The 576,716-nt window shown below is 41.3% G+C and overlaps 4 protein-coding genes and 5 long non-coding RNA genes across 21 annotated transcripts; 5 read left to right on the top strand and 4 right to left on the bottom strand.

Annotated features, from left to right (window-relative positions):
• Window positions 1-66,072: 66,072 nt before the first annotated feature.
• Window positions 66,073-122,393, bottom strand: LOC307226053. Its single transcript, XR_013843296.1, has 3 exons — window positions 122,295-122,393; window positions 100,969-101,028; window positions 66,073-66,170 (listed from the first exon to the last, which is right to left on the bottom strand). It is a non-coding gene; the product is annotated as an uncharacterized lncRNA (long non-coding RNA).
• Window positions 122,394-196,908: 74,515 nt separating this feature from the next.
• LOC307226066 lies at window positions 196,909-201,696 on the top strand. Its single transcript, XR_013843310.1, has 2 exons — window positions 196,909-198,979; window positions 199,627-201,696. It is a non-coding gene; the product is annotated as an uncharacterized lncRNA (long non-coding RNA).
• On the bottom strand, window positions 200,155-331,618 carry TAFA2 (TAFA chemokine like family member 2). 3 transcript variants are annotated; one of them, XR_013843196.1, is made up of 6 exons: window positions 330,221-331,618; window positions 246,131-246,237; window positions 225,713-225,865; window positions 224,507-224,631; window positions 214,941-215,178; window positions 200,155-202,258 (listed from the first exon to the last, which is right to left on the bottom strand). XR_013843196.1 is itself a non-coding variant. In XM_079994451.1 (5 exons), the coding sequence occupies exons 1-5, from the start codon at window positions 264,251-264,253 to the stop codon at window positions 202,247-202,249; spliced, it is 405 nt and encodes a 134-aa protein (XP_079850577.1). In that variant the 5' UTR covers window positions 264,254-264,264; the 3' UTR covers window positions 200,155-202,246. The 3 variants fall into 3 exon arrangements, 1 of the variants encoding a protein (XP_079850577.1); XR_013843197.1 differs by lacking the exon at window positions 330,221-331,618 and adding an exon at window positions 329,780-329,899; XM_079994451.1 differs by lacking the exons at window positions 214,941-215,178; window positions 330,221-331,618 and adding an exon at window positions 264,246-264,264.
• LOC307226015 lies at window positions 295,469-301,985 on the top strand. 2 transcript variants are annotated; one of them, XR_013843250.1, is made up of 4 exons: window positions 295,469-295,484; window positions 297,789-298,125; window positions 300,300-300,461; window positions 301,759-301,985. It is a non-coding gene; the product is annotated as an uncharacterized lncRNA (long non-coding RNA). The 2 variants fall into 2 exon arrangements; XR_013843251.1 differs by lacking the exon at window positions 297,789-298,125 and having other exon boundaries at window positions 301,759-301,977.
• A 23,191-nt stretch (window positions 331,619-354,809) lies between the features above and the next one.
• USP15 (ubiquitin specific peptidase 15) lies at window positions 354,810-407,196 on the top strand. 4 transcript variants are annotated; one of them, XM_079994116.1, is made up of 22 exons: window positions 354,810-355,006; window positions 363,612-363,739; window positions 364,295-364,425; window positions 369,744-369,870; window positions 370,508-370,653; window positions 375,582-375,643; window positions 384,408-384,491; window positions 390,337-390,481; window positions 390,890-391,063; window positions 391,520-391,678; window positions 393,592-393,816; window positions 395,773-395,856; window positions 395,950-396,044; window positions 396,528-396,719; window positions 397,548-397,663; window positions 398,953-399,252; window positions 400,739-400,809; window positions 401,358-401,473; window positions 403,101-403,250; window positions 404,262-404,365; window positions 404,457-404,545; window positions 405,315-407,196. In XM_079994116.1, the coding sequence occupies exons 1-22, from the start codon at window positions 354,918-354,920 to the stop codon at window positions 405,498-405,500; spliced, it is 2,973 nt and encodes a 990-aa protein (XP_079850242.1). In that variant the 5' UTR covers window positions 354,810-354,917; the 3' UTR covers window positions 405,501-407,196. The 4 variants fall into 4 exon arrangements, with proteins under 4 accessions (XP_079850242.1, XP_079850244.1, XP_079850243.1 ...); XM_079994117.1 differs by having other exon boundaries at window positions 354,811-355,006; window positions 398,980-399,252; XM_079994118.1 differs by lacking the exon at window positions 384,408-384,491.
• On the bottom strand, window positions 366,622-388,685 carry LOC307226019. 3 transcript variants are annotated; one of them, XR_013843255.1, is made up of 5 exons: window positions 388,168-388,685; window positions 387,455-387,540; window positions 378,250-378,311; window positions 367,091-367,155; window positions 366,622-366,753 (listed from the first exon to the last, which is right to left on the bottom strand). It is a non-coding gene; the product is annotated as an uncharacterized lncRNA (long non-coding RNA). The 3 variants fall into 3 exon arrangements; XR_013843256.1 differs by lacking the exons at window positions 366,622-366,753; window positions 367,091-367,155 and having other exon boundaries at window positions 375,650-378,311; XR_013843257.1 differs by lacking the exons at window positions 366,622-366,753; window positions 367,091-367,155 and having other exon boundaries at window positions 375,650-378,311; window positions 387,459-387,540.
• A 3,169-nt stretch (window positions 407,197-410,365) lies between the features above and the next one.
• On the top strand, window positions 410,366-473,795 carry MON2 (MON2 homolog, regulator of endosome-to-Golgi trafficking). Of its 4 annotated transcripts, none has more exons than XM_079994032.1 (35): window positions 410,366-410,486; window positions 424,003-424,066; window positions 430,243-430,370; window positions 431,757-431,888; window positions 432,907-433,036; window positions 433,943-434,040; window positions 434,944-435,069; window positions 436,018-436,212; window positions 436,896-437,020; window positions 437,349-437,488; window positions 438,472-438,625; window positions 439,930-440,165; window positions 440,801-440,882; window positions 441,741-441,922; window positions 442,950-443,062; window positions 446,344-446,448; window positions 447,414-447,494; window positions 447,584-447,657; window positions 447,739-447,829; window positions 448,223-448,324; window positions 452,063-452,173; window positions 453,110-453,285; window positions 454,352-454,514; window positions 455,632-455,925; window positions 457,920-458,118; window positions 458,651-459,279; window positions 462,695-462,838; window positions 463,329-463,346; window positions 463,640-463,768; window positions 464,909-465,099; window positions 467,281-467,341; window positions 467,724-467,847; window positions 469,940-470,147; window positions 471,547-471,629; window positions 472,443-473,795. In XM_079994032.1, the coding sequence occupies exons 3-35, from the start codon at window positions 430,284-430,286 to the stop codon at window positions 472,604-472,606; spliced, it is 4,947 nt and encodes a 1,648-aa protein (XP_079850158.1). In that variant the 5' UTR covers window positions 410,366-410,486; window positions 424,003-424,066; window positions 430,243-430,283; the 3' UTR covers window positions 472,607-473,795. The 4 variants fall into 4 exon arrangements, with proteins under 4 accessions (XP_079850158.1, XP_079850156.1, XP_079850157.1 ...); XM_079994030.1 differs by lacking the exon at window positions 410,366-410,486 and adding an exon at window positions 416,450-416,782 and having other exon boundaries at window positions 441,741-441,916; XM_079994033.1 differs by lacking the exon at window positions 410,366-410,486 and adding an exon at window positions 416,454-416,782.
• Window positions 473,796-486,615: 12,820 nt separating this feature from the next.
• LOC307226017 lies at window positions 486,616-492,591 on the top strand. The gene is made up of 2 exons (XR_013843253.1): window positions 486,616-491,464; window positions 492,411-492,591. It is a non-coding gene; the product is annotated as an uncharacterized lncRNA (long non-coding RNA).
• A 998-nt stretch (window positions 492,592-493,589) lies between these two features.
• On the bottom strand, window positions 493,590-575,880 carry PPM1H (protein phosphatase, Mg2+/Mn2+ dependent 1H). Of its 2 annotated transcripts, none has more exons than XM_079994269.1 (10): window positions 574,855-575,880; window positions 539,641-539,809; window positions 535,645-535,989; window positions 527,906-528,018; window positions 517,329-517,413; window positions 512,385-512,503; window positions 502,535-502,598; window positions 500,311-500,418; window positions 496,659-496,810; window positions 493,590-494,093 (listed from the first exon to the last, which is right to left on the bottom strand). In XM_079994269.1, the coding sequence occupies exons 1-10, from the start codon at window positions 575,136-575,138 to the stop codon at window positions 493,946-493,948; spliced, it is 1,587 nt and encodes a 528-aa protein (XP_079850395.1). In that variant the 5' UTR covers window positions 575,139-575,880; the 3' UTR covers window positions 493,590-493,945. The 2 variants fall into 2 exon arrangements, with proteins under 2 accessions (XP_079850395.1, XP_079850396.1); XM_079994270.1 differs by lacking the exon at window positions 574,855-575,880 and adding an exon at window positions 540,371-540,486.
• Between the last annotated feature and the right edge of the window lie 836 nt (window positions 575,881-576,716).

Genomic DNA, 576,716 nt, shown 5'->3' with positions numbered 1-576,716 from the left:
AGAGATGCCTCAGACTCCAGTGCTGCACTGCTGTGGGGTACAAGCCTCTCTTGAAATGACCATGCAGTAAGATCTGGACTCCCTCAATGCAGACTGAAGGTGGAAACAGGTGAACAAACCACATTTCTTATGCTACTACAGTCTGTGCAGGATCTCAGTTCTCCAAAGGAACACACACCTGGAACCCCATGGGTTTTTGCCACCACTTGGCAGAGAGAGGGGGAGGCACCCAACAGAGAGCCACTATGGTGTAGTGGTTAAGAGCGGTAGTCTCGTAATCTGGGGAACCAGGTTCGCGTCTCCGCTCCTCCACATGCAGCTGCTGGGTGACCTTGGGCCAGTCACACTTCTTTGAAGTCTCTCAGCCCCACTCACCTCACAGAGTGTTTGTTGTGGGGGAGGAAGGGAAAGGAGAATGTTAGCCGCTTTGAGACTCCTGAAGGGGAGTGAAAGGCGGGATATCAAATCCAAACTCTTCTTCTTCATTTGCAACAATACCATCAGTACAAAATAGTATCCAAATTGTTGGTACCAACAAAGGGCCCCAGCTGAAGCTAAAAGACCACACTACTGAATGCTAGGTCAGTGAGCATCTCAGAGTTGCAAAACTGTTCCTTAATGGGAGGTCTGATTGTAATGAGAACTGATATATTCTCCCAGATGTAGGTCAATGGGCCTGCATACCATCAGCATCTCTGTCTTGTCCGCGTGACAGCTCTGCTCCACAGGCCTCTCAAAATTCTTCACTCTGTTTGTGGGGAAAGAAGCTGACTGGTGCATTTCAATTACTTTCTCCAGAGTAAGAAGAAATTATCCCAACAAGTTTCACAGAGCTCTCTTTAAGGTGGGAAGAGCCCTTTTAAGGGTCTCTAGTGCACTGAAACTGCCCCCCAGCCCCCTGTCTTCACTGGGCACTTAACATAGTTGCCTGATACTGGGCTATAAAAATGTCAGGGTAGCTTTCACAGCATCGCTACAAACAGTTTACTGGGCCTGCTTCCCCAAACAGCACAATGTTACATCTCATGACATTGTTTTGCTTGCCACAAACATGATTCTCTGATGCAGTTCGTGCGATGGAAAATGCACAAAAAAACAAAAAGTGTTCTGATTGCTCTAAAAACCTAGTCCAGTTTTCTCGAGACGTTTCCCTTTTTCTTACTTGTTCCTATATGATGACCCTTCTTGGGCTCTTGTGTGGCCTTTGTGACTAGACAAATAATCATTGTTGCGACCCTACAGAGCAAAGAGAGGCACATACGGGGCAGGAAATTCCCTCCCGGATTCAGTTCCTTTGAATGTGCTGCTTCTGTGTCTGTTTAAAAACTTCACAGCCACAAACGCCTGCAGCACGTGACAGGGATGGAGGAAAAGTCACCAGACCACAGTAAGGCAACTCTTTTGTTGCCTCTCATGCTGTGTTGTGAGTGACACATAGTGTTCATGGGGGGGGGGAGGTGCCTCTTCTGCACTTCTCAAGCTGACCCTTGTTGACAGCAACTATTGAAATATATAATCCAGGCAGTTCCACTGACATACAGATCACCTTGCTTTTCTACCATGGCCACAATTCACAGCTTTTCCGATTCTTGCCAACTACGGCTCTTTATCCCCAGTCTACCTAGGCCTCCTGGAATTGCCACTGCCATTCCGTTCTTCCAGTCTTTGCCAAAATGCAGGTTGCTATGGGATGATCACCACCATCACAGGTATTTATTCTGGTTAGCCTCTCATACTTGTATTAGTGTGTTATACCCAGAAATTGAGTAAGTGGCAACCTTATCAGCACGGCATCTACATAAAAGGCGGGTGAAAGTGAGACTGATCTCCTGACATATCTCTGGGTGGTTTGCAGTAGATTGGCCGGGATTTCTGGCTCCAAAAGGAGTATTAATCACTTACCTCTCAACCAGAGAGTTCCTCACATATATAATATATGCCTTCAACCAGTGCAGTTCTGCTGGCCAGTTTTAAAGAGCTATATGTTAGAATTCCTAGGTCTGGATTTCTGCCTGCCCACACTGCTTTTTACAAGCAAGAAAGAGAAAGTTCTGCCAGAATAGCACTGCAACTATGGCTGTCCATCTGTACTCACAGGACAGAAAGCTGCTAAAAGCACCACAGCCCTTCCAAGAAGGGAGAGGGAGGAATAGTGTCAGCAACTGTGTAAGCATTTCTTCATAATTCAACGTCCTTGTGTTTGTTTACTCTCCCTTGTCAAGGTAATTTTACTAGAAGTAAAAGAAAGAAAGAAAGAACGAGGGCTAGATTTATAGCTGTTGCCTCATCTTGTGTTTATCCCAACTCTCCAAGGAAAATGCATACATTCTGTGGAAAAAGAAACTACCAATTTGCTTTTCATTTGGCAAATGAAAGCTCATTCCCCTCGTGTTTAGCCAGAGATTGGAATTAAAGCACAAGTTTGTGTTTAACGACAACTTCAAATTATATAGCTCCTTGTGCCAAGGCGTTTTTGAGTAATGATGGCTGCATGCAATGCCTTTGACACAGCTGTGGGAATGCTGAGTTGTTAGATAACCAGGAGTTATAGCACTGCTGGAAGACAGCAAGTGCAATGGGGAGCCTAAAATACTGTGTGCGGAGGGAGGGGGAGATTCACAAGCATTATGACTCATTTGCCTGTGATGCTTCTTCATTTTCCTCCATCTCTCATTTCAAACGATAGGAGATGCATAAAGTTAAAACACTCAGGTAATAATAATAATAATAATAATACTAATAATAATAATAATACTAATAATAATAATTTGTATACCATACCACCCTTCATCCAGAAATCACAGGGCGCTTCACAACATAAAAATACAAAATGAGAACACAAAATACATAATAAAAACAAGACTAAACCAATAGCTCTCATTCCACAAATACATTTTAAAGGGCATATAGAATGTTGATGAGGAACATTTTTCCCTGGCAATTATCTTCTCATTTGGTTGATGCTTCACAGAATTTGGAAAGGGGATTCAGATAAAAAGTTGCACATCCAATTGTTCCTTTGGAAAAATAATAAATGCAGTGACAGAAAGGATGTGAATGTGAGGTAGCTATATGAGTAAAAAAAATTCCTCTTGCTGGTATTGAACTGGAAGATATCATTTTACTCATGGCAACTCCAAGACACTTTGCTGCCTGAGGCAAAGGACAAGATGGCATCCACACAACACACACACCCAAATTCCATGTGACCAGACTGACAGCTGCTGAATCTTACTTCAACACTGCTGTCCTCCTGTAACTTGAAGCATAATGTGTACAGGCCACATGTGTCACTGTCCTCCAATACCTTCTCAACCACCCCTGAGCATCTGCTGCCTCAGGTGGCTGTCTCACTCTACCTAACGGTAGGGCCAGCCATTATTTTACTCCATGTTTGTTCTGATGGCAGAAGTGAGCCGACTGATACTATTAAATTGATAAAGGCCAATGAAAGCAGAGCAGAAAGCAGCATCTTGTGAGCCAATGGAGGGATTCTTCTCTACTAGTTAGGTTCACCATTTAATCCACCTAAGCAATGTCAAAGAGCAGATTCGATACCCTTAAGAGGGCTTTATTCTAGAAATTAAATGCAGTATTTCAACAAGTTGGCATCTAGTCATTGGACTTGCTGGAATCCAATCAATCTGAAATCCGGCCCCTGTTCAGAACAGGTATCAGGAATTTCATGAACATCGTCGACATCCGTCACTAGCTGGCAACTGCGGCACATGGAAAAGCTATGTATTTTCCATCAATGAATATTTTATTTCAGCTTAATTGCATTGAACCTTTATGAGAATTGCAGCCCGAAACAACTTGCAATGATTCAGCTCGAGGCGAGATGAAATGACAGATTCCAACGTCGTTTTAAAACGAGCTTGAAAATGAAAATGATGGAAATAGAACTGAAATTAACTTCACTGTAATGAAAACTGACCACTTGTTTTGTCCACTCTTGCCTTCAACAAAAGCAGAAGAGAGGGAATATGTGCTTTGAGTAGGAAGGACAACCTTGTTGTTGGAGAGCAACTGCCTGTTGGGTGCCCTCTCACAAACATCTGTACTCAAATGGTCACATTTTGTCCAGAAAGGTGATCTACTAGGGATCTAGCAAGCTACACCAAAGTGCACTTGAGGTTCTTGTCAAAACCCAGTATTAAAATGATCAAGGAGTGCCCACACCACCTATACTGATGTGAATAGGAGGAAAATATGGTCCTCCAGACTTTGCTCCCACCATCATTCCCCTGAGCCATAGTGTCTTGGAATGATGCAAGTTAAAGTCTAAAAACATAAGGAGGACCACCAGTTATCCACTCTTGCTTATCCCTCCTTTCACATAGGGCTTCCAGAAATCTATAAATGTTCAGTCTTCCTCCAGTTCCTAATCTAACCCAAGTTAACACTTTATCAACTATGGATTTTCAATGGGTAGCCATTTGATGTTGAGTGTCCTTTACAAGAAGCAATTTAAATTCCACCTGAAGCCTAGAACCACATAGTTTGCTCAGCTGGACAAAGCAATTGCCTTCCTTTTGTTGACCTGGAAATTTCAGGACCACCATAGTCTTCTGTGAACCTCAACACTGAGCATTCTTTTCCTTCACTTTCTGTGGGCTTTGCCAGACAAAGCCAGATAGAGCGTAAGGAAGGAAAGGTAAATCTCAGCCTCTGTTTCTCTCTCTCTCTCTCTCTCTCTCTCTCTCTCTCTCTCTCTCTCTCGGTTTAAGGTACCCACTGCAACGCCAACAGAAGTAATTCACTGTGCAGCCTCCATAATAACATCACTTCTCACTCCTCCCTTTGGTCTCTAGGACAGCCTTCAATAGTTACCTATTACATTGCCCTTTTCGCTAATATTTTCTCAGTAAAATCTCATTTCTGCCAAAGCACTGAATTCATCTCTGTTGCTGCCCACCCTCACCCCAATAGCTTATGAGGGCACTCTACTAACTTAACTGAACAATCTGAAGTTACTCACATTGTGCTCCTGTGGGTTTAGGAAATGTGCCAGTTTCTGGGTTTGCTCTACCAGACAATCAGCAGCCTGCCCAGCAACATAACAGAGCCAGGACTGCAGTAGGAAGTGATTCTCCGAGCACAATTCAGCTAAATTTAGCCACTCCTGTTAAAAAGCATTAAGAGTGAATTAGATTTTTTAAATGGGAAAGGAAGAAGCACATTTCTATTTTCTTTCATTTTACATAATCAACATAGCTGAATGCTTTAGAAATTATTTTTTCAGTGCACGAAATACTTAACAGCTTTGTCTCTTGTTTTCCTTCCAATTATTTCAGTTTCAGTTTCAAGCCACTGTTGTTCTCCTTTTGCCTGTTTATTCTGCCTCCAAAAATATCCGAGAATTTTTAACTCGTTCATCTCCATCCTCTTTTTCCAGATATGCCAGAGATTTTAAAAACAGCTGAATACAATTGAAGAATACCTTTCACTTCATGTTTCTCTTATTATGTTTTAAGCTACTTTCTTCTCTTATTGCATTCTCAACAGTATTTAATTTCCCATTTTGAAAAAGTCATACCGCAAAAAGATACATTCTAAGATTGTGAGATGCTCAGTTTTGCTTTGTATGCTTTTAGTTAATACCTGTAATTGCTCCCTTTGCTAGTTACAGAAGGTTGTATTGTTCTGCACAATTGCATGTTAAAAAAATAATCTTTAAATTGCATTTGGAAATGCTTCCACTGCAACATTTGGAACTTTTCTTTCATTTTCATTTTCATTTCCAACTCTCTTCAGGCAGGCACATCATGAAATTGGTGAGAAATAAAACAGCCGCCCCTATTGTTATTCAGTTCAAACACTTTGAAATCACTATGACAAGCTCACTTCCGCACAACACAAACTTTTATGTTGCCTGAGCTACGATGTTCAAGTCCCTTCAGAATGATGAAGGTATGGTTAAAAATAATAATAATGCCAATCATTTGTTCCATATGAGGTGGGAAATGCTCAGCGTGGGTTTTAAAGTCTCAAAGGGATACACAACAGAGAAACATGTTAGGAACATAAATAAACCCAATTTCTAGACAGAAACTCCATCCAATTATCCAAATTATGCTTTCGGGAAATCCTGGCAGCAATTATATGGATACAATTATTTTGCTAGGATTACCAGGTATGTCATTAGGTGGCCTTCCATTCTCTTGTTCAGAGAAAAGGTCAGTAGTGACAGATTGACTTTCAGTTGCATAATCTTTTTCTCCTCCTGGCCTAATCTTAGCACCAAAATTAATGATGACTAAATAAGATCAGGAGTACAGTACATGCTGGTTACAAATGGATACCATTCTTGCTCCCCTGCTCCATTTCCCCAGTGGCGAAGCTGCATGCTCCGCTACTGGGGGCGGAGAGCAGGTGGAGGCGTGGATGGCGCCAACTGGGGGGCGTGGCGCGCATCCCGGGGGCATGCCATGATGTCCATGGGGGCATGGCACATATCCCGTGGGTGTGGTACGCCGCCCATGAGGGTGTGTTGTGCTGCCTGCAGGGGCGTGTCGCACATTCTGGGGGTGTGGCGTGTCACCTGTGGGGGCGTGGTGCCCAGCGTGCAGGGGGGTGCGGCGCATGTCGGTGCCACAATGGCACCCTACCAGAATAGTGGTGCTGGGGGCAGTCTGCTCCCTCCGCACCCCCATTCCTCTGCCAGTGCATTTCCCTATGGAATTGTCATTCCCTCACCCACCCACCCACCAGTACCTATAACTCCTTGCAACTAAGCCAAAGTTCATGTAATTGAAGTAACCACATAATCTTGCCCTGCCTCCCCATGTCTCCATTTACCCCCTTTCCTTTGTGGTTTTCCTGTGTTTCTTGTATCGTAAGCCCCTTGAGTTAGAGGCCTGTCGTATACAGTTGTGCTGGCAAAAGTTTGGCTTCATTTCAAATCAGTGCATATCCCATAACTTCCTGCTGAAATCCTGTATACCAAATATGTTCTGGTTTATTTTTGTCCTGCTTCTGTTACACTACAGCCCCTCTGAATGCCAATAATGTGGTAGGATCGAAGATGCATCAAAGAACAAGCCAAAGCAAGAGAAATCCCCTGCTAATGTGCTATTACTGCATCAAAAACATGTTGTAGAACACACCTGCAATAATACACCAATCTGAAGGGGCCCTAGGATCAACATCAAGGCCTTGAGTTTTTAGATTGGTATATGACAGGGGCAGGGCCTTGTCAGTAGTGGCCCCACATCTCGCAACTCCCTCTTGAATGAGGAACATACAGACTCATCCTTGCTAATTTTATAGACAACTTTGAAGATATATTTCTAACTCAGACCTCATTTCATCATTAAGGCATGTGTCTGAAATATTTTAAACTGCTGCTGGTTTAAATTAATAGTTTGGGTATGTAATCTGTTTTATTTATTGTATTTCCTAATGTTCTACATTTCTTTCTCATAAACTGGCTTGTGAGGCGCATGCATCCTGAAAGGTGGGATAGAAATCATTGACATAAACAAACAATTTAAAATGCTTTTATACATGTTAATTGTTCTTATTTTTGGAACCAGGGTTTTATTTCAATCACTTTTACTGGGAAGAAAACGAACTAACTCTGATCTCTTTTTGTTATTCTTTTATAATGGCTTGCCTACTGGAGAATAATGAAAATAACCTCTCAAAATGCTAGACAACACAATGCAGTCTGTTCCTGAATGTGGGTTTTTGTTATGGTTATAGCAATAAGCTGCTTATTCTCCATGTTCTAGTTCTATAAACTAATATATATTTTACTGCATGAAAATATATTTTGCAGGGTGCTGTTTTATACCTAGCATCCATGAAATGAACAACTTTACACATTCTTGTATTCCCAGCATAATATGTTCCTTCCCACTCAGTTTTATGACAACAAACAGAGCAAACTGGCATAAGGATAAAATGGTCTTGATAATTCAGGGCAGATGACGGCAAACTCACCATGTATGGTTGAATATTCAGGGCCTGTGCTTTTCTTCTTTTTTCATTGCCAACAACTATCTCCACGGTTACTCTGTGAGAAAGCAGTCAGAGTAGTGATAGATATTTTCCCTCCAGTACTGATGAGGCTACAGAATGAAATAATAACTGGATGTTAAGACAGGACGCTTGGACAGTTTGGATAACAAAGCCAAGGTTCTGCTTCAGTTAACATCTGATCCCTGCTTCTTCCTCCACAAGCTTTCTCGGTCTAATGACTCCTAGAAATGTCCAGAAAGCACTATCAGAGAACTGTAAACAGGTGAAGCAGAATCAGCACGATGACCTGAAAAACACAATCAATGTCCCTTTCCCATCCATAGCTTTCTTAGTGCACCCATGCGTTGACGACAATTTTGGAGCACAATGTCTCTGCTTCTATTGGGCTGAATTTAAAATGTATTTACAGTTCAATTGCATTAAGGAAGTGGAACTGCATGCCTCCTAATGGGACGGGGTATTATTATTATTAGGCCTGGCCTTAATGTTATCAGTAACATGAATCAAGAAATGTCTTCCATTTGCTGAGGCTGGTCCAGCAGTCTTGGTCCCCCTTGGACAGAGATAGCCTAACCATCATTATCTGTTTCATGATAGCACCTAGGTCAGGCTACTTGGTAACTTCAACTAATGCAAAATCTAAGATATGTGTTTTTTTAACACACAACACGGCTGGAGAATTGCAACGCAAAATTCGGGTAAGTGTGAATTTCAACGGACAGCTCTTGTATTGTTTTAGAAAGTGCAAACTTGCACCCTAAATCCAACTTCTCCATCCCTAGTGAAGAGAAAACCATGCTGTGATCTATACTTCATCTCTGTGCTTTTTGCTAATACATGTATTACACAAAATAGCAGACTGTAAATGTTTATTACAGAACTGTATGATGATGTGATTAGTTATGAATTCGTCATCTATCTGTTCTTATAATGGTCAGTGGCAAAATCTGGTTGGGAGACTCGGGCAACCCACACACAAGGCAAAATCAATTGTATAGAGATACTTTTCTTTGCAAACACTGAACACATTTGTTATTGCTATCCACTCTAATCCCTCAGGATAGAATGGGTTGGAATGACTGCCTAAACAAAACAAACAAACAATTTAGGCAAATCCTACTGGATTTACAAGTAAAGATAACAGCCTGCATTACGGAGAGGCCTTTCAATTGAAGTAGGATACAGTTTCTGTTATTCATGACACCAAGGACTTGCAATATGAGGGAACAAAGCAAAATAATATGTTGTTTCTATAAGCCCCCTCACATCTGCATATGTCATGTTGTTGTTGTTTCCATTTATAGACCACTTACTATCTGAAAGGTCTTGAAGCAGTTTACACTAGATAAATGCATAAATATGTATGTCTATGTGTACACACACACAAATACGTACATAAAACTATGCCAAATGATTCACAGAACAAAATAGATTAACAATACCTAAATCCATAAATATAAAAATAAATAAAACCAGAGAGCACTACAGAACAGCGTAATGTAACATTCAGTCCATACAACACAACAATACACACAGTCACAATCACCATCCATTTCACACAAACATTGCAATCATTCACCACCTGTCAAAAGCACTCATACATGAACCACTCACACTCAACCATATCACACCCTACATACAAAAGACTAGCGCTAAGCATAGGAGCGAACTCCTAGGGGCTGAGGTTCCTTTGGACACCCCCCCCCCCATAAAATATTCGAGGGGGTGAGGGGGCAAAGTTGATGGGCATTGCTATTCAAATGGTGTGCACACACTGTGTCTTGTGATCAATTATGTGGGGGCCCCATATTTTATTCAAGTTGGCACCCCTGCTGCTAAGCATATGCACATAAAATACTCTCCTAATCTCTGAAGCACTAATGGGCTCATGCCCCACACCCACATGTAATATTCCTCTCCTATCTCTCACCCGAGAGTGGCCCAGATCATTACGAGAACAGACTGTCATCCTGGAGGATATAAAAACTACTTCCATCCCTCATTGCCAACTACATTATCATAAGCTCAACACAACCTCACAACACTTTAGCTCTCTGGTGCTACCATTGTCAGCAAATTATGCTGCACGAATGATGAGTCTCAGTTTGCCAAAACTCTGAGATCTCACTTGAAGGCTGGACATTAAAAGAATTTTAGATTAAAAATGTTTTTATTTAAAATGCTCAACACTGAAGGGATTAAATACTCTCTCACACACACACCCCTGAAAAAAATTACAGTGGAATCATTGAAGCTCTGCTACTCTTTAGATGTTTAAGTATAACAACTTAGTATTCAGTCTGGTTCATAGGCTATTTGTTAAATAGCACAGCAAATTGCTCATAAACCCACGATAGTAAAAAAACAAGGGAGAATGATGTAAAGATTGATGGTTCATAGGTACATATATATGCATACACTTTATAGTATCCTAGGAAAAATTTAGCTGGGTTCAAGTGACAGAGAATGAGCAAATTACATAAACGCCCAGAATCCCAAAATTGTGGACTGAATAAATTTCAGAGAATGAAAACAAAATATTACTAAATACTAGAATATAATGCTTCACAATAACTTAACAAAGTGTGACAGTAACAGTTTGGAACAAAAGACAAGGATGAGTTGGCTGGATCACATTCCAAATTATAATGAGAAATTGGACAGAGAGTCGTTTCTGTGACTTACAGTTAGAAAACATTTCAGTGGACTTACTTGAAACTTGACAACATAGGAGAGGCAAGCCGGAGGGTGGCCCTTGCCAAATTACGGGTAGAAAGGATAAGAAATGGCTTGCTTTGAATGAATTAAATGTTGTGAGACCTCACAACAGAATTTCTGTGGTTTTTCTACCATAGGCTTTGCTGGGTTGGTTTCTGTGGGAAGATTTGTACCAAATCTTTTGGGAACTTCTTCATTGTGTTAGGTCAAGGGGAATGTCTAGAATATGTGCTTACCCATGAGTTTGCAACAGTGACATCAGATGGTTGACAGGTGAGTCGTCTTGCCCATCCGCAACGGTGACCTGCCAGCCCGATCCTGTTTCCCACCCCTGATTCATATGACTGACATCTCTTGCCCTCCGCACATTTCTAATTTCTTGCTGCACAGCCGCTCATCTCCTCTGATCTGCTCACTGCCTTCTTTTCTGCCTTAAAACAATTTACTTGGCTTTTGTTAACTGTGCATATCACCAAGAGCTTGCAGAGTAAAACTGAAATCAATGGGCATCCTGCTGAGTAAACAAGGATAACATGGTGAGGGCACAGAAACACTCAGTTGCTTGAAACAATTCAGAATGTTGTTGTTTTATTGAAAGGATGGAACCTGGCTAGAATAGTTGGAGGAGGGAATCACTGGTGTTATTTATATTAGGAAGGGAAGAATGCATATGGACACATGTTTCCCTACCCATATATTCAGGGGGCAGGTGGTTTGGAGGTGAAATCATGGGCATAAATATTTTTGATTCAAGCATTCATATACTCCCCTATCATAAAAGATCAGGGAGGTAAACAACATATTTTTGTTAATTCTGATTTGGAAGGTGAATGGGTGTGTGTATTCTGAGAGCAGAATTTGTTTATTCAAGCATATAATTTTTTTAAAAAAAATCCTGTTTATGTCAATTATTCTGAATTACACTTTTTATCATTTTTAATGTATTCTCTCCCCTCTTGTTTTTAAGCCATGCAATTTTGTACTGTTATTTTTATCTTGTTTTGATTTTAAGCCACTTTGGGTGGGCCTTTGCCCTGAAAAAACAGCTTTAAAATATCTTAAGTAAGATAAGTGAAATAAGGGCGCGGGTGGTGCTGTGGTCTAAACCACAGAGCCTAGGGATTGCTGATCGGAAGGTCAGCGGTTTGAATCCCTGTGATTGGGTGAACTCCAGTTGCTCGGTCCCTGCTCCTGCCAACCTAACAATTCAAAAGCACTTCAAAGTGCAATAGATAAATAGGTACTGCTCTGGTGGGAAGGTAAACGGTGTTTCCGTGTGCTCCTTTGGTTTCACCAGAAGCGGCTTAGTCATGCTGGCCACATGACCCAGAAAAACTGTCTGTGGACAAATGCCAGCTCCCTCAGCCAGTAAAGCGAGATGAGCGCTACAACCCAGAGTCGTTCGTGACTGGACTTAACTGTCAGGGGTCCTTTACCTTTTTTAAATATGTAAGAAAACAAGGAAAGCCTAAAGCACACAGACCATTCTAATGTGAAAAGATGATGAGATTATTAAATTTAAAAATATACACAGCTGTAATGCTTTGAAAATGGTTCTGTGCTCCAGCAGTATTTTACACTGCAGCTAGCGCTGGTGCTTTGTAATACCTTGTGATTTGCCCAATTTTTGGTGGTAGAGGGAAAGGGGGAGACCATGTGTAACAGTGTGGGGAGGGGAAACACACCTCCTTCCCCCTTTCTATGAAAAGCTCCTTTTTACATTATCACTTGGGATGCGGAGGTGGCAAGTGATGTGACCTTGTGAACTAGTGCCGTACAGTACTGCATAACCGCAACCGTGTACACTCCACACATATTTTCTGTTACTGAGAAATATCTGTGCTTGTTAATCAAATTCTGCAGCCAACGCCTGTGAATGACAATGGCTAATTGCAGCAGTGCGCAGAAACGACTTATAGGCCTCGGTTGAAATGGCAGAGGAAAACAATGTGCTCCTGTCGGGCTTTGATGTGGGCAGCCGTCATCCTGACTGTGCTATTAGATTACTTGCTGTGCAGAAGGGTCCAATTATCCTGCAAGTCTGTGAAGGCTGTTTGACCATTGTGCAATATGGTGAGTATTCACATGTGTCTGGGAAGGGAATGGGCTTAGCAAATCAGCAGCCGATCATCTATCAATCTATCAATGCAATATTGTCTCCTGTACCATCCTCCATATACCGATAGGAGGGCCATATACCGATAGGAGGGTGTGGGTTTGGCATGTGCTGTACTGTTATGTGGCTGGCAGGGAGCATTTCCCTATAGAGAAAGGACTATAGTGCAATGTGCATTGGTTTCAGAGTGCAGGCTGGCTGGGCGGGGCTGGGAGAAGGGCTGTGCTCTCTGATTAGCAACACCAATGCTTTTTATTGTATCACTGGGCAGGGAGCTAGCCCAACAGTGCTGTGTTCCTGTGGAACTTGGGGAACTAGGAGGAGGGGAAGAGGAGGAAGCTGTTTCTATTCAAAGATCATAACCCCCAAATTCATACTGTGAAGTCACTGACACTAATTAGTTCATGGGTAGGCAAACTAAGGCCCGGGGGCCAGATCCAGCCCAATTGCCTTCTAAATCCGGCCCGTTGATGGTCCAGGAATCAGCTTGTTTTTACGTGAGTAGAATGTGTCCTTTTATTTAAAATGCATCTCTGGGTTATTTGTTCATCCCCCCCCCCCCAATATATAGATAGATGATAGATAGATAGATAGATGATAGATAGATAGATAGATAGATAGATAGATAGATAGATAGATAGATAGAGATAGATAGATATATAGATATATAGATATATAGATATATAGATATATAGATATATAGATATATAGATATATAGATATATAGATATATAGATATATAGATATATAGATATAGTACGGTCCCCCACAAGGTCTGAGGGACAGTGAACTGGCCCCCTGCTGAAAAAGTTTGCTGACCCCTGAATTTGTTGAATTGGTGTGATCTTGCCAAATCTCAATAAGCCCCCAGGCTCAACTGAGCAGCATCTCTTGTATATAGCTCAATGGGAAATCACATGGGGAACTATCAATCTATTGTGCAGAATTTTGGTTTCATGGTTTTGTGTGGAAGGTGAATAAGAGCATCACTTGTGGCTATCCTTTACTAAGCAGGGGGTTGGACTAAATGACTTTCAAGGTCCCTTGCAAGGTCATTCTCTGTGGATTGTATAGGTTGCTTGTTGGATACTTGCACTATGGAATGGTAGTTTCCGTTGCATAGACTCCACAAGTCTGTTCCAGTGAACATAAATCTGGGGCTTAGATCTGTTGTGGAACAGCCCCTTTGAAGAAGATAACAGTGATTACCCAGACCTCACTGCTGGTTGTGATGGGCCTCCCATAACAGTACCAAAAATGTAGGTCCACCGCTGGCAGAACCCGATGATGCCAGAGCAATAGCTGCTATGGGTTGTGATGTTTCCTACTTCTCAGTTGACACCAATGGAATAGCCACATATGTAAATCCCTTATGAAAAACAATGAAGAGTCTTGTATTCAAGTAGGCCACATTTCAGGGCCACATTTCACAAGAAGCCACATTAGGGTGAATGCTGTGTAGAACCAAGAAATTATTATCACCCTGCGATAGAGTGGGATTATAGGGAATTGGGTAGGTGTGGGAAAGGAGTTAAGAGGTATGTGAGAACAAATGGAAGAATGGAGAAAGGGGGAAGAGAATTCTAGAGATTGTGACTCAGAACTGTCCCTGGAAAATACCACCTAACCTGCAGCTCTCAGTGGGGGAGGGCAGTGTTTGCCACACAGTACTGCTGCAGATGGCTGAAAGAGGGTATCAGCCTGCGTGACTGTGGAGAGGACAGCCAACTGGTGCTGCCTACCTCCGGTTGTGCTGGAATTTTCTTCTGCAAGCAAACTGGCCGGCTTGCAGGTATTGCCTATATCATAGCAACTGTCACAACTTGAGTGGCTAAGGCATTGGGTGGATCCTTAGTCACGGGGGTACCCCATTAGAGGGGTCTAAGAGGGGGATCCACAAGTGGACTGATGGGCCTACATACCTCCCCCAATGGTAGCCTGTGTGTGGTCATGGTAACCAATCCATTTCAGGGGCAACTCCCTTGCACAGGATTGAGCCCACCGAGTTCCTGTCAGGTAGCAGGCTGAGTGCCTGATGCTGGATACATGCCCAATGCCTTAGCCAAACCTACTTTTTCCAGTAATCAATAAAGTTGTGGCCTAATTCAACCTGATATCAGTCTCCTGTGTACATTCTTTCAGTCCTCTCTGCAGCAGCCATGGGCATCATCCACCTGTGACAGAAAGTGAAAACTTCCTTGTTCTCCATTCCTCCCAACTCCTCCTTTCAGTTGTAGTTTCAGATTTTTCAGAACTCTGAGAATTCGCAGTTGTAAAAGTATAGCAGTGAGGAACAAGAAATCTAAATGTTAAAAGCCGTTACACAAAGTTATGAAAATCCATAGGACTTCAGGCACAGATGTAAAGTCAAGTATGTGTTTAGGTGCTTTAATAAGTGAAAAGGAAAAGTGGCCACTTCATCTGGCAGCTGAATGATAAAACAGTACAGAGAAGGGGCATGAACTGAACTAAGAACAGTGTAGCTTTATTGTAAGACAAGACAAGGGGACAGAAGAAGATACAAAAACTGCACTTGTAGCTTATGGTTTTGCAGCAGTAATTTGAAACTCATCTCTTACCTTCATACAAAATTTACAAGTCAAATCATAATGAGTGACCGGTGATTTTATGCATGCATTTATTCCATTAATTTTCTTCAAATAAGGCACATGCCTCATCCTATATGGCTGCACATAAGACAGAATGAAATAATGCTCGTTAGATAATGTTTGACAAGATTATTAAAAGATCAAGCATTTTATGATGCCTGCTGCGGATGTATCTGTTCTGAACCCCAGGCAGTTAATGTGAGGTGACGTTTAAATAATGCAAATGGCCAAAGGCTCAAGATGACTATATGAAGGGGAATCTGACCTTAAATTTTAACAAAATGTAAAAAAGTTACTTTTTCCAACATGAAGGCAAAACTTCCATCAGAGCCTGGCTGCTGTTTAATTAGGGTCTAGGGCAGTTCACAGTCTTTCATTTGCCCTTTTGATTTATAGGCAAGCTGTTAAAACCACTTTGGTGCATTTATGTAGCCGTAGATCAGTAGGTGGCAAACCGACTGTGAAGATTAAGCAACATGTTTTCTCCAAGAAAGAATAGTTCAGTGCACATGACAGTCATGTTTCTATGCTTTTCTTTTCTTTTCTTTTTGCTTTGTGTGTGAATACATGTTCTATTGAAATACCCACACATGCACACACATGATGTGACCGTACCTAAGGAAGCAGATGGGGAAACCATTCCATAGTAAGAGGTTCTCAAAGGAATGACTTAGAACAGGGCAAGGAGGACAGATCAAATCCACATTTTACAAGATTTCCCATAATTCTCTTCCACAAGGAGTAGCACCATAAACTGACACTCAGTGAAAACCATGCTACACATCACAGGTAAAAGTGAAAAATTCATAGACCTAGCTCAGCATTTCCTGGGAACTTTCTTATTACAGTGGTACCTCTGGTTGTGAACAGGATCTGTTCCAGAGGTCCAGCTGGATCCCGAGGTTTTCACAACCCAAGGAGAAGCAGTAGACCGCTTCTGCGCATGTGTGCGCGACGAAACACTTCTGTGTTGGCCGTTTTTGCAACCTGAAGTTTACATTACCCGAGGGTAACGTAACCCAAGGTATATTTAAAGTTTGATTGGGAAAGTACCTCAATACAGCATAAAATTCTGTTAAGTGCAGAGTGAGATTTGACAGTATTGTTCAAGTCATTTTGGCTTCAGATACAGTGGTACCTCAGTTTAAGAACAGCCCTGTTTATGAACTATTCAGTATACGAACTTTGCAAAACCGGAAGTGGTGTCTCAGTTTGCGAACTTTACCTCGGTCTACGAACGGAAGCCGAAAGGTGGAAGGGCACCAGCGCGCCTTGGTTTAAGAACGGCTTTGGTTTAAGAACGGACTTCCAGAACGGATTAAGTTTGTAAACTGAGGTACCACTGTATATGTTTTTGAATGGTTTTATATGTTTGTATATGTATTTGTATATGTTTTTGAATGGTTTTATTAATTATGCAGTTAGGTTTCTTATACACCCTTTATCATAAACAAGGCCCCAGGATGGGTTACGAGACAATATATACAATTATTAAAGCAAATGAAACATTTGCAACCCTAAAACAAGAAAACTACAATAACAATGGAAAACAGTTCCGTGTTAAAAATAGTTTCTATCCAGATGCAGGCTGGGTCAAAGATCTCCACTTAAAAGGCTTCTTGAAAGGGTAAGGTCTTTACTAGATACCAAAAGGACAACACCGATGGTGTACATATAATAAGAAATTGTAGGGAATTCCAAAGGTTAGGTGCCACCAAATGAAAGGCCCATATACTGTATGGAACAGGCCTCCTGGTAAGATGGTATCTGACCCTCTCCTGCAGAGTGCAGCAATCTATTGGGAATATAAGGGATGAGACAATTAAGAAAGTAGGGAGAATGTAACTCACTTCAGAACTGGAGCCAATGTGTTTGGAGTAAGAGCCCTGTTGCCCCTTAAAGTCCACATGCATGTATCTAATGCAGGTTCTAATCCAGAGGAACAGTTAATAGCTCTCTGGAGGAACCCCTGTCTAATAGCACCACATCTGGAACTAGAAAGTACTCCCAGTTTAGGTCTTTTGATTGCAAATAAGGAGGAAGGAATGCTTCTTATTTCTTTTCATTCCTATCCTTTATCTAAAACCCAACCAATGCATTGTGGTTTCTGTCGCGAATGCAGCAGCCTACAGCTCTTTTCCATCAAACCCAAAAGACAAAAGACATCACTTAACGATATATTTTGGCTGTGAAATTACTGAAGAGAAATGGGGAAAATTAAGGTTAAGTGGATGGTAATGAGATAAGGGAGACTCCATTAATGCCACGGCTTCTTTTGGTTCCAGTGGAATAGAGCACGTTAGGTTTTATTTATAAAACTATGGCACAAAGAATCGTACACAGTATACATCTCGTTTTCATCTGACTTTAGATGCTTTATTAAAGGGCTTCTTTAGTGGGATGTTGAAAATAATCCAAATGGCTGTAGTTTTAATTAAAGTTCAAATCAAACTTTACTGTCTGGGTGTAATTTAAATCTCTCTCTTTATAGCAGTGAGCTTTGATGCCACTTTAAATCAGTTCATAGAAGTCTGTGAGAAAATCTGAAGCCCTTGCTGTTATTCCAAAAACATATCAGTCCTGACTGAAGATGATAACAGCACAAGGGATGGGAGGGTCACACAAGTTGTTCATTACCAGTTATAAACTAGTAAGATAGTAACCCCCCCCCCAAAAAAAAAAAAAATTAGGGTCTTGGAGGGGGAGAAATCTCATTACATGAGTGGAAGTCCATTTGTGTGACATTGAATGCTGCTAAATACAGAAATTAGTACTCTGTGGGTGGGTGTTAGCATGTGTTGGCTGAGATTCCTGCATTGCAGGGGGTTGGACTAGAGGTAGGCAAACTAAGGCCTGGGGGCTGGATCTGGCCCAATCCCCTTCTAAATCCAGCTTGCAAACGGTCCGGGAATCAGTGTGTTTTTGCATGAGTAGAATGTGTGCTTTTATTTAAAAATGCATCTCTGGGTTATTTGTGGGGCATAGGAAATCGTTCATCCCCCCCCCAATTATAGTCCAGCCCTCCACAAGGTCTGAGGGGACAGTAGTCCGGCCCCCTGCTGAAAAAGTTTGCTGACCCCTGGACCAGATGACCCTCAGTGTCATGTCCAACTCTACAATTCTGTGATCCTATAAACTGTGCCTATCCTAATTCTGAAATTAATTTTAGAAATCTCCCTCTTCAAAGCAGAACCCCCAAAGAGTGGAAGACAGGGAGGTTGGAACCATAAGAACAACAAAAGAGAGAAACAAGAGCAAGAGAGATGCTCTTGTTCCTTTGTTCCTGCTTTCCCTTTGCTGTGGACTGGTTGGACGCAGAAGAATGGTAGGAGAAACCAGCTGGCGAACCACCCAGGGAAGAAGGCTCAGAGCCCAGGGATTGGTGGTGGGACAATGATGAGTGAGAGAATAGGGAGAAGACTGGGAAGAGGTAGCAGGGCTTAGTGAGCTGGGAGAGTCTGGTAGAGAGAAGTCCAGAATCAGAGGCAGAAGCTGAAGCAGGAGAGTGGGGTGAGGGAGGCCAAGAGGGAGAGATGGGTCCAGCAGGTGTCTCCCCCTCCTGCTGCGACAAGGTTCCCTCCCCCCTTCAGCAGAAGAGAGCTGAAACAGGAGGAGCAGCAGCAGGCTGCCAAAGACAATGGCAGATATCTAATTCTAATTTTGTCCACCTCCTCTTCCCTGCCAAATTCTGCAAGGGCAACACTGAGACATAAGGAGAAGGAAAGTGACAGCCAATGTCAGTCCATGGATGGGTTGCTAGGCAGCACAGGTGGGGGCTGCCTAAAGGCAGGCTGAGGTTGCTGGGGAAGTTAGTGCCCCATTAGTCCTAAGGGGACAGCCCCCCTGCATTTGGAGGGAACTACATTATGCCTATCTCAAGATACCCTAGATGTAAGGAATTCCAGGAGAAGGGTGTAAGTACACCCCAACAGTCCATGCTTCCATGCCATGGAAAAAAAACCACACCACAGATTAAGAAATGTATTTCAGCAAAGCTATTTACAAAGGAGGCTTTGTTCTGAGTTGCTGGCATTATGAGGCTTCGACCTGACTGGAACCTATTAGGGGTAAAAGTTCCATCACTGTTCCAAATATGCCTGCTGAACACCTTCACGATTAACCAGTGCTCAATATTCAGTAGAAGCCAATGACAAATAATGTTTGGGTACAGGAAGAATTGATCAGTGTTTAATTAAAACAAATGCCACAATTAAATTAATAATTAGAAACCATATGCAATTGCTGGCCTGCTGTGCTCTCTTAAATGCAAAATAGAACAGCAGAAATAAAAATAATGGAACCAGAAGGAAAGAAAACTTCACTGTCTCTTTAAGGACTGGAGAGCAACGTTGTTAGTCCGAACGGGATGAAACTGGTCAGATCTTGGTTGCTGAGCAAAGGAAACAAGCCTTGCGTTTGTACTATGCCTAACAGTGCTTTACTTATATAAATAATAACAAAATGTTTGGAACCAGAAGTCCAGCAATCTTAAACAGAACAATCGCCCATACAATTGGAGTGATCAAGGCTGCAATCCTATATACTCTTGCTTGGGGCTAAGTCTCGCAGAACTCAGTGGAGCTTACTTCTGAGTACACCTGTCCTGTACAGGACTGCAATAAATCCCACTCAAATTTTGGAACATAGTAAATACCAAGTCAGACCACTGGTTTTTCTAGCCTAGTATTGTCTGCAATTACTGGCAATGGTTCTCCAGACTTTCAGACAGGAGTATTTTCCCAGTCCTATCTGGAGGCCCTGGAGGTTGCATTTGAGCCCTTTCTCTCTCTCTCTCTCTCTCTCTCTCTCTCTATATATATATATATATATATATATATATATATAACCATTTTTTTATTGGTTTTACATAATTTTATACATTTTAACTTTAACCATTTCAAACATTAAAATAAAAGGTTCTTTTGAACCTTCAGACCTCCTTCCCTCCCTCCATGGGTTCCATATTTAAGATAGTTTTCCACTCTTTTATCATTATCCATCTGTTATATATCCATAGTTACCGTAGTTAATTCCACATTACAAGTGTCATTATATCCCTGCCAATGATTTTAACTGTTTACAGTGGGCTTTCAAATAAATTAAGAACTCACTCCAGTCTTTTAAAAAATACTTGATCTTCCTGATTTCTGATCTTCCCCGTCAGTTTCGCCATCTCTGCATACTCCATCAGTTTTGTCTACCATTCTTCTTTTGCTGGTACTTCTCCTTCCTTCCATCTCTGAGCTAGAAGCATTCTCACTTCCGTCGTTGTATACATAAAAAATCTTTTATCCCCTTTTGGTAGCACTTTAGCCCTTTCTCAATGGTTTTAAACTAGCTTAACTCTATGTTCCATTTAGCCCATAAGAAGAATGCATTTATAAAGAACAGACTTACTCGGTTTGCCTTCCTCACGTATGGGGCTGAAGTTCTCATCTTATAACCTGCAGGATTTCCTAGTCAAATCCCAACCTATTTATAATTTGAACTCAATGATAAACAGTTCACAGGGCTCTGAGATCAAATGAGAATTGGGCTAAGGTAACTGGGGCTAAGTAGAATCATAATATGAAGCTGTTGTGTAATTGGCTCCATCACGAATCATGTTCTCAGTGCGGGCTGACATTTTGCCACCTCACCAGACCATCTCTCAGCTGTCTGTTGTCATGGAAAACTCAGGACTTGAGCAAACAGCAGCGAAATGATTTCACATCTACTTTACTGGGTATCAAAATTTAATCTGCATTCTCTCGAGCCACATTTGAGACCTGTTCTAAAGGGTGAATACCAGCAACCATAAACCAAGTGGTAAGTTTCTGTGGAGGACTTACAATACCACAGGGATCTGGTCAGTTCTAGCATTCACCAATGTAATGAGGAATATTTTATCACTCCCTTGGCTTTGTCATCGGGTATGGAGGTGTGTTAAATTCTGATTACCACATGGGCAGACTTTACTGAGAACCAATTCCCCCTGTGGTTGTATGTCCACAGTGATAAGCTATCACTTGGTAAATGGTCATCTGTATTCATTTACTGTTATATTTGCCACTACATTGCACCTAAAGTGAAATTGCAAGGTGAAGCTAGAGGTTCCTGCTTGACAAAACATCCAATGGAATTCAAGGACGAAAACAAGAAAAAGTGTTTAAATAAGGCAAACAAAATTGCCAAAGAGGTCCACGCATCTCTAAGTTACTACTGAGTTTCAGGTATTTCAAGGAAAGCAGAAATGAGTAGTGAAACTTCTGTGTGGTTTCCACACATCTCCCCTCTGTATCACAAAAACCGGGCCTTATTCTTGAGTGGGGATGCACACAATAAATTGTTTGTAATACACATAATATCTTAAGCTTGATCACAAACTGAATGCAAAGCTCAAAAGCAATCGCAAAGTTTCTGATGTTTCTTGCTCAAAGGTTAATTAAATATATTTTAGGCATTTTTCAAAAAGAAACAAAGAACGTAAGAAACGTGTGTGTGTAGAGGTATTTTTATATGAAAGGATATATTTTCAAAGCATTAAAAGGGAATCTGTTCATGTATAACAGGATTTGTTCTAATACCGCCCACACACCACTTTGAAAATTTACCCCTCTCTGCTTTTAATAGTGTGTAACCTTGAAAGCGTTGTGACTTGGGAGAGGCTGACATTTCTAAAACAAAGATATGTTTAAGAAAACAACAAGCCTGATAAATTTAAAATAAAATATACAGAGAGGTAATTCTATAATAGTTTTCACATGGTAGGGGAGCAGTTGACTACAAGCTGTGAAATTCAGCACTTCTAAAAGATGACCAGAAATTATAACTCCTTCTTACAAATGAAAAGTCAGTATGAAACTCTAACCTTTGGTACCCTGACTTTGTACAGTTAATATCTTCCAAAATTCAAAAGAACTGTATATTTGGTATAGAGGTGCGCTGAGTATTCTCTAATTTAATATTCTCTGTGAAATCACCACACTACTGCTCATTCCACTCCTAAAACACAACGGGAGGCCAGGGAAATTACATTTGCACCCAGCCCTCCAGGAGATGGCATCAGTTTGATGCCTATCTACAAAGCTTCCTTTGCCTGTAGGGAACAGTTCTCAGAACTGGCTATATATTTCACAGCTCTGCCTCCTGCCCCTCAGTTGTGTTTTCAGGCCAACATGCTCCCCACCCACCTGGTTCAGTGTGAGTTTTTCCAATCCCCAAACAAATTTAGAGGCAAGTAGGAATTTCTTTCCATAAGATTCTGATTGGCCTTGGACTATTTGGGTTTCCCCAACCACCCTCTACATCATGCTGGCCAGACTAGCTGTTAGTTAGTCAGGATACAAGGGTCTTTCACATTCCTTGGCAGATATAGTGCAAAGTTAAGATTTTTTAAAAAGAAAGAAATTCACAAATTGCTCCAAAATGTGGAGAACTGAATTTAAGATTGAAGAGAATTTAAGATTGACAGGTCTTTTCCTCCCTAGTCTTGGGTGACATCCAATGATGTTCACCTGCCAGCTGAACAGAGTTCTGCTCACGCCTCCTAGCTTTATCCTGGAGGTTTGTGGGAATAGTTTGGGGGGGTGGCAGCTGCAAGGAGCAGGAAATGAAGGGAAAGTCTCATTGTATGAGCAGAAGTCTACTTGACTGATGTTGAATAGCACCTTGTTTTGGGGGTGGGTGTTGATGCAGCTAGCTAGATTCAACTCTACTTCGGATTTAAAAGCTGAGGGGGAGAGTATAGAATTCACACATATTTATTTCATAACTGAAAACCCATATCTGAGGTTACAGGAGGATTGCTGATTGTTAAAATATAAAATGAAAGATTGGAACAAGGGTGAGTAAATTATAGGGAGTATTAATTGACTACAGATTATAGCAGGGTGGACTAAACTCTGCTAATTACCCAGGGCAAGATTTCAAAAATCAAACTGTGGTGTCACCGGGTGAAAATAAAGCAACATTTGTGCATTTCCTTCAGCTCTCTCAATACCACTTAATTTCTTAAATTATTGGACGGCAAATGTCTGCAATTTTTGTGCACCCTGCCAAGATAGTGTGAAGAGAATTAATGATTTTGTTACTCTTATAAGTTAAGCATACCTTTGTTGCAGCACAGCTGATTCTTATCACATTCCAAATTTTAAAAAGCAGTTACACAAATCAAATGAAAAAGGCTGCAAAACTTCCTACTTACAAATCATTAGCTCAGGAACGTTGAGCAGCATAGAAGAAAACGGACTGCATTTGAAGTACAATGTAAAGCTGTTGCAGTTTTGACATTTAATACTTAGGCAAAACCATGGTGTTTCAAAATTATTGGTCAACTAAATCTTACTCAGAGTAGACCCATTAAAATTAATTGATCTCAATTGTTCATTAACTTCAATGGGTCTATGTTGAGCAGAAGTCTTGATGACCACTCTATTGCACAAGTGTAAAGGAATCTGCATAGTGCAACAGAAGTTACTTGTTCAGAGCCCTTTCAGAAAGTGCTAAAGTCCCACCGATCTGCTGTTTGGTGGGGGAAAGGAACTGAGTGGGACTTAATCCAAGCCCTTACCTTCACCTCCAAAATAAGATTAATTTTAATATTTTTGAAGGCAGACCCAGGTTTTGGATCAGAAAGGGGTACGGTGAACAGGATCCCCAGCCAGATGGTCAAACATGCAGAAAAACTTTGCTTCTACTTAGATAATCCCCCTAGTTGGATTTAAGCTAAACTTTTTTCCCATTTGATCAAAATAGGCCCCCAATCTAGGGATGGATAAATTTGTTGGGGGATGTACGCATTAACTGCTTCATGCACAGAGAGGTCATTTCCCCCCCCTTCTTGTGCTTCAAGTTGTATTTTCACATTGCTGTGAACACCAAAGAGGGGATGTAGATGTCTCCACCCAATGTGCAATACCTGTTTGGTTTTCTATACACCAGCAAAAAACCACAACAACCAACCAAGGTGTCAATTTGCCACATTTCTGCATCAGTTTACATCTTTAAAAAAAATTCTCATAAAAATTTGTCAGCATTTTGGCATGAATTATACATTTCCTTAACAATTTTGAATGCTGTTTTGCCTGATATACACATGTTTGTTGTTCTATCTGCATGATTTCCCATAATATAGGCATTTTGCCCATGTTCATTTGTTAGAGAACAGCATCGCAAAGTTCAGAGAAGTGTGAATTTTTGAAGGATGGATGAGTTTCGGTTCATCCATTGTTTGGGGAAGCATGAATAAGATAAGTTTTCATTAAGAAGCCAACGGAACCAATTTTTTTCCACCATTCTTATCCCAAGTTCCAAGCAATAGAAAACAGCTGATAATATCCACCCCTATACATAATAGGGTCAAATAGTTACATTGTGGAGAGACATGAAGAACGCAGTTAAATAGTTAAATAGTTAAATAGTTAAATAGTTAAATAGTTAAATAGTTAAATAGTTAAATAGTTAAATAGTTAAATAGTTAAATAGTTAAATAGTTAAATATTAATACCCTCGCGGAACCAAAGATTCTATGGCATAGGGTCACAGAGTAGTTATATTAGACTTCCCCAAACTGGTCTATTCCAGATGTTTTGAACTACATTGCCCATCACCTGTAGTAAGCATGCAAAACATCTGGAATAATTGCCATTAGGGCAAATGGAGCAACATCCCACTAGCTCCCATCTGTCTTCAACCATCCAACCTACCTCCTTTCCATAGTCTCACCATAGGCCAGGCACAGGCAAACTCAGCCCTCCAGATGTTTTGGGACTACAAGTCCCATCATCCCTGACCACTGATCCTGTTAGCTAGGGGTGGTGAGAGTTGTAGTCCCAAAACATCTGGAGGGCCGAGCTTGCCTATGCCTGCCATAGGCCCACTTTGTTTCCTGGAATCCCTGTGGAGTGATGCTACTTCATGTAACACTGTTCTTGGTAGACAATGTGGAGCATATGTTTCATCATGTGGATTCTACATTGATGCAAAGCACTATTGTGGAAGTTACGTGTTTGGAGATTTTATCTATCCTGCTGAAGCTTCGTACCAGAAAATGTGTTGGAAGTTAAAAACAAAAAGTACCCACATGTATCCTTGCACACAAATCCCAACTTACACATGAACAATTTTAATTGCAGGAAAAGATGAATTACATACTTCGCTTGTTACTCTTTCAGCATCTAAGACTCATCACTTGTTTATGTTGAGCAACGACTAGAGCTTGCCTTGGGGGACTATTAAAGTAATTCTTCCAATAAAACTTTTGTCTCCTTTTTTAAAAAAAAACGAAAAACACTATACACATTTTAAAACCTTTTTGTTGTTGTTAAGTTAATAAAGCTTTTACACTCAGATCAGCTGTAAACTCAGCCAAGCCTATATTTTCCTTCGGGACAAAAGCTCCAGAAGTTTTTATGTTTCCCTTTTATTTCCCAGGCATCTCTTGCTTTATTTCTCCTCCTGTCCTATATACTCATCTGTCCTGTAGTGTTTGATTTTCAGTGTCCTGCTGAAACTTTATGGGTGCTACATTCTACACTCCTATCAAAAACCACTCATTTTTTTGCTCTTTTGCAGAGCAGACAATTCTAGCTTACCCACTGCTCCTTAGCTATGAATGCTTTTCTAACATGCATACTGCATTTACATAGCTGCTTAGTTTCATCCATATCTGGAACATGACCCACATCACTAGCCCTCACTGGGCATGTGCTCTGTCCAGGAAGATGTGACAAATGCACGTTTTAGTGTCAGGAATATCAGAAAGAACATTCATAGCAAGGAGGGAACCAGGCAGAGGGCCTTCTCGGTAGTAGCGCCCTCCATGTTGAACACCCTCCTATCAGATGTCAAGGAAATAAACAACTATCTGACTTTTAGAAGACATCTGAAGGCAGCCCTGTTTAGGGAAGTTTTTAAGGTTTGATGTTCTATCGTGTTTTTAATATTCGGTTGGGAGCCGCCCAGAGTGGCTGGGGAAACCCAGCCAGATGAGCGGGGTGTAAATAAATTATTATTATTATTATTATTATTATTATTATTATTATTATTATTACAGTAGAACCTCTACTTACGTCCTGCTCTACTTAGGCCCTTTCCAAGTCACGACCGTGCAAAACCCGGAAGTAAACACCAGATTTGCCACGATTCGCACATGCACAGAAGCGACTGCCGCCGTCTGCACATGCACAGAAGCGAGCTGCTGTCAAATGCGCCTGCACACAATGGCGCTTCCACCAGCGACCCATTTCACCATAAGGACGGGCCTCCTGAACGGATTGTGGTAATGAGTAGAGGTTCCACTGTATTCTGGTTCCGTCCACTGGTCTGAGATGGAGCAGCTGCTACTTGCACTAAGTTCAGGGGGAGTGTTAGGATGAAACCACGCCAGGAACAAAGGATTTCAATCTCTATTCCCCCCCATCCCACAATCATGATCTACACCCCCCCAAAAAATCTGTGCTGTTTATGAAACCATCAGCTATACAAGGCCAAAATGCATAACAGATATAATTTTTGGTTGCACCCTAAGTGAGTTTCAGGGCTTTTTTTCAGCCGGAACTCATCGGAACTCAGTTCCAGAACTTCTCAGGTGAGTGCCATTGCCAATATAAGAGAACAAGGGAGGTGTTCATGGTGAGTTCCGGCACCTTTTCTTCTAGAAAAATAGCACTGTTCATGACCATCAAGGTTGAATCAAATCCCACTGAGATGATATACAGTGGTACCTTGGTTCTCAAACACCTTGGAACTTGGAACCCAAACACTGTAAACCCGGAAGTCAGTGTTCCAGTTTGTGAACTTTTTTCGGCAGCCGAATGTGCTCCATTTTGAGTGTTACACTTCCGATTTGAGTGCCACACTTCCATTTTGAGTGTTACGCTGAGGTCTGTCTGTTATTGCTATTTATTTTGCGTTTTGTTTTTGTGGCTCTTTTGTTTTAGTGACTGTGTGGAACCCAGTTCAGCTACTGGTTGATTGATTGTGTGGCTGCAGTACACTCTTTATTGCTTTCATTTTATGGATCAATGGTCTCGTTAGATAGTAAAATTCATGTTAAATTGCTGTTTTAGGGGTTGTTTTTAAAAGTCTGGAACGGATTAATCTGTTTTGCATTACTTTCTATGGGAAAGCGCACCTTGGTTTTGGAATGCTTTGGTTTTGGTTGTTTAGCAGTAGCGCAATTGCTCTGCATGCAGGTCTCAGGTTCAAACCTGGCATCTCTAGATAGGTCTAGGAATACCTTTCTCTGAAATCCTGAAGGACCAGTCAGTGTAGACAATACTGAACTAGTTAGACAAGTGGTCTGACTCTGTCTAAGGCAGTTTCTCATGTTCCTGTAATGGAGGGGAGAAGGGAATGTGCAGATAAGTGTGAGCAGTCTTAACCGCAATATTATTTCTTTTATACTTTACTCTGTTTTTCTAACTTGCACAGAGTTTTGATAAATTGCTCCTCTATTCTCCTTATTTCAAGTCTGATATGTTTCAAGATATTATCAAGTTGACAGTGGAACCCAGTGAATTGTGAATAACAAGAAATTGCAATTTGCCCAAACCATTCCCTCTCTTAGAACTACTTAATCTAAATTGTGGCAGTCACATAGATCTGTACTTAAGCATGCCAGAGCATATGGCAAACCCCCCAAAGGTATCAGTTAAACATTTTGGCTCACAACAGACTTTTCTTAAGTCAGTATTCAGAGATAGCTGACGGCTGATATGACAGTATCATTTTGCTTTAAGACACGATGTTCTATTTCTTCCCAAATTTTCTAAGGAGGATTATGATAATATACTTAATGTAATTTAGAAACAAGATTTGGCAGTGCTATGGCCCATTTTTATGGCAGGAATCTGCATTGCTTTCATTATCAGGCTTGTATATCTGCTTAGCTCGTAGGTTTGCTAAATCTTTTGGAATCCTTGAGTAGGTTCCATTTGTTTTACCAGATATTTTGTTTCTTGTGATCTTATCTATAGCTTGGAACCAAGCTGTTTGACCTCCCATTCTGTGATTTTATCAAACCGCAAGTTGTTATTACTATTCCAGTGAGCTTAGCTGGATTTTCTTGGGCAAAGGGACATATCTGGTGAGAGAAGAGCTATCAATTCGCAATTAGGAACAAGTTGCAACCATCCATTGAAGCAGTAGGGGACCTGTGGCCCGTTTGGGTGTTGACATGCAATTTCCATCATTCCCAGGGATGCCTGGGGTTGATAGGATTTGGAGTCCAACATTGCTTGAAGATCCATGGGTTCCCCATCCCTGTTCTGTGCCATGGGTCCTGCAATCTGAACTAGTTCAGGGCTGGGGTGGCTGTTGCTGTCAGATGAGTTATCAGACGAAGGGGAAGAGGCACCCTTGGATGGGGAGCATCCCAAGAGAGTCTCAGACAAGCTCTGCATGAGCACGACAGTTCACTCAAGCCCTCTTGAGGTGTTGTGAGGAAAAAGGGGCCATGCTCACTGGCCCCTACCCATCTGTTATATCCTGCCCCAACCAGCCATGTGCTGATGAACAAAGGTTTTTAATGGTGTGGCTGCCCTTCCTATGTGTAGAACCATGTGAAATCAGGGTTCTAAACCATGTGGAGAGCTTAGATCCTTTCATGACTATGAATAATTGAAGAGGGTTATAGAACCAAAGCCTGTTTTTCTCCCCAATCACTCACTGCAACCATTTCCCAAAACCACCCATAACAGCATTAATGCTATCAACTGAAGTGTCAATACTTCCTTCTTTCCATGTTTATTTCATTTGCTTAAAGTCTGTTCCCACCTTCATTTAAGTGATGCATTCAAGCATCAGACATGTTGACGCAAATATCAATATTCTCTTCAATACAATAAAGGCGAGTAAGTGTAATATTGAATAATTTTTTAAGATATCAATTTATGTCACGGCTGTCAAGTCTTTTTAATTTTACCTTTTTAAATTTAAAGGTGTTTGGAGGAAAACCCATATGCCTCGGACTATTCCATCTATATTGAGTTGCAAACATAATGTCAAGTGACGGCACATTTCTGGATAGAACCCACCCTGGTTTCAAAAGCCACGGAGAGACAGAAAGGCAAGATGGTTGTGAGACAGGATTCTCTTGCTTGTACACCACTTGAACTTGGGAAGGAAATAGCTTATTTAGGCTGCATTCACAAGTGAGGTTTATTCCATTAGTTTCACTGGTTATTAGTACTCTGTCACATTTTCTAATGTTCCTTTCAGACTGCCGTCCATCTTGACTGTGAGTCCCGGGGAACCTGTTCCCTGCCTTGCAGGCCTTTTCCACCTGGGCCCTGACTGACTCCAGCTACAAAAGCTGAGGCGGCTGAACTGAGGCACTGTTAGTGGATGGTTTCCTAGACTGGATGGATGGGAGGTTGCCTGCTCTTGATGGGGTTATGCTCCCTCTGAAGGAGCAGGTACATAGCTTGAGGGTACTTCTGGACCCTTTACTGTCACTTGAGGCATATATCAGGTGGCCTCTGTGGCGGAGAGTGCCTCCGAATCAGCTTCAGCTGGTGGCTCAGCTGCACCCCTTACTGGCCAGGGATAGCTTAACTTCACTAGTAGCCTCTAGGTTAGATTATTGCAACATGTTATATAGGGCTGCCTCTGAAGATGGTTCAGAAACTTCAGCTGGTGCAGAATTCAGCTGCTAGGTTGCTCACCAGGGCAAGATTCTGGCCTAAATGCACTGATGGCCAATTAGTTTCTGGGCACAATTCAAAGTCCTAGTTTTAATCTATAAAGCATTAGGGATCGCAATACCTCAAGGACCCCCTCTCCCCCATATGAACCGACTCGGACCCAGCAATAATCATTCTTTGTGTGCCTCCTCCATGAAAGGTCTGGAGGGTGGCAACACAAGAATGGACCTCTTCTGTGGTGGCTCCCCGTTTGTGGAATGTTCTCCCCAGGGAGGCTCACTTTGATGACATATATTCAGGTGTCAGGTGGAAAAAATTCTCTATAACCAGGCCTTTGACTATGTCTTATAAAGGTGTACGTGGGAGGAGAGGTTATTGGCTTGTGTTTGTTTTTGTTTTATTATGTAATTTGTGTTTTCCTTTTGTATTTTTATGTTGTGATATTCTGATATTTGCTTTTTTCCAGAAGCAAATTACACAGAAATGAGTGCTAAGGCTGGTATATAAATTTTAACCACAACAACAACAATGAACTAGACCATGCATAGGCAAACACGGCCCTCCAGATGTTTTGGGACTACAACTCCCATCATCCCTAGTTTACAGGACCAGTGGTCAGGGATGATGGGCTCAAAACATCTGGAGGGCTGAGTTTGCCTATGCCTGGACTAGATGATCCTCAGGGTCCCTTCCAACTCTACAATTCTATGATTCTAATATACCACCATGTTGCACTAAATTTCATTCACACCAGTTGATACATCAGCATGAAAGCTGGAAATTGTGCCCAAAGCACTACCATTATAATAATCACTTCTGTTCAACAGCAGAGGAAAGCCATTTGAGAAGCATCACCAGCAGGATCCTGGAAGTATTTCCTTACAGTATGGTGGTGGGGCGGGGGGGGGGGGGAGTGGGACTCCATATTCTGCAGGATGCTGCTGGGGGAGTGAGGCAAAGGGTGGCTGGATCAAGGTGCTTGTTCACTTTGTGGCTGACAGCCTTTTCTGTGGACATCTCATGGAACAGGTTTGACAGCAACAGTAAGCTGTAAAGGTAAAGGGACCCCTGACCGTTAGGTCCCATCGCAAATGACTCTGGGGTTGCGGCGCTCATCTTGCTTTACTGGCCAAGGGAGCCGGTGTACAGCTCCTGGGTCATGTGGCCAGCATGACTGAGCTGCTTCTGGCAAACCAGAGCAGAGCATGGAAACGCCATTTACCTTCCCACCGGAGCAGTACCTATTTATCTAATGGGCACTTAAACCCCGTGCACAGTCCTACACAAAACTCCCTTGATTTTCTGAGTTCCCAGGCATGCAAACAGCCTTTTTCCAGAAGCAAATTGCATAGAAACGAGTGTTAAGTTTGTGCTATATTCCATTTGTTTTCCAAAAGTGGCGTTTACATTGTATGAAAGCTTGAATATAACATGAAAATTAACAGTTAGGGAAACATTAGGGAAACGGAACAAACTGCAGTGTGAATGCAGCCTCAGTCATTTGGACCTTCAGTGACAATATTAGCCCAACTTTCCCACAAAACTGTTGGCATAAACTCTATGAGTGCCTTCCAAAATGTGTTCTGAATACCGCTGCTTAAGCATGATGTTCTAATGCAACGCACAGCCTAATTTTTTATCTGTCAGGGTGCACATCCATTTCTGGCTGTGTGTTTTTTCTCCTTCTGTTGTCAGTTGCCATTCTAGCATCCGTTCGAGACTTACTAGTACATGCTGAGATATAATTATCTAGAATTCATGCATGATCACCAAATAAGCCCTATCTTACAACAAAATTCTACAGATAGCCTAGCAAATAATCTAGTCACCTACACAACAGGCTAAATTTCCCAGTGAAGTGAAAGTGATCCCTGTGAGCTGTTTCATTTCAAAAGCAGTTTGAAATAGCACCATGGCCTTATTCCACCGGCAAACTCCAAACTCTCATCAGGAATTTCGATCAGAGCCTATGTGCATAATCCAAGTTAAATATATACAGTGCCCATAACTGGAAGATCCTGCATTCTCTTCATCATCCAGAGACAGCATATGAACGACTGCATGTGCATAGGTTCTGTTCACAGCTTCTAATGAAAACATGCTGGGGAGTGGCAGAAAAAGCAGTTGCTGCCCAATTTCCCCTGTTCATGGAGATGTTTGGTCAATAGGACCCATGAACATCAATTATCGCTAGTGAGGATATTTTCTATGATTAGCTTCATTCCACAGTAGCTGGGTTAACAGAAACCAGATGCAGATACCAACCAAAGCCAAGATTCAAATCAAACATAATATGCAAATCTGTATGACACATACTTCCAATTCACCACACTAGCCCATATTAATGTAAACCTACAGATTTCCATGTTATTTTAGCCAATATTACCCCCATACCTCACAGCCTGCAACCTATCCTAGCTATGTGCAAACCCAATTAATTTCAACAGGGGGATTGTTCTCTGTCGTACTTGCTGTGAACTCTCCTTAGGACAAGGTCTAGTGGGGTCCAGCTGCATTGTGTTATTATTCACAGCTCCAGGACCAGTAAACAGCCACTGTGACTGAGTGTTACAACCCATTCAGTGGCTCTAGTCTCCATCTCAGAGTCCCTTACAAGATGCTGCAGAGCCGTGATCCAAGGTGAGGAGTGAACCTGAGCTTAGGCTGTGGTGATTTCCACCATTAGTTTGAGGGGGCAAGTTAATCTGCCAAGATTATCATAAATCCCTGATAATCAAATCAGACCAGTGATTCCATCAGGGCAAGACTCTGGGGGCAGAAGTCCAGGGCCTTTACCCAGCAGAATGAGCAGTGATGCCCTCCAATGGAAGACGGCTGGCTGACCACACTGTGAATTTTAAACCTACATTCAAAGCTACCTTCCCTAACCTGATGCCTTCTAGATAGTTGGATTACAACTTCCAGCATCCCTGACCAATGGCTAAGGGACTGGTAGGACCTGTGCAAGAGGTCAGCTTTTAGAATCCCCTTCTCATTGAATCTAGAGTCCAAAATTATCTAACTTCACCAATGGTTTGGTGTACTACTAAATTGACAGCAGAGAAGAGGGACAAAATACATATGGATACTAACACCAAAAGTAGCCTGAGGAAATCGGTGACATGGAAGAGTCATTTCAACCACTTTAGCTCATTTTGCCTGCTTGCCATTTGCCAGGTCCTCTGGGCTAAGACAGGCAAGCCATACTTCCTTCTTTCACATCTATTTTACTAGTTTCCTGGGGCAATTAATATAGTTAAAGGACTGAGCAACCTCCCTGCCATGCACTTTTGGCTTGTGCTTTTGAAAGCACCACAACCACTGAGTTTGCTGCGTTTTTGTCGAGAACTTTCATCCCAATTAGGAGCGGCTTTACCCAGACAGAATTTATTTCCCCTGTGAGTCCAAACTGTAAGCGAGGAAAGGCATTTAAATTGCTCCTACTACGGGCTTGAATCTCTAAAGAAAAAGGCACTTACTACAAAATGATTAGACGAGTCATTTAAGATATATGGTCCTCTGGACTGGCACTTTCTCTATTTTTCACTTCAGCTATGAGCAAATGAGAGGCTGCTTCCATCCTGGTAGATCCAAGAAAGTTTTTGAGAGTTATGTAATAAAGAACAGGGAATGTGGGGCAGCCAGAGGGGGGTGGGCATGATGTCCACTCAGTTGTGAGTGAATAAAAACCACACTTGAGACAAAGACATTAAACATTTCTTCCACCTTCTCTGATGAAAGTGGAGAACTGAAGAAATCTGAGCTGGCTAGGTTGAAGCATTTTGGAGAATTTAAGCACTATATCTACTTGAATCCTGACATTCCCAGACAATCCAAGTGTCCCTATTTTCCAGGGACACCCCTGATTTAGAGAAGCCATCCCAGTTTCTGATTTGATCCCAGAATGTCCCACTTTTCCTTAGGATGTTCCTCTTTTCATTGGAGAAATGTTGGAGGGTATGACATTATCCGACCCTCCCACCCTCAAGCTGTCTGAAGGCAATCCTGTATAGGGACGTTTTTAAAAATGTTTAATGTTTTATTATGTTCTTATATATGTTGGAAGCTGTCCACAGTGGCTGGTGCAACCCAGTAAGATGTGTGGGGTATAAATAGTGAAATTATCATTGTGGAATGGGACATCCCTATTTTCATCTGAGAAATGTTGGAGGGTATGCATTTCAGTTTACCATGGATGTGGTTAGGGCATCTTGGCCTCTTTCTCACAGATGCTATTAGTTGTACCAATGCATTCCAGAGCTTCACACAAACTGGACTGTTTTTCATTATGGCTTGTTTCCATGTAAGAGCTTTTTACAGAAAAGGTAAATGTACCTTTAATGGAGTCAACAGAGATCGCATTAAATAAAATGGAGGGAATATTTATGAATAAACTTCTGGAGGCTACCCATTCATCACTTTGCTTTCTTGCTCCAAAATCCACCGACGACTGTGGCAATTTACAAGCTGAGGAGTAATTTATTTATTTATTGTTGACAGCTCGACCCTGAACAAAGATCCAGTACAAACAACTCTAACCAGCACTAAATAAAGATTACAGGGATATTATGTCTTCTTTCAGGATATTTCTGGGTGACTAGTCACAAACCTGACTTATATTAATGTTTTTGTATTGGAAGGACCTGCCAGGGACACGGAGCATAATGAATTTCCTAAAGGTTCTAACACAGCCTTGACTTTTTGACAATAACAGGCACCTGGTTGCTGTTTTTTTAAAAAATAAAATGTATAAGCCTGTGGTATCAGGAGGCAGGAAGAAAATGGTTCTGGAGGAAGAAGGAGAACAATGTCAAGAAGGTTGACACAATTAGAGCACAGTAGTGAGTTACCCTACATGGAGCAAACTGGAAAAAGCATCTAATGACATTAAAAAAAAAAAAACACCTATTGTCTCCTGCTAGCTATGAGACACATCTGAAATTTAAAACATACTTCCCGTATAACAAGGTCATGCCTTGCTGTCATGATGACCCTCAAGCAGGCTGACCTATGAAGCCTAAGTTACTTTGTTATCTGCTTTGAATGACAAATCTGGTAGGAAAACTTTTCTGCAGAAAAACAGAACCATTGTTCAGTTTCTGGCGATACATATTGTGAAAGTTATCTTTCCCACACTTCTCCCATAAACGTGCTTTGCTATCCATTAAACACTTGGCTCTTCTGTTTCAGATACCTCCAGAGCCAGTGTGGTGTAGTGGTTAAGAGCGGTAGTCACGTAATCTGGGGAACCGGGTTCGTGTCTCTGCTCCTCCACATGCAGCTGCTGGGTGACCTTGGGCCAGTCACACTTCTTTGAAGTCTCTCAGCCCCACTCACCTCACAGAGTGTTTGTTGTAGGGGAGGAAGGGAAAGGAGATTGTTAGCTACTTTGAGGCTCCTGAAGGGGAGTGAAAGGCGGGATAGCAAATCCAAACTACTACTCTTCTTCTTCTTCTTCTTCTTCTTCTTCTTCTTCTTCTCTATATCGAGCAGTGATGTTAGAACTGTGTCGTGGGAAACAAAGATTTCCCTAAAATTTGCCAAGTTTCCAATCCAGTACAAGGGCTCTGCCAGTGTGTGTGATGGATAATATAGATGGTTATTCTATTATTATAACTTAGACATTCAGGCTTTCTCAAAAGTTTGTGACCTTCTTTTAAAGTTGTTTACATCTGCTACAAGCTTATCCTTGATATCATCAGTGATGGAATGGAGGAAGAACACAGAGGAGCATAGCTCCAGGATTTTTTTTTGAAGCAGTATTGATGACATTATCTGCCTGAGCAGCAAGGTAACTGATGAACTGATAAACCTCCTTGCTCTGGAAAGTAAATGAAGTAGTTATTACATAGGTGTGTGTGTGTGTGTGTGTGTGTGTGTGTGTGTGTGTGTGTGTAATTAGTCACATACTCCATTCCTGTTGCAAGCTAGTTTGGTTATTGTTCAAACTAGGGATGGGACTCACTGTTTGCCTGTTTGCGGTTCTCACCAAATCAGCTCAGTGAATGTGGATACAGTAGTACCTCAGGTTATGAACTTAATTTGTTCCAGAGGTCCATTCTTAACCCAAAACCTTTCTTAACCTGAAACGTGCTTTCACTAATGGGGCCTCCCGCTACTGCCGCCGCCGCACCGCCACGCGATTTCCGTTCTCATCCTGGGGTAAAATTTGCAACCCGAGGTATCTACTTCCAGGTTAGCAGAGTTTGTAACCCAAAGTGTTTGTAACCCCCAGGTACTAGTGTACTTATTCCACAGTATAGGCTCAGCCCATAGTGGGTATATCAATGGGATCTACTGTCAATATTTAGCTTGTTGAGCCAAAAATGACAATCTCCAGTTCAACAATGATTTTGATTCAAATGTAAGTCATCTGCCCCTGGGGCACACAACTTCTAAACAAACAGCATTCATTGTTCTTCAACTGAGCCTTGCCTTGATTAGTTAATAATATCAAGGAAAGGCTCACTTGAACAACAATGAATGTTGTTTGTAAAAGATGAAGCGTTTGTCTCTGAGCAGGAGGATAGGAACATACCTTAGTAAAGTACCTACCTTATCCCCCTGCTCAGAAACAGACCTTCATCTTTTAACTGTTGACGTATTTGCCTGAGTTTTCCAGATCCAGTTACTCAAGATTATATTTTTATTTTCTAGGCTGAAATCCTACAACAGTGACATTTACTTCCTCATAAACATTTATTGGCTTACTTGTTCATGATTTCAAATTTATAATCCACCCTTCCTCCCCAAAGGGAACACAAAAAGACTCTCACAATAAAGAATACCCAAGAGCAATTTAAAATAATGCTACACAATACTGCAGATGGAAAGCAGTGTAGAAACTTCATAAAACTATTGGCCAAAAGCCTGGATTCTTTAAAAAAAACCAAAAAACTTTACTCAATGCTGGTAAAGATTTGTTTATCCCTCTCTTTTCTGATTTTGACAGTGCACGCTTCTGGTTGCATACAGGAGTGGAGAGAATCCGCATTTAGAAGGGAAAAGCGGTATTCTGTACGTTTGCTGTGTAATGCCAATGCAGGGCACAGAGACCACTCCGATGCCCAAAAACAATGACAGCAAGCCAAGCAAAGTTACAAACTAGCTCGGAGATCAAGAACAGTGATGAGCAGTTCAGGACGATAAGGTTATCAAAAGATGGGTATCGAAGATCGCTTGCAAACACTTGAATAACAGGTAGGAGATCAGTTTCTGCACAAACATGCAGACTTTAACAAAACTTGCTCTTTTCCTCATTTTCCATTAGCTTTGTCTGCATCCCAAGTTCTAACAGAAAAGTGGGGTACACATAATAAACTAAGCCATTGTGGAAAATGTTCCCAGGGCATGTAAAATGTAAAGAAAGCTAACGCAGGGGTCCACACTAGAACTGGCATGGAAATTCCCAAGTTTCCATTTTCACGTTGGAGAGGAAATCTTATTTTCAGTCTCATGCAGCTAGATATATCTCAGGAAAACTGGAAGTGCTTCTCTGCCTTTCATTCCAGCCTCCTGGTCACTTAATTACAATTGCAACAAAGTCCCAAATGCTTCCAAACACCCAAAGTTCCCAGTGCTGAGGAATTTCTCTGCGCTTGTCCTGTGAGGGCCTGAAGAGTTTCCTTGAGTCTTACAAGCCAGCCGCTGAGGGCTTTTGCACAATCCTGAGCTGTGATTACCATCCGAGGGGGAAACAGCACTTCACCTTTAAAGCCCTAAATGGCCTCGGTCCAGTATACCTGAAGGAGCGTCTCCACCTCCATCGTTCTGAGGTCCAGCACCGAGGGCCTTCTGGTGGTTCCCTCACTACGAGAAGCCAAGTTACAGGGAACCAGGCAGAGGGCCTTCTCGGTAGTGGCATCCACCCGGTGGAACGCCCTCCCACCAGATGTCAAAGAGAAAAATAGACATCTAAAGGCAGCCCTATTTAGGGAACCTTTTAATGTTTAATAGGTTATTGTATTTTAGTGTTTTGTTGAAAGCCGCCCAGAGCGGCTGGGGAAACCCAGCCAGATGGGCGTGCTATAAATAAATTATTATTATTATTATTAAAGACGAAGTTGTGAGCTTTCTGGAAAATGATGGTTTTACAATAACAAAAAAAAGTATACCGTTTCAGATCATCTCTAGCCCACACTCTCATGGCTTTGTAAGATAGGGGCTCATTTACATCCTCCAATGTTGTCTCAGAACACTCTAGGAATGGTGAAAGCTTCTATCAACAGGATTAGGTATTCCATGGTTACATTCCAGGCCCATAAGCTGAAACTACACTAGCTGGGTAATGGCCCCTAAGAACACGTTGGACAAGACCTCTATGTTTTACACTAGCCTTCCCTTGCCTCTTGTGCATAGTTCAATGTTTTGACCTATAAAGACCTAAATGGTTGGACATTGCACAGCTATGAGAATATGTATTTCACTTAAGGTTCAACTCACTACCATTTTCCAGGACCAAGCTTTTAGTTAACCTGGTTTCATCTTTAGGCACAGGTGTAATTACAATTCATCTAGTAACAGTGTGTGTGTGTGTGTGTGTGTGTGTGTGTGTGTGTGTGTGTATACACACCACCTTAAAACTCACAAAGCCTATGGTTTGCAAAATAGCTTGATATCAGTGTATCTGACCCTGAAAACTCATTTCAGACTTGACACAGCAGGCATGTCCAAAGCAATTTTCTATAATTACTGTTGGACGAGCAAGCCCACATTCTCATAGGTGCTGCTCCACATATAATGCCTTCTAAAAAGAAGTACCTTTAGCACAATGCATTGGCCGCCTCCAATGTGAGAAAAATGACAGTGGTGTTATTGAACTGTATCAAGGTCACACTCTGAATGAGCCACTATAATGCACATTAGAAAAATAGACCCTTATCTGTTTAAACATCTTATTCCTCCCACTGTATAAGCCTTCTTTGAAAAATGCCATGTGATGGGCTCTTCAAGGATACATTTGTACCTGTCTCTTGGCTAGATAATTAAAAGTTAATTCTAAAGGGCTACTGATATTTGTTTGCTACAAGACTTTCAGTTCCTTAATTTCCAACTATCTTATCTGTCGCCTCCTGGTTCACCAGGCACCCATTCCTCTTTTAAATACATTTTTAAACAATGGAATGTGCATTATCGCCAGCATAGAGCAGTTGTAAGAGCAAGACAATTGTATTTTTCCCCTGGTATAAACTTATACCTGACTTTTGGTGATTTAAAAAAATCAACCAGTTCTATCAGATATATTGCATTGTAGCTCAATGTTTAGACAATCATTAAGGGATACAGAAAATATAAATTATGGGCGTTAGCCAATGTTGCTCTACAAACACAACTTTCATCTCCCCCTGCCCACAGCCCTCCCTATACTCCAGAGGGTCCCTCAATGCTCCAGAGCAGATTTTTGGGGTTAAGAGGTGAGGAGATGCAGAAGCTCCATTGAACAAGCAGAAATCCATGAAGCAAGTGGACTGACATGGTTGAATGTCACCCAAGGTGTCCCACTGTAGTCATTATTGTGCCTTGGATATGGTGTAGTCCTTAACCATCTTCCACCAGGCTATCTTCTCACAAACACCTGCCCCAGAGCTGGCACCAGCACCAGCACTGGCACTGGCAGACTTTAGGCTCTCAAATTCCAGCAGTGCCCTGTGCAACTCTAAAATCCCCTCCCCAACCTCTCACGCTCTGTTCTACATCATTGTAGCTGTGCCCAGTTTGGCTGAACTGGCTGTGTTGCCCAAAAACTACCTCTGGGCACCAGACATCCTGGGAACAATGCATGGGCCCCACCAGGCTCACTACAATGCATGCCCTGCCCCTCCCTTCGTTATTTTGGCTGGCATTCCAAGTAACATCAGCCAACTGATCTACTCACAGTACCCCTGACCAAGCATCACTCTGGAGCACTGTGAGAAATCAAAAGGGTGGATAGACCCAGATTAAAAGGTAAAGGGACCCCTGACCATTAGGTCCAGTCATAACCGACTCTAGGGTTGCGGCGCTCATCTCATTTTATTGGCCGAGGGAGCCAGCTTCTGGGTCATGTGGCCAGCATGACTAAGCCGCTTCTGGCGAACCAGAGCAGTACATGCAAATGCCCTTTACCTTCCCGCCAGAGCGGTACCTATTTATCTACTTGCACTTTGACGTGCTTTCGAACTGTTAGGTTGGCAGGAGCAGGGACCGAGCAAAGGGAGCTCACCCCATTGCGGGGATTCGAACTGCCGACCTTCTGATCAGCAAGTCCTAGGCTCTGTGGTTTAACCCACAGCGCCACCCGTGCCCCCAGATTATACAAGTGTTAAAGAACAAGACCTGGGTTTAAGCCTGCACCTTAGCAGCTGTGCTGACCACAATAGACACTTTTTTTCTTTTCATTTTTCTCAGATTGGCTAGCATAGATATGAAGTTCTCCAATTCAGTTTGCTGTCCCAAATCTAGTGCCCCAAAAACAGCCATTTAGGTTGACTGAACACTTGAGCCAACCCTGTGTTCAAATCCTCACTTAGATGACAAAGCTCACCAGGTGGACTTGGCAGCTTCATCTGACTCACATGATTGTTCTTAGAATAAAATGGAAGAGGAGGAACTACATGCACACAGCCAGTCCAAGATATTTGGTTGCCTGGGGAAAGGACAAGATGGTCCTTCCTCCTATTCCGTGGCTGGCATTCATCACTGATGACAGGATAGCATCAGCCACTACAGGAAGAAGCTGTCTTGGGAGGTGCACAGCAGTCCACACAGAGTTCTGTCCCCCAACACCGTATCACCACTTACTGTTCACCAGCATCTGCCATCTAAGGCAATCTCACTGTGCCCAATGGTAGGGCTGGACCCACATATAAGTGCTGCCTTGAACAGGATATAAATGTGGCATAATAAAAAAAAATTAAAACACTAGAAATGCAAAAAAAAAAAAAAGTCCCAGCGTGGAACACTTGCTCTCCTACTTGTTTATAATGAACAAAGCTCCTCTAAATACCATCATTCAAGAAATGCAATGAAACTTAAGAATGGCTGGTAAATGTGGCTAATGTAAATTGTCACTGGAGTTTGGATCCCAAGAGTTTCCTTTGCATACTTTCTGCATACTATCATATTTGTATATGGATACAGCATAAAGCATCAGGCTCCATTTTGTGCATGTGTAAATTAGGTGCATGTCAGCATCTAATTGAACTACTATGATTAATTGTTTGATATTGAAATTGCATTATCTTCCCACTACAACATTTGCAACACGCACACTTGCTGCTGTGTGCCTTTTTTTCTGTACTGAAACAATTTTTACATTAAATTAGAATTTTATCAAGTAAAGTAGATGAAGCACATATTTCATTATAATTTCTATAATATGTATAAATTTGAATAGCAAACACTATATAGCGCTCTAATCAGGTAAAAAAAAAATATGCCTCGCAATGCAACTGAAATAAATCCGACAAAGGCAGCATCCTAATATAGTCATCGTTAATAAAATAAACACAAATCTTGAAGTGCTCACACAAACCTTGAAGCTCTCGCAATTTGCCCAATCCTGAAGTCATTACTTTCATGAAAAATATGATATTCATTTAATTAGAAATTATATGCTGTTGAGAACTGTAGAATCCACATTACTTTAAGCACTGCATTGTTGAAATGAAATTGATTCCAGCTACTGCTTATATTGCAGCAACTATTCTAGGGACCAAGATGGGCCTCTCTTTGATCTTAATAGACAAGACCAATACCTGTCACTTGAAGGTTGCACAAATGAGTTCATTACCAGCAATTTGCCTGCAGCAGGTTTAGGGAACCATATTTTATTCTGAGGTCTGTATTTCTTTCTGGGCATCCTTCCACTGGCCAGATACCCATAGTGGGTGGAACAAGAGACTAAAAGTTTGCAGAGCAAGGTGTGCAAATTTAATACCCTCCAAGCATCCTGGATTTTGCCAGGGCAGCCCTAAAATGTCTAAAGCAGTCACAATTTCTTACTTCACTCCAGGGTGCCCCAATTTCTCCCAGCCAGCAGACGTGGGCGATGGAAGCAGTTCCTGGCGTGACAGAGGCATTCGGCATGATGGCTCCTTCCCAAACCCTAGTTAGCGCTTACTAGGCTTTGGGAAGAAGGAGGGTGGACTCTCGGACCCTGTCAGAGACCTCACACTTCCTGCCCAAAGACATAGGAGCAGGTGCTTTCTTCAGGTGAGGGAGAATGGGCTTGCTCAGTCGTGGTACCACTCTCACATGTCCAAATGCAGTGAGGAACATGAGGAGCACCAGCTGTGGAGGGTGTGGGGCATGTCACAAAGGAGTGTGTGTTGTGGCTAGAGAAGCAGCAGCGTACACCTTTTTTTAGGAAGTTCGCAAAAACAACAACAGCACTTCTGACATGGGTTGCCATATGTCTGGGATTTTTACTGAGAAATGGAAATTTCTGGGAAGCTGGAAGTATGGCAGCCCTAATTTATCTGTTAGGCTGGTTAACACTACTGAATTTCTTGTTTTGTGAATGAGTCTAGAACCATCTTCAGTGCACACTTGTGCTTTGAAATTCGGGAAATCTGTAGTATCCGGGCATGTGGATGAAGCAGTCCAATATGTCTTATTTTAAGCATATGCATATACGTTTTAGATTATAGGGAAATTGACGTTTCAAAGTGAAAGGTTCCAAAATCCTTAAGTATCAGATAAATCATCTGCTGAACCCCACACTGAAGTGGATTTTCATCTCTATGTCAGCATTTATGTATTTTTTTTAAAAAAAAAACCCAACATCTAGCCCACCCAATTCCCAGAGCAGCCAGCAATATGCTATTTTACCTCAATATCACATTGCTTTAACCTCATTTGCATATCCTCCAACATTTCTCAGATGCAAAATGTCTCTATTTTCATCTGAGGAATGTTGGAGGGTATGAGATTTTACCTTTGTACAATAAGCTAATTTCTACACACACTCTCACACACTTCTTTACTCTCTAGCCAGAGAAGCAAGAGGCATTATCAGAGTTTTAGGATGCATACTAGCCCAGCAAAGACATTCAAGGGGAGTGCACAGCACAGCTGGTAATGTGTGTGGCCTGGACAGTGGGGGAGCAGGGTTGGTGTGAGGACAATCCTAAGGGCTTGCAGAGCTGCATTTGGCCTGCAGCCCTGAGGTTCTCCACACATGTCCTAAATAATCAGGTTAAATCAGGTTACTTGAAGGCTCTCATGTGTACTCATCCATTCATTATACAATCATTTTAAAATATATTTTGTTAGTCTCCTTGAACATCCCTTGTGAGCAGAAGGTTGTATTTAAATAAATAAATTACTAAATAAGTAAGGGTGAGGTGTGTGGGAATTTGCACATCCACTGAAATGTGCCTAAAGATCAAATTCGTTTGAAGGCTCTCGGGTAACAGCAAACACTGCTTAGTGAAGCAAGACATGCAGCAGTAATATTTTTCTTCTGTCCTGTAAACCAAGCCTTCTCCAACCTAGAATCTTACATATGCTGTTGCTGCTACTGCGGTTTTTTATTTCATTTATGAATTGCTTCCTATGAAACATCTCAAAGCAATCTACAGCAGAATAACATAGATAAAACATAGATAATGGATATTGTTAGACTCCAGCTCCCATCAGCCCAAGCCAGCATGGCAATGGACCAGGACAGTATCAGATGAAGCTGGAGAAGTCCATTGGTTGGGTAGGCTGTGGTATCAGGGCTCATAATGGTTGGAAATGTTTGTGATCAAAGCAGTCAAACTGATACAAGGAAACTAGCTCCCATTTACTTCCCAAATGAGTCTTCTCATTCTGCAAAGATCACTAGCGCCAATGTCCTTTTGTTGCAGTAGAGAGAGGGAAAGTATTCTTTTCAAAACAGTCCAGAAATGAAAGTTTATCCAAAGTTATAATATATCTATATGAATAACACACCCAGGGAGTGCTGAGAGAGATTTTTCCCCCCTAATGCTTTATTGATGCCTTTGTTTGACATCTAACAGGTCTTTCGACTTTACAATCGTAATTAAATGTAATGATTGCTGATTTTATTTTTATTTACAAAAGCAGTCTGCATGAACAATAACATTTGATTGAATTGACTGAACTTCATTACAATGGACCATGGAGGCCCAAATGTATTTAAGCCAAACATTGTAATTAGACATCAAAACAGAGACAAATCAAAGAAATCAGATCAATGGAGCATCAAAATAATACCAAATTGAGCATCTGTTTTGGGAGAAAACAATAGAAGCAATTAAGGGAGAGTCACCATATTGTGATATATTAAATGTCTTTTTAGGGAGACTGTATGGGAACAGTCCAGTATCCCTCTCATACTGGTTTGGTGCAGTTTAATCTCTGAATTTTCACGCTGGAGTGAGTGGATTGCTGCATGAGCTGCTCTGGCTTGCAAGGTGGCTATGTCGTTCCTCATACAAGGAAGCTGTTTATCAACCTACCTTTCTCTGCTGAGCATTGACTTGAGAACAGAACCTATTGAGACATGGAAGCTAGAGTAAGTACTCCTTCCATGTAATACACAGAGAGGAAATACTGTACTTATGAGCCTGGAAGTCACTCTAGATTGGAATCATTCACATTTATCCTGCATGCCAAGGTTGGGGAATGTGTGGCCCTCTAGATGTTGACAGCAACACCTATCTTCATGATGATTGGACCTGATGAGAATTGTAGTCCAGGAACACCTGGAGGCTCATCCCTGAAACATATATACCAAGTTGCACAACCGTGTTCAAAGCAGATGGAATTGGAATTGGAGCCACTTTCAAAGCTGAATGGCAGAACCATAATGGGTGACCTTGTGAATTCCGCAATGTTTGCCTTTTTCCTTCAGTGGTTTTATAATTTCTCAATTATAGGTTCTCAACATACAGCAAAAATGCATTAAAGCTTCAGGACGGCATCCCAGGGCTATTAGAGGCAGAATGTCAGGTTAGATGGGCCCTTTGTTTTAGTCTTCTGGTAGGGAAAAGATCTAACAAAAATATACCAAACCTAGTTTTTCTGCTCTGAAAAGTCTAAAAATCATACACCACAATCCACTATTAAACTTAGGAGAATTTTTTTCCCATAAATGAGAAGCAAAAGGTTCAAATTTAGATACTGGCAACACTGAACCCACAATAAAGCTTTATCCCATGCAGGCAAGTATAATTTCAAGGATATTTGACCACATGTTGTTTGCAAAATATGTTCTGAAGCAGAATAGGAGAGATGTGGAAAAGAAGCAGCTTCCAGGTTACAGCTGGCAAAGTGTCACAGTGATCTGAAGAAAGCTTAATCTTTGCATCTTTTGTGATATTTGTACAGCATCAGTTACTCCGGTGGGCACAGAATATTGATTTTTTTTTCCAGGGTATGTCAAAAGTTAAAAACAGCACAGCGCCATTTCTTAACAACTGACTTCACTTATCAAACAGCAAAACATGAAAATGTCTATGGCACCTGAAATCATTTAATGTGTTTATAGCAGCAATAAAATCACTTCAGGTGCTTCAGCTGCAACAGTTTTGAAAGCAATAGAGTTCTAGTAGGGAGAAGCTCCATCAAAAATAAATCAAACCTAGTTTTCCTTCTGCTTCAGGAAGTGTGTGTAATAGAAAGTTATTAAGACCAATGCCACATGCAGGCATTGCCTCAGAACTACATTCTACTGTCCACATATTCCCCAATTAATCAGTTGTCAGACTCACTTCTTTTTGCAGACACTGAAAATATTGGGTTCCGCCGACAGCTAATTACGTAGGGGAAATTGCTTAAAACAGTGTTGCCCAATCTGGTACCCATCATATGTTTAGACCACACTTCCCATTGATTGGCCCCAGCCAACATGCCATCCAAAATATCTGGAGGGCAGCATGAGGCTTAAGGTCATGGCTTGAAAGTATTTTTTTTTACATTATGTTACATAAGAAATGATCATATTCTATTAGTAGGGCTTTTTTTTCCCCAGCCAGAACTCACTGGAATTCAGTTCCGGCACCTCTCAGGTGGGCGTCATTGCCATTATAAAAGAACAAGGGAGATGTTCATGTTGAGTTCCGGCACCCCTTTTTCTAGAAAAAAATAGCACATTTGCAGGGTAGGGAAATGGAAATAGTGTATGATCCAAATAGAATTACGGCATCTCTCTCTTGATAGCCCCAACATGCAACATTGTTTGCCTCTATTCATAAAACACAATCCAAATCTTCCATTTGATATGATAGAAGCTGGGCAACATCTTTAACAGGGTTTGCCATGGCCAAGGACTTCACACAGATAAGGTTGGTTGCCAAAGTAAATTCAAACAAGCCTCATATTTGTGATAGGTGAGTTGTATGGCTAGACCTTCCCTGATCAAATAAATTTTGCATCCATGAGAGTGTTCTCTCACTCCATTGGGAATCCTACACAAGGATACCAAATGGGAGTAACTTTTGTCATCTTTGATCTGGAGGCAGAGCAATCACCATTCCTTCTGGTTATTAGTGCGCCACACAGATTGAACATAACTCTGTAATAGGTTTACACCTTTCTTTTTGTATAAGGCAACCATCAGATCTTAAAAAAAGGATCCCGTATGTAAGGCTGTGTCTAGAGATTCCAGAAATATAATCTGAATCTAGTGCAAGCTCTTCACAGGTGAACATAAAAAGCGCCATGAACTGTGAGAGGCAGCAGGGAATACCTGCAACAGACACAACCCTACTGGTGTGTGGGGCATGCACAGATAAACAGTCAGACTCTGTGGGAGACTTTTAAGAACAGAAAGGAGGCTTGCTAAAGGATTCTCACTGTCTCTATTTGAAATGCATCAGAAGTTCATGTCAGCCACTCAGCAGTTCCTTATTTAGAGGTAGGTCTGCTAACTTGGGCACAGTGTGTCAGGGTGCATCAATGTGTTCGGAAAAGTGATTTATTGTGGCAGAACGAAGTCTAATTATGTGCATAGCTTACTGTTTTTCAGCAGAGAAGAACCCAATTGACTGAAAGGGGATTTATTTCTTGTTACTAGTGTTTGCTTACAAGTTCTCTTTGTTTCTTCTCAAGCAACATTAAAAAACAAACCAACCCTTTCCCACCACCATAGGTTTAAGATGAGCATTGCATTGTGAAGGTCTGTCATCACAAAACCGAAAAGAGAAAAGCAAATAAGTTGTGTTACAAACCTCAGATAAAAGGTATTTCTCTCCATACTATATTTGCCCTCGTCCGTTGTCAGGCAGACGACTAAGTGTGCATGCATGAGGAAGTAGGTTGGTACAAGCAGGCGGGTGGAACTAGTAGGGTAAGTGTGAAAACAGGTGGGAAGGTCTCACCCTGCTCTCCCAACACCATACTCACCATGGCTGCCTCAGCTGAGAGAAGAAATCCTATATTTAAAAGCAGCACCCTTGTCTCATTGTCAGTGGTGAGGACAAGGGGGTGGATGAAATGGAGAAAGTCTTCATCCCCTTCACGCACCTCACCCAAATGCTCATGACTCAGCCACAAAAAAGAAAAAGTCTGTGGGGATTGGGGCAGCGGGCATTGACTGAGTTGTGAGGAGATGAGGAAGAGGGGGGTTGAGAGTGAGCTCTGAGGGGATGGGAAAGCTGTGAGGGAAAGGGGACTTGGGGGGCAAGCTGTGAAGCTGGGGTTGGGGGCAAGCTGAAAGGGGAGGGATTGCAGTGAGCTGTGGGGGTGGGTAGGCAAGGTGTAAAGGGAGCGAGTGTCAGGCTTCAGAGGATCCAACCCCCCACGGTAGGTTGCCAGGAATGGATAAGACAGAGAAAGTTCTTACCAATGTTGTTTATTCAATATTCACAGAGAGAGGCTTAGAAATGCAGCCTCTTGGAGTAATGGTGTTGCCCCGAGTGAAACCCCACCCCATTATACACCATCCCTACGGTGGGTGATCTGTGCTTTCTGCCTCTGATCTTTCTGCTCCCCTACTTTCAATGCCTGCCAGGTTCTGGGAGAGGGGGGTCTGGAATGCTTTCTAAATACACTGAGTGTCAGCTGTCTCTCCTCTGGTGCTTCTTCTTCCTCCTCCTCCTCCTCCTTTCCCATTACTTCCCAGCTTTTCCCCTTATCTGCCTCTGAGCTGTGGCCTCCCTCAAACCCCTGTTGTAACCCCTGTCTCCTTCTTCTCTGGAAGGGTCAAGCTGGGGAGGTGGTCTCCACCATTCCTCCTCTGCCCAGTCCCTGACAGCGGGGTTGGCAAGAGGGTGAGTGGTTTGGTAGGTAGGTAGACAGGGTTGGCAAGCAACAAAAGCAGGAGCAAATGCCCCAAGTTACACATACCAGTGTATGCATCCCTTTACCTTAATGGCCCATAATGGTGCGTGAGTTTAGCTCTTTGCACACTCACCCAGTTTATTTTCCCCCACATGGACTCATTTCCAGTACTGTAGCCAAATGGGAGAAATATTGCTTTGGGCAAGTCAAATATTAAACCACGGGGCAATGAAGGTTATAACTCTGCTCTCCTTTCTTAAAACGTTAATTGTGAAAATTCACCAGCATTTTAGTGTGAATTTCTCCTTATACGAAAATCCTGATATACACATTTTTTTCCCATTGCTTCCTTTAATATAATGTTTTTGCATTTGTTTCCCCCTCCCACTAGTATATGTATATGCCCAAGCATATACTGCATTGAAAGCACTGCATTGAAAAAATTCAGAGGAGTATGAATTTTGGCACCAACACTACTCTTCTTGAAGAAACCTTCTTAAAGGGCAATTTCCTCAGAAATTCTAGGCTATTTTAAGAATCCAAAATACTCCTAAAATATATGCCTAAGTGACATTTTCTTAGCTTGGTGAAGATGCACTTTTTGCTTCTGTCTCAAGAATTTGGCTGACTGAATGCGCTTATTGCAAGGACAAGTTGTCCTGGAGTAATTATACACCAGCCTGAAGGTTTCGGGTAGTTTAGTTTTGGCAGAGTCTAGAGATGAGATATAATGTCTTGATTTCAACCTGGGCTTTTTTCCTACACCAACTTTTTGGTTTCTTTGCACACGTCACCCAAAACATAGCTATTTGGAAATTAAGTTCCATGTCTTCAATGGGACTGACTTCCCAAAAAGTTCTTATGTGGGATTGCGGTCTCACTTGACTTATAGCAGGATATCTCTTGGTTCCCAGAGTTCTACCCTTAGATGAAATACCCTTCTAGGCCTTAGAGGCAAGCATCCGCCATAAGATTCTATATGAGCTGTCAGGGAAAGAACGTAACAGAAGACTCTAAGGATATTATAAAAATTGATTGGAGTCGTAATTCTCCCTGAAACTTTGAAGGAAAACCTTGGTCTGCTGATGCAATAGCTATAATGCAGCAGATAAGCTGAATGTCAGGCCTTTTCACTGACAGTTCTTTTCCTCATCTTAAATGTCCTACCAATTACTTCTTGCAGAGCCACCCCACCCTCCAAAGATCCCAAAATAATTATTGCAGCCTGCCGTAGATATAAACAATCAAGCATCAGGCTGGGGTAGATTGTGTTTGCTTATAAGTTATATACAGTTCTGGCTGCCTCCCCTCAAAAAGGATATTGTAGAATTGGAAAAGGTAAGATCAGGCAACCAGAATGATCAGTGGGATGGAGCAACTTTCCTGTATGGAAAGGTTACAGCAGGAAAGGTTTTTTAAGAGGCAAAGAGATAGAAGTGTACAACATTAGGCATGGTATAGAGAAAGTGGGCAGAGAAAAGTTTATCTCCCCCCATAACACTAGAACGCAGGGCCATCCAATGAATGTTGGAGGATTCAGGATGAACAAACACCATGCAGCACATAGTGAAACTATGGGATTTGCCCCCACAACACACAGTTATGGCTACCAACTTGGATGGATTGCAAGCTGCTCGGAACCTCACATTGGATAGATTGTAAAATGCACTATAATGTTATCGGCGTCCATCAGAATATCAGAAGAGTCTGATTCAAACTCATCCAAGTGATACTTGAACAGTTACAAGTGAAAACTGCCACTATGATCACTGCAGATTTTATTTTAACAAGCGTTTATACTAATGAAGCAAACACGTGTATAATGGCCCTATCCCATTTGTTCTGGCCCTTAGAAAATTATTGTGAACAATCTCCAGGGGCTGACATTCATTCAAACCCCAATTCTTTCTTTTCTTTCATCACTAAGGACATTGATTCTTTTCATTGTTTTGAAGTGGGAAGTGGGGGAGCAGAGTCTCGAATTTTTATCTTTGGCCAGTTTTTCTTCTTTCTTTTTCCCCCGGCTTTTGTTTTCTCACTGTTTTCTCTGTCCTTATTGTTGGTTATCCTCCTGCCTTGAATGTGAAGCAAGTCTCAGACCTTTAAAGGTGTGACCATAAAGAGAATTTTCCTTTCGGCTCTGCTGGCAAGATCTGTGTGATATTATGATGTGTGATGCTGGGTGAGTCTAACACACCGTGGCAAATCTATGAGACATTAAGCATGATGCTTCATCTGCAGCAGAACTAGCATTACACAGTTGAGGGTTTCACTATACTGAAATGAGGTTACAGACTGCATCTTGCCTTTATGTACATAATCCTACATTAATTCCCATGTCCAGAAATATTGACTCATATAAATTTTGCAGCCAAATCACTTATCCCAGCATCACACTCAGCAATATATATATATATATATATATATATATATATATATATATATATATATATTCCTTTCCTAGCCTACTGGTTAGACAAACAAAGAAGCACACTCCACACTTTTAGGGAATAACCTTGAGGGGGTGGATACTTTCCACCATGTGTTAGACAATGCATGTTGTATTTCCATATATAATGACAGCTATCCAAACAGGTTGATTAAACTGCAGCCACACACTTACCTGCGAGTAAGTCTCATTGAACCCAACACAAGCCTATGCCCCCCTGCTTCATTTGAGTGCAAGCCTAGCCATGTCTACTCAAAAGCAAGTGCCATTGAATTCAGTGGTGGCTACTCCCAGTTTAATGGTATTGGAACTACAGCCTTAGCAAACAAGTAATTGTGCAAATTAGCAAAAATGAAAACTAAAATCGCAAAATTGCAAAGATTAAGTAGTAAACTAAATTCAGATTGTAAATAAGCCTTCTAGTAATAAATCGGGGCTTGACAAATTCCATTTCTAAACACCTTAAATAGCTGCACTCTGAATTAAATTATAGGTTTTTCCTCTTCACTAACATGCCCAGCCCGTGATACTTCAACAAATCAGCAAATCATGTGTAGTTTACTGCCACGCATGAAAAGCAAAGAAAACCGAATAGTCAAGATGTCCATGAAACACTATCACTTCATAAATACATTTTCAGCAATTTCTTATTTATTGTCCCTTATTTTGGCCAATCCATCCCAGGAAATCTATGTAAATATGCTTTGTGAAACAATAAACAGAATTACGGGAGCCAATGGTTCAGGCTTTACTTTTATTTGTAGGATCCATTTACGCATTAGTGGACAATCTTGTTAGTATATATGACCTCCATTAAAATAATGCAAACATTAATCTTGGTACAAGGCCATTTGGGCAACATCCCATCTCATTAGCAAGCCAATGTTCACAAGGAAAATCTTTCATATTCTGTTCAGAAACTTGCAGCTAGTGTTGACAATTTGGCATTATAAACCCTGAAAATCTTCTTATTGGAACTCTGAACAAGGCAAAAGTAATTATCACACAGAGACTTTACGATGTCGAATTACAACAAGAAGACGCCCTACTCCCGGAGACGTATAGATGTTTAAAAACTTGGTCTAATTTTGCAGCTGCCCCTTACTTAACTAACATCACTAACGAAGCTTATAGATGGGCTTTCTCCAGAGCCCGCTTTGAGACAATGCCCTCAGCAGTGCTGTACGGCAAATTTACGCGGGTACCAATGCATGCGCGTCTCTGCCCCTGTATGTCTAATAAGGTAGAATCTGTCACTCACATCCTTCTATTTTGCGAATTCTATAGTGAAGAACGAGTTCAACTTATTTTGCCGCTTTTATCAAAATTTATACCCCTTCAACATTATTTGGAATCCTCCCCCGAAATTCTACGAAAATACCTTCTGGAAGATTCCTCAAGCTCAATATCATATGAGGTGGCCAAATTTTGCACTTTAGCAATCAGGAAGCGTAAATCTCTTTTGTTGAATGGCACACTGTGAAGTTCCCTTGTGTAATTTTTTTTTTTTTTTGATGCTGTTGTTGATTTCCTTTTGTTTGATTTTGTGGTGTTCTGTGTCGCTGGCTTTTGCCGCAATAAAACTTGACTTGACTTGCAGCTAGTGAAAAGGGGGCCGTTGCCATTTAAGAGAATGAGGAAGGTGTTCATGGTGAGTTCCAGCACCTCTTTTTCTAGAAAAATATCACTGCTGTACAAGCAACCTAAGTTTCAGCCTCCAGTTTTCCAGCTTTGTGGACCATGAGAGAGCTTTAACTCTGATCTTAAACTCAGCAGGTTTTTTTAATCATTGAAAAATCTGCACATGTGCTTGTGTGTACTGGTAACTTGTAAGAAGAAGATACCAGCAGACAACTGTAGCAAATTGTGCAAACACAATTTAATTGTTGAACTGGTGCTGGGAGGCCAGAGGGAACATGCCTCCTTTGCAAAGGCAACTAGGCTAACACTCCCAGACGCAGACCCCCGTACTTGTCTAATGTGAATGAAGGTACAGTGGTACCTCTGGTTACGAACTTAATTTGTTCTGGAGGTCCGTTCTTAACCTGAAACCATTCTTAACCTGAGGTACCACTTTAGCTAATGGGGCCTCCCGCTGCTGCCAGTGTGTGATTTCTGTTCTCATTCTGGGGCAAAGTTCTTAACCTGAGGTACTACTTCCAGGTTAGCGGAGTCTGAAACCTGAAGTGTTTGTAACCCGAGGTGTTTGTAACCCGAGGTACCACTGTACACATTTGGAAACATACCAAAATCTGAATAAAAGTTGATAGGTATATGAAGAGCATCTGCATTTGATTGTGCATCCAAAATCACAGGTCATCCGCCCTTACTGCAGTACCACCAATACATCCTTAAAATTATACAAGACTAAAATTGGACTTGGGCAAAAATCTTGCTGCATGTTGGTGGTGGGCAATGAAACATTGGCCTAGTTCCCAAAAAGATGAGGTCTGTTTTCCCTTCTTTCTCCATCTTTAAAGTAAGAGCAACACTAGTGACCTCATCACAGAAAAATCTGACAGGTCACATATAGTCATGATTCACACACACGCTTTTTTCAAACTTTACTTTCTGGTAAAAGAAAAGAAATGGCAAGGAAGAAGAAGCAGCTCAGAAAACCAGTGACTGTAAACAGGCTTGCTAAATGCATGAATGAGTAGGAAGCAGAGTTGTATGCTTTTGTGAAGACTGACACACATACCCTGAAATACCAACCGCACATCAAAAATGGAAGCTCACAAAAACTCAGTGACAGTGCTGAGCAATAGTGTCGAAGATGGACGAAAATAACTTTCCCCCTTTCTCCCTTCTAAAGTGAGCACATGTCACAACTGCAAATAATTCACGATGGACAGTATCAACTCTGCTGTAAGGCAGATATTCAAGAAGCCGAAAAACAATGTTTCTTGGTGCCGGCTACCAAAATATAACCAGCCAGAGTCTGGTTCACAGAATGATCTGATGACAAGAGCTCCAAACAAGAAACTTCACCGTATAATCAACAGCTGTTGAGCTGCATTCTTGTACATATAAGCTGGAACAATGAAAATAAAACACAGCAGATGTGCTTGAATTGTAAGAAGCTTCAAATTATATATAATATTTGGGATGCTTAGGCTGAAAAAAGCACTAATGAGACTTTTTAAAGGCTCTTAGTTGAATGTGGCTTCTGGAAAACCATCTCGCCCTGAGGGGAGGGAGAAGAGGAAGGGGAAAATTCAGACAGAGAACCTTCTGAAGATCCAACTTGCCCTGAGGGCAGGGGAGGAGAAGCACAAACAAGCTTTCAAAATGGTTTCTTTCACATTTGTCTTTGGGAATCACTCGTAGCCAAGTAGGATTGTCTTCCATGAATATGGTCTTAATGGTGTGTTTGTAGGTGACTGTGGAGGCTGGATCCACACATCCTTCCACAGAGGGGACATAGGTTTCCAGGCAGAAGTTGATCATGGTGAGGATTTGCCAAACGTGCCTTCCTCTTAGCTCATTTCTCCCTTTCCGTCCTGAGTTCGTGCTTCTTCAAAGTCCATGACACCTTTGGTAGAGACTATTCTCCAACTGAAGCACTCGCAGGCCAGTGTTTCCCAGTTGTCAGTGTTTTTTGTCAGTGTTGACATTTTTTAAATTTTGCCTTGAGAGCGTCTTTAAACCTCTTTTGTTGTCCACCAGCATATTGCTTTCCATTCTTACAGTAGGAATTGAGTAGTTGCTTTGGAAGACGATAATCAGGCATCCAAACAACATGACTGCCACCCAAATGTCCCCCTGGACCCAAGCACGGGCACAACCCACTCTCAGGGGTTGACCAAACCATTTTAGTCCCTGGATTCCTTTAACGGAATACCCTTCACACAGGGATGAGAAGAGCGTTCCCCCACCCATATCAGCTGAACCAGAGCCTATCCGCAACCTTACAAGTTGTGACAATTTGCTATGGGGCAGGCAAAACCCAAATGGCAACAGCCAATCAGCCAAGTGGGGAAAATTCCTGCTGTGCCCCTGTCCCAACAACAGATGACACAAGACAGCATAACAAGGTCAAGCGCAAAAGCCCTAAAAATAGGAAGAGGTGGGCGGGTGTTCTGAATGCATGCACCGAAAGAGGAAGCTCTGGGTCACATGCATGGGTATATATAGGTCCCTTGATCCGTTTGGACTGCGCCCCATTGGCCAGATTGAACCCAACATTGAGGGACCTACCAATTGGGTGTTGTGGCTGACCAATCTTACCCACCCACAGCACAGGAGGTCAGTCTCCAGGACTCACCACAACACATGCCCTCTTTTAGGGAGGACATGATTTGAGAGAAAGGAGGGCTTAATAGCATCAGGTAACATGTGATGTGGAAATTTCTGTCTGAGGGCTGCTGCCAGCCAGAGCAGCCAGTACTGAAGTAAAAAGACAAATGGGTCTGGTATAAATTAGGGTCCTATATTCTTACTATAACAATTCAAGAGAGTGGCATTTTAACAAGGCATCCCCAAGCAGCAAAGGGACACAGAGAGAGAAAGAGAGAGATTTCTTTGGGACTGATGCAAGAAAGAATGGGCTGTCTCTGCTAAAACAGTCCAACCCAACCATTAGACAGAGTGCATCAGCTGTTTCATACATCAAATGTGCAGGGAGTGTGCCATGTGACCAGTCCCATGCGCCATAAATACGTCAGCTGCCTTCAGGTGCAGGATAAGTCTCTGTCCTGTTGGGACAGTTGGGGGCATACGGTGTGATTCACTTCAAAGGCCATGACTTGACTATTACTCTATATTACACTTACAATAATTGGCAACACAAATCACTCAAGTCTTGTCAGTATCTCTGTGTGTGTGCCTATGTACTGAAAAAATTTAAACTTGCATGATTTGAGAAGAGGGGGAGGAATACACTTCAACTAAGTTCTGAAATGTGGCTACTTTCCCTCTCTCTGCTAGCACAACTCAGATGATACAGATGCAGAAAATGATTGAGAATTGTATTTCCTTCAGCAACAGAAAGAAAGACAGTGCTTCATAACAGGGTCAACTATCTGCCATAGGCATCCACTTCGCCTGAAAGAAAATAACTTCCCTTGTGGAATTCTATTAACCCCTTTGCTGAACTGCCAACAATTTAATCCTTTTTCTATCTGTTATTGCCCATTTATAGGCTGTTTTGTAGATCTGGTTCCACACCAATTAAATGTGGCACCTCAGTTAGCATCAACAATATCCATATAGCACATGGAAAATTGCAATGAGATTCCATCGTAATAAAAAGAAATATACACATATTTGGCATTTTGCATATACAAGAGCAATTAGAAAGACACAATAAGTCACCCATAATTTATAATCAGATGTAATATGGCTTTCGTTATGTGTATGTATACTGCTTGTTAATTCCCCCTGCAACTATTATTCTTTGGCCTGTTAAGCCTGCTATTTTACATACATACACATTTTATTATAGATAACTGCACCTGCAAAAGAGTAATGATCAGATGAGTCAGAAAATGTTTGTTTATGCAAATGAAAGTCCTGAAATGCTCCTAAATACAGTACAAACAGCAAAGTTTCGTGAATATGAACACATTTATTATGTGATATAAGGTTTTGTGGCCTATAGTCCACTTAAACAGATGCATGCAGTGTTAGCCTGAGTTATAGGTTTATATTTACTTGTTTGTTTGTTTGTTTGTTTGTTTGTTTGTGGTGGGGAGATTGAGATGAGAGGGAAATGAAATGCAGAAAAGTACAGGCAGTGATAATTACATACTTAATAGTGGCTATTCACAAAACAGTTCTTGATGGCACAGACATCCTAGCACTGCTAAGCCAATTAACACAAATGTACTAAAATCCTTTGTTTCAATTCAGTCTGCAAGTGCTAAAACCGAAATCTTTGATTTCTTGTAAACCAGCACTTTCATGGTGCAGACTCCTTTTGAAGTTGAAACATGAAGCTGCTGAATTATAAAGCTAAAGAGTTTCAAGTACTTTAGGATTTCTAAGGCCTGGTTTCCAAGTAACTCACTCATCAATCACAGTTCTGACTTCACCCATTGGCTAAAACACTGAAAAGCAGGAGCAGCCAGTCAGGCTTACATCATAAAAAATGTTTTGAAGGGGGCATGCACATTTTGCTTTATAACTTTCTTTCTAGTAGGGAGACGGTTCCACTGTCAAAAACAGCTCTTATAATCAGAAAGTTCTTCCTGATGTTTTGTCAGAATCTCCTTTCTTGTCACTTGAAGCCATTTGTTTGGGTTCTACTGTCTGGAGCAGGAGAAAACAAGCTTAATCCATCTTCCATGTGACAGCCCTTTAGATATTTGAAGATTGCTATCTATCTCCTTCCAGTCTCCTCTTTTCCAGGATAATATCCATTCCCTCAACCGTTCCACAGAAGGCTTGTTTCCAGACCTTGTACTGGTTGCCCTCCTCTGAATACGCTCCAGCTTGTCAATATCCTTCTTTAACTGTAGTGCCCAGAACTGGACACAGTATTCCAGGTGTGGTCTGACCAAGGCAGAATAAAGAGGTACGCTGAGCAAGACACTATATTTCTGTTGATACAGCCTAAAATAGCATTAGCTGTTTTGTTTTTTGTGTTTTTTTTTTTTTGGCTATTGCATCAGACCTTATATTTGTGCAGCTGGTTCTTCCTGCCTAAGTGCAGAACCTTACATTTGTCCCTATTGAAGTTCTTTTTTTAAAAAAGTTTGGGCCCAGTTCTCCAATCCTGTTTCTCCCCTGCCCTCGTTGCTCTGCTTCCCGGTATGGTGAACAGGACACTTCATTTGCCCCATAGCAAGCATGACTGGAGACTGGACAAGGGAACCAACGCAGTAATGGAGCAGATTATATCAAGCTGAAGATCAGCCACGCCTACTTATGATATTTATTTGGGTTGGGATGAGGAACCTGTGGCCTCCCAGATGTTGTTAGGCTCCAATCAGCCCCATCCAAGGTGCCCAGGGTTCAGGTTAATGGAAGTTTGAGTCCAGTAGCATCTATTGGGCCAGAGGTTTCCATTCCTTATTAAGGCTTGGCGTAGGAACTCCCTCTTCTATTCTGTGTTAGGGCAGTAAGGAAATAGTCACAGACACTCAGCACACAGTAAATAATATATGTTCCTATCAATTTTGTATCATTTATGCCGAGACAAGACGGCTAATAAAGCAGGTGCAGGAGATGAAATAAATCAAAGTCAGTCCGGAAGAAGCAGCCTAGCTTTATTCTCATTAATAAACACTAGATGCAAGTCGACAATACAGTAGGCAACAACGTAATTAGTGCAGGGATCTGATTGTTGATCACAGTGTGACCACTGCAGTCTCTTTTGATTAAGGGGAAGTGGAATGATATCATAGGGAAAGAAGATTAAAGCTGGAGATAGTCTGAGCAGAGCCTGAATAAAAGCAGTCAAAGAACAATGCAGAGGGCCGGCTTCAGCTATGCCTGAATAACTGCTACATCTGACAGCTGAGCTTCCCCTGACTCCCTGGTGGTCTGGCTTCAGAGGTTGGAGTTGCTTGTTGCTATGCGAACAAAAAAGAAGTGCGGTGAATTTCCCAAACGCCGCCTGCCTCTCCCCCGTGGCCTTGTTGCCTCTTTGGGGATTGTGAATGGGACCCCTTGCCCTAATGCAGGTAATGCCCAGATCATAATGTCAAGACCAGATGAGCCCCACTTTGAAAGAAAAGCAAGTGTAGCCCTACTTATTAGTCCCCGCGGTTAGAGATCTTTCATCTGCGCAGAAAAAGAGAAATCTGTGTTTTGATCAGGCCTCTTTCAGAATGACAAGTAAGCGGCTTTTTCTCTGGCTCCTCGAGTGCTTATTTTTGAATGAAAACTGGCACACGCAAACGCTCCAAGGGATATGAAGCAGCTACCCCTTAAAGTCATAATAATACAGAGACTCCCAAAGCAAACCGGCTGATATTTGTCCATGGTAATGAGATCACTGATAGCATGCAAATTAAAATTTAATTTATTTTTAAACCACTTCTGTTTCATCTTGATTATCCAAGTCAGCATGAGCATTTAAAAAAGAAGGGGGGGGGATACACCTTTGGAAATATAATTTGTATTTACATACTGGGAAGGCATTTTCCTTTGTAATCCACAGAGAGGGCTGGTTTCTTATGCTAGATGATTTCCATAGAATTCTAAACCATTTAAAAGTAAAATTAAATACAGCCAGAATGTAAGTACAATAAAATGCATTATGCACCATAGTCTTTTAAGAAGTCTCTAAGGGTGTTCATGAAATGACTGATTTAAATGCTATCATGATTCAGAGACTCACAGGATGCTTTCAGACACAGACTATTTAGCAGCACCCAAACATTTCTCTCTGCTTTAAGCTAGAAATGGAAGAGCAACTTTGCTTCCAGGTGTTCTACACTCGGAAGCCAAGTGGGTAGTCCCCCTTTGTTGTTGTTTAGTCGTGTCCGACTCTTCGTGACTCCATGGACCAGAGCACGCCAGGCACTCCTGTCTTCCACTGCCTCCCGCAGTTTGGTCAAACTCATGTTGGTAGCTTGGAGAACACTGTCCAACCATCTTGTCCTCTCCTCCCCTTCTGTCATTCCCCTTTGCCCATCCCCAAATGGTGGAGTGACTTTCATTGTGTGCATTTGTGTGTGATGGTCAAATACTTCCTCCCACCTCACTGATCACTATTGCCATGCTAAAAAAAAAATGGTGAGAGAGGGGAAGAAAAGAAAATGATATAAAGACAATGCTATTTAAAAAGAGGTTAAAGTCAAAGAGTTGGTTCCTAGTGAAAGAAATGACTAAAACACATGGTACTCTTATTTCTTTCTTCTCTGTGACGCAGCAAAGTAATCCTTTATCAAAGGGCGGTGTTATGTACTAAGCTTGGATCCTAGAACAATAAGCAAATAGGACCCTAGAATGCAGCAACTGATTGGCTTGCAGGAGAAGACCAATCAGGCTCCAGGAGGAAGTTAACCAGCCTATTAGGCTGGTAGGATTGTAGAATGCAACAACTGATTGGCCTGCAGGAAAAGACCAGTCAGGCTCCAGGATTATGGGGGCTGTAGTTCAACAACATCTGGAGGGCCAAAGGTTCCCCAAACCTGGTTTAGGACAGGAATGTTGAAATTGCAGTAGCCCGTGCATAGCGGAATGATGAGGAGTACGTGCCACATACTCTATATTACTTTATTTACACTTCAAAGCTGGTAGATTACAGAGAAACATCTTGCCTCTGCCGGAGCAGAGAAAGCATCCTCTCTCCTCTGAAGCACGGAGAGAAACACTGTGTGAACAGTGAAAAACAGGAAACCAGTGTACGTCACATCCAGTCTCCTTTCCCGTGAGAAACTCCAACAGCACAGACTGTGGAATGTAAACACCTGTCTCGTGACAAGCACTTCGCTGCACAGTGAAGAGAGCAGAAACCAACATCCTCCCCCTTTCTGTGAACATCACTGGGCAGCGTGTTCGTACAATATCAGTACAAACCCAACTTCTGCACATAGGTACAGTGTTGATCCCTTGATACAATCTTGGACAATACATCAGCAGGAATTTCATTACCTGGCATATAGGATACCGTTACAAGTCCCTTCTGAATACGTTCCCTAGCATGTTGCACCTTCAATTGCAAGTGCTTCGTGCTTTGCTTACAACCTTTAGAATTCAGCAAAGCCAAACATGCTTTGTTGGATTGGACATTTGACAGGAATTTTCATGTCTTTGCACAATTGTAACAACCATTCACAATCTTTGAGTGAATAAGACAGTGCATTCAGTTCAGCTTCACAAGTACTTAAGCTAACTGTTGTTTGCTTCTTGCATGACCAATCAAATAGACCCTGATTGTACATGTAGCAAACTCCAGACGTGCTTTTCCTGTCTGTAGTGTCACTTCCAAAACTTGCATCTGCAAATATCTCAAGACCACCAGACTTCTGATTGTTAAATCTCAGTCTGTAATGCATAGTGCCTTTCAAATACCGCGCTATGCGTTTCAGAGCTTTCCAATCCTTAACAGTAGGATTGTTGACTTGTCTGCTTAGCAAACTACAGCTAACAGCAATGTCTGGTCTTGAACATCTGGCAATGAAGTTTAGCTTGCCTAGCAAACTTCTGTACAGTGTAGTGTCAGAAAATGCTTCTTCAGTGTCATCTACCTGATAACCTGTTGTCATCGGTGTGTCCACAGGGTTAGCATCCATCAGGTTTAGTTTGCCTAACACATCAGCAATTTTCCATGACTGGTGTACTAGAATGTTACCATCTTGATCTCTTTCTATTTCCAGAGATAGGTAGTTGTTTACCTCACCAAGATCTTTCATGTCAAAGTGTTCTTTCAGTTGAGCTAGGGCGTTATTGTACATTGTGACATCATCCCAAAAGAATAAAAGATCATCAACATAAAACAAGCAATACAATTTCTTTTGCCCCTCCTCTTTGATAAATACACATGGATCAGCTTTCCCTTGCTGAAAACCTAGAGAAAACAATACCTCAGTGAGTTTTGTGTGCCAACACCGTGCACTTTGTTTGAGACCATAAAGGGACTTTTTCAGAGCACAAACAAATCCCTGTTTTACCTGTACGCCATCAGGTGGAAGCATATAAAGTGATTCATCTAGAGATCCGTACAGAAAAGCTGTATTCACATCATGGTGACTAATGTGTAGATTCTCCTCTGCAGCTAGCTTGAGCATAAGCCTAATGCTCTCATACCTCACTGTGGGTGAGTAGGTCTCGTGATAGTCTTCACCTGGTACCTGTGCAAAACCTCTGGCTACCAATCTGGCTTTGTGTCTGACTATCTTGCCATTTTGATCAGTCTTCGCTTTGAAGACCCATTTGCTTCCAAGCAGTTTCATTCCTGGAACTACTGGAACAAGTTCCCATGTTTTGTTCCTTTCCAAGGAATCAAGCTCAGCCTTCATGGCATTTAACCATGGCTCAGCTTCCTTTGAATCCAAATCCTGGATTTCTTGGAAACTTGAAGGTTCAAATACCTTCTTGGAGCTTTTAACAGCTGTTACTGCTATCTTGGCAAACTCATCAGCAAATCTCTTTGGAGGTCTGCCTTTTGTGGCTCTCTGTGACCTACGAATTAGCCTTAGGTCTTCAACACTCTCCTCTTCCTTCTTAGGAGAAAAGTGACCTATTGTGAACAATGGTTCCTCCAATTCTTGATCAGAGCTTTCAGAGGGTCGCATAGAGGCTTTCGCACTCTTGAAATCCTCTGAATCACCTGATTCAGTTTCAGACTCAGAATCAGAACCTTCATCAGTGGGTGTGGGTTGCTGTGGCTGCTTTTGACTATCCTGTCTCATCACTGTCATCAGGATAACATTGGAAAATTCCCACATTCTCCCCCCCACTTGGCATTGTACTCAACACTTCTTGTGAGCTTAATTGTCTTAGAGTCAGCCATCATTATTCTGTAAGACCCTTTCTGATAACCTAGAAAGATACCATGCAATCCACGCTTGTCTAATTTGGAGCTTTGTGGTGAGTGAACCCACATGTCAGAACCAAAAATTTTCATGTGTTTGATGTATGGTTTCTTGCCAAACATCTTCTCATAGGGGGTACAACCAATCGCTGAAGATAACCTGCGATTATAACTGTAAACAAAACACGAGAGAGATTCGGCCCAATAACTCTCTGGAAGATTGGCATCATGTAGCAAGGTTTTTAACCCTTGAAGCAATGTTTGATTCGCCCTCTCGCAAAGTCCATTCTGCCATGGCGAGCGAGGACTAGACAAATCGTGTTGAATTCCTTTCTCAGACAGAAAAGCTTCAAACTGCTGGGAAGTGAGTTCCCCCCCGCGATCAGTGAAAAGAATTTTTATCTTCTTACCATGCACATTTTCCAACCAAGCACAGAATTCCTTGAACCTTGGAAAAGCCTCTGATTTCTGCTTGAGATTATACACATAAACATACCTGGAAAATGCATCAATGAGAACCATGAAGTACCTGTTTCCACCCAAAGAGGGCGCTAGTGGTCCAACCAAATCAGCATGAACAATTTGGTATGGTTCTGTAGCTTGCCTACTAGACACCTTACCTTTCGCAGCCATTTTCACCTTGTTTGCTGCGCATGCCTTGCACTTCATGTGGTACCTGCAGGGTTTAATAGTCATACCTTCAACCAAGGCAGGCATTTTAGATACTGCCTCAAAATTCAAATGACCAAATTTTCGATGAAAATCATGAATACATTCTGCATGCAAACTTTTGTTAGAACCTGCAATGCAACAAGTGTCATACTGCACATCATCATCAAAATACAAAACATACAAACGATCAACATATTCAGCATGCAATACGTAATCATTTTTCTTTGTGATGATGCACTTTTTGTTCTTAAAGGAAACGTCAATTTTCCGCTCATTCAGCTGTCCAACGCTGAGCAGATTATGTTTGGCATCTGGTACATAAAGCACATCTTTTATCGATAAGTCCAAACTGTGAAGAACAACAGTTCTGTAGCCTTTACTGGGGATTGTGTGGTCATCCGCCTGGTGAATTGCACCTTCCTGCGGTGTAAAAGACACAAACAGTCGCTTATCGTTGCACATGTGGTGCGTTGCAGCCGAATCAACAACGAAAAAAGATCTAGACGTCTTCTGGACCTTTGCAACTTTTGGAGTGAAGCGTGAGACCATTGCCTTGTGCTGCGTTGTCCTGGACACCGGACCTTTGCCTTTGCTCTGGCCTTTTCCACGCGATGAGCTTCCGCTGCGCTGCTCTGTCTTGGCCCTGGGATATCTACATTCCCTCTTCATATGGCCTAGACGTCCACACGAGTAGCATTTCACTGCCTTCAAAGCTTTGGCGCCATCTGGTGGTTCCACTGCACTCTGGGATGACGTCTGTGAAGACTCCCCCTTACCCATGCAGCTATCACCCTGGCGGTCTGCTTTTTTCTGAATCATGGCAGTATCACAAGCTACTCTGAGCTGAGCATGTGGCTGATTGGCATCAGATTCCCCATTTGCATCAGCCAGCCTTCTGCAGCTAGCCATCATGACTCTGGCATTAGCCTTCTGCATCATCTCTGCTGCATTAAAACAAGCTGCTTTATACAAGCTGTGTCTGTGCTGCTTCAAGCCTCATTCCAAAGGCAAGTTCAAAAGTGCTTTCTCTCTGCTGCCTTAAATCAAGCTGCGTCACTGTTTTCTGCAGCTGCTTTATTCCAAAAGCACTTTTAAAAGTTACTTTCGGTTTCCCCCAGCATAGGAGCTTGTTCCTTTGAGCCTTTGCCTGTGCCCGGCAAAATGGCCATAAAAGTTCAGAGTCCAGCCATAAAGCCATTAATTAGAAGCTGGCAGGCTGCCCGGAGCATGAGCAACATACCTCTCATCAATCATCCTGACGCGCAGAGATATCGTCCGATCCGTCCCTCTGCTTTCCTTTGCATTCTTTGCCGGCACTCCGAAGTCCATCCGTCACTTTGACTGTGTTGTTCTGGGCCCATAACCAGGAATGTTGAAATTTCAGTAGCCCGTGCATAGCGGAATGATGAGGAGTACATGCCACATACTCTATATTACTTTATTTACACTTCAAAGCTGGTAGATTACAGAGAAACATCTTGCCTCTGCCGGAGCAGAGAAAGCATCCTCTCTCCTCTGAAGCACGGAGAGAAACACTGTGTGAACAGTGAAAAACAGGAAACCAGTGTACGTCACATCCAGTCTCCTTTCCCGTGAGAAACTCCAACAGCACAGACTGTGGAATGTAAACACCTGTCTCGTGACAAGCACTTCGCTGCACAGTGAAGAGAGCAGAAACCAACAATGAGGTGGTGGGTTTTAGCCAGAGAAGGAATTGGGGAAATCCAGCAGATGCAGCTCATGTGAGCACCAATGGTTGCTGTAAGGATTGCAGCTAGATATTGAATATGTAGTGCTGAGAACATTCAAAAACACTATAGAAACATTTATTATTATTTTATTACCCAGTTCTTTTACCGTTTAGCTTCAATGGCATAATCTTTCTTGCTAATCCTATTCAGGTCCTACACAGAACTCTCCCATTGAATCAAGTGGCTTAAATTTAACTGGGTTGTGCCCATTCAGCCTGACATTTCTACCTGAAATGACAAGGTAATGTTTATGTGACATAGTTCATTACACTACACTGGCGCACTGGCTGATGGTACACACTATACTAAGCACTTATTTTCTAACAAATCTCATCTTTGGAGGGTGGTTAGATTTCTGATAGTCATTCAACCTGAGAACTCTGACTGAAAGGTTTCTTCTTGCAAGGGAGAGGCTGAGATTGAGCAAGCAGGCAATATCCTATGAATACATGAAACACACAGAGAACTATTCATGCAGTTAAACGTTACCCATCTGTACCTAATTCATTCACTTGCTCATGGCTGATCTGCTGATTTCTGATATCCTGTAAGATAAAGTGCAGCCATGTTTATCTATCATGACAGTGCAGTCATGTTTATCTATTAGACAGCTACCATACTTGGCAATTTCCATACCTTATATTCAATCATTTATTTATTGTTATGAAAGTAACGGGGGCTATACTTATCTCTGACTTAAGAAACTGCATTGCCATTATTTCTGACCCTGTGAGTTTAGCTCCAGGAAATATATGTACATGCAATTTTGTGCCATCAACCTGATCTATTTTCTCATTTAAAGTTTGCTGTTGCCATTACGGTAGTTTTAAGGAAGCCCTTGGTGTAATGCATTGGAAAGCTTCTGCTTTGATAGTCATTAGCTGTACATCTGGTCAAAACAATTTCCACATGTTGGCTGTTGGAAAGAAATTTCCGCAAAAAAGCGTAACCCATGGCTCGGCGGAGTATTAGTGAAATGTTTCAGTTATTCACTGCCATTTAAAAAATGTCCACACGGGCTTGTCGGCGCAGCTTTTGAAATGTAACAAATTAATATCCTTACTTTGTTTTAATATGTGGACAGATGGTGTGAATAGGGTTGAGCGGTGCACAGTGGCGTCCCTTGGCTTGTCAAGACTTATTTACAGCACAGGAGTTGTCCTCTGATGGCTGATTATCTGCTTCATTTAGTAGGAGGGAAATTAACCTCTGGTTTCCATGCTGATGACTCAGCAGGTAGTATACCACTAATGCTAAAAAATAGGACCAGAAAGGCATTGGTCTTCAACCCTAACAAGACCCATTAACGGGCCAAATTGCTTTATTAAACCCAGGAGATAGAAGCAATAATTTCAGACCAGTGGTTAGAAATAATAAAGTTTGCAGGGGAAAGATGAAGGAAATTAATTTTGCCACTATGCATAACCCCCAAAATTGCATTATTTCAGGTGCCTACTAATTTTACACATTTCAGCAAATGAAGATAGTTGAAATAGACATGCCTACTAAGTTAAAAAAGGAAGCAGGGGAAATAAAGAAGCTTATATATTTTTCTGCAGCTCCAGTGCCTTCTGTTTTCTGGTATGGCTCAGCATAACATAGATCTGGAAAAAACCAAAGTAGTCTTTTATATAAAACAGCTTGATGCTAAGCATACTGGATGTACAATTCTTGATGCTGAGATAATAATAGGAAAGCAGCAATCATCTGGCTCACACTGCAGATTAAATTGTCACTAAACTGAACCCCTAACAGTAATATTTGGGAACTAACCACAATGAGTCTGACCCTAATTTGACTCAGCTAAACAGAATATAAAGACTGAGACCTAGTCTAAAAGGTCATTTATGGTACAGATTTACTCTTTCCAGTTTTAAACAAATTCACATGGGGATGTCCAACCACACAAACTAGACCTTCCTCCAATGTCCCTTGCACAGCTGAATGGGTAACTGAGCTAGCTCATGTCTATAGGTATGGACCTTTCCCCTCTGGCCTGCTGCTATGCCATAAATACAGGCCCACTCCATGGCTTCAGCACTGCTGTTGTTGACTGGCTTCCCCATGTTTTATTATTGAGTTCTACTGATTTTCACATTGCTGCGGACAGAATTCAGCCTCTGGTTGATGGGGTTGCGATCATTTGAGCTGGGCAATGCATGTTTCCCAATGTCACCATTGCAAGTCCCATCTACATACAGCAAATGTCATAGACTACAGTTCCCAACTTTCTTGACTGTTGGCCATGCTGGCTGGGACTGAAGGGAGTTGTAGTCCAACAATAGCTGGAGAGCACTATGGTATCTGTCAATGGATGGTACTTTTTGCCCACATTGCTGCCTGTCCAAAATGCTTGAAGGAGATTTCTGGGAGACCAGGACACTGCTGTGTCACCTGCATGGCAAATTTCCTGACACTCACCACAGGGCAGTTTGGGAGAAAAAGCACCTAAGATTTCCAGGAATATAATCTGGAAAGTGGAAGCAGCTAATGTATGGACATACTCCTTTGTATAACTCAGCTGCAATGCATTCCAACCTATGAAAAGCATTTAGTCCAGCTATATATTTTTACAACAGTTTAAGGCACAAGCCCAAATGTTTACACAATAGGTGACAACATGCCTGTCAACTGTCCCACTTTGAGCAGGATGGCCCAGAATTACAGAAGTCATCCCAGCTTCAGCTCCTGCAAGAGTGCGACCCCCAAAGTGTCCTCATTTGGGAGGAGGGACACATGTGCTCTCGTGAGTCACCTGGCTCCTGTGGAAGCACAGCCCTGAAAGACACACATCCCTATTTTCCTCTGCAGCATGTTGCAAGGTATGCGATAAGACCATATGGACATTTCCATAATTTTGTTACACAAAGGTAATATGTAGGTATGAAAGAAAAGGCCCCAGCCAGATATGACAACAGTGATATCTGATGGTTAGTACAGGATTCCTGCCTCTGTAGCTTTTGTTTTGGGTTAACAAGGACATTTGCCACATGTTAATTTGAACTGAATGCAGTTTAGATTATCATAGCACTTTTTGTGTGCATAGACCGGTTCCCCAAAATCTCCAGCTTAGATGCCGCAGGTCATATCTCATTATATAGTATTAATAATAATAATTTATTATTTATACCCCGCCCATCTGGCTGGGTTTCCCCAGCCACTCTGGGCGGCTCAAGGCATATATCAGAACATACTAAAACATTCAACATTAAAAATTTTCTGATACAGGGCTGCCTTCAGATGTCTTCTAAAAGTCAGATAGTTGTTTATTTCCTTGACATCTGATGGGAGGGTGTTCCACAGGGTGGGCACCACTACTGAGAAGGGCCTCTGCCTGGTTCCCTGCAACCTCACTTCTTGCAGTGAGGGAACCACCAGAAGGCCCTCGAAGCTGGACCTCAGTGTCTGGGCTGAATGGTGGTGGTGGAGATGCTCCTTCAGGTATACTGGTCCAAGGCCGTTTAGGGCTTTAAAGATCAGTATCCACACTTTGAATTGTGCTCTGAAATGTACTGGGAGCCAATGTAGGTCTTTCAGGACTGGTGTTATATGGTCTCGGCAGCCATTCCCATTAAACCAACTCATGAGTAACCTGCAACAAAGCACTAGCATACCCACAGCTGAATAAGCGAAATCTAGCTTCTATATCTCTTATCCTAGAAAATATACCAATGTCCCATCACACTTCCTGGTGCCTCTTATTGACATTTATAGATGATGCTGGCGTTGGATGCCATTCACAGGATATACAGTGGACCCTCTGGATATGAATGTAATTCATTCCAGGGGTCCATACATACCCCGAAAAATCTGCAAGTAGAGGTCTGCTTCTGCGCATGTGTGAGGCGCACAGAGCGCTTCTGCGCATGCACGTGTGGCAAAACCTGGAAGAATACACTTCCGCGTTCACAACCCGAAAGTTACAAGGTCCACTGTACACTTGAAGCATCAAAAAGGAAAGCATTTATTTCCACTGAGTACAAACTGTTTTATTGTGGGGGTAAGAGTACCAATTAGTCCAGAGTAGGTCTGGAGAGATGTAGCATTTATAATGGCTGCTCTTCAGGGGGGACGGGGACGCTGAGGGAAATCATGCTCGTAAACAGCAGATGGGAGTTTTAAACTAACTTCTAAAAATTGTCTCGAGGAATTAAAAAAAAAAAAATGTAGGAAGCTCAGGGATTCTTGTTATGAAAACAGCCTCAGGGTGTTTGTTCTCAGAAGGCTTTCAGTCATTACACCAAAGGTTTTTTTTAAAACCTATGCTGTTCTTTGAAATCAAATGTGAAGTTCAAAGGTTATGCAAATCTTTTATATGGTGTGTGGGGAGGGGGCACACAGATGAGATTTTAGGCTTCTTCCTTGACACACTTCTGTTTATTCCGTTCTCTCACACATTTCCTCAGAGGAAAATCCAGGGCAGCCAAAAGCACAAATTGCAATGAAAGCACCTCAAAAATGAAAGCTTGGTTAATCAGGCCACTTGATCCTTACTGCATACAATTAAAAACGTTGCAATGCAGACTCTTCCACGTAGCTTCCAGTGTTGTTAGCTCCCTTAGGAGATTTCTGAGCAGGGTTTTTGTTTTGTTTTGTTTTTAAACCCTCTAAGGTCGTTCATTAATTGTTTTGACTAAAGCCTCAAATTCAGCAAGTCATGCTGCATATTATGGATCTCAGGTGTAGAGCAGGTTCAGAAAGCCTTCTAGGACACAGAATCATAGATTAAGAGTCTCATGCTCAACCAACTGAGTGATCCATGAGCCACCATCACGATGGGTGCAGGACAGGGAAAAAGAAAGTGTGTGTGATTTTAATTTGTAATCCACTGTGATTTAACAGTATAGTTTTTGGAATAAGTCATCGTGATACTTTTTTTGTATAGGGGATAAATAAGTGCAGTAAGTAGCAATAACAATTTAGAGAGAAAATTGTGTGCAAGTTGTTGTTGTTTAAAAAATACTAATTAATGTGGAAACTGGATTTAACAGGCTTATGAATGAACATGTGAATGGACTAGATGATGCTTGTGTTCCCTTCCAACTCGACAGTTTTATGATTCCATGTGTGAAACTGACATGGACTTAAAATAGAAATAAAGGATCACCAATGAGGTGCTCATGGGTACCAGTGTGCCCACCAATATCTCCTACAGTACCCAGTAAATATCCCCTCAAAAAACCACAATGCATGAGAGACTGTTTTCTCTTCCTTATTGGCCTCTCCTGCAATGAACATGTCCCCTTAAGCATTCTCACCTTTCATTCATTCAACGCCATGGCAGGACACACACACACACCTTCCCTCCTGATCAGAGGAAAGATGCAAAGCATTTCTCTCTGTGAGCAAGGGCAGAGATGCACGACTCTTTCACACTGAGAAAAGAGCAAGCACACACCATTTTGTGGCTGATATCCACAGCACTTCCTCAAAATTCCGAATGTGCCCACGGACCGAAAAAGATTGGTGACTCCTGAAATAGTGATCTGTCCTTCTTTACTTTCTCTTATCTCTTAGTTCTATCTCACTCCACCCTGTTCCAATCCATTTTATGCTGCATTTCTCTCCCCCCCCCCCCCACTGGAATAGCACTGGTCTTCACAAGAGATTTAAAGCTTCCCACACAGCATCTGTGCTAAAGCCACACTTTGGGCATGAAAATTCAAATGCAGTTTATTTTGGGAAAGCTTTTTTTTTTAAAAAAAAAGAGAGCTATAAAACACAACTGGTACAGTTACTATACAGAATAAGAAAATACAGACTATGACACCTGAAACATTTTAAAAAGATATATAACCACTTTCCAGTGGGACATGTAATGGCTCCTTGCTTTCACATTTCCAACAAAATAACTGGATTCAATTAGAAAGGAAACCCTGAAATATAAGAGTATCCAGCTGTTTTACAGGAATGCTTATGTCCAGTCCAGTTAAAATAACCACCACCACCCATTTTTCATCCCCTGCCATGTATTTCTGAATTTCAGGGAAGCCATTCTGTGGAAATAATCCCAACATCTTCAAAAACATTAAGTGCAATAATAACTTTTAAAGTGTAGTGTACCACCCTTTCTCTGAAGCTATATTTCTTAAACCATAAATGCACAAACAGAATCAATAGATTCTACCCAATTTTTCCTTATTCTAGTTACAGTGGTACCTTGGTTTGCATACACCTTGATTTGCATACATTTTGGATTACAAACACATCAAACCCGGAAGTGCATGTCCCAGTTTGCAACCTTTTTTGGGGGGGGGATTACAACCAATTTTGGGGGGATTACAAACAAAAAATATTTGGAGGCCCCATTGGCGAAAGCATACCTTGGGTTACAACCTGTTTTGGTTTACAAACGGACCTCCGGAACGGATTATGGTTGTAAACCAAGGTATCACTGTATTAATTTTCTGTTTTCAGGTACCGTATTTTTCGTCCTATAGGACGCACTTTTTCCCCTCCAAAAATGAAGGGGAAATGTGTGTGCATCCTATGGGGCGAATGCAGGCTTTCGCTGAAGCCTGGAGAGCGAGAGGCGTCGGTGCGCACCGACCCCTCTCGCTCTCCAGGCTTCAGGAAGCTATCCGCAAGCCTTGCACGCCCGGCGGGAGTTCCCGCAGGCTCGCAAGGTTTGCGGGCAGCAGCCTGCAGCACGAAGCACAGGGCGCCCTCCAGAGGACGCCCCGTGCTTTGCGCAGGTGTCCGCAAGCCTTGCGCGCCCGGGGGGAGTTCCCCCAGGCTTGCAAGGCTTGCGGATAGCAGCCTGTTCTGGGGGCTGGGGTCGGGGGAAGCTCGGGCTTCCCCCACCCCAGCCCTGCGGCTGGGGGGGAAATAATTTTTTTTATTCATTCCCCCCCCCCAAAAAAAATGAGGTGCGTCCTATGGGCCAATGTGCCCTATAGGGTGAAAAATACGGTATTTTTTATTATCTGCCATCCCAACCTTGTCTAATGCACTGGAGGGGTTTAGGAGGAGATATATCTACCCCTCTGCCAGGCTCCACTCATGGGGGGGGGACACACCACCCAAAACACTGGTGGGTGGCAGCTCCTGCTAGTGTTTTCTCAGCCAGTAGTCACCAGCATAAAACTCAACATTTCTGGGGTGAGGAAGGGTACAGAGCTGGATTGGCCAAAAATCTGCTAGATCGTAAGCCAGTCCAGCAATACATCAGATCTAGGCCTGTCTGCTATGCCAAGATGGAGCTGGCACCATGAAAACATGCCCCACTTCTGCCCTGGCCAGGAGCCGCCATGTTGAACTTTGGATGTGGCCATAGCTTCACCACTCTGTTCATCCCCACTGCTCCCAGGTGGAAGTTATGATTTTTACCCAACAAAACAACTAGAGGGTACTATCCCGTACTATCTTAACAATTCAGACACATTTTCTTGTGGGCCCATCACTACCACAAAAATGTCACTAAAAATAGTTAAACTTCATAATTACAGTGCTACCTCAGGTTACAAACACCTCGGGTTACAAACACTTCAGGTTACAGACTCCGCTAACCCGGAAGTAGTACCTTGGGTTAAGAATTCTACCTCAGGATGAGAACAGAAATCGCGTGCCAGTGGCATGGCGGCAGCGGAAGGCCCCATTAGCTAAAGTGGTATCTCAGGTTAAGAACAGTTTCAGGTTAAGAAAAGACCTCTGGTTGGAATTAAGTTCGTAATCAGAGGTACCAGTCTTGTTGAGGCCAAGACTGAAATGCAAATTCAGTAAATATATACGCAGTTCTAAATGCCATTATTAAACATCACCATTTCCCATCCCCATTCTAGCTAATAGCAAAGAAATTAAGTTTTAGCCATTGTTATACAGCACAGCTTCTTGGAGATTTCCCAGAGAGGAGTACCTGTCATTCCATTTTAATATACTTTAGTAATATTGACAGGCAAAGCATCCCTGTGCTATTTGCCAGAAGGACTATCTATGTGAATATCACACCCACCAATGTACAAAAAGGATCCTAATTATTTGCAGCATGTCCTTGCCCAATTGTCAGCTAAGAATATCTGGGCTCATCTGGGTTCAGAATAGGTAACCTGTGAATAATTCCCAACAGGGGTCAGTGGCATTTAAGATAGACTGAAAGCTTTGATCAGAAAGGAGCAATAGGCACTGGAATATAGGTGCTGTTTAGACTAGGAATGGAAGCAGCCCTCCCAAAGTTGTTGTGTTCCAACTGTCATCAGCCCCAGAGAGTATGGCGAATGGTGTGGGATGATGGGAGTTGTATTCCAGCAAGCTCTGCTTTGCCACAGCTTCCCCCCATCCCTGATTTAAAAACTGAATGTGAGCCCTGGCAATAGTAATACAATGGGACTTCTATTCTAAAGACCGAAAGAAGAGAATAGCATTGGCACTGGCACTTCAGAGAGCTTCAAAGAATATTTATGCAGATCACGTAGGGGCATGGGTTAGAGATGTTCTTGTAACAAAACACAGAGGCCAACACAAAGGTATTGGGACAAGTGGACTCCTCACCTCTGACTGGCATGGGGTGACATTGTCCCAATACAGATACACTGGGACATTTTTGATACGGAGAAATAATTTGGGACTTACAAGCATTTTGGTACTCACACTCAATTTGGAATCAGTTTCATTATACTTCAGCTCACCCCCAATCAAGTTTTGGGTTGGAATACTTAAACTCATTTTCAGTTACTATTTTTCTACCTTTCTGAAGTGATGGACATGAGGCAGGAGTTGATAATGCAGGTAAGCTGCGCACAGGTGAGCTGAAAGCGAGCTGCCGGCCAGCCCTTGGAGCCTCCTTTTATTGACACAAATATGCAAACCAGGCAGATACATTTTGGGCTGTGACCTTTACACATCTTCCGGTCCCAAGATTGTGGGGTGGTACAAAGTTATTCTGGCACCTGTTTCCACTGTGTCATTTTCCCCTTGCACAGTGTATGACGAAGGAGACAAAAGGTCTCAGAGACAAAAGTTACAGACAGGGCACCGCAGACTACTGAGACCGCAAAAGGTTAGACAGAGGGTACAATGTTCAGATAGCTGTGGCTTTGTCTGTGAGGGGGGGTGTGCCCCGCCTCCCAAGGTCACGCAGTGCAGGCAGACTGTGGCTGCCTGCGGGTGGGGAGTGTGCTCCCTCCGGACCCCACTCCCCACTCCACAATCATCCCTACACCTTTCCACATGTTTTATGTTTTTAAGTGCTTTCCCTAGCATTTTTACACTTTTAAACTCAGTTTTAATTAGAATTGAGAATACTTATTCCTGTGCTTTACCTGTTTTATACGTAAGCACCTGGAAAACTTTAGCGATGCTTTCTTTAGCTTGGGTTTCTAATGTGCAGAATAGTCAATTATTCAACAGCTTTTGTCTTCAGCACTCAGAATCAAGCAGCACACACATAGCTACCAGTTAACAGACTATGCTGGTGGTCCAGTTAACCATTCTGCTTGCCATTTTTGCAGTGTCAGCTTTGTCAACTGCGTGACTTTTGTTTTATCTTGAGTTTATTTTGCATTTCATCTCATGCTATCAGCCAAGTTAAATGTATAAGTTCTTGCAGATGCGCATGTAATTGTTGGGATTCAGAACGTACAGGGTTAAGTTGTTCTGAGTAATGCCTCACATTCTGACGTCAGGTTTCCAAGGTTTGGAAGGAGGGAGGAGCTTTACTCTCTGTTCTCTCTTTGTCTCTGAAAGAGGAGGCAGCCATGAATGCTAGCAGTCCAGGAGAATCTGAGAAATGCTGAGCTGTAAATATTTTGCTGCAATAAAGAACTGATAATTTGGACACACAAGTGCTTGGTGTTTGTCTGGATCTAGGCAAGCAGCAACAGTTTTTTCCGCTGTGTTTTTTTACTCTGCAAGGCGAAACCGGAGAGAAGAAGGTCGGCGCAGCTTGGCTAAGAAGTGTGCCGGACCGCTATAAACTGGGCTAATTGGGCCATAAAGCAATTAGCAGCCACATTTTATAACAGGTTATGGGGACTAATTACCGCTTGTAAAACTGTTGCTGAAAGTCTGCCGGAATGCTTTGAAGTCAGCTTGGTCACCTGGGAAGACGCTACCGAAGCGGAGGTCTGCGTTCTGTGTTTTGCCTGATGCTGAGAGGCAGAGAGCTGAGAAAGCAGCTGAAAAATCGGGTGCCGGAGAGCTGACTGGTTTTACGTGAGTAGCAGCTGGGGCCCCGGGAAAGAGGAGAGAATGGCAGACAGCCAGGTCCTTGAGGACGTTCCGCTTGAAAAGCTCACTTTAAGAAGTTGGGCAACCTGGTCCAGAAGAGTAAGGGGTTGGTTTCTGGTTACTGGGCTTTGGGATGTAAGCCAGAAGGAGCCACTACCCCTAAATCCAGGTCTTGATGGGACAGACGTTGCAGGCTTTGAGGCTGCGTTGCCTGAAGATAGCCAGCAGAGAATGCAAAGAGAGCTTGCTATGCTGAAAGCATGCATACACGCATCGCTCTTGCCTAGTTTGGAAGGCGTAAAGTCAGCAAGGGCTGCCTGGGAGGTGCTGAGAAGTTTGTGTGAAACTTCAGCAGGAGGCCAGGGCCCTGGAGAAGTCATGAAGAGCCTAGAAATGGCTGTAGCCCCAGTCCCTGAGGTGCAAGTCGGGGGGGCTGAGAGTTCCAAAGGCAAGTTTCAAAAGTTTTCCACTGTGAGTGCTGAAGTGAAACGCAGTTTCAGCGAGGGCAGGGCTGGCACAGAGTGCTCTTCCGGAAGAAGGGGGGCCAGGCCAGCTGAAAGGAGCCCTGGGCAGTGTTTTTCCACTGGTGAACGTCGTCAGCCAAAGTCTGGAAAGCTGCGGAGAGCTAGACGCTTCAAGGTCGGCCACCTAGACAAAGTGAAGATAAGGCCTAAAGAGTTGCGTGGGAACGCAGAGGCCAGTCCGGTCTCCAAGGCAACGGAGGAGGCTACTTCTGCGGAAGCTGCCAAGGTCCTAAAAAAGGGGGAGTTGGTTGCCGAGACAACCAGAGAGAACAGCTGCAGAAGCCCAAAGAGAGGGGGCAGCGAGACGTTTGTTGCTATGGCATTGTTTGAGGACAGCTCTGAGAGAGACAATGACTTATGCTTTGTCATCGACTCAGGAGCTAACTGCAATCTGATTCCAGAGACCCCTGCAGTCGAGATGTGGAATTGCAAGGCAGTTCCAGCTGGAAAAACTGTTCAGTTCACTAGTGGAGAAAAGAAAAATGTAACTAACGTTGCAAATGTCTTTTTTTCTGTTTTGCAGGAGCAGATGGAAGTTTGCATTGTGCCAGGAATGCAACACTGTCTTTTATCTGTGCCTTATTTGTTGAAAAAGGGGTTTAAGGTTTGCTTTGAACACGATTTTTGTACAATCTCCAAAGGAGGGAAGCAACTGGTTAGAGTTGCAAAGGGGCAGAATGATCTCTTCATTCTTAAAACGTCTCTGGAGGGTGAGGGGAAGGTTAAGAAAGCACAAGCCCTGCGTGCCACAGTTCCCACTCATGTTTCATGTGCTTGTGTTTGGCATAAGAAGACAGCTCATTGTTCTCTTGAAGAACTACAGGTGCTACCTGAGGTTAGCAAAGGCTGTAGAATTGAGGAATGTGCAAGAGTCCTAGATTGTCAGGCTTGCAGACAGGCAAGGTAAGAGGGTGCAGTTACCCCAGGGTGGAGAGGGTAACCACAAAACCTTTTGATCTTGTGCACATAGATCTGTTGGGTCCCATGAAGGAACCAAGTTTGGGAGGGGCCAGGTTTCTGCTGACGCTGCAGGATGATTTTTCGCAGAACACCTGGACACATGGTCTCAAATCCAAGGAAGATGCAGCACAGCTGATTAGAAGTTGGATTGAGGAGGTGGAACTAAGGTTCTCCACGAGAGTGCGAGCAGTCGCTAGTGGCAGAGGTGCACGGTTTACTGGGTCTGCTTTGCAGAAGTACTTTCACAAGAAAGGGATAAGTCACACAGTTACTTCTCCTCAACAGAGGGGGGTGGCAGAGCTCAGAAGTGAGGCTCTGGTTAAGGCTGCACAGGTGATGCTGTCAGACACTGGGTTACCTCCAAGGTTTTGGATGGAATCAATTAAATATGTGAGCTTCACCTGGAATCGGTCCTACAATTCAGTGGTAGGAGACACCCCGTTTTTCATGCTTCACGGGAGGAAACCTCAGGTTCACTTCCTCCGTGCGTTTGGGTCAATGGCCTCGGTGCCGGTACCTGAAGCTTTGCGAGGGCCAGATGGACCCAAGTTCCAGAAAATGATCTTCTGTGGGTATGAGCCAGCAGCTCGTGCATGGAGGTTTGCGTACCCGTCAGGTGATCAGAGTAAGCTGCTGATCAGTAAACACGCTGAGTTCTATGAGCAGGATGAAAGGTCAAAGACTCCTGCCAGGCGTGATATTCTTTCAGAATGTCTTTCTGATTCAGAGCAGGAAGGTTCTGATGAGGAGGAAGGAGAGGCTGAGTCTGCTGATGACGATCAGCTCACTGACCAAAGTCAGGAGCAGGATGGGGCATCTCCACAAGTTGTAAAAAGAGAGCCCAAGAGTGAGCCTAGTTCTCCTGTGAGGGTAATGCAAAGGGTTCGAAGACGCTTTAAGTCAGAGGGGGAATCCCGGGATGCAAAGGACACACCTGCTGACCACAGTGAGTCAGAGGAAGTGCCTGAGTTTGTGCCCAGACGGTCAAGTCGCACAACGAAGGGTATTCCACCTGAGAGGTATCAGGCCACAGGTGCGTGGGTAGGTTTCGCACAGTGCGAATCTGAGAGTTGTGAGGATGTTCCACAGATGCCTGACAGGTACGCCAGGAGAGGGCGCAAGGCATTGGGGAAGGGATTGATCTCACAGAGGTCTGCAAAGGTACATCCACAGGTCTCGTCAGAATGCAAGGCAAGAGGGGGTGTTGGGATTCAGAACGTACAGGGTTAAGTTGTTCTGAGTAATGCCTCACATTCTGACGTCAGGTTTCCAAGGTTTGGAAGGAGGGAGGAGCTTTACTCTCTGTTCTCTCTTTGTCTCTGAAAGAGGAGGCAGCCATGAATGCTAGCAGTCCAGGAGAATCTGAGAAATGCTGAGCTGTAAATATTTTGCTGCAATAAAGAACTGATAATTTGGACACACAAGTGCTTGGTGTTTGTCTGGATCTAGGCAAGCAGCAACAGTTTTTTCCGCTGTGTTTTTTTACTCTGCAAGGCGAAACCGGAGAGAAGAAGGTCGGCGCAGCTTGGCTAAGAAGTGTGCCGGACCGCTATAAACTGGGCTAATTGGGCCATAAAGCAATTAGCAGCCACATTTTATAACAGTAATCACCCAGTGCAAATGCACAAACTCCAAACCACAGAGAGCATCAGGGATACCTGAATGGGATCTATTCTGCAGCTGCCTATTCCACTAGCCTTAGCCATTCTGTTATTTTTTAGATAGGTAACCACATTGGATAGTTATTGCACTAGAAGCCATTATCAGCCTCACACACATGTAGAGTAATCCTATGCATGTTTACTTGGAAACAAGTTTCACTGTTTTAAGTGGGGCTTACTCCCTGGTAATTGTACAAAGGATTGCAGGCTAAATGCTCAAGTATATAAAATGTGAAGTTCTATTAGGATGCAGAATAACAGATTCAACCAATGATGAAGAAATTTATCTTTCGCCATTTGGCTATCATATTAAACAAGAAGAGGGAAATTCTCTCCGTCCCAGTGCGGCAAGATTGGCGTTGCCTCCTCTCCGCTATCAAAAGCATTCTCAGTCACAAAATGAGGGTATATCACAGCAGCAAACACTCCCAAAGCCATCACAAATAGCTCTAGTTGTTCATTATCTGTTACAGGAAAGCTTACTTCTCCCCAGCACTGGTTTTACAAGGCCAGAATTCTGTCAAAGTGCTTATACTCTGCAGAATACTGCAAGATGTATGGTTTCTATCAAGTATCTCAACTTGTAATAGTACCCATATGTGCTCTTCCAAGCTAACCTGCTAATGCTGAGACCACCATCACTTGCAGAGTTGGGCAGAATGACTAATATAAATGATGAGTGTATATCATTTAGATTGGTTCTAGTCCACATAATGTCAAACCGCCAACTTGGCCTTGGTCTGAAGCATCTGGAGGATGCTTTAGTAGATGTCAGAGACAGGCAGGAGTCCAAGGGGCAGGCAGAGGAGGTAGGAGGGCGGGAGGATGAGCTAGAAAGAAGCCAGTGATTTGAGGGTTCCTGTGTCACCTGTGGGCAGGGGGGAGAAGAAGAGGCTGGGCAGTCAGAGATGGGAGAAGAGAAAGCGAAGGAAGAGCTGAAGGCAAATGAGACAGTCCCAGAGAGAGTCAATTCATTAGAATCTCCTCCACCACTGACTCCCGGGACAAGGAAGGGCATAGAGCAACAGGAGCAGCTGGAGATGCCATGCTGGAGATGTCACCGGTTGCTTGCACGTACCACATCAGAAGAGGGGGTTTCAATGGGCTGTAGGACATGTGGCATGCCATTGCTCCAACTGCTGGTACAGAGCACAGGTCTGAAGAAGGAGATGCTCTGCTCGCTATTTAGCAGGAGCGGTGCATGTGATTCTTACATCATAGGAACTGATGTAATCTAGTGCTTTGCCAATAAAAAAACCTAAACTTCCAATCGCATGTTCTCCTCGGGGGTTCTGGGTGTGCTCTGGACAAACAGATACATTAGGGCTGCCAGTGTGGAGCCCAATAGGTAACTGCCATTAAAATATGACATTAAGCACATCCATCTCTCAAGCATAGGCACTTTTCTGTGTGCAATTTTGCCTAATATACACATGCTTGCAGAGGAATTTTCCCTAATATAATGAATTTGTGTGTTATTTGCATAAATACAGTCATACCTTGGCTCCCGAACAATCAAAACCCGGAAGTGAGTGTTCTGGTTTTCAAATGATTTTCGGAAACCAAATGTCCAATGTGGCTTCTGTGACTTCCAATTGGCTGCAGGAGCTTCCTGCAGCCAATTAGAAGCAACGCTTTGATTTTCGAACGTTTTGGAAGTCAGAAGGACTTTTGGAACGGATTCTGTTCGACTTCCAAAGTACGACTGTATATGCAATTTTATGCACACTTCACGGTAGCATAAGCATTGCTGCACACATTACTGAAAAGCCGCATTACAAAATTCAGAGGATTTCAAGACATGGCTGTGTTTTGGTTCTTATCTTGTTTTGGAAAGTGTGGATTTGGTAGGTTCATCTTTAATGTTAACTGAATTGTTATTTCCCCACCACTCCTAAGGTAGGAGTCTGTGGGTTCCATGTTTTGCAGAAATGCGTAGCTTGCTTCTGCAGATTGCATGTGGAATATTGCCCAGTTCACATAATTCATTCAGAGCATAGCTCTTGGATTTTGGCTGTCAGGTTTAGTGCTTCTCCTACACAAGACATGGAATGCTGGCAGTTTAGGTAGCTGAGGTTTATTTCTCAATAACAGGCTTACAGCAGTGAAGCTTCCACAACTCATCCTTCACTGTTGGAGTCAGTTGACTCAACTGGTTTCTGACCCCTCCCAAAGCCAGATATATGCCATGACCTCCCCCGCCTCCTGCTGGCCCACCTCTGCTCTAATCGCTTGCTCTGCCTCCTACTTCTTGGAGACTCAGGTGCAGCCAATTCCTCTTCCTCTGGAGATTCCTCTCTGCTCAGAGTGTCCCTGACAATGGATAATGCACACAGCTCTGCAAATCACTCTAGTTTTTACTTTCATCCTCACATGACCCTTTCCCTCTCCCTGGCTATGAGAGAACTGTGCCCACCTTGCAAGGTCCCTGTTTTATTGAACAGCTCCTCCTCTGTTCTTTGACACAAGCGTTATGGAGAGGCTTGCTATTTTGGTGTTTGATCTGAATCACAAAAGTAGCACTGCTTTGGCTCTCCTCCAGTCATATCTGAAGCCAAATGCATTGCTTACAAACAATGCCTTCAGGCAAAAAAGGAATTTGGTTCTGCAACACAAAGCTGCTGCTTTCTGAGACTTGGAAAAGCAGGCATGCCCAACCATCTCTGTTTTAAATGGCCAGTTGCAAGTTGTAGTGCAAAACAGAACAGCAGCATTTAGTTTGTGAAGCACTTTATACAAAAAAAAATATATGCTTTCAATAATTAAACAATACAAGGCAAGAGACAGGAGTACACTCTCAGCGAGCCAGAGATGTACTGCAGGGCAGACAGGTGTATTCAACTGGGATGGAGACGTGTCAGTTCTGAAGAATTAAGACGTGGTCAGCTAAACTAAGGATACAATGGGAAGGGAAGTTATGTTTTCACCTCTGGAATCTCTGAGGCAAATAATAAGCATTGGGTTGGCAGGAGGCCATGTATGAGAGAGAAAATGGCACAGTTTCTGACTTGACACCTAGTCCTAAGAAGTGGTCAGTGGCCAATTCTTTGGGGTTGTGCTAGAGCTGCTGTTTGCCATGTGTATTTATTTAGAATACAGTGGTGCCTTTGGTTATAAACTTATTTCATTCCTGAGGTCCGTTCTTAACCTAAAACTGTTCTTACCCTGAGGTACTGTACCACTTTATCTAATGGGGCCTCCCGCTGCTGCCTCCACACAATTTATGTTCTCATCCTGAGGTAAAGTTCTTAACCCAAGGTACTACTTCCGAGTTAGCCGAGTCTGTAACCCGAAGTGTTTGTAACCCGAGGTGTTTGTAACCCAAGGTAACACTGTATAAAGATGGCTGGAGAACTGGATCTGAAAGTGGCATCCTGTGGTGGCTCATACCCATTGGTATTGTAGGTGAGAAGTCAGAGTGTAGACAATTCCAGCTCTCCCCTCACATCTCCCTCCCTGCTGAGTTCTGCAAGGGCAACACTGAAGAAGAGGAAGTTGACAGGCATTGCCACCCCACTGGACTGCTTATAACTAAGCCTGAAAGCAGGTGAGGGCTAGTTGACTACAGACTGAGGCTGGTGGAGCAGTGAACCCATTCACTCTTATGGAGCAGCATCCACTGGGAGCAGCCACATAGGATGCCACATAAGTGACAGAGTACAGAACTCCCCCTTTAAGCATGCATTAATTCAAAGGTGATTTGCTTCCTTCTGCATTCCTTCATTGGCAGCCTTCCAAGCTCTTAGTCTGGTTACCAGGATGTGTTCTGGGGGGGTTTTTTGCTGAAGGACTGGGGAAAAAATGCTGGCAGGAGCAGACTAACAAAAGCTGAGGATGGCACAGATACTTCAAGCAACGCATTACAGCTCCTCGTTTCATTTGGAAAGGGATCTAAAATAAAAGGGCCAAACTCTTGTTGCCTTTATACAAAACTGTGGCAGAGGCACACTTGGAGTCCTGTGCCCAGTTCCAGTAGCGGCATTTCAAAAAAGGAGATTTTAGAGCTTTGGAAAAATTGGGGTGGGGGTGTGAAATCTGAAAGATCAAGAGGCCGAAACAACTCCTCTGTGAGGGTGGACTATACTGTTGGGACATCTTTGTTTGGAGGAAGAGACAAGGGCAGGAGACCTGATAGAGAAAACTCATGTAGAGAAAATTCCTTGAGTCAGAAACTTCCTTGAGTCAGAACAACTGAATCTGTATCCACTGCCCATATGCTGGTTTATGACTAGGGGATTCCAGATTTCATGGTCCTGCCCGTTACCATTTGCTGATTGCCATGGGACTTGGGGGGGGGGTGAATTTTTGGAAGACACCTGTGTTTGAATTTGTTTTGTGTGTGTAGATCAGTGCACGCTGACCAACGCACAGTCTTTGCAGTAAGGCCAGTAGATTCTTATCTGCTGCAGCCTTCATCTGCCTTCAAGGCCGTAGTAACATGCCGCTTGCTATCTTCCACCTATTCTGCCATTGAGGACATCTTGGATCATTCTTGGTCTAACTCCTCCCCTTTGACCTTACCGCCTTGGGGGAACCTGCTGGGAGTAGGACACTCATGATGGCTTCGCTCACAAGGGTCAGAGAAACGTGCAAGCCCACTCACCACGACAAGCTGATAATCCAGCGAGTGAGCCTATCACACAATACTAGAACCTAGATAGTAGATGGTTGGTTGATGGGGATGGATGATGTTTTTATTTATACCCAACCTTTTCCCCTGGGCAGGGACTCAGGTATAGGAGAGCCACAGCAGGGATGTGATAAGATGAAGATGGGATTCGTGAGCTGTTGCCCACCAGTACAACCATGTGAGTTGTGTTTAATTTTTACCCATTAGCAGCTTTCCCCACCAGAAAGTGCCAAGGTTGTGGAGGGCTGTCGGTGCTGAATCAGGTCCCTTATAATGCATTCAACTTTGTGATTTAAATAACCGATGTCACAGTCGGAATATAACTACGTTTGAAGTAAGCATCAGGGTACTTCAAGTGAGCAGCAGCGGAAACAAACAACTTGGTATGAATAAGTCTCTTTCCTGCCCACACTCTCATTTGCTGGTTCATTAATTTGCAGTGCCCAGAAAATGTGAACATATGAGGTTAATCCTTGCAGCCTCCTGTTTGTATCCTAAGCCTCTACAGGACGATACTTCACATGCCACAGTCCTCTCTTGAACTGCGAATACACTGTGGAGTCTATCACTAGAAAAACAAATGTTGGCATTTTATTTGTGACAACAGCCACTGTTTAAGTGGCAAATTCTGGAATGTGAAAGATATACAAAGAGAGGGTGGTAATGGCCACATATGTCAAGTTGCTACTGCGATTCCAGGAACATTATCCAAAGCAAGACTTTAAAAAACAAAATCCTTTGGCACTTTAAAAACACACACACACACACCTTGAAATGCAAAACAAAATTAAAGTCATATTAGGCTTTGCATTTCTTCAAACCACTTACTCAGCATCAGTCTGAAGGGCTTTGTGGAATGATTCAAAAAGAAGTTGCTTCAAGACTGCTGTTTTAACACTGATAAGGAAGCAAAATAAAGAAAAGAGTGAAGATGATAGTTGGGCACAAACAAGTGACAGGCAATCTAAAGGTGAGAAAGAAGTTATTTAAGGTACAGCAGTTGGAAGGACAATCTAGTGACATGAACACAGCAAAGACAACCTGAACTTTAGATCTCGAGTGTTGAGGGAAAAAACATTTTAGTTATAAAAGCAATTGGCTTAAGAAGGGATCTGCCGAAGAAATGAATTAAAACTGTGTTCAAAGAAGACATCCAGTATAATGCCTGTTCTCTATAGAGGCATAAACTAGGCAGCCAACAGGTCCCCCCCGCCCCAGACCCTTCAGCTGTTGTTGGTTTTGAAAAAAGAAAATAAAGGTCAAAATACTGATTCGGTACAACTCACGTGACTGCCAAGCTTTTAAAAGATGTGTTTGATACATGCAAGAATCATGTCTTCCTTTTGAGATTCTGTCTGTTAAACCTGTGAGCTCAGGGGCAAAAATCATAGCAAACCTGATATTTTACTAAATATCATTTGATTACTTAGGCTGGTTTTGGAATCACAGTTATAAACACTTGATTTTCAAGAATGCCATCTTATTTTGTATTTCTAACACACTTTGATTTGGGAAGGGAGAGGATTGTAACTGCAGTCTTAACCTTTGCTTCCTACAGGTAGCAGGCTCCTATAAGGATCAAGCTGTGTGTTTCTAAGACCATTGCAAAAGTAGTAGTAGTAGTAGTAGTAGTAGTAGTAGTAATTGAAGAGGAGGGGGAGTTTATCACTACCCTAAGGAGTCTCAAAGCGACTAACAATCTCCTTTCCCCTCCTCCCCCACAACAAAGACTCTGTGGGCTGAGTGGGGCTGAGAGACTTCAGAGAAGTGTGACTGGCCCAAGGTCACCCAGCAGCTGCATGTGGAGGAACGGAGATGCGAACCCGGTTCCCCAGATTACGAGTCTACCGCTCTTAACCACTACACCACAACTGGTTGTTGTTGTTATTTGTACCCCACCCATCTGACTGGGTTGCCCCAACCACTCTGGGCGGCTTCCACCAGAAATAAAATCATAATAAAACATAAAACATTTAAAAATTCCCTCTACAGGGCATGTATAAGTAGGGTAGACCTCTTCACTTCAAGTATGCCCTTATATCTGAACTTGGAACAAAATCTGGTGGTGCTAATGGAGGCACACAACTTTTTATTATTTATTATTGTTACTCTTACTATTAAATGTGAAATACTGTGAGAGCGTATATTGCACGTGCAAAGTGATGATGCATCTGTGGTGTAAACTGGAGTCACCTCCCTCCTAAGAAATGGTGCCTAGGAATTCACTGCAACCGACCTCTTGGGAACTGTGCCTGGATTAAACCTAAATTGTTTTGACAATGTTTATTACTGATTTAGCTTTCTAATCATCTTATGCAAATAGGGTTGTTTGGGAAGAGAACAAACCTAACCGCTTCATGCTATCCAAGGCCATCATCATAATAAGGTACATTCTCTCATACTCCTGCAATGTAACAAAGCAGTTTGCTATTTGTCCTTGTCAAGTGGGAAGCATAAACAGCACAGCTGACTGTCCATTCGTGGCAAAAATTTGCATCATGTGAACAAAGTTATTTAATACCACTCCTCTCTGATTTGGCAAGCTGGAAAGATAACACTCTGGTGGATATATGTCCATTCCGCACATCTATGTACATGTTTTCATATGGATGTATATGTGTTGATGGATGCAGAGTGGATTAGGATTTCTGCTCTGATACAAAAATAAGGATATGGGCTGAGATCCAACGTCAGGCATCTACAAACTCAGCAGTGCTTCTACTTCCTTCCAGCCCCTTTCCATCCCACCATTCACCCTCCAAAACCTTTCCCAAAGGGTGTGAGACCTTCTATAGCCATTTTTGGGAGTGCATGGGGGACAGGAGTGCGGAGAAGAAAAATCAGAAGTCCCACTGCACAAATTGATCTTCACTGCGCGAGTAAGTTGCCATAACTCGATTTCACTCATGGCCTTTAACAGTATATTTCCAACTGCCAAAATGCCTGGTACCAAGAACAGGAAGCTGTAGCTCCAAAGGCCAACTTTCTACCCACCACACTTGTTCAAAAATCCCATCTACGTGTATTGGGAAAGCACAGCCACTCTGGGGTGATACAGCCGTGCTGGAGCTGCTCCATTTCAAAATCTGGGAAATGACCACAGCTTTGAATGCATCCACACTTTAAAAAAAACCCTGATTTCATGGTTAGTTTTAACTGATGTTATTGTTTACTGCATCTTTCTAACCTCACTGTGAACTGCTTAGAGACTAAAGAGAACAATCCTGATGCTTTTTAAAATATATATATTATTAATTGACTTGTTTTCTGTGAAATTCAAATTACAGTGATTATTTCTAAACTTGCATTTGCATATTTTATGGCAATTTGTGGCCTATGGGCCTGCGCCAATTAAAAGCCTAGTAATGCCCCTGTTCTTGAGGCTGACCCAGAATAAGAAATGTGTTGTCCATCCACCCTTCTCCCAACCCCCCAGTGAATCATCTCTGTATAGAAATCCTCAGTTGCTTCATGTCTATCTGTTTAATTGCAACGAGACTCTGGAAGAGGGCTTGCTCCCAAGGGGAACCATATCCTTCTATCAAGAAAAACAGTCAGGGAAAGATCAAGCCTAGACATAATAGAAATTGCAAGCGTCTGTGCTCTGTAGACATATGGGATAACTTTTCAGAAATGTTAGAACAAGGCAAGAATCAGCAGGAAGATTCTCCTATTAGTATTCCCAGCAACATCTCAAAGCTCCAATAAGTCTCACATACTTCATGCTAGGAGGGAATCTGCGAGGACTGCAGTTTATTCTGTGGCCAAGGAGAGGCTCAGAAATGTGACTGAATACATTCTCCCGGGGCTTTGCTAATTCCTACGGCTGTGATCCAATTCAGTGAAAACAACCAGGCATGTGGGGGGTAATCGCTGGAACTGGTTGGGATTTGTAAATAGTTTGGGTAAAAAAATGAGAAGCTGTGAGGAAAAAATATCTGTTTAACATTCTAGTCTAAGAGCCTGGTGTCAAAAACCACTTCAAAAGTTTGAACACTTTAGCTTTTATCAGTTGCCAAGAAGAAGGAAGTGAGAGAGGTTTGTCCATCGTTACCTTGCTTTTCCCCACAGTAAAAAGGGAGGGTTTTATGTCCTATACAGATTGTTTCACTCCTTCATTTGATCTGGGTTTCCAACCTACATATGTACAGATCTAGGTGTGCAGGCTTTTGTCCTGCAAATGCCCACAACTCATGTGTACACACCAAGAGCTCCAGACATCCACAGCTAACATGGACACATCAACAGTGGGGCCACAGAAGTTGTGCAAACTCAGAGGTAGGACAGCCCTGTTTGAAGTGATTGAAAGAGATCTCCTCCATCCATATAACATATGAAGATGGCTAGATTCAGAGAGCTAGAGTAAAAGGCCTACAGAAACATGGGCATGACAGTTTTGCCATAAACCCAAACACCAGAAGTGAATAGAGATAGGAAAGTATGCCTGTCCTTAAAGCAAAGGAGAAGTATGTTCTGTCATGGAGAGTGCTTGGTCAGTTCTGTCCTAAGAGGACTTTGAATCTAATGGTTTTTAAATAACTTTTTGCCAAGGCATGCCTGTCAGGGACTGAACTGAGGAATGGTGGAGACCACCTCCCTCTCCTCCTCAACCTTCCAGAGAAGAGGAAGACAGTATAGGTTTACAACAGTGGCTTGCAGAAGGTCACGGCTCTGAGACAGAAGAAGGGCAAAGCTGGGTGATAATGGGAGAAGAGGAGGGGAGAGAAGCAGAGCCGGAGCAGCTGACCGACACATTATCGCTAGAAAGCATCCCAGACCCCCCCTTCTCCCAGAATCCGGTGAGCAGTGACAGTAGGAGAGCAGAGAGCTAAGAGGCAATTGGCCTTAAGCAGCAACCATAAGGGGAGTGGGGCTCTTGACGATTCTGAAGGGAAGGGGGTGGAGCTTACTCGGAGCAACACCATTACTCCTAGAGGCAGCATTTCTAAGCCTATCTCTGTGAATATTGAATAAACAACCTAGTAAGAGCTTCTTGTCTATCTATTACTGGCAGCCTGCCATGGGGGGAGGATCGGATTCCCTGAAGCCTGACATGCATGCCATTGTGGAAGCGGGGGGTGGGGCTGTGAACTGAGTGATTTCTACAGTTTCCATAATACCTTCTAGAATAGTGACAAATGGTTAAAACCGGCCATCCTGTTTGCTTAACCAAAAGGTGAAAGACTTGTGTTGGTGAGCCATTGTCTGGCCATCTCTGTCTGCTGTCTGCCTTCAAATCACCTGACCATTGTGTGGATGGATCCCTTTGAGGAGCTGAGTATCCTGTACTTGACAACTAAATTTGCATGTGCTAATCTTTAGGTCAGATGTGTGTGAACTCAGGATATGGCCACGTGTTGTTCAGGAGGCTGGTAGTTCCAAAGTCACCAAAGTTTCATCATGGAGAGTCTCATGTCACATTAGAGTTATGTCAATATTACACTCACGTCGTGATCTGCTGTGATGAACCCTATCATAAGTTCAAATTCACACACACCTCTTCACAGCTCCCCTATGGACACTCTGGACCTAGTCTTGGGATGTTTTGCTTTCTCCTTCATTTGTGGGACTGCATAGGATTGTGATTACGCTATCAAGGCAACCACTTCAGCATTGCAGAGGCTGCCACTCAGTTACTGTTGACCATCGCGAAAACGATTTTACAAAAAAAAGTAGCCACTTTCCTTAAGTGTGATCCAGCTTAAATATAACGTGCTCCGGCTTATTCCTCTTATTCGGGTTCACATATACTTTTGTAAATTAAATTAAAAGATAAGTGAATTAGCACTGTCATATTGTACCAGTGGTTAGGGCATTGCTTATATAAATATGTCTGCATGAGTATAGAACACAGGGAAAGCTTGTTTATTCTGTTAATAGGTATCAGTTATTTAGGATTATTTATTTAATTGTTTAATTTTTTAAAAAAAGCATCATCTATCATGTCTGCCATAATGAACTCCTGCAAAGGTCAAATGTAATGGCTAGATGCTGCAGGAACGGATGATTCCACTGTAATCCTGTTATCCTCCCACTTGGCTAATTTAATTCCATTGCATTTAACAGTGTAAAGGGGAAAGAGCAGCCACTTGGCTCCCCTCCACACACTCCTGTGTCCGCAGTCCCCTGAGCTTGGTTTTGTGTTTCCCTACTGCTGTAATTGCATTAGTAATGAAAATGTATGGTAAAAATAATTATTGCCTACTTTGTATTTTGTTGGCATCAGTGAAAGTTTGCTTGGGGGGTGGGGGAGAAAGTGTTTAATTAGCTCTTGCTCTTCCTCACTTAGTCTTGACTTTTCCCTACTTGAGTCTATGTTTCAAGGCACAGATGTTTAATGGCCTGATACATACTTCCATTTTGGAATATGAGTAAGCAATCTAATTTTTATTATGCAAGTCCCAGCAAATGCAGTGGGAAGGGCAGGTTCCAGAAGTGAGGGTGGATTACAATACAAAGGAATGGTAGGCATTTTGGTTATTTTTATTTAATTCTGCAGCTAATTGCTCCATGTCAACCATTTTAATGAAATCTCTTGCTTTTTTGAAATTGGGGACGTGGTCCGGCCAATCCCACAGATTTCAGTGGGAGAGATTTCTGGTGCAATGCTGTACGTGGCTATTCAGAAATAATCTGAAACAAAATAAATATTGCTTACTCCCAGATACATGGACATTGGGTTGCAGTCAATTGTTTCACTCTACTATCCAAATAAATAACTGGGTTTTTTGGCTTTGACTAGACTGGTGATTACATGAGGAAAAGGAGGGAACAATGGTTGAGGGTTCAAATTTTCTAACACATTACCAGTATCCATATGGATAATGAACATGTGGATGATGACAGCCAGCATGGTGTAGTGGTTAGGGCAGCCTTTCTCAACCTTGGGTCCCCAGATGTTGTTGAACTACCAACTCCCATCATCCCTAGCTAGCAAGGCCAGAGCTCAGGGATGATGATGGGAGTTGTAGTCCAACAACATCTGGGGACCTACAGGTTGAGAAACACTGGGTTAGGGTGTTGAATTAGGACCAATGAGACCTGGTTCAAATTCCCAGTCACCCATGAGTGACCTTTGGCCCTTTCCTCTTCCTTTCTCATCCTAATCTGCCTCACACTATTGGATAAAGTGGAGAGAACCATTTATGCCACTTTGAGCTCCCTGGATAAAAGATTGTGTATAGCTGTAGTACAAATAATACAGTGATAAACATTCACACTGGATTCACACCGCTGAAACCATTGGCACTGTCTTGATACAAATAGTTTCTAGATTGATCAGTAGCATCTTTGGCCACCTCCCAGTGTCTTATGCAGCTGGTAATCATGGGCTTGTAGGTCAACTCATGATCCCAAGTTGCTCACCCATCCCACAATAGTACTAGCATCAACAGAAGTAAAAATAAAATAAAATAAAATGTTATGTCCCTGTCTCTATTATAAACTTTCCATTGCCTGATAGGCTATGACCTATTGCTGTTGATGGCCTTGTGGCCATCACATATTTGCTGCACCTTACTCTTTCATAGGCTTTTATTTTAAGCCTCACCTCTACCACCCACGCCTAACTCTGTCAAGTAGTTGTTGAAGGTTAGATAGAAAAATGAATTCAGTCTTGTAGTGAAAACTCCCAGTGTCTCAAACAACATTACGAATCACTGTGGCCAGACTGTCCCTGCTCAAGAAATATTGTAGTTGGCATACCAGCTGTAGCTGGTTAAAGGCCTCTTAGCCACTGAGGCTACCTGAGCTTCCAGAAACAAAGAAGGATACAGAAGCACCCCCAAACTCTGAACTTACTCTTTTGGAAGGAGTATGATCCCATCCAGAACAGTCAACTGGACATTCTCCCAGATGTGGAAAGCACCAACTCACAGTGCCTCTATCTTACTGGGGTTCCTGCTCAGCTTATTGGCCCATGTGAAATGTGAGGATCAAAATACATCTACCCATCAAAATTTGCACTTTTCTGAATTATGCAGTTCTCCAATCAACTAATGGGTACGAAAATGCATATACTGTACTAGGGTAACGTGTGCATAAAAATGCATATATTAGTGAAAATAGCATACAAAAATGCAGCATGTTGTTGGAAATTACTGTGCAAAATTGTGCACGTTAGACAACATTGCATACAAAAATGTGTTCATTAGGAGAAAGTCACACCAAAATGCTAATGAATTTTCATGAGGATTTTTCCTTTTGTAAAATGCAAATTGTTGCAGAAATGTGAGGAATTGAATTTAAGATCGGAAAAAGGAGAAGCAAGAGAATTAATATTGGCAGATCCATCCCTAATCTTGAGAGATGACAGATGTTAGATAAAACAACCCTTCACTATCTCACTAAGTGTAGCAGAAACACTGTGTTCATTTTCCTCCATCCCTCTCTAAGAAACTCAGGCTAGCTTTACTGAGCTTGGAAAAATGTTGACAGAAAATATATGTGAAGAAATAGGATGAGGAAATACAATGAACTGCCGCCACTCATCCCCCCCCCCAACACACACACACACACGAGAAGGCAGTTTAAGGTTCAATTCATTTCTAGTAGCGTTGCCAATTGGATAAAATATTTAATGGCACTGCATTCTGAACTATATATTTTTGACAATACATTTCATGCCTTGTATGGCACTGAAGTTATGAGATTGGAGTGAATAATGTAAGAGAAACTCAACATTTTTTGCAGCACAAGGCTCAGATTTGTTATTTTCTACCACTGTGCCACTAGCTAAATCAAGCCTCGATAATACATAACTGGTACTTACTTTGTAGGGATTATATTAAAATATAAGAAGGTCTCAACCTCCTGTCTTTTTCAATGCAATATTAAAATCACATTAATATTTAAAGTGCCAGTATCCATTGAGGAGAATAAAAATTTAAAGAGCATGTACAAATCAGCGCTGCTGAAATTTAAGAGCTTTCTTTTTCTCTTTCTTCAAACCAATGTTATCTTTCCATACAACAATCCTGGCAGCAAATCAACAATGGCCAGGCTAGGAGAATATAATGCTTTTGCAGTGTTTATCACAGGGATTTGTAGAAACCCAGTAATTTTCATAAGCCAAGGGAAATGTAGAAATGTGCACTTGGCCATGATGCTCAAAAGTAGTATATGTAAACAATGGGCAAAATCTACTAGAGCAGCCCATTTTGAAAGGAATGGATTATTCATTTCTCCCATTCATTTCAGTGGGATACAGCGAATCGTCCCATGATTATTCTGTTTCTGATTAATGGAAACAAAAATGATCTGGAGAAGAATTTTCCCACAGCAGCAACTATTTTAAAACAAATATATTGCATATATTGCTAAATGTTGGACGTTCTAAAACTAATTGTAATTATAAGATAGGACACTGCTTACCACTGATCTGAACAGAACTGCTCACAACACTCATGTGGACTCCATTTCACTGCCTCATACTTGGGGGGAAATCCCACTGGATGAGGCTATAGAACAGAGTTAGCTAAGACAGGGCTGCCCAGAGGTTGTTGGACTACAATTCCTATCAAACTTGATAGGACAAACAAATGTTTGTCCATGCTGGCTGTAACTGATGAGAGTTGGAGTCCCTGGTGGGGCATATGCCACAGAAGACTACTCAGTCTTTCCTCGTAAAGATTGAGGCCAGCATAGGGCTTTTTTTCAGCCAGCACTCAGAACTGGCATCTCTCAGGTGGGCACCATTGCCAGTATAAGAGAACGAGGGAGGTGTTCATGGTGAGTTCTGGCACTTCTTTTTCTAGAAAAATACCACTGGACTTTCAGTGTTAATTTGGGGAAGATCTATGGAAACTACCATACTTGTATGTAACCAACTTTACCAGAAGTTGATCTCTATTCATTCAGGAGGAGGTGTTTCACAGCCTCCTGTGGAGCACCAACTCACTGCTGCAAAGCAACACCTAAAGCAGAGAAAGATGTGCATGTAGGGTACCTTAAAGTAGTTTACTTGGGACTCAGCTGCCCAAGATTGGAGCCCACTGGGTATCAAGCAATCTCTCTGCTCTAGCAGAGTGCTCTAGCAATATGTCCTTGCTCTCAGTTCATATATGCGGTCTGGACTTGATGGGGATGAATGAACGGCTGGAGATTTAGAGGACATAAAATATAGCACACCTGCCTTTGCATGCGCCATGACAAGTGAAACCGCCACAGAAAGTCGGAGATTTAAATAACCTAATGTGCCCTTCAAATGGCATTGATTGTTTGCTCACACAAGCTGAGCAGGGGACTCATGGTGCGGCACGACCACAGACAGAGCTCTGAAAATATCAGCCTGACTTTTAAGAAGAGCAGGTTTCTCCCCACTTTTCATTGTAGAGAAAAGCATCAGTATATATAGTCAGGGGGTATTTTTCAGCCACATGTCAGACACCAGAGAATAAAACTGTATCAGAGAAGTTGTGATTTTAGCACAGACGAACTGTGCTGGTGCAAGCAACTTCAACTCAGTTGCCTCACCCATCTTTACTGTGTATCTATTATATAAGTGTAAATGAAAGGAAACTTTAAGTTGGGGGACTCTACAGCAAGAGACGCAAAGGCCCAGCCTGTCACAAACAAGCTACGTGCAATTCTACGCAGAAAATGCTACACTTTTTCTATTGCAAAACAACACTGAACAGGGTAACTTACATAAGCAATCTGTAAAACAATAATTCATCAAGGAAGCGGCCTAGGTCAAAGCCATCTATTACTTTAGAAAAAGAGAGAAGATAGTGCTTCTCATTTCTGAGCAACATTAATTAATAGATATAGTCCAGCTATGCTTTTTATGCATATTTTAATGCGTGTTTTCCCTCTCCGATTCAGTTTGCCCTGTGCAGCGTCTTGCCGAATCGTTTTGCTGACTTCACTATATGACGCTTTTGAGTGACTATGACTAATTGTGAGGAACATGCACAGGTACTGAGGGAGATGGTGGATAATTCCCCTGACCAGCTGCTTTATGCACGTAATTAATCAAGTGGCAGCTGACATTGATCCAAACTTGTTAGTCTGCTGAGATGAAGTATTTAACAGATACCGCAGCTACATGTGAATTAGAGACGGTCTAGCTGTGCATACCAGTCTAGCTTTCAATCTATAGCCACCCTAGTCATAGGTAAAGGTAAAGGTACCCCTGCCCGTACGGGCCAGTCTTGACAGACTCTGGGGTTGTGCGCCCATCTCACTTAAGAGGCCAGGGGCCAGCGCTGTCCGGAGACACTTCCGGGTCACGTGGCCAGCGTGACATCGCTGCTCTGGCGAGCCAGAGCCGCACACGGAAACGCCGTTTACCTTCCTGCTGGTAAGCGGTCCCTATTTATCTACTTGCACCCGGAGGTGCTTTCGAACTGCTAGGTTGGCAGGCGCTGGGACCGAGCAGTGGGAGCGCACCCCGCCGCAGGGATTCGAACCGCCGACCTTTCGATCGGCAAGTCCTAGGCGCTGAGGCTTTAACCCACAGCGCCACCTGCGTCCCCTAGTCATACACCTGAACATATAGTGCACTGTGATGGAAAGTTCAGCTAGATCAGAGGTCGGTGATGCCTGGAATTCCACCCGGGTGCTGGGCAGGAGCCTCTCTCTGATTGGCTGTGGGTACAGCTAGCCAGAGAGGGATGGAGACTACACTTTGGGATGGGAAAAAGAGAAGGGTGTTCAGCTGGATATAGCTTCTGAACTGGGTGTGTAAAATCCACTCTGAGGAAAATATCTGTAGCCAGAGAAGGAAGCTTCTGAGCTTAGTTTGAAAGACAGTGATTAGAGTCTTTCTAGGAGTATATAGACAAGAGAAAAACGGGGGTGCTGAACTGGGGACAGTGGAAGTAGAGATGTTAGGGAACACTCTGCTTGGGTCTTAATTTAGTAAGGAGGGGAGGGGAGACATCTTCTGGAAAGAGAAGAATTTCAAACCTGTTAGAAGGGGTGTGTGGTGAATCCCTTGGCTACTAGAGGAGCCTCAGGCACGTGATTTATAGCAGGGTTGCTGGACAAAGCTGGGATTTTGTCGTCCAAAATCGAGCGTCTGGGTGGAAATCACTTAAATGTCTGGGAAAATCTGGATGTATGGCAACCCAGGTCGGAAGTGTAGTTTTTGGTGAATTTCCTTAAAAATAGGTCAAAATTTTCTCTCTTTTCTTGAGATTTTACAAAAAAACCAACAACAACTATTGGGTCTGGATTTTCAGTTTTTGAAATATGGCAACTCTAATTTATAGAATGTTTGGAAACTGACAGAAAGTACCAACTTGTTTAAGAACCAATGTATTAACACATAAACTTTAACACCTATACAACTAGTTTAAGAAACTGAAAAAAGCTGTGCATGTACCACCTGTTTAGAAGCCTGTAACATCCACCAAATATTAGAGAGTTAACTGCAAGTATTCCAGACAGACAGGGACGCAGGTGGCGCTGTGGGTTAAAGCCTCAGCGCCTAGGACTTGCCGATCGAAAGGTCGGCGGTTCGAATCCCTGTGGCAGGGTGCGCTCCCGCTGCTGGGTCCCAGCGCCTGCCAACCTAGCAGTTCGAAAGCACCTCCGGGTGCAAGTAGATAAATAGGGACCGCTTACCAGCGGGAAGGTAAACGGCGTTTCCGTGTGCGGCTCTGGCTCGCCAGATGCAGCTTTGTCACGCTGGCCACGTGACCCGGAAGTGTCTCCGGACAGCGCTGGCCCCTGGCCTCTTGAGTGAGATGGGCGCACAACCCCAGAGTCCGTCAAGACTGGCCCGTACGGGCAGGGGTACCTTTACCTTTACCTTTATTCCAGACAGACAGAGCAAGCCACACCCTCCTCTCCGCACACGCTGTGCTAGGGGTTCTCCTGACCCCACCACAACCAATTTTGAGGTATGTGGGAAGAGGAGACGGAAGAACAGCCACTGTACTAACAGGAATCCTTGTGCAGGAATTCCACTGACAGGAATCATTAGTTGAATCCTGCCCCATATTAAGAATACTATTTGTAAACACTGGTTTTTCTCATCATTGCTGGTAGTTGGAGATGCTCCTTTTTAGGAATCCTGAAATAGGATGTGCTTCCATAAGAACATAAGAAGAATCCAGTTGGTCTGACCAATGGCTCATGTAGTACAGATCCTACTTCTCATGGCAGCCAAGCAGATGCCTCTGAGAAGGTATCTGACAAAGAACCTCCAATTGCCAGTGTTCAGTGACATATAGATCTCCAGACCTGAAAGTTTAAGCCATCAGAGCCACCATGACTAGTAGCCATGGACAGACTTATCCTCCATGAATATTAAAAAAGTAATTTAAGCTAGTGGTCACTTCAATGTCTTGAGGCAGCGAAATCCAGAAATTAACTATGTGCTGCGCATGAATAAATGCTTCCTTCCAGAAAGGTAATCTTCCTTTAAGGAGGCTGTGTGGCACCACTCCACAGGAGAGCAGGGAAAACACAAGATGTGGTACCAGAAACAGAATTACTGATATATTATGCTGGCATCCTGAGAATCTAGATTTGGGGTACATTTTCTTTTCTTTTCTTTCTTTCTTTTAAAAAAGCATGTTTCTGAACCTAACATATGTTTTGAAAGTGCTAGAATCCCAGAAGCTACCAAGAGAACTGAAATCATTTTTAGCGGGGTGGGAAGCCAGGCTCCAATTTGCCAAATAGCTCCCTGCCACAACCCATAAATGTGAATAGATTATGCAAAGTAATAAAAAAAATGCAAATCAAATTATTAGAAATATGATGAACCGTGAGAGCCTGATGTTGGACCATTGACTGATCTAGCAGGTGGGGATGAAGGAAAAATTCAGTTCGCCTTTAAAGGTGAACCTACGCAATTGCAAACTTTGCAAAATAAGAAGTGAAACACAGCCATCGTCCAAAATTTTGCCTTTCTTTGAATTTTTCAGTGCAGTTCTCCAGGCAAGCAATGTGTATAAAAACGCATATAATGGGGTAAGTGTGCATAGAAATGCATATATTAGTGAAATAACCTACCGAAACACATTGTATTAAAAGTAATTCCTTTGCAAAATTGTGTATATTTGGCTATATTGCATACAAGAAGTGTATATTAGGATAAACTTACACTAAAAAACTGGTGCATTTTCAGAAGGTATTTAAAAAATGCAAATTAATGTGGAATTCTGGAGAATTAAATGCTGAAACATTCAAGATTGCTCAGACTATCAGCCATGGCCTACAAAAAAGGTCACCAGCTTACAAATTCCTAGGAAGTGGTGTGTGTGTGTTTTATGAACTGCAGTCACCAACACAATGTTCCTAGGTCAGGTTTCCCAACTTGGGACCCTTCAGATGATGTGGACTACATCTCCTATCAGTCACAGCTAGCAGAGGTAGTTGAAAACATCTGGAAGACACCAGGTAGGGGAAGTACCAGGTGGATAGTACAGGACAATCTGAGTATCCTGACTGTCCAATCCAACATGTTGTTATACCTAGGTGTTTAAATTTAAATCAGGTAAAGTCTTTTGCTCTCACTTGATGAAACTAATATAAAATTCTAGTACTTAGCATAACTGGTTTGCAAATGCCACTGGCCTTTCTAATGTGACAGAGGAGCATTCCAAGTCCTTCACAACTTTGTTAAAAGTATGCTTTATTAAAAGGCCATTAAAAAAAGTTTCACTATGCAATTTTCAATATGCACTAAGTTGAAATTTATTCAAAGTAATAAGAAACATTTTCTTTTAACACCTAATGACAACACAGATTGTGTCTTATTTACATAAAGTGTGAAGACGATCTGGGTCTAAAATATGCCAACAGTAACTGTTGGAGGCTATTTTAGACTGTATGTAACACTATGGGATGTTAAAATCTGCCCGCAGAGTAGTTCTGACTTTGAGACATTTGGGTGGACAATGTGGAGAGACGGAGCTGAAATCTGGAAGTGGGAGGAGAAGGAAGTCAGAAGCAAACTGCTAGTTAACGATGACGATGAAAAGGTAAGCAATTATGAGCTCAGCCAAACCCTACTGGATCTTACAATTTCTCATAATGCATGCTCTGGTACCAGCATTCCTAACCTCCATCCTGGTTGCCTGTGCTTCTCCTTTCTCAGAACTCATGTTGTCATTGGGCAGTTGTAGCAGGGAGTGACCTTGGGATTGTGCCCAATCTTCATTTTAAGGGTTAGTAACTGGTGGTTTCCTCTGATCATGCTCAGACTGCCAGTTGGGAGATAATGTCCCTATTTTTGCCAGAGAAATCTTGGAGGGCATGCTGTTTAATGGAAGGGGAGATCAAGGATGGGGTTGCATCAGGCAGGCAGGTTTTCCTACCCTGCGTGTCTCTCCTTCCTGCCTGACCCCACCTCCTGACAGCCATGGATCCCTCTGGGCCATCCAACCTGACCTGTTGTGGTCTGTGGCTGCCTGAATCCAATTTGCCTGATGCCTGAATGCTTCTGACTAGGCCCAAGTCAAATCTAGTGCATTTGTTGTTGTTTAGTCATTTAGTCGTGTCCGACTCTTCGTGACCCCATGGACCAGAGCACGCCAGGCACTTCTGTCTTCCACTGCTTCTGCATAGCCTTATTCTATTTCATCATCACAATCACCTGCTGGGTTGCCCCAGCCATTCTGGGCGACTTCCAACATATAAAAACATAATAAAACGTGAAACATTAAAATACTTTCCTATACTGGGCTGCCTTCAAATGACTTGGCTCAGGGGTCACATAACTCCATACCCTCCAATGAAAGTAGGGATGTCCCATTATACCTTCCAACATTTCTCCAATGAAAATAGGAAAATGTCCTAAGGAAAAGCAGGGCATTATGGAATCAAATCTGAAACCGGGATGGCTTCTGTAAATCCAGGACTGTCCCTGGAAAATAGGGACACTTGGAGGGTCTGAGACAACTATTGCACAGACAATTCTGCAATGTGCACATGATGCTCTGCTAGTGGTTTTCTTCCAGAAAAACTGTTTGCAGAGCATCAACCTCTCTGCTCAGCAGCTGTTAAGCAGAGGGGGCGATCTGGGGTGGTCCCTAGAAGATTGTCCAGGAGGGTATGTGGCCTGGAAAAGGTTCCCAGCTCATGGGACAGATACAGTAAATAAAATGAGAATATTTTCCCATTCAGCAAACTATTAGGGCGTCGACAAGATTAGCTTGCAAAAAGAGGACGCACAGGAGACAGTACTGAAGTGCTTAAGTAAGTTATGCCCCACACTGTCACTTCATATTCTTTATAAGAGCTGCGTTATACTTGGATTCATGGCGTGTTGCACAGTGGGTGCCTTTTATTGTGTCAGGTACATAAACAGTGCCGCGCCGTGTTATGCTTCACAGGGGCTTCGGTGTAACTGCGTATGGCTTTAAAACATATCAGTAGCCACGACCCATTGATGCCCTCTGAAATCAATTTTACAAAAGTAAAAGTTGCCAGAGAAAAGAAAAAGTTTATATTTTATTCCCTAACAGACAAGAGTAGACCAAAAGTCATTTATGGATAAGAACATAAGAATACAGTGGTACCTTGAGTTAAGAATTTAATTCGCTCTGGAGGTCCGTTCTTAACCTGAAACTGTTCTTAACCTGAGGTACCACTTTAGCTAATGGGGCCTCCTGCTGCCACCGTGCTGCTGCCATGCGATTTCTGTTCTCATCCTGAAGCAAAGTTCTTAACCCGAGGTACTATTTCTGGGTTAGTGGAGTCTGTAACCTGAAGTGTCTGCAACCCGAGGTACCACTGTATAAGGAGAGTCTGCTGGGTCCGGCCAATGGCCCATTATTCCAGCATTCTATTTTTACAGTGGCCAACTGGATGCCTGGAGGAAGCGCACAAGCAGGATTGGAGCCCAACAGCACTCTCTGCCTACCTACAATTCCCAGAAACTGGCTTTCAGATGCCTACTGCCTCTGGCCATGGAGATAGAGCATCACCATCATGGCTAGTAGCCCTTGACAGCCTTATGAATTTGTCTAATTTTCTTTTAAAGCCTCCCAAGTTGACTTTAAATCATTTTATTCCTATTGTAAACCGCTCTGAGGTTTCTTACAATCAAGCAGTATATAAACTTTATTAACGAAAGCTAGAAATAAACTGGCCATTTCCCCCTCTCCATCCAGTCTCTTCTGACTATCTCCAGTGTGTGTGAATTCATGGAGAAATGTTTCTGTGAACATAAATGTGCATGGATGCCACAAGCAGTCTGCATAATCCCTGAATGTTCCTTTTCAGCTGTCAGCCTCATGGGAATAGGGCGGTTGCTGGCTGTATTTATTACAAAGGTTTCCCCATGTGACCATGTACCCTAAAGTGGTCAGGAAAGATCATGTCAGAGCTGTTCAGCAGTGGAACAGACTCCCTTGGGATGATTTGGATTCCCCTTCATTGGAAGATTTTAAGAAGATGATGGATAGCCATCTGTCATTGAGATTCCTGCATTGCGGTGCACAGTGGGGAACCTGCAGCCCTCCAAATGTGGCTGAACTCAACTTCCACCAGCCCCAATCAGCAAGGCCAACAGTTAGGAATTATGGGAGTTGTAGTCTAGCAATGGGGGGGGGCACAGATCAGATTCCCCAGCCCTGTTTTTGCAAAGACAAAAAGCAACATTTTCAAAAAATAAAATAAAAAATGGAAAAGCCTTATGCATACTTTATCATGAGCTCACCTGCATATGTGTAAAGGTAAAGGTAAAGGGACCCCTGACCATTAGGTCCAGTCGCAGATGACTCTGGGCTTGCAGCGCTCATCTCGCTTTATTAGCTGAGGGAGGCGGCGTACAGCTTCCGGGTCATGTGGCCAGCATGACTAAGCCACTTCTGGCGAACCAGAGCAGCGCACGGAAACGCCACTTACCTTCCCGCCGGAGCGGTACCTATTTATCTACTTGCACTTTGATGTGTTTTCAAACTGCTAGGTTGGCAGGAGCAGGGACTGAGCAACGGGAGCTCACCCCATTGCGGGGATTCGAACTGCCGACCTTCTGATCGGAAAGCCTTAGGCTCTATGGTTTAACCCACAGCGCCACCCGTGTCCCAGTAGTGGTAGTTAATTACTCAACAGCAGCACCCAGAGACTGTTGAACCATTTATACAAGACTGTGTTAATACAGGCATCAATGACACAGTGACCCATGACAAGAAATGTTATATCTCCACAGCCAACTTCCCAGGTTATTTATTTACCCTATGGTTCTAGAAATTATGGAAAACTATAAACCTATCAAAATGGTGGATGACATTTTGAAGACAGCCTTCATTTTTGAAAGAATCAGCCACACTTTCAAAGCAAAGACTACTTACCCCCAAAAAGACTGTCTCATTTCCTCACTCAATTTAATTCTAATCAGGTACAGCACTTCTTTTGTTTGTTAAACACACACATACATCCTCACACACCTTATTTTCACAGCTAACATTTTCAGAAGATGATGTGTGTCAGATCCTTACTGTGTCAAATTTGAAGACTGCTGTTTTTATCAAGAATAATTTTAACTGCAGTACAAACACACCTTTTCAGGTTTTTCCCTCAGCGGGGAGGCCCATTGGGATATTCTCTGAAGTGCCTAAGCCTGTGAGGAAAACAGAAAGAAGAATTACAGTGAAATCCTGCATCAGAAATGTTAGCAGGGGAGAGGAGATTCCAGTTGCTACTGTGAACAACAGTATCATTTACCCTAATCTTAAAACAAGAAAGAAGACAGATGGAGCACAGGTAAAAAAATTCAAGATGGTTGAAAGAGGAATTAGAAGCATGTTCTTAAGCCTGGTATCTTTATGCAGTTCATGTTCCCAGAAACAGTTTCTTACATCCCATTGACTTAAAAATATAAGACCATGACAGGTTTTTAATAAACTGTCTTTCTCTCTCTCTCGTCTCTCTAAATTGTTCTGGAAACACAAGGCATTATGTGATTAAAACACTCAAAGGTTACTTTCAATCATCTCTCTACCCTAAATGAACATAAAGAGCAAACTCTGTTGAGAATGGGATTGATACATTTTGCAGCATTAATAATTCCTTCAGCTGCTTCTCTTGCCTCTGTGTCCTTGATGTGCTAAGTGAACAAGAATGGGACCCCAAAAAAATGGAAAGCATTCAAGAACTACAGGTGTTTCACATGCTACTTGCTGTGATACGTCAGATTTTATGCACTGACTATCAAACATCTTTTATGTCAAATTTCATTTGATGACCATTTTAGAACACCTTCACACCTCACTTTTCAGAATCATTAAGGTTGCTCTCCATCTCAGTACACTAAGCCTGGACTAATTTACAGGTGAAGAATCCGAGTAGAAAACAGCTGGAATTTTATAATGTTAGTAACAGTGGTATTAGTCTTAGTACTACTAGTAGTAGTAATTTATTATTATTATTTAGTCCTCCTCTGCCCAAGTTTCATCCCTGGTTTAAAGAGATTAATTAGTTAAATACAGTACAGTCGTAGCTCAGAAGTCGAATGCCTTGTGAGTCGAACGTTTTGGCTCCTGAACGCCACAACCACGGAAGTGAGTGTTCCAGTTTGTGAACGTTCTTTGGAATCCGAATGTCCAATGCGGATGCTGTGGTTCTGATTGGCTGCAGGAGTGGGAGAGTCTTCTAAACTTGATAGTTGTTTAAAGCAGCTAGAAGTTCTTTTCAGTTAAAAAGTAGAGAGCAAGGGGAAGGAATCCCTTACATTTATTTTTTAATGATAAGCATGTGAATCCACCTTGTGGAGCAAGCCATTTGTGCTCTCCCCCCTGCCCCAGTCTCAAGAGCCCTAAAAAACTATGTCAGAGGTTTGTGCCCAATCCCAGCTCACTTGCCATCCAGAAACACTTCCACAGGTTTTTCTCCTACCAGCAAGAAGGCCCTGGTCACGAGCAGAGGCTGGGTGATCTGTGGATCATTATTGTGGCTTTCACTGTGCAATTAACAAGATAAGTGAGTCCTGGCAGGCGATGGGGCCCCAGGAACTCTAATTGGGAACTACTCCCCTAACCTATGCACCTAACCTACACCTGTTCATTTGAATTCATGGAAAGAACCCCTCTGGGTATAGTGGTAGATATGTTGAATTGTGTGGTGTCTGGGGAAGGTGCCTGTTTCTCTTATGTGTGTTCATTTTATAGAAGGCATGAATGCCTACAGAAGGGTTATAGGGTCATACCTCATCCAGGTTCCCCCCGCCACCTCCAGAACCCAGAAAGTGCAGGTTCATTTATCAAAATGGTACCAGAGAACAATCAGAAAGATAGCAGACGTTCAGGAGGTTCAATGTGGGAAGGGAACAAAAATACGAGAACATTAAAAATAAATGAGAGAGCAAATAAAATGGGCAAGATGGTTTGCCAGGAGACAAGAAGAACAACTGGACAATGAGCACAAGCGGACAATGACATGGACATTTTGCAGACTGAGTAACAGAGAAAATGGAGATGACTTGATGAGGCAAGTGGCCTTCATACATTGATTCAGTGCGGTGGGATCCTATGTTGCAGAGGCATCCCCATGGACAACATAGCCATGAGAGCAGGATCAAATGGGCCTTGTACATGGAAGTGGTACTTGATATGATTGGCTCTACTTCCATGGGCATGTCAGTCACATGCACACTCCTACATTCTGGAATTGCACCGTGCTGAAGTGGCTGCCTTTGCTTCTGGGCAAGTGTGTGAATGGCACCTACATAGTGACAGACTCTCTGATAAATTTATCTAATTGGGTTTAATGGCCATGTAAGCTAATGACCACCACCGCTATATTTTATGGCGATAATGAATTTGTAAGTTAATTGGGTGATGTGTGACAAAGGACTCCCTTTTGTCTAGCTGACTTTGTAAAGAGTTTCTAAAACATTAGGAGAGAGGACTAACCAAATATGCAGCAAGGCATCCTTCCTCACTGGGATCGATACCTTCCACTGAGCTGGGATTACTTAATGTCCCTACAATACATAATGTCCCTACAAGAAGAATTACAGTTACTGATGACTCAATTGCTTGCTATTTAGAATCTGGCTTCTGTTCTTAATCTCCATGCTTTGATCCGGCAGTCATAGATCTTCAACAGATTTGACTTCTGAATGAGCTAATGAATTCGGCCCTACATCTTACTGGATTTTTGAGTTTGTGATCCAGCCCTAGTTTTAGAATCATAGAATCATAGAGTTGGAAGAGACCACAAGGGCCACCAAGTCCAACCCCCTGCCAAGCAGGAAACACCATCAGAGCACTCCTGACATATGGTTGTCAAGCCTCTGCTTAAAGACCTCCAAAGAAGGAGACTCCACCACACTCCTTGGCAGCAAATTCCACTGTCAAACAGCTCTTACTGTCAGGAAGTTCTTCCTAATGTTTAGGTGGAATCTTCTTTCTTGTAGTTTGGATCCATTGCTCCGTGTCCGCTTCTCTGGAGCAGCAGAAAACAACCTTTCTCCCTCCTCTATGTGACATCCTTTTATATATTTGAACATGGCTATCATATCACCCCTTAACCTCCTCTTCTCCAGGCTAAACATGCCCAGCTCCCTTAGCCGTTCCTTTTTATAAATCTTTGAGTGAAGCTTGGTTTTGGTTCCATACCTTTAGACTTTGGGTTCCAGATCCTGTATTGGTTCCTTGTGCTGAGTGTAGAATAGTTTTTGCTGATCTGATCTAGACCCTGACTTTTTTTCATTCTGCTAATTACCCTTCCAAAATATGAGATTAAAATGCCATGGCCATACTATCAAGGGGCACCAACCTTTAGGAGGCTGTGGGCACATTTGTCATCTGGAGAAACTGCCAGGGGCACCACCCACACCATAAACTATTCTTTTGGCCACAATATAAAGCTGCTTTCAATCCAAATATCAGGTGGGAGAAGGAATCCTGTGGGCACCAGAAATGGGCTCTGTGGCTACATGTGTATCAAGGGATGCCTTGATGTGACAGCAAAATATCTGATTATTCCCCCTAACCTGAAAATACTTGCTTAATTTGAAAGACGTTCGCTGTGGACTACATAATTCTGTATCGATTTGCAAAAGACAATTGTCGTGAATAAATCTCCCCTGAAGAATATTCATGAAGACATTAAATTTCAAGTGAAAGTTGAAAACCTGCAACTTATGCACTGACATATTTATGAAAAGAACCTGGCTCTAAATTATGCTAATTTAATTCAGAAGAAATATTTGTATGTGACCCCTGTGTCCCATCAAGCCTAGCCAACACAGCTGGAACTGCTTCCACAACTCTTTGCTTTCTACGGAGCCAGAATAATTCATAATAGTAGTTCGGTAATAGAATGCTTAATTAGGCAAAACTCCGTAATTGTCTTACTGATAATTTTTTTTAGAAAACACCAGAAAAGGCAATAATTTAATAGAATAAAATCATTTTCTCCATGTGTGGTATTCAGCTCTACGAACAGACCCTGTACATGTTTTCTCACCAGCACTGCATGAAGCACATGAAAAGGTATAAATCTGAAATGTGTAAGAATTCTGCTGACTATGGATTGATATACACATGCTAAATTAGAATGTAGCCCTTCCAGTTGGTTGCACTTCTTTAACTAATAAGCACTTAGTAGCTGCCCACTTGCTAGAAGTACTTTTGGATTTTTAGACTAATTGTTTATAAAGTGATTCTTTAAAAAAAAATGTTGACAATGCCATTTGAATTTTATTTCACCTCTTTTATTCCCTAGAAACAATTTGCTTAGATCGTGCTTGCCTTGGCAACAAAAACTATTAGAAAAGCTTCAGTGCACTATTCTCAGCCCATAAGACAGGGCAGGCTTCCTCAACCACTGCCCTCCGGATATTTTTGGCCTACAACTCCCAGGATCCCTAGCTACCAGGACCAGTGGTCAGGGATGATGGGAATTGTAGTCTCAAAACATCTGGAGGGCCAAGGTTGAGGAAGCCTGGAGTAGGGTCTAAACTAAGACTAAACGACTAAACAACAACAACAGTTCTTTAGTTTGCGGCGCGTGTGTACAGGCAACCTTGAATGAATCAGATATGCCTTGCCAGCTTTGAAAGAGCAAGCAGTTTGGCATGCATTGGATAAACTTCAGAACCTTAATTTTATTCCTTTTATTTATTAGAGTTACATGCCATCCTTCATCACAAGATCTCAGGATGGTTCACGGCATAAAAACACAAGGTAACAGCACAAAAAATAGTGTGTGTTTTTAAAAAACAAATAGCCCCTACCCCTTACAAACACATTTAAAAAGGCTGTAGGATAGTAATCTGTCGAAGGCCTGGTTTAAGAGGAACATTTTCACCTGGCGGCAGGTGAACCTCCCTGGGGAGAGCACTCCACAAATAGGAAGCCACTGAAGCAAAGGCCCGTTCTCATGTCACAACCCTCTGGACCTCACATGGAGGAGGCACACAAAGAAGGGCCTCAGACGAGTAACACAGAGTCCAGGTCGGTTAAAATGGGGAGAGACTCTACATTTGGCATAGTCCCAAACAAGTTTTCTCTAACCAGAAGAGATTAGAAATGCATGCCACCCACAGATACCTCCAGTGCACCCCCAGGGTGGACAATGAGGCCATACCCAGATTAGAATCATAATATAGAAGTATTTTGCCTGCCTCAGTCTCTTATAAAAATCATTTTAGGTCGGGAGGTTCATCATATCTGGGGCTACAAATACTGGTGTGTCTGCACTGCTAAAACAACTTCATCATGGACTTAGGAACTTCCATAAACTTCTCCATTGACATGTAGGCAGAAATGTAAACTAGTGAGAATATGTTCTTGTAAAATAAGCGTAGTTAAAAGAATGTTGCCAGGTAATCATTGCTGGTTTTTCTAAGAAATGTCTCCGAAGTCAGTAGCAATTATGACAATTGCTTTTTTGAAATGGAAACAATTTGCTTGTTAGTGCCATCCTGGTTTGCACTAGATATGAACTGTCAAAATTTAAAGCAATAAATAACCATTACCTACCATAAACTCCGTGGGACTGAGCAGAGTAAATTCTTCCAGGGCTGACAAACTCTTTAAATTGTATTTTAATTTTAAACTGGATAACTTTTCTTTCTGGAAAGCATTACTTTTTATGTGCCAGTCAAAAAAACCCACACTACATTGAAACACCTTGAGATATTTTTGCAGAGTTTGCATGGTTATTGCTTGCTTGAGATTGGAAGAGAAATGTGAAGAAAAGTTAATATCGACCAACACTTATTTTTGATAAAGAATTGGTCTATTCAGTGTCTGTGTATATACCCCAGTCCATTGTAGATTTGTGTGCACATAGGCCCAGACAGTTAATCTATTAAGTCAGGCATCCCCAAACTCAGCCCTCCAGATGTTTTGGAACTACAGTTCCCATCATCCCTGACCACTGGTCTTGTTAGCTAGGGATGATGGGAGTTGTAGTCCCAAAACATCTGGAGGGCCGAGTTTGGGGATGCCTGTATTAAGGAAATTAAGGAAATGGACAAAACTTAGTGTAGTCCCTTATCTCCACTCCAGAATAGATGACCACTGCTATCTTTAATTAGCCACATGAAGTTCTTTATTCATGTACCCTTCTAAATTTTGCATAAAAAATGAGATTGATCTGTACAGTCGACACTCGGGTTGCGAACATGATCCATGCGGGAGGCGCGTTCGCAACCCAAAGCATTCGCAACCTGCAGCGCCATGTCTGCGCATGCGCGGGTCGCGATTTGGCACTTCTGCGCATGTGCAAAGCACAATTTAGCACTTCTGCACATGCACGAGTGCCGAAGCCCAGAAGTAACCCATTCTGGTACTTCTGGGTTCGGCACAGTGCACAACCCGGAAACGCATAACCTGAAGCGCCTGTAACCCGAAGTATGACTGTATCTGAAAACTGGATTGCCATTACAATATGTATTGTAAATCATTTTTGAGATACCTCATAGGAAGCAACTCATCAATGAAACAAATATATAATAATAATACTGCACATGCTAAAGCATCATTGATAATTGACTGGTTCTCTACTTAATGGGATTATCATTTAAGGGATTATCATGTCCATAAAATGGGAAATAGAAATGGGGCTTAGAAAAAACACTGTTTTCTAAACAAAGAAATATCTCCTCCCCCACCCACCCAAATGGGACATGGTGACATGACTATCAATCTTATGCAATCAACTTCAAATAGATTACAATCAATGTATGGAGGAGCAAGCAGGATTGTGATGGCACACCCCACCTCTGACTTCCATTTGTGGACCCTAATTTGTGTGTACATCCCACATGCATACAACTTGTATGTACACAAGTTCTGTTCAGAAGGTCCAAATGACCAGCTGGTGCAATCCTCCTCCTCCTACATTCATCAGTTGTGCCCTCTTTGCTCTAATTTGCACAGAGCTTTCGGGTCATGTGCATCAGAGAAAAGAGGGCCATGCTCCATCACTTTGGAGCTGAAGAACTAAACCTGGCACCATATGGAGGCAAAGCAGATACCCTGCCACAGGTATAAGGCCCTTCTCCCAATCCCTGGATGGCCATTCCAGAGAATCAGGGACAGGGTCAACCCATGGTGTACCACTACCTCCCATACTTTATCCGCTTTAGGATGTCATGATCAATAGTACCAAATACTGCCAAGGGGGACTATATGCCTACTGTCTACCTCAGGAAGACCATCGCCCAGTTGTCTCAACCAAGGCTATTTCAGTCCTGATAACCCACTTTGTCTAACAGAAGCTTGAGCAGGCTGTGGCCATGCAGCTCCATCTTGCAATTGTAAGGTGCCATGTAAACAGATGTATGTATAAACATACATCTTTAAGCATACAGATATTCCCAAAATGAATGCTGATTTAGCACAATTTTTGCCCACACTAGGCATTTTTCTTCCTTGGAATAATGCTCCCAGTCAGTCAGGGATCACACAGTGAGTACGTATGCATAAACATACAAACAGATATGTGCAGTTCCTCTGAAATACAGTGATTTGCTTTAAAAGAAATTTGCCCACTTGTCAGAATTCTGAACACATTTGTCACCAAACTGGAATACAGTGGTACCTCAGGTTACATACACTTCAGGTTACATACGCTTCAGGTTACAGACTGTGCTAACCCAAAAATATTACCTCAGGTTAAGAACTTTGCTTCAGGATGAAAGCAGAAATCGTGTTCCGGCGGCACAGCAGCAGCAGGAGGCCCCATTAGCTAAAGTGGTGCTTCAGGTTAAGAACAGTTTCAGGTTAAGAACGGACCTCCGGAACGAATTAAGTTCTTAACCTGAGGTACCATTGTATTCTCTAGCTGCACTTCACAAAAAGCAACAACAACGATAACGCTGAATTACGCCAAAGTTTCTAGCAAATGCTCAGATGAAGGTCTGAGTTCTATAATAAGGAGAGCAGCAAAAATATTTATGTAATGCTGTCCGCATGTTTTATAGGCATAATACAAATTAGAATTAACAGGGTTAGTCTAACACTTCTGCGTCAGCCTCAGGAATCCTTTCACAGTGATGAGCAAAGTCACCCAAAGACAAATCATTGAAGATCTGCATAGCAATTGGCAAGGATGTTCACATTGCTTCTGATACCTTCATTTTCATGGGACTAACATTTCCTCCTGCTCAGTGAGTTTATATCATACTAATTATATGAAAGCTTTTCAGAATCATTCTCTCCAGCCATAATGTTTGATCAATACCATTTAACCTTAGTTCAACTAAATTTAGCCCAAGGTCTCTCACTTATCAATTTCAAACATAGATTCCACCCCCAACATTACCCTCACAGCAAATCTTATGAGTTTACTTGAACTGACATGATTTGTTTCCAGGACATTCAAGGTTAGGCTTAAATACTACAGCAACAGAAAGTGAAATGTACCCTTTTAGATTTCAAAAGTCTACAACAGTGACCATTTGCTCTACCCTCAGTTGACAGACCACAATACTTCTGGCGGTTCAAAAACATGTCCTTCAGCCAGCAATCTGAGACCTGTGCTACAAAGCTATGTAACCACAGTTATTAGGTTAAAATGTGAGGAAGATATAGAGCCAGCATGTGTGTTGGGGCAAATGTTTTGATCTTGATCTGTATTTAATTATCTGCGTTCTAGTAAGAACACACCTTGGAAATGCTAATTCACCTGACAGAGGAAAGGATTGCATGTTTGAACAGCTATATCTAAGGAGCCTGTAAGTCATCTCAGCAACTGTCTTGACCTGGAACTAAAAAGATTGTAATGTCAATGCCAGTCAAAGTTCCCTGGGGAGGGCATTCTGGTGATGGGACACTGCCACATAAAGGCCTTCTCCTTCATACATTAACGAAATTCTCCCATAATGGTACTCAGAGAAGTTGCCTCCCCTGAAGATCCTAATGCCAAGGTATGGGGAAGGCATTCCTTCTGGTACTTGAGTCCCAAGGCATTTAATAGTTTAAAAGATAAACAGAAACTCATTGAACTGGGCTTGGAAGCAATTAGACAGCCAATGTAATTATTTCAGAATTTGTAATGTGGCTCTACCTAGTTAACATGGTCAGAAATCTAGCCACTGAGTTCTGAACTAATAAAAGCTTCCAAGTCATCTTCATGGGTGGCACCATGTATAATATATTATTTAAATCCAGTCAGGAAGTTACCAGAGCATGGATCGCGTACGAAGATTGACTGATCATTAAGAATGGGTTTCTTGGGCCACCACAATCTACAACTATTTCTGACATTATACTTCTTTTTTCCACTTCTTTCAAGCTTTTTTTTTCCAGTGTCATATCTTGATAGCAAAATAGTTGGCTTGTGTGAGCTGGTTCCTCAAAAGTGCTAGAAAAATCACTCACCTTTTCCCCCACACTCCCTAAGTCCTATTAGCATGTTATGGAAATATAATTTGCCTCAGGCAAACTTTGTCTTCAGGCAGCTTTGTTACTTGCTATATTTAAATGATTCCCATATTTTTTCTTTTTCAGATTTCTAGCATTTTCAACCTGCAACACAGATGGAATTGGATAGCGAGCCCAATTTGTTTTATATTGTGTTGTGTTTGCAATTTATCCAAAAGCGTACGGGATGGGATCTCATTGAATTGGAGATTTTTTAACCACAGATATAACTCAAAGGGTACTTTCATACAGCATTAAAGAAGCCCAAGACAGCTATGCATGACACACTGTGGGTCAATTATTTTCCACCTGAAAGCACTTTGTAAACAAGCGGAATAAATGTACAAAGACAACTGAGTATAATCAAAGGACAAGAGCAGTAGGAACAACTGTATTTAAACTAATTTTAAAGACTGTAGGGCACAATGACACCTATTATTTATTTATTTATTTATTTATTTATTTATTTATTTATTTATTTAATTCCTTCATTTATATATCCTGCCTTTATCCCAAATGGAGATTCACCTAGGCCAGAAAGATCAATAAATACAAGTTTTAAAAAATAATTAAAAGTAGTGCCAAAAATAAAAATCCAGCATAGCAAGTAGGGAGATGCAAAGGGAATAATTATTTGTTGCATTACTACAGAGCTGCCTGCCCATCAGACGATGTGGTTAGCATGCCCAAAAGTCATGGGTAATAGGAGTTGCAGCCCACAACATCTAGAGAACACTTGGATAGTGCTGCGGTACTGAATAATTCAAAAGCAGTCTACAGATGTTAGAAGTGAAAACACTATCTGGAAAGAAAGTCAAGGTGATCTGGTGCTCTAAAGCACCTTGGCACAGGTTTAACATCTAAGGGGCAAAGCAAATGTGGATATACACGAAAAGGGCTGTGGTCTTCTACTTGTAAGTGTAAATAGCAACCACAGGGAGCAGGAGATGATTCAAACTGTGACTGTGATGTTGGAGGAGGAGGAATTTATTGCTTTATCCCTGTGCTGGTTTACCCATGAACATCACCACCCATGAAAGCTCCATTCAGCAAGTCTAATTCTATGCACACTCCTATGCACATTTATGTACACACTGAATTCTGTGGGCTTAATCCTGAATAAATGAAGCCAGAATTGCCCTACTAAATTAAAAAGGTAAAGGTAAAGGATCCCTGACAGTTAAGTCCAGTTGCAGATGACTCTGGGGTTGCGGCACTCATCTCGCTTTACAGGCCGAGGGAGCCGGTGTTTGTCCGCAGACAGTTTTTCTGGGTCATGTGGCCAGCATGACTAAGCTGCTTCTGCCACAACTGAACACCGAGACCAGAGCAGTGCACAGAAACAGCGTATACCTTACCGCCGGAGCGGTACCTATTTATCTACTTGCACTTTTTGCTTTTGAACTGCTAGGGTGGCAAGAGCTGGAACCGAGCAACAGGAGCTCACCCTGTTGTGGGGATTCGAACCACCGACCTTCTGATCAGCAAGCCCAAGAGGCTCAGTGGTTTAGACCACAGTGCCATAGTCAATTTCTTGCAGGACAGCATCAAAATGGCATGCCATAACAAATATTCAGATGTAAGTACCTATATCCCCTTATTCATGGATCATGTCAATCTAAGAAAGATACCAACTAATAAAAACAGTATCTAGGCAATTTTATAACACTGCAGTCTAGCACTTCTGCTAATACTCCCAAGTAGGTGTGTTTAGGATTGCAGCCTAAGTCCCTGAATAGTTTTGTTTAGGTTCCCTATATATATATAATTAGACTTTATATATTAGTTCTCCTGCTCATGCTGCCTATAACACAATCAGCCAAGGCTCCCAAAATCACCACAGTGGCATTGCAGTTCAAAAGACACCACAGAGGGATTCTTTTGCTCTGGTACTGGAAGTAAATTCCACTCCCTGAACTGAAGCAAGAGCAGCCCCAAGTGATGGTCATTCAGAGCAGAAGGGAAACTATGCAACATTCTCTGTTGTTTCAGGACTAGCTGAGCTGCTCAGCCAACCACCTTTCTACCTCCTGGCTTCTGCTACATCACTGTATCGCCTCCCCACTTCCAGGCTGTCCTGTCTGGTTCCCAACCAGGATGCAACTTAAAGGGACAGCATGCAGTTTGCCATGACACTGCCTCCACAAAGTACATCTTCTAATAAATAATAATAAACCTTTATTTATATCCCACCCTCCCCGGCTGAAGTCGGGCTCAGGGAGGCTAGCATCAAATACAGTGGTACCTCGGGTTAAGAACTTAATTCATGCTGGAGGTCCATTCTTAACCTGAAACTGTTCTTAACCTGAGGTACCACTTTAGCTAATGGGGCCTGCCACCACACCGCCAACGCCGCGCGATTTCTGTTCTCATCCTGAAGCAAAGTTCTTAACTCGAGGTACTATTTCTGGGTTAGTAGAGTCTGTAACCTGAAGTGTCTGTAACCTGAAGCGTTTGTAACCCGAGGTACCACTGTATATAACATTGGTATAAAATCAAATAATAATTAAATTACTTCCTAAAAACAGGTCAGAATCAAATTAAAGTCTAATTAGATGGTTTCCCGCAGGGTTAGGGTTGGAAACAGTAAATGCTCATCAGCTCAACTGTTTTCACTGATCTTATATGGGCCTGTGAGAATGCTGGGAGGCCTCTTTCATACTTGTTCTTACAATTGCCCTGGTGTATATTCCATCTTTAACTATTGCAGACTTCCAAGTGCAGGAAATCCTAGAGCTAACTATCAAGTGGACATGACTAGAAGACCACTTATAGCAGAATTTGTTTGTTTGTTTGTTTGTTTAAATGCACATGCTACTATTCATTGCTGAAATGGGCTCTCAGTGGCTTATGACAAAAGTCATAAAAACAATTAAAGAGCAACATAACCAATAAGCATGCCAGCATTAATAATATTCATTATAGTGCAGTTGTACATAACATCATGGTCACCCTTGGATCAACCGTCAAGTCAAATATGCCAGGGAGAGTAAACATGACAATACGCTAAGTCACACTGAAGCAAAGGCAATTTGTGAAACTCATCAAAACTATCAACTGAGGCATTGAAATGGGGCTCAGTCCCTTTTCACAGCTTAACAATAATAACACACTAAAACCATTTTCTGATTAAATAAGTATTATACAAGGTTAACAGAAAATCTTGATTGGAATTGCCAGCCTCATCGATTAGGTTTAATTTACAATGCAAGCTGAGTAAAGCCTAATTTTATTTAACTTACGTTGTCAATTGTAATTTCCCTCATCGGTAAAAGGTCTTTCATTTTCTTATTCTGTATGATTCTATTTTTAGGTAGTCAATGCTGTCAACCAAAAGAGAGTCTTCCAAAGGATTTTGCTCAAAATTGTTTTGTTACTACAAAAGCCCCATCCTTACTGGGAAAATGTGCTTTCAAAGAAAAAACGACAGATGCTTGAAAAAATGGCACAATGGAACCTCAGATCTGCTGATTCCAGGTTAACAAAAAAGATACTGTGCTAAAAGCATCTGGTGCTTGATTCTGTTGGAGGTCAACAAATAATTCTACATAAAACACCCACATGCTCACAAAAACAAAGCACTTAAGAGGTCACAATGAATGCTGGCAAATCACTTGGGCTCTCCATTTTATTTACTTGGTCTTCCTTTTTCTTTCTGAAATTTCATGCAAACCGAACTAGAATTCTTTGATACAAAGCCTAAATCAACTTAACTCCCCACGTATATTCAAATCTGAAAAGGACAAAGTAGAACAGCAAAATATAGACAAATCTGACATCTTTGGAGAGACAGCCATTTCTTCTCTTCAGAATTGATTTGGAATTGTGTCCTGGACTTGGTACTACTGGCAACCGGGGACCAAATCTAGCCTCTATGAACTTCCCATGTGGACCCAGTATACCTCTTTTTGCAACAAATAATAACTTCTCTCACAGCATGTACACACAGATGGTGAAGGTGATGGTGATGATGCACCTCAGCAATGTTCTCCCAAACTGAGACCAAGACATAGGACTCTTAAACTTTCCTTCCTGCAGTATGAGCAGAAAGAGTAGCACCCCCATAGTTTGCGCCTCTTGTCTTTGTCCATGGAGTTTTCTTGGCAGGGATACTGGAGTGACTTGCCGGTTCCTGCTCCAGGTGGATCACGTTTGGTCAAAACTCTCCACTATGACCTGTCCATCTTAGGTGGCCCTGCATGGCATAGCTCATAGCTTCTCTGAGTTATTCAAGCCCCTTTGCCACAGCAAGGCAGTGATCCATGAAGGGGATCACTGCCTCTTTTGAATTATGGTGTTGGAGGAGACTCAAGAGTCCCGTGGACTGCAAGAAGATCAAACCTCTCCATTCTTAAGGAAATCAGCCCTGAGTGCTCACACTGGAAGGACAGATCCTGAAGCTGAGGCTCCAATACTTTGGGCACCTCATGAGAAGAGAAGACTCCCTGGAAAAGACCCTGATGTTGGGAAAGATGGAGGGCACAAGGAGAAGGGGACGACAGAGGGCGAGATGGTTGGACAGTGTTCTTGAAGCTACCAGCATGAGTTTGACCAAACTGCGGGAGGCAGTGGACGACAGGAGTGCCTGGCATGCTCTGGTCCATGCGGTCACGAAGAGTCAGACACGACTAAACGACTAAACAACAACAACAAGTTTGCGCCTCTGCTGCTTATGGGCACAAACAGCTCAAGGTGTTGGGGAACAGTACTGAACTGCTCAAGTTCCCAAAGCAAAGACTTTATTGTTGTTGTATTTATTGTTGTGATGGGTGGGAATTAAAGTGCTCTTTACTTGTGCCTTGGCTTGTGCAGGGGTGAGTCAAGGGATGGAGCCCACTTGCTGACATATCAGTCCTCAGTGGGAAAGATGGCATGGGTATGGATTATCTCAAGGACTCTACTTAAGCCCGCCACATTCACAATCAGTTTAAATGTTTTTTTTCCCTGATACATTTGGAACACAGAAAGAAGAATCCACCTTACACCAGATGAGACCACTGCTTGGACCTTCCCATTGGCATCTTTAATTGAAGATGCTTAATTTGGATGGGCACCCGAGTATCTTCCAGATATGCAAGAAACCTAAATTAGAAACTGTTCAAGATTGGGAAGGTACATAAACACGTAAGATAAATGAAGATAACCCCACTCAGTTACCAATATGCCTGATGAGCATTTACTGTTCCCAACCCTAATCCTCCGGAAAGCCATCTAATTAGATTTTAATTTGATCCTGACTTGTTTTTAGGAGGTAATTTAATTATTGTTTGATTTTATTCCAATGTTATACATTTTATGTTAGCCGCCCTGAGCCCGGTTTTGGCCAGGGAGGGCGGGAAACAAATAAAAGTTTATTATTATTATTATTATTATTATTATTATTATTATTATTATTATTACTATTTCCAGGCTTTTCTGAGTAGAGTGATCAGAAGTCATGAAATCTGGAAAGAAAAGACAGGGTTTGAAACAATTTTAGAAAAATTTAAGATGTACTAATCTTAAATTAGTACATCTAAGATGTCCTAATTTTAGATGTATCTAAGATGTACTAATTTTATCATTAAAACACATAGAAATATAGTACATAGGTATGTGTTGAAATGGAACGAAGACATGAATACCGAAATTTCATGTGAAATCTGGTGATTTTTGTTCCAAAAAGGTTCAGATTTCTCAGTAGCAATGAGGTATGAATAAAATTTTATCAAAATGATGACTCAACAGTATGGGACTCAATGGAAAAACAAAATGATGAGTAAAGTGGGAGATCAAAAGTGCTAGATAGCTCATAATGATAATGGCAGCTTTTTCATATGTGGCAAGGATGTAAAAAGACACAACTATTTTGGCAAATAATAACTGAACTGCTCAGGGTAATGTTCAAGTTACAGATAAATGCAGAGCCGCTGTTGTGCCTATTAAATTATACACAAGGAAATGACAGTACATGGAAATATCAAACACAGATTTTCGTACATAGTGACTACTGCAAGGATATTATATGATAAAATGGGGTGAGGGACAAAGCATTAAAGAAACTTGAATTATTTCAGAAAATGTGGGCTAGCAATTATAAATTATAAAGTTATCTGAGATGCTGAATCCTTATCAGATTACTAGAGAGAAAGCAAATGGATCCCAGCCTCTATCTATATCATCATCCATCCATCTATCTTTATGTATGTATGTGCGCGCACACACGCACACACTGTGTGGTACAGATATAAGAATAGATGGTTTGCTGCCATAAATAATCTTTTAGATAAAATTGAATTTGTATTTGTAAATCTATGATTATGTCTATATGTGTTCTTCTATGCATGTGTACAAATCTAAATATATTTAATTAAAAGTTGGAAATCGTGCTAATGAGGGATCAGTGAGCGTGTGAATGGATGTATGTTGTGCATATGTATGTACACGTATTTCAATATCTATATAAGCATAAATAAAATAAGTATTATATAGTTATATATTCTATTCTATTCTATTCTATTCCCCATTGTAGTAGGGGAAATTGTTTTGCAATATTAAGCAAAATTGCATTTAAATATGCATTCTGTATTAGGAAAAAAAATGCATTACAATGCTGAAGAAATTTCTGCAGGACTTAAAAAAAATGATAATAATACTAACAGCTATGGAAATGTGGTGAACCTGAGCTTAAGGTTGGAAAATGAGAAACCAAGAGAGGGAGAGAGCTTTCACCCAATCCTTAGTGGCCAGAGGGTCACATTTGTTCCCTGGAGCCTGAGGTTTCCCAACACTCTTTTAGAGATTGACATGGCATTTGAACTGTGCCCTGAGTACGATAGGTTTAGCTACGCTGAAGGGAAGGCAATGTGAAGAAGAGACTTGCTGTGGCAATAGATGGAGTCAATTTTATGACTTAACATCCTCCTTAGGGAATCAAATGTGTACGGATGAATACTTATTATGGCAGTCATTATTTATCATTTCCAAATCTAATATAAGCTGTTTGTTCAGACACAAAATTCAGAATGAAAATGTTTCACTCTCTGAAGTGCTGACACTGTGTTTATCAGGATTTCAATAAACAAACACGGCTTTCAATACCTCTCTATGCAGCTGACATTTCCAGCAAAGATATAGTTCTTTATGGGATCACGGTTGTTGTTGGGAAAAGATGACAGTCAGATTAAAGGCTTTCCAATGAAAACTTGAGTTTTATGTCAAGATGAAAGTGGGGAGGGGGGAGTCTGTTTTATTTCAGGCCAGCCATATTAATCTAGGTGTATTATTAGGAATGAAGCAAACCCCAGAAATAGTTGCAGTCTTTCAAGGCTGTAACATAACCATTTATTATGTTTTCCCCTTTGGATACATTTAGCAAGTGCAGCTTAAAGGTAAAGGTAAAGGTACCCCTGCCCGTACGGGCCAGTCTTGACAGACTCTGGGGTTGTGCGCCCATCTCACTTAAGAGGCCAAGGGCCAGCGCTGTCCGGAGACACTTCCGGGTCACGTGGCCAGCGTGACAAAGCTGCATCTGGCGAGCCAGAGCTGCACACGGAAACGCTGTTTACCTTCCCGCTGGTAAGCGGTCCCTATTTATCTACTTGCACCCAGGGGTGCTTTCGAACTGCTAGGTTGGCAGGCGCTGGGACCGAGCAGCGGGAGCGCACCCCGCCGCAGGGATTCGAACCGCCGACCTTTCGATCGGCAAGTCCTAGGCGCTGAGGCTTTAACCCACAGCGCCACCTGCAGCTTGCCTCCATTCAATTAATAGTACTGTATTTTTAAAAAAAAAATGGGAGAAAAATAACTCAATCCAGGTATTAGAGCTTCAGGTTCTGGCGTTTCCACAAAATATGAAATAAAAACGATGGCAGACTTCTTTTGAAAAACAATACTCACATTCTACTCATATAGAAGTTTAATATGCTTTCATGGGAGAACGGCCTTTTGTGTTTCCAGGAATATAAGAAAGGATTTGCGAGCAACTTCCATACCCACTTTCCATGCTCAAAATGCGCCAGCATCAAATGCAAGAGATGCTATTATTTGTTCCATTGAACAAAAGGTTGGAATGCACTCAGGTTGTTGAATTCATGCTGGATTTTAGAGTGGTGCTTCTTGCAAAGTCTCCTTTATTTCTCAGGGCCCTAAGTAGCCAATCAAGAGCTTATACGTTGTATAGAGCATGCTGCATCATGCCAAAGGACCATCTAATGCAATATCCTGTTCTTACAGTGGCCAGTCAGATAGCTATGGGAAGCCTGTTCATTCCCCCCCCCCCCGCCCCTCAAGGGCTGGTCTTAACCAGCCTCCATAAACACATTCCTATCTTTTTGGGGGTCCTGTCCTTGCAAATGTAAAGCTGTGGAAAATTCTACAGTAATCAAGTCCCACAGTGGTCTGAAGCAGATAGCAACAGCAGGCCACTCAAAGGTTTTAAACCAGAATAAAGAAACTTATCCATGTCAGACATGTCTTTCAGAACCATGGACAAGTCCATGCAAGGGATCAGGCAACTTGGTCTTAACTTAACCATTATAGCAGCCTTTTTCAACCTTGGGTCCTGAGATGTTGTTGAACTACAACTCCCATCACCCCTAGCTATCAAGGCCAGAGCTCAGGGATGATGGGAGTTGTAGTACAACAACATCTGGGGACCCACAGGTTGAGAACCACGGCTTTATAGGAACAGACTACATTTCCTAGGTCTCACTACCTTGCTGGAGAACAGACTTAATAGGAAAGCACTCTTTCCTGGATCCTGGCACTCTGTTGCCTCTCCATCATCTCACATCAGAGAAGCGGCCAGTGATAGTGGGTGAGCTTGAGAAAGAAGGGGGTCTTTGAAGCTGCCCCCTCAGCGATTGCAGTCACTGGATGTCCCAGATCAGGGGTCTCCAGCACATGAGGTCCTTTGTTGCTGATTTTAGTCTCAGTGTCCATGTTACTCAGAGACAGTGTAAAAAAATAATTTTAGAGACAAAAATTTTGAAAGACACATTTTGGTAGTGCCAATTGACCTTGCCTAATAATGAGACATAATTTTCAGCAGCTAGAACCACTTGGATCATTTCTTTTGAAGAGTCATAGCATGCAGCTGCTGCAACAGAACCATCGCCTACACAGCCATGTGTGCTGAAGGTAACACCGTATAACTCCAGTATCTCCTTTTAGCATTATCCATTTTGAGAAAATGAATCCACCTACATTTTCTATGCCACCTGCTGTTAGTGTTGCTGCTATCAGAACACGCATAGCTGCCACGGTCAACAAAGTTCTTAAGCACCAATGGGACTGACTCTGCATCTGATTTCCTTATAGCCTTATGAAAACGATGTCTGTAGCAATGCTGCTGAGCCCCCTACTGCTGAACAATTTCCACCTGATAAAATTCTCCATACCATTTGGCAAGATCATATAGACAACCAAGCTGTGAGACATCTCACAGAGCAGTTTGGAACTAATTCAAACAGATATTGCAATAGTGCTTCTATCTGAAGAACAGAGACAACTGCGAGCCCAAACTGAGGCCCACCCATGGAGGTTCAGACCCAATAATACAGCATCCCATTTCAAAGTCCTGTTTAGGGGCTCCACTCATGCAACAGGAAGGGTGGAGCAGCTGCACTTACTACAAAAGCCCTCTTGGTACAACATCTCCATAGACCAAGTCCTGAGCTTCCTGCTGTTCAGCACTAACCACAGCTCTATTAAGAATATCGCTTCCATAGGTAGGCTGCACACATGAGAGAAGAGCAAGACTGCCTGCAAACCCTATTGATGACATCACACACTTCTCTTCTGAAAAGAGAAGTCTATGTGCATGTGACTGCACACAACTAAATTGCTACGCAGTCAGGAACCCTGGTCACAAAGTTCCTTGACGAATGTTATTTCCTGGTTGGAAGCTAGAGCTCTCAGTCAGAAAACTACCCTCCTCTCTCCACTTCTACTCTGTCCTTATACAGTCAGCTTGGAAAATGTAATGGTTTTAAAGAGACAGACAATCTGAGCCCAAGTTCTTTGGGGCCTCCAAGAGCTTCAGAATGCCTTGGAGAACACCTGCTTCACCTTGCATCTTGAATCTCTCCAAATCAGCATTATTCAGCTTAAAATTCATACCCCTACAATATGCACGTGGTCCCACTCTCTCACCATGAGTTTAGCCTACACAGGGAGGCAAACTTCTGACAGTACTATTGATGTTTCTTTGATGTTTCTTATCCCAAACATCCCCAAACCTGGGATGACAATCATCCTTCACTGGGCAACCCACTGAGAAGCAACCATGAAGGAGAGGAAAAGGAGAGGCAACTGACAGTAAGTATGTTTGCATACAGTTCCAAGTAAGCAACTTGCAAGTGGCACTTTGCCCAAAAGATGCCAAAGTGAAGTGTATTGGCAGAAACTCCTTAACAGTTTGTTCTTATTGCTTCTAGGTCCCTTAACACAAATATAGATTAGGAAGCTCTGCAGCTGAAATGAAAGACAATTCATTGTGCCCCTTCTTCAGAGTGATTTTTAAAAAATACTTAAAAACTATAACAATTATATTATTACTAAAAACTCAGGTATTTGTTTTAACAGTCCCATGAGAAATGAGGACAAACTGTTAATGTTTATTGAAGTGCTGCTAAGTGCTACCTAACACTTAAGCAGTGCTGAAGGACTGGCACTTGTGCTATATTAATCATATTATGTCAATCATGGGTAACATATGGTATTATAATTTCACCAAGCTTGTTTACAAAAGATGTGAGCAGGTGCTATTGGTTGAATGCCAAATGTTTGCGTGCTTTACCAAAATGTTCTCTTTCAAAAGTGTTTTTCAGTCAGTCAACAGTCAGAAAAATATTAAATGTTAATGTTTTAAATATTTCATATTTAATAAGGCTGTGTTGGCGGTGGCATTTTTAAGAACAATATTAACTGAAAGTGAAAGATTTCAGTTCTCTATCAAACCCAATAAATTCTCAAAACTGGACGAATGGGCAACTCAATGGTATTTGTGATTCAGCAGAAGTGAATGCAAACTGATGTACACCGAAGCAAAAATTGCCACTTCACATTGCCACTGCAGAGGTCTAAATTGGTTGTTAACCATCCAAGGATATCAGTGAAAATGTCAACTCAGTATCTTCAGCAAAGAAAAAACGCAGATCCAGTTTGAAGATACGTAAGAAAGTGATTGAAAATAAACACATTATCACACCATTAGGACTTATAGTTCTGGGGGGAAATGAAGATTTAAAGGAGGGCAGGAGCTCAACAGTGCTTACTATAAAGAGAGACAGTTAATATCTCAGATTGATAGAACTCTACGGCTACAATCCTGTGCACACTGAGCTCCTGGGAGTAAGGTGCATTGAACACCGCAGGACCTAATCCAGAGTAACATGTATAGGAGAATGTTAGGTAATACATTAAAAACAACCCCCAAAAAAGGACTTCATGTAATTCAAAACATATGGAGTTGATAAATGCTATTATAATTTTTATTATTATTATTATTATTCCTTCTATCAGGAAACTCTGGCTGTCCACTTCCAGAGACAGAATGCTAAACTAGTTGGAAGTAGGAGGAACTAGGAAGGCAATTATTTTGAGGGTGGTTTGGATGCAACCATATATGTTAGAGCATGGTTAGGCAAACTAAGGCCATGGGGCCTTCTAAATCTGGCCTATGGATGGTCCGGGAATCAGCGTGTTTTCACATGAGTAGAATGTGTGCTTTTATTTAAAATGCATCTCAGGGTTATTTGTGGGACATAGGAATTCGTTCATCCCCCCCCCAAAAAAAAAATATAGTCTGGCCCCCCACAAGGTCTGAGGGACAGTGGACCAGTCTCCTGCTGAAAAAGTTTGCTGACCCCTGTGTTAGAGCAACACAACCAATTAAGTAAAAGAGGGAGAGAGAAGAAATCAGAGTTCTTTACCTAATAAACACTGAAGATGACCAAAAGTAATATACCATTATATAATAACTGATGGTAAATGTGATGCCAAAACACAGGCTTTGATAACTTACCAACCATTTCTCTGGTTTATTTCTCATTTCAATGAGATTTTCAGTGAGGCAATAGGACTTGCATACATTTTGTGTTCAGTGTTGGTTGGAAAACTTGCAGTGCGGAGGTGCAAGAGAGAAAAAGGGGCTGAAATACTCAGAGAGCTGGAATGTGCTAGAGAGCATGGATTGATACTGAAGCAGTAGCTAGAAGACCAAAAGGGTCGCAGAAGCTGGAATGAGAGATGCAAATTGATGGTTAGTGAAACAGACTGTAATTGGCATAGCTGGATCTTTATTTAAATTTTATTTGATTTTATGGGATTCAAACTGCAAAGGGTTGTTGTTGTTTTTCAAAAGTATTTTGCTGAGAAACTATTTAACTTGTTGCCTTACTGAAACTTAAAGTAAAACCAAAGTTTGCTTTGGAAAAAATAGAGGCATGGTCTTGTTATTTACCCCATGTTACAGTGCCATACTACTCTGTCCAGTATAGGGAGTAGGTTGGGATACTTCAAGTCAAGAAGCTGATTCGTTTAGGTAGCCAGAGAAAAATGAAGATATTCACTTGGTGGCGGCAGCAAAGCTACAAAGAAGGTGGGGTGAGTCTAGTTTTGTCTGTCTCCCTCCCCTCTTTCTGTAAAGGCAACATCACACCTTCCAAAGCATTAAGCTAAGTGTGCATAATCAGTTGCTAAGTGTGAAGAAGTGTGCATGCACACAAAAGCTCATACCTAGAACTAACTTAGTTGGTCTTTAAGGTGCTACTGGAAGGATTTTTTTTATTTTGTTTTTTCATAAGGACTGTTCAGCAGCAAAGCACAAAATGCACAATATTACATTTTTGGTTCTCAGAATCACTTCATTAAACCCATACTGCATTATAAATTTCTGCATCTTGAATAAAACCAGTCACAAGCCCAAAGGCAAATATTACAGCTTTTGCAGGTTCAAACACCACGATGCCTCAACAGTTAAATCCAAATACCTTTAGATATACAGAGTACAAAAAAAATCACTAATAATAAAACACCACATGTGTTTTTGTAAACAATATGAAGCTACTCCCTTGAGGCAAAGATACAAAGGAGGCAATTTTGCAACAGTGAAACTAAGCAGAGAGGGCAGGAAAGATAAGGAGAAAAATTAATATGGCAGAAAATAAAATCCTAGGTTAAGTGGAGGAGCCGGTGATAATTGCAAACAGCTTATTTTGCACACTATGGTGAAGATATTAGAAGGGCTTACCCAATTAAGCAGTAATATTTTCTATCCCAGAAGGAGCACAGCTGGCCCACATTATTTTTAGCACGTGTAATATTTTGCTTTCTTGAGAATTATGATGAACTGCAGTAAAATGCACAGTGCATACGGCCATTAGCATATGCTCTCTGCTTTCTCTCCTCCCTAGCAAATTCAGATCAACAGAGGAATCTTTTAGCAGGCTGCAAGCTGTTTGACTCAAACCCCAGAACTGTTCAAAATTAGATTCTTGCTCTAGTACAAAATTCCAAACAGAAACATCTCTTTTTCACCCCCGCTGAATATATTTATCCATTCTACAAACTGCCTGTAGCAGTTGTTTTTACATTTCTTCCCCTGCTGATGTACAAAGATAGCTAGATAGCCACAGTTTTTGGGTGTACCCTTCCTACCATATTCTTAACCTGTTAAATTGAATTGTGGTTTGAGGCATGTTTAAAAACAGTTCTTCCTGCCTTTATAATGGATGTCGTCTCCCATTTGATAAATATGTTCTACTCTTTGCTTGTTCTACAAGCAATATTTTCAGGGGAGGAAAGACTGAAACAGCCTGGGTGATCTACTGATAATCAGTTGCAAAGAATCTAAACAGAAATGAGCATTTTCTGTGATTCAGGATGATAGTTGTCAAGTGAATGGTTTTTGTCTTCTTTTTAACCTTCTCCTTCTCCTTTGGGAGCCTTCTTATTTTACCTTTCTATTGTGTTTGTGAACAGTTATTTGTTTCACTGTGTGAGAGACTTTGACAGGTTTCACGGGATATGCCCTCCTCCGTCTAAAGAAAAACACCTTGATAATTTTAATATTTTATGTTGATAAAATACTTTCTCCTAGTAGTGAAGGAAACATTAGCCCTACAGTGGTGTACACCCTCACACAATTCTCATTAGGATTCTGAATCGCAATCAGAGCCTTCCTATATAAAGCAGGCTACCGAGTTCAGATATTCCCCCTCCAATGCATGAGGAACTCAAGACTCTAGAACAAATCAACAATGCCTTCTGGAACACCTGGAACTTAACACTCCTGCACCCGTCCATCCCCCTTGCTTATTGGCAGCAACCTCCATTTGGGAAGCAGTGCTGGATTTACGTATAAGCTAAACAAGCCATAGCTGAGGGCCCCAAAAACTAAAGGGGGGAAAAACTGGATGTACATTTCCAAAATATAACTTAAAAAGCAAATAAAATATTTCAGTTCAACAATTACTTTGATGAAATACATATTTTGTTATGTGCAAGTGGCTTTAGATACCTATTAGGTCCATAAATTAAAGGTAAAGGTAAAGGTACCCCTGCCCGTACGGGCCAGTCTTGACAGACTCTGGGGTTGTGCGCCCATCTCACTTAAGAGGCCAGGGGCCAGCGCTGTCCGGAGACACTTCCGGGTCACGTGGCCAGCGTGACATCGCTGCTCTGGTGAGCCAGAGCCGCACACGGAAACGCCGTTTACCTTCCCGCCGGTAAGCGGTCCCTATTTATCTACTTGCACCCGGAGGTGCTTTCGAACTGCTAGGTTGGCAGGCGCTGGGACCGAGCAGCGGGAGCGCACCCCGCCGCAGGGATTCGAACCGCCGACCTTTCGATCGGCAAGTCCTAGGCGCTGAGGCTTTAACCCACAGCGCCACCTGCGTCCCCAGGTCCATAAATTACCATATAGCATATATTCAACACAAAAAAACAGTGACAATTTGTTGTTGACAAAGAACAGCTGGACATATAAAGGGCCCTATTACCTTCAGTAGCTTAGGGCCTCATCAAACCTACATCCGGCCCTGTTGGGAAGCCAGATGAGGTTGGGGACTGAGAAGGGGAGGCAAAATGCTCAAGAAATTAGGTGGCATGGCTTGCACAAACTCCCCTGCTCCTATCTCCACTTTGAATATTTGCCTAAACACAACTTATAAACACTGGTAAGAATATCTACGGCTTTAGGTCTCACCAAGGCTGTGGTAGAACTGTCATTGGTTCACTCTGGAGAGCAGAAATCATGGTAATATAGTTCTGGTGTTATAAACTATCGGCTGCCTAGCATCCAGATGGAAACTGCAACACTTGTGTTAAAATGAAAAGGCCACAGAACTCCTCTCATTTTTTTCTTCCTGTGGGCATTCTATATCCCCTCCTCCCCCACAAGCTTCACTTGACCTCTGGCTCCATTTGGCAGTTTTTAACAGCAGTCTTGCAGCATGTGGATAATATGGTACTTCTGAGCATGTGCAGAATTTCTGTCTCTTCCTCACCAGCTCCTACATAAGGAAGGGGAAGGGGAAAATCTAGCAGTCAAAAAAAACGTGTTGTAAGAAAAACTGCTCCCTTTCCCTTATGGGGTATTCCAGAGCCCATATAGAGTCCTTAAGTGGGTCCCCTATCGGTAGGAGAAAGCAACAGAGGCCAACCAGAGTATATTGAGAAGCAAAGTGGCTAGTAAGGCTGACCTTTATAAAAGGAACTGTTGCAACAAGGTCCCCACTCACCACAGGCAAGAGGGAGGAGAACATAGCTGTCAAGTGTCCCTTTTTTGAAGGGACAGTCCCTTATTCCAGCACCAAGTCCCGCTGCTGTCCCTTATTGATGGATGTCCCTTAAATGTCCCTTAAATGATGTCCCTTAAATTTCAAAGGAAGCAGCTCCTCTCCCTCCCTCCCTGCCAGCCAGGGAGGAGGAAGGCTCCAACTGTGTTGCTTGGCTGTGTTGCTCACCCAATAAGAGTCTAAGAATGACTGGGGGGTGGAGCTTGCATGCCTTGTGTGTGGCTAGCTAATGCAAGCTGAGGGGGGTTTTGAATGCTGGACGCCATTTTGTTGCACGTGCTGCTGCAAACTTTGCAGTGGAAAGCCAGGCCGGGGAGCCATCTTAAGTTGAGGCTGCGTAGGCCTTGTGGTGCATGTGATTCAGATTCTATTCAGTTGAACCTCTGGTTACAAAGTTGGTTGGACAGTGTTCTTGAAGCTACCAGCATGAGTTTGACCAGACTGCAGTAGGACAGGAAGACTGGAGTGCCTGGAACAGGTGAGGCTGCAGGTCCCTTATTTTGGCTGCTGGTCCCTTATTTTCAAATCTGTAAGTTGACAGCTATGGAGGAGAACCCTGAACAATGGTGCACAAGCCCTTATACAGACTTTTGAAATTGCCCACCCTATAGCCCAAGACCACCCCCCTAAAACATCATACATACATACATCACAGAAGGAGGCGGTCTGCAGCAGATATCCTGTCTGCCAGGAGACCTGATAATGGTGACTGATTGCATTACCTGGGCAGTCTGGCCATTCTTTTGTGATGGTTAATACTTTAGTTCCTGAATCCACACCACAGGCTCACTCTATTCATACACAAATGCACCCTTAACCTTAAGACAGGATTTGCAAACAGAAAGACAATGGGAAGGCTTTCGCCATTTGCCACCCTTACTGCAGAGGAATATTTGAGGTCATTGGGAGAGTAAAAATGGCTTCAGGATTGCTCTCCCATACTATTTCTGATACCTGGTTCATATATGTGTGCATTTATGAATATTTATTCTATATTTGAGACTTTAAAATTATTATAACAAAAGAATGGCCAGAGCCCCAAAACTTTGCTCAAACTGGTCACCACTTCTTGGGAGAAGGGACACGGATCAATGGTTGAGCATTTTCCTTGCATGCAGAAGGACTCCAGTGGTCTCCAGAGCCAGTGTGGTGTAGTGGTTAAGAGCGGTAGACCCAGAATCTGGGGAACTGGGTTCGCGTCTCCGCTCCTCCACATGCAACTGCTGGGTGACCTTGGGCTAGTCACACTTCTCTGAAGTCTCTCAGCCCCACTCACTTCACAGAGTGTTTGTTGTGGGGGAGGAAGGGAAAGGAGAATGTTAGCCGCTTTGAGACTCCTTTGGTTAGTGATAAAGCGGGATATCAAATCCAAACTCTTCTTCTTCTCTAGTCTAAGAGATTCTGGAGAGCTGCTGTCAGTCAGTGTAGACGATAATGAGCTAAATGGACCCAATGTTCTGGCTCAGTATAAGGCAGATTCCTAAGTCCCTACCACATTTCCCAATGAAAAAGCAGCGACAAAATCAATCACATACATTACATAAGGTGATCTTATTCTGGCCTAATTGTGTAAAATAAAATAAAATCACCTACCAGTTCCTGAGCAGTTCTCATTCACTTGAAAACATAAATAAGCTTTAAAGCTTTTTAGAAACAGGTAAGGGAAAACTATCTTTTGCATCCCTCTTCGGTTAACAAATGTATATGACTTTGCTTGAACTTTAAAATATTACGACTTGAATTTCTGCTTACTGTTTGACCTTAAGAAAATTATTAGCATTTCAAACAGATTTGTTTTTAATCAGAATGAAATCCTCACACACAAAGGTTACAGTATCATTCACGTTAGCCTACCACAAAGGTCTTTCTGGCCATTTCTTATAGTTCTAAGGCCATTCAAAAAAAGATCAGGGGGTGCACAAAGCAGGAAGGAGTGGATTTGTCAAAGTTAGCTATGTCTTGATTTGGAAGCTTTTTTAAAAACACACACACACACACACACACACACACACACAATTGCTGCACTGCAGATCATCTGCAGCTCAGATCTTCTCGTTAGTGCAATAATAAGAATAAACAGGAAGAACGAAGTGGCTCATATGAGCAGGATCTATATTTGGGATATCAGCAAAATACACACATGACAGATGTTAGCAGGAGAAGCGGCTGCAAGACATTGATGCACCTGCTCTGCTGTCTGCTGAATTGTGATATGGCTCTAAATCCAAGCAGGTGCTTGCTAAGCCGTTCTACTCAACCTAATGGTGATTACTTAGCCAATGTGATGATTTCCCAGTGCTCCTCCTCTCTCCAAAAATTTTCCTAAGTTGGTGCATGAACGTGGAACGCAGAAGATTACACAATTTTTTTTATTTTTTTAAAACCACTATCCAGTAACCAGTCCTGAGTAGGGTGACCAGGAGCTGTGCCATTCGTGATCTTCTGCAAATGTAGCTCATTGTGCAGGGGAGATAAAAGCTGCACCTGCCAAAAGGAATTCCGTGTTCAGCACTAGATATGCAGGGCGAGCATCAGCTCATGAGGCAACCTTCAGTAAGTGGTGCTGAAGGGTGAGGAAGGCTCAGTGACCTTAACCAGAGAGCACTGGGAGGCAGTGGCAAAAGGCAGGGGCTGCCGAAACAGCATTGTGCAGGTACATCTGGGCAGAGAGGTACCAGCGCACAGAGCCCCATGTTCCATGCCTAGGGATAGGCAAATTTGCCAGTTCTCGTCTCCCTTGGTTTTTCCAGCCTTACGTTCAGTTTACCCCATTTTCAATGTTTTCTTTTTAAATCTGCACAGAAATATGCAAGCATTGTGAATGGGTTTCTCTGTTTTTGTATCACATGATATCAGGTGGAATGGATCCCACCAAGAAACAGAAGGATTTGCATTGAGCGCCAAATTTAAATAGGACCAAAAGCAAACCAGGGCTGCAAAGGAACAATCGGGAGTGGGCTTCCTCTGTAGTGGCAGCTTTACCTGTCCTGTGCATGACATCAGGTGAAAGACAGGTAGGTGTGGTCAGTGTGCATCATGGGCCAAACTGGGAGGCCTGGCTAGCCAGACGAACCCCACCACTGGACTACAGCTCCACAATTTTGTAGTAAGAGCTTAAAATTATTCACATGTAGGCCTTTGCTTTCTCTTTCAACCTGAATTCTAGTGAATAATTTGGGCCTTTTTAATGTATTGTTTCTTCTATGTTCTATCTATGTTGAGATCAAGCAAAAAGGAGAGTTAAACATACTTGCATCTTCACCTGCCAGCTAGCACCAACTAAAACCTCTCATCTTTCTTATCTGTTCAGTTTGGAATGCACTACACCTCAGATGGTTGTTTCCATCTCCTCCTATTATCTGCATCATTTTGAAGTTCACCTGGAGACTTTAGGTGGTCCATTATTTTGCTGCCTGAGGCAAAGAAAAGGGTGGTGTCTCTCCTCCAGTCCATGCACAGAAGTTGATTAGACTGGCAGCTGAATCTTACTGTCCCTAGTGTAAGGACTGCATCTTCCACTGTACTTGCTGGCTGTAGAGCAGGCTGCTGCTACTTAGGCAGCTGCCTCACTCTGCCCAATGATAGGGCCTGCCCTGCTTCTGACACAATGCCATAATTTTATAAAACAGAGACTGAATTTTGAACAAACAAACTTTACTAAACTGTGTGCAACTAATATCACAACAACTGCTTTCAAAATGACTGCTGACATGTTTCAGTTTGCTGGTGCTCCTCATAACAACTTCCCTCCATGCACCTGCTCACAGAACAGGTTGGTTCCTAAGCAATATTAAATGACTCCTAATCTAATGCAGCAAGGCCAGCACTAGAAGCAGATCCACTGGGGAGGCTTTGATAGAGGAGGGAGCCAGCTGTGAACCATCTAGCCTAGTGAGAAGATCCCCATCCCCAAGATCCTAAACTAGATTAATCCAAGCTACACTAGCAATGTGTATTGGGTCAGCTTTTTCCTGTCCCATTAATTTTGATCCTGCTTTTATATTTGAGGTATATTAAATCTGCATCAGTTCACTGTCATGTTGAAATTGTACTATGATGCATTTCTTGAATTGCTGGCTTTGTCATATTTGAATGCATTTGCTACATTTTGTAGCAAGTTGGTTTCTCAAACGTGATGTTGTATCGTGGTGATGATTAGCTGATGTTACTGTAAGCTGCTTTGGTCTCAGTACTTTGTGGGAAAGCATCACATGAATTAAACAACTAAACTAAACTAGGGTCAATCCAATGCAAGGTATTTGACTTGCAGGAATACATCTAGGTGAGTATGTGAAAGGTGAAATCATTGCATCTGAATATGTCAGGAGTTTAGGCTACAAAACACACCCTTCCTGAAAAATACATATCAGCTCTACAGTGAAACCCAATATTGTCTGTGTGTATGCCTTGTTAAAGAATGCAGTTAGTGGATTCATTCCATTAGCTGAGTTATTCCTGAGATTCATCTGGCTGAACCTGGTGACTTCCTTCTCCGTGTTACTGGGCATGGAACTTCGTGTATAAAAGGGCTCAGATTACAGAGTTGGTTGTGGGTCATGGGTTGTTATCAGGAAGGAATGGATCATCATGGAACTGTAAAGTAACCTGAACACTTTGAGAAGAGCTCGTCTGAGAAGAAGCCTTGGAGACTTGCTAGACTTCAGGACTCAGAGAACTCTAGGATGTTGCTAGGATCTGTGCAAATTGACTTAGAATTTATGTGTGGACTTTGTAGTTACAGAAACCCCCCTGGGACTAGAAGGGAGAAAGCCTTCCTGTAACCTGTATATAGTGTGTAAATACAGAGTGTGTGTTTTGTGTGTGTGAATTAAAGCAAAGGGCTACCTTTGAAGGTGACCCAGAAACTACAACTAATTCAGAATACGACAGCTAGACTGGTAACTGGGAGTGGCCACCAGGACCATATAACAGCAGTCCTAAAGGATCTTCATTGGCTCCCAGTGTGTTTCTGAGCACAATTAAAAGTGTAGGTTCTGACCTTCAAAGCCCTAAACAGCCTTGGCCCAATATACCTGAAGGAGCATCTCCACCCCCATCGTTCAGCCCTGACACTGAGGTCCAGCTCTGAGGGCCTTCTGGTGGTTCCCTCACTGTCAGAAGCAAGGTTACAGGGAACCAGGGAGAGGGCCTTCTCGGTAGCGGTGCCCTCCCTGTGGAACACCCTCCCTTCAGATGTCAAGGAAATAAACAACTATCTTACTTTTAGAAGACATCTGAAGGCAGCCCTGTATTGGGAAGTTTTTAATGTTTGATGTTTTAGTATGTTCTGATATATGCTGTGAGCTGCCCAGGGTGGCTGGGGAAACCCAGCCAGATGGATGGGGTATAAATAATAAAATTATTTGTTTACTTATCTAACGCTGCTTAAAACAACTGTTTCATGCTGAGGGAACTTAACAGCTTTGCTGAAGCTTTCACGGTGCACCTACAGAGAGCAAGATTTTGGGGTGATGAAGATGAACACACACAAGCCTCAACAATGACCGCTCCCCGCTTAAAACGGGGGGCGCCCTTTGCGTGGACGCGTGCAGCCCCTGGATCTGGAGCGGCCCCAACAGCATAGGCTTGGCTTTGCCTTCCCTCAGGTGGGATACCTGGAGGTCTCCGCCTACCTCAGTCAGTTGTCCAATCCCACCTGGGGGAAGTGTTGCCAAGGAGACCAGGCCAGGTAGGGGAGGGATTACCTGCCCACACAATAGAGGGAAGATCTTACCTGGGAATCCTCACTTGGCTCCAGAGCTCCAGGAAGGACGTCGCTGGACTTCCTCGCTCCTAAAGGTAAGCCTGGGGCCTTTGGCCTCCTCCCCCCCCCACTACAGGGATCCCAAGGGATAGCGGGGGGGGGGGTAAATGGACTTCAGGATACCCTTTCAAAAGGGGATCCTTTTCCCTAGGCAGGCCCTGATGCCCCGGGGTGTTGGGTGGTGGCACGGGGGCCCCTCTAGCTGCCCCCCATGCCTGTGGGGGCGTGTGGGCCGTGGGGGGGGAGGCAACGCCATGCACGGCCCTTCCCCCGCCACGCCTGGCGGCCCTGGGGTGCGGTGGGTGGTGGAGGGGGGGTCCCCAGTCACCCCCCAGGGCCTGTGGCCTCCAAGCAGCCTTTTTAGGCCGCAGGGAGGCCCGCCGCGTTTCGTGAGGCCTTACTGGGCCTCGGGGGGGCTCCTTCGCGTCCCCCAGCCCTGGAGCCTCCCCTGGGCGGCGGAGGCCTTGTGAACACACACAAGCCTCAACAAATATTTCTCCATGGAAGAACAAAAGAAGAGAGCCTGCTGTATCAGGCCAGTGGCGAATCTCATCCAGCACTCTGTTCTCACAGTGGCCAACCAGATACCTGCAAGTGAGACACAAGCAGGACCTGAGCATAAGCAGCACTCTGACCACTCAGCAATTGCTAGAAATCACTGTCCCAAAGCATCACTCCCATCTTGGCTTTCATTCCACACTCTACTTTCAAAAAACTAAGTTCCTTCTCTGCCCTAAATATTGTGCCATCGCTATGCTAGCTATTTTACCACCACCATATGTTTGTACTTTACATTTAATCCTCTCTGCTCCTGCAAAACAGCTGCCACATTGCAGCCTAGTGCTGGCTGGGTTTCAGTGACATATGAATCAAACCCTGTGAGAAATTTCCCCCTGCCTTACATCCATGTGGAAAACTGAGGAAAATCTAGATGAAGATAAACACAAACTGAAGCTACATAGAAACAGTGAATCAGCAAGTTTGGGTCTTGAAGTGCTTTCCCCTTTCATCGTTGCGGTGGATTAAAACTAAGCGTTACTCAGCTTTGTCATTCCGATGACTAAACAGTGAAAAGTTAAAGCATCCCGAATGATGCCAGTTTCGTTGGCTAATTAACAGTCGACTTATTGGAGCTGCACACAACTGCTGTGTTTTAAGTATAACTATTAATTATAATGTTAGCAGAATATTTGTAATCACTTCAAAATTAACCTTTATATCCTCAGGAGCTTTTGCTTTATATAAGAGTCACTTGGACCCTCATAGAGAAACTAATTAGTCCATGAATGATAAGTGTAGAAGGAACACAAATTAGTTCTTTGTTTACTGCTGCATGGCAGTACCATATAATTTGTATTGTAATTAAAATGTGTGGCATATTGTCAAAAGAAGTATATGAATCAGGGATAATAGCAGTGTTTCAGGGTGCTGGAGAGGCAAAGGAAGTGAGATGTCTACTGGCACATGGTATCCCCTAGCAAACTGGGCAATGAAAGATGTGAGGATAAGGAAATAGACATCTATCCATTTGTTTATACTGACCGAGACTGAAAGTGGTAGAGTCAGCATTATAGGAATTCTAAGGTCTTATATATAGAAAACAAATGCTCATAAATGTACAAGGCAAACACATACATAAGTATATAAACCACGTGCCTGAAATAGTACAGGAGAACAATCCTGAAGCCATTTTGACTCTCCCAAATTGACCTCAAATATTTCTCTGCAAGGAGGAAGGAAATGGGAAAAGCTTTCCAATTGTCTTTGGACCATAGGGGCTTACACCTCCCTGTAAATATAGTCTGGCAAGTATCTGTTAAGCTGAACACACTATCAGTATGTGTAAGAGATTCAGGAAGTATTTACCATCTCAAAGGAATGGCCAGGCTACCCAGAAAAGGCAATCAGATAAGGCATTATCAGGTATCCTGGCAGACAGCAGAGAAGCAACACACTTAAATTTCTGCTGGGGACCACCTATTTCAGTGATGTATGTATGATGTTTGGGGGGGGGGTCTTGAGCTACAGGGTAGGCAATTTCAAAAGTCTATATAAGAGCTTGCACATCAATGTTCTGGGTTCCTCCTCCCTCCCTGCGTGGGGGAGGGGGGACCATGTTGCAACCATTTAATAAAGATCATGCTTACTAGCTGTTTTGCTTCTCAATATTCTCTGGTTAGGGACGCAGGTGGCGCTGTGGGTTAAAGCCTCAGCGCCTAGGGCTTGCCGATCGAAAGGTCGGTGGTTCGAATCCCTGCGGCCGGGTGCGCTCCCGCTGCTCGGTCCCAGCGCCTGCCAACCTAGCAGTTCGAAAGCACCTCCGGGTGCAAGTAGATAAATAGGGACCGCTTACCAGCGGGAAGGTAAACGGCGTTTCCGTGTGCGGCTCTGGCTCGCCAGAGCAGCGATGTCACGCTGGCCACGTGACCCGGAAGTGTCTCCGGACAGCGCTGGCCCCTGGCCTCTTAAGTGAGATGGGCGCACAACCCCAGAGTCTGTCAAGACTGGCCCGTACGGGCAGGGGTACCTTTACCTTTACCTTATTCTCTGGTTGGCCTCTATTGTTTTCTCCTAGCGTTAGAAAACCTACATAAGGACTCTATACAGGCTCTTGGATACCCAAAAGGGATAAAGGAGCAGTTTTTTCTTATAACAGTAAGTGGGATTGAACGCTGAAATGCATCTGATTTTTCCCAATCACAGTGGTGGGGGAAGAGACAATGCCCCCCCCCCCAATAGGTCCTTGATATACGCGTCTGTGGTTTAAGGTGTTTGGCTTTTTCTGCTACTGGAATATGACCCTTGAATGCTTTCCACCAAGGCAACACTGACTATAGCTCAAAAAAGGTGCCTTGGCCCTGGTGCTAAGAGTCCTTAGGGGCCCCTTATTTTCCTCAGAGAGGTACAATTCCTAGTGCATTTTAACAGTCTCTCTTCTCTGTGAACAGTGGCTTTCTGAGGGAAATACGAGTCTCCCAACAGTTCTCAACATAAACCCACACTAGAAGCGGGGGGGGGGGGGAGTATACCTGTCATTAAAGCAAAGCAGAATTGTGCCGAGTCCTGGGGAGTACTGGAAAGTCTGGGGTTTAAATAGTATTTTTGTGTAATGTCTCCTAGTAGGGAAGGGAGGAGCTTTGAGATAAGCAATTCCTGACTTCCCTCAGAGTTCCTGCCCATTTCTCAGCTTGCCCACCCTAGTGAGAAATGGCTAAAACTGTTTGCTTAAGGACAGGGTGAAAGATTCTGATAATGAGCTATCTCTGTCTGCTATCTGCCTTACCCTTGTGCCAATGGCTCCCATTGAAAATTTGAATATCCTGTTCTTAGCAACTAAATTTACATGTGTTCATCTTTTGGTCAGATGTGGGTGAACTCAGGATGGTGCCTGAGGAGGTAAAGGTAAAGGTACCCCTGACCATTAAGTCCAGTCATGGACGACTCTGGGCTTGTGCGCTCATCTTGCTCTATAGGCCAAGGGAGCTGGCGTTTGTCCGCAGACAGCTTCCAGGTCATGTGGCCAGCATGTCTAAGCCGCTTCTGGCGAACCAGAGCAGCGCACAGAAATGCAGGGATTCAAACCGCCGACCTTCCGATCGGCAAGCTCTAGGCTCAGTGGTTTAGACCACAGCGCCACCCGGATCCCGCCTGAGGAGGAGGAGACTGGAATCAGGCTTGTCCCAGGATCACCAAAGTTCATCATGGAGGGTCTCCTGTCATATTAGCGTTATGCCAACCTTATTGTGAATGCCATGATTGACAGTGATACACCATGGAAATAAGTACAGATGGACATACCTATTACCCAATAATCACATCATTAATTTAATGTGTAGCCAGGTCCTAAGTTAAGTTCAGAGCCTTTTGCATCACTTGCTACCCAATCCTTTTAACTGGAGGTATCAGGAATGGAACATGGGACCTTCTGCTTGCAAACCATGTGTTCCACCACTGACCTATGGCCCTTCCCCTAAGATTCAGGGGGAAGAGGGGAGACAAAAGTCTTCCCATTTGGATGGACATGTTCCCCTCAGCCCATTAGAGAAATTACCACAATCCTTCCTCACCTCAGGGTAGCACATCATGCAGGAACACTTGATAAACTGTCTAAAGCTGCTCTTGTTAAAATACAGCCATTAGCTCCCATTAATTATTGAAAGCTTATGTCAGGAGTGGAGGACAGTTGTTCCATTACACTACCCTTCTGATACATCATTAAGGTCTAGTGAGCAATTCCTTTAAAAATCTGAGAATATCCATATTGCAATTTAGTTCAGGAAATGAGGAGGATGTCAGGCAATGTGTTTTTCTTTCTCCCTTCATTCCTTGCAATGCAGACATTTCACAGCAAAAAAATCCCACCCAGGTGGAGCCATTTGTGCATATTTCCACATATTCAGAATTGCTTTCACAATATTTTGATTATTCTTCCCCTTCCACATCTAATGTTTCTCATTTAACTTGTTAAATTGGGAATGAAACTAATTGCTCAGTGTGGAAGGGGGGGAAACCGATGGTGCAATCTGAAATAATTTCATTTCCGTTTTCAAAATATCTTCCAAAAGATCTCCTGTTTCTTAATTGGGCCACTGGATAGGTTAATTAGGACTTTGTAGATTAATTAAAGAAATTTTATCCATTTTACAGCAATTTACTAATTCTTATTTAGTTCCATTTTATCACTTCAGCTAATGTTCTGTATCTATAACGGCTGTGGCCATTTCTTAAAAGCTCCCAAGAATTAAGAATAATGTGACAAATACAGAATTTTAAAAGGGGGAAGCGAGGAAAAGGAAAGCACACTCTTTTAATCATATTAGGGTCTCTTTTGTAATTCCTTTCATGTTGTCCTTGTAAAATACCAGCCTGTCAGGGTCTCCAAAAAATTTTACACCTCACTTGGGAAGACAGGCGAACTAATGTCAATGTACTGGAAGAAGCAAAGATCATCAGTGTCAAAACAATGATTCTTCAACATCAACTTTGTTGGACTGGTCATATTGTTCGGATGCATGATCATCGTCTTCCAAAGCAACTACTCTGTTCCAAACTTGAAAATGGAAAGTGTAATGCGGTGATCAACAAAAGAGGTTTAAAGACTCTCTCAAGGCAAATAAACACCGGCAATTGCAAAACACTGACCTGCGAGTTCTCCAACTGGAGAACAGCCTTTGCCAAAGGTGTCATGGACTTTGTAGACGCTCGAACTCAGGACGAAAGAGAGAAACATGCTAAGAGGAAGGCACGCTTGGCAAACCCTCACCATGATCAACTCCTGCCCGAAAATCTATGTCCCCCCTGTGGAAGAAATTATGGATCCAGAATTAGCCTCCACAGTCACTTACGGACTCAAAGTTAAGACCATGTTTATGGAAGACAATCTTACTCAGGTAGAAGTGATCACCAGAGGAGAAGAAGAGGCTCCAAGGGGTGGGTGGAAGAGGCAGCTTTTCCAGGGGAAGTGAGTAGCACTTTTTGTGGTTTGGTGCCCCTCATAAGGCAGGAGTCAGACTGGAGGAGAAGTAGGGGTATGAGCAGTTGGAGGCAGTGGACAGGATGCACTGGGATTGCAGCAAGAATGCAGCCCCAAATAAGTGCTTTTGGGGGTGCAAGATCTTGGTGCGAAATCGTGCAAGATCATGGCACCCAAAATTACCACCATGCTCTCACATGAAAAAAAATGGGGTGTCCCTTTTTTCTTTTTTCTTTTTTCTTTGGACACTTGTGGGGTATGCAGCCCTAGAGATGTCAGGGAGTGGACCTGCAAGCATCTACATGCAAATTCTTGTGCTCTGCCATTGATCTAGGGTTCTGTACATATTCACCCAGTGTGTCCTGAAAGAGCAGCTATAAAAGGAGCCTCCTAAGTGGGCCCTGGAGAACGAGGCAAGAGCAGAAAGCAAGAAAATTGGAGTATTACAGAATGAAATACTAGAGAATCTCTAGGACACATGATCACCCTAAAAAAGAACCTTAATGGGAAGTGGAGGTGAGCAAGCCAAGAGGAAGGACTAGTTAATTGTGGTGGGTTGTTTCATATATCTTCATTCATTTTAAATATAAAACCGTCCTGGGGATGCTAGACAAATCGATGAAAGGGTGTTATACAAATAAGCAAAGCCTGATTAAGAGCCGGTGTAGAATGCAGAGGAGTCGGAGTCCAACTTTAATGGCGTTTTGGATTTCCAAACAAGTTCATATTTCAAAACCTCAGTTCTGAAATTCCAATTCTGGGATATAAAACAACCAAGTACTCTTGTCATGTAAGACAGTGTGAGTCATCTCCTAGCTCTTTCAGTATAATTAGATTTGGGAGAAAAATTAGAAGACTTTGCACAATCACACAAAGAATATTAAATATACAAGGGGAGGCAGAGTAGGAGTTCAGACCTACAGATTTTGTGGTTCTTCTGCACAGACCATAATAATAATAGCCCCCATGAACTAGATCAGTGATCTTCAAATGATCCAAGACCCACCTCTGATTCCCAGCCCATAACAAGGGATAATAGGGGGCAGTTACCTTTTGCATAAAAAAAAATGTTTAGGATTATAGGATGCCTTGAGTTTCTTTGAAAATTAGGTTGGGGTAGAAATGTTTTAAATAAATACGGTAAGTACAATGCACAACATATTAAGCACTATGTATCTGGCAGCCAGAAAGTACAGGGGGTCATTTATTTATTTATTACCAGTTAGCTTGCTTTCCTTCTCCACTGAAGAAATATCTCATTTATTATTGGATGAGAAAGACCACACATACAGTTAACAGTGTGCAACCCAGAACATGCCAAGAACAATGTGTTAAAAGGGTTGTGCTGGTGTGAGCTACCCTCTAGTTTTATAAACTGCTTCTGACGCTGACCATTGTCACAGGCAAAATAGCAGGTTTAGCAGACCACTGGTCTGACATTGGGGCCTGTTTTATGTTCCTAATTTATTATCCGCTTCTTTTCTTTTGTGCCAGTTGGCACATTGCATAAAAGTTTCATTACAAGAATCATTCTCACGTTCAGCTGTACATTAGTTCAGCTCACATTTATACTTTTGAAGAAAATGAGTGATTCATCATCAAGACATGTCCCCGGTATGACTCATTTATCTCAGCAAGCAGCCCTAATCATGCAAAGGCATCAGCTCTCCTAATAGGAGCCTTAATAAAGAATGGCTCATATTTGTCCATGCATGGACAGTTTGAACTTGCAAATGTAAAGATTTTTCTTCTTCTTCTTTTCCTTTTTCTTCTGTATAGCTTTGGAATATTAAAATGTTGCTACATATCTTATCGCCGCCGTGCATTGTTTTATGACCCTTCTCCAGAAACCCAAGGTGATGATGACAGACAGAAATGGAAAGAGAGTAAAACATTTACTCCAGCAAACTGTCATAATTACATCTACAAGAGGGTCCAGAAAGATTTCCTGCTTTCCACATTCTGCATCTGCTCTGGAAGAATCATGGCTGCTATTCCAGGTTCCTTCTTATGTTGAAGAAGCATGAGGGCTGATTCACACATGCATGCTTTTCTAGCGAATGTGTGAAAGTGATCAAAACATCTGGGAGGGGGTTGCCACGTTATGTCAGCTCAAAGAACAATGCTTTTTGGTGCAATATTTTTTCACACATTCAGCTGTGAGTCATCAAATAATGCAACAGAGTAATGATCATGCATTGGGGAATAAGCCCTAAGAGCGCTTTCCCGCTAGTCAGGGCAACAGTGAGTTGCCACACATAGCGCTAAAAACACATTATACAGACAAGTCTTACACGTGCTTACTCTGGCATGTTCAATAGGCCTTACTCCTGGTTGAATGTACACAGGATTATAGTCTTAGCCTAGAGTATGTTATTTGTGAAAGGACAGACAGTAAAAGGTGGCCCTTTTAAAACCTAGTGTATTTTCTAGCCTATGTTGATATTACACTCAAATTAAAGTTGCAGGAAATGCAAAACTGACCCAAGTATCACTTGTGAAAATGACCTAATTCATTACAGAGGTACCTTGGATTACATACGCTTCAGGTTACATACGCTTCAGGTTACAGATTCCATTAACCCAGAAATAGTACCTCGGGTTAAGAACTTTACTTCAGGATGAGAACAGAAATTGTGCTTTGGCGGTGCAGCAGCAGGAGGCCCCATTAGCTAAAGTGGTGCTTCAGGTTAAGAACAGACCTCCGGAACGAATTAAGTACTTAACCCGAGGTACGTTTCCGAGCACAATTCAAAGTGCTGGTGTTGACCTTTAAAGCCCTAAACGGCCTCGGCCCAGTATACCTGAAGGAGCGTCTCCACCCCCATCGTTCTGCCCGGACGCTGAGGTCCAGCGCCGAGGGCCTTCTGGCGGTTCCTTCATTGCGAGAAGCAAAGCTACAGGGAGCCAGGCAGAGGGCCTTCTCAGTCATGGCGCCTGCCCTGTGGAACGCCCTCCCATCAGATGTCAAAGCGATAAATAACTACCTGACATTCAGAAGACATCTTAAGGCAGCCCTGTTCAGGGAAGTTTTTAATCTGTGATATTTTAGTGTATTTTTGGTTTTTATGGAAGCCGCCCAGAGTGGCTGGGGAAGCCCAGCAAGATGGGCGGGGTACAAATAATAAATTATTATTATTATTATTATTATTATTATTATTATTATTATTACCACTGTATCTCTATTTAAGTCCTTATTGTATCTTCTTCTCCAGCGTTCACTCTACAGGTGGGGGATGGCATGGGACTAAACTGCTGCCCACTCCATGTCATCAAACCCCCAGCACCCCATTTCCTGCCCTTTGTTTGTCAGGTCAGGAACAGGGACATGTGTACATGTACAGTTAGGGAGGGGTGATTAATCCTCACAGGTGAGGGCAGGAATAGACCCATTCTTCACAACCCAGTCAGATGAGTGACATATAAATAATAAATTGTTGTTGTTGTTGTTGTAAGGGTCTACAGACAGAAGCCCAGTTCAAACATGACATTTGTGGTGCAATAGGTGTCCATACACTTAACTTCTTGACTCCATGACCCATGGAGAGCCACCTAATTTATTTTCATCAAGAGCACCATGTGCAGAATGCTGTCTGTACTGTATTTTGACAGATACCATGGTAATCAGTCAATGAGTAGAATTCAACGTAAGTGAGATTTATGTGCATAGAACAAGGACATCCCTCTGCCTTTTCTCCCTCACCCTCTAAACCTGTTCTAGGGTTTCTCCCAAGCTTCCAGAGCAGGGTTGGAGGGAGTGCACAGAAAGAAGGGAGAAAGTCCTGTCACACAAGCAGACTGCGTTCTATTCAACCAGAAACTTGGTTGAATCCCGTCCAACATGATGGGAGCTAGATGAAATATACTTATATAGGGCTTAATTTTAGCCAGGTGTCCAGGAGCATTTTCCAGTAGTGGCTATCGCCAGCATATGTGAAGTCGTGACAATAAAAAAGAGATACAGAGTTAGTTTTTCTCATCACTGTTTTATCATAGCATGTCCCTACACTTAGTATTTCAGAAGGCAGGGCTCCCTGGCCAGTCAGTGTGACCTATTTCAAAGCAAAAGAGGGTGGCATATTCCAGGGCATCTTAATCACCTCTCACTGTAGAAATAAACTGAGGGGAATGGCAACATAACAGAGATGGATAAACTTCACTTGGCTTGATGTTCCAAGAGGGTGATCACTGAGCTGTTTTCCCATACATACATAATTTGCCCCAAATTTATTAATTCATTTTCTTCAAACTAAGCAATGCACAATCCTCTACTATATAAAAATAATTTACTTTTCCAAAAAGTAGACAAGGAGGGGGGGTTCAATATTCCAAGTCTCACACCTGGCATAATCACCCTGGTTTGGCTTTATTTCAGACCTGCTTCTGAACAAATCTAAATGACAAGATGGAAAGTTTGCTGATTTGCAAATCTGTCAGTCACACTGCGGATGACAGGGATTTTTTCCCCCAAGCCATAGACAAGTAGCAAGGTTTTAATCTTGTTTCTAGCAGGGAGGGGACAGATTTCTCTTGAAGGCTAAGAAAAAGTAGATGCAATTATGCCTGACAGTTATATAGCGTGATAGCAGGTACCTAGTTGGAACACAACACAGTGGCGGGGGGGGGGGAGAACAAGAATACCAAGTAATGTGTATACACTGCAACATTTAAGTAGTACATGGCATCATAAATGGTAAAGCTGAATGGACACGATATGAAAAGTTGGCAATATATGAAACAGATCTTGGAAACCTGACATTTGGACTTAAGTCACCAACGGAAGAAGAACAGTTGCAGGGAGCAACTGGAGGTAACTAATTAATTATGTCTCTGCAATTTTTAACCTGGAACTACAATGGACTGAACCTTCCCAGAAAAAGACGTGAGGTTTTTCACATTTTGAAAAGAGAACAATTGGATTTAATTTGTTTACAAGAAACCCATGTGACAAAGGCACATAGAAGACTGCTTATAAATAAAAGATTAGGACAGGAATTTATCTCATCAGATAAAGTTAAGAAAAGAGGAGTGGTGATTTATGCAAAGGAGAGATTGGCTTCAAAATTGATTTTTAAAGATGAGCATGGAAGAATTTTGGCAATTGAGATACAAATCCAAGGAGAAAATTTTTTGACAGTTGGCATTTATGCACCAAATGAAGGGAAGGCAGAATTTTATAAGAAATTGCATGAGACATTAATGGACCATTTGGACTATAAGGTGATCTTATTAGGAGATATGAATGGCGTGGTTTCTACAAATATGGACAAAGCACAAAGACAGGCGGTTTCTAAGGATGGAAGACTACCTAAGACTTTCTTTGAAATGACCGAAAATATGGACTTGATTGACATCTGGAGAACAAGAAACCCTCTTGAGAGAGAGGGAACATTCTTTTCAGAGGCTCAGATGACATGGACAAGAATAGACCAAATATGGATTACTAGTGGAATGGCTCCAAAGATAAAAAAAGTGGAAATCTGCCCAAAGACATGCTCCGACCATAACGCAGTAAAGATGGAAATGAAACTAACAACAGCAGGTTCCTTCAGATGGAGAATGAATGACACCCTATTTAGAGACGTTGAGATCTACAAAAAGGCCCAAAAAACTCTGAAGGATTATTTTGAGATAAATCTGAGGACAGATGTTGAGAAAAGAGTGATTTGGGACGCAAGCAAGGCCGTGATGCGAGGTTTCCTAATACAACAGAATTCTTTAAAGAGGAAGAAACAAAATGAGAAGAAAGATAAGATTTTGGAAAAAATAAAAGAAGGAGAAAAGAAATTGAGGTCTAAACCAAAGTCTCATGAGATTTTGAGAGAAATCAAGTTTTACCAGATGCAGTACATGGAACTGATGAATCAGGAGATAGAATGGAAAATTAAGCAAATGAGACAGAGGACATTTGAATCAGCGGACAAATGTGGGAAACTTCTTGCATGGCAATTGAAGAAGAGACAGAAATTGAATACAGTTACAAGCTTGGAGGTGGATGGAAAGAACATCTTTAAACCAAATGAGATCAGCAACTGTTTTCAGAGCTATTTTAGAAGATTATATGCTCAAGGGCCGGAAAACGAAGGAGAAATAGAAAATTTTCTTAAGAAATATGGATTACAAAAAATTTCGCAACAAAGTATGTTGGTTCTAAATGAGAAAATAACAGATCAAGAAATAGAGGGTGCCATTCAAAACATGCAATTAGGGAAATCTCCAGGACCAGACGGACTAACCTCCAGATACTATAAAGCATTGAAGGAATGGTTAATACAGCCGCTTAAGGAGGTTTGTAATGAAATATTAGAGGGGGGAAAGGCACCTGAATCGTGGAAAGAAGCTTTTATTACACTTATACCAAAGACTGAAACTGAAAAAAATCAGATCAAGAACTACCGCCCTATATCATTACTTAATGTGGATTACAAAATATTTGCTGACATTTTAGCAAAAAGACTGAAGAAGGTGTGGGTGGAGGAGATTCATAAGGATCAGGCAGGCTTTCTCCCAGGGAGACATTTATCAGACAATGTAAGGAATATAATTGACATTATGGAACTGCTGACTGTAAATATTAATACAAAGGCAGTTTTAATTTTTGTGGATGCAGAGAAAGCCTTTGATAATATTTCTTGGAACTTCATGAAGAAGAATCTCCACGGGATGGGGGTAGGCCAAAGGTTTGAAAATGGTATAGGCGCAATATATTCTGAACAAAAGGCAAAGTTAATTGTAAATAATGTGGTTACTGATGAACTTTCTATAGAAAAAGGGACACGGCAGGGGTGCCCAATATCCCCATTACTTTTTATATCAGTCCTGGAGGTTTTGTTGAATATGATCAGGGGGGACCAGCTGGTAAAAGGAGTTCAGGTCGGAGCTAAACATTATAAACTGAAGGCATTTGCAGATGATTTAGTATTGACTTTACAAGAGCCAGACACTAGTACAAAAAGAGTTTTAGAGTTAATCCAAGTCTTTGGTCAGGTGGCAGGATTTAAGCTGAACAAACAAAAAACTAAAGTTTTGGAGAAAAATCTAACAAATGTTGAAAGAGAGAGTTTTCAAAATGAAACTGGGTTAATGGTGGCAAAGAAAGTAAAATATTTGGGGATTAATATGACATCTAAAAATGTGAATTTATTTAAAGACAATTATGACAAATGTTGGACAGAGGTAAAGAAAGATCTAGAAATATGGTCGAACTTGAAGCTTTCCTTGTTAGGCCGAATTGCAGTGATTAAAATGAATGTATTGCCTAGAATGTTATTTTTGTTTCAGACATTACAAATTGTGGATAAACTAGACTGTTTCAAGAAGTGGCAGAAAGATATATCTAAATTTGTCTGGCAGGGCAAAAAGCCCAGAATAAAATTTAAGATACTTACTGATGCAAAAGAAAGAGGGGGGTTTGCCCTGCCGGACTTAAGACTGTACTATGAATCGGCAGCTTTCTGCTGGTTGAAAGATTGGCTACTTCTTGAGAATGCAGACATTCTGGATTTGGAAGGATTTGACAATAGGTTTGGTTGGCATGCATATATATGGTATGACAAGGTTAAAGTTCACAAGGGTTTCAAAAACCATATTGTTAGGAAAACATTATACAATGTTTGGATTCGATATAAGGATTTGCTGGAAAACAAAACTCCTAGGTGGTTATCACCAATGGAGGCTAAGGAGGTGAAGAAACTTAATATGGAATCCAAATGGCCAAAATATTTTGAAATTTTAGAACAAGAAAGTGGCAAATTCAAATTACAGAGTTTTGAGAAAATAAAGTCCAAGGTACGAGATTGGCTCCATTATTACCAAATAATGGAGACCTTTAAACAAGACAGGAAAATTGGCTTCCAGGTGGAGAAATCGAAACTAGAAACAACTAGAAACAGAATTGTTAGAACCCAATACTAAGAATTTATCAAGAATGTATAATCTGCTGCTGAGGTGGAATACAATAGATGAGACAGTCAAGCCAGCAATGGTTAAATGGGCACAGGATATAGGCCATGACATTATGTTTGCTGACTGGGAACAGTTATGGACCACCGGCATTAAATTTACGGCATGTAATGCCCTAAGAGAAAATATTATGAAAATGATTTACAGGTGGTACATGACTCCAGTCAAGCTTGCGAAGATTTATCATCTGCCCAATAATAAATGTTGGAAATGTAATGAGACTGAAGGCACCTTCTTCCACCTTTGGTGGACCTGCCCAAAGATTAAAGCCTTTTGGGAAATGATTTATAATGAAATTAAGAAGGTACTTAAATGTACTTTTTATAAGAAACCAGAGGCATTTCTCTTGGGCATGGTCGGCCAATTGGTGTCAAGGAAGGATAAGATTTTTTTTATGTACGCCACTACAGCAGCAAGGATCCTTTTAGCAAAGTATTGGAAGACGCAAGAACTACCCACACTGGAAGAATGGCAGACGAAAGTGATTGATTTTATGGGATTGGCAGAAATGACTGGCAGAATCCATGACCAAGAGAAAGAGACGGTGGAGGAAGATTGGAAGAAGTTTAAAGTATATCTTAAGAACTGTTACAAAATTGAGGAGTGTTAAAATGTCAAGGGGAAGGAAGATGCAGAATTACAGCTGAAATTGTTTGATGATTTAAGGGGAAATTGGGAAAGATAATAAGTTTAAATTGGCAAAAAGGGTTGCTGAAAAATTGTAAAATAAGGATGCAAAAAGGGTGAGGTATGGGGAAGTCCGAGAAAGGAGGCTTATGAAAATGAGGTTGAGAAATTATATTTGTGTGTTTGCCTGCATTTTGTTGATGTTTCTATGTTGTTTTGTTTTAAAAATTGGAAAATTAATAAAAATTATTATAAAAAAAAGAAAAGTTGGCAATATAAGCAGGTATATTTACTCAGATTAACAGTGGAATCTTATGCCTGCCTGTTCAGAACAGGTGTGAGGAGCCTTTGCTGGACTCCAACTCCCATCAGCCCCAGCAAGCATGGCCAATGGCAACATCTGGAAGACCAAAAGTTCCTGACACCTAGCCTGGAAGTAAGTCCCACAGAGTTCAATGCAGCTTGCTCCCAGGGAAATGTGTATACTGGATTGCTTCACCAATCATTGTAACTAATAACAGGCAGATGATAAAAAGTTGTTCACTTAAAAAAATATTTGTGAAACCCAACACATAAACATAGTAAAGGGTTTAATATAGTATGTCCTGAACAGTCTGATACATTTATTATTGTATTGTATGCTATACCATGTAATTAAGTAGGTGTTCCCTATAAGCAGTAATTGACTGCATCATAATTTATCTATGGGGTTAAGAATATGGGTGACTGCAAGATTTCCTGCACAGAAATTTCTCCCAGAATTTGTAGGGCTGCAAGCTACCTAGTTTTGTTTCTGAAGAGGCAGTTATGGGTTCAACTTCTCCTAAAAAATGATACTTGCAAGTTTGCACTATGTTGCTTTTTTTGCCGTCACATTGCTTTAATTTAATTTAATTTAATTTAATTTAAATTTAATTAATTAATTAATTAATTAATTTGTATACTGCTCTATACCCGCAGATTTCAGAGCAGGTCACATTACAAATTATGTTCCCTGATCCATATTTGGCAAGTGAGGAGGATCACTTATTTGCTGCAAGAACATTTCTGTCACCAAATATCTTGCTTTCCCTATGGAAGTGAGTGGAGCAGCATTAACATTAGGACTAAGGTAAGAGAGTAAAATAAAAGTCTACTATTAACACAGTACTGTACAGGCTCCTGTAGAATTACGGATCTGGCGCAGGACACTTAACATCTGGCTTCGCCTAAACTCAAATCCCCCCGGTCTAATATCCCTAGTGCTACAAGATTGTCACAAGAGTGCCCGGTCTAAAAATGTCTATCAAAAACTGCACTCTTGTGGTTTATCCCCACAACAGCTACTCACCGTGGGTTATGGTAAGGCAAACAGTCTAATTTGTCAATGCCTAAACGATATCGAGAGCCCGAACAACTTGGCCACAATAAGGAAATTTTGCCCATGGTATGATCACTTTCCACCTTCCCATCTTGATTCTCTGGCACCCTATCTGCATAACCTAGCAATTTCAAAATACAGACACGCTTTTACCCTCGCAAGATTGAATGTATTGCCCTCGGCTGTATGTGAGGACCAATTCCAACAGATTCCATATGAAAAACGCTTACGTCCTTGCGGAGATGGCAACACCGAATCTGCGGCGCGTGCCCTCCTGGCTTGCACTCTTTACAAGGACCTGAGGAATGACATCATCACACCTCTTTTATTGTCTATTCTGGGCTGCCTAACCACTGCCAGAGTGTCTTTTCTCCTGGCAGATCAAGAGGAGCAGACGACAGCAAAGGTTGCAAGGTTTTTAGCTGGGGCAATCAGAATACAGTGGAACCTCGGGTTGCGAATGTGATCTGTACGGGAGGCACGTTCGCAACCCGCAGCGCTGCATCTGTGCATGCGCGTGATGTGATTTGGCGCTTTTGCGCATGCACAAAGCACAATTTAGTGTCTCTGTGCATGCACGAGCACCGAAACCCAGAAGTAACCCGTTCCAGTACTTCTGGGTTTTGGCGTGACCGTAACCTGAAAACGCGTAACCCGAAGCATCTGTAATTCGAGGTACCACTGTAAGGTCCGCTATTTGACTGCTAATTCAGGACTCTAAATTGTGTTTTATGCAAACGACTTTTTATTTTGTTCTGTGTATACTGCAATGTTCTTTTGTTGCTATAGCCGTTGGCTGCCACGTTCATTCATTCATTCATACAGGCGCCTAGCCACAGCTCTGAATGGTATTGGGCATGGTAAGGCAACCCATTTTGATTATTCCCAGTCCTCAGCCCAGTCTTCCAGCATAAAAATCCAATGAGAAGAAAAGAGATTCACACCAGTGGAGCATTTTAGAAACTGGAGGCTTTGTGGATTTGAAATATTTAGTGCTACATTTCTTCTCTGAAATGTTAACATAACAGCCTATAAACCTAACTGAAATGAGACAATCACCATAATTCTTTTAAAAGCAAACAAAGTAGCTTTATAAACCTGTCACTGCTGAAGTTTCAATTGCTTATGCCACATTAGGGAGCCACATTACTCAAGGTTGTACAAATGTCTACAGTGCCTGTCAATTCTATAAGACAAACAGCTGTAGAAAGCGACTTGCGCGAGTTTCTATTACAATGCTGCTGCTCCCCCCCCCTTGCCAGATGTAAATTTTTAACACTCTGTTGTCATTTGCAATATACAAGTCATAAATTCTTGATGCTTGGTAACTTTTGGACATGTTGCACAAAGATGGTGAACATATTCAAAGCAAATATGACATGCTATATAGTACAGCTGGTTCATTCCAGCCACAGTTGTTCCTAACTGCATTGTATTCTGAGGACAATGATCACTGGTAATAATTCAATGAAGGACAATGACAAATAATAAACGGGTTGGATCCTAACTTCACTGCTATGAACATAAAAGAATTCCGTCATGGAACAGGACTTTCCCACCTCATCCTTCTGCAGTCCCCTGCACCCACACCCAATCAAAGGGAAGGGCCATAGCTTTGCATGCAGAAGGCCTCTGGTTCAATGCCTGGCACCTCCAAGTTGAGGTGGGAAAGAATCCTGCCCAAAACCTTTGAGAATCACTTCCAGTCAGCATAGACAATATTGAGCTGGATGGATGGATGGTCTCAGTGTAAGGGAGCTCTCTATGTTCCTGAAGATTGGGAAACCTTTGGGACTGTGTGGAATATGCAAGGCTTCTGGATGCAGAGGGGAGCTGGCAGAAATCACCACCCCTTTGTGCTAAAAGAAGAGCAACATAAGACCAAATGGATTTATTCAAGCTTCTTTAAGATTTTATCTACCCTACCTCTTGCCAAAAAACTACAGGGAGCCCTCAGTTTGCACAGGGGTTGTGTTCCAGATCATCATAGGAGCCAACTCCTAGGGGCCATGGGGGCTTCAGCCACCACAATAAAATATTTGAGGGAGCTGGGCCCCCGCAAATTTTGTGGGCATTCCCATTCAAATGGTGTGTGTACACTGCATTATGTGATCAATTATGCAGGGCGGGGCTTAGCTGGGCCCCCACAATATTTTATTCAAGTTGGCACCCCTGCGGGTCATCGTGTGCGTCAATGGAGTGCGCATAAGCCCACCCTGTTACTCCCCTGACACGCCCTCTTCCAGGTCTGAAAATGCCCTGCACATTCTTTGAATGCACAAACAAAAATTGGGTTGCCTGTATTTCATTGCACAAATTTCATCAGAGCCCAATCCTGTGATGTGACCATTGAAAGGCAGTAGTTCACAGAATGCAGGAACCCTTTACTAGAGCAATGGAACTGATGTACCATGTGAAAGTAGCAGTAAGCACCAGTAGTTCTGTTTCTGATATAGTGGGCATACGTCAAAGCCCCATGCAAGCAAGGCTACTCATTCTCTTCTCTAAAGGCCAATATTTGGTGGACAAATGTTTCCTCGTCATCCTGGGGAAAAGTGACACTGCACAGGGTTCTGTCCTGGGCATGTTGTTGGTCAACATCTTTATAAATGACTTGGATGAAAGAATTGAGGGATTGAGGGGATGGTCATCAAATTTGCAGGTGGCATCAAACTGGAAGGGAAAGCTAATGCCACAGAAGACAGAATCGGGATTCGAAATTATCTTAATAGATTGGAGAACTGACCCCAATATGAATTTCAAAAGAGAGAAATGTGAGGTTTTAGAATTAGGCAGGACAAACAGGCTGCACAAAAATAAGATGGGGGAGACCTGCCTTGCCAGTAGTACATGTGAAGAGGATCTAGAGGTCTTAGTGACCACAGTCTTAATAACATGAGTCAACAGTGTGATGTAGCAGCAGCAGAAGAAAGCTAATGCTATTCTAGGCTGCATCAACAGAAGTCTAGTGCCCTGATCAAGGGAAGCCATAGTACCTCTCTATTCTGCCTTGCTCAGACCACACCTGGAATACTGTGTCCAGTTCTGGACACCACAGTTTAAGGAGGATATTTACAAACTGAAACATATGTAGAGCAGAGTGACCAAGATGATCAAGGGTCTGGAAACCAAGCCTTATGAGTGAGTTCGGGATGCTTAGCTTTGCTAAGAGGAGACGGAGAGGAGATATGATAGCCATTTTCAAATACCTATAGGGCTGTCATGTAGAAGATGTTTTCTCCCGTTCCAGAAGGTAGGGCATGAACCAGTGGATTCAAGAAAGGAGATTCTGACTAAAGAAGAACTTTCTGAGGCTAAGCTGTTTCACAGAGGAAAAGGTGGTGGACCTCTTCGCTGGAGGTTTTTAAGCAGAGGTTGGGTGGCCATCAGTCACGGATGCTTTAGCTGAGATTCCTACATTGCAGGGGATTGGACTAGATGACCCTGGATGTCCCTTCCAACTCTATAATCCTATGATTCTATTAATGGAGCCCCTCATTTCATCAAACGGTACAGGGAAGGCTATTTGCATATGGAGCCCTATTCATATTTCAGAGGTGCTAGGCTTCAACAGAACTGTAAGAGTTCAGGAATGTTAAACCCTTGGGGCGGGGAACCCACAATTTTCAATTTCTGGTAGTATACCATTAAAACATAAGAGTTTAGGTAGTTTGCATATATTGATTACCCAGGAAAGGTTGATTTTGTGATCTGATCATTTTTATTCAATGCATGTTTTTTTTTTATCTGACCGTTTTTATTCAATAATTTCTCCATGTTTTGCTGTATTTATTCTTAATGTTACAGGATAAAAAAAAGTCTCAGCTGGATGTTTCTCTACCCGAGGAACCGATGTGTGAGATGGACCCTTGAACTGCTGCAGTTCTAGATTTCTGTTTCATTTCTCAGTGTACATCAGTAGCTTCGTAAAGAGAAATATTTTTAATAAACATTCCATTCCCAGCAGCAACAAGAAAAACACAAGGAAACATAGCAGGCGAAAAACAATAAAATTATATCACTGAATATGTTGAAAACGTGTTCAGGCTCTGAGATCTTGGTTTCCAAGAATTGTTATCAGGTAATTATTTGTCAGGTCACAAACGCATTAGGAAAGAGGGTTATATTTAATGCAAATATATGCAGTGTAAAAAGAAGACTCTGTGGTGGTTTATTCTTTGTGTTCTCTCTCTCTGTATGGTATTTTTCTGTTTATTTGACTATCACTTTCTTGCATATATGGAGGCATGAGTGCTTAAGGTGTAAAAGGCTTATTTTAAAATCTACACTTTTTAATTGGGAGAAACTTTTCCAAAGTTTTGGCATTGGGAGGACTATGTTGAGAAGATGGGGAGGTTGAGAAATTAAATCAATACCATTATTGATCAATTGTTTAAAATTAATTTCTTGGTCTATAAGTCTGTACAATAATTTGTTGAGAGCGCTAATTAGATGAAAGAGATGGCTAATTAGAACAAAAGCTTGTGCTTGCCTTCTGAATGCACCAAGGACAGCAGTCTAGTAATGATCTCTAAAAAATATTGTGCACAAGGTAGCTGGGTTAATAGAAATATTAAGGACTCTAGCTTTGCACAAATATTTTCAATGATTTGATCACTAGAACTTCCTCACCAAATCTTTTAACTTATCTCCCTCCGTGGAGAGAGGTTGGGTGGCCATTTGTCATGGATGCTTTAGTTGAGATTCCTGCATTTCATGGAGTTGGACTAGATGACCCTCAGGGTCTCTTCCAACTCTACAATTCTATTATTCTATTATTCCATCTCATATGAAGCTGAGACATTTCACTGGGCGAAGGCTTCTTCACATGGTGCTGGTCTAGTATTTCAGCCAGCAATTAATAAGGGGTGCATACAAAGAAATCCTTTCAACAAAGTTCTTAAGCAATTCTCAGGCAGGTGCCTGTCAATTCTTTCCTCTTGCCTCACATTGACATTAGGAGGTGGCTAATGTGTGCTTCCTTTTAGATTTTCCTTCTTGTAGTTTCCAGTCTTCCCACACTTTCTGGAATGAAAGAAAATACTTCCCTATAAACAATGTAAAACAATCTAGAATCACAACTAGAGTTGTTGCTAAAGATATATACCACAAGTGTCAAATTCCATGGTATAAAGGTGCATCTTCAGCATACAAGGGAAGCTGTACAGACACATCTCTTTGTGTGGAAGGTATTCCACAACTTAGGGAAATGCCTATTAAGTATTCTTGTTTAATTGACATTGAAATGGAAAATAACTATGTTTCTGAATGTGTATTGCTGAAGGTTTAACATGGAATATTCCATTGGGCTATACTAAAGCAAAGTAGAGCTTTCTGAGCATCTAAATGGGTTGATAATTAACTTAGGATGTTCTCTGCTAGCTTTCACATGGTGTTTAACTTTAAATCACATGTGAGAATTACATTCCAAAACCAAGGCACACTTTCCCATGTAAAGTAATGCAAACGAATTAATCTGTTCCAGACTTTTAAAAACCCCTAAAACAGCAATTTAACATGAATTTTACTATCTAACGAGACAATTGATCCATAAAATGTACTGTACCATAAAAAAATAAGACAGTATTGTAGATGATAAAAATGAAAATTTAATTATTTTCTTCCCTGCACTGATGATAGTCAGTGTTTGGATGAAGGGCTTTTATCCATTTCCGCAATCACACAATCAATCAATCAGTAGCTGAACTGGGTTCCACACAGTCACATAAACAAATTAACCAAAAAAGCCTCAAAAACAAAAACGCAAAATAAATAGCAAAAACAAAAGTGCCAAACTTAATCCATTCCAGAATTCCATTTGACTTCTGAAATGTTTGAAAACCAAGGCGCAGCTCCTGATTGGTGCAGGCACCCCAGAAACAATAGCCGGCAACTGCATCGGATGTTTGGCTTCCAAAAATCATTGAAAAACAGGAACACTTACTTCTGGGTTTTCAGAGTTTGAGAACCAAGGCGTTTGAGAACCAAGGTATCACTCTACTCAATTGCAAATCTCCATCTTGGGGATTTGGTCTTTGAGTCAAGGGAGTAGTAGGGTGGGCTGGGGGGCACCACTCCAGGCACATGTTTTGGAGGGCGCACTACCAGGTGCCCCCATATCAGACTCCCTCTTTGGAGCTTGGTTCCGGTGCGAGGAGGAGCTGCCAAGGCAGCTTTCTTGCGTCCGGCCACATGCCTGACCTGGGAGTGGAGTGCAGGAGAGTCCGTGGCAGTGCTGCCTTCCTCTGCTGGACTTCAGGCGTGAAGGAGCTGCTGAGGCAGTTCCCTTGTGCCCAGCCACACCCAGGAGCAGAGGAGAGCCGGAGGCAGCTTTGGGAAAGATGGCGAGTCCCAAGAACTTTGATGTCGCTTAGATGTGTCTTAGACCAGCTAAGATCCTGCCAGGGTGACACCCTTGCAGTTGTTCTGGAAGAAAAGTCACTGGATATTGTTGCCAAGGGCAGATGTGCCAGCTAATTTGGGGATTAGATTAGATACACTCTGCAATTGTAACTGAAATATACTTGGTCGAGTGTGAATTTCATGCTTTTTATTCAGCTCATAGTAGCAATGAATGAAACTTTCCCCAAAACATCTAGCTATATATATATATATATATATTATTTACACAATGGGCCCCACGTGATTGGCTAATTCCGGGTTGCTCCTGCAGGCCAATCAGGTCGCTGATTCACTTCCACCTGGACCTGGATTGGGTGGCTCCTGCGGACCAATCAGACTGCTGCATTCTGGATCCTATTGTTCTAGGATTCAGCTCAGTACATAACAGTAACTCTTCATTTGTTCAAAATATAGGACTGGGATTTAAAATGGATGTTAATGGAAAACTGGAAAGGTTTTGCATATTGATAACTATTGAGCTGCTTAGGGAAGAACCACTGCAATCTAAAATTTAGCATATGGTATTGTGGTTTAGCTGATGACGCCACATGACACAAACATATAGAGGTCAGATGTGAGGCATCTCAAAATGTATCTAGGAGATAATGAAGCTCTGAAGTCAGCAAGCTAATGTCAAGGCATTGTGACCTTTCAAATTGCTAGTTATCTTGAGATTTCAAATGCAGCTGTGAGTTATTTCCAAAACTGAGACAGATTTGAATCTGAGACAGATTATTTTGGCAGTGATTGTTGTTTTAGCACACTGAATTACCAATGCAAATGGATACATGTCACATTCAGTGCCTTTTAGACTTGGACAAGGGAGGGAGACCTGAGAGTTTAAAAAATGAAGCTGTTAGCCAGTGATTAATTAATAGCTTTGCCCAATTTCACAAGAATATTCATTTTATTATAACACTAGTTGAAAATCTCATTCATATTTGATACTTCGGTCTCCTAATTGCTATTTGGTAACTATTTGCCAACTGCTGACATAACCACTGAAGCATTATTTTGTCATCAATTAGCTTTTGGTTATTAAGTTTACTTTCTCATTTTTAATTCCATAACCCCTCTTGATTCATTGAAGACGCTTTCATTTGGAAGAGTTTTATTTGCCATATCAATCAATTTCTTTAGCTTTGCAACTGCTCATCGTGCAAGGATTTGCCCTATAATTAATTCTCATTGGATTGTCTGATCCTTTGGAATACTTGACTCTGCTTTTAAAGTTATATATTTTATAAGTAACTTGGATAGCTCAGTTGGTTAGAGCGTGGTGCTGAGAATGCCAAGGTTGCAGATTCGATCCCTGTACAGTGGTACCTTGGTTTGCAACCGCTTTGGATTACAACCAGGTCAAACCCGGAAGTGTGTGTCCCTTTTTTTGGATTACAGCCCGTTTTTTAATTATTACAACCAATTTTGGGGGGAGGCCCCATTGGCGAAAGCGCGCCTTAGGTTACAACCTGTTTTGGTTTACAACTGGACCTCCGGAATGGATTATGGTTGTAAACCAAGGTACTTTATGGGACAGCTACATATTCCTACACTGCAGGGGGTTGGACTTGATTACAGTATCCCTTCCAATTCCACAATTCTATGATTCTATAACTGAGGTTGGTGTGGTTTGTGATGGGGTGGGGTTCAGGTGCAAAGTGCAAAGCCATCTTGGGATACAAGGCTAGAGGTGAGATGCTTCTGTCTACAGTGCAGTGATATTAAGCGAGAGGTAAAATGATGATGGCACAGAAGCCAAACAGGCATTGAAACTTTGAAGAAAGCTTCCTTAGGTTTTTGAGTTAACATCTAACAGAATTTGGACCTTGTGTTGCTTCTTGGCCATTCTTGAATCAATATCATCTTGAATATTAGCACACAATAGAAAAACACACCCAAACATACCAATGTGGTTCTAGATCAGGCATAGGCAAACTCCAGCCCGCCAGATGTTCAGGACTACAATTCCCATCATCCCTGACCACTGGTCCTGTTAGGTAGGGATGATGGGAATTGTAGTCCCAAACATCTGGAGGGCCGGAGTTTGCCTATGCCTGATCTAAATTCTCTGAGCAGAAATGTGTAGCCTGGTTATATTCAGAGTGCACATTTCAGAAATAATCAGAAAACAGTTACAGATAAAAGAATAGAGACAGGAAACCTCTGGTCCTCCACCTGCAACTCCCATCAGCCCTAACCAACACAGCTTATCGTTAAGGATGATGGGAATTTGAGAACAGAGCAGTCTTAACTAAAAGCAGCAACAGCTGCAACCCTATTCACACTTAAAAGAGAGTAAGCCCATTGAGCACAGTGGGATTTATTTCTGAGTAAACAAACATGGGATTTTCTCCACAATTCACCCTTCACAAAATAGCATTTGACTTCCCCATCAAAGCAGTGCCAGTTTAAGAATATATTATAGTCAAAACACAGTTAACTCCCCTGCCAATGTGTGTTTATTTTTAAATCTGTGCAGTGTTTAACAGTGAACCATAGCACTGCTCTGTTTAGTATCCCTGGTTTAAATGATGGATCAGTAAGGGAGGGTACTTAGATTTTGCCCTCACATATACTGATAGTTCAGTTATTAACTTAAAGAGTTCATCTAAATATGCTATTTTCCTGTATAACAGAGAGGAATGCAATTTGCATCTGGTCTTTATCATACTATTTGCATTCAAGACAAAAGGCAATTTGTTGTTCCCTTTGCTCATGTCTTATTGTGAAACGGAACTTATAAACCAGCATGGGCTATATAAACAGTCAATAGCATCTCTCCGTTTACTAAGTTATCGGCAAAGTTTAAAGCAAGCAGTTCCTCATTTATTGTAAGAGGCTTAACCACTCGTGGAGCTTAAACTTCCCTCCCGCTCAGTATCAAAAGCTACTGCACTAATCTCTAGCACCAGCGCCACAGAGAATTCACTAATCCTGACCCTCCAACTGAGCTAATATGCTGCAGCACTTTTCCGTCTCTTGTTATTGAGAATTCTTTAACATGCTCCTTGATTAAAGTGTGTATTCTGTTTTCTGCAGTCTTAGAGGAAGGCTCTACCTGCTTCCTGATATGCCAAGAACCACCGAGAAGGTGGAGCAATGCTGGACATTTCAACCAATCAGTGCTAAGAATAACTTTACTGATGCTCTTGTGCCAAACACTCCATGAGTATAATCAAGAGTGACCTGGCCTCACGGTAGTCCCTGTGACTTTTATGAGACTTCTCATAGACACTGACTAGTCTATATTATGTGCTGATAGCAAATCCAGTCCAATGTATGGATACCACTTTAGAATATTGATGATTAGCAATACTACAGGGACACTTACCACTTGTTCCTTCCGGGCTGCTTCTCTGTTTCAGTGTCCTCCTGTGGACATTTTAGGAAGCCTGGCCAGTTGGGAATGCAGCAGAGAACCATATAATTTTTTTAAAAAAATGTTAAAAAGGAAGAACACTCCCTGTGGTGTTATTAAGGAAGGTGCTTCATAACAAGCTAGTTGAAATTCAGAAATCCCCACACATACAGCTTCCTCAGTATTTTAGGATGGTTTTTAATCACCTCTTCCTCCCACAGATGGCCAAAGAAAACCTGGCTGAAACTGACACATCCTTAATATTTTTAGATCTGGTTGTACTGGTATAAAAATAAAACACTGAAAATAAAATATTCTTAGGGATAGTTCAGTTGATAAAGCATGAGACTTAATTTCAGGGTTGTGGGTTCAAGCCCCACATTGGGCAAAAGATTCCTGCATTGCAGTGGGGTTGGACTAGTTGACCCTTGTAGTCCCTTTCAATTCTACGATTCTATGATCTCCCCCCTAAATAAATAACTAAAATCTTATTTCTTGGCCATTTAGAGCTGTGACACATTTCTTCTTTTTAATTTGCCCAATTCTACATGGGAATTCTTGAGAACAGCGTCAGCTCATCACCCGTCTGGATTTCTAGAATTCAGCCCCTCTCCCCAGGATCACAGTTCTGGTAATGAACACTGATTATTGGGGGCTTCTGACAGAAGCCTTCACGTCAATTAAACAGTAACGCAAGCAGAGAGATTCCTCCTTCACAGTAGCTGCTCCCAACGTGTCTCCCTACCTCACGGGAAAGTAATGAAGATTAATGGATGTTTGTGAAAGTTGCTGTCTTTGTTTAAAGCATTATTATCCCCGTGTTGAAAAAGTTTTGGAGGAAAAAGAGGATGCAAACAAATACAACCATGGGGAAAAGTAAGGCAAGTAAGCCAGTTGTAAAGTTATCCCATGCTCCCTTCGAGAAATTTGTAAAGGAAGGGCAAAAAAAGCACACTGACTTCATTACATCTTATGGAACAATGGGAATAACAGAATAGAATTCTCACTGCTCTAGGCGAAAGGGGAAGGGCTATAGTGTTTGGTATTCAGAAGGTCCCAGGCAATACCAAGTAGGGCCGGGGGGGGGGGAATCCTGGCAGTTTGTGATGGTAAAGGTAAAAGGGAAAGGACCTTTGGACGGTTAAATCCAGTCAAAGACTCCTCTGGGGTTGTGGCGTTCATCTTGCTTTCTGGCCAAGGGAGCCAGTGTTTGTCCACACTTTTCTGGGTCATGTGGCCAGCATGACTAAACCGCTTCTGGCACAACAGAATACCGTGACAGAAACCAGAGCACACAGAAATGCAGTTTACCTTCCTGCCACAGCGGTACCTATTTATCTACTTGCACTGGTGTGCTTTCAAACTGCTAGGTTGGCAGGAGCTGGGACCAAGCAACAGGAGCTCACCGCGTCATGGGGATTCGAACTACCAACCTTCCAATCAGCAAGCCCAAGAGGCTCAGTGGTTTAGACCACAGCACCACCCGCACTATACTAGACTAGATGGACCAACGGTCTGACTTGGTTTCCTACATTCTTTTCTTTAAGATGCATTAATAAAACCCGAAAGGTTTTCCCAATTGGTGTTCTAATTTATCCCTGGTGGGTAGATCAAAGTAATCAAAAATGCCTTGTGAGTATCCAGCATTTGTTCTATCTAGTCAAACAGTAACATCCTCCCAGCTCCTTTTACATTCACTTTTCCCTGCTATGACAACTTTCCTCTTCTCCCCTTCCTTTCTATTCTCAGTTTGTTTGGTGGTGGTGGTGGTGAGAAAACAAATGTTAACTTTTCAGCTCACTTTCTAATTTCTTCAACCCCTCCTCTGGCCCTTCCACCCAGAGAAGGGAAAACCTCCTTCTATGCCCACCCAACCCTGACCTTCTCTAACTGCCTGGCCACTTTTTATTAGTATGCAGGAAGTTGTTTTTGCCAGCGTTAGTCCAACCAACTGGCTATGCCATGGCTAAGGGGCAATGGACAGGCAAGTGAGGAGGCCCTGGGGTATGTGTGGTAGTGAGGCTGAGCTAGAAACACTGTTGTAGGTCTTTCACGACATTTTGGGAATGAAAAAGGAGCATGAAAGGAAAAGCAACTTACTTGTGCATTGGGTGTAGGAAGGCTCAGTGTAATAATTAAGCAGCTTCTAATGTATTGTTCTAAGAAATTAAATTCTTAAGCATAGAGCTGGAACCTTCTGACCTGACTGCTAGTTAATGGGCAGGCAGACAGAATATTACTCCTGCTCTCTGGACACTGATCTCAGTTCCACCTCTCCTGGGTACTTCTGCCTTATAAAGGCATAATTTGCTCCTCTGGGAGAGTGACATTGATGTTCATTTTCAGTCTCTCTCAATCATGATTGTTAAGTTTTGTTTTACAAAGGTTTCGTGGAATGCTACTGGCTGGTTAATTAACCCTCTAGGGACTGCAGATGTATATTGTCTTCCTAAGCACACCGTAAAATGCTAGCATTCCAATTAATAGTTTGTAAATGATGTTTTAAAGTTTAGGCAAGGTGACGGGGTCTCCATGCAACAGCCTAGTATTATAGGGCCAGGAGCTGATCTCCCTATGGCTTTCATTATGCTAACCAGCTGTTTCTATATGCATATTTTTCTCCAACAGAAATCAAAATATTGTTTCCAAGACTCACCAGGAAGAATGATAGTGACAATTTTGACCTTGCATTCCACTGAGAAGAAATAAATGAATGACCCCACATTCAAAACTCAGTGACTGATTTCTACATCATGGCATTTCTCTCCACACTAAAACCTGAGCTTTTGGTGGATGAGGTTTGCCTGGAGGAAAATCCACAGTAAAATAAATAAAAGGGGAGTTTTGCACTAAAAGAAAAGCATTTCTGGACCTTATCAAAGTCGCACACACTTTTGTGCAAAGCAAGTTGGACCTGGTGCTAAATTCTATAAACTTCAGCCAATTCAGCTTCTCATTTGGTTGGACACAAAATAGTATTCCTTGAGGCTGTTACAGTAATAGGGATGCCCAACATTAAAAAAATATGAAAGGGAGCCATTTTAAAACCTTCCAACTAAGCTGAACAGTATTTCATGTCCCTTTCAACTTTTTAAGCTAGCAACAAAATATTGGGTTGAATCCAACTAAATTGCTGAATGACCTGCTTGTGCAATGGAACTTTCTCTCCTCTCTTCCTACTATGTGCCTCCAACATCCCCACCCCCAAAAATTTTTGCCTTAGGTTTCCCCCAACCCTTCACAGCAGGTTTGGGAAAGGGTGCAGGGGCACATGCAAGCAATTAATTAGTTGGATACAGCCCACATTGAATGTTCTCATTTGAAATTCTGGTGCAGTAACCAAATATGGCATAATGTTTGAAGACTGGCCTGTTGAACAAACAGAGTAATCATACAGAAATTCAGTGGTTCCATTTCATGCTCAGTCTGACAACAGATTTAGGCTCTCTTACATAGTCTGATTAAGGAGCTGTACACTGGCTTAGTATTGTTATCACTGTTCAGGAATGAGGGAAATGAAATGTATTCTGGACTGGCATACATTCCAAACTTATTACAAAAAAATAAATTTTAATACTTCCATTTTGCAAAAGGCTTCACAATCTATTTTGATATTAATAATGCAAGGCCACAAGTCAAAATTCAGAGAGTACATTATTTTAATAGAGCCAAAATGAGAACGAGTTTTAAAAACCTAAAAAATAAATGCCACAGAAAAACTATCCATTGACATCCATGACAATTTATTTAAAAAGGTAAAGGACCCCTGACAGTTAAGTCCAGTCGTGAACAACTCTGGGGTTGCAGCGCCCATCTTGCTTTACTGGCCGAGGGAGTCAATGTTTGTCCGCAGACAGTTTTTCTGGGTCATGTGGCCAGCATGACTAAGCCACTTCTGGAGAAACCAGAGCAACACATGGAAACACCATTTACCTTCCCACCAGAGTGGTACCTATTTATCTACTTGCACTTTGAAGTGCTTTCGAACTGCTAGGTTGGCAGGAGCTGGGACCGAGCAATTACCGGTAAGCAAATGAAGTAATTTACTTACTTAAAGCGTTTCCGTGCGCTGCTCTGGTTCTCCAGAAGTGGCTTAGTCATGCCGCAACCCCAGAGTCGGTCATGACTGGACCTAATGGTCAGGGGTCCCTTTACCTTTACCTTTAAATTAAGTAAATGGCAAACCCTGATTCATTTTAGAAGTCAGGTTGGCCCACAGCTTTTGAGCCAGCATATTTGAGTGGCAGACCTCCCTCCAATCTTAATGAAGCAGAAATGGCATTTGGGACTTAAGGGTCATCTTATCCCTATCTGAAACCAACCTTATGTTTCATGATAGTATACATGAAGGAGCGTCTCCACCCCCACCATTCAACCCGGACACTGAGGTCCAGCTCCGAGGGCCTTCTGGTGGTTCCCTCCCTGCAAGAAGTGAGGTTATGGGGAACCAGGCAGAGGGCCTTCTTGGTAGTGGTGCCTCCCTGTAGAACGCGTTCCCATCAGATGTCAAGGAAAGAAACAACTATTTGACTTTAGAATGCAAAACATCAAAGTTGGAGGCTATTTCCTCTGGTGCAGTTGATAGTGCAGCCTCACTATTGGGGGGCAAAATTGGTGGTAGCAGTTATTTTAAACATATTTATACCACCTTTCCTGGATACTCAATCTGGCATTATAGCCTCAAAAGGGTTTTTCCTCTGACCTAGTAGGAGTTCTGAAAGAAATCCAAGGAAACAATTTGATGACTATTCCCCTGAATACTGAAGAACAAACTCAATACTTTTCTGCAGTTTCAGTCACAGGATCTTACTAACTTAAAGGGACAGCCCAGTGATGTGTGCAGAGCAATGTATTCTGAGGGCATCACACATTTTAATAACCCACCAGAGCCAATATATCCGGAGACATTTATGACCTCCACCAGGATGCTATACACCACACACTGTTAACTTAAAGCCAAATGCAGAATGAACGTCACACAGCATTTCCTCACAGAAAGGAAACAGCAGTAGTAACTAGGTTTCATTTTTAGCTTCAAGAAATAAAAAAGCATTTGCTCTCACAGAGACAAAGGTGGCACTGGGTAAATGGTTCTTCACAATCACTTTTATTCCACAAATATAGCTATTTTTCTCTGATTTTTCTAGATCCCAAATATTATACTGCATTCTTTTTTTAAAAAAATGTGCAGGGGCAAGGCAATAGCATTATATAGCATGAGAAACAGAATATAAAAACGGCAGATAAACTCGATTGTATTTCAGCACCCACTGAAGATTTTTGGTTTTGTTTTTATTACCGGGGGACAATATAAAAGCAGGCAGGAGTCAAATAGGCATGGGATGTTAGGGGTTCTATAGCAGTGGGTGATTAGATGTTTCCCCTTGTGCAAACTGTGAATCTCCTACAATTAAACAGGAGAATAGGGCATGCACATTAATATGCAGTTGTGGCTTAAGATGGCATGCATCTGTTTTGTCAATTGCATACGTATAATAATAAAATATAGCATTACTTACTTACTTACTTACTTACTTACTTACTTACACCCTGCCCATCTGGCCAGACCTCCCCAGACACTCTGGGCGGCTTTCCAACAGAAAAACACAATAAAACACCAAACATTCTAGTAGACCCTATTCAGACCCTTCCCACATGCTGTACACTTTTAGAGATGAGAGAGGAATCTAGTTTGGTTTGCATTTTAGTAGAAACCTACGTAATTTTTAAAGAATATAATTTTGTATTGTTTGCTGCCATGAACGCCTTTGGGTGGAATAAAACGTTTGTCATTGATACTAACAATTATAAGGCAAATTCACATTTCCTGGAATAATATGTGAAACACACTATCCTTCGAAATTTACACTTCTCTAAGCTTTGTGATGTAGTTCTCCAACCGAAGAATGTGCACAAAAATGCGCACGTTTTAGTGAAAATTATGTACAAAAAATGCTTTAATTCCAATATAGTTTAATTACTTTTTATATGTTTATGGCACTCTTTGTTTTATGCATGTTGATTTCAATTTTTGTAAGCCATCTTGAGTCCAGGTTCTGGAGGAAAGGCAGGGTATAAATAAACAAACTATTATTATATTGTGAATTTTTCTTGGTATAAGTAGGAGAAATTCACACTAAAACTCTGGTGAACTTTCATGAGAAATGGTGCAGAAATGTTGAGAACTGAACTTCAGGTTGAAAAAGAAAAAAAGACAAACTGAGGAAAATGGAAACTGACATTTTTGTTTCACTCAATTCAGAATGCAGAACTAATGAAAGTTAAGGCAATAAAATTCAGAACACACATGGGATTTCTCTCTCTCTCTCCATCTGCTGGTGAGATGGCCCTTATTTTGCAGCTTTAAAAAAAATTGTGATTCGAGGACCCGTTTCCCTCTTGGGAATAATAAAGACACAAGGACACAGCATATTAGGTTAATGGGCTAGAAAAGGCCACAACTTTATTGATTACAGCATGTGAGAGGTATTGGCTTAGGCATTGGACGACCGCAAATTTTGACTCCACCCACTCAGAGAGGGGTGAGTCTGACGAGGGTTAACCACCAGTAGGGGGAGCCTATTGATGCAAATACAACTATAAGCTCTCCCCTGATGTCACCGGGGGTCGTGCCATGGCCCCCAGCCCACACAGGGCATCGGACAGGATCCATGACCGCTGGATTCCTTTAACGGAATACCCAAAAGTGAAGGGGTAGGCGATGGCCACACCTTGCCCTTCTATACACCAACAACCTATTCCAATGCCTAACCGCCACCCGAGCCCAAGAGGCTCGCAGCACAATGGAGGGGAGAGCTGGCGCGGCCGCATTTGAGCAGCTAAACTATGCCCCCGAGCTGCCACCTGATTGGGTGTTCTTCTGGGAGGTGTGACACGCCAGCGACGAAGCAGGGCAGGGGCCGGAACGCCCCCTGCATAACGCGGGAAATTTTCCCCGCTCACAATCCCTCCCCTCCAGGAGGAGGAGAGGCTTATTCAAAAAAATGCAACTAAGGACGAGAGAAACCATTTGGCTCCATCCCCAATTTTTTGGGCAGAGAATGGAATCAAGCACAGCACTTGCCATGTCGGAAGCCTCTGGGTATTTGCAGAGCAGGCCAAAGCCTACCACCTACTGGAAGGGTGGAGACACAAAGAAGAAAAATAAAGATAAATGAGACCTGTGTGCAAACCTGTTTGAGAACACAGTGCTTTTCGCTTTCACGCCTCTGTTGACTTGTTAAGCATTCCGTCCCTCTCAGATTACCAGTTCACAGCTGAAAAGTTTCATTTCTGCCATTTCTCAAATAAGGCTAGGATGCTTTATAGAGTACATTGTGATCTTCTGAGCTCTTGAAGTGCTAATGGAACCAAGAATATAAATAGCTGCATTCAGATTGACCAAGGGATTCCTAACGGCCATTGTCATTCTACACCATATACAATAAAGAAAGAGAAGAGAGTATAAGATGGCATGCAAACATTATAGGGAATGAATACTTTAAATGCAAATGAGATATGACGTAGGGAGTACAAGAGAAGTGTCACACAAGTGAAACCCATACCAGCACATTTCCTTTCTACAACCACCTTGCTTTACGTTAGTTTTAAAGCCCTTAGGCCCCAGATATTTGCGCGTTCAGACCCAGAGACCTCCCCACTAAATAAACACACATTTGATTCAAAGCTGGCATTTCCCTCAAATTCTTCACGTTGGGATAAATGTATACTTAGATTCAATTTCTACTATCTGAAGTAAAACAGATACCTGCAATTATGTAATTATTCTTTTTAAAAAATGACTTCAGAGACATAGCTATGGATTTTCTGTTGAAATCTATTTGACATACATGTATCATCCTGAAGTATAAAGGGTAATTAAGTTTCTATTGTTGTCAAATTAGCTATTTTAGCTGAAATGTTCATTTTGTAGCATACATTTAACGGTGTCATTTCTATACAGGTCTCTGTAATCAAGCCTAAAGACAACCTTATACTGACAGTGTGAATCAGAGTTTACTATTCTTTTGATTACATGATTTCACCCCTCATGCCATTCTCCTGGCAGAAGCACAGCTCATTTCAAGAGAAGCTTGTGTTATTAAAGCTCTTTCAGGATTAGATCACGAAGCTTCAGGTCACCTGAACTAGGCCTAAATCTTTCAAACTATGTGTTCCACATAGAAAATGTATTTATATTCCACAAGTTGCTGCAGTTTTACTGATGAGAAAGAACAAAGTTAATATTTTTCAGGATTGGACAATTCTAATTGAAGGTAAAAGGTTTCTTTATTGGTGGTTTCCTGTAACATAGCATTCCACTAGACAGTCAGTTTCTAAATTCATAGCAATTTTCTTTCATAGAAAGTGATTGCAGGCATATTCAGTTGGCTTTTTCCACTATCCTCCACTGTATGTCTGTTCTATTAGCTTTGCAGTTAGTAGATTTTGAGTACAAAAATGGAGCAAGGTTCTTGTTTCAAATACATTTCAAAGTTAAATTCCAGTAAATATATTTTAAAACTCACCTTGCAAATTAAAGGAGAATTGGTTCAGCTTGGTACAATTTATTAAGCCAAGGGCTACTTAAATGATAAATTGAATATTTTGCCATCACAAATCAAGCCTCCATCTTCTAACAGCTCTACCCCTGCCTAGATTTAAAAAGTCTGTGGGCATGCAACCAACATGCTTTGCACTATTCCACAAATCTCCAATAAGAGTAATTTTGAAAGACTGTTGTAAGGATGGTTGTGGTTGTTAGTCATAGTTGCCATGCAATATTCACACTCTGAATGCTTTGCATTAATGATGGACAACCTCTACTCAGTTTCATTCATAACTGGGTGATGGAAACCAAACAATTTCCACTGCACTTCACAGTTATTTATTAATTAAATTTGCTGCTTTTCCAATAAATATGCTCAACGAGGAATGCAAAATTGTCTACACCACCCACAGCACCCCAACACCACCTCTGAAGCCAACTCCCCAAATACTCCCTGCGGCCACCTTCCCTTCCTTCAGATTTACCTGGCAACAACCAAGGCATGAGAGGCCTCCTTTCCTCTCTCTTTTCTTTCTTGAGAGCTGGAATGAGGTCATGGCAACCTCCCAGATGCTAGGAATCCTGAGAAACATTTCTATATTATATCTCAGGACTGCCTGCACTGTGGCACTATGGTAGCCCCTGGGAAGGCAGCCAAAGAAAACCTTTCCTTCTGTTTAAAAGAACCAAATATTCTTTGTTTATTTCAGAGAATGTATGAAAGGAATAAAACAGCTCTTTGAGGGTTCGGCCACTGAGAACTCATGTAAAATTTAGGCTTCTTCCCTCCCCTCATAAGTATCGGTGAGCTACTGAAGAGGCGGTTCAGAAGTTCTTGACTTTTATGTATGGTGGTACCTCAGTTTATGGACTTAATTCATTCTGGAGGTCCGTTCTTAACCTGAAACCGTTCTTAACCTGAGGCATGCTTTTGCTAATGGGGCCTCCCACTGCTACCGCGCCACCGGCACATGATTTCTTTCTCATCCTGGGGCAAAGTTCTCAACCCGAGGTACTACTTCCGGGTTAGCGGCGTTTGTAACCCGAAGTGTTTGAAACCCGAGGTACCACTGTATAAACAAAAAGCAATTTCTTATGAGTAATAGTTCATCTATTGTTCTCCTCCTCACCATCAGCTTTCAAAGCAATTCGCATAGTCTTGGTTCTTTCATTCTGCTTCATCTCAAATCCCTTCTTTGAACAACATTAGCAGAATCAACTAATTCACCTCCCAAGTACAAGGGTAGCCAATGTGGTATCTTCCAGATGTTGATGGACTCCAGTTCTCATCATTCCTGACGATTGGGCCAGGCTAGTTGGAGCTGAAGGGAGTTTTAGTCCACAGCATCTGGACAGCTCCACATTAGCTAGCCTTGCCCTGGAAAGAAGAGGCTTTATCTATCAGCTAAATAAGAAGAGGATGTGGACTGAAATGGCATGTACAGACCTTAAACTTGAAAATACTTGATTACATATACACTAGAGCTTGGCAAGTGCTTTAACACAGCATCCTCAAATGATCTGAAGGGGACTAGGTCATAACAATTTCAGGAAGAGGAAAAAGCTCTGCAGCAAAAAGGCATGAGAAAATCGGCAGCTAGAAATTAAAATGGCTCCTCGTTTTATGCTAAAGAGCACCAGAATGAGCGGGAAAATGAATATTCCGTGTGGCAGAGGAATAGGCTGAAGCAAAGGTGCCTTTTTAAGTATATCAGAGAAGGAAGAATAGAGAGCACCTAATCAGCACTTTTTCAGCTTAAGTGTGAAGTGCCATAATCTGAGGGAATTCACTTTCCTCCCCTTTCCTTTCAAAGTTTGGAAGTTGATCTAACTGAAAGAGAACAGGGGCAGAGCAGATGAGAGATTTTAACATAGAGGTGGGCAAAGTTCAGTCACTGAGAGGTTCCTCATTCTTAATAATCAGTTAAGGCGGAGGGGAAGGAAAATATGTTGTGTTCTGCTTCACTCTGATTAAAATGGAGGCAGTGTGTATCACTGAGTAGAAAATAACAATCTGCTCTAATCTAAGCCTGTTTGAGTTTAGCCAAGCTCTGCTGTCTTTAACTGATTGAAACCCACTTATGTTTGATAACTGTCTGTCAGGAATCTTCAACCTCACCTTGTTTATGGTACAAACAAGATTATTTAAAAAACAGCTTATAGGATTTTCCTTAGAACTCTGGAACAGGAATGGAAGGGGGGAATGCAAACCGCTGTTTGGCATATTATAATTCCTTCCTAAGTCATGCGTTCCACCCTGGTATAAAACATCATTTTCTGTTCCTCAAGTGCTTCAAACAGCATAGCTGTCCCATTCCTATCATGTATAATATACCACTTAATGCCAAAATAGTCTTCTAAGCAGTTTTCAAAGTATGAAAACCAGGTATACATTCATAACGAAAATGTGCAATAACACAATCACGTTAAAGTATAAACATCTATAATCGATAAACGCAATAAAGCAATCCCATTAAAGCAAAACAGAAATTAAAATAGGAGAGCCAAGGTTGAGAGCTCAAGGGAAGAATTCCCATGTAAACAGGTGGATCTTCAACAGCCAGGCAAATACCACTACAGAGGGGGCCTTGTATTTCGGCAGAGAGTATGTTCCATATCTCCATGTTAGCACAAGTCAATAAGAATCAGGCCAAGACTTCCTGGATAATATCTGGAGAACTACTCCTGGTCTAACAAAACCCACGATAGTTCCAAGAAGCAGAAAGCCTAGTCACATTGGAGCAGGTTGGATTTTCAATGGCTGGAGTCACTGGGTCATAGAGTGGTTGTGGACATCAGTTGAATGGCATCCCCAATATGCCTCTTCTTCCTATACAATTTAAAAGTTGCTGTTGAGAGAAAATATAATGCACTGAACTGGAGGATACTGTTATTGTTATGACACAACCTCTGAGTAACTGACAAAAAGCATTAAATGTAAATAGCAAATGGACCTAATGTCTCGATTCTAGAACCTAGCTTGGGTGTACCACTGCTCCATCGTCACATTGTCACAAACCATAGCGTTTATACTTCCTTAGCTAATTTCAGAAGTAGTGTGCTATTTAGAAATAGGACACCAACTGATCTTCAGATTAAAATTGGGGCCATAGGTTACTTGGATTACTGCCAATTGCTGGTTATTTTGGGCTAGCAACTTTTGTAATCCTGATCCAACTGCACTAACAAAAGAGTGTATGAAATAGGACAGAGCGCAACTTCTGTGCAAATAGCATATTATGCTGGGGGTGATGCCTATAGTATAGTAAAGGAATTCATCTTAGTAACAATGCTTAAGGTCAGGATAATAAGAGTAATCCTGCGAGTTCTCGTTTCTAATTATTGTATAGTAGGAATATTATCCTAGGTTTTTTGGATTTTAAGCAGTCAATATCCAGAAGAAAATCCAAGATCAAATGTCTATTGGTACCGTTGTCTTGCTGCAATTCCATGTTGCAAGCCAAATTAAAGGCAATGGAGAAAGACAAAGCCTAATCATGGGATGGAATTAATCATTTTTCAGTGGCATGGGAATGCATTGCAGACATGCATTGGGACAGAAAATTAGATCAGATGAACTTCAAGTGCTGGCCTACAATTTGGTGTGTGCCGTTTGAAACGGGTGCATTCCAAGATGAGAATAAATGTTTCACATTTCCCAAATACTGCCAAAATATTTTGGACCACAAGTTAATTGTCACATGATTCTCAAGCTCAAGTTATTAATTTAACACAGAGATTAGGGATAGTTCTGTATGTCTGCAATAGTTGTTGTGCCCACAAAATAAGGCACAAAGCACAGGCAGCTAGAGGTTGAGAAAAGGAAGGAAGGAAGGAAGGAAGGAAGGAAGGAAGGAAGGAAGGCCTCATACAAGAGAAAATGTGAGAAAAAATAATGGCGTTCCAAATAAGCCAAAGGTAAAAAATAAAATAAAAAGGTGTTCCAAATAACCAGAGTTTGAGATCCTGATATTGCAAAGTAGTTTTCTGAACTCTATGCACCCATAGTTTTCTGAAACACTATCATTTTTGTGGTTTATACCAACAACTGCACATCAACAAGTGTCCATGTCTCCACCCTCTCATGTAGGCATTTGCAGAATTTTTTTCAGTGTGGCAACAAAATGCTACAAACAAACATAAATAGCATCAGACAATAGACCTGTGATTTCTGGTAAACCTGGTGGCTAAATGGTGATGAGCCCTTGGTAGACCCAGTCCCCAAGAAATTTGCAGTGCTATTCCTCTGTTGATTTTCACTGAATAGACCTGCTGCCCCGTGTACAGGTAAACCATGAGCAAACCTTGGAAAAGCAAATTCACTACAAACTCCTCTCGGGGAAACTCACAAACCTCTGCAGTCTTATTAAACCAAGGATTGGTTTTCTGTCATGTGAATCAGGTCTCTGTGCCCGTAGTTGGCAGCAGTAGATTGGCAGGTGTGGTTTGGTATTAAAATAGTAACCACTCTTTGAAAAATGATGTCCCATTTGCTCCTGGGACTATCACAGAAACCAGGCAGAAGAGGGTTTCTACTCTGCACAGCAAGACATTCCCCCCCCACCCCCTGTCTGGAAACCCTAAAAGGCATTAGGTTTTCTTCCTCCTACAAGGTCTATGGTGGCAAAGCAGTTTAAAATCTCATTTCCTTAAAGGGGCGCTTTGTGCTTAAAGTAAATTATCTTTGTGTGAAAGTTAAATGCTTAAGGGAGATTAATTGCCTATTATATAGTGAAATGGAGAGTCAAGCAATCCCCGTATGAAAAACGGGCCCCTTTAAATGTGTCCCCAATTGATAGGGTATGGCGGGTGAGTCTTTCTCTCTCCTTGTGAGCAGTCATGTGAAAATAATGAAAGCTGCAAATGATGCTAACCCAAAAAAAAATTTAAACTGGAAATAGCACAAGACTTAATCTTAATACAGTTTCCATTTTTTGTGTCTATTCGCATCCTACACTAGTAGGGTTTGACGCATATAGGATACGAGCCGACTGACAGAGTGAGCTGCCACAACATCATTTCACCAGAATGAAACCAGCATCTGGGACCCACATATCTGATGAGCTTACTTGTGGCAACACTAGGGCTTTTCTGTTCATTAATGTTGCAATAGACAGCCTATTAAGCTATTGAAAAGTTATCAACCCACCATGAGCTTATTTATTGTGGTGTTTTGGGGGAGACTGCTCAATGTTCACAACTTGATTAACAGGCTTTCAGCTATGCCCACCCAAAAGAGCTTCTGCCTTTTAGTTTTCCCCATAGCCATTTTCCTATTGACTCCTTCAAATAAAATAATAATAATTGCTGCATCCTGCACCCACCATTCCCTCAAGTCGCTCTCTGGGCAACAACTTTCTGTCCTTAGTGGTGCCTTCAAGACAGGACTTTGGGGCAGTAATCAAGGGCCCAACCCTGTTGAATGAGCAGGACTCCCCCCAAATGCAGTGGGCCTCACTTGCCACATTTCAAAGTAGGTGAAATGATATATACATTACCATCTTAGGGCTATACACACACACACCACCCAGTAAGATAATTGAGTCAAGAGTCTAAAATGACCTAACTGCACCTTGGGAAACCACTGCCAATAAGTGCAGACACTACTGACATAGATGGACTAATAGACTGATTCACTAGAAGACAGTTTCCTGTGTTCATACATTCCTATTCAAACAGCTTCTTTTCATTTTTTTTCCTCAGGAATCTCAGGAATCCTTCAGGTTCCGTCTTCTCAGATGACTTCATGCTCTACTCATCCTTCAACTTTTGGGGAGGGCAGGGGGTGAAATCCTAGGTTTTCCCCACGTTCCCTATGGTTTTTCCCCACACCCAAACAGACCATTTACATTCCACACAGAAGTACTCTTTGTAAGCATTCTGATGTTGAGGTGTCATTCCCTCAGCAACATAGATTTATACCATGGCATTAGTGTGGCCTTAACATTTCCCACCGTCATCACATTTTGGTTTAGGACATTAAAATACAGATAGACTAGAGAGCAATAGCCCTGTTTTTCATTGATTTTGCCATGACTAGAAGATATAGGTGAAGTGGTGCAGCTCAGAAGCTCTTCATCATGCTTGATATTATTAACAGCCTATTGAGCGAGTGTCCAAAAGATCAGCAACTGAGTTTATTAAATGCATTATCATTTGGGTGTGAAATCAGAGCACCAATCAAAAGGACAAGAAAAGCACCTTGGAAGCAAGTGTCTCAACGTATGGAGTTCTCTTATGTCAAAGGTTCCTGGTCTCCCAAACCCAAAATGATGTTCATTAGTATCTTCCCTCCACATGGTCAAAGGTAGGAGTTAACATTTTACACTGTGCGAAACGTAATTTTGATACATGAAATAATGAGAGAGGAAGGAAATAAGAAGGCCAAGACAACATCTGCTCTAACTGAACGGTTCCATCCCATCACTACTGGACCAGCTAGCACCAACTGCCCCCTGGGGAATTTGGGGGGGGGGTATGCAGGAAAAGAGCACCAAGCACCTAATCAGCACAATTCTGATTACTTAATTACTTTATTTAATGCATGCTATTTTAATGTATCCAGCATATTTCACAAATATGGTTACCTGTGCTGAGAACTCCTACTGAGGATATAAAGCTACTAAATAAAATAAATAACATTTCTGATTGCCCTTGAGCCTCATGTTCTGGCTTTGTTCCATGAGCAACTTGAATATCTGTACATGCTTTAAGGCTGGAGGCATAACAATCAAACCAAACCAAACCAGACTGGAAAAGGGCAGAGGGGTTCTTAGGTGGTACATCAGTCCAGCTGATTGCAGAGGCAAAACTGGCAAACCTAGATAAAATTGAGGAGCTTTCAGAGGGCAGGATTCAGCTGCAAACAGGCAAATTAGGTTAGAGAAGAGGAAGCATGATTGCTTGCTTTAAATATCACCAAGGAAGGCGCATAATATTTAGGACCAACATCATCATGTGTCATAGCCCTGCCCAAATATCATTGCCAAGCAAGCAGAGACTAGGAGTCTCTGAAGAACACTCGCCTGAGAACAGAATCCACATACCAAGTCAAGTCCGTTCCGAGGGTCAGGCAGGCAGCAATCTGTGTAATCAGTCCAGAGGTCAGGGAATCCAGATGATCACAGAGGAAAGGATCCAAATGGACAGCAGGCAGCAACAAGGTAGAACCAGGAAACGCAGACATTGTTTCCAGCCAGAGGTGCCAACTTGAACAATATATAGGGGGCCCCAGGTAAGCCCAGGCCCACATAATCAATCACAAGACACAGTGTGCACACACCATTTGAATAGCAATGGCAATTAACTTAGGGGAGCAGGCCTCCTTAAGTATTTGGGGGGGGGGGCAAAGAGATCTCAGCCCGTAGGAGTTGGCTCCTATGTTTCCAGCATCTGACTGCTGCTGAAAGCTCTGTTTAAGATGGCTGAAGCCAGCTGGTTCTCATCAGCACCTTCTCCTCTGGGACCTTGAAGGCTGATCAGCTTCAGGTGGAGTCATTCCTCCTTCTCCCCCTTCAGGCTGCTGTTCAGCAGGTGAAGCTGTCTCCTGGTCCATGACATCATGCAGATGTCTGCAGAAGGACTACACATTTATGAAGCAACCTCATTTAAACTTCTAAGGCTGTAAATCCCAAGCAAATTTACAGGGGAGTAAGCCCCATGGAACTCAGTGTCACTTACTTCCCAGTAAATATGCTTAGATCTCATTGTAAGTTTTTTTTTTGGGGGGGGGGACCAATAGTATAATGAACTGAGGCACACATTTATGCCTGAATACAGTGGTACCTCAGGTTAACAACTTAATTCATTCTGGAGGTCTGTTCTTAAGCTGAAACTGTTCTTAACCTGAAGTACCACTTTAGCTAATGGGGCCACCTGCTGCTGCTGCGCCGCCACCGCACTGTTTCTGTTCTCATCTTGAGGTAAAGTTCTTAACCCAAGGTACTACTTCCAGGTTAGCGGAGTCTGTAACCTGAAGCGTCTGTAACCCGAGGTACCACTGCATTCCGTTATGTGTTCCCTAAATGAGGTGGGCAGCTTTTCGGAGCAAGGCCTTTTAAAGAGCTGTAACAAAACTGGCTTCCAAAGGAATCCAAATGCTCTATTGGCATTTAAGTACCAAACAAATATGGTTTTTTTTATACCTGAAGGCTTTAAGATAGGAGTAGGAAACCTCAGGCCTGGGGGCCGAATGAAGGCCCCCAGGCTGCTCTGTTTGGCCCCAGGACTCCCTTCAGGCAGTGTGTCTACTCACCAGCCCACATACCCCTCCACAGCCTACTCAGTGAAAAGCAACAGAACTGCACATTTCTTGGAGACCAGGTCTACTCGAGCCTCATCACCATTTAGCCACCAGATCTGCCAGAAATCATAGACCTATTGTCTGGTGCTAGTTATGTTTTTCCCCCTGAAATTCTTCTCCATCTCTACTGAAAACTAGATTCAATAAACTATTTGGCAATATATTGAAGAGGGCAGGTTGGAATTCCTAATTGGTAATTTCCCCTCTCTCTTTTTCTAGCTTTTCTTTTCAAAATCAGTTGACATAAGAAGAACCCTTTCCCCATTTGTGATTCCTAGCAACTGGAATTCAACAGCATACTGCCTCTTACAATGGAAGCAAACCATACCTTGGAGGCTTTTGACTGGGCCTTTCAGGTTCGTTATCAGCTTGGAGTGTCTAACTACAGGATTTGGTTTTGTATTTTTCCTTTGAGGACTACTTACTTGCTTGCAGAAGGATTTCCCCCCCAGAAATACCCAAATATTACAATTCATATTAGCAATTCACTTAATGCTACAAAGGGCTGCAAATTAAAACGTTCTAAACTGTCGGAATCCCAGCAGTCTAACAAGTTTAGTAGGAGGCAAATATTCAGCAGGAAAAGAAATGCTAAACCACTTCCTTCCACTGCTGCCACATTACATTTATCACTCAAAAAGCAACTAAGCAATTCTACTTTACGAATCTTCTGGGAAAGCTTTGTTAGAAAAGCTTCCAACCATATAGAGCCAAACCACAGAAAAGGAGTTTGACTGAATAGTTGAAAGGTGGGCAATTTGAAATAGCTGACAAACACCTTTTCAACTTGACTAACAAGCCGAAATGAATGTTACCGTGTCAGGTGCACCTCTGGTCAGATGACTGAAAGAGAAAAATTAACTGAAGGGTCAGCGCTATGGTTTCCTCGGCACCTGATTCTTCTGAATGTGACCTGGTTTCTTTTGATTATGAAATTGGCAGGAGTGTGATCCCAATTGAGCATTACTGGTCTAGTATGGTCTGCACTTTTCTGGTCAGAGGACAGATAATTGACATTTCCCTGTCGTAAGGACAATCCTTCCTCCGCTAGGTATTCCCAGATTCTGCAAAACAACAACAACCTGCTGCTATAACTTCTTATTTAAAGAAACAAAACAAAACAGAAACTCTTTCATTACGCCAAGTCAAATAGAAAAGATACATTTTGAAAGTTGAAGCTCGGTCAATAATTTCACCAACATTATGAATAAAAGGACATGCCTAAGAAATGAAAGGGCTCACTATAGAACAAAAATGATGGAAGTTTAAATTTACCTTCAGTATAGCCCTGTGATGATGTTAGTTAGTAAGGCAAGCAAGTGAGCTCCCCTATACAGAGTTGTACCTTGCAAAAAAGGAGGGTAGAGATGTTATGTACAGTGGTACCTCGGGTTACATACACTTCAGGTTACATATACTTCAGGTTACAGACTCCGCTAACCCAGAAATATTACCTCGGGTTAAGAACTTTGCTTCAGGATGAGAACAGAAATCGTGCTCCGGCGGCAGCGGGAGGCCCCATTAGCTAAAGTGGTGCTTCAGGTTAAGGACAGTTTCACGTTAAGAACGGACCTCCGGAATGAATTAAGTACTTAACCCGAGGTACCACTGTACTGAGTTTACACATGTTTGGGAGAACGTACAAATGTTCCAATACAACAGACACAATTCCAATTTCCTCCTCACTTTTGTACATATTAGCAGATTAAAAGCTTTTTATCACCACCACCATATTATTATCATCACCAGTTTCATTTTTAATGTTTCTCTATTATTGCTGTTGTTATTATTAAAATCGATTTCTACACCACTTTTAAGGAAAATGTGTGCACAAGTCAGCACGTATACTATGAAGTTAAATAGCACACAAAAAGAAGTTAAAACACAATTTGAAACTTTAAACATTCAAAATTCTAAAACAGCCAGCACATAAAAGCAGCCCAGTACAATCACCAAACACATTTTGAAATTGTTTTTCATAGGATCATTTCAAGAGGTTTCTTGAATCCTTCTCTAGAAGTTTGTAGTATTATCTGAGGTGCCGATATACCTGCCTTTACTCTGAAAAATCTAATGAGTCATCAAGCTGCTGGCAAGGGCTATTGATCTTTTTGAGTGACGCTGTATAATCCTTACAGTCCATATAAAAACCAGTCATCCATCAAAGAAAATGTATTAATACAAGTCAAGATGTCCATGAATTACAAAGAGATGTCCTCCATTGATTCCTTATAACATTTTACTAGCAGGTGACGCTCCACAAGGGCTCTGGGTGATACAATTCTTATTGTCCATGTCAAAGTGACATATGATTAAATTAGTCTGTCCAACCTTATTGTGAAAATACTTTGTTACCTTGTACTAAGGGCTTAATCTCATTGTTTCTGATACAATTACCCTGCAGATTCACTCAGCATTTTAAATAGTGTCTTCTCGCCCTGTGTTTTTCTCACTGTTTTCTTTTTAGATGGAGTCAGGCTTTGTGGCATCAAAACAAAACAAAACAAAACCTACCCTCCTCAATGGATCTGGCACTGCCTTTGTGATAGCTCACGAATGGTCATCTAGCCTCAGTACTTCAGAAATGCTGAGGTGAGGAGGAATTCCAGATGGGGAGGATTTATCCCCCAGAAGTGCTAAGCAGTGAAGGCTGTTCCATAACACAAACAAGACACTCCTCTACCAACTTTAGTTTTCCCTCAGCCAGCCTCCACTTGCCTGCCTTCATCCTTAGAACCAGTCCAGAGAATGGCCCTGCCTGACAGCTTCCTCAGTCTGTGAGTTGCCCTTGTAGAACACAGCAAGGAGGAGGATAAAGATGGGGGTCAAAATGAGAATTAGCAGGCCTTGCCTTTCATTGGCTGTGCTGGCATCCCTGACTTCCACCCTACCGGTCCCAATGGACACCAACTACCATTGGAATGAAGAATTAGTTTATGCAGTCCCATCCTTTTGTTCCTTAAAACAGCTGCAATTGCTCACATAGCAAAATATAAGGTGTGGGCAAAGGTGTAATCAACAGCATTTCCCCATCTTTCACAGCCCATGATATGCTCATTCACAAATTACCTTTTTGTAAGAAAGCACGTACCCAAGAGAAGGTCACAGCAACTGTTCGCTCGGCCAGAAATACATTATAAGATCTGGCGTCAACTACAATATTAAATGGGAACAATATTTATTAGTGATAGAATCCAAGCTTCCTGGAACATGAATATATCTTGAAAGAAAGGCATGTAAAAAAAAGCAAAGAGAAAGAAAAAAAATGGATTAAACTGAAAGAATTTTATCAGGTGCAACAGAGATAGATTCTCTTTTAATATTTAAAATTATTGTAGTCATCAGAAGTGGTTAAGACCTATTAGATCTATCTTCATTAATGATCAGGGAGATGAGGCTAACCAGCATGCTAATTAAATTAGCAGGGGATAATAAATTAGGGAATGTAGCAAATCCCCTTTTTATATCAAAGACACTGCCTAACAGCCAGAATTCCAAGCTGTTAGGAATACCTGTTAATTTTTTTATATATATAAATTAAAATAAACAAACAAATTTAGAATAATCAAGAATAATGCTGCCTAACTGGTGGGACGCAGGTGGCGCTATGGTCTAAAGCACAGAGCCTAGGGCTTGCCGATCAGAAGGTCAGTGGTTCGACCCTGCTCCTGCCAACCTAGCAGTTCGAAAGCACGTCAAAGTGCAACTAGATAAATAGGTACCACTCCGGCGGGAAGGTAAACGGCATTTCCGTGCACTGCTCTGGTTTGCCAGAGTCATGCTGACCACATAACCCAGAAGCTGTCTGCGGACAAACGCCAGCTCTCTCGGCCAGTAAAGCGAGCTGAGCGCTGCAGCCCCAGAGTCGTCGTGACTGGACTTAATGGTCTTTTAACTGGTAGAAATCTGTACTTTTGGTATAACAGCTGGATGATTCATGCTTTAACCTCCCAACTTTTCTTTCTCTGCATCTATTCTGACTGGATGCCAATTATGTAAAATGTCACAAGAGACTTGAACAGAATTTGTGAACTTTAACGTGGTGGAGGAAGTCTTAGAAAACTTGAACTCAAAATGGTTGCTAGAAGAACTGCTTTCCTCCATCTACCCATTTATGGAACACTTTGGCTCCTGCTGTCATTACCATTATTTGGCAGCATGCACTGATGTCCACTGATGTTCTATGTGCAACAGAAATCAGTTCTGAGATATTGATAATCACAGGTGAGAGATGGGATTAAAAATGGAGACCAGTTAATAGCAATAATGAGAGGCTGGAGGGAACGCTTTTCTGAGAAAAGACTAGAAGAACTAAATGTCTAGAGCTGAACTAAGATGGACATGCTGAGCTTGCTAATGCCTAAAGGGCAAGGAATGAAGCAAATGGATGAAATTAAGAATAATTTATGCAAAAACCTTGTTGGCAGAAAAGAGAACTACTGGACTGTAAAGCAATTTTTGGCTGGGAGCCCTTTAAAATCAACTTTGAACAAGCCCTAGAGAATAGAAAGCACTGGACAGGCTTGCCCTTGCTACCATAGTAGAATATCAAATCTCTTTGTGCCTCTGGGAGCTTTGAATAAAAAAGCAAACCTGAAGCTGAGAAAGGGCAACAAATAGACCCAATAAGCAATACAATTTCTGCATTATCAGTTCATTATGAAAGTACAGACCAGAGAACAGATGTAGTGACACATCGAAACCTCTTCTCTGGTGGTGAGTTAGCATAAGGATGGTGAGGGGAGGTGGAAGAAGTGTCCTCACTCTTTAACCCATTCTGCCAGCTACTGATGTAAGGAATGAATAGGCTTGAGTCAACTCTAGCAAGACAGGAAGCTTCTGATGCTTCATAGGACAACACAGGGTGCATGGAGGCTAACCACAAGCTGCAACATTGCAAAACATTGCTGCTGATCAAAGAGCAAATCTATTAAAGCATTAGCTTCCCGTTTCCTAGCTTTGTGGAGCTTGAGTCAACATGAGATAGTCTTAATTCTAATCTTAAACCAGCCTGTTTTTTTGGCACTGGGATTTCCCTTGCTTTTGAAAAGAAAATGTATTAAAATATTAGGGCCCATTAAATAGGAAAGTATTTTGGGGTAACTATTAATTGTTGAATACAATGGGTAGTTAACAATTACCCAAGCACTTCCAACCACATAAGTGTCATTGAAATTCTACTCAATACTGATCATCCAGCAGAGCTTTACTGCTATTGAAGGCAAATGAGCATAATGGTCACAAATCCAATACATTCAGGACTGGCACTGTCCATAAGAAATCCAGTTGCAGCAGACTTACCAGTAACTTATAATAAGTCTAAACCTTAACACTAAGCATACTATGTACAAAACACCACCAGTGGTGTTGCAACGGGGGCGGGGGGGTGGTATGACCCGGGTTCCATGTCTGCGGGGGTGACAAGAAGTCACCCTGCAGGGGCTTGTGGCAGCATGAGCAGCCATTGTGCCTCCACAGCCGCATGCGGAGGATCCTCTGTTCGCGGCTGCAGCGTACGTACAGCACATGCGTGCGACGCCACATATGCGCTGTACTTTGCAGTTTGCCGCCAGCGCTGCTCCAGCACCATACGGACAGTGCCAGGATCCTCCATTCGCGGCTGGAGCAGTGCCAGCGGCAAACCGCTATACAGCACATGTGCGGCGTCACAACGTACGGCACATATGTCGTACGTAGTGACACCGCACATGCGCCCTACGTAGCGACACCCGCCCCAGGTGTCACGACGCCTTCCTTCACCCCTGAACACCACACCAGAAGGAAAAGAGTTGGAAAGAGAAAGTGAAACCCAGGCTCCTTCTGGCCTATTTTTTTTAGTCAGCATGACCTTGACAGAAGAGATAAGAGAAGCAGTTTAAGACAGCTGTACTCAGCTTCTCTGAAGTTATAACCCAAACATCAGGAACCTCCTGCTTGCTTCTTTCACACAGAGAAGCTTCCAGAACCCTTTTGAATTAAGTAGAATAGGAAAGATCTCTACACATCAGATCAATACTTTCTGCGCTAAGGAATGCAAACTTCAGCTAGCAGGCCTTTTTAATTGTTAACTTATTACATAGCACCATCAAGGTGCAGGAATCCGGAAAAGGCAGCTCCCTGTCTTAAAGTTCTTACAATCTAAATTTTGACAGTGGGACAAAACAATAAGGAGAGAGTACATGAGAGAGAAGAGAATAACAAAGGAATAATTAATAGAAGTACACACAACTGAATTTATTTAGGCTTTGTTCCAGCTGGAGATTTACATTAATGAATTAAGCCATGGAGGTAAGGCCTGCCCTCTAGATGCCAATGTGCTCCAGCTCCAAAACATTGGCCACACCTGACTGGGTCTTATGTGAGCTGGAGCCCAGTAACACCCACCATTTCTGACTTAAGCCATGGGCTTCACACAAAAAAAGCTGGTCTTGAAGAGGGATCTGAATGAAGAGAGGAAAGAACAAAAAAGTATTTCTGGTAAGAAATTCCAGGCATGATAACCAGTAAAGCGGAATGACCCAGAGTAACTAAAAGGGAGCACATGACTCTTGGGCAAGGTGGGAGAGTTTGGAGGGGCCATGCTGGGGACAAAGAAATAAGGGAAGAAAAAGAGTATGCAGCAAAACCATGAGATTCTAATGGAAAGCTGATCTACGATTTGAGGAAGTGTTTCAAATGGTCCGAAGAATGGGAGAGGTAGATGATTTCAGCGTAGGTTGGATACAGGCAAGAGGTGAAAGGACTGAGGTGTGACAAGGGAAGACCAGAGAAAATGTTTTATTGAAAAACTGCTAAAACTCATCATTGTTTGGAAACTGCAGAGACTAGAAGATATATATTTATATTAACACAAACTCCCTTTTGATAAAAATGTAGCAAAACCCTTTAAGAAAGCCATTAGTCTAATGTAAGCCTTGCTTATGTGCTTATACAACAAGCCAATCGCTGGGAATGTTGTATACATTCAACAGTCTGGAAAATGCTATTATCATTGTCTTAAGTAGTAATGTCTTTTTCTTTCAGAAGAAAATTTGTAATTTGTAATCCACTTCCCAAAATTAATTAGCTACACAGGTGCAGCCATAGACTAAACTGTATGTCAAATCCCTCTCTCTCTCTCTCTCCCTCTCTCCCTCTCTCTCTCTCTCTCTCACACACACACACACAGGCACACTTTTGACAGCTGTGAGAAAACCGAATTGCTTTGGCCATTGGCACAAGCCTGCAGAGTCATGGCTACTCTGAGTTCTGGGGGCCTCAGTCCATATACCATTTTCACCTTCCCAGGGCTTAGCTTCCCCTTGTTTCTAACTTTCTTCAGGAGGTTTAATTTTGGCATCATACTTTGGCCACCTCATGAGAAGAGAAGACTCCCTGGAAAAGACCCTGATGTTGGGAAAGATGGAGGGCACAAGGAGAAGGGGACAACAGAGGACGAGATGGTTGGACAGTGTTCTCGAAGCTACCAGCATGAGTTTGACCAAACTGCGGGAGGCAGTGGAAGACAGGAGTGCCTGGCATGCTCTGGTCCATGGGGTCACGAAGAGTCGGACACGACTAAACGACTAAACAACAACAACAACAATTTCTGTGACAGGAGAGCAAGAAGCATTCCCTGTTATCCAGCCATACCCCAGTCCTTTGGATCCATGAAGAAGCTAGTATTTATATAGTGGACATTTATATAGTGGACAAGTCGGGCTGCCATATTTCAAAAAGTAAAAACCAAGATACTCCAAAAGTTGTTGAGCTGCCTTTTGGAATGCCTAGATTGCATTAATTTGGATTTGACTTGTAGACAATTTGAGGAAATTTGTGGAATTGTTGCCAAAGACTACATTTGTGGAGATAGAAATGCATAGTAGGGACCATTTTGTCTCACAGCTGTTTATTGCTTCACATTTACACTGTCCTTCAAGTAAGGCTTTCTTCCCCACTACTCACACATATATCCAGCAATGGTTGATATGGATTAAAGTAGCAAAATCCTTAGCACTTGATTTTGTAATTAAGTGATGAAATAAAGTGTTGGCACACACAAAGGAATAACCTCAAACAAATGGTAGACATTTATTGAATAGTCGTTACATTACATTCCCTCGGAGAACTACTTTAATGGGATATTAATATGTCAGGAACTGGAAGCTCTCAGACAGGTACGGAATGGCAGATTTGAGATTTCAGGGCATGCTCTGTCATCCCTGCCTGGGAGTATGCAGTTCTTAGGGCTTTACTAAGCAGCTGTAACAAAAATCACTGAATGAGTAAGCAGTAAGCAGCATGTACAACATAATGAATGACATATGCATAGTCCTTGAAATCTTGGAGTCTTTTCTATTATGTTCCACATAGACAGAAATTCCGTTGAATCTCATTGGTCAGACAGACACCATTTTCTTCTCTGTGTTGCAAAGGTAAATCTGCCATTATCCCTGTTTCTAGAAGTTCAGTATGCTCAGCTTCAGAAAGTCTAACAGCATGATCTCATGCATGTTTACTCGGGCATAAGACTCACTGAGTTCAATGGACCTTACTTCCTAGTTAGGTGCATATATGATTACAGCCTCAGGCTGCCGTTATATGCACTCTTAGTTGGCAGTAAATCCTATTGAAACTAGTAGAACTTACTTGAACATTGATAGGATTGTACTGCAAATTCCATTCGAAGGAAATGTGAATCTGAATCATGTCATATGCTTTTTGTTTAATGGCTTGATTTTGAATTTTTGAAAGCTCTGGAATGTTTGACAAAACTTTGGAATGCTGAAAGTAAGCAAGGATTGGAGAGAGGGTGTTGTTTGAAGCCATAATATCATGGAGTCAGGGAAAAGCTGACCATTCAGAGCCACATCAGGTTACACACTGGCGATGTTCTTGTATTGTCAACAGAATTGATAAAAATAACTCCATGACTTTTTCAGGAAGAATGTGTGGTCTAATGGATAATGTATGGTTGTCCAAATCTCACCTCAAACATGAGTTCTGAGGCACAGCCAACAGAGATTTTTAATTCCAACGACAAATTTCCAGTGTATTTAGGAATGTGCGAATTTGCGTTCTCATTCTCATCTTCAACTTTCACTTATTTACATGACTCAGTTCTACACAACAATGACCATGGTATCGGAATATTACCACTTGAATATTGAATATTACCACTTATGTCTCAGGACAAATATCTCTAGAACGGGTTGATTGTTGTATATGTGTGTCATCTCATCAGCTGTACTACAATATGTTCCATGAAGTTGCTTCAGATATCTAGCAATGCATGAAGACAACATTGTACATTCAGAGTATTAGGCCTTGTCCTCAGTGAAGTGCTAGATCTGTGTTTTGGATGTAACATTTCAAATTGCAAGTGAGGGACCCATAAAGATTCCTCCATAGAAAAACAAAGAAGAAGAAACCCCACAAAACCCTTTATAATCCCTAATAGATAGTTGCACCTTAGCTGCAGCCTAGACCAGACTTAGTCCATCACCTCAGTGAAAATTCAGTTGTTTTTCTTCTGATTAGACATATCAATTCATTAAACACTGAAGTCAGAACATAGGTTGTGACCTTTCTCATAGCAAACTAGCAGTGTGAAAATAAAAGCTAAGCCCTTCTTTTTAATTATCTCCACTATTTAAAGAAGGATGAAGCCAGAATGGCAATTCTTAATTGTTTAATCTTCCTATGTAAAATTGTCTAATGCCATGATATGTAAGACATTTGCAAGATTTAGTGCTACTGCACTCACAATTTAATTCCTGTTTCTCACACATATCTCCCTTGATTTTAAAAAAGGGATCAACAGAAAGTTGCTCATACAACAGTATTATATCACTGAAAAATCACTTTCCTGTCTCATACAGTTCCAGTTCTTGCAAAGTGCCTATGATTTCAGGCACAGGTTAGAGCCACATTTCCACATCTTCCATTACTGGCCACTTTTTAACAACAGTTTTCAAGGCATATATACTTGCCTGTGGGGAAAGATTCCTCCGCCTGCCACCCCATTTGACATCAAAAAGTAGCCCAAAGTTATCAAGATAGCAAGTTTTATTTACCCTTAGAAATAAGATATTTAGAAATGTAGGAAGCTGCCTTATACTGGGGTTATGTACATATTGCTGGCTTAATTGTATTAAGATGGTGGTTTAAAGGTAAAGGGACCCCTGACCATTATGTCGAGTCGTGATCGACTCTGGGGTTGCACGCTCATCTCGCTTTATTAGCTGAGGGAGCCGGCATACAGCTTCCAGGCCATGTGGCCAGCATGACTAAGCCGCTTCTGGCGAACCAGAGCAGCGCATGGAAACGCCGTTTACCTTCCCGCCGGAGCAGTACGTATTTATCTACTTGCACTTTGACGTGCTTTCGAACTGCTAGATTGGCAGGAAAAGATGGTGGTTTAGACAGTGATTAATAAATCAAGGATGATGATGATGATGATAATGTGAGGCAATCCCACTTTGCTTTGTTTAAAGTTGCATTTTTGCATTGCTATAGACACCAGAGAGGGGGTGGGGATCTCTTCACCCAATGCACATTACCTGATTTGTTTCCCTACACCCTAAGCTATAGCTTGCTTAGCTTATACATAAATCTGGCACTGATTGTGGCTAACATCACATGTACTCAGCTTAAACACCAAGAGTGGGAATGAACCAGAGCCACGGTAAACATTAATGTGTATACAAGCAGTAATGTGTCCAGTAATGTGGACACAACAGTAATGTGTCCATCTAACTCAGTACAGTGGTACCTTGGTACTCGAATGGCTTGGCTCCTGAACAAATCTGCTCCCGAACGTCGCAAACCCAGAAGTAAGTGTTCCAGTTTGTGAACATTTTTCAGAAGCTGAACTTCCAATGCAGCTTCCGCTTGAGTGCAGGAAGCTCCTGCAGCCAACTGGAAACTGTGCATTGGTTTTTGAATGGTTTCAGAAGTCGAAAGGACTCCCGGAATGGATTAAGTTTGAGAACCAAGGTACCATTGTATTATCTACTCTGACAGGAGCTATCCAGGATGTCAGGATACTGCTAGATCCTTTTAAACTGGAGATGCAACACATATGTTCTACTGATCTACAGTAGCTCTCCTAATGGAAGGTTTCATCAATTTCAACCAATTTCAATTAGCTGAGATGTGAAACACATGGGCCCAGTTTAGACATCATCTTCCATTGGTTGGGATAATCTGGAATGTTCCTCTTACGGCTTCCGTGCACCTTATTCCCACACACCCCTCTTGCATGTGAGGTTCCTCTACCATTTCCAACTTGCTCTATCCACTTTGCCATGAGGTTTGCACGGAGCAACTGCGATTAGCATCGACTTCAAGGTTGGTTTGCAAATTGTGCCCTGTAAGCTAAGGTTGGCATGTATGGAGAATATGATTAGAGAAACCCAGAAACAGAGGAAGAAATCAGCATGCAAGACAGGAGGGTGGATTGTGGAAGCCACACCACATTCTTAATCCTCAAAACCAAGGCTCGGAGGATCATCTGAGATAGACCACAGAATGGATGATTAGGACTAAATGCCAAAGGAAGAGCCATGGCTGGTGGGGGGGAAAGGAAATGAGGATGACTTAAAGCATCCTGTCATAGAATAGACAGGGTACTTAAGCTAATTGAAATAGGACATGGGGAACACATCCTTTGCTAGACAGAGATAGAAGAGCTGGTTTGTGATCTGTGTGACAGTTGAGGACACAAGTAGATGTAGAAAGTATCATCTCTCCTAGAAAACAGGGCTTGGGTATGATCTGTACAATTAATGTATTCTGAGGTTGTTGTGCTCTCTTATACAGTGAGAGGAGATGATAGATTGTTCTGTGCTTTGTTAGATTATACTATCATTTTTCAGAGAAATGACTTGCATACCAAGAATGTACGATAGCACAGATACTGTCGCCTGCTTATTATCATCTCAGAGATAACTCGGGAAAATTTGTGTGTAAAATATGTAATATATGTTTGCAACTTGATTAAAAACAGGCAAGGGAAACAAGGCTGCAGTCCTGTGCTCACATACTGGGGACTAAGACCCATTAGACCAAGTGGGTCTTCACTTGTGAGTTGGCAGGCATAGAGCTAGGAACACAGAAAAGTGCTTTATGCTGACCAGACCAACTCTGTCTACACTGCCTGGCCGTGGCTCTTCAGGATCCAATCAGGATTTCTTCTCAGCCCTAGCTGGAGATGTCGAAATGGAATCTTCAAAATGGAAAGCTGTTGCTCTACCATTGAGCAATGTCCCTTCTGCCCCAACAGATTGTGCTTTCAGTTTCTTTTTCACAGGTTTATGTAGCAGGATCTTTTAAAGTGCTGAAACTGAAAGAGGTGGAAAAGTAGGCAAATGTATACACTGCAGTGCCTTAGAAGATGCTAAAAGATAAATTGTTTATCCTGATTCTATACATATTTACTTTGCATATTGCTTCACATAGTCCAGTGGGGCATACTTCTACGTAAATATGCATAGGGCTACAACATCCTCATGGGGCTACAATATCCATGGTTCTTACTAATGTTACTAACCACAAGTGTCTGCTAATGGAAAGCCAGAGAGACTAAACTTCCCCAGATGGTTGTGACTACAGAATTACAAATATATGACTCTCAAGAGACCACCAGCGTATGCTAAAAACTCTGGGAATAAGCATTTGACACTGCTCTTTTAATGCATCCTAATCACCCTCAAATGCTATTTTTTTCAGTTGTACAAGATGCTACACAATAATTCACAAGAAAGAACAAAAAAAAAGTTTGTGTTCAAATTGGCTAATTTTAATTATTAACAGGAATGACCATGGTGAGTGAATTATAGCAATGTCATTGAAGGGAATAAATATGTTTTTGGAGCCAGCAGCCTCACACCTATATCCTGTTTTTTTATAGGTTGAACATCCAAGATCAGAGGGTGTGCTGTAATGGAGAGAGAGAGAGAGAGAGAGAGAGAAAGAAAGAGAAAGAGAGAGTTTGTGCGTTGTGTGTTGTGTGTGAGAGGGGGAGGGAGGGAGAGAATCAAACATACAGACTGACTATATAAAGTTATCTGGAGTAGTGGAGCTGCAAATTGTGTGTCTTATAATTTTTCTGGCAGCTCATAAATGCTGTCTTAAAGAATCAAAATATACAGTCAAAACAATTTGAAATGGCTTAATTCCTCGTCTGCTGTAAAGTTTGCTAGCTTTTTTCATTTCTGGGGATAAAAATACATACACTAGCCAAGACTCAGACAGGCATGATGGTGTTTACTGATACATTTCCGCCATGGTAATGCTTCTACTTGTAATTGGTACCCATTAAATAATATATACTTATGATGCTCACTAGGCTGCTATCCAAGCAGTCTTATATTATTTATGTTTAAAAGTGGAAATCAGCAGCCACTAGAAGTACAGGCTCATTTCAGTTGATTGTGTCATATCAGATTTGATTCCAGCTGTATCACACACATTATTGTAATGCTGCTGCTGTTACTATTGGGGCTGCCAGGAGTTGCTCTTTTCTGGCAGCTGCTAAGGGCTATGCCATGGTAGGGGACCCCCTACTAATAGCTGCAGCCTCCTGACTCTGATTCCCCTCCTCTTTGCTGTTGCTGCTGTGGCATGTTCACCCGCCGTCACCTGTAAGCAAGTAGTAAGAGTAAGTAGTGACTGGGTTGTAACAGAAGCTTCTAACTCAGGGTTCACCAACATGGTGCCTTTGGGCATGAGTGTACCTGCCAGTAGCTCCTATGACAAAAGGTTTCCATAAATATCTCCTCAAAAATCCACTACGCATGAGAAACTGCTCTTCCTAATCACGTCCTGTTTCCACTGGCTTGGCCTCTCCTACACACCTCCATGGCAGCCATTTTTGTGCTATGCCACATCCCTATGGCAGCCATTTTGTGACTGACACTCACAACACTTTCCCAGAAGTGTTCACTGGCTCAAAAAAAAAAAAAAAAAAAAAAGGCAATCCCTGCTCTAATTTTTCCAACCCTTTAAATCTATAATGCTTCAGGGCACTGCTGTTTTTCTAGAAAAAGAGGTGCTTAAACTCACCATGAATGCTTCCCTCATTCTCTTAGAATGGCAATGGCGCCCACCTGAGAGGGGCTGGAACTGAGTTCCAGAGAGTTCCGGTTGAAGAAAAGCCCTCCTTCAGGGTATGCCAAGTTTGGGCTGGGGATACTTGAGGAATTTCATTTTTGCAGATTATGATAAAAACTGACCTTTTTCACACAGTGCCTGCAGACATGCAGGGGGGAACTTAGTTATCCACTTCCCAATTAAAGGTAAAGGTAAAGGTACCCCTGCCCGTACGGGCCAGTCTTGACAGACTCTGGGGTTGTGCGCCCATCTCACTTAAGAGGCCAGGGGCCAGCGCTGTCCGGAGACACTTCCGGGTCACGTGGCCAGCGTGACATCGCTGCTCTGGCGAGCCAGAGCCGCACACGGAAACGCCGTTTACCTTCCCGCTGATAAGCGGTCCCTATTTATCTACTTGCACCCGGAGGTGCTTTCGAACTTATACTGAAGCAATTCTCAGCTTCTAAAACATGAGTAGGCAACCTAAGACCCAGGGACCAGATGCGGCCCAATCACCTTCTCAAGCTGGCCCGTGGACGGTCTGGGAATCAGCATGTTTTTACATGAGTAGAATGTGTCCTTTTATTTAAAATGCATCTCTAGATTTGTGGGGACTGTCTGGTGTTTTTACATGAGTAGAATGTGTGCTTTTATTTAAAATGCATCTCTGGGTTATTTGTGGGGCATAGGAATTCATTCATTATTTCCCCCCCCCCTTCAAAATATAGTCTGGCCCCCCACAAGGTCTGAGGGAGAATGGACCGGCCCCCTGCTGAAAAAGTTAGCTGACCCCTGTTCTAAAATTATCTTATTATTAATTGCTGTGATGATGATGGTGATCTCACCCATCCCCCTAAGGTCCTAGGGTGGAGTGCAGCAATTCAAACACAATGTTAAAAACAGATTAAAGCAACTTACAGTACAATCACAGAAATAAGGTGGCTCCTAAAATATACAACTTGGGTGTAAAATGTCAGGGTAAAAAGATGGTATCTTTTTTTGAGCTACAGAGAGCAGTGGAACAACAAATATGCTTCCTTTTCTGACCTTAACCCGGGGGAGTCTGTAGCAAAGGAGGGGGTCCTTCAGGAAGCTGAGTATGCATTTCAAATGTGTGTGCTTATACCAAGGAAAATAAGTTAGAAATGTATATTTTTTTAAGAAAGGGACAGAATGGGCATAAGAAGGAGCACACACCAACAGAGAACAGACTGGTTCCCCCATCCATACCTTGGGCATCTAAAAATCACCTGAGAATAACAGCTCTAGATATGTGTCAGAGTTTGCACCGTGGGCTTACCAGATGTGCATGCCAGGTACTACTGATTTACCTCAACACTGGGAGGACTTCATAAAAGGGAAGTGTACAAAAAGAAACAGTAATAAAAGTGGACATTCCGAGCAACAGGAGAAGGAAGATCTGTCAAGTCAATTTCCTCAGGATTATTTCCTCTACTCTAAGCATTCTTATGAAAAGCTGTAACAAGCTGGCTTTAGGAAAAAAGAAAAATGGTATATGTCACATGAAAGCAATTAAAGAAATGCTTTTTTTAAAAAAAAATGCATGAAAGTTGCATACCAGACACTTCATATTGTGTAGCTATGTAGTCTAGCAACAAACCATTCTCTCAGTTCTATAACACAACTTTTACACCCAGATTGCTAAACCAAGCAATCTGGCAATCAAGAGATGGTGTTTGTTGTTTTCTCTCTGAAAAGGATTGGAAGAGTAGCCATCTGGAAAAAAAGGAGAGCCTCATTTGCATTATTATTATTTTTAAAAAACCTACTGAAACCAGGGATGTCCTTTCCATTTAAATCATGACTGTGTTAATTAAGACAGATGAAAGGGTTGACCAAGCAATTATTAATGAAAAGTATATGAACCAAGGAAAGAGAAATGATGTATTTCTCTAAGGTGGTTCAGAAGAATATCCCTCAAAGCTGAATATCAGGGTGCCCAGTCACTGTTTTCCCACTTTATGCTACTTAACTTTCCATGATTCAATAGGTGCAGCTCACTACCTCCATTATGCCAATTTTCACTTACCTTTCACAGGACAAAGAGTGGGAAAATTTATATTGGAGCCCCTAGTCCAGAAATGGTATCATTTTATACCCCAGTGCATAATGGGACATTCATTTGGCTTTTGCAGTTGAATGCATTCATGTTGTATATATGAATCTTTTTGCCATCCTATTCTATTGACTGCATATTGTATATTTATATTTCTGTAACCCACCTGGGGACCTCACGGTAAAGGGGGGATCCAAAATCTTAATAATGATGATGATGACTATGTTTTCAGAACAATTACAGCCACAGACTATGACTTTTGGAGTTTGAGAGCAGGGGCAGATTTAGGTTTGATGAGCCCTAAACTACTGAAGGTAATGGGGCCCTCTTGGGGTCATTGGAAGAGTAGCCATCTGGAAAAAAAGAGAGCCTCATTTGCTCATATGTCAAGCTGTCCTTTGTCAACAACAAATTGTCACTGCTTTTTGTGTTGAATATATGCTATATGGTAATTTATGGACCTAATAGGTATCTAAAGCCATTGTATTTGTTTTTTATCTTATATTTTGGAAATGTACATCCAATTTTTTTCCTTGAGACCCCCCCAAGAGAGTGGGGCCCTAAGCTATAGCTTGTTTAAAGGTACCCCTGCCCGTACGGGCCAGTTGTGTCCGACTCTAGGGTTGTGCACCCATCTTACTTAAGAGGCCGGGGGCTAGCGCTGTCCGGAAGCTTGTTTAGCTTATACGTAAATCCGGCACTGTTTGAGAGCATTGCCTCACTTATTTATGATCTCAGAACAACCTCTCTGAGGTTCTGCATTTGGACTTTCCTAGATCTGAGCACATCACATTTTATTTTACTTTTTTGTCCCCTGCCTTTTGGGAACCAGAAATATGGTTACACTTTCCTCCCCAGAAATATAACGCAGAACGTAAGAGTTTAACCTTCTTCCCCCCTTTCTTCCCTGTTGGTTCTGATTCTAAATGTTCTCTTAACCTCTAGTCCTTCTTTGCAGCACAAACTCTTATTTTTTTTCAGTTTCAGCAGAAAAAGAAGCTCCAGAGAGTCAAGCTTAACTCGCACTCCAGTATACATTTTCTCCTCTCTTAAAGGAAGTTGTACACATGAACCCTTAAATGTGTGATCTTACAATAATGTTCCAGTCTTCCACTTCGCCCTACCATGGTGTGTATTCACTAGTATGTTATATCTCCTTGTGGCCATCCAGTCAATAATTATTGTACCACATAAGGGATTGGTGATGTTTATGCATACCTACAATGTGTTCTAAAGTTACGTATGTACAGCGACTATGTGTTTACCTCTTCATTTTATCATAGAGTCGGGTTGCCATACGTCCAAATTTCCCCGGACATAGCTGAAATACTGCAGTCAGAAGCAGTGTCCAGGCGGAAATTGCTGAAATGTCTGGGAAAATCCAGGCGTATGGCAACTGATGTCAGAAGTCTAGATTTTGGCGAATCTCCTTAAAAATAGCTTAAAAAACTTCATTTCTTTGGGCAAAACTAAAAAAAAAAAACCAAAACACCCTGAACAACTGTCTGGAATTTCACTTTTTGAAATACGGCAAGATAGAGCAACTCATACCTGGGAGCCAGATTTGGCCTAAGCCCTTAACCACATGAACACAAAATGGTAAATACGTGTTTTCTGTCATCTATAGCCAATTGCTGCTCCTTGATGTGGCATTTCTCTTTCCTTGGTTCATATACTGTTGCATACATTACTGCATAAACACGTAGTTGTCGGGCTCACATGCAACATTTTGTTTGTGTGGAAAGGAAAAATAGAATGTAAAGCAACTGTTAAGTCCCACAGTGAAATAATGAATATTGTGAGATGTGTTGTCGTTACTGTCACAGTAGCAGAACATTGGAATATCTAACCGGATATCTAACCATTCACTGAAAATTTATAATCCCTGCAAAATTCTGTACATTATTTTGAATGGTTACTCAGCAATAATTTTTGCTCGTTATCAGACTTGGTGCACAGCTTTGAATATTCATGCTGCCTTTTCCTTTCCCTCCCCCCTTTATATAATTATTCATGAGTGAAATGCATTCAGTTTACTTGCCTAGATTTACATATCTATTACCGCTGCATTTTTATTTGCCGAAATGAATGCCAGTGGGTTTATTTATTATATTTGAAAAGACACAAAAGTATAGCTAGCCAGAGATACGTGCTCAAAGAATTACAGTATATTTTGGCCTCTAACTGGAGTTTTCTCTTGTAGATATTTGATCCAGCTTGACAATCTTAGCTCTTTTGCATTTCAATTTGATAGGAGCATGTTCATTTCTGAGTGGGTGTTTTCCTACCTGTTTCAGTGGTGACTGATGGTCAAAACAGTAGAGCCAAATGATGCTGAGGAATTTGGTAATGAAGCTTATAAAGCTTATTGAATAAAATATAGAAGCTCGTTTCAAATGTCATATAACGTTGTAATGTATTTCAGCTTAAACTGCATGAAAAGAAGCCTTATAAAGGTCCATTACTTTCTTATTTTGAAGGGCATATGAAATTTTCCTCCCACAAAGCCAGACAGAATGCAGTTTCCTAGTACTCTGGGCTAGATGCAAGCAAGAACAAAATTGTCAGTATTGATTATTAAAGTCAATTAGAAATATTGTGATTTCCCTGCAGCTTTCGAAAAAGATTTTTAGATTCCAGCCTCAGAAGGCAGCTTCTGGCTAACCAGTTCTTCATCATAATCTGCCCACTCACAGAGATCTCCCTGGCCTGAAATGTTGCCACTCAGATATCAAAGTGCACACATTCCATCATTCTAATAGTTAAATGATGGCAACACTCTGTAATTGAAACAGCAGGAAAGGTCACCTTGGCAGTCCTGTGGCTGGTTTTTAAAAAGTAGCTTAAGGCACCATGGCTTTTTATTGTGAATGAGTTGACAAGTGTCAGAGCTGCCTCTAGGTCCCAGCTCACAGAGGACCAATGCTAGGCTGTAGTAATGTACAAAAGTCTTTATTGAAGTTCAGTTTCCATTTCAAAGCCACAGCGTGCAGCCCTACGTCTTAAACCCTAGATCGGCGAAGTCCCGTCTGAGTCTCCTCCCCTATGACACCAGTTTAAGATCCTAGCCCTGCTCCACCTTTTACGCTGCTCTCTCCTCCTCTGGGTCCTCCTGCCCACTGGGGCATTGCCCTTTCTGGACTCTTCCGACGCTGAGTCGCTTAGCTCCTCCCCCTCCCTCCGGCGGGCTTTAGGACCCGGTTCCCAATCCTCATTCTCTGCTGTCCCGCGCTCCTGTACATTTGAACTTGCCTCTCGCGCCAGCCCAGTGACCTTTCTCCTAACCGTTACACTACTTCGGTCACTGCTTCCCTCTTCCGGGACACTGGCCGGATCTGACCTCTCCTCCGTTGTCCGACTTTCTGATGGAGGCGTGGTCAGCCCTGCCTTATCTTCTCTCCCTGGTGGGGAATGCACTGGCCCCGATCCTTGGGACTCTTCCCCCCCACTCTGCTCTGGTGGGGAAGCTGGTCCTGATTTCCAGCTACTGCTCTGGGAGTCCCTGCTGCCCCCTTGCTCCTGGGGCATTCCCCTTGGGAACCCCCTACCCCTGGCCACTGGCGCCCCCTTCTGTGAATCTTCCGATTCGCTGGAGAGGCTCATGGAATCCCTCGGTCCACTGTCCTCTTCTCCTACGCTCCCCTCGGATTCTTCCCCTTCGCTCTCCATCTCCTCTCTTCCCTGTGCCTCTGCTCCTGAGCCCCTGACAACAAGAGTTTATTTCTGTGCACAGACAAAGTACATTTAAATATTTTTAAAGTTGTGACACAAAGCCTCCACAGCCTGTCTGGAGTTTCTGCAGAGAATTAAAGTGCCCTTAAAGAGATTTCAGACCAACCCAGACAGCCTGCGTCATATGGAGAGTAAAGATGGGGGGTGAGGACACGCTCAAATATTTTCGCTGGAGACACTTGGAAAGAAACTGCAAAGAGCTGAATCCCAAAGAGAACCAAAGTGGGACATGTACGTTTTTCACAAGATATGTTTTCTTCTGCTTCTGTGAAAAGTTTGAATCAGTTCCCATTGTCTTCCAGTCTCTATCTGCTGCCTAGGAAACTCCTTCAACCTCAGTCATCATCTTTTTAATTTGCTGTGGGGTCAAATGCAGGGGTAGGGCAGGTATTGCTAATAGTGCCTGTCCCAAATTTGGCTAGTCCCAAATCTGTCTCTTTTCTATTGTCAAATCTGGTGGGTATTTAGTTTTTTTTAAAAAAAATAAAAATCTGGTAGGCGTGAATAGTGATGCTCAAAAGAAGCACAATGCAAACAAGGTAGTTGCCTGGGGCTCTCTTGCAGCACTGTAACTGAAAGCATATGGGTAGAACATGCAATAGCTACATGGGACTCAGAGCAGATCCTAGTTAGGCAATTAGAGTACACGTCAGAGTGACAGCGTCTGCCTAGGGGCAGGGCGCTCTCATAGTGGGTCTGAACTTCTGAAGGAATACTGAGAAACTGCTAGATCCAGTCATCTTTCTGGGATATGAAAGATTTGACAATCGCTCAGTAAGTTATTGGATACCAGATTTATCCGCATGGCAGCTATCCCAATGCCCTCAGCACCTTGCTTGAGGTCTGCAGGTCTGGGTCTCATTAGTGCCTAGAATGGAGACTACCTGGAAACCACAGACACACACCGTTTTGGGTTCCACGTTGGAAGAAAGAGTTGAATGTGTTCAAATCTTGCATGTAAAAGTAAATTACTGTACTGAAGATGCTATATACTTATGACAGTTTGGGGGAACGAGAACAGAAAACAACCAATAAGAAGAGAAGAAGAGTTTGGATTTGATATCCCGCTTTATCACTACCCGAAGGAGTCTCAAAGCGGCTAACAATCTCCTTTCCCTTCCTCCCCCACAACAAACACTCCTTGAGGTGAGTGAGGCTGAGAGACTTCAGAGAAGTGTGACTAGCCCAAGGTCACCCAGCAGCTGCATGTGGAGGAGCGGGGAAGCGAACCCGGTTCACCAGATTATGAGTCTACCGCTCTTAACCACTATACCACACTGGAGACTCTAACGTATCAATTGGTACATATATAATTGTGATAATAGTGCAGGAGCTAAAAATGAAAATTGAAAAGTAAACCATATACAGTATAAATACCTGAAATAAATAAATAATAAAAGAAACCCATTCTAAACCAGTGAAGAGCCTACAGACATTCTATACATTCCAGAAACAGCACCCTTATAATGTGCAATCATAGTTTGTAACATAGCTCACCTTGAACGCCCCATGAATAGCAAGTGAATATGCAGAACAGAGGTAAAGGAATATGCAGAACATAAAGGAATATGCAGAACAGAGGTAACGCTTACATTACACAAAAGACAAAGCGATGCCTCAACCTGGGAAAATACTATTTTGGGAGTATGCCTTGTTTTATTCACACTTGGTATGAACACAAAGGTATTTTGTAACGTAACAGCAAATATTCATTCTTCAACGTTTTCCATCATCTTGCATTTCCATATGCTCTCCCACTAGGAGTCTAATGAGCTCTTCATGTGAAATATATCAAGGGACTATGTCTGAGAAACAACAACAGTTAATTATGGTACATAAAAATGTATGAATTCACTTTCCCCATAAAACGGTGGCATAGCTTTGGAGGGAGGGGGTGGGAATCCTCCGACTACAGTGGTACCTCGGGTTACAGACGCTTCAGGTTACAGACTCCGCTAACCCAGAAATAGTACCTCAGGTTAAGAACTTTGCTTCAGGATGAGAACATAAATCACGCGGTGGCAGCGGGAGGCCCCATTAGCTAAAGCGGTACTTCAGGTTAAGAACAGTTTCAGGTTAAGAACGGACCTCCAGAATGAATTAAGTTCTTAACCCGAGGTACCACTGTATATGGTCTATAGATGTTTTGAGCACAATATTAAATCTTCCAAAACAATGCAGTATAGTGTGGCATATCGTTTGTTAGTTACCGTAGTTAAACTGTGGAAGTCGCTCCCACAGGAGGCAGTGACGACCACCAATCTTTAAAAGAGGATTGGACAAGGGCATGGAGAAAGCTATGGAAGGTGACCAGCCATGATGGCTATGCTCTGCCCTCCGCAGTTGAATGTAGCGACACTTCTGAATGCCAGAAGAGAGTGCTCTTGTGTTTGAATGCTGCTTTGTGGGTTACCCACACAGGCCTCTGGTGGACCACAGGGGGAAGATGATACTGGACTAGATGGGCATGACTGATCTGAGATCATAACAATATTGATTGATTGACTAGATGGGCCATTGTCCTGATCCAATGGGCTCTTCTTATGTTCTTCTTCTTCTTATTTCCTTATGTACTAACTACAGAAGTCTCAGGAGCATCACTTCAGATGTCACTCAGATCCAGGATAACTAGGGCTGCACACATCTTATTGGCTTAAATACAGCTAGGTCGTTCTTTTTCTCAATTTGGTTGAAGCTGGCTTGGAGGCAAAAGCATCAAAACGCAGCATTTCATAAGAAATGACAGGATAGATGCGGATTGTGGTTATGTTATGTGTGTAGCCGTTCCTGAACTAGCAGCAGCTGCACACTGGATGCAGAGTGAACAGGAGTGTGGACCAAGCCTATATCCCCTCCTTTCAAGAAGTGAAATTGGATCCCAAGAAAGAGAAGATTCCTCATTGTAGATAAATCAGGATTTGTGTTTGTGTTTGTGTTTGTGTTTGTGTGTGTGTGTGTGTGTGTGTGAGAGAGAGAGAGAGAGAGAGAGAGAGAGAGAGAGTTTGGGGGCAAAATTTGTCTTCCACTCCAAGTGGGTGTTGGCTGTGCCTGTCATAACAAATAGTTATTTGTGTATGGTACTTGTATTCCTTCTTCATCCAAAGGATAGCATGGCACCCATGTCATCATTTTGAAATGTGTGGTTATTGGGTTGTTGTTGTTTTTATTTTATGTATTTTGTGGTTTTATATTTTGATTTTATTCTGTGAACCGCCCTGAGACCTCTGGGTATAGGGCAATATATAAAATCAATTAATAATAATAATAATAATAATAATAATAATAATAATACACAGTTCCATCTCCTTCATATTTTCTTTGTAACATTGTGGGGTATGTAAGGCAGGAACATAGTGACATGCCCCAAGGCCATGTAGTCTACTGCTTCATAGCTGAGCAAAGACTTGAATCTGGGTTAAACTCTGCTAATGTAAGTATAACATTAACTCTCACCATCCCTTGTTTCTCTAAGAGAAACAGAGAGACGAGATGAGTACTGGTATATTTTTATTGGCAGTTAATAGGTTTCTTTCAAATTAGCAATGTCTTCATTAGAAGAGACTGATGTGGCAGAAAGTCTAGTTTTTTTTATTTACAGCATAAGGTATTTATTTATGATGGTGGCACAAACAGAGTTCACAGTTGAAATTTTTACTAAGTCTTTACATTGACAGACTGTGCAGTGGGAGCAGACAGGTTTGTACGATCAAGTATTTAAATGTTTAAAATATATCATCTGGGAGCATTTTCCAGTGGCACAGAAGAGTAAACATGAAAGATCTCTAGGATGGGAATTAAACAGCAAAGGCTGACAAGCAGTGATTAGGTAATGCTCTTTGTGCCACTTAACAGCATAGAAATTATGAGAAACTATTTAATTCCATCAGATTGTTCAGCTGTGTCATCTTCTCAGTGCACAGCTCAGTCGATTTAACTATCAGCAAGAAAACAAACAGCAACGACAAAAAGATTAGGATGACATTTGCACTGAAAAATCAAAAGCATGTCCTATTTGCCACTATCTTGGCTTGCAGTGGATGTGCTGTGATTCTAGACATGAAAGATAGAAGAGTCAATCAACAGGGAGAGATAACGACAATAATATCAAATTATTTGGAAGTCAAGGCAGGGCCAGCAGACCATCTGATGTAAACAACTTGCCACAATGCAGATGTATTCCTTCCACCTATGGGATCCAGAACTCAGGTTTAATAATCAATGAGTAGGCACACTGGAGAAAGGCTTTCTGCTGACCACATCGCTCCAGGTGACTTTATGGAAGTGCACCAAGCAAAATGTTGTTACCATGATACTCTTGGTGAAGCCTGCACTTTGGGTCACAACTGTGTTGGCATAACCAAAGAGCTGCCAGTGCAGTAACTGCCTTTTTGACTTTTACGTTATGTACTGGGCAGGCGTGACAGGAATCAATGGAGAGCAGAGGTGTAACAACCATGGTACTAAATAACTGGCTGCAAAAGACCTTGCGTCTTTGACTTGTAGATGCATTGGGATCATTCAGGTGTAAATCAAATGGATGAGCAGAACAATAGATACTCATCTTAGGTCACAGCAGGAAACCAGAAGCAGAACTACTGTAAAGGTGGGCATCCTATTCAAATAGCTGAAACCTTGGGATAGCCACTGCCAGTTTAGTGCAGACCAACTAGATCAGTGATGACCAAACTTGGCCCTCCAGCTGTTTTGGGACTACAATTCCCATCATCCCTGACCACTGGTCCTGTTAGCTAGGGATGATGAGTACCAAGCTGAGATGAGTACCAAGTTAGCTAAGATGAGTTAGCCATGTTAGCTAAAATGAGTACCAAGTTTGGCCATCACTGAACTAGATGAACTCAGTAGACCTTAAACTATTGCTAAATAATGAAACCTGGACCTTGTTGTTGTTGTTTAGTTGTTTAGTCGTGTCCGACTGTTCGTGACCCCATAGACCACAGAACGCCAGGCACTCCTGTCTTCCACTGCCTCCCGCAGTTTGGTCAAACTCATGTTGATAGCTTCGAGAACACTGTCCAACCATCTCATCCTCTGTCCTCCCCTTCTCCTTGTGCCCTCAATCTTTCCCAACACTTACACAAAAAACAAAGGTTTTATTTTCTTCCCTAAGGGCTAAGATAAATGTTCTCAGCTGCATGTACACAGCAATTCCTTTTGGAGTGGCGGGCAAAAGAAAACACAAGGCGTCAGGCGTCAGAGGATCCAACCCCCACGGTAGGTTGCCAGCAACAGATAAGACAAGGAAAGTTCTTACCAATGTCTTTTATTCAATATTCACAGAGAGAGGCTTAGAAATGCAGCCTCTTCGAGTAGTGACGTTGCCCCGAGTGAATCTCCACCCCCTCCCTCTCTCCTCTTCATGCGTCATCACTACGGGTGCTGAGAAGTGCCTTTGCCTCTGGGCTCTCTGCTCTCCTACTTTCAATGCCCACCGGATTCTGGGAGAGGGGAGGTTTGGAATGCTTCCTAAAGACACTGTGTCTGTCAGCTGTCGCCCCTCTGGCGCTTCTTTTCCCTCCTCTCCCATTATTTCCCAGCTTTCCCCCTCATCTTCCTCTGAGCTGTGACCTCCCTCAAACCCCTGATGTAATTCTGAACTGTCTCCTCCTTCTCTGGAAGGGTCAGGCTGGGGAGGCGGTCTCCACCCTTTCTCCTCTGCCCAGTCCCTGACACCAGGAGAGTACAGGCTAATTCATCACCATTTTTTATTTAGAATATTACTTGTACATGTTGCCTTTTATTTCTGGTTCTAAGAATGCTAGATACATATTCTTTAAAAAAAAAAGTTGGGAATCTGAGATTTATTGTTCATGTCTTCCCCCTTGCTTCTCCCTCTACTGATGGATGCCATTGCTTCACAGAGTGAAGGAACCCGGAGCCAATCTTAGAAAGAATTCAGCAGCTGCACAGGCTCTATTTTTAGCTTGTTGAACAGGTATCAGTTAATTTTATTTGGACAGAACAACTCTCTCTTCACCCAATTCAACCCCAAGGACTATTCCCCCCGCCCCCCTTCTTGCCACTGAAACTGTGTTAACTGAAGGGGAGCCTCTGATGCCAAAGGAACATTCATGCCCCACTAATGTTAATAGCATTATAGTTACCCTCCGCCACCAAAGTTACTACCTCTGTTTGCTGAAATGATAACCAGAAAGAAAAACAAGGTGACGTGCGCAGCAAGGCATAAAAGGAAGACGGCAAAGAAGGGAACAGGAATTCCTAGACTGGAGTCTGTATCTTGAAATGTCCCTTATCTATTTTTAAAGAGGCTTTTAAATATATATAAAAGAGCTTGCAACTGCATATGCATTCTGAGATGTTCGTTTTATAGCACAAATTTATTCACCGGTTATCAGTGATCACAACATTAACCCACTGCAGAAACTCAGTTCAGTATATTCGAAAATCCATTTATTTTTCACCTATTGATATGCATGTCTTACACTTGTATATAATACAATATTTTCAGTGTTGGTTTTAAGAATAAACACAAAGGGGGGAAAATGTTGAGAAGCATGTTGTAGATTTTTTGGCTAAATTAAAGCCAAACTCATAACTGCTACAAAATTACACATTTATACTTTTTACTATCCCAAGCAAAGGAATTAATCATATTTTTTGAATTCTGTGTTTCTCCGTTACACATACCTTTAAAAAACGAATCCATACAATATTAATCCTGGTAAAATATCAAGACTGCTAACTGATGCTACAATCAATTTATCCTAATTAAAATTTAATTAACAAGAATACCCCTTCTGCAAAAATTTGGATTACTCTGTAGCAGAATTATATACTATACATTTCAGATTTTCAGCTATCATTCGTTTTCTTTCATCCAGTGCCATAATACAACAGAGGTAATGAAATTGTTGTGGAACAATCTTGTATCACATGACAGGAAAAAGTACCTCAGGGTGTTCATTCATCATAGAACCCAATTTATTTCTAATTAGCCACGCCAAATATTTGTTACAATGGGAAAGAGTTCCCTTTCCCCACAAATATTAGTAACCACTTGAAACAACTTGAGGTTCTGGGCATAACTCTTTCTGTTAGGATTGAGTTTGTGTAGTTTTCATATTACCTCCCAAAACAAATGGAGTAAAAATTTGCCTTTTCTTTGCCTTCTCTAAGACTAACTTGCAACATCAGTATGGAATGCAAAAGAACCATTCGTTCTGTCTTCATATTTCCACATAGCATGGTAAATATATTAAATGGAATATAAAATTATACATTCTGTAATAACTTAGAAAAAAAAGTTTACAGCTGCTTAAGGCATTTAAACATTAAGATTTTTCATGAAACAGTAGATCACCAAGATTAAAAAATAGATACTGAAATAGGAGATAGAAAAGAACTTCTGGTTTAACAAAATAACTACAGAATGAACTCAATGTACCTGGAGTGGCCAAGGAAATCTTCAATGGATTCCAGATTTGAAGAAACCTATTTCGTCCTATCAAGAAACAGACATCTACTTAAGCATCCAGATAGTAATATTTTTTTTCAAGCAACAAAAACCAAAAACCTAAAAAACGTACCGGTATCTGAATGAATACCACTGAACCTCAGAATGGAAAAATTAACATGCACCCGTCTATTTTCATGAAGGGACTAGCTAGCGCCATTTATTCTTTACCATAATCTTTGTAGGACCTAATGATAATAAACCAAAGTGTATGCAAAAAACCACCCATCTTCTTGAAATTATACGGAACTGATTATTTTAATAGCATGTTATTGGAAGGGCTTGAACATTCTGTCTCGATCACCCTTTATTTGTCCGAAAGGAATTGCGGTAGTTGGTTAGTCATAGGGAAACATGTCTGACTAATGATACATTCGTATATGGGTGACGTATTCAGATAAATACTACTTGCCAACAATAATGATTAACGATGGATATATAGTATTTCCATTCCTATAAGAAAAGCAACTTCGACATGTTGAAATATGTAGCCTTGGAGCTTCAGGATTAGAATACAAATTAAACGTGTCTAAAACTGTGCTGTGTCAGAGGACAATTTCTGGAACAGTGGTTTGATTACAGCAGTGCACAGTCCCACCAATAATTTGCATGGAGGACCAGGAAAGTTCCAGAGGAAATGGATCAGTACATTTCAAAGTATACTGCTTTCATCGAGGTGAAACGTCACAAGTCTCAATGCAAGGATCCAAAGGATTGCTATTTCTTCGGCGCCCTCTAAGCATCACTTCTTCGGCCGTATATCCCTTCATGTTTTTGCTATTTTTACAAATGTACACAGTTCACTCCGTTGAAATCTCGTGTGTGTGACTTTCCAGCCATTTTGATCTCAAGTGGCTGCTGATTACAGCGAATGTTCTCTTTGAAATAATTAGTATGCCCCAGCAGTCTCAAGCCTGACCTCGAGGATTGTTAAGTTGGATATTAAAACTTCCTACTTGGCTGTATTTAATGTTATCAGCCTCGAGTGTGATCTGATTTGTCTTTTGCTATCGAGTTACCTGTAAAAACAAAAGAATATAAAGAGAAGAAAATATCAAATTGAGGGATGTTGAACATTAGGTTTATAATGGCACAAATCCGTTTACTAAGCCCCTCTGTGGAGAAGGCATTTCTAAACATGCACATAGCAATTGAACTGCAATTAGGTTTGTGTGTGACAAAATGAACTACTTGCCTGGATCCTATTGTAACCAAGCTTAAGCTGGAATGGAAATGAATGATAAAAACAGGTTACCTCAACTGTTAAAAGGGAAATGTGGCTTTGAGCTAGACCGAGACCTGACTGTTCCGTACCAACAAGGGAAAGTCACAAGATCTCTATTTGAGTACACCCACTTGTGGTGAGATCTGGTATTCCCCAGTCACACACAGTACAGTCGTATCTTGGAAGTTGAATGGAATCTCTTCCGGAAGTCCGTTCGACTTCCAAAACGTTCGGAAACCAAAGCGTGGCTTCGGATTGGCTGCAGGAAGCCACAGAAGCCCCATCAGACGTTTGGGTTCCAAAGAACGTTCGCAAAGCGGAAGACTCACTTCCGGGTTTGCAGCATTCAGGAGCCAAAACTTCTGAGTACCAAGGCGTTTGGGATCCAAGGTACGACTGTATTCCATCCTGTGGGGGAATGGGTTACATAGTGAGGGGGAATGGACCATTCACTTCTGACTGAAGTCAGGATGAGATACAATACAGCAGGCACGTCCAACAGGTAGATTGTGATCTACCGGTAGATCACTGGACTTCTGTGGTAGATCACTAGCTCCCCACAAAGAAGCCCAACAAATTTGGCTCCCCTAAAAAAGGCTAAACATTTTTTCCTGCACCCCCCCCCAAAATGTGGCTTTCCCCCCTCCTTAAAAGAAGCTCAACAACTTTGACCTGAACCCCCACAAAGGGGGTAGATCACTGCCAGTTTTTAACTCTGTGAGTAGATCGCAGTCTCTTGGGAGTTTGTCCCCCCTGCAATACAGTATATGGTGCTTCAGTTCTCTGCCCAGGTGTGGCTATGCAGTTAGTTTCAAAAGAGGTGTTTATGACAGTTAACAGCAGCATCTATATTTTATATTGGCCAGGAGAAATGAAAAGGATCGGTTGTGATAGTGGCTACTTATTCAAAACCACCGGCCCTTAGTTATAGGCCAATAAGGATTCAGATTTCCAAGGGGATGTTTGCTGGGAGAGTTCTCCCAGGGATGAAAATTAGGGCAGGTCCACTGTTTGGGGGGTCAGTCGGTCAGTCAGTTAAGGGACTGGGAAGAGGCAGAAGGTAAGCCTGGGAATCAGAGGAGGCATAAGTCGAGAGAAGCCAGCCAACAGAAGATTACGTCTGGGTAAAGTGGTAGCAGCGGGAAGTTGGTTGCAGGACAACTCCAGGGAAGGCCACTATGGCATCTTTGTGGAAGAGTCCTGGTCTTCAAATATCTGACCAGAAGGAAGAACTTAAGAGAGCAGCTGAGGCAAATCTATCAGGAAGACAGCAGCAGTGCCTCTGAGTGAACTTTGGAGGGGAACAAAAGCTAAATTGACTATTAGCTTTACACAGGGTGAAAACCAGGGCTCTCTCCTTTGAGGCAAAGTCTTACAAAGTAACTGTGACAGATTTAAGCAAATATAAAGCCAAATATTGTTAGATGACTGTCAGGGAACTGCCATCAGAGCCAGAGGGAGAGGGAGGGCTCCAGAGGGATTACGGAGAGCGTCCCAGGAGGGAGAGAAGCAGCCCATCTTTTGGGGAGGGAAATCAGCGTAGCACCAGGGGAGAAGGGGGGCAGATGGGGGAATCGGTGAGGTGGCTCCATGACTCCTCGCCGGAGACCAGCGGGGAGAGCACAGGTCCTCCGCTGCCCACACCTTCCCTGTGCAGAAGGCTTCCGTGCAGGGAGAGTAGGCGGAGACTAGGCGTCAAAGAGCTTCTTTGCTGGAAGAAGTTCAAGAAACGCCCACTGACGCACTCTGCCAGTGACTGAGACAGCCACGGGTGAGTGACTGTTCGGACAGAATAGGGTTCACCCAGGTAACTCAGCCAGGTGTGGCGACAACTTACGCACGAGCAACCCCTAGAACCACTACAATGACCAATGTATATGTGTACATGTACTACTGCATTTCATTCTGTCACATGTAGTAAATAACAAATGTAATAAACTTTAATAACACATTTGTTTGAAACAAGTCTCTATTCATCCGGTGCCTGGATGTGTGATAAAAGATGGCTAAAAAACCAAGTTGGAATTAAATGGTAGTGGTGAAAAAGTAAAAGGGCTAGACTTAAAAAAAGAAAAAGAAAAAGTATTAAGCTATAGGAAGGTAGATCCTACAGGAGTTTAAAAGCAATTTGTGAGATAGTCAATCCAAGTGGCTCTCTACAACATGGTAGTAGCTGGAACATTTCTGTCTAAAACTGAAGGACTATGGCTGTAAAACAAATTTGAGCCTTTTTTTTTTTAAGCAGAACACATAGAAAGCCTAAATATTAGTTTGCAGATAATGCGAAATAATGAAAAGTACATAATACTCCTTAAAGAATATATTAGGACTGTCATCATAGACACCTAAATAACAGTCCCTGACCAGCATTTGCGCAAAGTTGTTCCCCTCCCCAAATAATGAACTCATGTTGCTACTTTAAAGGCCATTGCTGAGATTCTACCAAAACCAGAGGAGGATCTTGTTTTGGGAGAACTTGAGCATACTTTTAAAAAGAAAGTTCTCGTGGGGATTTTCACCTCTTGGTTGGAGCCATAACTTCAGAAAAGTTTTCAGGAGCGCTTTTAAAAAATAGCAGCAGCAGCAACCACAGAAAGAATGAATTAAACCAATTCTGCTTTGGAAACAAGCCTATTGTTGAGAATTCGAGCAATTTTCAAAATGTACTTCTCAATCTTTCCTGTCTCAAACTCAAGTCAAAAAGCAGAAATAATTTGGTGGGAGACAGAAGTGGCAACACTGGAGGCGGGGGATGGGACATTTCTGTACACAAGATATATTCATCCTCCAATCCCTTGTACATAAAGGAGCTCTCAAAACTTCACTGGAGCACTTTCATCCGAGCCAACATAAAAATAAAAGGATCACATAGAAAGAATGCATAAGACAGAAAATTTCACAGTAATTGGATTTTTTCCCTATGCCTGACTTGCATTTAAAACATGAAGAGGAAAGAAAACAAGATCACTGTCATATCAAAGAGAACATCTTTAAGGAGTCTTTCTGCTGCATCAGTGGATGCAATTAATAATCATGTTGCTTTTTTGTATTAAAACTCCATTAAACAATGCACTCCTTTCTCTGGTGGGCTGACTCACTGGACTGACCATGGTAACAGTTCATCAAGAGATACATCTGATTTTGAAGGGCCTTGCTCCTTAATGATGAAATATTCCTTTGCCTTCAGCAAAAGCATCTGCATACGAGTCTTTTATCAACTCTGGAGATAAGTTGATCTGCCGGAGGCAGTGGAGGACAGGAGTGCCTGGTGTGCTCTGGTCCATGGGGTCACGAAGAGTCGGGCACAACTAAACGACTAAACAACAACAACATTTCATCCTTGGGAGACACTTTGAAAACTACTGTTGAGATGTGGGGTTTAGAATTATCAATGCATTCATTATTTTTTAACCCTACCAGTGAAACTGGCTGAACTGACACAAATTAATCAACACCTTTGTTTTCTGTGTTGTTCTGATGCTTCACCATAGCTATGGCTAGGCAATTACCATTTGCACTTCAGACAGGAGCTTGAACTCTCTTCCAAACCATGATGCCTGCACAGGATCATCCTTTCTATGCAGCCAAAAGAAATGTAACACGGTCCTTTGCAAGACTGGGTGAATATTTTCTCCTTCTTTACCTAACAGCTTGAGGTTAGCAAGGGCAGGGTTAACAAACTGAAATTTGAAATGTCAAATTTGGCATCATCCTTAGGCTTTTATCATCCTTTGGTGACTCTGCAAAAGCCCATAAAACAGTCCAGTTCGAAAAGAGACTCCTCCGCTTTGCAGTTAAGGATGTGTCATACAACTCACATAGCATGTTAGTATCCTAGCAGGCAGAATAATTCTCAATTCCATCTTCAGAATGTGCCAGCAAAATAATTCATGTGCAGCTGCACAACGTAGCCATGCATGGTGCATGATCATAAATATATATATATCTATAGCACCATCCCTGTTTATTTAGAAGACGAATTCCTGCTTCACTGGGTGCATTTTATTTTAGTTTGCTTATTGTTATTATCACCATTATCATTACTATTGTTGTTTCACTGGAGCCTCTAATAGCTTTCTGTTGCCAGCACTCCTGCTGCTCCACCTGTCCTTTCTCCTTCTCCTTCTTAATTTTATGCTTATAGGTCACACGCTGTTACTCTGAGTAATACTTGGAATAGTCCAAATTTGCCACTATCTGAGAATATAAATCCCAATACAAGGGAAGCACACACCAGCCATTAGTGTTAATGGCATCCATCCACTTACACATTACTGTTCAGATGTGGAAGTCAATTTCATAAAAATGCAGTTAAATTTTAGCTAATATCCATCCATGTTATTTACAGGAAGCTTCCCTTTTTGGAAAGAGTGTAAGGTTTGCAATGGAGCAGCTGGAAGGTAGAGTCCTGTGCCAGGTTTTTTATATATATAAAAATAGAAAAACAGAATTTGAGAGCGGCACCAAGCCGATCTTAAACATCCTAGGAGAACAGTAACATTCCAAATGTGTTCCAATCAATTCCAATCAACTTTTCAATTAATTATTAATACATCTGAAAATTAACTTTTGCTGTTGCTCAGTACTACAGATGGAAAAGGATATAACACCCTAAATATTTATTTAAATTAATTTGTTCATACTTGGCGAGTTATGGCTCCCTTTATGCTAATGTCTTTTTTTCCACATAGGTTGTTATGTTATAAATACAAAGAATTAGGCTCTCTTCATTTTCTCTGTGCTCAGTGTGCAATTACGGTATAATTACTCTGCTGTTTCAAGACTTTTTAATTTGAATTGGTGAATGGCTTCTGTGAGCCAAGCGTAATTGCATGTGAACTCGCCACTTCTATATTAAAACAACAATCGATAATTAAATGTAAAAGAATTTTACACCTCAGATGAAGTTCGATGAGCGCATGTTCGGCTCGCGTGGCATCACTTACCACAGGAATAACTCAGAAGGTCCTCTGAAGGATAAAATCTGCCTATTAACCACTGCATTACAAAACTGTGGCGACATCTAAAGTGGTCCAAACTGGCAGACAGGGTGGAAATGACGGAAATAGACCTGGGCATCAGAATTGGGTTGTTGTTGAGCACAGGGAGGATGTGGGGAAGAGAGATTTTAAAGTATAGCATGTGTGCAATGAGCATGGGAGGAAGGACCTAAACTCTTTACCATCTCCAATTTCCATTACAAAATTGCACTTCACCAATAATTTTCCTCCTGTGAGTCTCTGTGACATGAAGCAATCGCCCACAGAGGAACTAACTTTGGAGAGGTCAGTGTAGAGGGAAAGATTCAGCTTGGCTGTTTTTGCTCACCAGTACTGTACTTTGACACACACACACACACACACACACACACACACACACAGCCCTAATCTGCTTTCTATATATTTGGTAGGGACATGTTGTTATCATGGCTAGGTACATATTGAATAGCACATACTATTGGGTGGCACTGTGGGTTAAACCACTGAGCCTCGGACTTGCCGATCGGAAGCTCGGTGGTTCGAATCCCTGTGACGGGGTGAGCTCCCGTTGCTCGGTCCCTGCTCCTGCCAACCTAGCAGTTCGAAAGCACGTCAAAGTGCAAGAAGATAAATAGGTACCACTCCAGAGGGAAGGTAAACGGCGTTTCTGTGCGCTGCTCTGGTTCGCCAGAAGCGACTTAGTCATGCTGGCCACATGACCCGGAAGCTGTACGCCGGCTCCCTCGGCCAATAAAACAATATGAACGCCGCAACCCTAGAGTCGGCCACGACTGGACCTAATGGTCAGGGGTCCCTTTACCTTTACTTTACTACTGAATTTATATACTGCTCTATACCCGGAGGTCTCAGGGCAGTTCACAGAATAAAATCAAAATATATAACCACAAAATACATAATCAAAATAAAAACAAAAACCCAATAACACCCCCCCCCAAAAAAAACACATTTTAAAAGGGCATAGGATCCTCACAACATTTAAAGTAAGACAATTAACAAACCTGGACAAGAGCCACTTGTTGGAAAGACAATGATCTCAGGAATGTTTGCAGCAATATTTACTGCCAACCGAACTGCCCAGGTGCCTTTCTGATACAAAGGCAAATAGGAACATAATAAGCTGTATCACTAGGTAAAATCCTCAACACAGGATTTTGCTGGGATTGGGAGGTATTTATAATGTAGCAGCAAATGAGAGGGCCTTTCTCATTTCTTCATTGGTGTCTTCTGCTCAGAAACAGAAAGGGGGTTAATGAAGAAGAATCCGTTCTGATGTCAGAAGAATGGCTAATATGTGTCCCTCTAGCTTTTACTGAACTACAACCCCACCCATCTGCCAAAGTTGCCCTATAGGGTGATGAAAATCTAGCCTGCTGTTCCAGAAAGGTATGTATGAAGGATGTATGAAGGAGCTTCTGTCAAGGACCATTATTTGGACCTGAGCTTTCCTACTTGTTTATAAATGAGTGCTGAAGTGGCCACGTTTACTGATGACACCAAACTGTTCAGGGCGGTAAGAAAAAGGGATTGCCAAGTACTCCAAAATGTTTTCTTCAAATCATTCCTAAGACCGAGTTAAGGTGCAATGGGTGGTGCTGAGATGTGTTGCATGTGTGTGCACATGTCATTATTCCAAAGCACAGGTGGAGCATGGTACAGAAAGACCAAATGCTGCCTTATATCAAGTCGGGCTATTCCTCCATTTAGCTCTGTTTCAACTATGCTGACCGGAAGCAAATCTCCAGGGTTTCAAACAGGAGTCTGTTCCACCAGGAAATGGCAGGGAATGAACCAGGGAGACTTTGCATGAGAAGCATGGGCTCTACCACTGAGCAAGAACCCTATTGCTTTTTAAATCACAGGGTACTACCATACAGAATTTTATTTTGTAACAGTGTGCTGGATCCAGAAATACGGTGTTGGCTCCGTTATGATCACTTGCACAAGAGCAAGTGGAAGATTTTGCAGAGCACAAATTTGGTCTTGAGACACTGATCAAGACCATTTCTCTTGAGAACGTGCTATGGCTTGAGCTAGCAGACCTCCTGCAACAGAATCATACGCCGCTTTGTACTAAAAGAAGCGCACTGCTGGGTTTTAGCTCTGTTTCTAACATAAAGCTGTTGCACTGACTCAGGAAATGCCTTTCAGCTTACAGAAGGACAGCCCTGGATCAAACCCTTTGTATGTATTTTGGTAAAGGCCAAACTTGCAGCTACATGTATCTCAAGCATGTGTGTGCTTCTATGTCATATATAAAGGGGGACTGGTCATATACTTGTCACACAAATGGTGGGGGCAGTGGATACCCCCCACAATCTTTCCAGGACTGTTTTTAAGCAGCCTCCCCCACCCCTGCCACCACAATTGCCCTCTCATAGTAGAGCAGGGAGAAAATTCCTTAAAACCGGGGAGTTTAGCAAGGAAAGGTAATGGAAGGGCATTTCATTCTCCTCCTGTCCCACACCTTTTTGTGTAGTAAGCATACTCTTGTGGCCTCCCCTTTATACCATACCCCTATAAGTTTTAAGTTTTGTCAGTTTTTTCTTATTATTTCTTACTCTTTTTCTTCTTCTTTTTCATGCTCTCTTCTATTTTGAATAGTTTTACTTGTTTGTTAATTGTAAGAGTTATATCTGGGTTTTTTTTAAAAAATAACTGTTTATTCATAGAATCGTAGAGTTGGAAGGGACCAAGAGGGTCATCTAGTCCAACCCCCTGCAATACAGGAATATTTTACCCAACGTGGGGTTCAAACCCACAACCCTGAGATTAAATGTCTCGTGCTCTTCCAACTGAGCTATTCCTGGGGTATTCTGGTGAAGAGCAGGAAATAAATCTAATAAATAAATAAAATTAATATTGTGTGTGTGTGTGTGTAATTTTTTGCCATAAATACTTATAGATGTCACATTAGAAGAGATATTCCCTCCTACATGGGAAGGAATGGGGAATGCCTCCTGTGTGTCTGTGACACATGTATGCATGGCCTGAAAACAAATAATATCATCAAGTCTCCTGTGTGACTGTTGTATTAGATTACAGTAGACTTCTGCAGCCAGGCAAGTGGAATGGAGGTAGTTTATGATTTCTGCACTTCGTGAAAAGCAGAGTTTGTCTGAAAACACATTTTTGAACAGATGGGAAGGCACTTGGTATAAGGATTTTGGAAACTGTGCTGTATGTTTTCGTCAAATCATCAACAGTATGTGATTTGTGTAAGCAAAGGAGATTGTGGTAACATAGTTCACAGTTGTGCATTCTGAGAAAAAACCAACTTATTGGTTTGGGCATCATTCATCATCTTGTTTTTTATTGTCATTATATTTTCTATCAAGCTTTCCACGTCAAAAAATCAAAATGTGGAACATCCTGGTATGAATACTTCCATGGCTGCAGAAATAAGCTTGAAAACATGATGGAAACAAAGACTGATTGACTGACTGGTGGCATAACATAAAGTTCTTAATGTGGTTTGCAATAAATAAGAAAACAATTAGAATATACAGAAGATATAAAACCAAATAAATCAAAAGCAATATAAATACACTCAAGTACCTCATACCACCCTTACAAGTTAAAGCACAGATTGAAAAATTGTGAGAATAACAGACTCCATCAGTTATTTAAAAAGCCTAGGTGAACATGAAGTTCTTTATCCAGTGACAGACATTAGTGGCTTAAAAGTCAGAAAACAAGTCCCAAATTATTACATTTCCCCATGAATCTCATTTATAAGGTGTTTCAAGAAGAAGAAGAAGAAGAAGAAGAAGAAGAAGAAGAAGAAGAAGAAGAAGAAGAAGAACAACAACAACAACAACAACAACAACAACAACTTGATTCATTTCCAACATATATTTGGAGTTAACAATCCCAGAATAGGAATATTATAAAATCAGTACAAATGCACTGTGCTTTTTTCTTGTCATCTGCAACATTATCATAAACAATTGGCATTATATGAACTGCAAGTAAAACAAAGCAAATAAACTGCAGTCCTGCAACTCAGAATTTATTTCTGATTTCACCATAATTGCTAAGTGTTTCATCCTCATGGGTAAAAACATGTAGATGTAGATGTTGCTGCCTATCACTGAGTGCCCTGAACATTTTTACTTTCAGTAGCTTTCCAAGTGGCCCAGCAGCAATTTAATGTCTAAACCATTTATGTCTTGTGATGCTATCAGTTGATGCTTATTAGTTCTTACAGACTAGGGTAGATTCAGATGAGCAGCTGACATCCAATTCGCAAGGCTGAATGGGCAAAGAGTTTCCCACAAATATACTGCCTTGCTGAAAAGAGTCTTATAACAGAAGTTCCAGATAGCTAGGCTATCATGTGATAATTGCAATAATCTACTCAAAAACACCTGTGATCTCACAAATTTGGAGTTGTCCATAACCTACTGTTTAAGCACTATTTATGTCAGCTCTATGCGCCCACTGCTTCTTGTTTTCTACTTATTGCCACAAACAGTAACAGCCCTGGCCTGGCGTTTCCATCTTCACTGATTCCTGCCTCAATTTCTTCACGTGGGTCAACTCAAGCTTCTCTGTTATTAACTAGGAACAGAGTGGTTCAATGCAACTGACCTAGCTTCCTGGCAGGTTAATCCCTTTAACTTTGAAGGGAAGTCCGTTTAATGTCAAAGAGATACCGTATTTTTCGCTCTATAAGATGCACTTTTCCCCTCCTAAAAAGTAAGGGGAAATGTGTGTGCGTCTTATGGAGCAAATGCAGGCGGGAGGCTCTGCTCAGCGCTCCCTTTAAAGAGCCACGTGGAGCGTGTGTGCGGCTCTTGGGGGCTTTCCCCCCGCTCTTTAAAGGGAGCACGGCTCTTGGAGGAGCCTTCCTCCCGCTGCCCTCAAGAGGCTCCGAGCGGCTATTCCATAAGCCAGGACAGCAAGAGGGATCACTGCGCAGCGATCCCTCTTGCTGTGCTGGCTTCTGGCTTAGCCGTGCGAAGCCTCTTGAGGGCAGGGGGAGCCTTCATCCTGCTGCCCTGAAGAGGCTTCATGCGACTATCCCAGAAGCCAGATCCCTCTTACTGTTCTGGCTTCTGGGATTCAGAATGTTTTTTTTCTTGTTTTCCTCCTCCAAAAACTTGGTGCGTCTTATGGTCTGATGCGTCTTATAGAGCGGAAAATACAGTAAGTAAAACTTGATTTTGAAAGGATTGTCTTTTTAACGTTGTTGTTAACTACTGAATTTTCCTCTTGCCCATTCAAATTATTTAAAAACTGTAAACCAATAGCATGAGCCAATTAAAGCTCTTAAACAGCAGAGACCCCCCAAAAAGGTATTTTAATCTATGAATATTATTGATAACAGGTGGCAAAAGCTGTAAGATAACCATCTCTTTCCTAAGGATCCTTAACATGGAGTTTGCCTTCATCACAGCAGTCAAGCACTGGGTTGATGTTTTCATCTACTGCAACGGAAAGATCCCTTTCTAGTTTGTCACAGATGCCATCTGCATGAATGTAGTGTTGGCCTATTTGCTTTCTAATTTGCATCACGTTATACTTGCCGAAACTTAATTGCACTTGCCATTTTAATGTTCCTTCCTCAGCCTGGAGAGAATCTTTTGGAGCTCATTGCTATCCCTTTTTGCTTTAACAATCCTAAATTATTTGGTGTTATCAGCAAACATGGCACCTTACTGCTCACCTCAACTCTTGTTATGAACAAGTTAAAGGGTTGCAACCAAAGGGAAGATGTTTTTTGGCTCAGTGTTTAGTACTGACTGGGACACACAAAGTTCCTTATGAGACATAAGTGCATTATAAGCTAAAAACTGCAGGTAGAGCTTCATAACAATGTACACTGCAATGTCAGTTGTTGGGTGCCGTTTGCTATTACATGCTTTTCTTATTTTGCTTTTATGTCTTCCTCCTCTTTCGGATTGACCCAAAGTTGGCTGTGCTCCTTGCTGTTTGTCCTAGATTTAGAACCACTTAAACCCAAAATGTCAAAAATATACAAGAAGTAAAAATGGGAAGATATGTAAATCCAGTAAATATATATGCACATTCTATTGACCCGACTGTCACATATCCAATAAATTTGAAATTTGAAAACACCTGAACAAATAACAGATGAGCATGGATATAAATCTGATGAAAGACAAACAGATTTCTAAACTTGTAGGTAAAGTTGCAAGTAAGGAAGACATGGGCTATTGTTTGGTAACTGTTGTTATTTTCATCTGTAAGCCGCCATGAGTCCCAGTCAGGGAAAATGGCCAGGTATTAAAAAATTAATAAATAATAACAACAACTAGGGCAATCCTACTCAGACTGGCTGCCAATTTGATACAAAGCCAAATTTAAGGTGCACATGCTTACATATTAAACTCTGTGCAACTCTGCAAGTCTGGATATCAAAAGGGACACCTGCTCCCAAATATAACTGACTGTCTGCTAAGATAATTAGAGGGGGTTCTCCTGGTGGGGCCACCACGAACTGAGACATAGTGTGTAGCAACCTGAGAGAAGTCCTTTACTATAGAGCTCTATGGAACTCCTCTCTGAAACAAGGCTGGCACAGATTATGATGAGCTTTCAATACCTGTTTGTGAAAGCCTTTGTTGACTGCTAAACACCGTTTTGGAATATGCTATATTGCTGGCTACAGTGGATGGAATTTTATGTTGGTCTAATGATTTAATATGTACAGTGGTACCTTGGTTCTCAAACGTAATCCGTTCCGGAACATTTGAAAACCGAGGTACAGCTTCCCATTGGTTTCAAGAGCTTCTTGCACTCAGCAGAAGCCAAGTCACACGTTCGGGTTCCGAAAAATGTTCGAAAACGGAAGCATTTACTTCCAGGTTTTCAGCGTTCGAGAACCAAAACGTACAACAATGGAATCAAGGTACCACTGTTAAAGCCTAAACCTGAAAAATAATCAAGTTACAAAAGTTACATTTCTTATTTCAATCTATCACATATCACTGTAATTGCAGCATTTACCATAATACACTTTTAAAGAACCATGTTTTTGCTTTGGCTTTTATCCTTATAGGCCAGGATAATCCAGGGAGATTAAGAACATCGTGCTTTCAATATTATTGGGATTTAAATATTGGAATATGTTGTGATATATTTTTTAATGTTTTTTCGTACATTTAGGATAGTAATCCGTATTTAGGTGCCTGCAATACAGGTTTATTACAGAACACTGATGGAAACAAGGCTTCACTAGGGGATAACTTAAAGCTCTGCAAAAGCCACACTTGTTTGACCAGAGACATGAGGACACAAATACACAAAGGATGTGGCTACTGTAGTCAATAACGAGTCTATGATGCTATTTTTAAACTTATTGTCCGTACAAACAGCCCCATAATACTTTGCAAAAAATATGTTTAATTTTTCTAATGGTAATGTTGTGATTAAATGGTGCTCTGTGAGTTTGAGAAACAGTACAATACATTAAATACCGCTACAACTATGAAAACCTGTATTTGTACACACCTGCTGCTCTGTGAGTAACAAAGCAAGGCTGAAACATCTTTCGGGAGAGGTTTTGACTCTTTACTCCTCAACGAACCTTCTGGCCCTTCCTGAGAATCTGACCAATAGTAGGATTCATGACAACTATTGCCCCAAACGTGGAGCCAGAATATTGTGTGTGTGTGTATGTGGAATAAACAAAAATTGTCACCAGGCACAGCAGAAATCTCCTTGTTCTTGAAGGGTTTTACACGTTTGCCTAAGAAACAAACACATGTCAGGCACTAGAATGAGTTGTATGAGACAAAAACTGGGATTAGTGGCAGAGCATTTTGCTTTTAAGGAAAAGATAAAGTGACTTTAAATGCTGTAGAAAAATATAGCTTCTTTCTTACAGAATAAACGAGAAATGTTCCAAGTTAATGAAATAGATTGTCAATATAATTATCCTAAGGCAGATCAACATTCTTTAAATTGAAGTAAATCAAGGAAGTAATTTATTAAATTGTGTTAATTCTGACCAACGAACAAATGTAAGTTTGTTTGAAGACAACGTTTATTTAAAAGAGGGGGGAAGGCCACATGAATGTTACTTTTTCTGCAAGGACAGAGGACTCAGGATTCAACCCAGCAAGCGTTAGTCATGGATAAGTCCCAGTGAAAGCAATGGAATGTATTTCTGAAAATTTGTATCCTGTCCTTCCACTGTGCACACAATGTTCAAGGTGGCTTGCAACTATATTAAAATCAAATGAAAAACCCCAATACAACAATAATAAGTACAGACAGAAGCAGCTGATAAAACAGTCCAAAAAAAAATTAAACTGGAAAGTCAAATATCTGCCTAAATAAATGCATCTGAGCAGTAACCCTATACTTACCTGAGAGTACTACCCATTGAGATCAGTGAGTGATACCCAGTTGTGGCTGCCCACCAGCTGCTAGCAGAACAGATTTTCACAACTGTAATAGGACTTTTCTTTCCTCTCTTCTCCCCTTTCACCCCCCAATATCTGCTCTGCAGATGTGGGGAGTATACAGGGGCAGGAAGGAAGAGGAAATCTCACTCTGGATGAAAAGAAATACACTTGTGCGATGTTGGATGCAACTGAATGAGAACTACTTAATGGTCAACATGGGCACTATCAGTTACAATTAGCTGTTGGTGGAATGTAATGTAACTGCACTATGACATTACCTGCAATCACTGCATTGTTTGCAATTAAATTAGTAAATAACAAAAAAGCTTAATTAAATTTTAGTATCATGCCCCTCCCCCCACTATTCAACTTCATACAGAAATCTATAAGGATGCAGATCAGGGTGGCCCCAAGACGCTTTGCTGCCCGGAGACAAGATAGCACCTCATCTGTTCCATGTGCAAAAGTTGCTGGTTGCAGGAGAGCATCTCCCTGCCCCTACCGGAGGGCTATAGGGTAGCAGAGGAAGCATCTGCTGCCTCACTTTGTTTAAGGGTCGTCCCCGTCTCTGACACGCTCCCATATTTCATGCACATTTGGGCTGCTTTGTTTGGTTCCATTGAGGGGCCCAATCTGCATTATTCTGGACACATAATTTCCGGTGTCTTAATGCAACACCTGCAATTCACAACCACGGGATAAATGCTTCAAAAACAGAATGGCTGAGATCCAGTGTGCAAGTGCTGCGACCACAGCTGGGATTTTCCCATTGTCCAAAATGGAAGGGAATCTGCTCACAATACCTGGCCTTCATGAACTAACAAAGGGGCCCATCTGTGCATATAGCTTTTCAGATTGTGGCCGCTATGTGCACAGATAGCTTTCAGATGAACTCCAGATAGAATAGCATTGCTTATAAGAAAATGTTAGAAATACCTGATGCCATTGTTTATTATGTAAATTTGGGCGTGACTAAAAAAAAATACTCAAAAGAACTAATGTCACTCCACAATAAACCAGATTAGGCTCCAGATTCCCCATTTCTCCCCCTATTGTTGAAAAAAATGTTTTGATATTACACTACACTGAAATATTTAAAAGTTATTTTGGTTGCCCTTGAACCTTCCTGCCACACTTGCCACCACACATCAGTGTGGTACTCCACACCCTTTGAGAACCACTGACCTAGAGACAGCAGTGGAGATTTCTACACTCTTTAAAATGGGACCATTACACTTTTAGGAAGCAACATGTGGGATGTAATGGCAGACATCACTGTAGGAAAACACCATAGGGGAAATCTCCTGAGACTCCCAATCCTTCCATGCTAAAATGGTGAAATAGTTCACTTGCGAAGAAAATAAAGATATGTGTAAGGAGATGTATGACTATATTTCCATTTAATAATCTGCTATAGAAATATTTGCCTTTGCCTTCCAGGAAAACATTATGATGTTTAGGTTCATTAGATGCTAATACCAGACTTCATAATGGAAGGCTGGATGAATTTGTGCTTAATGAAAATGCCCTTTCTGAAACGAACTGAAGTATAATTTTTACTGTGTGGGTTATTAGTTACCAAAAGTGTAACTGTGATGTAGGAAGACACTAATTTTCACAAAGGGTTCTATGTACTATACAGTGATTTCCCAAGGAATAGTGTTGAAGAGCCATCAATATGATACAGTGGTGCCCCGCAAGACGAACGCCTCGCAAGACGGAAAACCCATTAGACGAAAGGGTTTTCCGTTTTGGAGGCGCTTCGCTAAACGAATTTCTCTATGGGGTTGCTTCGCAAGACGAAAAAATCTTGCGAGTTCCCGCGGGTTTTTTTCGCTTTCCCCCCCCCTTTCCTAAGCCGCTAAGCCGCTTATCAGCTGTTCCACTGATAAGCCGCCTCTCAGCTGATCGCTAAAAGCCGCTAGACCGCTAATAGCGCTAATCCGCTAAGCCGTCAATGGGCTTGCTTCGCAAGACGAAAAAACCGCTAGACGAAGAGAATCGCGGAACGGATTAATTTCATCTTGCGAGGCACCACTGTATTTGAGAATATTGCCAAGGTGCATTCAAAATTGGTACGTGTTCCATAGCCTTGAATGAAGCATTCCATGTTGCTGTTTCACTTACTACTGTCAGCCTTTTCCATTCTCTTATCATCTTGCAAGCGCATAGTTCTGGTAAAATTAACAGATGAAAACCAAATTGCTGAAGGGAAACTCATATGTTTTAATCAGAATCGGTGCATATTCCTAGCCTATCAGGAAGAAATATATATGCCTTGCATTTTGAATTAGATTTGACTTAAAGTGTACTATAATGTTAAATAATCGGACATTAAAAACCTGCCATGGTGTGCAGGAGCTCTACAACTTTAATCACAACCCCCGCTTTCTTGCCCTCTGATCATTCCCAGGCCTGTGATTAATTCTTGTTTTATGTAAGCGCTTTGGAGAAATAATTGGGCCTTATCTAGGTCTTGTGGAGCCATTCACATGCTTTAGTGCTAAATAAATAGCACTCAGTGGCCCTAACTCACAGATGTAAGTAGGAAAGATTGTGACAGATCACAAGCATGTTATATAGAGCAGATAAATCGTGAAAGGATAAGGGCCATGAAGCAATGCGGAGAGCCAAAACACCTGGATGCTGTTTTGCTCTTTGGGTGGGTTGTAAGGATTCAAGTGCAAATCGGTTTTTCTCGAAGTATTAGAGTAGAAAGTTGTAGAAGGGTACGGGGCTCCTGCATGTTGAATAGACGTGTTGAAGAAGAAATTCCAGCAGTTGCAGCTTGTCATGCCAGCTACATCTGGTGAAATCCCCTCTTCTACACACCTATTAAATGTGCAGGAAATGGAAGCACTAGATTAAAAAGAGGCAAGAAGGAGAAGGCAAACAAATGAAGGTGTTTGAAGGTGTTTTATGGAAGGACAGATGCCTTTTTTGAACCATTTGAAGAAATGTTATAGTATGATGAATTCGCAAGCAGGATTAGAGCTATGAACAACAGAAGTAATTAGATCATAGTATTGTGATTATGATTTGATAAGATAGAAGATAGGGTGTAGCAGAAGGGGAGAAACAACAACTCTATGGAAAAAGGAGTGAGAAGTCAAAAAAAGAAAGAAAGAGAAATTTGTATTTTGACTGTATATGTTAAAAATGTTAAAACTTAATAAAATATAATTGGGGGGAAACAAAAATGAATGAAGGGCTGATCCTACACTGAAAACATTTCTAAATTGTCCTATTTACAAAACTCATGATACATCAATACCTTTATTAGGACTAATGAAAATGTCACAATTCTGGACTGACCACTGGGGGAAATGAAACATTCCTCATATTGGGGTTTATATTAAACCTAGTTATTGTGAGTAATATCTTCCTGAGCATTTATTTCTACAGATCAGCAGATGTTGACGCACAAGTGATGACAAAGAATTGCATTTTTAAAAAAAAAAAATGAAGGAAAAGACAGCTATCAGACAAGCTTTCCATGCATATTTTTCTTTGAAATATGCTGACCTTAAAAAGCAAGTAAGTAAAAGCCCTGGTAAAAATCAATCATTCATACACATGTATATGTACAGTGATTAGTTATGTTTTAAATGAGTGCTTAAGGTAGCATTGGATAATGAAATGTTGCTTAATGTATTAGGTTTTTTTGTAATTTGAAAATTAAATTCATTTTTTAAAGCATGAGATTTGGATGAATCAAGTTTTAATACATTACTTTTTCCTAACCCATTCGTGTTCTAGCGAGCTGCTTGTTCAAGTGGCATGGCAGACTTTCAGGAAGGCTGAGGCAGGCCAAGAAACTAGATCCCCTTGCGGATTAGGCAGGAATCCTGCCTGCTCAACCATAGAACTACTCTGGCAGATTGAACAGCTATTCATTCCAGAAAGCTCCTATAGCCTTATTATGGCTCCAGCTAGCAACTCTAAACTGGCTGTACTGCACTCCCACATTCAACAGTTTTTTGTCCTGCCCCCAGACCCACCACTTGTGCAACAGAATATTATCTACAAATTGCTGCTACAGGTTCCGACTGTGACTACCTCCAAATCCCTGTTCGTCTTGCACATGCTTTGTCTCTGTTTGAATCTTTGGCATTAATATAATTTTGTTTCTACCCTTAGTTGCATCTGACTCTTGAGCATCTTTAGGAGAAAAAAAAAAGGAATGGGAAAAAAATCATTCTATCAGCAAAATCCTATCCAGTCTGCTTGGAAGTAAGTCCCACTGAGGTCAATACAATACACTAGTGGCCAAAATTGTGGAAAACCTTTGGGAAAATGTATTTCCGAGGTTTGATGGCTCATAACACCTGATTGGCTCCCTAAAAACACTCATGCTCATTGGCTACATTCAAATGAAGGAAAACTACTGCATATCAACCTAAGCAAGTTGTGCTTCCTTTTTCTGGTTATTTGGCTATAACTTTTGATAGAATACAGATAATTGAACAAACTTTGTTGCATTACATTCTTCATCAAATTTCCTTTCCATTGATATATAATGTTATGGTATTACTCCAAAAAGAAGTAGAGCTATGAGCCATCAAACCTCAGAAACACACTTTCCCCAAAAGGTTTCCACAGTTTTGGCCACTAGTGTAAATAAATGTATTGAGGTCAATCCCCAATAAACGCACATTAAACTGCAGCCTTAAACATTCTACAAACATTCTACAAATAAAACCTTTAGTAATCTTCAACTTACTCTTGCCGGTGTGTTCTGCCTTGAAGTTAAGAACTACTATTCCAGATTAAGTGAACTGAGAATTGCACCCTGAATGTGAGAAATATTTCATTGCTCTTCTAGTGTGCTGACCACAGTTGGACTCAGGATCTATCAGGAACACTGCAATGAACACCCTGCATACTAGAGTTCTAGATAAATGATTCACTGTGACAAATCTTATCTTAATCAGAACTACAGACCTATTTTTTGAGAAGAAGTTGAGAAAGCAAGCAGTTGCAAAGGGAAGGAGACAACAAGAGAACTGTATTTCTGGCATTTTTTACTGGCACAAACAGCAGTTCTACTCTGTCCACCTCCCACCCTTCTTTGCAGCTGCCTAAAGTGCACATACATCTGTTGTAATTCAGAGGAGGACAAGATCATCATCTGACATAGCTGTTTCATTGATACTAATATCAGCCTTGGTTTCAAGATAAATTCCACTCCTAAGTCCAGGGACTCATTTTCAACCCTTCTGTATTTACTGTTCCTCCTTATCCATCCTTATTTTTTTCTGCTCAGTGGGCAGTCAACTAAACAGAAGCAGTCCTAGCAGAACAAATCAGGATCGTGAGGGCTATAGAAACAACTGTCAGCACCTGATGAATACATTAATCTTACCAATTATTATCATCTCTGTAATGGTCTTTTTAAAGATGTATCAATTCAGAACCATTCTGACAAACAGTGTAGTCTTCAGGTTCCCTTTTGGACACAGGTGCACAGAGCTCTACTTTCATTGTCCAATCTCCTTCAGCTATTGGAGAAAGGCCAGGTATCCCATCAAATCTCCTGGCTCTTTCTGTTGGCTGACTATCAATATCCAAAAGGTTTTAGGATATGTGAGATGGGGCAGAAGAATTATAAGTAACATCCTTTAGCGTGTGAAAAGAGCTTGGCTATTTCCCTCTCTGGGCTACAGTGACTTTTGAAATAATTTGGTAGTATGGTATCTAAAGCTTCTTGTCTGGAAATGTATAATGTATTATGAACTCCATGGTCCTCACAATATATAAGTAGGCATCTTGCATTGGTTCCGTTCATTAAACCCATCTTGTATGGAACTAACCATTAGATGCAGTATGTAGAAATGAACGTACAGATTTAGTCACTGAGCAATGTGTCTCTGTTCCTCCATCTTGGGATTTTCCCACAGAAGAAAAACCATCACTCAGGGTAGAGTACTCACTTATATACAAACATTCTTAGGATGATCCCTGGCATTTTCAGGTAAAGAACCCCATCTTTGACTGTCTTGGAAACCTGCTGTGAATCAGGACAGAAACTACGGGACAACTGATCTAAGAAGTATAAAGGCCACTCCATGAAACAAATGTATGAAACCTACACATGTATGAAAATGTATGAAACCCACATATAGATTGTCATGTGCATTGATTTAACATGCAAATACATGCACCATAAAATAACAGCCTGCATGACATCTCCTCAGCCTATGCTGATATGTTTCCTATTTACAAGAGGGGAAAAACCCACCCTAATTAGTTGAGGCTCAACTAATTGTGATTATGACTTGCTGATTTCCCCCGGCTCTAGATTATACACTTATACAGTCTCAATGGTAAAGGGGTATTATGAACATTGTTTCCCAAGACAATGCTACAGCAAAGTGAGAAATCAAGTGCTTGCAGTGGTTGGCCTTATTAGATGATTCTGATATGTAAATTCTTCCTTGGCAAGTTGTGCCAAAATTCAAAGTCGACTGAGTTCAATAGAGCGTATTCCCTAGATGTGTGCAGAAGACTGAAGTACTAGAAAACTAGGAAATCGTCCAAGATCTAGAAAATAGAACAGTGTGGAATGCTCCCACTCAGTTGTACCCTTCTATACCATACTCAATTCCATTCCTCCTCCAGAGTTTTCCATTCCCTCCTTTCAACTGTCAATCAGCATTCCATGGACACTACGCGTTCTTAGTCCTTACCAGGCTGTTTTGAGGATCCTCCGATTCACCCAACTTGTGTGTGGGGTTTCCCTACATATATATTTTTTGTACTTTTGCAAACCTTGTGGCCAAGAGCAAATAAGCATTTTGGGGAGTTATCATTGCATTCAGAGAATGAGACTTCCAGGCTGCTCAGCACTTTTGAAACATCTGACATGCTTTCCAAAGTGCGATATTGGTTTGTAAGTGTTGGTGTGGTTTCAGTTTCATATAACAGAGGGAACCATTTACAGTGCATTGTTAAGTTTAACTGTCCTTTATTACCTGGCCTGTGAGTTGTCACTTTTTAAATTGGTAGCACATCCCCATGTCCAAACAGAAGCACTGGAATGATTAACGAGTAAATGCTCTTGTAAACTGCTGTCGGGGAGGTGTTCTAAAGCAGCTGCTTAGAAAGCACAGGAGCCAACTTTTTAGATAGGGGCCAGCCTTAAACTGCAACGTTCTACACAGGACTGGGGTGTTCTTCATTTTTCTTTAACTATCTACTGTACATCTGTTTTCCTGCTTCTCTTGCTCAACCACTGTCTTTGCCTCCAGCTTTTCCTTATCTCTGGCCACTGTCAATGCCATCTTTCTGACTTGCCCCTTCTTCTCCCTCTCATTAAAAAAATAGCTAAAAATAAGGACAAAAATAAAACGGGGCTACTAGACATGGTAGAGTGCATCTTATGTTGGCCAAAATGTAATTTTGGGTGCTGTCTGTCATATGAAAATCAGATACGCAAGATGTATTAGCTGTAGTACAATCTGAGCAATGCTTTCAAATGCCACAGCACAGGAATGTCTTTCGGGGTGGCTGGGGCGCCTTTGATCTAGTCCTTTCTATTTCTTTTGATAAGTCCTTCACAGAAGCAGATCTGCATTTAAATCACTCTAAATGTCCATTGCCTTTGAATACTGCTATTCTGTCGCACAACACCAAAACAACTGTGAAACAAAAGAGACTCTAATCAAAAGGAAGCTATAAGGCACAATTCTTGTACTATAGTATTGATTCTTTATGCAGATCCCTATTAAATTCTTTCAGATTTGAAGCATGAGATCAACAAGATCTTAAAATATATTTATGAACTTTAGCTCTTTGGGGACTACGGAACCAAGGACAAACAGGTCCTTTGACTAGAGTTATTCTTATGTTATACATGAACATCTATGGATTATCTTCTTTTTACAAGCCAAACCAGGTTATTCATATTTGATATATTACTGACTCTTAGTGCAATTTCCAAATCACTTGTTCTGGGTTTGAATTAGGATTTCTGAAGATTGTGGGTGAAGTTATTTTAAAAATCTAGAGGATCTATATGTTTGATATGCTATTTATTGAGGAAGAAGCCTTGAATGGATATGCAATTGATAAATTAATTGAATAGAGACAAAGGAATTTCTAGCATAAGCTGTTCTAGCCATACATACATGAAATGCATGGTTTACTTCTTCCACCCCCAAAAAATTTAATTTGAACTGATGTGGCAGGGGAGAGGAGCAACAGGAATCTCTTGAAAAAAACTTTTTCTAAAAAAAGTTAGTGATATGGATTAATCTGTGGAAACTGAGCTGATATTAAAACAGAATGCCTTTTAGGATTTGCAGAGTTCTGGGTTTAATTTCAGACAGGTAACATAAGAACTGTAAGAAGTGAGAGAAGGGGTGTTGAAGTTGCCCATCAAAAGTTGACAACTGGAGACAGCTGACTGAGCACAAGTCTCACCTGGTCTTCCCAAATATGGTGCTCGTATTTAAATTCATCATTAATTCTAAATGCATATATATCAGGCGTAGCCAAAATGGTGCCTGCCATAAGCTATTAATACTACAGCTCCCATCATTCCTGACCCCGAGACATACTGACTTGGACTGAGTTGAAGTCAAATTACAGATGCATTTTATATGCAGATCTCTGTCCTCTTTACCGGTAATGCAACAGCTGCCAGACAGGTGTCAAGGTACTTACCCTTGTTGTTTTCACTTTATTGCCGGAAGAACAACTCCATCCTTTTCGATCTGGAAGAACTTTGCATTCTTCCCCTTCAAGACATGGCTGCATGTGGCACCACCATTTTTGTTCCACTATCGAAGCTAAAGAAGAAGAAGAAGAAGAAGAAGAAGAAGAAGAAGAAGAAGAAGAAGAAGAAGAAGAAAGGCATGTTGTTGTTTTTATATATATTGGTGCTATTTTTAACTCATTCCATGGAAATATTGTCAGGGCAATATTAGCAAAGTCATAAATGTCAACTATGATCTGCATTGTTTTAACAATAAATAAATATCTGCATAACGAAATCAAAACAAAAATTGCATATATGTGAATTTGAATAGCAATCAGAATGACATTAACCAATAAAGGGGCAGAAAACTGACCCAGTATCATGAAATGTTTGGCTTATTTTCAACATGTCTCTCTTTGGAATGGCTTAAAAGCCTCTCACATCTATTTAAATGTCTTTCAGAATTCGCATTTCTCCAGTTTCATTGAGCTGCTCTCATGTTAAAAGATTCATTATATTCTTTGCTTTCAGCCTATATTTCTTAACCCTTGAACATTCAGGTCTATTGTGTCTGGAAGAAATATATTCTCAAAAGATGATATAGTTACTGTTTCTGCGATAGCTGACATCGCAGCACCACGAAAACACAAGCTTCTTGCAGAGCATGTGACATGCAACAGGCAAAGGCACATGGACCATCTAAAAATCTCTCTCCTGAATGTAAAGAAAGCATTTATTTCCTTGTGCTGCTCTCATGTTAAAATGACTTCCTTAAAAAAAAAAAAAGAGATGGCATCACTCTTTGCCTTGATTTTTCTTCTTTGTGGCGAAAATAATATAAAGGAAATGTGAAACAGCAGCTCATGGAGCAAATACGCTGATGTAGCTTTAGCAGCAGATATTAAAATGAGCAAACTTGATACAGCCGTATGGGTGCTCGGAGTTTTACATCAAGTCCCTAGAGATTTCATTTCACAGCCAGGCTTGGTAATTCACTTTCAAATCTCCAGCTATCGTTCACCTTGGGTATATATATATATATACCTCCAAAGAACTCTCAATATCCTCCTTATCACTATAAATATTGGCAGGATTAAATGAAAGGCAATCGCTTGAAGAACTCGGCAGAGCATGACTCGAGAGGGAAGAACAAACCACAGAATGTGCCGCACCATCAACACAAGAAGGAGCTGCTCGTGTGGTACCTGCTACCTGCCCAGGGAAGCAGGAGCACTTGACTGTCTGCGATCTTTCTTCTATCTTGTTCTTATTACAACATCGGTGGAGAGCCACCACTTCACAAGTTCCAGTTTTAACATGATGAGCTGTGGAAACAAGAGGTTGACAGCAGTGATGACATTCATTTATTTATTTTGCACAATTTCTTTAAAAGCAGAAACACATCAACTTAAGAGGCTGTCTGCACTGTAGGTGTCGTCAGAAAGGTCTTCTGTGCTAAGGGAAGGGCTTATCTTGCTTCCTAGGCTGAGATAGCTTATAATTCCTTATTGCTCAGAACACAACAGCTATTTGGGGGCAGGAACATTGTATGTTTGGCCTCGTGTGGCTGGCTGCAGGCAGAGAAGACAATATAGGCAGAGAAGAAGAATAGCATTCAGAAAATAAGTGTTACCTGCAGAAGAATGCTGGCAGTATGGAGTGCTCCTGCTTAGGGTTTTAGACAGCCAGCCATGCCCTTTTCCAAGCAACTCCATTCCAACCCCCAACCCCCCAAAAGACACTCAGCATTCTGTGTCCATTCCGTGTCAGTCTTCATTCGATTGGGGAGGGGGTAGGGTGTTCCCTTAGGGGAGAGCTTTCCAAACTGTGTGTTGCGACACGTTAGTGTGCCCGCAGTGTGTAGGTGTGTCGCGTGAACACTCCTCGCATTCCTCCTAGGGGTGCAAAGGGGTTAGTTTAACCTCTGGTTTGCTAGTAAAACTGAATTACTGTGTCGCGAAATGATGCATGTCCAAAAAGCATGTCACCAACTTGAAAAGTTTGGAAAGCTCTGCCTTAGGGTTTCCCCCCACCTTACATATTTCTGGTACTTTGGGGTTGCCCCAGGCATACTGATACCATCTTATTATTGGTGGCCCCGTCTTAGCTGCAAATTTCAGCTCTAATGCAGATGAATGTACTTCAAACATATTTCCTGATAGTGTAAGAACTGGAGTTATTTCAAGAAGTACCACAGAAAACATTTCATTCTGGAAAATGTCGGCACGTGTTTTTCAAAGGGAGGGAGGGATAAGTGTGTCAGCCTGTAAAGAAACATTTAATTTCTTACAATATTATTTAAAATATAACCTAGCTTTCCAAATGCATTTTGCTCAAGGTAACTAACAATAGACACAAAAAGTATAACGAAAGCATTGTAAAATAACATATAATGGACAACAAAAAAGATGAGATTAAAAACAGCAGGCCGCAAAAACTAAAAGCTGTAAACCAAAACAGAATAAAGGCAGTGAGAAGTCAACCAAGCAACCCCAAAGCTTCTGAAACAGGAAGTTCATCATCATCAGGCACAAGGAACGGTTCGGAAACCAAGGTGCGGAAGCAGCGCCAGATGTTCGGCTTCCAAAGAACGTTCTTAAACCGGATCACTCACTTCCGGGTTTGTGACGTTTGGGAACCGATTTGTTCGACAACTAAGCCGTTCGACTACCAAGGTACCACTGTAATAAGACAGGCCTCCCTGGGCAGAGTCTAATCACGCTACCCAAGAAGGCTCTCTGGTGCAGTCCCACCAATCCTGTTACTTTTACATGTTTACCATCTTTCATGTGAAAATTTATCATCTGTGTGTCTGCTTTACTCAAGTGACCACGTATTTTGAGAAATGAGGGGGGAGGCAGTGCAAATTCTTCACATGCCAATAAGCTTCTTGCTGGAGAGATGCAAAACCTCTGTTTGCTATCCATCGATTAAAAAAAAAGTTTTCTCCCAATAACAGTTTTGAAATATTTTGTTGCAGGTGATGCTTTGCTATGCCAAGTATTATTTTGTTCTGTATTAGACTTTATGGGATGCACGCTCAATATGATGAACAATGCCGAGAGTGGAAAATCAAACATATTCAGACAGTATCAATATTGTCTCTAGTTCAAGGTGAATGTTAATGACACAGAATACCATGATATACCAACTGAAAGGAATTGGTAGCTTACTGGAAAAAGCTTCCAGTTCAGGGATCCAGTATTTCTGTGAAACAAACAAACTAACAGATGCTAACCTCTCTTTTAAACAATATAAGGAAGCAGGACAGCCAGTTTCTTAGGAAGCATGACGGATGCAGAATATTCAGGATGGAATATCATTATGGAAGGACCTGAAAACAACATTATTTCTTCAAACAGACTGGCAGAGTTTAGGACTTGGCCCCTAAGTGCTTAGAAAAACTTGGGCAGCCTCAGAACTTGAATTTTAAGTCCAGCTAACAACATTTCTAAAATAGAATATACTAACATTTTGTTTCCACAACACAGACTTGACACATAATGTCTTGTCAGTTACGTTTTGATTAACATGCTCATGATAAATTAACTTTATTGAGTAATCAAGACCTGAAAATAGAGACACAGTCCTTTTTGTGGAAGACATGGGTTGATGGTGGGATTTATACATTAGATCAGTTAATAGGGTCAGATGGAGAATTTTTGCCATTTGCAGTTTTGCAGTTTAGGTAGCACTTATCCACTACTGCTGAATGCTAGTGTCTTCAACTAGAGCAGTTTTAGAGTCTATTTTTGGACTGTTAGCTTTGAGTGCCTCAGCATCTCCTGTGCTGCTGGAGGAAATAAATGGATATTTGCAGAAAACTAAACCCATTAATAGCTGTTTATAAATGTTTATTGGAATGCTGTAAATTGAATGTTCAGGAACTTAGAGGTGAATGGAAACAGAGAGTTAGAGTGTTCCATTAATCTCCATCAATGGAAAGTTCCTTTAGCATCCACATGCAGGGTTTCTTTAAATTTAAAAATGAGATTGACCCAACAAAAGCAGATGTTTGGAGTGTACTATACTTCATGGCACCTCAACAAGAAGGTATTGTCTGATTCACAAAGATGTTGGTAATGTAATGTTGAAAATGTCTATTCCAGATCATATGAAGAGCCTGCTGGATCAGGCCAATGACCATCTAGTCCAGCATCCTGTTCTCTCACACACCCCAGCCAAAGTAAGTCTGACAGTAATTCTCTACTGTCAAAAGCACACACCTAACAGCAGCCTTAAGGTGCCCCAGATACACATACACACACACACCCTTGCATGGATGTCCATGCACTCTTAAACTATATACCTGTGGTGGGGACAAACAGATGGACAACTTAAGTGGATCCTGAGAGCCCTTATGTGTCAGGATGCTGTCAGCAGCTCCCGGCTGGTTGCCCAGGAAAGTATAAAGACAATGATAGGTTTCTTACTGTCCTTTTTTCATTCAGTGTTTACAGAGAGAGACTATAGAACCCAGACTCTTGGGTAATGACATTGTCCTGAGTGAATTCCACCCCCCTTCTCTCCCACTTCCTTATTCGTCACTCTCATCATCTTCTCTACGGGTGCTGCTATATGCCCTCTGTCTTTGAGCTCTTTGCTCTCCTACTTTCAAGGCTTGCCAGGTTCTGGGGTGTCTGGAAAGCTTTCCGATGACACCGTGTCTATCAGCTGTCACCTCGCTTCCTCCTCTCCTATTATTTCCCAATTTCCCCCCTCATTTGCCTAAGAGCTGTGACCTCCTGCAAACCACTGTTGTAAATCTATACTGTCTTCCTCTTCCTCCTCCCTGAAAGGGTCAGGTTGTGGAGGCAGTCTCCACCATTCCTCCTCTGCCCAGTCCCTGACATTATGGTGGCAAAAAGATTTATATTGCAAGGCTGCAAGGATAAACATCCACCACCCATTACTCAGTGGTCAGATGAACTTACTGCCCTTTCTTCATTTGAACAGACTGATTATAATTATCACTTTTGTCTAGACACCAATTTGGACTATTAATCTAAAACAGGGTGGATGGAATATTCTTATTGATAATGTCAAGCTGCCATTGATTGTTGATTAAATGATGATGATGCCCCATTACACTTGCTAATAAAAAACTGAAGGATAACCCCCATACACAACATGGGCTTTCAAATGGACTTTGGTGGTCATGAACTGAGCTGCGGATGGATGGAGTGCTTTGGAGCTTTCAATGGACTGGCATTTGCCACAAAAAGGCAACCCTGGTGTATAAGCGGTGTGGTTGATAATTACCACAAAAACTGTGCTGCAGAAAACTCGGGCAAATTTTAACTCTTATTCTTCTGGAAGGCAGAATTACAATAAGGTAGAATGAAACTCTTGAGACTGGAAGGAATAGTCATGGATATGGGCCTTCATATTTCAGTTACTAACAAGCAGGTCTCCTCAATCTCAGCCTTGTTTTACACGTAGATCATGCAGTGCTTTCTATTGCTATGGCTGGTCATTAATTTATCACTTTTAGAAAACTGTGTGATGACCACAAGTTGCTGGCTTTTGGGAAGAGGCTGTGAATCAGAGAAAGATTGATAGATCAATAGACAGAACATGATTGGTAGAGCAAAGGTTCTATGTTCAGCTCCCCACATCTCCACTTAAAAGGATTATAGGCTGTGGGGCTGGAAACACCTCTATCTCAGCCTTACAGAGCAACTGCCTGTCAAAGTACTGGAGCAGACAGACTAACAGTATAAGGAAACTTCATGTATTCATAGGCACAAATAGAAACAAAAGCAGCCATCAAGTTGGATGCTCATTCATGTGCACTAACTCACAAGCCTGGAAATTTATGTTGTCAAACAATAAATCTCAGCAAACAGGACAGTAAAGAATTAGCAGAAATGTAAATTTTGGTCCCTTTCTACTCTTATAGTACAATTCTATATTCAGACGCTTATTCCCTGGTAAGCATGTAAACCTTAGTGAGCTTTGGCCCTAATTCCCCTTCTCTCTGAAATTCTTATTTACATTCTGGGTTGTCTCACTGATTCTTAAGACTTCGTTTGCTTCCACACAATTCTATTTAATAGTTTTTACACAGCACAACTGGCTCCCTAGAGATGCCACATTCCACCTTCTAAGCAGAAATCAAGCACCACCTATATGCACCAACGGGCACCTGAAATGCAAGCTATTTAATATATTTAGTTTGTTGTAAAACACTTTGAAAACAAATTAGTGCTGAAACAAAAACTTTAAAGGCTGCAGATTTCTCATTCTTTAGCCATTAGTGAGAATAAATGGGACGTCTTTAGGTTTTCATGCCAACGTAATCAAATTAAACAGAATGGTCAATTAAATTTATGAATGCATTTCAAAGGATGATGGTGCGGAAGTGCATTTCAATAGATTAGATTAGATCAGTGAATAATCTAAACAACAGATTAGACCAGTGAATAACCAAATTTCCCAATAAAGTACAAAATAGAAATGTAACTTTCATTTGATTTTTAATGAAGAAAACAATGACTTTCCATATAAGAAATGCCTACATTTCAATGCAATAAAATTCATAGAAGTTCAAAAGTTTGCTTAATTTGATACTACATTAAGTAGTATCCAAGGGGAAATTAGGGAAGAGGGGCAATACAAACAAAAAAATATTGTATATTCTAAATGTCCTGAACTTCAAAAGATAAACTGATAGCATGAAAAGAAACCTATTAAGTCACTAATGCACAGACCACTATCTTATGTGCGGACCCAACAGCATCTTGCACAAACCAGAAAGCATTTCAACTCGCTCAAGAAAGTGAAGGGGTTCTGTGACTTTTGCCTATTTCACCTTCCTGCTTCAAACTCCTTGTCATATCCTTTGCTGTTCTGAAAAGTTCACAAACAGAACTGGGGGGAGGCACATCAGGTTAAGCGGGAAGCTAAGAAAGCCCCATTCCAGGAATCCATCTCTTCTCATGGAAGTTAGGAACCATGCCTTCGTGGAAAATATGGGCCCATTAGATATATTTCTCTCCACCCTGCACTCCAGATAATTCCCTATTATTAATTTAGCTCAAACCACAACCCAAGTTCTGCAACTCTTCTCACTGTTTTTTCCCAGAACAATCATTATCTGACAATAATTAAATAATGATTCGTATTAGTCATCCAAAGTATCTAAAATCCCACACAGAGAAGTAATGAAACCACTTAGAAGCCATTTTGGCATGGAAGGGGTATATAAAATAAAATGATAAGAAGAATAAGAAGAATAAGAATAAGAATAAAAAATAAAATATTGAGTTCTATGGACTTTGGAGAACCCATACACAATTGTTAACAATGACATCTATGGATTTTGGAGAACCCATACACAATTGTTAACAATGATATCCACACAAGCTTAAGGTTACACTATGATGACAGTAATTTCCACATCGATTAATTATAAGGCAGATGTCTGTCTCTATCTGCCTTAATATGGCTTCCCATCAGTTCACTATTACTTACACACACTTTAAAATATAAATGCCGACATTTTATGGACTGTACAACAATAATAAAAAAACTAGTGTGACTAAAATGTTTTTTCAACTCACAGCCCGAATCAGCATGTTATTATTTCGTAACCAGATTGTGGCAGGTTGGTTTTTCCCCAAAACACAATGAATGTTTGCTTAGTTCATACTGATTGACACGGAAAGCAAATGTAGGCTATCTTTCCTCTACACTTCAGCAATCTCGATGTGTCACTTCTGTCTCAATGTGTCACTCCAAAAAGCAAGACCATGCAGTTTTTTATAGCCTTGCTGCATAATCTTTAAATGTTTGCGGTTGTTCTAGTCACCCACCATAGTTCTGGTGGACTACAAAATCCAGTGGACATAGATACTCCAGATAAAAAATTTAAAAAAGTTTTCTTTGGTAAATGTAAAAAAAAAAGTCAAATACATGTATTTCTTTTACAATATATGCTGCTGATGCTTTTTTTTCTCTCTCTCTCGTAAGCCACTCTGGGAATTTCATTGATCATTGAAGATTGAGGCTTACATTTTAGGAACAAATATATTCTGGGCTTATCCACACTTCATCTAAGCATGGGTCCAAGGTTTTTCTTTCATCTTGCCACTTTCCCTGAGAATGGGCTACAACCCATTCTCTTTAAAGCAAAGTACCAACCAATTAGCTTGGATTCTAGAACTAGTGCATTGGCTTCTACGTGTTATGGTCATGTTACAAGCAGGGGGTCAGCCAAAATTTGTGCTTGCCATGGACTTTGCACCTGGGAAGGAACAGGGTCCTCCTCAGCTTTGGAGGCAATTGCAGGGACAAGATGCCATTCTCACCCTTTCACCCCCTCACATCCAGATTTAAGCTATAGAGTGAAGGGACACTCACCGTGGCAACTGTAATGAGTTAATTTTTGGCATCCTGATCCCCACCCTAAAAAATGTGGGATAATGGGATCATCCATGAGCAAATTCTGAAGTTCTGTCAAAGTGACTGGGTGCACTTCATCATTTTGTCCTTGAAAGCTCACCATAAAATGTGGTTTGTTGTGCTCCTTCTTTTGAAGCTTTCTTACCATTTCTGGTGTGATTGTGGCTATTGTTGCCTTGCCAGCTTCAAGGCTTGATTGTACTGGCAAAACTGCACTTAACGTGTGCAGAGCTGTGCCCCCATCTAAGAACAAAACTGAACATTTAAAAAGTGGGTTTGGAATATATTTTGGGCAGGGGGAGCAATCAATGATGGTTGAGGAATGGGAACGAGGCCTTAGAGCTGATGGGTCTTGTACAGAAGCCACTTCAAATAGTCTCTAGCATTCCAGACTTTTGTGCCTGCCCCATTATGCATGAAAAATAGATGTAAAATGTGAGCAGTCTACCATATGGATTTCTACGACTGAGTGGAGAAAATCCAACAACACAGCAAGCAGCTTCTAGGGGTCACTTCAAATGGTACAGTAAATCTTCATGTGATAACTCTGATTCATGCAGCAAGATGTTGTACAATGCTTCCATGGAACAGCCACCTCCATAAGTATATTTCACATATAAAGACAGCTTCCATTTCTCATAGATAAGATGATAGATAGATGATGAGATAGATAGATAGATAGATAGATAGATAGATAGATAGATAGATAGATAGAGTGGTACCTCGGGTTAAGTACTTAATTTGTTCCGGAGGTCAGTTATTAACCTGAAACTGTTCTTAACCTGAAGCACCACTTTAGCTAATGGGGCCTCCTGTTGCCGCCGTGCCGCCAGAGCACGATTTCTGTTCTCATCCTGAAGCAAAGTTCTTAACCAGAGGTAATATTTCTGGGTTAGCGGAGTGTGTAGCCTGAAGCGTATGTAACCTGAAGCATATGTAACCTGAGGTACCACTGTAGATAGATATAGATAGATGATAGATAGATAGATGATAGATAGATGATAGATAGATAGATAGATAGATAGATGATAGATAGATAGATAGATAGATAGATAGATAGATAGATAGATAGATAGACAGACAAGATTCAGCACATTTTAAAAGAAATTTATTAACTGTGGGAAATTACTTTCATTTTGTTAATTGCATGGCAGAAAAGGCAACTTACAGATTAAAAGAAAAACTATTATCATAAATTGTTTTACATAGATGCTTTTCAAAGCTTCACAAACCTTTTTGTCATTCTAGTACTGTAGCATTGAGGGAAGAAAAGACAGTGGTCACCATCGTCTCTTCATCCCAATATCACTAAAATAATGCTACATTATGATCAGAGGCATCGTGCAGGGATATGGCAGTCCGCAAGGCTGCTGATTATAGCTCCATCACTGCTTCTGATACTAGAGCAACTAACTTTAAAAAGTGAAGGGGGGAAAGCCACAGCCACCACGAAAGCCCCATTCTCCCAACTATAACTATTTTAAGCATTTACCTTCCTCCACCCTCACCTCAAAAGCCTGAAAATGCCACCCCACTTTTGCAGCTTGCAAACAGGGCTGCATAAGTAGGAAGGCATTTTTGGCTAAGTGCTGCAACAATAAATAGGCAACAATACCACATAATGGGAGAACATGGGGGATTGCTTTTGTGCTATATGAATTATCACGTTGCTGTTGTTTAGTCGTGTCCGACTCTTTGTGACCCCATGGACCAGAGCACGCCAGACACTTCTATCTTCCACTGCCTCCCGTAGTTTAGTCAAACTCATGCTGGTAGCTTCGAGAACACTGTCCAACCATCTCATCCTCTGTCGTCCCCTTCTCCCTGTGCCCTCCATGTTTCCCAACATCAGGGCCTTTTCCAGGGAGTCTTCTCTTCTCATGAGGTGGCCAAAGTATTGGAGTCTCAGCTTCAGGATCTGTCCTTCCAGTGAGCACTCAGGACTGATTTCCTTAAGAATGGATAGGTTTGATCTTCTTGCACTCCATGGGACTCTCAAGAGTCTCCTCCAGCACCATCATTCAAAAGCATCAATTCTTTGGCGATCAGCCTTCTTTATGGTCCAGCTCTCACTTCCGTACATCACTACTGGGAAAACCATAGCTTTAACTATATGGACCTTTGTTGGCAAGGTGATGTCTCTGCTTTGCTCCAACAGGGTTAGAAGTGTGGCAATGGGAAGATTTAGCAAATATGCATATTTCTAACTGCAGGCACCCAACGCCTCTACAAATACCGCCTGGTATATTCATGGAAAGCAGTTCTAGAAGCCCCAAAATGGGTCTTGATATGTGTTAAACTCGAAGATGTTGAGGCTGGAAGAGCTGCCTCTGCAACACAATTAGCCTACTTAGTCCAGGTGGCTGGAGGATGGCAAAGAGAGTTCTTATGACAACACACTGCAGAAAAAAGTGCCTTTTCAACCTTTAGAAGAAGAAAAACAACCAGCTAATGAATAGTTTGCCATGGTGATGTTGCCAAACCTGCTGCACTGTGCCAGGAATAAATCTCATTCATCATCTTCACTGCCAACCACCAGTTACTGCCATCTGCACACAAAGACTTTTGCCCCCTTGGCAAAAAATCAAGGATAACTGTATTGTAATTGCATTCTCAGGAAGAAAGCTCCCTAACAGTCAACAGAAAAGATTGAGATATCCAACGTGCACCAAAGATATGCAGAACTTGACTTTGTGGTCAGTTATCTCAGTTAAGTGGTAAGGAGGGAAATGCGCTGGATTAATAGAAATAGCTGGCTCAGATTCATCTGGGCACCCAAACTTTAGAAAAAAATCAATCAACCAGACGGAGCACTTCATGTAGAATTTTTGGACCAGCAGCATTTTCAGCCATCCATTTTGGCTTAGCAAAGATAATTTCATTCACGCACTCTTTCAGTATTGGTCAGTAAATGTTGCTGGCAGAATCCTGTCACTTCTCCTTTTAAGGGTTATGGCTACCTTTCATGGTGGAGGTTACAAATCATAATTTGCTGGGCAGTATAAATAATGTGAACTCTGGGGATTCAAAAATAGCACCAACGTTTATAGCAAATGTGGAAGTCTCTTCCAAAACACATTTGTCAAAATACTTAATTTTCAAATCTCCTTTAGTATGAATATCTTAATTTTTTGCCTCACCTAGAAACCTTAAAATGAATTTGTTTCACTTATGAATTTCGACTAATAGTCTCAAAAGCAACATATAATTATAAAACAACCAACCTACATAACTGAGAAAATCAGAACATTACATTAAAAAAAGAAATCACAACTAAAACAAGGTCAAGTAGCAGCAATAATCAGTAGTCCATAAATACTAAAACAAACAAACAAAAAGGTACTCTATTAGAAGAGAATAATTTGACAGCTTTGGTGAGTAATAAAGGTATCGCTGCAATGAAAATAATACAGGTACCTCACAAATCTGCCAAAGGAAGGTGCTGCAAAGATGGGGCATCATTCTGCGAGAAGAAACATACACTCACACATTTAAAATCAACAGAATTCATGTGGCACTGACTTCCCAAACCTAGTGAATTGTAGGCCAAAACATCGCAAGGGCAGTGTCAGGGACTGGACAAAGGAGGAAGGATGGAGACTGCCTCCCTCTCCTGAACCTTCCAGAGAAGAGGAAGACAATATAGGTTTATAAGCAGTGGTTTGTGGAAGGTCACGGCTCAGAGGTAGATGGGGGGCAAAGTTGGGAAATGATGGGAAAGTAGGAGGGGGAAGCAGAGCTGACACATCATCACTAGAAAGCATTCCAGACCCCCCCCCTTCTCCCAGAACCCAGCAAGCATTGAAAGTAGGAGCGCAAAGGGCTCAGAGGCAAGTGGCCCTAAGCAGCCACCGTAAGGTGTGTACTGCTGATGATGACTGAGGAGAGAAGGGGTGTAGATTACTTGGAGCAAGGCCAATGCTCCAAGAGGCTGCATTTCTAAGCCCCTCTCTGTGAATATTGAATAAAAGACGACGTTAAGAGCTTTCCTTGCCAGCTTTCCTGGCAACCTAACATGGGGGGAAGATTGGATTCCCTGATGCCTAATAGGCAGTAGGTTGGGGGAGGCTGGTACAGTGTGTGGGGTAGGAGCTCATAATTCAGTGGTAGAACATCTCTGCTTTCCATGAAAAAGGTCCCAAGTTTAATCCCAGACATCTCCAGGTAGGGTTGGCAGAAACTGTGCAGAGCCACAGCCAGTCAGTATGACATTTGTGAGTTAGGTGGACCAATAGTCTGATTCCGTTTCAAATGAAATGCAAATGGTGAAAGTTGCAAATCTCACCCTGAGACATAAATGTAATGCTCACCACATACAATGTTCATTGTTTTCTCTCTCTTTTCATGGGCCACATACCCATCAAAGTCTGAGCTCAGCAAGAAGAAGCCACCTTCAGGTTTGAAGGAGTGTTGAAAATAAACTGGCAGAAATAGTTTGTATTTTCTTTAGTACTCCAGTAGACAGGCTGTGGCTTTATGGGATAAGCCACATTATTTTATTGGCAGTATGGATGAAATGTTTTATGTGTTGTTGTTTTCAATCACCTAAATGTAAACAGCAAATATCATCGAATACAAATACAACGGAAGTGTATCATTCTGGATCATCGCTCAGCTTTGTATTACAAAAAACTAATATGTACACTGAACTGAGGCACATTTCAAGTAAAAACATGAGAGACAAGCCTATTGATAATTAGAAATGCTTGATGCAGTCCTCATATGGAGGACTGTACCACTTCAGTTTACATGGTAATTTTTAAGCATTAAGCAGGAACACTTTCTAACATCAGCCTGTGTCAAAATTCAGTTAACACAGTCCTTGCATGAAAAATATAACACCACAATTAAATTTGTTGGAATCATCCACGGGAGTGTATAGGCCAAACAGAGAATCACATCAGATTAACATCAGGCACTAAACCATCATGAACATGCTGCATGTGCTCATACTAATCACTCTTTCAATATTGATCAGAAAATTAAATTTAAAGCGAAATATAACACTTCTCTTCCATGTTTACAACCTAGTCCTGTCCAGAGGCTATTAGAGCGAACTAGGCTTCGATGGGCTCTGTGTCATAGGAACATAATGGAAACAGCTCAGTAGCAAATGATAGTGCAGACAAGCTGAATTTAATCTGGACGAAGACTTCCTCCAAGTTCTAGAGACATGTGAGCATGAAGCCCACTTCCTGCATGTCTGCATATCTGCACCCTCTTCAAAAAAAAAACACAAAAAAAAGTAGTGAAAGGAAGCATGAGCCATTAGACTTAAGTAGAAAGAAATATTCTTTCCCTCCGTTAGCTGCTCCTTCTAAAGGAGTGCAATCTGATCCAGAACTGGTTGCCACAGAAAACACCTATCAACAGTGCCTCCATTTTGTTTATTGGCCCTTATTGGCCCTTTGCTGCCTCCAGGCACTGATCCAATACTTGCAGACACACTTGATTGAGATGAAATGTAACATTTCAAATGACTGAGATGAAATGTAACATTTCCATGTTCCTTATTGTTCTTTTCGTTTTTGCTTTGTTTAAATATTTTTTGTAGGATGCACACCGAGTAATAGCTACTGGGATCCAAGAAATTTAATTATTAGTAAATAAACTCCATTTGCCTCTTACTTGTGGTTTCAGATCGAGTTTAAGTTACATGTGTACAACTGGTCTGGTCATCTCTTTCACTCCTGTAATCTTTAAAAGTATGGATGCCCTCTTCTGGCCCATATCATTTCACTTAAAGTAGCTGCAACTGCATTTTTAGAAATGGTGTAAAGCAAGTGTGGTCAGGGCTCATCCATTCTTTACCGCTGAACTGGAACACAAGTCAATCTGCAGAAAATCCAATTGACATTTGTTCTGATTCAGTGATAAACAGCACGTTTTCCTGGGGGAAACAGTGAGACAGAAGACCTCTCAGACCTGTGCTTGGAAAGCACAGGAAAAATAGAAGTGTTTATAAGCCCTTAATTAAACTAGAATAATCCTCCCTCTCCATATTTAAATACACCTCCCACAACATATAAACAACCCCGTTTAAAAATACTGTGCTCATTTTTAATATTTTACTTTTCAGCTGTTTCTGCATAATTTCAGAAGACTTGCCTAACTCAACGGAGTTTTGAAAAAGCTTCGTAGGCTATCACTTCAGGTTGCTCACTGGGGGGAAAAGTCTTAATTTTTAAAGTTCAACTTCATTCAGCAGGCCTCGGGCAAAGCTGTTTGATGAGCATAGTCAGGGGAATAGCTCTACTCAGACCTTCGGGGGGGGGGGAAGGGGGCTAACAAGGCACACCACTAGTCTTGTGAAATCCTCTCTTTTAAAGCGATCTCCCTTGGTATGACCTTCCCCTCCGTATTATCGATCCCATATAAATACTGAGTCTCTAAGTCATAGGCCTGATGAATCAATAGCATAACTAAATAAAGTCAAAGAATTAAAGTAGCCTGAGCAGGGAGACAGGTAATTGTTGAAACACACACACACACACAGAGAGAGAGAGAGAGAGAGAGAGAGAGAGAGAGAGAGAGAGAGAGAGTATATGCTTGCAGAAGGCACCAAACAACCTCCTGCTATCATGGGTTTTGTTTGTGAATAGGTTTTATCCTAACTCCAAGAGCTCTGTTTTAAAAGGTTCCCAAAACTCTACTGAAAACATGGAACTTCTTTCTAACATGAAATACAGTTATATCCTGATGTGTAACAACTTGCCACACTGCGACAAAACTAGTGCCTCTTACTATGATGGAAGCTGTGTTCCTTAAAGCACTTAGATCTTCCATACAATACAGGATATAGACTTGTCCTCCTTAGCTTGTCCCCAAAGTTTGAAATTCGCTGCTTTGGATAACAAACTTGCCCAGCTTGTAAATGCTCTGATATATTATGAATGGCGCTGTCAGGTGCTGTTCCGGTTGCTCGAGAGTAACCAGGCAAGACTGCCAAAGGCTTTATTTTGGTGCAAACTATTTACAGTGAAGAGCGTCGTAAGTTCATGTCTGGCTCAATCGTTAGCAGAATCTGGGAGTGGTCTGTTTTTGTACCTCCCGCAACATAAAAGTCTCGTCACCCCCAGCCTTTTCCGCCCCTCCCTGCACCTCAGACTACTGCGCAGGATGGGCGCTGGCAGGGGCGTGCTTAGGCTCAGTGTTAAGGCTCTTCCTAGCATCCTCTGGTCCTTGCACCTCTTCTCCACTGGAGGTGGGGCTTTCCTCCTCGCCGGAAGAGGAACTGCTTCACGAGATTTTCAGAGGCTCCCTGTAACACAACTGCCCTTCTATCTCTCCCCTTTGAGCCACTGGCAGTTCCCTGACAGGCGCTTTCTCCAAAAGTTCTTCCCAGGCTCAGGATGTAAAATGAGATGCTGTGAAATTCTGTCCATGTGCAGCCGGCGCTCAGCAGTCCAGGCATGAACAGCAGGTGCTTTGTATGCATATGTGCAAATGGTTTTAATGCAGTGCTTTACTGAAACGCAAGGCTGTCGTGATGGCTGTGTTCACTGTTGCAAGAGGTATGCCTCTGAATACCAGTTGCTGGGAATCACAGTGTTGATCTCGGGTATTCTAAACTAGATAGGTCTTTGCTCTGATCCAGCAGGGAAGGCTCTTCATATTTTCCTACTTGCATGATAGGTAGAGGGTACAGAGAAGTGCATACAAGCAAGCAAGCAGGCTGGTGGAGCTATTATGCAGTACAGAAACGCTGGTTTGCTGGAGAAGGGGCAGGGATCTCTATCCTTTCTTTGTTATCCCCCAGCCAGCCAGCTAGCTACCTACCTAGCTAGCCAACTAGATAGCTAGCAAGTTATTTTGCATCTTAGGAAAGTTGAGGGACCTTATATACAATTACTTATTTATTAGGTTAAACCTCGTCCTCTTGCCGATTGCTATAAACTACATGATCAGTACATCCAACCAAGGCAGCTTTTTGTTTGGTACCTTTTCGGTCAGCTCTCTTGATAATTATACTTTCCAATGATTTACTAGTTATTTATATGCTGCTTAATTGCCTATACGGCTTTTCAGTGATTATTGTTTCCCAGATACACACACACACACACACACATTTCTTGCTCCCAGGTGGGTTAGTCTGGGTACTGGTGAATATCAATTTCCAAGCAGCGTCCACCATGGCTTGTATTAGGAACTACCATTTCTACATCCTCAGTCAGGAAGATTCATGCAGCACCATCAGTTCACATAACATTATTAGCCAGAAAAGAATTCTTAGAAAACAAATGAGAGTTTTTGTTTCCCCCCTGAATGAAAAAGCTCCTTATTGTGGAACTAATTCAGACTGACACAAATGGGAGCTTACCCAACACTGGTTCTCCTTCCATCTTCAAAATCTCATCTCTCTCAGTTCCCGCCTCTCTGCATGTCATCATGCATGACACAACTTTATTGAAAGAAGGTGTTACCAAAGATACTTCTGACGGGCACATTTAAAGATGTGTAGCCTTAGGCTCTTAAATTTTGGGTGATTTTTAAAAATCTGATTATCCTAGTGCAAGCTTGCAGGTCCCTCCACAAGTTTGGTGAATTCTCTCTGTTAAGTAAGCACCTATTTTGCTTATCCACACAGGTATCCTTCTCTTTAACAAACAGTACAAATTCACAAATGTCCAGTGGGAAGGAGAAATCTATTTCATAAGGTGAGATTAAAAGGTAATAGAAAATATTCTGACAGCAGAGATAACATACACAGATAAATTAGCTGAATCTACCAAGGAACTAGTAAACATGGCTGTGAATAAGCACAGGTACGCACACCCCTTTTTGGGGCTGGTGCCCAATTTGAACTGTGAATTGATGGATCCATTTTTGATCAAACCAAAAGAGACAGTGTTGCTAAACCAAGAAAGGCAGTGTCAATAAACTCTAGCTCGGCAGCTTTGGCCTCTGGCTGTTAAAACATCCTTTGCTTAAGTATATAGGCCAGAAACGGAAAACCCTGAAAGAATTAAATGCCATGTGGTCCAACAGTCTTTGTGCCATTCTGCCATTTTTATAATATTCAATTATTATCCAGTGCTGAAGCTGACCTATTTCATGCCTCTCTTGGCCCAGAAAAAGCAAACAGAATACACAGCAAAAGGGCAAGAGTGTGAGAGGTAGAAAAGAAAAACTTTGTACGGTTTCTTCTGCTTCAGATATTCAAAGGAAGCAGCAAGAAGGAAAGCGCAAGACATCTGTACTTTCTTCTTCTATTTCTAGGTCTCATGCAAGGAAAGAGATGTACATACACACTGTGGGAGATACATATTCTGTCAATGTGGGGTAGGTAGAATATGCATTTCTTCACACAGGGCAAGACCCAAAAGGTCATATGGGGTATAAGATTAGCTGTAATACTATAACACTAATGATACAAGCTTCAACTTTGTCTCCTCTGCATCACAGCCTTGAAGTAATTTAAAAGTAGGCCTGCTATAACCTTCAACTGTGAAGCAATGCTTTTTTTAAAAAAAAGTCTGTAGTCACTCATATAGCTGTGCTGAGACAATACTTCAGCGCTTTGGGAAATGCTGCTGATAGTCAGGAGCAAATTTATGGTTATTTTTTATCTCTCCCATTTGCCACCAGTCAAGCTACCCTTAAGTGTGTATTTCCTTGAAAGCCATACATAGGACCAGAAAACATACTGGCTGACCTAAATGTATACTTATTAGACTGAAGTTATAAGCCAGAAGGGAGCCAATGCTTGAATTCTGAGGTAAAAATTTGTTGGTTTTAGTGACATTCATGATCTTTAGCAAGATTTATGTCCTGCATAATCATTATTGTTGTGATCATCATAACAGTTGTTTGTTATTTGAGGTAATTATTATATTGTTACTCAACAATCAAACAGGCCATTCACATCTGCTGAGTCTGTGGTCCTGGTGACTTCTCTGAAGTAACCCTGATAGCCACCAACAGTGGTGTCTTGCCTACGGTGCCTAAATGTAAATTGTACAACTTTCTGATTTGAAAATAAGGGAACAGCAGCCTCAAAAATAAGGGATCAGCAGCCTCACCTGTCCCAGGGACAGTCTACGGGATATCTAACAATCCAGGATAGCAGCGGGAAGCAGCGGGAAATGGCACTGGAATAAGGGAATTTCCCGCAAAAAAAGGGAAGGTTGACAGCTATGTCCAGAAGGGATCCAACTCTGAGTCTTCACCCTCAGCTGACGGATCTAAAAAGCCTTGGTAGGCCTGACAGATCCTTCCCACAAACTGCCTAATAAAATCAAAGAATCATAAGAGTTGGAAGGGAGCCCCTGCAAAATGCAGGAATATGCAGCTGTCCCAAACAGGGATCAAACCTGTAACATTGGTGTTATCAGCACCAAACTCTAACCAACTGAGCTATGAAGCAAGACTTCAGTGAAACTGACAATCTTGCCGATTTTTTTTGAAAACTTCCCATTGCCAAGACGTAAATTAGCAACAGAAAATGTTTCCTTCTGAGGCATTCTAAAAATGGGAACCATTAGCAGTAGAAGTTTCAGAAAAAAACAAAAAGTAGTAAGTCCAAGTATTAGGCATTGACAAGGCTGAAGGTTGCTTTTGCATTTCTATGGAATGACTACTGAGGAAAATAAGGCATCTGGAAGAAGGAAACTTTTGGGTACTTAATTACATGGCTAGCCCCAGAACATCTGCCAGGTATACGAAGAGCAAAGATAACAGAATCTGAGAGAATATAGAAGATGAAATCAGCAGGGCACCATTGGAACACTGTGATGTAGACCAGACAGCAGATCACTATTGCACATTTGAGATGACAGCTGTTTGAATACCCTAGGTTTGGGCTTTGGATGAAATGACATTTTGGGTGAAATGAAACAGCAGCCATGCAAGGGAACACAATAAAACTGTTCCAATTTTTCAGTATGAATATGATTAATTCAGCTCTGTGTCAGGTGCTGCTGAGTTCAATACTGGACTGCACAGTTTACCCTGACCTTTTTTCCCCTCAGTGTGCCAAGAGGCAGGGTCTGCGGCCAGAGACAGCAGCAGTACTATAAACCCCAATTCCAGCCCCTGTAGTGCATAAATGAGAAAAGGACACCAAGTAAGCATAAACGAGCATTTTCTTTAAATATCCTTATTGATAAAAGCATTGTTAAGACAGCTGGATGCTGTGATGCTATATAGCAGCTACGTACATTAACTGCTATCAAGTCAACAATATGCCCCCCCAAAAAAAAAACCCAGCTGTAACTCCAGTTTGTGAGTCCCTATAATATATTATGTGGTTAGAGCTGTAACAGAGAATATATATTTTATACTTTTAAGAAACTGTAGACGCTCAGCACAGTTGTGAAGTTCTCAAGCATTATTAACGAAACAGTATAGTCCAACATGGTTTGTTCAGAAAAGCAGCATATGAGGCAATGCTATTATAATAGTATTTATCACAACATGAGGCTGCCTTGTAAGTAAAATAAGGCCTTTTGCTTTCCTTAACCACATAGCAAAAATTAATATAAGAAGTGGCCCACATGACTGACAACTGGGTGCCTGTTGCTGACCATTGCCATGGAAAGTATTTGAAGCCTCTGGAAGCCAGAGGTTTTTTTAATCCATAGTTTTGGCTGTGTCTTAATGCAGGATTGTGGGAATAATTTCTTCATAGTCTTGTTTTTCTTACAACTTGTTTGATTCTGTGGCACCTATGGATTTTTGTCAGCCATTGCGGACTTTCAATCATGCTGCTATGTGCTGAGCCAGTCACATAATGGCATGCAGACATAATGCATACTGACCTGCGCATGGGTTGGCTTCTGACTTTCAATCACAACTGCAGCTTTTCAAATAAATCGAAGACGTACCTATTCCTTTGCAGGTCTTCCTACAATGGTAGCCAACCCTTTTGAAATGTGTTCAACAAGTCAAGTGCACCAACCAAGGGCATGTATACAGTATGCATGCAAGCAATCAAATCCTTCTCTCAAATTGGTTGGTGTGGTTTCACCTCTAATCTGCTGAGCTGGGAAGAAGGCAGTGACATGATATGGAAGCCATATATGTCTTCTGCAGTGGGTCAAACAGTAGCTCCAAGAGCTGCTAATTAGATAAGGAAAACTGATGTGGGGTGGGTGGAAGAAAACATAAAGTGTTTCCCAGCACTGCAACCTTTATCCACATTTATCCCCACACTTCAGCAGTTGCTTTTAAAGCGGAGGAAACGTGAGATCTGATTATGGATTTTCCATGGGGAAATTCTTCTTATTTTGGTCCTTACTGATGCTAAATCCTTACTAATTCCAAATCTCCCCTTCCCCTTTCATTCTCCATAACTTTAATTAAACCACAGCCAAATTTTCAAAGCTTGAATCCTGAGAATGTACACAGGCGCCTCAAAATGAGAAATAAACTTTAGGACTGTATTGTAGAGCAAAAACTATTACTAGCATCTCAAGGTGTTTTAGATTAGGTATAACAAGAGAGCTGTTTCCTATTAATCCATAAATCAACGGATATTGTTCCCTGGAGAAGAGTTCCTAGTCATAAAAGTAAAAATAAAAAAGGGTATTACTTTCAAGCTGCTAAAAGCTGTCAGAACTGTAAGCATAATTCTATAGTGAGAAGTGAAAGAGTACACTGCAATAAGGGAGAAGCCCTATTTCTGTAGACACCAGAGAAGAACACTCTGAGGTCTTATTGAGAATGGAGACACGACTATTCAGCACGCACACAATGTCTCTTCAGAGTTCATTGGCATGGATAATTGAACTGCTACAGCAGCCCACGTGTTACTCAAGATGGTTTTTTACGAGGCTCATTTCATGAACTCATTTACAATATTTCTATGTACTCTTTGATGAACATTTTTTTTATGGGAGAAACAGCTTTATTATAAGCTTGCTCAATTTTTCAAGTTTACCATCTTCAGATAAGAAAAACAAAATTATGGTGATTAAAAAAAGAAAGTTATTAAAAAGGATTAACATAAAATTATTTCAGGACACAATAGCAGGAAACTAAAGCAACATTACTTAAAGAAAACATTACTTAACACTGATTTGTCAACACATAGACATAAAACAAAAACCCACAGGAGCCAATGAACAAAGAAAAATCACATGATTTAAATAATAATAATAATAATACCATTAAACTGTTATCACCTTGAAGCAAGGAGTTTGCAGATAGGTGCCACATCAGTACCATACCGTGCAATTTCTTACCTTTGTGGTGGTTTGCCCCAGATGCTATTCTGCCCCACAGTGTTACAACAAATATTATTATTAGCAGTTTTCCTTTTGTGGCTTTCTGTAAGTATCTTTTATTCATCCTAGGAGGAAAAAAATAAAATACACAAAATGAAAAATGTTCAGTAAGTATAATTCATGTTTTCCCCAATTTTATAGAAGTAGTTAAATACATTTTGTACAGCGTAGTCCCATTTGAGTCTACTGAGAAATAAACACCATTGAAATTCGGTCGGACTTCATCCCAGTTAAATGTGCCTAAGATTTCAGCTTAAGACACCTGGCAGGCATTTCTATATCAATCACCCAGCATGGAAGGCAGGAAGTTAGTCAGATCAAATACATGTCATTTGCTTAAGCTAGTCTTTTAGCCCAATAGGTAAATACCACAATAATGGCTCTACTTGTGTTAGGCTGCATAGTAGCAATAATTTCTAAAGAGCAAGGGGAGCGACTTTCACCTTGATGCTAATCAAGGTACAGCTCAAATAAGGCATTGAGAGCTTCACAACTATACCAACACAATATCAATGGAAAGCCTTCCTAGGAGAGGGGAAAGCTTATCACTGCCTCTTAATACCTTATCACAGCCTCTTCTCCTACACCCAAAGAAGGCGAAGAAGTGAGGACATAAAACATATTAATCATAGGCAACGAGAATCCTATGGTACTACCTTAAAAAAAACCTATGTATCCTATTTATTACATTAATTTATTAATGTATCCTATTTATTAATTTATAAAAAGAAGTGTTTATATACTGCTACAGCGTAAAAATATTTCAAACCAGTTTACAGCAATAAAAACGTTAAAAAAAATGCAAGCAAAACATAAAACTTTAAAAACAAGTTAAAAACAAATATCATTAAACCATTGTGGAAGGACTGGCATAGGACTGGCAAAAAAGAAAAGTTTCCAGCAGGCATTTAGAAGTTGGCACAAAAGATGCCCACAAAGTGTATCACAGACCATCAATGATACCGTCTATGATATACCGTACTTTGCGAGAACCCCTCACACTATTTGAAACAGCACACCTAGATAGCTAGTTACACAGGGTTGATTCCGTGGCTATAGAGCACAGAAACAGAGCACAGAGAAACAGGCAGGGAATGTCTGCCCCTGCCAGTCCACATGACCACCGCCTCTCAAAGAAAAAGCATGATGGGCTTTGAGCCACATGGATGGCTTCCTGTATTAATTATGCAAACATCCCAGGATGCTTCCCAAAATCCATAGTTGTGTGCTACAGCAATAAGCAGAAAAACCCAAACGCTACCATCCTACTTTTTTTTTAGTCTATTCTGTAATCCTAAATACACATGCTACTTAATAAGCAGTGGCTCTGGATTCTGAATAGACATGCAGAGGGGGAGGGCTGCAAATTGAGAAAATGTTCTTACCATGTCGACCTGATGACTTTTCCAAGAACCGCCTAATTATTAATAGTATTATTTCTAACAAGCGTTAACATGAGGGCTGGTACAAATGTTACAGAAAAGCAACGAAGGTGTAAAAATGAATCACGGTATCCTTTCCTCACTTGCGTTGTGCAATGGAAACTAACAGCTGAGAGGGTGGGGGCAAGGGGAGAAGCTGCAATGATTAGTTGAGTGGCAATCTCTTTGAGAGAGACCCATGAGATCCACTCAACCGATCAGAGTAGCATTCCTCTCACGGCTAGCCATAGCGAAGCCTAAGCGTGCCTCTGCAATCATGTGTTTAAGTCAAACAGTCAACTGAGAGTGCTGTTTTCAGGCAGCAAAGTTTACCACTTGATAGTTTCACCTGAGTACTGTACTTACTTGAATGTAATGCACACTCTTTTTTGCCAAATTAGGGTGCGCATTAGATACGATGGGGCATTTACATGCACCAGCAAATACTTTATCGGTTTCAAGGTTTTGAAAACTGAGGGGCACATTAGATTCAATGGTGCATTAGATTCATGTAAATACAGTATACGCAACAAAGGGACTTTGTCTGTTGTACCTGATGAACTTTGATTCCTCCCTTCCTCATCTAAGTTTCCCTTATACACAACCAGTCTTTCACATGAGTTGCGAACAACATCCATAGCAAAAATGCTTGAAAGTATCAGTTGAAAGTCTGACTGCTATCAACATCTTACTCTGCTGTATTATAGGCTGACAAATCTAGGGAATGTTAAATTATAGGTACAAAGACAAAAAGCTTTCTGCCACTAAATAGCGGTGATAATATGCTACTGAATCAGAGCTATAACGTCATCTCAAAATAGCAGCAAAGGCAGTAGACTCATACAGGAAACAAAATCCCAGCAGGTCACATATTTTTGCTGCAAAACTGAAGACAAGGCACAACATCAGCCATTTCTCAATGTCCACCAAGAAGATGATGTTTTTATGGAGAACATAAGAACATAATGCAATCCAGTGCCCCACCTAGTCCTGTTCTCATAGTGGCCAACCAGATGCCCCTTATGAGAAGCACAGGAACTGAGCACAACAGTAGTGTCCTTCCTGCAATTTGCAGCAACTGGTGTTCAGAAGCATTCGAGGCAGAGCATGGCCATCATGGCTAGCAGCTAATGAGAGCCCTCTCCTCCATGAATTTGTCCAATCTTCTTTTTAAGCCATCCAAATTGGTGGCCATCACTGCTTCCTGTGGCAGTGAGTTCCATAGTTTCACTATGCACTGTGTGAAGAAGTACTTCCTTTTATCTGTCCTGATTCCTCCAGCATTCAGGTTCACTGAATATCTGCAAGTTCCAGACTTATGAGAGAAGGGGGGGGGGAGATGAAAATGGTCTTTATCTACTTTATTCATGCCATGTATAATTTTTGGCTCACCCAGACTTCCTTTCGTGCTGTGTTTCTACACACTTTAAAGGAAGCGCTGTGTCCAAGTGCTCCTTTTTTTAAGGGGGGGCAGCACATTTCCCGCAAAATCACTGCTCTTTACGGCCGAATTGGCAATCTGCTGAAAACCCAAATTGCCATTTGTTCCAATTCACCGTTAAAGAGCAGGTTTTCACAAAGGAAGCACCAGAGCTATGAAATAAAAATAAAATGCTTGGACACGGTACTTTAAAGCACAGGGCTGTGCCTAGAAAGTGCAGGGCAAAAGGTAAATGTGGATGAGCCCTTTATAAACTTCCATAACGTTCACCTCTTGTTCACCTTTCCTCCAAACTAAAAAGTCTCCAAATCTGCAGCCTTTCCTCATTGCTGCATCCCCTTGATCATTTTGCCCTTTTCTGAATATTTTCTGACTCTACAATATCCTAGAGTTAACCTATATATCACAGAAGGCTGCAAGTTCTCCATTTGTGGTCTAAATCTAGAAATCATAAGGACTTGGTGAGTACAGGAGGCACCCCAGAAACCAGAATTTAAACAAACTGGTTTAAACTATCCAGTCTCTGCAGAGAACGGGTTGCTCTAGTAGGCTGCTCAGGCAATCTCATGGCGTGCAGCAGTGGGGCACATCCAACTTTATATTGTCTCCCACTACACTGTCTTTGGAAAGGTATAGCTGAAAAATGGTGGAAGAGATGAAGAGTAGGCTTCACTTTGCTTCTTTTTCAGAATTATATCCCACAGGTGAGCAGCAATAGGTCTTAAACCAAACCGTTTGCAGTGCAAAATCACTTTTAGCCTGAACTCAAATTTTAAATGCTAAACTGGCTTTCGATTTTGATTTCACACGCACAACACAATTGTACCCACAGAAGATACTCAAAGAAGGGCTTTTAAAATATTGTGTAAAATGCCCCTGGTTCTTGAGCATAAGCTGAACACATTTAAATGGATAATCGAACCGCACAGTGAGACCTTTGTGGGAAAGCTCAACCACGGAAGAACAACAGAGAAGCACCGCTTATTGTATAAATGCATTCTAACTGGGTAAAATCATCACGGCTGTGAAAGGGCGGTCTTTACTGAAACAGGCATACATAACAACACAAAAAAGACATTTAAGATTAAAGTATGCATATCACCTGTATATAAGCAAAATATGCATAACTTGGGGAAATATTCTCCATGTCAGAACACTTTTATTATTCCACAATAAAATAGTATGCACATACTATTATGTATAAGGGCTTGGATTTATTAAACTGTATTTTTGTACAATGAATGTTAATATGTTTAAAACTAAATGCCTTGGGAAATATTTCTTTCTTTTCTGACAAAATAAGTTTTCTTGAAACACCTTTTAGAAATACTGTGGTTCTAATGAATAGTGTCCTTTCTAAAGCAGTGCCATTATTCATCAACAATGCTCCCAGATTAACATCAGCTCCTTTGCAACACAATTGATTGCAATTTTCACCTTCGTTAATTTTCAGACAGGCTACTAACAAAAGCAATAGAGAAAACAAAGTAAGAAAAAAAACCCAAGAGATATCTTGTTCCCCATAAAAAACTGCAACACGAAATAACTCACTGAATTAGTCGCATTTAACTGTGGATATAGTTGCCTGGTTTTCACACACCAAACCATCATTTAGAGCTACGTGCATGAGCTGTTACACTCTTCTCTCCCTTCTGTTTCCGTACAACCATGAGAACTTTTGTACAGAGTTTAGTTTAATGCTATCCTCATTTAAAACAAACTCTGGTCGATTTCTAAACAAGCCTACTAAAACCATGTGTTATAAAGCAGACAATTTAAATAAGCAGTTTTTGTTTTAAACCAAGACCTCTGATTCATATATAATGACAAGCTAGGTTTTGCAGGGAAAGGAACTAAATTCTGTAGATGTCTTCATGCTGGCCATGGTGGCTCCTTCCTGTTCATGCAAGTAGCATCAAACCATGGTTTAGTGTAGTGAAAGTAGTAGGGCTTTGAGAAGTAACTGTGGAGTTTTGAGGCATATCCACTCCTGCTGTTGGAGAGGTGCCTTGCTCTTCAGCTCAACACAGCCTGGAGTCCAAAACACCTGGAGGGAAACAGGTTGGGAAAGCTCTATTTTAAAAGCTTCAAATGAAGCTGCATTTCCATATCTGACTACAGATCAACAGATTGCAATCCATTTATTTATTCTTCTGTTATCATTTCAGCAGGTTGTGGAAACTCATGTTTATCCATTCTAGATGCAAAAAGGCCTAAATATATATACAAAAGTGGAGAGGTCTTTTGTTGTTGTTGTTGAGTTACTTTTACTGAACATACTATCCAGTTTAGAGGATTTAAATCCCGTGACCACTTACTCAACATTTAATTTTTCAAATAGATGTACTCAGTGCTTCCCCACCCCACACCGGGCTAATTAAGGGTATGAAGTACCAGCACCTCTTTTTGTTGTTGTTAAAAAGTGTGGCATTTACTGTAACAACTTCATGGTGAGTACCAGCACCTATTTTTCTAGGGGAAAAGCACTGTATGCACATAGCTTTACAAAATACTAAAAACCTTCAACAATTCAATAATCAAGTCAATCAATGATTTCCCCCCTTGTATATAATAATAACTAAGTATCTGAAACCTTAACACTCCAAGTCATGTACAATCTCGTACAGTACTTTTGTCACTTCAAATTCTCTCTCAATATCTGTACTGAAGAGGTTGAAGGTTGAAGAGGTCTCTGTCTTTCCACTCATTCATCATTGCTATAGCATTTGCTTCCATAAAGCTTTCGCAAATGGTTGATTAAATTTTCTTCATTCATCTCGTTTTTTCGTAAGATTCCGAGAACCGAAGCTGGGACTTTCTGCATGCAAAATCCTTTCTCTCTCTATACTCTATTCGTACTACTCTGTCATCCTAGTCCACATGTAATGGAGTGCACATGCTCCAGGGTTAAGGAAGCCACCCAGAGTGTAGCTACTAACAGAGTACTGCTGCTACTACTACTGCTATAAATATCTGAAACTGGCAGGCAAGCAAGCAAGCAAGAGGTGTTGTGGAGGAGGAAAGCGGGTGAGTGAGCTGGGCCTCTAGCAGGATGAATCAGGAGAGAGAGTTGGGTTGGCAGTGGTGGGTGGGTTGTGAGAGTAAGGCAGGGTGGCAAGCAGTGCAGGGGAGCGAGCTGAGCTTGTGGCAGTAAGGCAGGTTGAGTGAGAGGGGCGACATAGGTAGTGCAGGTGAGCTGCAGAGGTTTTGTGAAAAGCAAGGGAAGGGCCTTAGGGAAGGAGGAGAGTAAGCCAAAAGTAAGTAGGTTGGGGCATTTGGCAAAGAGTAAGGGGAAGGGGATGGGATGCGGATTGCACTGTGGGTTAAACCACAGAGCCTAGGGCTTGCCAATCAGAAGGTTGGCGGTTCAAATCCCCGTGATGGGGTGAGCTCCCGTTGCTCGGTCCCTGCACCTGCCAACCTAGCAGTTCAAAAGCACGTCAAAGTGCAAGTAGATAAATAGGTACCGCTCCAGGGGGGAAGGTAAACAGCGTTTCCGTGCTCTGCTCTGGTTCACCAGAAGCGGCTTAGTCATGCTGGCCACATGACCCGGAAACTGTACTCTGGCTCCCTTGGACAATAAAGCGAGATGAGCACTGCAACCCCAGAGTCAGTCACGACTGGACTAATGGTCAGGGGTCCCTTTACCCTTTACCTTTAAGGGGAAGGGGAGGGTGGCTGGTGTGTGAAGCAATCAGTGTCATCATCCCCTAGTACTAATTTGACATGATGCGGCAGCTGCAGGCATTCTTGGAGAACACAGATTATTTAGCTCAAACCTGGCCAAAGAACTGAGTCCACCTTAGTAGCCCTGATGGATTACCTTTGTTCAAGCTTGTTCTTGCTTCCTGATCTCTCATTGGCATTTGCTACCATTGAGTATGGTATCATCCTGGACTGGCTCCAGGATATGGGAATTGGGGGTGTCACTGTATTACAGTGGTTCCAATCCAACTTTCAGGATCGAATCTAGACCAGTGTTCCCCAACCTTGGGCCTCCAGCTGTTTTGGACTACAATTCCCATCATCCTTGACTACTGGTCTTGCTAGCGAGGGATGATGGGAGTTGTAGTCCAAAAACAGCTGGAGGCCCAAGGTTGGGGAACACTGATCTAGACAGTAGCATTGGTGGCTATGCTATGGGGTATCCCTGTGGATGAGTAGCTCCTGGGTCTGAGGAACTGGTCAGTTGCCTACCCTGGATGAGGTTACATTCCCCCTTTAGGGAAAAACCTTTTACCAATTGTGCCTGTTTTGACAGCAATGGGCATTTCTGGACCAGAAAAGCCTTGCCATAGCAGTTCATGCGCTGGTTACTTCAAGACTGTAATGAGCTCTTTGTGTGAGCTTCCCTCACGCTTGATCATAAATGCTTCATCAATACGGCACAGAAGATATAGAATAGATAGATAACAAGGGGCTAGCCCTATAAAGTGTTTTCTTTTGTTTCTAGCAATAACAAGATGATGACGGGTTACTATGATTCTTAGGTGACAGATTAGTGCCTGGACAAATGAGATTGTGTTCTGTGGATGTGCAAATCGACTTGAGAAATAACTGAAGTACAATTTTGTAACTCTCTCTTTACTCTATCCCAGGTGTGGGGAACAAATGGTCATCCAGATGTTGCTGAGGAGTGAGAGTAGCTTAGTCGGTAGAGCACGAGACTCTTAATCTCAGGGTTGTGGGTTTGAGCCCCACGTTGGGCAAAATATACCTGTGTTGCAGAGAGTTGGACTAGATGACCCTCGTGGTCCCTTCCAACTCTACAGTTCTATGATTTCAACTCCCATCATCCCTGGTCATTGACCATGCTTGCTGAGGCTAATGCAAGCTGTAGTTCACCAACATCTGGAGCCCCACACATGCCTTATCCAACACAGTTCTTTTTAACTAGTTATGGCCAATAGCACACATTCCAGATAAACTGAAGCATACCAGAAGCAATTTTCTACAACAGTGGAGAAACCTTATCTGGTGGAATTTCCCCCCTCCAAATCTGAAAGGTTCAGGAGTCCCCTGCCCCACTTGTGTCTGCATCTGGCAATCTGGCTGTTGATTTTAGAGGCCTGGGACTCTGCAAAATAAGAACCTGAGGTCTGAGGTTATGCCAGTTAAATGGAGATATTAATTTTATTGTACTCTCCTTGCTCAGTTACATACACCCCGGTGTTCTCTGCAAGTCCTGGGGTAGAAAAATCTAGGCCTAGGCAAGGGCATTCTGGAACCCTGGCCTGGATCATGGGGTGCATCTGCCACAGACATTACAGTACAGTCGTACCTTGGAAGTCAAACAGAATCCGTTCCGGAAGTCCGTTCGACTTCCGAAACGTTCGACTTCTAAAACCCGGCTTCTGATTGGCTGCAGAAAACTGCGGAAGCCCCATTGGACGCTCGGCTTCCAAAAGAACGTTTCAAAAACCTGAACACTCACTTCCGGTTTTCGATCGTTCGGGAATCGAAACATTTGACTCTCAAGGCATCCGGGAGCCAAGGTACGACTGTACATCTATCCTTCCCCCTACATATACAACCATAATTATAATTGAAAATTCAAAGCGCTTGAAAACACTTCAACAACTATACAAAAGAAATGTAAACTGCTATAACGAAACTGCACAATTATGGGAATAGAGTAAAAACAGGATAATTGGCATATGGTTCGGGAACCCTAGGGCAAACATATTGCCCAAATTATGTTGTCTTGGAGCTCCTTGGATACACTGTAAATTGATAAGATGTGCTTCTTTAAGACATCAGAATGTGTTTTTTTCTGGAGAGTTCCCCAATCTTTACAGTCTAATGTTTGAAGAGGTTATGAAAGAGCAACCATTTGAAATAAGCGTTGTGTTTCTCTTTACACTCATGCTCTGTGGAACAAAAATATAATTTGCAAGTTACTTTAACTGAATTGTGTGAGTTTCGTATAATTTAAGATTTCTGACACTAGGCACAAGGCTACCGGAGACTCTGTACTGCTTTGTTTCAAACAATGTGGACTGTGTCAAGTACCTGTTGTATGAGGATTAGGAAGAATTATTTTTCAGTTTTTCATTTAATACAATTAATTGGCAAAGTCTGGGCTCTAAGCCAACTATTTTATTTTCTGTAAGAATTGTAATTTGGCAGCGTGTGAGCTCAACTGAATGCTTTACAGCTGTCTTAAAAATACAGAGCAATATCCATTTGACATATATACAAGGCATCATAGCGTACTGCAATGAGAATTCTAATTAGTTAATATGCTTTACAACAAAGCACCTTAAAGTTATAATTGCCAAGATATTTATGCAGATAAGCAATAGACGAGAATGAAACACATGGTTTCCAAAAGGCATTACTAAGATTTCAATTTACCAAGCAGAATGTTAATGTAATGGGGGAAGAAGGAAAAACATAATATTATTAACTCCAGAGAGGCAGCCATATCAGAGACTTAGGAGACTTGTGGCATAAACATTTGTAGGCTAGAGCCCAATCAAATTAACAGTACAGTATGTATTCACGAGCTCTTCTCGAAACACTTTCACAGGATCACAGAATGTGTAGAAAATGAGAATTGAACACAGAACATTTCCAACTTTGTGTTGAACCGTTCAGTTTTTATCTGCAACTCACTGAGGAAGTCAGTATGTCCTGTGAATATATCCTCAAGTGAATTAACTGGAATCATACATTCAGATCTGTTTGCTTGCTTATCCGTATTATTTTCTTCCATTGCCATTGAATCTCTCTCTTATTTTTCTTACTCCCACCTTTCTTGCTTGGCTGATTTATCACGTAAAAAGGGACAACTATTCTCGCTAGTAGGAACCATGCACCCACTGAGTCTGTATTCAAAAGAATTCGCTAATGAATTGTGAATTGCAGCTTCACACTGAAGTCTCCCTATAATGTCTTTTTATTGAAGTGTAACAACTTTGTAGGCAGTAGCATCCTGGGAGACTGAAATGTTCTCCCACTGCTTCTGAATGCTGCCATTCTTAGGTCAGGTTTGTTCTGTCCATTCTCTTCCATAAACACAGGAGACTTTGTCCCTGTCTTGTGTGAACACAGGACGCCACTGTAGAATGTGATGGCATATATCCCATTGCAGGATGTGTCAGAGAACAAGATAGTATAGCTGAAATTATTTGGCAAAATCATGCAATATTGGTTGCCAAGTGGGAATAAAGGATGTTCTGTTTGCCAGATGATTGCATAGAATAGATATAATACTTTTAAAAGTGGTCCATTTTCATGTCAAACTAGTTGTAAAAATCACATGGAAGCAGTAATAAATCAGTGGGCCACCAAAAAATCTCAGCTACATTAGTGCAAACATTTCTCCCATTTCACTGTACTGGACCTGTTTCATCTACATTATTTGCTTTCCAATTTTAGGAAATATATGCTTCAGACATGTAATTCCATGCACCTTTCTTCAGAGATATATGGGTAAGTAATCACAGCGAGGGGAAAAGAATACTACTTTAGTTGGGACCTCGCTCGTCCCAACTAAAGAAGAATGGCAACTTAAGCTGACAGAATATGTGCAGCTTGCAGACTTAACATATGGAATAAGAGAACAAGAAGAAGACATGTTTAGAGAAGAATGGAAAATGTTTATTGAATATATGGGGGGGGGAATTGTGTACACTTGAAAACGTTGGCAGCATTAAGATAAATTCAACAGTGTAAATAAGGTAAATAAGTTTTGATGGATGTAATAATGGAATACAGTGGTACCTCGGGTTACATACGCTTCAGGTTACATACGCTTCAGGTTACAAACTCGTAACTGCGTTTTGCCACACATGCGTGCACACAAGTGTTCTGCACGCTTCGCGCGTGCGCATAAGCGTTCTGCACGCTTCGCACATACACATAAGCGCTCTATTGTGCTCTGCACTTGTGCAGAAGCGCCACTCTGGTTGCAGACTTTTCAGGGTGCGACCGGCACCCCGGAATGGATCATGTCTGCAACTAGAAGTGCCACTGTACTGAATGGTTTAGTTTTTGTAAAATATGCAGGGATTTGTGGTATGCAAAATGAACCATGGAAAGAGAAGAAAGGAGGTCACTGATATTTTAAGGATGTTCAAATGAGTATTCTAAATTGTAAAATAGAAAATTTAATAAAAATTATATATTTTAAAAAAGGGGAAAGAATAATAGTTCATGGATTCCTATTTGTGTAGACACGCCACTAATATTTTCACTTATCGCAGTCTCGGTTTCAAAGGCAATTCCATTTTTAGACTTACAGTAATGTTTGATATGAATGCACTGGAAGGGTATCGTGCTTTTGCAATCGATATAGTATTGCCTTGGAGTTTTTTGTTTGTAAGGAAAGGTGTTACTGTATTTAGAAAACCAAAGAATTGTGGAACTATACATTTCTTTAACAAACGCACAGTGGCCACAAAATGCTAACTGCCTGATGGGGGCAAAACAGAAAATTGCAGGAAATGGAATATCCTGGAAAAGGACATGGTTGGCTGGATCACTAGAACCCTGAACAGAAACACTTCATGTACAAACATTTTGTCACAGATTCAACTTTTTTGAAAGCAGTCTGGAAAAAACCCTAGATTAGATTAGTAACCTGCATGAAAGTGATAGCCAGTTAAATCATACTCAGGAGTAGACCCACAAAAATCAATTGATTTATATCAATTAATTTAAATTGGGATACTCTGTGCATGACTTCACTGGGTATCATGGTTATTCTCACTCTTCTTTGTGCAAGAGCTTAGCCAAGGTTTGTTCTCGGCTCTGGGAACCAGCACATTCCCAGTAATCCATAATTCAATTTACTGTGTCACGTGAAGCATGCCTGTGTACGTAAAGGGAAGTCAGGTCTCTCTTGTGGGCCATTACATAGGTGGGGCATTTCATACTAATTTTGAAATAGGTCTTGGCGGGGGGGAAATGATCCACACTCTTAAATCCAGTGGTTGGAATAGGTAATTCCAGAGTTCAGTGCCAACTCTAGGGTCCATTGTAACTATACTACGAATGATTCAAATACTATATTGTTTCAGGTAATATGTGCTATTTTACGCCCAATGCTACATTAACAGAAGGTACAGTAAAAAATAAATGTGATTTTTCATGAAGTAATAGCTCAAAAAAAAAAAAAAAGCTACAGTTTCACGAGTTGCTAGCACTGGTATTGTATGCGGTGTAAAACTCTGTATTCTATTGATCTTGGAACCTAGCAAATTCTGATATATGCCAACTTTTCATGCAACTATATTAATGCTTGCCATGGGCTAAAATATTGATTGCTATATTATAAACAAAAGCTGAACCAGACTTAGGAAGAATTGAAATAGTGGTAGTCAAGAAGATTTTATACAGTTTCTTATTTGAATTATCAAACTTTGTTCTGAACAGCCAATACACTGGTAGCATAAGTCATTACCTCAACCTCCACAGTACTTTGCACCTGAGAATTGTTATACAAAGGTAGCAATTACAGAATATTAAAAGCTGTGTTGCCATTCAAGGTGACTAGCGGTATGTTATCTCCCCCCGCCCCACACATTTAGAAATGCTAGTCTATTTGCAATGAAACAGTAATAGTGGAGAGCTTAACCAACTACTGTGATGTTTTTAAAAAGCCACAACCATGGTATCTCCCAGGGCATTTTCACACCTCTGGAATACATTGATCAAAAGCTGGCACTGCTGCACCTTGCAACAAGACTGAAAGGAGACCTTTCTGAAATAAGCGTTGATTCCGATTCACTTGCTGCTAATATGGTTGGAAGTTTACGAGTTCATCAAATAACTCCATCCCATTTTCACACTTTATTTTCAACTTTATTTTTTGCAATGTAGTTCTTTTGTGAGAAGGTTTTTTTGTAGAATTGCATCTGTCCATTTCCCCCAGGTCAGACACTGATTCAAGCATGGGTTTCCATGTACTTCCCACCCCTTGGGAGTATCTCAAACACAGCTAGCCAGGCACTTCGGTGGCAGCTCTTAAGTGTCTTCCTTGTTCGCCAGCTCCTCTGTTCCTGTGGTCCAATGGGAATATAATGGAACCCAGGCTGCTGGAGAGGGGCCTTCCAGTTCTGGGGCATGGATGTCCAGATCTGATATGTTCTCAGACTCCTTGACAGTTTGGACATTTGCTGGAGGGTCCTGCTTCTCCTGCTTCTCATCTGAGGAGACCTCCGTTTCAAGGTCTGAGCAGAGCTGAACCCTGACCGCATACTTTATGCATAAGGAACTTGCATAAAGCCACTTCATCCTTTATATTTTTTTATATACATCCCTTTAAGAACTTTGAAATATGAATTTTCTATTATAAATTTATGAATAAGACAAACATTTGTTGCTAACATATATATTACATAGGTCTCCTCATCAATGCAAGTTTCTACGCTGCACATTATGTGGTCAGGACAGCAGAGAGAGGATTGACTGAGGCTCCTTGTTAAATATACACTGAGTGAGAGACAAACCAAGGTTTGCTTCGGTGTGAAATGTTTCACAGAGTGGTTATATAGCTGTATAGTTCTTAGAGTAACAGGTCTCTTTTATCCAAAGCATGTTAAGCTGTGAAAGATCACCTCTAACCACTGTCAAAAATTATAGCCATTTCCTTTTCAAAGGAAGCCTGCTAAATTGTATGGAAATTTCTCCTATTTTTACAAATTGTGTTACACTTTGATGAATAAAAAATGGACCAGCAATGCTCAAAGCAAGCATGCAGATTTAAGAGATCAATCAAGGCTGAGCAAAATTTTATACACCAAGAGAGTTGTGTTTAATTTTTAATACCATTGCAGGGGTGGGGAGGCACAGTTTGAAAGCTATCACCCACAAATAGTAGCTCAAGAAAGTGTGCCAAGAAAATCCAAGTATAGGGGTTTTTGTTGTTTTTTTTTTTTTAAGCAGTACTTCCAATATGCCATCCCTATAAATGATCTTAGTGTTCAAAACAACTGCATGTTTATCTGATATAACCACCAACAGGAAGTTCAATTAAATAATAGTAATAATTCAAAATATCAGTATTATCTAAGAACTAAGAAACTTAGTCACCTGCCTGTTATAAAGTTAAGGGTCCAATCTATGCTAGTTGAGAGGCCATAGGATATGAAACTCCACTACGTTGGCAAAACGCACAATACAACACTTCCATGATAGATATGCACGACGCACCTGCACAACTCTCCAGTTATGCCAGGGGAAGACTGTTGGTGCACCTGGAAGGCTAGCACTAGTCACTCTTCTCTCACACAAACAACTACTGTGCATCCAGCATTTGAGAGAGGATGGAGACAGCAATATAGAGGGGGGAAGCATGGACCTAAAGGGCTACCTGGCCCATACAGAAGCCAGACCATTAGTCCATGCACTTCCTAACTGCATGCAGGAGCGCCTTCCTGTTTGTAGAAGCCCCTTCTGATCTTTTATAGTGTGCTGTTACGAATCTGTAACCTCCTGCATATATGATAGAATTGCTGTCCCTATACAGGGCTGCCTTCAGATGTCTTCTAAAGGTTGTATAGTTACTTATCTTCTTCCCTGGCGGTTGCATTAACTCCATACCCACCAGCATTTCTCTAATGAAAATAGGGACGTCCTAAGGAAAAGTGGGACATTGCAGGATCCGATCAGGAACTGGGATGGCTTCTGTAAATCTGGGACTGTCCCTGGAAAATAAGAGATACTTGGAGGGTCTAGATACACACCTCAGAGATGCGGAAGGGCCTCACTCACACAATATTGTACCATTTCAAATATTCGTGGTGCCCCCCCCCCGAATCCTGGGCAATGCCGGGAGTTGCACCGACACCCCCATTCCACCCCCCGAGCTGCACCCCTCAGAGTGGGTTTACAGTTCCTTCCTCTTCCTAGGGAACTCTAAGGAAGTATAGCTCTCCCTGTGAGGGCAGCAGAGGCCAACCAACAACCCCCAGCGCCCTCCACAAGCCACAGTTCACAGGATACTAATCAACACGATATAGCAGCCTGCTGGCAATTATTATCTCTATCTTGCCTTTAATTAGGCAAAAAAATATTTCGAATCACAAATGCATCCTAAGGCAGTAGTCTCTGTTTGTGCTACTACAACAACATTTTCTCAACAACAAGGAAGGCGGCTACTTGCTTCTGTCGTTTTTTGGCAGTGCAGTATTATTCAGCAAGATCATCCTGTCCCCAAGACTCAATCTACTTTTCTGTAATAAATTTTATGAATTCTTTCCGAGCCACATACACAATAATAGAGAAAGAGAAAATTGAGTACTGTGTATTATTTTATGGAATGGTAATGATGCACTATTAACGCTATTACATTCTATAATACTTTACCAAAATGTAGCAGGGAAGACACACTTCCAGAGGAACAGAAAGCAATTATTATTATTATTATTTCCCTCAAAATGTGTGTTTTGCTCTTTTTTATAACATAAATTTTGTTAATTAAAAGTCAATTTATGCTATTCTGGAAACAAAATGTTTGGTTTTGCAGGAGATTGTCTGGATAAATTGCCTTTCAGCCCTGATATAATCAACAAGTTAGAGAGTTAGCATATCTGTCTTGTACAACGTAAAGCCTATCTAAGTGCACTGTTAAAACAAAAACAAAAACAAAAAAGGAGCCTGAACGTGTTTTAGCTGCTGGGTTTGACTGACTGGAACTGAACATGCTGGAAATAGAATAAGCGTTCAGCTACAAACACAGAAGAAAAGGCAATCTCATTTAAATTATTTGCTGATATGACTTAAAACAATTCATTTAATCTTTACCTTTTTAATGTAAATATCCTTCAACTAAGGACTTAAAAAGTATAATTTAGAACAGATTTTAGAAAGTATAATTAGATGCCCTGTCAGATGGGAAGACAAATTAAAAGTGCAATTCACATTGCTACTGCAGCCATGCCACCAAGGAACTACTAATCTTTTGCACAATACTCACAGCAGAATGTACTCTAGCCTCCGTAGGGCTTGTGATTATAGACTTGCAGGGAAACTGGGATTTAAATTATTCATCAGTGCAGATTTTCTTTCGCAGGAAAAAAATTAGTGTGCCACATAAATAGCAAAAACTGTTAATTCACAGCCTTTTACAAATTAACTGCCTGGTAATGGCATCAGTTATTACCCGTTACTTTTACTAGCACTTACAGTACCAAGATGCTATCAAAGAGACAGCTGCGTGCCTAAAAAAAAATATGCTCAAGACAGACTGCAACATCCATGCAACCAATTAATTTTTCAGGATGCATACACTCAAGCAAATGTAAATCACTACGCTGAAGCCTGTCAAAGGTGCTGATTAATGCAAGTTTGTGGCTATACTCATATAGCCACTCTTGGAGGCGGAACATGGCTAACATATAAAAATTCCCAAATATTAAAGTGATGCAGATCTACGCAGCTGTCAAAACACCCAGATGTGAATTACAGGTTCAACGACCACAATCTCACCTGCCAAGTTGAGGCCCAAAAAAGCATGCCCAGGATTACTTTACAGAATCATTATTATTTTTTTTACAAAGGAATCTCACGACAGGTGAGAAAAGAAGTTTGCGCTAGATAGGCCTTGGTTTGACCCAGCAGAACTCTTCTTAGGTTCTTAACAACCGTCACAGTAACAACATAGAGCAGAAGACCCAAATAGGGGTCTTCAACTGTGTTATGTGTTCGGATTTTTCTTTTGTTTGTTTTTGGGGGCTGTTCAAACGTGGGAGGAAAGCGATGTGATAAACCGTTGCTTTCAATCTTGCCCTCTTGCATCAAATCTTGCCCCTTGTGTTATGTTGCTGCTGGTTTAAGTTGTGTTTTTATAGTACAGTAATTTTGGTCAGCTTGTTGATTCATTGTTTATTGCTGGCTTTATTTATTTACTTACTGTGTTTTGCTGTATATATTTTAGATTGTAAGCTAGAGCCTGTTTGTTATTAAATAAACAAATATCTCATTTTGCCATTTTCTTCTCTTTCTTGTTTGACTTTCAGTTCAGTAAAAGTGAGCATACTGGGCCTCTTGAGCAACTCTGTAGCTACACACATAACTAAATGTAGGGATTGACATTTTGTTGATGAAGACAAAAGACAAGAGAGAGCGCCCCCTACTGCCTGTTCTATACATTGAAACTAACCGGGCTGGATCTAGACCAGGCATAGGCAAACTCTGGCCCTCCAGATGTTTTCGAAGTACAACTCCCATCACCCCTAGCTAACAGGACCAGTGGACAAGGATGATGGAAATTGTAGTCTCAAAACATCTGGAGGGCCGGAGTTTGCCTATGCCTGATCTAGACACATCAAAGAAGCGCTTCAGTTTAAAGCACTGTAAATTTAAACAGGGAAAATGGGTAGAGAAAAACGGGACTCCACAATCGCCATATGATGGCACAATGTTGTATCGCATATACAACGCATATAAACCGCTTTTTCTTTACCAGTCTAGCTGAGTCCCAGGCTGGCAGCTGAAATCTTATGCCAACTCCAATGACAGAACAGCATCCTCCACTGCACCTGCGGGCAGGAGCTTAGCTTAGGAGGTGCAAGACAAGGCTGCATGGTGCACACAGCTCCCTCCAGCATCTGCTGCTTTGGGCATCTGCCTCTCACTATATTATGGTAGGACCATTCTTAAAATTACCAAGCAAGAACAAGCTAAGAGAGAGAGCGCGTTCACTGTGGTTAGAACAAGTAGAGAAGACAGAGCGGCTTTCAGGACTGGCCTGCCAGTTGTCTTTATCTTCATTAATGTACTGTATTTTTCGCCCTATAGGACGCACCGGCCCATAGGACGCACCTAGATTTTTGGGGGGAAATAAAGGGGGGGAATTATCCCCCCCCCCCCAGAATGGGACCCAGAGGGGGAAGCCCTCCACCAGCCTCCAAACCATGTCGGTACACAGCTGTCCCCCGAGTTTGCGGGGCTGGCAACGGGAAGGAGCAGGCTTCTCCCCCCCCCCCCGCCAGCCTTCTAACCAAGTCAGGGGACAGCGAGATGGCGGCGTTCCACCTCCCCGCTGTCCCCCAAGCTTGCAGGGCTGGCGGTGAGGCTCTCCTGAAGCCTGGAGAGCGAGAGGGGTCTGTGCGCACCGACCCCTCTCGCTCTCCAGGCTTCAGCAAAAGCCTGCATTCACCCCATAGGACGCACACACATTTCCCCTTCATTTTTGGAGGGGAAAAAGTGCATCCTATAGGGCGAAAAATACAGTAATAAAGGAAGCAGAGCTGGTACTCACCAATGCATCCTTAGAATGGCAGCACCTGGTTTACTCTGACGGCAACTGCTCTGCACTTATTCTTAAGCAAATGGTTCTGTCCAAGAACAGCTCAGTGTGTGACGGGTCCTTCCCCTGTTCCTTCACTTCCGGGCATATTACAGAACCCCTATCTGAGAATCTGTATATTAAGTTCAAAGAGCTACCACATTTTCCAAGTTTGGCAAAGGCAGTCAATTTCCTTTCAACAGAAATGTTTCGTGTTCAGCCCAGCCAAATCCCCTTCTCTGGAAAACATTTCTGCACAGAACAAAACACCACACAGTGGCAGAATGAAACTACACTCAATAAGGGGAAGTATTTGTTTACTGGATTCTGCCCAATAAATGCACCTTGCCTACCTCTTTCTTAAGAGGCCACAAGACAATAAACAATCACTCAGGAAACAAAAAATACACAATCTTGTTCCATCTCTATAATTCTGTGAGGTGTGAAACACAGATAGCAGTCAAGTACAACATTCCTAGAGTGGACATGAAAGGGGATGTTTCCACCTGTGAGTACAAAACTTCCTGTTTCCTCCTGGGCTGGGATAAACTTTCTCTGCATGTGACTAGAGGTGGGCGTGACCTTACCTGCCCAGGTGGCAAAAGCACCTGAGACACAGCTCTCTCTCTCTCTCTCTCTGACTCCATTCATCGCAGAAGCAACATCTCTTTAGCTAGAGATGCCCTGTTGGCTTCCAGCCAACAGAGCACAAAGGGACTATCTCCTTATGGGATAGATTCCACATGTATATATTTTGTAACCTAAGTCTGTCTTCAGGGATCCATCTGTGAACGGAATGTGTCAGTAAACTTCTTTTATACTTTTTACACAATATTGTGTTGTGTCTATTCTTTTTAAGAGGGAGTAAAAGGGATACCAGGAATCCTATATTTAGAAGCTTAAACAAGCTTGCAACAAGCTAACCACTGTACGTTTAAAGGGGAATGTTTAAAACCCTGCTAAGTTATAGAACTTGCTAGCACAAGTTAGGAAGGATATTAATAAACAAGATATACTCTCCTGCCTCCCTGAACATTCCCACAAATTCCTCTGTGCTTTGTTTTACCAGTCGCTCTGTAGGTGGCTGAGGAAAGCTTGGACCGAGGTATCTATGCTGTATTTTCAGTTAATAACTCCCACCTTGCTGCAAATCCATGCATAATTAAGTATTCAGCCACAACCCTGTGAGCAAACAATACCTACATTCAATCTGTGCTATGTGAGAAATGCATTGCCTAACATACACTGTGTTAGCTACAGTATAATTGCTAAGTGAATGCTGAACACGAACCTACAACATGCTGCCAATTATTATTTTGTTAAGTATAAATTTGTTTGCTCATCAGTAAAGTAAGCCATATTGGGGGTAGAATTATTTGCCTTGCACTAAAAACATTCATTAATGAAGCAATGGACAAATGCACACCAGCAACTTAATAGCTTTGTATAACCCATTTTGGGCAACAGTTTCCCACTGGCTACCACCTTGTCTTTTTATGATTTATTTTTGTATACACTGAGCAGAGAAGTTGAGGATGGAGCATCAACCACAGTGCGATTATGCATCCTAGTTGTGAATACATTGAAATGCACAGTTGGTGGTGAGGGCGCAATCCCTGCAGATTATTTGAATTCATTATATGATCATTAACAACAATGACTATTATTAACAATTATTATTAAGGATGGGGTTTCAGAAAATGCTCCAATGTCACTGGTCTTCAAATGGCGAACGATGACCCACAATTGGTTCACAACAGTGGTATCATCATAGTTTTATTTTTGATTACGGTGGTGTTTATGAGTTGGCAAACACCCCAGCTGCCTACTCATAATGAGTTTCCAACTCTCTGTCATAATGTGTGTGCAAACACCATATGATGTAGTGACATAGTGGGTTTTCATGGCCATGGTCCAAATCAAGGGCGGCGGCTGCTAGGAACGAAGAAATTCATTACATAAGAAAGCAACATTTTTGCTTCTGCACCATATTTGTGCAGAATGTGATGGAAACAAATCACTAGAGTTTGGCTGGGTGGAAGATTAACAAACATCTAGATCAGCTCTTTCTCATTTAAGAAGTAAGGTGGAGAGAAATAATTCAACACAACAAAATAGTAAAATATCCCTGTCACATGCTGGTGTTAAGAATTAATCCCACGTCTGGAAACAGTTGGGAGATTACAGTCTTTACTCATCTGCAGTCAATGTAATCCATTACTAGAAATCATTAATTATTTGCTTACGTTTGCTGAATACTGGCTATTCTGAAGACGAAATTTCATTGTCAAGATTCAGCTCTTTAATGCATGCGTAGGCAAACTAAGGCCCGGGGACCGGGTCCAGCCCAATCGCCTTCTAAATCCGGCCTATGGATGGTCCGGGAATCAGCGTGTTTTTACATGAGTAGAATGTGTGCTTTTATTTAAAATGCATCTCTGGGTTATTTGTGGGGCATAGGAATTCGTTCATTCCCCCCCCCCCAATATAGTCCAGCCCACCACATGGTCTGAGGGTTGGTGGACCAGCCCATGGCTGAAAAGGTTGCTGACCCCTGCTTTAATGTACTTCATTTGAACTCTAGAAGATATATAACTATACAGTATTGTCTGTTAGAGTGCAGGATGGATGGAGTGCCAGCTTTCTGCTGGGGACCGGAAGCGCTCACTGTTAATGCCTCCATCTGCCCCAAGGTAAGTTTTTGCATCGTCCAAGGAAGCAAAGAAGAAAGGTGCACAGGGGCTTTTTCAGTTGTTCAGGAGGAAAAGCTTCAATCCCCTTTCAGGTTGAACAGGAGGACAACCACATACCTCTAGTCACCTAATACTGCCCTGTCCAACTGGTCAATCGCGAACAACTCTGGTCAATCCAATGGGTAGATCACTGCCAGTTTATTTATAGTGGGAGTAGATCACAGTCTCTTGGAAGTTGGACACCCCTGATATATTTGATGCCACAGGCCAGTCCTGCTGGATACTGGGGCCTGCTCTGTTTAAATTCTGGAATTGCACATCAGAAATCAGGCATGTGCTTTCTCCCTCATAGGGAATTTAATAGTAACAGATCCAGCATTTATTTGAAAATGGTATCTGCTGCCTTATGATACAGAGCCCACAGTCTACATGCTCTAAGTTTTACTTTGTATATCCCATGTGTTTCTGTGTGCTCTGGCACTTGTCACAGTGTCCCGTTGCAGCAGAAGTGGTTTAGTCATGCCGGCCAAATGACCTGGAAAGCTGTTTGTGGACAAACGCTGGTTCCCTCAGCCTGAAGAGCGAGATAAGCGCAACCCATAGTAGCCTTTGACTGGACTTAACCATCCAGGGGTCCTTTACCTTTTACCTTACCAGACCAGAGGTCAAGCAAACAGGCAAGAAGAGTTCCTGACACCTATTATTGTTATTGCTATTTCTTTGTATTACCTTTCTACAATGTGTTTTGATGCCTGGGTCTGTTCTGGTAAAACAACCAGATCCTGTCCCATCTTGAGTTTTATACCTTCTCTAAACCTATAACTTATGTGCTGAACCTGGTGATCTCTTCGTGATAAGGTGAGTTGAGGTGAGCCTGGGAGGCGTATGGGATTTTTATGTACTGTGTGTTTAATAAAAATAAAAATTTAAAAAGGACCTCCACTGAGAACCCCTGATATTGAGAGGATGTGTGAGCATTCAGTTCATTGACTCTGGATCTCTATGATTTAATTTTGGAAAATTGCTCTCACACGGTGTAATGGTTCTAGGGGTTGCTCGTGCGTAAGCCGGTGCCAACACCTGGCTGGGTTGCCTGAGTGAACCTTTTCTGTCCGGACAGCCACTCACCCGTGGCTGTTTCAATCGCTGGCAGAATCCGTCAGTGGGCGTTTCTTAAACTTCTTCCAGCAAAGAAGCTCTTTGACGCCTAGTCTCCTCCTACTCTCCCTGCGCGGAAGCCTTCTGCGCAAGGAGGGCGTAGGCAGCGGAGGACCCTTACTCTCCCCGGCAAGGAGTCAAGGGACCGCCTCGCCGATTCCCCCATCTGCCCCCCTTCTCCACTGGTGCTACGCTGATTGTCTTCCCCAGAAGATGGGCTGCCTCTCCCCATCCCGGGACGCTCTCTGGAATCCCTCTGGAGCTTGCTCTCTCCCTCCGGCACTGATGGCAGTTCCCTGACACACGGGAAATAATTTATAATGGACATTCATTGAGTGGCTAACTGGACTTCCTAATCTTTTAGTGGAAATCTCCTAAAATTATTTTAAAAATATAGGTTTCAGTATTTGAGTTTCAGTCAACAAATACTGATATGAATGAAGATGACACTATTAACAGGGACAGTGCCCTTTGGTGGATTAACACAGCCATCAACTGCAAGAACACTCTAGAAAACTGAGAACAAAACCTGACATGGCAAGTTATCTAAATCATTTCAATGCTAATAGGACTTTTATTTCCTTTTGTGCTTTGCTAACACTGCATACACATTTATCATTGTTTGTCAAGTACTGCTTTATGAAATGGAACAATAAATAGTACAGGATTAATTAGTTCTATTTAGCTTTTTTGTGCCTACTAGATTTAATTTCAGAATAATCTTCTCTAGTATGTTAAATTAAACCCTTGTATTTAGTCTTTTCTTTTTTTCTGATTGAATAATTATATTAAAGAAGGGCTGTATTATATGACACAGGCCTAGGCCCAAGCCATCCATCTGTTAACATGGAAAATATGAAGATAATTAGGCATAAGACATTTCTGTTTTCATCTCTACAGTACAGCCAAACCTGTGCATCTTTACTTGAAGGTAAGTTCCAACAGGACTAAGTTTTCAATAAGAACCAAAGGTTTACAGCTATAGGATGGTTTCAAAATGGAACATTTAACAGGTTCCACAATGATGGCCATCAATTCCACAAATGAGCACATCTTTTAATCTGGGAAGACCTTCCCCTTCTTCAGAGCCTGGGAAAAAATGGGGGTCCATGGAACAACTCACCAGATTGATAAATACCCACCCCCCCTTAACAGAGTTTTACAAATTCTGCTAAAACTTCCCATAACCATATCTCATAAGTCATAAAGCAGAGCATTTGGAAATGTACGGTTAGATTTTTTTAAAAAACACATTCAGAACACACCATTTGAGAGCTTTTAAATGGGAAAAGTATTTTTAAAGGGAGAGCGAGAGATTTAAAAGGCACAGCTCAGGAGAGCACAGGCAACTATAGGGAGAAAATAGGAGCGTGTCAGGAGGGGGTTCATTACTTATTTTCCCCTAGTCCTGATGAAGCAATGGGGTGTCCATTGAGCATGGAAGCATATAGAGTTTCAGTTCATGCAGGGTTCCAGGTCACATGGAAGTCTACATAAGAAAGCTTCCCCTATTCAGATGATCAAGCTGAAAACATGGAAATTGGGAGCAGGGCTGGGAGGCTATATGATGTTGAGACAGGGGGCCTACTGCACACTCTCACTGCCCTTTCTATGCATGAAGGGGTTACATTCAGTGCTGTTTTTCTAGAAAAAGAGGTGTCAGAGCTCACCATGAACTTCTGCCTTGTTCTCTTATCATGGCAATAGCGCCCACCTGAGAGGTGTCAGCGCTGAGCTCCGGCTGAAAAAAGCCCTGGTTACAATGTTCTGTGCTTATGATCATAATATACCCAAATTAGACATACATCGATGAAGCACATCTTCAAAATAAAATTCCCAATGAAGCACCTAGCAACACTGTTCAGATCTTTGGCAAAAAAAACACCAAAAACGAATCTTGGGAGTAATGAATGTTTTTATTAAAATGACACCGTTTTGTTGCTGTTTTCAGGTAATGAAGCGTGACTCACGTCAAGAAGAGGAAGAGGCTAATTTCTCTTCATTAACTGCTAGCTTTTATGAAAAGGACTTTAAAAGCAGCCTATAAAGAAATGCACTCTTACTCTCAATATTTATATATAATTACAGTAGTTAGAGTTGGAGGAAAATGCAAATGGGCCATGTTGCATCCACTAATTCAAAATTTATCTGATCAGTGCCATTCATGTGAATGAAAAAAAGTAACAGCAACAACGGGTAAAACTAATCTGAAGTTTAATGTACAGATGCATTTTGAGGTTGCTGCCTACATCAGTGAGGTATCGTATGATGAGTCGAAGGAATAAGTGCCTTTGGCGAGTGTATCATATCACTAAAGAAATGCATTGGGTCTATAATTCTACCTGTCATGTGGACTTAATATTACAATCTAGATCAAAGAGTGATAATTAAATTTCGTGAAGTTCTCCAAAGACATTCTCTGGCTGTACAACTGTTGCACAGGGTTAAATTCTTCAATATGCCCTCAGCTTGCCTTATTCCACACAATGTGCGCACTGTTCTGGGGGGCTCAGTCACTCACAGTGCCTGAAGTGATAGCCCTCCATAGACTGGATTTAAGCTGTGGGGTTTTCCCCCGCCCTATCTCTCTAGTCTTCAAGGAACCGACAAGTCCACTCTGTCTGCCTCAGAAGTATCTCGCCTTCAATGTCAGTATTAATCATTATGACTGGGAGGCCACACAGAAGGTGCATAACAACAAGAAGAAGCCATACTGCAATTGCTTCTGGCAATACAAAACTTATAACTGAACGATAGTACCCAAGAGCTGCCTCGGGTACATCCTGCTATGGCAAACCAAGAAGCCCAAAACACTACAAAGGCACTTCACATTTTCTTTTTTGTTTCCCCATTCAACATGAAAACTCCTTTGGTTATAGAGGTAAGATTGGTCTACTTCCTGCAAAGTATTACAGGATCAAAACTCTGTGGCACTTTTCACGAGTAATTCCATTCAGTGTACTGCAATAATTAGTGCTAAATATTACAAAGCCAAAGTTTTATGGAACTGCCTTAGGTGCCAGGTTTTAATCACCGCTGAAAGTCATAAAATAGGAGGTTGATTTGTTTTGGTGGGGTTTTTTTCAACATGAGGTCAAGTGCCATTTGAATTTTCTGTATCAGGTATCAAAACGTCTTGGGCCTGCCCTAGTTTGGAATTCACCTCAGTCACAGATCAAAATCCCACAAAAAATGCTGGACAAAATCACAGGAGCTCAAAAAACAATGGAAATTGCATAGAGAATTATTTATTAGTACACAAAACAATGCTGCATATAATAAACTTGAGCTGTAGCCACCGTTGTATAACAATTACAACAATTTCTCCAAACACCTCACATATATATGCTCATTTTACATACATTATTATTATGTCTACTTATAATTTTTTAATACCATTTTCATTTTTCACATACACAAATGAGTGTTGTATAAAGTCTATTGTACAAAAATGTGTACATGGGGGGAATATACATAGGAATACATATATTAATGAAAAATAGTTTTGAAAACATATTGAGGAAATTGCATGCTCACTAAAATGCTTACAAATTCTTACAAGGAGATGTGTGTGTGTGTGTGTGTGTGTGTGTGTGTGTGTGTGTGTGTGTAAAAATGTAGCAAACTTAAGGTTGGCTGAGAAACTGAGATAAACTAAAACTGACAGATTCATCTGAACATAGTCCCTGACAGTGTGAGAAGTCAGTTGCTGTTGCACTAGTAGTTTTCGGTGGAAAAACAATTACACAGGACTATCTGGGCATGCCTGTCTGGAAGCACCCTTCTTGGTAACAAGAACATCTGGCATTGGTTAGCTAATTAACACGTGTTGGAAGATTTTTGATTTTAAAAGACAGCCATCTCAATGCAAGCCGCAGGTGATTGAACTGAATTTCCTGATTAACTGCCATTCCGCAGTTTCATGCTGGAATCTCCCTTTGCAGTTCCTCTGTTCAAATGTAGACAGCTGAAGGTCAGTTACACAGTATTCCATCATGGGGAAACGTTCTCTCGCTGGTTTCCATATTTTGCCATTTCTGACGTCAGCCCAGTTTATTTATTTGTTGCTTAGAGACTGACCAGTTTGCCCTATGTAAAAAGCAGAAGGGCATAAGCTCATGATGTTGCAGACATTGTTGCTGCTGCGGCGGCTTCCACACATCTCACCTTTTGCTTCTTTTATAGGAACTGAATAGAAATGGCACCAGCCAGCTACTTCAAAGGGGTTTTATCTCTCATAACGTACAAATAGTTTGTTTTACCCTTCCTTAATCTGGTAATTCATGTAGCTTTCAGTGCTGAACGTTTGCTGCAGTTCCTGTGGGAAGAAAACTTGAGTTTGCCACAAAACAAAGATTACACAGAGGTTCACAGACGTCTTTCTCATGTAAGAGTACAATACTGCATACTCCAAATGTCAATTTTTATTATTTATGAAAGTATTTATATGCTATACCTGAAGGAGCGTCTCCACCCCATCGTTCAACCCAGACACTGAGGTCCAGCTCCGAGGGCCTTCTGGCGGTTCCCTCACTGCGAGAAGTGAGGTGACAGGGAACCAGGCTGAGGGCCTTCTCAGTAGTGGTGCCCGCCCTGTGGAACACCCTCCCATCAGATGTCAAGGAAATAAACAAGTATGTATCTGACTTTTAGAAGACATCTGAAAGCAGCTCCGTTTAGGGAAGTTTTTAATGTTTGATCTTTTATTGTGGTTTTAATATTCTGTTGGGAGCCACCCAGAGTGTCTGGGGAAACCCAGCCAGATGCGCAGGGTATAAATAATTATTATTATTATTATTATTATTATTATTATTATTATTATTATGCCCTCTCACAGTGCTGCCCAGCAATATGAAAACATTAAAAAAAAACCATTAAAAAAACCTTTCACTGAAATGACAAGCCACTCAAGAAAATTTTGCCTGAAAGTCAAATCTACCAAATCTCTGCTATAACGGTGTTCTGCAGCATGGGACCAGTGCCCAACTTCTAGCTGAAGCCAGTCAGACCTTTGTAGCATGAGGTACAATTAACAGCATTCTTCTGGATGGTCCCATGGATTGGGCTGGCATATACGGGCTCTGACAGTCCTTGAGGTACCTTGCCTATAGCACAAAGTTAAAGGCTTATCATGACACACTGTTTTCCTTCCCAATGACAAAAGTATGATAAGTGACTTTACTGATGTGTTGCAGTAGGTAGAATGGCTCATTCTAGGCCTTATTTGGTGCTTAATGTTCCACAACCCCTAACCATTAAGAAACTGCATATAAGTACTTTATCAGAAAAAGGTATGTTTTCCAGCAATAAATCATGCATAATACCTTACCTGCAATAATAATGTATGGTTCTGTGTCATGAATGAAATGGTATGTAGGGGCATAGTTTTCCAATATTTGCTCGTCTGACAATTTAAGATGCAGAAAGATTCTACAGGTTTCCCCCTGAACTTCACCATTCCAATGTAATTTCAAGGAAAGCCAAGAAGACTTTTATTCATCATCAGATATTTCATCATACGGATAATTAATTTGGAAGTCATCACCAACTGATCATATCCCCTCTAAAATAATCTTTAGACTCAAATAGTCTAGCAATACACTACAAATTATAATTTCAACTGAAATCCTTGCTTGCTCTGGGCTTGATCCAAATCTTTTTGAAGTCAATGGAAACCATTCCTTTAACTTAAATGTGTTCTGAATCAGAGATTTTCTCAGTCAGTTTTCCCTGTAGCAATCTTCCTTAAGTCAGTAGGAATTCTGCCAAGGAAGGCCAGAGTAAAAGGTGAATATAGATTTAGGCGCTGACCTTGGGGAAAATATTTTTAAAGCAGCTTCTCACAAGGAAAAAAAAGCCCTCACCCACACATAAATCCTTACTACACCTTTGAACAAAATAGTGTGCTTTCTGCAGCACCTCTTCCTTTCAGTGCAGTGAAAATTCGCCCCATTAACAAATGAACTGCATAGTCTTGATTCTGAAACTTCATTACAATGCAAGAAATGAATGCTTTGCCCATGCAGCTTTCGTGACCCAGCAGTGAGAGTTATGCAGGTTTACAATGGAAAGGCTAAGTTTTTTCAAAGTTGCTACTGGGCAAGTTAAACTTCTTACCCCCTTTTGCAAATTTTACCCATCAGTTTCAGGGCATTAAATGCTTTCAGCAGCTGTGAAAATAGTAGCATAGTAAATTAGTCAAGGTTGTGCTTTGTGCGCAAATGTGAGATAAATCCATACCTTGTTGTGATTTATGATGTAGCAACCTTTCTAGATACTTAACAGAAATCAATACATCGCTATCTGCTTATCATGCAATATATTGATTTCCTAAGAGCACAGGAGGAGATAATTGTTCCAGTGTTGAATGAATATCCTTCTGTAACAATATTTTAATAACCATATGGCAAGGCAGAAATTATGATAATCAAAAGTATATCTTTTAATTTCCTATAGAGCGTCATTACTAAGAGTAAGGAGAAAAGTAATTTCCCAAGCAAAACAACTGCAATTTGACATTTACTCATTGACTCATCATCATTAGAATAAGAATGCAGTCTTCTGTAAACCATAGCACGTTAAGCAAAGATAATGAGCTGGTTCTTTATTTTAGGACAAATAGCTATCTAAATATCCACGCATATAAATGCCAGTTGCCAAGTTTCTGTCATTCCGTAATATAACATCTAGCTAGAACGTGTGATAGGGGTGAGGACAAGACAGTTTAGGCAGACAGGGACAGAATTCATCCTCAAGAGTCCCCATGATATTCTATGGAAAAAAACAAATGGACTGCAAAATAGGGATATAACTTGCCCCAAGAGACACAGGAGTCACAAGGGGTCAGGAAATTGATGTAGACCCCATCCCAACAGTTTAATGAACGTACCACTTTACATTCTCACAAGTAAGTGGATGGTAACACCTTCCCTTCGCTGACTGTGGTTCAGCCCCCTCTGATCAGGCTGTGGTGCAATATGGGACACAGCTGAGAGGTGACAAAACAAATTGGGGTTGTTGCAATATATAGGTCTTACCTCCACATAGATCACCATCAGACTGATGGGCTTTTTATGACTATAAACACACTCTCCACTTCCACAGAGGGTGAGATGTTCCTAAAGCAGAGCTCTAGGCTTTGATTTCCTTTAGATGAAAGAGTACTGGAGACTTATGGTCGCTTTGTAATATTATATTTACTTGCAAATATCAATGCAGAGTATAGCAGAAGAAAGCTACATCCAATATCAGCTAAACCTGCACATTGGATCCCTGGAAAGAGATTCCTGTACTCCAAAATGATTTGCCTTCAGCCAATTATGAGTGTAGTTTCAACTTGTCTCCTTTTTTTTCTGTTTCCCCGTCTAGTTCCAAATACTACCCAAACTAGCTTCAAATGCTTTTTCTGGTTTCGCTTTTAGTTTTGAGCAGAGAGAGAGACAGGCAGAGAGATTCCCAACCTTCAAATTAATATTTACATTTTGTACAGGCACCGACTGAATCCACTGGGGAAATACCAACTTAACAAAGCATTCATAGGGGTATAAATAAAAGACAACTGCAAGCCTCTATTTGATTCACAATGGGACACTGCACACATGAGAACATTCAGCACGGCCAAATGACTGCCGGGTCACGCAGCAATGGAGAAAGCCCGGCTGGCAACATTCTGACTTGGCAAGGCCTCCCCACCAGCACCACCAATAAGCAGGTGGATGGAACACCTGCCAAACGAGCCCTTGCCTGCCACTTCTCCAGCGCTCCAAGCTGGCAAGGTATGGAAAGAGAAGCCATCCAAGTTGAAATCAGTTCTGGCCTGGCTGGCTCCACTTTGAAAGCAAATTCACTCAAGAAGTGCCATCCAGGCCAAAATCAGCATGAGAATGATTCCAGCTTGGCCGGTTCTCTAGGGCCAATGTTCTCATTTCATGCATCCATGCTTTTGGTTCCACTAGTTCTCTCTTCCAGCACAGCCTTACAGCAAATAAGAGAAACATAATGGGGCAAGGATCCCCACCCAGCTGCCCCACTTTTCAAAACCGATTGACCTTTTACTAGCAGGTTATTATTAAACTTCATAAAGTGCTCCCCAAACATTTTGTCATTTGTATTAAGTGGAAAGCATGGAAGAAGGCCACACTTTCTACAAACTCTCCAGCCCACACCTCAAATTGCAGCCACTGCTTGTGGAATCCTAGATTGCACTCCTTGAAGGTAAAGGTAGAGGACCCTTGGATGGTTAAGTCTAGTCAAAGGCGACTATGGGGTTGCGACGCTCATCTTGCTTTCAGGCCAAGGGAGACGGCATTTGTCCACAGCTTTCCGGGTCATGTGGCCAGCATGACTAAACCGCTTCTGGTGCAACAGAACACTGTGATGGAAGCCAGAGCACACGGAAATGTTGTTTACCTTCCCGCCACAGTGGTACCTATTTATCTACTTGCACTGATGTGCTTTCGAACTGCAGTGGTACCTCGCAAGACAAAATTAATTTGTTCCGCGAGTTTTTTCGTCTTGCGATTTTTTCGTCTTGCGAAGCACGGACTTTGGAAAAGCTTCAAAAATCACCAAAGTCTTCAAAAACCTCAAAAAAGGCTACCACACCGCATGCTATGAGTTGCTCCTCGAAGTGAATGCACGGTTTTAAGAAAAAAGGAAACAAACTTGCAAGACAAAGAAAACAAATTTGCGAGACGTTTTCGTCTTGCGAAGCAAGCCCATAGGGAAATCCGTCTTGCGAACCAACTCAAAAAACGAAAAACTCTTTCGTTTTGCGAGTTTTTCGTCTTACGAGGCATTCGTCTTGCGAGGTACCACTGTGCTAGGTTGGCAGGAGCTGGGGACAGAGCAACGGGAGCTCACTCTGATCGGCATGCCCAAGAGGTTCAGTGGTTTAAACCACAGCGCCACCTGCTGAAAAACCCCTTGAAACACACTAGTGACTATGATGAAATCAGCACAGTAATATTCAGGGACTTCCCACATCCATAACAAATATTACATCAACCCTATATGCTCAGGTATATAGGACTCTGAATGGGAGCAGAGGACCCAATATCTATACAGGTGCATCCATCCTTTCACTGTGCAGGTTGGCTCCCTCTGTTGACATACACAAGGATGCTCATACACACAGTAAACCAATAGGAATGCATACAAGACTCTGGATGAAGCCACTAATATATAATCAAGTGCGCACTAAATGAAGATGATTTCATATTTAATTTACAAAGTCATAATATATTTTATATATTGCTTTCTCTAGACATCTTCCATATTGTGCTGCATTGATCTCAAACAGAGAAAGCTGATTGACTTTTGGTATTGTTTTTCGAAACAGCCTGTCCCAAGACTGGTGGAAACCCTTTATAATACGTTTTATAATACATGTTTCTGTATATCCAAACAAGTTCACAAATCTCACCTGATTTTCTCAGAGCTCAAGAGGAAGTTGGTTTAACTTGAGAGTGCCTTTTGAACCATGAAATTAAGTATCTTGCTCATATACGTCGCCAGAAAGCTACTCATAAGGGAGACTGGGTAACTCAGTAGGGAAACGTGATGACCTTTTCCTGTTGAGAACTTGGGTCTTGAATCAGAAATGAAGCTAAGCTTGGTGTTCTCATCTGACTAATCCAAAGGAAATTTGTGAGCTTCAAAAAAATTCCCATCAATTTGTCACAACTGACAGCATGTTCAATGGCAGATCAGCACTAGAACAGAGGAAGGTTTATTCTGTGCTGAGAGTGTCATGGTTACATGGGGAACAACCCCCGCTAAACCAGCCCCTACTAATTGTCATTCGTCTCTACTTGTCATGTGCATGCCAGGCACTCTAATTAAAAGCAACAAACAGAGCCGTGCATCGCATGACAAGCTGAGAGCAGCGCACACTTTTACAATATTATGTAGTCTTTCAGATTGCAAAACAAGTCATCCTGACCGTGTTAGCCCCCGTTTAGCGGATGTGCTGTGACTTTATTTAGCAAATTATGCTTTCTGTGATGTGCGTAGTAACAAAATTGTAATTTAAGTGCCTGCTTTTGAATGTGGGGTTTTTTTTGTTTTGTTTTTTAAACCTTAGGCACTAAAACGGCAGTACACCTAATTGCATACACACATGCAAAAGTAATTTGTGAAAATCTTTCAAGTATTTCGCTTTGTAACGGATCAGAAAATAAAATTAACAAATTAAGTTGATGTCTCCGGCTTAAGGGCTTTAGAAACTATTGCCACAGATTCCCATCTATCAAATATTCAAAGACCTTGTTTAAGCTTTATAAAAATCTGCAGCTAAACCAATCTCCTCCAGTGACCAATACTCATTAAGGTGCTGCCAATGGTTTCTGAGCCACCTCTCCTTCTGATGAGAACACTGTAAGTCACTACTTTCTATGAAGACAACAGATTTTGTTGGGGGCTTTGGGGTTTTTCCACTGTTATTATCAGAACCACTACCAACTTTTATGAAGGGAAACTTAAGAGAAGCAGTTACAGATATCTGAAGAAGTGTGCATGCACACGAAAGCTCATACCAAGAACTAACTTAGTTGGTCTTTAAGGTGCTACTGGAAGGAATTTTTTTATTTTGTTAAGAGAAGTAGAGGAAATAGCTGGTGTGTATGTGTCTGTGTTTTGTCAATGGGGTTTCCCCAGCACCAGTACACACACTGATGACGATACTGTCTCCATTACCAAGAAAATGGTGGAAAACTGATTGGTTATTCAGAAAGGCTGAATGTTATTTCATCATTTTTACTTCCCATGAGACATCCCAAAATGATGGCAGGTCACCTGTACAGTGGTGCCCCGCAAGACGAATGCCTCGCAAGACGATAAACCCGCTAGACGAAAGGGTTTTCAGTTTTTTGAGGTGCTTCGCAAGATGAATTTCCCTATGGGCTTGCTTCGCAAGACTTTTTTCCCTTTCCCCCCCTTTTTCTAAGCCACTAAGCCGCTAATAGCCGCTAAGCCGCTAATAGCCGCTAAGCCGCTAATAGCGCTAATCCGCTAATAGGGTTGCTTTGCAAGACGAAAAAACCGCTAGACGAAGATACTCGCGGAACGGATTATTTTCGTCTTGCGAGGCACCACTGTACTCATCATGTAGCAGATAGCCTGTCCTCATTGACCCATGTCCTGGAACCACCAGATTAGTAAAATTCATGTTAAATTGCTGTTTTAGGGGTTGTTTTAAAAAGTCTGGAACGGATTAATCTGTTTTGCATTACTATCTATGGGAAAGCGCACCTTGGTTTTGGAACACTTTGGTTTTTGAATGGACTTCTGGAACGGATTAAGTTTGAGAACCAAGGTACCACTGTACTTTTATTTTTCAAATTTTTTTTTGACCTTCTGTGAATTACTTTTATATGCTGCTTTGGTTTGTTACTGCTGACATCTTTTATACTACTCTTTTATGTTGTGATGTCTTAATGTTTCTGTTTTAAAGTGATAGTAACTTTTTGTAAGCCAACCTAGGAACTTGCAGAAGGATGCAGTATAAATGCACTAAATCAGTGACCTTCCAGATATTGTTGGACTACAACTCCCATTATCTCTGACTATGATGGCTGGGGTTGATGGGATCTCAAGTCCAACAACATCCAGAAGGTCACAGATACCCTATCTTTCACAACAGAAAACATTTTATTAGTCTATGTAAATGCACAAGACTTTGGGGGGAGGTTGACTGAGAATAAGGCTAAACAGCAGGTCCATGAAGGGGAGGGGAGGTTGGTAGTAATACTAAAAAAAAACACCAATGTTTAGAGATTTATATTAAGCAGTATACCAAAGTTTTAAAACAAATAAGCCAATTAATAATAATAATTCATTATGTATGCATTTTATCCAGCAAATATTCCCAAGTATTTGCTCTAAAATCCAACATCTATGGGGGATTTTAAAAAATATCATTTCAAGAGGTTAGTAAAAGAAAATGGTAATTATTGCATAATAAAAATGCTCTTCTTCTCCCCTCAGCTGGAGTTTAATTCTTAGGCTACTTAAAATAGCTACTAAAGACACAGACGTGATCGAGACAAAAACGAGTGATAAAGAGTTGTGCTTTCAAGGAGCTGACCACTAGCCAGATATCAAGGCACTCAGAAGCCAAGAGCTCCTGCTGTTCTCAATAATGAATAAAAGCATGAATGGCTAGTTACACACAGAGCTTCTAAAAATCTGTCCACTTCATTCGCTCTCCAAATGGAAGCTTGAAACCTGTTTCCTTCCTTCCTTCCTTCCTTCCTTCCTTCCTTTCTTTCTTTCTTTCTTTCTTTCTTTCTTTCTTTCTTTCTTTCAGCATTTAAAGCTAATAGTTACTTTTGTGTTTCTTGCCGTCAGGATTCAAGAGTAGCCATTCCTGTAGCTATGCAAACCATTTTACATTAACCAAAATATTTCGTTTTCAATAGGGCTTTCCTCCCATGTTTGAGAGGGGTTAAGGCCTTCTCATACGAACAAGTCAATGAAAACTCACCCCATAAAGCACCTGCTCCCTACAGAAAAGGTGCATTTTGTATGGTGGTTCTGTTCACTAATCTGCTGCTTCTGCCACCATTGTGTTTTCTCCTTGCCATGTAAAAAAAGGAAAAAAAAAAGTTGTTTGCGGGTGTGCAAGGGAAAATTGTGGTGTGCCATGTGACACAATACAGTTGGAATACTTGCCCCTTGGTGTTTAATTTCAGGTAGCCTTAGATCCTTTGGTAGCTTTATTCTGAAAGCAAATTTATGAAATCCTATTTATGTCAAATAAATCACAAGATTGATTCCAGTTTCCTACAGAAATCTACTTCTTTTTGTGCTATATGAGCACTAACCTAACAGAAGCTAGCCCAGAGGCTAGCCAGGCAAAAGATCACTGTAAACACCTGTGACCCAGTTGCAGCCACCTACAAATGCAGTGCTCTTGATTCACATAGAAAAAGACTGTGGAAATCAGCCCACCTCACATGTGATCCTATGGCCTGCTTCAAGCACCACAAACCCAATCATCTGAACCATGCTTTGTAGTTTGTAAATACTGGACTTGATGCCTATAGACTAGTTGACCGTGTCAACTATAGTTAACATCGCCTCCAAAACTGTCAGGCTTCAGGGAATCTGATCCCTCCCCTGGTGGCAGCCAAGAAGCAGATAAACAAGAAGAGTTCTTACCATGTAATTTATTCAGTATTCACAGAGAGTAAAGGGATGTAGTATCTATGCAATGATGGCGTTGCTCCAAGTAATGTCTCCCCTCGCCCTTCATCGTCCCTAATCTGTCAGTCCTGCGCTGGCCAATCTGAGCTTCCTGCCTCTGAGCTCTCTGTTCTACTACTCTCAACGCCCGTCTAGTCCTGGGAAAGGGGGGGGGGGTCAGGAATGCTTTCCTAAGGCACTGAGTCTGTCAGCTGTCTTTCCCCTGGTGTTTCTTCCTCCTGCTGTTCCTCTCCCAATATTTCCCAGCTTTCCCCCTCTGCAGCCTCTGACCTATGGCCTTCTGCAAACCACTGTTCTAAATCTATACTGTCCTCCTGTTCTCGGGAAGCTTCAGGCGAAGGGGGCGGTGGCCCCCACCATTCCTCCTCGGTCCAGCCCCTGACAAGAAACATAGTTTGCAAAACAAGGGTATGAAACTTTGGACTGATGCTGGTTTGTCTGAACAAACCACAGTTAGTATAAAGCAGAATGGGTGGGTGTGGTTTTCTGTTTCTGTTTTTGTTTAGGTATAATAGGACACTGTGGTTTGGTCAAAAGTGGAACAATACTCTTCCCTGCCCTTAAAAAGGCATTTGAAAGGAGGAAGCATATGAGAGCAGGACTCATGCAGCCTTGCTCTCATTACCATTACAACTCAACTGTGCCACTGTACAGGGTTCATTCATGTAAACATTACAGAAATACTAATTAAAACTGTGTGTGGCTTAACTTTACATATTTATTTTAAGCGTCTGACAGAAAGGCTGTGCAGACAAGTAGGTACCAGCTGGGAAAGTGATTCACTAGGCAAAAATCAAGGCTGCCATGGCATATAAAGTGGGAAGGGGGTCCTAGGCAGCCAAGGGGATACTGGGTGCCACAAGCAGACCCAAGCAAGAACACAGTTATTTAGATGATGGTTAGTTTGGTTATGTCAGTAGCCCACACTGAAATGACCCATCCGATTAGAAACTGTACAACTGCGTGGTTCAGGCTGCAATAATGGTTTGGACATCTCTCATCTCCATATTTAATATAACAGAGCCAGAAAATTCAGTTAAAAGTAAACTGGGTAAATTATCCGAAGGCTAACTAATGCATTACTATATTGATTATATTATGTATCACTCTACTGAATTGTACACAAATACTAATTTTGTATGGATATTCCATGTATAAAGACATCAGTAATCCTCACTATGCTTTACAATGCATCATAATCTCAGAATTAGCTGAAATGCTATTGCTACAGTTTTTGTTTTTTTAAAAAAGCTACACATGCCTATTTGTTGTTCCTTGAGAATAAGACAAAGAAGAAAGTCATCTTGTAAAATCTTTGATAAGCACAATATGTTGGTAAGGATTCAGTAAAACACACACACAGTGAGTTCCATGCCACAGAAGATGGCACAAACCTTGGCTGGGTGGTTTGGAAACAGACAGACAGAAAAATCAATTTTCCAGGGGTTGCACAGTGCTAAAGATAGATATTTTATTGAACCTGACCTTAGAGCACAAATTCTCCTGTGTCTACTGTCTTTATTCATTCCAAAAAGTTAATTAAATATTCTACCACAGCATCTGATCTTTATTATATGCTGCACGTACTTGAGTAATAATTTTACTAATTCCCCATTGTCGTCACAAAACAGATAATCTTCTTGAAGCTCCAAATAGTTAAAAGAATAATTTCATGCTCAATAATTCCTTTGTGTGTCTCAATGCAAGAGGAAACACCCTATTCTCTTATTGACATGTAAATTGTCAATGAATGAGATTCTCCAAGCCAGGCTCCCCCCTCTGCCAGCAGCCTTGCCACTTTCCACCCTTTGATAATGCTGTATTAGAACTGAAATTGAAATTTGTGTGTAGCAATATGCTACATAATATTACTACCTACAGACACTTGACTAAGGGAAGTGTCACCAGGTGTGACAGTCAAAGGGAACAAAGACAATTCTAAGAACAATTCTAAGAACAATTTGGCATGCAATACAAGCCTTGATAATCCATAATCCAAATTGCTCTCCTTTTTAGTCTGTAACGTTTACATACATTTTTATTGTGAGAGATCAAGTTTTAATATTTTGTGTGTGTGTGTGTGTGTGTTTTAGATGTCCCTGAAAAAAAACCATTAGGATCCAAAACACTTTGGATCAATAGACCTCTTTCTTGTCTACCCCACCATTGTTGTTGTTTTTTGCCTTTGATCTCCAAAGTCCTGCAACTCCTGACCTGCCTTTTGATACCTTGCCCTATGGGCTTTTTCATCAGATCAGAAAAGGAAAATCAGAGAAGAAGGAAGCCCAGGTTTGTTACTGTTATGATAAACCAAAGTTTATTGCTGTGTTCAAACAGAGCCAATCAGTCCATTAGCACTTAAGTAGCCATAGGTTCTGCCAGATTCCTGTACTGAGAACTGCTCTGTAACATTATTTTTTGTCTCCTTGTTTCGCTTACTCTCAGAAGTCCACACCTTAAAGCAATCCACCTTAAAGCAAACCCTATTTCCCCACATTCAAAACAAATTACGGAAAATAAAATCTGCATCTCTTAAACATGAACTCTTAAATTAAAGCTTTCTAGTGGAACCATGAACTCACCAATGTTAAGTGTAATTATGCCAAATTTTATGAAAACACTATACACACGTATAAAATGTTTTCAAAAGTTGACTTATGCAGAGAACATCAATTTAATATTCAGGTGTGTTACCTGTTATGCTTCATGAAATCAATCAGCTGAAGCCAGTTATAGCCACTTAACTACCCTAATTCCAAACAGCTGTATATTAAAAGTACTGGTAAAAGTTCCAGAGTCTCACTAAGACCTACAAAAGTAAAAGGTTGGGGGGGGGTCTTTTAAGGAGTTCCTGTTTTTGTTACACAAAGGCAACCCAAACTTAAGCCTCTGCCCTCAGAACACCTCTCCCCAGACTCTGCTGCCTTGTGGAGAACTGAAAAAAATGTAAGGGGCAACCCTGAAGACTCCTGTCTGCCTCAGAGTCTGTTGTCTCCTGATGTCCAGCAGCATGCTCCAACTTGGTCTGGCTGCTTGTTGTTCTTTAGTCGTGTCCGACTCTTCGTGACCCCATGGACCAGAGCATGCCAGACACGCCTGTCTTCCACTGCCTCCTGCAGTTTGGTCAAACTCATGCTGGTAGCTTTGAGAACACTGTCCAACCATCTCGTCCTCTGTTGTCCCCTTTTCCTTGTGCCCTCCATCTTTCCCAACATCAGGGTCTTTTCCAGGGAGTCTTCTCTTCTCATGAGATGGCCAAAGTACTGGAGCCTCAGCTTCACGATCTGTCCTTCCAGTGAGCACTCAGGGCTAATTTCCTTCAGAATGGATAGGTTTGATCTTCTTGCAGTCCATGGGACTCTCAAGTGTCTCCTCCAGCACCATAATTCAAAAGAATCAATTCTTTTAAGAATGGAGAGGTTTGATCTTCTTGCAGTCTTAGCTGGTGATAAAGTAGCCTCCAACCCTGTTGATCACTACTGGATTCTGTGGTCATGACTTTGACCTTGGGTCCTGAATGTAACATGTTCCAATTGACCACACTTAAGATAAACCACAGTTTAGGGTTACTGAAAACAGAAGTGAAAGCTTCTGATGCCCTCGACATGCAGTTAGGAGTAGGTGAGGGGAAAACCAAGAGCCCAAGGTTCTTCCTAGCCTTCTTTCCATGATGATAAATCATAGTTTTATCATGCTCGTATAGAACCACTGACGCTCACTAGTTTTGTACTGCTTTCATAATACAAAACGACAGCCCAAAGGAATGTGCATGTGCTCTGACATGGGGACAAAATATGCCCATGGGAGAGATATGTAAAACTTCACTTTAGATACTGCTGAAGAAATGCAAAGGCAGGAATAGCCATGTCCAAGTCCTTAAGCATAAGGCTTTTCAGAATACACTAAGCTATGTACTGGTGTTCATCCCTCATGCATTCTGCATTGTATACCCCTCCCCACTGTATCAGCATTTCTAGAAGGCATCCATGCAGGCCTCCTTTTATCATAATGGATGTTTATGGTGCAAGCTGGAATATACTTTGTTTTGACAGAGCTAGCTGTTCCAGCCAGTTTTCAGATCTTTGCCTAGCCAATACAAATTAAGACACGATCTTGCTTCTTAACTCTGAGAGAATTAACGTGGATTATTATTTTCTTAACAATTTTGTTCTATAAGAACATAGCAACACAGGTCAAAAAGCTTTTCTGTGCATTAGGTAAAAAGCTGATAAATACTTTGTGTCTTGGCTTAGTTCACAAAATATCTCAGGGATGAAATTTCAGGGATGCAACAGCATTTGAACCACGCAAAGAGAGATACTGGATACCACTTAAAGTCAGAACATAAATGTTTCTGAATGTGAAGCTAAAATGAGTAGAAACCAGTGTCTTTGAGAAACACTATGGAGAAAACACTGTAGGTGCTTCTGAAACTTTCCGTAAAATTGAATATCTTTTTTTTTTTAGAAATAGGGAGAGCAGATGGAGTTGTAAACCTAGACAGCATCTTCAAAAGCAGACATCACCTTGCCAACAAAGGTCCGCATAGTTAAAGCTATGGTTTTCCCAGTAGTGATGTATGGAAGTGAGAGCTGGACCATAAAGAAGGCTGATCGCCGAAGAATTGATGCTTTTGAATTATGGTGCTGGAGGAGACTCTTGAGAGTCCCATGGACTGCAAGAAGATCAAACCTCTCCATTCTTAAGGAAATTAGCCCTGAGTGCTCACTGGAAGGACAGATCGTGAAGCTGAGGCTCCAGTACTTTGGCCACCTCATGAGAAGAGAAGACTCCCTGGAAAAGACCCTGATGTTGGGAAAGATTGAGGGCACAAGGAGAAGGGGACGACAGAGGACGAGATGGTTGGACAGTGTTCTCAAAGCTACCAGCATGAGTTTGACCAAACTGCGGAGGCAGTGGAAGACAGGAGTGCCTGGCTTTGGAACCCAACAGGTTTTAACTATACCTGATTTTGGCTTAGGTGAGATCCCCAGAATGTAAACCCCACATAAGCTGCTGGCTTACTGTATTTTAAAGAATTGTCACTTTTCTTATTTGCTAGGTCCCAAGTCTTAGGAGCTGAAAAAAGTTAAGGTATTTGCCACCATGAAATTTAGGTGCAAGGCTACTTACAAAAAAAATTAATATGTTTGCAAGAGAAGTATATTTTGTGGTAACCAGTTGGCTGTCAATATTTTGTCTCTAGTGGTATCTGTTTCTGCATTCTTCTTATCAGCTCTTTTCCATTAGATAGAGCTGTTCTGCCAACGAACTAGCTGTTTCCTGAATTCCATCTGTGCTTTCAAACTGTTACCCATCTGTGCAGTTTCAACTTTAAATAAACCTCTGACCAATCAGTGAGTGAGCAAGAGACAGAGAGCGCAACAGTGGGGACTCCCTATGTGCATCTTTTGTTCTATAGCTCTTATGCAGATATAGGAACGAGCTGAAAATGATTGGCATTTGCTCAAAATTGCAGTCTGACACCATTTTTAAGCAGGAAAACAATGTTTTTAAATATAGAAATAGCTGATTTTGGAAACTAATTATATTCCTGCTCTGCAGAAAGGACTCCACTAAATGGCTTTGGAACCCCCTGCCTTCTAGATTATCCTCGTTTAAAACAGGCAAGTTATCACTTCTTGCCACTATGTAAGATAAGAGACGGGAGGCGCAGCAGGTCTAAAGAGCTGTGCATGACACCACTCAAAAGCACTGATTTGCTTTCGTAAAATTGCACCCCTTTATCGGAGCTAAGCAACATGAGCCTCAGAGCCAAATACATCTATATGTGACTGCTTAATCTTGGGCGTGTGTGCAGTCCCACTGAAGTTAAATCAATGTAAAGGTTTGTTGTTCTGGCCATTGGTACATTGTCACTTCAGGGAAACTGTGTGCATAGATCTGAAGGCGAAATCTGATTAAACGACAACTTCCAGATCTTCATTAACAGCAAGCTATAAATAGCAAAACACACCAGGTAGCAATAAAATGCATTTTCAACACTACCAACACAAATTCAAATAATTACACCAGAATATCTTTCGCGCTTCTCATTTGGGGTCTAAGCGTGTACAAATATAGGGCTCTTTCAGGCCGACTCAGACTACACATTCGCCAGGGGTGTGGCTCAGTGGCAGAAGCCTTACAAAGGGGGAAAGCCTCATTTTTCGAGGATCAGCTCAAAGTTGTTGAGCTTACTTTGCAAAGGGAAGAAATTCTGTTTTTATGGGGTTCAACTCACAGTTCTGCAGCTTCTTTAGGAAAGGAAAGGGAGCCGTTTCTACGGTTTCCAGACAGATAATCTAATCAGCCAGTCACATGTCGCTGGGAAAACAAACAGCCTGCAGAATATTAAACAATGGAGGCCTGGGCAAGGGGGCAGGGCCGGAAAGGGAGCCAGCGATCGACCACACATTCGCTCCATAAGACGCACAGACATTTCCCCTTAATTTTTAGGAGGAAAAAGGTGCGTCTTATGGAGTGAAAAATACGGTATATAGAGTGCACAGCTGTGTTGTGCCTTTGGGTGCTGTCTCTGTGGGTGTGAGGCTATTTCCCAACTTCTTAGACATGTGTTGTTAAATGCTTTCTATCCTTGGTCCCACCTCCATCACTCATCTTTGCATCAGTATATGACTTATGGATACATAGAAATGGTATTGTTAGTATTTTAGCATGGAAAAATGTTAGTCTTTTACCCTGAAATGACTAAATAACCCCACACACAAAGGAACTTGAAGCAACAGATGATACAAGCATTTTCATGCCATCTCGTAATGTAGTGACACAGACCTGAGATGAAAAGGTGACAGCCTGCAGAATGCACTGTCTTTGCACCCATCTCCATGGAAGATGTGGATATAAAAACCACATATTACTTCACAGTGATGTCAGGTCAGATATGAGTTTAAATCTATGGTTTTACAAGTACAAATCCACAGAGATAGATGGCCTATAAAATTCTTATCTAGATATTGACACATTGGTTCATGCTCCTTTAAGTGTGTTATGGAAGCCGTAATATGGCTCATGCGCATGTGAAAATCTACCCTGAGAAAATGGCTGCACTGTTAAAATACAAAACTCAGACTGTTTCTGTTATTCTTTTAACTAACCACTCCAGCAGCATATAATTCTGTAGATTAATATTTAATTAAGATGCAGAAATATTATGCAAATCATGTGCATACTACATTGTGTGATGCAAGGTCAAAGCAACATTACATTAATATTAGTATTACTATAATTAGTGTATAATGCTATCTGCATGCGACTGAGTAAATTAATGACAATCTCCTCGCAGCTTACAAGCATTTCACTTTATTTAATTTTTATTCATCACAGCTGGGCAGCAACGAATAATCTTTTTTTAATTTTAGTTGGCTAGCAACTTTTTACTTCTCTCTCCATGTAAATACATACCTGTCATTTTACACATCCAAGAAAAAGGATTCTGGTCCATGAAAGTTTATGCTAAAATACATTTCTTAACCTCTAACGTGTCCTGTTTCTTGTCATTTGTTTTAGATATAGTGCAAAGAAAGAACATTAATTCAAGTCATCCACTTCAGCATTTTAGCTTTCATCAAGATATATAGAACATCTCAGGTTCCTACACATCAACCCTTCTAACATACCAGAAATTGCAAATATCAAACAGAATAATCAATCAGGAAGATGTCTAGCGTAAACTCTATCTCAGCGTAGGGCACACATTTCTCAAGGGACATACCAGTTAATATCATGAATATATCTGATTCATAAGCAACAAATTTAAGTCTTCCCTTCATTTTCTCTTTCCTTATTATGTAATAATATGAATTGATGCCATCTCTTATGTCTATTCTGGCATACAAGAAGTAGAGAGGGACCGAAGCTCTTCTTCCACAGATGTCATGGACTGACCAGGTTCAGAAGACTGGTGGAAGTCACTAGCTGGGGAACACACACACCCAAGAGAACCTCCAGAGGAAGAAAGCTCATAGCCAGGGGATTGGTGGAGGGATGACAATAAATGGTGAGAGGGAGAAGAAGGAACAGACTGGGAGGGGGATATGTCGGAAGCAGAAGAGGTAACAAGGTTAGGTAAGCAGGAGGAGGCTGAGGCCTAGAGCAGTCCAGGCTTAAGAGGCAGGAGAGGAGCAGGAGCAGGAGACAGAGCTGAGGCAGGCTGCTGAAGAAGCCAAGGAATCACCCCCTCCTGCTGTGACCAGCTCCTCTCTCCCGCCCTAGTCTCCCAGAACAGGCAGAGAAATGAGGAGGGCAGAGCAAAGAGAGACAAAGATGACAGAGCCTTAGGCTGCTAGGCTTAGAGAGTGGTGGGAAGGCGGGGGACCTTCAGTCCTCACATCTGCCTCATTGGGACAAGACCTACTGGAAAGACTTGCTGTAATCACTAGGCCTGCACTGTTTTCGTTTCCTTGAATAAAGAGTTAACTTCACTGACACCATGGTTTTTTATTGCTGACCTACACCTGGTAATAATTTTACCACCTCCTCTGTGTTAGTCCGTTGGGACTGAACGACAAATGTACTTATTTAACAAAATTTATATTCTATTTGATTGTAAAAAAAAAATGTCAAAGCAGGGTTGTTGTTTTTAAAAAAGGAACAAAAAAATTACAATTATTAACAAAAGACAATGAAAAACAGCACTTAAAAACTTTCAAAGCTAATTAAAATCAACAATAAGCTGCAAATGGAATAAAACCACTATAACTTGGACATGTCTGGATAAGCTTGCCTAAACAAAAAAGTTTTAAGCAGGTATCAGAAATAATATAGTGTGTGATGTCAATAGGCAGGGAGTTTCCAAGTATACGTGTTGCCGCACTGAAAGATCAATCTCTTACAACTGCAGAATGAGTATTGAGTGGCGGCTGAAACAGTGCTAGTTCTGCAGAACAAAGCAGCCAGGGGAGCACATATCTGAGTTACAGGAGAGACCATGAAAAATGGGAGTAAAAAACCCCAAAAAAACTGGTCAGGCTACTAAAGGGTATTTAAGATAAATATTTGTTAAAAATGTGTTTCTATACAAAACCAAAATGGTTTATATTTCTTAAATAGCTAAGCACAAAAGAGAAAATAAAAGGAATTTCCCCAAAACCCATCTCCAAAGTGGTAAGGCAACTCACTAGATTTCATAGTGAAACAATGAATTTTTAGAAGATCATCATTTTAAACCTTCAAGTTAAAAACTACTTTCTGAAATAGTGTTAACTAAACAAACCCAGAAAAATAATTAGGACTTTAGACAGCAAGCTTGGTGCAAGCTTAAATTTGCTATCATAAACCATGCATAGACCCAGGGCAGTTAACATTGAAGTTAATTAAATAATACTGATGATACCAAGGGTGGTATTTGGCCTTGTGGTCTCAAAAAGTTAATTCACCCTAATATTTAGGATTATTCTTTTTCAACTTTTTTCTTCATAACCTTTGAAGCTCTGAAGTTCAGGAGGTAGCTGCCCTCTCTATGAAGATTAAAGCATCTTGCAGGAACCTGCTGTTCACCAAATTATGTTTTCACAGATGCTTGTTACATAAACTGGTGACTCCAAAAGGTCTTTTCTTCAGTACCAGCCAAGAATTCCTACTCTGAACTTTCTCTCCACCCACCATCACTACATGCAGTGTAGTCTAGCCACAAAGGGTTGTATTTTACACTGCAATGAGACTTCTCCTTTCCCTCCTCTCCTGGCACACCCTCAAAATCTGCTGCAGAGGAGAGCGGTAGAAAGCACCGTTCCACAAGCGGAAGCCTGCTAAGCTAGCAGAACGGACATATGGGATAGGACCCAAAGCCGTTATTTGCTCTAGTTCACTTCCTCCACCCATATGTTGTGGCCACCCAGGATATTCAATTATATGCAGTAGTTTTGTGGTGCTGTAAGAAAGTCCATAATCTTCCCTTTGGTGAAAAAAATATACAGTAAAAAAATATACAGTAAAATATACGGTAAAGTGGGCTGGGAGAGAGAGAAGAGACAAAATCCCCTAACAAAGGATTGCAAAATGGACTAGGTTAATGGGCCCCTGGACGGTTACGTCCAGTCAAATGTGTCAGGGACACGCTCAGCAGAGAGGAATCTCCAGAGGAAGAGGAAACTGGCTGCACCTGAGTCTCCACCTCCAGAGGGGAGGAGGAATTGGCTGAGTCGCCAAGAAGTAGGAGACGGAGCAAGCGAGTTGTATATATGTAGCCCTCTGTTGTATCTTAATTTTCAGTCCACGTATAGAGAAGTGAATCCTCCCAGTTCTCACCTGGGAGAGCTTCCCTCTTCCCCTGTCTCACACCTTGAGAAAAAAAACATTCTGGCCTGCCTCTCACGCAGGTCCCTCCTTCTTCTGATCACTCTGAAATAGTTACAGAGCAAAATGTAGTGTTCCACAGACTGCCACCTTATCCTATGTACCATATAACAACACCTTGTGCTGCTGATTTTGTGATATAAGGTAGTCAGAAACAAAGAGGAAAAGCTAGCTGCCAGAGTGAATTTGTTCTCAATATGTTTTGAGCTATTACCTTTCTTGGGTGAAATTTCTTCTGAAGCTGCTTGAGGAAGAAATTTGCTTGAGACTGACTGCTTCCCTTACAGCTGACCGAAGCTATTTTTGCTCTTACTTTGTTGGTTAGAGTATTTAAAGGACCTGCCTGCCAAATGAGACCTAATTTGATGGCCCTTCTGCGGGTGACCGCTGATTTCGGAGGTTAGGTATGTGACTACTGGAGAGGGGGGCCTTCCTAGTGGCAAGGTCAAAACTCACTCCCTGTAGGTGTGTGTTTGGTGCCTTCTCATTCTCTTTGACACATCAAGCATAGTCTGTCTCATTCTCTTGGGCCTTAGATGGCTTAATTCTTGAGACCCTTTTAATTGCCTTTTTGCTCCCTATTGATTGTTGCTTTATATGACTTTTGGCTTGTCAGTTTTAAGTGTTCTATCTTGTGCTTTTAGGGTCTTTTTATTGGGTGTGGGTGCAAAGAGTAAGAGTAAGCTTCATTGAAATGAGAAGGCAGATAGAAATATTATAAATTTAAAACCACACAAACAAAGGAATAGCAAAAGGGAAGCTGGGAAGCATAAGAAAATGAGGAAATTCAAAAAAGGGGAAAAAAGGGGAAGGAGACAAAGAAATGAAAGAAATGCAGTAATTAGCTGCTTTCAAGTATTACATCGTACTAACCTACAGAAAGACTTAAGGTGAAGATACATGTTAAGCCCAAATACTCGTATACGACATATGTTTGCAAACACATTTACTACATAATACATTACAGTTTTACAGTGTACACAAATGAAGAGCTCCGTGTATGAATTGGTCTCTGAAAAGCATAGCCTGGTAAAAGCAGTTGGGCAGAAAAATACTTACTAGAGTCTATTTTTCATATTACCAGCAGCCAACAAGAATTCTAAATGATTCAATAGGATCAAAGCATATAATTTCCCCTTATAGACGTTACATATTCTTAACCAAGACCACAAGCAAAGTAACACATTCAAATTGTAAGCTGGACTGCATCATATCCAGAAATTTGTCATCTAAACACGTTTCACAGTACATCAGCACTGCATTCTCTTGCAAATACTGGGCACGTGGAGAAAACAGTCTTTTATCTATCTACAATTTAAGATCTGGTATTGAATATACTTTAGTGGTTATTACAGCTATTTTCATCACTGTGGATTAAGATTGGTGAAATATTTCTAGGAATACAGGACATGTATGGCAAGTGACATCACAGTAACACACACACACACACACACACACACACACACACCAATTGATTAAAAAAAAACTTAAGAAATTGTGTGGGGTGGGAATTATAATGGATAAAATTTAAAGTATGTATAGGATGAAATACAATAATACTGAAAATACTGTACGTATTGAATTCTTACAATACTTCTAAGGGACAATGATTCCATTGTAACAATTACAGCAGCAGAATTATTACTTACACACTTTTGATGGATGCCTGCTGGTGAGTTCATTGAAAACCATTGTTCCCTGGAGAATAGTCTCTTAACAGTTGTCATTATTTTCAGACTAATGCTAGTTTTGTCACACTGACAGTGACAGCATGAGTCTTCAAGGAATGTATGCGTAGACGAGGTTTACACAGATTCGACAGTACAGAGCACCAAATCTCCTTTTTAGGGAACTCTTCCCCTGTTATTTACCTCTGTCTATCAAAAAGTTTTCCCAGAAGATTAGCACAGTCTATTCCCCTCCCTTACAAATTTCGCAACGAGTTAATAACACAAGCCAAAGACTGCAGATGTCTCCCGGTTATTTTCATAGTAGTTTCTCCTGCTTTCAAGTATCAAATGTATTTATTTCAGCAGGGAAGAGCTCATTAAGGTGAGTACTTCATTTCTTGATAAGAACCTCAACACAAAACATCAGTCAGCCCACTGACACTAAGAATCTGCCTCGTGCAGATGAGAAAATAAAAATTATATATTACCTAAATTATGTAGATTTGCATTAAAATTGTTTACAGCAAGCAATTGCTAATTATAGCAAGTCATACTGCATCTGGCATTATTATGGCAGATGCAGAAATGGAAAGAAGAATGCAGGAAGTTTCAGGAGACAAATCATAAGTAATGCATCAAATGCAACAGAAAGATGTATAAAACTGATTATCAGATGACAGCTTTAACAGAGTCCCGGCTAGATTGGTCTTATTAGAGTCCATATAATGTATATATACATGCACTGTATATTAATACATGAGAGCTTTTTGTGTATAAATGTATAAACAAACATCCAAGTGTTTATTCAAGACCATTCAAAATGAGCTTGCAAGTGCGTGTTCATGTTGTGCATTTTTCTCTAAAGTTTCTACTTCGTTGTGTATTTTCTCTAGAGTAAGTTTCTACTCAAAATGGCTCAAATGTGTTGAGAAACACACTACTTTTTAATACACCAAACACATCCACCACACACACACACACACACACACCAGATTGTGAAAAATGGTTTATCTATTTGTTGCCTCCTGTGCTGCAACCACATTATATAGCTGGCATCATTCTTTTTCTTCCAGTCACAAACACTAAAAGATATCTTACTGGAATTATCTGCTTGTCATTGGTAGCACAAGAGAAACTGACCTTTTGAAAATGAATAGCTTTTTTTGTCACCATGTCTGAAATAGCAGTATGACAGGAATAACCAGAGAATGATAAAGTGGAATTTAGCAGATAGCATGCAAGCAAATAAATAAAGCCTTCATTAAATGCACATTCATTAGCCGTACAATCCTAGGCATGTCTACTTAAAAGTAAGATAATAATAATAATAATGTTATGCCAATGGTGCTTGCTCCCAGTTAAGCGTATACAGGATTAAAGTCTCAATCTCTCATACAAAATCACATGCACCCATATGAGGTTAATATAAGGATGGAGAAATCAAATGCTTCGCAAAAGCTTTCTTCTTCTTACTTATATACTGTAGAGCATTGCAACACAGCAGTTGTTTTCAAAAGCCTCTACCGGCTTGTAATGCTTATCAGCTGCATAGATTGCAAATATAAATAAGTATTTTGGAGACAGCAATTCTAATGGATTCCTCCTCCACTATATTATTTATTCTTGACGGTATTTTTGCATATTTTTGACAGCATCGCATCTTTGATGCATTAACAATTCTCACTGCTGTCAACTGTTTAATATTTCAAGAATTATATTGTGACAATGTGCTTTATTTATAAGTAACATTTACCAGAAATGTTGGAATAATGTATGGAAATACTAATAGAACAGTGAAACCAGTTAAGGACTCTCACTACTGTCAGTGACTCTCCCCCCCCCCTCTTTATATATATATATATATATAATAATCTGGATCACAGCTACAACCTAAGGAGTCTCGATGCAGCCTTAGTTATGAACCAGGGGTTCCCAACATGGTAGCTGTGGGCAACAGTGCACCCATCGGAATGTGATATGACACCTGTAAAAGGTCTCAGTAAATATCTCACCCAAAATCTGCAATGCACAAGAGACAACTGTGTGTCTTGGCAGGTCAAGTAGCAGGATTTCCAGGTACAGTCGGATGCATCCAGCAGCTGTGGTTTCAGGGTTTACTTCAAGGGTTGGTGGTGTGCCAGCACTTAGCCCTCAGGCTTAGGTGGCAGGTAAGACATTGGGTTTGGATTTTTAGCAACTGGGCACCCCACAGAGGGGTCCGGGAAGGGGTATCGCTGTTGAGAGGCCCACACAGAGGCTGATGGGCCATAGTACTTTTTCATGAGGTGACCCTGGCTAGAGCATCACGTCTGATGTATGTCAAGTGTAGGCCCAGGACCAGTATGAGGAGCAGACTGCGATGTCGGCTTCACTCAGCAGTATATCGCTGTTGAGAGGCCCACACAGAGGCTGATGGGCCATAGCACTTTTTCATGAGGTAGGCCCAGGACCAGTATGAGGAGCAGACTGCGATGTCGGCTTCACTCAGCGGTATATCACTGGTGAAACCACCACCGCTCATGAGTCCCTCTGCTAGTGAGCTCATACAGTTAGCATTGCTAGCAGAGGGACTCAGGAGCGGTGGCGGTTTCACCAATGATATATCGCTGAGGGGATCCGCCATCCCACTCTGCCCTCACACTGCGCAGAGGGAGAAAACAGCTGCACCGGTGAGGAACCAATACAGCTTGTTCCTCCCTCTGCATCTTTAAGCTGCTCAGCTGAGGAGTGTATGGTTGCCGCTCCCCTCAGCTAAGCCGTTAAAGGATTCCCCAGCCTGGCACTGGCTCCTGCGCAAGTGGGGGGGGGGAGCACCGGTGATGGCTCAGCTGTGAATCAGGAGCCTTCCTGCGCCACAGCTGAGCTATACAAACAAGCGGCTAGGTGCTGGGGTGAAACCATCTCAGATCCCGGGGTGAGAGCTGCAGCAATTTCACCTGGCACCTTGCAGGCTGAGGCCAACGCAGCTTGTTTTTTCAACATCGCGGTATATCACCAAACCGCGATGTCTGGCTGGTGATATACCGCGATGTTGAAAAGCTGATTTCGCCCAGCCCTAATTAAGGGCTGTCTACTTTTTGCTCATCTGGACCTACCTGAATTATCACTGCAACATACATAAACTGAACACAGCAGGGGAGAAGAAACCCTCTAATTTTGAATTTCATACGTCTCCATGATGACACCTCAGCTGCTCTCGGTGTCAAATTCCCAAAGGAACCGTTCTATGTTTTTAATTCTTCCTTCCCATCCTATGTTTCAATCTGGGCAGGAACACATCCTTAGGGAGGCGCTAAGGAGCAAAAAGCCATGGTGGCTCACCATTCATTCTTTATACAGTGGTACTTCGGTTTAAGAACAGCCGTGTTTACGAACTATTCAGTATTAGGTAAAGGTAAAGGGACCCCTAACCATTAGGTCCAGTCGTGACCAACTCTGGGGTTGCAGCGCTCATCTCGCTTTATTGGCCGAGGGAGCCAGCGTACAGCTTCCGGGTCATGTGGCCAGCATGACTAAGCCACTTCTGGTGAACCAGAGCAGCGCACGGAAATGCTGTTTACCTTCCTGCAGGAGCGGTACCTATTTATCTACTTGCACTTTGATGTGCTTTCGAACTGCTAGGTAGGCAGGAGCTGGGACCAAGCAACGGGAGCTCACCCCGTTGTGGGGATTCGAATCACCGACCTTCTGATCAGCAAGTCCTAGGCTCTGTGGTTTAACCCACAGTGCCACCCACATCCCTATAGTCCGCAAAACCAGAAATAGTGTTCCAGTTAGCTTTACCTCGGTCTACAAACGGAAGCCAAACGTTGGAAGGGCACCGGCGGCGGGAGGCCTCATAGGTAAAGCGTGCCTCGGTTTAAGAATGGCTTTGGTTTAAGAACGGACTTCCGGAACAGATTAAGTTCGTAAACCGAGGTACACTGTAGTGTTTTAGAACTAAGTACACACTGATGTGGAAATTACCAGATCTTACCAGGTGAGGGAACATTTACATAAATAAAACATTCACCATTCCAAAATGATCTCATGACAACGGAATCGAAATGGGCCATTCAAAAAAAGAAAAAGTTAACAAGAAATTAACAAGAATTTGTTAACAAAAAAAATTAACAAGAATATTGCAAAATAACCTATCAAAATTAGTACAAAATAATTCATTTAAAAAATGATAATTCCATGCACGTAGGAACAGGATTTGGTTGAATATGACAATTGTGATACTGCTTTTATCAAGTACAAAACACCCCAAACATCGAAATACTCAAAAACATACTGTGCTCAAAGCTTTTCCATGTTCTTCACCAATACAGATTTAACTTCATAAGCTTTCATTTCTTGAGTGAGAAATCTGATAAAGGGTGATCAGTTAACAGCAGCAATGATGCAGGGATAGAATATTAATGTTTAGGAAATCCGCAAATGACTATAATTTTTCTTAGCTCTGTCTCTCTGTCTCTCTCTCTTTTTAGGGCACAATGACTTAAGACAAAATTGCCACTTAATGAAGTGACTCATCCATTAATGTTCACCGTGAAATACTGCAATTCCTGTTGCTATCTTGCCTATTTTCAGTTTTGTACTCAGCTGCGCAAAACTATCGCCAAGCAATGTGAAACTTAGAAACAAAAACAATTCATGTCCCAAATGATGGTAGTAAGACAAAAATGTGAATGAAACCATTTTAAAAAAATGAAATGCACACCATTCTGCTCATTAAGCCAACACAGCAGACTTCAGACTGAATATGCCCTTTCCCTGCATGTACGGATCTCTCTCTAACTACTGGCCAGCAGGATTTAAGTTGAGGTATGACATAGAGTACCGTATATGAGCACAATCTTTGCCCGAAGCATTTAACTGCACCTGACACCTGCTGGCTAGCTTGTTTTAAAGCTTTTATCTGCAATACTAAAATGAAGGGTCTATCGTAGAGACTGTACAAACCACACTTCATTTTGATGGTATCTAAGGAGGAGTGAAGGCATGCTTACAGTATTGTTCTGAAATTAGAAGAGAACACATGAGAATGCAAACAAGCAAACTCTCACAACTTGGGTCAGAAGATTTTTGCAGATTCACATGCCGATTCACATACAGATTTACTTCATTGGAAATTTATCCCAAGGTGGGAGTACAAACACAGTAAAATAACCCACGTAAAACAATAAATACCTTAATTCAATGCCACCATACCACATCAGCAGGTGTAAAAACACAGCAAATGCTATACCAAGGGTGGGGAACTGTTGGCTCCCCAGATGTTGCTGAACTACAGGCAGAGGGCCTTTTTGGTGGTGGCACCCGCCCTATGGAACGCCCTCCCATCAGATGTCAAGGAAATAAACAACTATTTGACTTTTAGAAGACATCTGAAGGCATCCCTGTTTAGGGAAGTTTTTAATGTTTGATGTTTTACCGTGTTTTTAATATTCTGTTGGGAGCTGCCAAGAGTGGCTGTGGAAATCCAGCCAGATGGGTGGGGTATAAATATTATTATTATTATTATTATTATTATTATTATTATTATTATTATTATTATTGCAACTCACATCATCCTGCCCACTTGCCATGCTTGTTGGAGCTGATGTTGCAGCATCCAGGGAGGCAAAAGTTCCCCTGATCTATAAGAGCTACAGACAAGCTTTGTCATTCAGCAGAAGTTGAGCCAACCCTCTCCTATAAATTCCTAAGTAAATGAGTGTGTTTCGAGCTGGCATCAGAATGAAAGAAGCTTTAGAAGGAAGGGCATCCCATAACAGACCTATTGCCCCTAACACTTACTTTAAGTAAGAAATGAGTGAGAGGACTAGCTAAGTGCAGGCATATGGTCAACCACTATGATAGGTTAGGATGCTGGACTTGATGGGACACTGTACTGACCCACCAGGGAATTCTTATGCTCTTGACTATGGTTAAACTAAAATGACAGTGGCAGCAGCACCAATCTGTGCAATATCCTCTGCAATCTTCAGAAGGCCACAAGCTTCTGAAGGTGGATGTGGCCAGGGGCAAAAGTGGATGGAGCAATTAATCCAAATGTTAGCTTTGCACAGAGTAGACTAGTTTCTAAAACACAGCCCCCAATATTCTTCATCCTGGGAAGTGAGGGACATTATTCAAGCAGCCTAAGACCCACGTACTTACAGGACCGCCTCTCCTGGTATGCCCCGCGGAGGACCTTAAGATCCACAAATGACAATATTTTTGAGGTCCCAGGTCACAAGGTGGTTAGATTGGTCACAACTAGGGCCAGGGCCTTTTCAGTACTAGCCCCGACTTGGTGAAACGCTCTGTCACAAGAGACTAGGGCCCTGCAGGACTTGACATCTTTCTGCAGGGCCTGCAAGACAGAGCTGTTCCGCTTGGCCTTCGGTTCAGACTCAGTCTGACGATTATGTTTGCCTCCCCTTATGGTTTTGATGAGGCTGCATTTTAAATTGCATTTTAACCTGTATTTTAAATTGGGTGTCCCCCCCCCCAATTATGTTTTTACTGTAATTTTACTATTGTTAGCCACCCTGAGCCTGGCTCTGGCCGGGGAGGGTGGGGTATACATTTATTATTATTATTATTATTATTATTATTATTATTATTATTATTATTATTGATATAATTATAATTATTATTATTGACATATTATTATTGACATATTCAAGCAGCATGCAATTAAGGATCAATAGGGAGTGTGGTTGGAGAGAGTCCCAAGGGCCAGATAGATCGTTTGAGATGGCCCCATTCAGCTCCCAGGTCTGAGGTTCCCCATGGTTTAGTAAGACATCCAAGAAGATAGAAGTAATCTGAAAAATAAAATAAAATAAAGCTGCACTCCTTGTAAATTCCTTTCTCTGAACAGCCTTGTGGGACTCCACCTGCTCACCATGTGTTAATATTGTGAGCAGACAAATGTGTTAGTCTTTTGATTTAAAATAATGACATTTTATTCAACTTGCTTCAAAGTAAACCACACGTATGTTGTTCAGCACTGTTCTTGAAGACCTCGGCAGGACACAGAAGAGATAAACTAAACTTACAAAGCACAACCTTCGCCTGGTGGAAGCAGATACAGTACTTAAAAAGAAGTCACTTGCGACTCGGTCTGTATGACAAGAAATACTATCTGTCAATCAAACTCAGTGCCGTCGGTCTTCCCATGCTTCAGGTGAGATGCCCACTTCTAACATTTTTTAGGGAGCTATATTTATGCTTTGTCTTTGATTTATTTAGCATGTCAAAGTGCAAGTAGATAAATTCCGGCGGGAAGGTAAACAGCGTTTCCATGCGCTGCTCTGGTTCGCCAGAAGCGGCTTAGTCATGCTGGCCACATGACCTGGAAGCTGTACGCCGGCTCCCTCGGCAAATAAAGCGAGATGAGCGCCACAACCCCAGAGTCATCCGCGACTGGACCTAATGGCCCTTTGCCTAAAGGGGGGGGGGGAGAGAGAGAGAGAGCTGCAAAACTGCTCATGAAATTGTGAGAGGAACAGCATCCGTCCATCAGGGCACCACCATCTTCCAGCCATATATTTATCTTCTCACGTACTGAAGACCTGCACAAGTGTTGTTTCCGAAAGAGCTCACCTCAGAACCAAAGTAATGGCCTCATTACAAAGCCATGGAATTGCTCCTGCATTCTTAAAGCAGAATTTCTGTGTGCCTCCTCAGTTATGTTGACTTTGTCCAGTGCAATTTACATTTCTGGGAAATCTTTCATAGCCAAAGTATAAAGATGTTAATTTGCTGTTCTGTATTTTAAACTGTGTGCGATAACCAATTCCCACTTAAGTCATTTGATTTCAATGGGTCTGCTGCGAGTATGACTTAGCTGGATATTGCCCTGCGTAGGTTCCTGTTAAACAAACATAACTAGTAACTGCTTCATTTACTTCTATAGAGATGCATTGGGGTACATCAGCTCACAATCTGACAATCAGATTTTCCTAATTGTGCTGTTAAAAACTTTTTTTCTCAAAGGCAATTAACATACACATTAATCGGGAGGAGATTATTTTACTTCAGAAATCAACACCGAGCCAGATAATTTAATTTTTAAAAGCCCACAGTCAACAAAAACATCAATGCAATGCCAATTTTCCTAATGGTTCTTCTCCTAAACTTATATAGTTCAGGATGTTTCCTTTTAATTTTCTCCTTGTGATTCTATTTCACACAATACTGACTTTAACTTCATCTTCATTTTCTCCAGTGAACATATCTATTTTTTTAAAGTAATGTCTAATAGTCTTGAGTCTTTGGGGGGGGGTTGTATTTTTGAAACACCACCCACCCAACCCATTTCTTTAAATTATACTGAAGCATTCACATTTGCATGTGAGCTGCTGCTTAGTCAAAACTATTATATGTATGAAAAAATTGAAATCAACACATTCAAGTCACCCAGAATAAACTTCAGTAAGTTGACTTTAGAATTATAATCATAAGATATTGCTTCCATCTTTCAGAGAGTCCTGCTTTAAATTATGTTTAAATCCATGCCCGATTTAAATTGACTTATCCAATTCAAGGGAGAAGCTATAAAGATGGCTGAAGCTGGAGTATTGACCCATCAAAGGCGTTTAACATGAAAGGTTGTGTTTAATTAAATAAATTGATAACTTGTCATTTGCAAGTCTCTATGGACATGGCTCAGCACTTCTTCAGAGAAACAACATTCCAGAAAGACTATTTTTGGATCCAGTTTTATCTGCTTTGCTTCAAAACCACCCTTTTCATTTCCTCTCTGCAGGCTTTGTACTTTTGCAGCAAGAAGTCCCCTTTACATTTCTATGGGCCTTACGAAAGCCTGGGACCCCTGGGTATCATAGCCACAGGGGCTAAAGTGATGCTTCCAAATGAATTGTAAAATTGCTGTTTGACAGCCAAAGCATGCCACATTAAGCATTCTGCTGTGTGCACACTTAGCACACTGTCCAGGGAGTCTTTAGTTCTTTCCATTTTGACTGACAGAGGCTTCTTGGCAATGATGTCCGGAGGAATGCCCAAGCGCAATCTCATGGAAAATAGCAAGTGTTGTCAGTCCAAGTTCCCTGTTGTTGTTTTTAAACGGGTTGTCCTCCTTTTTTCTAACAAAGGTACAGCTCTCTTGTCAAAACTTGCCACTACTCCCACTGGAAAACGAAGATCTTGTTTAATTTATTAGTTCATTCAAATGTATGCAATTTTACAATTGCTCTTTGAGTGACCAGCTGTTGGTGAAAGTTGCTGATTAATGCATTTTTAATTGGGTGGCAAACGACGATTCACAAATATTGGCTTGGCTTACTAGCCAGACTCTATTCATGCTTGTTTCCATTCCCAAAGGTAAAGGACCCCTGACAGTTAAGTCCAGCCGCAGACGACTCTGGGGTTGCGGCACTCATCTCGCTTTACAGGCCGAGGGAACCAGTGTTTGTCCACAGACAGTTTTTCTGGGTCATGTGGCCAGCATGACTAAGCCACTTCTGGCGAACCAGAGCAGCGCACGGAAACGCCGTTTACCTTCCTGCCGGAGCGGTATCTATTTATCTACTTGCACTTTTTGGCATGCTTTCGAACTGCTAGGTTTGGAGGAGCTGGGACCGAGCAACGGGAGCTCACCCTGTCGTGGGGATTCAAACTGCCAACCTGATCGGCAAGCCCAAGAGGGTCAGTGGTTTAGACCACAGCATCACCTACATCCCAAACCCTTCCCCAAATCCTCTGGCAAGCGCACATGGATTGGGGTGGTGGTGATCAGGATAATATATATATAAAGCCCTTGAATAACGAGCAGTTATACAGTGATTCAATTAATAAAAATAACAAATCCTGACTGGAAGCCCGCAGTTTTGAAAATACAAAAAAAGAAAGAAAGAAAAAAGGGAAGGATAAATGAGTTACATGCTGAAGTAAGGAGGTGAGAAAGAGCATGAGAGGTTTGTTAAGCTGTGGGTGAACATATCAGACGACACAGCGATTCTTCAAACAGCTCTTGTTTATTCACAAGCCAGAACAGAACTGAACTGAAGGGTTCAACCAGCCTGCTTATATAGAGCTCCACTACAATACAACAGTAACCACTTTCTGTAACTATCCAATCACTGAACGTCACTTTCAGTCCCTTATTTGCATATGTGGACCTGATTGAAAACTATCTACAGTATCCCCCTGCTGGCCAAGGGTGAGAACTTCAGCACATAACAAGGTTCATACCTCTTCCTCCTTTTCCTAAAGCTCTGTGCAAGCAAAAACAAGGGAGAATATGATGTACTGTGGGGGTGTCCAGTATTTCTAGGTGCACATCTCTGGTGAACGAATAAGTGGATTTGTAGATGTATGGTACTCATTCCATCAGAACTTAATATATTCTGCAGTCCTTATTCCAAGCAATTGCAGCTATGTAGAATACAACAACTTATTATTATAGAGACAATTCATTGCTGCCAGTCTGTATACAGGAGCAACTGTAAACCCTTACATCATTGATTTCTTGTTTAGTCACAGACAGACTGAATTTGTTTGTGGAAGAACAAATGAGCCATTTTGTTCCTTCGTTGTATGGTTTTCAAATGCCCTTCAAGAAGCCAATGCGTCTTCGTAGATATCATATTTTCCCAGTACTCAAAGCACAATATATTGCAACAGGGAATATGGAATTATTTCCCCAGCTTACAATCTCCAATAAAAACCAACTCCATCTGCTTGTGAGGCAGGTTAGCCTACAAGCAACGATTTGCATACAAACACAACTAAGTGAGGATCTGAAGCCAAATACCTCCAGTTCAAGTCCAACGCTCTTTCCAAAACACACACTGGCCCATGAGCCTATACAAGCGATGCACACAACTCTTCCTACATGGAAGGAATATATGCGTAGGAATGCTGTCATATGTCGCAGTAACATCATGTTACATGTGTGTTGTTGAAACCGGAGAGTGAACATAGGAAAGATGGAACGTAGCTAAAGAAGAGAAAGGAAAACATTCTAAAGACACAAAGTACCAAATCAGAAAATGCTGCAAAGTGAGCTCTTATTAGTAACTCTTCACAAATTTAGGGGAATCCACTAAGCTTGGAGAGAACTTATGCCTTCCTAGGTTCAGAGAAGTGAACAGATGAGAGTCATTACTAAGGAGCATCTGAGGAATTCCTCCCCCAATTCCTTTCATTAGGCTTCCTTCACAGTTGGCCGGTGCTGAATGGTGGAAAAAGAAGACACTTTCTGTGCTATAAGGCACCAGGAGTATAGAACGAGCTGTGGTGAGACTACTGACCATGCATAGGCAAACTCGGCCCTCCAGATGTTTTGGCACTACAACTCCCATCATCCCTAGCTAACAGGACCAGTGGCCAGGGATGATGGGAGTTGTAGTCCCAAAACACCTGGAGGGCTGAGTTTGCCTATGCCTGCTATTGACCAAGTCCTGTGCTGGTTACTGGACTACTAACCAAGGGATACTGTGCTGGTTGTAACCTGCAAAGTCCTACATCAGCCTGTTGTGGCCATATGTCCTTCTGGACACCACATGCTTGTGGAGGTGGGCAGGGCCACAGGCAAAAGCAGCAGGAAGATCAATTAATGTACATTTTCCCTTTGTACAGTAGGCAAATTTCTGCACATTCTCACACGCTCCACTGTGCCGTCCTTATGGTCTTGTATACTTCCAATTTATTAATGAAACATCTAATTCACTTCACTAGAACTTAAAATATATTTTTTTCTATGGGAACAGGTTTTCGTACACACTTACCTAGATACAAAAACACAAATTGCACAAAGGATCCCTAAGAAACAAGGAAGGTTGCTGGGGAGGGTTCACCAACTGAAAGCTATTATCATAAAAACCATCCTATCTTAAGATTCCAAATCTATTCCTATTCAGGCTTTAATCAAAAAAAGTAAAACTATACTGTACAGATGTTAACTATTTTTACAAACACTATACATATGTTTTGAAATATTACAAATGTAAATATTTCAAATATTTTCAGAAACTCTTGTTGAGTCCTATTTTTATTTGCAGTAAATATTTTTAAATGCTAAAAATTCTGAAGGTGCCTCAAGTTTAACAGTGTCGGCAACAGCGGCTAGGTTCATACACAAGAGACACCTCATCATCAGCTCTCAGTGTTGCTCAAGCCAATAAACAAATAGGTGACCTTTTATACCTGTCAAAATCTTTAAACACTCTATACTCATTTTTCCTGCTTGTGCAAGCCAGCTAATCACAAAACTACCTAGAAGTCAAAAGCCCAAGAATCTTCAGGTTAGAGCCAGCATGTCAAAAATTCAAAACTGGGGTGGAAGAAGAGTATTTAAACAAATACAGGTGGAGAAAGTCTGAAGATAGAAGAGCTTAACTGAAATATGAGCTTAATTGAAATAGTCATCTTTTTGAGAAAATAATTTGAGTTATTATTTGGAGAGAAAAAAATATTGTAAAGCTTTAAGTGTGGTAGTACATCACTGCAAAAATGTAAAATAGGCAGTACTGTTGGAAGAATATGCTATCAAAGCTTTTGTTACATCTATTACAACAGCTACAGTCAGAAAAAGAATTATTGCCCATGGTTTTTTTAAAAGAAAAAACTGCATTTCAGTAGACTATGATCTAAAGGTACCGAAAAGGAGTAATCTAAAAATAAACACTAATAGAACACATTTCCAGCTTTGATCAAACAGATCCTTAAATTATTTTGGTAGTCTCTCCTATTGCTAAGAAAAGCAAAGACAAAAATGGACTTACAAATGCATCCAAAATAACTAGCAGCTGCCTGGGAATAAGATGATGGACACCCCAAATATTGCCAGTAAGAATGAATGCATTGTACTAAAATGCCCAAATTCACTAACGTCTGAAATTCCTATCTAAGTGTTCTGATGGGGACATAAAATTAGCCATGAATTATTAGGCAGAATTAGTACTACTGATAGAGAAGATCTTTGTGTCTTCTTCCGAATGAAGTCTTCCCCTTCTCAACTGCCTCCTCCTCATGTCTCTCCAGATTTCCTCACCTGTGTGACATTAAAGCAGGACACTCAACTCTGCTTCAGGACCAAAGGAAAGCCTAAAATCATTTCTTATCTGTCTTCCCCTTCTCACCAATGCAGCCAGAAGATAAATTTTGAGTAAATGGAAGAGGAAACTTGGAAGAATGGTCACCGCTTATAAGCTGGGCCAAATTTTGACCCAGATCACAATATGCTTGATATTTGTGAAAGGGGGGGGGGTGTATTTCTAAACTCCAGTTTCTGACATTCTTCTACAGCACTAATTAGTACAACAGCTCAGCAAACTGAGTAACTATAAGGCTTATCTTCCTGCATTAAAAGCATTATCAACTTCACTTCTATCTAGCACAGGGGTCGGCAACCTAAGGCCCAGGGGCCGGATGCGGCCCAATCGCCTTCTCAACCCGGCCCACAGACGGTCTGGGAATCAGCGTGTTTTTACATGAGTAGAATGTGTCCTTTTATTTAAAATGCATCTCTGGGTTATTTGTGGGGCATAGGAATTCGTTCATATTTTTTTTCAAAATATAGTCCGGCCCACCACATAGTCTGAGGGACGGTGGACCGGCCCGTGGCTGAAAAAGGTTGCTGACCCCTGATCTAGCATGACAGGCAGAGAAAGGTTATGTCTTCCTTTCCTATTGTTTACTGCAGTCATTTCTACTGGGTAGCTTTTCATCATCTAAATGGGCCATTGGTTAAATGCTAACACATTTCCAAATAGCATGTGGTTTGGACTTTATGTAACTTATAAAGTCAGGAGCTGTATTTGCATATCAGTTACGTAAGCAATTAGTCAGAATTCTACATTTGTTTCAGAATCAAGGCATGGTTATGAAACTTGAGTGACAATAAATTAATTCATCTTTAAGGTACCAGAGGATTCTTTGATTGTGGGATGTAAACAGATACAGGTTGTTTGCATGGCCAAGTGGGGTCAGCAATTTCGGTCTCGAAGCAACCCAAAGTGCTCCCCATAGCATATTACAACTGCTGTTGACACGCCTCTTAATATAAAAAGCAAGGGGGAGAGCTGTTATTCCAGAAATACAGTCCCAAATCCCTGCTGGGCAGGCAGCATTAGTTATGCGGTTCTTTGAATCCTGGCCTGTGAGATTTTGTTTTTGTTCATACAGACTTGGCTACCTTTCAGCTATTGAGAGGAAATGTGGCAAGTGTATGATGTCTTGAGAGTAGGGAGATTAGGTAAATGGTTTCTTTATTTGAAAAGGCAGAAACAAAGAATATGTACAATTCTGAAAGATTGCTGTTTGTGTAACACTAATTGAACACAGGACTTTCTCTGAAAAACAATCACTCAGCATACATACAAATTGGTGGATTTAGCAGGAATCCCTTTAGGCCAGTGTTAATTATTTGAGACTGAAGCCTAGAGACTGGAGTGAGCCAGCAAGGCGGAAACATGACAAATGGTAAACGGCAACAACTTGTTCCACAAAACAATAAATACTGATTACGGTGATGATGCAGAGCTGAAAAGCTGCTTGACATGAAATGAAATTATTCAAAGTTAATGAAGAATAGAAAGCCTTCAAGGCTGGGAGCATCATAACAAGCAAACAAAACAACACATTGTGGAATTTGAGCTTCATTGGTTGGCCTTCCCCTTTCCCTCATTGATTCTCAAAGACTACTAATTTAACTGAGCAGTGTTTTTGCTCAGCTGTGACATTATTGATTCAAACTTGGAACTGGTCAGACGTTTGATTTAAGAATTCATTGACAAAATACACACAGAGAGAGTAAAGTTGCTTATACAGCAACCTTGCAAACACTTTTGCAAGGCTTGCTTGCCCTGCTTTTTGGCCATTTCCCTGGGAGGGACGCCCAAGAAGAGACAGTGACCAGGCTTGAATTTCTCCTGGCACATGTACAACACGCCTACCTCTAGGTCTCCCCCTGCCATGGTACATATGCATGCACAAGATGTTAGAGACTCAAAAAGGCTTGCAGCTTTCCAGAAGTCTGCAACCTTCCTAAAATACTTCTCCCTGGTGTGTGCTCGTTTTCTATTTGCTATGATATTTTTTGAAGACAGGTAAACATTCCCAAGCTCTTTTCAAATCAAAATTGGGAATTATGCAAGCCACACATCCCCACTTGAATGATTATTCTAAGGCAATCTGAAAAGTGATCCCTAGCGACCTCAAAAACACTTCTTCCTCAGCACCAAACAAACCTCCTTCTTTTAACCCCTGCAAACTGCAGCAGAAGAGGAAGTGCCAGGATGGCAGAGAGAAGAGAGGAGAAAAGCTGGACCTTTTATTTCTATTCCATGTCCCTGAACCGAAAGGTAACAACAATATACCGGTACTTCCTTACATTTCTGCAGAGTGAACTGATCTGTTCAATGTTAACTGGTATGTTAGGGTGATGGAGAACAAAAGGGGAAAGCTCCCTTCCTCTTCTTTCCTTACATGCCCACAACTTCTGTTCCTCCTGCTGCCACTTGCAAAAGATGAGGGGAAAGAAGGCAGCAAACCCCTCTGGAACCCATGACTTGAAATCATGTGACAAACGGAAGTGTGGACAGATCCATAGTTTGGTAAAAAGTTTCAAGTTTCAGAATCTTACAACTCTCTCTTTTTTTTAAAGGAGGAAATGGGTGGGTGAAGGAAACTTTGCTACAAAAGGTAAGGCCAGATATATTTGGCGAAGGATATTAATTCTGTTTAGGTTTCAGCATGGGGGTTTAATTTGAGAATCCCTGACAAAGCTGGAAAATCAGCTGGCTGAAAGTCTATATTCATCCTTCTCTCGCTTTGGTGGCTTAAGTGTACATAGTGGAAGTCGGTCTTTTGGAAGGCTTGCTTCTTTCTGTTGCCAAGAAGTAGAGAGTGCACATTGAGAGTGTCTCAGGAGGAGTTTTATGTGAGCATAAAAGCTTCTGTAATTGCTGTCCATACTCTTGTGAAATGAGAGATTATGGGGCAAATAGGGACTTGGGTTGTTGTTGTTGTTTAAAACAAAAATTAGAAGCACATGATTAACAAATCATTATACTAAGTAATCAGAAGAAGAAAAAGAATTTGCCCTCTCTAGATTTGTGCCTACTCTGCTAACCACCTAGAGGCAGAGTCAAGACTGGAAGTTAGTGGAAGGTTACTTCCCATTTGGGCTAGCCACTAAAACTGTTTTTCCCACACTTCCCAAAGTTCCTTTCGAGTGTGCCTCCAGGATTAATTAACCCGTGCCTATATGCTCCACTCCTCCACTGACCAAGAATTGTACATAGAGTTGGAAGAGATTTGTCCTTCTTTTATTAAAATAGTTTGGTGCGGCTTTTCTAAACTAATTCAGAAGAGTATAAACCAGTATCAGTTGGTAGGTGGCAGTGCAGCTAACAAGTCAGGTCAGCACCAATGCACGGCACTGCTCTGATGCTATATATATGAAAACATTAACAAAAACTGGAAACCAAGCTGTATTCATTGAGAATTGTTCACTTATTTCCACCCTCTGCTTCCTATTCTTTAACCAGTTACCAGTCCACAAGAGAACTTCTCAATTACTATGAGTCACAACACAGATACAGCCACAGAATAAGGTTTTCCCCCCTTCTATATAGCCATCACATTCTGGCACTCACTTGGTTTGAACACAGCATAGAACTTTACTAAGAGTGTTTTCTTTCTCACACACAGAACTGAAATTAAACATATATATCTGCAGGAGAGCAAACAAAAGCAAAGAGCAGTGATAATTCATGATGACAATAGGAGTGTTTTATGTGTGCCCTAAGCTGTTCTTGCCCCAATAAACAATGCAAATGGGAATATATAATTAGCAGTAGGTATGCTGAAAGCCAAAGGATATTGACATACAGAGGAATTATAGAAGCTGATATAATATTCTCCAAGGCTGAAATAACATTTAGTAAATTATATGTTAAATAAAGCAGGCAGAATAAAAGACAGAAACAGGATTGCACCTGGCACAGGGTAGCCTTCTTTTTGCAGAATTGTGATACAAGATCTCTAAGGGCTACTAGCTTGTGCTCTGGGAGCCTGGAGGGCTGAGTCTCCACATCGAATTCAATGCAAAGGTAAAGTAATTGTGTAGCATGGCCTTTGGTCTTCTCTGTATCCAGTGGGACACCTAATTCCAATGCTAGAGATTGGAAGGATGCAGTGACAAGTTGCCAGTCATTAGTATATCATCCAAATAATGAGTCACCAAATGCGAACCCGACCTGTGCATAAGTGCCCACTCCCAAGAAGGTGCTAAATGTTTCAATGGCAGCACATGCAATGGAGTACGCCATGGGCATGGCCTTATCAATATACCAGGAGTAAGGCACTTTTCTCAGATACCAGACAACAAGGGTTTGGGTGCCAAGCACTTACTGCAGATGCCACACGTATCTAGTACTGTAATCAGATTCCCAAGCACATCACAGATTTATGCTAAACTTTCTTCCGAACAGAGAAATATATGAAACTACAATGATTTTTCCAAAAAAAGAATGAAGGCAAAGACTGCATAGTCCTTGAATCATGCTGCTGTTAACACTACTAAGTGCATGAGAGAAGGAGTTGATTGGTTTTAAAAAGTTTTCAATTACTGAAATATGCCGGAGGCTCCTAGAAGCGGTTTATATGCTCAGTTTCAGGTTCCTGAAGGTGACTGTCACCTCTTTGCATGAGGTACCTCAAGAAAAAGACTGAAACTAGTGAACCCTTGGAAATGCTTCAGCTTAAAAAAAATAATAATCTCAGGTCTACAGTTTTTCTCTACTCAGGTAAGTCCCATTGAGTTAAACAGGACCAAGGTAGGAAAATGTTTAGATTATTAGAACACCTATGATTTCTGCAGCATAACGTTTATAAAATATAATGTTGATAATTAATACGAGGAAATTAGCAGCAAAGAAATGACATTCTTAATCTAAAATAAGCACAAACACAGTAATACTGTTATCATGACACTGCATAAGGATTGTATGGATATGATCAAAGTGAAATTCCTGCTAGTATCTCTTCAACTCTCCTACAGAATTAGTTGAAGAAAATATATTAAGACGTGACTTATAGCTTGGACCCCAGAATATCCTTTTTTACTTTAACTAAAGAGCCTTCTCTTCAGTCATTTTTCTCACTTCTTTTCGTACAGCTTTTCTTACCCATCATTTTTCCTACCTTGTGGAGCTGCGTCCATAAGTTCACACAAGCAAATCCAAGAATAACAGAAATGTAAGTAATATCTTTATAATGAGCATCTAAAACATCACAAAGTAGCCAACAGTTGTCTACCACTGTGGTCAGCACTGCCTTCATTTCTCCATAACGGTGTCTTGAAATTCTATGTTCTGAGATGTCTTTCAACAGTTAATCAACTACTGGCTGTGAAATGTTAATAACGTCCTACAAACAAAATATAATTGCTTCTTCTTATCTACCCTGTTACAAGCAAGATATCTTAATATACAAAATATAATTTACTATATAAAATACACTGAGCTGTGTATTTGCTCTTCTCATTTAAAAGTTGCATTTTCTGCAACTTTGCCCAGTTGGTGTTATTGCAGGCCACCCAAATGGACTTCTCTCAGCATTTTCCCTATGAATTTTCCTACACTGCTGCTTTCTCATGATGCCCCAGTGTTGGTTTAGCCTTCCACCTAAACATTTCAAAAAGTTAATTTAATATGGATACCGAGTTTAAATCCCCTGACTTATACATTCTTCCCATTTTCCTGTTGAAGGACTGTTTTTCCTCTATCGTCAAGTTCATTTTCACATTTAAGAGAAGCAAACGCACAGAATTGTACAACAGTCAGAAGATTTTTACAACAGTTACCACTGCATACAAAACACAACAGAACAAAAACAGCGACTCTAATACATGGTTCACCTTTTGTGCAAGGCAGAAAGTACACAGGTGAAGGGGAGGGGGTTAAAAATACCAAACTGGTGAATTATCTACAAATGTGATATCCAAATACAGGTCAAACATAGAGGTCCACCTCCACGCAATTTTCAGCAGAGATACCTTACCTTCTGCTATTGGCCAAGCACAGAAAGATGTTGGGTTGTACAAGCATGAGTTGACTAACAAAGGGCAGAACATCAGAGGGAAATCTTGATTGTGCCTTTCACCAGAGATACATTCCAAAGAATAGTGAGTGTGAAACTACAATCACAGAGTAAAGGAAATGGGCAATACTTCACTCACAAACAGTAAATTTGTCAGCTGGCCAGCAGCAAGAAGCTCAGAGCCTCTAGTGAGCTCAAAGCTTCTAGTGTGTAAAATTCCTTTGTTTTCTCCGGTGGGGTGTGCTTTTGAAAATCTTTTTTAAAAGCAGGAATCTATTCCAAGCAGCTACTTTAGTTTTCCATCAAACCAGCACAGGTAGGATAAGACTCCACACCTATCTATGCTCAAGATTGAAAGAAAGGAACAGGACGGATGATACCATGTCAACATTCTGAAGCTTTGCAAGCAGGCAATGCTTATTCATGGCCTTGTTAATACAAGGAGCAAGAGCTGTCCACTAGTGATGGTGCTGAAATAAGGCTGATAGGCCATAGAGGCCATGAGCTGGAATTTCAGCATTGCAAAAAGAAAGAAAGAAAGAAAGAAAGAAAGAAAGAAAGAAAGATCGTTATTATTATTATTATGAATTAAATCTGTATACTTCCCTTCATCAGAAGATCACAGGGTGGTTTACAACATAAAAATAAGAAATGAGAAAACAAACTACATAACAAAAAAACAAATAAGCCCCTACCACAAGCACGTTTAAAAGCTAATAGATAAATAAGAGCTTCAGAAGATGATTGCAGAGCCAGTTCAAATGGGGATAGGCATTCCTTGAAGTATTGCAGTCCTGAGCCATTTAAGGTTTCATAGGTGAGAACCAACACTTTGAATTGGGCCTCGAAACTAACTGGCAGCCAGTGCGGTCAGGCCAGGATTGGTGTTAGATGCTCAAACAATCTTGCCCCAGTGAGCAACTGTCCACTTAATTCTGCTGAAGTTTCCAGACTGTCTTCATAGGCAGCACTAAGTATAGTAATCTAACCTACAGGTTACCAGAGCGTGGACAACAGTAATTAGGCTCTCCTTGGGCCACAATGTTGAAGCTGATAAAAGGTACAGTGGTACCTCAGGTTAAATATGCTTCAGGTTACATACGCTTCAGGCTACAGACTCCGCTAACCCAGAAATAATACCTCGGGTTAAGAACTTTGCTTCAGGATAAGAACAGAAATCGTGCTCCAGCAGCGTGGTGGCAGCGGGAGGCCCCATTAGCTAAAGTGGTGCTTCAGGTTAAGAACAGTTTCAGGTTAAGAACGGACCTCCGGAACGAATTAAGTACTTAACCCAAGGTACCACTGTACTCTATGCCACTGAGGGCTCTTGACTCAAGCAACAGCAAAGGATCCATAAGTACCCTCCCTATCCAGTTTCCTGCTTCATTTCATTCTCTTAGCAACTACGCCATACCACTTTTTAGGTGTTATCAAAAACCATTTCCCACATTTCACAGTACAATTCGACCCATGCATAAACCAATTCCAGTGCTAGCTGCGTTTCAGCACAGACAATGCAGGTTGGTTGCTAAGCACCTACCTGCAGTAAATGCACAACATAGCTAGGACTCCTATGCATGCAATGCCCTTGAAGCTGACTCAGAAACTCCAGAGGGTGCAGAATGCCATGGTGAGGCTCCTTACGGGGTCCTTGCCATGGGATTACATTCATCCAGTGCTTTACCAGCTGCACTGGCTCCCGGTGGAGTACAGGGTCAGGTTCAAGGTGCTAGTTTTGACCTTTAAAGCCCCATGCAGCCTAGGACCCTCGTACCTAAGGGACCGCCTCTCCTAGTATGCCCCGCGGAGGACCTTAAGGTCCATAAATAACAACACTTTGGAAGTCCCGAGCCCCAAGGAGGTTAGATTGGCCTCAACCAGGGCCAGGGCCAGGGCCTTTTCAGCTTTGGCCCTGACCTGGTGGAACGCCCTACCGCAGGAGATCAGAGCCCTGTGGGATTTGACATCTTTTCGCAGGGCCTGCAAGACAGAGCTGTTCCGCCTGGCCTTTGGGCTGGACTCAGTCTGACCTCCCTCTCATTTCTTTTTATGGAACCCCTTATATGGGATTTTGTATATAAATTTTCCCTCAGCTCTTTTTGCTGGCCCATGTAGGACCAGCATGGATAGTTGGCCCTGGTGAATATTTGATGTTTTCTCCCTTTATAGTCTATGGGCTACCACTAAAACGAGGCTGCATTTTAAGCTGTATTCTAACCTCTATTTTTTTAAAAAAAATGTTTCTACTATATTTTATATTAGCCACCCTGAGACCGGTCTTGGCTGGGGAGGGCGGGGTATAAATAATAATAATAATAATAATAATAATAATAATTCTGTCATAAATGCTTCAATAATCATTATACTCCATAGGACAGTCATAGTGCAAGACTACAACTTGTGTTTGAGGACTATGGAGCAGCAACAAGGGGGGATACTGTGGATCTTTAAATCCCAGTAACATTTTAATGACCTCAATTTTTAACAGAAGATCAATCCAATTTACAGTTTAATTTATAGAGCGTGTCTTTTCAGTAACAATGCTGCACCTGCTCCATGATCCGAAAGGAAGTCATCTGAGGATCTTAATAATGACACAGGAGGATGAGGGGAAAGAACCGCTGCAGTCAGTCAAACAGCTCTTCCCTAGGAGCACCCTATATATAACAGAAAATTGGACAGCAATGGCACCACGTTTCAACAGAAAAGAAACCCCAACAGAAGCCCGATGAGAAGTAAAGATGCAGCAGAAGATTCATGCTGTGAAGGGCATTCTACAAATACCTAATGAGATCAGAGGTATCACCTGCAATACATCTTCCAACGAAATTTTTCCTAGGTAGTTGAAGAACCTACCGTATTTTTCGCTCTATAAGACGCACCTAGTTTTTGGAGGAGGAAAACAAGAAAAAAATATTCTGAATCTCAGAAGCCAGAACAACAAGAGGGATCGCTGCGCAGCGAAAGCAGCGATCCCTCTTGCTGTTCTGGCTTCTGGGATAGCTGCGCAGTCTATATTCGCTCCATAAGATGCACACACATTTCCCCTTACTTTTTAGGAGGCAAAAAGTGAGTCTTATAGAGCAAAAAATACGGTATGTTGAAATGAAACAAAATGGGAATAAAACTTTAAGAACCCACAAATCTGGGTTCTCTCTTTGGAAACAATATTGCAGAAAAGGATGACCTGTAATCTCAAGATACCACTGCACCATGAGCCTCCTAGAACATGTCACCTGGGTTATCTGAGTTACGTAGATTTGATTCCCTGTTTGACAGCTTCTTTTTCACAAAATCATTATCCTTTCTAAAATATTCTATTTTATATTAAGTATATCACAAGCTTCAACCATACTAAAGGCCTTTTACACATTTAACAATTTTATTAGGACGGGGTGAGGGGCCTCACTTCAAATGGATCTTCAAATGGATCCTACCTGTAATTAAAGCCAAGATCTAAGCAGACACAGCCAACTTGGTCCTCAAAAGCACGAAAACTAGTAGAAGTCCCCTTGATGTAAATTGGACTGAAAATGGTGGAAGTGCTTTGAGAACAGAGCTGAAAATGAAATAGTGATGAATACCAGGCAATCAAAGCAGCAGGACACAAACTATAGTATTTGATTTATTTTTCAGAAGTATTCTTTGTAGAACATTCAAGTTCAGACAATGGACGTTCACACTCCTTTCTTTGAGAAGTCATGAAATCAATTCATGGAGCTAAGATTTTGTAGCCCAGTACTGTTTGCAAGGGGGCCATTTCTTCTCTTCCAATTTCTCCTCTCAAAACTAAAGTTTCTCTTGTATGTAAACTTACTTGCATGGAGCACATAATTATCTCAAAACAGATGGTTTAAGTTGATGGAGAAGAGTAAGAGAGCCATCCTTGAGAGGTTCTGCATCCTCCTCTTTTTATTTCACTTAGTAGCTATTATAAAGCAAAAGCCTAAAGGCAGATTCTCTTGCAAGGAAAATGTGAGGTCCAGGTATAGAAAACAAAACATGTGTTGTCATCCAGATAAGTATATACATGGCTGAAGACTCATACTGTGTTAACCATTTATTGCACAGATTTTCCTGTACTCTTGATGGCTATAAATAATTTGCTACAGGGCGGCATACTTCTTCTGTGCTACCTAAAGGCAAAGGTAAAGGGACCCCTGACCATTAGGTCCAGTCGTGGCCGACTCTGGGGTTGCGGCGCTCATCTCACTTTACTGGCCGAGGGAGCCGGCGTACAGCTTCCGGGTCATGTGGCCAGCATGACTAAGCCGCTTCTGGCGAACCAGAGCAGTGCACGGAAACGACGTTTACCTTCCCGCCGGAGCGATACCTATTTATCTACTTGCACTTTGATGTGCTTTTGAACTGCTAGGTTGGCAGGAGCAGGGACCGAGCAACGGGAGCTCACCCCATCTCGGGGATTCAAACCGCCGACCTTCTGATCGGCAAGTCCTAGGCTCTGTGGTGTAACCCATAGCTCCACCCACGTCCCTCTGTGCTACCTACTACTAGCAAATTTTCCTCACACCCTTGCTGTTCTTTAATTATACTGCTATGCCTCACCCAAACCTCTGCTAAGCAGTAGCAAGGTTCCAGGCTCTCACTCAGAGTCATGTTTCCATTGTGAATTCAGGGCACAACAGAGGATGTAGCGTTCTAAGATATATGGTTTATTTTACATCAATATACACCCAAAGAAGGTGGGTGCAGAACATTATACCTCGAGAGTGTCTCTCATTACCCCTCTCACAGCTTCAGCAAACTTGGGGCCAAAGAAACAGTCAGCCATGGTTCCCGGCCTCTTGGTGCAGCCTCCTTCAGCAAGAGATGGTTCTGGCCTTTGTTCTCCCTTTCTTCTTTCCGGGAACTCCTCGTCCAAGCAGCTGCTCCTCATCCCTCGGGTATCCCCAGACTCATTTTTTCCAGTGAGCACTGCCTGCCCTCTCCCTGCCACCTTGACAATCCCAGTCCGCCCAGGTCCAAGGACTCCTCTTTTATGTGGGTCATCAAGACCTTTTGTGAAAGACTCTTTCCCAGATGGAAAGTAAGCTTAGCCTGAATTTTCCCTGACCTGGAATCTTCCTTCCAATACTCCAAATATTAGCTAGATCCTGACATTCATTAATTTATGGCAGGCATCCCCAAACTCGGCCCTCCAGATGTTTTGGGACTACAACTCCCATCATCCCTAGCTAACAGGACCAGTGGTCAGGGATGATGGGAATTGTAGTCCCAAAACATCTGGAGGGCCGAGTTTGTCTGATTTATGCCTGATTTATGAGGTTTAGGGAGGGTCTACCTGCCCAACTTATAAAAGTACCCTCTCCCTTTTTTTCACTTTTGGTTGCAACTGGACATATAAGGATTTGCATGTTAACCTCATGCACATCTTGGACCAGATATGACTCAGCACATGGCAGGGGAATAATAATGCAGTGTGTTATATAATTCTCACACTGTGCAGAAGACTTTAATTCTGTCTTCCAGAAATAGTTTGGTTATATATTGTAGAATGGGAAAATCTATTCATTGAGATTACTTTCCTTTCGTTTTGTGCCATTTCTAACGTAGGAAGTTAATCAAGCCATTATTCACAAAGTGGCTGCTTGAATTCCTACAAACATAATGAATGTTTTTATATGTTTCATCATTAATCAGAAAATTAGAAAACTGTATTATTAAATACTCACTAAGCATTTTGCATCTAATTATTTACCGTACATACTGATGTTCTACTGGCTTAAGAATGTGAATGATGTCACAACAAACATACAGTTTGTACCAAAACACAAACCATCTTTAGACTTCCTGAAATTAAAAAAGAATAATTTTTTTCATCTTATTTCCTATGTTCTTTGTACTCTTTACCAACGAATTCCACACGAAGAAAAGTTACCAAAATAAATGAAATAGTCCTACAACACACAGAAAAACCCTATATTCACATTACACCAGGACTAGATATATACCACTGCTGTGGCAGCAGAAAAGATGTCATATCCAATGCATACTTCAAGACTGGCAGTGGAGACCAGAAACTACAAAAATGGCGTAAGAATAGTAGACACAGTGTTGGGGTCCTTATAGCTGCCTAATTAGGGAATGTGTTGGTGGCAACACTCACATGCTGTCCCCACACAAGTGCAGCAAATGAACATGCCTCCAGCACGTTCCCATCACACTATACATGGAATATGCTGGATAATTCCACAATGCCTCCATTCCTTCAGCCCCATCAGGATAGCCAGAAACAACCTTAGTGCCACCCAGGCAGGTGTTTGAATTAACTTGTGCTCCTCAAAATCACTGTTTCAGGAGTACCATACTAAGTTGAGGAAGATGAAACATACCACACACATTAAAAACACACAAAGCCCTCCAGGAACAGAAGTTCCTGGGTGAACGGGGAGCTCATTTGCTAAGCAGCCATGGTGTGATGGCCTGGGATTCGGACTGAGAGGCTGAACCTGAGGAATCCCAGCCTGCACAGGAGTCCCCACCTCCAGAACCAGCTGAGCCGGGGCTGGGGTCTGAGCCTGAAGGGTCCTCACCTGTGCTGGATCCTCAGGTGCAGGCACCAGCTGAGTCTGCTCTGGCTCCTGAGGTGATGGAGGAACCATTGCCTGCAGGTGCTCCACTCTCAGCCCCGTCAGGGGAGGCTGAGGTTGCCTCTGGGTCCGGTAACCCTCCAGCCTCTCCTGAGCTGCAGAAGCTCAGGGCAGAGAGACGGAGGGAACTAAGTTCCTGCAAGAGGAGTGCTCGCCTCCAGGCCAGGAGAGGCGAGTCACCTGTGGACCGGGGCTGCCCTATGCCTTGGGGCAGATAAAAGCCAGTCAGCCCCAGTCCCAGGTTGCAGGAGCAGCGTGGTTGCTAGCCTGTTCCTGCCTGCACCCTGTCCTGCTCTTCTGCCAGAGTTCCTGACCCTACCCAACTCCCTGCCTTGGACCCAGCTACAGCTTTGATGGACAGCCTCCATACCGCACCATCGACCTCGGACTGGGCTCGGACCTAACGTCTCAGTTAGCCCCCAGGACGAGCACACATGGGGAGGGCAGGCGGGATGTACAAATATTGTTTCTTTACAATATTTCACTTTTTTTCCCTTTATAGCAATTCCTCTGAGGGTACTGAGAACTGTCAAGGCCACCCCATAGGCTTCATAGCTGAGTGGCAACGGGAATGTCCAATCCCCAAATCTCTATGCACTGCAATTCCAGGCTTCCATTTAATTCCTGCTCCACGCTATCTCCCTCTTAAAATGCTGGTGGGCTTAACTTACTTTGCACAGTCATAAGAACTTTCAAGGCTAAAAGTATTTCATGTTACATTACATTATTATCATATATATATATATATATATATATGAATGAAATCATTCCTGTACTGCTGAAACACAATACAAGAAAACTGCTGCCTCAAGTAATATTTCAATAGCTAGTTTATCCATTCAAACACAAATTATTTCACACCATTAAAGTAAGTAAAAATAAAAAGCAGTCATTTCAAGCTTAGATGAAATGGTGGCAAGTATAGCCTGCTACACACAGTTTTCACAATGCCTAGTATTTGTAGAGCAGTACCAGAATGTATTACTGCTACGAAACCTGCTAGTACCAAAAACGCAAAAGAATAGTTCTTCATCTCTCTTCTCAGCCTGTCCAAAGTTTATACAGCTTTAACCATACAGAATTCATATGGAGACATTTATGGAGAGTCAGGAATACGGCTACAGACTCCAAAATCCCTTCGCCTTGACAGATTTAGGCCATCTGAGTACATTTTCTGCTTCTTTCATCCCCTCAGGAGCTAAAATTGAAGGAGATTTGAAAACCATGATTTTACAAAGAGAAAAAGCCAAAAATGAGGAGAGCAAATGATTAATAGGTACCAAGCTATCTATCTGTACATATACATATACATATTCTAAAGGCAGCATATGGAAGTTGACCCCATTGTTTCGATATAATCTGGGTAACATGTTTAGAATTAAAGTTACAGAATATTAAATACAATGCACTGGAATCCTAACTGATGGATAATGAGCTTAAATACATTCAGATGCTGAAACTGCAAAGCAAGTATTTCCCCGCCTTCCAATCCGCTCTCCTCTTTCATAACTCACTTCCAGTATATTATTGGAACAATTTCTTCCTGGACATTTTAAAGAAACCGACTAGAGTACATTGATTCAGCTGCAACAGTACAAGACAAACACATGCTGACATTTTAAGATAAACTGCTTTTTAAAGACAAAACGTGGGGTTTTTTAATTTAAAAAAAATGTTTTATTCAAGAAGGAGAGGTAAAAGGTGTGCAGAAACCCTCCAGTTAAATATGTCCATGTCTTGTTGTTTTCAACAGGAAGGTTAGCACATGCTTAACTCTTCCACATTGAAATCATCAGAACTTAAAAATTGTTAATTCGAGTTGCAGGCATATAAGTTATTTCCATCACAGCAAGTAAAGGTATGTCCTATTTCCCATCTCTGATAGTTTTCTAAATCTGCTCCTGTTCAAGGAAAATTAGGTAAGATGATTCCATTTCAGCAGCCCACTGTAGCTAGTCCAAGTTTAACTGTCAGAAATACAACCTGCCAATGTTCTATGTGAAAAGGGGCATTTCTTACAAGTGCCTTCTGCACTGAGGTAACTTAAAAATGCAAATGACTTACATTTATTTATGCACTGACATAACATAAAAAGTGGGCATAAGGGGAAAGGAAAACAGTTATGTGATAGCGCTAACTGCAAAACAACTTTGATGTTCAGAAAGCTCACAGAGACGCTGATGTTGATGAGACAAGTCCACACAGTGATGAATAAAGAGCAAGTAGTTCAGAAGAAGAATTACAGCAACATTTAATAAGGGAGGACGCATGTCACCAGAAGGAGAAAACACCTATCACTTATATAAAAGTGTTTAATCTAAAGTAGTTCAAATGATCAAATTGCAAAGCACTCTCGGCCAAAGCTCAGCCCTTTTCAGCAATTTCCCCAGCTTTTCAGTCAAATACCAGAAAGTCTCAAGATTTTTTATTCATATTCTTTGTAAGAATGTAGCTGAAATGTGTGTTAGTTTACCCCATGCAAGCACAGAAAATTGCAAACGTTTTGTAATTGACCCCCTGCCTGCAAAGACAGGCAATGTTTAGTGAAAACTCCCATTTCTAGAGGGAGCTTCAGAAAATGATTTCAAGAGGTTGGAGGGTGGGGCTATTCTTCTTTCCCCTTCCCCATGAGCAACAGGAGCAGAATAAGAAAGTGTGGTATAATGGTTAGAGTGTCACACTAGGATTGTGGAGACTCGGGTTCCAATCTCTACTCAGCCAGGAAGCTCACTGAGTGGTTTGGGGGCCAATCACTATTTCTTAGTTAATCTACACTGCAGGGCTGGAGGATAATAAGCATGTATGCCAATTTGCCAATTCAGCTTTTTTGGAGGAAAAGTTATAAATAAATGATTAAGTTCTGCAAAGTTAAATATAGGAGCAAAAGTGCATAACATGTATCGAGCCTGAGAAACTCAGTTTTTCTTGGTACGGAATCTGGATAACGTTTCTGCAGAATTTCAATGTATTTCTTATTTAGCATACAGCTTACACAAAACCCTGTGCATAATAGCTGCAAAGGACGACAACTCATGAACATCTCAAAAACATTTCGCTGTTATATTTATTTCCTTCTTCTTTTAAAAAACAAACTTTGTATCATGGAAATACTGCACTTTCCAAACAATGCCAACAGCCTAATTTATTTTATTCCAGAGAAAATGGGACTCCTTTCCACAACTAGAATCCACCGCAATGTTTGAACGAACATTTAAGGTCTTAAATTTGGGAGGGGGTCAGGGATGTGCACACAAGTCCTGCCCTCAACTTTCCCTTATGCACAATGGCTCCATGTCAGACCTTTACATTCTAAGCATGAAAATATGTAAAAGGCTTCTATATATGTTTGGCTGAATGCATTCGCACAGTAAGGAATGCAGCTTACATTAAAGATCTGATGTTGAGTCAGCACGCACTGAGATACTGGGAGGTCTTACACGTACAACCCTCAATCCCTTCCCAGTTTAAGCTCACACATGTTCAGTCTCATGCCTCAATAGGGTCTGTCAGTATATACCTAGGTGGCTGTCACAGGGAACTACTGGACAATACTTGTAACGTCATTTCCCATGCCATTTTTAATACAATTCCCATGGCATTTGTAATTTTTTTCTCAATGTATTTTTTTCCTCTTGTACAGTATAGTGTTGTTCCACTGTACCACTCAAGTGTAGCGGCCTTCACATACACATTATATCTATCTATCTATCTATCATCTATCTATCATCTATCTATATCTATCTATCATCTATCTATCTATCTATCTATCTATATATGAAGCATCATTGTCTCTACACTCTTGCCTCTCAGCAATGTCTGAAAGTTTGCCTCCTATTCCAAGAACGAATAGGCTGAAGCACATTCTACACATGTTCAGATATATTCTCTTCTTCATCCAATACAAACCAACCCCACACATTGAAACAAGGCCCCTATGGGAAGCCCTAGCTCAAATTAAGCAGTAGGAAGCTAAATAATGCACTTCCAGTCATTACAAAAGGGTCTACTCCGCATAACAGCAATTGTTGCCTGGCACAGAGCACATTATCCTTCCAACATTTTCTAATGCATTATGGATGGGAAAGGCTCTAAAGAAATGTTTGCCAAACTTGGTTCTCCAGCAGTTTTTGGACTACAGTTCCCATAATCCCTGGCCACTGGTCCTGCTAGTTAAGGATGATGAGAGTTGTAGTCCAAAAACAGCTAGAGACCCAAGTTTGGGAAACGCTAATACCAAGTATTACACTCTTATCAGTATTGGTGTGCAAATACATTAATATATAAAACATTATTACTGTGGCTGAGTTCACATATGGGCACTGACCACTGGATGTGTGAAATAGCCATCATAAATCAATCACTGCCAAGGGAACATTTCTTTAAACACAATACTTTACAACGCAGCCAATCCACACAATGATGTAAAAAGAGCTGTGTTGGATCAGACTAACAGCCTACATAGTTTTTCCCACTGTGGCTAACCAGAAGCTTCTGGAAATCTCACAAACAATCACAAACAATCTCACAAAAAAGCCATGAAGGCAATAGCCTTTCCCTCTTTCTTACCCCCTAGGAATATAGCCTTTGATTATCATTTTAACAAAGAAACTGTACACAAGACAGTAGAAGGTGCAACTATTCCTGTGCTTATCACATATCCGAAGGTTAGATGTTGGAGGAAAAGCTGGACTAAAATCAAGATACTAGCTTTCCTTTCAAGACACTCGTTTTCGAGGAGTTGAAAAATAACAAGCGGGAGAATTGAATAATGCAGTTTTCAATTTATAATCTGAAATGGTACTGTCCAGGAAGAGGATGTGGTACTACTTCCCTTTTTGAAACAACTCTTGAAGAGAAGGGGAATAAGCATGTGCTTAATTAATTTTAAAATGTACACAATGAAACACAATCCTAAAGGGGTTCTGTTTTTTAAAAAAACAGTGCTCCAAAACATCTTCAGAAGCAATTCTATGATTATATGAGTTTCTCAGCAAAAGTAAATGTAACCAATTGCTTTTTACTTCATGATACAGTAGACACTTCCTGATACTACCTCAGTAATGGACAGTCTCTCCTTAGCTCTCAGAAGATTTAATAGAGTACATCATATTATTGCATGGTAGGTTTGGCTATACTGTATAACACTATACATTGGTACCTCGGGTTACATACGCTTCAGGTTACATACGCTTCAGGGTACATACGCTTCAGGTTACAGACTCCGCTAACCCAGAAATAGTACCTCGTGTTAAGAACTTTGATTCAGGATGAGAACAGAAATCGTGCTCCGGCAGCGCGGCAGCAGTGGGAGGCCCCATTAGCTAAAGTGCTGCTTCAGGTTAAGAACAGTTTCAGGTTAAGAACGGACCTCCGGAATGAATTAAGTACTTAACCGAGGTACCACTGTATTTTGAACTGCATTTACCAAAATAAAACGAGCCTGCCCATTTGTTCAGATCTTCACTGGAGAGTCAGTTCTGTGTGTTCTCCTTTCTGAAGCAACATGAGTGGTCACAACTTTTTTGTGTCACCTCATTTATGGAACTCCCTCCACATATCCATTTTCCCGGTACCAGCATTGTTGAGACTTGGGCAACCTACGTAAAAACGTCTGCTGTCCAACTGGTACCTCATGGATTTTGTTGATTTTTAAGTATGGATGTGCTGATGGCCATGCACCTACTTTATTTTGGTAGAAACAGTTATTTATGTTGATAATTTTTTTCAGGCTGGGCAAGCCACCTCAATAAGTGTTGGCAGTAAACAACATATAAAAGTTTTAAAGGGGTTAACAGTAACATTGAAAATAAACTATAGAGTGTATAAATTCTGATAACCTTGGAATACCAAATTGTCCCATTCTTCAAATGTATACATAACTAATTTTGTAACTGCTTTCCAACATTTATAAAAAAATATGCTGCTGCTTAAAGTCTTGCCGCATATGAACAGCGACGGCTCTGATGTCTAAGAGTTTCTCATTATGTAAGGACCACAGAAACCAATTTATAGATCCCCGCCTCCGCATAGGCTGCATTATATTTATTCTGCATATATCACACTACAGTCGCAAGGAATTCGGGACTGCAATCCTTTCTTGACAAAGTATCTCCATTTTAGGCACGTATAATGAGTACCATCCTCACAGCTGCAACAAAGTAGTATCTTATTATTTTATCTCACTGTCTGCAAACTGTGTTTCCAAATACATTGTATGAAAGAAGCAGCACAAAACCCAACTGTATTGTATTCCTGTGGGAGTGAAAAGCTTTGCACTACAGTCTTAGATGAGCACTTGAGGTTGACATGATTATTTTGTGCTTCCTTTTGATAGGCAACTGGTAATACAAGGTTTATCAGAAGCTGGGTAGCAACTTCTGCAGAATTAGAGCACAAGTCTCTGTATGGTCTGTCTGCAGTAGGAGGGAACCGGAGGTTGATTGAATCAACCATGATGGATAGAAGCTATGATATTAGTGATGTCATCAGTCACCAGACTTTCAGCTGATAACACTTTTACTATAAAGATACTCTGTTTGAAATACATTCATGCACCAGAGATGTCTGGTTGCAAGCATAGCTTATATATTTTTGGAACATATATTGCTTTAATTTCGAGAACACGAATAAATTTCCTGTACCATGCTATATGCTGGCATAACCCATTATCTCATTTGTTGACCATTCTGCCTTAATATGAAGTTGTATGCTTAAGCATTGTGTTTGATTAGATCAAAGCTGTTTACTGCCTCAATCAGTCTGGATATTTTACCTTACAGGGAAAGAAACAGTCATTCTTTTCCTATGATTTTTACTATTTATGATGTCCTTGCACTATTTTAAAAACTGAATGGTCAGTGAAAAATACTGTGTGTATTTGCTCCAAGGAAGTCCTCTGAAGTACAATGCTTCTTACACTTTAGTAAGTGGGCTTTGGGTTGAAGCACAATAAATATTAAGAGAGAGAGAGAGAGTGTGTTAATCCCAATTATCTGTCATAGTGTTTTAATTATGGAATTTTATTCATTGCACAATTTGTGTTTAGCTCATAAGGAACTAATAAATTTATACTGTACTGTCATAGCAATGCCAGTTTGAAAAAGAAAATAACCTGTTCTAAGGTTACTGTTGTCCATACAATACGGCTTTGTATTCTAAAGCGGTACTTAAATCAGAGAAGACAACTCAGCAGCTTTTCGGAATCTTTAATCGCCCTTCATACATTCATGCAGTCTTTAATTTATTTTCTCTCTTTTTTTGCTTTTGCTCTGGTTACTCTGTATGTTCATATTGACACCATGCATATATCACATGTAGATCACATAATCCTGGGATTGTAAAAAATAATAAACATTACAGTTTCTACACTACTAGACTATGTATTTTTTATTTTTTTAAAAAATGTTTCTGATAGTTAACAATTTGAATATCATTAATAAACACAATTCTCTATTTATTTAGTTAGACAGACAGATAGATAGATAATAAATAAACATGTAGCTCTCAACGCAATCCTACCTACTCAGAAATAAGTCCTATTAAGGTCAATGGGGTTTACTCCCAGTTAAGAGGTTACAGGATTGCACCCTTAAACATTTCAATAAAATATTGCTCAAATTAAAATGGGCACGTTTCATTCATTAAGGTTTCAATCCTATGCACACTTACCAAGGAGTAATTTACTCAGAATTCTAAGTAAAAATGCATAGGATTGGAATGCAAGTCCTTTTTTAAAAAATACTGTAATTTGCAAGAAAAATGAATGCGTTTCTGGATGACATTATGGCATAACGTCCTCTGTTCTAAGTTAAAGAGCTACTTTAAGCTACAGGTCTTTATTATTTACTACCAGATATGAATAAATCACAGTTATCTGCCCAGTACAATATGATCCCCAGTTGACTGCTATGCTTCTCTATATCTAGGCAAATCCATAGCATTAAATATTGCATGGCATTGAGATAGTCTCCTATCTGTATGCATGCAACTGAACATTTAGCGGAGTCTTTTCTCAGTTTAGCATTCAGAGGTGCTATCCTAATCAGATGGAAGTTCATCCCTAGAAGAGTGATTTTCCCACCAACTCCGGTGATTCCATGAACTCTTTCTGCATGTAGCCTTGAAAAATCTGCTGCCAATTAGAATAGACCATCTGCTGTCTGTTAGGTTATAAACAATGCTTAGCTAGGTAGATCAGTGCTTTGATGCCATATTGAAAGCTTCAAATGTTCTTATAATAAAATTATCAAATATTTTGATTATTAAATAGTGCTCTGCAGTTTCAGAGCAATGGGGCAGGCTATCTCCTTGAACATAAATCTTTATGAGGTCCTATGAATCTTCTATCATAATATTGCCTTTCTTTACAAGTGGTTTTCTAATGCAGTTATCTTACCCGCACACGTGGTTTTCCATTCCACATAGCTGCTACATTCTGTCTGCCCCAGTGCAATGCTGAAAAACCCATGTTTTTCACAAAAGGCATGCAAAAATGATGCATCTAGTCTCTGATAAAAAACATTATATACACAGTATACCAGGAAATCCCTTTCAAAAAAATTTTTGCATTACCTATTCATTTAATTGGGGCTGGAGCAAAATAATTTCTTGGTGGATTGTGCCCTGAGTGGAATCAAGATATTCTCAGGCACATATTAGCAGATAGACACCATACCGTTCATGCTGCTCCCACAGCCATATATATAATACTGCTACTCTATCGGTAATAACAATCCTATCTTAAGATTGTTAGGACAAGAGGCAACCGTGTTTTGGTACAGAAAGAGTTAACTCACACAATGTCAAAAATGTTAGTTTTAGAAATCAAGACCTGGATGGGTAAAAACTCCAAAAATTATTGTATTTGCAGTAAATACTTAACATTGTCTCTCTAATACTCCACCAATTACAAAATCACTTGATGGATATATTAAAAAGAAACTCTGCTGCAAATTGTGGAACCCTCATTATACAAAAATATGTCAAAGAGGGTTTCCTAATGACTGTGGTATGTCATCTTGGAAGCAGGTTATTCATTTGCTTTGATGCTCTAAAAATATTTGGCAGCTCAGCTCTCTAAATATATTTACATGGGAATATGCTACATTGATACTGGTGAGCCTTAGTTCAAAGTAAGTATGTTGAAGAGTCTGCAAATATAATTATACACTAATATAACTTCTTACTTTAGTTTATATTGATTAACAAAGTAAATTGTAAATCTGATGACAACTTAAATGTCTGTGCCTAAGGCCAACTGATAAACCAGGTACTTTAAATGAACCCTATGCTGCAAATATACCTTAACACCTTGAAGTGCTTTGTCTGGCTTTTGTAAAATAATAATAATAATAATAATAATAATAATAATAATAATAATACAGTATTTCTACAGGAGACAGAAAAAAATGATCATTACTAATATTATCATAGAGCTTATGAATCGTGTTCTCTACAGTTAAAACAACAAACTTAAAAAGTTCTCCAGACAGGTGTAAACTGCTGAAAAGGATGTACAAAACAGAGCAAAACGATTAACAGGATAACTACATATATTTACAGTACTCAAAACAGTTGCCTCTTTTGCTCCCAACAGTCAGATCCATAGCTGAACGAGAAACAAAGCAGGTATTTCAAAATTCCTGCTTTTGCAAAGGTGTTTAGAAAAGGAGGGAGGGGCATTGAGAAAGTCTCACTGTTAAATAGTAGGTGCTAACCCAGTCAAAATGAAAATCCACATTAATCTAATATACGTCTAATAAATGGAAGGAAGCAAAACAGATTACCCCCCCCCAAAAAAAAAGGCATAAGGCACAACTTGGAAAGTATTTACCCAGAAATAAATGAAATCAAACCTCAGGGTTTATAAAGCCTATTTTTCCCAGAGATTCATAAAACAATTCCTCTACTCTTTAACCTCTCCCTCCAGTCATTCAATAAAGCGACTAGTCTCCAAACAGAATAAAAATCTCAGGATATATGAGGCTCTGGAAGTTACCAGCCTTGCTCTTTATGAAAGGAGTTAGGCAGAGAAATCAATAGTCTCTCACAGATGGCCCCCGCATCTCCTCCTGCAGATATTGGGGGGGGGGTGCAGGGTGAGGATTAAAATAATACGGAACAGACAGTGTGAGGATTTCAAAGAGAAGACTTGACACATCTCATTGATCCACGCTGCAGTACATATGGGTTAGTTAAACACAAATGTAGTGCCATTTCACACCAATATGCCTTCTTATTTGAAGAGAATGTCGCTTATTTTTATTTCAGGGAAACAATTCTTATTTCTGCACCTCACTACTGGGGGGTGGGTCCCCTTCTTTCAGACCCCACTCATCACACCATAGCTAGATCTACCTGGAGTTCTAGAAAAGCAGGTATCCCAAAGCCCAGTACACTTCTTCAAATAAGATATTTTTAAATCTCCTTAGAAACCAAGCAGGAATCAACTGGAATTGAGGTAGACAGTTTACCACCACTGGGTTTTTTGGAATCTCTCTTCAGTTTAAGAGAGTGGGGAGCGGTGGGAGTCTTTTCAAGAACATACATACCAGTATATTGTGCACAAAACCACTAATCTAGAACAACCACCATCACAAGATTTTCGACTCAACAAGGTCTTAGTAAAGGTACAGTCCCCTTTTCATCCATCACCTTGCAAGGGTGTTCGCCAAACATCCACCCTGGATTCCACAGAGCGCAGTTCAAGAATGCTACAAAGGTATAAACCAACCAGGGATAGGTATGCACCCAAATATTGAGGTGACATTTCTCCACAACTCTCTTCTGCCCACCACACCACCTACCCAAAACTCTGTCCTGATGTAAAAAGACAGCTTCTCAGGTTGAGAGATTTACTGTGTTAAGACGAGGAAGGGGACCCAGGTTCCACGTCTCCCAGCTCATGTCAAATGCCCACACAGCCCCAGGGCGCGCGCGCACACACACACAGCCTTTTTGTTATTATTCCAGATTAAGCAATCCAGAATAACCTCACCAACTGCAGTTCCCACATCACCCATTTGCGTGAACCGGCCGACATAAAAAAAAACCCCCACGAAGATCCCCTCTTAACCACACTAGTGAAAGTAGAGGCGGGTGGTTCTGGTTACTGGGCGTTAAAAGGCGCGTAACTAATCCACTTTTAGAGATCTCACGTCTGCCCTCTAAGCAGGGAGCAGGAGCGGCCGAGCCCAGCCCATGCGGGAAAGGAAGCCCTGGCGGCGGCGTCGCCTTTCCTCACCTACCTGCAGACCCGCTTCCTTAAGGAACCACCTAGCGATCCTCCTTCAGGTCCCGGAGGGAAACTCCAGCTTTATCGGACTTGCATCGCTTACAAATCCCAAATTCGCCTGCAGCATCCAGTGGCATGGGGGCGGGAGAGAGAGGAGAGAGCTGGTTCAAAAGAGAGCGGGCTACTTTTATGTGTCTAAATAGGATTCGGAGGCGAGTTCAAAACAAACCAGAAGGCCAACGGGGGCGAAATTTGGGGGTTGTGCTATAGATCTGCTTTGCACGGTTTCCAAACCACAACCGTACAAAACGTTAAAGGGGGGGGGGGGTTGCGCGAAAGAGAAAAACGCCGCTTTCAACCTTCTCTCTTTTTCTTTCGCCCCTCCGAAAAAGCAAGTTAGTCCCGCAGCTCCTCCGCCCTTTGGCTGCTCAGCGACGCCCCGATCCACTCAAGAGAAGGTTTTGGGTTTTTTTTAGAAAAATAAAATCAAGAGCAACAACTCCGGACTATTGCAGAGAGATCTCCCCGCGCTCTGTTATTCCATTTGTGGTTAGTTTGCTTTGCTTTCAGCACGCGGGGCCACTTTCGGCCACTTTGCCTCCCTCCATTCTGCTCCCTTTCCCGGGGAAGAAAGCGGGCGGGGAAAATTCTTCCTTCAGCGCAGCCAGTCTGCTCGTAGTTCTCCAGGTCGCTGGCTTAGCTCGCTGCTGCTGCTGCTGCTGCTGCTTCAGGCGGGCGATTCGACGGCACCTCGCTCTCCTTCTCCCCTGAAAGCGCGGGGAACCATCTGCGCGGCTGGGGCGGGCAAGCAGACAGGCAGCGGGGAGAAAGCGCCCACGTCCCGAGGAGGCGGCAGATGGCGCGTCCTTTGGGTGAGGGCGGAACACTGTTTCTCCACCCCACGCCTTGCTCCTGCGGGGTGCAAGGTCTCCAGACGGGCGAGAGGTCGGGCGCCCCGGGCTCGTCCCAGGACCTCTTCTGGCCGCCGAGGGTCCCTCACGCAGGCAGCCGCCCAGCCCGCCCCGTGCCCGTCGCAAGAGCAGCCTCCCGCATCTGCCCCAAGCCCGGGAGCGCTGCTACGATCCCGGGCAGGCGCGTCCTCTTGAGGCGCCGGGGCGGGCTGTGAAGGGAGGCAGACGCCGAGTAACGAGGAGCCGCTACGTCGAGGGAGAGGCCGGTCCTCCTCCTGGCGCGCTTCCTCCGCGCGGTGCGGGGCTGCGGTGCCGACGCCTCCCTCCCCGGGGGAGCTGCTTTTCCCGTCTCTCCCGGGAGGCGCGAGTGGACGGGTGGGGATCCTTCCCGGGGAGCTGAAATCCCATCCAGGAAGGCGGCAGAAACCCGAAGGCGAGCGGCTGGCCGAGCGGAGAGCGGGAAAAGAGTGCGGCGCCAGGCTCAGGCTGGCTCCCCTTCTTCCTCTTCTCCCGCTCGCCTCACTCCACTCCTTTCTTCGGGCAGGGGAGAGAGCGCCTGCTGGCAGAGGCGGGAAAAAGGCAGCCGTCTCCAAATGCTGGCCTCTGTCTCCCTCCAGCGTTTGTCTTCTTCTTTGGCGATCCCTCGAGTAAGATTGTCTTCCATAAACACAGTTTTAACAGTGAGTCCGTAAGTGACTGTGGAGGCCTTACACACGTCCTTCCACAGTGGGGACATAGGTTCCCGGGCAGGAGTTGATCACGGTGAGGGTTTGCCAAGCGTGCCTTCCTCTCAGCAAGTTTCTCCCTTTCCTCCTGAGTTCAAGCGTCTTCAAAGCCCATGACATCTTTGGTAAAGGCTTTTCTCCAATTGGAGCGCTCGCAGGCCAGTGTTTCCCAGTTGTCAGTGTTTATACTACATTTTTTTAGATTTGCCTTGAAAGAGTCTTTAAACCTCTTTTTTTGACCACCAGCATTACACTTTCTATTTTTAAGTTCAGAATAGAGTAGTTGCTTTGGAAGACGATAATCAGGGATGTGAACACTATGACCAGTCCAAGTTGATGTTGAAGAATCATCGCTTTGACACTGGTGATCTTTGCTTCTTCCAGTACACTAGCATTAGTTCACCTCTCTTCCCAAGTGATGTGTAAATTTTTCCAGAGACACCAGTGATGGAATCTTTCGAGGAATTGGAGATAGCGTTTATAAGTGGTCCATGCTTCGCAAGCGTACAGCAAGGTTGGTAGTACAATAGCTTTGTAAACAAGCTTTTTGGTTTCCCTGCGGATGTCCCGGTCCTCAAGCACTCTGCACTTCAGTTGGGAGAAAGCTGCACAGGCAGAGCTCAGGCAATGCTGGGTTTACGAGCATTTGTAAATGTACACTCCCTGGGCAGATGATCGAGGCCAGTCGCGGTTCAAACCCACTACCTCGCAAAGCCTTAAAGGCTGGTTTTGGAAACGGGCGGGGAACTTAAGCAAGCCCAAATGCTGGGCTGCAATATTGATGGATAACACTAGGTAACATACAGCGACATAAGAGGAGCCCCAAAGGGCCGGCCCACCCATGAGACAGGCTGAAGCAATGGCCCCGAGTGGTGGGATATTCCACCCAAGGAGCAGATACTGATGCCAGTCTTCCTTCCTCCTTGCTCCTGATGTAGATCTTCCCTGGCGGGGAGGCCTGTGCCGTTTGGGGGCCTTCCTCAGGTGCCAGAACGCCCTGGGCCAGCTAGTCAAGGCATAGGTCCCATCGGCCCCACCAATAAAATATTTGAGGGGCCAGGCACCCCCAAAGTTAATGGACATTGGCATACAAATAGTGTGCGTGTGCCACACCATGTGATAGATTTCCTCCCCCCGGCCCCAATATTTTATTCAAGATGTCACCGCTGAGCCCAGTGTGGTTCTCAACGGCAGCCATCCACAGCAGCCATGCAACAGCACACACTCCCCACTTGCAATACTGCCTCTGACACATTGGGTGTAGAAGTAGCCATTGTGGCTAGTACAGTATCCTTCATGAATTTGCCTAACCATCTTTTAAATCCACCCAAGTTGGCCAATCACTGCCTCTTGTGGGAGTAAATTCCAGAAGTGAACTATGCACCACTGTGTGAAGAAGTACAGTGATACCTCAGGTTAAGTACTTAATTCGTTCTGGAGGTCTGTTCTTAACCTGAAACTGTTCTTAACCTGAAGCACCACTTTAGCTAATGGGGCCTCCTGCTGCCGCCGCACTGCTGGAGCACGATTTCTGTTCTCACCCTGAAGCAAAGTTCTTAACCTGAAGCACTTTCTGGGTTAGCGGAGTCTGTAACCTGAAGCGTATGTAACCCGAGGTACCACTGTACTTTAATCTGTCCTAAATCTTCCCACATCTAGTTTCTTTTATTGCCCCTGAGTTCTAGTTATTAGAGAGGAGAAAAAAAACTTATCTATCCACTTTTTTCCATGCCATACATAGTTTATACACCTCACCCCTAAGAAAATAAGAGTAGCCTTGCTGGATCGAGACAATTCAATTAGACTTATGTTTGAGTAGATGCATATAGTACTGTACTACAAGGGTTCAGTGTGAGAATAAGTCACAGTGGCATCTCTATTAGAGCTAGACCTGTTTCCAGATTTATGTAGTGGTTAAGAGCAGTGAACTCATAATCTGGTGAACCAGGTTCACTTCCCCGCTCCTCCACATGCAGCTGCTGGGTGACCTTGGGCCAGTCACACTTCTCTGAAGTCTCTCAGCCCCACTTACCTCACAGAGTGTTTGTTGTGGGGGAGGAAGGGGAAGGAGATTGTTAGCCGCTTTGAGACTCCTTAAGGGGGAGTAGAAGGTGGGATATCAAGTCCAAAACTCTCCTCTCCTCTTCCTGGGCAGAGCATTCCACAAACAGGGAGCCACTGTAGAAAAGGCCCATTCTTCTGCTGCCACCCTCCACTCATGGAGGGGGCACAGAAAGAAAGACCTCAGATGTTCCAGGTGCTTCATTTATGTTTTTAATGATGTCTTTACTGATGCTTTTACAGTGGTACCTCTGGTTAAGAACTTAATTTGTTCCGGAGGTCCATTCTTAACCTGAAACTGTTCTTAACCTGAGGTACCAGTTTCGCTAATGGGGCCTCCTGCTGCCATGCGATTTCTGTTCTCATCCTGAGGTAAAGTTCTTAGCCTGAGGTACTATTTCTGGGTTAGCGGCGTCTGTAACCTGAAGCGTCTGTAACCTGAAGCATCTGTAACCTGAGGTACCACTGTATTATAATCTTGCATGTTGTATACCTCCTTGTTATAGCTATATAAAAGTGCAGATTATAAATACTTTAATTAACAAATAACTCTTGACTTAAAGTATTGAAAGGGCATGTATTCGGAGAGGCCTTAACATTGAGAAATGTGGCATCACAGAATGCCAGAAAAATACAAGTCTGCTCAATAGTTTGGAGACTGGGTTGCTGAATCCCTACCACATGGGGCTCCAAATCCCTGCCATAATTCATCTGTACAGTGGAACCTCTACTTAAACCATAATCCATTCCAGAGGTCCGGTCATAACTAGAAACGCAGAGGCGCACTTTTCCATAGAAAGTAATGGAAAAGTGAATTGATCCGTTCTAGACAATGAAAAACACCCCCTAAAACAGCAATTTAACGTGGATTTTACTGTCTAACGAGACCATAGATCCATAAAATGAAGGCAATAATCAATGTACTGTACTGTAAAATAAATAAGACAGTATTGTAGATGAAAAAAATTAACATTTTTCTTCTTCTTATGTGCACTGAGGGTGGGTGGGCTTCCCTGGCTACAAGCTGGGGGTGGGGCAAGGGTCAGTAAAGAGCTGGTTCACTTCGGCCAGGGTCACTTTTTTTTCTTGCCAGGCCAGGTTCTTCTCTGGACTTCCTCAGGTTAGTTCCTCGGCAGGGTTTGGGGCTGCAGTGCGCCCTGCAGTGCCTCTTGCAGGTGGCACCTCTTCCACAGCTTCGGGGGTGGGATGGGGGCCCTCTCCCCAGCGGCAGAGGCCCCAGCACTGCTCCGCAGCTGGCCGCGCAAGCTCCGGGCTGCTGGCAAGGCCTCTGTTCGTATCTAGAGGAGAGTTCCTAAGTCGAAGCACCTACTGAAGGTCGTAACTGGAATTGTATGTAAGTAGAGCCTTAGTAAGTCGAGGTTCCACTGTACTAGCCAGCCCCTTTGGCGAGAGTTGGTGCACAGAGTGAATTTAATGAGCAGCCCAGGATTTTAAAACTTCACAGCAATAAGGTTGTGGCAGCCCTGAGATTGGAAAGCAGCTTCAGAAGCTAAACTGGGAGCAGGCTTAATGAATTGCCTGCTGGAGGATTTTAGCCGGAGTAGCAGTGCTGACTTGTGGCGGGACTGTTGAATCTGCTTGTGGAAAAGACATATTTTAAGAACTGTCGGGAGGAAATTGCATAGTCTCATTTAAACACGTTTTCAGTGGTAAAGTGGTCTGGCACCCAGCCCTTCTCTGGTGTCCAGAGTCCTGCAAAGCGGTAAAAGTGTGGCAGTCAAACCAAAACAGAAATCAAACAATAAGCAGAAAAAGCAGGTACAGTGGTACCTCGGGTTACAGATGCTTCAGGTTACAGACGCATCAGGTTACAGACTCTGCTAACCCAGAAATAGTACCTCAGGTTAAGAACTTTGCTTCAGGATGAGAACAGAAATCGTGCTCCAACGGTGTAGCAGCAGCAGGAGGCCCCATTAGCTAAAGTGGAATTTCAGGTTAAGAACAGTTTCAGGTTAAGAACAGATCTCCAGAACGAATTAAGTTCTTAACCCGAGGTACCACTGTATGTGTAAACACAAATTGCCTTATTTCCTAAGTGGTCAAACCACTTCACATACTTTATCTTATCTTAGTTACCTCCACAACAACCATGTATGGTGAGACAGTAGAAGAAGGGATACTGATGAGAGGTGGCAGCTCAATCCACTAAATTGTTTAATAGTCGAGCAGAGAACCAAACACAGGGATATTTCCACATCATAGCTCATTCTCTCTACCACTACAAAGCAGCACTCACTAATTCTGGAAAAAAACAGAATGAGCAGGAACAAATTATACAAATACATTGAAAGCAATATGAACCAACAGCTCACAAAACAGAAATGAATAGCATTTGTCTGCAGGTCTGGACTTAGCACGGTTAAATGCAATATGACTGATATTCCAAAGTTCTTGCAAAATAAAATAATTTTAAAAGTTTCTTCCCATTTTCTCTTTGGTCTTTCTCCTAGTCTTAGGTTTCTACTTTTCAAAGAGAGACTGGTGCTTTCTTAGTTCAACTTTTTGTAGAACATAACACAATTGGTGTGGCAACTTCTTATTATAACTATCCACATCTGAACCACTCTGTAAATTTCACCTCAATCAGAAAAGGAAATAACAGGTTGCTGGTGGGGGTGTGTGTGTGTGTGTGGAGTAAATAAGAGTACTAGTCTGCTTCTGCCACTAGATTTGAATTAATATTTTTTTCATCCCAGTGCATTCTATACTTTGAGTCTTGATGTATTTCTTCAAAGGGGAACAAAAATAGATAGTCATGGTAGACACAATTCTCACCTTAATCATTTTCATAAGAAAAATGGAAGTGCAATGCTAGAACAAATAGAATGAAGAGGATATGATATATTCTCTCAAAACACTAAAACACAGAGCTGCCATTTCAGAAAAAGCATATTAGAATTCACCTGCAAGGCCTTTCCAGCAGTAAAATAAAAACCCATTCTTTCCTAAAGTAAAATATAAATTCGCTTGTTCACAGTAATTTTAAGTACAGATTGCATTTTATATTGACTATGTTTGACACACCCTCATTGTTGCTTTTCTAAGCAGTCAGTTCAAATGCCATGAACACCGCATGGAGGAGAACCCTGAAAATGCTTCTTTGTGGAGACAGTTCAGCTTGCCAGATGGATCTGCCTGGTCAACTGGAGTTCCTCCACATCTTTCCCAGCGGTCGGATCCAATTGTTCTGCCGCAAGTTAGGAGTGCGAAGGTGTGCCGTATGAGTACCAACTTCAGTTTCTGCTGAGTAAGTCTAATATTAAATTATGCCAATGTGTCTTGGTAATGCTGCTTCCTTCATCAGCACCACAAGAGATGACCAAATTAGGATGATTTAAATGGGTTATAGAAAAAAGCATTTGCGTGTTCCAGAGTTCCCAAGTTCCTTTTACATACTTGGGTAGAGTTTCTAACTGACCAATAAGAACTGTCTGATTCCTTATGGTTCCTGGTGGTTCTCCACACCCCTGAAGTTTGGTTGGCCTTCACTAGGGACAGATCCTGCCCTGTGAAACTCCCTACCAATAGAGGTTCCAATAGAGGAGCCAACCCTCCCTCCCTTCAGATGTCTTTTGAAAGCTATCATGTTTAGACAGGCCTTCGTAATATGACTTTTCCTTTTTAACCAGTCAGTATTTATCAGTGTTTTTAATTATGTTTTTCTATGGATACTTTTGGGACGCAGGTGGCGCTGTGGGTTAAAGCCTCAGCGCCTAGGACTTGCCGATCGAAAGGTCGGCGGTTCGAATCCCTGCGGCGGGGTGCGCTCCCGCTGCTCGGTCCCAGCGCCTGCCAACCTAGCAGTTCGAAAGCACCTCCGGGTGCAAGTAGATAAATAGGGACCGCTTACCAGCGGGAAGGTAAACGGCGTTTCCGTGTGCGGCTCTGGCTCGCCAGAGCAGCGATGTCACGCTGGCCATGTGACCCGGAAGTGTCTCCGGACAGCGCTGGCCCCTGGCCTCTTAAGTGAGATGGGCGCACAACCCCAGAGTCTGTCAAGACTGGCCCGTACGGGCAGGGGTACCTTTACCTTACCTTTATGGATACTTTTATTTGTTTTATTTTCCTATGTTGCATACCGCCTTGAAATATTAACCGCAAATTACCAGCTGTAGCATTCTTACGCTGTGCTCATCAGCTTTTGGCTTTGAATACTGTTCCTAGGCAATGTGGGAAGGTTCAGATGCAAAAAAAAGGCTAGGAGCAAACTTAAATTGACAGCAGGTCTGAGCTCCTCAGTAACACCCATCCCCTATCATCATTACTGTATTATCAGACAATACTGGCATAAGGTAGGCTTGCAATATGTCAGGTGACAGCAAAAACTTGAAGTTTTTTAGCGGCGGCAGTTAAAATAAGATCTAGTATTTAATTACAGTGGTACCTCGTGTTAAGAACTTAATTCGTTCTGGAGATCTGTTCTTAACCTGAAGCACCACTTTAGCTAATGGGGCCTGCTGCTGCACCGCTGCTGCACGATTTTTCTGTTCTCATCCTGAAGCAAAGTTCTTAACCTGAGGTAATATTTCTGGGTCAGCAGAGTCTGCAACCTGAAGCATATGTAACCTGAAACGTATGTAACCCGAGGTACCACTGTATTGATTTAGACCTCCAAAATGTATTTTCTATAGTTAAGCTTTTTTTGCCGAACAAGCATCAGAAACACCTCAAAAAAAGCTTAAAATAACTATTTTGGGGGTAGGTTTCACCTTAACAATTTGGGTGGGTTTCTTTGCGGGTGCCAGGAATTTTACTTTTTGAAATATGGCAACCGTAGCATAAGGTAGTACAGTGGTACCTCAGGTTAAGTACTTAATTTGTTCTGGAGGTCCGTTCTTAACCTGAAACTGTTCTTAACCTGAAGCACCACTTTAGCTAATGGGGCCTCCCGCTGCCGCCACGCCGCCGGAGCCCGATTTCTGTTCTCATCCTGAAGCAAAGTTCTTAACCTGAGGTACTATTTCTGGGTTAGCAGAGTATGTAACCTGAAGTGTATGTAACCCGAGGTACCACTGTAGTTGTTTCTGTAGTGCCAACAGGCTAGAACTACAGTTGGGGATTTGCCTCTCCTAGAAGTTACATTAGCAGTAACTCTGAAAACAGGTCCAGCTCTAGTAGAGATGCAATTGTGACTTATTCTCAAGCTGAATTCCTGCAGCACAGTGCTATATGCATCTACTCAGAAGTAAGTCTAACTGAATTAAATGGCTCTTACTCCCAAGTAAGTGGGGTTAGGATGGCAGCCTTAATTCCATGAGCTGCTGCGTCTCAGTCTTTAGTATCTCGCAGAATCATCCCCAAAGTCAGTCTTCAATAAGCAAATGTGAATGAGATGCTGCGGTGCCATGAATGTACTTAAATGTGGTTCATAAATCTCAAATTTTAAATTCAACATCTTAAGTTGTTATAAAAACATTTGTACACTGTCAATTTAAATTTAACTTTTAGCTCCTCAATTCTTCCTCACAAGGGAATTCTTAAAAGAAGCCATCGTTGCCGTGTATTTAATTATAAATTACTTTGGCAGCACTTCCATTCTATAATTAAGCAAACAAAGGGAGAAAAAAGTGATCCTGCGCTTGCAAGGACTTAGACAAAGCAATTAAAATGGTTAGCGGAAAGGAAATGAGTGTTTCTTAAGACTCTTTCAGCAGGAAGAAATTGTGTAAGAAGACATGATAACTCATCAGCAAGAAGGATTAGTTTTCACTGTGGAGATTCATGGTACCATTTATTATCTCTCCAGATACCATTTTTGTAATCTGTAAAGTGTCATTTTAGACACAGGCTTCACAAATCCTGGTGGGTTCTTTTTTTATTATTATTAAAAAGTTGTCAGATCATAAGGAGCCAGGTAACTCCATCCCATTAGAATGGAGTTCTCAAAGAATTGCTCAAAAGTTTCGAGCCCAATCCAGCTAAGAAGACCCATGCACATAAGCAGATACAACTTTCTGGATCAGAACACAAAGTCATAAATCAGATACATATATGAATCCACATCTATCCTGCACTGCACGGCTTTTTAATGGAAGCCCCGTCAAATGTGCAATTGAATGTGGATCTCCATCAACATCCTGGCACAACTAATTATGCCCGAACATGAAATGATGCAGATTAGTTTCCTATAGAAAGAGACACTTAGTGTTCTCCTATGAAAGAATTTGTGCATTTATTTACTGATGCAATCCAGTTTCAGCATTATCTGTTTACTTACTTGTTCAGATCTTTATTATTCCATATCCTAAAGGTCTGAGGAGGATCACAGCATTTAATATCTTTAGTGACCATGAATATAGTAAATAAGAGAAAAAGTAGAGCATGTTCTTGCTCTTAACCCTCTATGTTTCAGCCCAGAATATAAATCGGAATAATACATATTTATGAGCTCATATGTATTCATAAGGAAGCATTACCTGCTGCCTTAAAAATGCTGTTATAAACATTATTACTCGTGTTCATGTTTGATGATGCTCTGAGAGTACCTGAGGAGCACAATAATGATAATTACAAATGGATGTACACCCTGACGCTATCACTTTCCACTGAACCCAAAAAAAGTAATTGCAATCCTCACCCCAGGATGAAGGTGGGATTTGAAATTAGTTTCAGCAAGGATGTTGTCTAGTACCCTCATCCTAAAGCATAATTTGATTAACAATATTAACAGGTAGGTGATCATCTTTAAATACTCCAAGCTGGGTGTGTCAAGAGAATTAGCAAAGGGGCAACTTTCACCCTTTCAGGAAAAACAATGGGCATTTGCATTCCGAAATAGTTCTGGATGATTTTCCTTATTGGCAAAAGGGGACTCAAGTTTACTCAAACCAGGTGACTGGTTGCTTAAATACGCAACTGTGTATCCCCAACACCGCAAAAGAAAGTTATCTTCCAAAATGGCACAAGACTTTCAAGTAGAAAAACACTGCAACTAAACAATATTCTGTGTGAGAGTCTTCAGGTTATTTACGGTAATTAACCGTGTAACAAAACCTATAGATGATATAAAGCAATAAAGCATCGCTAGTGCTGGGGTAACTGGGCCAGTGGCTTTTTTTCCTTTCTAAAACACACACAGTGACATGGCAACAAGCCATGTGGCAGAGACTCATTCACACAGTGAGTTGGTACATAAACAGCAAATAACTTGTATTGTTAGACAGATACGTATGGCACGCAAAATATATCAGTAAATTTCTACCCCCCACTCTTCAACCCTAAAGGAGCCCATTGCAGTATGCACACTGCTTAAGGTGTGTATTTATTTTATACAGCATATTTTTGTGGTCCCTTTTAAAAAGGTAAAGGTACCCCTGCCCGTACGGGCCAGTCTTGACAGACTCTGGGGTTGTGCGCCCATCTCACAAGAGGCCAGGGGCCAGCGCTGTCCGGAGACACTTCCGGGTCACGTGGCCAGCGTGACATCGCTGCTCTGGCCAGAGCCAGAGCCAGAGCCAGAGCCGCACACGGAAACGCCATTTACCTTCCCGCTGGTAAGCGGTCCCTATTTATCTACTTGCACCCGGAGGTGCTTTCGAACTGCTAGGTTGGCAGGCGCTGGGACCGAGCAGCGGGAGCGCACCCCACCGCAGGGATTCGAACCGCTGACCTTTCGATCGGCAAGCCCTAGGCGCTGAGGCTTTAACCCACAGCGCCACCTGCGTCCCTATATACCCTTTACCCTTACCTAACCCTGGCTCAGCTAGGACAACCCAAGGTCGTCTGGATCCTAACCTCACCATCCCAGCAGATCTGGGGGTTTGGACTGCGGTGTGCTTAATCTAAAAGGGAAAAAATGTTGGTTTGCTTTTTATAAAAACAAAATTATGAAACTGCATGGGATTGTTATGTTGTATCCGTATAAGAATATTCATAGAGGATGCGGACAATACAATCCCCTTAAATTGGAAAAGTTGGGTTTGTGCCAAGTTAGTTGCATTGATCAAATGCCCTAATAAACTAAGTTGGATACATTAGAGGGTTGCTTTTCAAAAAGCTGTTGAACAAACCAAATTTGTTACAGATGCAGCTACAATGCAGACTTGCAGATTAATGATGAATTGAGCCATTACTTCACTATCAAGATACCTGCAAGGATAGCCTTACTGATGGAGTCGGCAGTTTAAATGTTTGCATTAACTATTTGGAGAAGACTTAACATTTGCAAGTGTATTAGGAATACTACAATATATTGGTTTAACCTTAATATCTGGAATTATACACCACTACGCTGCTGTTTCAAACAAATGTTATATCTGGGTACAGGACGGTAATTTGTTCTGGAGGAGTATTTTTTTTTAAAAAAAAAATCCAGTTTGGCAGCTGGCAACTGACAGAAGACATGAGGCATAAAAAAAAAGAAAAACCTAGAAACTGCCTAGATTTGAACTCTAGAGTCCACATAGTTAAGTTCTCAGAACAGGAAATATTTTCTGTTTATGTTTTTAACAAAGTCTTCAGATTAAATTTCCATCCACTTCTGGGCATATTCCAGCTACATAAAGGCAACCCAATGCCATCTGGCTACAGCAGATGTGCCAGAAAAAAATGAAAAGTAATGGGCCAAGAGTACAGAACCCATCAGTACATTGGAAATGTAAACAATGAAAAGTCATTAACAAAAAAAAAGTAAACATGAAAATAACACATTAAACAGAGCGAGGAGGGAAACCCTAACAAAACAAATATGCAAGCAAAATGAATACTATACTATTAAAGCAGGCCTTAATTCTTTAGACAGAAAATCAGAAGCAGCAGATGAAACAGAAAATAGTAATGCTTAGCATTGATATTTCCCTTTAGTTCAGTATGTTTGAAACACTTCCCATACATTTTTTTTAAAGTAATCTTCACAACATCTTTGTTATAAGATTACAGCTAGGATTGTAATTTACACGGAAATTATTTTCAAAGAGCTCCACACAGAATTGCTTAAACTATTTTAACGAGTGTGGCTCACTTCTGTTTTCAGGAATTTTAAATCTGAGAAGTGGCTAGAGTAAGAGCCAGAGTAAGACAGGACATGGACACATAGCTGGGAAGATCTGAGTTCAAATCCTTTTCAAGTTAAAAAAACTTCCCTAAGTGGCCTTATGCAAAAATGCACCTCTCCCTCTGGCCACTTTCCTACTTAAGTGTGCATCTTGGAGGAAGGAAAGGATGCAAACACAAATCCTTGGTAGAGATTTATTGGTGGAGGCAATTAATAATAAAACCAGTTTGTTTGTAGTGGGTATCTTCCATATTATATCTAGACATGGACATATTTGGGAGATCATTCTGATGATATGTTGATGTCCAAGTGGAATCTAAACCTGTGTTAGTACATCATTTGTGAAGTTCCCTATAACAAGTAGAAAGCTCAAAAAAATGCAAACGTTTGCCTCTGTGCGCCTGGAAATGAACTCAGAAAGTTAAGAATTATAAGGGCTTTTGTTTCTTTGGTCCAAATGCCAAAGAGGTTCTTCCCCCCCCCCCAAAGAAAAAACATTTAAAGTGATCTTATGTTATAACTATTTATGCAGGCATAATGTCTCACAAACTATGTTACACATTTTCAAACTTCATAACCTACACAATAGAGGTTATTCATCTAATATTGTTATAGGCATCACAGCCCCCAAACACCTCTTTTCCCCTTTAACCTCTGTTCTGGCAACCCAGGGGAAATTTGGCCTTGATCAAACCCTCTCCCCCAAACGTTGCTGCAGAAACCACGGCAAAATGGTTTTGGGGGGCCGGGGGGGGGGGGGAGAGAGAAGCAGCAGAAGCGAAGACAGACCTGTGACTCTTCTGCCATTGCTTGTTTATTTTTCATCAGACAGCATTCTTGAACCATCACAGGACTCAATCCATCTGAAGTTAATCATCAATAACGGCACAGTGCGAATAATGTTTCCTTAGAGATATGAGCTTTGCCAGGGTGTGTTAATAATTATCTCCTTAGAATTAAGTGAAGTTTTTTTGCCCTCAGGTGCATTTCACAGTTCGCTTGCACCCCTAGCTTTTCCCATCAGCACAGCTTCATGAGTGTCAGATTCGTTTCTGCTTTTGTGAAGGGGGGGGGCATTGATGCTTTTGTAAACACGGGGGTGGGCCTTTGGTGTCTTTACCCCAAGCAAAAGCATTGATAGCTTGACTAAGGATGCATATGTATTTGAGATAACGCCATGAGGGCATGGTTCAGCATTGGAAACTGTTATGTACTGAGTTGAATAGGATCCAAAATGCAGCAGTCTGATTGGTCCTAGAACAATAGGATTCAGAATGCAGCAGTCTGATTGGTCCTAGAACAATAGGATTCAGAATGCAGCAGTCTGATTGGTCCTAGAACAATGCAGCAGTATGATTGGTCCGCAGGAGCCACCCAATCCAGCTCCAGGTGGAAGTGAATCCACAACCTGATTGGCCTACAGGAGAATCCCGGAATTAGCCAATCATGTGCGGCCCATTGTGTAAATAATGTATATAAAGCTGATATTGTGGGGCAACTTCCATTCCTCCTCACCACTATGAGCTGAATAAAGAGCATGAAATCCACGCTTGACTCCGAGTATATTTCAGAAACACATTGGTTGTTACTAGCGATGAGGTTAGGCTGCATACCACCTTGTGATATTTTATATGAAAGTGCAGGATATTCAAATGAAATGAAATAAATATTAACAATGACTAGCAAGACGAATATGTATAGTGACAAGCAAGCTAGGTAGAGAGAAATGGAACAAGGTGGGGAAACAAGTAAAAAAAATGGCCTAATGGGGGTACATTAAGTGTTTATCTTAATCTAACTTCAGTTGCTTCATTACCATTGTTTACTGATCCATCTTCAGCTTTAATTAAACATATTGCACAGTAAATCAAACACTTCTCCATATAACAACATAACTGGTGACCATCTGCCTGGGCAAAACCTCAGTAAATTTGTTATGTATCCCATACGGAATGCACACTAAGTGAGAAGCTGACTAAGGAACATTGCCCTATACCTCTCCTGCAGTTCAATCCCTATCATGTTACAGTAATAAACAATAAACAACAACAACTGCCCAACTTTTATTTGCCTTATCTATAGCTGCAGTTTACAATAGTTGGACCGTTGCTGCCCCCAAGTGGTTATCCATTGGCATGGCGGCATTTGCCTTTGGTTAGGTCATGTAAGAATATTGCTGCAAGACTTTCATCATATCATCAGTAAATAGGAATTATATAACTAAGCAGATGGGAAGATTCTCTCTTTTTTTTTTCCTGGGCGGGGAGTCCTACATATTTTATTCTGCTACGGACATATTTTACTATAGAGGATGAGAGAAGACATAGAAGGGGTTCTGATAGTGGAGCGTCTCCACCCCCATCGTTCAGCCTGGACACTGAGGTCCAACGTCGAGGGCCTTCTGGCGGTTCCCTCACTGTGAGAAGCAAAGTTACAGGGAACCAGGCAGAGGGCCTTCTCAGTAGTGGCGCCCGCCCTGTGGAACGCCCTCCCATCAGACGTAAAGGAAATAAGCAACTATCTTAATTTTAAAAGACACCTGAAGGCGGTCCTGTTTAGGGAATTTTTTTAATGTTTGATGCTGCATTGTGTTTTTAATATGTGGTTGAAAGCCACCCAGAGTGGCTGGGGAAACCCAGCCAGATGGGTGGGGTATAAATAATAAATTTGTTGTTGTTGTTGTTATGATAATGAGGGCCCCATTTGGAAAAAATTGATCAAAACAAAAGATAAAAAAGCAATTTAGGCTCCATGGAACAGAGCCTAGAGTTGTGCCCATTATGCCTTGCATACAAAATAAAACAGTTCGACATTGCAGGTCCCATCTTAACCATCCTACTCATCTCAAAATTACTCTGGTTTTAGTTATCAAGATGCTTTCCTTATTGGCATAGTTAATAATCCGGGTTTCACAAATGCTATCAGAAACAGAAAACGCTGAGAAACATTTCTGGTTCCACTGTTAATCCATCATCAACAAATAAAAGATAAATCAACACGAGTGTATCACTAGAGCTGGGAGAAAAGGAAAAAACCCAATGGTGATTGAGGCTGCTTATTGAAGGGCCATTTTCCCCCAGCATACCAGTTTGGCATACCAGTCTATTACCTAAATATTATTTCTTATAAAAGAGAAAAACCTGTCTTTGGACTGCTACCACTTCAAGACTGAACTTGGGGTGTCACTGGGTTGAAATGGCCTTCCGAGCAAGGAAGCAGCAAATTCATCCATAGAGTTAGAAATGTTAGCAAAGAGAGAGAAAGAGAAAGGTGTCTGCCAGAATCCTTTGACCTGGCCTCTGACATTCAACCATGAGAGCTGACACTGCAGTCCAGAAAGAGATTTCGCTCCTCATGTGCTATTTATGAGAACCAGGCTTCAGAAGACAGTGTTCTCTGAAGTTACATATAGGCAGCCTCATTCCATATACTAGTGTGTCTACCTAACAGGCAAAAATGCTATTTGAAAATCAGGAACTGTCAAAATCCACTTGATTTGCAAACTGAGCATTTCTATAGCACATTTGCAACTCAGTTTTAAGCATATTTGAGTCATTAAGGCTGCAATCCTAACCCCCCTTATTTTAGGAATAATATCTCCACTGAATTCAGTAGTTTACTTCAGTGAAATGGAAACAAAACAAAACACCAGCTTTCTGTTTTCATCCAGAGTGGAACCTCTTTTATGGTAAACTTCTCTTTACAACATTCCAAATACAATGCATTCAAATGCAGCATTTTACGTACATTTAACTTATCACTTTAAGGTACAGATGTAACAGACTCTAGTACCTGTTGAACTCTGATCAAAAACAGCTCTCCTGAACACACAAATTTCCCAGAAGAGCACTAAAGACCCCTCCAAACCAGCAATACAAACCAGTAGGGCTGATTTCAGTGAATATCTGAATTCATCCTTTCTCTTACGTTTCAGAGGCAACGTGAATGAACATATTCTACAAAATTTGATTACAGCTAGTGTTTGGGAAGATAAGATCACACACAGTTAAAAGAGGGGGACAGCTCTGACGTTATCAGCTTTTCCATTCTCTTCTGCTATATGGCAAAAATGAAAATCAATATTTTCTATTCTAATAGTGCAGTCTATGAATATAGCATCTATAATAGCTTTTGTCTGGCATCTATTAAGGAAGAATATCTTAATACTCACACTAATTAGACCCAATTGTTATCTGATATAGCCCACGCAGTTAGTCACTCGTTCTTTATAGACTACAGAAAAAGTGTAGAAGAATAAAGGAAGTTGTTTGCTTCTAAGGAAGACCACGTAGCCACTCCATTCCTTTCTTGTGTTTGCTTTTCATAAGGCTTACAACAACCTGCAACCAAATTACCTTTCTTTTCCCAAGCTAAGTGATATTTTCCTTTTGCAGAAAAAGCATTAGTGGTTTCTGATATAAACAAAGCTGTTTAAACTTCAGAGTTATGAGAAATTAAAGCCCAAGGTTCGAGATTGGTTGCACTATCACCAGATAAATGAGACATTCAAACAGGACAGGAAAATAGGTTTCCAGAAAGAGAGGTCAAAACTAGAAACAGAATTGTTAGAACCCAATACTAAGAATTTATCAAGAATGTATAACTTGCTGTTGAAATGGAATACACAGGATGAAACGGTGAAATCAGCTATGATTAAATGGGCACAAGATATCGGTCATGATATTATGTTTGCTGACTGGGAACAGTTATGGACTACCGGTATTAAATTTACTGCATGTAATGCTCTAAAAGAAAACATTATGAAGATGATCTACCGGTGGTACATGACCCCAGTCAAGCTTGCAAAAATTTATCATCGGCCTAACAATAAGTGTTGGAAATGCAATGAGACTGAAGGCACTTTTTACCACCTTTGGTGGACCTGCCCAAAGATTAAAGCTTTCTGGGAAATGATCTATAATGAAATTAAGAAGGTCCTTAAGTGGACTTTTCCTAAGAAACCAGAGGCTTTCCTCTTGGGCATGGTTGGCCAATTGGTGTTAAAGAGGGATAGGATCTTCTTTATGTATGCCACCACAGCAGCAAGAATTCTACTGGAAGGAGACAGTGGAAGAGGACTGGAAGAAATTTAAAATATACCTTAAAAATTATTGTAATATTGAGGAATGCTAAGATGTCAAGGGGTAAGAAGCAGAGAATTGCAGTTGTAACTAATAAGCTAAAGGAAATTTAATGAAAGGGAATTAGGATAATTGACTAAAGGGTTGCTAAAGAATCACTAAACAAGTATGCAGGGATGGGGAGGTATGGGGAAGTCAAAAGAAAGAAGGGAATGAAAATATAATCTTGAAGTTATATTGGTTTAAATGTTTTGTATGTTTTTGTTTGTGTTTTGAATTTTTTGTTTTTCTGTTTTGTATTGTTTCTATTATATGTTTGGAAAACGAATAAAAATTATTAAAAATATATATATATAAACAAAGCTGTCCACCTAACAATTATGCTATGTGGCATCACATAATTGATAAGTCAGAAGCCCTGCCCACTTGGCAGATTTGGCAAATGGCACCAAAAATATTCCTCACCCCTGGTTTAAATCACACTTGGTTGCCATGTCCAAACTGAGAGGCTGCAGTTTCATCTCAACTTTCTTATGAGGTTAGGAAACCAGGGTCTGATTCCTGGCTTAAAGCAAATCCCTAGCAGCCTGTGCTTTGAAAGAGGAACTCATCAGGGCCACCTGCACTAAGCTCTTTTCCATATGGCAACTGAGATGGAGCTCAGTGCAGATGCCTGCAGATTCCTCCTGCCAAACACAGAATAGGTGAGAAGCAGGTGCTGACCCTTCAGCATTTGCCAGATGAGAACATCAGTACAGGAGCTCATGCAATTCTAATTTCTGCAAAGTAAGTACAGGGATGCGGGTGGCGCTGTGGGTTAAACCACAGAGCCTGGGACTTGCCGATCAGAAGGTCGGCGGTTCGAATCCCCACGACGAGGTGAGCTCCCGTTGCTCGGTCCCTGCTCCTGCCAACCTAGCAGTTCGAAAGCATGTCAAAGTGCAAGTAGATAAATAGGTATCGCTCTGGCGGGAAGGTAAACGTCGTTTCCGTGTGCTGCTCTGGTTCGCCAGAAGCGGCTTAGTCATGCTGGCCACATGACCCGGAAGCTGTACGCCGGCTCCCTTGGCCAATAAAGCGAGATGAGTGGCACAACCCCAGAGTTCGTCACAACTCAACCTAATGGTCAGGGGTCCCTTTACCTTTCTAGTACAGTTCTGCCGATGGCCTGGTGAATTGGGGTGCTTATCCTAAGCCCCATGCTTTGGAGGGCCCCACACAGGCCCAGTGAGGAACTGGCCGGGAGGAATTTGCTGCCACCCCACTTCCTTCATTCCCAGTTTAAAATCATTTTTGTTGCTGCACCAGAGCTCTTCTCTCCCCTTGCTCTGAGGAAGAGTTATTCTGGGCGATATGGTCTTGAAGACTGCTTGTGGACATGATGCTTTAGTACAGCAGGTAGAAAACCTTAAAACAAAATGCTACTTTAAACTGTTGCTCTAAACTTGAAAGTTTTCTACTTCTTAAACTAAAATGTGGAGAAATCAGCCGTGGCTGGTGCCGCCCCCTATTTGCAGGTCTGGCCAGTCTGGCTTGAGGTAAACATTGTTAGAATTCCTGCTCCATGATTGCAGTCATGGGATTGTTGTCTTTCACATGATGGTGTATGTTTTGACTCCACAGAGTGGGAAATGACAGAGACAGGATGTTTGTGTTACTGTGTTCCATGAAGTGGGGCTATTGTCCTTTGTTCTTTTTCTCTTTGCTGTCTGATGCTAAGGAAAGAGGGAGCCATGTTGCAGTGCTCCATGTGTGTTTATATGTAAATAAAGTAGATTAGCCAAAATGCTGAGTTGCTGAGGACTGTTACGCAAGCTGCGAAGACTCTGCAGATCCCTAATTGTGCCAACGTCTGTTGGCATCAGTCACTGTGATGTTCGGGCAGAAGTAAGCTTTTGAAGCTCCAGAACGATCGACCAGGAGGGAAGGAACATGCCAGTCGGGCATGTGTCTCTGCCTGGGTCCTAATCGAGAGTAGGCCAAGCTCCTGACAAGCTGCCTGGAAGCGATATTGTGCAGTGGTAGCTGGCTGCACAAGGGGAAAGGTTTGAGCGCAGCCACAGCAGCACACCTATGAATCATCTCCGTGTTTGCCATTGCACAGGAGAAGATCGAGGAGCCTTAAGAGATAAGGGTAGGAAAACATTTATGGATCAAATAACCCAGAAAATCATAATTGCAACAACAGGTAGCAGGGAGAACGGAAGGAGGGCATTAGGAGATGAAGGGTATATGCAGAACAACAAGATGGAGAATCCAAATATGAGAAAAATCCTGGTCCATTACACAGGAAAAATGTGTCCTTTTGAAATGCTGAGATTGGGGAGCAGCTGTGAAGCCAAGAAGCATCTTGGAGAACTGGCTGAAGGCAGGCTGGGAGAGAGGGAATCCAAGGCTGGCCTGCTGTGAAGAACAGGCTCCTTCTGAGATGTGGATGCTGTGAAATCCCTCTCCATTGAAAGCTTCTGGTGTAAAGTGTTGCTGGCATCTGTCTGTCTCAGGAGACAGTAGAATGCGTCTCCAGAGATGAAGTCAAGCCACTGGAGAATCAGAGCAGCTGCTGTGGCTGCAGAGACCGGTAACTTGTAACTGCTGCAGTTCCGAAGTGATCTCAGTGGGGCTTAAACCTGGGTTGTCCAGACGACAAAACTGGCTGATGTGCACCAAAGGGAAGCAGATCAATACATTTGGCACCAGCTTGGCTGTAGGAATTGCAGGAAGGAGGTGTTCAAGACACTACCCAACCATCTTAGGGATTCTACTCTGGATTTGTGTAGGGTTTACGCCTTAGCCTTTTCTTCTCCTGATGATATCCCGCAAGGCAGCAGAGGTTTAGGATCGGAGTTTTCCTTCTCTGACGCAAATATGTGCAAATAAATCATATTTCAACTGCTAACTCCGCCATGCATCATTTCCCCCAAAGGAACACAGACCCTGGTTCAGTTCCTGCAAAATGCACTCCCAATCAAAACATTTTGTGCTTTGTACAGTTGTGCCTCGCAAGACGAAATTAATCCGTTCCGTGAGGCTCTTCGTATAGCGGTTTCTTCGTCTTGCGAAGCAAGCCCCTTGACAGCTTAGCGGGTTAGCGCTATTAGCGCTATTAGCGGTTTAGCGGCTTTTAGCGGATCAGCTGTTAAGCGGCTTATCAGCAGATCAGCTGATAAGCGGCTTAGCGGCTTAGGAAAAGGGGGGGAAAGGGAAAAAACCCGCAAGAACTCACAAGACATTTTCGTCTTGCGAAGCAAGCCCATAGGGAAATTCGTTTTGCGAAGCGCCTCCAAAACGGAAAACCCTTTCGTCTAGCGGGTTTTCCGTCTTGCGAGGCGTTCGTCTTGCGGGGCACCACTGTATCTCAGGGCATGGGTCCTTGGTCACATAATGCAGGTCACTTTGCTGAACCTAAGCAGCTCCAACTATGGTCAGCATCTGTACCTTGTGGGCATCTCATGTGCTGTGCCTTAAATTCCATGATGGAAGAAAAGCAGAATATAGGTGATTTCATATATTTGTATTTTACTAGATGTATTTGGAGAATAGATTGTGCAACTAATGCAAAACGATTATGCACCAACAGCTATAAACAGAATGAGAAAACAGAGCTGTGACTGATCAGTAGTGGAGTGGGGTTTGCCTATGATTAAATACCTAGTTGAAGCCAGGCCACATTATTGCTAGTCGTTTGCGCTTGCAGTTATTCCAGCCCTGCGGTTTTCAATTATCCTCCAACTTAGAGCATGATAGGGCAGGGAAGAAAGTGTCGGGCACAGGAAGCTGGGTACAAAACTTGCATCTCCTTGAGGTACTGCTTGGCGCACAGCAATCTATCTCAAGAAGCCAGGAAAGGAGAAGGAAACAGATTTGGTCCAGCTGGATTATGCAAAAGAAAGGGCAGTAGTTTCTGAAGAGGTTTCTAGCATTTCTAAGAGGCTTGTGCTCTTCTTACACTGTAATCTTATGTGCACTTAGGAACAAGTCCTATTTACTAGTGGGACAAAGGTAAAGGGACCCCTGACCGTTAGGTCCAGTCGTGACTGACTCTGGGGTTGCGGCGCTCATCTCGCTTTATTGGCCAAGGGAGCCGGCGTACAGCTTCCGGGTCATGTGGCCAGCATGACTAAGCCACTTCTGACGAACCAGAGCAGCGCACGGAAATGCCGTTTACCTTCCCACTGGAGCTGTACCTATTTATCTACTTGCACTTCATGCTTTCAAACTGCTAGGTTGGCAGGAGCAGGGACCAAGCAACGGGAGCTCACGCCGTCGTGGGGATTCGAACCGCTGATCAAGAGCCTCTGTGGTTTAACCCACAGCGCCACCGGCATCCCAGTGGGACTTACTTCTGCGTAAACATGGAAGGAATCAGGCTGAAACTGTATATAATAATAATAATAATAATAATAATAATAATAATAATAAATAATTAATAATAATAATTTGTTATTTATACCCCGCCCATTTGGCTGGGTTTCCCTAGCCACTCTGGGCGGCTTCCAACTGAATATTAAAAACAGTACAGCATCAGACATTAAAAACTTCCCTAAAGAGGGCTGCCTTCAATTGGCTTTTAAAAGTAAAATAGTTTTTTATTGCTTTGACATCTGCTGGGAGGGCATTCCACAGGGCAGGCGCCACTACCGAGAAGGCCCTCTGTCTGGTTCCCTGTAACCTTACTTCTCGCAATGAGGGAATCACCAGAAGGCTCTTGGCGTTAGATCTCAGTGTCTGGGCTGAACGATGGGGGTGGAGACGCTCCTTCAGATATACAGGACCGAGGCCGTTTAGGGCTTTAAAGGTCAGCACGAACACTTTGAATTGTGCTCGGAAACATACTGGGTGCCAATGCAGATCTCTCAGAACCGGTGTTATGTGGTCCCGGCGGCCACTCCCAGTCACCAGTCTAGCTGCAGCATTCTGGATTAATTGCAGTTTCCGGGTCACCTTCAAAGGTAGCCCCACATAGAGCGTGTTGCAGTAGTCCAAGCGGGAGATAACTAGAGCATGCATCACTCTGGCAAGACAGTCTGCGGGCAGGTAGGGTCTTAGCCTGCGTACCAGGTGGAGCTGGTGGACAGCTGCCCTGGACACAGAATTAACCTGTGCCTCCATGGACAGCTGTGAGTCCAAAATGACTCCCAGGCTGCGCACCTGGTCCTTCAGGGGCACAGTTACCACATTCAGGACCAGGGAATCCCCCACACCCGCTCGCCCCGTCCCCCAAAAACAGTACTTCTATCTTGTCAGGATTCAATCTCAATCTGTTAGCCGCCATCCATCCTCCAACAGCCTCCAGGCACTCACACAGGACCTTCACTGCCTTCACTGGTTCTGATTTAAAGGAGAGGTAGAGCTGGGTGTCATCTGCATACTGATGAACACCCAGCCCAAACCCCCTGATGATCTCTCCCAGCGGCTTCATATAGATATTAAAAAGCATGGGGGAGAGGACGGAACCCTGAGGCACCCCACAAGTGAGAGCCCAGGGGTCTGAACACTCATACCCCACCACCACTTTCTGGACATGGCCCAGGAGAAAGGAGCGGAACCACCGTATAACAGTGCCCCCAGCTCCCAGCCCCTCTAGACGGTCCAGAAGGATGTTATGGTCGATGGTGTCAAACGCCGCTGAGAGATTCAGCAGAACTAGGAAACATCTCTCACCTTTGTCCCTAGCCCGCCGGAGATCATCAACCAGCACGACCAAGGCAGTTTCAGTCCCATGGTGAGGCCTGAATCCCGATTGGAAGGGATCCAAATGGTCCGCATCCTCCAAGCGTGCTTGGAGTTGTTTTGCAACCACCTGCTCAATCACCTTGCCCAAGAATGGTAGATTTAAGACTGGGCAATAGTTGGCCAAATTGGCTGGGTCTAAAGATGTTTTTTTAAGAAGCGATTTAATGACCGCCTCTTTCAGCGGGTCTGGGAAGGCTCCCTCACAGAGGGAAGCATTCACCACCCCACAGAGCCCATCGCCCAGCCCTTCCTGGCTTGCTTTTATCAGCCAGGATGGGCAAGGATCAAGGAGACAGGTGGTCGGTTTCACTTGTCCAAGCAGCCTGTCCACATCCTCGGAGGTAACAGATTGGAATTGATCCCATGTAACAGGGAGATTTGAACCGCCGACCTTCTGATCAGCAAGTCCTAGGCTCTGTGGTTTAACCCACAGCGCCACCTTAAATTATCATTATTATCGGCTTAAAATTAAGAATGAACAGCGCCCGATTCTGCAGGCAACACTGAGGTTCCTGCATTCCAACGGGGTTGGACTAGATGACCCTTGGGGGTCCCTTCCCATTCTACAATCCTGTGATTCTACGGCAAGATATGCCTCCTGCTGCTAGCGGGGGCTGCAAGAATACCCCGCATATGACGCTAAAGATCCCACCGCAGCGGCTTCGGCAGCATCACATCCATCAGCAGCTTTAGGCCAGCCTTTTTTCCCGACCCCTCGCCCGACACATTCCTCCAGACTACAACTCCCATCAGCCCGGAGGCTTGGGGCTGATGGGAGTTGTAGTCCGAGCCGCCCGATTGGCGAAGACTCTTCCCCCCCCCCGTCCCACACAGCCCTGCTCCTCTTCGCATTCCCTCCGCTGCCGCAGGCCTCCCGCCCGCCCGGTGGCGCTCGCGTCCCAGAGGCGCCGTCCTTTCCCTCTCCGCAACCTTCCCCCGCTCTTTCCCTGCGTCCCTTTCTCTCCTCTCTCCCCCCGCGCTGCTTCTGCCGATGGGGTTGCCGAAGTGGGAGGGGGTCGTGGAGGGCGTTTCCCCGGTCGCCGCGCGGCGTCACTCCCAGCATGCAGCGCGGCCCGCTCCTGCCGCCGCCGCCGCTCCTGTCACCGCCGCTGCCGCCGCCGCCTCTCCCGCCGCCGTCACTTTCGCAGCTGCTGCCGCCGCCGCCGGCGCCGCGGGGCTGGGAGACATGGCGGAGGGAGGCGCGGCGGACCTGGAGACCCAGCGCTCGGACATCGCGGCGCTGCTCAAGACGGCGCTCCGCAAGGGCGACACCTGGTGAGGGGCAGGGAAGGGATGGGGGGGAGGGGGAGGCCGAGGAGCGGGAGAGGCTGGTGAGGGGCCCTTCTGAGTGACAGGTGCGGGCGGATCCTGCCTGCCTCGCCCACCTCTTTTTCTTGGGGGGTGGGAGGCGGCAGCAGCCCGCCGCCCTTCCTCTCCGCCCCCCCCACCATCACCATCACCCCCCCCCCCAAAATGCGCTGGGAGCGGCATCCCCATCGAGGAAGGGGCTCACCTTGCCTCGCAGGTGGCGCCAAGGCGGGGCCAGGCGCTCACAGCCGTCCACCCGCCCCCCGCCCGCCCGCCCCTCCGCGCATCTTTCCCATGACAGGTTCTGGAGAGGCAAGGTTTGTGCCAAGGTGCTGCTTCCCTCTCTCACCTGCGAGAGGAAGAGGCGAGCCGGTCCAGCCGGCTTTCAATTGCAGGCACTTCTTCTCCCAGGTGTTTTCTCCTATTGTTTCAATCGGCCGGAAAACTACCACACACAAAAAACCACACACACACACCCTATTTTTTTCTGTGTATTGAAGGCAACCAGTGATCGAGTGTGACTGTTTCCTGGGTTAAGGTTTCTCATCCACAGCATAGGCTTTCCCCCAGAAAGCTTACATATTGCAAGGCCTTGTCTTTTCTGCCTGACTGTTGCTTGTCACTTCTGGATTTCCTTTAGGGTTTCACCTCGCCTGGTTTCTTCCACAACGTTCCTTTCTTTTCCTCTCCACCCTCCCTGTAGATTGTATTTATCTGCAAACCGTATCATTGTTTTATGTTTTTTCTTCTGGTGAGTACTAGCTGAAATACCTGGGAAATGGATCTTGCCACCTCCTGGCTTAATTGTGCTGAATCTTGAAGAACGTTTTGGTATTTGTGGAGTAAGATGTGACTAAACAGATCAATTATGCACACATGTTCCCCCCCACACACCCCTCTATTAAAAGAGAAGTTAATCCTGGGCCATGGGGAAATTCTTGGATTGTGGAGATTGAGGATAACTTTGTGCATCCAGCAGCCACTGTGTTATCTTGGAGCATGCAGAACTGCCAGTGGGATTGTGGCCTGGATATGTGAAGATTTCATAAATGGGCTGTTGTGACTACTTGTGTCATGGCAGTAACATGTATCACGCACTGACAGTTCATACAAACAGCTGCACCTTATGAATCCTATTTAGGCAGCAAGCACAAGGGTGACTGCATGGAGGCTGTCAGGTGTGTCAGTCAGCCTGATTTTTCATAAGTTGTTTGAAACTTGTTAAAGTACAGTCCGATGCATGTTTACTCAGAAATAAGTACCAACTGTCTTAAATGGGGCTTAGAGAGCGATCCTAACTGCTAGTCAGAAATGCCAGGGCTGAATGGTGCAGTGGAGCTTCTCTTGCTGGCCAAAGCGCAAGGCAGGGGGTGTATGTAAGCAAAAATGTTGATTTTACTGTGCCAGCTCCTTGCTATTACAGCAAACAGGCCTATGATCAGTAACTGGAATCCAGTGGGCCTTTTTCCAGCCCAACTCTGCCGCTACTCCCTTGCTCCTGTTCTTTCAGAGAGTACAGCAGCAACTTCCATGGTTATGGAATCGCGTGGAGTGACACCACTATCACATCCTAACCCCTTCCAGTGATCGGGGTTAGGGTTGCTTTATTACTCCCTACTGATAGGTTTTAGGATTGCAGGGTTAATTATACCGATTCATTGGGTTTGTTCAACTATAATTTATGTTACCATAGAAGAAGCAAGTGGGCTTGAGTCTTTTCAAATACAGGTGTGTAGCAATTAAACACTTAACCTATTTCTCATTTGTTTTCTATGTCTGTCATTGCACCCTGAAGTCTGATGTTTCCTACATGTTAAGGCCCAGTTCAAATGCACTTTTGCTACTGGGAACTGGGAACAAGCTTGAGCATTCCCCCTGTTCCCTCTTCCTCTTTTTTCACTCTGCTTTAGAGGAGACTTCCTGGCTTGCCAAATCAGTTTCCCATTATGTCTGAGCTGGAAATTGTTCTCTAAGTCCTGCCTACACACAGCACAGGTTTATTGTGATTTGCAAGCCAGGGTTATAGGCAGCATTAAATTATGGTTTCCAAATCACAGTAATCTGATTTAATAAACCAGAAAGTATCTTCCCAAGCTGGGGAAGCATAGTTAGTTGGAGTGGAAGCATGATGTCTGAACTTGACTTGAATTACATTATCTCATCTCAGCCACAAGCTGCTACTCTCTCAGTAATCATCCTGCAAAATCACAACTGTGTTGGCCTACCTTAAAGAGCTGATGTGAGAATTGCTGACAGAGTATATGTAAAGCATTTTCAGGTCACTGAATAAATTTTACAGTACAATTCTAAACATGTTTACTCAGAAGTAAGACTTATTAAATTCTGTGAGACCTTAGTTACACATTTCTGTCCCAACCATACTATATAATTTTGAAGAGTTCTTTTGAAGTTGAAACTAGAGATGAAGATGCAGCATATTCTTTACAAATTATGAACTACCCTACAACTAGGTGAATAAGTGTGTCCATTGTCACATCTGCCTCCCCCTTTTTCCTTCAAGAGCTCAGTGCACCATACACAGACACCCCATTTTATCCTCTCAGCAACCCTGAAAGATAGTGTAGAGTGTAGACTGAGTGATAACAAGAGGTTCAAGGCCACCAGAGAACTTTATGGCTGAGAGAAGGGATTAAATACTGCACTACACTAGTTCTCATCTGCCTTTCATTGTTTAACACAAATTTGTGCACGCTTACTCAGAAATATGTCCCACTCTTTTCATTTGGGCTTTTTTTTCTAGGTGTGCATATAGTATAGCAGCAGCCCTAATTAGCTACTAAAACTGGCCCCATAAGTATGACGGCATGAAATTAAGACAGGTAGTAAGTCCTGTTTAGGGATTCACATATTTTAACTAGGCATAGGTAGGCTATAGGAAGTGAGACTCACCTTTCTTCTGTCCTGCTGCACAGGCATTCTTTTGATACCCACTCCCTGAAGAAGAATGGTGGGTGATATGAGTATTTGTACCAACTTCTTTCTGCCACTCCATACAACTGAATCTGATGGCTTGGCACCATTTTGAAAGACTCACTCTCTGCTTCATTGTATTGCTGATGGCTTACTAAAAGCTTCTATGGTGGGGTACATCAGTTGTCTTCTTCATAATGAATTGATGGCTGCCAAAAGCAACCTAACAACTGTATTTGTAGAATTCTGGTCCCAGTGAACTCAGTGGGATTTACTTCAGAATAAACATGCTTAAGGTTGTACTACCAGATAAAATCTCACACTAAATTATTGTGATATATTATATACTGGAGTGTTATGAGAAGGTATAGTCTTAAACTCAGAGAGTTGACGATGAAAGTTGTAAGCAAGTGTAGTAATGAGTAATGTTTGTGTTGTTTTAAGATGAATTGAACTTCAGAGGTTTGCTGTAATTTGAGAAGCTATACACAGTTTCTCCTATTCTAAGCATGAAGATTTCAACATCTGATTCCGTTTTTCAAACATTTGTATGACAACATACTTCGTCACAGAGAAGAACTATAGTTCATAAATAGTGTACATGCTTTGCATGCAGCAGTTCCCAGTTCTAGTCCCAAGCATCTCCAGGGGAAAGTCACCTGTCCGAAACTATGGACAGCTCCTGCCGGTCAGCATAGGCAAGGAGATTGCCAACCTTTTTGGTCCCATGAACATATTTGGAATTTTGAGAGTGCTCAGTGAGCAACAGTGCTCACCGCTATCTCCCTCCCATTCTCTCAGATTGCTCCTTTTCTGTCCAGCTGCTCAGGTGTTGATCTGTATGTGCTTTTCAAGGCTAGGATGAGCAGCTCAGGTGCTGAGCTGAGCCTTGAAAAGTACATAGAGCTGAAAGCAGTTTTAGAAACAGATGTGAAAGCTAGGAGCTAAATGGCACCTTAAACCCAGGTTATGCTCGCAACAACGGAATGTCTAGGCGTCTTTTTTTTTATAATGAATACGAATGAGCTGCAGCTAAAATATTATGTTCATTTTTCACATGGTCTAGTCCTTCCCCTGCCCATCCCCCTGATATTCTTGAGAGGGTCTCTTCTCCAGTCTTCAGAGAGTAGCTGGAAGAGGGAAGGCAGGAAAGGGTCCTCCTTTCCTTCTACTCTCCAGTTTTAATCTGAAATCATAGGCGCAGTACTGCACCCAGAGCTCAGAAATGTTTGAGCTAGTGAAAAGTGCGCCTAGAACAATGGTAGTTTCGAACACTGGCTAAAAGAAGTGGTAAAGTGTGTTGATTTCTGACTTTCTCCTTTGGTACTATGCACTTTCGAAGTGGGAGGGGAGATAATCACCATTTCTGCCTCATAACCAAAGCAGCTGTGAGGAATGCAGGGGAGGGAGGAGTTCGGAGGCTTTGTGGGCAGCAGGGTAGCACTCTGCACCTTCAAGGTGACCCCACTGGTGATCCCAGGTATAGACATTTATGAGCTCCATGGACCAATGGTCTGATTCAGTATAAGGCACCTTCCTATGTACTATGTACTAAAGATATTTTCTCAAATATTTTTGAAAACTCTAAACCTACCACATTACATCTGATAGATGATAGATAGATAGATAGATAGATAGATAGATAGAAAGAAAGAAGACTGCAGTGAGCTTCATAACAATGGACCTGGTTAACAGTAACATGCTTCGGTTAATTTAAGAATCCTACAAGTACCTTTATGTTGCTTCCATCATCGTGGCAGGGTTATATTTACAAGGAGCTTAATTGTAGTGATGGGGCTTGTTCACCCAATATACCATAACTGTAATGTTTGGGAAATGCCCATTGAAAGGAGCATGATCTCTGTTCATGTATTAGCTTGCTGCGATTCATTATATATGCACGCATGTTTGTGCATATGGAGGGTTTGAGAGTGAGTGTGCCATGCTTAGTATGGTTAAGGAAGAGTAAAGGAGAAAGACAAAGTGGATCAGATTCTACTGGCTGCTCCTGCTCCTTGCTTGTGTTGTGGTGTCTTGGATTACAAACCCAGTTAGAATGTGGAGAGTGCCCTGCTCCCCCCCCCACTGCTGCCCTGGCTGCTACGGGGTGGGGGGAGCCAAGGTGCAGTAGGCCCAGTTATCTAGACTGAGCTCCAGCCTTCCAGTTATGAGCTGTGGCAGTGAATAGGTAATGAAAGTCCTTCTGTCTGCCTTTTGAAACATTAGCATTTAAGTTCAGGAATGTGGAGGGAGAGAGATAGTTTTTTGAACTTGTAAGTACCCTCCCACTAGTTGGACACTAGTTTAAAAAGGGTAAAGGACCCCTGACAGTTAAGTCCAGTCGCGAATGACTCTGGGGTTGCGGCGTTCATCTCGCTTTACTGGCCGAGGGAGCCGACGTTTGTCCGCAGACAGTTTTTCTGAGTCATGTGGTAAAACCAGAGCAGCGCACAGAAACGCCGTTTACCTTCCTACCGGAGCGGTTCCTTTTTATCTACTTGCATTTTGACATGCTTTCGAACTGCTAGGTTGGCAGGAACTGGGACTGAACAACGGGAGCTCACCCCGTCGCAGGGATTTGAACCGCCCACCTTCCATTCGGCAAGCCCTAGGCTCAGTGGTTTAGACCACAGCGCCACCCGTATCCCTGGACACTAGTTTAGTGTGTAATAATTATGTTTGCTTCTGATCCAGATGTGTTTACTACTAGCCAATCACACCTCTAGGCACGATCTTCAAGGCTGTGCATAAGTAGACTCCTATATCATGTTTGATGTTCACACAGTGTTTCCTAGAATAGCAGAAGATTGTGGCAGTCGCTGTTTTCTGTCTAGAAACATTTTTTATGTGTATGGGACTATGCACCAAACATCAGGTGCGGAAGACAAGAAAACCAGAAGAATTTCTGCAAAAATTACTTAGATATGATTTATAATGGGAAGAAGATAAAAATCCATTCATTTCGTATTTTTAGTTCAAACTGCATGCCAAAGAGTATTTACATAGAGTATTTACACAGGATACAATCTTTGTATCTATTGCTGTGTTTCATAGCAGCTGGGCATTCATGGTCCATAGCTCAGTCCCTGGCAACTTCAGCTGATGAATCCTAATAGGGCTGGAGAACAGCTGCCAGTCACTGTACAGAATACTGAGTCAGGGTGGACCATTGATTTCTTATGGTATAGTCCTTAAGTGGTTCATTCTTGGAGCCCATTTCCCAAAGCACAAAACTAATCCCTAATTTTTAAAACAAAGGACAAAAGGTAGATTCACTTCAGGGTTTTTTTTTGTGTGCTTAGAGTCACTGGTCAACGTGTAAAGAATCCTCAGCCAAATATGCATTCAGAAATTAATTCCAGTAGTTCAGGGATGTAGTTAGCTGTTACCAAGATTTTTACCCTGCCATTTCACATGATAAAGAACCCAGGTGATTGAGTGTGACTTTCATGTGTTTGGTTTTATTTTTCCTGTTAGCTAGTTGAAAGGCATTTAATAGCTTCTTAAAACTTACTTAGCTCTTACTGGATTTTCTTTTATTTAATTTACCCAAGATGCTCGCTGTAATTGCATTTTCAGTGTCACAAGTAGGTCTTGTCCTCTGCATGTTTTTTTAAGGTTCTCCCAAAATTTGATGAGTGTATAAAAACAAGGGGATCTATACTTAATAGAATACCATTAGAATGTATTGTTGCTTGATTAGAAAGATGCATGCAGAAGTTTAATCCTGGACATTTGCATTTAAATAGTCAGGCCACAGGTGATAGGGGAAACCCATGCCAGTGACCTTGCAAAGCCATTGCCAGTCAGAATTGATAAGGCAGCTTAATGGTTATTATCTACCCCATGACCATGACATGGGGTATGCTGTAAATGTAAACATATTGGCAGGGAGAATATGCTGGTCAGTTTCCCTGCTTTCTTTGTCTACGAACCCAGCTGTAATAGTTAAAAATATCAAACTGTTGCCGCTTCTGTCTTCACTGAAAGGCTTATGAAAGCCATAGAGAATGCACATTCACAACGGCAAAAAGTACAGAAGTGATTTCGGTATCCTTACTATGAATTTGAGGTATAGTCAACTGATATTAAAGTAATGTGTACTTTCTGAATCATGTTCAAGCACAGATGTGAAGTAGAGAAATAAATGGTCTATGCTTTCTTTTTCCTTATCACACAAATTTGGTTGTTGATTGTTGCTATCAATATGTACTGGAACACACAGCAGTTAGAATGCACTCCTGTGCTAGAATAATATCCCAGCGATTACAGATAAGTTTGATGAACAGCTTCCCCCCCCCCCCACTTCATAAAGCAGTTTTTCCCAAGGACATTAATATACATTTGAGAAGAATGCTTCAACAAAGGAATAAGCACTACTTTTGATCAGGCTGGTTTAATTATTTTTAAAAATAAGCATCTAAAATGTAAACTATGAGTTTCATAGAGCAAAATGAACTGAACTGTTGTGTTTCAAAACAGTGAAGGAGTGTAGTCAATAGGTTTTTATAGCGGGTTAAATATTGTTTAGTTAGCAGCTTGAAGTCTAGGATGAAAATGTTTCTTTGACTATTTCAACCAAAGCTTTGGCTGTATCTGAATCATTTATGCTCATATGTTTGTGATCTGATGAGATTAAGTATTTGTTACACTTCATGAGAATGGGTAGAGTCTCTCTTCCATCCATAGGAATGTTGAGTATACAATGTATTCTATAAAGGCTGGCACTCTTTATAAAATACAATTTACAGTGCAATCCTATGCATATTTGCATGCAGTCTATAGTCCTTTTCTTACTACAATTTTCTGGTTTTCACTTTGATTGCATAGTTCTGTTCTCTTGGGAATTATTGGTCTGATGGTTGTCCACAGTGGGTGCTCATGAACTACAATTAAAAATATGATGTTGATTACTTAGAGGAGGTATTATGCCAGGCTTCCTCAACCTCGGCCCTCCAGATGTTTTTGGCCTACAATGCCCATGATCCCTAGCTAGCAGGACCAGTGGTCAGGGATGATGGGAATTGTAGGCTCAAAACATCTGGAGGGCCAAGGTTAAGGAAGCCTGCCTTATGCAATACTGTTCATCTGTGCTTTCTGATATGATGTAGAGGGGTTTAAAACAAGATTGCTAAGCAGGCATCTGTTATTAACACTGTTAAGAACAAGCCCCAGTTATCTGCTATAGACAGGCATATTTTAAAAGTTAGGGATGAAAGTGGAAAATCATTTCTTCTGGTTTGATTTCATGTTTATTTTAATATTCTAGCATTTACTGATAATTTAATTATGGTAAGGAACATGAATGTGAATATCTCTTTCTGAAGGATTTTTTTAATAAGAGTCATCAGATTACTTGTTGGTAATAAACTCAATTAATAGTCTCTTAAGATGTATGTCTCAGTAGATTTGTGTAAATGCAGTTTCTGAATGGTTGGTTGCATTCTTTCCTGTAATAATACATATTTAGTCAAAGCAGTCTTAATCTTCATGCTGGAAGCAGCTCTGCAGGTGTGTTGTGTCTGTATTTTGGAAAATTCTCCAAAGTACTACTCAAAATATAAATACAATAAAAAGCCAGCCAACTGCATCATTGGTTCAGACTTTGATCTTTCATATGTATATTTTCTTCCTTTTTAAGGTATTTAGTGGATAGCCGCTGGTTCAAACAGTGGAAAAAGTATGTTGGATTTGACAGCTGGGACAAATATCAGATGGGAGATCAGAATGTTTATCCTGGTCCTATTGACAATTCTGGACTTCTCAAAGGTAATTACTGTTGAGTATTAAAAAAGAAAGCAGGAACCTGATGTGTATGAATGTGTATAAATATTGCATATTATTGCAGTTATCTCATCCTGTCATTCTTAGGTTCCAGAATATATGGGAATTTCTTCTTACAAATTAACATTTTCAAATACAGTAGTTCAGATTGGATGATATCCAACAATGTCTGTCCACTAGTGGAATCAATATTGTTTGTGACACAGATTTCCCCTTCTCCCCACAACCCCTCATGTGCTCCCCAAATCTGCTAGGGAAGAGCATGGAAGAGTAGAGGAGGGGAAAATATATTGCCTGAGGGGATTTCTCTTGTTTGATATTGGCAATCACCCTTTATTCCATCAGGGAATATGTTGTTAGTTTATAAATACATTTCAGTTGTCTCAAACTTGATCACTTGTGATCTTCAGTCCCTTTGTATTAGAGAGTGTGTTAAATACTTTTGTTACCCAAGAAAATCTTTTAATAAGAACAATTTAGAAACAGGAACTGTGACATCTAAATATTGCCATCCCTAAATATGTAAACATTTCCTCATAGATGGGGACTGTCAGTCTCTCAAGGAACATCTCATTGATGAGCTGGACTACATTCTTTTACCAACTGAAGGCTGGAACAAGCTGGTTAGCTGGTATACTCTTATGGATGGCCAGGAACCAATTGCACGCAAGGTACTTCTTACACTGAATACTGAAATGTCTATACTTGCGCTTGAAATGCTCCGCTTACAGTGCTACCAGTTAAATGCGTAGGAGTAATTTGAATATGTCCGTATCACGTCATGGTTTTTGCAAGTTAACTAGTACTGAGTCCTGGCATTAATCAGTATTAATGGCTTCATTTCTTACTCAGTGTTAATGATACATTCATTTTTTTTAAGCATGAGAACAAAACATTGATGAGACAACTCTTATCATCTTATTTATTATTTCACCAACCTAGTACAGCCATAATTACTTCTGGCCTGGTTAATGATAAAATATTTCTGTTAACTTCTCCTGACAGTTCTGTGAGTAGGGTAGAAATTTGTCCTTGCTTTGGCATAGCAAGGCAAGTTCTAACCCAAACCACGTAGATAAGCATTAAATTAGGTAAATATTGTTTCAGTTTTATAGTGATAACTGTTTCAACTGCAGCACTGTTAACTGCATGAATTGCTTAATTTTGGGTTCTGCTTAAGTCTGTTCTAATCATATACCTTGACTTTGTACTTAGATTTTGGACACACAACTGTATGAAGCATTTTGTGCTAATAGCAAAAATACATTGTGTACTGAAATATTTACAGGTGATGCATTTTTAAAAATGAGAATTATTAGACTCTGCTGGAACTTGGACATACCATTCACTTTCCTGTATCGTTCCACTTTCTTCCTTGGCATGTGCACTCTCTTATGATACATTCAGTAGAAGACTCCCTTTCTAGGCAGTGTTCCTTGACACAGCTCTCGTATGTCTGTTCATGTCTGTATCAGTTTACAGAATAATACTCACTTTTTTCTACACAGAATGCCCATTGCTTATATAATATGTACTTTGGAAAAAAGGAGAGTAGGTAATATGTTATTATTAGTTATTTATCAGTTTCATGTATGAATCACTTCCTTTGAGGTTATCAAAGCCATTTGCAGTACAATTAAAAGCAGTGAAAACAATTGCTGATATAAGAAAATTTAAAAAACATCAAAAGTGCATGTAAAACAACAGTTGCATACATGAAATCAATTTCACATCCAGTATAGTTACAAGATAGGATAACACTCTCCATTTGGAAGAGCACTGAAAGAGGAAAGTCTTTTTTTAAAAAACCCCTAAAAGAATAGAGATGGCACTTGTCATCTATACACAGTCAAACATCAGTTGTGGAACGTAATCCGTTCCGAAAGACCATTCAACTTCTGAAACGTTTGACAACCAAGGCATGGCTTCCAGTTGACTGACAGCTAAGTTTTTGCACAGTGGAAGCCATGTTGGACATTCGGGTTCCGAAAAACATTAAAAAACCGGAGCACTTACTTCCAGGTTTTCAGCGTTTGGGAGCCGAAAGATTCGAAAATGGAGCCATTCGAGAACCGAGGTTTGCAGGGGTCAGCAAACCTTTTCAGCAGGGGGGCCAGTCTACTGTCCCTCAGACCTTGTGGGGAGCCGGACTATATTTTGGGAGGAAGGAAATGAATTCCTATGCCCCACAAATAACCCAGAGATGCATTTTAAATAGAATGTGTGCTATTATTTAAAATGCATCTCTAGGTTATTTGTGGGGCATAGGAATTCATTTCCTTCCTCCCAAAATATAGTCCGGCTCCCCACAAGGTTTTTACTTATGTAAAAACACGCTGATTCCCAGACCGTCCACAGGCCAGATTGAGAAGGTGATTGGGCTGCACCCGGCCCCCAGGCCTTAGTTTGCCTACCCATGGAAGTGTGAGGCATGGGGAACTTGACATTGACATCATGGCAAGACCATCCAGTATGTTCCGTCACACAGTGCTGAGCTCCTCTTTCCTTCTCAATAAGTGCCAGTGACCTGCTGTTTTGAGATGCTGCAAGAGCAACACTCATGCCCCACCAATGCTGCCTCACCAACCACTACTGTACTTAAAGCCAATGTTTTATTTTTGTAGTCAACTATTGAGGCTCAGCATTAATCCTATGAAATAGTCTGGTTAACCCAGGTATCACATTCCTAGACCTCTTCAGTTTTCTGTGGAGGATATAGGCAGTGCTCCCCCCCCCCCCCGAAAAATAGGTGCCGGTACTCACCATGAAGTTGTTACAGTAAGTGCCACGCTTTTTAACAACAACAAAAAGAGGTGCTGGTATTGCAAAACCTTGAGTATCCCCTGAAAAAAAGCACTGGGTATAGGTTCCGTTCAGGTATCATGTTAAATCATAGTTTGAGTTTCCAGACAGGCAGACAGCTTTTCAGGGTGGCTTGTCTGTTTGTTTCCTGTCCTCTTAGCAATCAGCTTCACACATTTCTCCGTGGTTCAGTAGCACTGCAAGGAGAGTAATGGCTGTAACTATGGCTTGTCCATTTTGATATCATGCCCAATTATAGCACAAACCACAGTGTTCAAAACCACTTTAACCATTTTCTGATTTGCTGGCTCACGACTGAAACTGGTATTTATCATAGGTTACACATGTACTCCAGTTTCAGCGGTGGATAAAGATAAGATAGCTTCATTGATTTATATTTTGGGAGGAGTTGAAGAAATGAAAATTCTTTCCATTTGCCTTTGTCTACAGATCTTCTTAGCTTACAAAGCTGATGGGGATTATTATCATTATCATTATTATTATTAATTGTATTTTGCAGAAAGACTTACTTGCATGTTGCTGTCTGAGAAAATTAACTTTCTTTCTCCAGTTAAGATATTTTGTAGTGTTCACTCCTCCTGTGAAGAAACCATATATTGTATCCATTTATTGGATATTTGGGATTTATTGTGGGCTAAAATTTGAAAATATGTGGCTTCACTGTGGCTGAAATAATAACCTAAAATATTATATCTACATTTTTGTTTTCAAGAAATATTATCTGTGTTGATGTCTAAGCATTCTGTTTTAACATCCAGTTTTAAGGTTACTGGAAAACCTGTGTATTGCAGTTTAACATTACTCCAATATCTTGTCTTTGATAATATGTAGTGAAAGGAAGAGGACCGCAATTTCATATTCATATTTCTAAGCCCCATAGATATCAGGTTGTTCTGGCAGAGTATAGACGGATAGTTTTGTTGAGATAAAACATTGTTCCAAAGGAACCTTGGTGGCTGTATAGTTGAGCCAAAAATCTGCTTACTTTTCATTTAAAATTGCTAAACTGCTTGCTTACAAAGGTGTTGAACCATTCTACTGAAAATAAGGGACCAAATCAGAAAAATACCAAGTAATAGAAATTGGCTTATCCATAAGCAAAACCTCAGCTGATCTTTGGGGGGGGGGGGGTTGTAAGTTGCTTGGCTGCATAGAGAGGTTTTGGTTGCAATGAAAACTAAAAATTAAGAGCATATGCTGGCTTGAATTGTTGGTACAATTTACAATATTGTTATTTTAACACACTCCATCATGAATCATCAGTTTAGGAATAGCATAGCAAAGGTAGATCCGGCTTGTATATAAAATGCCACCGACATCTGTTTACTTGATACCCTTCCTGGATGCTCCATCTCATTGCATGCCATCACAACCTCCCTCTCTTTGCTGCTATGCACATCTTTCTTTCCACTTCCAGAAACAGGGAGAGATCCGTGACAACCAGCAGCCATTAGCCTGTGTTTCCACAGTGTTGCATTTGCAGTAGTAGTTCGTTTTTATATGCAGCCCTTCATTATCTAAGCTGCATTCAGCTTACAGACTTGCAGCCCAAACTATGCATGTTAACTCGGAAGTAGATTCAGTGGGACTTCCCACTGGAATGTTAAGCATACATGGTATTGCAGTCGTAAACTGGAAGGATGGACCTTGTGTATCCTTCTTCATGTGCACAGAGCTGTTTTGATTCAGTTTCAGTTTCAGATTTAAAACAGTAGTATAAGCAATCCTGCATGCAGCTTCTGAAATGCAACTCTGCGTAACACAGGGCTGCATTCTAGAGGTGTTCTGCTCTTTCTTCCAGACTTAGAACTAATAATTCTGCATTTAGAAGGGAGGACAAAGAGGCCCTGCTACATAACTCCTGGAACTTAACCAAGTTTTGACCTGGGAGCAGAGCATGAGACTTTCTTTGTCTTACATATAATGCGAAGCTACAAATTGAACAGAGGTACCAAACTTGAACAGAGGTACCTTCCTGCTTGAGGACGTTGCCTCTACTCAATTTCCTTGGAAATCCTTAGCCCACCCTGACCACAGCCCACCCCATTCAGTAGGGTCTCCTGACCCTACGTGGAACATTTTTAGGGCGCTAAGGGTACTGCCTTGTGGAGGAAATCAGCTTCTACCAGCCCCAATAAACATGCTTAACTCTGCATACAACATAAAACAATTTTTTAAGATGCTCTGAGAACTTGTTGAATATGTTAAATCTTTCAAACTAAAAAATCAAAAATTTGAAATGTACTTTTAAAAAATGATAGCCCAAATTCTTAGCATGCTGAAATTTGAAGCAAACATCGTTTTACAGCTTTTCAGTGCTTCTTTGAAATAGTGGCATTCACATATCCCTGATTGTAACCTTAGCAACAAGAATAGCTGTGTTTTATAGTAACACAAGGTGGTATCACTCTTCTGTTGCACTTAAAGCTCAGCTTTGGCATAAGCAAGTTCTATAGATTCAGTTTCCCCTAAATATCCAAGTCAAGCTACAAAATACCTGGAAAATGTTTATTAATATACTAATACTTCCCTTTAGTGAGTGTTCATTAACTCTGTTGCTATAGCATATTACTTCTAGCAGTTATTTGGTACCTCCTTCTTCACCATATTTGTCTGATGTATCACATATCAGGCTGATGGCTATTTTCAGGACAGTCTACATGGCTGACTTATGCAGTTACAGCATAGAAGATCAGATGGAAGTATATACGAGGTGATTGTGAATATTCTGCTTACTTCAATTTGCAAGTTTTGTCATTCGTTAGTAATATATGGCAAGGAACAAATTAGAAAATCATTTTCCTAGATAAAAGTGAAAATTACCATATCACTTACTTAGAAAATCAGTTAACCAATGTTGTAAGTCTTGCTGGTATTATATATATTTTATTCATTGTACTGTATATTTTTTTGGAATACTGGTAATGTTATATAGAATTAGTAGGGGCTACCTTGTTAATTATAAACATGTTTTTAAACGTAAAACAAAAAAGATTATGATCTAGCTTCCATGCTTTTTAAAATCATAAAAATTCTCAGAGTGTTATAAAACACCAAACTCTAAAATGAGAACAGAGTATTTGGAAGTGTTCAGAATTTTGTTTTATGCATTTAGGGATTAATATATTCTATTCAAATAACCATTCTTGATCTGTTTGTATTCCAGGTAGTTGAACAGGGTATGTTTGTCAAGCACTGCAAAGTAGAAGTATATTTGACCGAATTAAAATTGTGTGAAAACGGAAATATGAACAATGTAGTAACAAGAAGATTTAGTAAAGCTGACACAATCGGTATGCCCATAGCTGTTTATAACATGAATTACTGCTTTTAAAACCTTCTTTAAAATGTGTCTTTGGATCTTGTGGGGTTTTGTAGAACATGTTTTATGACACATTCACAATATTAATAATCATATTTGTTTGTAAAAAAAAGCTCCAGTACAAAGTTCTTCCTAATGTTATAATTTGAATAGAATAAGTGTAAATGTATATAATTTTGACCAAACTGCAGGAGGCAGTGGAAGACAGAAGTGCCTGGCGTGCTCTGGTCCATGGGGTCACAAAGAGTCGGACACGACTAAACGACTAAACAACAACAACAAATGTATATAATAAAGATTTTTACCTGACCATAGACTGAGAAAACTGGCAAAGTTCAGATTCCTCAGTGTAAATGAATATCAGGCCAAAGAAGCTTACTAATCTTTTTAAAATGCATGTGGTCAGTTCTTTTAAGTCATTGAGTAGGATGAGTGGCTAAACCCAATTTATATCCTCAATTCATATTGCTGCATGTATCTGTATAATCTTGCCATTTGCTTTTTGTATGTGGTGTGTTGTAACATGGATATTTACAACTTGTGCAACCAAGTAATTATGATACCATGGATCCTAAAAAAACTTTTTTCCCCCATTTCTGTCAATATAGACACAATTGAAAAAGAGATAAGGAAAATCTTCAATATTCCAGATGAAAAAGAGACCAGGTTATGGAACAAATACATGAGTAACACATTTGAACCTTTGAATAAACCAGACAGTACCATACAGGATGCTGGCTTGTACCAGGGACAGGTAGGCTATGTGTAGAAACCTGAAATTCTGGAGATTTTCTACTCTTCTGGCATACATTCGTGGTAAAATTGCTTATTGAGGACATCTTGATTCTTGAACAGTGTCTTTCCATACTAGATGGCAAAACTACTCTTAAATGTCATTTCAAAATCAGTTTTTTATATGAACAATAGTAAAAACTCAATTCCACTGCACATGAACTCCACCTTTAAATCCACATTTTCTTGACTGGGCACTAGGACACCAAGTGTGTTCCATCGTCTAGTCGTTTGAAGGCAGGAAAAAGTAATCACTCCATGAGCATCTTTGAGTTGGCCCATCCTTGGAGCGGAAGTTTGTTTTTCCTTCCTTACTTGAAAAACACCTAATTTTGTTGGTTCTCTGTATGCTTTGAGAAGATCTGGATGCAGTGAGTGGATGCATGCCTAATTCTGTGTTACAGAGTTTGGGTACAGTTATTTTTTTTCCATTTTAGCCTATTATTTTGGAGCTACCTCTTTGCCTGGAATTTCCCCTACCTATGTTTGTGTCAGTCTTTCCCTGAGACCTTGTCTTCCCCTCAGTGTCTGCATGTGTTGGATTCCCCTGCTGATAGATTCATAGCTAATTGCCCCCTTGCTATTGAATTAGGTTCTTCCTTTATTTCTCCCCTATTGATCTAGAACATACCAATTAATTATAAAATAATTAAATTGCAAATTATAGAATTTTGATCAGGCCATAAACCTTGGCCTGATCAACTTCTAAATTCTTTCCCTTTGAAATTGATTGGTCTGACCCTACACAGTTTTTCCAGAGCCAACGCTTTCTGCCTGTTTAAAAACCTCCAGAGTTGCTGCGTGTTGCCTGTTTTAAGATCAGATCTCAGTTTACTGGACTAATTAAGCAGCAATGTGTCAGAAGGATAAGAGAAAAGTGCAGCTGAGGCCAGGAGGGTGGGCAGAGTATCTAGAATGTAGGGCATGGCAAGCCTGAAGGAGGACAGATATGGTGTGAAAACAGGCACCCACAATTTTTTTGGATGCTGTAGGAACTGCAGCAGCACAGCACAACCTGATTCGCCCTGCAGCACTGGACATGAGATTAATAATAATAATAATAATAATAATAATAATAATACCCCACCCATCTGGCTGGGTTTCCCCAGCCACTCTGAGCAGCTTACAGCACATAAAAAATTGTAAAACATAGACATTAAATTTTTTCCTATTCAGGGTTGCCATCAGATGTATTCTAAAAGTCAGATAGTTGTTTATTTCCTTGACATCTGAAGGGAGGGCGTTCCACAGGGTGGGCTCCACTACCGAGAAGGCCCTTTGCCTGGTTCCCTGTAACCTCATTTCTCGCAGTGAGGGAACCGCCAGAAGGCCCTCGGAGCTGGACCTCAGTGTCCGGGCTGAACAATGGGGGTGGAGACACTTCTTCCTTCAGATACACTGAGCCAAGGCCGTTCAGGGCTTTAAAGGTCAGCACCAATACTTTGAATTGTGCTCAGAAATGTACCAGGAGCCAATGTACGACTTTCAGGACCGGTGTTACATGGTCTTGGTGGCCACTCCCAGTCACCAGTCTAGTTGCCGCATTTTGTATTAGTTGTAGTCACCGAGATCCCTGCAAAACCATTGGCAGTGGTGGCAGCAGACAGCCACATTCCAAGTGGTGGCATATGCCCTGTGGCAGCAGTGGCAGAAGAGGCAGAAGAGAGACCATCTATAGTGATGTTGGAGAAGTGCCATGCTCATTATATAGGATAGCAGCAGCACTGCTTGGACTCTAGACAAGATGAGCAGCTGTCTGGAATGGATGAAGGGTTTGGGCCAGCCCACCAGTTCCTTCTTTCACTCCATTTTATCTTCGGGGGATTAGTTTAGGGGAGTTTTCAAGGGCACTCCATGGCCTATTCTAATATTATATTGCTTAAGGGTTTGTTGCTCCTCTGGCCTGTTGGTTACACAGCAAGCCACTGCTACCAAGCCACAAGTAAGCTTGCCTCATACTGCCACCTCTAATCAAGCAAGTGTTCTACATCAGTCTCGGCATAGAGATTCAATGGTTTCTAGCTTGCAGTTCAGTACTGCTCCTACTGCTGCCACCCTGGCTAAGATGTGGTTGTGCAGCAGGAAGAAAGTGTCACATTTACTCCTCTTGTGATGAGACAATTGAAAGAGGCTGCCAAAAATACCAATATGCTTGATACCATTCAGTCTGTCAGGGCGAATGTCCAGCCTACCATGGTTTCTCCTAATGTGCCTTCTCCACAGCCTTCTCCAGATTCACATGCTGTGGCAAGAAGGCAAGTGGGACGCCAAAGAGGATGTTGTTAAGGTTAATAGACATTTGTTAGGATCCCATATCTTTAACCAAGAAGATATTAAGAAGGTGTTTCTAACGGCTGTACTTCTATAAGTGCTATCTCGTAATAGTATTTTATGCAATGGTGATTTTAAATTCAGCTTGTGAGGTTACAGCCTCAGCTTCTAATATTGGGTGGCTAAATATAGATTTAGTGTTACGTATACCGACCAGAAGTAAGATTTTATTAAATTAAAAATATATTAATGTAGTCTTGTATTCATATAAGGGCCAGAATGCCCCCCCCCCCAAAAAAAATATAGTCATCTACCTGTAAAATATTGCTTGTGTTATTTATGTCTGTTACCTTTATTCTCTTTTTGAGCAGTATATATTCTGTTTTATATTCAAGTTTTGTATGTGTGAATTTTATATTCTTAATTGTAAGGGTCTGAAACAGGAAATAGATTTTTGGCAACACTGCCATTTTCACAGTGGATATTTTCCCAGAAAAAAATGTTTTGTTTTTTAAAGATTGGTCCAGTCATTATATGAAATGACATAATTATTTTTATATAATTCATGTTGTTTGTTAGTTACTTTGATCTTGAGATGATATGTAGGCTTTTTTCCAGCTATATGCAAATCTTTCTTTTGCCCCCTTTCACATTTTGGTTGTATTAATACCTAATATTTCTATTTTATCTTAATTGGCTTTATATCCAATTAATGGTCTGTAATCTGCTATCAGCTTTTCTATTTCTGACAAAGACTGAATTGATGTATAGTTATGTTTTATCATTGTTTAATTTCATGCCTTTTATCTTTCACCTTCTTTTATTTTTATGTCAGTGGTTCCAAAGCTAAATCAAATAATAGTGCTGTCAGAGAACACATTTGCTTTGTGCTTTTATTTAATTTCAAAATGGATAATGACATATCACTTACGCAAATTTAAGCTTATTACTTTGTTTAAGACCCAGGTTCTGTACTTGATTCCAAAATTAAACAATATAAGGGTCTCAAATAGAAAAGGCAATTCCAGCTTATCAAAGGCCTTTTCAGCATCTACATTTCTATTCTATTCTATTCTATTCTATTCTATTCTATTCTATTCTATTCTATTCTATTCTATTTTATAATAAATGTGAAAGAAATGACTCCTTCTACTCTTTGGTCCATTATGTGTGATAAAAGAATGTTGAATATTCTACAGAGTTGCCTAACAAGAGGCTTGACAATAATGCTGTATGTGAAAAGAATTTAACCTGTATAATTTTGGGTTGTAACCAGGCATAGCAAAATCATGCATTAAATATGTTAAAGTTTAAAATTAATAAAGCTTGGCTTCCATCTGCAGTGACCACCTGCTATGTTTAATTACAAGAAATGCACTACCTAGGCCTATAGATATATAAAATATGTAGTCCTGGTCCCACTGAGACTATAGGGGTTACAGCTATAGTAGATCCACTGAAATTAATGACCCTAAGTTAGTCAGGTCCATTAATTTCATTGGGTCTGCTCTGAGTATGACTAACATTGGATGCAACCCAGGATATATAAAACCTATAGGGTTTTCTCTAGGCTGCGGCATTGTATTTTGGATAACTTAAGTCTGGTTGGTGGTCCCTTGAACCATGTCATCAGCATACTGTAGTAATTAGTGGTTTAAAATCTTTATCTTTTCATTCTAGCTTGGTCATTATAATCTATCAATAACCCTGAAAAAAGACTTTGTGTAATTCTTATTGGAAAGGTTTTTATATGCAGATTAAAAAGCAGAAGATAGAATACAACCTATTCTGGTACCTGTCCAAATAAAATATTTCATAACATGTATCAGTATCACTGTTAGACAGTGGTTTGCTATATATTAATGTATTCCGCGGGGGGGGGGGGATTCTCACTATTTCCAAAGTTTCTCAGAAATTCTCACTCAATTCTGTTAAAGGATGCAGATAGGACACATTTAGAAAGATCAGAGCTTTTTGTTTGATAGTATTGGTGTTTTGCATATATATCTGCTTATAATATCTGCTTATAATAAAGGAGTGTTGGGGAAAATGCAGCGGGGGGAGTGAGTAAATATCCACTTTGAAACATAGCGCTGTTTCTGCAAGAGTAAGGAGGGATAACCAGCTGTGCCCAGTTCCCAGAAGAAGGGACTTCTGCTTTCATAACTGGGCTTCTACTTCCTCTCTTCAGCTCCCTGCACATCCCCAAAATTTGCTCTGGAGAGTTGGCAGAGATTTGAAGCCAATTGAGAGGAAGGAAAAGTTTGTGTGAGCGAAAGTTTGCTCACACAAAATTGACTTTCATCTGCATATATAAGTTTCATTAGTCCATTCAGTAGTACAGACATTCAGTTTTGGGATGCATATTTGCCACCTCTTCAAGGTGCGGGCAAGGTGTGTGTTGGTGTATGTCTATATGTGTGCACAAAAAGAAAGTTTTTTGTTCTGATTTTAAATGAGCGATAATCTCAGGAAAATCTTGAGATTCATACTGTTTCCGTAATGGGTGTTATATCATTTCTAAGTGAGTTAATGTCCAGTTGATAGTCTTAAACTGTACTCTCATTTTCCTAAACTGTAATGAAGTTAGTTTTTCTCTTTAAATTTTATTCAATATAGGTATTAGTGATAGAACAAAAAAATGAAGATGGAACATGGCCAAGGGGTCCTTCAGCTCCAAAGTAAGTGATTAAAACAAATCAGTGCTTCCCACAACATGGCTTATTGGATTTGCTTCTATACCCCAAAATATTTTCAACATGCTTTTGGAAACAGGACATTCATGTTAGTAATATATGCCTTTCATTGGAAGAACAAGAATTATATTCTAGAGGTTTATGTGACTGGTAACTGTTCAGATGTTATTAAAGAGCATGTATTTCTGTAGACCTGTGGCTAAGTCATTATTGCAATATTAGGAATCTGGGCTAAATATGAATAGATTCTTTTATATGGGAAAGATGTCAAAACTACTAATCATTGCTTATGTTATTGTCCTTATGACCCTTTTTAAAATACTATGATTATTGATTGTCTTCCGTCTTCTGTCTTCTGTCTTCATTGTATTACAATAATAGGATTGAATAAGACCAATCCTGTGACTTATTGTATTTCTTGGTCACATTCTATGTCCATAGGCATACAAAGCAAAGAAAAACCCATAACATATTAAATTACGATATACAGAATATAGTTAAGGAGGAGGCTGGGGAAGGTCATTTTAGCAAGCCTATTCCTAAATGGGTTATTATCAATTTCCCCCAAGGGTGCCTGGAACTGGCCACCATCACCACTTGACATTATTTATTTTTTAAAATGGTATGTTAGAAACAGGTCCATTTTGTACATCTGATAGGTCTAAATAAATATGTGGCTTTAAAAGCCCAAATTTCACTCCACAGTATGAATGGAAGGGCATTTCTTGAAGTTCAATGTCTACTTGTATATTTTGAGTTTCGCTTCATTATTTACTTATTATTTAAATAGAATGTTAATGTTCTACAATCTTTAGTGTTCTAAAATACATTGTTTAGAAAAGAGAAACAATAAGCCCTTTTGCTCCAAACAGTACATCTTAGTAGAGTACTAAAATATGCTTTTAAATATTTCATATAGCAGCTTCAAATAATTTTCATAAGGGTAAATGTAGCAAAAAGAACAAACACCTCGTTTCCTAATGAAATACTTCAAAACCTACCTATATTGCCATGTGATCCTCCTGAAGGCAAAAGGGAGAAAATGAGAAGAAAATTCAAAAGATGTTGAAGGAGGCGTGGGAGAAGAGAGAGAGTGGAACAGTTTCCTTTTCTATAGAAATGCTGTAAATATAAACTGAAATGCAGAAGCTGATTCTGCGTACTGTATCTAGATACAGATTAATAGGTAGCCGTTGTATAAGCATGAAGATGTGTGGGAATAATTGCTAAGATTGAGCAAGTTTCCAAATTCAGCAGAATATGCGGCCAAGCCAACTTTGGATGCTTAAGTACTTCCCCTAAGTGACAAAAAGCAATCAGACTGCTTTTAAGATTGAATGGTTATAGCTACAGGTGAAGTACCTCTACAAAATAATGTTTAATATCTGTAAGAATTTACTGTTTAATATTTACACTTTCAAAAATCCTCCAGAACTTGAATCTTTATACTGAATGTTATATATTGAAATACATTTGGAGAAGGTTACAGTAGCCCGCTACTATGCTGTGTGCTGAATTATTCATTTGTATACTCAGACTTTAACTTCACCTTTAAGATAGTGTTCATCTGGGCATGATGGGTACCTGTACTGTGCAGTATACCCATTCTAATCGAAGGGAAATTGCACCCTAGAACAGATGGCCTTCCAGATGGTGTTGGACTCCCATTGACCCCAACCAGCACAGCGAATGCTCCGGAGTGCTGAAAACTGGAGTACAACACATCTTGAAAGGGGCCACAGTTTCCCATCCCTATGCTAGAAAATGCAGACATTATCTGGTTAGCCACCAAGACACATGCCCAGTCAAAAAGTTGGAGGGAGGAATTCCATGTAGCACAGAGATCATGCCATCAGCGCAAGCCTTTTGGCTTGCAAGATGGATCGATCTTACATCCCCCGTGTGCTGTTGTGGGAGTTCCCCTGACACACACATTTTTGTGGGGTGGGGAGAGAGACAAAAAGCCCAGTTGTGCTAGCCGAAGTCCTTGTGCTAGCTTCCACTAGTAGGACTCGTTAGTTGAATCTGGCCCTTAAGGCACATTATGGAGCCACCCTACTGAAGGTTAGCAGGTTTGAATCTGGGTTTGGTCAAACAGGAGTTCCATGCACATTGACTTGAATTCCATTGTGGGGAAAGGTGGGATATAAATGTATTAAATAATAATAAATAATATGTCAGCACATCAAAGAGAAGCCATTGGGCCTTGCTTCAACATGTTAGTTTTTTAGGTGCTAATATTTCATTGTGCTGCTGCTTTGTTACAGGCAATTCCTTACCTAAATTCTAGACATGTGTAATATGTGTTAAACATATTAAATCAGCTTTTGTCTGCGTTCTTCAATCAGTCACATGACTGATGAAAGTCATTTTAGCTCTCTTTCCATGTTGATAATTCATCTTAATACATGCCAAGGGCTTGGGTGTTCATATATTCTTGTTTGGTTATTCTTTTTAGTTGTGTGACGCATATTTTAGGTTACATTATAGGCATGGAATTGTTTGTTACTTTTACATTTTGTTTAGCTCATAATTGAAGGTTTAGATATTTGACTAGTAGTAGAAGTAATGGCTTGTAATGAATTATTTACACTTTATTCCACCCAGTATGAGATTCCATAGTCGCTTTGGTTTACATTGAGGTCCTCCATTGCTATTAGAAAACAGATAAACAGAGGACTCTCAAAGAATAATATTAATTGTGAAATGAAAAACTTATTCAGAAATATCTTTAAGCAGTAATTAATCAAAGCAAAAAAAAGAATTAAAAGTTTTTATTTTCAAAAGTATCCTAATTAAAACTTTTTATTCATATGAATATTTACGTTATTAAATTAAACATTTTCATGAAGTCATGGAGGCTGCATCCACTCTTGAATGTGATTTATAATACATATACCATATTAATCTCTGCAGATATTAGTTTTACTGTTAATTGTTATATTGACAACAAAGTCAAGAATCCTCCAATCTCTTTGAAATCAATAGGAGTTCAAACACAACTGGTTTAGTTGGTCATTATTTTTTCTGACAATGGGTATGCAAGATGTACTCATATCTTTATATCTAAGCAGTCTCATGTAGCCAAATACTTTTCTTAAATGCTTTGCTCCTGGGCCATTTAGCTAACTCTTCTGAGGATGGGATAGGTAGCTTGGGGTAGAACATATTCTTCTTTGCACATAGAATACCCTAGGTTCAATCTCTGACATTTCCACATATAGCTAGGAAAAGATCTGTCTGGAAACCAGATTGACGCAATGATACGCTATGTGGACCATTGTCATGACTCAGTTTAAGGCAGATTCCTATGTTTCTGTGATAATTAACAATATTCAAATTAGCTTCTTCTGATCTTGAATATTTGGACTGTTGAAGTCAGTAACTCTTGGATCCAATTTTCATTTTCCAACCTTCCACATGGAAGGCTGTTAGAAACTCTTTCCTCACGTCAGGAATGACTCCATACCAATCTGTATATTTTTCAAACTGCTTACCGCACTATTTAATTATATTGCATGGGTAGTCCCAGGACGGCATGTTCCTCACAGTCTTTAACCAGGCATATGCATGTAGCACGTGGCTTGTAAATGTTACTCCTTTTTTGTAATTCTATGTCAAAGCTAAAAGCTGTGCTCAACACCACCACACTCACCCACCCTGGAACCGTGTCTCCTCATGTGTTGGATTTAATGTAAAAATTGACTGAGAGTATCAGATAACATGAAGGAATCGTTCATTATGAAACCTTTGGTTATGTCTCATTTAGCAGGACTGTAAAAATACTGAAGTTTATTATAGGCCAGAACTCTTTAGTGCACTTCATTGTACGGCATGCTGTGTTTGCTTTCCTTTTTGTGCATTTAGCAATTGCTGAGGACAACAGATTCTAACTGACAATTTCTCCTGTTGGCATGGTTTCTCTTAAGTTCTAGGATCTGGTGACTAAATGTGAGCAAATTAGCTTGGTAAACTCAGATGAGATGATTCAATTTTGACATGGGGTGTGATCCAAAATCCTCTGTATACAACGACGCTTCTTTTATGAAAGAAAGTCATAAAGTCACCCAACTATTATTCATCTTATGTGTCTCTTAATGTTTGTGGTACGTTCTCTTGTTAGCTGAATATGCTTTGTATGCCATAAAGCCCATTCAGGCGTGGCTACGATTCTTTATATTGGGATCCTTTAATTGACTTTAATATATTTAAATCTTGTTGCAGAAGCAAGCTTCCAGGTCTGTATACCTAATTTTGTCCTCAGTTTCCTCTTTGTTTTGGTATACAGACAAGGAATCTTGCTTCTGCGAACGTAGTGCCCCTAGATGGAATGGAGGTCATAGAAATGTATTTGACCAGCAAATTCTTAATATACTGCTTTTAGTAGTAGGGTAGTAGTAGTGTGGTTCTTCTATACAAAAAATAGTAAAAAAAAAAAAAAAAAAAGGCGAAACACCCAAAATATATTTCTTTAAGGCAGCTTTTTCCCCAGCTTTGTCTCAGTCTGAATTGAGGGGCCTACGCCTGCTATTTTCAATGGGAAGAAAGCTATCGGCAAATATTTTAATAACTCTGGGATTAATTCCTCGGAATGAATCCTAACTCCTAGACCGGATGCACCAACAATGGAAGTGAATAAAAGATTCCTTCTTCTGATTTTGCGATGGCTGACTGTGTTAAACTGTGGGTTACCTTGACCATGTACAGTTTTGTGGGTCACCTCAAAGATCTAAGAGTTGCCAAACTAATTGTGTGAGTTTAGCTATTCTCAGCTAAAGCAATTTAGAATGTTTCCATGCTGAGGTAGGGTTGTTTAACCATCCCTGAATAACCACACATTTATGATTAAAATAACCCCATGTGTAGACTGGGGGCATTTGAGCATTGCAAACTACTTTTGAAACTCCATGACATTTAGAAGCAGGTTGAGTCAGCATGGGTATCAGCTGTTCAAAAAGGTTGCTTGATCCCATACAAAACACCCCTTTGTATCCTCGTCATGATTTGTGATTAGAATGTTAATAAAAAGTTGATGAACTAATCTGATGAATTATTGTAAGTGGGTTATAATTTCTGTATTTCCTCGCTGGCTCACTCCCCCCTCCCCGGCATGCACATAATTTTAATATATGCTTCTCTATTATTGTCAGTTCATTTTATGGTGTGTACTTATTATTTAGGGGACCACAGCACATCATTACTATGCTTGTTTTTCTCCAAAGCTTTGTACTGCTCATTACAGTTCTATAGTATATAATAAATTACCTTTTCTTTACACTCAGAAGGGATTATTGCTTCTTATGTCAAAGTATTGTGAAGACTAGGAATATATTCGAAACATAGCTGCTAAGTTGACTTTGAAGATGGAATTGATCGGAACATGGAAAAATAAAATCCCACTCCATACCAAGACATTGAAGGATTGTACTTCCACATTAAATGTTTTTTTTATTATTATTAATAATAATAATACCCCGTCCAACACATATGGCCTCCAACACATACAAAAACATAATGAAACATCAAACAGTAACAATCTGATCCAATATAAAAAGTCACAATAACTTTAAAATAAACAACTTATATCAAATAAAGCAACATTCAACTATCCGTCAGAATCTAATTGTAAACAGTAAATTTAAACATTAGCAAATAATAATTAAACAGTTTACACTTATCAACCACAATAAAGAATTATCAATCTATAATCAATAAAAATGACAGCAAACCACAATGCATAAAATACCACAAAACATACAAAACCATGTAGAAGGATCAAATTGAGAAACAAGGACACACAACTTGTAAAACGCCATTGATGATGAAGAACAGAAAGTCTCTCTCCCCTCACACTTCTTCCTCTCTTATGAAGGCTTCTAGGGCTTGAGGGTGGGGAAAGGCAAGAGGGAAATGCCATTGCCTGATGGCCAACAGAAAGTCTCTTTCCCCTGTCTGTTCTGGATTAGGATTCTGAAGACAATGAATCCATTTAAGCACTCTTGGTAAGTGTGTTAAGGGAGGGAAAGTGCTTATATGTCCACTCCTCTGATTTAGTTAACCCACCTGAATTAGTTAAACTAAATCCTATTTGTAAGTTGGTTCCTACTGTTGTGTAAGACCAGTTTCATTTGTTATAGCCGTTTGTGTGGCTTTAACAGAAGTTCACAGAATGCTGCTATACAAATTCATTTTTGTAACCCCTTGCAAAATAAGTACTTGGCATTAAGTCGTGATGCACACAAACTTTCACTTGCCAACTTAAAATAGTTGGCAAAAAAAAATTGCACCCAATGAATTTCAGGGGTAGTCTTTTGTAGGTGTGATTTGCCAGGTGTCAATCTTACATTTACTATGTGTGACCCTCTTCCCCTAAATGCAATTATTATCTTTAAGAAATACAGATGATAATTCTCGTTAAGGCTACAACATTATAGAGGCTACAGACAAGGACTGCTACAAAATGTTGCAGTCTATATTCCACCGCTGAGTTTTCCATCCATTCGTGGCCATTTCAGAACGCTAATGGCTCGAGCGTGCCTTTCCGTGAAAATTTATTAAAAATTCCTTCCAATAATAAACTTGCATACTTCTGCAAACATATGCAGAAGCTACTATTTTATTTTGGAGTGGTCCTGATTTGCTTCCTTAATTGTAGGCATGATGGAGGGAACTAGTAGGACAATGTTACGCTGTTCCCAAAACCTCTGAGAGGAAATAGTCTTGCTCAGAACTTCATTAAGTCTGGAATGGAGGCATGTTTAGGCCTCTTTGTAAGGTTGGGTGGAGAAAGGTAGGCAACTTTAGAAGTGATTAAAGGATTAAGGACTCCTTTTCTCTTCCCGTCTTTCCCTGGTGTGCTAGGTAGTGTCGGAGGCCTGCCAGCCCCAAACCTGAGAATTTGCTAGCTGTTTAGTTAGGCAGTTGGGGATGGGAATATATGCATATTTTCCTTTTCCCCCCTTCTTATTTTTCAGTGAACAAGAGCATTCCATAGCTTAAAACTGCTCCCAACCATATAGTGGCTCGATACATTCTCACAGTCTGCCTACCTTTATTTTCAATACACCCTTACTTTAGTAGAATCTACACACATATAAAAACCGTTCTGAAAATGCTTTTTCTTTTTAAGTGGTTTTGAAATTTCATTGAATTTCCCATAAGGCTCACCATTGCCATCTAGTGTCACATTGTCTATTGCTCTTAAAGCACACTTAAAACATGAATAGCTGAGTCCTTTCTCTCTATGCTTAACTACTATCAGGATTCTGTAAACTCGGATGGGTTTTTTATTTTATTTACAAACTTTGATACTCCTGTGTACCTAGAGAGTTCCCCAAGTATGGAGGAGTTACCATCTTATTTTCATCCCATTTTGCTTTCAAATGATAGGCCTTCAACCACCTGATTTCACTCTTCAAGGGAGTGGTTAGTGGTGATAGACGTTACTGGCTAAAAACAAACTTAGAGCAGAAGAGCCTTTTTATGAGTGTTTAAAGAAAGGATCAGAATGTGGCTGTTCCCTGTTTGTAACATTCTACACTCTCTTGATGAGTGATTATACTTTATTGATACAGGCACTTTGATAAGTTGGTGCTATTTATCTTTAACCTCTTTCAGAATGGGTGTTTCCATGATATGGTAGTATTTTTACTTAGTTCAAAATGATTGATAACATTTTGAATACTGGATACTAATATGTATAAAGTTTAAATCTTCTCATTGAAGGTGGCCTTTGTTCTAATTATCAGTGTTGATGTCATGCTTGGTGTGTTTTCATTGTGGATCATGGAAGGAAAACTACACATTCACATAGGCCAGACATAATTATTTTGACTAGGTAGCATATCAGGTTAGTTGATAACTTTATGGTCTAAAGGAGCTGTTGTGCTCTGCTTGGGTTATACTATTTTTGATGAACCAGATTGTAGCATTTTACCTTTAAAAAGGATGAATCATAGAGTTGGAATGTTGAGGTATGTATAACCATCCTTTTGTGAACCTGTAGTCTTCTGTCTGACTTTGTTGCATGAAATGATGTTATATGTTTAGATCTTTCCCAACCATCGTTGGAGTTTATTTGAAATTGGTGCACTTTTGGCTTGGCTTCCTTGGTTAATAGTACTAAAATGCAGCTTTGTAGTATAAATTTTCATAGTCAGTGTTTTTTTTTAAATAAAATAAAAAATCAAGATTTCAGCATTTCTTATATAGATAGCTGAATATGAAATACTGTTTTGATAATGCTTTTTTAGTGTAGTGATGGTCATATGTTGGCTTAAAATAGTGAATTGAACTGGTGTTTTAAGGTGCTGTTAAACTTGCTTTCAAAGTGCTTATTGTTAATGTACTGTTGCACTATCACAACTAATCTTTAAAATTATTAAAAGCGTCATAAAATAGTGACTCTTGCCATTAGGGAGAAGATGCATTTCATTTGTGACGCAATTAACTTGTGATTTTTGGTAAAAGTATATCTTTGCCAAATGTTAATTGTGGCTTTGGCTGTTTTAATTCCTGTTTTTGTGTTTTTGTCTTTGAGATAACTGTGAAGAATTACAAGTGAAATGTTTTTTTAAAAATGTTTTGAGGTTGGACAACTTTCCTTGGCTGTTTGTTGCTCTGATCATGAAAACCTTATTTTTCATACTTATTTACATACATTGTTCATCTGTTAGCTTTTCCTTTTTTTCATTATTAATTTTGCAGTCTCAGCATTTTTATCTAATTTAACATTTTCATATTTTTAAAGGTCCCCAGGTGCATCCAATTTTTCAACTTTACCAAAGATCTCTCCATCTCTATCAAATAATTATAACAACATCAACAACAGAAAGTAAGCAACACATCTTAAGAACTTTTAATATTAATCATCCAAGTATAATTTCAAGGCAAAACTGTTTCAATTCTAGATAAATAACTTGGATGGACTGTATTGCTGTGGAACTGCAGTGATGCCAAGTCTTAAAGGTCACCAGTACCCTAAGGTGTTCAGAGAGAAACTAACAGAAGAAGATTGTTTCTGCTTTACTTTTTCTTCAGAACCCTGATACTGCATAATCACCCTGATACTATACAGCACCACATTCTGATTTGAAACCATTGTATTAAGAAAAGACTTCAGCAAAAATGGCATGCATGTAACAAAAGTCACATAGCATTGCTCAGGCTTTTCAAATCTTGGGGCTTGGCATTCAGATTTTTGTAATAAATAAAAAAAATTAAAATTGTCCAGTAGCACCTTCTAAGGTGTTACTGGACAATTTTTATTTTTTTAAATTTATTTCGACTGCGTCAGACCAACGCGGCTACCTACCTGAATGTAGAGATTTTTGTGATCGCAGGAAGTTTTGGGATTATATGTTACAGCAAGTAAAACCTCAGCAAATTACATTCTGGATCCATTTTGTTATAAAGACATAATTCTATATGTTTCCCTAACAAATATTTAATATGCTAAACCTGTTTTTAAAAACTTGGGTTAACTCATCAAACTAGCCCTCTTAATTCAAAACACACATCCTGCAGATGCATTGCATTTTCTGCCATCCACTACAAATAGGAACGTGTCTATTAAATAGTTCACATAGAAGCTTCCTCGTAGAAATACTGGAAAAATAATGGAAGCTACAAATTCAACTTTTCCTTTCAGTCTAAAAATCTCAGTTTGTGGCTATGAATCGAATGTGAAAATGTTTAAGTATTTAAAAGCAATATAATTTCTAAATATTTTATACAATATCTTCCAGTTAAATACTGCATTTATGAGAAGGGAGTTTTTGTAAGGGGTGAAGTGGCTTCCGCTAATTGTGAGTAGCCCCAACTTTCTCAGTTAAAGAAATACATGTATTTAACAGCAGTCTATTGTAGTTTGTTTGTGTGTATATAGTAAGTACAGAAAAGTTTTCTTTTTGGTGTGTATAAACAACCTAACCGCAGCCTAAACTGATCTTATCCTTTTATTAGAATACTGATAGCCTATGTTAAATGAAAAAGCATATCATAATCTCTGAAGCCATGGGACAGTGGCCGCCTGCTTTAAATCTCATTTTAAAGTGGAAACTAAAAATTTTCAGAATCAACAGAAGTGCCCTGGGCTTGTATTAAAAAGGGCAGCTACACTTCCATTTCATGGAACTGTCCAGCAACTGGCAGGCAGGTACTTTTTATATTTTTGAAGTTCAAAGATGAAAATGCACTTTTAGAAGGAAAGGTTATAGGATGTGCTTTTTTAATTCAGCATACGTGAGGTTTAATTTCTAAATCTCAGGGCCTATTTGCCCAGCCTTAGGGAAATACCTTACATGTTACTGTAACTCAACATTTTAGTTTAAACAAGGGCTGGGGAAAACTTACGTTGCTAGCTACCTTGGGTTCATTGTAGGAAGGCAGGTATAAATGTTTTATTTACTTGTTCCTTAAAATATTTCTAATCCACCCTATATCAAGTGATCTTGGAGTAGGATATGTATATAAAGTAAGCGTGACTAGCCTGTGGCCCTCTAGATGGTGTTAGAATCCAACTCCCATCAGCTCTTGCCAGCATGGCTTATAGCTGAGCGGGGAGGAACTGGTTTAACTTCTTAAGCATTTGCATGTAAACTCAGATGTACCCTTGAATTTCTTTTTTCTTTTTCTTTTTTTGGTCTTAAGTTCCTTATGTTATGTTGAAAATCTTCTGACTTTAGAAGCAGCTTTTTGGATTTGCTTGAATAAGTGGTGGACTGCTGACCAGTCCTGTTTTGGATGAAAACACTGCCACGTTAATCCTCTGAGTAGCCCATTAGTAAGTGCTGGTTTTCCCCCCTGGATTTGTCCCTTTTCAAAAAAATGGGAAATATTATTTAGGTTAGATTCCTGTACCAAGTTACTTGGGAGTAAGAACCTCTGAATGCGCTGGGTCTTACTTCTGAGTAAGAATGTCTAGAATTACAATGTTAGGAAATTGTGATTATCCTACTACATTAAGCTCTAGTCTTGAACATACTTGAATGCATTGTACTAAACTCAATCTGTGCATTTAATTGTAATCCTGGAAATAGAAATCGTGTTTCCCATAAAAAAGCTGGTTAACATTAGGATATATGTAGTTTGACTCTACAGTTAAAATGTTACTTATTTCTGATATTGACTCCAAAATACATACTGCATGGCATCTTTTGAAAGGGGGTGAACTTTTATGCCATTACTTCTTACCCTAGTAAATTAATCTCTTATTTTAGAGCACTGTTTTCTGTACCTGTGGACCAGCTAAATATTTAAAATATCACTGATCTCTTGCCCATAGGACATTGATTTTCCTGGCCAGGAGTTGGAGTGCACATATTTTTAAAAAATATTTTCTTTCAAGTGTCTGCCCATTTAAGATCATGCCTCCAAATACATACATACATACATACATAAATAAATAAATAAATAAATAAATAACTTCAGAAATCAAAAGTGAAGAAATATGTTTGTTAAAATATGTTAGTTAATTATTAAAGTAGGCAGACAGCTCCTGCATTTATAAATTTATTTTGTAGCCTAACGTATTCAATAAAATTATATCCTATAAATATTCATTTTCACAAATCCACATAAAAGGGGAAGAAAACTGCAATGCATGCAACATCATTCATTGACAGAGGCTGCAGCTCATTTGTCTATCCATTCTTTTATTGCCAAAGAATCTATAACCTTCTGACACTGTTGTGAATCTATTTTGTTTGAGCAACTCAGTTATCACAAGCTTGCACTCTTCCAAATTCTATCTATTGCTTATAACTTTCGTGAGTCATGGGTACGTTTAATCATTACCTACAATCTTTAACATGGATCTCACAGGATAATGTAATTGATAGGAGAACTTCATAGTAATATGAGGCATTTGGGTCAGAGGTGATCTGTGAACAGAAAGAAGAGCATCTGCCTAAACTTTATTGTCCATTCTCATATTTCTTAACACTGGGTTGTATCCCACTACGTTCTACTCAGAATCGACGTATTGAAATGAATAGACTTAAATTAGTCATGCCCATTAGTTTTGGTGGGTCTTCTCTAAGAATGACTAATGTTGTGTAAAAACCCAAAGGGTGGGATTCACCTAACCAGGCCCGTCTGTGGAAACCCAGGCCAGAACTTCTGCATGCATATTGGGGCTTCTCTTACCCCGGGTACCCCTGAAATTGGCTTAAGGGGGTCAGGAGAATCCCCAAACAGAACAGCTGAAATGGATTGCACAGCTGGAAGAGTGAAATGTTGAATTCCACCCATAACGTAGAAAGGAATTGGGGAAAGTAGCTGCTTCTCTAGCAGAATATTTTGTTTCCATTCATGGTTGTACAGAAGTGATAGGTTTTGCAAACATTTACATTCTATTGTGTTACAATTGCCATCAGCGTTAAAACATACCTTCCCTTACATTAGTTTGATTTCTGCTTATGTATTGGGAAGAAATCAGGACCACTTCCGTTAGCTTGATTTTGCAGGAATGCATCTGCAGTGCTTTGCACTCAAGATTATGGACATACCTTAAAACTGGTGTGACCTTTCATTGTTACGGTTTTGAGCATCTTAGTGACTTGGCAAGTATTCTTCCTTAAGCCTGGTCATGTGATTCTGTAACGTATCTCATTGAAATTCAGATTCTCCAGGCTGAAATATGGGTAAGGCAGCTAAGGGTAATGCATGTAGGGATTTCATGCATGCCACCTCATGTTTAAACTTGCCCATGCTGGCCCTTTCATATGTATTATAACATCATTGTGGTATGCTAATGGTAACTATGAACTGACCATTGCATGTGGTAAGTTCACTTAAACATAATGGACTACACATGGATCATTGGATAAGCACTTTACCAAGTTTTGTTTCTTTGTGATGGTTGGTGTTAGCTAAAGTGCTTTCCTAGGAAAGACAGTGTGCTGAATGAAACTGTTACAAAGTGATATTCTAATATATAGATTAAAACAAATAAAACTAAAAGCCCTCTTCTAGTTTCGCCCCTTTCAGACTGGACCCAGAAAGCCTATAAAATGGCATATATTGAGGTGGGATTAGACTGTTTCAGCTTTGGATAGATAATAAAATAATAATATAGCAGCAGAGTGAATTTATTCATTTGAAGACTGTTCTGCATCTTGTGGGTGCCCTAGCGCATACATATATACTTTCCACCTGTGCAAGGACACCCCTGTTATTTTCAGATCCACATCTTGCATATTCATCCTACAGGCTACATGGCTGGAATTCAGTGTGCATATGTTAGGGACGTGGGTGGCGCTGTGGGTAAAACCTCAGTGCCTAGGGCTTGCCGATCACATGGTCGGCGGTTCGAATCCCCGCGGCAGGGTGAGCTCCCGTCTTTCGGTCCCGGCTCCTGCCCACCTAGCAGTTTGAAAGCACCCTTAAGTGCAAGTAGATAAATAGGTACCGCTTTATAGCGGGAAGGTAAATGGCGTTTCCGTGTGCTGCGCTGGCTTACAAGAGCAGCTTCATCACGCTCGCCACGTGACCCGGAAGTGTCCTCAGACAGCGCTGGCCCCCGGCCACTTAAGTGAGATGGGTGCACAACCCTAGAGTCGGACACGACTGGCCCGTATGGCCAGGGGTACTTTTACCTTTACCTTTTATGTTACATTAGTATCATTGGCACATCAGTGAAACATAGCTGAATTGATAGACATGTATGCAAGTGAAATCGTGGTAGTTCCTGAACAAGCTGGTGCTTCATTGTGATATTTTTGCCCTTTCATTTCTCTTAAGTATGCTTATTTTAGACCTCCTTAAGTACATTACCCTTCAATTAGCAAGCATGTTTCCTGTTAGGAATCTCTTCTATGCAGGCAAAGAAGGCTATAATAATGCGAGTTAAAATGCATTACTAAAAGGCATTGTACACATTCTTTGTCACTCCAGGCTGCCTTCCGCAGTCTGCTGGCTCATGCTGTCCTAGTGGCGAATCCAAAAATAGATCCTCATTGCATTGGGCCAGTGGTGGCCTTGGATATCTCAACTTCTACCTGTAATTGAAATATAATTTTGCTATTCCAATTTTTTCTTGTTTATTTCTAACGGTAGCAAAATGTAAAAGAAATATGCTCTATATTGTTGCTGTTCATGCCTAAAGTCTGAATGTGTTAAACTTGTTTGAAAAATGAATAACTAAGTGAGCTGTGGATCTGTTCTTGTTGTTCAAAGGTAGAAAGAGAACAAAGGTAGCAGCCTGTACAGTGGTACCTTGGTTCCCGAACTTAATCCATTCCAGGAGTCCGTTCGACTCCCAAAACTGTTTGAAAACCAAGGTGCGGCTTCCAATTGGCTGCAGGAGCTTCCTGCGCTCAAGCAGAAGCTGCGTCGCATGTTCAGCTTCTGAAAAACTTTCGCAAACCAGAACACTTACTTCCGAGTTTGTGGCATTCGGGAGCTGATTTGTTTGACAACTAACCCGTTCGGAAACCAAGGTATAAGGATTATGTTGTTCCCCCCCCCCCCTCCAGAGGTTAAGTGGTGTAAGCGCTTAAGGGCCTTTTCTAACTGAGTTTCAAGTACAGAATTGACATTCTTCAACTACACAAACAGTACTTACTTAATCTAGAAAGCCATTTATTTGTATTTTACTATGTAAATGTACAATTATACATATACATCGCAGCTACAGATTATGCAATTACATTGTGAACTGTTCTGTTTTCTTCCAGTGTGAAAAACTCAAATTATTGCCTCCCCTCATACACTGCTTATAAGAATTATGACTACTCAGAGCCAGGAAGGCACAATGAACAGCCTGGCCTCTGTGGCCTAAGTAACTTGGGAAATACATGTTTCATGAACTCAGCAATTCAGGTAGATGTTTCAGTGTGCTTATTAGGTTGGAAAGGGTTTTTAAATGATAAAAAAGAGTTGCTGGTAGAATAATATCAAAAACCCAAAGTTGAATTTATATAGGTAAATGCCTGCCATGTTTCCAATTCTATTGTTGTGCATTCTTTAAACCCTTTTATACAGTATGGCTATTGGCAGACAAAAACATAGCTGGAATCCTGCTAAATTTATTTAGTTATATGAGCAATGATAAACTATAGGCTTTGGAAAACCAGTCGCCTCGTTAAGCTTACATAATACTTTTGTAGTGCTATGTCACGAGTGTGAAAAAGAAATGGGGACTTGATAGGAAACCATAAAAACCGAGGTTGGAATTAAATGGCTAGGCCTGCCGTGTATACATAGTATTTCATTTACATTTGTTTACAGTGTCTGAGCAACACCCCTCCACTCACAGAATACTTCCTCAATGATAAGTATCAAGAAGAGCTGAATTTTGACAATCCTTTAGGAATGCGGGGTGAAATTGCAAAATCTTATGCAGAACTCATTAAACAGATGTGGTCAGGAAAATACAGTTATGTCACTCCAAGAGCATTTAAGGTAAGAAGTAGGTCCTGGTATGTTCAGATTTGTGTTTATAGATGGTATATGACTTTGCAATAGAGTGAGACTGTTAAAAAGTGGAAATGTATTAATTGAATGTTTTATTTATTATTATTTTTTAAATGAATCAATGGACACTGAAATACATTTAAAATGTTTTAATTCTGTTGTTGCTCTCGTGTCTTTCTCTAGACACTTATATCTTGCCATAATAATTTCTGTTCTATCTGTAGCTCAGATGGTAGAGATGAGACTCTTAATCTCAGAGGGGAAATAATTCCTATAGTCAACAGCAATCCCCTTTCCTTGCCCCCAAGTCCTACTGCACACTACTTCAATAGTGTATTTTAAGAAACTATGCGAGAGAGAATATATTTTTACCATCTGTTCTTAAAGCTCAGTTATATCATGTCAAGTGGCACCAGCATAGTAATCTTGTGGTGTTATCTCTAGACACAGGTAGGACGATTCGCACCACAGTTTTCTGGATATCAGCAACAAGATTGCCAAGAACTTCTAGCCTTTCTTCTTGACGGCCTACATGAAGACTTGAATCGTATTAGGAAAAAGCCTTATATTCAATTAAAAGATGCTGATGGTAGGCCTGATAAGGTAAATGTTGATTTCATTGCAATATATTTAGAATATTAATCCAAAAGTATATAAAAATATATTGTCAACCTATAAGCAGCTGAAATTTGGAATAGAACTCAAAGAGGCATACAGTGGTACCTCAGGTTACATATGCTTCAGATTAAAGACTCCGCTAACCCAGAAATAGTACCTCAGGTTAAGAACTTTGCTTCAGGATGAGAACAGAAATCGTGCTCCAGCGGCACGTCGGCAGCAGGAGACCCCATTAGCTAAAGTGGTGCTTCAGGTTAAGAACAGTTTCAGGTTAAGAACGGACCTCCGGAACGAATTAAGTACGTAACCCGAGGTACCACTGTACTATATTGCTGTCACCAAACTCAGACAATTACTTAAACTCTCAAAGGTAATTAAAATGAACTAATGAAACTGAAGCAGAATGTGTATACTATTGATTTTTCAAAAAAGGCAGTTGCCGCTTTTCACAGTTGTGACTTTTACTTTGTTGATAGACAAAAGCGAACCAGCTGGACATAAGTTAAGCTTTGAGTGATCTTGTTAAAGAACAAGCAAGCTGTTAACTCCACAAAGGAGTGCTTGCCAGCACAGTTGTACCTTGGTTTTAGAACAGAACGTGTTCCGGAAGTCTGTCCGGCTTCCAAAACATTCGGAAGCCAAGGCGCAACTTCCAATTGGCTGCAGAAGCGTTCTGCAGCCAATTGGAAGCCGCGCCGGATGTTCGGCTTCCAAGGCAAAGTTAACAAACTGGAACACCTACTTCTGGGTTTGCAGTGTTCGAGTTCCGAGTTGTTCGTAAACTAAGCTGTTCGAAAACCAAGGTATGACTGTAGATGAATTTAACCAAGAGAGTAGAAATTGAAACCTATAGGTTAGTGGCAGGCTGCTTAGGGGGGCATTAAGTTACAGTGGTACCTCGGTTTACGAACTTACTTCATTCCAGAGGTCTGTTGTTAACCCAAAACCGTTCTTAACCTGAGGCGCGTTTTCGCTAATGGGGCCTGCTGCTGCGCTGCCGGCGCGCGGTTTCCATTCTCATCCTGAGGCAAAGTTCTCAACCCGAGGTACTACTTCTGGGTGAGTGGAGTTTGTAACCCGAAGCGTTTGTAACCCGAGGTACCACTGTATTTCGAAAGGGCTAATTCCATTTAAAATATTTGGTAGTTTTATTACTGTAATAGAAATCTTTGCCAAGGCTCTAGTTTCCACTGATACTTGAAGACTTTCCTTTTAATACCTTGACATTCCTATACAGGAAATTGCTTACTTAAAGCATTTGTGCCCCGCTCCCAGAGCGACTTAGAGACAAATAAAAAAGCAAGTAGACTAAGGTGCTGTGGTCATGATGACTATAGAACCTCCAGAACCAAAGGCAGTATTCCTCTGAATACCAGTTGCTTGCAAATCATGAATCAGTGGTATTGTTTCGCTAGTCTCATGTCCTGTTTGGGGGGCGGGGGGGGGGGCTTTCCAAGGGTATCTGGTTGACTACTATGAGAACGGAATGCTAGATAAGATAGCAGTATCTCTTACATTCTTAATAGTATTAGAGTGGCTTTAATATAGAAGAGAGACACAATCTAAGTCTGGGTTACTCTGCAGCTGTTTTATTTCCTTGAGACTTTTCTGTATGAAAAACATTTGGACGTTTCTCATAATAAAAACTCCAGATAATTGGGAGGTGGTAAATGCCATATCCCAGATTGCTGCTAACTTGTGGAAGCCCTACCATTCTTGCCTTTCGTGGTGTTTTCTAATGCCCTTTGCTTAAAATAACTTGGCCCTTCTAATTCATGTGGTCTCTGTCGGTTGGTGCTAATCATTACACACTCATGCCCTGTTCAATAAATTCAAGTGTTATAAAACAGTTCATGGGGGGCAAAAATACATTATTTCAAACATTTGCTTTTACTTAGGTGGTTGCTGAAGAAGCTTGGGAGAACCATTTGAAGAGAAACGATTCCATCATTGTAGATATATTCCACGGACTTTTTAAATCAACCCTAGTTTGTCCAGAATGTGCTAAGATCTCCGTAACATTTGACCCCTTTTGTTACTTGACTCTTCCACTACCCATGAAAAAAGAACGCACTTTGGAAGTTTATTTAGTTAGAATGGATCCGCTTGCCAAACCTATGCAGGTGAGAAGTATAGTATTTACGCATGTTCTGACTTTCATGGTCTACTAGGGAATAAATTGTAATTTGCTTCTTTCAGGTGAATTAAATATACTTGCCTTATGTAACCGTTCCATGTTCCTCATGGTAGACATGTGTACTCTGCCTGTACTATCTTGAATAGCAGCAGAGTTCATGAAGCCCTTGAAAGCAATGTTTGACCAATATTTTGTTTACTTGCTTTTAGTGTTTAAATTGTTCTAACTTTATTCTCTAATCCCTGGCATTTTGTGTCATTGGGTTTCTGTTTTGAAGTTGTGTACTAATTATAGTTGCACATTACAGCAAAAAATCTTGCAGCTGATAAAGGAAATTGATATGTCTGCTTATATTATGAAAAAGAACAGAAGAAATGTAGCAGGTGTTCTGAGTCAGCCCCCTTTTGATTATTGTTAGGGCCCAATCAATTCCTGTGTTGATCGTAGTCCGTGTTAGAAACTGAGATACGAAAGCTAGACGCTAAATGGCACCTTAAACCTAGGTTATGGGTGCAAAAATGGAACGTCTAGGCACACTTTTCTTTATAACTATAATACAAAGCTGAAAATATTATGTTCATTTTTCACATGGTCTAGTCTTTCTCATGCCCACCCCCGTAATATTCTTAAGAGGGTCTCTTCTCCAGTCTTCAGAGAGTAGCTGGAAGTGCGGAGGCAGAAAGAGGTCCTCCTTTCCTTCTTTCCACTTCACAGTTTTAATCTGAAATGTTAGGCCCAGAGCTCAGAAATGGCTTGTGCTAATGAAATTCCCTGTTGCAAAATGCGCCTAGAGCAATGGGAGTTTCGAACACTGATCGTAGTTGTTCGGTGTGTATGTATCTCAAACCTGCATCGTTTGCCTGCGTTAAAAAATTCTGCTGCCATAGTCACCAGATACAACCATTATAAATAGTGCAAGCTAAGTGTGTGTGTTTATTTTCTACATTGATGAATATCTGCTTTTGTTCATTAAATTGACTTGTTTGACATATAATTTCTCAAGTAGGCAGAATTTATAAATAGACACACAATGAGGCTAGATGCATAAACACAAGCAATAAAAAAGGGTGTGTGGGGAATCGCCAGGTGATCTAGTAGATGATAGCACTTGTTTATAAGTGAAATCTACAACGAAGAAAGATGGTAATGCTTTACTGCAGCCTGGAAAGGAGCTGGGTGTGTTTGGAAGGCAAGAAAGAAAATGCAAGTTGGAAGATGACAGCTTTGAGATGGGACATGGCCTGCTCCTTACATCCGAAATGCAACGTTACAGTTGTCCCCTGCAACACGCACACAAGCTATCAGAGATTGGTGTCCTAGGCTTCTGGGTGACCCTTACCTCAGTATGTCAAAGTCAACTGAGCTCATAGGCTATGAAAATGTATTTTTAAGGGGAAATAATGAGGTGATTTATAGCAGATCAGCTATCATTTCTTGCTATATGGAGACCTTAGTTGCACCAAGTGCTGGGTCACTGGAAAGGTAGAAATTATTTTGGAATCTCTGGTTTTCCACAGTAGAAAACTGAGTTTGGCTTAACCAATAATCTTCCAAAATTCTAATATTAAAAAGAAAGTAAAAATCAGCACTTGGCATTTAGCACGGATGCCTCTTAGTTTGGCTAAATATAGGTTTGCCTGCTTAATCTGTGGTTGCTCAGTAACCGATTGTTCATGAGATCCTAGGAAATTTCCTCACTAGTTGAACCATTTGGTTCTAATCAAAATTCTTTCCCTTTCCATGTGTGGAATTAGACTCTTTGAAATTTGAATATAAACGTCAGCTTTATTTATACTGGCAAATCTCAGCTAGATACGTTTCTTAGGGCACTCTTCCTTCTCATAGCCAATCTCATAGTCACATCAATGTATAAAGTTGGAAGTTATATTAAGTTGCCTTTCCGCTTTCTTATTAATGACACTGTTTGTATTTTATTTTTTAGTATAAAGTAGTAGTTCCAAAAATTGGAAATATACAAGATCTCTGCACAGCATTGTCAACTTTGTCTGGGGTAGCTGCAGATAAGGTATGATGCTCAATGGACAATTGTAGATCATGCTTAATGTTGTCTGACTTCCTAAGCAAATTCAAGTGATAACGTATTCTATTTCTTTTTTAGATGATAGTTACTGATATATACAATCATAGGTTCCATAGGATATTTGCAATGGATGAAAATCTGAGTAGTATTATGGAGCGTGATGACATTTATGTGTAAGTAGAAAACAAACTGAATCTAAACAGTATTCCGTTTGTCATGAATTTCATGCGGTTTCGTCTACTAAATAATAATAATGATAATAATTTATTATTTATACCCCACCCATCTGGCTGAGTTTCCCCTGCCACTCTGGGTGGCTTCCAATCAAGTGTTAAAAACAATACAGCATTAGATATTAAAAACTTCCCTAAACAGGGCTGCCTTCAGATGTCTTTTAAGATAAGATAGTTGTTTATTTCCTTGACATCTGAAGGGAGGGCGTTCCACAGGGCGGGCGCCACTACCGAGAAGGCCCTCTGTCTGGTTCCCTGTAACCTCACTTCTCGCAATGAGGGAACTGCCAGAAGGCCCTCGGCACTGGATCTCAGTGTCCGGGCTAAACGATGGGGGTGGAGATGCTCCTTCATTGACTGCTTGGCAAAATTGTGTGATTTATGTCACTATGTTTAATTGTGTGGGTCTGTATTCTGCCTTAGATTTGAAATTGGCATCAACAGAACTGAAGATACGGAGCAAATTGTAATTCCAGTTTGTTTGAGGGAGAAGTTTCGGCACAGCGGTTACAGCCACCACAGTGGTTCCACACATTTTGGTCAGCCTTTCCTTATAGCAGTGCCTAGAAACAATACTGAAGATAAGCTGTACAATCTTCTGCTTTTGAGAATGTGGTAAGCGTACAAGAGAAATGCTGGAAATGCACTCCTAATTGCACTAAGAATGTATGTCACATATTTGGACATTGCTAGCCTAGACCCCATGAAGGAAATGCAGGGCTGTGTTAGGTCACCTGGATGCCAGAACAATGCTAATGTTAGCAGGGATGATCACAATTGAAAAAGACCTTTGATCCTCCCTGTTTACCATTCATTACACTCCTGATACGTTAGAGGGGGCAGGGAGGGATAACAAAAAACAGTAAAGAAGTAAATAGTCTGAGCATATGCAGATTTACTTTAATCCATTCTCCATGATGGCTTAAGGAGGTTGCTTCTAGTGCTTCTCTGCTAAACCCGTTTACTTTGGAATAAGCATCATTTTGTTGCAGACAATGATATATTTTAAAAGTAAAAACAATGAAAGGGGCATCTATAATTATGTACGCTGTTTGAATTGTTTTGGATGGGGTCCTGGGCTTTGTAGCCCTGGACTTTGGCCATAGTTGCACAACCATTAGTGTCACAATTGTGCCTGATCCATTTTATTTATTTTTCCTTGCAAATACACTAACGAGTTAGAATAAATGTAAAATGTTTCAGAAGGATAGCTTGGTATATAGTAAACTCTTGTGTTTCTACAGTAATAGCAGTTATTGTTCTCTTACACAGCTTCATGGAAGAGGAGCACTGCTCACATTGAGGATGGGAGGAAAGTTATATTGTGCATCACCTTGTTTTGTTTTGTCTTAAGATGTTTCACTATTTGTTACTTGGGAAAATGCAGAAACTTTTTTTAAAAGGTTTTTTTTTTTTAATTGTGTAACAATTGATGTGTTTCAGCCGATATGTGAAAACTTCTACTGAAACAGAAGACACCGAAGCATCCTTGCAGTGCTGCAAAGACAATGGTATCAATGGTAATGGCCCAAATGGAATTCATGAAGAAGGATCCCCAAGTAAGACCTGAATTATCAATAGCTGCCTAAAACTTTGGTTCAGTTTTGAAAGGTGCTCTGAAACCTGCCTTGATTGTTGTAAACCTCCCATTAAATCTCTAGCACTTTTGGATCTCAGGGACCACATTACAGAAACAGACAAAACACTTGTGGTGGGTCCATATTTCTTGCGTGTCAAGGCCCCGAGCCCTCCCCCATTTGTTGAATAATAAAACACATGGACACCAGTATTTTAGGTTAATGGGCTAATTAAAGCCACAACTTTATTGGTTACAGAATGCAGAATGTGAGTGGCATTGGCTTAGGCATTGGAATTGAACCGACTATATCTGACTCCTGCCCACCATGCAGGTAGTCTGGTAAGGGTCAACCACCAGTAAGGGGAGCCCTGTTGATGTATATCAACTAAGAGCTCCCCCAGGGTCCCTGATGGGGTCGTGGCATGGCCCTAGCCCATACTCGGGCTTCGGATGAGATCCACTGCCCCGGATCCCTTTAACGGAATACCCTTAAAGAGGAGAGGCAGGTGATGGCCACAACCTCCCCTCCTATAAACCAGGTTTTACCAATGCCTAACCGCCAAACCCTACAAAGTTGTGACAATTGCTACGAGGTAGGCGAAAACAACATGGCTGGTGCCAATTTGCCAAGTGGAAAAATTCCTACCAGGCCCCCTCAACAGGGGACCAACCAAGGTCCATAGCAAGGCCAAGATGTTGAACGTATGAAAAAAGGGTGGAAGGGTGGGAGATCCACTGAAGCAGGAACCAAGAGGGAGAACCCCCAGCTGCGCGGTTGCTTAAATATGGTAAGCCACGCCCCCTGACTGACCGGATTAGTCAGCCGGGGGCGTGATGCGGCCGGGACTCCCCTATAATGAGGGGGCACTGCAGCGCCCCTGCTGTGCTCGGGGAGAGCGTGTGGCCTGCCTACAATACACCCCACCAGGAGGGGGAGCGTCCTTCACCAAAGACAATGGGCAGGTGTTCAGTCTGCTCTGGAGTGCGGATGAGACTGTAGCAGCTTCAAGCAAGAGCGAAGTACAGGATATTAAATGATGCCCAACTTTTTCTGTAGCGATTTCAATAGCTCTTTGTGAGGGGTGGCAGAGCCAAATTGTGCTTAGCAATTTTATGTTTTTTCCCCCACAACTCTGGTATATGCCAGTTAGAGTTTCCCTGTAGACCAGGGAGTTTTGCACACTCCTATCTATGGTTCTGCATTAGAGTGCCTCCTGTTCACTGAATTCACAACGATGTGAGATGTGTAACGTTCTGTGTAAATGACAGGCGGTGCCGCTATATTCTCCATCCCAGGTGAAATGGAAACTGATGAACAAGATGATGAATCCAGCCAGGATCAGGAACTTCCTTCTGAAAATGAAAACAGCCAGTCAGAAGACTCTGTTGGAGGGGACAATGATTCCGAGAATGGATTATGCACAGAAGACTCTTGCAAGGATCAACTTATAGGGCACAAAAAGCGATTGTTCACATTCCAGTTTAATAGTTTAGGCAACACTGACATCAATTATGTTAAAGATGACACCAGGCATATTAGATTTGATGACAGGCAACTTAGGCTAGATGGTAAGTTGTTGTTTTTAATAGTGGGGTAGCTTTGATTCTACTCCATTCTGTTAACATTTCCTGTTAAAATGTTGTATGTATTTTGTTGCTTTGCTGTTTATTTTTATCCTTTGTTTTGGGGCAAGCTCCTGAATGCTGATTACAATTAAAAAATATATCAAACCATCATATAATAAAATGGAGATAAAATTGAAAATAGAGAACCAGCAGTAAAATTTAAAAAAAAAGCTTGGTGGAATAAGGAAGTCTTTAGGGACCACAGAAAGCCCGCAAGGGATGGGGCCAAGCATGGTTCTTGAGTAAGGGAACTTCAGAAGTATGGGGCCACTACTGAAAAAGCCGTGTATCAGGTGCTTGCCAAGCTGTTTGAGCACAGTGAAAGGTGCGAGATCAGGCCTCCCACACTTGATTTTGAGTCATGGGCAGTTTCATGTGCTTGTAGGTGGTCCTTCAAATAACTGGTTCTATGGGGTGAAGCAGTAGTCTTCCAACGGCTCCAGCAAGGACCACCATCACCCTAAGACTGTGCCTCCAAGTCCTACTCTGGGAAGACAGCCTAGAACAGGGGTCAACCTTTTTATATCTACTGCCCACTAATGCATCTTTCTTGATGGTAAAATCTCCTTACTACCCACCAGTGCTCGATGGAAGGGGGGTTCAGCTTGTGCCATAGAACCCCCTACCGCCCACCTAAAATCCTGAAACGCCCACTGGTGGGCAATAGGGACCAGGTTGACAATCCCTGGCCTAGAAGGATACTATGGTCAGTGGTATCAAAAGGCACAAGGAGGCTTCCCCCCCCCCACCCGAGAACTTCTTTTAAGCCCATTCCCAAAAGATACACGAGTTTTCAGGCTGCCTATGTTGGTTTGCACCATTTTTTCAATTATTATTTATGTCCCACCCTTCAAATAAATTCCAAGAGCAGCATACACTAGAATTTTTTTAAAAACCCCTTTTTAAAGATAGAAACATTACAGAATAAAAGCAGTTTCTGAGCTGTCTTCAAAGACAGTCTTGCATATAACTCGTTATATCACAACATTAACACATTACATTACCTCTAATCTAGAGATTCCCAAAACATGGTTAGCTGAGGTTTGGCTACTGTGTCTTAGTTTGGTTGCAATTGATACCTAAACTGGATACAGTATATCAGTTGGGTGTGTATGCAAACTTGGCAAATGGTTAGCAAGTCTTGGCCCTTTTAGACAGTATTCTAGAGATGACTACGTACTACTAAGTACCTACATTGTATCTAGCGGGTACAAAGCCTAGGGCAATGTTCTAAAAGGATAAAAAACAAAATTGCGTATGTGATTAAAACAAATGCAGAACAAAAATATTCATGAAGTAACTTTTTTAAAAAAAACTCATGTAAGCCACTTAATATGTTTGGGTTGGTACTTATAGGACTATTATTATAATTATTATTTATTAAAATAAATACAGCATTTTTAAAGGAGGTTTCTACTCTTCTGTTTAGAAAGATCTTTCTTGGCTTTGGATTGGGACCCCGAATATAAAAAGCGATTCTTCGATGAAAATGCCGCTGAGGTATGTGATTTTTTGTACAAAATAATAATATTCTGGTTGAATTAAGGAGTAGGCTAAAATGGCCATCCCTAACTCAGAGACGGGTACCCTGTTCAGAGGTGGGTAATTGGGGGTATCCAACTCAAGGGCCACAACTTGAGAACTCAAATGGGTTTCAGGGAACGGAGCTTATTGAGCTGGTAGCAGAGAAGATTCTTCCCTCTTTTTCACTTTCACCTTCTGTACCAGCATAGTAAGCTCCCTCTCACCCAAACCAGCAGAAATCACTTTGCACCACCACCTCCTGTCATTCGATTTTGGGGGTTGTCCTAAATGCTCACCCCCAAATCAGACAAATTCCAAAACAGGGCAAAAGGACACCAGGCCTAGGGAACGGTAAATTCTTTCAAAATAATTTAGCATAGTTCAATATAGGGAAAGTTTGTTTTCCATTTGGGTTAGCTTTTCCAGATTTGGGAGCTTGTAGACCTTGTTTTATAGTAAGACAACATCACTAAAATGAGTTTTGTTTTATTTGTTCTCTTAACGCAAGAAATACTTCTCTTTAGGATTTTGAAAAACATGAGAGCGTGGAATATAGACCTCCCAAAAAGCCCTTTGTGAAATTAAAAGATTGCATTGAATTGTTCACAACAAAGGAAAAGCTAGGTGCTGAAGATCCATGGTAAGAGCAATTGCTTAATGAGTTTGAATGGGTAGACAGAAAGGGGTTAGAGGGGGGAGATTGCACAGCACTCATCAGGTTGTATCCCTGACAATACAATATGTGCAAATTTTACCCCAACTGTAGTTTCACGTCCTGCTCTAAAGAGGGCTAAGCCTCAAGTATGGGGCCCCCTACTAGGGTCATTCCATATCAAGTGATTCAACTTTTTTATCTTGTGTCATTCAATTTTCTTAATATTTTGTACACTTTTGACTGATCAAAACTCAGTTTAAATCTAAAATTTTATTTTTTAAAAAATCTCATCCCGTTTGTGAGTTATGAGGGTTTGAAATTTCTAGAAATTGACAATTTTTGCCTTGTCAGAAAAACCTTAAAAGCTCAGCCTAGAATTGAGATACGTCAAAACTAGAAACACCAATCTCTTCATGGGCTTAAATATGATATGTCACATGATGGACTTACTTTAAAATTTACGTTTAAGTGACAAAAATTAACATTATAAAAAGCAATTAAAAATATGATTAAAATTTTCAAAAAAATGTATTTGTTATTTAATATTTCTAAGAGCTACGGGCAAAAATTCATGTTCAGATCTCAATGGGATTACATTTTTTAAAAGAATACTTTGTACATACATATCTGCCTTATTGGGTTCTATTTAGGATAAATTGGAGTAAACTATTTCTTCTGTAACAAGACTTCAAACTATAATATCAGTTACATTTCTTCAAAAAGTTACTCAATTAAAAGGTATCTGAAAAGCTAGTCAGGCTTTTCTTTTTAAAACGTGTACCAAAGCCGAATGAAAGCTTGCTATATTGCATGTTAGAATTAACACTTTGAAAGAATTATTGCTAGGAGAGATGGGTCCACATATTTCTTCCATTAGCGAGAGAAGTGAGGCAAGAAACACATGAGCCTAAGTCTTCTTCTTTTTCTTAAGAAGAAAATTTGAAAATATCTAAAGGGACATATGTGCCTCAAATCCGTAAAGACTTCAGTCATAAATGTAGCTTACCCCGTGTGTTTTTTAGCCCTTGGACAGTATAGATATGCTTAAGAGCTAGAGAAACCTTCACTAGCTTGATGCCTTTCATATGTTTTGGACGACTCCCATCATATTTACAGCGATTGACAGGAGTTGTATTTTGAAACATCTGGAAGGCACCAGCTGGCGAAGGTTGAGCAGAGCGAATATGCAGGCCAGAAATAACTTATGTCTGAAGAGCTAGGATTAGTCATTCATTTACCCATCACCTTTTCTGTAACCCTATTAGGAGCGGTAAAGCATTCTGTTTGCATAGGCTTCAGAAGAAACAGAAGCAGGGGATCTCTCCAGATCGCACTGTTAATTAGTATCATGAATTTAAATAAGTAGATGTTTAGTTTATTAAGTATAGGCCCTAAAGCCGGTGTGTGGAGCATGTGTCCTAGGACTCCCAAACCCCACCAGCCTCTTGTCAGGATGGAATCTGGAGTGCCACAGGTCCCCAGCCCCCGATCTAAAGAATACCTTCGTATTTGTCAAGATGAGCTTTACTCAGTCATGGAGAAGCATTAATGACATGATGTTTTAATTTCACTGTGACGCAAAGCTTTGACTTGAAATGTGTTTTTCTTGTAGGTATTGCCCAAATTGTAAAGAACATCAGCAAGCTACCAAAAAACTAGACTTGTGGTCACTGCCACCAGTACTGGTAGTGCATTTAAAACGTTTTTCTTACAGCAGATACATGAGAGATAAGTTGGATACTTTGGTTGACTTCCCTATAAAGTAAGAAAACCATATTTAACAACAATTAAATAGTTTAGTTTTTTTCTGTTTTGTTTTGATTTATTTAATTTATTGATTATGTAGGCTTAACTCACTGTGAACACAACAAAGCATTTTCCAGGTGCCCTAAAAGAATAATTTGCTTAGCATAAGTTGCATTTGCCTTGCTTTACGCTCAAGGTTACTACAGCTAAGACATTTTCTGTGCTGTTACATAGCTTTCATTGATGTTGCACAACCTGCTCTTCACTGCTCCAAATTAAAAATGACCCCTGTGTTTTCTTAGCAGTGGGCTACCATGCTAATTAGTTTCTGTCCAAACAATTCCTCAGATATTAATGTACGGTCCTATCATTCTAATCTTAAATACATTTTCAGTTGTGACTTCAGTAAGGCTTGAAAGAAAGTTCTTATTGATAGTGTTGCCTAGAGTAAAAATACTCCTGTAAAAGCTTTCTACATGAATGAGCTGTTATTATTTGAGGATTGCTTGATTTTTGTTATTTAGTACATTTCTATCTTCCAAGGAACTCAAGGTAGAATACATTGCTCTCCCAGATCCCAATTTTATATTCACAACATCCTGTTGAGATAGGCTCAAGTGAGCTTCATGGATTTAGCTCAGGCATAGGCAAACTCGGCCCTCCAGATGTTTTGACCCTGACCACTGATCCAGTTAGCTAGATATGATTGGAATTGTAGTTCCAAAATATCTGGAGGGCCGGAGTTTGCCTATGCCTGATTTAGCTGTTCTTCCTAGTCCTGGACTGACACTCTAACCACTAAATAGGCTGGCTTCTCCCATTTCTTCTTTAGCAAGGGCACCCAGTAAATATAAGTGTGTATGAAAATGCCTTGATGAATACGTACCAGTTAAAAGACCTACATTTGTTTCTTTGCATAAGGTTTGGAGTGAGTGCTTTGTCTCAGTTGTGTTGAAATCAGATGTAAAACCTGCAACCAGTTCTTGAATATAAATCCAGAATTAATGAGATATTTTCTTTGAAACAGTGATTTGGATATGTCGGAATTCCTTATTAATCCAAATGCTGGGCCTTGCCGCTATAATTTGATTGCAGTTTCAAACCACTATGGAGGAATGGGTGGAGGGCATTGTAAGTAATTTAGTTTGTTCATAAGATAATACATTTTTTATTGTGGCCTGTTATTAGCACTTTAAGGGAAAATATTCTTGTCCTATCCTAGACACTGCTTTTGCAAAAAATAAAGATGATGGGAAATGGTACTACTTTGATGACAGTAGCGTGTCCACTGCATCTGAGGAACAAATAGTGGCAAGTATATTTTATTTTCCTAGAAACAAGACATAGCATGGACTTGCATATATATTTTAGTAAGAAAATAATTTACAACAGGGATAATCAGGAGTTAAATACGGATCTCTTGGTGGATTTCTGAGCAAGGGTTTCTGACTCTCAACATAATAATGGCAATGACAAAATTACTTCCCCACCCCACCCACATTACATTTCTGAAATGGGAATTACCAGAAGTGGGGTTTTTGTGTGGAAGAACTGTGAGCTCAGTTCTATTCTAAACTCAGAACAAATTTCTGGTTGGTCCCAGGATTATTTTTTTAATCTGAGAGTTTAATGCAACAAATTTTTACTCACAGTAGGCCTGTCAAATAATGGCATGACATAACTCATTTCACTGAGTCTACTCTGAGTAAAAGTTGCCTACAGTTGGTTATATTAAAAAAAGAGCTCCCACAAACCTGAAGTCTGCCCACCCCGATTTACAGTGTAATTTGAAATAGCAGTATGCCAAAATGTTACGTACTTAGTACTTTGGCTTGAAAAACAGCCTTGGAAATCTAGAAAGGCTTACCAAATGAGTACTACGTTCTTCAGTAGAAAGCAGTTGTGGAAAGGTTTAATGATGTCAGTTCATAAATACCAATACGAATTTGGGTGCCGTAGTGAAAAACAGTACAAATAAAGAATCCTTTCAGTGAATACCATTGTTGGCTTTCTGGGCCTTGGTTTTTCAACCTATGAAAATGGAGATAATACTAAAACTTGGTTGTTCCTTATTTTGCAGTCCAAAGCAGCATATGTGCTCTTCTACCAGAGACAGGACACAATAAGTGGAACTGGCTTTTTTCCTCTTGACCGGGAAACTAAACAAGGTGCTTCTGCCGCCACAGGCATCCCATTAGAGAGTGATGAAGACAGTAATGAGAATGACAATGATATAGAGAATGAAAATTGTATGCACACTAACTAATGGAAGACCTAGAAGCCATACAGAGAAAAACTTTCTTGTGGGAGATACCTACTAAAGCATTGAAATTACCCACCAAATTAAAAATAAAATCTGAGATGGGAAATTTCAGATGACAGAATGTAAATCCTTATTACATTTTAACTTGTGCAGTACTTGAAGTGAAACACAATGAAAACGTTAACAGAATTTGTCTCCTATTACCTTTACAATCTTGTATTCACAAGCTATATACGTATAGGAAATCACAAATAAACCCCTTTAAAATTTCTGCTGCAGTTTGGATGAATTATGGATTTTTTGTTTCGGATGCGAGATATTATCAACAATTTGTGGATTTGGTTTTTGTGTAACACCACAAGAATATTACTGCCAAGCCTTTATTTTTGGATAGGTGTGTCCATATATACATGTAACAAACTTCAATTTGCCTAGTATATGCGACCAATAAGTGCAGCAGTATTCTTGCAACACCAAATTTTCAAGTTTATCCCTGAAATAAACGTTGATTAAAAAGCAACTTAATCATGATAGAAAATAACTTGGAAAAGGTGTTTTAACCTTTTGTGGTATAAGTAAACTTCCAGAATATTATGTTCATCTTACTGCTGCTGTGGAACAGGTTCTGGATTTCATGCTGCATTAAGGAATTGAATTTTTCAATTAAATGTAAGTATCCCTCATTGCTTGTTGGATCTACTTTGTAAACATAATTCCTGTTACCTTGCTTATAAGATGTGCGTAATTTTAATCTGGTGTCAGTCCAAAAATTTTAATTGTGCTGTAAAAGTCCCCACCCCACCCCATTTTTGGTAGTTTGGCAATTTTGCAAACTACATGCCGTGTAATAGGGTCCGATTTTTAATAGTATACTGTATTCATAGTAACGACTGTGCATCAAGCTTAGATGACTTTTCCATATAACTTGCCTTCAAATTGTTAATGGGCAACTGGTTTAAAGGTAGGTCTGTTAATTTTCATGTGCGTTCTTGGTGGAATTCACCATAGCCTTACATCTTATCTCAAAAAAGGTAACTTTATTATAGAAGATTTGGCATTTGCATGTTCAAGAGTCAGAACCTATACAGTAAGTAGATAAAGCATACATACCTTGAATTGGATTTTAATTAACTGTGTTCAAGAAGTCTGGGATGCCAAAAATAAGTGTAACAGTTTGAAACATTTTTTTTTATTTGCTGCTTTCCCTTTGATATAGTTGGAAGAATGTATTGTTGATTCATATACAATACTGCCTTTGACAGGAACTCCCTAAGTGTGGAGGCCCACTTCACATATCTACTACCTGAAGTCCCACCATTGTTAAAAGCAAAAAGTATGATCTTCACTTGAACTAATCAAATACAATAAGTTATAAATTGTGTATTGTAAATAAAGTTCACTCTGTGAGTGCACATTTTGGTAAATTATTTATTTATGTTAGCATTTAAAAGTTTAAAATTGCATTTGACCAGGATAAAAAAAATTAGGTTTGTGGACATGGCTTTGCTTTATACTTTGATATTAAAAGCTGGTGTTTCATCCTGGTATTTTAAAGCTGCTTTCTGTTTTTTTAAATGTAAGCTTAGCCTCCTGCATGACAGAGGTTAAAAAATTGTCTGCACTTGAGTTCACTTGGGTTTACATTTGAAATGCGCATGTTTTATTTATAAAAATTTCAATAAAGCTATTCAAGGCCTTATTTAGTCTTTTCATTTTTCTTTTACTAGGAAGTTTTTGGTAATGGATCACCACATGTTGTCAAATATATTATATTACCATGGGTTGTAAAAAGGACACTGACGATATAAATATCTAGTTCCTCCTGCAGGGAACTGGATAAAAAAATACCTATAACTACCAAGTCCCGCCATCTTGAAGTACTAGCAGTTCAAGGAGTTGACATTCTAAAAAACCATGTGGGCAGAGTTCTTCCTGAACTCTTCAGGATGTATAGAAGGGCTAAATATCTGAATGGTCCCCATGACAGAAGCACTGGCAGTGATGTAGGGTGGAAAATTTTATTATAGAAAGACTAAACTAGAACATTTTACTACTAATTAGTTCTCCAAGTACCTAAGTTATTCAAACATTCGCTACTTCCATCCAATATAATAAACATTTTTTTTAGAAAAAATATCAATCCAGCATGTTATGGTTGCTCAGCCTTAAAGGGGCTGTACTATAACCTTTTGAGTAAATTTAAACTTCCACAGTGATTAAATAAAAATACAAAAGGTTGCTTATGTCTTACTTTTAGTGAATTCCACTTGAAGATATTCCTTTTTTATCTGCATAACTGGTCTATTTTTTATTGTTTATTACATAAATATTTATTACTGAAGTTTTTTAGAGAGTGTGATTGTGTTTTCCTTTTGACGGGCTTGTTTTTTTATTATTAGGGACAGTACACACAGCCAGCTGACATGTGGACTCTACATGTGGGTGGGACACAGGAGTCCTTAAAACTTAAATCACGATTGTTTGCTTTAAATTGGGGAGTGTTTAGATTAAATAGGTGTGTGGTCCTAAAATTTTGTATACAGTTTTTTGTTCTTTAGATTCTACAGCTGTACAGTAAACTGAATCTATTTGTAACAAAACCTTGAGGAGGATGAGTGTCTTCTACCCAGATTCGATGAGAGGTATATTTTATATTGTGTATAAAAACCACACACTGTATTTGTTGGGCATAATATAATAGTATTTTCAGGTTTATTAGTTCTTTCACACCCCTGAACGATACTGCGGTCCAAAAGACATATCAGGATCCCCAATTTAGAGTGGAGCTAGTAGGATAAGATACAGCATCACCCATGCTGTCTTATTTGACTTGTAATATTTGAAAACAATTGTGCTGCTATGATCATTGTAGTAACATCTAATTTTCAATCACTTACCTTTTTGCCTGTGTTATTAACCATTTCATCTATATTATTTTTTATCCCTGTTATGGCCTATGATCAATACAGGAACTGAACTGAAAAGAACCAGAGGTACTCGTGAAAACACTTTGCATCAAAATTAAGCTTGAAATGGAACACATACTGTATGGGTAACTTGTGGGCTGTCAATAGAATGGGTACAACTTTGGGGGGGAGGTAGCCAAAATCTTCTACTGTGGTTCAGTCCATTGTAGATAAATCAGTGAGAGTCTTGGGGCATAGTGCATGAAACCAGGTAACACTTTAATCATTTTATCATATCCTAGGTGATAATACCTGACCATATAGATGTATGAGTTTGATTGACCCAAAATTTACAGAGCTGTTCAGATCCCAAATAATAATTTTGGCTGCATTTGACCTCTAAAATGAGGTAGTACAAGTAAGGTACTAAGAACTATCTTGAGCCTTATCCCTTTTGGCCTGTACCACAAACTTCTAATAGCTGCTTTACTCTTGGATGTCACCTACGCTTTGCTTAGTGACATTTTCCCTCTATTCATCTCATCAAACTCAGTTATCACCTGCTCCTCTGTCTCTTTGTCAGACCCGGTTCTTGGAGGGCTCATGTATTATGATCATGAACATAAGGTCTTGCTAGGTCAGGCTATTAGGTCATCTAGTCCGACATGCTTTTCCCACAGCGGCCAACCAGATGCCTATTGGAGGCGCCAAAGCAGGACCTAAGCACAACAGCACTCTCCCTCCTTGTGATTCCTTGTGACTGATGTTCAAAGGCATACTGTTTCCAACAGTGGACGTAGAACATAGCCATCATAGCTAGTAGCCATTGATAGCTGTATTTTTTATGAATTTATTTAATCTTTTAAAGCCATCTAAATTGGTAGGCATCACTGCTTCTTGTGGGAATGAATGCCATAACTATACACTGTGGAGAAGTATATGCAACATGCTGCTGCCTGACTTCAGCCCTTTGCACGAGCCTAAATGATCAAGAAAATATTTCAAAGCAATTTTCAGTAGTACTGGAAACTAGAAATGAGAGAAACAAGCTGTTGGGTTGATCATGAGATAAATGATGAAGTACTAGTTTGCTATAGTATAAAGAAAGCAATTTGAAATTCCTAATAAGCCAAGTGTCTCAAATATTTTACATCTGTATTTTAGCCCTCTGTATGAGGCACAACTGAGGTATCTGGAGTTCTCAGAATCCTTACAGGAATAGAGGAAATAACATACACAGATAGTATTAGAACTTGGTTTAAGTAAGGGGTGGGGAAGCTATGGTCCTACAGATATTTCTGGGATCAGACGTCCATCAACAGGATGAGGACTACAGGTTCACCACCACTGGTTAGTGTTTTAGGACTAGCTTAATTTTTGAATTTTCTGGAGCAGTTTTCTGTGTATGCCATGTACCCTTGCAGTGCCCTATTTTCCCATTCCTATTCTCAGTCCATGGCATACTGTAATCTGGATGATACTGGTTGATCATTTGGTGGGCTAATGTGTAGATACATTGGTGGATTTTACTTGAGACTGAAGCTTTTTGATCCCTTGGGATCTCAAACAATGCTAATTTTAATACAGTGAATACTTGGTGTTTCAAATATTTTTGTACTACACTTTATCAAATTATCTCAGGACACTTTACAATAGCTTAAAGCAGTGGTTTTCAACCAGGGTGCCTTAGCACCCTGGGGTGCCTTGAATGATGTTCAGGGGTGCCACGGGCAACACTGGCCTCTATCCCTCTTTCCTTCCCTCCCTCCTCTGATGCCCTCTTGCATCTCTGCCTCCCCAAGGCTTGTACAGCTGTTTGTTGCATCAGCCCTGGCTACAAGCTCCCCAGGCGAATGGTGCCTCTGGGCTGGCCAGTGGGTGCTGGTTGCTAGGAGCCGAGGTGGCCTCAGAGTAAGCAAGCAAGCTGGTGAGGGAGCCCAGCCCGCCGGCCCTTGCTGATGGGAAATGAACAGACAAGCAGGAGGGTGGGCAGGCAGGCGCTGTTCTGGTCTTTCATGTGCTTGCTGTGTGCAAGGCCTGCCTGGGAGCTGAGTGCCTGCTGCTGCCACTGCTGCCTCCCAAGGTAAATTGCTGGCCTCATGTTCACCTTTGGCCAGTCTCCACTGCGCCACTAAGGCTGAGAGTATCCTCTTTCCTGGCCCCTGTGGGGCAGTGTGAGGAGGCACCTCACTTGAGCAGGAGGTGGGACAGCTCAGAGACCAGGGGCCACAGCAGCAGCAGCTGCCCAGAGGACACCCAAGGAGAGCAGGCTGAGGGCACACTCCACAAGGGTGTTTGAAAAATGGTGAGAAGCAGCCGGCTCTGCAGGCAAGAGGTGACATAACTTGTTTCTGAGTCCCACAGGGGTACTGCAGAAAGAATGTGGTTGGTCAAGGGAGCCATGGACTCAAAACAGTTGAAAACCTCTGGCTTCAAGTAATTATATATACAGTTGTTTTAACATTGCACCTTCTTATAACTTCAGCTGTTCACTACCAACAAAGAGTTAGCTAACTCAATTTAAAAGTTAATCCAGTCTCTTTTATTTGATGTGCATTAGTTTGTATTTTCAGAAGTATGCATTCTTAATCCAAGAAAAAAGCCAGAAGCCAGTATTCTAGCTATATTCTGTATTTCCTTATTACTGAAGTACTTGAGTGTATTCTTACCTCAGCATACATTTAGGATTGGATTGCAAGGTACAATTAAAGGCAATGTGGCAGGATATTGCAATTAAAATATTTTAGAGGCTACGTATTTTGAGCATGTGAGTAGCCATGCTAAAGGCAAATCAATCATGTGCATAAATGTAATCTTAATCATGTACATGTCTTACAGTAGTGTCACAATGACATGGTGGCTCTTAATATTTTTTTTTCTGAAGTCATCACCATGCCAGTATTATTGAGCTATTAGTTTAACAAGAGCCATATTTGAATAGAACAAGAACTGAAGAAGAGTCAGTAGCACTTCCTCCACTTATAGCGATGACTTGATGCTCTGGTCTAGTGCTGAAAGGAGAAAGGCAGAGTCCACAATCCTCTGGCCCAGCTCCTGGATTGTCAGCTCTGTTCATACGGGTGAGGAGGCAAATAAAGAAAATCCTTTACTCCCCTCCACACCCCCTGGTGTTTTCCACATCTTAACACAGCAGTATATTTTCTCTTGACGCTAATGTACACTTGCCAGGAAAATGTAGGAAAACCTAGCTCTCTGCTGACTGTACTTCTCTACCGCACATTTTCAAATATGTGCTCATGACAATTAGACTATGTTTAGAGCACACTTTAAACTGTGCAGCTAAACATGTAATGTAGGATGCATCACTCTTGTCACAAGCTGAAAGTAAATGAGGGTGCATAATAAAAAGGAGCCTTAGGAATGATTGCAGGCTAGCCTGAGGCTCTGTGAGGCAAATTGCTCGCCTAGGTCTGCTGCCGATTGCTCATGAAGAGATCATATGGCTCTTTCTAGATTAAGCAACTTTGGCAATGTTATAATCTGTTCCACTAAGTACACATTGTAGAACTGTAGTATCTTGGCATAAGGAATGTGTATCTTAAAATGAGGGACAGCTGCCAACTTCCCCTTTAAAGAAGCAAGAACTGTAAGCATGGATACTAATATCAGTAAATGCACTTCATGCCTAAGCAAAACAAACAAACAAACAAAAACACACCCAGGAATAGTATTTATAATGCTTTTATCTCACTTCATAACCCTGGGATGCTCTCCAAGCAGCTTACAAAAAAATTCTCACAATAAAAATGTTACTTAAGAAATGCCACTACAGGGTTACGCAGGTGGCTTTTCCTGCATTCAAGCTTGGTCTTCATTGGTGTTCTCTGTGGGAATATGGTCATTTGTCCATAAGAGCATGGGCAGAAGTTCATTATTGCAAGGTGATTTCATAAGCAGAAAGCATTGCTTGGAAGCATGAGCAGCGCATGGAGAGCTCATGCCATCCAATGATTGGTTCACGTAGCATAGCATGATCAAATACGTGGTCTGGTGTGAGAACATGAGACTAATGTATTGTATTGTCTTTTATCTGCTGACTGAGGCAAAGCTCTCTCCTTGAATTTGTATCTTTTCGTGAACACACAATAAAGGCTGTGCTCCAGCAGCTTCTATAGGAGAGCTGCGGCCAGACTTCTTCAACCCATCTTGGCGTGAGACTGATTATTTACGGATGGCGAGCGGGTTCTCGTCATTTGGTGCCCCGTGTGACTACCTTCGGACTCCACGTTGTTTCTCATCGTCCAGCGCTCACCACACCTTTTTCATCCGCTTCGGATCCCAGTGAGTGCTCCCTGTCCTTCTGCCTTTGTGGGGCAGTCTCTTTCGGACTTCGACTGATTTCGGACTTCACGACGCTACGGTTCTCTCAGCACCCACCACGTCCGGCACGGGTTTCAGGCGCCATTCATGCTTCCTAGGATCCCTGGTGAGTGCCCCCTTGTTTCGCTCCTTTTCATCCTCCGTGGATCCCTACTCTCACTATCATGGGGCTGTCTCTTTCTGCACCACAGAAGAAGTTTTTTGATGAACTTAAGTTTCTCTTGGCCAGTAACAACCTTGTTGTCCTGGATGCCGATCTCAAGGCACTCATAGAAGCCCTGGACACCCACTGCCCCTGGTTTCCTCAGGATGGCACTTTGAATTTAAAAGACTGGAAAGAAATAGGGCAAATTTTCCAGAACCATCCTAAAATTGATGTCAAAGTTTTGCATGCCTGGTGTAAAGTCTACAAAGCTATGTCGAGTTTAACTCCTGCAAATATTCTCCTGGCTGCTGCATCGGCTGTTCTGCTGACCCAAACTGATGTTCTTGATGGGCTGACGGGAGGAGGCAATTTTCTTACTATTGCCCAACAGTTGGCCCTTGACCCCATGTATTGGACGGCTACTACTGCCGCTGCCCAAGAAGCTTTGTCTTCCGTGCCTGATGACAAAAATGAGCGAGATGGCCGTTGGGGCAGCGTCAGACAGGATCCTACAGAGCCTTCTGGACAATTTGTCGATCGCTTCTATAACACCCTTAAGCGGCAAGTTCAAGACATGGCAGCCCAAGAAGTGATTGTTCGCCAGCTTGCATTTGATGATGCGAATGAGGACTGTAAGCAAGCACTACGCCCTTTGATGACAACTCCCAATATAGCCATTGCAGATATGCTTAAAGCCTGCCAGTCAGTAGGCACTGAGACGCATAAAGCTCGCCTTTTAGCCATGGCTCTGACTTCCATCATGTCCCAGAATCCTGCCAAGGATAAAATCTGTTTTGGATGTGGCGAAGTGGGTCATTTTCATGCGCAGTGCAGATCTATCGCGCAGCAATGTCACCCCAGCACGAAGTGCTCCATCTTTGATACAGGCCAGGTCTTGTCAATTTTATGAAGCACATCTTAGATCTCACACTGGCCACCCTGGGTATTTGGCAGAAAGGATTTTACGCCTGCTGAACTTCACTTCGTCATCGCCCAAGGAGACACCAGCGCCTTGCAACCGTATTTTACGCTGTCTGCCTGTGGGAATCTGCCTTCTGACATCAACCCGTCCTGCAGCTGGAGACATCGCCACATTGACGTGCCCTGGATGGAGTCACCTTCTACAGCTGTTCCAGTGTTTCCCGGCACGTTGAAAGGCCATCTTCGTCCCTTTTCCCTGGGACGCCACTTCAACCACCAAATATCATGACAGTTTTGCTGCTTCTTGTTTGGGAACTGAGCCTGGCTTTGAAGGATGCCCTCGCTATACTGGCATCGCTTGGATTTTAACCCCCAGATCTCTTCTTCTTCTCTCCTCCCTCAGAAGTCCTGCCCCATGGTGTGTTCCCCTGAGCATGTACAGAAAGCTGTCTTGGAACTATTGTGGACTCTTGGCAGGACAGGGGGTGAGGAAGTTTCAGTGTGTTCCAGTTGTTTCATTCTTGTGCTTTGGCATGGTTCCCGGACAGAGAGCGAGTTGCAGTGTGGTTCTTTAGCAGGGCCTGAGAAGACAATGGGCTCTGTTCTCTACCTTGTTGCAATCTTTTTAGTTACAGCAAGCGGGATATGCTTGGCTAGTGCCAGTTGGCTGCTGAGAAAAATGATTTTGAAATAAATGTCAGAAATAAGAGATGTAGCACTTAAAATTTTTTTTATGTAATCCTTGCTTCCTAAAATGGAGTTTGTGCCTTGATTCATTCTCATTGTTGTATGTATATATCTGATCAATCGACTAATATCTCTGCTACTACTGATTATATGGAACAAATGATAGCCCATAATCCTTTGAATCCACCCGAAGGTTTTGATCCATGGAATGGTTGTTTTCTTGGCTACCTAATAGAACATAGTTAAGAAAAATATTATTGATTGTAATTGCATGTATTGTTGGTTTTATTATGGTGTGCTGTATTCAATGCCTACCCTCTTTGATTTCCCAATGTAATGAAATATATGATTAAGGGTCCCTCTTATAATATAAATAAGAAAAGAGGGGATGTGGGAATATGGTCATTTGTCCATAAGAGCATGGGCAGAAGTTCATTATTGCAAGGTGATTTCATAAGCAGAAAGCATTGCTTGGAAGCATGAGCAGCGCGTGGAGAGCTCATGCCATCCAATGATTGGTTCACGTAGCATAGCATGATCAAATATGTGGTCTGGTGTGAGAACATGAGACTAATGTATTGTATTGTCTTTTATCTGCTGACTGAGGCAAAGCTCTCTCCTTGAATTTGTATCTTTTTGTGGACACACAATAAAGGCTGTGCTCCAGCAGCTTCTATAGGAGAGCTGCGGCCAGACTTCTTCAACCCATCTTGGCGTGAGACTGATTATTTACGGATGGCGAGCGGGTTCTCGTCAGTTCTCGATGTAAAGGAAGAGAACTGAGCAACTGGATCTCATTCAACCCTTGATGGAGGCAAGCTTCTCCTGCTGGCACCTGCTAATTGCCAGGCAACAGTTCCTGCAAAGTTCCTCTGGGCCAAAGCAGCAGGGATGATCAGCTGTAACCCACTCAATCCATAATGGAAGCACGTTTTCCTTTACTGGCAGTGGGTGTTGGAATCTGAAGTTATTATCAGTAACAGAAGGGTGTTACTACCCTAACCTGAACCGTGTATCTAACCTGAACCGTGTATCTGAAGAAGTGTGCATGCACACGAAAGCTCATACCAAGAACTAACTTAGTTGGTCTTTAAGGTGCTACTGGAAGGAATTTTTTTATTTTGTTTTTTCGTAAAAAAAAAAAAAGACAATTAACACTGGTATTTTAAAGTAGGGCGTGGTATACAACACAAAAACAGATACCTTTTTTGGTTTGTTTGTTTTTTAAAGAAAAAATGCAATGCAACCTGCTACACAATTTCCATTGTTCGATTAAGGAGCATTTGCCAGCCACGGGTGATGTCGATAGTTCAAAATGCTTATTAAGATTGCAAACCTGTATCGATTCCCCCTTGGGCAAGACCTACTGAACTCACTAGGTTTTACGGCGGGGTAACGATGTATATGGCATTGAGCTGGCAGTAAACATCATGGATAATCCCATATCTCTTTTATATGGAAAATCTGAGAGGCAGTGGCAGGGATCTTAAAAAAAAAAAAAAAGTCGAGTCGGGGCTGCAGATAATAATTAAGAAGAATAATTTATTACTTATATGCCGCCCATCTGACTGGGTTGACCCAGCCACTCCGGGCGGATCCCAACAAAAAAAATAGTAAGAACACAAGACAACATCCCACACTAAAAACTTCCTTGAACGCAAGAAAATAAGTGCCGGCGATTTCAAGAAAGAGGAGCTGGAATCCCCTCCATGCCACCTTGCATGGGGGAAGAAGCAAGAACTGCACATGCTCTGAGGAACCGGCGGCCTCTTTCTTCTGCCCCGTGACTGCGTCCAACCCCGTCTTTGCCCCCCATCTTCCGCCCCTGACAGACCCGCCTCAGCCCCGCCGCCCTGCGGGCCCTCCCCTCCTTCGCACCGCCCCTTCTTCGCCAGGCCTCTGTCGTGCGGAAGCGGGGCTGACGTGCGGCGGCGGCAGCGGCGGCGCCCGGCATTGTGGGAGCGGGAGCGGACGTGGACGCGGCGGGGCCGGCCTTGGAGGCTGAGGCGGCTGCTGCTGCTGGTGGTGCTGCTGCTGCTGCTGCTTTTGCCCGTGGCTCCGCCCGGGACTTGTCGGCCTCCGGGCGCCGCCACATTCAGACGGCGACGCTGGCTCGGCCGGGCCTGTCCCTTGCCGGCTTCGCGTCGCTGCCTTCCCCACACGGCGGAGGAGCCATGGCCGGGACGAGCAGCCCCGAGGCCGTGAAGAAGCTGCTGGAAAACATGCAGGGCGACCTGCGGGCCCTGAGCCTGGAGTGCCGGAAGAAATTTCCTCCCGTCAAGGAGGTGAGGAGGGTTTTTGGGGGGGAGAGAAACTGGACTGTCGGGGGGGGGGCGTGTCAGTGTTTGTGTGTATTTCTTGTGGCCTTTCCCCGGCCTGCTTTAGGAAGAGGTACGTGGGGTCTCGCTGAGGCCTTTCCTCTCCACCCACCCCGGTTGAGAACTGAAATCCCGGAGTGGAACCGAGTCGGGTGGCTGCGTCTACATTGCAAACGTCTGCACCGCTTGGCCACCGCGGGCCGCTTGCAGCACTTTCTTGTAACGAGCAGTTCCCGGTTGCACCTCCCTCTTCCCAGACTTCAGTCTCTCTAGTGGGCGAACTTTTTAAGTGTACATTTCCTAGGCTTAGCAATGGTGCCCTTTTCTTTGGCTGGGGGAGGCAATCGATACCGCTCAAAAGATAGGCAAAAGCCTTCTTATCATCTGTTAGGATAACTTGGAGGCCCTTGTTTGGAGACAGGTGGCTTTAAATATAGTAGGTTTCAAGGCACCGACTGATGGTAGCAACTGTTTGGGTAATCAACAAGGATTGCATTACCCAAACGAGTTTGCAAGCTGTTCCTGTTTTGCCACCCATAGGTAAGCAGGTTTCCGTTGTATATTAAATTTGAAAGTGGCACTTGGAACAGCTCCCATGTGTGTATCATATTGCTGTCTTGTCCCACTTGCGAGGGGTTGTTGTTGATGGTTTGCGTATGTGAGTCTTCAAACTTTGGTAAGGACTTCAGAATTTTAAGAACTTGAGCTCTGAGAAGCATGCCCTGTTTAATATCTTAAAACTAAGTAAATCAAGCAAAGTTTGTTTTTTGCAGAGTGAAATACTCAATGCCGAAGATGAGAATCATAACTGACAATAATATACAGTAATATGAGTTAGGGTTAGGTGGCACTGCTTTGCGGTGGTTCTGGTCCTACTTTGATAGTTGTTTCCAGAGGGTGATGCTTGAGGACTGCTGCTATTGTCCATCCAGGTGATATTACCACCAGAGTATTATCAGACCACAGTCATAAGCATTCAAGGAGGGCTGGTAAGGAGCATAGCTTGGGGAAGGACCATACAGAGACATCTACAGGGCTGCAGTTGCCCCCCAAGCCTGAAGTTCCCATCTCTGTATAACGATATTTGCCCCTGTAAAAATTCAGGAGCTCTTGATTGTTGAAATCAATAAGCTAAGACTGTACTGATGTTTTTAATGAACTGAAAGAGAATTGCATGTTGCTAGCATTGTGTTCCATAAGGCGGATATGGGGAAAGTAAACAAATATGTTAATTTGATATAAAACAACCTCTTTAATGTGCTAACCTGAGGTTCTAATGTTTTCTTGTGCTTTGTTATAGATTTGTTGTACTGTGCCTAGATTAAAATGTGGAGCAAAGGGTGTTCTGTTGTATAGTGCGGACCTCATTGATACCAAAAGTGTTCTAGGGTGTACTTAAAATCCATAGCTTCAGCCTATAGGACACAAACGAAGATGCCAATTAAAGTATATTCCCATGAAAGGGTTTTTTGATGGGGGTGGGGATAATAGTATTGTATACCTGAAGGAGCATCTCCACCTGCATTGTTCAGCCCGGACACTGAAGTCTACCTCCGAGAGCCTTCTAGCGGTTCCCTCACTGCAAGAAGTGAGGTTACAGGGAACCAGGCAGAGGGCCTTCTCGGCAGCGGCGCCCTCCCTGTGGAATGCCCTCCCAACAGATGTCAAAAAGATAAAGAACTACACAACATTTAGAAGACATCTGAAGGCAGCCCTGTATCAGGAAGTTTTTAATGTTTGGCATTTTATTATGTATTTATGTGTGTTGGAAGCCACCCAGAGCTTCCAGATGGGTGGGGATGATGGTGATGGTGATGGTGATAATAATAATAATAATAGTAATAACAACAACAACAGCAACAATAACAAGAAGAAGATGAAGAAGATGATCTATTAGAGCGTCCGTCAAAGCCTTCCATGCAAAAAAATCCAAAACATTTGGGTGTAACTCACCACGTAGTCATGCATCAGGTTTGTAGATTTGCCAAGTTGGTGGCAAAGTAAGTAGCAGGTAGTAGTAGGTAGCATCATAGATAGCACTGAAGGATGTGAGTAGGAGGGAAATGATTGCTTGATTTGATGGAAGATTTGACTTTCCTTAAGGCAGATTTGAGTAGTAAGTCTTCAAAGTTTAAAGAGCAAAATTTGAGAATCACAGTTCTAAACTTCTACAGAATTTTCCTCTAGTTTGCATAAAATGTTACAACTCTACAGTATGCAAGATGCAATATTTTAGAATATCAAGGCTAACGGAAAGTGGACTCTTTGGTAATACACTATTTTAAAATGCTACAGTTAGACCCACCTATTATTATTTACTTTTTTGTAGGATATATTCACAATTTAAAGAATTTGAGAGGACAAACATTTTGGGGAGGCAGGATATAAAGTAACCTTTGTTCTTTGTTAGCCAGTACTACACGTCTGGTTTCTAAACTAGCATTGAACTGCATGGTACTCATTGCACAAGGAACATTAACCATTTTTTTTAACCCAGTAGTGAATCCTGTACATGAAAACAGCAGAATTTTTTTGTTTTAGTATTATCATTATCATTCCAACAGCACATAATTTGGCAGGTGTATAGCTATAATGCTTCATTTTATGTAGCTTGTAATGCCTTATATCCACTAACAGTGCAGTCCATTGCACATCTACTCTCGCTGAACACATTGGGACTTATTACCAAGATGATCCAGGTTCACCCTCCGGAGCAGATTTTGGGGGCTCAGATTTAATGTTTAATGGTCTTGGCTATGAATTGTAATAACACAACATTAATAAAATTATAGGGATAAATGGAAAACCCGTTTGTGTTGAATTTCAGTTTATACACATTTAACTTCCATTCTCAATCTGTGTTCAAGCATGACAATAAAAACTTTATGATTAGAAGGGATATATTTAAAAGTACAGTGGAGGCTTTGTGCCATGTACCACTAATACATGTGGTGGACAAAGCCAGGTTATATTTGTTTTTAGTTTTTTGTTTTTTAAAAAAATAATTTTTATTAACCGACCAATCACATCAAATCATACCAAAGTACATAAATTCCAAATTACAAAGCCGAATTTTAAATTTTTGTTGGGGGAACCCATATTTCAAGTTCCACAGGGGATCCAATCATAAGCCAGGCTATATTTGTATGCTGAGTAATACTATGGTGGTTACTCTTTAGTATATATAGTGGTACCTCGGGTTACATATGCTTCAGGTTACATACGCTTCAGGTTACAGACTCCGCTAACCTAGAAATAGTGCTTCAGGTTAAGAACTTTGCTTCAGGATGAGAACAGAAATCGTGTTCCAGCAGCACGGTGGCAGCAGGAGGCCCCTTTAGCTAAAGTGGTGCTTCAGGTTAAGAACAGTTTCAGGTTAAGAACAGACCTCCAGAATGAATTAAGTACTTAACCCGAGGTACCACTGTACAGTGGTACTTTGAGTTACAAACGCCTCAGGTTACAAACTCCGCTAACCTGGAAGAATTACCTCGAGTTGAGAACTTTGCCCCAGGATGAGAACAGAAATTGTGTGCCAGCAGGGCAGCGGCAACAAGAGGCCCCATTAGCGAAAGCACGCCTCTAGTTAAGAACAGTTTCAGGTTAAGAACGGACCTCCGAAACGATTAAAGTTCATAACCAGAGGTACCACTGTAAAACCTACTTTGTGTGCTCATCAATGGTTCCTCTTCATCCTGGAGAAGAGTGACTAGTGGGGTGCCACAGGGTTCTGTCTTGGGCCCGGTCTTATTCAACATCTTTATCAACGACTTGGATGATGGACTTAAGGGCATCCTGATCAAATTTGCAGATGACACCAAACTGGGATGGGTGGCTAACACCCCAGAGGACAGGATCACACTTCAAAACGACCTTGACAGATTAGAGAACTGGGCCAAAACAAACAAGATGAATTTTAACAGGGAGAAATGTAAAGTATTGCACTTGGGCAAAAAAAATGAGAGGCACAAATACAAGATGGGTGACACCTGGCTTGAGAGGAGTACATGTGAAAAGGATCTAGGAGTCTTGGTTGACCACAAACTTGACATGAGCCAACAGTGTGACGCAGCAGCTAAAAAAGCCAATGCAATTCTGGGCTGCATCAATAGGAGTATAGCATCTAGATCAAGGGAAGTAATAGTGCCACTGTATTCTGCTCTGGTCAGACCTCACCTGGAGTACTGTGTCCAGTTCTGGGCACCACAGTTCAAGAAGGACACTGCCAAACTGGAACGTGTCCAGAGGAGGGCAACCAAAATGGTCAAAGGCCTGGAAACGATGCCTTATGAAGAACGGCTAAGGGAGCTGGGCATGTTTAGCCTGGAGAAGAGGAGGTTAAGGGGTGATATGATAGCCATGTTCAAATATATAAAAGGATGTCACATAGAGGAGGGAGAAAGGTTGTTTTCTGCTGCTCCAGAGAAGTGGACACGGAGCAATGGTTCCAAACTACAAGAAAGAAGATTCCACCTAAACATTAGGAAGAACTTCCTGACAGTAAGAGCTGTTCGACAGTGGAATTTGCTGCCAAGGAGTGTGGTGGAGTCTCCTTCTTTGGAGGTCTTTAAGCAGAGGCTTGACAACCATATGTCAGGAGTGCTCTGATGGTGTTTCCTGCTTGGCAGGGGGTTGGACTCGATGGCCCTTGTGGTCTCTTCCAACTCTATGATTCTATGATTCTATGATTCTATTCTATGTGTGGCTTATTCTTTTGCCCCTGTAACTGTCCATGAAATAGGCACAAGGTTCTACTATCATCCTTGGGCTCTATACCAAAGATATTTGGGAACATTTTTCCTGTGAGAAACTAGTAAAGAAAGTGCCACTCTTTGGTTTTAGGCCATTTATTTCATTGTCCTCAGCAAGGTAGCTTTAGCAATTACTTGATACGGCTGACTGTTAGTCCTCCACAGCTCTGCTCCTGCTTTCATTTAGAGTCCGTCAGCATAAGCTGACAATTTTGAGTAGCGCTGCCTTTCTAGCTGAATCAGCAGTTTCAAGATTCTGAACTAGGATTGCAGTTTTACAGAAGGTTCAGGTTTCTCCTGAGGCAAAGTTATCTGCTATCTAGGAGCACAGGCATTGGTGTGGCAAAATATTTAACAGGCTAATAGGAATACTTAAAAGGACTTTGAATTTTTCAGCTGTACACTAGTCCTTAAAATGTACTAACTTCACTTATTGAAAGAGCTGCATAATAATAATAATAATAATAATAATAATAATAATAATAATAATTTATTTATACCCCGCCCATCTGGCTGGGTTTCCCCAGCCACTCTGGGTGGCTTCCAACAAAATATTAAAATACAATAGTCTGTCAAACATTAAAAGCTTCCCTAAAACATATGTAGATATATATGTCAATGATTCAAAGCTAGTTGTATATTTTATTCTCTCACCTTTCCCCCTCCTGGTCCCTTTAATATTTGTGTTTGTTTGTTTTCCCCCCTCTTCTGATTGTTACGTTTTATGGAGCTGTTTTAAACATCTAGCAAATGATGTTAAAAAATAATTAAATTAAATTAAATTAAATTTCACACAGTTCACACAGTACTTTGGCATTCAAATAAGACAACATGCTTGATCATGTGATGGTTTGCAAGGCATTAGGTTTTTTTAAACTGGATTCTTTACAGAAGCCCTTGAAACAGAAAGAAATATGAACAAGTTGTTTATTATATTAGACATGTTAGCTTCTATAAGTTTCCCCCAAGGTTGTATATGAAACAATGTTTGATATAAGAATATGTGGTTTAAAATTGGACTACATAGAATGTCATGAAAACTTACTATTTAATATTAAATACACAAAATACTCTGGTATCTTTTTTCTCTTTGGTAAAACAGAGTGATTAAGTACTTTATTAATTTGCTAATAATGCAGTTCTGTGCACACTTAACTGGTCACAACTTCTATTAAACTCAGTGGGACTTACTTTTGATTGGAATTGAGCTATAAAATCTTGCAACCCTGGTTTCATTTAACTTTTTTTCGTAACAGAACCTTGTTAGGAAATACATAAAAAGTAGAACATTGTGGCATTCTAGTTAACTTTTCAGCTGAGTCAAGAATGTTTTAACATCTTTTTAGTTACAATATCCTTGTTGGATTTTCTGCTGCATTAGCAAGAGTGTTGTGTATTAGGTTTAGTTGGCATCTAATCTGTGTATAAGGGAGTGATTGGAAGTATAGACTGTGCTGATTGGTGCATGCACACTATCTGTGTAGACACAATATTCGTATTCTTGTCTACCTCTCTGAATGCCTTGGATATTGTATGTGAAACATGAATGAGATCAGAAAAAAATAGTTTGGATTGCCATGGGATGTTCTTAGACAGAAATTGTGTATTTATGTTTATCCTTTAAGCAACTTCCAAGCCAACACCTCAGAACTGTGTTTTTTTAACTAGGCGTTTATTGAGCGCACTTGGGTATATCATAGGTAAAGGTAAAGGTACCCCTGCCCGTACGGGCCAGTCTTGACAGACTCTGGGGTTGTGCGCCCATCTCACTTAAGAGGCCAGGGGCCAGCGCTGTCCGGAGACACTTCCGGGTCACGTGGCCAGCGTGACATCGCTGCTCTGGCCAGAGCCAGAGCCAGAGCCGCACACGGAAACGCCGTTTACCTTCCCGCTTGCACCCGGAGGTGCTTTTGAACTGCTAGGTTGGCAGGCGCTGGGACCGAGCAGCGGGAGCGCACCCCGCCGCAGGGATTCGAACCGCCGACCTTTCGATCCGCAAGCCCTAGGTGCTGAGGCTTTAACCCACAGCGCCACCTGCGTCCCTTGGGTATATCATAGGAGACCTTAAAAAGTGAGAAAATTTGCAAATAATAAAGAGATAACGATGTGAAGGTCTTAAGGCAGAGATGGGAGATGTAATGAGACTCAGTTGTTAATACATCACATTCTGGGGCATTGAAATATACTTTCATGGGAAGCAATTTCTGCCGCAAGATTCTGCAGGCATAACAACTTTAATTTCACTTCTGTTAAATGAAGAATTGCTTTCTTATAGTACAGTCTGAGAAGTGGCTTTTAGATTGTAAGCCTGAGGTCTGCGATGACTTACTACTGATTATAGTAAGCTGCTGTGGGAGCCATTTCAGCTGAAGAATAGGATAAAATGCTTCTAAGAAAAAACTAATAAATTAATAATCTCTTGTCTTTTCTTTACAGGCTGCTGAGTCAGGAATAATAAAAGTAAAAACGATAGCTGCACGAAACAGTGATGTCTTGTCAGGTAAATATTTGCAAACACCAAAAATCCTAATCAGAAAATTTATTTTAAGTCTCTTTAAATCAAAGCTTTGTGTGTGATTTGGTGTTGAATATATTTAGTGCTTTTAGAACATGAAGATAATAATGGTCTATGGGTTTTCAATAAAAGTTATGACAATGTGCTAGTCCAATTTTTCATCAAAGCAGGTGAAATATATATAGTTATCAAAATTCTGGGATAGTCTTTGGTATCTGAAGATCCTGTTTGAATTCTCAGTGATTTCCAGGTACTCAAGTTCAGGGAAAGTTTACACAGCGAGCACCTGTTTACGTTTTTTAGGATTCCACCTCATTATCCCCACCCCTCGTGTGACTGAGACCAGCAAACTATGATTCCTAGCGTAGCATTTGATTTGAACTGGGCATAGAGGTTTCGGTCACTCCACAATGTGAAGCCAGTGTCATGCCATGCAAATGCATCCATTCCCTCTTGTAAGAAAGCATTAATTACCTTCCTAGCTCAACCAGCTGACCCCTCCCTGCCCAATTTTGTAAATGAAGAGGGGCAAGGATCCAACAGTTGTTGCACAAACCTTACCAAATGCTCTCAAATGCCCTCAGGCTGCAACAACTGAAACCTGTCCAACAACATCCAACAAATAAGTGCTCCAATTGCCTGCTCTAAAACCTGGAGTCCCAAGTTCCAGTGGATGCAAGTGAAATTATCCTCATAATGCCTTGCAAACAGTCACAGGCTCTACCATGTGCCTAGGCCCACAGGTAATAGGCCTTAGCCACCCAGAACAACTGCACTGGATGACAAAACTGGGACACAGAGGAGAAGTAAGCTTACTTTGCCACCTTCAGAGCTACTGAATAGAGTGTGACCTGAGCACGTTTGCTGTGATTTCCCCCCACCTGCTCACTCGCTTAATAGTTCTCACTCTAGAGCATAACACAGAGCTCTGCTTACTTTGCCCATTGGGAAAGGGTGTTCAGACTCCCATGTCACCTCAGTGTTTGGCAGAAGAGCCAGTCTTGCCAATTGGAAAGCTCCCTGGAGCCCTCCGGAAAACCATTCGAATCCATTGGATGACAAATAAAGAGTGTGCCCTGCTACAAATGTTGAGCTACATTGGGGCAGCCTCATGGGTGTCATGGTGACCCTGAGTATGCTATTTGCCAGAATATGTAGAAACACACTCCTGGAAGTATGGTTGTATGATCTGGGGTGACACCAATCTTAATACAGGGTGCACACTCTGCTTTTTTGTGTGTTTTAGCTATTATTGGTGTAAGTTAACACAGTGTACAGTGTCTGGATGCAATTCAATACCATCCTGTAGAGGACACTCTTCGGGGGTTGAGGGTATATCATTTGTGGTGGCCCATAGATTATTTTGGGTTGCATACCCCCTGTTCCTTATTGCGTTCTATGTATTTTACTGCTATTTGTATTATACAAACAACAACAACAACAATAATGTATTATATTACTATATTAGCTGTTACTGAAGTACTCCAAAACTTATAGTTTGACAAACATTTTATAGATGTAGGTGCCCTGTTTCATGAGAGAGATGCTGCAGGAAAATGGCTTCTGCAGACTAAGCCAATATGCACATGTCTGATCTTTTTCCTCCCAATTCCAAACTGCCTTATGGGTCATCCAAGTGAAAATTGATGTCTCCTTCCAGTTGAACAGCAGAACAAAGAAGCAAAATTGCTGGTGATATGGAGAAAAGGATGTGTTGCTGCATGGATGTGTTTGGAGAAGTAAAAGTGATAGAGAGGACCTCTCCAAAACATTTCCTCCCACAACTCATTCTGTGAAATTTAATGGACAGTAAATGAAATATTGCCAGTTTCAGCCTTTTTCTTTAGTTATATTAATTACTGAATGAATCTATGTTTTTAATGTAGAATTTTAGGGTAACCAAATACAATTTAATATATTGCTTGTAACTATTGAGAGAGTAAAACATCCCCAAATCTCACAGATTTTGAAACTGCTTCTTATGATGTTTTGCAAACTGGAAGTGAAGACAACTGGAAAGAGTGTCTGTAGGAGTCATAGATAATTTTGTATTGATGGCAATAGTGGCAGTGATTTGAAAGCATACAAAATTCAAATAAATTGTATACTTCCCTTCCTAAAGCTATGTAGCTCTGATGATCTTCCAACTAGTACTTAAATTGGAGCTTATCTGGATACCCCATGCCCACTTCTTAAACAAGGGCTAGAAAGTATGCTGCTGATTGGAAGCCCTGTGCAGCGATCTTGGTAATGCCTGCAGAAATCCCCTTGTGCTGGGGTTCCCAAGTGCCTGTCAGCCACCCACCCCAGTCAACAACAGTCAGAATTAGACAGGCCATAATGCAAAAATATAAAGAATTGCCTTAGGAGATTTAAAAAAACCCTGTAAACAGAGTTTACCATATATGAGCCCCATTTGCCCAGTTCAACAAGAAGTTGCCAGAACAGGAAAGTGTTCACCAACTTTCCTCTCCCACCTCCCAATAATTTGCCCATTTAAAAAAATTTAACTGTGTTCTCATGTGTACCTTGCTCCAATATTGTGGTGGTATTATATGAACTTTGAATTATTTAGATTTTATGGAGGAAAATGTATGATGTCACCAAGGACACCTATACCCATTTTCCTGGAAGTGAACCCTATTAAACTCCAACTTTCATTTGAGATTTACCTGTTACCATATTCATTCCAGTTACACAATCTGATTAGTTTTATATTCACTCATATTACTGTTATGAACCAATAGACTTTGAAAAATGCTTTATTTTTCTATTCCATTTCTTCCTGTTCACTGGTCCACAACCAGTATCTTAAATAACTAATTAAGATTAGAAAAATATTTCTCTTGTTGGTTATTATTCTTTTAAATGTTGCACTAGCAAGTCTTAAGCATTAGTGTCACCAGAGAAAATATTTATAGTTGCTTCTGTGTACATGAGTACAGAAGGGCAGGGGCAGGTGGTCTGTTGCAACAAAAATGATGCCACAATTAGTTTTTATTGTTTAGATTAGTTAGATTAGTTTTATTGTTTAGATTAGTTGATTTTGAATAATTACTCTTGTATTACTTAAAATCCACTCATGTTGCATAAGAATATACTTTAGAATAGTTCTTGCCCTATTTTTTCACTTTAACACTTCTATTTAATTTATTTTTCTTTTGTTTTCATTGCTATCATGAATGCTGACATAAGTGGGAAAGCTATGACAGGTAATGTCAGCTATAATCCAAACAAACTTGCACTAAGAGACAGAAGCATCTCATCTTATCTGTTTAAAGAACTAGATAGCATACAGTGATTTAGTGTATGGAAGGCAGTTGCAGCCTCACAAATATCATTATGGACAACACTTACAACTAGTAACAAAACTCGGGATTAGTCTTAAAAGACATAAGCAACCTAGAAAACAGCAACAGTGGAATTCCACCCACACCCAGTATAAATTTTTATGACATAATAGAACCTCAGAAACCACTTTGTACTGAGTCAGACCATTGCCTACCACACTGACAGCTCTTTGGGGTTTCAGACAAGGGACATTTCCAGTCCTACCTGGAAATGCCAGGGATTGTTTTGAAACCTTCTGAATTGCAGAGCAGATGCTCTACCACTGAACTATGGTCCTTTGCCCTAATTAGGGAGAATAGTTAGCTAACTAGACTTCAAAGGGGACGTGGGTGGCGCTGTGGGTAAAACCTCAGTGCCTAGGACTTGCCGATCGCATGGTCGAATCCCCGCGGCGGGGTGCGCTCCCGTCGTTCGGTCCCAGCGCCTGCCAACCTAGCAGTTCGAAAGCACCCCCGGGTGCAAGTAGATAAATAGGGACCGCTTACCGTGGGAAGGTAAACGGCGTTCTGTGTGCTGCGCTGGCTCGCCAGATGCAGCTTGTCACGCTGGCCACGTGACCCGGAAGTGTCTGCGGACAGCGCTGGCTCCCGGCCTATAGAGTGAGATGAGCACACAACCCTAGAGTCTGTCAAGACTGGCCCGTACGGGCAGGGGTACCTTTACCTTTTTAGACTTCAAAGATTATATGCCTAGAACACTAATACAGTAGCACTTGGAAATGCTTACTAGTACTTTTTATCTATATCCTAGTACTTTAATTTACATTGTACAATTCCTCTTTAAACTCAACATTATTTACAAGGCACTGTGGGTTAAACCACAGAGCCTAGGACTTGCCGATCAGAAGGTCGGCGGTTCGAATCCCCATGACGGGGTGAGCTCCCGTTGCTCGGTCCCTGCTCCTGCCAACCTAGCAGTTCAAAAGCACGTCAAAGTGCAAGTAGATAAATAGGTACTGCTCCGGCAGGAAGGTAAACAGTGTTTCTGTGTGCTGCTCTGGTTCACCAGAAGCGGCTTAGTCATGCTGACCACATGACCCGGAAGCTGTACGCTGGCTCCCTCAGCCAATAAAGCGAGATGAGCGCCACAACCCCAGTGTTGGCCATGACTGGACCTAATGGTCAGGGTTCCCTTTAACTTTACCTAACGCTTTTAGGTTTAATGGCTGCCTTGATAAACCTGTGAATAATCTTCTAAGACACGATACATCTGTGCATTAATATAGATGCCTTCACTGCTTACATTTTCCTAGAAAACCAAATCAAGATTTCTCTTTTAAAAAACAAACAAACCATACACAGTTTGAGGCCTTTCACTCTCTCTAGGCTTTTCCAGTTTCAAGTAATTGCGTTCTGATTTGAAATGGTATTTTGTATCGTAGAATTGTAGAGTTGGAAGGGACCACGAAGGTCAACAGAATCTCTGTTACTGTTTCTAATTAATCTGCTGTAGTGTCACTGATAATACAGAACTGGGTTGAAGGGTTATATAACTGATGCCCCTTTGGATGGTTTCTGTAGCTCAGTATACTGGATATTCCTAATATAATTCTCAGTGTTATGGGCTATTTTCTGTTAGTGTACTTTGCTCTGTTGCAACAGCAGATGCATCTGCTCATCAAGGGGAGGAGGTAATTTGGGCTGATTTTCCTGATGGAGCTAACACCCTCTCCTAAACTGTTCTGGAGGATTGAGGGACCCTCAGAACAGATTTGGGAGAGGAAACAGGCAAAAGCCACTTCCCCTTCTCCCCCATGAGCAGATGTTTCCTGCTGGATTAAACTTCCTTGTGCTTGTGCAAGAAATAGACTATCACCCTATAGTAATAAGATTCTAAAAAAGAGATGAATTTCATACAACATATTTTATGGATACCATTCTTTACCAGCTCAGAACTTTGGTAAACTTCTGTCAGGGTATACCCACTGTGTGTATACTTGAGTGAATTTTGAGTGCTGAATCCTGCTTATTTGCATAAGAAGTGCTTGTTTTAATTAGTTTCTTCAGCTAGTCTCTCTCTCCCCACCCCAAAATACTGGATACTGCTTAGTTGTAAGACAAAAATCTGGTTTAAAATTTCCATGTTTGGGATCAGAAGTGTATATAACTTCTGCAGTAGCTATAGTTTTGTACTCATTGTCAAAGGATAAAATTCCAGATAGAGTTTAATATCAATGTATAATTTAAAACTATCATTCCTATAGACTTACTATGGGTATCTTTGAGAACTTGGCACATGTACGATTTTGCAAACTAGGCTACCTTTCAATTAAATTAAATATTACTATGCTGTGCAAGCAGTGTGTTCACATAGAGCAAGTCTATGTTGAAACAAGTAGGCTGCAATTGAGACTTGCTCTTTGAAGGAAAGGTGACATCAAATAATCAGTCTTCTGTTCCATAGTACTCTGCTCAGACTCTTGTATTCTCGTGCAATGAACATAAGGATGTTTTGGATCACAGAGCTATCTTGCCCATGACAAAATGGGCACATAGGAGACTCAGTAGAATATTGTATATGGTGTATGAGAATGGGGTAATTCAGAGGCTTGGAAAGCAAAGTGAATGCAAGGAGTAAATGCTGTTCAAACAGGCAGGTGAAAGAAGATTCAAGCAGCGGCTCCAAAAGGTTCTTACCGTGGATATAAAATTAAAGTAAAAGTTCCAAATTTGTAACTCTTTCCATCTCTTTTATATATATTTTCCATGAAATACCACTATAATTATATTAATTTTCAACAGATGGTTTTCTTTATTAATCAAAGCTGCGGACTTGTGATATTGTATATTTATTTTTTCTCCATTTGAAAGCCTTGAAAGAGAACAGCTCTGAAGTGGTTCAGCCTTTTCTAATGGGTTGTGGAACAAAAGAACCAAAGATCACCCAACTATGTCTAGCAGCTATACAAAGGCTCATGTCTCATGAAGTTGTTTCAGAGGTAAGACTTGGGGTAGTCAAGTAATGGTATGGAAGTGTTGCCTAATTTACATAGCTGAAGAATCATTAAAAAAAATAGAGTATCCTAATAAGATAACTGACTAGGCATAGCCTTTAGGATCAGGGTAGATGTAACACTACCCCAGAGGGATTATTAGGGTTGGCTTCTTGCAGGAGCATTCCCCTTCAGTTTTATTTTCAGATGAAATGTGGTATTTAGCATTATGAGAGTTAGTATGGTGTGTAGTATGTTGATTGTTGAGGTTAGAGGAGACTCACTCAGCCCTGAAGCTCACTGAATATTTTTGAACCATTTGCCAACTCTCACCTACTCTACAGGCTTGTTGTGAGGATAAAGTGGAGTTGGTAGGGGATGAGTCATGTGTGCTGAACTATGCTAGCGTAAAGGCAGCATAAACATATAAATATACCTATGGCACAATTTTGAGTCATGGTTAGACGCTGGTACACAAACTACAGTTTAAGGTCTCTCTGACTAGTGTTAACATTGATGTTGGTGTAGCACAACTTGAAAACTGAGGGGAAGGGGAGGTGTATGCAAGTCACCCAGGAGAATTACACCAAGCCTTACACTTTAGGATTATAATGCAAAATGGTCAGCTGCTCTAGCTTTATTGAGGCTTCGGCTACTGGTACAACTTAACACTCACCCAGGGAATGAAATTCCCACACAAATAAAATTCTCTTTTCAGTGACCTCATCTTGTCTTGCACAGTGCTGAGTCCTCACCCAATACTGCTGCTGGTCCCATCACACTTGCTGATTCTCCCCAGCTTCTAAGCTCCATGACACCCTAGTATTCCTTTCTCCAGGCTATTAAGTTTGAGGAGTGACAGGTCAAGTTGTCCTCCTTGGGACCCTCTAGGGTCACACGCAGTGAACCAGTCTCATGGTATTCTCTCCTTAAGGAGCTGAGCTGGAAGGAAAGCCTATTAGCAGGGTTCCCTGACCCTCCCCGCTGTCAGGGGAAGAAGGGTTAAGAGATTATGTGCCTTTGCTTTTTCCTCTGCAAGTCAGTCTCCCTCTCTTCTATGACTGCTGCCTCTGGGCTATTTAAGCTCAGTAGTTTCAAAAGTGCTTTGTTATTCCCAGGTGGTAGCAGCTTTTCCCTTCCCCACCTCTTTCTTGGGTAGGCAGAGTGAGTTGCAGCCCTGCTTCCAGTAGAGGTGGATTGGGGCCATCTTAAAAGGTCAGTCAAAGAAGAGAACATATTGCTTGAGGCGATCCCCTGCAAATCTTTACAGGGTGAAAAAGCATATTCAATATTTATTAAGTACGATGGAATTAATGATTGACACTTCTATAGTCATTTCCCCCCACATAGTATCTTGGCATCGAATAGCCCATCTCAATTTTTGTTCCCAAGGTTGCTGCTGGAAATGTTATCAATATGCTTTGGCAACTGATGGAAAATAGCCTTGAAGAACTCAAGCTTCTTCAGACGGTCCTTGTATTATTAACAACCAACACAGTTGTCCATGATGAAGCACTTTCTAAGGTAGGCACTGTATAAATCAAATTGTGGTATTTCATTATATGTTAACCAATAAATATGAGCTGATCTTGAAAATTCCACGGTGAATCTCAAGTAAGTTTCACAGGCTGTCTTTCATTGTACACCAAAGGAAATATAAAGAAAAATGGCACACCAGTGTGGCTTATTTACGCAATCCCTACAGGCCTGTTCAAGTAATACCTTAGCTTTGAAATTCTTCTCAGGAAAAGACTGAGAGTGTCCCATGGTCTCCTATGTTTCCTTAATAATAGCATTCACAAATAGCAATGTTAGGAAAAGGATCATTTAGATGTTTCATTAGTGTGGATGAATTAGTAAAATCGGGGGGAAATCCAAGATGGCCCTTTTGCAATTGGCAAATTGCCTTTTCTGGCAAATAGGAGAGTAATCTTTCAGGTGGGCATCATGGCAGAAAAGGACCAAAATATATCTGTTCTTCATCTGAGCTTTTGCCAAAAAAGTTTTCAATATCATTTTACACTTAGATTATAAAGTAGGTTTCTGGGCAATGTAAAATGTTTTAAAGCTGGCAAAATAAAATGTTGAGTTAAACTACAAGCTTATCAAAATTATGCTGCAACTACTTAATTTCATCCATTAAAAGTTATGTCAGCTATGGTGATCGGATTATGCATAGTTTGGATCAAGTTTTCAGTAAAAGAGAGCTGCACAGTTGTGAGGCTGTCTGAGAATGTCTCTTTATATTATTGCTATTTGTACTTGGCACACGGGTGACAGAGGGGCATCCTTGAGGCATTCTTGACATGAAAGTGTTGAAGCAGTCGTGTGACTTGTACATTATTATTTTTCTTTTCACATGTGAAGAGGCTTTTGATGAAACATAAAAGAGGAGCCAGTTTCCAAGATAGATGCATTTTAGGATGGCGGAAACTTAAACATTTTAAAATTCAACTTAATGTTTTAGAAACTTATAATTTCTACACCTTAGCTTTGATTATTATTTGGGTTGTGTAATGAGTACTGTTTAAATTTTTTTTAGGCAATTGTCCTTTGCTTTCGGTTGCACTTCACAAAAGACAATATCACAAATAATACTGCGGCAGCCACAGTACGGCAAGTAGTTACTGTTGTTTTCGAAAGAGTCGTTGCTGAGGATGAACACTATAAAGGTGGGTATGTGTTTGTATTGCAATTAAAATACTACATAACATTTGGTACTTATAGCAAAAGTCTGTTTGCTATAAGTAGGTGGAGCCCAATATAGTAGTACCCTGATTCTAAAAGTAAATAGATTAGTGTATAGCGCTTCATCCACTGGCGGAGGAAGAGGAGTGAAGGGGAAGCGCACTGCCCCTGGCAGCGTGATCCCGGTGGGGTGCCATCGCGGCTGTCCCCCCGCCCGCGCTGGGCGCCACATCCCCAGGATGCACACCAGCCCTGCCCCCACCTGCTCTCCGCCCCCCGGTGCCAGAGCATGAAGCTCCACCACTGGCTTCATCTGAGGAATTTGGAGGGCCAGGTCAAAGATTATCCCATTTTATCGTCACATCAATCCTGCATAGGGTATGCTGAGATGAGTGGAGATTTCAGTCCAGGTCAAAATTCAGCACTCTATTAATGTGGAAAGTGTAATCGATAAAGGAAAGGTGGCTTTTGAAGCATGGATACCAATTTGTTCAAGTGTTACATCATGCGGTTTTTTTAAATGAAGCTGTCTGATGTAGGCTTTGAATTGGCAGGTTGTTCAATAACTGCAAGTCATGCTTTTTACCTTGTGTTTAGTTGGAGAAATGTGCTTCTTGATTGCCAGTTCTCTACTACATGCCTTCTGAATGTTACTTGTCACATCTCTGAATCTGGAAAAGTAACTAAATGCAACTCTGTTCTATCTGGCAGTGGCAAGAGGGGGGGGGGGGAGAGCAACCTTTTGGGGGAAGGTTGGTGTTGACCACAAGCATCTGCTAAAACCCCCAAGTTGCTGCATCAGCCTTAGTTAATATATATATATAAAATTGAACAGCCATGCATTCTTTCTTAACATTGTGTTTCTGAACTGGATTCTGTATTTTGTACAGATATTATAGAGCAACCAATAGGAATTCAAGGAAACAGTAACAGAAGATCTGTCAGCACCTTGAAACCATGTGCTAAAGATGCATATATGCTTTTTCAGGTATTGGAACTTACTTGAATTCTTGTCGTTCTTTTTATTATATACAGTCTAATTTACGTACAAAGTTAAGCTTCTGAGATCAGTCAATAGTCATTTGTTACTTGCTTTTGGTTTGAGAGATAATATGATACAAGTATTTTGAAGAGAGAGAGAAAAGGTTAATGTACACAGAGCATTCTTAATATTATGGAGGAAAACCATAGCATGCTGGACATAATTCTTCTGCTCATCTCTAGAAGCTATAGAGCTCAATATACGGAGGAGCTACAGAGATGGTAAAAGGGAGCAATTTGAGAAGCTAAAGGTTTGGATGTGTTTGCATAGATAAGTCAGAATATTCTCAATGTTTTCAGAAACTTAAAAAGAAACAGCACTATCTAACTGGTGGATTTAAATTGCTGGACAGAATAATGAAATTAAATAAAGGCAAATGCAATTTCTTAACAATGGGCTGATTCTGATATAATGCAATGCAAAATCATGGACTGGCAAAACACGGGCTTGCATTCAGCACTTGCCTCCTTTCCTGATTTAAGGCAAACTACAGTTCATCATCATCTGAACTATGATTTGCCCTTCTCTGAAAAACAGGATAAAAATGAAGAACAGACCCCGTTTCTAGACTCAGTTTGCAAGGCAATCACAAACTATAGTAGGCTTCTTTAGGCAAAATAGTAGCTTGCCTCAAACCAGGAAAGGATATAGAGGATTGTGTATGTCAACGAGGAAGGAGTGACTGAAACTCAGACGTGTTAATACCAGAGTATGGTTTGATGGTATGTCTAAAAATTCCATATGGTGAATTACATTGCGAAGTACAGACTAGGTGACAATTGAGGGGGTTGGGTTTCCAGGCTGATTCCTGAGAATAAAAGTACAAGAGTGTTGTTGGTTTTTTTTTAGGATCTTTGTCAGCTGGTTAATGCTGATGCACCTTACTGGCTTGTAGGCATGACAGAAATGACCCGGACATTTGGTCTGGAACTGCTTGAGTCAGTCCTCAATGATTTCCCGCAAGTATTTTTACAAGTGAGTGCTTTTGTTTTTAGAAAGGGGAGGGGAATTTCAGCTACAAAGACTTTAGAAACTGTATATATTGTGGTTGGGGGTCCTAACTAGACACCTGTGAAGGGAAGGGCTCCTTTTCACAGATGGGACCAATATCTGTGTGTGGGATCCACTCCTGGAAAGTGAGGGAAGAGGCCATTTTTGCTGATTTTCCCCCATCCTCCTGCGCTGCTTCTTACGCTGTTCCATATCTCTTCCAACCTTCCAGAGTTGATTTTTTGGAAGCACGAGGGACTACTGGAGGGAGGGAGAATTAGTGAAAGTTGCCCTACTGCAGGCATAGGCAAACTCAGCCCTCCATATGTTTTGGGACTACAACTCCCATGATCCCTAGCTTACAGGACCAGTGGTCGGGGATGATGGGAACTGTAGTCTGAAAACATCTGGAGGGCCGAGTTTGCCTATGCCTGCCCTACTGCCTCTTTCACTGACAGGAGCTTCATGTGAGCAAAGCTCAGCTTGGGATGCTCCTGCCAGCAGAAGCTCAGTTAAGATCCAGGCCTTTGTTTCTGAAATAGGAAAGACTCGACCATTTTTGTTAACATATCTTTGGCATCTGTATGATTAGCGCCTCTTAACCTAATACTTAGATTGTGTTTTGGTTAACTTTAGAGCAACAGAATGAGCAGTACTACCCATGGGGGGGATTATCTAAAGGGCAAGGGGGCGATGGGCAGTGCTGGAGTGTGAATGACCATCAGACTTTAAAAGTTCATCAATGGATCAAGTCCATCAATTTTGCTTCCCCACCTTTGGTATCAAAGGGGTTACTGTGGAAGGTTGGTGAGGTCCCTAGTATAAACCTATGTGCCTAAACTTTAATGATATATATATATATATATATATATATATATATATATATATATATATATATTTTTAGCGTTCTAACACTGTCCTTTTATTTTCCAGCATCAAGAATTCAGCTTCCTCCTTAAAGAAAGGGTCTGTCCACTAGTGATAAAGCTCTTCTCACCAAATATAAAATTTAGACAAGGTTCCAGTACTTCATCTTCACCAGCACCAGTGGAAAAACCGTATTTCCCGATCTGCATGCGCCTTTTGAGAGTAGTTTCCGTTTTGATCAAACAGTTTTATAGTTTACTGGTAAGAGGACATTTTTAATATCACTATTATGCACAGGATAAATCTTAAATACCATGCAAAATGTGGTCCGTTCCCCCCCCCCCCCGAATTTTAAGGGAGCTCAATGTAGAACAGGCTTCTTCACCATCTTTTCTCTTAGCTTTCAGCATACAAATAATCCCTGGTTATGCTAGCAAATAGTCACACCAATAGTCCTCTGTTTGACTTGAGGGAGGTGAAACTGCAGACACATATGCCTAAAGAGGACTGTGGCAATACTGTAACGCCTTGATAACAGAATAACCTAAGGATAATGCTTCCCCTCAATCTTTAGCTGTTCAGAAATTGTTAGGCTATAGAAAATTATTTATTCCACCTCTTCTTTCCTTCATATAGCCTCTCAAAGCTCAGCTTGTTCCTTTGCCACCACCCTCTTGTTCCCACTGAGCCTGTAGCTAAGCCTAAGAATGTGTAACTGGAACAGCAAACTATTCCTTTCCATTTTACCCCATTCTCCGCTTTCTCTAGCCCCCCCCCCAAGTGTTATTAGCTTCCTTGCTATGGGACTGTGCCAAATAGCCCTTCTCCCAAAATTGCAAGTGCAAACATTTGCAGGGAGGGGCCCTGCCTTATTAGCAGAAATTCCGTGTTAAGGATGCCTTGTTCAGAATTTTCTTTTAACTAATAAAAGTATTTTTGTTTAGGTAACTGAATGTGAGATCTTTCTATCATTGCTTGTGAAGTTTCTGGATGCAGACAAACCTCAGTGGCTAAGAGCTGTTGCTGTAGAATCGATACACAGACTTTGTGTGCAACCTCAGTTATTAAGGTAGTGGAAGTATATTAGTTGATATACCATATACCAATTAAAGTAACGCTTTCGATAAAATATTTGGATAATTGAAATAACAGTGCACAGGTATTGTGTTAGGTGTGCATGTATACAAATAGTGGGTCACTGATTTTAATATCCTTAAATTTGTTTTAAATTCTAGAATTTAAATGTTGTCCTGTAGAACATGAAGCCTTTCTGTGGCTACCACATACTTTTTCCAATCAGTATAAGAAAGAGTGTTTCATAATGCAGAGTCACTGATGAAGTCACAAAAGCATTTTCTAAATAACTGCATTTTTACTCTGTCCGAATTGTGTAACAGGTCCTTCTGTCAGTCTTACGATATGAAGCAGCATTCAACTAAGGTATTCCGTGACATCGTGAATGCTCTGGGATCATTTATTCAGTCACTGTTTCTCGTACCAAATACAGGGAATGCATCAGCTGCAACAAACCAAACAGGTAAACTAGACCCTAGGACTATTTTGAGCCATTTATCAATCATTCCCTCTTAGGAGTACTGGTTTCAATAAACATTTTATTTATTTAGCTCAATTAGTACTTTGAGTTGTATTCATGAGAATGATAACTTGATCATTCTTGCAAACGGTAAAATAAAGCCTTTTAGAAGAACTTGCATAGAACCTTACTCTGTAACTCTGAATGGAAGGCATATCATATCAAACAGTTAAAGCTGTCATATTTTTTAAACCACCATACCAGCACCCAGGGCCAGGACACCCATGCAGCAGGTTCTGGATAGCTACCTTTTCTTCCTCAACAGGTGGAGGTGTGGAGGCAGCATTTCTCATTTTCCCTCTAGTGGCAAAATGCCCTGGGCTAACCCTGCCAGCGCCTGTTTCAGTAAATACCTCAAAATCTTAATGCATATGCTGCATCTCATAACTTTTGAGTGGTTTAATTTACTAATATTTTAAATTTCTGAGTCTGAGTGACTTTAGCTTTTCAGTGTAGCTCCACTGGTGTCGGTAAGACCTCTTTAATGAAATCCAAGATGCACTGGAAATGATTGGCCAGGAGGGGGCATTCAAAACAGATGGATAAAACATTGTTTGAATAACCTTTGCTTATAGGAATGTTGTCTTAATGATATTAAGAAAAAGGGTTACCATATATACTTGAGTATAAGCCGAATTTTTCAGCACATTTTTTATGCTGAAAAAGCCCCCCTCGGCTTATACTCGAGTGAGGGTCCTTTCGGGCTGCTTGTTCTTCCTCCGCCGCTGCCGCCGCCACCAGGTTTGTGGTGTGGTGAACCGGCTTATACTCGAGTCAATAAGTTTTCCCAGTTTTTTTGTGGTAAAATTAGGTGCTTCGGCTTATATTCAGGTTGGCTTATACTTGAGTATATACGGCATGTTGCGCTTAACTAATTAAATTAATATTGAAGTGCAGTTAATTCCCCCACTTGATTCACTGTATAGGAGGAAGTGTGCCTGGTGGTACAGCCTCAGCACAGACCAATCCTGGAATGTTAGGGATGGGTGGAAGTGTGACAGTCTTGCCTGCTTTTGAATACAGAGGAACCTGGATACCCATCCTCAGCGTGTCAACACAGGGCAGTGCTAAAGCTACCTAGTAAGTAAAGTATTGATCGTTAAAACCATGAATTTGCCACATCCTAAGTAGTTGTAACTGAGCAGGAATATGGAGAAGATCTGTTCTGGAAACAGCCCTGGGTAGCATCAGGCAAGTGCTACCCTGGTGGGCACTTGGAGTCGTTCTGATCGTGTCTCTGTGTATTGGTTTCTTTCATGATTGTGCCTCAGATCTGTTTCTTCTCCAGATGGATTAGAAATTACTTTTCTGTGGTGCCCTAACCTCCTTTCAGTACATATTTCCTCTGGTTTCTTATTAGGCTCTATTTATTTGGGTTGCTGTTCAAGTCTTGGGATGGTTTATAATTATAGTGTGTTTCTTTAGTTATGACATCAGAAGACAAACATAACTGTTAAAAAGTACCTCCAATGACCCTAAGGAATTACCAGCACAGATATATGTTGTAGTGTTGAATAATTTATATTTGTAAGGTAGATTTTTTTTTATCTGTATAAATACCATATTTTTTGCTCTATAAGACTCACTTTTTCCCTTCTAAAAAGTAAGGGGAAATGTGTGTGCGTCTTATGGAGTGAGTGCAGGCTGCGCAGCTATCACAGAAGCCAGAACAGCAAGAGTAAGAAGCAAGCCTCATTGGACACAATTGGCTCATGCACATGAAGTGGTAAACAATGCTTTAGCACTATGTGGACAAAGCACAATTATTCCAAGTACATGAGGGGCGGAGGAAGACTTCAAACCACAAAGCTGGCTTGTTTAGCAACTTTTCATTGCTTAATTTAAACCGGGATTCCTGGTTTACATATAATGCTAAGCCAATCATCTTTAAAATAGAAAGGAATCTTGGTAGAAGGATTCCCAACTGTGTGGGTGGAGGAGGAGGAAGTTTGAGAGCCTGTTCCATTTTCAGTAAGGCTTATTCACATAGTGCTAAAGCATGGTTTAGTATTATGTGTAAACCAGCCCTCTGGCAGTAACTTCCAAGAAAACATACATAGGATTGCAATGTAAGTGAATACATCTGGGAAATATTTGAAAGGTTTAGTGAGCTAGCTCTCCTTTGAGCATTGATGTTTGGAGCAATTAACTATGATTGCACAGAATATAATAATAATAATAATAATAATAATAATAATAAATTTTATTTATATCCTGCCCTCCCTAGTATCAGTGTAAGAAACCTCAGTTTTACAGCAATATTTGGTTTGCTTTGCAAATTGTGATATTTGCAACAGAGTGTTTTGTTAGCTAAGCGATGGGTACCAAAGGCATATTATTCCTTTTGCTTACATTTATTTATTTAATCCCCCCCCCCATCTTAGCCTAGAGATGTTGGACAAAGTTGAGCCACCCACAATTCCTGAAGGCTATGCCATGTCAGTAGCATTCCATTCTTTACTGGATCTTGTCCGTGGCATCACTAACATGATTGAGGAAGAATTTGGACAGGTTGAAATGGAGAGTCAAGTAACAACAGCCGATACACAGTCTTCACCGACACAGTCCTCAGACCTGCAAGATTTTAATTCAGCATCTGACCAAACTGACAAAGAAACAGGTATGTGATAATGATTGGTATTGCTTAAGGTTAATAAAAGGAAAGTAATATAAAGCTGCTTACAGATGTATAGGACCTGGTGTAGGTATTTCTGTGTGTAGGTGAGCTCAGCGTCCTCCTCACCTTCACTTTTTAACTGAATGTAAATCACTTCTTTCTTTTTATTGCCCCTCTCCCTGGTTTTTCAAAAGGAATGCTTGTTTTGGTTCCTACTCATCCCCATTTTTGTATTCTTGTAATTTCTAAGAACATGTATATATGTCTGCTTTTTCAAAAAACCCACTGAACTAAGGTGCCTAAAATAGTTTTTTTGTATCTTGGATTTTCTCTTAAAAACTTGCCTTGACAGACAAAGCTATAGTCCTCATTAGATAATTTGTCACACCTCCCAGCCAGGCTGTTGCTGTTATTCATGGCAGCCATATTTGACTCTGAAACTGTAGAGTGGAAAGATAGTCCAAGCAAGCCTGGTCTGCCTTATAGCCTGTCTTGTACCAACTTACTGGTGATGTCTAGTAGACTGGAAATGGAATATATATATACTAAAAGAAAAATGCATATATACTAAAAGAAAAATGCATGTATTCATGTTACTAAATGTTGTTTTAAAATTACTCTCATCCTCCTCTCCCAAGTCAGCAGAGCAGTTTGGGAAGAAATGGTGAACGCTTGCTGGTGTGGTCTACTTGCTGCACTGTCTTTACTTCTGGATGCAAGGTATTCAGTCAGTTTACAACTACGCTTCATTCTTCAGAGCTTTCTGTTCTTACCTTGGTTTTGAAACAAGTTTGAAACTTAGAACCTCAACTGCGAGGTAGCAGAGTTTCCAAGGACTAAAGAAGACATAATTATACGTTGAGGGGGGAAAGTATAAAAGATTGGATGTGACACAGTAATAGATTTATTGGGTGTTAAGAATATTGTATAGGCCTTTTTTTCTCTCTGCAGTAATATTTTGTTGTTTACTTAGCTTTACAGTGCTTCAGTTATAAGCATGCATGGTACAGCTGTGTGGAAATGATTTGTTTACTCTTAAAGGACAGCTTTATTTATTTATTCTTCACGTTTTTACAACAAACAGTTTGCCAATCAGTCAAACTGACTAACAATGGGGATTTAAAATACAGCTAAATAGCAAATGAATCATTTAAAAATAATGTTATACATTAAAAGTGTTAATCCCCAGCTCATTTACAAATCAGTATGGTTTAGAAAAAAATCCTTTTTTTCTGCATCTCTGAAATGTGTAGATTTTAAGAATACGGTATTATAAAACTGGTGTTCTACGGTATTATAAAACTGGTGTTATTTAAAAAACTTGATCAGAGTTAAATGTCTCCTGTATCTTTATAGTATTTTTTTTTGTCAGCGTTCTGTGACATTTTGATTAGTCCTGGTAACCTGCTATGAATTTTTGATTCTACCCCCCCCCCATGGGCCAACATGGCTGCTGATCCTTTTTGAATATTTCCATAGCATTTTTTCCTCATAGTAAATGCGTAAGTATGAGTGTTCCCTTTTCGGCTTCTTCTTATATGTATGAATCATGCCTTTTACTTATTTGTACTATTTCAGCACTGATGAAGCTGCCACAGAAAATATTTTAAAAGCAGAATTGACTATGGCTGCATTGTGTGGAAAACTTGGTCTCGTAACATCAAGAGATGCCTTCATTACTGCCATTTGCAAAGGCTCCCTGCCTCCTCATTATGCCCTAACTGTGCTGAACACTACTACTGCTGCACTTTCTGGTAAATGTAAGGATATTATTTGGTCTTACTTTTCTTCTTGTAAACAAGAGCATACACAATTATAAGCAAAGAGCCATAACATGGTTGAAAATTTTTGCTTTTCCAGACACATATTTGATAAACAAGTGCTTGGCAGAATGGTATATGATGCTGTGGAAGTGTTTGAGGTGAACCATAGTCTTTTGTGAAATAATCTGGTCTTCCCTACCTACAGCCACTTGAGATATATCCTGATCCTGAAAGAGTAGTATTTTTTTTTCTTTCAAAGGCAGAACCACATTAACAGCCCACATGAGTGATCTGTTCTTCACCCCCTTTAAAGCCTTGCAGCTTGATTCCTGTTATAAACTGAAAATAATATTTATAGCTTTAAATGTAATGGAAATTGTATTAAGAACTTTAGGTACAGCATAACCTTCATATCTGCCACAGACCATAACCCATTTTTAAAAAGAAATGGATTTTAAAATAGCCTTTAGAGGAACTATATTCCCTTAATTTTTTTCTAATATATTTTCTTGTGGTTTTTTTTAATATACATGGGTGTCCTTTTCAGTGATGTGGGGTGGAATTACTGGAAACTTTTTTTTTTCTTTTTACTTTACCTCTTGTGATTTTTAAAGGGATTAACTATTTGCCCTTTTAGAAATAAATATAATGTATCAAATGTTACTTCTGTTACCAATCCTAAAAATAGTTTGGTGTTGGTAACTTAAATAAGTAAATTTACTTCTATGTGTGTGTATTTTCAAACTTCATATCCTTTTCAGAGGGTTAGATGCAGGCTTTATTCCCTCAGGTGAAGGCAACTTCTGAGGAGAGTTGCGGCCAAGGGTTGCGTCTGCTGGGGACAGGCAATTTTTGCCAGCCTCTCCCTGAAATTCACGGCAGCAGGACCCACTCTCTTCCAGAGGATTTGGGAACCTTTCTGGGTGCAGTAGTGAGAGATGGGAATTGCCCAAAATTTCTGTCTTGGGAAGGTGAAGTCTGTATCTTATAATCGAATTCTTAGAATTCTTCTTTTGCTTTTTAGCATATTCCATCCAGGGGCAGAATGTTCAGATGATTAGTCCATCAAGTGAGTCTCACCAGCAAGTTGTAGCAGTAGGACAACCCCTTGCTCTCCAACCACAGGGAACAGTAATGGTAAAATATAATTTGTAAATATCATTTTCTTATTTGATGGTTTAATTTTACTAGACTTTCACTTTTATCTCAAAAGTCCAGTGACGCGTCTGCCCCATAGTCCAGCAGATATATTGGAGTGAGCATGTAGTCGAAGACAGTAATGCAGAATTAGATTTGAGGGACTTAGCAGGAATATTTTAGATGCATGCCGCATACCTAATTACCTTTGTGTGACAATGAAATGTCCCACTGATTTCACTTAACTGAAAGGGCCTCCTCTGTGTCCAGTTTTGGTCACCAAGATTTAAGAATGTTAGCAATTCAGTTTATGTTGTTTAAAATATTAGCATCTAATTTTGCAGCTTTTAGAAAAGCACCCAGATTACAAAAAGTATCTAGCAGAATTCCAGTGGCTGATAATTTATGTGCAAAGATGGAGCCACTTAACAACAACAACAATTCTATTATTTGTAGTCTCCCCATCATCTGGGTTTCCCCATCCACTGTGGGTGGATTACAGCATATATAAAAACACAATAAAACATTGAAAAACAGACTGTCTTATATCATAACAGCTTTTGGGATAAAGGTTGACTGTAGCAACAAAAAGATTATGGACAAGATCTGCACTAGCAGATGCAAAGGGATTTCCCCTTTCTCTCCTTCCCACATGTATTCTGGAGGGTCCTCCATTCAGAGCAGAAGTAGGGGAGCAGGGCCTGCAGGGAAAAGGACAGGAATGGGAAGTCTCATGTGCACAAGCAAGCTGCATGTCATCCTAAGCATGCAAACCTTAAACATACTTATCCCCTTAAACATGCATTGGATTGTACTTGTGTTGCAAGTATGCATACATCATAACGTATGAATGGTGGCATAGAACGTGGTCTAAATATACCAGTCAGGGAGTTGTACATGGCAGCTTTCCAAACCATATGTCCAAATAAGAAATCTTGCATTCAGTGCTTTTCATGCGTTTTGAAGCAGACGTTCTTTTACAAACAAAAAAGATGTGAATCAGCATTTGGAATCTTGGCTTGTTTGCCATGGACTTACATTCATCCTATTTTCAGCAATATAATAATTACACAAAGCATTTATATAGGTTTGGGTGAATACTTCAGTTAATTTGTATTCACATTTCAGTTTATATATATCCCCAGATTAGAAACTGAAACATTCCCAGGTCCCCACCTCAGTCACTTTCAGGGTCTTTTTAAAGTGCATTCTCCTCCTTGAATGTCAGCCACTCGCTTATACAGGGACAAGTACGGGGATGCTTGGGGAACCCAGCCAGCTCCTGTCTTCGTAGCACTGTTTTGTTGCATGGCTATGCTAGAATATGACCTAATGTTGGAATTGGTGCTTATAGATAGATTATGGGCATGGCTTATGAACTTAGACATTTCCTGTGTGTCTGTTGTCTGCTCTTCCTCTTTGTACCACTTGTCTGTCAAGCCGCTTCATCCATGTTTTCCCCCTTAGTTTTCCTTTTTCACCAATCTACTACGAGGAACAGCCACCCAGCAGAAGCAAAATTTGCACCAGCTTCCTTCCCCTCCTCTCCCCCCTGTTTCCTGCATGCAGAGAAGGGGGAGCCCAGCTACACACCCATCTCTTCAGGTACCCTCCCAGCAGCAAGGTGGCCATTTTGGATGAGACAAGCCAGAATGCCCAGTCTTGGGACTTTTATTGTCACTGCAGATTATTGTTCTGGCCCCTTCCTGCCTGTTCTTCCATCAGACATATACTTCTTCTATGAAACCAGTGCTAGGTTAGGAGCCTTGGTTTCCTTTCTAAGCTGACTGGATAGAGTATGTTCCCTCCTCTTTTACAGTATACAATTTCTGCTACTCTCTATTAGTCCTTTTAAGAGTTTCCCGAGGTAAGTAACTTGCCTCTTGTTGCTTTCTCTTGCCTTGCTTACCGGTATTTTGGTAGCAAAATAATTTGTCCTAACTTGAAGAATACCCATTCATTATGACTGGATTGCTGTTCCTGTGCTCCCTTACATTAGAATCCATCCTGCTGCTTTGGATCTTAACCTTCCCTTTTCTATTCTAGTGCTGGTGAAGTGGGTGGTCATTCTATATTGCTATAATGTTCACTGATTCTTTCTTGGATCAGTCTTGCCTTTTTCATGTTTTGTTTTGTGTCCCCTCTTGCTATCATTCCATATACCTCCATTTGTTATTGTGAATTCAGTGGTCTGAATATCTAACAATGGTTAAGGAGAAAAGAAACTGCAGTTCCATACTATCCTTAAGTTTTAGCTGTCTAACTTAGCCCTGTTGCTACTCTCAATATGACCAAATTGAGAAGGAGATTGCTGTTTCATTCCTAAAATCTTGAAAGACCATGTTCTACTATTAATGGGATAATACAGGTAGATATAGTAAAACATGCATGAGCTTATAGGAGATACACAGTGAATTTGTGGTGCTAGGTTAAGATTGAGGTTGTTTTAATTTACTAGTTGCAAATATAAACATGATTTCTGCACTGTAAGGATGTTTCAGATTTCTAGAAATAATTCCTTAAAGTTAACAATATTTTTCTTTGATATCCTGTGTACGTAGATGAATCTGTCAGCCAGAATAAAAGCTCTTTTCAACAGACTCAAAGTTTCAAAAGACCAGCCTTGTACTAAAATTCACAATAACAGGGCAACAAATGCAGTGTACAATTTGCATTCTCTGTGTATATTGAGTGGCAAATGTTTGCTTATAACCCAGAGTTCTGCATCCATTGAAGTCAGTGGGACCATGCTGAGGAAAGGCTGTGCAAATTTTTTTTCTTCAAACAATAGCTGTTTCTGTTTCACAATATCAGTCACCTGTCTAGTAAATTTTAAAACTTGAAGTAAAACCTCAAATAAATAAATAAATAAAGGATGCCAAGAATTTCACTGAGTATATGCAGGTTTTACTTCAACACATTCTTTTGTATCCTGAACTGCATGTTTCCCGTTGGAAAGGAGGATCTTCTTTTTCTGCCCCATTTTCACTTGACGAGTAGAAAATAGCAGGACAAACTGGCTATCATAATGATTTGCTTGTTGAAATAGAAGGATTAAGAGGTTTGAATGAATTAAAATGGCTAGGTTCTTCCAGTGTCATTTAGCTGCTGTAATTTAACTCCAATGTAAATTCATCACATACATGTAGGTCTAGATAGAGGGGGAAAATAAAAGAACGGATTGCAGGGTTTCCATCATTGTGTTTGCTATTACCATTTTTTTCACAAATGCTATTATTTTCTCTACTTCGAAAATTCTAACTGTTTAAATGCTCTCCTAGCTTACTTCTAAGAATATACAGTGCATGAGGACATTACTTAGCTTGGCTCATTGTCATGGAGCTGTCCTTGGTACATCCTGGCAACTTGTGTTAGCTACACTCCAGGTGAGTAATGGTTAATGCTTGATTTACCTTTCTTGACTTGCATTTTGTTTTAACTTCTTGGGTGGATATTCTCTTTGAGTGAAACTCTTTCCATGAAGCAAGTCAGCCCCACACAATTGTGTTTTTCAAACCTTTTGTAATTAAAGCATGGCGATTTTTGTAGCTTTACATGAACATGGTCAGCAGGGCAGCTAATGAGCTTTTTGCTTCCCTTACCTTTCTGTGACTAACTGAAATGTACCCACAACTGTAATGAAGGTAGCCAAGTACCGTAGTCGAGCTGGAAAAAAACCATCCACAGAACAGCTGGAGGATTCAAGCAGAATTTTTAAAGTTGAAATATTAGCATGTAATACACTTTGGGCAGATCCACACCAGACATTTAAAGCACACCCCACACACATTTAAAGCACACGACTTCCACCAAAGAATCCTGAGAACTGTACTCTCATCCTCACAGAGCTACAATTGCCAGCACCCTTAACAAACTTTATCCCTCAGGATTCCTTGGGGGGAGTAATGTGCTTTAAATGTGTATAGGATATGCTTGAAATGTATGATGTGGATCTGTCCTTGGTCACAGAAGTGCAAACCTTGAAAAGTATTTTTTATGGCCTAGTTTGAATGTCACACTAACCCATAGTTTAAAACAAAAAAACAATTGTTTAATGTAAATGAGAAGTGTGTTGGTGCATGCTCCTCTTACGTTCCCAGACCTGGAATTGTGGTTTGTTTCTTTTCAAACAAAGCACAAGCCTGAGTTTGGACAATACAACAAGTCAAACTTTGGCTTGTTTCATGTGCAGCATGGCAAAATGCAAAAGAGAAGCACTGCAGAAATGTAGTGAAGTGTGCAGCACATTCTGCTCATTCACATAAAACCATAGATTGTTTTAAACTTATTTAATGTTTAACGTGGACCTTTATGCAAGCACTTAAGTTTAAAAATGTGTTTTTCATTTCAGCATCTTGTATGGATTCTTGGTTTAAAGCCTGGCGTTGGAGGTGCTTTGAAGCCTGGAAGAGCTGTGGAAGGACCCAGCACCGTAAGAATTTCTTTACTGTGTAGCAGAATAAATCACATTGTATTTTTATGTTATGCATTTGCTTACATAATTTAATTGTATCCTTTCAGGTTCTAACTACAGCTGTTATGACTGACTTACCAGTGATCTCCAACATACTTTCCAGGCTATTTGAAAGCTCACAGTAAGAAAACTGACTTTTAGATCACAATGTTTGTTTCTAATCCCTTTTGGCAATAGTTCTAATAATTGATCCTTCCCACAGGTACCTAGATGATGTTTCATTACATCATTTAATAAATGCACTTTGCTCCTTGTCGCTGGAAGCGATGGACATGGCCTATGGAAATAATAAGGTATGGTATATTTTATTCTGCTTTTCAGACATGCTTTATAAATTAACTAACTCCTAGCTTTGGTTTTTAAATTTCTTGCAGTGCAATATATTATTTGTTAAGTCAGCATCATATAGAATGAATTGTGCTAATGATTCTACTACTGAATTTAGGGCATTATAACAACATGATATGTGAGCTTCACAGGAAGGTACACTAATGCAATTGTTTATTTAAAGTTTAAATATTAAAATGTGCTGACCCAGCAAATAGAAAGATTAGCATTAGGAACTAACTCAGAAAATAAGCTGTTTTAAGGAAGTAGAAATGCAGAGTATAAATACTTTAAATGGAAAAATATAATGCAATAGGTTGTTAAGTCAAGTGACTGTTTTGAATTCTGTTTATGCTTAGGAGCCATCACTGTTTGCTGTTGCTAAGTTGCTCGAAACAGGACTAGTTAACATGCATAGGATTGAAATTTTATGGAGACCACTGACTGGCCATCTCCTAGAGGTAAACAATATTTTTATAACCATTAGGTGAACCTTTGTATTTTTCCTCTGTGGTATTAAAACTTAAAAACGTAAGGGTTTTTTTTTTTTTAAAGCCAATACATTGGTTTTTAATTTCATCTTATTTTCTATTCTGTTTCTAGATTATTTTTTGTTTCTTATAGAATTTGCATTGTTTTCCCCTCAACACTATTTAAGTGTGGGTTCTATAACTTCTTATTAAATCAAGCTGTTTTGATGATGTTGAAAAGCAGAGCCCAGGCAAGTTGACATATCATACTTAAAGGCATACATCTGCAAAGGCAGAAATAAAGGTGTAGTATCTTAGAAAATATTACAAAATGTAGACGGAGGAACATACCGTATTTTTCGCCCTATAAGGCGCACCGGCCCATAGGACGCACCTAGTTTTTTGGGGGGAGAAATAAAGAAAAAAATTTATTCCCCCCCCCCCCCCCCCGCCATGGGGCTGGGGCGGGAAGCTGTCCCCCGAGCTTGTGGGGCTGGCGGTTGGGAGAAGCAGGCTCAGGGAACAGCAGGAGAGGCGCAGCGCGCCATCCCGCTGTCCCCCGACCTGGTTTGAAGGCTGGCGGCGGGGAGGAGCAGGCTTCTCCCCGCCGCCAGCCTCCAAACCAGGTCGGGGGACAGCGGGATGGTGGCGTTCCTCCTCCCCGCTGTCCCCTGAGCTTGTGGGGCTGGCGGTGGGGCTCTCCTGAAGCCTGGAGAGCGAGAGGGGTCGGTGCACGAAAGCCTGCATTCGCCCCATAGGACGCACACACATTTCCCCTTCATTTTTGGAGGGGAAAAAGTGCGTCCTATAGGGCAAAAAATACGGTAATACTTACAGTTCAATCCTGTGTATGTTTACTTAGATGTAGTACCAGTGTGTTCAGTTGGACTTAATTCTAGGTAAGTGAGATGGTGCTGTCAAACTGATTTTAATAATCTCAAATGAAAAGGCACCTCTTATTGTATCCTTGCCATCTATGGAGACTGGAGCTACTCTTCCTGGTAACCAATTCTGCTTAGGAGTTTCCCATAATATCATTTACTGTAAAGAGAATGTCCATGCAAAGAATGCTGGAAGCTTGGAAGCAGGGGGGCGGAATTCATTTACCTCTATTAAAGAGGACTCTTTGTTGTTGACTTCCTCTGATATATCTAATATTGAGCTGTCTTAAGGACTTTTGGTACAAGGCTGTGTGTGTGCCTGAGTACTTTACCTCCTGGTAGGATGGTGATTAGGTTGGAAAGGATCCACATGATAAACTCCATTACATAGTTGCAATGTTCTCATGCATACCATAGTTATTTCAAATAAGTCACATGTGCTAGTATAGTCATCACCTGGGAAGAAATGATACACATGTCTGTTCATAAGTCAAATATTAGTCTTATTTAACTGCTTGTGAATGGTTTGTCATATATGGATTTAAGTGCACATATGTGTAATCCCATCCTATAGAAACACTTATGGGAATCACTTGTCAGAAGCTATTTCATAATTGCAAATTAGTGAAAGAAGCATCCTGATGATACATAGGAATATTGCTCTTTATACAGTTAGGATAAAGTAGTTGTCTGTTCTAGTTATTACATGGCTGGCTAAAATGCTAGGATTACCTTAACAGAAAAATGCATAGACATTTGCAGTCTGTGTAAAATGTAGTCTTTTTAAGTTGTCAATAAAAATTTGGTTGTAGATAACAAATGTATATATAAAATAGAAACACAATGAGTTTCACTGGCTACAATGGAAGGACTTGTGCTACCATTTATACTGAATTGAATGAAAAAGTTTTGTCTCAAAACTCACAAAATTCTCATATCTTAATTTCAAACTGGATCCTACTGGAAAATGCAGTTTTGGATTTAAATTCCATAGCAGGGGAGGCCAACTCTCAAGAGACTGCGATCTACTTTCAGAATTAAAAACTGGCAGTGCAATCGCAATCAACCTGTTGGACATCCCTGTTCTATAGGACTGACCAACATCCTTTCTTCTAAGTTTATTCGTGGAGCTTTCCTTTTTTTATTACAGAGATCTCTGTAACTTGATAAGTAATAAGGGTGTTTTATGGAATTTATAGAATGTAAGGTTTTATATTCTAATGGGTGAAAAAAATATAAATCCGAGATGATCTGACAGGTGGTGATTCTCCACAATGGGGTTTTTCAGCCCAAAGACTGCATTCTCACATGGGCGTTTTTCTGGAGAACCACATACAGTCAAACCTCGGTTCCTGAACGGCTCCGTTTTTGAATTTTTCGGCTCCTGAACGCCGAAAACCTGGAAGTAAATTCTCTTATTTTCGAATGTTTTTTGGAAGCCAAACAGCTTACAGCCCCCCCCCCCTTTCTCTCCATTGACTTTGCTGACCACCCTTTGAATCCTCAGTTGTCGGACATTTCGGACGTCGAACAGTCTTCCAGAATGGATTACGTTCGACAACCGAGGTTTAACTCTATGCATGGAGGGCGGGGCCAGAGGCAAAAGTGGGTGGATCAAAGGATGTGACTCTTACCTTTATACACTAGACTACATTCCAGCCCCACGAAAGTCAGATGTAGAGTGTGTGCGTACACCCCCACACCTACACTCCTGCTGCTATCCAGGCAGCAAGATTTATTTTCATAGCAGTCAGTCAAGCAGAAGGAGGGCGTGGAAATAGAACCAGGGAGAGATGTGGCCTGGGGTGAATGCCTGGCCTAGGGGAGAGCCCAGGTGACCAGATAAAGAGACATGGAGTCCCACATTCCTGGGACACACACACACCCCGCCGCCACCCAGCCGTGGCTCTGTAGCAAGGAGGGAAATGTATGTATGGATTTGGGGAAATTTCTGCAGTATCTCTTTTTAACATGCAGTGTATATCTCTTTTTCACACAGGATTAGCAAATGAACTTTTTCACATTTTTAGGATTGATAGGCATCATAAAAGTGGTTTTGTTTTAGAGGCTTGACAAACAATAAGGCTTTTTCCCCTTGGAGAAATAGATCAGTTCTCAACATCTATTTTACAATATTACAGAACCATTCCAATCACACAGGACACACTTTGGAAACACCGTATCTCTGTATTAAAACTGTTTATGGTGTAAAGCTCAGTGATGATATATTAAAGATTATTGCTGGCTGTCTTGGTTTCATATTTTTTTACTTCTTCCCTACTGCTTCCTCCCTCTTTTTATGCAGAAGGTAAGTTTTTCTTGCAAGTTTGTCTACCTTATTTACTGTTTGACTTTGTGCTAATGAGTGAATCCTTTCATTTTGCTGTTTGATGGTAATAGATCATATTGTAAAACCTCATAAGGAAAAAGACTGAGCTGCAAAGAGAGATTTTGATATATGTAGAATGACTCATTTGTAGCTTAGGGCCAGCTTACACAGTTGGTAAATCTGCAATCACATATATCATTGGAATTGGATAGAGAATTTATTAAGATACAAAACATCTAAACCTAGAATTAATTATTAGTCAAATAAGAAATATGTATCTTGTATTTCCTATTTTCAGAAGCCACATGAGATAAGAATGACAAAGCACCATGCATGTTGAAAGGGCCGCAGAAATTACTATTAATATAATAACACAGCAATTGTTGTATATATGTACCAGATCAGCTTATGGTTATCAGTATTTTAAAAGAATGCATAGGTTGAAAACCTATTATTAATGTTGAATGTTTATTAATGTGCATTCTGGCTTGAATAAAGAAAGCTATATTGTATATTTAGGTTTGCCAACATCCAAACTCACGGATGAGGGAATGGGGAGCAGAAGCTTTAACGTCTCTCATCAAGGCTGGGCTGACATTTAACCATGATCCTTCACTTTCTCAGAACCAGGTAAAATAACGCTCCAGGAAATAAAAAAATATTCTGGAAATTATGCTCCATAGCAAGCAGTCGCCGTGTAATTTATATTAATTGTCAATAAGAATCAGAAGTTATTTTCCACAGTTCTGTGCATTGTTAGCTACGTAATGAATATATAGCTGGAATGTCTGTGCTTCTGGAATTTCCCATCCTACATAGCTGACTTGTAGGAGTCAAGGCTGATCTTCCAGCCAGTAGAAGTGGCTGCTTGTTGGGCTAAATAGCAGTGCTGTTCTATGTGTGCTGATTCAGACCTAAGGGGCTTACTCCTAAGTTAGTCAGTGTAGAACTGGAACCCCAGTATTTTGTTACAGCAGCTTCATACCTAGCTAGGTAGATACCAGAACAGTATCCCAACCTGGAGGTTGTAGGGTTGCTTCTGTTTCTGTTTCTTTGTTCTGCTCACTATTTTTTACAAGATTCAGCACTACAATAAACAGGAGGCTTTATTGCAGAATGGAGGTTGTGGGGTATTAGGGGAATCAGGTCGAGTAACGATGAGGCAATAACCCAGGCATCTTGTGTGGACTTTTCACTGTATATGAGTAAGCAGCAGGAGACACAGACAGCTGGTGGCTACTAGGCAATTACATTTTCCCACTCTTTTCTCCTCTCTTCTAAACCTTTTGGCATAGATCTGGCTGCAGCTACACTTCTAGCGATGATATGCAAGAAAAGTAGCTGCTGGCCAGGATCTTTTGAGTTGAGGCAGCCTAGGCTGGATTTAGGCTGGAGACCACCTGATGTAGAATTTCAGTGTTTCGCTTTCTGACCCTCCGCAGCTGCCACTGGTGTTCAATAGGTCCCTGCCTCCCCACTGAGCTTGTCACTTCTGTGTATGATGCTGTTTAGCTTCAAGATGCTTTCGTAACTAAAGTTCAGTCTCTGCTTCCCTTTTATTTCTAGAGACTTCAGTTGCTGCTTCTAAATCCACTGAAAGAACTGTCAAACATCAATCACCCTGATATTAGGCTCAAGCAACTGGAATGTGTGCTACAGATTTTGCAAAGCCAGGGTGACAGTCTAGGGCCTGGGTGGCCCTTGGTACTTGGAGTCATGGGAGCAATCAGAAGTGATCAGGGGTGAGTTTCTTGAAGCCAAGATGCAAACGTTTGCTAATCTTCATTGCTGCTTCCGTTTTTTAGGTCACTTTGTGGTACTGGTCCGTAGTCTTATTTTTTTATATAATTATTGCACCAAATTATTGTGCAAAATATAGTAACCTCATTCCTAGGGTAACAAGTTTTTTGTCGCTCTAGCAATTTACTAAAAAAATTAAATATTCTGATGTCCTCTAAGCTTCATCTTTTTGCACCTAGTGTTTATATGAAAAGAAAAGCTGCTTATTTTCACCCAAACTTTATAACCTTTTAGCTAATAATCTCAAATATAAGCCTTAAATGTATTTAGTGCATTGCGGTTTGTTTTTGCTTCTGTAAAGTGAATGACCTATGCCACACATACAAGACATTGCATGATGGTCATATGAAAGTCGAAGAGAATGGTGGTATTACATGTGACAAGCCATTAATGTGTAGACTTGCCAGTTCCATACAACTTGGTGGTAAAAGGTAAAGGACCCCTGGACCGTTAAGGCCAATCAAAGATGACTATCCAGTGCGGCGCTCATCTTGCTTCAAGCTGAGTGAGCTGGCGTTTGTCCACAGACAGCTTTCCGGTCATGGGGCTAGCATGACTAAACCACTTCTGGAACAACGGAACACCGTGATGGAAGCCAGAGCACACAGAAATGCCGTTTACCTTCCCACCACAGCAGTATTTATTTATCTACTTGCACTGGTGTGCTTTCGAACTGCTAGGTTGGCAGAAGCTGGGACAGAGCAATGGGAGCTCACCCTGTCATGGGGATTCGAACTGTTGACCTTCCCATCTGCAAACCCAAGAGGTTCAGTGGTTTAGACCACAGTGCCACCCACGTCCCATAATTTGGTGGAGGGGATTGGCTTCCTTGAGCATGTTAAAAATGGACAGGTCTGTATAGTAAGCAGCTAAGCACAAAGAGTTTGACTGATGCAGAGCTACCACGTATCTAGTTGAATCTATCAACTGCGTAATCGTCTGTTTGGTATTATGATATTTTATGACCATTTGATAAACCTAGAAAATTTTGTTTTGCTTTGTTAATAGAGAGTCTCTAATAAGGACTGCATTCCAGTGCCTACAGTTGGTTGTGACTGACTTCTTGCCAACGATGCCATGTACTTGCCTACAGATTGTTGTAGATGTTGCTGGAAGCTTTGGGCTTCACAATCAAGAACTCAACATTAGCTTAACATCAATTGGTCTCTTGGTGAGTGTTTAGTTTAATCCCTAGCTGTGAACCTTTACTCTAATGTTTAGCATTATTTCGCCTAATTTAACAGAGAGATTGACTTTTAAGTAAATGTGCAAAGGACTGCTCTCTAAGACTTGGACTGCATACACACACCATACATTTAAAGTGCATTCCCCCCCCCAAAAAAAAGAATCCTGGGAATTGTAGTTTACCCCGTCAGAGCTACAACTCCTTAACAAACGGCAGCTGCCAGGTTTTTATATTTCAGATATTGAGAAATACAATTCCTGATTCATTGATACAAAATAGAAGGAGTTGGTGTGCAAGTTCCAGAAAACATATTCTATGGTGTTGAGATTTTTTGAACTGATTGGACACAGCTTTCAAGGGAGAGTTAAGTGTCAAGTTCCATTGACTTTTGGTGTAATTTAAGCCAGTTCTACTTTCTCTGGATTGTGCTTATTAGTTAGAATCAGGCACCCGGTAGGAAAAGCTGAGTCCATTGAGGTGAAAGCTAAGTTTTTCTTTGGAAAACTAAAGTATTTCAAGTAACAGGTTCTGTCCTGTATAAATTAATAATGAGCACAACTGTTCTAAGACCTTCTTGCCAGAAATGAGTAAGAGGAGCATCAGCATGACATACTTTGAGTATTATTTTGTCCCAAATAAAATATGGTTTATCGTTAAGTGTGCAGCAGGATTGAAATTGTAGCCCAGTCTTTTATTTATTGCTTGTTCAGGATTATAATTCACAGGTCAACCAGAATATGTTCTTAGCTGTAACCCCTTGCTGCTGGATGCATTCATTCATTCATTCATTCATTTACACTTGTTCCTTTATTTTTTTTAAATGAAACCCAAAGCAGCATCAAAGAATTAAGACAACCCCACTGTTTAAAGTAGTATTTAAAACCAGCTACTATAAAAACCCATTTAAAAGGGAACTCAATTTAGCACTCCAGCAATACTTCTCAAAACCTTCCTGCATAAAAATGTGAAAACTAGCCAGCAAAACTAGTACTAGCATGGAGCTTGGCACAATTTTTAGGGTAATTAGTTCAACAGGATGGTTGCCACCCTTCTCTGTGCTCTGTAAATATAATTTATGAAGATGCATTCTTTGTTTTTGCAGTGGAACATTTCAGACTATTTCTTCCAAAGAGGTGAAATTATTGAAAAAGATCTGAACAAAGAGGAAGCATTGCTACAGAAGCAAGCAGAAGAAAAAGGAATAGCACTGAACCGTCCTTTTCACCCAGCGCCACCCTTTGACTGCCTTTGGCTGTGTCTGTATGCCAAACTGGGGGAGCTCTGTGTAGATCCACGGCCTGCTGTGAGAAAGAGTGCTGGGCAGACCTTATTCTCTACAATTGGTGCTCATGGAACTTTACTTCAGCACTCAACGTGGCACACAGTTATTTGGAAGGTACAATACGAAAATCATGCATCTTAAAACAGTAATATCACAACTGTGTCTTATCCTAGTTGTATTTATGTGTGTTTGGTATTCTTGTTTTTCAGTTTCGATTATCTTGGCTACAATGTATAATTTACTGCAAGAGGAAATCGCCCTATTCTCTATTGGTCCTTAGTGTCCAATCCATTTTTTTGACTTTCTGCCAGCTTTTGCCAAGTAATTCAGTGGGTTTTAGCCTTTACAGACATATAACCTACCGTATTGTTCCCTCTATAACACACAGATTTTTTCTCCTAAAAAGGAAGGGGAAATGTCTGTACGTGTTATAGAGTGAATGTGTGGTCCCTGGAGCCGAAAAATCAGGCAAAAATCAAATCGCGGCACTTCACGGAGAAGGGAAAACTGAAAAGAGGAAGTGACTGCTTTCCTGCATTCTGCCTCAGGGTCTTACTGCTCACCCTCCTCTGTTTCGTTGCTGTGTTTGCTGAAACGGAACAAAGAGCAGGGAAAGCCCCTCCCCTCCAGGCAAGCAGAGGGGAATTCCTCTCTGTGCTCGGGTGCTGCTGGGGGAGAGGGAGAGAGAGGGGGGAAGTGAGAGAGGGGGGGAGGGGGGGGAGGGAGAGAGAGGGGGGAGGGAGGGAGGGGGAGAGAGAGAGAGAGAGAGAGATGGCTGGCTTGGGTGGGGGGAAACTTTTGCCTTTCTTTCCTCCCTCCCGTTAAATCCCTCTCCTGCATTCTTAGCCAGCTGCTTCTCTGCACACCCCTCTCATGTCCCTTATTTGTTTTTCCTTCGCTCCCCACTTAAAATGTGGTTACAAAGCATAGATCCACATGGATCCTCAGGATCTTTGCATTGGGTCACCCCAAATTCACCATCAGATCACATAGCATGACCATGGCTACAGCCTGCACCAAAAAAATCACGCACCCACTGTTGCCTGGGGCTGCAATGGTGCAAAAATGTGGTTACAAAGCATGGATCCACAGGGATTCTCAGGATCTTTGCACTGGGTCACCACAAATTCACCATCAGATCACATAGCATGTCCATGGCTACAGCCTGCACCAAAAAAATCACGCACCCACTGTTGCCTGGGGCTGCAATAGTGCAAAAATGTGGTTACAAAGCATGGATCCACAGGGATTCTCAGGATCTTTGCATTGGGTCACCCCAAATTCACCATCAAATCACATAGCATGTCCATGGCTACAGCCTGCACCAAAAAAATCACGCACCCACTGTTGCCTGGGGCTGCAATGGTGCAAAAACGTGGTTACAAAGCATGGATCCACAGGAATTCTCAGGATTTTTGCATTGGGTCACCCCAAATTCACCATCAGATCACATGTCTGTGGCCACAGCATGAAGCCCAAAAATGATACATCCACTGTTTCATTCAGAATGTTTTTTCCCTTGTTTTCCTCCTCTAAAAACGATGTGCGTGTTATGGTCAGGTGCGTGTTATAGAGCGAAAAATACGGTACTTTAAACTGCAACATGGGCTTCTTAATAATTTGCCTTATAGATGTACAACTTCCTTCTCATGCATAATCTATTTTTCCTTTCTGTCTCTCTTATCTTAACATTCATGACATTCTGCTTCATGTGCATCTTAGCTAAGATGGAAGCTGTGCAGTTTTTGAAAGATGTGCTTCCACATTTTCTACAAAGTCACTGATATTGGAACACACCTTTATGAACTCCCATTGCAGTCAGTGTCAGGCATGTTGCAGCAAATACTTTTTGAGAAAACATAGTGGAGTGCTTGTCAGTGCAGACTATTTTAAGTGTGGTTGTGAACTTCCAGGTGAACATGGTGTTGAAATATACTGATACTTCTGAGCAAACATCTATAGGCTTAAAATGTTGGTGTTGGTAAAGTTAAGTAAACTGGAATCTTTCACATACTTCGCCTGAGGCCCACATTTTTGTTTATTATTTTGTAAGCTTCAGTTGCAAGAAACGGCTAGACTATTAAGTTCTGGAATGCTTTGTTTTATAGGTTCTGTTTCATTTGCTGGATCGAGTGAGGGAGTCGTCTACAACGGCTGATAAAGAGAAGATTGAGTCTGGTGGTGGCAATATCCTCATTCACCATTCAAGAGATACAGCAGAGAAACAGTGGGCTGAAACATGGGTGTTAACGTTGGCTGGAGTAGCTAGAATATTTAACACAAGGAGATACCTTCTACAGTCCTTAGGTATAATGTCTTCTTTGCATGTTTATGGCCAGTGAATATATTTTACTTGGGATGGGGAAGATCCCACAGTTATAGGTTGATTTTTTTTTATTTATTAAGATTTGTATCCCACCATGCATCATAAAATAATCTCAGAACAGGTTACAACACACCCTCTGCTGCCTGGCCTTATCTGGCCTCCTAGTCCTGCCTTTTTATAAATACGAAAGCATTTTTAGCTTTTACTCTGCTTTAGTTTTTTCGAATGTGCTATTTTTGTAAGTCACTTTGAGTTACATTTTGTAAAAAAAAGAAAAGCAGTAAGTGCAAATAATATACTCCATATTCTGTAACCACAGATCATAAATGCTGCCTTGTAACAGTGTGTTCTTGGTTATATAGCAAACCTATCCTCTGATTTCTCCTGCTGAGCTTTTTTCTTACGATGTATCGTCATAATTATGCCACTTACTAAAAGTCACTTTTAAAAAGGAGAAGGGGGGGGCATGATAATGAAATGGACCACTTTCTGAAACTTCTTTTTCCCCAACAGGAGATTTTTCTCAAGCTTGGGATGTCCTCCTTGATCACATCCAGTCAGCTGCACTCAGCAAAAACAACGAAGTTTCTCTGGCTGCTTTGAAAAGCTTTCAGGAAATCTTACAAATTGTGTCCCCTGTTAGAGAAACTGAAAAACCTGACACACCACCTGCTATTAATATGCCTGTGCCTGTCCTCATAGGAACAGTGACTGCCACTGGCCTTGGAAGATCTTTTATGAGAACTGATTCTATAGGAGAAAGGATTGGAAGGTATAATGTTGCAGAACCTCCTGTAATAACAGATGAAATTGAAGACTTGAATCTTTGGTGGGCTGCCTGGAACAGCTGGTTTAGGATTGGCTCAGAAAGCACAAAGCCTCCAGTTTCTTGCGATAAAATGACTTTTATCCCCAGCCAGCCTTTTCTAACAGCTTTAATACAGATATTCCCAGCCCTTTACCAGCACATCAAAACAGGTTTCAGTATGGATGATCTCCAAAAATTGGGTGTTATTCTACATGGTGCAGTTTCTGTTCCAATCAGTTCAGATGCATCCCCTTTCATCCTACCATCATACACGGAGGCAGTTCTAACAAGTTTGCAAGAAGCGGTTCTAACAGCTTTAGATGTCTTACAAAAGGTAATAATGTAGTTTTTAAATTCTTTCTGAAAGGCAGACACGCAACTTCATATTGCCATCTATAATGTGAATTGGTTAAATATTGGTAGATATAATTGGCAACGGTAATAGTTTTATAAGGTACTTTTGCTCCTTGAGAGCTTCTTCCAGGCCTGTCTTTTCTGCTTGCTGCAGGTTTTTTCCTGTTCAAACGTGACTTCAGCAGATTACATTTGCAGTTAGGTCATCTTCATAAAGTTGTTGAATCAGACATTCATACAGAATTGCAGTGAACCAAGAATAATTGTGTATGATATTTTAAAGAAAATGCCAAAGTTGATTATGTGAGAGGTACAGGTGGCTTATGGGTTAAGAATCAGCAGCTGATACTTTCAGCCATAAGCTTTAAGGCTCCCTTTACACAGAGGATCCCTTGGAAGTCAAGACAGAGCCACCAGCAGCCTTTTGATAAAGAATTAGCCATACTCATATGAAGAAGGAAAGAGTATCATGCTAAATGCAGCAACCATTCTGCAGCCTCACTGTGGTGCCACTTATTCCACTCAATGTGCATAGAACACATCGTATTTATGTTTGCATTGCGGTGTGAGGGGGTTGGAAAGTTATTTCAAGTAATAAATATAGAGGACACAGAGACAAAGAAAAATGCCTACTTATAGGAATAAGCTCACAGTAATAAATATCATGGGGGGACGCAGGTGGCACTGTGGGTTAAACCACAGAGCCTAGGACTTGCTGATCAGAAGGCTGGTGGTTCGAATCCCCATGACGGAGTGAGCTCCCATTGCTCAGTCCCTGCTCCTGCCAACCTAGCAGTTCGAAAGCACGTCAAAGTGCAAGTAGATAAATAGGTACTACACCGGCGGGAAGGTAAACGGCGTTTCCATGCGCTGCTCTGGTTCTCCAGAAGCAGCTTAGTCATGCTGGCCACATGACCCAGAAGCTGTACGTCGGCTCCCTCGGCCAATAAAGTAAGATGAGCACTGCAACCCCAGAGTCGGCCACGACTGGACCTAATGGTCAGGGGTCCCTTTACTATTACCTTTAATAAATATCATGAGCTGGTTGGTAATATTGAGGAGAAAGCAGTGCACTGAGAAACAGGAGAAGCGAGTTTCCATCACTGCTGAACCAGTTATGTTGCTGTGCAATGTGAACATTTTGAGACGCCCAGGGTGAAAAAAGAAGGCATCCCCTCATAGGAATAGTTTATTTCCCACTGGTCACACACTACTATAAGTCTTACTTGTGGACTACATAACACTGTGAGAAACATACTTTATAAGTATTGAATTGGTGTCTAACCTGTGGAAAAGGGAGACGTTGGAGTGTGTGTGAATTTAATCCACTTCTTTTGATGACATCATGTTATGCCATTGTCAAGGACAGTGAAGATCTAACAAAGCATAGGATTCAGACTAAGCTCTTCTCTGCACCTGCAACACCCTGAAATCCACTTCTTTTTGTCACATGCACTGGCATTGTGTACCACCATCACAACCATAACATTATATAAGATTGTATTTTACGCAGAGTGGAATTTTAGTTGAGTTCCCATCTGTTTAGTGTAATTTAAGGATAAGATTGTACTGAGAGTTCTTATTTGATCTTATTTTTAAATGTTCTATTGTGGAATAAATGCAGAGCACAGGGTGGATAACAACGATTTTAAAAAAAAGTAATAATAAAAAAAAGATTTTAAAAAAATTAAATCGGATTTTTTTTAATTTAAATCAGATTTTTAAAATAAAATACCTTGGGAGGAAAAAAATTCCTAAGGATAGTTTTCTGTTTAAGTTACATTATAGTCCAAAGGCTATTCATTAGGAAATAAGGATTTGTTTTAAGCTTTTCATGTGTTCCAAAACTCAATCTAATTTTTTAAAAAAACAAAACCAAACCGTTTAACCATATCAGTAAGCAAACATGGATACATATGCTATAATGTTATTGTTTTAGTTAAATAAATTGTTTAAATTTTTATTAAGGAAATCATTATTTTTCTCCTTCCAATAAAGTACAGCAGAAAAGTTGTCCAAATATAAACAGTTAACTTATTGAACCTCACAATAATTTCATAATTATCTGTCTATGTATTTCTAATAGTATAACCAAATCAGTAATTTTTGATATAACTGTAAAAACTACTCTGAAAATTTATTATTCCAAAAATGAAACCTTCATCTGGTTGTAGATATTAAGATTATACCAGCAAGAATGAGTCTTTCTGCAAAAAACATGATTTAAATCAAGTCTTACTGACTCGTGATTTACATCAAGTCTTACTGACTCGTGATTTAAATCAAATCCACCCTGGCAGAGCAGTTACCAAGTTAACCCCAGCAATTGATGCATATTTTCTGTTATAATATTACAGAACACCCCTTCTGAACGCTGTTGTCACAGTTCCACAGACTGGAATGCATCCAATGTATGTTTTGTGTGTGCTAGTTAGTAGTTTGTTGACCCTTTCTTCATGCTTCGGAAACTAAATGCCCACAGCTTCTCAGATTCTTGTAACACATGCTTTCAAATTGTTGACAGTGTGTATGTGTGTTGTGGCCAGGAAGAGAGATACTTCATAACCAAAATCAAACTTAATCATCGTCGCAGCAAACAGAGGTTGGGCTTGATGGCCTTTAAGGTCCCTTCCATTTCTATCATTCCATACAATATATGGCCAGAACCCTCTTGTTTGTGTGCTTATGCCATATACAGTGGTACCTTGGGTTACATACGCTTCAGGTTACATACGCTTCAGGTTACAGACGCCGCTAACCCAGAAATAGTACCTTGGGTTAAGAACTTTGCTTCAGGATGAGAACAGAAATCGTGCAGCAATGGTGCAGCAGCAGCAGGAGGCCCCATTAGCTAAAGTGGTACCTCAGGTTAAGAACAGTTTCAGGTTAAGAACGGACCTCCAGAACGAATTAAGTTCTTAACCCAAGGTACCACTGTACTGTTGATAAGAATATAAGAAGAGGTCTGCTGGATCAGACCAAAGTCCCACCATCTAGCCTAGCATCCTATTCTCCCAGAAGACAACCAGATGCCTCTGGGAAGTTTGCAAGCAGGACCTAAGTGCAGCAGAACTCTCCCCACTTGTGAGTCCCAGGAATCGGTATTCAGAGAAATACTGCCTCTGATGGTGGAGGTAGGACATAGCAATTTTGGCTATCAGCCTTTGATACACTTCTCCATGAATCTGATTCTTTTATAGCCATCCAAGTTTGTCATTCTAACTACATCTTGTGATAACGAATTCCGTAGTTCAGCCAGCTGCTTTGTGAGGGAGGTAATTTCTTTTATCTGCCCTGAATCTTTTAAAACGGAGCTTTATTGAATGGCCCTGAGCTGCATTATTGCGTGCTTTATGTTTCTAGAAATATTAATGCTTTCGTTTTGCTTCTTATAGGCCATATGTGTGGGTTCAGAAAGCATGCAAATAATGTATCCTGCTATCTTTGATCAGTTGCTGGCATTTGTTGAATTTTCCTGTAAACCACCGCAATATGGACAGCTAGAAACAAAACACATTGCAAATGCAAAATACAATCAGGTGAGGTGTGTTGAATTTTAGCAGTCTCTTTTTGAGGTCACTGGCTTCCAGATATGATCAGCTTTGCATGAGTTATTTAAATGCCATCATTTTCCTGCATTTGGACATTTGTGTTATCAACTAATTTAATAAATGTTTGCTGGTTTTTCATTTCAAGTTCTTTCCTTTTTTTTCTTGTTACCTTTCCATTTTGAGACTGCATTCTATTAGAAAAGAAAACTATACATTTGTAGTGAAAACTAGCAAAATAGATCTATATTAGCCTAACAAAGTTGCTTTAATCAACCTGCACTCAGTTTTGCATTCTAAATTTTCCTGTTAGGCTCTCTTTTCATTCTTCTGTTTTGTGATACCATTGCTTTGAATGCATTTACAATACTAATCATACTCAACAGAAGAATGAGTCATCAGAATTTTAATAGATACTGTGTGTATGTGTATTAATTTTCCCTTATTCTGTTTATCATGCAACACAATGGAATCACAATAGATACAACTGTTTGCACCGGTGAGTTCAAATTCTTTAAAGATTGTGCTTAGTGTTCTTGCTGCATAAATTGCAACATTTCACTTGCTTAAAAATTACTTTTAAATTTCAATTGTGCACCCCTATTCTCAATTCTGTATGTGTGAGGGCTTGGAAGATTTCTTTTTGTAAGTTTTTCATGGATCAAATAATTTTCCTTGTGGAATTTTCAAATTCTTTTGCATGGCATCAAAATAGGTCCATTGCAGGATTTGTTTTTTTTCAGATAGTCTTGTTTCTCTACATGCACTGATGTCCCAATCTTACTTTTCTAGGCAGAGTGGGTGGCATTGAATTATGTACCATTTGCTGAGAGGTCTTTAGAAGTTGTGGTAGACCTGTACCAAAAGACAGCTTGTCACAAAGCTGTTGTAAATGAGAGAGTTCTTCAAAATATTATCAAGGTAAATATTCATATATAAATTTTAAGATAATTCTTTAATTATAGTTCTGCTCTGAGGTTAGCTTGTGGAATGGCTCTGGAGCACTAAGAGTGATTGTGTTTTGATTTTGGCCATAACCATTTTGTGTTACAATAATTACTGTCCATAAATATATTCTGCAGAAATTTGGGTCAACTTTGACAGTTACCCATATAGTTGGTGCTTGGATTCTTTGTTTTAGTCCCTTGCACACTGGAAAACAATGCCGCTGTTGGAGACTAGACTATGGTAATCGGAAGCAAGAGGACTAGGATGTCCTAGTACTAGTGTAATTGAATAAAATCTGCAGTTGGCTGGCATGTAATGACTAACCTCTATCACATTTAGAAACACATTGCTGGGTTTATGTGACATTTGTTTTCTTCATGATTCTGTGTATATATATTCACACAGAGACATTTATACATATATAAATAACGATGATAACCATGGATTTCCTGCTGGCATCGTCAGGTTGGGCTCTTGCTGCACCAAGAACATGAAAGCAGGAGAAGAAACTCTTGGGGATTAGATGGCTCCCAGTCAGTTTTTGCTCCTGCCTAATGACAAAGCAGTCATGGCACACACAAACTGAGGGAAAGGAATTGGCTGTGACTTCTTGATATATGTGCATTTCAAACATTACCATTTTTTAGTAGGAATGCACAGTGAAAATTTTTTACCCCAAGAATAGTATTTGAAATTTCCACATGTGCAAACCAAATGAAATGGCCTGTGTGGATTAGCATTTATATTCATTTTGAAAATGGGTTTCTATCAAATGTAAGACTGGAGTATTCGGAACTAGACAGTAAAAAGCATTTTAGTATTACAAAATTCCCAAAATTTGTCTATTTCCATTATTATTGTTCACTGTCATGACACTCCCGTCTTCCCTTCCGGTCCTGTAATGTTTGCATGGGGAAACCCAGGTGCCCACTTTTGCTTCTTTTTCTTTCTGTCCTCCTTGCCTGCAGGCACATTCTTTCTCTATTTCTGTATTTGATCTGTACTTTAAGTGAGCTTCTTTCTTTGTGTTACAAGTACAAAAAATAATAAAGTGCACATTTCTTTCTTGTACACCTTACTGTTTGACTTACGTAAGCATACTTATTTTTGCAGACATTGAGAATGCCACTTAGTTTGAAGTATGCTTGTCCTTCAGAAAGCACCTGGAAGCTGGCAGTTTCTTCTCTCCTGAAAGTTCTCTCCATTGGCCTACCAGTTGCAAGGCAGCATGCTTCCTCTGGAAAATTTGACAGCATGTGGCCAGAGTTAGCCAACACTTTTGAAAACTTTTTATTTACTAAAAGGTAAAGTGCAACTTCTTGTTTGTGTGGGATTAAAGACGGAGTGAAGAACACATCTGATTTTATTATTTATGAAATTGGCTCTTAAACACCTCTGTCTTAGAACACTTGATTCTTCCTCAAACTTTGGAATGGTTCCATGACTAGGAAAGCGCTAAGTCGACACAGATGCAAATTATGAGAATTAACACCATTATGTAATTTCCTAAATTATATTACCTTATGAAAACTTTGAGGCTCATTGTTTTTTCCCCATTCTGTGTCAGTAAAGCAGAGCTTTCCAAACCCTGTGCCGCAACACATTAGTGTGCCGGCGTGTCGTGTGAATGCTTCCTGCCAGAGTGGTGTAGTGGTTAAGAGCAGTGGACTCTTAATCTGGTGAACTGGGTTTGATTCCCTGCTCCTCCACATGCAGCTGCTGGGTGACCTTGGGCTAGTCACACTTCTCTGAAGTCTCTCAGCCCCACTCACCTCACAGAGTGTTTGTTGTGGGGGAGGAAGGGAAAGGAGATTGTTAGCCACTTTGAGACTCCTTAGGGTAGTGATAAAGTGGGATATCAAATCCAAACTCTTCTTCTTCTTCCTCCCGGGGCTGGAAAGGGATTAGTTTAACCTCTGGTTTGATAGTAAAACTGAATTACTGTGTCATGAAATTATGCATGTCTGAAAAGTGTGTCACCAACATGAAAAGTTTGGAAAGCTCTGCGCTAAAGGTTCTCAAAAGCTAGATGGGCATGTGTACTAAAAACTTTGTAGTCTTTAGCTGGTGAATATAGGCTGAACTGGTCCAACAAATAAGGATGAAATAGCAGTACTGTACCAATAAGTGAAACCTAATATTGAGTGTTTCTAAAGTTTTTGGCTCTTACACTATAGTGAACATTCATGCCCAAGAAGTCTGACTATTAAGCCTTGTTGAGCCAAGCATATGCTGAGTCACAATTTCTTAAAACTCCCCATGCAGTGGGAAAGATGTGATCAGCTGACAGTTAGACTAGTGTCAGCAGAAAAGGAAGAAAAACAGTTTTCAGCTACTCCTCTTCCCCCTCTTCAGTCTCCAGCCCTCTTTCTGCTTCCAAACTGGCTCCAGAGGGTCACCCAGCTGTAATAATTGGGGTGGAGGTCTGCAGTGCAGAGAGAAGGAATTGCTGAGAATTCTTTCTCTCTCTATTTTGCTGACAGAAGCCTGGCAGCTTAGTATCACCATTACATCATATTATTATTATTATTATTATTATTATTATTATTATTATTAGACCCACTATTTTTATATCAATATCCCACTGCTCATTTTCTGTTTCACAGAAAATGAATTTAAATATTTAACTATGGCCAGCACAGTGTTTATGCAGTAGAAACATAACATAATGTTTGGGAGATGGTCTTGCCTTCTGTCTCTGCAGGCACACAGTAATTTAATTAGCCCTTTCAATATACCAGATAGTTTGCAATAGTTACCTAAATTGTGATAAAGGAAAATTCTGTGCTTGTCAAATTCTGTACTTGACATTTTGAAAAACAGTGAGAGGCTCTCTGAAAAGTCAGAATAATTATTCCTTGTTTTGAGATGCAAAAAGACATAATAGCATTCAACAGTGTTGTGTTCTGCCGTGTGTCTTTGTCTCACTTGAAAGCTGAAAAGATAGGGATGTATTATTTCATTTATAGTAAGTGCAAGAATAATCTGCCTTCAACTGTCCAGTTTAATATACTAAGTTGATTAAGCATGAAATGAAACAGGAAGGTATAAAAAGAAAGTGTCCGCAGTAAATGTCTTTTGACTGTGTGGTTCAGTGCATGATCTACTCTTTCAAATCCCGCTGCTGTGTGGCTTACTGGATATGAGTATCAGCCTCAGTTCCCCATTTGCAAAATAAGAAAATTAAATACAATTTGCAAGTTGAAATATATAAGGATTGTAAACTATTTAAATATACTCAAATTGCTCATAAAGGATTTTCACACTGGGATATTTAGTATGGTCAAGGGTCTGAAAAGCTTCGTCCCGTGGTTCCTCATATAATATTGTGAATTTCATATATTAATTGTTTCTTGTGAAGCATCTCAAAACGTTTTCACAACACAATAAAACATATAAAGCAATTGTGTGCGCGCGCACACACACAAACAAACAAATTGGTCTCTCAATCCCATATGTTAAGGCTATTCTCCATTTCCTTTCAGTTCCCCTCCAGATAATCTTTCTATTCAAGAGTTTCAGAGAAATGAAAGCATTGATGTTGAGGTGAGTGCATATTTCCTGTCAAGTGACTCAAAGTATTTGCTAGCAAAATGTTTAATTAATAAAAACTAGGTTATGTTATTTAGTTAATATACCAGGAACCTATTCAGGTAAGGATTAATGCACCTATGTGTTCACATTCAGGGTTCTTTTGATAGTGCAGGGAGGGTATAAGAGCCCAAAGCTTGCTCTTGTTCTTCACCCTAGACATGGGCCATGTGTGTACAGATCTCATGCTAAAAAGGCAGAGGTTCTTTATATATATGTTTATATATGTTTGTTGACATTATTTATTTCTGCAACGGGGTCCAAATCTCCTGGGTATTAATGAACTTCTGGTGAATGAATTTTCAACATAACATTTATATGTTCTCATCTGTTATAGGTGGTGCAGCTCATCAGCACAGAGATACTGCCTTATGCTAACTTTATTCCCAAGGAATTTGTTGGTCAAATTATGACTATGCTCAATAAAGGCTCTATACATTCGCAGTCATCTTCATTTACAGGTATGTTAACCAAACAATAAAGTCGTATAAGGAGACACATGGAAGGATTCCTTATACATTAAACATTTGGCCTGAAAATATTAAATAGCATGTGCACTAGATGAATAATTAGGCACAGATAAACCCTTTAGATTAGTGTTGTTTTATTCTTTAGCACAGCTGAATAGTTCACAAGAGACTTATTTTTAAACGTGATTAAAATTGTCCAGTTTATTTGTACTTTTTTTTTTTTTTATAATAATTTTTATTAATTTTCCACACAGATAATAAACAGCAATATAACACAATATAACTTCATACTCATCGGTTCATAACCTTTTTTCTTTGACTTCCCCATACCTCCCCATCCCTGCATCCTTGTTTAATAATTCTTTAGCAACCCTTAAGTCCATTGTCTTAATTCCTTTTCGTAAATATTTCTTAAGTTTTTTTTTGTTTACTGCTGCAATTCTTTACTTCTTACCCCCTGACATCTTAACATTCCTCAATTTTACAATTATTTTTAAGATATATTTTGAAATTCTTCCAGTCCTCTTCCACTGTCTCTTTCCCCTGGTCCCGGATTCTGCCCGTCATCTCGGCCAGTCCCATAAAATCAATCACCTTTGTTTGCCATTCTTCCAGAGTAGGTAATTCTTGCGTCTTCCAATACTTTGCCAGTAGAATTCTTGCTGCTGTAGTGGCATACATAAAAAAAGTCCTATCCTTTCTTAACACCACTTGGCCCACCATACCCAAAAGGAAAGCCTCTGGTTTCTTAGGAAAAGTCCACTTAAGGACCTTCTTAATTTCATTATAGATCATTTCCCAGAAAGCTTTAACCTTTGGGCAGGTCCACCAAAGGTGGTAGAAAGTGCCTTCAGTCTCATTACATTTCCAACACTTATTATTAGGCAAATGGTAAATCTTTGCTAGCTTGACTGGGGTCATGTACCACCGGTATATCATTTTCATAATATTTTCTTTTAAAGCATTACATGCAGTAAATTTAATACCGGTGGTCCATAATTGTTCCCAGTCAGCAAACATGATATCATGACCTATATCTTGTGCCCATTTGATCATAGCTGATTTCACCGTTTCATCCTGTGTATTCCATTTTAACAGCAAGTTATACATTCTTGATAAATTCTTAGTATTGGGTTCCAACAATTCTGTTTCTAATTTTGACTTCTCTTTCTGAAATCCTATTTTCCTGTCCTGTTTAAACGTCTCATTTATCTGATAGTAATGCAACCAATCTCGAACCTTAGGTTTTAGTTTCTCATAACTCTGAAGTTTCACCCTTTCACCATCGTATTCTATGATCTCATGATATTTTGGCCATTTAGAATCCATATTAAGCTTTTTTACTTCCCTAGCTTCCATTGGTGACACCCACCTAGGGGTTTTACTTTCCAACAAATCTTTGTATCTAATCCAAACATTGTACAATGCTTTCCTTACAATATGGTTTTTAAAACTTTTATACACCTTTACCTTGTCATACCATAAATATGCATGCCAACCAAAACTATTGTCATACCCTTCCAGATCCAAAATGTCAGTATTCTCAAGAAGTAGCCAGTGTTTCAACCAGCAGAAGGCTGCTGATTCATAATAAAGTCTTAAGTCCGGCAGGGCAAACCCCCCTCTATCCTTTGCATCAGTTAAAATCTTAAATTTAATTCTGGGCTTTTTGCCCTGCCAGACAAATTTTGATATGTCTTTCTGCCACTTCTTGAAACAGTCCATCTTGTCCACAATCTGCAACGTCTGGAATAAAAACAGCATTCTAGGCAATACATTCATCTTAATAGTAGCGATTCGGCCTAACAAGGAGAGTTTCAGCCTTGACCATATTTCCAGATCCTTTTTAACTTCTGACCAACATTTTTCATAATTATCCTTAAATAAATTCACATTCTTGGATGTTAAGTTTACCCCCAGGTATTTTGTACTTTTAATGTATATATTTATATGTATGTTATCTCAGATACAATTTGCTTTTGTAATCATTATCCTTTCCCATACGCTCTGTTAGTCCAACATTCATTTAGAATAATATATTTCAATAAGTACATTTAAATAGTTTTTTGTTTGTTTTTGACAGAAGCCGAAATTGATATTCGTATGAGAGAGGAATTTTCAAAGATGTGTTTTGAAACATTGCTTCAGTTTTCATTCAGTAATAAAGTGACAACTCCTCAAGAAGGCTACATTTCACGAATGGCACTTTCAGTTCTCTTAAAACGATCACAAGATGTGCTGTATCGCTACATAGAAGATGAAAGGCTAAGTGGCAAGTGCCCCCTTCCACGGTATGTTTTGTGTGTGTGTGTGTGTGTGTGTGTGTGTGTGTGTGTGTGTGTGTTTTTAAGGGAGCTGCTTATTTTCTTTCTAAGGTTTGTATGTTGCTGTCCTCCTTAAGGCCTTTTTGTGTTGGGGTTCTCATGTGCCTTACCAGTATCTAAAAGAATGTTGTTACAAAAGCATTGGTAGCTGAAAGGCTTGTATATCTGTATATCTTGGTCACCTGAAAATAATAATAGCTATGTCTTCTAGTTTACTACATATAATGACCATAACAAAAATATAATAGAATCTTAGTTGATTTGGTAGATACTGATGATCAGTTAAATATTTTTGACTAATCACCATGAATTTGGCCACAGCAACTCTGTAAGAAGCATTCAAAAACAGAGCGTGAATTTTAGCACCCAAAATGTAGTTTAGGGATAGGGAACCTTTTCGGCCTAGTGGTCCAATTATTTATCTCCCCCTACGCTCATGGGCCATATTTGGCAAGTGGGTGATACCACTCCCACCTGTCAAAATTCGCCAGTTTGGGAGATAGTGACCAAGCATGACTGAACTCAGTGCTCATCAGCTAAGATTTGATCTTCTGTTTGAATGGGAGACTTCCATGCCCCAGTGCCGATGTTGTTGAGGTACAGCTTCCACCATCCCTGGCCATTGGCCATGCTTTGCTGGGGCTGATGGATGTTGTTCAGCAACATCTGGAGGGACAAAGGTTCCCAATACCTGCCCTAATGGAAGCTGCTTTTTAAAATATGCCTTAATTTCCAAATGATGTGCCTGGGTATTGCTCATGGCAAAATTATTTGTATCCCTGCAATAGTATTTTTAAATTCCTAAAAATGATGTCTATTAGAAACAAGTGGAAACTGCAAAACAGTTGCAATGTGGGGTGTTCCTGTTCAGGCTTCAAGCTATCTAGTGATGCCTTCTAGGTTATTCCCCCAATTCAGTTCCTGTTTTGTTTTGTTTTGTTTTGACCAGCAGACACTCGGCATTCTGTAGCTGCTGATAATACTCAGAGCTTTTCTTTTCTTTTTGCAAGGGGTGCCACCTTAGTCCTCGCTCCCCAATTGCTTGTACTTCTGCAAACTTCAGTTCCCCTGAGCATTTGATATCTGCTCCTTATTCTTCAGGGGATCCATCTTGGATGGAATCCTGTCAACATTCACCTGATGACGTCTCTATTGATATTTATAATACACTTGTACTTCATTCTGAAAATGAAACTAGATATAATCCATCCTAAAATGAGATGTCACAGTGAAAAGATAATAATTTTAAGAGTTCAGTTTTAGATTTTGTTAGAAATCATTGCAGAAATTTATTTTGCATAAGCTCAAGTTAATCAAATTTTCCTCGAACTTAAATTCACATCTGATTTTGTTATTCCTTTTATAGGCAACAAGTCACAGAAATAATATTTGTTTTAAAAGCTGTCAGTACCCTCATAGATTCTCTTAAAAAAACTCAACCAGAAAATGGTAAGTAAAATAAAAACTGTGTGTGTGAAATATGTATCTTCATACGTTCCTCAGTGAGATGACCCCTTATAGTACTATACCATAGTCACCAACTATGTGGGGCTCTGGGTGCCCAGGCACCCACAAATTTTAAATAAAGGGGCCCAGCCACAGTAAAAGTAGCATGCCCCGGGCACTCACTGTCGTGGGGCAAGGCGGATACACCTCTACCATAGAGTTTACTTGTTGAACAGTCTTAAATAATACTATGCATAGTTCTTTATATGTTGACTCATTGTTAGATTTGCCTGTACGTTTTCTAAAAAATGTATCTCAAAGCAAGTCCTAATTTTTACAGCTTTTGGATACCACAGTAAAATGATGGGTCTAGGGATGTAATAGTCAATTCAGTCTGGTTGTTTTAGCCTTCCAGAGTCCACAGTCAAGTATGAACTGGCTAATGCTTCAAACTGTGCAAGCTTGTTTCATAGGAAGTGTACACATATGCTATCATTCAGATGGAAGAATCACAACTTATAAAGTTACAATCCTAGCCCTTCTCTTGAATAAACGGCAATCTAGCAAAGGAATTAAGATGCTTAGAAAACATATGTATTTATTGAATCTAAGCTGCAGTGGTCTTGGGTGAAACATACTGTTTTTCCTGTTACGTTTATTAACTGGGCTGGTATGAAAGGGCATCTGCATTTACCTTTTTGTTATTCTGTGGATGATGTGTATCTTTCTCCTCTTTAAGTCAGGGTGGGGGACTTGAGGTGGAAAAATACTCTTTAAAGAATACACTATAAAATTACTTGCTTTTTTTTTTTACAGTTGATGCTAACACATGGGCACAGGTTATTGCTTTGTATCCAACTTTAGTAGAATGTATCACCTGCTCATCTTCAGAGGTCTGTTCTGCTCTCAAAGAAGCTTTAGTTCCCTTTAAGGACTTTATGCACCCACCAGCATCCAAGGTACAGAATGGAGAGTCCTGACCAAATTTTTGCTTTTCAAGAAAAATGCATCCATCAAACGAATGTTTGTTCTAATGTGAGACATCTTTGATGAAATCTCATGACCAGTACTTGGCAAGCAGTGTTGACCGCCTTTAAACTGTACTAACCAGAATTCTGTGATTCATATCACTTCAAGCTTGCATCTCAAATGTTTCTGGGTGAATAGCAATGCAAGCCTTTGACTCACTGACTGGAATCCATTTTAAAGTACAGTACTTGCTACAGTAACTTGAAGTGGTGATTGAAAAGTGGGCTTATGTACAGCTTGTTGTGTATGTGTTAATGATGTAATTAAGAAAAAAAAAGAAACCTAATTCATTCGGATTTATTAGGCAGGTGTTTTGCACCGTTTTTTCAAGTACAAAATTGTACTAAAATTTTATGCAAGAAGGTACTGTAACATTCCACATTATCTGTAACCAGCCTTTGTAAACAAAGGGAAAATGTACTTGTGTGTATAATAAATCGTACAGTTCTGTAAAAAAAAAGTTGCATTTATTGTTTAAATTCTTTTTTAAACATCAATAATGTTAAAAGCTTGAAAATGTATTTATTATGAATACTAAGTTGTATGCTTGCATTTTTACTTAATATTTGCCTTCTTTGTTGGCAGATATGTTCATTCATATCTGATCATGCAGATGATTCTTTTCCTTTTCTCTTTTGGCATATTTGAATGTATCTTATCTGTGGCCAATGAATAACAATTCTGCTAACAGGACGTATGAATAAAGATAGTGGCAAAAATCTGTGAGCTGCCATGTTGAAATAAATGAATCTGCATAAGCAGAAAATTGCTGTGTAGCACTCAAAACACTACCATACCTCATTTCACTAAATAATTGTTTTACTGTCAGCCCTTTTTTGTAGCTCTGCTTTTTAAAAAACCCTTTTAGTTGAAATGTATATTTTTTTCAGTTTTGCCCCAAACAGCATTGGTCACTATTGTTTGAATTATGACTAAAGCAAAATGATTTTTAAGTATCAGCAATATTTTACTTGTATTTCTTGTCATTGTTTCAATAATTTTAAGTGCTTTGTTTTGTAACGTCTTTTCAACCTGAAGAATAACTGTTCTACTCTTTGAGTATAATATGTGTGTGATACAAACCGAGAAGTGTATTTTTGAAGATAGTTTAGAGATATAGTAAACTGTCATGAAGTAAAATTGTTTGTTTCCCTTTACTATGAAGTGCCATGGAATGGGTATTTCCTGTAAAACCTCTTCATTGTTGCAAAGAAATCTTATCCCTAGGCCACACCACTTAAATTTTAGTCAGACCCTAATCTTGATAATACTGGAATATGTTGGATTCAAAGTTTTATTCTATTGCCCATTCTCTGCTGTGAGAACCTCAGCAAAACAGTAAGTTACTATGGAGGTGACACACTTTACAAGCATGTCTGGTCACCTGCCACATAAATAGTGTCACAGATAAGGCACATGCCATTAACTACTATAATGGAGCCCTTTCTGTGCTCTTACCTCAGAAGCCTCCATGGTTACTGTTCTGTGGTGCTTTGTAGACTTGCACCTTTTGTCATGGAACAGCCAAAAAGCATACTTGTATGGATTTAAAAAGTTTCAGTTTTTATTTCAGTAAGGTTGCATTAAATTGTTTTAAATATATATCTTAAGTGTTCTGAATGTAGTACAAATGAACATGGTAAAGTCTGCACTTACAAGCCGAAAGATATTTAGCTGAATCCTATCCTATCCACCATTAGTGCTTACTTTCAATTATGTGTGCCCAGGATTGCAGACATTGAGTTAAAGGTTGCTACCCTCTGGGAAGGAAGATATGCCAAGCTCTGTTTCCTTTTGAAGTCATCTTGACTGTTACAGTGGATCATGTGCTGTATATGTTGCAAGCTTGATACAAAGATTGGGAAAGAGACACTATTCCTACTACCTCCAGGACATGCCATCTTGTATTTCACCAGAATCGCCCAATGAGCTCATACCATAAACTCTGCAATGTGCTCTCAACTTATGACACTTATTTGCCAGCCAGATAGCTTGACATTTTCTTTCTGTGTTATAGAACAATAGTCTTTCTGATGCTTACCTGCTCCAGGAAGCAATATGAGCCAATGATTTGAATTAATGATATCTTGATTTAGTGGTAAATTAACTTTTTTATAGTTTGCAACCAGTCTGTATGTTCTTTTGTTTAGAAAATGTCAGGCATAAATAGAAAATTTGCTTTGAATTGGTTATTACAATTGGTATTTTCTCATAGTAATGTAAGGCTAACTCTAATTACTTACATGGGTAAGTCCCCCATATAGTGTATAGATATGTTTCAGATTGATTTCAGTTTACCACACAATCTGCCCTGAATTTATGATGTTTAATCTAAATGTGTGAAAAGGTACATTATATGTTGGCCTTTAGAATGTTTAGCAGAGCAGTCTGTCAGATGTGAGAGGGAGAAACCGAGGTAGAGGAAGTGTCAGTTCATGCATCCTTTGAGGAATGAATTTCCTGCTTTTTAATTTAGCCACTTAAGACTGCTTTTGTAATAATTTTCCCCTCCCCAGCTCTACTTCCTGTTCAAAACAGGAAAGCTTGGGATTCTGTCGATCCACAGCCTCTTACCATATCAGTAAACCTTGTAAATAATCTGCATACTCCTTGTATAGATCTTGGTTTTGTCATTTATGCGCTTTGAGTATAAGTTCACTTTTCTGCCTGTAACTTTAAAGACAGCTACTGAAGCATGCATGGACAGCACAAAATATAGTAAAACAACTTTTGAATCTTGGTGCTAGCTGCTAACGTGTTCAAGTTTTTAGCTTTAAAGCCTTACTTCAGCTTTTGGTGGAAACACATTGTGCCACGTGGGCTAGTGTTAAGCTCTTCTGGGGAGGCTTTCGGTTACAGCACCAAGCATTGTTGTTCCCACTATATTGTTGTGGGTGCCTGCTAAAAACTTTATTTCAGCAAGTCTAGCCAGATAAATAATTTAGTTGTTAAGTTTTATTTCATTTCTTTTGCTTTTTTTTTTTGCATATCGTGCACTGCTTAAGTTTTGATTAATTGGCCTCTATCTGTATTAATGGGACTAGGGTGGGGCTGTGGGTTAAACCACAGAGCCTAGGACTTGCCAATCAGAAGGTCAGCGGTTCGAATCCCCACGACGGGGTGAGCTCCCGTTGCTCGGTCCCTGCTCCTGCCAACCTAGCAGTTCGAAAGCACGTCAATAGATAAATAGGTACCGCTCCGGTGGGAAGGTAAACGGCGTTTCCGTGCGTTGCTCTGGTTCGCCAGAAGTGGCTTAGTCATGCTGGCCACGTGTACGCCGGCTCCCTCGGCCAGTAAAGCGAGATGAGCGCCGCAACCCCAGAGTCGGCCACGACTGGAACTAATGGTCAGGGGTCCCTTTACCTTTACCTATCTGTATTAATGGTGGTGGTAATGAGGTGGTAAGATCACCTACAACTTTTTTTGTGATATAGGCTGTAAGCCAATGCTTATCTTACGTTATAAATCCTAGTCAGTTCAATGAGGCTTACCCCTGAGTAGACATGTAGACACTAGTTTCCCTTTAAAATCTTTCCACGTACCATTTGAATATGGGTGATACATTTTAACTTCTTATCGTTTTGCATGTCGCCTGCTTAGAACGCCTAGAAATTATTTACAGCAAAACACGAGTTTAAATGCATTTCAAAACGACGACGACCTTTGTCCATGACACTGCAGGTGATTAACAGATTATATATATTACAGTGGGTTAAATTACAGTATGGTGCTGCATGATTATTCAAAGTCCCGTTATGGTTAGCGTGGCTTATTTTTAGGATTTTAGCCGTATGAAACAGTATTTTTCGCCTTTTATCTGTTGTGCCCCTTTGCAGCTCGATAGGCAACTTAACGCCTGGCGAACGCAAATTTTACTCGATTCCCCGGCTAGGCCTAGCTTGTCCTGGACTACATTTCCCAGCACACTTCGCTCGGAGCGCGAGACTGGTCGTCAGGTGCCCACACCCCTCAATATTTTCGCGCCGAGATTTGCTCTTCCTCCTCACGCGAAGAAAAGGGAGGGGGGAAACACATCCCATTTCCCAGCATTCCTTGAGGCAAGGGCTTTAAAGCGAGTTCCTGTTTGCCCGAGGGGGTTAATTGACCAGTGCCGTCTTTTCCTCGGGGGCCGCAGCAGAGAAGGTCGAGAGCACCGACCTCCCATCCCACTCCCCGCAACCCGGCTCCGTTGCCGGTCTGTTCTTGTTCAAGATGGCGCTGGAAGGCTATGGGACAGGCCAGGCCTACTAGTCACGTGGACAGAGCGTGAGTACTCGCGCTCCCTCCCCCCCTTCCCCCATCTTTATGGTTTGGGTGGCCAGGCGCGCCAAGAAGGAGACGAGCAATAGGCGGAGGGAAGTGGGGGGGGGGCTTTTCTCATCCTTCCGGAGAAAGGGAAATCGGCGGAGCCTCGGAAAGGGCGGGAGCGCGGCGGCGGCGTCTGTCACTGCGATACAGCGCGGGGGGTGGGGAAGGCGGCGCGGAGAGGAAGATGCTTTCGCCGCCGTCAGAGGAGCAGAATTTAACTGCTGCCCTTAAAGGAAGGGACCGAAAAAAACCGTGTTCTTCCTTTCTCCTCTCCCGCCTTCGTCTATCCGCTTGGCGGCGGCGGCGGCGCGTGAGGCGGCAAGCGCCATCGTGTGCCCTCAGCCGCCAGGAATGGCGCCTCGTCAAGCGCCTCACCGCCTTTTATTCCCTCGGGGGGCCGGCGCGCGCGCGTTCGGGCGGTTGGCTGGGGAGGGGGGGAGAGAGAGCTTGCAACGGTCATGTTCGAATTTTGAGAGGGGAGGGGGGAGGGCACCGGTCCCTGCTTCTCTCTCCGCCGCGGAACGATGCTCTAAAGCTGAGGCGAAAGCGAGTGAGTGTCAGGGAATATGGGAGCGCGAATTTTCTCCTCAGTTTTGTTCCCCCTTGTTCCTCCTCCCCTCCCGCGCCTTCGCTTTCCCTTCTCGCGCCGATTGACAATTAAGCTCCTGGGGACTGCACCAGCTGTGGCCTGTAATGTACCTAATAAACGAGACTCCCTCGCGTCAGTTTCAGGTCATGCAAGGAAAAGGGCAGAGCGGGTGGTGGCGGCGGCGGGGTAGGTGGGGGGTTGGCGGCGGCGGCGTTGTAATGCGCGCTCTGGGCGGGGTTTCCTCCTGCCCTTCGCGAAGAAGGGAGTCTGGCTGATGTCTGCTGCAGATAAAGGAGACAAGAGGACCGTCAGAAAGAGCCCGGACCCTTTTGCCATGGCTCCTTCCTTCCTCTCTCTCTCTCTGGGCTCTTCATTTTATTGTGGGTGGAACATGCCCGCCTTTATTCTCTCCTTCCAGGATGGGGTCGGGAGCACCATGCCCCTGGCTGAGGTAGTAGTTTGTGCTGTTGGTCGGGTTATGACATTGCCCGCTGTGGAGATAACTGCGCAAGCTACTGCCTTGCTAGTGCTGGTGATGATCAGCTGCAGATGAAGACAATGACAATGGGAATCCCCTTTGTTTTCCCAGGGATTACTTGCATACGGAAGGAGGGGTGGCAACAGAACCAAGCTTGCCTTTGCCGTTTCTCTGTGTGTGTTTAATGCCTCTCAGTATATGGCTTTGCAGAGCTTGGCTTCGCACAACTGAAATGTTGCATTTTACAGTTTTTTATTTCCTCAGGAAATGTCTGAATTTTGAAATGCACAGTATTTACGTCAGTTTTGCATGTTGTATTCCTTAGTGAGTCCTGACAGATACTGTTCTATTCAGATTATTAGTTTGGTTAAAGAAAATGCCTGTTGTTATTTATTACATATCCGTGGAAAGCTAAAATTTATTGTACATATTGCATGTGCTGAATAGACAGCATCTCATACGACAAATCTCTTTAAATCTTTAGATGGGCACTTACATATTTATAGTGAAATTTTGATACTTGTATTACACCAGCAAGGACATATGTTTAGATTGTGTTGCTGGGCTGATGAGTTTGGGATATAATGAGTGGCAATTACTGTTTGAATTCTGGTTATGGAAATGACATCAATAAAACACCATTTATGAGGTTTTCATAAATTTTAACGACTGTGCATTTATTCTGCACTGCATATAAAAATACTAAAAAACAGTAGTTACATTAAATAAGACAATGATATCAATACCTACTATTTTGTAAGAATAATACATAACATCACATGCCTTCCTAATGACAGATGCTATAGTCTTCAGCTTTAGAATTAACAGTGCAAATCTACACATGTCTACTCAAGAGTCCAATTTATAATGGGACATTACCAGGTAAGTGCATAGCTGTCTAACTAGTTTGTTTTCCCTCCAGTATACCATTTAACTAATATTTAATTAAGTTTAGAAGCACCTAATATTTCATTAATTCTAATATCTCCATGTTTTAAAACCTTAGGATAAAAAGTAAAGTGAAATAGTGACATCCAGCATTAGTCCTGCTCAGAGTAGATTCATTAAAATCAATGGACTTCAGCCCATTGATTTAGGAGGACCTACTTTTGAGTATGATTCATGTTGGATATAACTCAATTTACCCAAATTCCACTATTATTAGATGACAAAATTAAAAATAATTAGCGAAAGAACTGTGGGTAAAATATCTTAAAGGATTTTTAATACTAGTATGAAACACAAACTTGTATGATCACTATATAAAAGCTCCTTAATTAAACTAGTGTTTGCCCTTGCTGAAATGAATATATACTGAGCTATAGATTGGAAAACAATAGGTTCTTTACTTGTAAAGGTTCGTTGTTCAGTACTTAGTATTGTGAGCAACATCTTCTCTGTGTTGTATGCTTTATTAGTTAGGTGTTGGATTTCTTATTTTTTTCAAACTTTGTATGGCTAAATCATGAAAAGACAGGAATACGTTAATTTGAAAAGCTTATATAATAAAACACATTTATCTTTATTTAATATCTTTGGTGCTGTATGCTGAGCTCCAGTGAGTTTCTTTGTTTAAAAAAACACCTGAAACTTAGAAAGCTGTAAGGTAGGGTGGCCTGTTTAAAGAAGATATGATGAAAAAATAAATTGAGGACACAAGTTAGAGCAGTAATGGGAAAATGTAGTCTTTGTGGCAAACGTGTTATTTTTCACTTTATCTAAAAGATGTAGCTTAAACTTAGATCTAGAACACTTAAAACAGTACTTTCAGGATACACAAGGAAACTTTATGATTATTTTTTTAAAAGATTCATCGAACACAAACATTTCTACATTGAATAATTTTATGAAACCTCAGGAAAAAAATTCTGACTATATTCATCCTCTCAGTAGTATTGTTGGAATCAGTATCCCATAAGAATGAGGAGTGACTATAGGATTTTTGAAAATGTGCAAAAAATTCCTTGTAAATCATAACGTGAGGTCAGGATGAAATTGCTTTTTAAATTTTAAGAGTTTCAGCATCATCAGTTAGGAAGCCAATCAGATTTTTGCACACAACAGGGAACTATGATGAACATTTACTCATTCAAGTTCAAACTGTCTTTGTAATGCAGTTTGAAGCACATAATTGGATGTGGGTCTTTACTGCGGACTCCTACACCAAGTAAGAGAGAACTTTGGTTGTATCCAACTAAGTTCTACTCAGAGCAGACCCACTGGAATTTCTGACCTAAGTTGGTTGTGTCCATTAATTGCTCTGAGTGCAACCCTTCATGAACTTTACATAGCTTTAGGAGTGATGTTTTCATTTCAGCTGCTAGTGAATTTGGCAAAATGCTCAGCGCTTCTCAACAAGATTTATTCCATTAGTGTAGTATACAAAAAATAGGGTAGAATTCACTGTAAAAGCAGTTTGTGGGTTGCAAGTAACTCTTCTCTCTATGTGTGCATACATAGGTAGATATATATTGAGTACAGTTCTCTTCCCCTCCCTAGTTCCAGGGCTGGGAAGAATATAATTAGTTCTGCAATTTACAAAGCATTGAACAATTGAAGCAGTTTATGTTTTGCTCTTAAGTAGATATCTTTCCCATAGCTAATTCATCAGTTGCTCTTCTGTTTTTCAGACTAGTGCCCATCATTCCAATATGACCCCTACCACTAGCAAGACAGCACAGTTCTATAATTTAATCCTAGCAGTTATAAAGCTGCCACTTTTAAAGGTATATGCAGAAAAGCAACATAACTGCATGGAACTAGACACAATTTAAAATTCATTAAATGAATTGAATGGGAGCTTTTCTTTCTCGTGAGTTTTGCCTATAAATAACCTTTTCGGGTATTTGCAGTTGTATTTCATTGGTATCAGTAGATAAGGCATTAATGCTTGGGGCTGAATTCAGTATTACATTGATCTTCTTGAAGCAGAAATAAGGGCTTAAATCCAAAGAACTGAGAAGGATGAGATAATGTATTAGTCCTGTTCTGTGAACTCTTGCAGAAGCTACTTCTTTCCGTGCCACTCTGTTCAGGGTATGAGAAATATTTTGAAAAAGGAAGACAAAGACTGACCTTAAAAACAGCCCTACAGGACTTGGGTTCACTTTTCTCACTACTAAGCTGGGAACCACTTCCATGAACAAAATAGTTTTCTACTAACTAAACCTATATTCAAGCTGTTGTACTAAAATTGCCTTCCATTCCCTTCAGGCTTATTATTTTAGAGGGCATTTTAGGAAAGTGGGATGGGCTAGTAGAACTCTTGCACAGGACTGGTTTAAAGTGAGCAGCTATTACATGTAGGTGTAGTTAAGATCATAATTGGTGCTGAAGGTGCTGTTAAATGTTACATTTCCCTACATTATTCCAGGTGGTTTTAGTAACTTACAATTTATGAAATCTGCATGGCTTGAGAGCAAAGTTTTTAGTACTTGGGGAAAATACTGAGTTGTAGACATAGATTTAACTAGTATAGTGAGTCTACCCATTTATTAAAGTATATCATATCCTGCCTGCCTTTCATCACAGAGTTTACCATGAAGCCAAACCATTCAGAAATGCTGCATAATACATTCATCACATTATTCCATCTCATGAACGGGGAAATAATGCTTGAATATTTGAATATTCATCAGTGTTCTGGGGTGTCTCTTTCAGGTGTTTTGTTGGCATTTCTTCAAAATTGTCAGTGGGGCTAAAAAGTTGGATGCAATTATTTGATTTTGTATGCTTCACCTTCCTGTAACTTGTTAAGAAAGTGCTTACTACAAAATAAAACTATAATAATAAATTATATATAATACAAGATTTAAAATAACCACAACCGCAGAGAACAGTGAAGTAAATCTACTTTTCCAATACCTGGTAGAAAGAGCTAGTCTTGGCCAAGACCCTGAAGGCCAGCTGTGGTTATGGCAGGCAAATAATGGGCGGGATCATGCCATACATTTGAAGTATATGATTTCCCCCAAAGAATCCGGGACCTGTAGTTCACCCCTCACAGAGCTAAAAATTCTCAGCACCCTTAAACTAGCTTCCAGGCTTTTTTGGGGGAAAGTCGTGTATTGCATATGTGTTGACTATATGGTGTGGAATTGCCAAATACCTGGAGAGGGAGTGCCAGAACAGGAAAGGTCCTCCCCCTGGTCGCCTATCTAATCTCAAGCTAGGGTGACTAGGAGGAGTTCCCTAGATACTATGATACATTGATGCAAATATGAATTATCTAAGGCCCTCCAGATGATAGACTATAATTCCCATCATCCCTGACTTGTTCATGCTGGCTGGGCCTGGTGTAAATTTGAGCCCAACAACAGGCGTACTACAAGTTTCCCATTTCTGTATTAATAGCTCCTGAGACAATGTGGGTTAATTTGTAGGGTTTCCTTAATTTACTGTTGGGAGTTGTAAAATCTTAATGCCTGAATATATGAATGCTCAAAAGTGGATGGGGTTAGGGACATGCATGTAAACAGCACCCTCACCATGCCACACGCACACACTGGCCTCTCCCTCTTTCCTTCCCTCCCCCCCCCCCCCCGTACGTCTCTGCCTCCTAAAGGCTTGCACGGCTGTTTGTTGCAGCAGCCCTGGCTACAAGCTCTCCAGGCGAATGGTGCCTCGGGCTGGCCAGGGGGTGCTTCCCAGGCCCCTGTGGGCAGTGTGAGGAGGCACCTCGTGGGGGTGGGGCAGTTCAGAGAACAGGGCCTGTGGCTGCCCAGACTCCTGAGGAGAGGGGAGAGGAGATGAGGCTGAGGGGAGGGTGTTTGAAAAATGGTGAGAGGCTACCAGCTCTGCAGGCAAGGGGTGACATAACTGGACTCCTGATTCACACAAGGGTGCTGTAGAAATAATGTAGTTGGTCAAGAAAGCCATGGACTCAAAAAGATTGAAAACCTTTGCCATGGAGGCATGACACTTGTGCCACTTAAGAAACTCTTACAAGTGCTCATTCTTGGTATCCTAACTAGATTTGGCTCCTTGGCAGAAACACCCTTCTGCTTAAGTTGCTTATGTGGGTGCAGATGTGCAGTACTGGGTTCACCAAAGATCTATTTAATTTTTCTGGAGACACCTTTTAATGTACAAAGATTGCTTATAAATGTTTGGCACAACTAATAATTATATAAAGCTTGTTACCCATGGCTAGAGCTGAATTGTTTTTAATGTTTATATATTAAGGGAAGGGAAGATATATTTATTATCCAACTCCTCTTCTAAGAGAGATTGGTGCAGTCATTGTTTGCCTTTTGTAGAACACATCTTCATTCAAGTAGATTGCAGATTGCAATGCCTTTTGGCTGCAATTCGATAGGAGGCAAATATTAGTTTATGAACTATAGTCTGTAACACATTGATGTTTATGGAAGGTTATTCCATGAGTTGTGCCGTGACATAGTTGTATAGAAGATAAAAGAATGGAATGTGACGATTTCATATGCTGTTACACTCATTCTTCCTGTGTATGCATAGAGGCCATAGGAAAGGAAGCAGTGTCATTCATTTGTTCCTGTATCAATAGTCTTAAATGTTATGCATGTGCATAAAAATTAAAAGCCTGTATACAAATAAAAGTAAGCCATTATTTAGACTAGACTAAAATCTAAGAAGATTAAGGAAGAGAATGTGATTGTGCACTGATGCACCACTACTAAATAGCAACTTAATTGAAAGAGATATCATTTACATTAAAAATGTAAATGTAATGTAACTTGCCATTTTTAAACTGGTACAATGAACGTGGTTGTTGTGCTGGTCCATACGGTCATCTTTGTATGCCTATTTATTGCTATCACTCTTATATGTAGGCATGCCACTTTAATACTCATTAAATCACTTAGCATAATGCCCACTGTTCACATTGGTACCAAGTCATGCAGCTTGAGATTTTGTCATGTGCCAAAACGTTTCAGCTATATCTTTAGCTATATTCCAATATAAGATAGATCCTAGTACAGATTGCGTAATGCTGTCTCCTTTTAACAAGCAGTAAAATGTCATGGGGCTTTAATAGCACATGATTTTGTTTTTTAAAAGACTGATCTACTGAGCAACAACAACAAAACGTTACTAGTTCTGACATACGTTTGCTGTCACTCCACTACAGAGCAACACTTGATCAGTACAATAAATTGTTACCAATGGTGGTATAAAGGGCTTTTAAAAAGTATTGAGGGTTCGGTTGCCAAGTACATCTGACTCAGTAGTTCAGAATCAATAAAACCACTCAGACACATAAACCTAGAATGACCTATCGTTCTTGTGGTGCCGTTGCTACCACTGCTGTGATCAGATAAATCACTTTCACACTATTGAATCAATAATCATAAATTAAATACCTATTGTTATACCATCTTATGAGAAATTCTCGTGGCTTAATTAATTCAACAGCTGTAGTCATCTGCCCCTTCCAAGAGAGAAATGGCTTTAAAAAAGCAACTCCATTGTGAAAGGGAAATTTATAGTGAACTATTTGTTTCTACATAATATATATAAAATGGAATTCTTCAGCCTATCCCAGCTAATTCATGTTTCGATTGTACCCAGCTGCTTAAATTGCACTGCTCAGAGATTGCCTTGATCCCCAGGTGCAGGTATTCCATCTGTGCTGCTCTGAAAGACTATTTACGGCAGAGGTTAGGCCAGTGATTGCTGGGATGGAAAACTCATTTCTCAGCCTGGCTTTTATTTACACTCTTATTAAAGATCCTTTCACTCACGTTGGAATGGCAGTTAGTGACTGCAGCGAGTATTTGGCACCAAGCCAAGCAGTAAAATTACAATGTTGATGAAAGATAGCCTGCTTCCATTTTAACCTTTCCCTGTTCACTCCATCTACATTTGCATGAAGAAGAATGATTATTGAACAAGATAGTGGGGGACAAAGGGATAAGGCAGGCCTGGGCAATTGAGCTCTCCAAAAAAAATCAACTGTGCCACTGATTTTGAAACAAGTCATTGCTTTGCTAATATGTAATTACCCTTAATTATTATTAGAAATTATTTTGAAATAGAATGGTGGTGCCACTCATGCCATTTTTCTCGCTTTAAAATTTCTGCCTATTTTGCAATAGGAAAATGCACACGCAGGTTTCTATTTCAAACTTCATGTGAGCAACAAAAGGTAATGCACAAGGAACATCCTTAAAATGTCTTTTAAATGGTGATAGTTACTAAGAAATTCATGGACCAAGTATAAAAAGCAGTATTATGCTTTAGAAAGGAAAGTTGTGGCTCTTCATTTTCTGGTCGCACAGTAAAATTAGAAATATATTGAAAAGGTCTGGAAGAGTAACCATATTAGGATGTAGCTAGAGCCAAATAGCTGCTGCCATTCCATGTGTCTCTTCCTCATAGCATCTAAACCAGCACAACATATGATGAGATAGCATGTTATGTGCTGCCATGGCCCCATCTGATAACTGAAAAAGGTTGGACAATTTCATTTTTACTTGGATGTTTTGAGGAAGTGAGCAGAGAAAATGAGAACAATAGACCTCTGTTCCATAAACTGCAATGCCAATATTTCCTGGAAGGGTAGCAGTGCCCCCCCCCTTCCCAAGCTGCCTTTCTCCAGGCCAACAACCAACCATTAAGGTCATGATGTCTTTTTATGAGATAGGCTCACTTGTTTCTCCCTTTGTCATACTTCAATTCTATTCAAATGTATTCTGCCTATATGTTCCTATATTGAGGTTAAAATGAAGTGTATACTTGCTTGGTGCCGACTACTAGTATAATATTCTTACACTTTGTTATGGAGGGTGAAAGTAGAACTTGAAAAGTGAAGTTAGTTTACAGGTGGTCCCTGGAAGGCTGAGTTTACAAATGGCTCCCATTTGAAACAGTTGAGAAGCAATGGGTTGTATACAACTCTGCTGTTCTGCTCAAGCAAGAGACTTTCCACTTGCATGAATTGACTTTCCCCTTCTCCATGTGCTTCCCCATGCATCCTCAACATCTGCACCAGAGGGTTGAAGGGTCCTCTGGAGCAGATTTTGGGGCACATGGGAAGAGAGGAAGGGGAAACCCTGGTGCACAAATGGAATTCTGCTGTGCAGTGTTAACTACAACCCATAGGTCTATCTCATTAAGGCCTTAGGTCTGGAATCAAGTAACAAGTCCTTCTAGCAGAAGCCCATACAACTTAAGATAGCTGCTCAGAAGGTTGGCAGCTCGAATTCCCACAACAGCGTGAGCTCCCACTGCTCTGACCCAGCTCCGGCCAACTTAGCAGTTCGAAAGTGTACCAGTGCAAGTAGATAAATAGGTACCGCTGCGGCAGGAAGGTAAACAGCATTTCCATGTGCTCTGGTTTCCGTCACGGTGTTCCATTGTGCCAGAAGCGGTTTAATCATGCTGGCCACATGACCTGAAAGCTGTCTGTGGAAAAACGCCGGCTCCCTTGGCCTGAAAGCAAGATGAGCACTGCAATCCCATAGTCACCTTTGGCTGGACTTAACCGTCCAGGGGTCCTTTATCTTTATGATAGAACAACTGGGCTTTCTCTCCTCTAAGTTGGGTGGGGGCAGAGGTCAAGAGAACAACACCCCGGGGGAAGACTGCAGGGTGGGGTGTACCATATTTTTTATTGTCGCATACACTTTAGGAATTTACTTCTTCAGCAAATGTTAATTTTCAGCTTGTTTTCCAGAGCAATGTTAAATAATTTTGATCCTGTAAAATTAAAACAATGGGGAAACATTCTAGTCCATTCTCAGTCTGGGTACCTCATAAATCTATACTAAACATATGCCAGCATCAACAATGCCCTCTCAAAATATATGTATATGTTGAATTCAAAGAACTGTGCCACATATTAGGAACTAATTCTCAAAACAAACAGTAGTGCCTATTATGAAATATTTGCCAACTTACATGGATATTTGCAAGTACAAACAACAATATGAAAGAGAAATATTTATCCTATATATTCAACCAATGCCTTCATAGGAAACAGGGCTCTGTGGGTTATAATATTATTTTTAAAAGAAAGAGAAAGAACTATGGTTGCCTTGCTCAAGAAACTGCTTTTAAAATAAACTCAGACAACCTGCAATGTGATTCTGTAATCAGTGGTGGATTCTTCTGAAACAGAATGTTTATGAATAGGTAACAAGGGTAAATCTAACCTTTGGAAATTTCTATCTGGCCCCAGCAAAGCCTCTTGATACGGAGAACCTCCATCATACATTATACATATCACCTTGATTCTTCCATGGGCTATAGTTAGTCATCCCCACCCCTCCAGCTTGGACCATCAACCAAGCTTAGCAGAGCTTTCCCTTTATTATACAATCCATCTGCTCACTTCACTGCACAGGCAAATCACTGTTTATCTGAGTGAAAGTTATAAGAGGGACCAGCTGAAGCCCCTGTTACTATACACACTGGAAAGGAGAGCACTGACTAACCCTTTGCTGTTATCTTTTTCTCTCACCCCTCTCCCTTGTAGCTAAGCCACCCCTTCCTCATCAGCTTTAAGCCTTGCACATGGAGCTAAAATATTCCCACTTCCCTTTGTTGTCTCAGCATTATACAAAACTAAAGTTTTTAAGCTTCTTGGTATTGTTTGATGTGTCTAAACCATTTTTAGTATCGTTTCAATTATTTAGAAACACAGAATCCCTTTAAAGCTCTCCCTGATATCTGCCAGTATTTATAATACACTTGCAGAACAGAATTCGTAGCTAGCTGTGCATTATGGAGTTTCAGTCACCAGCCAAACTTAAGAAACATGCATTACAGCTTTCTCCAAGTTGTATTATTAAGCAAGCATTTATCTTCTAACTTCTGTCGAATTACTGAAAAGCAATTAAAATACTATAAAAACTATAAAGTGCTAGTTGACATATTACTTGACAGTAACAGAGTACAAACTTTTTAAAAGTAATTTTGTCCATATGTAGAAACAACAGCTGTTCACTTATTATGTGCTTCTTTGGAATTTTACAAGCAGCACTCCACTGACCCAAACCATACAAAAATCTATAATAACCAACAGGGCATTTGCTCTGGAATTCAGTTAGGTGATTTTACTTACATCAATTTTCTTCTCTGCTTATTCCCATTTTGTTCTTCAGCAAACAGAATTGATAGCTGAGTGCTTGAACATGCACTGCAAGAGAACTTAACAAATGGAAAAATTTAAAAAGAAGGTGTAGTATGTACCTATGCAATTATAGTTTGGCTGAGACAGCTCAAAAGAAAGCTGAAGGATGGGGAATTGTAGACTATATCATATTTTCACTGACAGAATTCACCAGCTTTTTGCCCCAGAAAAGAAGCTCACAGCAATACTACCCAAAATAAGTTTTTATATTTATTTATTTTTTACAATATCATTTTAAAACTTTGTTGTGCATACATTTTCCAGCTTCCTTATTTCATTGCACTTAAAAGTTTCAAAACACATAAAATATATCCCTTTACTAAACATTTTTGTTCTCGGGTTACAAAAAAGTTTTGACATTTCACAGTCACCACGCTTAAGTACATTGATCCAAACAATTTTTATCCAGAAGACTCTCTTCATTGTTTGGAATGCTGAGCCCAGAATATAGTACATTCCTTGCTTACAGTCACTGTGCCAATAAAGGAAGAAAATGGCAAAATTAAACTGATATACAATGGAACATCAAAGTAAAGTGGAGGTTGACAGGGAGAAGCCTCCTTCAAGTATAACGTAGGTAGAATTTGGCAGAATGATTGAAGAGGTATTTGGCCACTGTCTATGTCATCTTCATATGACAGGAAAGAAAAATTACAAGTGTGCAATTTTCACATAACTCACAACATAAGAAACAAAACTGCAAGAGTGCATTAAGCAAAGGGCAAAGGACTAAAATAAATTTAGTAGGATTGTGCTGTATGAAAGACAAGTACCTGTAAAGTTCAAGCAACAACCTACAAAATATTTTATTTCAACATGTCACTTAGCGAAGTACCTTGAAGAACGTTCTTATAGAACAAGTATCCCGGACTGCTAGTTTTAAAACTGACAATGCAACTCTCTTTATGGACATTGGGCAAGTACTGAAAAACAACTCTTTGATTATTTGATAAAAATAAAATGTCTAACTTCTTCCTAATCAGAATTTACCAAAATTATTCTGAGTTACAGCTGTCAGATATTTACTGAAAAGGGGAATTTCCCTTGAACTGTATGAACTGGAAAGAGCAGACAGAATCAGGAGGTTGTTCTAGAATGTTTTAAAATCAGGGGAGAAGGAAAGAGTAGATAAGCTAAGCGATCTAATAAAATGTGTCTCGGGCAATCTCTGTAGTGCTGATTTGCAAATTTGGACAATGTTATCATTGAATATTTACAATTGGATAGCAAACATTGATCATGTGGCTGTAGCAGCTCCATAAGACAAGTGAATTTCCTCTCATCTCAATTTTTATTTGCCTCAAAGCTCTTCTAGTTCTGGCCTAGGTGAGATAGATGGTATGAAAGTCTGAGTTTTCCCCATTTTCTTTAGGCAAGTTATTCTAATAATTTCCAACACTGTTACCAACACTGTTGAAATAGATGGTGACCCAGTGACGATTTTCCAACCCACCACTTTCCCAAGCTATAGCCTTAATTTCCAGTAACCTTTCACCTTTAAGATATATGTAACTGGTTTAGTTTTAAGCATGATTTTCAACCTCATCTTGGGTTATAAAACTGTTGATGCAGCAGCAGCAGAGTGAATTATTTCTAGACAATACTAAATTCCATATTGCAATTTCTTTTTAAAAACAAAAAACGGTATTACTACACACCTGGAAATCCGTTATTGAAGTGTGAATGGAATTTAGCTGTCCAGTTTGCATAGCTCTCAGCTAGGCTTGGCAAATGTTCTATGCTGCGACCCAATAATAAAGCGCATGGGGCAAGATCCATCCCTCACTGAATGCATGAGCAGAAAACACTTTTGCTTACCCACAGAAGCAAAGCAACAGTTCCAAAAGTAGCCTTAAAGTTTATAGGATGTCAGTCTGGAGGGTTTCCAGTAGTGGGAGGAGGCTTTTAAGGGGGGGTAGGGGTTGCCACTCACTTCTGTCTGAATCCTGTCTACTGGCTCTCATAAAATAGATTCATCTAGATAGCGCATTGCTATTTTGAAAGATTAAATAAAACAATCTAAATGTTCTATACAGCTCTAAGTTGGTGAAAACCATTACTGAGTATCTTATAGAGATGGAGGCAAGTAAAAGTTCAGATTAAGTTGGCTTAATTTCTAAATGAATTCAAAAGAGTTTGTTTAGTTTGAATTAAACACAAATTTTATTTAACAATCCAGAGTTTAGCTTTGGTCTCTCTGGGAATTGAAAGGGATGGTACAATTTGGGTTATTGATTCACTCCTAAAAGTACGTCTGAACAATAGCAAGAGTTTGTTTTTGTTGCTACTTTAAGCGTTTCACTGCTGCCTCTTTGAAAAACAAAGTGGACATTTCCAGGATCACTCTTAATGATGTTACTACTGATTTGAAATTGTATCACCAAATCTGGATGAAGTATTGTAGAGTGCAACACTGAAAATTAATGTTTCATTTAAATGTTTCAAAAATATTTTTTCATGACATGATAAAATGTAGCAGTCTAGATACTATTCTATTCTAGGAAGAATTGGATGCACTCAGAACTACTGGTCATTCTGAACCAGTTTGATGTACAGATGTTTTCTGGAGCTGCAACCTAGGTTACTATCATATGTAGTGTATTCTTATGAGTCAAAATGAAAATCCAGTTTAAAGTTTTCCTGCACTGGCAAAAGTCCTTTTATTTTGGTTGGTCCAATGGGATTGTTTGCCACTAAATACGTTCTTTTCACTTATGGCACTGGAAATGGGAAATGTGCTCAAGTTCTGTGCAAAAGTATACAAACAGAATGAAGACAGTTGTTACATTAATAGTAATATTCCACAAATGAAATGTTTGCTGCCAAAGAATGTCTGTCATCATGAGATTGAAAGCAAATGATGACCTGATGACCCAGAAAAATGATATTGCCTGAACTGAAAAAACGAGGCTGTGTGGAAGGGCTACACTATCAGTTTTTTAGGCAAAATGTGACCTGCTAATCTGAACATATATGATTGGAAAAACGAGGTACTTTATTGAGAATAAATTTGAGAAGTATTGCTGATTTGTGAAAACACACCGCATTATGAAAATCTACTTTTCATGAAATTTTAGATTTTATAGTATCAGAAAAACATTATTGCAAGATTTACTTCATGTCAGTATTAACACTTTTCTGAACTATTCAGTTGCAGATTGAAATTTATTTGCTGCTGCAGCAGCATATTGAAACAACTTAACATCTGGTGCAAGGGTGGAATGCAGAGTTGACTATAGTAGCATTAATAAAATGCCTACTCCAACAGATATGTACAATATATTGTTTAAGCAAATAATTATGTCCAGGCTATTGCAACAGTAGCAGCAAGTGGAAAAATACTATGAATTTGAGCAGGATCTGTTATCTCTTGGGAAAGCTGCAAAAACGAAGCATTATTTTGTCTACAGAGGTTTCTATACTAAAGGAGACAATGGATTTATCTATTGAAGAAAGGAAGGGACTTGACGCAAGTTATGTTCCTGAATAACAAAAGCCTCTGTGGAGAACAAGAAGTTTCTGAATTAGAAGGTTTCTGCAGCAGAACAGGAAAAAGCAACCTGAGGAATAAGAGCTGGACCAAATTTGAAGCCGGAGTATTTGGAACATCCAGACTTTAAAAGGACCAAGAAATAGAATTTAAGTTAGACTCTTAAACATAGAGGTCTGGATGGAAGAACAATGACTTTTTCTGAGAGTTTTTTCAATACTGGAGTTTCTGAAATTAAAAGCTATCAAAAGACGGCAAAGTGGAGTTGAGATCTAGACGTGGATACACCAGGCTGGCAGTAGACAATGGATGAACTTTGGGGATTGGAACCGGGGAATGGGGGGGGGGGAGAGATTTGGAATCCAAAGGCTGTAAAATTATATATTATTTCTTTCTTTTCTTTTTTCATGTTTGTTGTTTGAAAATAGGGGAATTCGTGGAAGGGAAATGGGGTCGATCTTAGGGAATTATATAAAATATAAGGAGAAATGGTTCATTAAGATAAATAAGATAAATTAATTTGGAATAAATGGGTTATTTAAAATTACAAATAAGGTTTTAAAATTTGGGGTAAGAATCTGTGGAATCAATTTAAGGGAAATGGAATACAAGAGGGGGAGGGGGGGAAGTCCGGGAAAGATGCCACTGAAACCAAGTGTAAATCATATTTGTTTTTTCTTTCTTTCTTGCTATCTTTCCTTTTTATTCTGGAAAATTTTTAATAAATATTATTTAAAAAATAATAATAATTATGTCCAGGCTAATTCTATTACGAGTGTTTTTGTGGGGGGGGGGGGAATATAAACACAGAAAAGACTTATGGGAACATGTGGTACCATACTCTTGCTATGTTGGTAGTTTCTCTTCAAAAAAAACCCCTAACATTTCTGAGATGGCTCATCAACTGCCCACAATCACTGTCCACTCATTTGCTCTCAGCTACCTAAAACTGTTTTTGGCCAGGGAGATAATACTTGAGAACTAAATTTTGAGTCACCTGTAACAATACGAATGATAATTGGGATGACTCATTTTCATCCTAGAGTACATAAAATGTGTGGTTGTACAGGTAAATGTAAATCCTTAAGTTTCTATTCTGTTGCTATGTTAATATTCGAAAGCCTAGGTACAGAATGTCAAACAAGCTGATGAGTCTTATCACTCTGCAATGGCTCCTCCCTCCACCTTTCGGATTAACAATGTCTACTAGCAATGTGTTCTGGCCCTTGCAATATCCGAGAATCAATAAACGAAATTGATGCTGAAAGGGTATAGCAGGAAAAAAGATGAAAAGCTACTGTTCTGGAGGAGACTTCTGAAACATACCAGCCTTACATAGTTAATAAGAGAGAAATCAGAAGACAAATTACCAAGTACAATAAATTAAACAGTACGTATATAACGATCCTTTCAACAGGATATAAATTAGAGGAGACAGAAGCATTCAATGAATGAAAACGTGTGGTGCCAAAGAAATGGTGATTTCTGGGGAAATCTTTCTAAATCAAGAATTCTCCCAGTCTGCTACATCATAGTTATAAATACAAAAATCTTGACAATAAGGAACACATTTTCCAGCCAAACAGCCTTCCCTATTCTCTTAAGCAAGTGTGCTAACAGGAGGTGTAGATTAGACCTTGTTGAGAGAAAAGGTTGGCTTCACCATCTAAACATATAAAGGGTAACTGTAAGGTTCCAAAATGTTTGTGATGGTGTACAAGAGGAAAAGCTTGATTTATTGACATAAATAAAACTCATCTTTTTGAAAATATCCACTGAAACATAAACAAGATTTGAACAAAAAAATAATTAACTGCCATGTTAGGTTTTGTTCACCTTAGTAACTTATAGCTTAAATTTGCTCAAAAGCAAAGTTAGCCAGTCAATTAATAATGGGGGAAATAGGCTACATTACCAATTTTAATAGCTTTCCCAATTTGCATCTCACGTGTTAATTCTGGCTACATTAAACTGGGAAAGAAAAATATTCTATCAGGTTACACTAGGGTCCTCACCAGGAGGGACATTAAAAATAAATCACTAATATACTAGCAGCATTAAAGTCCTGGTCCTGATATGCACGCACACAAAAAACAAAACCCCACAGGGAAGCTGCAGTTTCTAGGAGATGCCTTTAAATCATTGCAATTCAGCCTCTATGTTTCATGTAGAAATATCCCAGTCTAACCAAGCTTAGAACATAATTTTTAAGTTAAACTTGATCTCTTTTCTTGATAGCCTGCCTTTTCCAGAGGTTCTTACTGTAAAAAAAAAAAAAACACCTTTCCTATTACCAGCATTCGTGTTTGTTTTACAAGATTCTGTTTCCATGTATCAAAGGAATGACGAAGACAGAAATGTCATCTCCTGAGCCCAGTCTGTCATTGGATATCCTCCAGCCTCTGTCTTTCAGCACTCCTCTGGCTCGCATTACCAAATCCTGAGCTGCTAATGTGTACCTGCATGAAGAAACAGTCACAGATTACAGATGTTGTATAAGTAAAGGTTTATTACTTGCTGGGCAAGGAAAGCATTCCATATATCCTCTCAAAAAGTATTAAGATTTGAAGTGCAGGATTTGTGTTTTTATTTTACAGACCAGTCAAAACTGAAAAGCCTGCCCAGCCCCTCTGCTTGTATGGCTGTCTTTTTCCAACCCAGTCGTCCAGAACACCTGGAGAGCACATCATCAGCCTCAACCAGCATGGCTAATGTTCAAGGAGGAGTTATATTCCAGAACATGTGGAGGGCACTAAGTTGGGGAACGCTGCAATACAGAGGCTTAACTATTCCTTCTTCCAAACTCCTATCCATATCAGAGATCATTAACTATTTTATCAAGCTTTAGAATTTTTGCAAGAACATTTGAGGAAGGGGCATAGCTCAGTAGTAGAGTGCATTCTTTACATGTGCAGATGGTCCTAGGTTCTTGAGGTAAACATGTCCAGGGGTGGATATACAAAGGCTCCCTGGAAAACTGCTGCCAGTGTATACAACACTGAGCAAAAGGAACCAGTGGCCTGATGGTGGTGGAAGGTGGTTTTCTAAGTTCTTAAGAAATAAGTTGGGAGAGGAGTTGTGGTTGATATTTTTAGTATCTTTATTTTTATATCTTTTTAGATGTATGTGGAAAATGTTCAATTTGTTTACTTTTTGATGAGTTTTATTTATTGTTTATGACTACTTTTGTTGTTTGTAATTACACATTTTTTTCATGTTGTAAGCTGCCTTGAGCATGGTTTTAACCATAGAAAGGTGGCATACAAATAAAATGATTAATAGATGAATGAGACCCATGATCAGATATCTATCTCTTTCTCTAACACATGCAATCAGCCATGGAGAAAGCCAAATTGCATCAGGATCTCGTCTCTGAGACCTTTCTCTTTGTGCCATGGGTCTTAATAGAAAGATGTCTGACATTACTCTATTTATGCGCAGGGTTGGTTATACTTTTGTACCATGTATGGAAGATTCTTATTGTCTGCTGATTCTTATTCTCTCCTTTTCAGTAAGGAACTGAGAGAAATCCTGTAGAAATTTGCAGTCAATAGCAGAAGACCCTAGGTATCATCAATACTGGACAAAGCAATTAAAACAGATACATATATATCAGACACTAAGATCCACAATTTGTAAAGACTTAAGGTAGAACTGCTGTATTTCAAGGTAAAAGCATATTCATATTCTTTAAAATACTTTTAAAAAAAAGATAGGGGGGTGGAATTGAACTGAATTATATTACTATTGGGACGCGGGTGGCGCTGTGGGTAAAACCTCAGCGCCTAGGACTTGCCGATCGCATGGTCGGTGGTTCGAATCCCCGCGGCGGGGTGCGCTCCTGTCGCTCGGTCCCAGCGCCTGCCAACCTAGCAGTTTGAAAGCACCCCCGGGCGCAAGTAGATAAATGGGGACCGCTTACCAGCGGGAAGGTAAACGGCGTTCCGTGTGCTGCGCTGGCTCGCCAGATGCAGCTTGTCACGCTGGCCACGTGACCCGGAAGTGTCTGCGGACAGCGCTGGCTCCCGGCCTATAGAGTGAGATGAGCGCACAACCCTAGAGTCTGGCAAGACTGGCCCGTACGGGCAGGGGTACCGTTACCTTTACCATTATATTACTATTACTATTATTTATGCGTCTCCCATCTGACTGGTTTGCCCCAGACACTCTGGCTGGCTTCCAGCAGGAAATAAAAAACATCAAACATGAAAAACTTCCCTATACAGGGCTGCCTTCAGATGTATTCTAAAAGGCCATAAAGTTGTTTATCTGTTTGATACCTGATGGGAGGGCGTTCTACAAGGCAGACACCACCGAGAAGGCCCTCTTGCCTGGTTCCTTGTAACTTCACTTATTGCAGTGAGGGAATCACCAGAAGGCCCTCAGAGCTGGATCACCATGCTAGGCCTGAATGATGTGGGTGAAGATGCTGCTTCAGGTATATAGAGCCATGGCCGTTTAGGTCATTAAAGGTCAGTACCAACACTCTGAATTGCGCTCAGAAACATACTGGGAGCCAATGTAGATCCTTTAGAACTGGTGTTATATGGTCCCAGCGGCCACTCCCACTCACCAGTCTAACTGCCAAATAAGCATTAATTCAGGAAAATCAATGCTAAACATAAGGAAAGCAAGCAGTCGCAACAGGAAAATGCACTATACATAACTGGAATAAAAGAGGGAGGCTGCCCCTTCTTAGTAACAGATAAATGAGAGAGCATTTCAGGAACTTGGAGATTAATATCTCTAGCAGTGCATTACTGGATGCTTTATTCACTAATGTAGCAAATTTGGAATGCAACTGTCAAGGCAACTTTACAAAACTGCTGAAGTAGTTTTCAAGCAACTCATTCTCCTTAGGACCTAATTGGAATAAAGCTTTTCAGAACGTGCATTTGTTCCTGCTGAAGCTTCTAATATTGATCAGTGGAAGCACTGCAAATGCAACAAAACACATTCCTGGCAAGCAGTCTCAATCTGAAAAGCACCTTGCTAAGGAAATAAAAAAGGGAAAGATTGCAAACCTGTGGGGGTCATCAGGGTCACAATTTGGCAGGAAATTAGTGACCGCTTCTGCCACTTCTTCATTTAATAGTACATCCCAGAGTCCATCTGTTGCCAAGATCAACACATCATCAGGTCCATGCTCATACTGGAGAAGATCATATACCCTCACCTGAAAAACAAAAACAAGCCCATTAGGTGAAGGAGAAACAAGGGCTTGTTTTTGTGGGCGTCTTTCTAATGAATGTTGTATGTTTCTGCTACCCCAAAAATCTACTTGTTTCCCTAACACTTAAGATCAAATGTGGCCACATGTACAGTCCTACACATTTAAGTGGAGATTTTTACCTACTTAGAGCAGACCACTTTCTGAAGGGGGACTCCAGTGAGTTGCATCAGCATTATGCCTGAGTGCTGCTTTCTCTCGTTTTACAGTCACCTCTAAGTCAATACTTTGAGCCTCATCAAGTAGTACAGGAAATCACTCGGCATCTTATTTATTTTAAAACAGACCTAGCTGATCTGGAAGCTTTAGAAGGTTCAAGGCAGGATCTGCTAATGCAGCATTCAGTCTGCAAACATGTCAGGCAGGAATACCATTACAGACAATTCCAGTCCATTTTAGTCTGCAGCAGCAGCTTTTCACGAAGCTCCCACCTCTATAAAGGCAAAAAACTGGGGAAACATGTACAGTTCAGCTGCATGACAATTGAGAGAAGGTGACATGCCCTAGTCTGAAACCAACCTGAAGCTGATCTATGTATGTGACGTGCAGGATATTCTCAAATGTTTTGACAGAAATGGAACTAACAGAAAACTCACATACCTGAGCATTTCTCATAGTCCTACATGCTGATTAAAAAACTTTACAAAATAAATGTTCACTTACAGCCTGTTGAGTATGGCATCCAAAATATATTCCTTGGCTGCACTGACAGATTTTATTGAACCAGCATAAGGATAAAGGTCATGTTATGTATTTCCAAGTGTGTCTTCTGTGAGAGATACAGGTCTTCTAGCTGCCTGCTTCATACTCCCCATTGTCAAACCACCTGGCTCCTTGAAGTCCGAAAACAAAACCTTCAGGAGTCCTTCTGAATTACTAACAGAGCACTTTAATTACTCCAGCAGTAGCTGTATTTTCAGAGAAGTGAAGTGACCTTGTGACAACTGACAAAAGGAAGTTATTATCTGGACTAGGATTTGGAAACAGCACACCTGGCTGGGAATGCTGATTTATCCTTATGGCTGGCAGGGTCAGTGCTCTACGGTTGTGTTGGGAAACACACTTGGCATTGCTGGAAGAGAATCATTTATCCTCTCTTTGTGTTGTGCTAATCTTTGAAATCCAGGATTAGGAAATTTATATGGAGTACTTAGACTTCTTAATGCAGTTAGATCCCAGTGCAAACATTCAATATTCCCTTTAACTAATGGAAAAACTTGGATTTTAAAAAATGAGATATATAATTTACTAAGGTGGAAGGTACGATTAAGGAATTAGAAGCTGATGAGCTATACATACAATTGCTCATTTCTCATTCAAAGTGTCAAAAATAAAACCCAAAAGTTGTCAAGTCCACTGGAGAGGAACATAACTCACACCCTCTAGACACCAACGAAGTGTTACACCACCAGAGACCTATAAGGCAGCACAAAGTATCCATGCTCATTCCCCCACTTCTCATTAGCTAAAAGCAAGAAGATAAATGCAATGCATCTCTTTCATACAACAAAGGTCTAGACCTTCCTATTAAAGTATCAGAACAAACAACAGAATATATAGTGGCTTCTCCTTGTTTATAGCAATGTAGCCTTTAAAAATATGGTTAAATCTATACAATGAACACAAAATTACACAGAGGCTGTATGTCAACACTTAACCTTTTCTTGTTTGCTTGATTTAAATATGTATTAATTTTCAGAGGAAAAAAAGCCAACAATTAAACAGCAAGTTGAAAGGCAAGAACCAGATAAACATTCCCTGACCCCAGAATGGCAGAGCCAGCTTCCATATTTAGTGATTGTAATCCCACTGCTTTTCAGAAGTGCCAGTCACAGTGCCAATATCCAACCAAGTCATTTCTTCCTAATTAAATATGATGTGTGGGTTGGGTGGGCTGGATGGAGAGCTAAGACAGCTAATGATGGAATAAATGTGGCACATTTGAGAAACAAAGTTTGCTCTCGGTGCCCATCAGCTGACCGATGCCGAATGTAAGCCCTCTGAAGTCACACTGTCAGCTGATTGGATCTGAGAGCATGCCTGCAAAGGGATTCATTACACCTGCAAAAATGGACATTTTCTTTTCACTGCAGATTGGTACCTGAGTCCAAGCTACTCCCACAAATGGACAACTTCAAAGGGGCTTGTTGTCCTTGTCAATCAGCTGAGCCCTGGCTACCAAGGAAGAATCAAGAATACCTACCCCCCAACATGTCAGTTGTGGAGCATGTGGGGTATCGGGGGGGGGGGGAGGAAATGGCCTCATGGGCCAAATTAGGTTGTTCCCAACCACTGCACTATGTGTTCCATCACTATTTTCCTATAGTGTTTGTAAGGGTGATTCGAAACAGCTACCTGTCTTGAGCACTCTCTTCATTTTTTGCATTATGGTACAGCACCCAGCTAGGAACAAGAGCAGCACCATCTTGATACACTCTCCTTTAATCTACACCCAGGCAGAAAATGTTCCTATCACTTCAGACTCAACTAGCCACAAAATGTTCTCATTCTCATCCTTGAAATCCTTGTCGTTTTTCTGGGTCTCCTTCCCTAAGAAATGGTCATATATTTTATGAAAGTGATGGCCTGAAGCAGGGAAAACAGTTACCTTGGGAGTTATTCTGGGCTTAAGAGTTTTATGTGAAGATGTCCTAAATGACACAAAATGTGTTTTGAAAGCTTTACCAAGTTCAAAGCACAACATGCAACACTCCTGATATAACCCATGTTTCACTATGGAATTCAAGAGAAACAGTCAACATAAGCAATCCTTGGCTACTTTACAACTGATCAACAGAGCTATTTAAATAAAATAAATCCTCTCTTAATTGCATTTTTCCTTCTCATCTAACTCACTGACAAACATAGAAATACAATCCAAATGATTTATATGTAACTTTTAAAGTCTGGTACTCAGCTTTATTATCTGCTGTACTCGCCAATTAACCCCCTCCCCCCTTTAGGGTTCGCTTTTAAAAAATAAGACACCCACCAAACAGCTCCCCCATGTTTCCTGCCCTGTAGTCAATTTCCAGTACAGAGCGCCAAATGTCCACTTTATGGTTCTATAACTTTTATACTAATGCTTGTCAAATGTGTTTTATGGGCTTTCTAAATCCCTCTAGACAGCTATAAATTTAACTTACATCCTCTAGCCATATTTGGCTGCAATCCTAAACTCGCTTACTTGGGAGTGAGCCCCACTGAACAAAGGGACTTACTTTTGAGTAAACATGCACAGAATGGTACACTTAGACATGGAATGAGTTTTGACCATCTTTTCCTTAAGCCACGACCATGTTCCCTATTTAAGGTGTTCATTGCAGCCATTTTTCATGTGGACACCTAAATATTTCACAAGCAGGTCAAGACGTGTTGCAAAGATTTTTAAAGCCATAGTTTAGGTCCCTTGTCCTGTTCCCATAAAAAAGGTGTGAATGTTTTACCTCTGGCGACGAGGACAAAAAAGGTTTGATGTAGATGTTTGAGTCATGCACCTTCAAGTCATGGTCTCCAAGTCCTCTCGTAACCCCAATAGTTGCCATGACACGAGCCTGGAAACAGAGAAAGAAACCAGTTACAGGGCTGTTCTGGGAGGCAGGTGTCTATGTGAAAGCTGTTACCAGCAACTGCACCAATAAATCCTACTGAAAAGCTGACTTCACATGTTTGCTTGAAAGCATGAAGGGGCAAGTAGGAACATATGAAGAAGTCACACCCCACCTAGATTATTTATGTGCTGGATATCCTCCCCAACAAACACGTTCAGCATTTGTTGGGTGGGGGGTTGCTATCGTACACATACATGGCATATTCAGGGTTCCTGTCCCATGTTGGAAAGCCTACACCCAAGGAAGACAACCCCCTTGAGTCTAATCTTGTGTTGGCTGGGGAGTATGCCCACCACAAAAAGGCAACTGGCATGTGAGCCAAAGCAGGTAGAAAGCTGTTCTCATCACCACAGCCACCAGTACAAAGGTGTGCTAGTCACCACTGCCATCCAATTGTACAGAAGCAATGCTGGATCAAGGAGTGGCCTCAAGCTGCAAGCCAGTGTCTTCAAGGTGAGGGCAACCCATCCAAGACAGCCTGCATTCCAGACCCTGAAATATGTGGTTGCATATCAAGAGCCCATATCCTGTCATGAGTCAAAGCCTATATTACCAAGCAAGTTGAGGGAATGTTGCCCAAGACTGGTCATCTGAGACCTACAGTAATTGCACATATTCAAGTAAATGGCTGCAGTTATAACATGTGTGACAAATCAAATAAACTCACCTACAGGGCATAACCTGTACCCTTTTTTCATTATACAAAAAACTTTGGCAAAGACTGGGGAGGTTTTTGGCCTAAAATAGAGGCAACAGTTCTTTACAAAACAATGAACGCAACAACAAATACCTAGCAAGAAAACTCTTGGGACAGCCTGCTGCTCCCAGAAGTTGACTACAACTATAACCATCACTGACCATTAGACGTGTTGGATGGGGCTAATGGGAGTTGTAGTCTAGAGGGCAGAAGGTTGGGGAAGGCCACCACAGAACAATCAAATGTCCTCTACCAACCTCCCTCCTTCCTGACACCTTTGCATCAGCCCTGGGTTATTTTCAAGATCCCTTAGCAAAAGAGTAGGATTGAGACAGCTTATGGTGCAGATACCTCATTTTACTGATGGTACTGGTTTACTGCAATACTGGACACACTCAATTCTGGCTCTAAAATACACTGCAAAGTAAACCCACTAAGCCCAAACACAAAAATAGGGAGAAAAATAAATTTAGAAGTAGCAGGTGTACAAATACTTCTGAAAACAAACCAGCCCATCAAATCGTACAGATTTGAGTCCTGCATAGCTAGATTAATTCTGAAGATAGGCTATTAAAACAAAAATCAAATAAGCAATAAAGCCATTGGGAAAGAGTTGCTTAGAAACAGTGTGAGCACACCAATGCCAATAATCTAAGACTTCCGTGCCCTTTTATTGATCCTAGAGTTGTATCTCTCAGGCATGCTGGGATCAGTGCAAATAACCTTGCTGTTTTTAATTATGCATCTCTTTCAAGAGCATTTTCAGTATTTCCACACACACCCCTTTCCTGAAAGAGAATTTTATTCCTAAGCTTGAACCGAGCAGTGAATGCAGCTAAGAACACATACACAAAACAAATTCATGCACCAATAGAGTTCAGTCTTGCTTGATCCCAATACATTAAGATTGTACTCAAAACTAACTAAACAAACATTACGTCTTTTGTCTTTTCCCAGCTTTTATTGGATCACATTTAATGTAGTAGTCAAGCTGCAGTGAGCTGTCTGCAAATCAAATAAATAAATATTTTATTTTCAAAAAGCCTCTCTCAGTCCCGATTGCTTGAAAGAAAACAAAATAATTAAGTGGGTGAAAAAAGAAAATTCATCCATAAATGTTATTAAACTGCTTTCACACACACACACACACACACACACACACACACACACCCACCCCATAGACTGCATTTTCCCCCTTACAGACAGCAGGAACTGATTTACGGCAGGCACAATATTCTTTCAAGCTGTCAGAACGATAAAGAGATAGCAAGTGGAAAATGTTGGACTGCTTGAGGCTAAATTGAGTGGTAAACAGTTATAAGGCACCATATTCCTTTGAAATGGCAAAACACTGATTCCTACCTTCTTGCCTTCTCCGTATATAAGAGGAAACTTCAAGTCATCCTCTTCAATGGTTTTGTATGCCCTGTGGGAAGATAAACAGCATTTTAGAAAGATTGCACTCAATTATTGACCCAATGCCCTGACACTAGGTGACTGTTTGCTTGTTTTTGCTTTTTCTCCACAAGTTTGTCTAGGCTCCAACTTTACAATGCATTCCTGATTTCTCTCTCTTTCTCACTTCATACTACACCTGCTGGATGGTACCATTTTTTGCAAAAGAAAAAGTTAAGCAAAGAACATAATGTAATTTTATCAACAAGCCCTACCTTTTCATTTTAATAACGGATGAGAAAGTAAGTTGGGAAAACATCCCAATTACTAGAAGTGTGGGCCGCAGTGTCCACCGAACAACAACACAAATCCATTTAAGAATGGAATCTCATTGTTAATTGGTAGCTGTGAGAAACAGCAGGGTTTGTAGATAAAGGATGGCATAAACCAGCTCTTTAAAAAAAAATCCATCAGAAGCTAAATACATAAAGGAAAGCTTGAAGTTTGATATACCTTTCATCAGGTTATTTAATGCTCATCTGCCCTTGACTATGACATTCAAACTTGCCAGAAATTCTCAGTGCCAGGATCCCCTACACCTTCCAAATAATTACTGGTGAGTCAATATGGAATGAAGCTCATTGTTGGAATTAGCACGCCAGACACTTGTAGGTTGATTGGCGTATACGGGTGCTTATACCTGCTGCATGTGCCCTGAGAAGCTGCAAATGACCAAAGGGTCCACTATATACAGGGAAAGTTTACTGCATGCTGTTGTTTTCTGCACAATTACTTTCCACATGGGGAGTGTCCTTACCCAGGGTGGTAAGAAGCCAGCCTAAGAGAAATAAAATAGGCAGGTCTGCTCTTCTTGTATTTCACAGAATCACAGAATTGTAGAGTTGACAGCAAAGCAATAAAACTATGTTTATGCTGTCCATGTCACTTATAGGCAGAGGACAGTGTGTTAAATATGCTGTGCCACTGCTGTCATCCCACAAACCCAGACAGAGAGAAAGCGAGAATAGAGGAAGCTCCTTTTCAAAGCATGCCAGCATGACAACTCTGGAGAGATCCGTTTAATCCAACAGCACCAAACAATAAAATCGCAGCTAAGTAGCAGCTCCACTGCCTTTGAGAGAAATCAACGGCTGTCAAAGCATGACAGAAACTGCAGTAAAGGTGAGGCTGCAATATGGCCTTGAGCCTAACATTCTCTTGGCACCAGATCACATCAGAATGGCTTTTAAAAGCAAATGCAGGATCGTATATTCTAAAGGCTGTACTTTCGAAAGTTGCTGCTGCTTCCTTCCATCTCACCACCCGCATGGCATTTGTGAAGGCCTCTTGCACTCGACAGGAGCGCTCATTAAAGGGTAAGCGTGTGTGCAGGCTGGCAGTTGGATACAAATTGAAAACGAAAATAGCATTCAACATTTACAAAAGGAAGGCCAGAAAAACAACAACACACATAGCAGTAGCTTGATACCCCCTCCACACAAAAAAACACCTGGGAGTGGCCCAGTAGCACCACCGATTGGCCTTGTCCCATTCTAACTCCACAGAAACCGAACACAATGTTGTAGTTTTTCTCCCCTTTTGACAAACTGTCCCTACAAGGTTTTTAATTCAGTGATGGGCATTTACCTCCCCACACTTCTTTTTTTACACCCATGCTTTCACACAGACACCATCTCTTAACCTGGAGGAAGAACAACACGGATGTCACTCAATTGTTACACTAAACAGGTATGTATCTTTTGCCCTATTCTGGTGTTCTAAAAATGCACACCGGCTTAAACCGAGGTGCAGAAATGTCCGATCCACCTCCAACTTTCTGCACTGAGAAGGAGGGTTTGAAGAAGGCATGTGGGTACATTCGGTTTAACAGCTTTGCAAGCTTCCCTGAAATTGGGAACACTGTCGTAAGGTTCAGCCTTTCCAAGCTCTTTTCAGGCCTTTTAGGATGGCCTGGGGTGAGGCGGACATACCTGGAACATACGAGAACACAGGTGGGGGTGAGCTTGCAGGTGCATGTTCCTACGTCCCAGTTTAAGCCCCACACACCTTCTTTTAAATGCCTGAATGTGCCATTGACTGGGAATCCTATTTTCTTCATATCTTGTTATCAATTTAAAGCTGCCTTTTAAGGACAACAAACAAAACAAAACGACATAGTGTGAACATACTCAAAAAGGGCGTGGCTGGAATTGCTGGGGCCTGTTCCAAATGTATAGCTTAAAGGCCAGTGTCAGGATTTTACCTCTATTATGGATACACAGGAAATGCAGGGATTTCCAGACAATTCTGCTTAGGAAATGGCAAATATTTGAACAGCATCAGGTAGGGAGTAGGATGTAGCATAATGATTTACTGTCCCAAATTAGAACTGCCTTGCTAGACCAGGCTGAAGGGGACTAGCTAGCACAATAGTCCGCTTCCAATAGTGCTCAGCTGGGTATCACTGGGAAGCTGGTAATCCTGACAAGCAGGTCACAAAGGAGACATCCATCTCCTCTTCCTGAGAATAAATTCTTCCTTTTATTGTTTGCCTAATGACCAACAGCCCATTGAAAGTCCCAATTCTCTATGAACTTGCCTAACATTCCTACAAGCTAGGTCCCATCAAGTCTTACAGGATTATAGATGATATCTGACAAGGTCATACATCGAGTACATTCAATGTAATCATGTATGATAAAGTTAATTTCAATGGGTTTACTTAATTTGTTAGATATCTTGCCCACCATAACTTTCCCAGGCAGGCTACTATATCAAAAACAATACAAACTGAAACAAAACCAAACATCAATACCAAACAACCACTGAAATAAGATGCAACTTCAGGAAGGTCATATAAAAATACTTTTCAGTTGTCACAAGACCAGGTGAAGAGGTATGTCTTTAGCACATGCCAAAAGTTGAGTAACAACAATGCCTGATGCACTTCTATGGGGAGGGAGCTCCACAATTTTGGAGCTACCACAGAGAAAGCCCTCTTCCCAGGCCGCTGACCCTTCTACCACAACTACCATCTGCTTCATCTGTGACACACGAATTCTGTCTAAATCTCAAGGATTTATCTGAAGGGCCTTCTCGGTAGTGGCACCCACCCTGTGGACGCCCTCCCATCAGATGTCAAGGAGTTAAATAACTATACAACTTTTAGAAGACATCTGAAGGCAGCCCTGTATAGGGAAGCTTTTCATGCTTGATGTTTTATTACGCTTTTATATTTGTTTGAAGCTGCCCAGAGTGGCTGGGACAACCCAGCCAAATGGGTCGGGTACAAATAATAAAATTATTATTATTATTCTAGCAAAATTGTCCCATCAGGCTGCTGACAGAATCAGAGCACTGCTCTCCTGGCCATTCACCACCCATAAGACCTCTGCCAGACAGCTAAATGCAGGTGCAATGTCAACACCACCACTTGATAGGTGGCAATAATGCTCTCTCACCTGTGCTCATTCAGGTTCAGGTTGGAATTTCTGCCACCTGCCCTCCAGCCGCTGTACTTCCTGCTTCATCACACACAGATACCTGGAGTGCCAAGGCAGCCCGAGCAGTCTGCAGGATCAGTGTGGCACTTTTACCTGAACTACTGTAGGTTGCCTAGGGGACTATGTTATATGGAAACAAAAGTTCTTGAAGTTCATTCAAGTTTGCTATGTATTGATTCATACATATTCAGAAGGGTGTGCTAGTAACTCAATGCCCATGGGTAATCTATATTTATGCAAACATAAGCAAGAGGGGAAGTTCTAGTAGACAACTGCAGGAGGCGTGAACCACCCCTTTTTAGTAAATGGCAGTGGGGAATAAGTAGAGACTTGCCTCTTAACTTTTTCTCAGGGCTGCAAACAGTGATGCATTCTAAAAGGTCTGCTCTCACACTTTGCTCTCCTCCAAAGTCCCTAAGCAGCACAAGTCTCTTGCTTATGCACTGCTTCAGATTCCAAATGCAATTTCTTCCCTTAAAGAAATAAAGAAACCACAGGAGGGAAACGGGGCCACAGGAAGCTGCAAAGCATATTGTGGAAAGGCCAGGAACAGACCCACAAGGATGAAGGAGCTAAATCCAATTGCAGCTTGGTAAGAGTGAACGTGAAGGAACTCTGGTTGCTTTCGTACAATGCAATGCATTCTAAGAAGGTGGTGATAAGACAACAAAGTAAGGTCTGACCACAGTATGAAATAAACCTGCAGGTACTAGAAGTATCTAGTACCAAAAAGAAAGAAAGAAATCCCTACAGGAAGACGGCGCAAATCAGTATTGTCAGTATTTTACATCCTTGCAAATGCTTTTAAAACGGGGTTCATTTAGCATCAGAAGATTAAGGCTGAAGTGTGCCACTTTTCCAGGAAATGTGAAGCAAGACATCCTTTCAGGAACAATCTCTTTTTTATTTTGCTGCACAGATATGCCATTGATGCCCTTTTCTTGAACTGTGAGACTTAATCCCAGTTCATAAGAATTCAAGAGGAGGGTAATTTGTTACTGTTTGTTGGGGGGGAGGAGTAATTTTATAATAGTATTGACTACAATTCAATAAAACACACACACATTTTCTATATTAAAAAGGGGGCTTCAGTTCTGGAATTTCAAAGCCTGGCTAGGCAGGATTCTTCAGTTAGCTGTTTATGCAGAGTAAGAGAAATCAAAGCTAAGGACAAGCCCATTAAGCAACATGCACAATTCGGGAATGGCTATTTTCTTCACTCTTGCTTCAGCTGTGTTGCTATCAAATATAGTAACACTTAACAAGCAGGCCAAGGCAGCAGTGTTCCAACGATTCAAACTATCCAAGGGTTAGTCTATTATTACCATGTGCCAACACAGCTGAGTGTATTGTGCAAAATCCTTAGCAATGTCGCAGAGAATGACGGCCAGAACACACCTCTCAAGTTCATGTGATGCGATCGCATGGGCTAGCTCTGTACAAGAGACACAACTTCCAGATAAAAGAATTTCACACAGAGGCATTATTATATATATATTAGTTAGAGCATAAGAAATGGAATCTAGAGTGAACCCAGTCTGAAACTCTTGTGTGTCACTTCATTTCAGTTTTATTAGTCATTGTCCTGGACCAAATATTACTTGCACATGCACTTCCTTATCGGAGGATTGTGGGTTGATTTTGGGTTTCTTGTTTAAGCCTGGATTTGTGCAACTGCAGCTAAGTGTGCTCTCTCTTTCGCTTGCGTGCGCTCTCTCTCTCTCTTTCTCTCTCTCTCTCTCTCTCTCACACACACACTTGTTCAGTTTAACAAATAAAAAGATCAACCAGAATTCTGCAGACCTCAACTGTGAGATCAAAACTTTAGCTTCTGTTTGTATTACTTGTGTAGGTAGATAGATAGGTGCAACATTAAAATGTTTGCAAGGTTCCAATAACAAAAGAGGAAGGGTGACAACAATTTATAGGAAGAGGAAAATAGAAAACTGCATAAGTTGCACGAGACCATGTACTACTTTAATGAGATAGGTGAAGCCGGAAGTGGTCGAGACCACCCAGCTGGCTTCAAAGCTGATTGGGAATATGACCTGAATTTCTCAAGCAAGCACACACACAGAAGAACATAAGAAGAGCCTGCTAGATTCAGGCAGTGAAACATCTAGTCCAACATCCTATTCTCACAATGGCTAACCAGGAGTTGCTTTATCATTTTGGTTGCCTTTTGCATGTTCTAGTAATGACACCACACTGGCCTCCAGATTGCTGCGATATTAAATAAATATCAATTAGGAATATTCAGGTACCAATTAAAAGTACTTATTTCCAAGGTCGTCGTCCTGTGTTAATGTGGAAGGGAAATGACACACTAAACATATCTTGGGAGGTTACAACAAAACTGATAAGGCAGTGCAAAAAACCACAAGAAGCAGACTACTCAAACACATCTTGCCCTGCTATTCTTTCCCTCACAGTTAGGGGGTGACTATGGGGCTTCTCTGGTTTGTTTGTTGTCTCCAGCTGGCCCTGCTCCAACAGCACTAGCTCTGTTCCTCTGGCATAAAGAAGAGTCATTTGTCATTGCCAGGAGATGTGCTGTACACAGCAGGTCAGATCTCCTCCCCTGCTGTTCCTGCAGCCAGAGCTGCAAATCTTGAAAAGATGCAGAACATGCATGTTGTGAACAGCCATTTATCATTCCAGAAACGTGTTACAAACAGAATACAGGGAGCTATGTTTCTCTGGGGCGCACGACGCCAGGAACCCAAACGTACCCGTGCAAAGGGCTTTTGTTAAATCTAATTCCGCTTCTATCTTCTGTCTCCTTCTGTTGTCAGTAGCTGCAGATTAACACAGCAGTCATCTTTCTTTAACCACCCCGCTCCCTAAAACAGGTCTGCTGTCTCCATAACCATTATATTTTATAAAAAAACCACAAAAGCTACTTGGATTAAATATATATCACATACTATAGGGGGGAAAGGGCTTGTTTAATTACGCACTTGAGATATGTTCCCTCTCTCAAAATCATGATCACTGCTGGAAGTTGAAATGTTTCACTAGGAAAAACAAAGCAAAACAAAAAACCCAGCTAAACACACAGACACCATTTTCCATGGGAGCTCATGAGAATTATACGAATTAGAAAGCAAGGTGTAACTGAGCAGGTGGAAGCATAAGGCAGGCAGGCTGCGGGTTGCTCTTTGTACCCTGGAGTCAGACTGTTAGAGAAGACCACTTATCTGAATAAGACTAATAAAAGCCAGCTAATTAGGCCCATCGGCATTGGCTGGCAGATAAATCCAGGTCTGGGAAAGGGACATTGCCACTTTAAATACTGCCTTGGGATCTGTGGCAAAGCTAATGAGGACTGTCAGTTGGGCCTCTTTTATTAGGCGGCTCTCTGGAGGATAACGCCTAAGGTTTTGGAACCAGGGCTTCTGCACTTGATTCAATAAATCAATTTATATTAAAGAGGAGGGGAGGAGGCAGTGCAGATCTGGTGTTGGCTTCATAAACTATTCTGTGGCATTTTTCAATCTACTTATCCCCTGCTCTGCCAGACTGCCTGGCTGGGCTGTCAAGTGCCACCGAGCAGAGCAGTAAAGAAGAAGAGAAGCGCCCACAGCTACAACATTTGCTGAACGCAACATGCAAGTTGCACAACGCAAAGCACACATGAGCTGCTGTGTTTAGCGGGCTTCCTCTGGGACTACGTTTTTTGTTTGTTTGTTTGTTTGTTTGTTTGCCAACTGGAATTAAAGCAGACTAGCTTTGGTGCTAGTTGCAAGAGAAAAGTGAAAAAGGTCAACCCCAGACGAAATTAGAAAACACGCATAAAGAAAGAAAGAAACAAGAAGCAAGATTAGAATGCAGCTGCTTGCTAAAAGCAAATACTCAAGAGACCTGAATACCTGCTCTATCAGGAAGGAAGGAAGGACAATGCCAACTTGACAGGCATCATTCCATGAAAGCAGAAAACATTTCAGGGTCCCCAGCCCTTAGGACTCCAGCCTCTGATTCAGAATGAGAGAGAGAGAGAGAGAGAGAGAGAGTGTGTGTGTGTGTGTGTGTGTGTGTGTGTATGCCTGCGTGCAGTGGAGGGGGGGAGAGATACACCAAAATACATAGATACACAATGGACATTGCCAGCTAACTGCAAGGATAGCTCACAGAAACACAGCAGCAAAGCCACTGGGGGATAAATGAATGGCATAGGCTGACCCACCTGACTCCTACCAACTTAGGGTTGCCATATGTTGAAGAGCGAAAAAAGAGGACACATTTGCAGACTTCTAACTATAGATCACTATGGCGACTCTCATTTTACATACCCATGAAAAAGAGGATGTGTCCTGGAAAAAGAGGACATATGGCAACCTGTATCATGGCTTTGGCTACTAACCCTTTGCCTGCAGCTGAACACGATGGAGAAGATTTCTGTGTTCCAAAGATGATCCCTTTGGGATCATGGCATTTATTTTATTTCAGTAAAAAAAAAGAGGGTGAGACTTATAAGCCATATTATAAGGCCTAAAGAGCAGTCAGGTGGCTAGTCGAGACAAAACAAGTACAGTCAAACCTCGGTTGTCGGACGTAATCCTTTACGGAAGCCCGTTCGGCTTCCGAAATGTTTCACAACAGAGGTGCGGCTTCTGATTAGTTGCAGGAGTTTCCTGCACACAAGCGGAAGCTGCATCAGACATTTGGCTTCTGAAAAATGTTCGGAAACCAGAGCATTGACTTCCAGGTTTTCAGCATTCGGGGGCTGAAACACTCCAAAACGGAGGCGCTCGGGATCTGAGGTTTGACTGTATGTATCACAACAAAATATTTCCTGAGTACAGAAAATGAAAGCTGTGCACAAGCCACAAAAGTTGCTCAAAGTACTTTCTCCTTCTCTAATCATCCTCCAGCGGCAGCGGCGGCAGCTGCTACATCAGCCACAACTGGTAGCAGCCTATTGCTGTTCCAGGTGAAAATGACGTGAGTATATAAAAGGAAATATTCATGAGGCATCCTGTAAACAAGTCTGGTTTCCTTTAAAAAACAACAACATTAACATGACCAAAAGGTTCAGAAGGAGCACAAAAGTAAGTTCTACTTGTGAGAATTTTACGCTTGGATTACATTTCAACATAAAAAGCTAGAACTTCAAGGAACTTCAGGGAGAACCATCTATAGCTTTCCACGTTCAAGTAATATTTGATGTGGGAGAGAAGTCAAAGACACAAGACCCCATCTTCATTCTGAAGCGGCACAGTCTTTTGAGGATTGGAGTCTACTCCTCAGCATTTTGGGCTGCTCTTATGTTGCTGATTGGAAAGGTTTAAGCTGGCCCACAGAAAAAAGGCATGGGAAACATTCAAAGTACTTAATACAGTCCCATGAGAACTGTAATTGAGGCTTTTGTCTGAATGTCCTATTTCCACTTTCAATCCCAAGGACATAAAGTGTACTTGGACTTTAAAATGTAATTAAATATGACCAAATGGCAAATTTCAGTCTGAGGTACCTCAGGTTCTCGTCCTGCAAGAAACTGTGTTCCGTAACTACAATGCCAGCCTTAGTAGGTGTCACAAGGAAGTAGACACTGAAGATAATAAGCATCACTCTCCCATCTATGTAACACTCTAGTAAGTTTAATTCCTGACAAAGTTACCAGCTACAGTGATAGGTGATGCTTGAAGAGAGTTAAGAGTAGCAGCCTTGAACCAACCCAAAGACTAAATGGATGATGCAAGTCCTGGGCATTAACTACCACCTTCAGCAAACCTATACAAGCTGGCCAGCCAATTGCTCTGAAAAAGTTCCAGAGCCCAGAAGAAGAGAAAGTTTACAAAGAAACCAACATCACCTCAAATCGGTCCCATCTAGTGTAGATGTGAAATTGTACAATATGGAAAATAGTATTAACAATCCAGTTTTGTCTTCCCCACCCCCCCTGAAATTTTCTAATGGGATGCAGAATTAGGGAACTGTGGCTTTTTGAACGATATTGCTAACATGTCGCACTAAATTTCATTCAAATCACGGGACGTGCTGTGACACAGCAACAAATGCCACTGGACAATGTCGCTACTGCCCACCCTTTCCAAATATGTGTGTGTTTCGGTTCTTCCACAATTCCCCCAGGAAATTAACTAGGCATAGGCAAACTCGACCCTCCAGATGTTTTGAGACTACAATTCCCATCATCCCTGCCCACTGGTCCTGTTAGCTAGGGATCATGGGAGTTGTAGTCCCAAAACATCTGGAGGGCCGAGTTTGCCTATGCCTGTGTTAGGGAAATGCAGGGGAAATGGAACAAACTGCTGTGCGGATGCTGCCCTCTAAAAAACAGGAGGCGTTCTTACCAGCCAGTCATATTGAAGTCTCTGTAGAGCATTCTTTTCCCAACTTCCTTCCTCTGGACCCTCCTTGGAAACTCAAAGTGTGTAAACTCATTTCCCAGCAAGTGCGGCTGCATATATGCCTACAAGATTAAAAAGGGGGAAATGAAAGAGGACAATCATTATTGGAGATCTTGCATTGTTATTCTCTGTTTTCAAGGAGAGGTGGTAACTGTAAACAAATGATGAACAAAATCTCAGAAGCCAACTATTATAAAGTCTTAAATAACTTCCACTGGATAATACGTCTCCCCCTCCCTACCCTCAAACCTTTGAACTACTGCAAAAACATTTTGTCACCTCTTCTGTCCTCAAGTTACACCACTTGTGCTTCTGCCAATTACTTGCAGTTCAGGACAACTTGCCTACAAAACCTGGTACTGTACTTGGTTGAGGGTAGGCATTGCAATGTGGCTCTTCCATCACCTTTGGCACCAGTTTTGGCCCTTGAATTCTGCATGCACTACTGCCATTTTAGTTGGGCGCTACAGAAAAATCTCTTTAGACAAATGGCTCTGCCCCTGTAATGATGGAGAGGTAGAGATCATAGGCCATGTTCTCTTACGCTGCCCCTGCTGCCAAGATATAAAGATAATTGCCCCGTTATTTGAAGGAATGCCCAGAGGTTCTAACTTGGAATTGTCCACTTGCAGGATTTTGCGCAACAGCCTACAAGATACGCCAGTGGTTCTCGCCTACTTGGTCTACACAGACTTCCTGTTTCTCTTTTAAATTGCTATGTCTTCAGTTTTGCTTGCCTACCATTCTATTTTACTTTGTTTCATCCCTATTGGTATTTGCTACAGCATGCTGGTTTTTAACCGTATAATAAATCACTGCTACTACCATGCACAATGCTTTAGCCTTTTGTACTGTCAGCACCGTTGGCTTTTCTAGGTCCTATTGACCGACTGTTGGGAGGGAGGGGAACAAGGATGTCTGGATTCAGTCCAATCAAAGTCCATCAAATTAAACTGGGTCAGCCGTCTGTTCTACACATGGGTCTGTTCTAGGCTAGAACACAGTTTATGCAGCTCAGGCTTCTAGATACTGGGGTTTTTTTTATATAAACTTTCCTGTATACCCCACCTGTTTACGTAGTACCTGCTTTACATGGGGATTCTGAGATGTGGTGCCATTCAGAATAAAACGTGGGTATTAACTTCTGGTTTACTGCTGTATCGCTAAATACAGAAGAACAAGCACATGACGTTTGAGCTTGACTTAACCTGAGTGTCCTCGGCAGAAACAAATGAGCAACTTAAAGGAAGCATGCCAGCTATTTGCATACTCGTCAGGGTATCAGTACATTCGCTGAAATAATGGACAGTACATGCTTGCATGAAGCAAAGAGAACAAAATTACCTTGCTTAGTTCAGCATTGTCATCAGGAGTTTTGATACCCTCAGCTTTCCATGAATGGTTCCAATTCATCTAAGCCAACCAAGGCAGTTAAAAGTTTTCCTGATCTTTAAAAACAGTTGCTGTGCTTAAAGCAAATCTAAAGAGCTATTTTGTAGTACAGTCGAATGCCACAAACCCGGAAGTGAGTGTTCCGGTGTGCAAACTTTCTTTGGAAGCCGAACATCTGTTGGCTTCCTGTAGCCAACTGGAAGCCGTGCCGTCGTTTTCAGAAGTCGAACAGACTTCCGGAACTGATTCCATTTGAGAACAAAGGTACAACTGTATTCTTTTAAAATCAATCCTGCTCAAACCCCTCAACTATTGGGAAAAACGTTTGCTTGTGTGTGTAGGTATATGTGTGTGGGGGGGGTGGAGATAGTTAACTTTCATTTGTTTTGATACTTGAATCAAATCATTTTTTTAAAAAAAAATTGCTAATTTATCAAGTGTTTGTAATAGGAGCTCGTAATAAATTTGGAGGAAGCTAGGCAAGGTTTCCAACAGGGAAACAAATTTAATTTTTTTAAAAAGGAAGAGGAAAAACCACAAGACCTCCTTGAAACAAGAGTCAATATGCTTTTCCATGATGGAAGAACTGTAGGAAAAAAGTCATAGATGGCTCAGAGCTTAGAACACAGAAAGCAACTTCTAAAACTGGGATTGGTAAAATACTAGAAATTTATGGTCTAACTTTTTTTATGCAAGCCATATAGGTTCAATGCCTTATTTGAGATTCCTATTGCTTGTTGACAAGAGCCTAAGTAATACAATATTCTCTTTTTCTTGTAATAACTAAACAGTTATTTCAATTTGTGGGCAGGCTTAGTGCTTTTATATATAATTTGCAAATAACATCTTATGCGCTTTCTTCAGGAACTGCTAAATGGAAGAGGAGAAGGGAACATACTCAGGCACTTCCCTGTAGCAATTTTTTTAAAAAAACTGATAGGCACAAAATCACTTTTATTTATTAAAATATTTATACTCTGCCTTTCCTCAAGGTGATTAGCAAGAAATATTAAATTATGAAACAAGTCACATGCACCTTGCTTTAATAGGATACTAAAGAAAAGAAGCAGTTCTGTTTATTTCGGGCAGCAGATTTTTACCCCAAATTATTCCTTATAAAACACAAAATCAGATTAAATATGAAGGGAAGGGAAGGGATGGAGAGAGGAGAGAATCAAATCTAAGGATAGGACTTCTGAAATGTATTTCTTCCTTGCAGAATGTTCTGTCAATATTAAGCTGTAACAATTTTAGACAACCGCAAGGAGAAGTGCGTGAGTGAAAAATGCTAAATCTAAAAAGTGGTACAGAATACTCTTGGGAGAAGTATTGACATTTGTTTTTGAAATCATCGATTGCAGGAGTACTTGAAACCCCTGACCACAAACCAAGCGTAGTCATAAACCTAACAGCAGTAGGTGAGAACTGGTCAGAAATACCAATGGTCCTAAAATTATCTTCTACATGTTACTTCCAGTGCATTTGAAAGGATCTCTCTAATGTGGTTTCACACTTCTGGTATCTCCCACCTACTTCCTTTGAACGTGATAGCCATAACCCAAGCGCATTTGCTACATATGGAGATGCAGTAAACACAGGTAAAGAAAAGAGTTAGGGGAAGTAGCATAAATATTTTTCAAGCCAGCTGCTATTTTCAGATCTAACCAGAATGAACATCAAAAGAGGCTGAAGGGGGAAAGACCCTCTCAGGCAATATTTTATCTCTGCTTTCTTCAAATGAAACCCCACTCTCAAGATGCTACAGATCCCTGCTAATTTAAAAGACAAACACGTTGGGGTTTTTTTTGCAAATGCAGGCAGCATAAATATTTATTGCAGATGCTTTGTATTCATCACTGTGAAAAACGAGACTCCAAAAGTAGCTCTTCCCTCTGAAATGTTTCAGACTCTGGCAATGTAAACAGAAATAAATCAGGGCACAGAATAGTCACCTCCCCGCAATCACCACAACCACACACATTTCTTTCGGCATTTATAGCCAGCGAAGCATTGTTCTACTCATAGAGCGAGCATTTCTGAGAAAGGAAAGGCCATCTGGCCTATACAAGCTTGTCCCCATCAGCTTCTGGGCACAGTGGGAGAGGACACTAATGACGACACGCTAGTTTTAAAGACAAGTTTCAAAGACGGGGAGAAACAGACTGGTTTGGAGCATCTGCCTGAAGTGCCAGTTGCACTGGTGGAATTTAAGGCACAGGCCAGATGCCACAGCCTGACAAAAGGGATTTTAGGGTGCGTGTTTTCTTATACCCACAATGGCAGCTGAAAGGGCAAGGATGACCATTGCCGGGTTACCCTTCCAATATCTGCCAATTCTGGAGAGCATAATAAATTCTGGAGAGCATAATAAATCAGCTGTCAGTTCTGAAATATCCAAAGTACACTTTCTCAGAGCAAGCCTAAATGTATCACTATTATTGGTACCAAGTAGGGCTGGGCGATATATCAATATATCATACAAGTTCACATCGTGATAATTGTTTCATAATATTTGAGCTGGCAATATATCGCCAATGACAATGTGTTTAAGGGCTAGGTGGTATCTGGTTTCCAACATCGCAATAACTCACCAGCTAAACATTGCAACGCAGGCAAGCCAAAATGCTTCACAACAGGACTTTTGGTTTGGGGCTTGGCTACCAAATGGTGGTAATGAGGACAATCCAAAGTATGGTGATGAGTCAAATACAAATAATCTGGGACTGCCAGACTGCCATGAGTCCTCACAGGCCACTGCTGCTATTGCTGGCAGTCTCAGATTATTTGTATTCACTATGACTCATCACCATACTTTGGATTGTCCTCAATACCACCATTTGGAAGCCAAGCCCAAAACCAGAAGTCTCATTCGGATGCATTTTGGCTTGCCTGCTGTTGAAAGTGACCATGAGGTGACTCCTATTATCATCATTTATCAGTTTTAGACCCTTAAGCAGTAGCAATTGCCAGGACATTGTCCTGCTTGCCTCTGCGTAGTTCCTTCCTTATTTCAGATATCATGATATATCGATATATCACTGGTGTTCAGCTGGTGATATATTGCAATATTGAAAATCAGTTATCAACCAGCCCTAATACCTACTTGCCAACTCAAAATGTAGTGCAGATCCCCTTTCCTACAGCCTGATGGGAATGTGGCAGCACATCTCTCCATCAGCTTTGCTAAAAGACCAGCAACTTTTAGTTCCTCCTCTTCTTGATAATCTTTCCATTACGGCTAGTCATTACAAGAACTCTGTGACTGAGTTTGCTTTTCATTCCTCCTCTGTCCCAATTCCTTTTCCTTTTGGATGTAAGCCTGTAAGCCTGGCAGCAGGGTATTTTCACCCACATTTCTTCAGCCTTTTTTGGCTGAAGTGTGGGATAACAATATAGTTCCAGAAGGGCAGTACAAGTTTCATTTCAGATAAGGGCTGAGAAGGTGATAGCTCCATGTACCCCACCACCCACTAATCCAAATCTTTAGGCCCTTACCAGATACTGAAGACGCTGACGTTCCGTTTCTGGAGTGAATTCTGAAGACATTGGAATGACTTCTCCATTTCTGATTATTATTGCCCTGCAATATAAAAAACAACAACACACAGTGAGGGAGTGAAGGAGAGCAGTCCCTTTGGGTCCATATTTTAAAAAGCCTAGACCCAACAGTGTACTACTAAAATTACCAGACACACTACTTTTCCATTGTATTTAATCCAAACATTAAGAAAAGCCTATTTGCTGAGGGGACCTTATAGCACAGATTAATGGACAAAGCACTGTACGCTGTGGTCTCTGTGGTGTTTGGTGTGCTGTAAACCGTCTGGCTTCAGATGACTCATATAAGTTGATTTCCAGTTGTATGTCATGTCAGAACATAACCATTCTAGCAGCAAATGGAGATGGCATAGCAAATCCTGTCTAAACAAAAATTTAACTAGGTACCTGCCAAGGGAGACAAGAAATGGGATGATTGATAACTGAACTGTCTCTCTCCCTCTCATCTCAGAAAAGCCTACCTGCAAACACCAATGGGAAAAGAAAATCCTCTCCAGCAATGGGCATTTTCCTGTTATTTCCATGATATAACTGTCACTCTAAAACCTTATGGAGACATCAGACAAAAAGCTATAATTTGATCTTATATGACCTTGAAAGGTAACTGCCCCAATAGTGCAGTCAGGATGTTTGTTGAATCCTAATAGTTGGAAGTTCATTCTTCTTTATGTTTACGAGTTTTACCTCTTTGGGTAGTCTGACCTCATTGCTATATTTGCTCAGAGAAAGGGAAAGCAGAAAATGGCAAGAAAAGGGAGGGGCTATGAAGGAGAGGAGGACGTGGGTGGCGCTGTGGTCTAAACCACTGAGCCTCTTGGGCTTGCCGATCAGAAGGTCGGCGGTTCGAACCCCCGCAACAGGGTGAGCTCCCGTTGCTCGGTCCCTGCTCCTGTCAACTGAGCAGTTTGAAAGCACGTAAAAGTGCAAGTAGATAAATAGGTACCGCTCGGGCGGGAAGGTAAACACCGTTTCCGTGTGCTGCTCTGGTTTGCCAGAAGAGGCTTAGTCATGCTGGCCACATGACCCAGAAGCTGTCTGCAGACAAATGCCGGCTCCCTTGGCCAGTGAGATGAGCGCCGCAATGCCAGAGTCATCCGCGACTGGACCTAACGGTCAGGGGTCCCTTTACCTTTAGCACTGTCTTTCTCAGCAAGTTTTGGATTATAACCTAGGGCTGCCATACGTCCAGAATTTCCCAGACATAACCAGGATTTGTCTTTTTTGCAAATAGCATCCAGGCAGAATTTCCAAAAATCTGCCAAGATGTCCACGGAAACCTGGGCATAGGGAAACAACTTTTGTGGCGTGGCCAGATTTTCACTTTCTGAACTACAGCAACCCTACTATATAACCCCTATCAGTTGGTTGTGTTTCTGTTTTAGTTTAGAGTTTGATAACATGCTAAACTGTGACTAAACTGTGGTTGATTTTAAGTAGATAAGGAAAACAAGCAAGTGTAATTAATTATGGTTTGATGTTAACTTTCCCTCTCACTAATGATAGTTAAGATGAACAGCAGCTTATCCAGGTTCAGCTGATACAACAAGCTGCAGTTAATCTATAATGAGAGCATTTTATCTCCTATTCGCAGCCCCACTGGTGGAGGGTCAGAGAGGACAAACTTAAGGCTTGCCTAGGTTTGTTCTCATTATGTCTGAACTAACAATCTGATTCAACAATAGGTGGATCAGATGTAAGATCAAGTCTTTCATTCATTTGAAATATTGCATTATGGTTGTATGCAAAGCAGAGGAATCGTCTCACCAGCAATTTATACAGGACTGTTTCGTCTCTTGTTCTCTAGAGTCTAGAGCAACTGACTAACACACACACACACACACATGGGAAGAGACCTATCGAAATCAATAACGAGTCCTAAGTAAGTAATGACCTAAGTGGGTCATGGTCATTAATTTCAGTGTGTCTACTCTTGAGTGAAAACCGTTTATCTATAAGGAGCCTAGAAATACTTCTGCAGTTCTCATGCATAAGAAAATGATCACACAAAGTACAACAAAACAGAAGTTAGGGCACTGGAATCTGGAGAAGTTAATACTGTGGAAGTAACCTGAAATGACCAAAGAAAGGTTTATTCTCAAGAGTGAGTGGGAAATGGTTCTATTTACAAAGGTGTGACTGGATACCCAAAGGTTGTTTCAGTTTGTTTGTTTTTACTTCTTGGACCCATAAAATCTATTTCGAAATGGACTCAGATGACCAGAGGAGCAAGAGGAGTGATACTACACTGAGTAATACAACAAAAGTCCATTGTACCCTTTTCTACACTTTCAATTTCTCTCTGCAAGCACAATAACTGAAATAATGGTTTAAAGCAAAGTTAGAGGACTAATGTATTTCACTTGGGTTCAAATGTTCCACAAATATTTAAAATGCACAAGACCTGCACGAAATCATAATGCACCTAAAGCTATATTTCACTGGCAAGAAGGGCAAACAAAATCTCTGAAAATGACACTTAGTGGCTGGAATCCAATGAGCAGCTTTAATACCCAACAGGATTGTTTGCTTTTACTTTCTACTTTCAATGGCAGGCCACCTCCACCCCTTGCCATGCCTTCAAACTGATTTTAAAATGCCCCTTAATTTCAGGAGAGGTTTGCCATACAGAATTTGGGGTGGGCATGGTGTTTTGAAAAACATATGTTCAAATACCTCCTAGTCACACTGAACAAACTGCACAGTTCTTTGGATCCAGGCCAAGGTATTTTTCTTTTAAAAAGCCTGGTGGGAAAAGCTGTTTTATCATTTTAGAAGGGGGAAAAAGAACCAAAGAACTTACAAACTGTAAGGACAAGAGAGTAGATATGCCTTCCATACCTTGAGAGTCAACCTGATTTTTTCTCAGCCTACATTATTTTATAGATGACTGGATTTTTTAAAATGATCCTGAATTTTCAATGAAATTAATTATTATATTGGATTGCACATCACAAACCTAGTGCTTAGCAGCTGTTTTGGACTACAAGTCCCATCAGCGCCAGCCAATGTTGATGGGAGCTGTAGTCCAAAATATATGGTGGGCACTAGGGTTCGAGAAGGCTGTATAATCACACACAAAAATGTGTGTTGTGTGTTTTTGTTTTTAAACCATTTATTATGACTCAGGCAGTCTCATTAAGCAAAATACATGAACTACCCTACTACATTTCCATCACCTCCTTCCATTCACCATGAAACCTTCTTGCTCTGTAATAAAAATATCGTAGTTCCAGATCTTTATTGGTTCTTTCCTGGAAAACATAGGTACAACTTGTGATTAAATATGTTGCTGTTGCGCCCATCTATCTGAATGCAATTACTGCCTGTGAACAAGCCAGTTCCAAGAAGTGAGAGTGTTTTTCAAAAGGTCAGCCTGTTTGGACAAGGTAGCCCAGCGATGAAACTTCAGAAAATGCCACCCAACTTGCAATTGTAAGATAACCATAGGAATATCCATCAAGACTTTCTTCCAAATGGCTCCCATTAAGACAAACAGGAGTTATCCAAAGGGTACAACTGGTTTATTGATTGTGCCCGGAGTAAAACTGAAGATAGAAATTTAGAAAATGGAATATATAGATTTTTTAAAATAGCCATACTCAGAAATACAACTATTTGTTTTATCAAGCACGGCAACAGCAACACCTAAAACCATTAGGCATAGTACAAAAATGAAAAGTGAAATGGACTATGTCCTCAGGCTTACAATCTGATCAAAGGCATGATGGAGGAAGGCAAAAGAACATCACCCAGAAAATGCTGGTTGAAAAGTGGAAAAAAGGTGTTTAGAAGAGGCACTTGAATGTACTAATGGACCAAGAGAGTGAGATGTCAAGTTTAAGGGCATTTCTGCAGTAGGGAGAAGCAAGCAATGAGGAATGCAAAGAGGATTTCTTAATGGGAAGAGAACATAACGTAGAAAAAGAAGGGAAAAGAGAAAGCAAGAGATAAAGAAGTTCTGCAGACATTTTCAAAATATGGTAAGCTTAAAGTGAAGCTGAAAAGGAAGGACAAGGAAGCCAGTGAAGTCAGCCATATAAAAAATGTAATGTTGAATTGTTTTTAATTATATTTTATACATCACACACACACACACACACACACACACACACACACACACGGGGAAGGAGATAAGTAGGGAAAATGCCAAATGTACAATGGCCAGCAACACTGGAGATGGAAAGCTCAGTGACAGGGAGAGTAACAAGGAGGATGTTGCATGAGTCTATGATAGAAATAGTAAGAGTCTTGATACTGTGCGTAGGCAGACAAGAGCAAATCCTAGCTGTATCAGTCAAGTGAAAACGGCATGAAGTGACCACAGGATGGACAAACAGGCAAAAGGAAAGAGAAGAATTAAGTAAAATAGGACTTTTAGGAGTGGTTTCATGCATAATGCTTGCAGCATCTGAATGGTGCAGTTGGTTGGTAGGCAGATAATGTACATGTGTGGATTCAGAGTCAGGTTGAATGCTGGCTTCAAAGAGCATATTATTTGGATATAAAGTATTGATCTCTCAGGCTGAAGCTGAAGGGCATGTTTCTGGTTCTCCTGAAGACAGGACTCCACAAACTTGGGTCAACAGGTTGTCCCAGAAGCCTTTCACCTTTGTGCCCACGTTTATGGCTATCATTGCATGTGTACCAGTTACACTTGAGGTTCTTTGCCTGGCAGTTCCAAGTAAACTGAACGTCATGGGTTAAGCTGATGTTTTGTTGTGGGCAGAGGAAGGAGGGATGACTGGAGTTTGTTGCTGTTACTGCAACTGTTAAACCTGAAATTCAATAAGCCTTAAATAAATTTAGAATTAGGAGGAGATAACCATCAACTAAGAGCTTTGATCACTGGACAGACCCTGTTAAAGGCTCTGCATGGGCCATGTGGCAGACTCATGTGGCTATGTGCTATTCAGCAGCTGCTATGTCGTTGTTATGACATTTGAATTGGCCTCAGTCTCAGCAGATGCCTGTCCAGTTTCATCCAGACTCTGCCAGCAGCACTTCTACTGCTGACGACGACAAACCCTTTCTGTAGAAATGTTTTTTGATTCAGGGACTATCAATTCAACACACACACAAACACACTTTAGAGGCACTTTGACAATTACTTTAAAATGCAGTCAATGAAAAGTACAATCTACTGAGAGATTGGGCAGTTAAGAGCGTTAAAGAAACACTACCCGGCTTCATAAATTTTCTGTGGCCTTCAGAGGTAGGATCCAGACCTGGTAATGCATTTGCAAAAACATTCTTCCTTCATTAACATTTATATACTTAGAGTCTGGCAGAATGATTAAATCAACCAAACTGGCCACTAGAAGCGTTATGTCCTAAATTAATGCAGAAATTTGATCATTTCATTTCAAGGCAGGATTGAACTGACAGAACTGTGTACTTCAAAACCCTTAAATATGTTCTGGAAGGAAAAATCTAGATATGAAAACTACTGGATTCTAAAAGCCAAGGCGACTCAATCTGTCATACTCTGTATTGCCATTCATGTATTTTACAAATACGCAGTCAGATTCTGTAGTACCACTGCTAGATGAGGAAGGTTGACTTATGTTGGTGAGATGAGAACATCAACATTAACTGAAGGGCCCTCAGTGATTAAATATCCCTACATAAGGTGCTCCATCTTGAACAATACATCTTTCAGCCCAAAGATACATCTTTCAGATTAAGTGTCTTGCTAGTATTTTTAGCACAATACATTACAAAAGGACACATATTGTTTCAAACAATTAAATGGAGTGATATGGTACATCCTTGGTCTACATTAAGAAGAAAACAAGATGTGTGATTCATACTCTAGTCCCATCAATAAAGTTACTGTAGGGAAACCTGAAAGTACAAGTTCCAGCAGGGGAGTCTTTGGCATATGCGCCAACAGGGTGCAAAGATCCGCCCAGCGCCCCCAAGTCTGATAAGCGCCGCCATTGTAGATGACAAGCGCCGCCACTGGCGCGATGCGTCTTCGGTAAATGAGTGCACAAAGTCTAAAGTCCTTTAGTGAAACAGTAGGTATACATTTTGGTACTACCTAGGTATATATGTATTTTGTTTTTCTAGCTTGATCAAAATTATTTGTTATTTCATAACAGGTTAAGAGCTTCGGTGGCTTCAGCGGCGGGTGCCTGGTGCCCCCCAGAATTCGGTGCCCAGCTGCCCCACACCGCTTGCACCCCCAGGTAATGACGGCCCTGAGATCCAGTTGCTGTTTTTAAAAGAGCTTTTATGCCACTTTGTGCTTGTGGAGACAATCATAGGGATATGATGGCAATAACATGTTAATGGATGAGAAACCAGGATACAAGTAATAAATTGCCAATAAATTCCAGAATTTCAAACCTTATGACTGTCCCACCCATGTTCAGATTGCTGACTTGGATGTGGTCCAGAACTCTTTGCAAATCAGGGGCCAGTCTCAGAAATGTGCACTTTCCCTTTCATTTTTTTGTCAGCCTTACCTCTTAGTTAAACCACCCTCACATATTTCAAATCCTGGAACAAACTGTCTATTTTTTGAAACTTAAATCTTCTTTGCCGTGGGGATGCTCACAAATTTGGCTCATAATCGCTGATCCATTTATTATTTGCACTTTAATGGGATCCTCACATCTCTAATATAACACTGGTGCTAACCAGGGTTCCCCCCCCCCCATCACTTTTTTGTTGTTTTTGCTATGGTTCACAACTTTAAAATAAAGACTACTGAGCTGAACTGATGAATTTAAGGAAGATAAAAGTTAGGCCTATTGGTATTCCTATGATCAAAACAACAGGAAATTTCCCTCCCCCAGTTAAAAGAGCATTCACAGCGTGCCCTGATTCTACTGCACACCTTTTCAGCCAGAAACGATCTGAAACAGAAGACTGAACTGCGCATTTTTATAAGGTATGCTAAAATCTGGCAAGAAGTGACAAAGAGAAACCATTTGGAAAACTCTGTTTGACAGTGTGTTATGAATTCCGAGCCACAGGGAGGTTGTGCTCATTTTGTCAACAGGCAGTTGAACATGCAGGTGAGCCAGAAGCATCTGGCTTCTCTGAAGAGGAATCCAATATGTGTCAATTGCAAAAGAAGAAGAAGAAAGTGGGCAACTGAGCAGATGGACAGAATAAGGCGAGGGGACTACATTATGTCGATATAAGTAGATTTTGATTATATGGGTCAGAAAGCAACCAAAGCAGAGGAAACTGAAGGCTAAAAGAAAAATTCCCTCTCCCCCAGCCGTTTGCTTACTATGGCAGCTAAACATGCACACAGAATCATGCCTGGACTGCATCCACTGATTGTTTACAGAACATAAAGGAGGAGCTGAAAATAAGCTAAAAACTTTTATTTTAGCAAGCGTATCCAGGCATATAATTTTGTTATTTAAAAGTCTGCTGGTTTTATCTGTATATTGGCAATAATCATTTTACTCAGATGTTTATAAAATCTCTTAAATCAGATGTTTTCAACCTTTTTGAGCCCATGGCTCCCTTAACCAACTACATTATTTCTGCGGCACCTGTGTGGGGCTCAGGAACCCAGTTATGTCACTACTTGCCTGCAGAGCCAGCAACCTGTCACCGTTTTTCGAACACCCTCCCTTGTGAAGTGTTTCCTCAGCCTTCTCTCCCCTATTCCTTGGGAGTCGTCTGGGCAGCAGCAGCTGCCTCCCCTGGTCTCTGAGCTGCCCCCCCCCCCAAAGAGAGGTGCCTCCCAGAGCCACCCTTCACCTGCAGAGCTTATAGCCAGGGCTGCTGCAATAAACAGCTGTGCAAACCTTGGGGAGGCAGAGACGCAAGAGGACATCCCTGGGTTGATTTTCTCCACTTGGATTACATTATTATTATTATTATTATTATTATTATTATTATTTATTCAATTTATATCCTAGCCTTAATTCTCAAGGATGCCAGGATGGCAAACACATCTATAATAATAATAATAATAATAATAATAATAATAATAATAGATAGATAGATAGACAGACAGACAGACAGACATTCAATCAACCAGCACTTTCAGCCATTTTTTAATTCCATCATCAATAAGAAGAGAGACAGATACACCTCACCAGAGAAGAGGGCATTCCACAACCTTCCATGAAAAGGCCCTCTCATGGGTCAAGTCCAAGCAGGCAGCCACCAGGTGTGGCAGCACCACACAGCTGTGTGGAGAAGATCTCACATGAACCCAAATGACCACATAGGGGAATGATGGAAGGCATCTCCTTAAATTGTGGTAACTTGGAGAAAGAACAGGTGCACACATGAAAAATGGATATAGGAGTCCCCATAGATGGGGCCAATTCCTCTACACACACACACACACAGAGAGAGAGAGAGAGAGAGAGAGAGAGAGAGAGAGAGAGCGCTAGCTTCTCTGCTTATTTACATGTCCAATAGCATAACCATAAATTCAAATAAACAGAGTTTATTTGTATGAACCAGTCATAAATAAGGACAACTTTTTTGTTTCATCTGTTTGTTAGGGAAAACCTTCATGGGAGATTATTATTCTTTTGTTTCTTCACTGGAGTGCTAAACCAGAAGAGTGGACAGTTTAGTGTTGGCAGGTGCAAAGCAAGGGCAGAATTGGTAGGAGGGATGGAATGAAGCCAGTGTCTAATCATAGTAGCCTCCAGTTATTTTTATCCCCCCCCCCACTTTCAATACCTCAAAAGATGCAGTGGACAGAGACAAGCCCAGATAAGCAAATGAGTATGCAAGCCAGCAAACAGTTTGCTGGGCTAGGACATACCTGTCAAGCAATGCAAGCAATGCTGAAAATCAATTTGTTCTGAATTCAAGCATGAGCAGCTTGCAAATCAGCTACCCAGTTGTCTAGGGATGCGAAGGGATCCTTTATGCTTACTCTACAAACAGAATCCTCCTAGAATACATTTCAATGGTGGGAGGTAAAGTAGTGATGACATTTGCTGTGTGTCATCTAAATTCCCAGATGCCACCTGAAACTGGTTATCTTCCCTGGCACTTAAAACACATCCATTCACCAAGCAAGCATCCTTGTTTTGGAAGTTACACAGGATGCCCAAGCAAAAGCAGTGATACCATATCATAGCTCCTGCTATGTGAAAAGTACTAGAGTTGCATTCCTCCATGATCCTGCTCCACTACCCTGTGGATCTGCAAGCCGCCTCTCCAATCACCGTGTGAGCTGCTGTGACATCACAGAACTCTCAAAAAACATTCTGCCTATTGAAGGAAAAGATCCAAAAACTGAAGCAATGGGCCAATATGCGAGGCTGCGGCAAGGGGAAATAATGGTGCAAGGAGGCAGATAAGTAAAATATTCAAAGGAGAAGTGGCTAATTAGAAAAAGGTGAGAAGGGCAGAATTGTGTATTGATCCAAAATGACAAATTTCTGGCTACAGATGCGTAACAGCTATTACAGCAGAGCTGTAAATTCTTTACTGTAACAGCAAGAGTTTAGTCTAGAGCTTATAATGCACATGCATTACAGTGGTCCCTCGGGTTACAGATGCTTCAGGTTACAGACTCCGCTAACCTGGAAGTAGTACCTTGGGTTAAGAACTTTACCTCAGGATGAGAACACAAATCGTGCAGCGGTGGCGCAGCAGCAGCAGGAGGCTCCATTAGCTAAAGTGGTACCTCAGGTTAAGAACACTTTCAGGTTAAGAACGGATCTCCGGAACGAATTAAGTTCTTAACCAGCGGTACCACTGCACAGTGCATTGTACCTAGCACTGTACGGTGCTGCTGAAACATTAACAGAACAGTAAACAGCAATGCTGCAGTAGGGGAAGAAAGGCTGAGAGAACATTGCTGAGGTTGGTGCCTGCATTTCTTCATGCAATTTCCAAATGACAGAAAATCAATGCTTTGACCTTGATATCAACCCCTTTGAAAAAGAACAGACTGGAAAGTCCTCTCCTCCACCCATCTCAGGAAAGGAGACGTTTGCCAAGAACACACAGTAAGACACTTTGGATAAGATTCAGGTATAGATTGTGACTGTATAAACCAGTTGCCTTTATATGTCAAAAGCCAAGAATGAGCTAAGACCATCTAATGTGTGAATAAAAAAGGGTCATATTAGCTCTTCATCAGGTTCAAAAGAAGCCACCTCGTTTTTTGGAATGTATCCTGGATTGTAGAACAGGACACTTGCTTTCCATTTGAGAAAAACTTTCCTGTCCTCCATCCTTGCAGCAGGAAAAATCTCATCTAGATTTGTTGTATTCCAGGACTCCTGACACCGATGCACTTTGATAGCTTGGACACCAATGCATTTGATAGATGATGGGTTAGATATTTTAACATTCACCAGACAGGTCTGAGTCATAATGCTAGCTTCCAGCAGGTTGGTAGCTGCTGCTTACTGAGAGAAGAGCTCAGTTCTGCTCAGGAGCTGCTTGCTGTGTTCCCATAGGTATCTGGTTGACCACTGTGAGAACAGGATGCCAAGCAAGATAGGCCTGTCGTTCTTTTCTTACATGTTCTTAACTTACCAAGAAACGTGAAGAATTGTGCCTACCTGCTATCGCCAGCGTTTGCCACATAGAGCTTTCCTAGCAAACACACCACAATGAGGGCCGTACAGCCACCAGATATATTGTACACAGCCCTTTCTCGCTCTATCTGCAAGTCCTGAGGAATAAAAGAGAGAACCTGTCAGAATTTAACACATAGAACCACATACTGTCTTTCTTTTCCCAGTGAGCGGTAACGCCGTCTGAAGCATAGTTATACTGAAAAGCAGACAATGCTGGGTTTTCTATTTCAGGCGCTTCAGAAAAATCATTCAGAAGTTATGACAAATGTTTGATACATAGCAGAGGAGACCAGAGACTGAGGAAGGCAGTGAGAAGCTGACAGGGAAAAGGCGGAGGAGTACAAGAAAGATACAGAGCTAAGCAGCAATTACCTCATGGACAGAACAAAAGGAAAGCCCAGTCTGCATGTGTAGCAGAATGGAAGCAGGGGAGTGGGCTGCATTAATTCAGAGTGCAGGTCAGGGATGTCATTTTTCAATGGCATGTTAAAAATAATTCCTTGCAAGGAAAAAGATAGCAGATCAGTACCCTAGGTTCCCAACCCACTCCTTGATGTAATAGATTTCCGCTAGTGAGGGTGATTATTTATTATTATTATTATTATTTTTACTACTACTATTAGAGATTGCCTGTCCAGTTTTGCCACCTGAGGCAAAATGGGAAGGTGGCCGCCCACATGTGCCATCTGCCTACCCCTGCTGCCCCTGTTGAAGTCTCACTTATTGGGGTCACAGGGCTTCTGGGTTCTGGCAAGATCTTGAAAGAACCCTGTGAGATCTCACTGGAAGCGGCTGCTTCTCCTCACTTCTCCTCCAATGGCAGCAGGGAGGGGGCACATGCAGAGACAACCCTTAGATTCCACCACCTGAGGCACCTGCCTCAGTCTGCCTCATGGACACAGCCCAGCTCTGTTATCACAACTTCTATACTGGGGAACATCTAAGAATGCAATTCCCTCTTCCTGTAGGCGGAAGTGGTATGGTCTATTCTACTACCTCATTCTGGAGCCATGTGTATAGCCACACATACTTGTTTAGGCAAGTAAGAAACCACAGCAGGAAAACCAATAGCAAGAAGAACCATTTTGAAACTTGGTAAAGCTGCAAGCCTAATCATGTCAACTCAGGAGTAAGTCCTATAAATTCAATGGGGCTTACACCCGAATAAGTGACTTTAGGATTGCCGCCTTATACAAAGGAAGGTATAATAAAGGAAAGAGAAAGAAACACACACATTCAAGCCAAGTCACGTTTTCACACTCTAGAACAGGGTTTCCTAAACTTGGGTCTCTAGCTGTTTTTGGACTACAGTTCCCATCATCCCCACATTTAAGACAGCAACTGCTTCAAGAAAGTCACCAGAATATTCAGATCTCTGCACAACATACCAACCACTTCCATGGTATTGTCTTTAGAGCATGAAGTACTCTGTGGATGTTGGGTCATCCACAATTAAGAGGCAGCCTGGAGGCAATGCAATTAATGCTTACATAACAAAAGGAATTGGTTGGGAGCCTGAGCACCCTCTCACCCTGTCATGTTGCCAACCAAAAGAGTCTCTCAGCAGCTGTTCTTTACATTTCAAACAAATTATCCACAGTACCTTGCTGTTTATATAATAAAAACTGTATTTCAACAAAGTTAAAATTCACCTTCTATCTAGTTTGGCCCCCAAAACCAGTCATTCCTACCCTGAGTTTAGAAACGACTATAATTTCCCATGAAGTATGAAATAAAAATTTAACTGCACAATGGGTGGACTTCTGAAAGGCACACCTCACCACAAGGTCAATGATTTGCTGTTATTATCTTATTCACTCCATTTATATAGATAGTTCCGCCATAGCAGGAAGAGCCCTCTGGGCAGCTCAGAACACACACACACACATCTTCAAATGCCATATAAATGAAAAACCTGAAACACAAAGTTTCAAACTCAATAGGTCAAATGCTGACCGACAAATGGCCACACATAATACAAATGGAAAGCATAACTTTAGCTTTCATAACCAGGTGCGTTTAAACATTTTCAACCATTACACACACTGCAGAAAGGGTTGGGAATGAAGTGGCAAAATGGACTGTACCATTTTAGGCTGCAGACAGAGGTTCACTTTTTAAAATGTTACTTATGCAAAAAGAAAAAGAAAAAAAACCTCCTGGAAAGCTGACTAGCCAGACTTCAGAAGGAGTTTGAAAACTTTGTCCCTTTTATACATGATTCCCCCCCCCCCCCACCGCTGAAGGGAGTTGCTTGGGGTTTTTTTAACTGTGAGGGGGAACTTTAAAATAGTATCTGCCATGTGCAGGGCATCACTTCTGAATTTTATCCTCTCATTTTGCTAAAAAGTCAATACCAGCTCTGAGCTACTTCCGAGCAGGAGAATCCAACATGGTGTTCTCAAGGCAACGTAAGTTAATAATATCCATCGTCTCCTGTCAGAATGACCAACAGTGAGAGATAACAGGAATTACAGTCCGTGTCCGAAGGGCACCAGGTTGCAAACCTATATTGCCCATTAACAAACTTGTATAATGTACCGTACTTTTCCGTGTATAAGACTAGGTTTTTTTACCTGAAAAGAATGTTTAAAAATTGGGGTCATCTTATACACGGGTAGTGCTGAGTGTATTTTCTTAATTTTGAGTCCCCCAAAATAGGGGGCATCTTATACACGGGGGCATGTTATACACAGAAAAATACTGTACATGTGCCAAATGTGCATATCCAGCCTTTTTGCTTATTTTTTTTTTTTTATACAAAAATCTTGTTAAGATAGCTGAGGGAACAGAATGCATAACATTAGCAGGAGTATCAATACTGAACAGCTGCCAAAAGAGCAGAGTTGTGTACACATAGCACATTGCCAAACGGGAGAAAAATACATTTCCTCACAAAGAAGATCGCACTTGCAGTCCTTTTTGCAAACCCCCCAAAAATACAGTAGAATCTAGTCATTTCGTTTTTCCATACCCTGGGGTGGGGGGCATGAAGCAGGCCATTTGTCATTATAACGTGGACTACATCCCTGGAGCATTCACAAGACTGGATCAAAATGCGCACAAACAAACCAACAGCATTGCTTTCCACATATTAAAAACAGCCAATTTGTTTAGCAATTGCCATTTAACGTTATTAATTATAAGACTAGACTTCTCACAGGAGAAAAGACTGGCTAGTGGTTTGTCTCCTGGCCCTTAGCTACATATTCCCTTTCAGGTCATGTCGTGCCCCAGAAGGGCATCCCCACTCCCCTTATGGAAAATAAATGTATTGAGGGCAACAAACAGGAACTATGACAACAAGTAATAAGACACACAATTCGTATTGACAACCAAGCCCCACAATCATGCTTTCAGATCCAGTAGGCACCAGGTTAAGTAGAGCAATAGGAAAGTTATTTTGCACGTGAGAAAGTTAAGAGGAACTGCTTGGCAGGACTTGGCAGCAAGCAGTCCCCAAGTGGGCTGAAGCAGGGTATATGGATTGTGATGCTAATAGCATCTGTCACAAATAAGATTCTGTGCAGTTCAGCACTGAGGGCTCAATCCCATTTGCTCTACGAATATCTGTGATGGTTTTGTGACAGGAACAAGCTGGAGCAAGATGTAAACTGCCCAATGAGGCCACCTACTGGCTCAAGTGTGAACTGCACTTCAGGCTCCTCCAGACAAGCTATTTATTCAGTATTCATAGCATTTGATGAACACAGAGGTATAAAAGCACAAAGCCCTCAAAAGCTAGTGGAGCTGTTCATATCACAAACGCACCACGTTTATCTCCCTACCGCTTTAATATTTTTATTGTACGTTTTGTTAAATTCAGCGTGGAGAAGCATTCTGGAGGTGAGTCAAATGGTTTGTTATTATTAGCTGAATTTATTTTTAATACTTTTTAAAATAAATAAACAAAAACACACACATTTGAACATGACCCACAAGGAAATACTGCTGCATGCGGGTTTGTTCCTGTGCATGCTTAAAGTCATCAAAAGTTGTTACTCTGATAAATGGGAATACGCAAACTGGGTATAATAATTATTTTTTCTAGTTGTATGTGCTTTTACATCTAATCACTTCAAAACTCACCAATGTTAAAATAAGATGTAAATAGGATTTGCTGCACTTCTATAAAGAGGTGGTTCTAGTGAAGATCAAATCCCCTGCATATTGATACGCAAAATAAATCAAGAAATTCGGCGTGGCAGTGCAGTAACATGCTAAGAGGTGCCAGTTCCAATCCTTGACATCTCCTACAAAGTAGGGCCACGAAAGACCCCTGTCTGAAACCCTAGAGAGCTGCTTCCAGTGTAGGCAATGCTTATTCAGAAAGAGGCAGCTTCCTATATCCAAATCTGATTAAAATCAGCACACAGCATCCATTTGCGATGCAAGGATAATAGCTCAGTAAGAGCATTTGCTCTGGATGCAAGGTTCAAAACTCCCCTCCCCCCCACATCTCCAAGAAGGCTGGGAGTGAGAGTCCTGGGGGTAGATAGTACTGAGCTAGATGGGCAATGGCCCGACTCAGTATATAAAGGCAGCTTCCTGTGTTCCTATAAATCCTGCATGCTTTATTCTAAACGCAGGAGACCAAGTGAAGTTTTGTTTACCCTTTGAGAGACAGTGTAATGGACGGGAGGTAGGAGATTAGTGCAGCAGGGGCAGAGTGGTGGGTCGTCAGGAAGCTCCCTAAATAATGGAGCTTTTTACATTTACTGGCCCTAATCCAGCTCTAAAGGACCCCTGACCATTAAGTCCAGTCATGGCTTACTCTGGGGTTGCGGCGCTCATCTCGCTTTACAGGCCGAGGGAGCTAGCGTACAGCTTCCAGGTCATGTGGCCAGCATGACTAAGCCGATTCCGGCGAACCAGAGCAGCGCACGGAAACGCCGTTTACCTTCCCGCTGGAGTGGTACCTATTTATCTACTTGCACTTTGACGTGCTTTCGAACTGCTAGGTTGGCAGGAGTTGGGACCGAGCAACGTGAGCTCACCCCATCGCGGGGATTCAAACCGCCAACCTTCTGATTGGCAAGTCCTAGGCCCTGTGGTTTAACCCACAGCACCACCCACATCCCAATCCAGCTCTATCTGTGCATAAACAAAATGTGATCGTAAGACAAACTGCCTAAAAAACATGGATGAGAGCACATATCCAAATGCACACAGGACCACACATCCAATGGAAAGCAATGAGACCAAATGCTTCAGACTGAGATTGGAACTACGGTCAACAATCCAGCAAGGAAGAGATGCGCGTCAGCCCAATTCACACACGTGTGAGCCTGGCTTTCCCAAGAGAATCGCATTAGTTGGGTCAGGGCAGGGTGGACCCAAAGAAACACAGGTAGAACTCTGCTCGTAAGACAAGCTTTCCCACATCCCTCCTCTTCAACTGCAGCCCTTGGGGACCTCCAAGATGCCAGTTCTGAGCATGGAGTGCAAGGAGAGTGACAGAAGACCGCACACATCAATGTGTGCAGAAGAAGGCAATGTCAATCATGGGGCCAACTTGCATGGGTGGGAAAGTCCCTTTCTACTTGTGGCGTTTGCCCATTCTTTGGGGATACATTTGTATTGGGGGAGAGAAAGGGTTAATAGGTTGACCAATAAGAAAGCACGGGGGTGGAGCCTACCTGATTTTGAGGCTCAGCCCAGAGGTTTTGACAGTTAATTCAGTTGGTTCTTTTTTTGGGGGGGGGGAAGATAGATGAGTCAGAGTGAGTCAGAGACCGAGCCAAGACTGAGAGGGAATAGAGTGACAGCATTTCGAATATATTTTAAAACTTGTTTGTGTTTGAAATAAACTTTAATCTTCATTGATAACTCTCCCTGATTTAGACACAGTACTTCACTGGGGGGCCCTGGGTTTTTCCCCACAAAATTGGTGGCAGCAGAAGAATATAGTAGTGGTGTACAGGTCAATAGTCCGTGAAACAAACGGCAAACTACTCAAGCAAGCCACCTCTGGATCAAACCTGTGGATTTCTCACATACAACTGTATGGACTGGAAACTGCCCATTTTAAAAAGGGCATCAGATCCTCAAGATTTTGCACCTGCTTTGCAAATTCCTGTATGTGGTGTGAATGCAAGAAAACCTAAAATGTAAAACTAGCATTTTTACCAAGGGGTTCCCAAGTATTAACTTATTTTTTATATTCATCTGGTGAAATCAAGATCTTTCTTTTTTTTTACATAGTTCAGTAATATTCTGGTTTTCATGCTTAATTGTCAGTCAATATGAATGTTTTAAACAACTTTTAATTTTATCTCGCTAATTCATGCTTCTGCCCTCAATTATTTTTCAACCCCAATTATTTTTAAACAACAGGGTCTTTCTAAGGCCTCTGAAGCAGTATCAAAGAAGGGAAAACCACAAAAGATGTAACCTATGGAGATGATCAGAACAGTAATTATCAAACAATTTAATGATTTAGTTACTGAGAACAATTTAATTATTAGAAGCCAGTGGACACAAAGGAGGAAAAATTCTGCAAAGTCTGTACAAAGAAAGGGCCTTTTTTCTCTCCATCATAACACATGTGATCAATACGACTTGCAAATGCAATCTCAGAATCTAATTAGTCTCCACAATTCTTCCTAAATTAATGTTAACACATTTAATCAGAACTCAATTCATTCCCTATATTTCCAAAGTTCAGGGGTGACTGTGAATTTAACAGCAGGTTTGGGGGAACCTGAAGGTTTTCAGAAATAAAAATTTAAAAATTCAATAAAAAACCACCCTACTGGAAAGACACCCAAAAACAGTCTTATGAGGACTGAGAAACCTCAGTGGCTACAGAATGCCGACTGATTGTTAGGGCCAGAGGAGGGAGAAACAACAAATCAGATGGCACAGAATGGAGTGTCCTAGAGAGGGGAATGGTTGGCTGATGGGAACTTGGCAACATTTTGTCATAGCTTCTATGTGTAAAATAAAATTTCCTGCTTCTCACACAAATACATTCCAAGACAAAACAGAGACAGACAGAGGGAGAGAGCAAGAGGGAAAGAAGGAACAGGGTTTCAAATCTACTCCAAACCATGGGTTATGGAGAAACCATGGTTTGCAATGGTACACAATGTAACATGGTTAACATAGGAAGGGGGGGAAGTGGTCTATAAAGGAGAGATAGGGCACAGGAACAGTAGTTCACAAAACTAGTTTTGGAGTACAAATCAAGATTTGATGAAGTCAGCGTTACATCTGCACTGGGGAAGATGATGCAATGCATCAGATACTGGCTATAAACTCTAGTTATATTCTGTCATCAACTTGGGGCTCTTCTGGTGAAGTCTACTGTAGGCCCAGCAAAGAAAAACAGGTCTAGGTTAACTGAGTCAGGCCACAGATTCTTGGGTGCACCACTGCAATAGTTGCCACATGGATCATGATGGTTGCCTAACTCTAAACCAGTGTTTTGTACCCCCTTTTAGACTGCAACTTGGAAGCTCTCACCGGTGACACTTAAGGCACAAACTGTGTGCCCGCAATTACTCATATTAGGACCGTTACACAGGTTTCTAGTGGAGGTTCCTTTTGCCAGTAAAAGCCCAATACCATTAAGAAGACTGGCATTTATTTATCTTTAGCAGACAAACTTATTAAATGTGCTGATGTCAGCATGTCAATTCCCCCTCCCCCCCCCAGCTGTACCCAAAACAACAGAGAAGGATCCTACGATTAGACTACTAAGCAGAAGAGACACATACCATTTCCCTGAAAGCTGTCTCAATAGCCCCCATAATGAGGCACTCGTGAGATATCTTCTTCTCCGTAAAGAAGCGAGTCGGAGGGGTGCCGGGTGATCCCGGGGCGCCAACACTCCCCCGTAAGGAGGCTGCTCTGGTTAGTGTCCGGGTGTTAGCAGCCATGCTTTCTGGTTCCTCCCCCAGGCAGGTTGGGGGAGGGACGGCCGAGTTCTTCAGGATGTCCACAATCTCCTGCAACTGCTCTGCAATATGATGCTGAAGCAGCTTTGATGCTACAACAGCCGCCCCAGATCCAGCGTGCCCATCAAATAACGACCAGTAGTGGAAAGATACGCCGTCCAATTCCTGCATAAGTATTATTAAAACAAAACAACAACATAAAAGAATGGGGTTTTAAGAGTGGCTCCAGTCATGAACAAATGCATTACCCAATGTCAATTCCCAATTCCAAGGATGGCTGTCACCCCTGAGACAGGACACCCAGCAATACTAACCAGTTTTACTGTGGTTCTGCCGCTGGAAAACCTGTAAATCTGCTACCAGGTAGTTTTTTAAAAAATAATTAAGTGACACATTTGTGTTATTTTATTTATAAAAGTATTTTATAGGTAAGCTATAAAATAGGTAAAGGTAAAGGACCCCTGGACGGTTAAGTCCAGTCAAAGGCGATTATGGGGTTGCAGCGCTCAACTCGCTTTCAGGCCGATGGAGCCAGCGTTTGTTCACAGACAGCTTTCCGGGTCATGTGGCAAGCATGACTAAACCACTACTGGCGCAACAGAACACTGTGACGGAAGCCAGAGCGCACAGAAATGTTGTTTACCTTCCCACCACAGTGGTATCTATTTATCTACTTGCACTGGTGTGCTTTCGAACTGCTAGTCTGGCAGGAGCTGGGACAGAGCGACAGGACCTCACCCTGTTGTGCGGATTCAAACCGCCAACCTTCTGATCGGCAAGCCCAAGAGACTCAGTGGTTTAGACCACAGCACCACCCGCATCCCTGCTAACTGGCAGGTCTACTCAGAACTAAACCCCAATGAGGTCAACAAGACTCACTCCCAGTGCATGAAGGGTCAACAAGACTCACACCCTGCATGCAGGGTTTGATTTTCTGAGCCTAGTTCAATATATATGGATAAACACTCACTGCGTGCATCTGACCAAGTACCCCCTGGCCTGTGACAATTCATTGCACAATTTTATTTTACATTTACAATTAGATTCATATGCTACTTTTCCACCCAAGGCCCTCAAAGCAGGTTATGACCAAAAATAAAAACACAAGCCTCATTTTATGAAACAAGATTGGAGTAACCCAAGACAAAACAAGATCAGTCAGATATTTGATAACTATGCATAAACATTAGATTATTAGCAGCAACAAAAAAACAGTAAAATCCAAAATTTGAAGTTTGGCTGAACGAAGAGAATTAACAAAACAGGGAGAGGTGTGTGTGTGTCATAATTAAGAAAAAAGCACATGTCACAGTACTTAAAATTGCTTTAAGGAGTAAACCAGTACATTTCCAAGCTACTAGATTCCCCCCCAAAAAAAATCTTTGTGAGGCTGTCTGCTAGTTGATGTCATGCTGGGAGACTTCTCCTAAGTGCTTGCAACCCTCAGGTTTTTATCCATTTGCTTTAATAAGTTTTCAGAGATGCAACAATATCTCAGCAAGAAACGCAGAATGAAATGTCTCACTCCTGTGCTACTACACATTAATGTGGTACACAAAGAAGGCCAGCTTCAGATTCTTTTAAAAAGGCAGCCCAGTGAAATGGGCTAGCTTCTGGAACAAGACTGCCCTCTAGCAGCAAGCGTTTCACAGCAATCATATTTTAAAGCTAATCTCTTCTGAAACACTGAAGCTCAATAAACTCAGGCTATGTATTTCAAAGCATGTTATCATCTATACATATATTAAATTCTTAACCGGTTTTAAAATGAGGCACCCAGAGAACTGGGAAATGAACCATGGAACAGCAAAGGTACAGATAACATTTGTAAGGTAGTTACCTAAGTTAGACTATTGAATCTTATTTGAGGACAAGACGTTCCTTCAAAAAATCCACAATGCATAGAAACAGGTGCATGAGCAAGATTTTCTGGGTTTAAAGCAGAAGAGGGCACAGATTTGCATATGATTTATATTCTAGGCAAAATTGTGTTCTCATTAGCGAGTGAGGTAAAGGGACTAAAAAAAAATGAGGCTACACAAAAGTACTAAGATGTCTGACAGTGAGGGCAGCAAATTAAAACTTTTCCGTAACTGTATTTCTATACTAGAAATGACTTAACCTGTTGAATCTTTGCCTGTCAAAGAACTTTCAGGCACAAGAGCCCTGCTCTGCACCAGTGCTACCCCTAAGCCATGCAAAGCCAGTTTTTTTTACTGCATTTTCCTTTTTTTAAAAAAAGCCAAGAGACTAGAGTATAGCAACACCAGACTACACTTCAGGGTTGTTGTACACTCCTCTCTCATTCCTCCCACCCTGAATCCACCTGCCACTGTATAACAAAATTGGGCTATTTTGGAGGAGTGACATAGCCCATGCTCTCTCTCTGCTGCAATGTCCCCCTGAAATATGGATATACTAAAATGTGCTGGACGTGTGTGGTAATTCTTTTTATGTTTGCATACTCAAAAGAGGGGGAAATCACATTTCTGAATGAAATTAAATCAGTTAGAAAGAGCACACAGACTCCTGTGTTTGCAGCTAACTTGTGGTTTTAGGTGGGCACAGCTAAACTAAAATCTTGAATTCCTTGGTTGTTTTCTCTGGGCAACCGCCACTTCTTTACCAAAGAAAAACAAAGATCAGCTTCAAAATGAATCAGCAAGTCCTTGTTGTTTAGAGAAGGGACTTCCTGGTTAAGGCCATTTTTTTTCATCTTTCCTGGCACACCTGCGGTTCTAGAATTTCTCTACAGCACTCAGCAATCACAGCTGTGACTTTACTCTCATTTTCTAAAAGCACTGAAAGGCTGGACCAGGTTCATTTCACACATTTTGCTTTATTGTCTCTATTTCTACAAGGGCTAGAGACTTTCATTTCTCAAAAGTTTTTTTTGGGGGGGGGGGCAAGCTCAGAGTCTTCTCCCTCTTGTTGGCCCCAGGTCAACTGGCATTTTTAGGGAAAGGGAGAAGCTGCGTCTGTCTCTGGCTGCATCAGGAGCAGAAGCTGCAGAGCTGTAGCCAACTTGCTCACCCTGAAGAGTAGATGCTCTGCAACCAATGAACTTAAATGAGCATGTCCATTAAACTAAATGGGTCTTAGTTGGATACCATACGTAATTTTGAATGTCACTGCTCCATACATGCTAAGGTGAATCAGGGAGGCGAACAGCACCTTCTGCTCCCAGCTAATGAGCCTTACAACCTGGGCATCCTAAGCAGAGCTTCACCCTCTGCAAAGAAAACAGCAGCCACCATGACCAGCTGTAATCACCTAACCCTTATTTATCATACTAAGTTTCAAACCATAGCTCTGGAGCAGCTGTAAGTACAGGACAAGGTTGCCACATAAGAAGAGCTCTGCCAAAGGCTTATCTGAGCCCCACATCCCGTTCTCACAGGGGTGAACCAGAGGCTGATGTGGACTTCAGAGATAGGAATGAGTGCAATAGCAAGTCCCGCCGATAGTCTTCTCCTCCCTGGATTTGTCTGATCCTCTTTTAAAGCCGTCCAAGTTGGTGGCCATTGTGAGCTGAAGCAATCGTTGGAAGAATTTCAGGGGCTGAACCCAGAGCTTGTAAGTCAATCCACATTTTCAACACAATTGTTCTTAGGGGTGCAAAGCAAGCTGAGCGATCAAAGACAGCACCAGAAGCTGGAAAGAATGGGAGCTATTGCCCATTCTATCCACAACTGCCATGCTTACACACATGTGTTTTACTAGAGAGCATTGTAGCATAGACTACTTGCACAAGGATTCTGCAAGTGAAGCAACCATCTCACTGTGGACAGATTAAAGAAGGAAGCGGCAACTTACCGAATTCTCTTTCAGCTGCAGTCCTTCCCCATTTGGCAACGAAGACCTCCGTTTAGTAGAGGAGTTTTTGTTTGGTGTGGAATTAGTTCCTCCTGCTTTCTTCTTCACTGAAAGCACTTCACAACTGGCCTGGTCTTCATTGTGTGTACTTTTACCCGCATTGATCACCCTAATAAATAAACAAAATAGAAATAAGCAGCGTAAGAAGTTGTTTTTAAAAACAACATGTGTTTGTGTTTATTTGACGAATTTGTACACCACCCTTCAATAATATACACACAGAGAAAGAATACAAACAAAATTTTAAAAATACAACATTCAGATTCAATTCACTTGGAATCAGCCAGATGCCTTCTCTGGCCTGAGCAAGGGCTGCTGGGAATAAAGCCAGAAAATGCAGTCTACAATTCTGTAATTCTCCACAATCATTTCTTGACTTGGAGGGAATCACACTGTTGGGACACTTCTGAAGGAACAGGAAGCTCAGAGCACAAAATCCATGTCGGATAAAATTAATGGTTCATCTACCACAGAAGTCTGCCCATCAACAACATCTGTTTCATGGATGCTTAAATGAGGACACAATGGTGGAACCCACTCCCTGCTTTTAATCCTGAACATATGGTAGATAAGGACTGTTTATCTCGGAAAACTGAGGCTGCATTTTGGCTACCATGGCTAGCAGAACCCAAAATTCCTATTCATGTATTCATCTAATCTACTTATTTACAGGGATTTCTGCCATACACGCATCAACTGTGATGAGAACAGCTACTGGCAGCTACAACTGCAGCACAAGATTATTTCTTATCCATCCCCTTCCTGTGTCCAATGTGACTCAATATGGAAAAGGCTTGTTCCCAACATTTTGCCCACATTGTGACATGCAATGGCATCACAGAATACAATAGGGCAAGGCTTGCCAGGGAACTCCAAGGTGGCATGGTGAAGTCTTTCAAAATCAGGAACTTCCTGGGCTCATTGTTTGTGACATTTTGGTTGGTCCCAATAAAGACGTTGCCTGCTGCAGCTTTTATAAAGTTTTCTAGTGATGGGTCCTCGATTGTGTTATCCAAGTATATATGGCCAGAGGGAAAATCTCAATCATTCATGCTGTCATAAGTAATATTTTGGACACCATGGCAGTTATTTCAATCTATATCTCCTGAGGTGCCTGAAAAGTAAATAGTCACGCTGTTTCCGGAAGCCATGATGATGTTACTTTGAGATCTCAGAAGGGCTAAATTATTTTACAATAATGTAACATGCGAAACGGGCCTCGTGACACCAACATCTCCAGACCTTCTATGAATGAGATGGGTTTTTCTTGACTATGTTGAAAAATCAGCCTTCCCCCAACCTTCAACTACAACTCCCAACAGCCCCAGACACAAGAGTCAGGGATGCTGGGAGTTGTCTTCTGAAACATCTTGTGGGCACCAAGTTGTTAAAGGCTTCTTCAGATCAAGCCTACACAGCATATAAGCCGTCAAGCTGAACATACGCCCCCTTGCCTCGCATTTCACCCCACTAGAGACTAAGAACTCTCTTGTTTTTGCTGCCTGCCTGTGATAATAGAAATAGGGAGACCACAGTAGATAACCAACAACCCGCATTTGGCTTGGTGGGGCTCTCTGTGCAGAGCTGCTTTGGACAAGATTTTAAACAAAGGTTTCTGCAGTGCTGTAAATGCCAGTGGCAAACACCTGGGAGAAAGCGTTATGAAACAGCACAGTAAAATAAAGAAAAGGGAGACAAGAGGAACACTCATATACTGGGGATAATCCATCCATCTCAATACATCATGAAAACTGTATCTGAGAATGGTGAGGTGCCAGGAGCAAGAAACTAAAAATTTATCCATCATCAACCTATACCCTGGCTTTCCTCCCAAAGGTGCCCAAAACAACTACCCATCTAGAACACAAAAGAAACTCAATTCAGTTCAAGAAGTTACAGATAGAGGACCAGACAAAACTGTCAGCTGGAATAAGCAGGTCTTTTAAAAAGGCACCCGAAAACCATTACAAATCTGACTGTAGCTACAAAAAGGCTCTCTCCCACATGTCAAACATACCTCCGATGCCAGTGGGACACGACATGGAGCTTGCTCAACCTGATCTCAAGATGAAGTTCATGGAAGGAGGGGAAAGAGAAATTTAGGCATTCTGGCCCCAGACTGTATGCAGTCCAGACACCCAGGTCAAGCCCCTGGGACAAATGGGTCACAACAGTCAGCGATAAGAAGGCTGATCATTCTGTTTTATTATCTCCCTTAATCATAAGAAAACCTGATGCATCCAAATGCTTGCTTTTAGCATCGGTCAATTCAGATAGTCAACCCTTTCTTCCCAAGCTATCAAAATCATGCAAATTGTGACACCTTTGTACCTAGGTAGAATGTGGAGGTGTCAATTCACACCCAATGGGTGGAGACAAGCTAAGCTGGGCTGTTATGTTACAAACAAACAAAATATTTAAGTGTGGGACTGCACACGCAACCAAGATACAAGTAGACAAATGAGAGGAACCATTAACTTTTTCATTAATTTTCTCTTTTACGTTTTCCAAATAAGGCCTTTCAGATGGGACATGTATGAAAGGTAGCTTCCTGCTTCCCCTCCACCCCAGGCAGACATGTTAAGACATTCTTCAATCTGCCCTATTACCTTATTCTCCTCCCTCTCTAAAACTGTCCCCCATATTTACAGAAAAATCGAATGTAGGTCTCCTTGGAGACAGTTTCAATTTTGAATCAATGTTATTAAACATTTTCAAGATACAATACCCTAAAAAAACCAAGCAAAGCTATTATCTAAAGAGAGAAAAATAATAAAAAGGAAAAGAAAAGAGAAATAGAAAAAAAGAAACACACCCACACAAACACAAAATGTTATATTCTATCAGCCTTATTTCTTAATCTACAATACACAATGAGAGACCCACGTCTTCCCGGCTCCCTGGGACTTATCATACTTATATTATTTAATATTAATTTTTAAAAAACTATATAGGTGATAGTTTCTATTGACTTCCTTGATACTTACTCCCAAAGTAGTTCATATACAACTGCAACCTAAATATCACAATAATATAACATCCCACTGAAGGCAAACATCTTTACCCTGGCCTGGAACATTTGTGCTGTGTGCTTTCAGGACCCCCATCCTATTTCTGTGACTGTAATTTGTTTTAGCTGTTTTGAATACTGAATGTTAAATTGCTATAACTCACCCTGTGACCTGCTGGTGGAGGCGGATTAATAATAATTAATAATAATAATAATAGCAATGTGGCAATCTGCAGACTTGGGGTCTCCCAGGGTTCAAGGAAAACAAGATAAATGGCTTATATAAAATTATTTCAAGCTTTTAAAATTCTCCTTCATGTTTAATATGTGTGGAAAGTTTAAACTCTGAGAGTTTGGCAGTGGTGGCGCTAATCCATTTTGATACAGCTGTCAACTTAAATTAGCACACAGCTATTCACGTGACTGGAACCAGTTCACATATGCCCACAGAGGATTTGTTCCTTTCTCAGTACTCACTCCCTGCAACATATATATAGCACGAAATAATGTCATCCGTTTATCAGAAAACTACTGCAGCAAAATCAGACTTTGTGTGAAGTTCTAGCCTACATACGCATGTTTGCTTGGAACCTGATTCTAATGGTGAGAAGTTGTGGCGAGAAGTTTTAGCAAAGGAAATCTATTTTTTGCTTTTGCAATTAAGATTGGGCAGCTTTTGTCTTATTGCGAGACAGACATGAGGTCTCAGCAGCGGGATTCTTCTTATGTTCATTACACTCAATAAGGGAAAAGAATATATAAATAATAGTAACAATAATTAATTAATTAATTAAATCTGTATACAGTGGTACCTCTGGTTACGTACTTAATTCGTTCCAGAGGTCCGTTCTTAACCTGAAATTGTTCTTAACCTGAAGCACCACTTTAGCTAATGGGGCCTCCCGCTGTGGCTGCGCCGCCGTCGTGCGATTTCTGTTCTCATCCTGAAGCAAAGTTCTTAACCCAAGGCACTATTTCTGGGTTAGCGGAAGCGTTTGTAACCTGAAGCGTATGTAACCCGAGGTACCACTGTACTGCCCTATACCCATAAGTCTCAGGATGGTTCACAACAGAAAATTACAGTACAGTGGTGCCTCGCAAGACGAAATTAATCCGTTCTGTGAGGCTCTTCGTATAGCGGTTTTTTCGTCTTGTGAAGCAAGCCCATTGACAGCTTAGCGGATTAGCGCTATTAGCGGTTTAGCGGCTTTTAGCGATCAGCTGTTAAGCGGCTTATCAGCGGATCAGCTGATAAGCGGCTTAGCGGCCTGGGAAAAGGGGGAAAAAAGGGGAAAGAACCTGCAGGAACTCGCAAGACATTTTCGTCTTGCGAAGCAAGCCCATAGGGAAATTCGTTTTGCGAAGCGCCTCCAAAACGGAAAACCCTTTCGTCTAGCGGGTTTTCCGTCTTGCGAGGCGTTCGTCTTGCGGGGCACCACTGTATACAAAGCACAATATATATAATAATTATAATATAAAAAAATCAAAACACAAAAGACATAATAAAAAACAAAGACAGTAAAGCATGGCTTTTCACTCAGCAAGATAACTCCTCCACACTGTGAGTCATCCTCTAGAAAACTCCCATATGTCTTTTCGCTGTGATTTTTGCACTGCTTGCACGTGTAGAGGATGCTATCAAAATCATCCCAAATGAAGTAAACTTCAGAGACTCAGTGAAGTTTCTCCCAAAAGGAAAGGCAAACTTTACAAGGCCCCAAATACTTATCTGGCTCAGGTAAAAATCTGAGCCAGAGAAGAACTGCCAGTTTAACTTTCCTTTCATGACAAAAATATCCAGGATAAATCCAGCAAGAGGTCACTAATCTGATGGAATGAAGAAGAGTTAATTCTTTGCAAACTATCTATTACATACACCACCAGTTCCTATTAAAGCACTGCTGGCATTTATGTGCATGCAGGCAAACACCCAGGTCCCGCAAGAGCTCCCTACTGGAGAATTGAGACTAAGCATATTTTGTTAAGGTCACTGTGGTTCAATAACTTTTCCCTTTCCTCCAGTCAGATATACATCTTTATATGCCTACAAGCATGAGATGAACTACACTTACTAATAATGATATCATACAGTTTGGCAAATTAGGTTTCGCTATGCTTATTACATCAATTTATAGATGCTAGACAGCGGCTATTACAATTTAGCCACTAATCTCCCCACAAGTTCTAGCATGAAGATGATAAAATATTTAGAAGGAATCTGCTCGGAAGGCAAATGTTAGCTTCCAATTAACATTTTCAAACCACCACAACATGATAATTATATCCTTGAGATATTTATGCTTCGTGGATCTGTAGCATACATCGTGCCCTAGTTATATTGTCAGAAGACTGATTTAGAAGCAAATTAAAAACAAAACAAAACCAAGCGCATTAAGAGCAGCTAACAAATCCATAAACTTTTTCAACAGGCTTTCCCAATCACAATACAGTACATTATAGCTATGCCAAGATGTGATGGCATAGCCGTAATGCACTGTATGTAACAGAAAGAAGCAGTGCAAATTTCCTTGCTTCGCTGGTTGTTGCAATCCTGTACCATGTGGCTACAAGAGGCAGTGGCTCTGTCACAGTGACAACGTCCACATTGTGGCACATAAGTCATTCAGCCCCATCTATATAAATAGTAAGAAAACAGTCAGCACCCAGAATAAATCAGAAAAAGGGGAAGGAGGAAAATCTCAAGATGCTGGATATGGCTTTATTTATAAGCAAGCCCAATGTGTCAATTTACGCAAGCTAAAATGTGTTGGGCTTGTTTATAAATAAAACCATATCCACATCTTGAGATTTCCCACCTTCCTTTTTCCTTTTTCTCTCCTCTTCCATTTGGAACAAAAGCAATCCATGAATCCTGCAACATGAGCAGTGCTGGGGGCCCTTTGCGTAAACTACCACCTTGTAGACCTCCTTAACCTGAAAGGAACAGGACATGGAAGCCAAGACTTCTCCTATGCTGCATCTAATCTTCTTGGGCACTCCTTACAAAGTAAGAATGGTCATTTCTGTTATGGCAGCCAGCCCTCAGGCAGGCTTGGGGCACTAGCAAATGTCCAATTATGCCATCCTTGGGAACCAATCTTGAACAAGATCATTATGCCCTAGGATAACCTAGGATATCAAAGCAAAGCCACATGATGCAGTGCTGTCCTGGATTGGCAGCCCTGGGCTCAATCTTGACCCCATATAAGCCCATAGGATCAAACCTGAAGCAATCAGATAGTGTTCTTTTTCAACCATGTTCCAATTAATCACATACTGTTAATCTGGAGTGTATCTGTAAATGTTAGATAAAGTTTTCCCTTGCCCTTAAATTGGGAAAGGCTACTGCTGACAGCGGGTGGCGCTGTGGTCTAAACCACAGAGCCTAGAGCTTGCCGATCGGAAGGTCGGTGGTTCGAATCCCTGTGGCGGGGTGAGCTACCGTTGCTCAGTCCCTGCTCCTGCCAACCTAGCAGTTCAAAAGCACATCAAAGTGCAAATAGATAAATAGGTACCGCTCTGACGGGAAGGTAAATAGTGTTTCCGTACACTACCCTGGTTCGCCAGAAGCAGCTTAGTCATGCTGGCCACGTGACTCGGAAGCTGTCTGCGGTCAAACACCGGCTCCCTCGGCCAAGTAAAGTGAGATGAGTGCTGCAACCCCAGAGTCATCCGCGACTGGACTTAAAAGTCAGGGGTCCTTTACCTTTACCGCTGACAGCACCCTAGGTCTCCCCTCTTTTCTTCTCTTCTCTCGCTACCTCCACCTCCCACTGAGATAACCATCGAGACACCAGGTACATATTTGGCATGTACTACCTGATTATAATCATATGAGGAGCAAGAGCAGGTTTGCACTTCCTGCGTCTGTCCCGTTATATACGGATTACCACAGTCTGCACTACGGCTGGGCGATAAATCAATATATAATCCAAAACCAGTTTGAAGTCCATAATGTGATATCAGTTTCTTAATTTTTGAACTGGCAATATATCATGAATCAGTGTGTGTGAGTGTGTGTACTATGCAAAAATCACAACGTGGGAGAAACCGTTAAGCCAGTCAATGCTTCTCTAGATTCCTGCAGCCCGTTAACTCTGCCAGCTCAGCTCAGTTCTCTCTGGCCTCATGCAAGGAGCAGCAAATCACAAGAGCAGATGTCAGCAAAAATCACGATGCAGGAAAAACCATGAAGCCAGCCCATGCCTCTACATAGCTCTATCCTTATTTCAGACATTGTGATTTATCAGTATACTGCAATGTTTAGTTGGTGATGTATCACAATGTTGAAAACCGGATATCTCCCAGCCTGAGTCTGCACACCTCCTAGGTGTACTGGAGAGGCTGGCATCAGTTTGTAGGATCAAAACACAATTTGGAACCCCAATATAGGGCTTTAGAATTACAATAGGGGGCAGTGGAACATGGGCATGCCATTTAGGAGCCAATTCCCATGTTACGCTTAGCAGTGCAATGGAACGTCTCTGTTGCGGATGGATCCTACACCACTAAAGCAAGCCCATCACTCATGAGATGGGCGTAGCTTCTTCCCATTCCAGCGCACCCGGATCTCAGTTACCTAACCTCTTTTAACAAGTAAAGCTTCCACGTTGTTCTGGTAAGATAAACATTCGTCCAAAGTCATTTATACTTACAGTTTTTCTTGAATGACATGTTGCTAACAGGCAACCCAAATCAACATATTACAGTGCTGTGCATTCTGATTATTCCCTTGTACTTGATTCAGTTTGTTAACTGGTCAATTTTCCAAATGAATGGTAGCAATAACTTAAGCTTCTAATTTCAAAACAGAATAGTGTTGTGCACAAACATTTTTCTCTCTGGGTAGGGCTAGCAACTCCACAATTTGTTTTCCTGTTTTAGTTTTGCTAAAAGTTCACAAAGTATATTGCAAGCACAATCAGCAACTGTAATGGATATTTGTTTTGCAATGTTTTAAAGGAGAACTGGTCCTGAAGTGCTTTTCTGAAAGCTTTTACAGAACATGCACACTTTGATTCAAGATGACAGAACTGAAGGCCTGATTTGATAACCGTAACAGATCACTTCACATTTTTCAGGAACTGCTAAGTCAATTTTAACTCTGCATGCTTGGGTGTGTTTCACAGTTTGCTATCAAAGTCGAAAAATGTGTGTTTTTGTAAGGGGAAAAGCACCTCTACAAAACAGGGTAGCTGCCCAGTTGAGAGACAGCAAATTAGCTGGGCTTCCAAAAGCACATTGTTATACGTTCACCTTACTTCATTTATCAGGTTCATATCCCGTTATTTCTTTACCTTATTTTTTCTTAACTGTGTCTTGTTGCATCTACATGTGACAGTGATCTTCAAAATATTCACCCTGATCTAGCAATCAGCATATGGTCGTAGTAAAAGGCTTTGTTGATATAGCACAGATGTTCCGATGTTAGTTTCTAGGAGCTAAATGGCACCTTAAACCTAGGTTATGGGCGCAACAATGAAATGTCTAGGCATGCTTTTTCATAAGAATACAAAGCTGAAAATGAATGAACTGCAGCTTCATTTTTCACATGGTCTAGTCCTTCTCCTGACTGGCCCCCTAATATTCTTAAGAGGGTTTCTTCTCCTGTCTTCAGAGAGTAGCTGGAAATGGGGAGGCAGAAAAAGGCCCTCCTTTCCTTCCACTCTGCAGTTTTCATCTGAAATCTTAGGCGCTGCACCCAGAGCTCAGAAACTGCTCATACTAATGAAATTCCCTGTCGCAAAATGGGAGTTTTGAACATTGAACTGTTCAGCACATGAAAATATGTACTGGATCCTACACTACTTGGAAAGAAGAGTGCAGATCAAAGAGATTTATCTTCTATGTGAGCCAGAGATGGTCACTACTACTACTACTACTAATAATAATAATAATAAATAGTTTCACTTGACTGTATGCTCCTGCACCTGCCTTTGCTTGTTCATAAGGTGCTCATTTCAATACAAATGCATGCACTCCTGCAGAAAATTGAGAAGGTGCACTTCTCCCTATATTTCTCAATGCAACTGCGATTCTGAAATTCTTTCTATGATGAATGGTGGTACGAGTCGCACCTCATGTTTTTTCTGTACCATAAGCACTTCTGACATGGGACCATGGTGATCATTTACCTTTCCAATTAATCAAGTGTTTCAGGCACTGTGTTTTGACAGGAAGTTATCACTGGAAAAGGAACAGTTATTTCCAGCATTATGAAATATCTCGGGCCTTCTAAACAGAGAAACATATTCAAAGCTAATTAAGAAGCCCTGATAGTTAAATAAGCATGCCTAGAATTTCCTGCTGAGCATTAAAGGATGGCAACAGTAATCATGATGACAGGACCGTTCAGAAGCACACATTTCTCCAAGAAAAGCTTGTAATGAACAACATGGTTCATTAGTTTTAATTAAGTACCCATTAAATAAAAGTTTTGACTCCTGCTCAAAGTTTAGAATGCTCTAAATACTACTACTACTACTACTAATAATAATAATAATAATAATTTATTATTTATACCCTGCCCATCTGGCTGGGCTTCCCCAGCCACTCTGGGCGGCTTCCAAAAAAATATTAAAATACTGTGATACATCAAACATTAAAAGCTTCCCTAAGCAGGGCTGCCTTCAGATGTCTTCTGAAAGTCTAAACTCAACTATCACTTCCCCAACCCCCTTCCTGTACTCATCTATACCAGAGGTCTGCAACCTTTAAGACAAAAAGAGCCACTTGGACCCGTTTCCGAAGAGAAAAAAAACTGGGAGCCGGAAAACAAGCCAAATGTAAATAACCACACATTCTTCCCCTTCCCCCATTCTCTCTCTTTTCCCTGAGTCTATTTCAGATAGCAAAGAGGGGTATGGTACCTCTCATATCCATTTTTTGCAAAGCACCATGTGCATAGAGGGCATTATACAAATTAATACATAGAAAAGTGTCTGTCCCTCCCTGCAGTTCAACTCCCTCTCTTTTTACTAACAGCACATATCCATTCCTTCTGCTGGTGCAACTTTCTCATCATTTCTACATAGCAGCATTTATAAACCAGTGCCAGAGAAACTGGGTGAAGGGAAGGTGAGAGGGAAGAGATATGAATATTTATGTGTGTATATGTATACATACATACACCTACACAATTACAGGTTTGAAGCCAACTTAAAATAAAAAGAGCTGGTAAGCAAAGGAATCTGTGGTGCTTTCCATGGGATCCCGGGACATGTCAGCTAATACTCTTTCCTTTCTTCTTCATTTGCTTGTCTCTGCAGCAAATCTCGAGGGGGAAGGGGAAAGGGCAGGAATTGCATAGGCACGAGAGAACGGGGGAAATCCCGCATGCAGGATTTTGGTGCCTAACAGCCCCCCTCCCTCTGCAATTGCTCTCATGCTCCCCGCCTCTCTCTGAGGCCGAGATGCTGCATCACGGCACCTGCTGGCTACCTCTGGACCCCCTCCTCGTCACTGACGTTATTCACCCCTTCCTCCCTGACAGGGAGGGCGGGCCCATTTTGTGGTTCACCTCAGGTGATCTCCCTCAACTCGGCGTCCACTCAGAAGCAAGGCACGGAAAAGGATCCCGAAGCACCACCGCCACCCCCCCCTCTCTCTCTCTCACACACACACACACAAAACCCCGCCCCGCCATTTCCCTCGAGAGAGCGCGCGCACACTCTCTCTCCCTCGCCTCAGGTGCCTCGCACGCGCGGGGCTGAGGAGAGCGTGACCTGGGAGCGCGTTTCCCCTTGCCGCCGCCCGTCCTACCCCGGGGGAAGCTATGAGCCATGAAGCCGCCTGGCAGAACTTCCCTCCGGCGGCAGAAGCAGCAGCAGCAGCCCTTCTCCGGCCGCCGCCGCCTCCTCCTCCATCCCAGCAGCCGCCGCCTCTCGAGCTCTGCCGCCGCCGCCACCTTGCTTTGCCCGGCTCGGCTGCCCAGCTCCAACCCCCTCCTCTTTCTGGCGCTTCTGCTTTTCTGCTCAGGGTCCCCGAGGATCTGCGGAGCTGCGGCAAAGGTGTAAAAGAGCCGCATGCGGCTCCGGAGCCGCGGGTTGCTGACCCCTGATCTATACAAAGGCTATAGGCCTGAAGATGCTCACTTGGAAATTAAGTTCTACTCAGTTCAGCTGGATGTTTCCTTTTTCAGTGAACATTTCAGAAACCAGGTGCACTGATGGGATAGTTTGCTCTAAGGGACTAGCATACTGTTGGAAGTAAAACTGAGACATTCAAGTTATTGCAAAGCTCTTGACTTGTTTGTGTAATTGTTTGGTGTTAATGCCAGACTAGAGATATTTAAATTACCGTGTTAACTAAAACCTCTGTGAAACAACAGGGATTTCTAAATTGAATTATTCGGCAAACCAAAGCTCCGTTCTACTTCTCCCATGTCACCTGCCAACAGTTCCTTTTTAAGGAAAGACACCAGAAATGCATGCACTGAGAGGCAATCAACTTTTCATTCCACCTAGTTAATCGTCTTCAAAAGCAGTAAGAGTCCAAGATGAACGCAAAGGAAGGCTAATACCTTTTAGTCTAGCACAAAGGTTCACAAAAAGCTATTAGCCCAAATGCCTACGGTACTCATTTGTAATACTGATATAAACTGGGGAGAAAAACACACAAACTTTCCCAGTTCACAAACGTTTCCTTGCTTGATCACCTGCACACAATTTCAACTTGCCACCAGCAACAAAACAATTGTCAATTTTGAGCCCTGATTTTTACACAGCATTATTAAAGCTTCTGGACTTGCTACAAAAGAGAAGCTGAACTTTAGAAGAAGCCTGGTTCTTCTCCTCTAGCATCAGTTTGAAAGGTAAGTGAACATAAGCCGTTCTGGCAGGAAATACAGCTGACAAGTTACATCTTGTCAGCCCTGAGTGCTCACTGGAAGGACAGATCCTGAAGCTGAGGCTCCAATACCTTGGCCACCTCATGAGAAGAGAAGACTCCCTGGAAAAGACCCTGCTGTTGGGAAAGAGAAGGGGGACGGCACAAGGAGAAGGGGACGACAGAGGACGAAATGGTTGGATAGTGTTCTCGAAGCTACCAGCATGTGTTTGACCAAACTGCGGGAGGCAGTGGAAGACAGGAGTGCCTGGTGTGCTCTGGTCCATGGGGTCACGAAGAGTCGGACACGACTAAACGACTAAACAACAACAAGGTCTGCAGAGCCACCTGATCACGCACAGGGTTCAAGCAAATGCAAGTAACATAGAAAGCAAGCAACAATGGCTTCCACGATAGATCACCATCGTATGTGTGGCTTTGGGGCTCCCAAATCCACATATCGCATCTTTCTTACCTCCACCTTGCATCAGATGCAACTGAAGAGGGTTATCCTTTTAAACACATACACTTCAAACACTTGCATTTTAAAGATCCATGTATTTGCTGCTTCCTTCACTTCAAGTCTGTCAAAGGAATACCATACACAAAGCCACACTGCAGAGAAAACAGGTGTGGCAAATGACCTTAATGCTTCATTATCTAATCCACCCGGTAGAACCTAAGTGCTCTTGAAGCTAACACAGGTTTTTTCAGTTGTGGACAGATTGCTACAGCAGTAGCTCTTTTCAGTTCTGAAAATATAAGCTTGCGTGTGCTCCCAGCTGTGCGAACAGCAAGGTAGTTGAGCCCTGAAAATGAGGGCAATGGGTTAGTTGTACGAAAAATGGGGGAGGGAAGTATTTTAATGATGTCAAGAGGGTACATTCCTTATCTCCGTTCAAAAGGATCTTAAATTTCTAACATTTTACTCAACTCTATTTTAATCCTTTCAATCTTTATGCGCAAGGCTGAAATGATTAAGGCTTTTCTGATTCACACTGCAACCTTTTTAAAATGAAATGTAAAAACCTAGATGAATTTAAATTTGGTACGGTCCAAGGCTACACTAACATAATTGGTTGAGTTGGTGTCTATTAGGAGTGTGTTGAGAGATAGCCTACTAGAAATACATTGTCAGAGCTTCAGTGTGCAATGACGTTCTTTGGCCTTCCAGCCACAATGAAAATTGCTATTTATGACTAGAAACCCTGCAAAGGCCTATGAGCCTGCAAAGGCTTAGACCCTATAACTGCTTATATGTACAACAGGACTGTGCGAAATGCTTACCCTTTTAACATGTTTGGGGAAATTTCCCAGAAAGACACAGTGGTGCATTTCTTCACTGCTATTTCCCTCTCCAATACTGTTGCGACACTACCACCATCCCTGGGCTTTGTTCTTCCCTAGTGATTCTAGCCTAGGATTTCCCAGACTTGGGTCTCCAGCTGTTTCTGAACTACAACTCCCATCATTCCTAGATAGCAGGACCTGTGGTCAGGGATGATGGGAATTGTAGTCCAAAAGCAGCTGGAGACCCAAGTTTGGGAAACCCTGTCCTAGTCAATGAAGGACAGAATAATAAAAATTAATGACCTCCCAATGCCATGGAGCTAATCAGATTTGGCCAGGCATGGGAAACAAGTGAGTTCCATGGAGTTAAATTGTGTTTGTTCTTAATGTGCACAGGATAGCAGCTTTAAGCTACTGTGTTTGGAGCTTGCACAATTTATTATTTTTATTTTATTTTCTTACATTTATATCCTGCCTTTCTGCTATCAAAAACTCGAAGGTAATGTACCTTTGGTTCTCAGGCAGCCTCCCTTCCCAATTTGGTTAAAGAAACTCACATCAATACAGTCCTCGCCACAGAAGCAGCATGGATACGGCAACTGCCTAGACCTCGTCAAGGTGGAAAATGACATCTACATGCACAGCACAGTTCTTCTGCAACCAGAGATAACAAGTTCAAACTGCCAACTAAACGAGTAGGTTTATGTGTAAAACCCAGTTGTAAAGATTGCCTTTATACACCTAGCCATGTGTTTGAATTTACAGCATACACGCAAAAAAAAAATTAAACTGAAGTTAAGCTCTAATCATATGTGCTACTTTCTGCAATCAATTTACATAATTCCATGTAATTAATTAATTTTTACTGCTCTACGCTAAATGCTTTGAAGTTGCGTTCCCGTCTCCTCTGTGAATTGCCAGTAGCAGTTTTGCTTTATGAGAAACGGTTTGGCATCAGTAGCCGTGGGATAATAAAAAAAACCCAGGATGAGCAACTATTGAACTGTGAAAAATATATATGCCATGGTAAAAAAATTCTTTATAAGAACAGAGGGTTTGAGCTTTGTATTGAGACTTTACTTTGTTAATCTAATGCCCTACTGTACAATCTCTTCTGCAGGACCATTTCCCATGTTAATTCAGTTGAGTCCTAATCATTAGGGTTTTTAAAAAATATATAATAAGATAAAAACCTCCCCCTGCCTGTGTCCACACACATCCTATGGATATCACCAGAGAAGGGCGAGGGAAGAATGACTTCCCGATTCTGTAGATGCAAAGAACTGGCTTGCCACCCATCGTCAGATGGAAAGAAATCTGGATGCCTATAAAAGCAGATGGAAACCAAGAAAAAACTGCTCCTGCATTATAGAGCAGTAGATCCTCTTTCAGGAACCAGAGCTGCCAATCTCCAGCAGAGGAGAGGCAAACAAAATTTTGAAAGGGCAACAACCCAACCCAATCTGCCTGCAATATCATTATCAGCAGCTTAAAAAAATTTAACATGTGAAATAAGGATGCAAAATTGTTTTGAGGCATCTAAAAATGAGAGACTTAAAGAAATCACATTCAGATGCCCTTTAAGGTTGCAAACATGGCAAGCTTTTAATTTTCCAAAAGAAAGAGAAAGGTCCTGTAAATATTAGACTCTGCCTCATACAGCCAGCCCTAAATATCACAAATACTGTGGCCTCTCTATTTAATCCACTAAAAACTGCAATAAGATATTTAAAAGGTAACTTATACAGCTAAGACAACTGTTTAAACGCCATAGCAGCACCTTAAAAACAAAAAAGTCAGGATTTCAAAACCCTTGTAGAGATAACAGCTTGGATTGTCATGCTGTGTGGTTTTTTCACTTCTGATAGATTGCCAGAAAGGCAAGGGGGAAGAGCCAAGGCTTTTGGTTTCATGAGCCAGCTGATGCAGCGTTAGTAGAAGGCAAAGGAACCCAGAAACGGCCCATCCAATCTCCATTCCTCTCTAAGAACTTAGTGGTAACTTGGGAACAAATACAGGGGTCTCCCCACTTACCCAGGGGTTATGTTCCCAGGACCATGCATATACAGTGGTACCTCTGGTTATGAACAGGATCCGTTCTGGAGGCCCAGCCATATCCCGAAGATTTCGTAACCGGAGGACCGCTTTTGCGCACGCGTGAGCGGCAAACCCACTTCTGGGTTTGCCGTGTTCGCAACCCGAAGATTACGTTACCCAAAGGTAACGTAGCCCGAAGGTCCACTGTACATGGAATCATGTATGGTGGGGAACTCTATCTAAAAAGCCTGTAAACACCCTCTAAACCTTTGGAAACCCTTGAAACCTTTGAAAAACCAGTAGCACTTCCCAGATTGGCATCAATGGTGGCTCTCACTCTTTCTCATCGCTGGAAACAATGAGAGGGGTAGACGGTACACTAAAGTACCTGGCTGTGATTCAGAGGTAGGCTGGCACCCCAAAGTGCTTGGCTGTGGGTCAGATTCACTTGGCTGTTGGGGTGCAGTTGCAAAGGCTCCTGGGATTGCTACCCGCATACCCGCCAACATTTCTCCAAAGAAAATAGGGACATCCTAAGGAAAAGCAGGACATTCCGGGATGAAATCAGAAACCTGAACGGCTTCTGTAAATCTAGGACTGACCCTGGAAAATAGGGACACTTGGAGGGGCTGGTATTCCTTGCCAAGTCTGAAGATGAGGTTGTGTTTCAGCTCTTGGCTGAGCCACCATCTTGGGTGTGCCCTTGGCAAGGTTTCTTAGCTTCATTCCATCTTCTTTAAAATGAGAATAAATGAAACGAAGGACAACACAGTCTTCATACTGCAATTCCATCCACAATTACTTCAATAGGAATTGATTTCTGGGTAAACATATATAGGGTTACTCACTCAACCCTGCCCACAGCTGCCCAAATCCTTTGTCTTCAAGTTCAATATGATCAGCCTAATACGGTTGCAGCCCATGACTCAACTGAATCTGTACTGTTTTCAAGGGAAGTATTCTTAGCATGTTGGAATGTGTGATCAATTCGGTTCCTAAAATGTTACCACAAAGTGTTGCTCTAATTTATTATTTAACATGCTGCAAGCAGCCTTAAAGCTTACATTGCCAAACAGCAATAATTGACTCCAGAAGGAACTTCAGCAGTAACATACATCTCCCCTGAACTGCCAACTCTACCAGCTTGCTCCATCTAATATTAAGCTTGCTGTGTTTATTTTTAACGTGTGATCAGTGCCTTCTCATTCAATAGTATGCTTCCCTTCCTACAATTAAAAAAAAAAAATGCCGCAGAAAAATGGGAGGTGGTTTTTTTTTTTACTTTTAAAAGCTCATGTAATAGAGCTTCCAAAAGAGAGCTGCTCATCAGATTGTGATTGCTTTATGTGAACTGATGGAACAGATTCACTTTCAGTTGATAAATGTGTACTTCATTTAATTTTTTTAAAGCCTTGCTGCAAACCGGTAGAATTCTGCAAATGCAAATAAAATCCACAAATATATTGTCTTACCCACCCAGTCACCTTGACTGCATTAAGGATTCGTAGTTGGTAGAACTTCAAGATAGGATTCAGCATATATATTTCTTATCAAATGTAATTTCCATGATGGTATAGATCAGGGCTTTTGACCACATTTGATGACTCTGTGCCATCAACATTCTAGCTCGAATAAACATTCAGCTGCCTTTTTCTTTTTTAAGGATATTAATCTGGATTTCAGAAATGATTGCTAACTCTCAAATGCAGAGAATTTCCTCCACCAGAAGATCTAACTCTGATTGCATCAGTGTACAGATATAAATCTGTATTCCTCCACTTTTTATCAGTTTTGGGGGGATTAGATGAAGATTTCAGAAATTATAAACCTTAACAGGAAGGCAGCCAAAATCCATCCTCAAGAGCTATGTATAGATTTGATTCCTGTAAAGCAAGAGAACCATAAAACAGGATGTCAAAGCAAATACTCGTCTTCCCGCTTATAAAATTGTAGCTGAGCTACAGGAATGAAGGTAATGGGACTTCCGGTTTGGCGCCATTGCCGAATGGCGGACTCCCTCCGAAGGGAGCCTGCTCGGCAGGGGTTGGGTTCTACCGCGTCGGCGTCGCGGGGACCCTCAAAAACCATGGGCGCTGAAACCCATGGGCATGGTGACTCGGCGGGCACCGTTTGCGCCCCCCGACCCGCGAAGGACCCTTTTTAAAGGCTACGGAGCGGGTGCCAGGGGGGGTGTGGTGCTATGAGTCCTCCGCTTCCCCTGCCGAGCGAAGCCGCATGCCATTTGGTGGAGAGCGCTGACTTCTTCCATTGAAAATTCGGATTAAAAAGAATAACCCGTGAGTAATTGGAAACTGGACTTAAAAAGGGAAAAAAATTTAAATTCGGAGCGAGCGGGGGAGGTGCAAAGAGGAAGTCCGTCTCCCCCCTGTCGTAGAGGATTTAAAGCAAAGGATTTAACAACTAAGATCGAGTGCTACCTTGGTTTGATAAAGTTACTAATTTCACGATGGAAAATTATAAGACTGGGCTGGAGGAGAAAAGTAGAACGTGAGCTAAAATGCAAATCTCCCCCCCCCCCCCGGGAACCGGGAGCGATCTGCGAGAGCGCCGGGAGAGGAGAAACAGAGGCTTTGACAGCTGTCAAAGGAGCTGTCAAAGCTGAAGAATAAAAAGAGAATTTTGTTATGAGGACTTTGCCGGTTACATTTGTTACAAATTATATATAAATTGTTTAAAACAAGGAATAACAAGTTACTTTGACTGTTGGGTGCGATCTGGAAGGAAACTGAGTTACTATAATCCCTCTAGAGGGGCTGTGGGACACTACAAGTATTGTTGGCATGGAATTTGAATTGGACTTTTTATCTCCTGGGAAACTGCAGAAATGGAACACTATTTTGTCTACAGAGGTCTCTACACTAAAGGAGACAATAGATTTATCTATTGAAGAATGGAAGGGACTTGACGTAAAGTTTTGTTCCTGAATAACAAAGCCTCTGTAGGGGATTTAGAAGCTTTTGGAATTGGAACATTTTTGCAGGAGAGCAGGAAAAGAAACTAGAGGAAAGTGAGGAGAGAGAATAATAAGAACAACATGAACAACAAGAATTGGATAAAGTTGGAAGTGGGAACATTTGGGACATCCAGATTTGAAAGGTTTAAAGAAACAAAATTGGAGTTTTACTCTTAAATACAGAGATCTGGATGGAAAAAATGGACCTTTTTGAGATAGAGTTTTTCTGAGATTGGACGCTCGAAACTAAAGATGATTAAAAAGACGGCAAAGACTATTAAAAAGACGGCAAAGTGCACTTGTGAAGGATTTCGGCCTAGATGTGGGATCTCCAGGATGACAACAGGCATTGATGGACATTGGGGAACGCAACCGGGAAAGGGGGGAGGGAAATTTGGAATCCAAAGGGTGTTAAATTATATTTTATTCTATTTTCTATTTTCTTTTATTTTAATCTGTTCTGCATATTAAAGAGGGGAACTCGTGGAAGGGAGCGGGGTCGATTTTAGGGGATGGAAAAACATTTTTAACATTGGGTTAATTATAATAAGTTTAAAATTTGGGGTAAGAACTTGTTGAATCTATTTGAAGGAATTGGAATACAAGAGGGGGTGGGGTGGGGAAGTCCTGGAAAGATGCCAATGGAAATAAGGTTATAAAATGGATGTTTTATTTCTTTTCTTTTTTCTGTTATATTTGAAAATGTTCAATAAATATTATTTAAAAAAAAAAAAAGGAATGAAGGTAATGAGGGATTCTGATTAAGAGGGTGATGGAGCTGAGGGGGTCCAGACTACAAATCTAAGAATGGGCCCAAGTTAGTTTGTCCTGTGGTGCTTGATGAGGGAGAGGAAGGGGGTTGGGTAAGGTTATGCGACCACCGATATACCATATTGGCCCGAATATAAGCCGCACCCAAATATATGCCACACCTTTAAAATTCAGGGGGGGGGGAGAGAGAAAAAAGACAATACCCAAATATAAGCCGCTCCCTTAAAATTCCACAGGCACTCACACCCATTCCATTTTACCATACGTCTGTTTCAGCACTGATAAAATAAAAGCCCATTTTGTAAGGTCGCGAATTTAAGGCACACTTTAACTTTTGGAAAAAAAGTGTGGCTTTTATTCCAGCCAATACAGTAACTATACAACCTTTAGAAGACATCTGAAGGCAGCCCTGTATAGGGAAGGGTTTTTTAATATTTAATGTTTATGTTTTTATATATGTTGGAAGCTGCCCAGAGTGGTTGGGGCAACCCAGTTGGATGGGTGGAGTATTATTATTATTATTATTATTATTATTATTATTATTATTATTATTATTTTTAAAAAGACATCCTTATTTTCATCGGATAAATGTTGGACGGTATGGAATAAAGAAGCTTTCCTTCATATACAAAAGTAAGCAGTCTATTTTTCTTTGCTTTTGCAAGAGCAAAAAAAGAAAAGAGAGAGGCGAACAGCTACTAAAGGCAAACAGTTCAAATATTTATTCAAACACTAAAGCAGCAAAACATATGGCTGTATGTCTGGGAAAGCTCTAAAAACAAGATGTGTGGTTTCTTATGTTAAAATAATAATAATATGCAGACATGTGCAAAATACAGATACTACAAAAGGAGCAAATATATTTGTCCTCTAATCTGGAAGTATTCCCGGATGTTCTGTCAACGCTTTTTCTTTTCTTTTCACACCTCAATAGCTCACACCGACCCCCTGTGACTTGTTACACATGTCTCAAAAACTGAGACAAGTGAAGGGAAAACTTCCTATTGTGCTGAGGTGAAAATGGATTCATAACCTGTGTATTATAGAGATGGCTGGTCAAAGAAGGTGAGCCTCCATAATTCAGCGGTAACATGCGCAAGTCAGTTATGCCTGCTTTACTCCTTCCCATAGTTGAAGAAACATATTGGTAGCAGCAGAGATAGGCCAGCTGAACTCCAACTGCCCTGAGGGTGCGTTTTGAGATGGGGCGAGATAAAACCAAGCACCTTGCAACAGGTCGAGATCAAATGGGGTCTGTCACCCATTTGGTCACACCAGAAGGCCATTTGAAGATGGGATTGGCACTCCACTGGAATTCACTGATAAATGGCAGGAGGACACCAGTGAGGTAAGGAAGTGGAGATCTCCCAGGGTGAGAAGCTAGGAAAGAAAACGAAAGCACCTAGGTGAGAGATGGATGGAGGGTCTGCCATTTTGCTGATTAGCAGCTAGTTTTGCTGAAGAAAGCATATATGCATTTCATACCTTGTTTACCACCACCGTCGCCACCCACATTTTTTAATACTACTGCTACTATTGTTAAATGTGTATTATGCTTTAGTTTCACCCGAGAAGACAAGGTAACTCATGTTTTTAAACTTTTGTATTATGAACTGTATATTTAAAACTGTTTATAACTTTTTAAATATTTTTATAGACGTGTGTATAATATAAGCACTTTGAGGTTTTTCTACAATCAAGTGTTCTCATATATATATATCCATCCCCACACACAGAGAGAGAGAGAGTGTTCTAAACTGCCCCATTACTAGGGAGAAAAACCATGATTCCTGACTTACTGCTATGTCCAAAGTAGGGTTTGAAGTTTGTTTTGCTCCAAACTAAGCACAAATTGTAGCCAAGGTTTCCTACACAGGTGTGTATGTATGTGTGTGTGTGCGCGCGCGTGTGTGTGTGGGAAAGCCACCCAGAAGCTGAAGATAAACCATTAACCATGTTTTACTGTGATGTACAAACTAGACCAAAGCATGAAGATGACTTTGGTTTACATGAAAACAAACAGTTATGGCACATCACATCCTGAAGACCTGATAGGTAGACACTGGGAGCAGACTGATCCTTCAGACCCATAGTAACCCATTAACTAGCTGCAAAAAAACGCCTTGGGATTTTTTTTCCCCAGCTGTCAAGATTGAAAAGAGAGTGTGATGTTTCTCTCTTGAGCAGTAGAGATTCTACTTTGCAAGTCAGAGAAGGCACTCTAAGCATCACACTAATAATCTCTGTGACAATGGCACCTTGATAAGGAATGTCAGCTGGGTTTTGATGTGTGTGGTTCTTTTTATTTAAAAAAACCCTACTGTCACTGGAGCTGTTCTGGGAAAAGACATCTCTAGCTTCTGTGCAGCTTCACTAGTTTCAATCAATTAGTGTCTCAGTCATAACCCCATTTGGAGTAATTAAAAAAAAAAAAAAAAACCTTCACAGCCACTAATAAGGCTAGCATATTTTAATAATAATAATAATAATTTACTTCTACCCCACCCATCTGGCTTTAAGACTTTAAAGGTCAGCACCAACACTCTGAATTGTGCTCGGAAATGTACCGGGAGCCAACGTAGGTCTTTCAGGACCGGTCTCATATGGTCTCGGCAGCCACTCCCAGTCACCAGTCTAGCTGCCTCATTCTGGATTAGTTGCAGTTTCTGGGTCACCTTCAAAGGTAGTCCCATGTAGAGTGTGTTGCAGTAGTCCAAGTGGAGGTAACTGGAGCATGCACCACTCTGACAAGACCGTCTGCAGGCAGGTAGGGTCTCCGCCTGCGAACCAGATGGAGCTGGTAAACAGCTGCCCTGGATACAGTATTGACCTGCGCCTCCATAGACAGCTGTGAGTCCAAAATGACTGCGTACCTGCTCACTCAGGGGCACAGTTGCCCCATTCAGGACCAGGGAGTCCCCCACACCCACCCACCCCGTCCCCGCAAAACAGTACTTCTGTCTTGTCAGGATTCAACCTCAATCTATTAGCCGCCATCCATCCTCCAACCACCTCCAGGCACTCACTCTATTCTAATTACCGCTGGCAATGCTGCATGAAGACCAGGCTTTCTGCTTATATAGACATCCACCTGCATCAGTACCATCTTTGACGTTTTGTTGCTAGCTAACAATCCTATGGATATGTGGAAAGCAATAATCAATGAAGTACTGCGACTACGTTTACTAGCACAGACGTCTTACTGACTGCAACCAACTTTCTTCCTCCTGCCATTTTAAATCAAAGTGTTAACAACAACTTTATAAACTCTCTTTCTTCGGAGCTGCCATTCTCAGAGGATAACGTCTCATTTCGCTTGCCCTGACAAACAATATTACAAGGCAGCCATTTAGCAAGGAAGATAACATGAAGTTGCAATAATTGATATGAAGCAGTCATAAATCTGTAATGACAACTGGGACACATAAGCAGTATATTACTTACAAGGGAGACACAATAAGAAATTTCAAGTACAGCAACAGAGAAAGGAAGGATGAGAGGGAGAGTTGCCAACTCTTCTAGCTATTCATTATACAAAACAAAAGCTTTCTCTTAATATTCACTCTCTGGCTGCCTGTCAAGATAATGTGATTCTCAAAATCTTGAAGGTCAAAGCCACATTGAAAGAAGCCTTCTACAATCTGGATCCTTCCAGATATTTTGGACTCCCAACTCCCATAATTAATTACCACTGACTATGGGAGTTGGGAATGCAACAATACCTAGAGCAGCAGTTCTCAACCTGTGGGTCCCCAGATGTTATTGGACTACAACTCCCATCATCCCTGAACTCTGGCCTTGCTAGCTAGGTGTGATGGGAGTTGTAGTTCAACAACATCTGGGGACCCACAGGTTGACAAAGGCTGACCTAAAGGCAGCCAAGTTGAGGAAGGCTGGGAAACAAGTACAGTAGTGCCCCGGGTTACAAATGCTTCAGGTTACAGACTCCGCTAACCCAGAAATAGTACCTCGGGTTAAGAACTTTACTTCAGGATGAGAACAGAAATCGCGCAGCAGCGGCGCGGCGGCAGTGGGAGGCCCCATTAGCTAAAGTGGTACCTCAGGTTAAGAACAATTTCAGGTTAAGTACGGACCTCCGGAACGAATTAAGTTCTTAACCAGAGGCACCACTGTACCCTTCTCGAGGTCTTGTGTAAGGTGCCAGCCCAAATCCAGTATCAAGAGTTACACGATCAGAAGGCAACATTCCACGCTCAGGAACAGATTCCACAGCACAACTCACCCATTAATACTGCCATTTACGGAGGCCACTCCCCTGTTCCACCTGCAAGAACGCTTGAAGAATTAAACTGCTATGAAACACCTGCAACTCCTTTGAAAATGCAGTGTCAAGATTAAGATCAAGTTCACTGTGACATAATGTTACAAACGTGTGAAAGGGGGTCGAAATTGTTTCAGTCCACTTGCTCACAAGTTCCTTTGCAATGACTCAAAGTCGAAGACGACAATGAGTTTCGAAATAAATCCCATCCAAACAGCATTTTATCATAGGCAATCCAAAATCCCACAAATAGATGCAAGTCTCTTGATGTAGTTCTAATGGGGACGGTGGGACATGCAGAAAAGGCTGCATTGTTGAGATATATCCAACAGGTAGATCATGATCTACCAGGTAGATCACTGGACGTCTGTGGCAGATCACTGGCTCCCCTCAACAATGATCAACAACTTTGGCTCCCCTAAAAAAAGCTCAATAACTTTGCCCTGCACCCCTAAAAAATGGGCCTTCCTCCTTCCTAAAAAAAGCTCATCAACTTTGACCTGAACCCCCCCAAAAGGGGGTAGATCACTGCCAGTTTTTAACTCTGTGAGTAGATTGCAGTCTCTTGGAAGTTGGCCACCCCTGCTCTAGAGCAGGGAATCAGGCAAGACAGATCAGGATCTACTGGATAATTTTGCAGTAGATTGCCATGGGTTTCTAACTCTCAACTGTAACAACAACAGTAACAACAATCAAAAAGTCCATTCCTCCTTCCAAATTAGCTGCTGGAAAAAAGACACTTGGAGGAAGAACAAGGGGTCTGTTTTCTGTGAAAGGACTTGTGAGCTTGGTTCCAGTGTGAGTACAGGTTACTGGGTTAAACATGTGCTCAGAGGCACCCTTCTTCCCGACTCCTTAGCACATAGCTATTCACCTGAGAAACTATACTGTACCTAGTCAGGCGCCAAGCGCATTTTGCACTCAACTACCAGCCACTCGCAACCAAGTGAAGATGCCTGGGTGCCAGGACGGCACATGACATATCCACCATCTGGAGGTACATGCCTGGGGATCATTGGATCTTGACTGTTTGCACACACTAATACCACATCCTGTAGAATTTTATCAGTCATCTGCACAGTCAGGAATTTCAGGAACCAAAATGCTTTCTCTGTGCAGCCTGAGCAGAAACAATAAACAACACTATAGCTAATTGTTGTAGCTTCACTTACCCCACCCACCCTACTGCCCTGCTCATAGCCGTAAAGAATATTCTTACATTATGAATGGTCTATATCATCATTAGGAAAAAGAGGTAGGAACAGGCCAATAGATATGGGGACTGTCCCTGCATAAAGTGGCTTTTCTCCTTTAAGTTCTTAAAATACTGAACCTAGCTCAAGGTTGTCATCTGTTTAACTGAGACAGTCCATCATTTGAAAAATAAGACATATCACATAGGGAATATGACACAGATCAGCCACTTCCATCACTTACATATTCCAGTCTGCAATGATAAAGTGATTATTTTAACTAGACATTTTATTGTTCTTCCACTGCTTATTTCACATTTGTAAAATGTGGCCCCATCTTTTAAACAACTGTGCATAATATTTTGAAGTTTTCAGCCCATACCACTGTGCAAAGAGACAGTTTTGAGTCCCAGTTCAGTCAGTCTTAGAAATATAAGTGGGATGTGGGTTGCGCTGTGGTCTAAACCACTGAGCCTCTTGGGCTTGCTGATCAAAAAGTTGGCAGTTTGAATCCCCACAACAGAGTGAGCTCCTGTTGCTCTGTCCCAGCTCCTGCCAGTTTGAAAGAATACCAGTGCAAGTAGATAAATAGGTACCACTGTGGCAGGAAGGTAAATGGGATTTCCATGCGCCCTGGCTTCCATCGCAGTGTTATGCTGAGCCAGAAGCGGTTTAGTCATGCTGGCCACATGATCCTGAAAGTGAGGTGAGCACTGCAACCCCATAGTTGCCTTTGACTGGACTTAACCATCCAGGGGTCCTTTACCTTTTTACATTAGAAATACCACAGTTTTGAATATATGAAATATTCTGACTGTGACTCAAATATGTTAATATAATATGGCAGCTGATTACCAGTTTCAAAGAACTACTGCGAGCTGGAGAGATATGGTGTCATGAATAAGTTTTACTACTGGGTGGCACGGTATTTACTTCATGTAAATGAATGCCAACGCATAAACTATAATGCATGAACATCATTGGTGAACTTGAGTTTCTCCACTGCTGCCATCACGATGGGCTCTGAAGTGAGCTCTCATGTTGAGTCAGATTCGCTTTGGAAGCGCCACCCTGTTTCATTGCCCACAACTCCCTGGCAAAGCAAAAAATCTCTGTTCAGTGGGAGTGAGCATTTAGGAGCTGCTGTGTCAACTGCCTAACTCCTCTCCCCACAGAACAAGGGCTTTGATTGTAAACTCTCCAAGGCTCTCGGGAATCCATCAGCCTATGGGGTGGGTTATCCAAATAAGCTCACCACCCCACGGCAGACTGCGTGTCTAAATCTCACTGGGAAGTGCTCCAATCATGACAACAGAGTCAAAGAGTGTGCTCTCCCCTTTTTCAAACCAATGCATTCCTACTTAGCTATCTACCACTTGTTCACATACATTTTGGTAAAACATGCCAATTCATAAACCAAAATGCCCCAAACATTCGAGCCTTTCATGCTCCAATGCAGTCATTCCCATACAGATTCTTTCCTTATCCCTAACATGTCATTTTCTTTCTTTTACAACCCCTATTGTACACTGGGTAGACACTTTCAGTGAATTATCCCAACATTCAAAACACTGTTGATTGTTTTGGATGCCAATTCCTATTTGCCTGCACCTGTACAGCTGTGCTAACAATCTCTCTCTCTCGCTCTCTCTCTTGCTCTGTCTCTCATATTCACAACCAGTTCAGACCTCTTCAGAGCATGGAAAGATTTTTTTTCTTTCTGTCCCAGTGAACTTACTTGCATTAAATATAATGTGCACTTTCGTTCACTCGGTTTGGAGATACCATTCCAACATTCTTGACAATCTGCTTCTGAATCCATTCAGGGACCATCTGATAATGTGGCCACTTCATTACTCATTCCAACTTAAAATCATTTAAAAAGTAAGTTTAATAGCACTGGTACCATCCTTCAGTCTCAGCTGCTTCCCTTGTCTCCCACAGAAAATTTATTGTGTGACTTTTCTTCTGCCATTTAACAGATACAGAAGATATGTTAAATTTACACAGGAGCTCTTGGTGAGAAAGTATGGATTTCCAACAAAGCTTTTGATGATTTGCCAATAATATAACAATGTCAGTTTATGCAGCTTGCTAATACTGTCAGAGGACGCCTAAAGATGGATGAGGTAAAGTTTCACACTTTTGTTATTTTCTGCATCTCCCTACTTACAATGCCTATGAATGCAGAAACCATATAGGCTTGCACAAATCTTGCCCTTCCAGTGTTCAAAAGTCATCCGAGAGTTTTCCATTGCTGTATTTATGTAGATCTTGGTTTTAGGATTTATTTTACATTTAAATTGTCTTATTTATTGAAGCCACCCAGAAAACTCTTATGTTGCAAAATGGCATAGAAATTCTGTAAATAAACACATTAGCTTAGGAATACAAAGCTGATGCTTTATGTGTAAAACATCAGGCACAGAACATCACTGATTCCTCTCCATGGTAATGAAAATTCAAATATTGAGAGCACTGTAAATAATATTACAAATCCTCTGCTGCTTAAAAGCTAGTCCTTTAAAGCCAAAACAAGTTAGTTAGTTGGCAAAACCAGGGAGAACCGTTACTTAGCATTATGATGTTTTAGCAAACAAGTTCTTGGCAAGCCATAGCCTCCTGTAAAGTGATAATTTATATAAATATTGTATTACGTGGCTAAGCATTATTATAGCGCAATCCTAAAGCACAGTACTTTGAAGAAAGCTAAAGCTATCATCTCACAATTCATATTGAGTACTGTTTGTCCTGTCCTTAAGTGATGTGGCATTAAATTGGTATCCTTTGCATTTTTTTTATTTGAAAACAACGTTCAATTAAAGACCTTTCCGAGTGGACCAAGTTCAACAACCACCCTTGCATAACCTCCTCCTTGTGACAGATGGAAGATCTATCCTTGTGTGAGCAACACATACTGCAGTGCAAAGTGTGAAAGTGACTCAGCAGGGTTGATGGCAACGTACCTCGTCCCCCTCAATGAATTGCTAGACTGTCTGTTCATAGAAATGCCTATGTGTTTATAGGGGGGGGGGGAGAGAGGAAAGCTGCACTCTGGGGCATATGTGAATATCTCATTACATTAAACGATAATAAGACCACAAAGCAAATAGTTGCTTTTACCTAGATTAACACATCCGCAAAGGTAAGTGTTTCACATAGCTACAAGATAAAATTCTATAAAGAGAAGGCCAGTCCAAACAAGGCATTGTTAAAACACCAAAAACATGTGAGTTATGATTCTAGCTTGTTTAACTAACCAGTTTGCTTAAAGCCACAGTATCTGGTTCAAACATAATGCTAAGCCCAGTTTCTTCAAAAATGAAAGTAAACACTGGACAAGTCTTTCTATTTGCATGTAGGGAGAGGTACAGTGGTATCTCGAGTTACATACGCTTCAGGTTACATACGCTTTGGGTTACAGACTCTGCTAACCCAGAAATATTACCTCAGGTTAAGAACTTGCTTCAGGATGAGAACAGAAATCGTGCTCTGGCAGCGCGGCGGCAGCAGGAGGCCCCATTAGCCAAAGTGGTGCTTCGGGTTAAGAACAGTTTCGGTTAAGAACGGACCTCCAGACGAATTAAGTACTTAACCCGAGGTACCACTGTATGAGTCTCATTCAACTTTTTACTTTCATCGCCACAGAAAACCCTAACATTGCATACAAACAATAGTGATTAGATTCCTTGCTTTCCTTTTCTGTTGCTGATAGCACCATCAAAATGACTACTAATACATTTAACTCTACTAATGCACTCTAAAACTTGGGTGTTTCTACACCAATTGACTTTGAGACCAAAAACACAAAATCCTAACTGGAATCCAGAGCTCTGGAGCAGAATCTGTCAACTAGACAAAGCAAATAAAATACAGGGTTGAGCCTACTTATTTCTATCTGATGCCAAAATCACCTTTATGAGTCAGTGGAAATGTACAGCTCTTTACTAAGTTAAAAAGATTGGAAGTTGTTAGGCTAGATAATGTAAAGGATCACAATAAACTACTTTGAGCTTTGATAGATATAGGATCTATCAATGGTAAATGGTTAACGACTAGTGTACTAAAATGTGAGTAAATACCTTTATTATTTGCAGAGGACGACAGTTGAACAAGTACAGATTTTAGACTCCTAAGTGTAAATGGATCTGCTTAAAGTTTCATGATGAAGGGTAAAGTATTAGTAAATTTCCACTTGTCTCCCTTATTGAAAACTATAACAAAAAGAAAACACCAGCGAGTGTTTCATCTAGCAGGTGTGCCACTTCTGAACTGCACTTCCAGGCTTTCTTCAGCATACAGAGATGATATCTGGAAAGCGCAGGAAGCTCAATATTGCTTGGCAATGGGTACTTTTGTTTGAAATCCCATTGTCACTATTCTTCTGCAGCGCTTCCCATCATACTCCATGCATTCAATGCTTTTCGTTCACATGGTGTCAGATTATCTTGCATGAATAGGGAAGGGCTGTGGCTCAGTGGTAGAGTTATCTGCTTTGCATGCCGGAGGTCCCCGGTTCAATCCCCAGCATCTTCAGGTAGGGCTGGAAAAGAATCCCTATCTGAAAGCCTAGAGAGCCACTGCCAGTCATTGTAGACACTACAATGGTATCTCGGGTTACATACGCTTCAGGTTACACACTCCGCTAACCCAGAAATAGTGCTTCAGGTTAAGAACTTTGCTTCAGGATAAGAACAGAAATTGGGCTCCAGCGGCACGGCAGCAGCAGGAGGCCCCATTAGCTAAAGTGGTGGTTCAGGTTAAGAACAGTTTCAGGTTAAGTACGGACCTCCGGAACGAATTAAGTACTTAACCCGAGGTACCACTGTACTGATACAGTGGTACCTCGGGGTACCACTGTACTGGGGACGCAGGTGGCGCTGTGGGTTAAAGCCTCAGCGCCTAGGACTTGCCGATCGAAAGGTCGGCGGTTCGAATCCCTGCGGCGGGGTGCGCTCCCGCTGCTCGGTCCCAGCGCCTGCCCACCTAGCAGTTCGAAAGCACCTCCGGGTGCAAGTAGATAAATAGGGACCGCTTACCAGCGGGAAGGTAAACGGCGTTTCCGTGTGCGGCTCTGGCTCGCCAGAGCAGCGATGTCACGCTGGCCACGTGACCCAGAAGTGTCTCCGGACAGCGCTGGCCCCTGGCCTCTTAAGTGAGATGGGCGCACAACCCCAGAGTCTGTCAAGACTGGCCCGTACGGGCAGGGGTACCTTTACCTTTACCTTTTTACCACTGTACTGAGCTAGATTGACCAATGGCCTGGCTCAGGTTTCCTGTGTCCTGAATATGAGATTATATGATTCAACCCAGCCAGATTCCATGTAGCACATAGGAAGGCGTGGCGTAATGATGCAAGATGCCAAGACATCACAAAGTTGACGGGGAGGGGGGCAGCACAATCCAACTGTTTATTCTAGTGAGGGTACAAACAAAAGAAGGACAAGACAGTAATAATTATTCCAGGGAAAGTGTCAATTATGACTGACAACCCCCCCAAGTGATTCTTGATTTATTTATTTTACTTTGGTGGTTGTATATTGTAAGCCACCCTGTGATCCTCAGATGAAGGGTGCCATAGAAATTTAATAAAATAATAATATGCTATGTAATGAATAATATGCTATGTAAATAAATAATACACCATGTAATATCTACTCAACAACATCTACATGAGAAAACACAAAAAGCCATGTCTTCACAAAGCACCTAATGAAAGAAAAAAAGTCTCCTGGTTCCTCACTATTTTCACAAAATTATTCTTGCAGCCAAGTAGCATTGTGTTTTATAGGCTTACAGTTATGCAACGCTACACCTACTACATCCATTAAAGGCTGGAGATCACCACACAGCAGGCCTGTGGTATAGAGAAGTACTGTCTAGGCACCAGCTTTCTGTCTTTCCAAAAATAATGTAGAAACCATGCTCACAGAAGAGTAACAGTGCAAATTTGGGATACTGAAGTAAATAGCAAAAACTGCATTTACTTCAGCAAGGTCAACACTTTGTCCTAATGCTATTATAATCTTAAAAGCATTCGGTCCCTCAAGTTAGTGCCACCAATTTTAATTGGATTCACTGATGAGCCTAACAGTCTTAAAGGGGGGGGGGAGAGACTCATTAGGGGCATTACAGTTTATCTTAAGATTCAGAGTAAAAATATAAACATAAAAGAAAGGAAGGAAAAGAACAAAAGAAAAAGAAAACACCAATTTATTATCTGGTTACAAGGAAGCCCTTAGTAAAAATTCTGCAGGGTCACATTCCCTTCTTAAAGTTACTAATACTTCAACAATACATGTTCACATAGACTTAAAACGACTCCCCCCCCCCCCCCCAGAGCAGACTTGAAACAAAGCCTTTTCTGTTTTGCCGCACAAAACTGGATGATCATTACAAGTTACCTGAGGAATAAAACCAAATGCCTAGCAGCAAGGAATAACCATCTCTTGTTACGATACAGAAAGGGGCGGACAGATTGTCGAAGCTTAAAAGAACTCAATTCATCTGGTTGATAAAGCAACTACAAGAGAAGTTGGTCTCCCAGGCGAAGTCTTCAATATAATGAACTAGCATGTACAGTAAGAATTTGTGATTCTTCTGCAGAACCCATACCAATAGTGGTAAAGATGGGTTTCTGAGTTAGACTTTTAAAAGTCCCTGGGGTGAGATTTTGTTTTCTACGGAAAACCAACTTCAATCACAAACAGAATATGGAAGGTAATAGCTACAAGTCCCAACAAAGTACACAGAAGAGCAGTTCAACAAAGTATAGTATCTAAAAATTGGAGGGCATTTCATATATAGACACACAACAATCCATTTGATGCAGTGTTAGAAACTCAAGATATATAATCTAATCGCCAAATAGCACCTTAAGCCTAGGTTGCAGCCACCACAATGGAATGTCTAGGCGCCATTTTTTGTTTGCAGTGGAACTTATTATTATTATCAGTAGTATTATTCATCATCTCATTCCTATACCACTTTGCATTTTAAAGAAGAAATCTCAAAGCAGTTTACAACACATTAAATCATCAAATGAAGCAATCCAGAATAAAACAAAATTCAAGTGTCAAGGAAAATATTTCAGATCCTCCTCTAAGTGACATTTTGCTTTCCCCAGTTGCCAACCTGGCAACCATAGATCTCCATGTGGTCGCAAATGGACCTGGGCCAGTTGCAAAACACACCTGGTACCTTTAGTCTTAGGACTAAATTTCATTGCAAGCGATGTGGTTATCTTTCAAGTTAACATGCATAAGTCTCTTTATTCCCCATCCTAGAGCCTGCAGTGAAAAGCAAAGAAATAATCACATGACATATTTAGAGTACAGTGGTACCTCGGTTTATGAACTTAATCCGCTCCTGAAGTCCATTCTTAAACCAAATCTGTTCTTAAACCGAGGTGCACTTTCCCTAATGAGGCCACCCACGGTTTGGTTTCCGTTTGTAGACCGAGGTAAAGTTCACAAACCGGAACACTACTTCTGGTTTTGTGGTGTTCGTAAATCAAATCGTTCGTAAACAGGGCTGTTCTTAAACAGAGGTACCACTGTACTTGGGATAATTCCCATTAACCTGTAAAACAAAGAGGGGGAACCTGCAGCCCTCCAAAGGATAGGAGTCCATCTCCCATCAACCCCAACCAGCATGGCCAGTGGTTGGGGACATTTGGAGTTTCACAGCTTTCCCAGCTCTGCTGAAAAAAGTCATCATAGTCCCAATTAACCTAATCCAGACTACATATAAACATTGACTGATTCCTTGTGCTCTTGATAGCAACACAAACAGTCGTACGACACCCACATTACACTGAATTTGTGCAGGTGAGACCTAAAGCCCTAACTTCACTGGGATGAAGTGACACTGTTCACCGGTGAACATAGCAAATATATGATTTATCATTTCTGGCAGCAATATCCCAACACACACAAGTCCCAGTGAACTCAGCGGGACTTATTCTGAGTTCTAATTTATCTATTTCTTCTCAATGAGGGGAGATATGCAATCACTGCTCTCGTCGTATTTAATCCTGCAGTGCTAAGTTAAACTGTAAGTAAAATTCCAGTGAAATTTAATCATATATTTAAGTATCCACTCAGATGAGGACTTAAGTGGTTGCTTAACCTCTGGATTATGCCAAAAATGATTCTTTTGGCTGCTGGCCATCACTAAGCCCTTTTCAAGGAAACAACAGTGACATGACAAAGTGAAGTCATGAACCACAAGCAGCTACTGAATTGACCAGAAAGTTCTTCAACCATTAATCCTGCAGCATTATATTGAGAGATTGGCTACTAACTTCATTAGACAATGTGTTCCTTCTGAACTGGCCAACAGATCTTTTTATAGTTTGCTCCCTTTTTACTGCTTAACCATTAGAGAGCCTTCAGTTTATAAATAAGCATTATGAATGGAAACAAATAAAACACAGTAGTAAGATTCAATTTGGTTATTGCTGAATGCAACGCAGCGTAGCTAAAGGTAAAGGTAAAGGTACCCCTGCCCGTACGGGCCAGTCTTGACAGACTCTGGGGTTGTGCGCCCATCTCACTTAAGAGGCCAGGGGCCAGCGCTGTCCGGAGACACTTCCGGGTCACGTGGCCAGCGTGACAAAGCTGCATCTGGCGAGCCAGAGCCGCACACGGAAACGCCGTTTACCTTCCCGCTGGTAAGCGGTCCCTATTTATCTACTTGCACCCGGAGGTGCTTTCGAACTGCTAGGTTGGCAGGCGCTGGGACCGAGCAGCGGGAGCGCACCCCGCCGCAGGGATTCGAACCGCCGACCTTTCGATCGGCAAGTCCTAGGCGCTGAGGCTTTAACCCACAGCGCCACCTGCGTCCCTGACGCAGTAGTAAGATTCAATTTGGTTATTGCTGAATGCAACGCAGCGTAGCTAGCCTAGACCTAATAAGGAGTTGGGACAGGATCAGAGATCATCCTAATCTGCCTGCACAAACTTCATCACAGGTAAATGCTCACTTTTATTTGTGTCCAGGGCTGCAGTAACATTTTCCATCCGAAAAACACAAACTGCTACCAGTTCAAAAGCTGCAGCTCCCTCCCATCTTATCAAAATATGCACCCCTGCAAACAAAATCCACACATTTTATTTTAGGAGATCACTGCTTCATTCTAAGCCTTCCACGCAGATATTAAAAGCACACAATAAGCATAAGAATAATAAAATGTGACACTTAAAACTGAAGAAGTTTGGAATCCGAGAAAGATATATGGACAAAAAGCTACTGTAGTCTCCTTCATTCCACCTTCCTGAATCCTGCTTCCACAGCAAGAGAGTGATTCGTGTGCAGGGAGGATGGAAAATTTTGAGAATGGAACAGATCAATGACACACACTCCAGCCATCATCTTCGCAGCACAGGCCTGGAAAAGGGGGTGTGCACTAAATGCCAGTCTCCCATTACCAAAACAGTAAGATAGCACCCAGTCTCTCTTTCTCTCTGCCTCTACCTCTCCCCATACATTCACAACACTTCCTAAACCCCTTCCGCATCAGTAGAAATAAACAATCCAGAGACTTGCAGAACACAGATCTACGGCAGAACAAAAATGCTACACAGTCTTTAGGTGAAATCTGCATGGGGGGGGGGAGGAGAGAGAGACTCAAAGGGCAAACTTTCCGCTTTTCATTTCCCTTCCCTTTTAATAACCCCATCAAAATTACTAGACCTAGATGAGAAAATCTCAAAGAGAAAATCTCAAAGAGACACATGGAGTTGCAAAACCAGATGGTGCATGATGCACATGACCCGGTCAAAGATAAGCACTTTATGGCTACAGCATTATGTACGCTTGCACCCAGGAGTAAGTCTCATTAAAGTCAACCGAATTTATTTCCAAGTAAATATTTACAGAGTCTGGCTGTACCTCTATGCACACCCACTTGGGAGTAAAACCTACTGGATTCAAGAGCATTGGATTTTATATCAGATAAGTTGAAGTAAACAGGACTTAAAAGCAACTTAACTTTTTGCACCCACTCAAAACAGACAATGGAGAAGTGAAAGCTGCCCCAAATCACTTGTGGGAGAGTATTTGACCGAACCAACCCAGCGCATAACATAAGACGACTTAACCCGAAGCAGCATTTCTCAAGGTTTCACCCTAACACCTGAAGAGCAGGGCATTGGGGGTATGCACAGAGCACATTCCCATAACCACAAGTCGTAAATTTTGAATTGAGGAATGAGGAGGAAAGCTTCCAAGTGAAGATGACAAACACACAGTCACACTACATGAGTCCACCTGCGACCAGGCTTCGACAGGATCTACCCACAGGGTGGCTGACCATTCCCTCCCAACAGAAAACCTGAAATAGCTCTTTCCCCTCGCCTCCACGCCCCCCATTTCCAGGGCTGAGTCAATCGCGACAGCTCAGCCCGTAGAGCATGAGACTCTTAACCCTCAGGGTCGTGGGTTCGAGGGTCAAAAAGACCTCCGCATTGCAGGGGGTTGAGCTAGATGACCCAAGTGGTCCCTTTCCAACTTGTATGGTTCTCCCAGGATGATGGGCTTCCCTCTCATGGGAGAAGTTAAGGCTATATCCATCCAACCCCGGTTCGGAAAAGGAGTGTGCCGGGCTTGCTCCAGGCGCTGAGGTTCAGGCAGGTGATCCTACCCTGGCCTCTCCCCCCTTGCCGGCTGCAGCAGCGCCCTTGGAGAGGGGACGTGGGCGCGCCGAGGGGGAGACGGGACGCTGCCGGCGGCTTAAGGGGTGGGAGGTGGTCTGCGCCTGGCTACTCACTCGGCGTAGCCCGTGGTCCAGGGCAGGCGCTTGGTCTCCTTGTTGAGGATGAGGATAGGCCGGGCGATGTGGTCGGCGGAGCACTCGACCTCGTCCGGAGACAGAGCCAGGAACTCGGGTCTGCCGTAAGGGAAGCGCAGCGGCAGGTCCATGCCTCCTCCACCACCACTACCGCCGCCGCCGCCGCCTCCTCCTCCACCACCACCGCCGCTGCCGTGATCCGAGCTGCCAGCCATGATGCCTCCCATGAAATTGGCCACCGCAGACTTCACCCGAGTCAGCATAGTACTCCTGCCGCCGGCCGCACCGGCGGGGCCGGGGGAAGCACCATCCAGCTCGCGCCGGGAGGCAGGCAGGCAGGCGCGCAGGGCGGCGGCGGAGCGGCGGCGGCGGAGGGGCGGAGGGGGAATCACGCGGCTGAGGCGGCCGCCGCTGCTGCTGCTGCTGCTGCTGCTCCCGCCGACGCGGCCAGCGCCGTCCCTGCAGGAGAGGCGCTGCTGCTTCCGCAATGGAGGAGCCGCTGCATGGAGCAAAGCGCGGGTTCAGCACCGGGTTCAGGGGCGAGCGCGCAGCCACAGAGCCCCGAGCTGGACGCCGCGCCGTCGCCGGGGAGCGCTCCTCATGGCGGGGGCGTCGAGCAGGTCCCGGCTTCTCCCTCTTCCTCCTCCTCCTCCTCTTCTTCTTTCCTTCAGCGCGGATTGCCGAACTCGACCCGAGCGGCTGGCGCGGCTGCTGCTGCTGCCCGCGCCGAGTCACGTGACGATAATAAAGCTGGCCTCCGACGACGCGGGAACTTCCTGCTCCGCGAGCTGCAGACGCAGAGGCAGGCGGGGGACTCGGCCCCGAAGATCCTGCGGCAACAGAGACGCCTCTCGCGCGCCCTCTTCCCGTGCGCGGGTTGGCGTAGCGGGAAAAACGCGCTGGAAGGTAAAGGGGCGGGGAGCCAGAGGAGCAGGCGAAGAGGTCTCCTGCAGACCTAGGAGACGACAACACCACGAGGGACGTTGCTCCGGGACAGTTTGGGTGGGGGGACATAGGAGCCTCCCCCCTCCACTAAAATATTTGAATGGGCCGGCTCCCCTCCCCCCACGTCTTTCAAATTAAAGATTCTTTCAAATCTGGTGGTGCAATAGTAAAGAGTAAAGCAAGACCCTTTATATGATGGCACATAAGGTCATCATTTGTTTGTCTCACTTTTAGTACAGGAAATCTTGGGGAAATGTGGGGGGTCTGATAATGGGCAATGCCATTCAAATGGGGGTGTGCCGTGTCATGTGATTATGCAGGGCAGTGCTTGCCTGAGCCCTGCCCCCCCCCCCATATTTTAGTCAAATTGGCACCCCTGGTGGCAGACCTACATTTTGGGGGGCCCTGAAGCTGGAACTGTTATGGGGGCCCCATGGCAGTGAGGTCAGAGTGAGCGCTGTCGTCTCCTTCAGTTCCAAAGCAGCTCAAAACGCCTTTACAACATCTGTGCCTCTACTACCGACTCTCCAACTTTGGGATTGCTGAAATATATCCATGCACAAAAATAGACAATTTGAGTTGTGTGCATGAGTCAAACTGGGTCTACTAGGCACAAAAAAATTAAAGCAATGTGGACCAGAGTTCCTTTTGAGGTCCTTCAAAGATTAGGGGCCTTGAAGCTTAAGCTTTATTGGTTTTATAGTTTTATATCCCTGCTTTGGGTTGGAGGGCAAGCCCTCAATCACAATAGAATAGGCAAGAGTTAGCAGAGCAAAGCCTATGTACATGTATACTCAGAAGGAAGACCTATTTCAGTTGGACTTTCTCCCAGGTGGGATTGCAGCCTATAGAAGTCAGCAGTCTGAGGGTATTTATTAGGGGCAAAGGTGCCTTAT

The sequence above is a fragment of the Podarcis cretensis genome (assembly GCF_951804945.1).
Source record: "Podarcis cretensis genome assembly, chromosome: 10".
Taxonomy (NCBI): domain Eukaryota; kingdom Metazoa; phylum Chordata; class Lepidosauria; order Squamata; family Lacertidae; genus Podarcis; species Podarcis cretensis.
Note: the sequence above shows the minus strand (reverse complement) of the source record. Positions and strands in the feature narration are given on the sequence as shown.

What these genes read in the sequence shown, in the direction of transcription:
- MON2 (XM_079994033.1), top strand. Translation starts at nt 416,672, where the DNA reads ATGGCCGGGACGAGCAGCCCCGAGGCCGTGAAGAAGCTGCTGGAAAAC. An exon ending in TCCCGCAAGTATTTTTACAA is followed by an intron (nt 435,070 to 436,017) that starts GTGAGTGCTTTT and finishes TTTATTTTCCAG; the next exon opens with CATCAAGAATTCAGCTTCCT. An exon ending in AACCACAGGGAACAGTAATG is followed by an intron (nt 443,063 to 446,343) that starts GTAAAATATAAT and finishes ATGCTCTCCTAG; the next exon opens with CTTACTTCTAAGAATATACA.
- TAFA2 (XM_079994451.1), bottom strand. An exon ending in TGGGGCAAACCACCACAAAG is followed by an intron (nt 225,866 to 246,130) that starts GTAAGAAATTGC and finishes TTGTTTCCACAG; the next exon opens with CTCATCATGTTAAAACTGGA. An exon ending in AGCTCCTTCTTGTGTTGATG is followed by an intron (nt 224,632 to 225,712) that starts GTGCGGCACATT and finishes CTTCTTCTTTAG; the next exon opens with CTTCGATAGTGGAACAAAAA.
- PPM1H (XM_079994269.1), bottom strand. Translation starts at nt 575,138, where the DNA reads ATGCTGACTCGGGTGAAGTCTGCGGTGGCCAATTTCATGGGAGGCATC. An exon ending in AGACAGCTTTCAGGGAAATG is followed by an intron (nt 528,019 to 535,644) that starts GTATGTGTCTCT and finishes TTTATTCCTCAG; the next exon opens with GACTTGCAGATAGAGCGAGA. An exon ending in GCAAACGCTGGCGATAGCAG is followed by an intron (nt 517,414 to 527,905) that starts GTAGGCACAATT and finishes TTTATATTGCAG; the next exon opens with GGCAATAATAATCAGAAATG.
- USP15 (XM_079994116.1), top strand. Translation starts at nt 354,918, where the DNA reads ATGGCGGAGGGAGGCGCGGCGGACCTGGAGACCCAGCGCTCGGACATC. An exon ending in TCACTCCAAGAGCATTTAAG is followed by an intron (nt 391,064 to 391,519) that starts GTAAGAAGTAGG and finishes TGTTATCTCTAG; the next exon opens with ACACAGGTAGGACGATTCGC. An exon ending in CAGGCAACTTAGGCTAGATG is followed by an intron (nt 399,253 to 400,738) that starts GTAAGTTGTTGT and finishes TCTTCTGTTTAG; the next exon opens with AAAGATCTTTCTTGGCTTTG.